Raw genomic sequence first — 576,716 nt, 5'->3', positions numbered from 1 at the left:
ATAGAACATGGCTACAGACTCCATCTCCGTTTGCTGAGCTTGGCGCAGTTTAAACCGTTCGTAATCGGGTTTAAATTGAGGGTCAAAATGTTTATTCAGTGCCGCCACTGCAGCATCAAAATCTGCTGCGTCCCCTGTGTCATGTAGTGAGTCAAACAACTCGTGAAGCTCATCGCCTCCCATGTGCAGCATCAGCAATCTACGCCATCCTTCTCCCTTGTTGCACAGAAATAGTTCTCTAGGCGGCCCAGCCAAGGGTGCCACCTTGGCGCTGCTGTGGTGGGGTCTGCCAGCTGGCTGAAAGGGGGCAGTGCAGCTACTGACGAGTGGGCTCCTGCAGGAGCAGGTGCGGGCTGTGCTCTGCATTTGTTTTTTTTCCCTTTGTTGTATTATGGTGGTGCATCCCCTTTTGTGCCATCCTTCCCCTGGAATGTGTGCCTTTTGTGCTGCACCAGCTGCACACTCAGCAGGGTCATACCTCTCTCTCACCCCTTGAGGTTTATTAGATTTCTCTTTGATTATTTATAGTCTTAAGCCCTCATTACAACCCTGGCGGTCAAAGACTGTTCTGACGATTGCACCGCCAACAGGCTGGCGGTGCAATCCTGCTAATTACAAACGCAACGGAAGCGCAGCGGTCGCACCGGCGGTTTACCGCCACGTTGGTCCTGGCTGTTGTAATCCCCCCAGGCAGCCCCCTGCCACAGCCCCATGGAGCTTTTCACTGTCTGCATTGCAGACAGTGCAAAGCGCGACAGGTGCAACTGCACCCGTCGCACCGCCGGCTCCATTTGGAGCTGGCTCCCGTGTTGCGGCCGACATCCCCACAGGGCCGGCGGGGATCTCGTAATGGCCACCGCAGGAGTGCGGCCGCACAGCGGTTACAACTTGGCGGGCGGCGGTTGCCACCTGCCAATGTTGTAATGAGGGCCTTAGTCTCTAATCAGCCCAGTATAGGAAATGCAGCCCACGTGGAGATGCTCCCACTTACGTGTGAGGTGAGCATCTGTTATGTCTTTGGGAGTGAAAAAGGCCTCTCACCTGGTGCACACACAGAGAGGTGTGTGTTGCCACATTGTTTTATTAATGCATCATTTGTTTCTGGCACTGCTGTGGCCGCCTTTCCGGGTCCTCGCAGTCGGGGCCTATGAACAGCACGGCTGTGTCGCTTGCCGCTTCAACCGCGGCCTCCTGCATGTGACCGGCGTCCACTGTGCGCTTCATCTGCCTTGGCTAGCGCGGCTCCTTCGGAGCGAATGTAGAGCCGACGATGGGCCCAGACAGCCACCGTCTTCCTGCGTCACCATGTGCACCTTGCACGCACTCCCCAGATAGCAGGTGAGCGACGCGGTGCACGCGCTGTTCGCTACCTCCGCACGGTGTTCAGTGTGGCTTTCAAAAGTTGTGTGGTTTTTTGTTTGTTTGTTTTGTACCGCTCCCTCCTCATCACCACTGTAATGTCGAGTCCGGTCGTATACAATGACTCAACACTGTGCTGATCACCACAGGACTACCAGGTCAGCAGCCCTGATCTTTATTTAATAACTTGGGTGAAAGGCCGCCCTCGCGACCTCGCAGGGCAACAAAGTATACTAGAGCCCGCATGGCTCTCTACACCCTGGAAGGAACGAGAGCAGAGTGGACCATTGCAAACGCTGGAGCTGGCGTTAAAACAGGCCCTGAGGGAAATTTATTGGTTTGCGTTCAGAGAAAGGGATCAAGATATACATCTTTTCCACCAAAAATAATATTGTTTAGAATTAACTGACATTCATCTTTGGCACCCTTTAATCTGCCCCATGCTATTGAGCGAAAAGTTGCCTGATCTCTCTCTGTAGTAAGTACTAGACCATTTGACCTGCAGTACCTTGCTGCCTTCAATTTGAGAAAACCTCCTTTGAAGTAATATTACATCTATAAGTCTCTTTCAGGGTCAGAAGTGAGTGCTCAAGATGTGCTTAGCCAGGTTAGCAAGCTTTTTGACAGCAGTTCCTTGCCTTCTGGGATTTGGAGTTTAAGCTTGGTAAAGGATACATAATTTGGGTTTAGAGTGAATAGAACTATATAGTTTTGATATTAGTCTTGCCTACCAGACAGCCCAAGCTGTCCATTGGCAAAAAGACCTAATGTCAGCTTAAAGTTCGGTCGTTGCTTACTATTGGCTAGCTCTACTATCACTCATTTGCTTGATTTTTATTTGTTAGCTTGTGTGGGATTTACGTCTTCTTCTTGTGATTGTCTATCCACCTGGAGCATAGACTGAAGGATCAACTCATCTACTTTTCTACATGTACTTCTCCCTACCCACCCCACTCCATGTAGCTCACTTTCGCCTGTTGCTTCTCTCCTCCCACCCCGCCCTATGGGTTGCTTCTTGCCCACCACCTACATCCTCTGTGTTGTTTTCCCTGCCCACAACCACTGTAATGCTTCCTCCAACCCGTGCCCTTTGTGGTGATCTCTTCCGTGTTGCGAAAAGAAAAGAAAAGAAAAGTGCCTGCACTACTTGTTTTTTTTGTATTTACTGGTCCACCTCTGTAAATTAAAAAAAAAAATTTGGTGTCAATTTGTCAAAACATGCGTGTATGATGGGCACACCTACAAAATAACATGACTGCTACACCATAGTGCCTTTTTTGCTGCTTGTTTTGATTAGTCATGCTGAATAACACTGTCAGGCCTTGAAACATCCTAAAAATGTTGCGAGACGTGGTGGTCTAGTAACTCAAATTATCTACTCAACCTAACCGTAATGCTCTTGACCCATAAACTGGTCTCACTGAATTGCCTTTTTCTTTATTATGACATGTGAGACAAACAACTCTTTCATTTGATTCAGTGGACTAAACTTTTGTTCCATGTTTAATAAAAAAAACTAGCCCACATATATGATACAGATGTCTCCTGACTTGCTTTTAGTTCACTAATAGTATTGTCATTAGGGAGTGGCAGGAAAGTTTCTCAGTTCATGTTTAAAAATTCTGAATATTATTAAATAGATTATTAAAGCCTACAGTGGTAGCAAACTTTCATTTATGGACAGTATATTTTCTATTTAAACTGCCACAGACTTTCGCACTGACATATAGTTTTACTGATAAAACGATATAGTGATCATGTGTGGAATTGAAATTTCAGCAAATATTTATCTGATGCACATCACCAAGTAAAGTGTTCTGATTTGTTTTGGTCCATTTACAATTTCTGTTTCCATCAAAATGACAAAGAAGTGCCTTTCTAACTGCTGATATATTTGAAATATTTGCACATTTAATTTACAAGCTGCTTAAATGTTATGTGTTAGGAAAAAAACCTCAGAGTATTTCATTTCACCCTTCCTGCCCCTCCATGATTGTCAGACAGATCACTTTATAAAATCCTCTAACTTTGCATAAAGAGAAAGAACAGTAAGTGGCAGTCTCCAGGATAAAATAAGCAGCAATCTGGAAGAGGACATAGGCTGACATTTGACCTCTGTCTGTGAGGACCCAGCAAATGCCACAAGATAAAAACATGATTTAAATGCATCTTATTGTTCATTCACTTTCTGAATTAACCGCTGTTCCTTGCCAGCTCCTGCCCTCTCTCTCCAGAACAAACCCAGTAGGTCTTAAAAATAGCTCATCCTGAAAAATCTGACTCACCATAGCAAGTGGGAGAGAAGATTTGTCAAGGCCTGCTCGGAGATGCTGTACAGCATTGCTAAAAGAAAACATTAGCAAAGCCAGTAGGCCTCATAGGTGTGACTGACTGGCTTTTCCAGTACTTGTTAATTTAGTGATTGCTGGCTGAATTGTGAGGTTCTGTAAAATACAAAGCTTAATATGTTTCCTACTTTACTATTAGAGGTGGGAGAGCCACTGAAGGCCTGAGCTAGGTTCGAGCCAAATGCATGGCTCTTGCTCAGCGTGATGTCCTCTTGGATCTTGAGCACAAAACAAGCCGAGCCTTCATATGACTTCTGCCTGCCACCCACGCTCTAACCTCAAGCGCCAAGAATTAAAGACAAAGCATTGATTTTTGATGTAAAACGAAAGAGATATTCATCTAGCTCCCATCTCTATACCGCTTTCACAGTTGAACTATGTGTTTTCCATGTGTGCTCTACGGAACAGTTGGGTCGGATCCCCTTTCATGTGTACTGGTTAAGCCATTTTCCAGACCTGGCCTTTATCTGCAAGGATGCTCTTCTCAGCTCAGATATGCTCCACGTGGCATGCCTACCACAGAAGTACAAAGAGTTGAGAGCTATTTACAAACTGTCCTCACCAAGATTAGGGAGAGAGACAAGAATTTGTTCCTTCAAAGGATTTCTTTCCCTAACAGCAGATACTGCAGGCCTCACCTTGTATCCCCTGCCATCTGCCTAATGACAGCTGCAGTCATTTACAGCCCCATGTATCACAAAGGTCCTTGGTACTTCTAAAGAAAACCGGTCTACTCTTTCATCTCCATAGCTTCTGGTGTTCCCCCTTCCTTCTAAAAAAAGCCAGTAAAGCGCATTTGCTGTCTTGAGAAAGCAACTTCTCCTCCATCTTGTTTTCTGGTCTAGGATGTGGACTTCCAAAATCGAACCCCTAGGCCTGTATCGCTCATGCACATCTTACTATTAACTCCAACACACACAGACCACACACAGGATGTCACATTCAGGATTTAGTGTTCATTGTGAGCAGCAGACCATTTAACTGAATGGGCCAATAGGTGCATACTCATGTCTCACAGGTAAAAAGGCCTGTTACTATAATTCACTTACATGGTAGACTGCCACCACCACCATGTTCCACGTCATTATGAGGTTGCCCCTGGTGTGCCCCTCCCTGTTGAGGATTAGGTGCAGAGCCTCTTGTTATCAAAGATTAGGCCTAGGTCAGTGAGAGCACACAGGATTACTATGTGGCATGACCCAAAATGAAAAAAAAACAGGATCAGCAGTATGCAGTTTGGGCACAAAGGGCATGGGCCATGACTGCACATCACGCAGGGGACATTCCCAGCCCAACAATGATTAATTTGTATCTTTGTTTTTAACCTTGTCGCAAACACTCACAATCCCTCAGTAACATTAATAGTAACTTGTTTTATACAGCACTTCATATTGCATTTCTTTTGTTGCTATGAGCAATCGGTATTACTCTTCTCCAATTTAATTGTACTCAATTTACTGACCTTGGAAGGATGAAAAGATGGCTCTGCCTTAGTGGCATTTGAAGTTGTGGCTGGTACTCCTTTTGTTGAGCTTGGTTGGTAGAGGATGGAATATAGTGCTGCATGTGTGGGATGAGATGTGGTGTCATGCAGGAGCGAAGGTCAGTGGGAGATACAGTCAGATAAGCTGATAATTATACTTGTTATCCTTGGTTGGAAGTGTGGGTTTATAGTATGGCTTGGTTGGAAGACATTTGGGGCCACCTGTACAAAGCATATTTGTAGTCGCAAACAGGCTGATTGGCAGAATCGGCCCGTTTGCAACTAGAAAAATGCTTTTTGGGATGTACAAGGCCCAAACTGCGATTCGGTAACTTATTACCGAATCGCAATTTGGGTTTTGCGATTCGGTATTAGGAAGGGGCGTGTCCAGGGCATCCCTTCCTAACACCGAATCTAAATGGTATGTATGATTGTTTAGTGACAGTGAATGCGGTCGCAATAAAATCGCAGTTAGCACCAATTTCAATTTGGTGCTAACCCATTCGCAAAGGGGACCCCTGCCTACTCTTCAAAAATGAAACTGAAATGTTTCATTTTCTTTCTTTTAAACGCAGCCTGTTTTCCTTTAAGAAAAACGGGCTACATTAAAAAAAATTAAAAAAAGATTGCTTTATTTAAAATCAATCATAGGCATGATGGTCTGCTGACACCAGCAGGCCACCATCCCTGTGATTTTTGCGATTCCCGGTGGGTCGCAAATTGCGACCCACCTCATTAATTTAATGAGGCAGGTCTATTTGCGACCCACCAGGAATCACAAAAGAAACTCAACGGAGTTTCTTACATTTGGATTTGCTATTCCCTAATTGCGATTTGCATGGAATCGCAATTAGGAAATCGCAAATCCAGATATTTGTACATGTGGCCCCTGGTGTCATATTCCAGATTCACAGCAGAGCTCCTATCGTAAGTTGAGAACATAGTGTCTATGTGCAATTGTGGAGGGAAACACTGGGAGGATGAGCAAAAGTTGCATATCTTGATATTTACCTCCTTTGTGTGGTTGATGATTCTTTCACCGGGCATTGGTTTTGGAGTGCTTATTGTAAGGTGTCATTTGTGTGGGACCAACCAGGTCTGCATCGCCTATCATAATACCAGATGTTTGAGATTGTTTCTTATCTTTGTCATTCATAAGTTTTAGAGACCGATGGTATCAATAAACAAAGATGTACTATCCATGCACGTATTGTTGAACAGTGGTAACAGCCTTGAGTGCAGGCTCCTAATTTCCATATATCACTAATGTTTCACTTGGGTGAAGCATGTTCATGTGCTCTCCATGGCCCTGTGAGCAAAGCTGAGTGTCATGAAGAAAAAGGTTCTCATCAGGAGTACCCATTAGAACACTTCCTATGCTAGTGAGTGAAGTGGTTGCATAGGTAGAGTAGTATTTGGCTGCTGCATGTTGAATTCTGTACTTTAGTGGTGAAACCTAGAAGAGGGAAAATGAAGAACATGTTTCACATAGCAAGGAAGACACTGCTGGTTACATGATTCATTTGCAGAATTAGGTATAGGACTGCTGCCAGATGGCTCTCGTATAGGAATTCTCCCAGTTACCACTGGTGAGGATCACGATTTTAAAAGAATTAAGTTTGAGGCGCTTGAATAGCATCCATTGGTCTGACTCTGAAGCAGTGGTCCCAGACAGAACAATCTATAGCGCTAGTTTTTCAAGCTTGTGTCATCTGCATAATTCTTATATGCAGAAATTCAATTGGAAGTGGAGCCACTGTAAACCTCTCCAAATCAGGGAATCCTTTGAGATTTTTAAAAGGACCACGACTCCCTACTAACAGACCTACTACGATGTCCCAATTGTGGGGGTTCTCACCTGTCACAGGTATATTTATCATGCAGCGTGTATCATCTGACAACCCCAACAAGCACAAAGATCTGGGCCTGGAAAAACCTTGGGTGTTGAGAAAACACACCAATTGCAACACATCACATGCAGTATATATGATTACCTGCCCATGCAACATGAAGTACATCTGAATGACCTGCAGGAAGAACTGGATTTGAAGAGGGTGGGGGGGGGGGGTTTAGAAGCAACATACGATGCAAAAATATCACGACCAAAATGAGTAACCATTACACCTCATAGAACCGAACTGTAAATTGCCTTATCTGGGTCATTAGAGAGACTTTGGAAAATCGAAACAAGAAAGCAGAAAGCATTCTTTTTTTAAAGGAGCAGCTCTTGATTTGTTGCCTACAGACCCACAAGACAGAATTAAATGAAGAGATTCTTTATAAAGGGAATGACAGATGAATTCAACAGATGTGTCAAGGCCTGGGGTGCTAATGCTGTGAAATGCAAAGTTCTCAACAGTTATCTCCTCCTAATAATCTCACCCTCTGACAATCTAGTACATCGGCACTTGCGACCGGCTCATTATTCTAATTGCAGAGAGTACATGAAAACCTTTGACAGGTCCCCATGTCTGAGACTCTGCGAGTTATTCCTCTGTTACTTTCATCAGGGGGATGTGACACTCATTAGTTTTTTTGAGCCCTTTCGTCTGGTTTCAATGCGCATATCATCTAATTTCAGGGAACTAAAAATGAACTTCGTTTCACTAAATGACTCAGCTCAGTGGACGTGTTTTTTATGCCACTTAGGCCCGTATTTATTCTTTTTTGGCGCCACATTTGCGTAATTTTTTGACGCAAAAGTGGCGCAAATGCGGCGCTAAAAAAGTATAAATACGACCTTATGTTTTTCACATGCTTGGCATACAATTGTATGGTCCGTTTAGAATAAGGAGGGAGTCACTTAAAAAATGCTAATAAATATTACGGAGGCCGACATTCAGCCCCTTTCCTATACAAACAAGCGTTTGCAATGCAACGGGTCTCGCATTACGTCGAGTTGGAGCTATTAGCGTTGTAAACTCCTAACCGGACTTTTCTTGCCACATTAAGTGGGAAAAAAAACAAGCGCAAAATAAAGAGAAAAAGTAATCCAGAAACCTTATGGAAAACAAGGAGCCTCGCATGTTTCCAGTAGTTTACCGGTGCTCTCGAGGAGGGCTAAACACCAGAAAAGGCATGAACGTATGCATGCCTTTCACGAATAAAAACAAGCGGAATTTAAAAGTCAAGCCCACGAACCAATGAAAGTGACTGACGTAACACAGGCGTGGTTAAAATCCCCCTGAAGAGAGAATAGAAGAGGGACAGAAGCTTTGCGCTCACCCCTAAAAAGGCTGATTGGGCAGAGATTTGGCTAGTTTTTTACACATAACAAGGCTAATGGTGGCATAACACTTGAGGCCCACCCACACGATGACGGCACGGCAGCACATATGGGGGCAGAGTGACAATGCACCGCACTGGTTCAGAGGTTTAAGCCCCGATGGGGCTCGGCTTTTACACGATGCAAGGGTCTAGAGGTCCGAACACTTACAACAGCTGAGCTGGTGCCCTTGACAAAAGTGTGACTACAGTGTCTGCCTGCCTCTAATAAACCCTTATGGGGTCTCAGAATGCCCTTTACTGAGGTATTTCTTCTGCTCCTTGCAACAGTATTTTATCTTAAGTGAGTGCAACATATCCAAATATCACACTAGATGTGGTGGATAGCATAGTTACCAGGGCTTACAACATGACATTTTGTTATTGTGCATGTTGTCTTTATATCTGCCACTTTGTCAGGAGTGTGTAACTTTGTGACATGAATGAGTGAATGTATTCACCTCACACTCCATGACACATTTGTACATCGCAAATAGTGGGTGTAGAAACTGCCCCAACACTTAGGACAATAGGGATTTGCTACATAGAGGTCCTGAGGAAATTAACTAGACCCAATCTGGGATTAGGTGGCTAAAACATGTCGACCATCCTTGCAGGGGACCATTAATCTATCCTCACTGAAATCCTTTGTGTACCTATAAATAAACCATACCAGGATACTTGAGGTAATTTTACTCGTATAAAACCGATTCCATTGGCAATTCTATTTTGAAGCATTCCCTACCTCGGTAGGTTGAGCCCAACCCGACACATTAGGTGTTCTGGATGAGGACTTGATGATGAAGCATGCCTCCAGTGAATTTTAGTGTGTGAGAGTCCGTTTGGAAACTTTAAAGGATTCCCTGGTTAGGAAAGGTGTTATTGTGGCTCCACTTCCCCTTGATTTTCTGTTTACATTTGGAAGTTGAATGGATTCATTCTCAATACTTCTATGCCCCCCTTTGATTCTTAATAATTTGTATACGCTATATTGAAGGACTTCAGTGCCATTAGTACACTCAGGACTAAGTACTAAAGATGAGTTGAGAGATGATGGAATCTTGAAACATACCAGAGTCCATGCTGAACAGAACTGAAGAGTATGATAGACGCTCATTGATATTGATCTATTGGATCAAGAGGTACAAAGGTCTTCTAGTTCACCGCTTCTTCTGGACTGAGGTTTTGTTTCTTTATATTCAGTTTGATGTAGGAGGTCGTGAGCACGTCTGGAAGGATGTCTTGATGTTCCTGTTAGTATTAGAATGGAGCAGTTTTCTGCAGTTCTAACAGCAGCAGTTTAATAAGTAAATCTACAAAATAAGAAATAAGCAAATTCTTAAGCCTAGTGCATTGTATTTTTTTCCAATATGCCTATCAGTACAACGTTTTCCTTTTTTATAGCAAAGAATCAGTTTTCATTACTTCTAAAATGTAATAACAGTGGGATGTGTGTATGCAATGTGCATACGTCACAGGTCAGATATATGCAGAGTATGCAGGCCTCCAGCATATGCACAATTTCTATGCCTGCAATGAATGCCCTGTGTGAATGCCTTAGATACATTCACTGTACAGAAGCCTCAGATATATGCATAGTATTGCAGCCAGTGATCTATGTGCAGTTTGTAGGCATCAAATATATTCATATTATGAAAGTCTCTGATACATGCACTGTATAGAGGCCGCCGATGTGTGGCTCGTGCTTATATAGTCTTTCTTACGACATTTCTGAAGTTTCTAACAGTTGTAAACAACAGGGATTGATATTATTACATTCTTTATTAAAGGTACTCAATTTGGCAACTTCAGAAGGAACCAAACAAAAAGATGGACATCTGTGTCGGCCTTAGTGGGACTCGAACTTGTGATTTGCAGATCACAACAGTTGTCAGCAGCAAACACCACCTCAAGGAGTCAGGAGTGGCATTACATTCATATTTGACCAATGTGCTTTAAAAAACAGCCCACTTTCCAAGAATTCACCAAGTTAGAATAATACCATAATAAAATAAATGAATAGAAGAGGCTTTAATGGTGCATTAAACATAACCACGCATAGCAGATTTTTTCCAAAAATATTCTTTGAGGTAGAAAACCCAGACCCATGACCACAATTAGCATTGCCCATGATCCCTTTAATTTATGTTGTTATTTCCAGGTCCATACTCCCCAAAACCTATGTTTCTGGATACAGCCCTGAAAGAACCATTTAGGTATGACCACAGTCCACTGAACACCTGTAGGAAATGGCCCTTTCTGCAGGGTTATCGCCAAACTTTTTTGGCTTTCTCCTCCTATTTTTCTGACTCTCTTTTTCGTGGCTTTAGGACTCTCAGCACTTTAGCACTGCTAATCAGTGCTAAGGTGCATGTGCTATCTCCTATACATCCTGGTGTAATTGGCTTACACCTGTTTGGCATATTTAATGTATGTGAAAGTCCCTTGTAAAGTGGTATAACATATACCCAGGGCCTGTAAATTAAATACTGCTAGTGGGCCTGCAGCGCAAACTGTGCCGCCCGCAGAGGTAGCCTTTCAAACCTGTCTCAGGCCTGCCACTGCAGGGCCTGCGTGCGCAGTTTACTGCCACGCTGACTTGACAAGTCAAACTACTTGCTAAGGCCTAAACTCCCTCTTTGCTACACCTAAATCACCCCTAAGGTAGGCCGTACATAGCCCTATGGGCAGGGTGCTGTGTATTTTGAAGGTAGGACATAGGTCTTTATGTCCTAGTAGTGTCAAATAGCCTAATTAGTTTCTCAATACTGTGAGTGCTGCTCCTCTCAAAGGATTGCATTGGAAATGTCCTAACATATGTCTAAGTGGTATCTTCTGATCTATGAGGAACAGTGTGGGCATGGTTAGTATGTTTGGAATGGTAGTGAGAAATCCTGCTTACAGGTGTAGGTGAATTTTACATTACTATTTTAGAAATGCCACTTCTAGAAAGTGGGTATTTCTCTGTGCTTATAACTCTAGTGATTTTGCAGCCTGACTGTAATCCACGTCTGGGGCAGAGAGACAGCACCACTTGGTGCATACTTTCCAGACAGCCATCACAGAGGTGGGGCTGGGTGTGACAGAAGAGGCATCTGCATACTGATAGTCTTCCTAGGCTGGGGAAGGGGAGGGTCAATCACACCTTACATGTGAATACGCTGTGCCCTGCCTTCATCAATGGACTGATTACCTCCTACTGATGTATGGAGACAGATCTGGTTCGAAAGGTTGTTGTGCTTGACTTATAAGGACTCCTTTGGAGTTACCCCCCTGAACAAAGGCATTTTTTAGTACAAGAAGGGGCTTCTCCCCTGATATTAGAGCATTTTTGGAGCTGGGACTGAACCTCTGCCAAAGGAACTGCTGGACTGCATAAAAGGACTCATCTGGACTTCTCACCTTTTGTTGCCCAAGGGACTCATCTGGATTGCTTTTCTGTATGTTGCCCTGCGGCCAGCTGAGATACTGACCGTAAGGGCCCCTAGATCATGTGGGGCTGTCAGGAGGAACAACCGTAGTAACCTATATGTGCTGGCTGACTGAACTCTTCACCCTTCCTTTTCCCCCAGTACTCTCCCGGGGCTTGTGGACTGCCCCGCCCCTTTTTCTGTCTGTGGTGAAACAGTGCTTGCCTTCCGGCAACCGGAATGAAAGTTGCCTTGCCTGGGGAGATTGGGGCATGAGTGTTTCATCCTGCTCAGGAAGCCTACGACTGGATCGTCCCGAGATGGAGTGGGGCTGGGGCTGAGTAAGCCCCTTTGGCTCGGGGGATTCCCTGGAAAAACCCCAGAAAGAGCACTGTCCTCTTGCACACCTAAGAGTGGTGTGAGCGCTTTGTGTCTGGTTTTCACCTGTAAATGAGTTGGGCCCCCCAGCCGAGGAAGGACCGTGACGGGCAACACCTTAGGGGCGAGGAGCACCTGCCCAGGGATGCTGGTGGCCGGAACCAGGATGGCGGTTGCCCCTTGAGAACCACTTTAGTGGGGTCCCATGAGGATGATGGCCCAGCAACAGGAGACATGTAGTCTCTTTTGACACCCTCTTCCTCGGCCTGCTTTCCTGTGGTAGAGGGTTGGGATACAACAACTGTATCCCAGAGCACCCAGGCTGATGCCAGCAATCTCTCTGGTCTATTCAGGGGCATACCTTGTTTTCCTCTTTCTTCCCAGCCATTAGCGGAAGAGAACGGAACCTTGACGGAGGCCCCGTTCCCGCAAGGAGAGAAATACTGTATTCCCTCTAGTGGGGGAGCCTGCAGTGGCCCCAACAGGCTTTTTACAGTTTTCCATGCAGGGAGATCAGGAGAGATCTCCCCGCAGGTGTGGGAGGTGTGAACGCCCCTCCCCAGGTTGGTGCAGACTGCACTAAGGGGCAGTTGTATGGTACACAGCAAGATGGGACGGCAGCCCCGACAGAGACTCCGGTCTCGCTAAGGGAAATTACCACCTACCATTTAATAGAGGTGGTGGTGCACCTGATCTACATGTTTGGGCTGGTAATCTATAAACGAGTATCCCGGATGGTGTGGGATGACCATAGCAATGACGTGTATGCAACAGAGATGTCCTGATAACCCAGGTGTGTTCATGTTGCATTTCATGCCCTCATGACTTATGTTGGGACTGTGCCCTGTTTCAGAATGTCATTGTTTTTGGTGATAGCGACAGCTGTATTTTCAGGATCTGCATTGCAGGCATAAGGGGGGGTCATGACATCTGAAACAAAGTAATACTTCTATGTGTTTGCTCTCAGGATGATAATGGCTTGACATATGTCTGGGTGGCACAATATTACTGATTCATGTCGTTTTGGTCTATGATGTCTATGCAATACAGTTTATTTTTATATAACCTGTTGTAGAGTCTCTTTTGTGATGTATTTATTGTGTCACTGGCGTGTGTGTGTGTTGCGCAAACACTTTACACTTGATCTCTGGGGATAAGCCTGACTGCTCTGTCCCAGCTACCGGGGGTGAGCACAGCTTATCTGTGGTGTGTAACTTACTCGCCCTAACTAGAGTGGTGGGTTTTGCCTGGCTGAGGTGCATACCCTAGCCACCCAGAAACCACATTTCTAACAACACCTGTCGTAAACATAGGAAATAACTAGACCCAGTAAAGCCCAAACTAATGCACACACGCCAAGACTTTGAAACTAGAAAGAGGGAGATTTGAAGAAACTGAGGGGGTTTTACTTTCCTCATAAACAGACATGGAAACAGGCAAGTTTAAGCAGCAGACAGCTCAAATAAAGCCATTTTTTGCTTTAACAATCGAGAGTCTCCCGCCTGAATTGAGTCTGTTGGTGTATGTGCTAATGGCATGAAGCAAGATGAGTAGGGGTCTTCTTGAACTGGTGATGGTCATGTGTTCCTTGTGCATTTTGTTAACTTAACACGAAGGTTTAAATTGACACTTCAGAATGTTTACCCAACATTAAGCAGTAAGTGTCATACATGCTTTCAACAGTTGTGACACAGATCACAGCATGTGAGCTTCTGATTTTCCAACAATCACGCTAACACATAACGCTAAAATCAATTTCTTGACAAGCAAGGCGCATGAGAGAGGCTTAAGGTGCAGTGGAAAATGGAGAGGAATACTGATTAGTAGGGGTACTACAGAAAATACATTATTTTGTGAAATAACCAACATTTTTGAAGTCTTTCCAAACATAGAGAAAGAGTGTGTGCGTTCCTTTTTGTCTGTGTGTTAAAATTCCCAGTGAAATCCGACAAGCCCCTCACATACCATACTTGAAAGCACTTGTACCCAACTATTTATCAGGAAATACATTTATTAGCGGGGGTGTAACACCCCAAACACCCCCCCCCCAAAGCTACGCCCCTGACAGTGAGGTAGATACTGTGTCATAGCCCTTCTGCAAGGAAGAAACTGTACCCAACCCCCTCACCTCCAACTGTTTAAAATGTGAAATACAGCAATAATCAGGGTTCTGTGGGTCTCACAGGCCTCTGGGCCCCGGCACCGCTGCACCAATGGAAGCTACTTCCCTGATTGCACAATCTCCATCCTTCAGCCCTCTCCCTTGATAAGCTGCATATACATCAATACGGGGTGCTCGACTGCTTTGTGCATGACGACTGAGCACCGGCCTACCGAGGCAACCTGGAAAGTCTCCATAGCTTTCCAGCACACACCAGCGTCCTAAAAGGAAGAATTAGCAAAGCCAATATGTATTTATTTGCTTTGCCAATAATATTTAACCATGCTGTGCAGCATGGCTAAATTAAGAAGAAAAACTTCACTACCAAAAACGCTATGATGTGACCACTGCGTCTTTTTGTAGGCGCACTCAAACCCAACTACAAAATGAGGTAGGCATTTTGTTCCTCATATTTTCAAATCTTAGATGGATTGATAAATAAAAACTGGCATCAAAGGACGGTTTTCTTTTTTGATTTTCAGTAAAAGTGTTAAAAAAACGGGGAGAGGAGGGGAATGAAACAAAATGGAGGTCAGGCGGGGAGAAGGGCGCAGGTAAGAGAGGACAAGGTGGAGCGCTGGGTGGGGGAGAGCAGGACAAGGGCAAGAGGACAAGGTGAAGTGCTTGATGGGGGTAGCGAGGTACCAATATGGGGCCCTGGGTGGGGGCAGCAAAGGGCACGAGAAAAATCAGTGTAAAACACTGGGTGAGAAAAGAGGACACAGCCAGAGAGGACAACGTAGAGTGCTGGATGGGGTTGGGGAAGCACATGGGCCATAAAACAGGGTGGGAAGCTGTGTGTGGTCATTGAAGCACACAGGGGAGACAGCTGGAAAGCACATGCACTCTCATGGAATGCTTTACAAAAAAGAACAAAATAGCTCCTGAGAAGCACAGAACGCAGCCATCGGAGAGGTGGTAAACAAGCTGAGCTTTGTGGGAGAGACAAAGAAAAGGTGGACAGGCTAAAACAAATAAAGCCACTGAATGAAATGCACACAAATAAGAGTCACAACACAAAAAGCAAATGGAAAGCAATGTGCGGAGTTGCTTCCAGGTTAGCTGAAACGTGTACCCAAGAAGTCTTTCACAACCAGACAACTGCACTGTCTGGCGGGCTTCGACCTAATGATCAAGAGTACACATGCACTGATAAAGGTCCCCTCACTTAGAGCCACATGGCGACACTTAGCAGTGTGATGCTTTACAGCTCCCACATGCTATTATTACAGTGTGAGACGATTCTTGGTAAAACAGCTGTGTGCTTGTCAGGTTTGTTGCAGCTGTTTAGTCTCAGACAGGTTTGCCAAGGTTTTGTTTTGCTGGCAGCGGGGCTACAATTAGTGACAACTTGTAAGCTCTGGACTTGGCTTCTCTGTAACATATCTGTGAGAAACCCACAAATCCACTAGTACAGCGTGCATTTGTACTTTTTGTCTCACCCTCTATAGGAAGGTTTGAGAGGGCGTGATCTGCCCTTCTAAGAACATTTTAAAATAGGGCTAATCTGCATTTTACAGTACTTTTCTAATAAACTGGCTGAAACGTCATAAATGTACAGGCAGGTCAGAGGGGAGTTCTTCACTCATGGACTAGTTCAGTAATTCACTCTGCCAAGTGGGCCCACACACTCTCTGGGAATGCTTGTGATGGTTCTTGTACCTCACTCCCCCACAACAGTTATTAAAAAGAGTAACATTGGTCGTTTGTAGCCTAAATTCCCTGGAAATTTGGTTACTATGCCAAATGTTTTACGAACTATTTTTCTGGGTATATCATTTGATGTGGACCACTCAGTATAAACTGGAGACAGGCTGGTGTCTCTTGCAATAATTATTTCCAGTTACTAACAGCATCGGCATGTAAACATGTAACATCTCCCTAGGAGCAAAGGAATCTCCCTGTTCAGTCCTTTGTACTAACCTGCCATTTAACTGACACTTACAGGACACTTCCATGCACAGCAATAAACTGTGAATCAGGCCCCTTGGCATTTTCTTTTTGAGATGCGGAGATCTCCGTGCGGGACACACCTGAAATTCAGTCTGATGCTATGGAACACAAAAATCCAGTTGAAGCAAACCCTGTATCCAAAACAAACAAGGAGACAGTGGTCTGGTAAAACAAAAGCTAGGTCCCTCAGCATTAGACTGGAGATACGTAAGAATGTTCCTGGCATCCTGTTTGCTTTCTTTTAAGTATGCCAAAGTGTTATATGTAGCTCAAACAGACCTATTAGGCATGATTTGATATTGTAGTGCCAAACATGATAGCAGGCCCTCGCCTGTCTGCTGAACTCAAAGGAGTCATCCCTGCCCATTCAGTTTGATCACAATGACCCATTGCGTAACGCCTAGGGGAAATTTCACACCTCATTCAGGTCATAAACAGGCTGGGAGTTGCTGGAGCAATAATGCAAATTAGCCTGTAGGAGCTTTAGGCAGGGAGAATTGTAATTTTTACTTCACCATTGAATTGGATTTTTAATAGCTATTAAAAAAAGTTTAATTATTTGTCTAGCTTGTCCCATTCCTGAGGTACTGTATTAGGAATTTAATCTGTACACTGATTTTCTACATAGGACAGCTTGGTTTGCTACAGTGAAAAATATCCTATCGGAAGTTGTCACTTTCTACATGTCCTACTTTTAAATACCATGAATCCTACCTTGTGGGCCACAAGACCTAAATGAGGTGGCTTACTAATGTTTAAAAGGGAGATTTTTACCTGTCACAGTGGTTATTTTAACATGTCACACTGCAGGTTTAAATCATAGGAGTCATGCTATAATGGTAGGCCTGAAACTATCCACAAGTGACATTTAACTTTCTGCACCATGAGTGTAGTTTCTAAACCATATACTGTGCCCTATAGGAGAGGTAAATACAGCAATCAGGGATTAGCCAATTTCTACATGTTTAGGGATTAGGGAACATACACTGGGTACTGGACAGTAGTACCCCACAGTGTGCAGATACTAAATACCGGCAATAAAATATAAAACAAGCAATTGCAATGCAATAGGCCTTGAATTTTCTTGACTTAGAGCTATTGGCATTGTAAATTCAGAACTGGACTTTTCATGCCACATAAATTGGTCAACCCCGTCTCATAATTTCGTCTTTTCCTGCCATGTGTTGGTGGTCACTGGCAGCTACTGACATCATCAAAAATCACAAACCCTAGAGGAGAGACGAGAAGATGACTGCACTACCTCGTGTTGTAAAAACGTCTGAAAAGAAATTGGAAAATAAGGCAGGAAAAGTATTTTCTTTTTATTTTAACAGAATGAAAAGTCTTGCAAGCATTCTTGCCTCACATTTTAACGATCAGAGTAGCCTGAGAAGATTAATGGCCCCACTAAAGGAGGTAAGCAATGCCCTGTGTGCAATGTTGTGAGTGCTGACAGGGAGGGGCCTTGAGAGAGAGACTCGAGATGCGAAGCTAAGCAAGTTTCACATCATTGCTTCTAGGTTAACTACATTCTACGAGAAAGGGCATATTGTGGTTTTCATGAGCAGTGAGCTAAATAACTCAGTGGTTTTTTTGTAAAATAAGTTTATTTTAGGAGCCAGAGGTAAACGAGGACAAGCCAAAACAAATGTCAGCTACATGGTAGGAGGTGGGAGGAACAGAATGCTACAATAGAACGCAGGCTACCAGCCTAAAACACTCACAGTGAAAGGGGAGCACCAAAGAAATTACAAAAATAGTCAGTCACAGCAACAGATAAAGAAACCAAAGTGGAAAAATACAGTAGTTGGTCACTGCTCTGAAACAGAAAAAGGAGGGAGAAAAAGGCACAACTGACCACTAGTGGGCAAGGAATTTTAAAGGACACTGCAAAAAACAAATTAAATCATTCTAAGCCATAAGAAGTATACTAAAAATATACAAGAGGTCAAACGCTTACGCTCAATTTAATAAAATGGGGGTGACTACACAAAAGGGGTATTTTCTCACAAGAAAAGAATGTAAATATTTATTCAAGGAGTGATGGGAGATGTTGCAGGTTTCTGGGAGCAGAGTTCTACTGTTACTTCACTGTGATGCAGTGTTTTTTAAAGAGGTGCATCTTCAGTTCAGATACAGCAGATGGTACTAGTGCTGCAGTGCCCCCTCTTGCTCAAAAGCTCTTGCTACAGTGTACAGTATTGGCAAAGTTCTATTTCCCAGTCTTTCTACTGTTATTTCACCTCATCGCCATGGCTACATTGAAGCTAGCATGTTCATGGGAAGACTGGAGACATGATTGAAGTCTCATGATGTAATTTATTTCAGTAACTCTTTGCCTACAAGGAGGTTCATGTGAAGACCCACTGGGAGCAAAGCTAGCTTCCCTGATCAGCTTTCTGGTTGGACCACTCCATTTTACAGATAAAACTCAGAACACTGTGTGCATCACAGGTTACAGGAACAGGGAAACCCATTGTCAATGACGAAGGTAACTGAACAGGGAGATACAGACCTGGCAACTGGACATAACGCTTACAAAGCACCTTCCTTAACATCTAAATTCCACTTCGTTATCCACCCATTTCCTGAATATGATAAGTCATATAATAAATCGAAGCCTGAAATTTTTTAATAAAAGTATAGCTCTAGCTTTCTTATTACAGTTAAGTTGTAATAATGAAAAGATGCAGCTGCTCAACTGTAATAACTTATTATAGTTGAGCCATAATACTGCCTACTACCAGAACGAGTTACTGGGCTGAAGGTAGGTCTCGGAATCACAACTGCATTTTAAACAACGAAGAAAGAAACAGGTTTTTTTCCTCCCAATGATCTGTTTCTCAAAAATAAACGTTGATTGCAAAATCGAGATATTTAGAGCACTGTATTTATTTTAAAGGTCATTACAGAGACGGTAGACTCCCTCTACATCAGTGGTTCCCACCCTGTGGTCCGGGACCTCTGGGGGTCCACGAAGCCACCTTAGGGGATCCACAACTGCTTAGAAAATTAAACAATATTAACATATATAGTCCCCAGCTTTCAGTAATGATTCAGTGGTGGGTCCCCAGATTCCAGTAATGATTCAGTGGGGGTCCCCGGGTTCCAGTAATGAAAAAGTGGGGGTCCACAGAAGTCAAAAGGTTGGGAACCACAGCTCTACATGTTTCTATGCACTCTGAGCTACAGCATTTTTTAAATCTGACACAAACGTAGTTCCCAAACAGGAATTTAATCACAAAGTGTTTTTTATAAAGTCCATGTAAATGCACCAGTCCTCATAATCTGATGACGATTAAAAAAGTTATTTTTCTTTACAAAATCCAAGAGTACTCATATTTTTCAAAATAATTCATCAATAGAGAGATTCTAAATATTACTCGCTTCAATATTGAGCAGAATTTTACATAAGAAAATGTAGACTTGCAGAGCATGTTTTGCGCACTAACCACTCCATCAGGGCCTAAATCTTATATAATTAACATAATCTTTTTCAATCCATATTGATATCAGGAGAGTGTTATTTTCAAATCTAGTAAATGTTCACTACAGAGTTTCTAAAAAGTTAGAGTTTGCACTGGTTCGAAATTATAAGTTAAATTATCATCAACTGATTCGGTGTCCACTAACAGCAGCACTCGCATAATGGGATTTAGCAACCAGTTGAAGAGCATCTAAAATTAGACAGATCTGGCAAGGTTCAGAAACCAGACTCAGAATACTGAGATTTGTAAGGTCTAGAAAACATATACATGCTGTAGGTTACACAAATCCTTAAACCTCAGGCCTCAGACTGCAGTTATAGCAAGTGACGATAACATCACAAAAATATTCAATATAGATTATAAAATGCCTCCAGGAGTCATGAAATAACTCCCGGATATGCTAAGTCCCTGAATTTGCATGAATTCTTACCAGCAATATCAGTATTAAAAACATTTTTCAGTTTACACAATTTGCCCGCAAACAACATCATGTAACTTACCGAAAATGTTCTCATCGTATCATTGTCATTTTTAGTAAATGAACTCATTTTTAGCAAGCTTCTCCTGATGATTTATTTAAAAATATTTCTTTACCTACAAAAACCAACTTTTCTTTTATTCACCCCCCCCCCCAAAAGTTAACTTGACATTTTCTTAGAGTGCACCAATTTTCCCTCAAAAAACAGCTTTTCATTTTTACCAAATGTACTAATCTTTCCGGTGGTGACAAACGTTTTCACGCAGTGTGGTTGACCCAGTACGTTTTTTACTTCAGTGGACTCAACAACTCCACTACAATGAATGCGCTTTATTTGTTTTAGGGCACTTCCAAAGTGTAACCCACCCTGGTGCATGCGAGCTGTCTGTCTAGAAGGCGTTTTATTAGAGTTCTAAGAACAGAACAAAAGAGGAATGTGACGGTTTGTTGATTGACGTTGACAGAGGCCTATATTGGATGAAGACACCAACAGGCGAGTGACTCAGAAAAAAAAGTGGGGAAGTGAAAAATTAATTTGCATGGCAGGCTCTGTAACTGATCCTACCTCACTCCCACTGGCCCTCATAGGCTTTGAACTGCAGGGAAACCTCCCATTTCATGCTTTCCTAATGTATTTGACTCTGCCCATCCAATCACATTCAGAGAGTCCTCAGCCCTCTTTTTACGTCACTTCAGATAAGAGCACCCCAGCACTATCATGGGCGTGGCTTGACCAGCCAAGATGGCGGTCGCATCCAGATAAGGCTCCGGAGTGAAGCCCCATTAATCCGCCAATAATACAATGCAAGGCGGGGACCTGGGTGTTGTGTGAGTGCCAAGGGCCGTGGCAGACCCCTGGTGACACCGTTGAGCCACCGGGTGCGACCGGGGTGACCTGTGGCCTCTAAGAGGGAAGATGGTGGAGGAGTGACGGCTGCTGGGCCCACAAGGTGGCTAGTGGTGGTGGCGGGCCGTGAAGGCCGACCCGCATGGTGCCGTCGGCATTTGGAGGGCTGACGGCCCTGGGCTGCAGCACAGCGGAGCCAGTGGGACAAGCAGCCACAGCCGGAGGAGGCCGGAGACAGTGAATAGTACAGAGGGGGGAGTGGTGCGGGGGAGCTTTGGATGCTGAGGCCCGTCGGTGACTGGTGAGCCTCAGGCCTGCACGTGCAAGGTGCGGGGGTGATGCACCGTATCCCCACCCCCTTTTCTTGGCCCTCAACTGACACAGCGTGCAGCCGGACTGCATAGGGCCTGGAGGTGCAGGTGGTGTTGGGCCCTCTGGGGGGCCCTGGATTGGTCCTGCAGGGCGTAGCATGCGGCGGAGGTGACTGGAGGAGACTCGCTGGTCTCACTTATGCACCCCTGCTCCGCAAAGAAAACTGTGGGTATGGAGCCCAAGATGCAGAATCACTGGGGACTGGAGATGGGTCATTGTTGGTTCTTCCTGTTGTGCCACCCCGAACGAGAGTAGATGACTGTTGGGCCTCCTTTCTCAAACAAGCACTCCTATGAGAGTAAGTTGGAAATGGCAGACACAGCAAATGTGATTGGAGAGATGCTTGCGTGCCTGGCATCATTGCAGGAGACCTCCGCATTTTCACTGCTGCTGCCATGGATTACCTTCGATCCGGGGTGGGAAATGCCTCACAGGTTTCCAGGCAAGAAGCCTCAGCCTCCAATGGCCACAAGCTAGATGCAGTCCTGTCAGCAGTGGAGCGCATCGGCACAACGCTTGACCAAACACATGCCTCCCTGGAGAGTAAAATTGACAAAGTGACCAGTGACCTAACTACTGCACGCAGACCATCGTAAACTGGTCGACAAAACGCGCCTACTGGAGGATACTTTGAATGACCTCACCCCTAAAGCCAGCCAGATGGACGCCTCATTAAGGGATTTGAAATCCAGAGTAGACGTATTGGAACATAGGGTAGAAGATGCAGAAGGACATGCTAGGAGGAATAACATTCGTGTGGTTGGCCTGCCAGAGGGGACGGAAAGGGATGACGCTGTTTCCTATGTGGAGAAGTGGGTTCACGAGCTGGCCCCGGCAGAGGTGCTCACACAGTACTTCTCAATTGAACGTGGACACTGCTTCCTGACGAAACCCAGGCCGCCAGGCACAGACCGCCGCCATTCTTATTCCGAGTCCTGCACTTTAATGACAGAGACACTATCCTGCAAATTGTGCGGTAGCTTCCAGCTCTTCAAGTCGCTAACGCCAATGTGATGATGTTCCCAGACTACACCATTGATGTACAAAAGCAGAGAGGCTCCTTCTTGGCTGTGAAACATAAACTGTGAGCACTTGGGGGGTTATTCTAACTTTGGAGGAGGTGTTAATCTGTCCCAAAAGTGACGGAAAAGTGACGGATTTACCACCAGCCGTATTACGAGTCCATTATATCCTATGGAACTCGTAATACGGCTGGTGGTATATCCGTCACATTACCGTCACTTTTGGGACGGATTAACACTCCTCCAAAGTTAGAATAACCCCCTTGGTCTGGTTCTTCCCTGTGAGGCTGCATGTTGTGGCCCAGGGGAAGACACACTTTTTTGACATCCAGAAGCCACGTGGGAATGGCTGGAATCCTCTGGCCTGGTTAACCAACAGTATTCACCAAAGAAAGCAGAACGATGGAACTCGGGGTCCTGCAAATGCCGAAACAGACAACGTTGTGACAACTCCCCTGTGAGACCGGGTCTTGTCCCGGTCTTGGACTAGATCCTCCAGGAACAGCTACAAACTGCTGCAGCTATCAGGGAACCAACGATATCTTCTGACACAGACAAAGAACTTAACGACTCTGACGCTGAAGATCTTTCTCTTGGTGGACATTGCTCAGACAGCGGCTCCATATCTCTACCAAGTGTGACACCGCAAACGTTATGTTTATGAACCTGCCCTGTTGTACTGCACCGGTTGTTCTGGTATACGCCGTTGGCATGGCTGGTTGCGGTTTGGCTGGGCAGAATGGAATGACAGATGGGGTCTGCGGTCTGCGTGGCACTGCGTGTCTGGTCTCCGTCCATAGAAAAGGCACAACAGGGGCATTGCTGAGGATTACTGTGGTTAGGATCAACCCCCCCCACTTACCCACTAGCTAATGGGTATTTTCCTCTCTTGCGTTAATTGCGCAGCTAGGCGAGTTGAATGGCTTGGGCAGACACCTGTTGTCCCTCTGCTCGGATTATAATATTCTGTTCTGTTTTAGTGGCTGTAGTGTGTTGGATGCCATTCTTGTTAGTACATGCCTAGGATCTGGGCCCCTGCTGCACTCCCTCCCCTGATGTCCTGCCGCCCTACTCCAAACAAATAGCCTCCTTCATGGGAGGCGACATTGCAACTATCCTCATAGTCATCCATCTATGGATCCAACGAATATCCTCACTTGGACTGTGAGGGGTATACACCCACCGGCACGCAGGTACTCCATATACTCATACATTAGGAGACACAAGGTGCACATTGCATTTCTGCAGGAGACACATATTACCCAGACTGAGTGTTCGAAACTGCAGCGGTGCTGGCGTGGACAATTGCTTGCGACTAAACACTCTGCATATGCAGGAGGGACCCTGATTTAGATTAGACCTGGTGTTCCCTTTGTGGTGGAGGAGCTGTAAGTGGATGCAGGAGGGCGATACGTGTTTGTGCGAGGGCGTTTAGATGGTTGCACAATACTGCTGGGTTCAGTATGCACGCCAGTCATGGAGCAGGCCCCCTTCTTCCATGATCTGACTGGAGTTCTCTCCCGCTGGAGTGACCTTCCGTGGTTGGTGGGGGGCAATTTTAACAGCGTGCTAGACCCAGACCTTGACTGCTCCTACCCGCCACTCTCCACTGCGACTGCGATAGTGACAGCGCACGCATTGCGAAACTGGGCCTTGCGGCGGCAGCTCGTAAACTGGGTCTACTCATTTTATTCGCAACCACACCAGCTATACGTGCTGCTGGACAGAATCTTTTGTTCGAACACTCTTTGCCCAACAGTACTGCAGACAGATTACCTGGGGCAGACTCATTCTGATCATAACCCCCAATTCCTGCAGTTGAGATGGGACATGTCAGTGCCTGCAGTTCCCACCTGGTGATTGCGCCCGGAGTTGCTAGATGATACACCTCTCAGGTCCTCCCTTAGTGCAGCCATCACAGGATACTTTGATCGCAATGCGGGCACTGCTTCCTGCGGGCTTATTGAATGAGATGCATTCAAAGTCTGCATACGTGGACACTGTCTGAGCACGCAAGGAAATATGCATAAGTCCATCACGCGTGATTTAACCTGAGTAGAGAAGGAGTTGTTACAGCAGGAACATGAAGCGATTCGTAACCCACAGGAGGTGAGTGTTTTGGCTACCAAAAGGGCTGAGCAATTGTCCTTGGTAAAGAGACTGTGTTGTCTGAACTGCGCAGCTCATTTGGCACGCACAAACGCAAAAGCTGACAAGTCAGGCAGATTGTTGGCCTGGCTGATTCGTCAGGATCAGGAGCACACTCCTATCGTGGAGTTGCTGTCAGAGACTGGTACCACGCTTTGCACTCAGGTGGAAATACATGATGAGTTGACACATTATTATGCAACTTTATACCGCTCAAGGACACAGGCGGGCCTTGAGATGGTTGAAGAGTTTCTGTCCTTGCTCCCACTGCCCCACTTCATGGAGGAGCAGCGTGAGGAACTGGACGAAGCATTGACCTTAGTAGAAATACAAGACAGTGTACGTGTGCTGGCAACTGGCAAAACCCCGGGACCCAATGGCCTCCCATCAGAGTTTTACAAATCGTACTCTGCCACCCTTGCACCCGTCCTGTTATGGTTATATGAAGAGGTATTATCGGTGGCAACGCTGACTGCATCCCATGGAAAGCACTGTTGATATCCCTTCCTAAGCCCGGCATAAACCCAACAGAAAGAGGATCGTATAGGCCCTGGCGATGCTCAACACAGACTACAAAATCCTGGCAAAGGTGTTGGCAATGAGACTGTCGCCCCTGGTGCCTCATCTGATTCACCCTGACCAGAATGGTTTTGTACCGGCGAGTTGCACCTCAATGAACATTGGGCGTCTTTTCCGGGTTATGATGTACTCTGTGCAGACGTCGCCCGGAGCAGGGTGCCTGCTGTTAGAACTACAGAAAGCCTTTGACTCCTTGGAGTGGACCTTTTTATTTATGGTAGTGTGCCGGCTAGGTTTTGGCCCAGGATTCCCAAGGCTTGTGAAACTGTTATACACGAACCCGCAGTTCAGGGTTAAGACAGGAGCAGTTATCTCAGAACCGATAGCAGTGGGTCGGGGAACTGCGCCGCTTGGGGGGAGACCTGGGGTGTTCCGCTGGGAGATGGTAGGCATGTTGTGTCCCTTTATGCGGATGATCTCCTTCTGTATTTTAAGGATTTCTCACATATCCCTGTGGAGGTTGCAGACACTTTGCAGCGCTTTGCCACTTTGTCAGGGCTACGAGTCACCTGGGACAAGTCTTTCCTGTTCCCTTTCAACTCAGACTGGCCAGACCCTGGCCTCGTTTTATCAGAGGTGCAAATTCCCTGGCAATCCAGGACAGTCCGCTACCTGGGAGTTAATACCTACCACACAACAGAAGACATACATGACGGTAACCTTTAAAAGGCGATGACGTCTATCCGTGCCCAAATGACTTTGTGGCAGACACTACCACTGCCTGTGATGGGACGTGTCACACTTCTAAAGATGGTTGTCTTACCCAGACTGCTTTATTACTTCTCTAATTTGCCTAAATGGATTCCGACTGTTTTTTAGAGTGCTGGAGTCTAGGATCAGAGAGTTAATCTGGAATAAAAGCCTGTGTAGGGTAGCACTGAGCAAAATATATTTGTTGCGGGAAAAGGGTGGCCTGGCGGTACCTAACATGGAACAATACTACTTGGCCTCCAAGTTACAATGGGCGGCCATGTGGCTTTCTGGCCTCCAGCTGTCAGACACAGCAACGCTGGCTCCGTCCTGGACTTTGGTAGTGGTGTCGCACCTGTTCCACCCCAACACATGTCCTAAGACACCGGACTCGGTTTTGGTCACGGTGGCACATTGTTGTTACCGCAGGAGCTAACGCATCACAAAGACAGTTACTCCATATGCACCAGCCCTGGCTCTCCTGGGCATGCCACGCGGCATGCAATACACAACTCTGCTGGAGCTGGCACCTTGGCATGCCACAGGGCTATGCACAGTGAAAGATTTATACATGGGGGGGTGGGTTAACCCCATTAGCTACACTGGCAGAGGAAACTGGACTACTGTTGGGGCAGTTCTTGCTGTAAAATTCATTGGTGGTGTTGCTGTCCCGGTGCTGGGGAGACATTTCCGTTGAACCACCAACACGCCTCTTTGTACAATACATGAACGTTCTGGGTCAGGGTAAACATCTGATACGCTGGCTTTTGGAAGCGCTGAGAACCCACACAACACACGCTTGTCCTCCTTGCAAACTGCTTGGGAAGGAGACATGGCCAGACCCTGCATGGACAGAGAATGGGAAGGAGCCCTGAGCAGCCACATTAATGTCCCGCGCAATGCACGGTTTCAATTGATTCAATTTTACATACTTCACAGGGCATACCTCACACCGGCAAAAGTCAACTGGTACTTTCACTGGGTAGATGTGGCGTGTCCCCTCTGCGCCTTGGAGGCAGAAGATTTGTTACATATGTTATGGTCTTGCCCCTCATTGGGCCCTTACTGGGAAGGGGTGTTGGTGTAGCTCTCGAGCTATACAGTGCACCTGGGGCTAACCACATGGGAAGCATGTATACAGGGCCTTTTCCCCAGAGCCATGAAACACAGGGCTTCCACAAGATTCTTAGACTTAGGACTCCTAACGGCTAAACGCTTTATCACCAAAAGGTGGAAATCTGCAGAAACTCCCCCGTTAGTTGCATGGCGATGATCGCTCATGGTGTTGACAGAGACAGAAGGGGTAGCATTGTGCAGGGAGGATAGCTTGGGACTATGTAAGATTCCCCTAGCCTCCAGTTGGGACGCCATGCTGCTGGAGTTGAGAGCTCAGGATAGAGGGCCTGTAGCGGACGAGCTGCAAGCGGTTACAGCTCTGATGCAAGAGACACAGGTCCGCTGACTGTGGTAATCTAGTGTAGTCCTCATTGGGGGACAAAGCTATATTTTGATTGCCCTATTAGGTGGGGAAGAAAGCCTTGAGATTACAAAAAGGTGGAGGCCTGGAGAACGTGTTGCAGCAATGTAACCGGATGGATAAAAGCTGACACAAAGAAGGGAGGACGGCGGCGGGGGGAGGGGGATCAGATTCCAGACTAGGTTCATGTTAAATAGATGGATATATGAAACGCATTGAATCATACTTAACTATATATATGACGCACAGCATCCACTTGTGTAAAGTTGTAAGATGAGATATGCCTCCTGAGCCGCACAAGCTCCGTGAGATGGTATTGGAGATTACTATGCAGCCCTAATAGATTTTCACTATGATGTCATTAATGCATAATTACTGTGCAACGCCTCAACTTCATGATCATCTAATATGCAGATGTGTATACCACACTGAAGATTTTGTATTAATATGTCCTTGCATCTTGCTAGATCAATACACTCTGTAGTTATATACAGCTGTATTGGGAAAAAAAGAAAGAAAAAAGATTCATGCAAAAAAAGAGCACCCCAGCACTGTATCACAGTATGTATTGAAAAAAATGCAGATTAATATATTGGCGCTGCTACGGCCTAACGGCCAGAGCTGCCCATTTTGGAGTGCGAGAACCACGCTGGAGTTTTGGCGTCGCCTAAATATTTGTTATTCAAACTAGATAAAGCACCCAGTCACTGTGAAGCCGACTGCAGCGTGCAGCACTTTTGTGCCTATTTGGGGAGGGTCTTTGACTGGAAATCTATATTTAGTCAATAATGTGCGGCCTGTCTTGCTTCTGGAGTCTTGTGTTAGAGCAACCACTGCATGGTTAAAACAAGTCCACAGCACCTTGTTTTACTTCTGTCCAGATAAGAGCAACCAAGCGCTACATTAAAATATACATTCAAAAAGTGCAGGTAAATGCATGACTGTTAGAACTGACAGCCTTAGGGTGGTCACCCCTAACTTTTTGCCTGCCTCCCTCCACTTTGGAGATACTGTTTTTGCTGGTTTTTAGACTCTGTGCACTTTACCACTGCTAACCAGTGCTAAAGTGCATATGCTCTCTCCCTTTAAACATGGTAACCTTGGATCATACCCAATTGGGCTATTTAATTTACTTATAAGTCCCTAGTAGAGTGCACTATATGTGCCCAGGGCCTGTAGATTAAAAACTACTAGTGGGCCTGCAGCACTGATTGTGCCACTCACTTAAGAAGCCCCTTAACCTTGTCTCAGGCCTGCCATTGCAAGGCCTGTGTGTGCAGTTTCACTGCCAATTCGACTTGGCATTTAAAAGTACTTGCCATGCCTAAAATGCCCTTTTCCTACACATAAGTCACCCCTAAGGTGTGCCCTAAGTAACCTATAGAGCAGGGTGATGTGTAGGTAAAAGGCAGGACATGTACCTGTGTAGTTTACATGTCCTGGTAGTGTAAAACTCCTAAATTCGTTTTACACTGCTGTGAGGCCTGCTCCCTTCATAGGCTAACATTGGGGCTGTCCTCATATATTGTTTGAGTGGTAGCTGCTAATCTGAAAGGAGTAGGAAGGTCATATTTAGTATGGCCAGAATAGTGATACAAAATCCTGCTGACTGGTGAAGTTGGATCTAATATTACTATTTTAGAAATGCCACTTTTAGAAAGTGAGCATTTCTCTGCACTTAAATCTTTCTGTGCCTTACAATCCACATCTGGCTGGGTTTAGTTGACAGCTCCTTGTGTATTCACTCAGACACACCCCAAACAGAGGATACTCAGCCTCACTTGCATACATCTGCATTTTGAATGGGTCTTCCGGGGCTGGGAGGGTGGAGGGCCTGCTCTCACACAAAGGACTACCACACCCCCTACTGGGACCCTGGCAGACAGGATTGAACTGAAAGGGGATCTGGTGCACTTCTAAGCCACTCTTTGAAGTCTCCCCCACTTCAAAGGCACATTTGGGTATAAAAACAGGGCCTCTGCCCTACCAACTCAGACACTTCCTGGAGAAGAAACCTGAACCAGAACCTGCACCGTGACAAGAAGAACTGCCTGGCTGCCCAAAGGACTTACCTGACTGCTTTCTGAGAAGGACTGCTGCCTTGCTGTTGCCCTGCTGTCTTGCTGCGCTGCAGAAGTGCTCTCTAAGGGCTTGGATAGAGATTGCCTCCTGTTCCCTGAAGTCTGAGGACCAAAAAGACTTCTCTCCTGCAACTGGAATCCCCGTGCAGTGAAAATTCGATGCACCGGCTGCCAAGAACGACGCACAGCCTGCTCACGGTGAAAAATTCACCGCACGCCGAGTCCAGAACGACGCAGCCCGACTTCGCGACAGAAGATCGACGCAGTGCCAGCGATGCGACCGGAACTTCAACGCAGGGCCCTAGTGGATTGACACAAGCTGACTCAGAATGACGCAGCCCGACTTCCTGAGAGGAATCGACACAGCCCCTGCCGTGCGGTAGAAAATTCTGCGCTTCGCCCACCGGAATCGATACAGAACCTGTGACTTCTCTCCGCAATCCCAGGATTCCACGCATCGTCCCCGGGGCATCCGAAAACCCCGCAACCCGAAGAGGATCCAAGCCTGTGCGGCCAGAAATCAATGCAACATCTTCCCCACATGGAAAATAACGATGCAAGTTTGTGTGCGAAGGGGCGAAACCGACGCACACCTACCGTTTTCCACATATCTCCTCCTCTGCAGTCCTTTGCGAGGATTTTTCAACTCAAACCAGGTACTTTGCCCTGCATGAGACACTTGTTGTTTCTAGGAGAACATAAGACACTTTTTATTGCTTTTACAGTAATATTTCAATTCTAAGACACTTTATACCACTTTTCAGTGATATCCCTACATTTGCTTATTTAATCTTTAATCGTTTTGACCTGCATTTATCCAGATAAATATTATATATTTTTCTAAAACACTGTGTGGTGTATTTTTGTGGTGCTATATTATGTTATTGTATGATTTATTGCTCAAATACTTTACACATTGCCTTCTAAGTTAAGCCTGACTGCTCAGTGCCAAGCTACCAGAGGGTGGGCACAGGATAATTTGGATTGTGTGTGACTTACCCTGACTAGAGTGAGGGTCCTCGCTTGGACAGGGGGTAACCTGACTGCCAACCAAAGGCTCCATTTCTAACAATGACCATGGCTGTGACATAACTGCCAGAGCTGCCCACTTTGGAGCTAGGGAATCGGATTCGAGTCTCAGCCTTGTCCCAACATCTGTGATTCTGGGCAAATCAGTTAATCTCCCCGAGCCTTAAAAAAAACAACAAAGGGGTGCTCATGTAAAGCACTCTCGGTCAAGTACAGAGAGACATGTACAGCGCTCCTGTACCTTTAGTCAAGTACAGGGGAGAGGGGATATGGGTGAAACTCCAGGAGGAGCAGGTGAGTGTGATGGAGAGGGTCTGCGGACGGACGCATGCACTTTGTAAGAGTGCATGTGGAAAATTTTAAAAATAAATAAAAGTAGATCCAGCCAGTTGAGGGACACTGGCCACAAGAAGCAGTACTTGGTCCAAGCTCCACAGCCTGGATAAAGACTGGAAGCCCGGTAGGAAATTGGAGGCCATTAAGGCCCACTGACCAATAGGAAGATATGAAATGAGAGTGGTGTGGGAGCCAAGCAATGGTAGGTAATGGTTGGGCTCTGAGCCCCTTTTAAGATTTTTATTTTTCATTACAATTGATTTTGCTAGCACTGTGCAGCTGAAACCTAAAAAGGTGGAACTGGCTCCGCAGCTTCATACAGAATGAGCCTGTTGTACATTGGCCAGTAGGCAAACTATCAGCAGATGGCCGCTGCCCTACGAACGGACATGGTAAATGTAGGAAAGTACCCTCTTTTTGGCATGGTTCCCCCACTTTACGTCTGTTGTCAGTATGCTTTGACTGTGTGCACTGGGATCCTGCTCACCAGGACCCCAGTGACTGTGCTCTCTCCCTTTAAATGTGTTTGCTTGGACCACACACACCCCACATTTGGCATACCGCTGCCCCCTTATAAGTCCCTAGTATATGGTACCCAGGGCATTGGGGCACCAGGGGTTCTCCACGGGCTGCAGCATGTATTATGCCACTCATGGGAGCCCATGTGAAACACGTCTACAGACCTGCCATTGCAGCCTGTGAGAAAAGGTGCATGCACCCTTTCACTTCAGGTCACTGCACCAGGTCACTGTAAGTCACCTCTATGGGAGGCCCGCCTAACCCAGAGAGCAGGGTGCAGGTACCTGTGTGTGAGGGTACCCCTGCATGAGCAGAGGTGCCCCCACAAACTCCAGCTCCATTTTCCTGGACTTTGTGAGTGCGGAGATGCCATTTTACGTGTGTACTGGACATAGGTTACTACCGAGGTCCAGCTACATAATGGTAACTCTAAACCTGGGCATGTTTGGTATCAAACAAGTCAGAATCATACCCCAATACTGTTTTGGTTGTATGATTCCATACACTCTGAGGGCTCCTTAAGAACCCCCAGCATTGCTCCTACCAGTCTGCAGGGTTTTTTCAGGCAGCCCATGCTGCTGCCATCCTACAAACAGGTTTCTGCCCTCTTGCTGCTTGACCAGCTCAAGCCCAGGAACGCAGAACAAAGGATTTCCTTTGGGAGAGGGAGGCAACATCCTCTCTCTTTGGAAATAGGTGTTACATGGCTTGGGAGGGGTAGCCTCCTCAAGCCACTGTTACGCTTTGAAGGGCACATTTGGTGCCCTCCTTGCATAAACCAGTCTGCACCAGTTCAGGGGCCTCCAGTCCCTGCTCTGGCACGAAACTGGACAATGGAAAAGGGAGCAACCACTCCCCTGTCCATTACCACCCCAGGGGTGGTGCCCAGAGCTCCTCCTGGTGGCCACTTGATTATGTCATCTTGAATCCAAGGTGGGCAGAGGCCACTGGGAGTATCTGAGTGGCCAGGTCAGGCAGCTGATGTCACAGCCCCCTCCTAATAGGTAGTCACCGCTCTAAGTGACCAATCCTCCTTCCAGGGCTCCCTCTTGGGTGGGTCCTCAGATTCGACGTGCAACACTCCAGCAGGACTCCTCTGCAACTTGTACTTTGACTTCAGACCACTGGAACTGCAACTGAACTTCACAGGAATCTACAATCTGCAGCTACAGCGAGGACTCTGCTCTGCAACATTGTTTCTCCAGCTCCTGCCAGCAACTGCAACATTTCTGTGGCTGTGCATCCTCTGAGGGTGATGAGTCTCCAGCCTGCACAAGAAGGAATCTCCCTTGGAGTGACGGAGTCACTCCCCTGCATCCACAGGCACCAACTGCAACAACAATCGGCTGCATGGATCACCTCCCCTCCAGAGCTTCATGGATCCTGCATCACGGGTGGTGGCCTGGAGTGGTCCCCTTGGTCCTCTCTGCCAGCTGTCCAACTTTGGAGTAGGTAAGTCCTTGCTTCCCCACGCAGGACAGTGCACCTCTTCTCTTGTAGCTACCAAGGCTTGTTGGCATCTCCTTTTAAGGGATCGTCAGGCTCCATTTAGCCTCAGCCCCCAAACCTGTTCCCTGTGATGCTCAGCCCTCTGAGTGCTTCTCCAGCAACGTGGGACTCCTTTCTAGGTGTGCTGCATGGGCCTCACCTCAACTCCTGTGCTTGCTGCCTTTGGAGGTTGCCTCCTCTTCCTGTGACTCTCCTAACTGCTGAGGGTCACCCGGGACTCACTCCATGGATTGAGTACCCCTGGACCTTGCTGGTCCCCGGCAGCTCCTCATTTCTTCCTCCGCGACACTTGTCTATGCCAAGGCTTGTTGGTGGTTTTTCCACACCACTGACTGACTGCAATCCTTCTTCCGGAGTGGGACATCACCGCATCACTTCAGGAACTCTTCAACTGCTCCAGTGCTGCACCACTGACAGTCTTCGTCAACCTGGTCCTGCATCCACAGACGGGTTGGCAGTGGTTCCTCCCTCTACACAGACACCCTAACGTGAACTGGTCTTGGTCCCCTCCTTTCCAGGTCTTCCTCTTCCAGGGTCCACCTTCGGTTTCTTGCAGTCTTGTCTGGGTCTTGCAATATCCTTCTCTGAAGTCCTTTTGCTTTTGGCGGGTTTGGAGAGAACCAGTTACTTACCTTTTTGGTACCTACATTGTGGGTTTCCTAGTTCTTCCAGCTCCCCTCTACCGATTCCACCTTCTTGGGTGGGGGCCCAACTTTGACATTCCACTTTCTTAGTATATGGTTGGGGGCCCCCCAGGCCTTCACCATTGCCTATTGCTTTCACTGTTATCTATTGCCTTTTTATGCTAATTCCTGACTTCTAATATACATATAGTGTGTTTACTTACCTCCAGTTGGGGTATTGCCTATATAGTATTTTGGTATTTGTGTTACCATAGTAAAGTATTTTTATTTTTGTAACTCTGTGTGGTTTATTCATGTGCTGTGCGACTACAGTGGTATTGAATAAGCTTTGCACGTTTACTAGATAAGTCTTGGCTGCTCATCCACAGCTACCTCTAGAGAGCCTGGCATCCTAGACACTGACTACACCTCACTAATAAGGGGATACCTGGACCTGGTATACGGTGATAACACCATAGGTGCTCACCACAGACCAGGCCAGCTCCCAATAGTAAGCCTTTCCAATCTGTTTTGGTAGAAATATTCTGCCTTTATCTGAGAAAAATGAAGTTTAAATCAAATCAGTTGTATATGCTTAGTTTTCTGAGGCACCAATCCGGAAGAACATCTAGCACTAAGGGCCTGATTACAACTTTGGCGGAGGGGGTTAATCCGTCCCAAATGTGACGGATATCCCACCCACCGTATTACGAGTTCCATAGGATATAATGGACTCGTAATGCGGCGGGCTGGATATCCGTCACATTTGGGACGGATTAACCCCCTCCGCCAAAGTCGTAATCAGGCCTCAAATCTCTTAGGTTCCACATAGGTCACTCCGCAGACAGAGATTCTGGCAACGTAGAGTAATATCTTTTAAAGACTTCTCAGAAAGAATAAGGACAGTGGGCATGTGCCATTGGCATTAGTTATGAGTGGCCTGTGAAATTCTAAGTTTTGTGGCTAACACTGCACCCCTGCAATTTGCTCAGGTAAATTTTGGCAGATCAATCCTGAAGAAATTTACTGATAGAAAAATGCCTGAAACAGGGTCATAAGAATTTTGATGAAGCAAGCACCAGAATACGCATGTAATGCCCCCATTTTGCAGGGGTGAACTTGGCATATGTGTTGCTTATTGCAGCGATTAAATTCCAGTCTCTGGATTATTTTAGCTTAATAGCTGCAATAATTAGTAGATCAGGGGCCACGCCACACGTACTAAGGACCATAATGGGTAGATATCAATATCCTAAGGTCCCACACCCTGCCAAAATATGCAGAACTTTGATCTGAAACTGCTTCCAAAATAGAGTGCAAGTTCAGTGCATATCCAGGCAATCAAGAACTCGTTTACTGATCTTTGAGAAGAAATAAGACTTTGTATTGGTTCTTCGGGCAGTGCTGAAACAAAGCTTCTTAATTCAGTTATCTAGTAGAAAAAAAACACAACTTCCGAAACAGCTGTGAATAAGGGACAATGAGCAGGAATTTCCTGTTTATATTATCTGCAGGAGACTGGCTTGTCAAGAACCGGATGTTGTTTCACAGAAATAGTAACGTTTTAAAAGAAATACAGCTTGTTTTACGTTTATGCCAAAATATTTTTCCATCACTATCTGAAGTAGCTCCGGTTCAGACAAAGACTATATGGACATTTGAGATTGAAGAATACAGAGGTACTGGCGTTATGTACAGGGAAGGTGGGTCTCTCTGAAATCCAGGGCAACTGGAATTGTGCAGCAGTGGTGAAATAAATCGAACAATAGAATTGACAAAATTCTACAGTCGGAAAAAATAAATTCTGTGCCATTATCTGTATGTAGTATAAGTATATTATTTTGTCATTCCAATATCTGTTAATTCTATTCAGGTAATTTTCCACCTCCTTAGTACTGGTTTGACACCTGAATACAGAAATCAGCCGCTGAAAAGTGATCCATTAACTTTTCCAATGGATCTGTCACTGTGCAGAACTATGTGGTACTTTTTGTGCAGTAGCGTTTGAGCTGCAGACGTTTCTTTGGCAAATTCTGCAACTCTGAAGCATATGCTGGATTATAGGGCAAATGCAGCAAATCAAAGATTATACGGAAAACACTGCAGTAATAAATTCGCATAATTTCAGTGGCCATTCCTATATCCTGAGAAATGAAGCTGGGCCAGATACCAGTGGTATCTAAAAGCCTTACAAGAAGATAATTTTAGAAATTACGCTATAGATCAGTAACAACTAAGAAATGTGACCTATATGTTTACCACTGGAGTTCCAAGGCACAATGCAGCGGTCTGAGAAGGGCTCCGTTAGCCCAGGTATAACTGCACAACGTATCTCCCCAGACAAGGATACCCACAGCCACTGCTATAGACTGCAAAAATACAGTTTATTACGACTGGCTTCTCCAGACGCATTTCGGCCGAGCCAGGCCTTTCTCACGGGAGATACATACATACATATATATAGATATATACACACATATTTACACATATATACATATATATCCACATATATACATACATATATACACATACACATATATATCCACACATATATACATACACATACATATATATATATATACACATTTATATATACAAATACATACATATATATACACATATATATATATATAGACACATTTATATATACATATACATACATACATATACATACACATATATACATATATATACACACATATATACACACACACACATATATATATACACATATATATGTAAACACATATATATACATACACACATATATATACATATATACACACATATATATATACACACCCATATATATACATGTATACATACACCCATATATATACACAAACACACACACATATATATATTCACATATATATATATATATATATATATATATATATATATATATATATATATATATTTATTGGGGGATAATCTGGCCCCACAATCTATGGACGAGGCGACAAACAGATTTTCAGCTGCTTTTAGGAAGGTTATCATAGTTAGAAGGCCCATGCTAGATTATCCCAGAAAGAATGGTCCCAGCTAGGTTTTTTAGGTTTATGAGTGTTAGAAATTACGCTATAAGAAACGTGACATATATGTTGTGACATATATGTTTACCACTGGCCTGTTTGCAGGAAAGCACTGAAAGATTTATATATATATATATCTATATCTATATATATATATATATATAGATATAGATATATATATATATACACATATATTATATATATATATATATATATATATATATATATATATATATATATATATATATATATATAAACAACTGCATCACCCTATCCTTCGCCGGCAGCACGGAGGCCGTGGCTCGAGAGTCAGAGGAAGAGGAACCGCGCAACGAAAACACGAAGAAGAAAAAGAAGGTCCATGCCAGGAAGAATGACTACAAAGGCACGAACAGTCACTTAAGAACTGTAGTCAATTTGTCTAAGAGACACCTGACGGCCGAGGAAAATAGCCTATTGGCTTTGGGCTTATCTTTTTGTCCAACCAGATGTTTAGATTATGTACAGACCAGAATTGATCTTTTTCAGTTTGTGAGAAAGCTGAAACTGAAAAAAATGGTTTCAAACCAAGGTGACAACACATCTAGCGACAGTGAAGAGGGCCCAAACAAGTAGACTACTGATTTCTGATACTGACATGTTACATACATTATCCATCTTGGATGGGAACACACAGGCACATGATGACCCCATTATGAATTTGGGGGTCTTAGGCTTAGATGTAGATGTTACATGCCCTAGTCCTTTTAAACCTAAATCTACTTTCTTACTAGCAATACAAAATGATGCCATTGATGTGTTTGAGAGGGATGTGATTAGTCAGTTGAAGAAAATCAGGTTTGGCTCATCAGGTCAAAAATATGATAATCTGTCTCCCAGCCAACGTACAGCATTGGATACATTAGCTAAGGACTCTAATATTGTGATACGTGAATCAGATAAGGGTGGTAATGTAGTAGTCTTGGATAAGACTCACTACCTGAAGGAGGGAGTTAGACAATTGAGTATAGCTGAATATTATGTCAAAGCTGAACAATCTGATTTAAAGAGGTCCACTGTGAGATATCATGACATGCTGACAGAATGGAGGGAGACTAGTCTGCTTGAATGGGAGGAATATTATTTCCTTAAATGTGATCATCCCAAGACACCAGTCCTGCATTTATTACCTAAGCTTTATAAGGATAATCTCAATCCCCCTGGTAGACCCATTGTGTCTGCGATGTCCTCATTACTGGAAAATACATCCAGATATATCGATTATTTCTTGCGACCATTTGTTGAGTGTTTGCCCTCGTATGTTAAGGATCCTACACATTTCTTGAAATTGATAGATGGTCTACATTGGGAAAAGGATTTCTATTGTTAACTATGGATGTTACTAGTTTGTATACCTGTATCCAACATGACTTGGGTCTTAAGGCTGTGAGGCATTACATAAGGGCTCGGTCCATTTCATATTTGGGGCACACAGAGATGATTTGTGATATGGTCTGGTATTGTCTCTCAAACAACTTCTTTCTGTTTGACAATATAATATACAAACAACTACAAGGGACAGCAATGGGTACTTGCTTCGCTCCCAGCTACGCAAATTTATTTATGGGCTGGTGGGAGGAGCAAGTATCCCAAGATTTAAAAGGTTTTGAGGACAACGTGGTATTATGGTGTCGTTATATTGATGATATCTTTGTAATGTGGAGGGGAGATGAGAAGTCAGCTAGTGAATTTGTAACGTTATTGAATACGAATGAGTTTAACATACAGTTAAGTGCACAGTACAGTAAGACTGCAATTCAATTCCTGGATGTTGAAGTGAGTAATGATAATGACCGGGTGGCAACTAAATTGAATAGAAAAGCAACAGCTGGGAACAGCTTGCTAAATGCAAGTAGCGCTCACCCTTTAAATCTTATCAGAAGTATTCCATATGGTGAGTTGCTACGTGCCAAAAGAATTTGCAGCACCAATGAAAGTTATCAACAGGAATGTAGTGTAATGTGTCAAAGACTTTCAGAAAGAAGTTACAGTGACAGGATGATCAGAACAGCAGTTGTTAAGGTGGATATCTAAACCAGATCAGATCTCTTATACTCCTCTAATACAATGAAGGATGATGAGCAGAAAATAAGATTTATTACTACTTATTCAAATAAAGCCTTTCAGTTAAGACAAATTTTGAGAAAAAGTTGGCACATCCTGCAAACGGACTCCCATTTGAGGAGCGTTGTGCAGGATCTGCCTTCTATTACATTCCGTAAAGGGAGATCTGTACGTGATGATTTGAGCCACAATATGGTAATGAGTTCCGGCAGCATGATACAGACTGGGGTTCCTATTAAGGGATTCTATTGCTGCCAGCGCTGCAAAGCCTGTCGATACAATGTTAACTGCAGGGATGTTATTTGGAGTGATGGGCAAAACAAACATCGGATTACAGGACACCACAATTGTAATACTGAATTTTATGTGTACTGTTTGAGATGCCCATGTGATAGGCTGTATGTGGGCAGTACAATTCACAAGGCTAAAAAGAGAATCCTTGAACACATGAGAGCTATTCAGAATAATGATTGTAGCAAGACATTTTCAAGAGGTACATCAAGGAAATGAGAAATTACTTAGGTACTTGGTATGTGATCATGTTAAGAGTAATATGCAGTGTGGTGACAGACAAAAAGCCTTGCGCATTCTGGAGTCCAAATATATCATTAGGTTTATGACACTCTCACCTGGAGGGTTAAACTCCAGCGAGGAGATGAGCAGTCATCTTGGATAGTTATTTCTGGGTAAAAGCTGGGTGAGAAATGGGGAGTATTCAATTTGAATTATTTTTAGGTATATAATAATGTATATTTATTGACATTATTAGTAAAGGTTTTTATGCCCAGGGTTTTTTTGACTTTCAAGTATGGGGTTATGAGCACATGTATATATTTCATGTATTATAGTGGATATGATTTGAGCACTAATATGGTACATATCAAGGATAATAGGACATAAGAATACTATGAAATACAATCGTAATAATTTAGGATAACAACAAATATGAATTTAGCTAATATGTTTTGTTATATAGGCAGAGTAATATTAAGATAAAGAGCAATGTCAATTTGTGAAAGGTATCCTATGTATCAGTGACTAGCTTAATATGGCCACTTCGTTTCTAAAGCAAAGTGTTGTATGTGTTGTATTTGTCTGTCTTTAGTTTTGTTGATTTGGGGTATTTGTATGCTAATATGCTAGGTTCCCCCATCTGTGAACAAGGCTACGGCTGAAACGCGTTGGGAGGAAGAATCTGTATGATAGTAAAAGTTTCAATCTCACTGGAAGTGTCCTGACCTTTCTTGTTGTTACACGAATCTGTTTGATATATATATATATATATATATATATATATATATATATATATATATACATATATATCCTCCCCCTGAATACCGGAGTTCCAAGGTACCATGCAGCGTTTTGAGCAGGGCTCCAGTACCCCATGTATAACTGCACAACGTATTTCCCCAGAGAAGGATACGCTCAGACACTGCTATAGACTGCAAAAATACAGTTTATTACGACTGGCTTCTCCAGACGCATTTCGGCCGAGCCAGGCCTTTCTCTCACAGGAGATACATATATATATAAATATATATATATATATATATATATACATATATATACACATATATATATATATATATATGTATATATATATATTTATACACACACATATATATATATATATACACACACACACATATACATACATATATACCATATATACATATATATACACACACATATATATATATATATACACACATATATACATACACATTCATACATATATACATTTATATATACAAATACACATATACATACATATACATACATATATATTTACATACACATATATATACACATACACATATACATGAATATACATATATACACATATGTACACCTATATATAGACATATGCACATATATACACCTATATATAGACATATACACATATATATACATATACTTATGTAATTCGTAACCAAGTCCCGGAATGCAGGTGCTCCACACAGAGGTCCTGGATGGGTTCCGAGAGACCCTAATATAACCTTAAACACTCCTTAAAATATCAGGAGAACCAGGACACCTCCAATATGAAAATTCAATTTATTTCAGCACAAAATCCAACGCGTTTCGGCAACAGCCTTACTCATGGATACCACATAACTAAAGTGCTCCACATATATAACCCAAGTTGGTCGTAAAAATAAAAAACAGACAAATCCTAATACACCCACTAGAGAACACGTATTTGTGGTGGCCATCTTTAAAGTGCACATTCAATCTTAATACACTGTAATTAATATTGAATAATTTTTAGAATCACATCAATATCCCCCATAAGATTTTCAATATCAAAAGACTTATTCTGAATTATTTCTCATGATGTTACTCTCCAAACAATTAATAAAAATAATAAATAAATATTTGATACAAAATTACAAATTTGTAAAATGATTCAATTGTTAAATAATTCATTTCCTGACGTTTGAGTAAAATATCTATATATGTTATCAGATTAAAATCCAATGTGTTTCATATAAATATTTCATATAAATATTTATTGCTCAAACCCACGTCTAAATTGCTACCATTGCATCTTGTACTGCCCAAGTGGGCATATATATTTGCAAGTAACTGCCCTGGAGGATATCATATAATTTCCGATGTTATGCACAAATAACCTCGTTCTGCTAGTGCATCATGGCTTCTTAACCCAAGTGAGTGGACACACAAACTCCATTCATGATAAAGACTTAATAAAAACCCAGCACCTAATTCCTTAACTTAATTGACATTAAAATATCACCAACACTCCAAAGTGCTATCGTAATAAAAATCACCACATTCCCCCACCATGCTTAAAAATATATCAGTTACTCTAGATGGATACTCAGCTCTTCACTCGAATTCAGCCCTACAGGTTCCAATGTCTCAAACTCAATTATATATTTAGACTCCAAAATAGGTAGCGACCTTACTCTGTTGCCGCCCCTTTTGTTAATCTTCACTTGATCAATGACCACAAATTTCAACAAATTCTCATTGCCAAAATGTTGGTTAAAGAAATGCCTCGCTACCGGGTAGTTTTTGTCATAGTTCTTGATAGCTCGTCTATGTTCCAGAACTCTTTTCTTTGCACTGTGTATCGTACTCCCCACGTACAATTTGTCACATGGACATATCAGACAATAAACACAATAAGTTGTGTTACAATTAAAGTTACCTCTAATTGTAAAACTGTCTGTCATCCCTGGAACATTTAATGTTCTACAGTTATTGCTGGTTCTGCACGCTTTGCATTTCATACAACAAGCAAAACCTGCCACTCTAGTATTTTCCATGTATCCCTTCAATGTTACATCATTGCGACATAGATTGTCCTTCAAAGATCTATTCCTCCTGAAGGTTATTTGAGGATTATCACCAATCCAGTTGTTTATAATGGAGTCAGTCTGTAAAATATGCCAGCTTTTGCTGAGAATGGAACGTATTCTGTAAGACTGATTGCTATATGTCGTAATGAATCTGATTAGGTCATTGTCCTTTACCCGACTCTCATTCGTCCTATACAAAACATCATCTCTATTCAAAGACTCTACTTTCCGTCTAGCTTGGTTAATAACTTTAACCCCATAACCTCAACTCCTAAATCTTTCACACATTACTTCACATTCCTGTTGAAAATCTGCTATCTCACTACAATTCCTCCGGGCTCTCAGCAATTCCCCATATGGAATGCTGCGTATCAAGGTCCCCGGGTGTGCGCTATGGGCACAGAGCAAGCTGTTACCAGCTGTCGCTTTCCTAAACAATTTGGTCACCAATCTGTTGTCCCTTACACAGACTTCTACATCAAGGAACTCAATGCAATTTGAATCCAAATGTTCAGTAAATCTCAAATTGCAATCATTATTGTTCAGATCTCGCACAAATTGCCTAGCTCCTTTCTCATCACCCCTCCAGATTACAAAAATGTCGTCAATAAAACGGCACCATAGGACCACATTAGCATCGAATTGAGTGATCCCTTCAGACACCTGTTCCTCCCACCAGCCCATAAACAGATTCCCATAGCTGGGGGCAAAACAGGTGCCCATAGCTGTCCCTTGCAACTGTTTGTACAGATGATCATCAAAGATAAATAAATTATTCTTGAGACAGAACTCAATCATAGTGCATAACATTTCTGAGTGAAAAAAGAAAGACAAAGACCTCGCTCTAAGGAAGTGTCTAATAGCTTTTACCCCTAAATCATGATCTATACTTGTATACAAGCTGGTCACATCTAGGGTCAATAGTAAAAAATCATCTTCCCATTGGATGTCCTCGATGATTTTTAGAAAGTGTGTAGTATCTCTCACATATACACATATACATACATATATATACACATATATACATATATACACATATATACATACACATATACCTACACATATATATATACATACACACATATATATACACATATATACATACACACATATATATGTATACACACATATATACATACACATATATACATATATATATATATATATATACAGACATATATACTTACACATATATATACACATATATATACATATATACACATATATATATAATAATACATATATAAACACATATATATATACATACATACACATATATATACAGATATACACACATATATATACATATATACACACACACACAAACACACACATATATATATATATACATGAATACACACACACATACATATAAATTGGGGGATAATCTGGCCCCACAATCTATGGACAAGGCTACAGACAGATTTTCAGCTGCTTTTAGGAAGGTTATCATAGTTTGAAGGGCTATTGCTAGATTATCCCAGAAAGAATGGTCCCAGCTAGTATTTTAGGTTTATGAGTGTTAGAAATTACGCTATAAAAAATGTTACATATATGTTTACCACTGGCCTGGTTGCAGGAAAGCACTGAAAGCAATATATATATATATATATATATATATATATATAACCATACTGAGATCCAACACGTCCATTATCATGAAGCCCTCGGATAAGGGCGGTAATATCGTTTTCATGGACACATGTGATCACACCAAAGAAGCTTACCGACAACTGATGAATACAGAACATTATGACAAGTTGCGGATTAACCCAATAACTCAATATCAAGTGACATATCATGGGATGCTTAAAGAGTGGTACACTAAACAATTTGTGGATTATGATGAGTTTATGTATTTAAAGATTGACCAGCCTAAAATTCCATGCATTTACTTTCTGCCAAAAATCCACAAGAACAAATCACATCCTCCAGGCAGACCTATAGTCAGCATGAATCAGTCTCTGCTTGAAAATACCTTGCGATATTTAGACCTGTTTTTGTGCACCTTTGTTACTGAACTACCATCATATCTAGGTGACACTAATGACTTTCTTGCTAAGATACACAACATTCCATGGCACAAAGATTATCTAATGGTTACCATGGATGTGGCCTCCTTGTATACCTCAATATGGGTTACAAGTATGTAGATATTTTTTACAAACACGACTGATTGAATTTCTCAAGCACACTAATATGCTTTTATCCATGCTACAATTCTGTTTAACCCATAACCTGTTTCTGTTTGACAATGACTGTTTTTTACAAAAACAAGAGACGGCTATGGGGGCTTCTTTTGCTCCCACGTACGCCAACCTATATATGGGCTGGTGGGAGAAGGAGGTGGCATGGTCTGAAAATAACAACATCTATATAGATAGAGTTGTATTGTGGGTGCGTTATATTGATGATCTGTTTATCATTTGGGATGGCACTGATCAATTATTGTTGGAATATATAAACATACTAAACAATAACCAATTTAACATTCATTTGGAAGCCACTTCTAGCAAAGAGACTATCGAATTCCTAGATGTCTTATTAGAAGTGAGAAATGATCATCTAGAGACCACCATATATCGCAAACCCACAGCATGTAACTCTATACTACATGCTAATAGTGGGCATCCCACAGCATTGAAATGGAGCATACCATACAGCCAGTTTCTGTGGGCTCGCAGAATATGTTCAGATGAGAGTAGATATGATTTGGAAATCAGGACTATGATGGAAAGATTTTTAAATAGAGGTTATCCTCTTAAAATTTTGGTGGATGCACAGAATAGAGTCAAAAACAAAAGTAGAGATGAGTTACTTTTTAATAATACATCAACTAACAGTGATCTGAAGCAATCATCTCCTAAAATATTTTTGCAATATAATCAACAACATGATTCATTGAAAACCATACTGCAGAAAAACTGGCACATTCTACAGAATGATCCCATTATCAGGGACAGCATTGGTCCACATCCGTCCATAACTTTTCGTAAGGCTCGTTCATTAGGGGATCATTTAACTAGAAGTTTTTTCTCTACGAAAGCTAGTACATCTTGGTTGAGCCAAAAAAGTTTAGGATTTTGGAAATGTGGCCATTGCAAGGCTTGCAAATATGCAAAACACATGCAAAAATATCAAACATTTGATGGTCGCTATTGTGATATCAAAGATCGCATTACGTGCGACACGGAATTTGTCATTTATGTTGTCGAATGTGGTTGTCACAAAAAATACATTGGCAGTACTATCCACAAGTTAAAAGTCAGATTTTTACAACACTTCAGAGCCATTAAAAATCAAGATAGAACATATCCCCTGGCCAAACATTTTTGGGATATACACAAAGGGGATTCCAGCATATTGTCATTTTATGGCATCAAATCCATTAAAACTAATCCCAGAGCCGGCGATCGAACATTGGAGCTTAGACAAATGGAATCGAAGATGATTCTACTATTAGGTTCTGAATCTCCTTGGGGACATAATCTTGATGCTGAACTACATGTCCATCTTAGATGAAACAATGATTGTTTACTGTATTTATTCCATATTTATAGAGAGATCTTGAGTGTTGTGAAATTTTGCTTATATATAACTGTGGATATAATATTATTCTCACTACTGCCAAAAAGTGATTTTGCAGACACTTAGGAAAACATATTTGTCTCTAACTGATGTTTAATGAATTTTTTAGAAATAACTATTTATCTTTATATCTTTTTATAACTTTTCTTTTTTTAGAATTTAATATTTGCAGAAGAGTGAAAATAAATAGATATGTGAATCTTTTATCCCAAAAAATTATTTTAGCACTGTTTTGCACTAGTTATAGACACTTCATTCAATATAGAAATATTTTGGTCTTATTAGCACTATGCACTTTAGTCTGTGGCCTTTTCTCAACTCTAATTTTGAATACATGCACAAATCAGGAAACCTACAATATAGATCAGAATAGATAAGACTTAATCCATAAATAATATGTATTTACTTCTGGATATGTATTCAATATATCATGATAGAATAAGACATAATTTTGGTCCAATGAACTTCCTGATCACATATAGAGGACAAAGCGTAGGTTAATAGTGAAGTAGTAAATTATACAAAAGATCAAATTCCACTGGGGTTTAGCTTGATATTGCAGTTAGCTATGTATATATGATTGATTTGATATTATATAACTTGTTTCAAATTTTGAATTCAATAATGAATAAGATTTTAGATATTGTAAATTATAATTATATTCGATATTATTCTGTATTGAACCATAGGATAATAATTATTTTGCTGATTGGTTTATATGTACTGATTAACTTCTTATAACAAACTAATTATAACATTTTTTAGCATTTTGCAATATTTACAATATTTACGATAATTTTATTTGAAACATTTATAGGTATCCATATATAAAAACCCATATTGAAAAATATGTCCTACAGATATTTGATTAAATTAGATGGATGGAGGTTGATCAGAAAGATTGATAATACTAGTTCAAACCATGTATAAACATTTAATTTTATACTTATAACATTTAATCAATGATTTTTATTAGATTCAATTAATGATATGTATCATGTATTTATCATATTTATGTGGTATTGGATTGATGTCCAAACTATCGAAAGCAATTCATGTAAAGATTGTAGAGTTTAAACTTCAGGTTCTTGCATGTGTTAAGATGGTCGCTGTAGTAGATCACACTAGTATTTCATGAAAATAAATGATGGAGTTTAACTTGTATATATATGGTGCCGGCTTGTGGGCCGGATTTGTCCAGTAGAAGGCGTTGTGCCGAAACGCGTTGACATTTCTCTTCAGGACTCTGTGAAACCTTTACAAGTAATAAATTCGATGAATTGAACATGGCTTTGTTGAATACGACTCTGTTTCAACTGTCGGGATCCAATTAACGGGATTGGTGCAGCCGTCAGATGGTTATCGCTCCATGTGTTGAAGATCATATATATATATATATATATATATATATATATATATATTTAAACAACTGCATCACCCTATCCTACGCCGGCAGCACGGCAGACAGAGACGGGTCGCGACCCCCACAATATCAATCCAAAACCATTAATCCAGTGTCACACGCCACAGACGTAAATAATGAGTCTCTGTCACAAAGAAATAATTGAAGTGATGATTTAATGGGCAAAGCAACCCAACGCGTTTCGGAAACAAAGTTTCCTTGTTCACGGGTAATTGGCCATTTGACTATTTCATTTTTAAATACTCAGTGCACAAAAAAACCAAATTACATTAAAGACGGACTATAAGTCAAAGAACATAAAGTTTAGCAAAACCATGTAAGCCATTTTTGAATGGCTAATTTCTCATTTCTCCAGATCACTATACGAGATACAATCTTACAATTACATGATGGAATGAAGCATGAAAACCAAAATACAGATGTAATTTATCATTATTATAGATTAAACTTTCAAGCCCAAAAACGGGCTGTTTTACATTATTTAATTTAACCATCTAATCGTAATAATCATGTTTACCATAAACTGTGTTGGCCATCATTAAACAATTCTTACGGATAATTCAAATTTATGTCAATATTTTTATCATAACACAGCCCAAGTGGGCAAAAAATGAAATTCAAATTTCAAACTATGCCTACTATCATAGATTTTATGGTCATTACACATCTAACCATCAAGACTCAATAGGCCATTTAAAAGGATACAATAGCTCTTTTTGCTTTCAATTTTAGAAATTCTGATACTTCTTCTAAGTCCATCTATGTCTACACCCAAAATGTAACCACCTGTCAAAATAAAATATAACATGTACATAACAAAAAAAAACATTCTTGAAAAACTGCAGTTTAAAAATTAATATATAGACAGATCACTATTATATTGGAAATGGCAAAAGCCGACACTCAAAGTAACTCAAGGTTCCTAATCACCTATATGAATCGCTAATTCCTCATCCATATTCAGACCAATAGGCTGTATTGTGTTAGGGCTGATTATCAGTCTTGATTCCAGTCTTCTCAACTCTAATACTCTATTTCCTCCTCTTTCTCTAACTGGGATCCTATCCAGAACCACAAATTTTACCAAATCGATCTTTTGATTATGAAATTCCTTAAAATGTCTAGCAACTGGATAAGTTTTATCATTATGACTAATCACCCTCATATGCTCCAATACTCTTTTTTTGGCTGTATGAATGGTATTACCAATGTAGTATTTCTTACAAGGGCAGATTAGCATGTAAACACAATAATCTGAAGTGCATGATAAATGTTTTCTAATAACAAAAGATTTTGAACATGTAGGAAAGTCTACTATTTTGATATTTTCATTGTGTTTACAGACTTTACATTTACCACAAATGTAAAACCCTTGAACTGGGTTACTAACCTGCCCTTGTGGTATGAGACACCTACTCAAAGAATCTTTCAAAGAAATACTTCTCCTGAACGTAAAGTGTGGATAATCATCAAGATTTTTAGCAAATGTCACATCAGTTTTTAAAACTGGCCAGAATTTTTCAAAAATATTTCTGAGCTCATAAGCACAACTATTATACGTTGTAATAAACCTAGTAGGTTGCTTCTCCTGCTGAATTTCATTCTTTTTAATCAATAAGTCTTGTCTATTGACTTGAGATGCCTTAAATACAGCTTTATCGATCACTCATTGACTATATCCTCTTAGGAGAAATATTTTGGTCATTATCTCGACTTCTGTTGAAAAAGCTGCATTTGAACTGCAATTACGTTGAGCATGTAATAGTTCACCATATGGAATACTTTGTATCAAATTGATAGGGTGACTGCTACTAGCATGTAGCAAACTGTTACCAGCTGTTTCTTTTCTGTGTAAAGTACTAGTCAACCTACCATTATCTGTACTAATTTGTACTTCCAGAAATTCAATAGATGTAGCCTCAATGCGGCTCAAAAACTTTAGATTGAGAGAATTCATGTTTAGAATATCAACAAAATTGCAGGCCAAATCTGCTTCACCACGCCAGATACAAAAGATGTTGTCAATGTATCTGACCCAGAGGACTACATGTGTCTCAAAGAGATCGATGTTCCCGACCACCTGTTCCTCCCACCAGCCCAGGTACAAACCTGCATAGCTGGGGGCGAAACAAGTGCCCACAGCAGTCCCCTGTAGCTTACCAGTCCAAAGCTGTAAAACTGTGCCTGGAGTGGTAAATGGCTTTTGTCATTTTACAGCTCGGCAAGGTCGACACTGTGTCAAACCTATGCTTAAAGACTTTGCTGTACAAATGACAAAAGACTTTGGGGGTCATTCTGACTCCCGCCGGCGGCGGTAACCGCACGTCTGGCGGGAGCCGCCGAATGACCGCACCGCGGTCAAATGACCGCGGCGATCATTCTGAGTTTCCCGCTGGGCTGGCGGGCGACCGCCAGAAGGCCGCCCGCCCGCCCAGCGGGAAACCCCCTTCCACGAGGATGCCGGCTCCGAATGGAGCCGGCGGAGTGGAAAGGGTGCGACGGGTGCAGTTGCACCCGTCGCGATTTTCAGTGTCTGCTATGCAGACACTGAAAATCTTTGTGGGGCCCTGTTAGGGGGCCTCCTGTAGTGCCCATGCCATTGGCATGGGCACTGCAGGGGCCCCCAGGGGCCCCACGACACCCGTTCCCACCAGCAAGGTTCTGGCGGTCAAAACCGCCAGAACCAGGCTGGCGGGAAGGGGGTCGGAATCCCCATGGCGGCGCTGCCTGCAGCGCCGCCATGGAGGATTCTTCAGGCCAGGGGAAAACCGGCGCGGTCAGAATTGGCCTGGATGCACCGCCAGCCTGTTGGCGGTGCATCCGCGGTCCCCGGCCCTGGCGGTCTATGACCGCCAGGGTCGGAATGACCCCCTTTGTCATTATCTAGCTTGGCGTGGATAGCACTGTGATGATCCAATGCTTAAAAACTTTGGTAGATAAACAGACATTTGAGGTGAGCAAATCTAGAGTGTTGCTGGTGTTGCAGTGTGGTCCTTACTAGAGCTGCTCTCCACCTAAACTTGACGAGGCTACAGACAGATTTTCAGCTGCTTTTAGGAAGTTTATCATAGTTTGAAGGGCTATTGCTAGATTATCTCAGAAATAATGGTCCCAGCTAGTTATTTAGGTTTATGAGTGTTGGGATGGAAATGTCCCCTACATGGTAAATGGTTGTGTACTCCTGGACTGAGTGTCTGCTTGATTGTGAAACTGGTATTCTGATTTTTATCTTTGCCCTGATGTTATGCTAGTTTAGTGTTTGCACGTATGCCTGTCCCTGGTAGTGCCAGGTGGACCACAAGTGTGCTCTCAGTACAGGTGTAGGACTACTGTCTATATCCTGGATGAATCACTGAAAGCAGGAGTGGCAGTGGACTGAGTTTTTGTGGCTCACTAGTGTGAGCTGACATTTTTCTCTGCGCCAGGGAGAGGTTGATCTACTACCGCACTCATGTAAAATGTCGCTGTTATGTGAACCTGAGATACTTGCACTGATATATTCTGTGTGCATGTCAAGTGCATATATTTCTGGTAAGTGAGTATCAGATGAATGGCAGGAGGACTCTGTGTGTGATGATAGTGCGAGTACTGGGACCAGTGGGATTAATTTTCAGTGCCACCTGGTTTAGCCTGGCACAAGATAGAGGGCATTTACAGCTTCCCCAGACAGTGACGGTGTAATGACCTCCATTTCTGCAGCTGGAGGATAGAAAAGCCAGACACTGAAGTGAAGGAGGATGGAGACAGGGTTCCCTTTAGAAATTCAGTAAGGACTTTGTTAGAAAAGGGCTGCCAATTAGTTCTTTCTGCAAAAAGAACAGATGATGGACGGAATGCTGAACAATGTCAAAAATTCAAGCCAAATCACAGATCTATGCCTAAATCTATTGGATTTTTTTTTCGCACCACGGCATTCTAGTTTGGACCCAGCCATATGCAAATCAGTCTTGACCCTGCTCCCCATGGGAACAGTCCAGCCGAACTGCCAAGCCTGGTCCTACCTGGACCATAACCTAGCATCCTGGGGCTGGTTTCTGGGTATCACCATTCATCAGCCAGGCTAGCTTCAATCAGGTGGCATAGCGAGCGAGCATAGGACATATGTCTGGGCATACCCTACCCACTTAGGGCAAGAAATGCAAAAAGAACAGATGATGGATGGAATGCTGAACAATGTCAGGCATTCACTCACAGTCACAGATTGGGCCTAAATCCATGTATTTTTTGCTCACCTAAATCCAGTGGGTTCTTTTCCAGTTTGGACCCAGCCATATGCAAATCAGTCTTGACCCTGCAGCCCGAACTGCCTAGCCAGGTCCTCCCTGGACCAGAAACAAGCATCCTGGGATCTGTTTAGGAGTATCCCCCCTCATCAGCCAGGATAGCTTAAAACTGGTGGCATAGCGAGCACGGGAACCACACCTGGGCACACCCTTTCTACTCTGTTCTTTTTACAATTATCTCTTTATGAGCACTGCCATTTGGTATGTGGTAGGGGTCATGGCGAAAGGAATGCAGCTTCAGTTCAACGTGAAGAAGCTTCTAGGCATGGTTTGTCCTTTTGTCTGCCTCAGGTTACTGGTCAGGAAGGCTGATGACAGCCAAGTACTGAGATTCCACACTTCACTGTGCCCTTGTTTTTGCATACTTTTGCAAGGACTAATGGCTACCAGTTGTGAGAGCCATAACCTTGCACAAAGGCAGTCCCTGAGGAACAGCTAGAATATGACATTTGAAAGAGAACCAAGCAAAAACAGTTCTGAAACCAGACAGTGGATCCACATCCTTGTTTGGTAAATGAGTATACAAGTGGGATCCAAACCACCCCACCTTGTTCCAGTTCCACGTTCCTAATAACCTAAGAGGGTAATGCGCCACAGAGTACTTGGACAGCTGTGCACGCAGGACTAGTGTCTGCATGACTGACATTCTCTGAGAGGTGAAGGAACATCACCTGAACTTTGCCTACACGCTTCCCTTCCTGTTGAGAGAGGGCCTGCCTCTGAAGGAAGACAAAGTGACAGTCAAGGAAGACAATCCAAGAGTGTTGAAGTGAGGAGAATAACCAGCGTGAGCAAAAGAATGCAAGAGCACAAAGCCAGGTGCAACTTATATGTGGAAGAGATTCTCGAGGTCTCCCTGCACAGTTATAGTTGTGAACCACATCAAGACTATTGCAAATATCAAGCATAGTCGGTGATATGCAGTCTGCTGTGAATGAGACTGATGCTGCCAATGAAGACGTCAGTGTTGTAAATCTCCGTCAATGCAGAGGTGGGTACCCTTATCTGCCTGTAGACCACAAATGCTGAGGATCGCCACAAGATCCAAATTGGCAGAGAGGCTGCACCTGCCATACCACTGCTCTGTCTGGGCTCAGCCTAAGGAGGCAGAAACTGCCAAAGACGCGAGGAGCTGCTGTGCTGAAAATTGCAAGTTGCCAAGTTCTAAGAGAGGCCACAGCCCATCCGCTCAAGAGCATTGCTGCAGGCGCAGGACAGCTCCATGCACCCATCTTTCACTGCCCAAAACTGTGACAACAGCATGCAGATAACTGTGAGGCTTGAAAACTATAAGAGAACAAGAGGCTGAGCCACAGACTGAGGTCTTTAAAATGAACATAAAACTCTGGGAGAGTAACTACCAAAAGGTGAATGCAAACTGAACTGTTGTGTGCATCACTGACGTGTGGTTATTTGGAGAAAACAGCACCTTATGCTGTGTAATTAAAATTATTTCTTTTAACTCAGAACATAGGCACTTGCTTGACAGTACGTCCCTGTGACTGCTGAGTTCTGAGCTCTTGTCCCCCTTCCTGCTCCCTGAGAAGCCTGTTACTGCTCGTCCTTGCCCGACCTTGGCAGTCAAGTGCAAGAGATGCACGCAAAACCACCAGAAACACACAGTGACATTGTGAATCCTGTTTGTTCAGTAACAGAGATAATGGAAGCCTACAAAAACACAAGAATACATCATCATGACAAGACTGGGGCATGAGACATCACCTTCAGCAATGCGCCATCACACAAGTATCTGGAAAAAAATAAAACACCTTATTGGATCAACAGTTAATAAACAATAACATGTCCCACTTTCAAAATTTCCAGATGTTCACTGGACGATTACAAGAGATGTCATAGGCTGGTGGACAAAGTGTCTCTGAAGGCATAAGGTCCGAATCAGCGTGAGATGACCCACCTGCCTGTCCTCGATCGTCGAGAACTAGCAGATCCCCCCAGCAGACACCTGAAAAGATGTGACTGTTTCTTGTCACAAACGGGGAAGTGCAGCTTCCCAGAGTGAGTGATGGAGGACCGTGTAATGTAAGGAGAAACAGAAGGCGCAAGAATAACAGGACTCAGGCAGGTGAGGTAAGAGAAGGAAGACAACATAAGAAACAAGATGTGGTCAGCAGTGGGCTTGATGTAAGAGACAGCAACATAAAAAATACCTACAAACCCATGACATGCCCTGAGGTGTACTGGAAGGATCTCATATGATTTAACCGAGCCACGTAATCACTGCAGCAACAGCTGTCTTTCAGTGCTTAATTTGAGCTGGTGGTTTCCGGTGCTCGGCACGGGCACTTAATTATCAGCACCATCAGTTATGACAGTCTGCCACTTGATGGGGCTGGGTATGTAATTCAGTCAGATTTGTCACACATGTAGGAGTTTTATGAGTTGTTGTCTTGGTAGTGCCATTGGCAGGGTTGGAAAAAAGGGGCCAGGGCACACCCGTATCGTACATCCAGATGAAGTTCAGGAATTAAGTAGATGTCCGATTAGGAAATTTAGTGCAGAGGAATTTATTATAGATGCAAATGGGTAATCAAAGTCACGATCACAGAGAGAAAGTTGTTCAGTAAGTCCATGTATCCAAAAGCAGACAGATGTTAATGAATGGTCAAGGTTACAATCAGATTTTTTAGGCAACCACCCACTCCTCAGTGTGTGGCCCTCCGACACCTGTTGGTGGCAGGTGTTTGGCCAGCCTGGCACCCACCATTGTTTCATCTTCAACTTTGTTCTGAACAATTATTGGAAATACTTGCTGCTGATGTGCGAGCACCTGTTGCCATTCTCCACCTCCTGCTTTTGAATCATTCCATTGGCAGGGTTGACAGGGGCAATGGGTGGTGTAAACTGCAGTGTCAGTGTGACAACAGCGCTTCGATGGGGAGATAAAGGGATGCACATAGGATGGTAGCGGTGGGTGGCAGGAGGCCAGGTTTATATGTATGTATGTGTGTGTGTGTAGATGTATGGGCATGGTTTACTAGAGGATGAAATAGGTGGGTGGCTGGAAGCAAGGTATTGCTGTAGTATGTTTTGGAGGAGAGGGCAGTGGCGTAACATAAGACCCTGCAGTCCCCCGGTGCAGAGAGGCTCCAAAGCTCCAGTCAGCACAGTACCATGGCCTAACCGCTCCTGACGGAGTCCATGGGGGGAGCCTCTCCTTGTACCTGGCGGGGGCCCTCAAGTTTCGTTATGGCACTGGAGGAGGGTTATGCTGAGTCGTCGCTGGAGTAATGAGGCCACTGTGGGACCCTGTGCACCAGCCCAGGACAAAGGATTCACACAGGATCTTTGTACCACCACTAACCCCATCTTGGGAGGAACTAGAGACTTACCCTGCAAGGAGGAGCGCCGGAGAACCTCTGGTCACTGCAGAGGTGCGACCGTGTGTGAAGATTCTAGGACTACAGAGTGCAATGCGCGTGTGCCACCTCCAGCGAATTTGCCTGAATCAGCACCTGCCACTCCGCAGAAGAGGGCGTGCTTAGGAACTCCTGTCCATCTGAGCCTGAGACATGTGGGTAAGATTCATTTTGGCCCAGTTGGCCCCGGGGAATTTGCTGCTAGTTAGCACTGCAGTGCAGTAACACTGTTGACTTTAAAATAGAGTCATAGTGGACTCTTGAGACTCAGACTACTAGTGAGCTTACCCTGGATTTTGTCTACGGTGAACGAGGTATAACCACTATAAGCAAGGAGGGAGTGGGACCTGAGAAACTGCTAAATGAAACACTAGAGCCCTGACCTCAGGGACTATGTAGTTGTTTGTGCATGTTATATTTTCCCTTTGTGTTGGTAGCAGAAGAAAAAGAATACTTCTGTTTTTTCATGAAAGTGAATATTTGTATGGACAATAATTTATTGCTGTTGTGCGCATTTTGAGCTGTGAGCCTGTGTTTACCCCCTGTACCACACATTCTCCCTGAAGGAGCCTTGGACTGCTTGACCATGTTACTGAGAGTCAAGTGCTAAAAGAGTACTTCGCCCAGTTGCTCAAAATTCATAGAAGGTTGGACCCTGGGAACTCAGGAGTAAAAGGCCTCAACCCCTGTGGTTGGGCCCAGTAACCCCTGCTTACCAATTGTCTCTTTGAAATGGGTTCTTACACATGCAGACATCAAAGAGCTGTTCGTGTGTGTACTTATGCAGGGTTACATGCACAAACTTACCTATAGAGCAGGAGAGGCTTTGTATGGTGCACTTTCAAATCTGCTTACTTGCTGTTCTTGCAATTCAAAGGCATAGGATTGTTTGAGGCAATACACTACTGTATTAAAGTATAATACAGGGGCCTATAAACATTTAATTACATAATATGATGAACAGGTATAGAGCCACCATGAAAAATAAATTAAAGAGTGAAGCAATTGCTTTAAGGTACTATGGGCCGCATGTATGATGCAGTTTTGCTGGTCGCAAACGGCCCATCAACCGGTAAAAGGCTTCTGGCCATATACCATCCCTATTTTGCGAGTTGGTAACTTGTTACCGACTTGCAAAATAGGGATCGTGAGTCGCTATTAGGAAGGGGCGTGCCGAGGGCAGGCCACAATCCCTTTGAGTGCGGACATTCCCAATGGGGTCTCAAATTGCGACCTACCATATGAATATTAATGAGGTAGGTCATTTGCGATCCCATTGGGAATTGCAAACAGTGTGGTTTACACAGTTGTAAATTTTGTTTTGCAACTCGCAATTTGCAATTCCCAGAAGGATAGCAAATTGCAAGTTGAAAAACAAAATGTCATACATCTGGTCCCATCCACAGTTATGTTACATCAGGGATACTTTTAAAAAACATGAGATTCATGTTCTTGTTTTTCATTTGTGCCCTAAACTTTCCTCCTGATTGCTTGAGCGCTATGTAAAAGCAACAAATAGAATTAGCTTTGTACCATATACGTATGTGGAAAGAACATTTGCAAGCCATTTTTACTACTCTGGATCACATGTATGTCTTTAGTATGTATTTATACCTGTGGTAATTGTGTAGCCTGAACCACGCCGAATATCAGGATCGTAGCAGCCATGAAGGATATGGGGATGTCGTTCCAGATCCTAAGTGCTTAGAAGCAGAAGACCCTGTGCCTTGTTTATTGCACTTCTTTGCCTTCAGTCTGATGGTGTCCTCCCCGCAGGTGGGCCAAGAGCCAGCGGAGGTGGTGAGCCTGTCATGGGGATGGGACAGGGGGTTGGCCAGGATGACTAGGTAGCTGATGCAGCTGGCTTCACATTGTGTGGGCCAGCAAGGGGAGCCTGTGCACTTCCATCGGGCGGAGCAGGATGAGATGTGTGGAACAGGACACGAGTACGAGGGCTTGAACAACAGTTCTAAAGTCGTTTTCTCGAATGAATACACAGCTGAGTTAATCTGTCATCATTTATACACATTTTTAATTCGTGAGAGACTCTAAGGCAGAGGTCTTCAAACTGGGGGGGGCGGCCATAGGGGGGCCTCAAGTGATCCCATGGGGGGGCGCCATAATCCGGCCAAAAGAAGCATTATACAGATAACAGGCCTTTGTTTTAAGCAAAAGCATGTTAATGCATTTTTAAAAAGGTAACAGTATTTAACCTCAATGTTTAAATAGGTCTGGACATATTTAAACATTGCCATCTTTATTAAACAATTGTGAAAAATTCTGCAGGGGTCCAGTGATTTTTATTTTTCCACTTGGGGGGGGGGCTTTCGGGGCGCAGCATTAAAATGTTTGGAGACCACTGCTCTAAGGGAAGATTGCCCAGCTATCAGCTCACACAACTCAGTAGAAATTGTCCTCACGTAAGAGGCCTGTATAACTCTAAAATCTATTCTAGAATCTAAACTCCAGTACTCGAATATTGCCTGATGGTCAGACGTTTGTAATGGGACTGTGTGTAAAACAAAGTGGGTAGTACCCACTGCAAGGTGTAATATGAACGAGGCAATCAACCAAAAGACGCTATAGTACAAAAAACATTTACAATCCTCAGCAGTCGTACGTTCTAAGCAAATTTCGCAGCATGCAGCGTGGCTGCCATCTAGCGGCCACATTTCAGATAATAAGTAAATCACTTTCAATTGGTTGCTTTCCTTAGCAACTCATAACAAAGGTATTGTTTGACATCACATTGGGCAATTTACTGCTAGAGCAAAATGTCCCAATTAAGAAAGATAGTCATCACCAAGAAGAATTAACAAAAACGGAAAATTACACTGTTTCCCCCCTCTGAGTAGCAAATCGATGTACAAATTAAAACATAACTGATGCGAACCAGAATGTTAAATTATGGACGTGAGACAGGGAACTTTGCAAGAAAGAAACCCACGTGGAGAGGAAGAGATACAAGGAAAGTTCAAGGGATAGAGTCCATGCCAGTACTTGTTCAGAAGTGGTTTGGGATTACCTGAGGAAATGCATGCAATTTAATTTAATTAATGTTACTTAAGTGAGTGTTAAATGTACACCTTTTTACATCATACATCATTTTCCTTTTTTATGATTGCAATTACACTATATATATATATATATTTCTCTGGGTCGTTCCCAAGTTCTTTATATGGCGTACATCATTACAACCCCACTGATAACTTCGAATCTGCTCACCTCAGATGTTTTTTCTAGCAAAATTTGTAAGCATAGGATTAGCACAGTGCCAATCACACTGAGCTAGGAGATGAAAACAACTTTTGCCATTTTTAAATTTTTGCAGCAAAGTTTTTAATCAAAGAATTAGCAAATGCCATACACACAACTGAAAAAAGAGAAAAGCCTTAACCACTCCAGGCACAGCATTACAGCTTCTGATTGGTAAAATACTATCTACGCCAACCTGGAATGAATAAAAACAACCCCTGACGCATGCTTCCTATGCTTAAAACCTCTGCTAGAAAAACAGACCAATCAACCCTTTTAAGTGTTTTTAGTAGTAAACATATATATATATAATGATTGATGTCATCAATTATATCACTTAACATGTCATAAGTGATATAATATGTGAGGTCATAAGCAAGTGCATGATGGTGGTGTTAGCTATAGTTAGTTGACTTAACTATAACTGGTATATTTCAGTGATAAGTTGGGTTTTTAACTTTACTTATTGTCTCATTTCAACACCTAACTACAATGTCACTTTAACCTTTTTTTCAGTGAAATTCTGTTTTTTTTAAAATTACATTCTAAACATACCCTTTCCACATCAGCGTAACACAATGTTTGTCTAACAAAATTTTGCCATTTTAAAATTATGGAGCTGTTAAGCCCTTAAGAAGAAGGGTATGGTGAGTAAACAGATGTGAAAAGGGGACGCTGTATTTATGCACACGTATCTTTGTCTGGTTGGTTACCCCGACAGTGCATTTTTAGTCCAGTCTTCTCAGTTCCTGACTACTAGAGGTAATAAAACTGACTCCTTCCAGCAGCCATGTAGGATAAGCCTAGCAACAATTGCCTTAAAAAATGAGCCCCAAGGGAGGAAAAAGCTACACAGACAGCCAAAAAAAACATAAAATAGCCAGGAGCCATGACCTCCTGGTTTGTGCACCGCTCCCTGCTGCCTAGTGCAAGAGTCTGTTGCCTCGCTTCCTACCACAAGATCTTCTACGTTTGGTCCTACTGTCAGTGACCTCTTGGTAGTTTATTTCTTTCTTGGCAATCTTATTGGTATTGTGGAAACACTGGTTACATTGTTTGGTGCTTATTTCTACTTAGTTGCCTATTTTTAGCTTTTGGTTTGACTCAGTCTTGTTTTGTTAGTTGCACTCCTCACCCGCCAGTTGTTCCCGCCTGACTGATTTCCCACTCCCAGCCCTCCCGCCTCCTTGACAGCCCCTCCCAGGACTACTTATGGAGGTCGCTGCGCAGTCCCCGTGAGTAGCCCTGTCCTCCTGGTCTGTGCGCCGCTCCCTGCTGCCTCTGCATAGTGTAAGAGTCTATTGCCTCACTTCCTGCCACAAGACCTTCTCGGTTCGGTCCCACTGTCAGGGACCACTTGGTAGTTTATTTATTTCTTGGTAATTGTATTGCTACTTATTTTTATTTAGTTGGTTATTTTTGGCTTTTGGTTTGACTCAGTTTTGTTTTGTTAGTTGCGCTCCCCGCCCTCTTCTGCCATTTTTGTCCCACCCCACTGGTTTCCCGCTCCCAGCCCTCCCACCTTACTCACAGCCCCTCCCATCTCCCAGGACTACTTATGGAGGCCGCTGCAGGTCCATGCGCAGCAGGTGCACCACTAGCACACCAAAGGCAAGCCCATCTGCTCTTGTCCATGCCTGGACTGCGCCAGCTACAGACCCCCAAGGCAGCAACCCAGCTTTTACAAAGCCTCCCCCTCCAAGTCGATACCGAACACTACACCTTCCTCAGAGACCTCAATTTCCAGTTAGACAACCCAACAATGCTAACACCACCAACCTCCTACACAGCATGAACATCATCGGCCTCAATCAAATAGTCACTGACCCCACACACATCGCAGGTTCACACTAGACCCCATCTTCACTTCCAGCCATAGAGTGAAATACAGCCACAGCACTGAATTCACCTGGACGGACCACTCCATCGTACATTTTACCTTCACCTCAACTCCCAACCGCACCGCCAGACCATCCCGCACCGCCCATCAGGAGTCTGAGCAAGGTATCTGAGAGCCAATGGATCAACGCCCTGAACTCTTACCAACCAGAATTTAAAGCAGACATTGAAAAAGCTTTAAAAAACGTCACCAGCTGATTATTAAACAGTGCAGACATGATTGCCCCCAACGAACCAGCCAAACCAAACAATACCGCCAAACAAGGCAGCTGGGAGACACCAGAACTCAGAACCACAAAACGCAAGTGTAAGCCCTAGGGTAACTACGTGCTTTATAAATCCTTTAAACTAAACCAAACTAAGGAACTTGAAAGAAGATGGCGCACCACCAAGCACCCCATCGACCAAATCACCTTCATGAACTCACTCAGCCAATGCCACAAACACGTCAAAGATGCCAGAAAACACACCATACCCACCCGCATACAAGCCAGGACCAACTGCAGCAAAGAACTCTTCAACATCTTTAAAGAGTTCTCCACCCTGCCAGCAATGGAAAACAGCACCACCCTATCCCAAGACCTATGTTACTCTCTTGCCAACTACTTTCATGACAAAATATCCACCATTTACAAAAACTTCGCACCTCAACCTTCCATCTCCAACACCATGAGGCTACTGGACTCCACCTATCCCCCCACCAATAGCAGAATCACCAACTGGAGCCAACTCACCATGCAAAACACACCTGATCACATGAGCACCATCTGCTCAGGATCCCCCTACAGATCCATGCCTTCACCATGTGTTCAGTGTCGGCATCAGCACCATCGGCAGCTAACTCATGGACATCCTCAACACAGCCACATACCTAAAAGTATGGAAACACGCAAGAGTCAAACGCCTCCTCAAAAAAACCTCTGCTGACCCTCAACAAACTTAAAAACTACTGTCCTATCTCCCCTCTCTTCCCAGCAAAAATGATTGAAAAAGCCTCCAACCAACAGCTCACACCATACTTGGAGGACAACAATCTGGACACTTCCCAATCCAGCTTCCGCTCCAGTCACAACACTGAATCTGCCCTGATTGCCTCTAGGAACAATATTAGAACACTCCTCCACCAAGGAAACTCAGCCACCCTCTTCTTCCTCAACTTCTCAGTAGCCTTCGACACAGTCTCCTATCACATGCTGCTCAAAAGGCTCCACCAGATCGGCATCAGAGTAAATGCCCTGAAATGGATCACCTCTTTTCTATCAGGCAGAACACAAAGAGGCCTTCTTCCTCCCTTCACCACAAAGCCCAAGAACATCATCTGCTGCGTTCCCTAGGGATCATCACTCAGCCCCACCCTCTTCAACACCTACATGACCCAGCGGGTCTACATCGCCAGAAACCATGGACTAAACATTATCTCATACGCAGACTACAAGCAGCTCATCCTCTCGCTTCCCAAAGACCCCCTCCACCTTGAAAACCAACTTCCACAGCTGCATGAACAGCATCGCCAACTGGATGAAGGACAGCTGCCTCAAACGCAACGCCAACAAAATGGAAGTCCTACTGTTCCAAAACACCACCTCACTTTGGGACAACTCCTGGTGGTCCGCTGACCTAGGACCCACCTCCAACCCTATGAACCTTGTCAGAAACTTATGAAACATCATTGGCAATAAACTTAACATGAAGAACCAGATCAACGTAGTCTCCGCCGCCTGCTTTCTGACCCCCCGCATGTTCTCCAAGATCTTCAAATGGCTCCCAGTCACGTCCAGATGTACCGTCACACAAGCCCTCATCACCATCCACCTAGACTATGGCAACGCGCTATACGCTGGACTCACTACACTCCTCACAAAAAGACTTCAAATCATCCAAAACTCAGCTGCCAGACTCATTTGGGACCTCCCAAGATGAACCCACACTGCCCCCCCCACCTAAGGAACCTCCACTTTTCCTCGTACACAAACAATGCCAATTCAAGCTTCTGATGTAAGCATATAAATCCCTGCACAACCAAGGACCAGCATGTCTAAACCACCTCCTGAAGGTCCACTGCCCCTTCAGACACCTTTGCTCTGCCTCCCTCTTGCACACCCCATATGAGTCCACCACAATGCTAATGGCATCCGCTCCTTCTCCTACCTCGCAGTGAAGTCCTGAAACAGCCTCCCTGTCCACCTAAGAACCGCTCCCTCCATCCAGGAATTCAGCATCCCCTGCACCTGGATACCCTCACGGGTGATAAGTGCCCTCTACAAATCCTTTTGATTAGTTGATTGAGGAGCTGGAGCTCGATGGAGGTGGTAGAAGTTAGGTGAAGCAGGGCTGGATGAGTTAACACAGAAAGGGGGCGATGAAGACAAAAAAGAAAAACTTCCTGAATGCACTGCAGCTCACAGAATTGCTGAAAGACTCCTGCTTATACAGGGAGTCATTGAGAAGCTATTCCACAATTCTAAGGTTTTAATGGGAAGAATGGATAGCTTAATGTTCCACACCTGCCATCTAGAATTAGAAACTGCCCTTTCTACTCCCACTGCTATCTGAGATTAACAGTCACTTCTATTACAACTTAGTGTGGTCACATTGCACGCAAAAAAAAGTGTGACTAGAAGGAAGCCCTGATCAGCACGCTAGGAGCATCTTTGCAGGTAAGCCCCTGCCTCCATTGCTGCATCACCAAGCCCTGCCTGGACCCACCCTACTCTGGATGGCGCAGGAGAGATTGCAGTATAGCGGGCAAGTCAGTCAGGCCAGGCAAGGTGGGCACAACAGAATTACAGTACGCACAACTTCATGGCTCTGGGTTTGTGTGGTAATTGGTTGAAGAATTGGCAAACCAGTGCTGGGCATGGACTGACTAAGAATCTTCCCAAGATTGTTCACTGAGAGAGTACCCCTTCCAACTGATAAGAAATTACAGCTTCCCTCTAAAAAGACAAGAGTCACAAATTTCCTGTACTTCAAATTCCGGAACAGTATTAATGGGAAGGCATAATGACACAGTGAGTTGAAATGGGTCAGAATAAAATGATTTCAGTTTGGATGAATGAAAAACAGGATAAATGTTCCAAGTCAGAGCTAGTTGAAGTTTGAAGGCCACTATACTTATACACTGTATAACCTTAAATTGTCCATAATATTGTGGCTTAAATTTGTTTTCAGTAAGGTAGGAAGGTAGAGACTCTTCCTCTGATCTTGTACTGGGGAGCACGGCTACGACAGAAGTCAACATTGTGTTTCATTCAATTCTTTGAATCTTGAAGCCTCTTTAGGACAATACTCCTTACTGTCTATGTTTGGTGAATTCCACTGCAGCTGGAACTAGTTGATGGCTCATGGTCTTTGACAACCATTTCTAAACCTGTGGGCATAGAAGAATGGAGAAACTCACATTGCACTATGGACTGTATTATTCAGCTAAAGCCAGATATGAGGAATGTGATTTAGAGTAGAATTGCAGAAACAACATAAATATGGTTCCAAATGAATGACCCACTTTGTCTGACCATTATTTTGTGGGTAACAACTGGAGGACATAGCAACGTCAATCTGGAGAATTGTGCAAAATGTATTTCACAAGTGTGATAGTGTAATCCTCAATCAGAAATAGAGGGAAACTATGTAATCCAAAGATTTTTTTGTTAAAGACTTGCTCCATGGTCTTGGTGTGGGAGGTTTTTTAAGACAGTTAAATGGGCCATCTTTCAAAAGGAGTCCACTGTGAAAATTGTTACTTGGCAGCCTTCAGATGGAGGCAAAGCTACAATGAAGCTAGGGGAAATTGTGGTCCAAGGGTTTAAAGGAATTGGAAGAGGTTGAAGCAGTTAAGATGGTTTAACATGAGAAGACTTTCCTTGGGCACCAATCGGAAATTAATTCACATACAGTTTGGTGTATTTTCAAATGCACAGCCACCAGAAGGCCCAAAGGATTAGATTCAACATTGCCTTGACTCCACTATGACCAACAATTGGTGAATCCTGACACTTTTGTACAGCTTTCTGCCTCAGCTCTTAGAAAGAGATCAATAGCCAGTATAAATTGCCTTTTCCTTGAAGCAACAAACCTCTTATAGGACCAATGTCTCCTTAATGGTTTTCTAATCTTTACTAGAAATAATCTCCATTTGCTGGACTGCAACACTCAAATTATTGTCCAGCCAGTGGAAAAGTACATCTATTTCACATATTACTAAATACTAAGCATTAAATTACAAATATGTACATCAGATGCATGGACATATCTTTGATGGCACTCTTATATCCCATTGCACCCCTTTTGGGGGACATGAACCCCATAATCACAATGCCCAACACCTACACTAAATGCATCACAATATAAAGGGGTATCATTTTAATTTTGTCAAGCCTACTGGCTTTTTCAAGGGATCATCACATTAATAAAAACAATACTCACACATTAGCAGTCAGCATGAAAACAAATAAAAAACCATAATCATACACCTATGTAACCATTATAAATCTGAGCATTGCATTGTTCATCACCAATATTGCCAGGAGAGCATTTATATTCCAAATAACCCCCAACAAAGTATCACAGTCTTTCTTTTACACTTTTCAGGCTACCTAATGCAGCCATGGGACCACGCATGAGGGCTCCCTGCACTCCAGAGCACAGAACAAAAGTTAAGCTCTGAAAAAGTTTAAAATGAATGGGAGTTTGAATAAGGGTCATGAATTCTGCCTAGTGTGAAACATATGGTAAATTTCTGTAATATGTCCGGGGGATGCTACATTCCCAGCAGCCCCCACACCACTAGAATTAACCATTGGTGATGCCCTTACCTATCTGTGGGACACAACAAGAAGTAAAATGCATAAAACAAAGCCGTGGCAGGGCCTTATGGGGCACTTGTCTCAGGAGCAGTGAATAATGTGTTTTTAGGTCGACCAGCTTGGTTTTTGCTGCCGTGGTTTGACTTTGCAACTTCACGGCACACCACCACCTTTGTTTCTGAGTGCCCCAGTCCAACCTTGGACACCCACACAGCTGGTAAAGTAGTTGGCAGTGCAGGGAGCCCAATTCTGTGCTGCCCTACTGGCTCCCTGCACCGCTGCACCATTCTTTGGTGATGCACAGAAGCCGTCTCCTTCAATGTACCCATCCACGCTTCCAACAGCAGGTGGGAGCAGGATCTTGTGTGGCACAGCAGCGAGGGGCGGGGAGTGGGATGTGTCAGTCTTCTTCTGTATTCTAGGTCCATGGGATGGGCTCGCAGGACCCTGCTCTGTACCTATTAACATCTACCTGGGCTTCTACTTTGTTGCACCCACCCCTAGGGAGATGGCAACCCCTGGGAGCACAAAGTCAGTAGGAGGACAGGAACTCCATGCACGCCCCGTCCCTCATAAATAATCAAAAACACAATTCATCAAACACAGCGCCCTGGCCCAACCTGGGGGTTTTCACAGAAATAGTGGTGGAGGCCTATGGGCTCCATTTCCCGTTTCCTGGTCAATGGTCAAGTCTTCCAAAAGGAACATCTCGGGCCTCCTTAAGCAGATTTTCTCCATCATGAGCTCATTGTGGTCCAGACCTGTTTCCAACAGGCATCCAGGCCTCTGAAGGTGTACACTTTGCAGGGAGCTGGATCTTCTGGTGCACTGTGCCAGCTTTCTTCTCTGCCTGGCTGCTGGTGCTCCCCTCCTGCTGGTGGAGCAGCCATGAGCAGTCTTTTCATCACCCAGCCAACAGTACACCCTCATTCCTATACTCCCAGGCCCCATAGCCTCATGGCTGTCTTGCAGAGCTCCCTCCAACTAGGGCGTAAGGGATCCAATGCCACTGGTCCTGGGGAGACCAATCATAGTCCTGGGGGTCAGCGGATGGCAGAGTCGTTATTCCATCTTTTCAGAGTATCATGTGGCTCCTCTTTCCAACTGGCCATTTCTTCAGCTGTCGTTACCTCCCAGGTCCACGATCACTTTTCCTCTCTCTCCTTTGGGCAGGGATTTATGAGTGGGATGGAACGTTCTAGATGCCAGGCACACCTGACCTATAATAGGAAGGCACATCATCTCTCTACCCTGTCCAAACCCTGCTGCACAGCATTTTGGGACAATCCACTATGGCACAGAAAGGTTTTCTATGTCGAGTTCCTTTGAAAACCTCAGCTCCACTCTTAGTTGACATCACTGCCAGATCCCTTCCCATGAAAACTTCAAAGAGAAGCCCCCTCTTGTGTTGGCTCCTAATCTTTGTCTTTGCAAAGTAATTAACTTCACCCAGCAGGTGGGACAAAGGCCTGGAATCTGATTATGAACTGAGCCAGAGAAATATGATAATTATTGACATCCCATAAAATATACATATCATATTTTTCTTGGAACCTACAGAATCAAACTCAGCATACATGTTTTAGCCCAGCTTGAAACATTGCTGGACTGTGTAGACTCACACGAAGCAGAACTGCACTTCAAGGTAAATTTCATTTATATTTATAAATACAGTGAAAGTACTATAGATTTTCCAGTAAATCCCAAACCTTAGTATAGATCTCACAGTAAGTGTAGATTTGCAAGTAAATCCCAAACCTATCTATGAATGCCCAATAATAATATAGGGACTATCTCAGGACAGCACCTAGCCTTGCAAAAATCCTTCTGCCCCAGGCTAGCTTTACCCAATAATCAGGATGCACAGAATGGCAGTCTCAAATGTGCAGCACACACATTTGAGACTGCACATTTGGGATTCCAGCCAAGTGCCCCTTGCGCTGGCTGCACCACTGCAGCCTTATCTTAAAAGGTAGACACTGGCAGTAAACACGCTCAAATCAATTACTGTCAAATTACCTTGAGTGAGGCTTGGGTAGTGATATCCACCCACAGTAAATGTCCAAAAACATAGCTATAAAATGTGAAAGATCAAGGTGAACTAAATGAATGTAACCCATGTGCAACATAAGGCCTCTGTCTTGGAAATAAATTTCTTTGCCAAGTCAAGATGATATAAAACTGGGGCCTGTGACGGGCTGAGAGTGACCCGCCCGCACAGGAACCGGACTTGTGCTGTCTCTGCCCCATCTGACTCCAGACTTCCTGACTTCTTACCCCGCGATTGGCTGGTTCCACTCCAGTCGCGGGAAGATGGGAGGTCAAAAGTGGCAGCGCCAGCACCTGAGTTGTTGGTAGTAGAAGGTGGAGAAGGAGACCTGAAGGACGCCGACAACACACGAGGACGAGAAGAAGACGACCAGAAGGAAACCGAAAGCACTCGAGGAAGAGAAGACGACGATCAGGCTGACCTGGAGGGCGAGGGAAACCGGTGGCTTGACGCGAGGAATCGTATATCATGATGGGTATCCAACAACAACACCGGAAGCCTCAGCATCGAGAGACCCCGGGGAAGCGAAGCGCTATTTCCAGCCACGCTTCAGGAGAAGCGTGGCTCTACCAGGTGCGTGGGACCTGTAGAGTAGAGGAAGCGGGAGGGCGACTAAGGGGAAGAAAGGGGGGGTTGGACTGGGCACTAATGCACAAACCACTCTAAAGCACATAGACAAGGGGTAGCGCACAAAACCAGAGCACAGGGAAATTTAAACTACATAGTACAAAACAGAAGGATTGTGGGTTAATGCAGAAAAGAGACAAGAGAAATAAAACAGGAAGAAGAGACGCCCTAGAAAGAAAGAAACAAGAAGAGCTGGAAACAGAGACAGATAGAGCCGAGCAAACCGAATACAACAGGCAAAGAAAAGGGAGAAGAGGAGACAGTTGAGGAGAATAGAAGGAGAGAAAACAGAGGTCTGAAAAGGAAAGGAAAGAAAGACAAGAAAGGCAGGGAAAGAGGTAAACGAAAGGAACTGAACCCAAAGTACTTACCGTTGTATCTTTCTGTCTCTCTGCATGTGTTTTCCCGGGGAACCTGTGAGACGAAGGAAGCCAAAGAGAAGACTGTGAAGAGCAGTCCAAAGACTAACTCCGTAAAGACTAGAGAAAAGGAAACAGGAAGAGAACCAGAGCTCAGTAGAAGAGAACAGAGGGAGACTGTACCCTAAAAAAATATCTGAAAATAAAACTACATAACTCACCGACAACCGACTCCCGAGTATTCACTATCCGCCGAATACGTCACAAGTGGTGTCAGAAGTGGGATTTGAAGGACCAACATGGAAGAAAAGACAACCTTGGGCGATGTGATAGCCCAGCTGGCCGAAGGGCAGCGGCATCTCCAACTGATATGGGAGCAGCAGATGAAAGAAGCAAAAGAAGAACGTGAGGCATTACAGACAGCCCTGAAGAGCCAGGCGACAATTATGGCCAACAACCAGTTAGTACATGAGACGGCCCTTGGCAAACTTAGCGATACAAACGCACATACGAAAGTCCACCCCAATGTGCCAAGTAGTGTACTACAGCGCTACCAAGAACCAGAGGACCCCGACGCTTTCTTCACAAACCTTGAGAGGGTTGCTAGTACGGCCAATTGGCCCGAGGAGAAGTGGGGACAATACATTGCCCCCCTTCTCACAGGCCAGCTGCAGACTACATACCAGGCTATCAATCCCGGCGGCACCTTGCCCTATAAAGAACTCAAAAAGACCATCCTGGAAAGGGTTGGATTGGATGTCGAAAACTACCGCACACAGTTCCGCCAAGTAAAGTGGCAGCATCAGGAAACCCCCCGAACCTTGTATTACTGAGTCCAGCATGCTGCAGGGCGATGGTTACTTCCCACAGAAAAAACCCGGAAGGAAATGTTTGATACCATAGTCCTGGAACAGTCCCTAGAGGGCCTTGCCCTCCACAACACGCAACTGGGTCCGGCAACATCCAGGGCTAACTAACGAAACAGCTGTGGATCTTGCTTGCGCATATCATAGAGGCCCGGACTTCTGGGCTACAACCAGCAGACCACCACCTCTTCCTCCGGTACGACCCCCCTCCACAAAGAATATCACCCATAGACCAACCCCAATACATGGCCCAGAACGGTCCCCGTCGGCCGCTGTAGCAACGCCCAGCTATCCAAATATAGGTCCCCAGTGTTATCACTGTTCAGAATGGGGCCACATTGCCAGAAATTGCCCACACAGGAAGGAGACCGAGGAGCCCATGGAAATTGGTTTGTTGAGAGGGAGAGTTTTTTGGTCTGGAGGGGAGAAACCCAAGTACACCCTCTCTGTAGTTGTTAATGGGGTGGAAAGAACTGCGCTAATAGACTCAGGATGCAGCCAGAGTGTAATACGGCAACCTCTAGTATTACCCGGGCAGGAAGATCCACACACCCAGGTCTTAATCGCCTGTGTACATGGTGACCAGAGGTTTTATCCAGTGGCCGACATACAGTTGAACTGGAGAAATAAAACTGAGACACTAAGAGTGGGGGTACTATCCCAACTAGCCGAAGACATAATCCTTGGAACTGATTATGGAGACTTTCCCGCTCTCCTAGAGAAAGCAGGACGTGAACAAGCCTTGAGGTCCTGGTGGGAGGAGGTACCTATAGGGTCGGATACGGATGATCAAAAACCCACTCGAGCTAACCTAAGTAAAAAGCAGAAACGGGAACAGCGACAGTGGTATGCCCAGAAAACATTACAGGAGAACAGATCAGGAAAAGACAGTAGAGTGTACACTATGACCGTCGAGTTTCAGCAGAAGCAACACGAGGATCCCTCCTTGAAACACGCATGGGAAAAGGCACTATCTCCCGAACAACAGGGGGTAGGTCCTACGTTTCTAATCCGTAATAACTTATTATATAGAAAACCCTCAACAACGGGAGGGAAACCAGAACAATTGGCTGTCCCTAAGAGTCACAGACAACAAGTGTTGCACCTAGCCCACGGAGACAATGGAGAAGGGCACCTTGGTAGAGAAAAGACAGAGGAAGCGGTGCTCAGACGTTTCTATTAGCCTGGGGTGTTTGGGGAGATCCGTAAGCACTGTGCGGAATGTCCCAAATGTCAACTGTATAATCCCTCTCCGCATAAACCCGTTCCCCTCCAACCACTTCCGATAATTGATACCCCATTTTCCAGGGTTGGAATGGATATCATAGGGCCTCTCACTCCCTCAGTAAGGGGTCGGCAATACGTGTTAGTATTGGTGGATTACGCTACCCGGTACCCGAAAGCAATACCCATACCTAGCATGCACACCAAAGCCATTGCCCAGGCAATGATCGAGTTTTTTTCCAAGGTAGGATTCCCGAACGAAATCCTCACAGACCAGGGGACCCCTTTTATGTCAAGACTCATGTCCGAGGTGAGTCGCTTACTCGGGGTGAAACAAATCAGAACCTCTGTTTATCACCCCCAAACGGACGGCCTAGTAGCACGGTACAATAGGACCATTAAGTCTCTCCTTAGAAAAAGCATTTTGGATGCTGGCAGGGATTGGGAAAAGAAATTACCACTTGTATTATACGCAATTCGTACCCACGTCCAATACTCCCTGGGAAATACTCCTTTCGAAATGCTATTCGGGAGACAACCCCCAACCCTGCTAGACATGTTGGCCAAACAATGGGAAACCACAGAGGAAGAAATAAAAGATCTCTTATCCTATACTTGCGTGACAATCTGCATACAGTATGGGAGGAAGCCCATACAGCATTACGAGAAGCGCAGGCGAAACAGAAGCAGGTATACGACACTAGAAGCGTGGTTCGCAACCTGACTGTAGGTAACAAAGCCCTGGTTCTCCTTCCCAGTAGTGACTATAAATTGTTAGCTCGTTGGCAGGGACCATATGACGTAATTGCACAACTTAACCCCACCACTTATAAGTTAGCCATTCCCCAAGGAAGTGGACGAGAGCAGGTTTACCATATTAATCACTTAAAAAAATGGCAAGAACCCTCTGACGAACATCCTGTCCGGTACATTACACACGATCCTGTAGAAGAAATCCCATATCCCTCTCTCTCTACTCCCACCCGTCAGGATATGCCCCAACCATGGTTAAATCCCACATTACCCAAGACCTGTCGTCTTCAACTTACCCGACTAATAACTAGTCACCAAGCTGTTTTTTCTAAGGTCCCTGGTAGAACCAATTTGGTGCAACATCCCATCCGGCTCAAGGTGGACAAGGTATCCAGACAAAGACCCTATTGTATTCCGGAAGCAAAAAAATCTATTTTAGAACAAGAGGTCCAATCCATGCTGGCGGCTGGTATCATTGAGCCATCCACCAGTCCCTGGAGCTCACCGGTGGTTTTAGTTCCCAAGCCGGATGGGAGTACCCGATTTTGGGGGTTATTCCAACTTTAGAGGAAGTGGTAATCCGTCCCAAAAGTGACGGTAAAGTGACGGATATACCACCAGCCGTATTACGAGTCCATTATATCCTATGGAACTCGTAATACGGCTGGTGGTAAATCCGTCACATTTGGGACGGATTACCACCTCCTCCAAAGTTGGAATAACCCCCTTTGTGTGGACTATAGACAGGTTAACAAACTCTCTCATTTTGACGCCTACCCCATGCCTCGTATTGACATGCTTATTGAACGGTTGGGCTGGGCCAGATATCTATCCACTCTGGACCTCATAAAGGGGTACTGGCAGATACCCAGAAGACCAGAGGACAAAGAGAAAACAGCTTTTTCTACCCCTTCGGGCCTTTACCAATTTACGGTGCTACCCTTTGGCCTTCATGGGGCACCGGCCACTTTCCAGAGACTCATGGACTCAATACTACGACCTCATCATCAATATGCCGCAGCATATCTTGATGATATTGTCATATATAGCGGAACATGGAGTGACCACATGACACATTTAGACAACATTCTGCAGGCCTTACGAGCAGCTCAGTTGACAGCAAATCCGGAGAAATGTCACTTAGGACAAACTAGTATCAAATACTTGGGTTATGTAGTGGGGGGAGGTCAAGTTAGCCCACAAATGGAGAAAATAGAAGCCATACAAAACATACCCTTCCCTAAAAACAAGAAAGACGTTAGAGCCTTCTTAGGATTAATAGGCTATTATCGCCGATTTATTCCACAATTCTCTACTGTAGCCGAGCCTCTTACTTACCTGTTACAGAAGACCAGTCCCAATTCTCTATCCAAACCCACTGCTTTTGAACTTCAAAGCTTTGACAATCTGAAAGCCATACTCACCTCAGGTCCGGTATTATGCTGTCCGAACTTCCTTAAACCTTTTGTCCTACAGACCGACACCTCCGACGTGGGTCTGGGGGCAGTTCTTTCCCAGGAGCAGGACGACGGGACTCAACACCCCATACTATACATCAGTAGAAAACTGCTTCCAAGAGAACGGCACTACCCCACCATTGAGAAAGAGTGCCTAGCGATAAAATGGGCTATTGAATCACTTAGGTACTACCTGTCTGGCAGGTCCTTTACCTTGGTTACCGACCATGCTCCGCTCACCTGGCTTGCACGGCACAAGGACACGAATTCCCGTATTTTGCGATGGTTCCTTTCCTTACAGCCTTTTTCCTTTCCGGTGCTGCATCTTCCCGGTAGCAAGATGACCAATGCGGACTTCCTGTCTCGTTACCCATCATCGGAGCGTCCCGACCGGCCGCTCCCTAGGGGGAGTGTATGTGACGGGCTGAGAGTGACCCGCCCGCACTGGAACCGGACTTGTGCTGTCTCTGCCCCATCTGACTCCAGCCTTCCTGACTTCCTTCCCCGCGATTGGCTGGTTCCACTCCAGTCGCGGGAAGACAGGAGGTCAAAAGTGGTAGTGCCAGCACCTGAGTTGTTGGTAGTACGAGGTGGAGAAGGAGACCTGAAGGACGCCGACAACACACGAGGACGAGAAGAAGACGACCAGAAGGAAACAGAAAGCACGCGAGGAAGAGAAGAAGACGATCAGGCTGACCTGGAGGGCGAGGGAAACTGGTGGCTTGACGCGAGGAATCGTACATCACGACGGGTATCCAACAACAACCCAGAAGCCTCAGCATCGAGAGACCCCGGGGAAGCAAAACTCTATTTCCAGCCACCCTTCAGGAGAAGCGTGGCTCTACCAGGTGCGAGGGACCTGTAGAGTAGAGGAAGTGGGAGGGCGACTAAGGGGAAGAAAGGGGGGGGTTGGACTGGGCACTAATGCACAAACCACTCTATAGCACATAGACACGGGGTAGCACACAAAACCAGAGCACGGAGAAATTTAAACTACATAATACAAAACAGAAGGATTGTGGGTTAATGCAGAAAAGAGACAAGAGAAAAAGACAGGAAGAAGAGACGCCCTATAAAGAAAGAATAAAGAAGAGCTGGAAACAGAGACAGATAGAGCAGAGCAAACTGAATACAACAGGCAAAGAAAAGGGAGAAGAGGAGACAGTTCAGGAGAAATGAAGGAGAGAAAACAGAGGTCTGAAAACGAAAGGAAAGAAAGACAAGAAAGGCAGGGAAAGAGGTAAACGAAATGAACTTAACCCAAAGTACTTACCGGTGTATCTTCCTGTCTCTCCACATGCGTTTTCCCGGGGAACCTGTGAGACGAAGGAAGCCAAAGAGAAGACTGTGAAGAGCAGTCCAAAGACTAACTCCGTAAAGACTAGAGAAAAGGAAACAGGAAGAGAACCAGAGCTCAGGAGAAGAGAACAGAGGGCGACTGTACCCTAAAAAAAATCTGAAAATAAAACTACATAACTCACCGACAACCGACTCCCGAGTATTCACTATAATGCCGAAATATGTCACAGGGCCATGGTAAAAACCTGCTTCAGCGAATTAAAGGAGTTTTCAGCTCTGGTGCCCCAGTAAAAACCTTGTGGAAAACTTTCCTTCTTCAAGACTCAAGTGATTTTACTGGTTATCTGTGCAAAGTCTCTGATAAATTGCAAGTGAAAGATTGCAAAGCCTAAGATACATTGTGCTTCCTGCATGTTAGTAGGGGCTTGCTAGTCCAGTATTGCAGCTACCCCTTGACCATTCACTGATACCCCCGGTGCATTTAGAGGAAAACGTATACATTTAAACTCAGCCTGGTCAAATTCACACTTCTTAGGGTTACATGAGATGGTTTTGTCATGCTGACTCAGAACTTGCTTGTTTCCTTTAAAATACATCACAACGTCGTCCAAGTAGATGACCAAAAATTGGTTGAGCACATCTGGAAAGATATGGTCCATCAGTCTTTGAAATGTGGCAATGGCATTACACAATCTGAAGGACAGGACCCCGTACTTAGTCAAAATTGCCTAGGGGTGTATGAAATGCTGTCTTCCATTCATTCCCAGCCTTGATTTGTAGGAGATGATAGGCACCTGCAGGTCCAGCTTAGTGAACACCTGAGCTCCCTTGACTAATTCCAAAATATCCTTATTGAGGGTGAGAGGATGGTTCTGACTATCTGGTCTGCCCTGATTTTTCACTTTTTGATCACCTGGTTTTTTACCTTTTACTGTCAGGGAGCCTCATAGTTGGGGACTCACCCACATTAAACTCATGGTAAAATGGACTGCGGGTGTTTACCACCGGTGGCACCTTGCTAAGGCAAGGCTGCCACAGAGCTGCAAGAGTAAGAGGCCCTGGCTGGTTATATGTGATCACGTGTGCACACGTGTGAGGGCTGCGCAGGGAGATTCCTGGGGTGCCAGCCCAAGAACTGCGCTTAGGTAGCCTGGCACAGAAGGAACTATGCAGAGTGGGTGGTGACCTAGAGCAGGCCCTCATGAGATGGGTGTATACATGTGAGGGATAGTCAGTGTGCTTACTGTCTTTTTACTGTAGGGACACTCCATTAAATGTCCATGGAAAAGGATGGCCTAGGCCGGAACTTAGGCCCCTATGGTCCACAGAGACCAGAGTCACACCAATGTACACTAACCTGTATGGAAAGAATAATGCAGTAAGTTACAAAGGCATAGTGGCACAACTTATGGGTCATCCAGGAATATCATCTTTTTCTGACTCAGCTCAGGATTAGGGCCAATTACTGCCCTGTCCAGCTGCCTAAGCAGGGTCATGCATCAATCAGCCAGCTGTCATCCCATGCCAGGAAATGGGCAGAGAGGCCCTGGAAGGAATGTCAGGGAGAAGGGGCTGAGAGTATTAGAGCACATGTGGCACTAGCTCCTGGACTGCACCATTTTGAGCTATCCCAGAAGTCTGTGCAGGAAGGAGGGACAGGGACAAGGAAGTGATGTGGCACCTCTGGATTGGCCAGAGGTGCAGGTCTATTGGACACTTCTGCCCCCCACTCAAAAGGTCTTGCACAGGGGAACTCGCTCTCTTGGCTGTGCTTCACTGCTGGACACTGGGTCTGAAGACGGGCGTCATGGACAACTGGAAGAAAACCCCCCTGACTGGCCACTGGGGCAGGGACTCTCCCCTGAAGGACTTCAAATCCAGTGAGGCACATGCCAGGGCCAGGTAAGCTGGCTGCCTTACCCCCCACAACCCGAGGACTAGTTGGGGGAAAGACTGGGCTGGTGCAAGGAGAGCCCTCTGCCTTAAAGAACAGGAAGGCACCCAGAGGAAAGGTGGGCGCAGGGAGTCAGTGAGACTGGCTACCTACAATCTGGGAACCTTCTAGGCCAGAAGGCCTAATGAAAGTGCTCCTGGTGGCAAGGGCTTACCACCAGGAGCAAAACAACACCGAGATAATCATGAGCAGCCCACTGGGGCCCGTGCTATAACTAGGAGAATGTCTGTGACCTTTGACCTTTTTAGAGCAAGCGGCGAAGTGCGTGGGGCTCTGCTACTGCTACTCCAGACTGCGCCCCAGGGGTAGGCCAGGGGCTGCTCCCAAAAGAAGTAAAGCCGTGGTACACCATTGCGCCCCGTGAAGCCTAACAAAGGAGCCTCAGACACCTTCCTGGGGCCCCCAAAGAGAAGCAAACTCAGGGAGTGCCGTTGCACTCCCTGCGAATATTTGGGGGGCCACGGGCCCTAAATAAAGCCAGGGGGCACCATCGCATCTTACTGTGAAGGTGCTGGAAGGTGCCCTGGAGCCCTTCACAGGGCCCATAGAGAAGGCTAAGTTGGGGAGCGCCATCGCGCTCCCCATGAAAATGTAAAAGGTGCCCCCGACCCAACTTGGGGCCTGCCAAGAAGAAAATCAAGGGAACGCCAATACACTGCCAGCTGTGGGAGGATCCGGCAGCCAAAGACATAGCCAAAAATGCCCATCAGGGCCCCGGACCCCATCCCGGGACCTCACACGGAAGATGAAGTCAGAGAGGCTGTCATGCCCCCAATGAAGCTGCCCAGAGGGGCCCTGGACCCCCATCCTGGGGCCCCATGAAGAGAAGGGGAGCATAGAGGGCCGTCAGGCTCACCAGGAAGGTGAGGAGGGGCCCCAGACCCCATAACGGGGCCCGATGTTGCAGGCGGCTGCTTGGCCGTAGCAGCAGCATGCGTCTGCCCGCAGGAGTGGGCAAGACACCAAATGAAGGGCCAGCTCCTCCCGGAACCTGGAGGTTCTGGCCATGCAGGGAGCCGGTGGGAGCGGCTCCCTGCACCACTCCCCAACAAGCGAAATCCATACCTGGTGTAGGGATATCCAGGTGGTACTGGGCACCCCCAGTGCAGCGCTTCAACTCTGGCGACATTGTAGCTCTCCCCGGCACAGCGGGAGAGCCACTCATTTCATATGCATATTGCCCACAATGCCTTGCGAGGCACAACGTCTTCTTGAGCTTCGTTCTCAGCTTGTGGTTGCCCCAGGAAGATGGGACCACCACCAACAAAGTGCTCATGGACCAAGTGAGTTGCAGGAGTAGCACAGCTTCCCCCCCAATACAAAGTTTGTGCCCCCACCCTAGGTTGGGTGGGACAAGAGAAGTATAATCCCCCCCCTCCCTAACGGTTACAAAGCACTGTGAAGCACAAACTGGATAGAACTGTCATTTTTTGCTTGTGGAACTATGACCTGAATCTGGGAATGGGTGACACCAGTAAGGAGACCCCTAGTATGGCCTGAGAAGGTTCAGACGACAAAGCACGCACTAGGGGTGCAGGAAGCATTACAGAATGTAATCAAAAGTAATCAGAGTAATCTGGGAGTAATCCTAACAGTGTAAAGTATTTCCACATGCACGTACAGGTTACTGTTTATACTTATTTGAGTAGTGAGACTGACAGCCACCTCTTATCAAAGCAGATGTATTTTATTGTAAGATTTAGGTGCTCTCACTCCAATTTACACTCAAATGTTGCATTGGTATACAAGTAAATGTTTTGCCATGGGGGTTGTTGGGTTAGTTTTCCCCTTGGGGGTGGGGTCGGACAGGAATGATTATACAATGTCCTCCAAAAGTAATTCCATCAATTTGTGTATATTTGTAAATTGTTGCATAGTATTGAGTAGTGTGTGTGTAATAAATGTATTTTTACTTTTAAAAAGGAAAAGCACAGACTGGAAATCATTTATTGAGTGTCATGCTTGTGTGCTCGTGAATAGGGATTACTAGCCCACATCACCTCCCTTGAGTAAGCCTTGGACTGCTCTACAACACTACCCTGTTGTTTGGTTCCCAGTGGTGGTTGCGTGCTGAACCATTACTTGTGCAGGTCATACAACTAATGACCCACCTTCAAACAGAGGGGAAGTGGATAGTGGTCCTTGATTATAATCCTGTTTAATCCCCTATAGTCTATACATGGTCGTATTTCATTGAACTCCCTGAAAACAAAAAACAGAGATGCCCCTGCAAGCGAAGAACATTGTGCTATCAAACCATGCTGTAGGTTTTCATGTAAGTACTGTCTCAGGACCTCCTTTTTGGCTTCAGACAGAGAACCTGCCAAAGCATACCACTGCTCCAGGTTCCAAAGATATAGGGCAACCAAAATCATTGTGAGGTGATAAGGACATCTCTTGAGGTTTACTGAAAATGTTAGAGTATTGTAGGTTTTGAGGTGGTGAAGACTGTAAAATGGTGATCATGCTTGGATCCTAAGGCTTTCGGACATTAATAGTCCTCTAAAGAAATATTCAGAACACAAAAAAATGTAACCGTGCTAATAGCCTTGCACATGCAACAGTATTCCTTCAATTGTGGGTGCTCTGTCCTGGTTATCAATTTGAAATCTTGCAAGAAGGATTGCATAGCTGTGAAGAATGTTGTTGAATAAGGCCAAAAAGACAACAATAGAAACACGCATAATGTGCTTCCTCCACACATTTGGTGAATCCTCTAAAGAACAGTAGTTCTCATAGCAGAATTGGAAAGAGAGGGAAATTGTCATGGTTACCCAATTCACATACAGGTTGTGACGTACTAAGCATAGTACCTTCAATATTAAGGCATAGCGCCCAATTTAGATCTTTGCGCTGTTACCACCAACTGCATCGACGGTGGACCCAAAAAGACCGTCAAGTCAACGATGTTCCGCCCGCCGTATTTAGATGCTACAGCTCTTAAAGCAGATTGACTGGAGACGGATTGCTGACAGAGGGAGACGGAAGAAGTACAATGGCAGTGGCTATGGAATAGGGGTAAGTGACACACACACACACTGGCCCTTTGCCATATGTGTCCCCCTGCACTACACAACACACCACATTCACACAATAACCCATTGCCCAATAACCCATTGCCATTCCAACATAACCCGTAAACACACGTTGACATACATCCATGCCACAACATACACACACTATTGACACTGCACCCACATATGACACAACCACAACTACACACTCAGCTACACAAACGCACACACATCACGACAATATCCGCAATACAACAACACACACCTGAATGTTTAACACGGCAACACAACATAAGTGACACACATACAGACACAACCGCACCACCCACTCCAGCTCCCTCAAACAGCCAAGACACACACACATACACGTAGACTCACATACACAACAGATAGCACAAACCTACCCGTACATGTTCCCTTGAAATGTGCACACATGGACACCGTTGTCCAGTGTGAGTGTACCGTCATTGTGGTGCCAGCATTCATTTTGCAATGAATGACAGTTGTATATGTGTGTGATATGTGTGTTGTGCTTGTGTGTCCCCAGCCATGTGTGACAACATTGTGAGTCTTACATATGCATGTCAAAGTAATTTAATAAAAAATACTGTGACGTATATGCCTGCAGTGGTCCCGACCTCCCATGCAGTGCCCAACGAACGTCCCCTGGCAATGCGGTGTCTCTACCTTCGAGTCCGGCGACTGGGGCGGGTCATGTTTACTCCATGGGTCGGTGGCAGCAGTGATGGCAGGTGTTTTCCTTTTTTTTTTTTTTTTTTTTTTATTCAGTACCCAAGAAAATACAAGTATAATTCATCAAAATGGACAATCATAATATATCACAATGCGCATAAGAAATAAAAAAGCATTTACCCAACTATACAATACCACTATACAGTCATTTCCTGTTAGCTAACCATTCACCCAATACCCCCCAGTATGTCTTGCCCTTTACATCTCCCTCTCTTCCCTTTTCGATCATACAGGGCTTGTTCCAACTGGCATATTGCCAGGAGGAGATTTAGCCAACTTTGATATGTGGGAGGTTGTTGATCCAACCATGCGGAGGAAATACACAATCGATACATTGACATAGCTACGAAGATAAACTTAGAAACAGATGTCTCACTTAACTCCGAAACCCCGAGTATGACAACCCCGGGTGTTAATTCAATTTCTAATTTGGCCACCTCTTCAATAAACTGTCCAACTTTATCACACAAATTCACCAGCTATGTACAGGTGGCAAACATATGAATTACATCCATGCCATATAGCTGACATCTTGGGCAGTGCACCCCCTCTACCCGGCCCCATTGCACTAATTTCCCAGGCTTAATATACAGATCGAAAATTGTTTTATAGTGTTGTGCCTGAAGGGATGCTGAAATCAGGGAGGTCCGCCCTAACTCAAGGGACTCATAAAAATCTTCCTCTTCCACATTCAACTTATCACGCCACTTTTTATTATGCTTAGCCAAATCCTCAGGTAAATCATCAATCAATCTAGCATATATTGACCGTATCGTAATCTTATCAGAGGAGATCATCATCTCTAGTAAAGGGTTCTTTACAAACCCTGCTCAATAAAGTCACCTAATCTTTGTATCCTCTGTTGATTCCACCTTTCCATGATATTATCTCAAAAAATCTTGGGGAGAAAAGTATTATTCTGAATCAAAGTATAGTAATTATATCTACCGAGATCAAATTTCTTCCGCCAAGGACCCCAGTCTTTGAAAGCGGCATTTAGAACTTTAAACCGAACCTTCTTAAAGTAGCTGGGCTCCAAGAATGTGAGCAATGCTCCATTTGCAGCAGGGCCGATTAATACCTCATAAATACTCGGGACGTACTCCCCATTGTTTACCAAGCATCCGTTTTTAAACAGAGGTTGCATATACTGCATTGCAGCTGCCGTCTGGTACAATTTAAAATTGGGTAGAGACCATCAGCCCTTTTCCCTTGGTAATGTCATACAAACCGCATTATGAGTTGATCCAGTTTCCTAAACCAAGATTTCTCAAATTCTAATGTGATAGCCCGAAATGAATATAGCACTTTGGGGAGGAACATCATTTTTATCATATTGAACCACCCCATAATTGTCAAATGTAAGTTGTTCCATCTACTAAAATTATACCTAGCATTATCTATAATATTAGGCTGAAGGTTGATCCGGACAATCTCCTCTACCTGGGGTCGGATATCAATCCCTAGATAGACTGCGTGTTCTACTTTGCGTGCATCTGACAAACTGCAGTGTTCATTCAAAACTATCTGAGTCTTATCTTTATTAAGAAGATAGCCAGAGACTGGCAGGTGTTTTCCAGTCGTGTCCAGTCAAAGACAGAGGTGGAATGGGGGAAAAAGCTGAGTTTGCACCTTTTGTCCCCCAAATCTGCAAACTCAAATTTGGGGGTCAGACTGCTACTTTTTTCTTCGCTGTAAACCTCATCCAAATAAACACGGTGGAAAGGGTGGCTGGGGACCCGCCGGCATCCATTTTTCTTTCTCATGCATCAACGACGAAGGAAGTGTTTCTTGGTAGAGACAGCAGTTTGAATGCAGGCTTTCGTCAATGGCAGTGGTTCCCAACCTCTGATCAGGGTCCCCTGGGGGCTGCAAAGTCTACTCAAGGGGTCCTCGACTGCTTAGAAAATTAGGCAATATTAACAGATTAGGCCCCCAGCTTTCAGTAATGACTCAGTGTGGGGATCTCCGGAATGCGATAATGATTCTGTGGGGGTCCTTGGGTTTCAGTAATGATAAAGTAGAGGTCCACAGAAGTCAAAAAGTTGGGAACCACTGGTCTATGGGACTGCCAACATCCAAATATGGCAGACGGACTGTTGTGGCAGCGGATGGGTTTTCAGTCGAAAGGTCGAAGGACTGTTACAGCCAACATCTAATCCAGGCCCATCATCTGGAGATGTTATCATGTCAAGAGATAACATGTCTCCTTATGGTTCTCAAAGTTCAACATCAAAAGGTTTGTTATTTCTTTTACAGGGTCTGAAATCAATGGTGTTCCATCCACTGTCTGCATCTGTTCAGGAGACACTTTCCCAGGTCGAAAAACCTTCCTCTCAGAGGACCACTTGTCATCCATGTAAAGTCTGATAGCCCAAGAGTCCAGAAGAGCTAAAGATTCAAACGATCTGCTGTCAAAGCGTTTTGTCAATACTGGAAAAAAAACAATGCTAAATGAGAATCTCTGGAAATTAATACAAAGGGGATTTGATGTGTTTCTGTACTTCTACTTTTTACATAGCTCTGACAGACCTTGGTATTTCCACAGGGTTTCTGAGAACGAAAGGAGCAAGATTGAAATAAAAGCACAGGAGAACAACTTTTAATACAGAGCCCATTCCTTCGGCAATGTCCCTTTCTGCCCCGAATAATACTCCCTAGGCTGTTCTAATTTGTTTGGGTTTTTCACTTGAGTTTCCTGTATGTTGGAAAAGATTCCCCTCAAGGTTCCAAAAAAAAAAAAAAAAAAGTCTGTGAACTTCCTGTTGCAGGCATGCCCCATGACCTCCGCTTCTCAAACCTTTGTTCACAAAAGTGGTGTTCTATAAGTAGCAAACAATCCATGAACTCAGGAAATGTTGAGGGCCAAACAGAATGAACATGTTCATCCTTAGTTTCTGCCTTCAAACTCTTGTGAAACAAAGAGATCAGGGTTGTCTCAACTGACCTAGTTTCAGCAGTGAGCTGATACACCCTAGTAATATAGGTCAAAACACATTAACTTCCTTGCTGTATGTGACAAATGGCTTCCTTAGCAGGTAATTCTAAATCAGGTCTCTGGAACAGGTTTTAGAATGTCACCAAAACGTTCTGGTAATTTGTAAGGATGGCTTGCTAGATGTGGCAAAAGGCGTAGCCCAAGCCGAGGCTGGTCTGAACAAAGCGCTGAATAAATACCCCACTTTGGAGTGGTCTAGGGCAAACTCAGCTGGTCAAAAAATGAAGTAGACCATCAGTGACCCTAAAAAGTCCTTTAATTTGTTAACAGAAAGATCAGGACTGCTACAAATCCTTGAAGAGACAATACCAGGAAATGATGCATGTGACAAAGAAAAACTTCTCAAATGCATTGCAGCACAGGGAAGTGTTGAAAGACTCCACCTTATACAGTGAGTCGACAGGAAGCTATCCCACAATACTAAGGTTTCATTCTTGGTTTAGGAAGAATGAGTAGATTAATGTGGCTCATCCACCATCTTGGATTGTGAAATGCCCTCTCTGTTCCCGGTAGTTTCTGGGAGGAAGCCACCTTTCGTGCAGCTAAACAAGGTAGTATCTAACAGGACCATGTTGCCCATAGAAAGGGAGCTTTTGCATTGCTGCCTCATCCAACACGCCTGACACCTCTTTTTAAGCCAATGCCTCCACTGATGCAGCACCATGTCCCACCATGACCAGGCCCGTTCATGATTGTGCAGAAAAGACTTCCACACAGCAGGTGAGGTAGCTGCGATGCTGCATTACACATCCTCTTTAACTATTTTAACCACTTTAGCATGCATTAGTATGCCTTCAATTATTAAAAACTCCATACCTCCCCTCATGTTTTTAATCTGCTGGCTTCATACTTGCATTATCATCTCAAAGCTAATTTACTTCAGCCTGCTTCTCATGAAAGCCTGTAAGTTGAGCACCTCCTATTCCAATAAAATGGTACTCAGGAGTGCCTCATTTTTGACTTGAATACAAAATGTTAGCATTCTAGTTCATCATTAGAACTCTGTAGGGAAGCTACAGTTGATCACTATACTAGACAGCTGCTAGTGTTGGAATTATGTTTCACTTTGCATGTCAGAATGTTTTAATTACATGGTTGAGGATGATAGTTTAGAACCCTTAGAAAATGTGTCTTGAATTTAGCTTTCTAAAGCACTAACCATAATCCCTGTGATGAAAAAACTCGTCATTTTGTTAATTTACCTACGTACTCCCTTTAGGAAATGCTTTAAGCTTCACAGCTTTGATTCCATCAAGATGGCATTCAGTGTGCCACAGTCATTATAAATACAGTATTGATGCACACTAGCTGTTCCTTATAACACTCTGGAGTTGCAGCAGTAGAACACTGGGGAGTCAAATGACAAGCTGCTGCTGGAAGTACATGTTTCACTCAGCACATCAGACTTTTTCTGACATTGATGAGGAAGATTCTTGAGAAATGTATAGAAAATATTTCATCATTTTATCTTTCTAGAGCACTTACCATACTCTGTCGGACAAAATTAGCTCCCTCATTTTGTTCATTTTTAAAGGAAATGCTTTTTGCTTTACAGCTCTGATTCCATAAAGATGGCGTTCAGGAGCACCACACTTTCATTATAAATACAGAATGTTAGCACACTACTGTCGTGTTGCTCCCTCCTTCAACACGAAATACAGCGGGACGCAGACTGTGGATTCAATCTTTTTATTAACATGCCGCTTATACAGGAAACAGGTATTCACCCAGCCATCTCTAGCAAACGTCCACCCTCGAATCCCTGAACATAGAGCCCTTACACAACACAATTCCAATGACACAGCATAAGCCAACACAACACATCCCCAACTCTTAATAATTAAAACACAAATTAAAACAACAATAAAACATAACTAGAAATAAAGATGACCATAATACAGAAGAATTAAAAAAAATACTAAACAATCAATCTAATACACAATCTTTTAACCAGCCCGGTAATTCTCTTTTTCTCTTATTTGCATCCAAATGCTGTTTCTGTTTCAACTTTTGTAACCCTTGTTCTCCCTGAACCTGTTCACCTAATTCTTCTGCTTCTTTGCCATCCAGTTCTTCTACCTCACTACCCCTTTCCACATCTTCACCCTCCTTATTATAGGATCCACACGACGTGCTACAAGTACCGTTCTCAGCACCTACAGTTGGAATGATCGGCTTATCCACATTATCCACTGTGTTATCCATCCATATGGAACCACTCGCACCAGACCCCGCATTTCTATAACTCTGTTCTTCCTCGTCATCTTCCTTTGGACACAAAGCAATACGTTTCAAATTCCATATTTTCCCACTTTGCAACCTTACCACATTTTGTAACAAACCCTTTACTTGCTCCGGTTAAAAGTATTGACTGTCCCCCTTCAACACCTTGAAAGGCTTTTTTAACTCTCACCCAGTCTCCCAATTTAATCTGAATAGGTTTCACACTATGTAGCTTATAATATGATGTCCTTCTATCTTGTGTTCTTCCCAATCTTCTTTGTACACTATTCAAAGACCAAAAATGCATTTCACCTTTACATAACCATGCAGGATTAAACTTACATCTTGGTTTCCTACCTCACATTGATACAAATGGGCTGATACCAGTGGCCTCATTCTCTGTCACCCTATATGCCCAAACCCCTTTCCAAACCATAGTGTGCCAACCATACTGTTTCCTCATTGCTGCTTGGATAACTCCCTTTAACACCCTTTTATATCTCTTAACATTACCATTCCTGCTGGGATTATACAGTGAGGTAGTTTTATGTGATAAACCAATTCTTTCAAAATATACCTTAGCACAATTTGAGACAAATTGCACCCTGTTGTTACTTAAAAGTAAGGCCGGAATACCTTCAGAACAAAAAGCTTGGTCCAGTCATTCTAACACAGATGCTGTATTAGCTCTTTTAACTACCTTTACCACCTGCCATTTTCCAAAAATGCCTACACCCCTCTGATAACACGTCCTTCTTAGGCCACCCTTCCAACATGTATTTCAGTACATTCTGCAATTCAGCATCTCCTTTCAGTTCATTTTCCCAGACATTCTTTCCTAAAGCCGGTTTGCCTGAATCAAAAACAAATGCAACCTTAAATTCATCCCAGCGATCTTCATTACACTCTTCTAATGGGCATGGCATTCTGGAAAAAAAATCAGCCATTACATTCTTCTTACCAGGCACATACAACGCCCTGTAAATGTATTCTTTTATTCTAATAGAAATCCTCGCTATTCTAGCAGATGCCACAACACTTCCTTCAGGAGATAATAGTTTAATCAACAGTTTATGATCACACTGAATGGTAACCATTCTTCCCCACACAAAAGAACGAAAATATTCTAAACCCCATGCACACGCAAGTGCCTCCCTTTCTATAATAGGATATTTCTCCTCTGCAGGTGTTAAAGACCTAGATGCAAATAGAATTATATTCTCTTTGCCTCTATCGTCCCTTTGTGATAGTACAGCTCCTAGTCCTTTATTACTTGCATCTGTAGTTAAGTAACACTAAAGTTGAGGATTAAAACTGCTCAAATTAGAGACCTTATACAAACTTTCTTTGATGTTCTTAAATTTCATATCACACCTTGAGTTCCAGTCAAACTTTACATTTTTTAAGGAGTTGCCTTATGTTATACTCATTTTCTTCAAAATAAATTTTGCGCAAAACTCTGCCATGCCCAAAAACGATCTCACACCATCCTTGTTAGATGGTGGTGAAGCCTCAGTGATTGATTTCACTCATGACAGTTTAGGTTTTACTCCCTCACCACTGATAATGTGTCCCAAATATGTTACACTTCTATCCGCAAACTTACATTTGCTAATTTCAACAGTCAACCCTTTGTTTTCCAAAACACTCAATACACGCTGCACCCTCTCATCATGACACTCTCTATTGTTCCCAAATACTAGAATATCATCCTGAAAAAAACATTACACCCCTTTCCTTCCCAAATAGCTTATGCATCAAACGTTGAAAAACAGCTGCGGCAGATGCTAAACCAAAAGACACTGTTTTAAACTGAAAACAACCCACATGGGTAATAAATGCTGTTAGTTTCCTTGATTGTGGTGAGAGGACAATCTGGTGATACGCTGCAGATAAGTCAATGCTAGAAAACCAGGTGGCACCTTTTAAACATGACACAATTTCTGTAATTTTAGGTAAAGGACATTGGTCTATGACAATGTTATCATTAAGATGTCCCAAATCCACACAAAGACGTATCTTTCCGTTACTAGGTCGTGCTGTGACCACTGGTGAGATCCACTCTGAATACTCAATGGACTCAATAACATCCATTTGCACCAATTTCTCCAATTCATCTGACACTTCATCTCTCACCATTATAGGTACTGGTCTTAACTTATGTATCTTAGGCTATGCATGTTCTTTTATTACAATTTCATGCTCAAACCTCTTTAGTTTCCCAAGCTGTTTTCAAAAGACTTTCCGAAATTTATTTTCCAATTCAATTCCCATAAACATCCGACATCCTCTAGGAGTACTTTTTCCTTGCTATTCAGGTCCAATACCATACGTAATTTCCCTTGATCTTGCTAGCCCAAAATTGAAGGTCCTCTTTCTGCCACATACAGTTTGCTTATTTGCCAATCTTCCCAACAAATTTACTCTTCCATGTATTTTCATTAATTATGGTAAACGGTGACCCTGAATCTGCATGAATTTTGATTTGCACGCCACCAATCCTCATATCACATTCAGGTTTTTTTCTGGATGTTATACTTTTCAATATTCAACACAAATTTATCTTGTAAATTTTTAACGATATTAGCACTTCAACTATCTTCCTCTGAATCTCTATTCCTGCAGTCAATGTCTTAATACACGCATTTAACACTATTTTCTTTCATTTGATCTTTTGATATACTTTTCCAAAATGGCCCATCATGCCACATTTATTAAATTTTTATTTCACAGCCGGACAAGACTTTGAAAATGCCAAGTGCTCTTTACTGCCACAACGATAACATCTCTTTTCTTTATTTCCTACTTTCTCTCTATAGTTTGTTACAGAAGCTTTATCTAGCTTTCGGTTGTTTACTTTGTAAATACCACTCTCTTCTTTATCTGGTTGCTTCAATTTTGTTGCGCCTCTTCCCAAAATTTCTGCTTTACGTATTATAACCACAACATACTCCAACGGAGCATCGCCATTTATCCATAATCATTCTCGTATAGACTGGTTGTTGGCATGCATGACTAATTGATTTCTAATGAGGTCATCATGCATCACACCAAATTTACAGTCGATGGCTAACCTTTTCAAGTCCGCTACATAATCATCAACATTTTCCCCTTTATTCTGTTTACGTTGGAAAAAAATGAATCTTGCCAAAACACACTTTTGGCACAAAATATTTTTCTAGATCATGTAAATCCGCTGAAAAAACCTTCCCATCCCCACCTGGTACATTTTTTGCTTTCTACTATGTGTTTTTAAACTCACAGGTCCTAGGGAATGCAGGAGGATTATTTTTTCTGTTCCGCTGACATTTTTCCTTCTTCATCAATAACCTCAATATAATTGGTAAAATAATCCTGCCACTCCATCCATTTCAGAGAAGGTTCTGTTCCAGAGGAGGAATTATGCTAAAATTCTGTTGTGCCATAATGACAATTTAAAAAACACTAAAGCACTTTTGTAAGTAGATCAATTCAAAATATGCATATATTATTGTTAATCCTAACCTGTTTTCTGTAAATAAAACGTAGGACTAACATAAACAAGTTTTCTATGTTGCTTTCTGTGTCAATACTTACTTGTAAAACCTTGACATTTGTATAAGCTTTAATTACATCCACTCAGCTCCATTCCCGAATGCCTGTTGCCTTGACAACCATTCCAAGCAATTCAGCTTTGTAATTCCACAGGAAGTTTGATGAAGGCGTTCGGTTGAACGTCACACACTGACACAGAGCGCACATCGGTACAGGGTCGCACGCACTACTACACGTTTCTGTCAGCGTGCGGAGTACTCAATACATGGAACGTCGAATACAGCTCGCCGGACCGCGTGCTGCCTCTGGCACCTTCAAACTGTAAGTTAACATATATAATATATAGTTTTACTTGCTGCGCCACAGCTTACTTCACTTACTGTGGCAAAAGCACTCAGACATGAGTGATTTGTCCTTGGTATCAAACTTCTTTGCGTGACTTGTCGTTGGTAAATTCCTTTTTCCTTGTCTGTGAATACTTTAAACGAATTCTGTGGATCCGACACGTCCAAAAAACATCACTCATCACTAAATTTGTCGTGTTGCACCCTCCTTTAACACAAAATACAGCAGGAGGCAGACTGTGGAATCAATCCTTTCATTAACATGCCGCTTAAACAGGAAACAGGTTTTCACCCAACCATCTCCAGCAACCGTCCACCCTTGAATCCCGAACATAGAACCCTTACACAACACAATTCCAATGACGCAGCATATGCCACCACAACAAGTACATTTTCATTAGATAAATGTGAAATTGCAGTAGAACACTGTGGAAAAAACTGACAGACTTTGGCTACTGTTGGAAGTACATGTAGTACACAGAAAATCAGAATTTCTCGCATGGCTGAGCATGATAGTGTAAACTTATGAAAATGTCTTCTCATTTCAGCTCCTTCCATAACCTCTATGAGGAAACCAGGAGAGAAATCAGTTTTCTCTCAGAAATTGTTCATCAAATCCCAGCATTTTTCACATGGTAAAATCAAAGTAAAATACACCACAGCTCCTACAATCTGTATGGACTCCTCTCTAAATGCAGATTTTTTTTAAACTAAAGAACAGATTTACATTTAATAATGAGTAATGTATTATGTGATGACATAAGCAGTGTATGGTGGGGCGGTTAACTATAACTGTTGAATTTCAGTGGTTTTATTAACGGTATTTTAACTAACATTTTCAGTGAATTTTTGATTTTTTTATTGTAAATTAAGACATTATTACACCATACATAAATATAAAGTCACTTCAACCTTTGGTTTTTTTTCTGTGGATTTAGAGTTTTTTATGTAAAGCAATATTTTACTACCCTACCTAACTTTAAGCCATAATCATTTAAAATAATAACATGATAAAAATCACCATTAATTCCAATGCATCCCATAATCGCATTTAAACGCAATCATTAAAAATATATGCATTGCACCATTATTCAACAAAGTTTCAAATTAAAACAACAGTAAACGTATGTGTCAATTTTTCTTTTATGCAACTAAGGCCATATAATGCAGCCATCAGACCAACCACAATTGGTCCTCACACTCCTTTAAAACAATAAACACATGTTAAAAATCACCATTAATTCCAGTGGATCCCATAGTTACATTTAAAAGTTCTCATTAAAAATACACGGAATGCATTATTAATCAGCAAAGCTGTCAATGAAGCTTTTCAGATTAAAACCATAATAAACATATGTGCCAGAGTTTTTCTTTTATACACCTTAGGACACATAATGCAGTAATAGGACCAACCACAAGAGACCCCAGAGCTATAGAGCTAAAGCTCTAGTTCTGTAGTGATTTGAATATTAAACAAACTTCTATGGGGTCATGTAATAAATACCCTAAGAGATTTATGGGTGGTATTTGAAAATATCCTTGGGGGGACTGCTGCAACTCAACACTCCTTTACTTCATTGGTGGTACCCCAACCCCGCCTTGGGGCATCACGGAGACCACTGTCTTCCTTCAGGCCCCAGGCACTAATGTCCCCAGGGCAATTGTGTGGCTCAGGAATGGGGGGTAGCATAACCCCCTCCCCAAATTAAAAATGCTTTGGCCCTGGGCGTTGAGGTCTCAGAGACCCTTACATGGCTCATGAGGGGGGCAAAAACCCCTTTCACCAAATATAAAATGCTTCACCTTCCTCCCATCCCCAAGGACAGGGTGCCTGGGGTCCTTAGGTGGCACGTGGAGAGGGTCCCGCACCCCCCCCAAAAAAAGTCATGTCACTGTCCCACCTTATTTCTTTTAATTCTGTTTTGTTATACCATGCATAAATTAAAAATGCATTATGGGCCCAAGAAAGCCCGCTCAACCAAGGCCTAGGTTTTAGGGTATACCTACCTGCCCCTCTTTATGTGTTTTTTTATTATTTTATCAGGACAGAGGACTGAGACCCCAAGTCCTAAAATAGCCACCTCAACATCTTTGTTGATTTTGACAGTAACCAATCAGTTCTTATCATTAGATCTACCGGTCCCCGCTGTTCTACTGCGTCACTAGATATACATACATTTTTAACCCTAATTTCTCGGAAACTACTGAAAGATTTACACCAAATCAAAAAAGTGTGCTTTCTAGTTAAAGATCTAGCTTTTGCCCACGTTGGTGTAATTCCGTTAATCTATTTTTTCTGCTTCGCTGTGCAAATTTCCTATGGTAACTGTATGGGGAAAATGTATTTTGGGTCCACCCCTTTTTTCATCTCCCGCTTGACAGATCACTCAAACTGATCCAGTAAAGGGCTGAGTTGGATGAACTTTTTTCAGAAACTTTTGTGAAGATTTGTTAAAAAGTGCCAAAGTTATTAGCAAACCAAACACTCAATTTCCTACGGAAACCCATTCCTAATTTTTACTACACAGTGGCCATTGCCACTGCATGTTTTATATTCTATATATATATCACTAACTATAAACATTTTGTTATAAATGAAATTTTAAAAACAAACGGAATTTGAAATTGAGGATACGAAGTTATGTAGGTACACCCAAAAACATTACAAGCACATTCCCTGCTGGGTGACTATCTTCTAATGCTTCCTGCTATACTCTAGTAACAAATAGACAAAGATGTCTGTCTGTGTGTGTGCATGCATGCACTCACATGGTTGACCATCACCGCCAACCTTCCTGGTGTCGGGTAAACCTTGAGAGCCTCTTTGTTGTGGGCCAGTTGGTGCTTCCTTGCTGCCAACTTCTTCAGTCATAGCAGAAGTGGATTTGTTTCAGAAAACAGGTACTTAAGCTCTGTGACACTATTGCTGATATCCAGAAAATCTGTATACCAGGTCTCTGTGACTAGTGTTGGGTTTCAAGAACATATATTTATATAAATCAAACAAGCATTTGCAATGCAATGGGTCTCGCATTTGGGAGAGTTAGAGCTATTTGCTTTGTAAATCACAAAGTTTTTTACCTACGTGTTTTGGTTTGGAGTATAGTGGATGTGTGCCAGGTGCCACAGCAACCCTCCCAGGCCTGTCACTGCAGGAAAGAGGATACAACAAGGCTGCCATCTTGGGAATGTTTTGCCTCATTCCTACAGACTGGCTGTGATACCCTAGAGATGTAACTCTTTCTTCTAATGTATTTACACAAACTATTATAGCACCAAACAAGCCACAATGAGGCACCTTTGTGGCATTTGACCTCGAAAATGAGGGGGTTTAAAGAGTTAGGAGCACAGAAAAGGGGCAGACATATATTTCTGTGTGTTAAACTTTTGAAGGAATTATTCCACAACATTGGCAATACCAGCCTAACTTTTAAAACCATTGGCTGTATACAAAGAGAATAATAGAAGAGGCAGCTTAACTGCAAATGAATTATAGTGATTTTGTTAAGAATGGCAGCTGCTCTGCAGCACTATGTAATGGGAGAAACATTATTACCAAGCGCTATATAAGAAAAACTAGTTATTCCCAGACTGCCCCCAACACGCACCAGACAAAGAACCCTAGGGAAGAGGATGTGGCGTAAGGGCCAGAGCTGCCAACTTTGGAGATGGGGAACACGGTTCGAGTCTCGGGGTCAGCCCAACATCCTGTGATTCTGGGCAAATCACTTAATGTCCCCTTGCTACCAAAAATGAATGTGTTCTTGTGTAACATAACAGGTGGTCATGCAAAACCCTGCAATACCTTTGTATCAAGTTCACTGTAACTAAACTCTATTTGAAGAGACCCAATTTACATCTAAAGGCTAGATGTTTTTTGCTATCAAGCTTGAGGCCCCGAAGTGCTTGGGTCTGGAGTCACAGCTCCTTTTCCACCATTTGAGACAACACCTTTCGTCATCTTCTTGCCTAGAACTAACCTGTGTGCTTGGTTGGTGACCCTCTGGAGGTTATCAAGAGCACGAGCTATCGCACAGTGTTAAGCTCTACTCAAGTCAGATGGTTAACACACCCACTGCAGAGGTCTTGACAGAATGAGAATGTCAAAGATTACAATTCTGACATAGCTTTTTCACCTATTTTTCTCTGCAAGGTCGATGTAAATGAATTAAAGCGCTATATGAACTAAAGCGATTTTGTTAGGAATAGTACCTGCTTTGCAGCGCTATGAAATGACAAAACCTGTATTACCAAGTGCGATATAAAAAAATAAAAGAGTTATTGCCAGACTGCCCCAACAAGCACCAGACAAAGAACCCTAGGGGAGAGGATGTGGCGCAGGGGTCAGAGCTACTGACTTTGGAGCTGGGCAACATGGTTAAAGTCTCAGCGCCAGCTCAACATCCTATGATTCTGGGCAAACCACTTATTCTCCCCTTGCTACCAAAAATGAATGTATTCTGGTGTAATGTAACCGATGTTCATGTAAAGCGCTGTAATACCTTTATATTGAGTTTGTGCTATATAAAACTGCAAAACAAAATTACGGTTTTTAATACCTTTGTTTCATATTTGCGCTACATAAAACTGCAAAAAATATATAAATAATCCTGACAGTTTTTTCACCTCTTCATCTTTGCAAGGTCGATTTAAATTAATTATAGTGATTTTGTTAAGAATGGCATATGCTTTGCAGCACTATCAAATGGTAGAATCCGTATTACCAAGCGCTACATAAAAAAAGAGTTATTCACAGACTGCCCCAACACACACCAGACAAAGAACCCTAGGGGAGAGGATGTGGCGTAAGAGCCAGTGCTGCTGACTTTTGAGCTGGGGAACACGGTTCGAATATCGGCACCGGCTCAACATCCTGCGATTCTGGGCAGATCACTTAGGCCACAATCACGAGTCTGGCGGTCACTAGACCGCCAGACTCACGGGGACAGTCCGACCTCAGCCAATGTGGCGGTCCGAGTGACATATCAAGACCACGGCGGTCATGCCGCCGCCGCCGCAGTGAGATCCCGGCGGTCTGGAAGTTGCAGCAGTTCTTATCCGCCAGGGCAGCGCTGCCCTGGAGATGACGACCTTGCTCTCCCTCCAGCGATTTCATGGCGGTAGCACCGCCATGAAAAGGCTGGCGGAGAACGGGTGCAGGAACCCCAAAGGGGAGTCGCTGCACTGCTCATTAACTTGGCATGGGCAGTGCAGGGGTCCCCATCACATTGCAATGGTGCAGGTGCATCCTGCATCCTACAGCATTGCTGCCGGCTCGATTATAAGCCGGAGACAATGTTGTAGGGTGTTTCCTGCTAGACCAGTGGGCGGAACTCTGGTTTCAGCCCACTGGCCTAGCGGGAAACTCTTAATGTGCCCGGTGGGAAGGTAGCCACCATGGCAGCAACCTCCACATCTGAAGTTCGGCGGACGGGCCAAACCATCCACCGAATGCATAATGAGGCCCTTAATCTCCCCTTGCAGCCAAAGATGAAGGTGTTCTTTTGTAATGTAACCAGTGCTCATGTAAAGCACTATAATACTTTCGTATCGAGTTTGCACCTTATAAAACTGCAAAAAAACATAAAATTATCCAATACCTTTGTGTCGGGTTTGTGCTACATAAAACTGAAAAAAAAAAAAAAAATCCCCAGACACCACAACGAAACAGTAAGATGCCTAAAACCAAGGAAGACGAAGAAACAACATACCATCATGAGTGAAGTGGTGAGGCAAAAAAAATAAAAACTTGTGCGCCACACTAAGGTATCTCGCTGATCGTGCAATAATCCATGTAACAGGGTCAGTCTCCAAGGCGGTAACTAAACAGCCTCAAGACAGGACAAACAAAAGCATTTACCAACAACATCAAGGGGTTTTGAGAGGCAGGCCCGGGAGCCAATGAAAGTGATGGGCATGGTTAGAGCCCACAGAATAGATTACATGTCGAGAAGAGCAGCGCGACCTAAAAAGAGAGGGAGAAAGAAGCTTTATGAAAGTCCACTTAGCTTCCTGTTCATAGACACCAAAAATGAAAAGAAGTGAGCCCTTAAATTGTCATAATCCAGGCCCTTGGAGATATTACTCAAAAGACCCTCAGCAGTGTATGTGATCATCGTGGGGTGATTTCAAGGGTAGCATCATCACAGGGTTTTTCATTCACTTGAGTGTCCCATTATTCAAGTGAATGTTTACCTCCCAACCGGAGGGCGGTTGTCTCAATGAGAAGAGTTGAAAAGATGCATATAAAATTACCTTCTATCCTCCATATATATTTATTATAACCAATAAAAAGGGGGGGGGGAGAGATTAAAACTATGGGGTATGTTGTGAGGACAAGTGATGAACCCTACACATCCGAATATCTGGTCAACATGTTTCAGCCTATAATGGCCACCTAGGGTCCAGGGCTTTCATCAGGACCTACTCACAAACAGATTACCTGCACCTTTCAAGTAATCACCATGAGAATTGTAGCACAAAGTTCATGTGGTGCAACAACACTGGAAAAGCTGGAGTTAAGCATTCACTTGAATAATGGTGTTGGTGGGTTTCAAGAACAGCCACATTTTCCACAGCCAGTATAGGAATAAAAATCCAAGTTTTCCTCAAAGAGGCACCAACGCGTGGCAGAGACAGCTTGTCTGGGGTGGTGAACGTCTCAATGAATTGCAGGTAAGGGGACAGCAATGAGGAGGATTTGGTGAAATGTAGTGGCAATTACAGAGGATGTGGCAAGTTACCAGGGCATGACACCTACTTACAGGGGGCCTATTCATAAACTAAACTTTGTAGTGTATAAATTAGTACTACAGTACTACTACTCATACTACAAAATGCTATTCAAAAGCCTATGGGCAGAGAACTCCACCTCTGTTATCTTTTTTGTGTGGAGATCCCTGCCATGACGCTAAAGTTTTCCACACATGTAGATATATGTTTTAGTAGTAAATATGGCTGGACAATAGGGAATAGTTACTTCTAAAAGGGAGGAGGTTAGGGAAATTTAAGGAGGAGTTTAGGGCAAGTCCTTGCTAATATGTACCCAAAAAAAGTACTACTACTGCTATTCACAAACTACACTTCTAAAGGTACTGCAGCACTAGAGGTGTCACAAAAGGTGTAAATGCACTGCAGCTAAGTCTAGGAATAAGTCAATCACCACACATGTCCATGCACAGATACTGCAACACACTCTTATAGAAAATAATGGGGACAGGGAGATCAACGAATTACTTAATTAAATTATTTGGTCAAATGTACATAAAGTTAATATAAAATAAATAATCTTAAAAGGTATTTCTAAATTTTTAAAAAAACAATTTTTTTAAATACAATTCTCAACATAATTTACTAGATATTAAGATACAATAAAATGTTAGCGAGGGTGAGATTGTTTTTAATTATTTAACACATTAATAAATTAAATTATTTAATACACATTTGAGGAAATATGTTGCAACATTTTTAGGTTAAAAATAAACATTTAGATGTAATTTACATTCATATTTTACATTATACTATGTGTAATACTTTTAAAACAAAAATACAATTTCATGAAAGCCCCTATACCCTCCCATACATTGATATTGCCACGGTGGTGGCGATCTCCACCTACATGGACTGTTACTTGTACTATGAGGCTGCGTCTCCTGATTTGAGGCTGTGGAAACATGTAATTCTACACCTATGGGAAAAGCTATACTTCGAAAGGATGAATAGCAAAGTTCTAAGTTATATCTAGATGTAGTAGTAAATATACACATGAATACATAGAAATGTGCATATTTACCTTTGTGAATAGCCCCCTTGGAGTGGATTTAACAAAGAGAGGAAGGGCAGTGGACTGAAACAGCTCCCCTGCCACCACAAATCAAAGCTATTTGGTATGGCCCCTGCAACAGGGCTGTGGAAATAGGGGTCCATAAAATCAAAGGAAAGAATCCACTCTTTCTTTTTGTAAGGTTTTCAGGATCATGCTTTTTAGTTTTCAAGAACTTGTTGAGAAAACACATATCCACCACCTTCCTTGGGCACCAGGAAATGCTGAAGATACAAACCGTCCTGCATGGCCTGTAAACTCAGTGACTACATCACTGAGTGTTGAATTATAATCAGAGTCAATTTCATTAGAAAACCTGAACAATGTGATCCCAATCATTGCACTCTGTTGAATAATGCACTCCCTGTATGAACCAATATATTTCAGGGTTACCACCGTAGTGAGTATTACACTTACTTGTTTTAAACTACATGTATGCCACATACGTAAGACAATGAATCAGGTGCTTAAAAGATGATACCCTGTTCCTCAATTGGCTGTGCTTTTCCTCAATTGGCTGTGCTTTTAAAGGAAACCTATTCTTAAGTGTTTAATCCTGTTTTAGGCATCACAGTCCCAAACATGGCATATATGATAGCAAAAAACTATTAAAAAATATGGAGAAAACTCAGTGCTGCATTTGATCAGAGGCAGGAAGAAACGAACATTGGCAAAGCCAATAGGTCTCGCCTATACAAGAGCTATTCACTTTGGCAATGTCTTTTTGCCATATTTTACACCAGTGTGCATGCCGTTCGGTAAGGCTAAAAGTTAGTGACATGGAGTGTTGTAGAGTGGATTTGTTGAAGTAGAGTGTGAGAGTGCAGATTGTGGCATATAGTGTCACAGAGGGGAGTAGAGCAGCACCACTGCTTGCTACAGGGCAACTGCCACCCCTCCAAAAAAAGAAAAAACAGGTCTTGGAGCTCCATAAGTTTGTTCCTTATGCCACAACTCTTCGAGGGGACAATTGTGAAGTGTAACATTATTTCAGACTGGCATGTTCTGTCACTGTGCTTGATCTTTATTGTCCGTGGAATTTTGCAAACAAAAAAAAACATACCTTTACATCTTATGACTACACACACATATATGTGTATGTGTATGGTGTCAGGGTGGTTTAAGGTGTGATAAACCTCCCATGGTATTCCTCATTTTATAGCTGAACACAAAACAGTGACTGTTGATATTAAATAGAAGAGCGATGAATGTACCTTTAGAGTTTCTGATCTGCACAATAAGCTGTCCTGGTAGAACATCCTGGCTACCCACGTGACCAAACTGTGCGAGGCACGGCCAGTCACTTTACATCACTATCATTTTGGTTAAGCATACAGTTTGAGAGCACAATGAAGTAATTCAAATCCTCACTTCCCTGGCTACAAGAAACAACCTTGCGTAGCATGTAATAGCAACACACGCTATAGAAATAAATAACATAACAAACTGAAATTTAGGATAAGTCATGTCAATGGCATCAGGTCATGGGGATTTTTGTCAATGTTTCATGTTTAAAAAATATTACTTTCAATAAAGGTCAATAAATTAAATTATATAAACGTATGTATTTGTTCGAGACGCTGAGAAATACTTTATTTCATTTTAAAGACAATATTTTTTTTAATAACATTTGTTTCCTCATGTACATCTTTTGATGGCTTGTGCTTTGGCTCTTAAAGCCAGCCATACCCCTGCTTTTTCTCTCTCCACGCTATCATCTGTGTCTCCCACGGATATTTTGTGTCTCCTACACCCTTGTTCAATGTCACATTCCACCCTCATCTGAGTATTGGCACTATAGCAATAACCGAAAATGTGCATGCAGAACAGGTCATCTGTGAACACGCCACCTGTGAATGCACTACTCATTTATTTTTTAAATGTTTTTACAGTTATTAGGAAGTATGTCATTTACGGAAGTGGTAAAACGGCCCTAAGCTTGATTAATAAAGTTATCGCTATAATTCTACTACATATAACGGGCCCAGTTACACAGCCAGAACTCACTGTGATACTAATTATCTTGGTAGTGGTCGCAGCACTCCTGGAGTCAAGAATGGACACTTCATAAATCTTACAGAAACTCAAAACTAATACAAAAATAAAAAATAAAATAAAAAGGGCACCATGACGTCATACAGTTATTTGTCCAGCTTTAGACTTTGCTGTGATCCCTAGTACAAACCAAATTAGTTCCAGATCTAAAGCTAATGAGCCTAGCTTCGTAAACCAAACTCTGCTTAATATCTATTTAAATATTCGGCCATTTATTGTTTGATTCTACATAAATATTAAAATATTGTCAAATATGTAGTATTCTCTTGTACAAATACACACCAAGGGTTTAATTTGTATTTTCTACACATGCACGTTACACACTTGTAGTGAAAACTGTACCCAGACTTTGGCTGCAAAATAGAGGATTTTCATTTATGTGATACGTATTATTTCACGTCCGGACACATTGCTTTCTGTGACAATATTCTGCTTTGTTTATACTTTACAGTTCAGCTAGTATGTCTAAATGCTTCACTCACACAGCCCTAGAACCCACCACATCCTTCCTAAAGTCTGTAGTAAGATGATGACGCAGGGTGGCCGGGAAGGTCAAGTAACAACAAAGCTGAGGGAGAAATTTGCGTTAGTTACAGCTCTTCAAAATGCAGACATGAGGAAAAAATGTACTGGAGAAAAGACAAGTTATTACTGTCTCTCTCGCTCGTGCCGTTTAACAGCCGGGCTGACAAGAAACCAACCTACACTAAATGACACGTTACCCACTGTCTCCATACATACAGACAAGCAGAGACCAGCAAACTCCTGAAATAGCTGCAGAGACCAGCAAACTCCTGAAATAGCTTCCCAGTGATGTAGCAACAGAGCTTCAACCGAGAGGGTGCCTGAAAGCCCAGAGGCAGGTTTCAAGGAGCACATAGGTAGTTAATGGATGGAAAGAACATCCTGGCAGTGACAAGAACAAAACAAGACAAAAGTCACTTCTACAAACACAGTTAACTCAAAACGTGCAAAGGAATAGCTCATACAGGTTCGACATCAATTAAAGGTTAAAAGCGCGAATGAGGGCGTGGCCAAGATGGCGGCATAGGAGGATGCGCTTTTTCGGAGCTCCGTCGCCCATGCCTGTAATGGCGGCACGGCGGTCCAGGCCCCCTTCCATTGAGGGGCCCCCGGGGATTCTGGATCTGGGGGGCTCTGTGGCCGGGCGGGGTGCTCTGGGGCCAGGCATAGAGAGCTCTGTGGCCGGGACGCGGCTGCGCTGGGGCCGCGTATGGCTGGTGTTGCGGGCCAGCCCGGCCTGAGCCTGCCAGAGGAGGTGGCGGATGCGCTCAGTGGCAGACCGGGCGGGAGGACAGAGCCGCGCAGGTAACGGGTCAGGGGGCGGTGGGGTGAGCGCGTGGCATCGGTGAGCGCTCTGAGCCCCCTGGCCCAAAGAGAGAGCCTGGAGGTTGCTGACGGCGGCCCTGCGAGACCTGGGGAGGCCATTTCGGAGTGTCGGGCCTCCCTGGGGCCTACTGGAGTGGTGGGAGTGGTGGGTCTGAGAGCCCTGGAGCTCCTCCAGAACAGGGGCAAGGAGGAACTCGGCGGGACTGATCGGCCCGCGGTGGTACTGGTGCTGGCGGGAGGCGGCGCAGTGTGGCTGGGGCCCACCAAATCTGGGGACCTACGAGTCCGGACTTGGCGGATGGGTCCCAGGGAACTGGGACGTGGTGGTTGGTCTCCCTGGTTCTGTCTGCGGCGGTGAGAGGCGGCCCCGGGGCGAGAAGCGTGGTGACGAGCTGGAGTGTGGGGCTCGGCGGGACTAGTCGGCCCGCGGCGGGGGTCAGGAGGACTCCTGGACTGTGGACACCTGTGGTGGACGGAGCGGAGTCCGTAAGGGAGATGCTGACTAGATCGCACCCGTCGCAAAGCAAGCAAGCTGAGGCCGCGGCCCCCGCCCGTGGGGCTGAGGCCCAGGGAGAGGCAGGGGCCGATGGAGAGTCTCCGGTGACGAAAGGCTTTCTTACCTCCTTTGTCTATTCGCTGAGGGTGGATCTGCAGGAACTTCGTAGAGATATCTCCCAGGAGATGCGGGAGTTGCGGACTGATTACCTCCCTGGGGGAACGGCTGTCCAGCATGGAGGACAATGAGATCGCCAGAGGTGAGGAGGTCAAGCAGTTTCAACAGGAACTTCTCCGATTGCGTGAACAGCAGGAGCAACTGCAGATTGCGACCGAGGACTTGGAGAACCGGTCTCGAGCCATGATATACGCATTAGAGGGGTGCCACATGGGGCCGAGGGAGAGGATATTAGAGAGTTTGTCACTGCCTTGTTTCGCTCCCTCTTAGACTCTGAGGACACGCACAAGATTACGTTAGATCAGGTCCACAGGGTGGGCCCGGCGGGGGTGCGGGAGGACGCCCTCCGGATATTTTAGCATGCGTACACAACTTCCTGGCTAAAGAAGCTATTCTCCAGGGTGCCTGGAATTTACCTCGGATCCAGTTCCGTGGGCACAGTCTGCAGCTCTATCAGGACCTCTCCGTGCGGACGCTGCAGAGGCGCAGGGAGCTCAAACCCATCACGGATCCCCTTTGTGCCAACTCCATGCCCTACACATGGGGCCATCCTTTTAGACTTGTCTTCCGATGGGGAGATCAGATGAGACAGGTGAAGTCTCTGCAAGAGGCCCGCCGGGTTCTGGGTCTGGAGGAGTCGGAACAGCGGGCGGGGTCCCCTGGAGGGGGCCCTGTTGTGCGCCAGTCGGGTTGGCGGAGGAAAGAAAGGAAGCGGAGGCCGTTCCGCTGCTCGTCGAAGGAGCGGGCCCGGGAGAGACAAGCCGTCCTGACTAGTGTCACTGCCGGCACCTGCCCATAGATACTGCTTCTGGCTGCTAGTCAACGGGTGAGCCCGTGGACCGTCCTGCAGAACTGATGTGCACAGGACTTATACTGGGCCTGGGGGGCGGTGCTTCTGGATACTAGGAGTGGGCAACATGAACATTTCGGACCTTAGTCTGGAGCTATACCTCGCAATGGACCTTCTGTAAAGGACATGAACGTTTATTAATATGCACCTTTTGTGCTTTTTTGTCTAGTTCTACTTTACTTCCCCTGCTAGAATCTCAATCTCCCCTGAAACTCGCAATGGTACCCTGTGGTTGCCCTACCCGGGATGGTTCCCAAACCCGGCCCCACCGAGGAGGTCAGCTGTCATGACTGTTAGCTGTTTTCTCCGCGCCTGAATTTTAAGTGTATAAGCCTCAATGTCAGGGGTCTGAATAATCCTTCGAAGAGGCTAGCAGTCCTGTCCTTCTTAGAACGCTCGGGGTGCCATGTTTGTCTGTTACAAGAAACACATTTGATGGCTACTGATGTGTATCACATGCTCTCTAGATGGTTCCCCCTGCAGTACTGGTCTTCTGCTCTCACTAAGCATGGTGGGGTGGCGATTTTGTTTTCAAGGTCCTTCCCTGGGGAAGTCATTGCTAAGATTCATGAGGTTAAGGGCAGGTTCCTGGCTCTATGAGTCCATATGGACTCTTTTCATTTCACAACTGCAACCATATACGCGCCAAACACTCAACAAGAAAGTTTTATGAAACAGGCCTTGTCCCCGACACTCACGACCCCGGACGGGGCGCTGCTTGTGGGAGGGGATTTTAATATTGTCATGGACAATGATTTGGACAGATCAGGGCAGCGATATGGGCAGTCTGGGGCCCTGACATCGGCTGGGTTGCAGTGGCTGGCAGACTGTGATCTGGAGGATATTTGGCAGATAGCTCATCTGGGCCTTTTATTCAGCAGCCACGAAAACCTATGCACGCATAGATTATTTTCTAGCCTCCTCAGAGTTTCGCTCTAGGGTGCGGGAGACTTCAATAGGGCCAAGGGCTCTGGCGGATCACGCTCCTGTTTCTGTGATGGTTCACCTGGGTCTTGACCGTGCACAGGACCGAGTTGGCGCTTCCAAGACTCGATTTTGCAATCCCCTGATATGGTAGATGATGTGAGACAAGCGATTAGAGACTATCTTTCCCAGAATGATAATGGACTAACGAGCCTAGAGACCCTCTGGGAGGCGCTTAAAGTGGTCATACGGGGGGAGGTGACATATCCCTTTCGGCTAAAGAAAATAAGGCTCGCAGGGACCCGAGGGAGGTTCTGGAGAAGCGAGTGGCCGCCCTGGAGCGCTCTCATAAGCACACAGGAGCTCCCAGAGTCTGGAGAGAGTTAGAGAAGGTGCGCATGCAGTTGAAGAGGTTGGATTGGGACACAGCGGAATATGCGCTAGCGCGCCTGAAACACAAATACTACACAGGGGGCGATAAATGTGGGAAACTCCTGGCTCAGAAGCTAAGGGCTCAGAGGCATGCCTCTGCCATAAAGATGGTGCATTCCCCCACTCAGGGGGAGGCGCACACTGACACACAGATTGCAGAGGCCTTCTCTGAGTTTTACAGGGTGTTGCATGTGGAGGACACGACCATTGCTCTCGACCCCTCCTCCTATCTGTCTGACTGCGAAGTTACGCCACTCAGGGAGCAGGACACAGATTTCCTTGACCAGCCTATTCGGCTGGAGGAGGTAATTTCGGCCATCTTGCGTTTAAAGGTGGGGAGATTGCCTGGCCCGGATGGCTTCACTCCGCTTTTCTATAAAACCTTTTGTCCGGAGCTGGCCCCTGTGCTCGTCTGACTATTTAACTCTTTTACAGAAACCAAGTCCCTTGCCCCCAGTATGCTTGAAGCCCTTATTACAGTTATTCATAAACCCGGGAAGGCCCCGGAGGAGTGTGGATCATATCGCCCTATTTCGCTCCTAAACATAGATGCCAAGCTGTTCACAGGCATATTAGCGCAGCGCCTCAACCCTTATATGCCTGGGCTAATTGACCCAGACCAGGTGGGTTTTATACACCAGCGGCAATGCAGGGATAATACGAAACGGATTCTACACCTGATAGATAAAACGCATAGGTCCCATAGGGAAGCTCTCCTTCTCACTATTGACACGGAGAAAGCGTTTGATAGGGTGCACTGGCCCTATCTTTTCCGGGTGCTGGAGCGCTTTGGGGTTGGGCCGACACTCCTGACTTGGATCAAATGTGTCTATCATGCACCTAGTGCGTCAGTCCGCGTTAATGGAACGGTTTCTCTGCCGTTTCCGATAAGAAGAGGGACGAGGCAGGGGTGCCCGCTCTTCCCACTTCTGTTTGCTCTCTATATGGAGCCTCTGGCTCAAAGGCTTCGAGCTGACCCGCAAGTTACAGGCATCAAATTTGGGGGGGACTATCACCTGATCAGTCTCTACGCTGACGACGTGATCCTTGCGTTGGCAAAGCCTGTGACCTCACTTCCAGTGCTTGCAGATGCTTTACATGCATTTGGTACTTTCCCTTCTCCCATGATGCCGATATGTGCAAACCCAGAGTTTGCCCCTGGCCTACACTCGGAGGGTTTTTTAGCGCTTGCAGGCGAAAGGGTGTAAAAGAGTAGGGTGTCTATTCGACGTTGATGGTTTTGTCCCCTTTGACCAGCTGAGGGAGACCTATGACCTAACGGAAGCAGATAGAATGCCGTATTACCAGGTTCGTCACTGGGTACTGCAGCCAACAGTTAAACCCCTAGTGGCTAGAACACTTACATCATTTGAGAAATGGTTGGTAGGGAAGAAGGATGATAAGAGATTGATATCTGAAATCTTCATGCACCTCCTTAGGTCCATTCCACTCTCCAAGACGAAGGGGCAGAAACAATGGGAGAGGGAGATTGGGAGAGAGTTGACGGAGGAGTGGGAGGACATATATTTTAGGGTGCACCACACAGCTCACAACACACCGGGGCTGAAACGGCCTACAAGATAGCCACTTCCTGGTACTACACCCCGGTGAGGGTGCAGGGGTGGGACTATGCCAAATCTGAGCTCTGCTGGAGAGGGTGTGGTAATACGGGCACCCTCATTCATTTATTGTGGCACTGCCCGAAACTGCAAAGATATTGGAACAGCATTTTGGACGACATAGACAGGGTATTCTGCACAGAGATTCCGAGGCTCCGGACATATACTATATTGGGGTTGCCCAATCCTCTCACCTTTCCTCTCCGGTCTTTGAGAAGTCGACAGATCACTCTTGCCCTCAATGCGGCACATCAGGTGCTTCTTGGTCTCTGGGGCACGGATACGGTTCCGAGCTATACCTCGTGGCTTCATAAGCTCTGGTATATCTTAGCTATGGAGAAATTAACCTTGTCAGCCAATCAGAGAGCAGATGAAACTGCTGTCCTGTGGAGGCCGTATATTCAGATTCTATCAGCGGAATTCAACAAACTTATGTGTCCAGCATACTTACGAGTGCTGCGGTTGCTTAGAGATACCTGATTGGGGTGGAGGTAGTCAAGGAATGGGGTGGGCGATGAGATACAGCCCTGGCGGATGGTGGGGCGGGAACCCGGGGGGGCGAAGGGGAGGAATCTGGCTGGGTGTTGATGGGAGGAGTGGGGTTGCTCTATTTTGTTTTTCTCTGTTTTATATTCTCTTTTCTTTTCCGCTGGTTTCCTATTATATGATACCTGTTCTTGTTACTACTGTTTGAAGTAAGAGAGAGGCAAAGTTGCACTGAGTTCATGATATATCAATTCTCTTGCCTGGCACCCGTTTTTGGGGCCACAAATAGATGATGTTATTTGCTGCCGGCCGTGAAGGTTGTAGGCATAGAGCTGTGTAATGTGTTCTTACCTCTTAAATCAATAAACAGAGTTGATCTATAAAAGCGCGAATGAAACTGGGTCTGCAACAAAGTACATGAACCTTCACGCAGCTGGCATGAGGTCTCGGTGGGTGGACACTAACAGGGCTCCACACTGTGTTAGTGGCTAGGGGCAGTGTAGTGTTTAAGGAAGCACTGCAACTAGAGGCGGATCCTGACAGCAGTAGCTGGGAGCCTCCATGAGGGTGTGTAGGGTTGCTCTGCACGATACTAGCTTCTTCCACTTTTGAGGGTGGTGGGGGAGGAGAGAGCCCACCACATGATTAAGTTGAAGAAGTGAAGCAGCAGACGTTACAATAACAACTTGTTTCATTAATCCACTGTGGTACCGGAGATGCGCAGACCGCCGGGTTATATACACAAATTACCGTCTCAAGGTCCGAGTTGGAACCATTGGGTTAGTTAGAGCCATTATTTTGAGTTAGTGAAAAGGTTTGGGGAATGGCACGAATAGCAATAGTCTTGATTGAGTTGGAGCAAATGTGCTGATTTTGAGTGTTTTTATGGAGGTTGGAGAAACTCTCCTCATGCCACTGCCCTCAATCGTCCGGGTGCACTCACAACTGCTGTAGCTTCTGTTCCTGTGTATCCTCCAGGCGGAGACAGGCAGCCCCTGATCCCACCAGGGTCATGTTCGGTTGAGGCTTTCCTGGAGACTCCGGATCAGCCCACATGGGAGAAAGAGCTGTGGTCCACTCCACTTCCTTTCTGCCCGGTATCCCTCCGATGTACTCTACGGAGGGAGGAAAGCTGCCTTTTCCCACCTTCCCGCTGCCCAACTCCTACCAGAATTAGAGCAGTCCCCTGCCTCCTTGAGTCCAGCCAACCCCTATCCACTGTAGACCACGACAACTAGCTCCCACCCACCGCTAGGCTTGGTCCCCTACTGCCAGCTGGTCACTCATTCTCTTGAACTCCTTCCAGAGTCTGGTGCAGCCAACTAAGAAACAGCGCATTTCCCATTTATTGTTTTTTGTTCACTCTCTGCATCAAACATCATATATTAAATAAAAAGCATGCAGCCTCCAAAATAAAATAGTTAAACAAAATAAACAGTAATCTGAAACATGAAGGAAACAACTACATGTAGCAGGACCAAAATACTAGTTGGAGGGACAAATATAACCAATGCACCACAAAAAAGCAAGCATTTTCAAAAGGCACACAATAGAATGAATGAAAATTGATGGGCGTGCTCGAAGTCAACAGAGTAAATACAGCCTGTCTCGAAAGAGACTGAGCATGCACTGCCTAGGTGGGACCTAAAAAGGACAACCATCACTGTTGCCGCCTATTTGGGTCTTCTTCGTCATACCCCTTTTTATCATGCTTGGGATTCTGCTCCTGGTGTTGCTCTGATGACACTTGGCAATCTGATGCCTTGGGACATAAGAGGAAGCGCTATTCTTTATAGTTTGGGCCACTTGATATTCGTGTTTGCACGGCTGTGCCATTTTCCGTACTTGCCACATAAATCCATCAGTTTGATACAAATATCCATTGGACATTACAGGGTGCCCACATCTTCAAGGATACCAATTGACTGAGCACCGTTTAGGACCGGATATCAATGGAGCTTACCAAACACTACAAAAAGATTCATCTAGTTAGTATTTGTTCCTTTCAAATGTTTGTGCCCAGCTTTGATTTTTGCAGCCACAAAGGTTAGGCCCCCAGCCACTCTTTCTAAATGCAAGTTGATCCTTTTGGGCCGGGTATTGAAGTTCAAATTTCTATTGCAGAGAGATTTTTGCATCACTACAGAGGAAGAAATGGGAACAGAAGCAGAAAGCCTGCCAGTCTCCTCCCTAAAAGGAGGCATCTGGGACTAGTCTGTGCCCACAGATAGCCTTTCACATCAAACTAAATTTGTGTCAGGAGGATGAAATGAGCTACTTACCTGCAACATCACCTGCTCAGCATTAGTGTCTTCCATAGATTCCCAGGATTGAATCATTCCCTCTTGTCAGGCTGGGAATTCCAGGTGGTTTTAAAGTAGCAATAAACAGTATTAAAATGGCCATGTGCACAACAACAGTATTTGTTTATAAACACAACCGCCTCATTTAACCCTTGCGCTGCACAGTCGGCCTCTCCTCCTCCCATCCCCCCCCAAACAGTGCTAAGCCATTTTTTGGGGTAGTTCACACGTAGGCCCCCATAACTTTTTATCACATAAGATATCCTCACCAAATTTGCATCCTTTTTTTGTAACATCCTGGGGATTCTAGTGCTACCCAGGGTTTGTGGATTACCCTGGAGGGGACCAAGAAATTAGCCTAAATACAGCTAAATTGTTTTCTTTGGGAAAAAGGTACTGTTTTTTTCCCCCTGCAAATGGCACCAATGAAGGGTTTGCTGTGCTCAAATCAACATCTTCACAGCTTTCAGGAACAGGCAGGCTTGAATCAAAAAATCTAAATTTTCAACACAGTTTTGGCATTTTACTGGGACACTGGCCATTTTCCTATTTGTTGTAGTTTCAACCTTCTTCCAGTTAGTGGTAGAAATGGGTGTGAAACCAATGGAGAATCCTTGAAAGCTATAATTTCCGAAAAGTAGCCAAACTTTCAAATTCAGCAAGGGGTCATTTGCATAGATTCTTCAAGGTTTTCCTATAAAAAGTAACAGTTGAAAAAATATGGAAATTGAGTTGAAAAAAAAACAGCAATTTGTGTCTATGTTTTCATCTGTAACTTCTTCTAACTATGGCAGATTTTTGAAAGCAATATACTGTCACATCCACTGGACCCTTCTGGTTGCATAGAGCATGTAGGTTCAAGAACATTTTGTACCCAAAGCCAATAATCAAGCTGCACCTTACAATGGTTTTTCATTGTGTACCGGGTATACAGTAATTCATTTGGTAACATATAAAGAGTGAAAAATATACATATTTCCGAAATGGGCACAAGAAATGGAGTTTAGAAGCAGTGGTTATTTGCACATTTCTGTATTGGGGGTACCCGTACTAGCATGAGAATTAAAGGGCATGTATATAAACAACTTCTTTCTTACACACTGTCTTACATTTCGAAGGCACAAATGCAAAGAAACACAATTAGTAATAACACTTGTTCTACCTCACTTTACTGGGTAGCCCTAGTGCCCACAACAGGAAACAGCCAAAAACGCAACGTGGACACAGCACATTCTTCCACTAAAAATTGACCCTTTTTTGCAATGTGCCTAGCTGATGATTTGGGGCTCTAGCTCAGCCATCACTGTAGGACAACCTAGCATACCTGTACATTTTTGAACATTAGACACCCAGGGGAATCCAGGATGGGGAGACGTGTGTGGCTCTGACCAGGTTCAGTTACCTAGACTCCCTTGCAAACCTCAAAATGTGTCTAAAAAAACACATTTACCTCACATTTCTGTGAAGGAAAGTTCTAGAGTCTGAGGGGAGCCACAAACTTCCTTCCGCCCAGCATTTCCTCAATTCTCCTGATAAAAATGGTGCCTCACTTGTGTGGGTAGGCCTAATGTCTACAAAACATCCCAAAACGCAATGTGGACACATCACATTTTTCCACCCAAAACTGACCCTTATTTTACAATGTGCCTAGCTGTGGATTTTGGGTCCTAGCTCAGCTGGCACCTGGGGAAATCCAGCAGGCCTGTACATTTTTAAAAACTAGACAGCCAGGGGAATCCAGGATGGGGTGACTTGTGTGGCTATCACTGGGTTCTAGTACCGAGAATCCCTTGCAAACCTCAAGATTTGTCTAATAAAAAACACATTTTTCTCAAATGTCTGTAATGAAAAGTTCTGGAATCTGAGGAGAGCCACAAATTTCCTACCACCCAGCTTTTTCCTCGGTCTCCTGATGAAAATGATACCTCAGCTTGTGTAGCTGGGCCAAGTGCCTGCGACTGGGAAGGGCCAAAAACGTGTAAAAATTGAGGGGGAACCAAAGCAGGTCCAAAAGGGCAGGCTTTGTTTTCCATACGTTTTTAGGTTGACTCTGTGTTGGGCAGAGTTTCTATCAGTACAGAAGGATCAATGCTGGGTAGTAGGATATTTGTGGATTCCTGTGGATTACGTAAGTTAAATGGAAACAGAAAAAAATAAGTAATCCCTGGTGCCTAGTAAGTCCTCCCCTCCTCCCCCAGTAAGCAGACTGGGGGTAATAACCCCCATCTGCCCCCCAGAGGAGGGGGATTAAAGTCTGTGCCTACTTTTGGGGGTAGGGTGGGGGCATTGTCTTGCTCTTTCTGGGCAGCCCCCACCCCTGTTGTATAAAAAAACAAAACATCCTGGTGTCTAGTGGGCTTTCTGCTCCTCCCCTGGGGGGCAGATTGGTGGTAGTAACCTCTGTCTGCCCCCCATGGGAGGCAGAAAGACTATACCTGTTTTGGCGGATGGGAGAGGGCACTATCCTTGCCCATTTTGGGCACCCCCACCCTTTCCTAAATATAAAAAAAATGTCCCTGGTGGCTAGTGGACTTTCTGCCTCCCTCCTGCCCCCGGGAGGGTACAGATTAAAGGTTATTGGCCCCATCTGCCTAACGAGGGCAGAAAGACTGTATTATTAACAAAAATTAAGGGGGAGCAGGGCCCTTGCCCAAGAGGCTGCTCCCCCTCCCTGGTGGCCTAGTGGAGTGGATCCCTGCTTGGGGGATCGCCCTCTTGAGGCAATCCCCAAGCACGGATCCACTAGGGGAAGGTACTTTTGGAATGGGGAGATTCTCTATTTTCCAACAGTACTTCTCCATTTGAAATCTGTGCTCAGGGGGCTGAATTATGCCCCTGAGCACTAAAGAAAATGAAAGCAAATGAGCCAATCGGCTCATTTTACTTTCATTTCCCCTGTAGTGATGACAGAGCGCATGGCGCATCAATCATCATTTTAGGGTGGGTATATTTTTAGCCTTGGTTGCTGGGAAGCTCTTCCCCAGCAACCAAGGCTAAAAATATCCAAAGTAAATCACACTGGTTCCCACACCCAAGGAATTTCAAGTGGCATGTGCGTGGATGGCCTGGAGCCGTCCAACGCACATGAGCACTGCAGCGTCGGATAGCTCCCGGCCGTCCGACACACAGAGCGGGCTCAACAACCCAATCTTCAGTCCACGAGGTTTGAAGTTTTGCACTCTCTAACCTACCACCCCACCTCAGAGGCCACCATAGTTCAGATTATATAGTGCAAATGAGAAGCACAGTGATCCTCTGATCAGGAAGTTGGGTGTGCCACATGTGAATCTATGATAGGTAGGTAGGCTGAAGAACTGAAACTACACATTAGTAACTAATTTCTTCTCCAGCACTGGATCTTTAAAGGGTAGAAAATAGGCTGACCTTTAATGAAACAGTTTGAAGCTAGTTATGGTTGCAGCAGCTGAAACGTTAGCTGCTGCAACCAAAACTAGCTGTTAGTACTTGGTGAAAGTGTGCCTGTTTTTCTACTTAGCTGAGTGGCAGATGCCTGGGGCTCCCTTATAGAACACAGCTGCCACTGATATGTTTCTCGTGGAATTCGAATGTGTTAGAAGGTTATGCAGGCTGACAGCCAGCCACTTGGATGACCAAAAGATACAAATACCTAGTCAGGACTATGCATGTTCTTTATTGTATCCATGTAAAACTTGATGAACCTGCGAGCATCAATTGAATATAAGGTTCTTTACACTAATGTAGGTGCATCTGGAGAAAGGATGACAGGTTTATTCAATGAAAATCTAAAGACACCCTTAGCATGAATGTTAGGTTGGTGCAGAAGGTGGCCGTCTCTCGTTGAATGCAAGAGCGGCTCAATAGTGAAAGCTTGAAGCTCCCCATGTTTCCAGAAGTCAATGAAAGTGTAAGCGTGGTTTTCGGATGGGTTTGAAGGGTGAGAGCATCAGATGAATAAGTATTGTTTAGCTCCAATGATGCCAGCGGCAGCTGGAATGGGGAAAAAGGTCTGAATAATCCTTTTTTATAAAGCGTTCAATGATCCTTTGAAAGAAAATGGAAGGGGTGTCATTCAACTGTGTGAATCTAAATATAATTTCTAACTGGACTCTAACCAATGTGTATTTAATACTGTTACTGACTAGTTGAAGCACATACAGCAAGATCTGGCATGGTTGAATAGGGATGTGATTCACACCTGTAGACTTGCCCCGTGTGCAAAACCATTTCTGCTTACTGTTTTAGGTCTTAGTGGCAGCCGTGTCACATGCCTGTGCCAGTATCATCTTGCAGGCTCCAGAAACGCCAAAATGCCCAAACTGTAGGTGATCAGAAGCCAAGCTGTCAGACTCAGCAACTTCAGACTGTGGTTCAGGTCCTGACCATCACATCTGTTGAGAAGCTTGAGGTATTCAGCTGAAACGATGGGTATCAGGACATATGTATCCGGTCAGGGTAGCACAACTGAGACAGCCATGCCGAGGCAATCATTACTAGCAAACATGACTCCGTCTCGGTCTTTCTAAGCGCTCTGGCAACAAGGGGAAACAGCAGAGACGAGCGGGTGAAGACATTCAATCACATCATCCCGAACACATTGTTCCTGAAACATACTAACAACTCTAGGTTGGGATGGTCCCTTTTACTAAAGTTGTGATACAGCTGATCTTGATGGTGTTTCCTCTATTCTCAGTATGGCAGAAAGTGGCCAAGTGCATCCACATGCTCGTTCTGGACCCCTGGCCTGTGCTCTATTTAGTTTGAGATGACCCAGTCCCATAGCAACAGAGATTTCTCTGAAGGACTGAATACCGGTTATAATATATTTTCAAATTATGGCCCGCAATCTGCAATTGAAAGCACCGAAGGCCCAATCTGATGATCAGCAGCTCTAAAATGTTTATGTAAAGTAATTTCTCCTGTTTCAAACAGAGACCTCTTATAGATTGCACCTGCATGAGAACTCCCAATCTACTACAGAAGTGTCTGCTATGATGATTTTGTCCATTGTAGGTTGGAGGTGGAGCCAGGTGTTGAGGTTTACTGGAATCTCCATCATAGCAGAGCTTGCTTGAGGTGTTCAGATACTGTGGGTGTGTTGGCACCTTTCAGCAGCAACTGTGTGTAGAGCTTGGTATTTTAGCTAGTAATGGGTACAGTGGTGGCATTGTTGATATGGTCACTGTTTATGGTGTCCTCAGCATCAGTGCTCTGTGCAGTCAACAAAGTCCTTGTCTATGAGGGTCTGGCTGTCAGTGGTGCAGTTACTGACAAAAAGGTCAGAGCCTTTGCCAGCTATTAAGTCCTCAATGATGATGTCTTTGGACCATTGCCTGTGGGATTTCTTCGTAGACCACAGAAGACTTCCCGGTGATGACTGTTTTTGGCTGGAAACCGATAAGGTACTCATCCTAACTGGGTTTTTGCACCATCTCATATGTAAGTGCTTTGGGGGTCTTCTGTGATACCTTTTCTGAGGAAAACTTTTGATTTTCCAATCGGTGAAGGCTGGAAAGGGTGCTCCTTTTGAGAACTCCTCCTGCATACTTTTGTGCATCGCCTTCGTAGAAGAGCTCAGCTGGACACTGCATGGAATAATTCCCTGACAAGAGGGCATTCCATTTCATTGTGGAACCTCCTCTTCTCCAGAAGATATAAGGTCAGCCTCCTTTCTCTGTCCTTTAAGATTTTGGAAGGACATGTCTTACAAATGTTGCAGCATGAGGCCTACTGGTTTGGATAAAGGTATTAAGTGCATTGTAAGTGTTGAACACTTTCAATGAACTTAATAAACCTGAATAGACATTTCTTTGGTTACAGGCTGAACAGCCTTTGAATAGAAATCCCTTCTACTTGTGTGCCATGGAGCTAGTCGAAAGTGTCCCCCCTGAAGAGATAATGTCCCCCAGAAACAACTCACTGTTTAGTTAGCCTTAAGCTATGGCTGGCTGTAGACAAGGAAAGGTGAAGAGGGTGAGCATCTAGTGAAATTGTTTTTTAGAAGGTGCAGAGCTATTTCCAAAGGTTTGTGTGGTAGACGTCTGAGCTACGGTGACCCCCCTGGGGAATAGAGAGCTCAGCACTTGCATCTCATTGGCTGAACTGAGTTGTTTCAACTGAGCTGTTGATCCACTAAAACACTGTTTTGGGCCTGCAACACTGTTAACTGCTATTTCAAAAGTACAGTAGACTTTCAGTCTTGGGAGACAGTGAAGGGTTCAAGCATGTGAATCTATACAAGATCCTATGCTGGAGAAAACGACACTGGCGTAATGCCGCAGTTCTAATAACCTGGCAACCCAATCCAACAGAAACGATGTTGGAATACGCACTTCCCTGAATGCACTAACCATACAAATAATGTCTATGCCAGTCAGCAGAAGGTCAAGGGAAATGGGACAAGAGAGAGGGAAACAGACACAATGATTATCTTCAACGAACCTGTTCTTACCTGTTTTGTGGAGATATCTACAACGAACAATAATTATGTTAGTATTTGGTCAATGATATTATAGTTCACCGCTTGATCTGATAATGTATCTGTTATACTTTCTGGCAATCTCAGTATAACCCACTGTGTTTGCTGGTGACTATAACTTAAAGATAAATACAAATAACCTTTGTAACTACAGTATGAACTAAACTGAACTGCAAAGCACATTTTTACAACTTTCTTCAGAAAGTTAGAAATCATGTATGTGAGCAAGTGATTTTTAGTACACATAGTTTATCATCTGTAGCATAATTCTCACTAGAATTTAGCTTTAACTTCTGTCAATGTACATTCACTTCCTCACCACTGGCAATATCTTAATAACATAGCTGACTCAAGTGAAATATACAAAGACTGTACACTGTAGGGATTTTACTCGTTCCTCCCATGAGTATGTGAAATAAAGTCCATAATCCTACAAAGGATAACTGGTGTATAGAGTCTGTAACCCTTAAAAAAATGACTCCGATTCTAAAGTGCAAATCAAAGTCTAAATCATTGTCTAATGTTTATCAATACTGCTTCTCAGGATACAAGGTACATGACAACTCTCAATGAAAGTGCAGTGAAATCCAATCTTCAGGCACCAAGATTACGGCTGCACAAGAAACTTCTACTTGGTGGATCTAAAATGGTCACCATCATTTCAAGTCTTGATAGAGTCATTTGGAGCACAAAATAATTTGTATTGATTCTAGGTGCATGTTGTGTGGTGCAAGCATCACAGCTGCAAAGCCTCGCTAAACCACTGCCAACTCTACAGCGGAAGAGACTGGAGCAACACTGAAACTTGGAGGACAGTGGCTCTGAGCCTATCCAGCATAATCGGGTAGGGGTGGGCCACAGAGCGAGACACATGACCTATATATGCTTTTTCTGTAAAAGAAAAAAAAAAAGGGGGGGGGGGAAAGAATGTGATCGCTTTTCAGGAATCTTTTAGGTAACCTTTCTCCAACTCCTGTTACTTTTGGGTCTACCTGACAACAGGTACCGGTACATGCATTGGTGTCACGGTACCACATACAGTGGCAAAGGAGGTCCAGCACTGTTATCTGATGGTTAAAATGGTGACAGATCTTAAGTTAAAGTTTTTTGGGGTCGAATCTTTAAAAAAAAAAAAAAAAAAAAAAAGCAACAAATCTCAAAAGGCGTCGTACTGCAGTCAGCGTGCTGTCAATGTAATCATGAGTCGTATGGGATCTCCCTATGGTCAACCCACAAAAATAAAAAATAAATAAAAATGTTATTTACCCTGTAACAACTGTTTGTAGGTTGTAGTGCTCATGATTTGCACACTCCTGCCATCTAGTGATGGGTGCGGATGACTGCAAGTTGTGTTTCTTCAACGTTTTGAACCACAAGAAACCTAGTGGTTCCTCAGTTAGCACACAATGCACCAAGGAAAAGACTCCGCCTCAGATTGTTTTTCCCCCAGGCAAGACAGTAAAGTTAATGGAGTGCAGTATAGTAAGAGGAAAAAAAATATTTGCTGAGTTTTGGGAAGGTACTATAAATGAAATAATATTGGATTTTCGCTCACTCCTGGGTACTACAAGCTATGAATAGCTAGTTACATGGTAAGTTACGTTTCTATTCGTAGCATGCGTTGCTGTAAATATACATGTTTTCCATAGATTGTAAAGCAGTACCTCCTTTAAGTGGTGGTTAGAGACGTGAACATGCAGATGTCTGGAACCGAGTTACTAAAAATGGTCAAGTAAAGTCTCTTGACAGGCTTGTATGTCCACACAGTAGTTTAATCAATGTATGTGGTGACCATGTAACACCTTTACAGATGTCTGCCACTGGAATATTTCCTAAGAAGGCCATGGAAAGAAAGTGGAATGTGCTCTAGGCACTACATGTAATGTATGCTTAGATTTAGCTTAACAAGTTTGAATACTCCTATCAATCTAGCAATATCACTTTTTTCATAGAATTATCTTTGTGAGGTTTTGAGTACTGTTAGAGTTGTTTTGTCGTGTTTATAGATTTCGTCCTATTACTATAATACATTAGTGCTCTCTTGACAAAGTTTGTACAAAGCCGTTTTAGAGACAGTCTCTTGGTGTAGGAAGAAAATGGGCAACTCGATGTTCTTGTTCACCTAAAAAGGAGACATGACTTTTGGGGGAAAAAAAACAGTTTTGTTTGTGAACCCACTCAATCCTTGAATGAAAGTTTCCTCCACAAATCTTGCAACTCACTGACTCTTCCGATAGAGGTGATAGCAACAAAGAAGGCCTCCTTCCAGGATAGGAATTGCATTTCATAAGATTGTAGCAGTCAAGTCGCTGAAATGTGCGCCCTATCCCATGAGCGAGACATCCTTGGTAAAGGTCACCTGAAGTATAGAGTTAATAAAAGCTCTGCCCAGCAACAAGTTCTTATTCTTCCACCACTGGAGAGTGAGCTAGGTCTTGGGCTGAACCAACACTAGATATTCCCACTGATCCTCCCATTTGTTCCTATTGTCACGGTAAGCATTCTTACATTGGGCCCAAGTGCAGCACTATTGCAAGACATGAAGCCATCAACCTCAACATTTTTATTACCATCTTTATTGTAATCGTATGTGATGTCTGAAAAAGGGACAGCAGCCATTGAAATACCATCACCTTCTCTTGGTTTGGGTAGGGTACGATTTCCCCATGACATTCATGACAGGACTCCCCGACGATGCTCAAGATGCACCCCTACTTGCACGTTATAGTAAGGATATGAAAGTATGAGTCTTGGAGATCGAGCGTCACCACCTGATCCTGTGTGCACAGCAGTGGAATGCCATCCTTCAGGGTGGTCACTAGAAGTGCTCTAGCAGGATGGACTGGTTCAGAAGCAAGAGGTCGAAGATATGCTGCACATCTCCATTCTTTTTGGGTATCAAGAACTATAGAGTACACTCCGTAGCACTACTGGTGAGGAGGCACCAGCTCACTCAATGGCGAGGAGTGCTTGTACTTCTTCCTGTAACCGTTGGAAATGGTCATGACTAATTACATGGCCACAAGGTGGTCTATTTGGTGGTGTGGAACTCATGGCAGTACCCCTGCAGTAGGGTCATATCCTCCAGGAGTGGAAGAAGGAACCTCAACCTTCTCCCAGCGGGTGAAGAGTGTGATGAGGAGGAATAGAGGGTTTGTCCCTGTTTGGAAGTTAAAGTGCCCCTGCTGGAGCCACCTCTACCCATGCCTCCAGCGTTGCCACTTCAGCCAGGTCTCTCAGAAAATGTTGGCACCGGTGTGTCCTGAAAGGACTGCTGGCGCTCTTAGCCCTACCTGTGGGTAAGAGCTGATGACTTGGGTCCCTCTCGTCTGCGGAAAATGGACCTGAGTGTTTGGGTCGTTAGCACGTAAATACCCTTGGTGGTATCAGTGTTCTTGAATTTCTCGAGCATCGATCTGGGGGCCAAACAGATGCTCCCCGTTAAATGGACAGGGATGAGATGCAATTGTACACCAAGCCTAAAGCCAAAGACTCAGTTTCAGCAAGACTGGCCTCCCAAAAGGCAGTGCCACCGAGTCTAGGGTACTCCTTATGTGTGTTGGAAAGGACCATCCATCCCCTCTTGTGATAGGCTTCAGGAAAATGCCAACTCCTCCATTTCCTCTCAGTGATGGCAATGAGACATGGAGAGCTGTCCAATCAAACAGACAATCCTTCACTGGGTGGCTGCCCCAGAGCCACCTCTTTACCAGCCCCATCAATCATCTAGCTCTCCGTGTATAGAGGAGGAACATCTGATGGCTGCGCTGAGGCACTTTTCCAGGCCTAATGTACCACTAAAGAGTCTGGTGCAAGATGCCCTCTTAATGTAGACAGTCATCTGGATCCATCTTCTCTTTGGCCTGTGATATGACCACTCAACCCTTAACTAGGTCTTTAGCTTTCTGTGGAACACATTACCATGCCTCTCAGTATCGGTACGTGCTGAACAGATCTCGCGATTCTAGAGAGGTTTTACTCCAACAAATTGTTCTCCTCTATGATGTGCAATTTTACGCTGTGATTCTGTTCTAGCTACTGTACAATTGCTGGAAGGCAGTGATGTGATCTGGGGTGAGTTTTAATAGGGTAAGGATCAAGGTTTGGACCACCACGAACATCTGTGGGATCATCCCCGGTTTAACAAAGGCATGGTAGGTTATCATGGGGGTTTAAGGGCTCCCTTGGTCTGAGTCAGAGTGGTATGATTTGGATGAGAACTGTGGTGGCAGTATGAGAAGCTGAGGCATAACTAGTGGTGTATGAGGTAGAGGAGGTGGTGTTGATGAGCAAGGCCTAGGTGTAAGAGTCTGCAGTGGTTGGATGGTGTCCCCAACGTACTTAGTGGGATCAGTAAGGGCGGTAGCTCCTTTGCTATTTGTTCTACAGAGGTGAGCCTTGTCTCCTTGGGAACCTGAGGAGTGTGGAGTTAGTTATGTTGTTCCTGTGGGGAGGGGGTGGGGGTAGAAAATCTCCTGCTACCTGACACCGGGTACTCCAGAGAGCTATCAAGCAAGTGGGACCTCTGCTCAGATCTCAGTGTTGAGGTCTGTTTTTAGGCAGAATGTGGTCTAAGTGACTAAGGCGACTTCAAAGCCGATTGACACTGAAGCGGATTTCAACTCCGAACTGGCTCTTTCGAAAGCTAGGGGTCAAACTGGTGTTGGGTTTGGTGTTCTTCCCTGGAGGCTTTCCTAGAGCCGAGGGTCTCTCAAGGTCAAGAGAGCTCGGAGCCCGTAGCAGGGGGTTAGTATCTCTTCTAACTCACCTCAGGGCTCGATACTCGCTTCCTTCAGGGCAGTGCTTGTGCTCGCTTAGGAGGGCATTTCTAGAGGTGTGGGAAAATAAACTTGGAGTGATTTTTGTCCTGGTGCCTTTGCTAGGTCACAATGGGAGCTTATTTCTGCTCCTTAACCTTCAAAATGTCAGAGGACACAAACCTCTGGGCTTTGTTCTCCCCCAAGCCGGCTGGATTTCTAAAGACCCTGACTCCTCTCTTTCAGTGCCAATGATGTTCTCTGAATGAAAAATGTCTGGTGGTTTGAGTGTCCCCTTATGCTACATCTTATGATGTGCCCAGTGTCTTTCGACAGTTTTGCATGCTGGACAAGGACTCGGGATACAATAAGAGACTGCACCCAAGATGTTGGTCAGACTAGGGGAATATAGAGCTACATTTGGGGCAGAATTAGATGGATGTTTCTCCATAGCACACTTCTCCAACAGTCATTCTTAGTATGATCTAGTGAAGCTTTGACACTGCCTGAAGTCAAGTCCAAAACGTGGTCAGTGCACGGACACTACATTCTTACGTCGCTGGAACCGAACCCTTGACAACTGGCACACCAAAGTGTTAAGCGCAGATGTTGCAATTTGTTATCTTCTTTCCAACAAGTCTTTGGTCTCCAGATAACTAAGGACTCCTTCCTGAAATCCATAATGCACCAGGACAGACTCCACCATAGACTGTGTTGCACCTCCTCCCAAAAGAAACCATCTGAATCGTGCTCATACCAGTGGAAGCAGGAGGGAGGTTTTGAATCTACAGCGCTACAAGGTAAAAACTGGTACCTCCACTAAGTATTTTGCTGTAAGCTGCTGTATATCACGTGTCTGCATAGACTGTAAAACTTTGTACTCCACATTAAAGCAATGGCATTTTTGAAATATAGTTTTAAGTACCAGACTTGAGATTGTGGAAGGGCATGAAGGTCCACACAATAACGTCTTGTGAACATGTGTGGTGTTGACCACGTTGCAGCCTTACATACGTTTGCTACAGGTAGGTCACCTTGGAATTTCATGGTAGCTTCCTTTTTTTCTAGTAAATGTGCACTAGACACGGAATGCAATTTGTTTTGCCTCAGCAGAACATAGTTGGATGCATTTAACTGGTCATCTCCCAATGCCGCACATAGGAACTGGACTTCCACAATAGGGTATTAGTGAACGCAATAAAGAGCGGCTTCATCTTGCAGATGATTTTTTGTCCTATCAAAGTAATACAGTAAAGGTCTCAACATCTATTGTGTGAAATCCTCTTTCTGCCACAGTCTCATAAAGTTGAGCAAAGTACAATAATGCTCTGACTAACATGGAATGGGGAAATATCTTTTGCCTGATACGAAAGGGAGCCATAACCCTAGGCAATAAGGTAATCCGAGTCCTCAGCATCAATTTTCCTGGAAAAAAAGGTGGTGTTGCACAGGTAAATTGAAACTGCCTGCAGTTCACTCATGCGGCGAACTATCATAATGGGGAAGACAGTTTTCAAAATCAGGAGATGTATAGACTCAAATGGTGTACACATGAGGAACGCCAAGATCAATATATAGTCCCACGGGGGCATTACAAATGGTTTGCAAGGGAGTATGTGTGTCAAACATTTAATAAACCTCATCGTAGAAGGTGCTTTCAGTAAGGATGGATGGGCTAGCAAACAGTACCCACTGTAAGCCCTCACTGAGGTAAAGACAAAACAAAACGACGTCTGACAGGTGTGTGTGTGTGTGTGTGTGTGTGAGAGAGAGAGAGAGAGAGAGAGAGAGAGAGAGAGAGAGAGAGAGAGAGAGAGAGCGAGAGAGAGAGAGAGAGAGAGAGAGAGAGAGAGAGAGAGAGAGAGAGAGCGAGAGAGAGAGAGAGAGAGAGAGAGAGAGAGAGAGAGAGACCCGGGCCAGACCAGGCTATGAACTTGTCCCAGTGTTCAGCCTTGATCTTGTTAAGAACTCTGGGTAGGAGAGGTAGAGGTAGGAAGGCATACAGGAGTCCCTTACTCCAGAGCAGCTGGAATGCAGCTCGTAATTAGCACTGTGCAAAATATCCACAATGCAAAACTGTCGCCACTGTGCAAAGATCTAGGCGCCACTTGTGATCTGCCAGACATCACCTCAGTTTGTCTGTCCTAGCATTCAGGAACTCTGCCAGGTGATTTTCAACTACTCAGATGTTCCATTATTCCAACCATATCCAGTGGCACAGAGCCTCTTGGCACAGAGCCCCATTCCACCCTCTATGCTGCTGTTCCACATGGCAGTAGTATTGTCTGTGAGAACCGGCACCTGTCTTCTCTCGATTAAGTGCTGGAAGGTTTGGGACAAATGATGGCCCGTAGCTCCTGTAGGCTAATGTGGAGCTGGTCCTCTGCTGAAGACCAGAAACCTCTGATCCTCATTTGGGCTGAACCCCATTGATGTTAGGAGTATCAACATCGTTTGGATGTGGTCCACAGCTCGCCTTCAGCTGTCAGTAATCGAGGTATGGGAATAGAGAAACTCCAGTCTTCCAAAAATGGGCAGCGACCACCATCATCACTTTCATGAACACCAAAGATCTCTCATTAAAATACTCTGTTGTGCATCTGGGCATGCTTACCAGTGTTAGAAAAAATTGTACAGACCTTTCCATCTTCGACAACGTCTCAACCAAAATGTCCTCCTCAACAAGAAGCCTGACTGTACGATGATCAGCCGTTCTATGTATAAACATTAACAGGCTGTTGTGTAGCCTGGTAGGGAAGACTTAACTGGATAGGGCTCTAGGATTGTGTCACTCTGAGGGTTGACATCGCAGTCCTGCGAGAGATACTCCACATCATCTGGAGGAAATGTGTCGAAGTAGGAGTGCTCGAGTATATACGACACTTGTGATCTGAGTCATTTTGTCTGTGAACTGAATCTTATGGTGAGGGTGACCTATGTGGTGTTGAAGGAGTAGAGTTTGACAGAGATGGAAGATCTGAGCTACATGTTGCCACCTCTGCTTTCTAGGGATAGGGTAAGTGTAGCGTTCCTCAAACTGCCCCATCAAAAGACAGTCTAATCTTTTTGAGGGGTGTAGGGTCTGCCACTGGTTATACAGCTCTAGCCAGCATATTCCCTGTGGTTAGGTGGATGTAGTGTGTGCATTTCCAGGCATCTCTGGAAGCTCAAAAGCTGAGGTTGTGTCACTCAGAGACTGGAGTTGAGGGGAGTCTCACAGCCAGTTTCGAAGCTAGCCAGCACAAACGGCATCAGCTCAGTGGCTCGGGGTCAAGATGGCATGGCTTGGGCTCGATGCTCAGAACTCTTGGCTTGAGGCTTCTTTGGAGCCAGCGTAGGTTCTTGTTGCTGAGGGGGCTCAGGCAGTTGCTAAAGCTGACGGTTGATCTCACAGTCTTGAAGTGCAATGCTAGACTCCCTTGAGAGCAGTGCTCAGCTTCCATGTGAAAACCTTTGTGAGGATTAACCACAGAGGGTTAAGCCTCGGTGGTAGTCAAGTAATCAGTCCTTGGCGTAGCCTTTGGCCTGGGTGCATGCTTTTGTGGGGCCCCAGATGCACTCTTCAACTTGATCTGCCAGTAATGCCATCCGACCTACCCCTTTATTATAAGCAACCTTGAGGTCTTCGGGTCTGAAGACCAGCGTCTGCTCTGATGATTCTTGGTGTTGCATTTTCTAATGCTTCTATCTGTAGCAGACTGACTTCTTGCTTCTGGCAGGTTGAACTGTTTGACATCCTTATGGGCCAAGGATAAGCAAGTATTGCAAACTCAGTGATGGTCCACCTACAGTAAGTCTGAATATCACTAAGGGCAAACCTGGGACTGTTCTCCATAACCAACCCACCCATGAGTCATTCTGATACAACCTGGTCTAGGAAACCACTCCAGTCTGGACTGAACTCAAAGAGTCAAATGTTGAAGATGAATCTTTTGATGCTGTAGCTTTTGGTTAGTGTAGTTGAACGGCTACTGACTGAAGCTCAACGGTCCCAGAGCCTGAGAAGCATGTCTCAATCCACTGGAGGAAAAAAACAAAGTAAGGTGAGGTCTTTATCCTGGTGCATTGTAGGTTTGGGAGGAGTGACGAGTTATTTCAAGACCAAAGACTTCTTCGAAGAAAAATTTGAAATGTCCGCACCCAACACTAGACGGCAGGAGTATGCAGAGCAACAATACATATAGTTATTAAAACAACATGTTTTTTCCAGGTGGTGATCTTGAGACATTGTCCAGTTCTCACCAAGCCAATCCGATTGTCTCCAGAAATGAACCACCAGAAACCAAAGTTCTAGAATAAATATAACTTTATTCTTTAGCCAATAGATTTCATGAAAAGTCAAACAGTAACTTTTGCACATACAAAGCCTCACTGAATGCTTGGAAACAGTTTCATAGTATAATTTTGAGTGGATGCTTTGAACACAACACTTCGAAAGGGACGAAGAGAGAGATACAGAGGGGAGGATTGGAGGGCACATAGAGCAGGGGTGTGCCCTAGGGGAGAGGACTCAATCGTTTATTCTGAAACAAGCTGGCATTCTTTGAAAGCTCTCTCGGTGAACAAGAAGAGGGCTATTTGTTAAGATAGATGAAAATGGCGAAAGAACAGCTGTCAGGGACAGCAAAGGGTGGCAAAATGTTCAAACAGAAAAACAAACTTGGGACACAAGTTAGGCTTGAGCTAGGTCTTGTTGGTATCCCGAACACTGTAGCTTACAGGGCACTCGGCAGGAGATGAGGTGTTTATGTGTACTGATATGGCTTTCTCAGGTGGAGGACATGAAGGCACTCTCAATATGTGGCTGCCCTTACCAGACCTACTGGCCTTCTATATCTACTCAACAACGAACTGCACAGTCTACCTCTTATACCAGGCGGATTAATGTACAGACTGGACAAAGCTTTCTACACAAATGGCAATGAAGAAATTGAACATACAGCAAGTAAGGACTAATGTAACTTTTAATGTATCATCTCCTCCGCACTGTGATGTGCTGTCGCCTGGCATTCACATTCAGACACTGCCCCTCTTTCCCAATTACTCACTTTTCCACAAAGGACAGACGCTGCTCTAACACTGATGGGAAGTGCCTAGCGAGACTTAGCTGCAGGTCTTCCACATAATCCCCAAACTTTTCTTCTAATATGACAGCAGAGTCAAAATATTATGATCCAGGAACCAAATCCAACAGAATTGCATAGGATGTGGAATATCGAAAGTAAAGCTAAAATGTCCCCGAGTGCCAGAAGTGACAAAACAACTCTTGCTTAATTTTCAACATTGTATTGTTCACCAAGGAGAAAAAGTATGCCAGTTGGAATTCTTGTTGCAGGATTTTGATTTTAGGTGCACTAATGTCCGCTTCCATTTTGCCAACGCATGTGCCCCACGATTCCTCTCCACCCTAACCTCACCCCCCTCAGCTCATGAACGTGCATCCGAGCGGCCATCGTGGTGTGCAGCACAAATCCTTCAGTAATCGCTGAGAGCAGAACAAAAAAATAACATCTTATGAAAAGAAAAGGCATATAACAAGTGGAGCCTTAAACTCTCCAAACTTTATAGGAAACAATACATTGTTATATACATCAGTGACATCACACTGTCACTCCGTTACTGTTCGTGGGGTCCGGGCATTAAAGTCTTCCAGAAAGAGAGAATTTTCTAAAATTCAGTGAAACCCAGACTCCAGAAGAGATTCTAACCCCAACAAGCTTTGTAAAAACCTTTCGAACATTTTCTGAAAAAAGTACATTTTCTTTTATTTCATGTAACTTGAAAAACACAAGAAACGAACGTGAAGTGGTTTTGCTGGTGATTGTGTCTATGTGTGGTTCTTCTCACTGTTCGGTTTTCAAAGATTCTGGCTGCCCTCAGGGCTGCAAACAGTACAATTTCTTTCCTCGTGACAACTTTTAAAAAAATAAAAAAAGCATACTGAAATGTAAAGTCGACAGAAACTGTTCATATTAAGTTCATTCACAGGTTTTTGAGCTAGAAACTTCTGGGAAGGGAGATTTTGATACGTTGTATAGGGAGAGTGGAGGTGGGAGAACCCAGCTCCTTTACCTCAAATATCCTTTTTCCAATGTTTGCAGGAGAGCCCATTTTATCGTCCCTTTTTTTTAATAATATCTTTCCTGATGTCACTCAATTTCTCTTAGCTTCTGTTTTAGTCCTTAATGTAAATTTCCTCGAAGCGGTACGAATAAAATCACATTTGATAGCATTTGTTTTTTACCAGGTATAACATAAATCTTTAAAACTGTTTCTAATTCAGTTGAAAGCAGTCCCTGCCCCTATAGGAAACCAAAAATCTATTTATATTTTTGCCCAAATAAATACTCGCATGCGACCAAGAATTTATTTGGTCAGCCAAACAGAAAAGAGATAGAACAGTTGCTCCAAATAACGCGATGACATTTTTTTCTTTTCTATTGTCACAGTTCAACAATTTTAAAGTATAATGTACTTTGGACTTTTAAGGTTGGTGTGCAGTTTACAGAGTCACACGAGTCCCCAGACCCACTGTAAAAAATCCCAGAAGCATACTGAGAGGTTTCCCAGAAATATTTACTGCCCATAACGCGCAGTTACTTTTTTTTTTTAACCACTGCTTTGCTTATTTGGCGCACTGCACATAAACATCAAGTTTTCGACATTAAACCGTTTTTTTTTTTAACAGGGTGTTAAAGAGACTGAGCATACCCACCAAAACAGCAAGGATTCCCTGAAAACTCTGCCCCAACTTGGACTATCTTCAGACAAAGGACAAGACAGCTACCGATATTTCAGTTTAGCAGAGTTTAGTTGTGAATGCTCTCTCATTGGGAGGCAAGAGTGAAATACCTGCGTTGAGAACAATGTGGCGAAATGCCAAGTGTCACATTAATCAGGAACTCTCACTGACAAAAAGGGTTTCGAGGGAGGAAGAACTGGTAAATGCAGGCTTCTCTGATCTCAGATTGAAATTAGCTCTATAGAAACCCGGGGGGGGGGGGGGGGGGAACAGGGGGGTGAGGGGGGAGGAGTTGTTACAACTAAAAAGGAAAGTGCATTAGAGGACATCAAAGCGGTATTTCCCATCCAGGAACATCCATTCCTTTATATTAAAAAAATATATAGTTTAAGAGTGCATGTGAGGTGAATGCTGGGTGTGGTGCGTGACTGAGGGGTGTGTGCGAAACCCAACTGGTTTTGCGTACATTTAGAGCACCAGGACCCCTCTGTCACGCTCCTCCCTCCAGAAGGGAAGGGGGGGGGGGGGGGGGGGGGGGGGCAGTACAAACCTGAAGATTCTTGTGCATATGTGTTAAGCTTCATTACTAATATTGACTTGTGTTAGTCAATGAGAGCTCAATTGAAGACCAGTGCAGGCAAAACATTAAATTCTTCTGAAAATGGGTTCAAAGTAGGGTTGGTGCCACATTTTGAACAGCGTTCCTTACATTTCATGTAAACCAGAGAAATCTAAGTTTTTGTTTACACAATATGGGTGTGAAAATATTAAGTATTTATCTGCGCGGTCCCTGGAATGCAGAATGTCTTCACATTAACTGACTACCAACCGGTAGGTACTCTAGGCTAATGCAGAAGCCGGAGACAGATGGTGACCAGGAAAGTTTGTTCTAATTTTAGAAGTGTATACATAAGTGGTTATTACAACACAAAGAAAACTATTTTTTTTTTGGGGGGGGGGATTGGCAAGGTGTCGTTCTGAACGATTCCCTCAATACTTTGCTGCTCTCTATCCCTACTGCAAATACTAGAAAGAGGATACGCAGCACAGTCCACAGATAAATCGGAGACAAGCTGCCTTCCCATCTCAGCCCGCCACAGCACCAGATCCAATTAGGAAATCAGAAATTGACGGGGCAGTCTGTTACTGTCCGGTAATGACCTGCTTGGGGACGTGGAGGGTCCCAGTGCCATTAACAAACAGGAAGACACTGTCCTGTCGGTTATTACTGTTATTCTATGCGGCCAATTTATTGAAGGGAAAACTGATATTAGGGAAAAAAAATGCAATTTGTCTCCAATGGAGCACAGTGCATTGTCCCGGCTACTCAGGCTGCAGCAGTCTGGTTTTCTTTCTTTCCTCCATATGTGGCCGAGTGGGGGCGCTCTACTGCCAGGCATGCCTCGGTAGGACCAGCGAAAGATTCCCTCTCCTCAGAAAACGAGGAGAGGAACATTCTGGATTATGCCAGCGTCCATTCCAAGCCACCAATTGCATGTCGCAAGTCCAAAGCATCACCCTGTAGCCAAGTTTCTAGGTCAAGAGTTTGAAATGCCGGATGTTGTGCATTGAAAATGTAGGAGCTCCACTTCCTCATTTACAGCCCCCTACGGGCTGCCCAATTTCTATTTGACACCAGCTCCAGTTTCTATCGCGTGCTCGGGCCGTCACTTCGCGGCACCCCCAACACCATGTCCCGGCCTGTCCTGCGGGAGAGACTGAGATCCCAAAAAAATGCAGTCTGACCCGTTGTGCCGGGCCCTGTTGTCCTTCGGCGGGAACCACACCGCGGGCGTCAGGGGGAATGGCTCGCGGGGCTGCTTCTGTTGGAGCTGGGGGACAGACTGGGGCTGCAACTGCCTGGAGGGGGCGCCAGGCTACTGGCACGGGACGGCTGCCCCGTCAAACTGTCCAGACCCTCAGAGTTCTCCAGCATTTCCTGGATGAGCGGAGGCATGGAACCTGGGATCTCCATCTTCAGCGTGATAACCCGTTCGGCACCTGCAGCGGAAGAAAGGACATGAAAGACAGACTCAGTATGGGGCAAATAATTGTGCATGCGCTTCAGTCCGGAGGCTGCCTGACAAACCCACACTAAAAGAGTTTGTAGCCGGGGGGGAGGGGGGCTGCAATCCACAGCTGCCAAGTTTCCCAGGTGCATGCGTAGTGTGCTGCTCAGGGACAGTTTTTTTGTTTCAATTCCAGGACTAGTAGTCCTCCTTTATAATTTAATAAGAAGATTAAAATTCACAGATTTATATATTTTAAAAAACTTGGACTGGGGAGCAACACGTCACGCAAGGACCTGGGAAATTTGGCAGGGCTGGCTGAATGAACTTTGTTGACGATGAAACACTTTTCTAGGACTCTCATTCCGGAAACAACCCCCGTACTTCATTTATGCTGCTTCTGATTCCTCGTGTACCAGGATGTTTTGTAACACCGGCCTAGAGAGAGCTCAGCTGAAGACAACCGAGTAACAGAGGGCCAACACACTAGGCCTTTATGCCCAACAAGCCAAAGTTTATCTTTCACTATCACCAACAAGCCAGTTTCTCTTTCAGTTTATCCCTGTTGAGAACATTGCTTGCTCAACAAAATTTGCAAATAAATTGCTAAATTCTTAACAAAGCCCGCCCCATCTTTAAGAAATATTACCACAGAAGAGCAGAAAGGACTGATGAAAAAGAATAGCTGTGCGACTCGAGATATCTTTTTATTTTCACAAAAAAGGGACACACCCTTGGCGCTGATGCTGCGGAGGTCTGTGATCTTCATAAGCATCTTGGGGAACATGTGAGGCTTGTTCGGTCTTCTTTTCCGGACGTATATCTTTAGCGCCTCTAGGAGCGGCTCTTGCAGTTTGTCCACCTTGTCAGGCTGCTCCAGGTCCTGGCGGTCTTTAGGGAGAGGAACGAAAAACAAGAGTGGGTTAAAACATCAATGCCCCACTCGCTGCGGAGGTGTCAGAAAGGAAGACCAATAACTTACATAAGGAGAAAAACATGCATGGGCCTTGGACAGCGGGTGAAAATCATGAGGTGCACAGGGAGAGTAACACACTAGACATGGATGACATTCCATTAAGTGTAAGAGGTCGGCTACTTGGGGCTCGTAGTCACTTGCCACACGCTTCTATGAACATAACATACTGCAAGGTTTTTCAGCAAGAAAGAACAAATTTTACTTTCACATTGGTCAACAAGAACCACTAATACCCTAAACTGCAAACCTTGCAGCAAGGCAGAGAGGGAATATTCCTCGTCTGCCCGCGGAGGGTCGCCCTAGCCTCATACACACGCTCCTCTCTCGCTCTCTGGGCCTCCATCCCACTGGCCTTGTGCATTGTTTTGTAACTCAGTAGAAAAGCCGGGGATCAGTTTCCTTTCATCCTCAGACAATCCTCCCTCTTGTTCCAGGCCCTTTCATCTCCGAGCACAGAAACGAGGTGTACCTTTCCCAAGCCAGTTTTTCTGAGACCAGGGGATGGGGAGGCTTTCTCGAGGAAGGCAGGAGGGGGAAGGGGTGGAGGAGCGCAATACTGGGTCACACGTGAACACAGGCCCAATAACCATTTGCAAAGCCAATAGGTCTTGCACTGGCTGCCACTGTTCTGGTTTTGTCAAAAATTATTTTCTTTTGATATGGTATTCAGGTAGATATACTTGGCCCTTACTAATATCACAAAAAAATAAATACCTAAATAATAAAAATAAAAGAATCACTGGCTAAAAGCAAAACCTTTTCGGTCTTAAAAAGCACATGTTGCTGTAGTCGATACTGGCATTAAAATGAAATAAGCAGGTTATTAAGTCATGCTTTTCTCAAGTTTTGTCTTCCACTTTCTGGTGGATGTTCTAACTGTAGATTCTTCACCTTGCAAATATCCCTAGGCACCAAACTGCACACCAGTAGATGTCTGGCATGCAACTCTATGCTGACTATGTTCCACACTAGAAGTGACAGAGCAGCATAAAAGTGCATTCATATGCATAGACGTCCTTTTCTTTTGGAAGCTTTTAAATACCCTCCGATGCCGAGCCCAACAGAAAACTCAAAGCTCCAAAACTGGGACCCTTTTACATGGGTAAAGAAGACCATTCCACAGAACAGGGAGTTCTGAGGGCAGTGAGGAATCTATTACAGATAGAGTGAGTACCCACCAGAAAGAGCGCTACAGAAGTTAAGTAATTAGTCTTTCTGTTTCACCTTGTGAAGCGACACTAGGCATTATCTCCCAAAGTGATTGGTTTGTGGGATGGCTCAGATCAAAAAGTTCAGCAGGACTGACTGGGCAAAATGCCCATCTCAACTGATCTGGGTGTCAGGGTTATGGTGTTTCATGAATGTGTGTACTGATACTCACATAGCATCCTGGCATATATCCAGTACAGCCACTATCTGTACCAAAGCAGTGGGAACAACCTTGACTGTATGGAATCAGTCATCAAGACATTTTGGAGGTTCCTCCTTAGTCCTCTGTATTAAGATCTGCTGTGCATTGGCTATCAATCTAGTAAATGGTCCACTCTTGCACCGCCTTGCCTTTCTTTGCTCCTGGGAATAACAAAAGAGCTGATCGTCCGCCCGATGGTCTCTGGTACGATTAACATAGAAACAGAGAGCTCTTTCAGGATCCAATCAATTAAGTCTCTACGCCTCTTTGGAGGGGATCAGGCGGAGCAAATAATGTCAGAAGGGTGGTAGCTTGGCTGACACGAAAACAGCAGCTCACGCCCTTAACATCAGTTTGTGTGGAAAAAAAGGTGTTATAAGGCGCCAGGACCGAGAGGGACTGGAGCTTACCTATGCGACAAGTTAACATTATCGTGACCAGAAAGACCGTATTTAAATTCAACAGGCCTAAAAACTCAACTGTGCATTGGGTCAAATGGGGTACACATTAGGGAAGTGAGAACTACATTTGTCTTAAAGTTGCATGACAAAGGATTTTGGCTAAAACATATGTTTCAAACCTTTAAGAAATCTCATCACACCAGGTGATCTGAACATGGACGGCTGGCATGAAAAGGCTGAAAGGGTCAACATGTAACTAATAACCAGGTCCACTGCAAGACCTTGCTGGACCAAATATAAAACAAATAACACATCTGACAGTTTGGTCTGAAACAAGTCAGTCTGGTGAGGCCTGAACCAAGCCACAAACATATTACAATACCTGGCATTCACCAATTTTGTGTAAAGACACCTGGCTGCCAAAAATCATATCAACATTTTGAGGAGGAAGCTAACAAGAACTAAACTGCTACTTCTCAATCTCCTTGCATGGAGGAGCAGATTGTGCAGATCCAGGTGGCAAGACCCTGACCTGCTGCTGCAACACAAGATACTTTCAAAGCAGCAGCCTGACCAGAGAACAGATGCTCAAGCAGAACTTCCAGGTACCACACTTTCCTGGCCCAGTCCGGAGCCACTAAGACAACCGGGGCCTGGCTGCTCCTCATCTTCTTCAAAACTCTGGAAGGGAGAGGAGGGGGAAGGCATACATTAATACTGTGCGCCACTCCCAGCAGAATGCACCTCCAAGTGCTGTGTCTCGGCTCTTCATAAAAAGCCTCTAGGGCCAAATCCACCTTCTCGCTGAACAGGGTGAATCTGTCAAAAGGCATGTTCATTAATAATACCTGGCTATTCCGGAGAAGCCTGTGGACCTCATTCACATGTGGCATCGAAGCATTACGCCAACTGCTCATCCTAAAGAATCAGTGGTGTCTAACCCTGATTGCATGAACTACTTGGTTGCAGCCTGGCAATCTTGAATGGTCTGGACCAATGAAGCACGTAAGTCTCGAGTGACTGCTGATGAGATCCCACCAATAATGTCTAAAAGTGCATTGGTGTACCGTCCCAAGCAGTAGTTGGTGTGGACTGACTTCAAGGCAAGGCTGCCCAACAGAAACATTTTCCCAAATATCTTAATTTGTTTGGAATCTCTGTCTGGAGGAGTAGTCAGAAAGGTGTTCGGATTCATTCTGCTTGCGGATGCCTGCACAACCAAACTCTCAGAGGGGTTAAACAAAACCGGAATCAGAGAGAGGCCTGGAGCTGGTCTGTGGCGATGTGCGACTAGCGAGCCAGAACATGGTGAAGGTTTTTTGTCATATTGTGGAGCAAACTGCCCCTATCACCCAATTATTATCTCCATATGACTGACTCTGGTCAGAGTCTGAGCCAAAAAGTTGGTGCAGTGGCTGTGCACAACCAAGAGGTAATGGTATTTTGTCTGAGTTCGAGTACAGCTGCTGTCTTGAAAGTTTCAGGGTGATCCGTCAAGTAGGGGCCGAGAAAAAGGGGGGTCCGAAAACACATTTCCCCATTCATTTTTCCATAGGACCTTTAGACATGCCTACAACCCAAACAGCTGAACGGAATTACACCAGACTTGGCAGGAAGCAAGAACCTGTTGCGCAGATCACACTTTTTGTGGTTTGGTGCAAATCAGTTTAGTGCTTTTTGAGATATTATAGTTTAAAAAATATAGATATATAGGGACGCAGATCCTCCGCAGATCTGGATTCGCTAATACAAGGGAAAAGCAAGGCCCTGTTTGGCTCATGCAGCTTGGGTTTAGGTGCATGCAGGAGCGTTGGCCAATGGGCCTGGCTATGGGCAGGGCCCTGCGGCTAACCCCTGCAGCGCACTTATATTTACGTCTGTGTGTGCTAAAAACCATAGGAATTAACAGAAGAAAAAAAAAGGTTACGGGATGTTATAGTTAGGTTCTGAGTTTCCTTGCACAAAACAAGAGAAATTCAGCACTCAAGTAACTATAACTTGCGCCCTAAGGTAACTTATAACTTGCACCTGCGTCCTGCACAGCTAATTACTCCACATATTACATCATTAATGACATCTATGGCATCACTGATATTACTGCAACATTTGCAATAAAATTATTGATGAGAAAACTGGGTATGGCGGGCGCAAGTTATAGTTACTTGAGTTAACAATAACTATAATTGCTGAATTTCTTTTTTTTGTGCGAGGAAATTCATAACCTAACTAGAACGTCTCTGTAACCTTTGTTTTTTCAGTGAATATATACATTCATTCATTTTAGTAACATCAAAAGGTCTTGGCTAACGTCAGCCCTAAAAAAATTCACTCAATGCACAAAGCCTGCCAGAAAAGGGGGGTTAGGTGAAGGGCCTTGGACAGATACTGAGGAAAATTGTGCTGGGAAAGCAGAGTAAAGCTGGTGTAAAGGTGCAACTGTCTGGGGCGCAATGAAATTACACATTTTTAAGTGGAGAATCACATGGTTGTACACAGACCTACAAACATCCAACAGTTATACCAAACTACCAAAAAAAAAAAAAAAAAAAAAATGCAGTTATAGATCAGTGGAACTCTCACTTCACCAGTTACAAATGGTTTCCGTTGAAACCAGTTCCACCTATTGAGTTTTTCAACTCTAAAGGATTCAAGTAGCATCAAAACACTGCAGTGGTCCAATGAATTTAGCCAGTATTTGTTGTTAATCAGTGAAATGTCATAGTTTGTCCAGTGCCAAAAAATCTGTTGGCTACCACTAGTTCTAGAAGAAACCATTCAGGAGTGTTAACTGAGATTTTCACCACCTCTGTCCCTTCGAGGAACCTGTGCCCCCATCTACTCCAAAGAAAGGAGGACGAGGGTAGTCAGGATGGAATGGGAGCAAGTGTAGACGTCACGATGATAATTAGCACAATATGGACGACAAGATGGTAAGGAAATATGGAGTGAAATGGCAGGAGATGAACAGTGGCAAAAAAATGGGCAGGATTTGGGGTTGTGAAGGGATAGGCCACATGGGTTTATAAAGGTTGGGTAACAGAGCGAAAGATGCCGGCCAAGGGGGCGGTTGACCAGATGCCTCTAGGTTATCATTTTAGTTTACACCCCAACGCATCCTGGTAGCTCCAGTCTCGACTCCCAACAACGTGCCTGCAAAAATCACACTGTGTTGCGTATGATGCAGAGTTTCATGCCTCATGACACAGCCACACCATGAGGGTAGGATTGCTTATAGATAAATAAAAGCAATCATGTTGGAGTGGAATCTATTATTCACGCTTTTTGCACCAGTTGCTACCGCCATATTGTTTGTCTTCATTGTGGTTACAATTAATACCATGCTCACTTGACTAGGATTTGAATTAGAAAATAAACACTTTAAACATACACTTTGCGTTCTAGTGTTCTTGAGAGTATTCTACCTTGATGAGAGGGTTTGGGGTTCCTCTGATTGTCCCTGTAACATCTCATGTGATTGCTTGTTACCTGCAACACATCTCACTTAAATATCGCTCAGTGGCTTGTGGGATGGATGCAGTACAACTGGTTTTCTGATTCGGATTGGAAGAGACTACGGGCCATATGTACAAACACTTTTTCCCATAGACACAGAATGGGGAAAAACCTTTGCTACATCTGGCCCTACGTCCTTAGCGTCAGGGCGTCTAGATAACTGGCCGTGTGACTAGAAAAATCTAGAGAACGCATCACTGATTTTTTTTATAGCTGGCTTTCAGGAGGTTGCACAGAGGGAGTTCAACTCCTTTCACATTTCTGAATCGGGACTGAAAATTTGGATATCGAACTAATCTTATAAAGACAGACCAGACCCAGAAATTACGGTACGGCCTAAGAAAACATTCATCATTTTACCACCCATACCTTGCACAACAAATGGCAAAATGAGAACTTTGTACCCAAATACCGATTTAAATGTGTCTCTAACACATGATTGATTCTGCACCTGATCTATTGTATTTCTGAGGCGATTACCTGCTGGGTTCAAATTCCGCAAACACCATTTTGTCTTTAAATAATTAAAGCTACCTACAGGAGCTAACCTCCCCCAATAAGCAGCGCAGCGTCTTTCCAGCCTTTGTTCAATTGATCATGCAACATATCACCACATCACACATATATGCCTCTATACGCACCTCCACAAATCAAGCAGATGGCGCTGAGGAGACCCGTCTCCGCGTCATCCATTTCTAGTGGTAGCAGCTGATTGGCGAAGGCGAAGACCAGGTCCGTCAGGGGCCCAAAGCCTGCATTGTGCATCTGCGTGCGATTCAGCGTGAGCCCGTCCGAGAAGGTCATGGTGTCCTGGTCAGGCGTATACCGTGTGCAGATCCGCAGAATCTAGAGGGGGCACGGAGAGCATCACTGCAGTTATAGGCTGAAGCATAACCGGGGCTGCTGTGACTACAAGTTAAATCGGTCAACCATGGCGTAGCATGAGTCTGAGAAGTCAAGACTCCGATGAAGACATGGAAACCACAACCAAGCACGCCTCTGAAGAACCTTGATCGCACAGCACACCCTGCACCTCAGAGGAGAGGAGCCGCAACCCACATGCCTCTCAGAGCCAGGAACCAGCCCAACATAGCGAAGCCACAGCTCGGTACAACTCTGGGGGGCTTCTACTTGGCCCAGTGGAGCTAGACCTCAAATAAATACAAAATATGCTAGCAAAAAAGAAATAAAAATGATGGAATATAAGAGTCAATGGCTCGCTGAAGGCCTGTCTCTTGGGACAATGACCACAGGGTGATTATTCTGTGACAGGTGCTGTCAGGTGAAACTTTGGGCAGTCCAGGAATTCCAGGTGAGGTCCAGCTATGGGCAGCATACAGGACAAGACAGGACGAGAGGACCAGGGTCTTATGTCCCCAGAGTCAAAGGCTCACTGGACACTTTCTGGCCCGATTAAGCATAGACTAAGAACCAATGAGAAAAACTTTTGAAATCCAAGGAGGGCCAAGCTCCAGTAGCAGATTGTGTGTTATTGCAGAGTCTGACTTCCTCACAGAGCTCAAGATACAAGGCTGCGAGTCTTGCTCGAGCCCCTTTCCTGCACAGGTTTTCTGTGTAAAGGTTCCCTTTGGTGACATTTTTGGAAAAATGAAAAGCACCAGCGTTAGCAACAGCTGTCCGATGCACCGCACCTCTCACATCTTAAACAAGCAGTATTTTAGGCACAAGTGAAATACGAAATGCAGGCTGAAACATACCAGGATGTCGAGGCAGGCGGCTTTGAGGAGGGTGATTTGGTCGGCGATGGTGAGTGTGGTGAAGCCCGGTAACTGTTTTGCAAACTCCACCGTCTTGATGATGCACTTGGTTGAAAGCTCACTGAACTTGTCCCAGAGGTCGATGTCCAGAGACACCCGCTCTTCCGAACTGTTATTCTGGAAGGAAATCAAGCACAGATAGACAGACGGTCAGGCAGGCATCAGAGTCTAATTATGCATGTCCAAGGATTACAGGAAAAGAGGGCAAAGGATGCGGAGCACAAAATCTGTCAAACTTTCTAGAAAACGGCCCATGCCTGGTAAATGTGGCTGTCCCCGTTTAATACTAGGTATTCGAATTCTGAAGGACTGTACTGAGCATGCGCATGGGGTGACAGGCAACATATTGCACACACCATGCTCTGTCAAAGACCCATCATTAAAACTGTGGAACATTCTTAGTAACTTTAGAAAGGTAAAGCCAACCGTTTATTGAGCCAGTGCAACATTAAGCTAGCTTTAAAGGCTTTTTTTGTAAACACACTTAGCAAAACACAACAAAATGGAGTAGTTATAAACTTTGACATTAAGGTAAATGTTTACATGCTTTTTAAGGCACGCACTGAAGTTTAGTAGCTGTTACACTTGTTTGATAAAATCGAAAACATTCTTAGTGATCGACAATAACATTTTTGTTTTATTGAGGAGCTTCTATTAAAGTAGAGGAGAAAACGTTACGTTTCAAGATGGCCGCCACCTTTGCAACAATCAGGGAGGCTTTACTAGCCTATGAATGGAAGGGAGAAGGGGGTATGCCGAGTATTCAGGCCGACTCAGAGAGAATGGACGGTACAAATGGTAGAAGGGAAGATACAAAGAGGAGCTTATGAGTGAGGAAATAAGCTGTACAGCACAAAGTGTCCTGAATGAGACAGTGTGGAAGGGAAATGTGAGAACAAAGTTAAGAAAGCAAGATAAGTGCTACACCCAACTCACTGTAGTGTATTTCCCGAGCTGGCAGAGGGCTGGGAAGGTTTCCTGATGAGCCTTGCGCACTTTCTCCACAAGATCCTCCACCTCAGGGGTGATGATGTAGCTCTCGGTGCACTCTTGCTTTGGGGCCTCCTGCTTCTTCTTCTTATTCCTGTCATTCCTAACGGCTGGAAAAAGCAAAAGAATTACGCAAGCTTCACTCAGTGCCTTACTGGTAGAGGACAGTGACGAGCAGCCCTCCCTCCCGCCCTTTCCAAGCCTCCTATGGCCTGATTAACTATACGACGATATGATGGAAGGCAAAAAGAACAGATCTGAAACTGCAGGATGAATCTTGGTCCGGAAAAGGATACGAGCTTTAACAGACCAACTCCTGGTTCTACTGTGAGCACAGAATCTCAGTTGCATTCAGTTCAACTGTAGTGTTCATTTTAAACCAAATTAAGGACAGAGGATTTTTTTTTTTTATACATAGGCAAATGCACATTTTGTTTTTGAAATAAAGCTTTTTCAATTAAGCCAGGCCTTGAAATAAAACAAACTTTAAGTTGAACATTAAAGTATTATGTCATGCACAAGAGTCAGGCATCTCATTACCTCAGACTAAAAGCCTTATTAGGAGTTTGGTGGTCCAACCGCCAAACTCGCGAGGGTGAGGCTGTCATACCGGCGGCCTCACCCTCAGTCGTATTACAATGTTTTCACCGATCTGCCCGTCATCTTATTATGACGTTTCTGCCGGAAACAGTGCCACAGCATTGGCTTCAGCAGAGCAGATAGTGCTCATTCAGAGGGTGCTGACATGGGGGCCCGCTGGACTGACCATGCAATGGGCACGGCAGTGCAGAGGCCCCCTTGTGGCCCCAACCACTGGCTTTCAGCCAGCCTTTGCATGGTAAAACCACCATGGAAAGGCTGGCGGAAAGTGGACTCATGATCAGCACGGTGGTGCTGCCATCAGCACCGATGTGGCTGACCACAACTCCGACCGCCGCCACCTCGTTGGGATCCATGATCCCAGCGATCCCCTGGCCGCCTGACCGCCAGGGTTGTAATCTGGCAGTCAGACTGTCAGAAGTGCGGAGGTCCGACCGCCAAACTCGCAATGAGACTTTAAGTGCCTGTTGCTAGCAGTGAATTCCTTGATAGTATGGACACCCACAAATCTGCACACGTGCAGACACATGCACAAGTTGTGCCAGCTTTTTTTTTCTTCTTAATACACCACCTCCCCACAAAAGGTCACTTATTCTCAGTTGTGGTCTCAGCAGCCCTTACAGCCGTAGGTGGCCAAGTCTATCCACTAAGGGTGCTACTCACAAGGAGGACACCTGTAGTGCCTCTCCTTACTGAGCAAGATAGTAACTGTTCACTTGGTTAATCTGAGACTGATCAGTAGATGTCTGAATAAAGATGGCACTGTGTTGTAACGCGCAAGAGCTACCCAATAAGTGTGCTGAGATACACAAGTCTTCATGCCACCCACACTTTTTTGACCTCCACTGGGCAACTCTGAGGACCAGAAATTTGTCACTGTTTATCAGATTTAGTACTTGCTAACAGTAGGTGTCCTGATTTGTCAATATCTAAGTCACTCGCAGTCCCCTTACACCCTGTAACATGCAAGGTCCCATAGGCAGGAGAAGTACTTTGAGAAGAAACCTACCAACTACCAAAACCTTCTTCCCTAAGAAGCCCCTGATTCTTACTGCAAAAAGTGCATGCTCACTCCAGCACACAAAATTTGGAAAACTTAAACTACAAATGGTAATTGTAATTGCTTTTACATTGTGCTTGCTACTCCTGAGGTTTTGAGGTGCTTTACGGCAAGTAGCATGCTACTCTGGAACCCACTGCTGGTGGTTAATATAGTGGTTACTGTTGGTTGTGATTAGTCATGTGCTCTTAAGAAAAAAATGCAGGCAGTTACTTTGTGATATATTACACTAATACCAGTTAGGTGTGAATATTAGTGGTGGCCATGTGGTTTCTGGTGAATGGTGAGATATAGGCTGGTAGAGATAAGGCAATGCAAGTTTACAATAGGGTTTCAAAGAGAGGTTGTGATCTATGAAATGAGATATCAACCAATTTCAGAATTAAAATAAGGATTAAGGCAGCCTTGAGACTGGGAAGTGGCAATAAAATAAATAAATATATAAATAATAAAAAGACGGCATGCAGAGGATGGACAGTAAGAAGACGGTCACTGGAGTCAGAAAGGAGAGGAGTCGAGAGGAACTACAATATAGGTCAATTTTCCAGATCGGGTTTTAGAAATATAGCTGGAGGATGGGGAGGGGGTCTTTCTAACAGTAAGCAGCCGGAGTATGTAAGCTGCATAAAGCAACATCATACGCAGTGTTCCATACCCGGAGATGCAGCTTAAACATGTGATTCCGAGTATAGACATCATTTAAACATTAAGAGCCCTAGCCTGTTTTGTGCCAAGCCTAGGGCAGCCTTTTTAAACATAGTCTGGAGTATCCCACCCTTGGTATAGGGTCTGGACGCTGCACAAGGGGATTTGGCGCAGAAAAAGAAAAGGTCTCATTTAAAGGTTGCTCCTCACTATTCTGTAATCAGAGGTCTTTCCTTCACTCATTAGTAGTTATTTGGCACTGGCTGAGTGTCTCGCAAATTCACAGTCAGATTTATACTGTGTTTTGTCACTCAATCCAATGCAAGTGAATGCTGTGCGTGTTAGTATATGTGGCTATTGTAGTATATGTATTGTACTTATAAATGTTCTGTCGTATAGACTTCTAAATCTCCATATGCGTTATGAAAGGTCGAGAACATACACAGCACAAGAAAAGCATTTTTGCAACCAGCTAGAAAGGGGATCCAGAAAAGCTTTAGTTGTCTAACATTACCTTCTGGAGCAGCACAAAACCACAATCACTTCATCGTAAACAAACCTTCATAGAAACGGATTCCCCAACTGCTACTTCTTCAAAAGACGGTTGTGCAAGCAGCGCAACATTTCACAATAACTTTGTTTCATCTCTTGCTACAAGTGCTGGCATCAGAACATAGGAAGTGGCCCGGTTTTCTGTGGAGCTATGTGCTATGCAGAGTGATTCATCAGCAGAGGAAAGACCTGCGCAACAACAAAGCCTGTCACTAAGTAAACATTGCCCCTTTCATTGATGGTGGCAGACATCTTTGCTGTATCACACTAAGTTATGATGAAATAGTTTGGGGTCGTATGGTGTGAACTCTAAAGGCTACAGATCTCTAGTTTTCACTGACATGAAGAATGAACAACAAATCCTGAAGCAGAAAATTAGGACGACGGTCAAATCAGCTAATGTTATCAGCATGCTGATCGATACCCAACCACTAGATGATGCAATAAGGCATATCATGCTAATCCCAAGAAGACGCAAATCGCAAAACTGTGCACTGTATTGTATCTGGCACCAATATTTGCACCGCCGAGGAGGCCTTGACTGCTCGTCTGCAGCAGACAATGGGTTCCTGGCTAACTTTGGGATGGCGCAATAGCCAGACATGTACAGCACCAGATGGAACAGCATGAGGCACCACCTTGGCAATGTGTGGGATTTTTTTCTAGATCCATAGGATGGAAGGAGCATACCACATCCTGATCTCTAGGGCAAGCTGTCCACAGTAAACTGGAAGCTGTACTGGCAGGTTCCCATCAGGGCAGCAGCAAATCACCTAAGCCTCCCTACACCTTACAGCGAGCCCATCTCATCTACAGAAACAGAACCGTGCCTGAGCGGCCTACGGTAAATCAATCTCCTCCCTTATCCACTTTCCCTTCCCCCTTCTACTAGATTCCCAAAGACAGATGCTAATGTCTAAGGGCAGAGATGCCGAAATTAAGGTGGTAAATGAAATACTCCAGCCGGCTGTGCAGAGCTCGCTGCAGTGGCTGTTAATAACCCTGACAAGCTGGAGCCAAACAGCAGTATTAACAAGGCAAGTGAAGGGTGGGTAGAAAAGATATATATACACACATATACATATACACACACACTTCCAGGGGGCTGCTGGGCACAAGTCAGTCTGACCCTCTCAAATCCAGGCACCCTTCCTAGGCATGGAAAAGAGATCCCACTTCGGACACCAATGTGCGAGAATAGAAGCGAGCTGGCGTATCTGAGAGGCCATTTCCTATAAACGTAACCCTCAACTGATGCCATCTTTGAGATCAGCGAAGGACTGGACACAGGTAACTCAAGAGCTTTGCTACACACCAGTTGATCTTTGACAAAGTGAGCTAGACTCATATGTAACTTTACTGCTCACATGCTAGCCCGAATTTACGAAGCCTGTGTGTTGCACAATGCAAAGGCTTAAGTAACCCTAACAAAGCCACGCAAGGGGCGATGTGCGCCGTCCTGTGTGACTTTGTAAAGAAATGTAATGCTACTCAGCAGCTTGCGCTGCATCGCATTTTGTTGTAGTAGATGTTCCATGGGTGGAGCATGGAGTATTCTTAGGCATCCACCCACCCATGGATCAGTAAACCTGAGATTGCACCAAAATGGTATGCTACCCAGAAAATGGCATAATGAGGAGAATTATTTATATTTCTCCTTGTTACTTCCTCTTTCTATGACCAATGCATTGGAAATTGCCAATTAGAATTGTGTTTGTGTAGGCAGGCCGCCCTTTCTGCACAAAAGCAATTTTGCCTGCAACGCAGAAATCCTTGCACCCTGGTGCAGGTAGGGAGCGGAAGTGCATCATAGGTTATGGCACTCATCGGCTCTCACCCATTCATGAAACACAGCGCAGCACCTTTGATTGCTGCTGTGTTGCGTGAAGTTTTAGTTAGCATGCCCCTCTGTTTCTCTACGGAACAGTGAAACACCTGCCACATCCTTTATACTGAGAATAAATAAGGGCACTCTGCGATCTGTGATATAGGATGCCTCCTCGGGGCACTACCCTCACCCTAGAAGCTGTTCCAACACAGTTCGCCAAGCAGCTAGTCCCATCCAAAGCAGAAACTTACCATTAGTTCACTGTGGATCTGATGAACTGAGGTGTGGGGCACAGGAGAGGTTTTTTGGGCCACACCGATGGCAGGGGTATGTGTGTGTTGGGGGGGAGAGGGCTTCACCCCCAGGCCCTCTGAGGGGACGAGATTACCCGAGCTGGAGCCGCGCAGTGCTCTCCGTTAAAGAAGGGATGAAGCTATTACTAAACCATTACTCCAGACGCGTAATCAGTCACTCGCGGCCCGGAAAATTTAATAACAGAGAAAAGAAAGAGATCGAGGAAGAGGGGGGAGAGGGTAGGAGAGGCAGGCAGGCTGGAATAATTCAGAAATCACTCATGTCCCCTCTGCAAATTCAATAAAGGGGAGAAGAAAAAAAATGGAATGATAATTCGGGAATGGAAAATTGCAGCCGTGACAAGACATCCGTCAATCGGGGAGAAGGCGGGGGAGGAGGGAGCTTTAATTCTATTGAAACCAAGAAAAATGAAGCGGGAAACAAGGGGGGGTGGGGGTAATGGCGTCCACACAAGAAAAATGGCAGATGCTGAAAGCCGCCAGGCCAAGGATAAAGAAAGGAGTGATCCAGGAACGCAGGCCTAAGAAGGAGGCGGAAGGGTGGCAGCAGCGCCACCCAGCGACCTTCCTAGGTGCCATGATTGTCTGGAGGTAAAGGAGGGCTATACTATTGCAACCGAGGCGGGGTCCGGGTTACTGCAAGTACAAGCATTCACACAGTACAGCATCGAAGCAGGGTGCCCTGATCTGGCACCAAAGAGCGCTGGGCACAGAGCCGGGTCTTATTCTGATAGGATAAGGGCACATGCTTCTGCCCAGGCCCACATACTCGGAGTCCTGGCCTCATGCCAGGTGCGGAGAGGAGCAGAGGAAACTAGGTAGGGGCTTATACAAGACAGGGAGGCCCGGGCGGCAGTTTACTAACGGGTCAAAGGGGGCGGAGACACCCAGGTGTGGGAGTGAGAGGTCCAAGGGATTTTATCTGAGGGCGTAGAAAGCTGGCCTCCGCAGTACGTAACGTTAACAGCGCAGTTTTTACCACATTGGACGTCACGAAACCAGTCTTTACAACGAAGGGGCCTTCTTCGGTGTTTTAAAATGAAGGTAAGTCAGTGCTTAATTTGAGCAGGTGGCTGCCGGTTCTAGGCACTTCATTGTCAACACCTACAGTTATAGCAGTCTGCCACATGGTGGCGCTGTTTGCATAATTCAGAGACAAGCACAATAACAGTTGTTTATGAATTCAATATACGTTAAAATTGGCTAATTCTTGCTACCAAAACCATTCTTCCAACTCTGAGGGCCTGGAATAGTAGGAATTGTCACACTTGTAAAAGTTTGATGGTAGTAGTTGTGTAGTTACAGTAATAGGCAGCACTGATAGTGGCAATGGGCAGTGTAAGCAGAAGTGGCCTTCTAGCGGGACCGTGGCACTGTTTTTTGAAATACAAATTAAGCACTGGGGTAAGTGGTTTATGTTATTATTTATGAAAATAAATGGGGAGTGTATGTGATTTTAAGGGTTCAGTGATAGGTTAAAAGTACACAGCATTAAGGTTTTAAGGGTGTTTTAGGGTTAGAAGAGGGACTAAGGACTGGGTAACAAGGCACATTTAGTGGTTCGGGTTCATGAATGGGTAAGGGTACAGAGTAGTACAGGGATTAGGAATGGGTAAGGCTAGTAAGGGTTTTTAAAGTAAAGAGCAGGGAAGTTACCAAAGCAGGACGTGATTAAGGTAGGTTTGGGGGATGGGTAAGGGCGTGCTGCAGTAGGGTGTGTGTGTGTGTGTGTATATATATATATATATATATATATATATATATATATATATATATATATATATATTAAAATGGGGGGTTGTTCTGCGCCCCCCCCCCCCAATAAAAAAACACAATATCAGCTTTTACAACAAGAAATGCGTAGTAATGGTACAAGGATGTAAAACAACTGGTAGTAAAGGAAAGTGCGCTGTAAGGTCTGACATGTGACCTCAGCAGTACGCCTTTTATGGCAGCACAGAAGGAAGTTTTCACGAGTGCACCCTACCTGCGGGGGTGGCCTTCGGCCAGCAGAAAGGTGCCAACATCGGAACACGGGTGCATTCATGCAGAAACGCGCTCTCTTTCAGTACTAGGGGATACCTTGCCCGGCTGTACTCTTCCACTACAGACCGGAGAGACCACAGTGCAACAGGAAAGACCTCATTTAAACACCATCGCCCAGAAGAGAGGGGGGGGGGGGGGGGGGGGGTGGGGGGGGGGTGGGGGGAAAATCACCCAAGCGCAATTTTCTTGCCCACAGATGGGTGCGCTAGTTTCAGTGCACTTCGCCTGTAGGAGTGAGAAAGCACACGAGTGTTCTTTTACACCAGAGTCCCACAAACAAGCGAGCGAGTGCTCACTTGACAGCACTCTACCCAGGATCAAGGAGAGCTTTCTAGAGCGCACTATTTAGCACAAAGGTGGGAGTGCTCGCTCACGTATGTCAACCTTGCACTATTCTAGCTCGTTCGCTTGGGTGCATTCTTTTAGCAGAGAGATTGGAGGGCCCGCTCTTGCAACACAGAAATGGAAGACCAAATGATGCGCACTCTTGTACGCCCAGACACGCGAGTGAGCACTCAATGGTGCTCTCTCATAGGCGCGGAAAACAGAGGGCTCCCTCAAATTCACTTTAGCACGCACGGATATGGAGAGCTTGATCAGGTGCACTCTCTGTATGCGCATGTCCGCAGAGACAACAGGGGCACGCTCACTTGCAATTTTCCAGCACAGAGATGAAAGCTCGTTCATGTTCACTATTACAGTCTAGGTAAACGACCTTTGGTCAAGCTCTCCTGCATGCGCATGGATAGTAGGCTTCTCTTGCGTGCACACAGAAGGGACGGTCCCGCCTGTGCACCCTTGAATGCACCGGGCTGGAAGAACCTCCTGAGTACATGCTTGCATTCACTTAGATGGGATGACTCATTCGTGTGCGCTCGCATACAATGAGATGGTAGGGCTCATCGCGAGCACTAAAGCAACAAAGCTGTAGGTGTCACTGACCCCCCCCCCCCCCCCACACACACACATATTGGAGTGGGAGGTTCCTCAGGTGCAATCTTGCAGAAGAGATGGTAGGGCTCCCCTTATGCACAGACAGTAGGGATTCCCAGGTGTAGTGAGATGATATGATTAGCAACAAGCACTAAAACATCACAGTTGTAGGTCTCACTACCCCTAGAAATGGAGACAATGCGGGTGTACTTTTGAGGCAAACATGGTAGAGCTCCAAGCATGCAATCTTGCATGCAGAGACAGAAGGGCTCCCTGCGTGCACTGTTGCATGTACAAAGGTAGGTAGTGCTCTCCGCGTGCCCTTTCTTATACACAGAATTGGCAGGGCTCTGCGAGTGCACTTCTGCATGCACAGAGATGTAAAGATCCTGCGCGCACTCTTGCACGCTGAGAGGTGGCAGGGGCCACGCGCGCACAGATGTGGAAGGGGCCACGCGCGCACAGATGTGGAAGGAGCCCCGCGCGCACTACTGCTCGCACAGAGGTGGCAGGGACTCCGCGCGCACCACTGCTCGCACAGGAAGGTGGCAGGGACCCTGCACGCACAGAGATGGAAAGGCCCCGCGCGCACAGAGAGGTGGCAGGGACCCCGCGCGCACTCCGAGCACAAGGAGGCGCGGCGGAAGGTAATCGCCTTGGCAGACTGCCGGGCTCGGTGCGGAAACATTCAGTCACAGGGCTTTATTCCTTCACATATCGCTCCAGGCCCCGCGGGAGCTGAAATCCAATCTCCTCGCCCAGTCACGGGGGGAAGTGGGTCGGGGAGGGCTCCTAATGAGACCGTATTAATATAACGCACGCAGTGTGAGGTGCCACCGGGCCCGTCTCAGCTAATGAGCGCGGAGCCCGCAGTCTGCGCTGCCCGACAAGGCACCAGCTGCCGCCCGCCGGGCGCACGAGCGCTGTGGAGGGGGCTAACGGGCAGAAAGCACCGGGGGTGTGAGGAATGCAAGGAGGTGGCAGCAGAATGTACGAGGGTAGGGCGGAGGAATGGGGGCAGAATGTGCTGGGAGGAAAGGGTGGCAGACTATGAGGCGCGACGTATAAAGGGGGCAGACTATCAGGAGGGGGCTGCATGTGAAGGGGAGGACCATCCGATAAGGATGGCAGACTGTACCCTGGGTGGAGGAGTCGGGGAGGCAGAATGTGTGCGAAAACGGAGCAGAGTGTTAAAAATAGCTTTGGACAGAACATTTGGAAAAATAATAGCAAACTGTAGGAGAAGGATGGCAGAATGCATGAGTAAGGAGGGTGACAGACTGGATGAGGGGCAGAATTAAGGGGAAGGAGACAACCTAGGAAAGGATCAGAGGTCCGAGTCCATAAAAAAAAGTCTGGGACCTATGTTCCTGAGCACAATGGGGGTGTGGTAAGAGAGTATGGAAACCGGGTCACAGACATGGATAAAAAGAACTAAATATTCTGTAAAGATTTGGGTGGCCTTTCACCTACAGTTAAATGCACATGATAAACAACACCTTAACCGAAAAACAAACGCAACAAATTTATCTCTGAGAAATGCATTTTCCTGGTAAGACAGCTCGGTTGGTTAATGCCATCACTTCAGATGGCTGTAACCGGAGAGTCACTGATTTCAATCCCAGTGAATGCACTGGGGTATATATATATATATCTAAGAGGTCCAAAACCTTTGCCAGATAGCACTGAATATATTAGTTTTAAAAATGTATTACATATAGTAAAATGACACATTCCTGATTCTATCTATTAAAGCCTATACTAGCTCCCAAGCAGCCTGGAGATTTGGTGTATAACCAACTACACAGACCCACATTTCTTTCAGGTAGCAGGCACCTTGGAGAGAAGGTTTACTTCTTATTGGTCTCTCCTTTCATGTCATGCTGGAGGAGTCCCATGTTCTACCCTTTCAGACTTCGGCAACTCAACCGTGCAGGAAAGTTTTTTTATTTTTTTATTTTCTTTATATTTAATTTAAAGGGTGGGGACTGTTTTGTTCAAACTAAAGCTTGGGAATGTCATTTCCCGGTACCTTGCCCACTAAAAACTCTGGATAGGATAGTAAAATATGTCGGTGGCAGAATAATGGCACAATGCATGATAGTGCAAGCTATTAGATTGTATGAGAAGGTGGTACAGCATATGCGGTGATGAGGCACTGTATGGGAACAAGCTGGCAAAACGTGGCAGTGAACAGGTGGCTGAACCTAAGAGACCTGAATCTAGGGGGGTGGGTAGAAAAGGCCGATGCAGGCACCTACTGACGTGATCGACCAAACCTACCCTGGTAAGTATACATGTTTACAACTATGTACACGTGTAAAGTAACTTGTTTGAGTGGCTGTCTGTGTGTTTTGTTCTTCCTACTATGGGTGTTTATCTGCAAGTTTGTGTCTTTATAAAAGTATGTACTTGTATGTCTCTGTGCCTACCGATTTCTGTCTGCCTGTGTTTACGTTTAGGAGTCTCTGTATCCTTGAATCCATGTTAACAATGACTCCATGTCTTTGTACAAGTCTACATCTATACATATGTTTATTTTATGAGGTAGTGAGAGAAAATTCCTGCATCAGTTGCTTGCTCCGACCTTCTTCTTCTTAACGTTATTTGCCTGCAAGAGCTTACAATTGAAGTTATTTGCGATACATACTTCACCTATGCCGATGCTCCCCCCCACCCCTTTCACCCCTTCCCAAAAAAAATGTTTTACAAGGCTCCTAGACTCATTCACTTGATGGTGGAATAACGTACAGCATGTGCATCTAGAACATAATCATGCTGCAAAGTGCAGAAAAGACAATATAAGCAGAATGTTTCCATGTTCCGCTGTTCTATAGGATCAGCAGGTCTCTCTACCCCAAGGCCCTAATGAGGTTGATCATGTGACATTTACAGAGGGCACCAGGATCACGCAAGTGGTGGCAAGGAGCGCCAATTAACAAACAGATTCCCCCTTCAAAATGAATAGTTAGCATTCTTTAGAGAAAGATGCAGGAAGACGGACAGGAATAATTTACTGCACTTGTAAAACAGATTTATTCCGCAATTTATCAAATACAACCGGTTATGTAATTGGATACACAACAAAACACGGCTGCCTATAATTGCACTAAAAAGGCATTTCCATTAGTGGGCACTGTGTAGGTACTCTTCGCTTTTGAGGGGGAAGTCCAGTGTGGGCTGGGATATTCCTCCTCCCCGCTTCTATGAACGCCACAGACCAACGCTGGATGCAAAATCACTCTGGGTGTATAGAATCGGCTCTTGTAGTGGGAGGAGGTATTTTACACCTCTTATTGCGGGGCTGGCATCAGCCACAGCCATGCTTGTGATGAGCAGAAAGAGCTGTAATGTGAAATCAGGTCTGCCAACGAGTCTGCGATCCAGCCACAGGGCCAAATGGGACACTCTGCCGGTTCTCTAGGCGATCGATATGAGGTTGGCTGTGCTTGGTTCGGTCTGCTATCAGTGCTAGCAAAAATCGATTTAACCACCGCCCTTTTTATAACTACGTCTCACGGTTATTAATATAACCCCCGGCGATTTGGTCATTAGCGCCAAGACTTCTCATGCTCACTCCGCGACACCCAAGCGCCGGGGACTTGTCAGCGTCATTTATCTCTGACATCATCCATCAACAGTTGCCATGGCAACGCTTGCAATTCAATGCCCGAGGATCCCGCCTTCCGCCATCTATCCATCAGCGGTTCTGCAAAGTTATCATGACGAGAGAACATGTATTCTGTTGGAGAGGGTTTGTTGGGTGATGAGAGAATAATCGTTGCCTTCCATAACAGCAAGACAGCTCTGCAGTGCAACGAGTGCACCGATTCACACTCACCCACGCCCTCTTACACTGATCCAAGAGCCCCCCTGCGTCCATGCACCCTGATCCAAGGGAACCTCGCAAGTGCTCTTATGCAACGATCCAACAGGTTGCGTCACCTACTGATCCATGGGCCCCTGGTATCTTCTCATCCCCCAAGGACCCTCACATACAGAACCAAGGAACCATGTCCGTGCACTCACACAGGATTCTCTGGTCACTCACACCCCATTTGTTGATCCCCAGGTCTGCGGCACACGTGCACCTGGTAGCCCAGGACTGACAGCAAGCTAGAGTCTTTTGTGCACACCGAGTCTTCACTTACACTCTTTGGACATGCCCACTTCGAAGCACTTCTGCAGCCGGCAGTACTGGCAGCGGTTCCGCGTCACCTTGTTGATGATACACGTCTTGTCCCGGTGGCAGGTGTACACCATGTTCTTCTGGATGCTTCTCCGGAAGAAACCCTAAAAAGTGGACACAGGAGTGTTTACTCAGACGGCACAGCGAGGGAAACCCTAGTGCACATAAAACACTTCTCTTCATGTCGAGGTTTTCAGACACCAGGATTCCAGAACTAACCCAATGTGTGAAAATCATCATACTTAATCTACGGTTCCTGCGGCCATGGCCATGCAGTACTGCGGTATTATAAGTAGAAAAGTTACATGGACAAGCTTACAAACCTGATGGTAGAAAACCAAAACTTGAAGAAAGTGGTCACAGTAGTGCGGCGTTGTGGGCTCACAGTCAACTCATGAGTCGGACAGACTTCATCTTATTATATCTGCCCAACATTTTTAAGGAATTTGCATTTTATATTGTTTTTCAAGATTCCAGCCACTAGATGGCGAAATCGTGTCCACTATGTACGTCCAGAATAGTCTCAATATGCAAAAAATGTATTATGCGGACTAGACTGGGAGTTTGTTAATGGTTAAACAACTAAGCCAGACTCTAGGGAATTGCCATGTATCCCCACACTTGGAAGGACAATGGGAAGCACAAAGCAAGCTCTTCTGGTTAATTAGCACAGGACTGCAAACAGTTTCCCGACTACGGAATTGATTACTCTATGTATAATTGCCCCAATAAGGCGATCAATAAAATGATTGGAGATGTGAGATAATGACTCGGACATTTTTAACACCATAGCTTGATGGAATGATGCACTTACTGCAGGTGGTAGGTGAGTAGCGGGTTGAAGGCCAAATGTTTGAATCTCACTGGGGTAGATACTCAACCTTTCATTTCTTCCGAGTTAGCTAGAATAAGTACCGAAGGGATGTTCACTGGTAACGGCCATTACTAAAGCAGCAGGACCACATTTAGGCTGCGGTGTGCCCTATGTGAATGGGCGTACACATCGCACGATACTATTTGTTATGGGCGGCTCACAAGCTTGCCCCCGCCCTTCAATGTTCCTCTCTTCCCAAAGTACTGAACTCTTGGTGAGAGGGCGTAATCAGCAACAGCGCCGTGGGAAGAGATGGAGAGCAAAAGGACGGACATACAAGGAAGGAAATAAGAGCATGGTTGAGAAAAGGTTAAAGAAAAAGAGTAACAGGAAGAAAAGGACTGGGGAGATAAAATAACAAGCAAAGAAAGAAAATCAGTACGAAAAAGAGCAAAAGAAAACACGCAGGTTGACAAAAGGGGAAAAACGAGAAACGAAGACTTTGGAGACGAATTAAAAGAAAACATAGAAAGTGGATACAACAGGACAGCAACAGTAACACAACGAGGGAGTATGCCACACTATACACGTGTGCATTTGTAAATCGACTGGATGAGTTTAATTAAACAAGCATGAAAAGTCAGAGTGACGCCGAAGGGGCAGAGTTCGTATAAAAACACCCAGCATGACTAGTGCTGATTTATAAATACAGGAAGCGTCATGCGGAGGGCGCAGGAGTCACAGTACACTAATGCTGACATCAGCCTGGGTGGCCAATATACAGCGCGCTGCAGCTTTTCCACTGCAGATTCAGCTGAGCACAACATCCTCTGTTAGGAAACAGAGCGGCATTCCCCACTTGTCGCCCCCTACACATGCATTCTGCTCGTATTCTTCGCTGGTGATGAGGGCAAACAACTAGAAAAAGGCAACTAGCACAACAGAAACAGAGGCTCGCAGGGAACGGACACTGGCAATTGACAAGCTCGCCCGGGACATCTAGGTCAAGGCCTGGGACATATTTCAAATTCTCACAGGGCCTAACTCCAGTTTAGGATGAGCCAGGCCCAATCACTGGCCAGCCAGTCCACCCCCCAAAGGCTGATTTGCACAATCAGAAGTGGGGGGGGGGGGGGGGGGGGGGGGGGGGTTGGGGGGAGGGGTGGGGTTATTAAAAAGGAACGGCGGGGCTATGTCTGCTACAAATGCCGTTTTTTATATGAGTTGCTTTAAAGTGGGCGTTGGCCACACCCAATGACTATTTCTCTCTCACCTCGTGCGGTTATATATTTGGTTTATTCCGCCTCCTATGTACTGATTGCACCCAAACTCAAAAGCACACATTATCCCATTTTAAAATCTTTAGGTCATCCATGCAATGTACACAGAACATATTCAGTTTTTTTGTTTTCTTTGGTTCACTGAAGCAGGCTTTTTTCAAATGTTTTAGTTGGCAGTCACATTCTGCCTGCCAGAACGCTTGAAACAGGCCGATAAACAATAGCAACACCAACAGGCGTGGCTTCAATGTGTCAACACATACACGCACTGATACTATTAGCATACGTTCACACAACAAAGCCAGACCTATTGGTTTTGTCTTATTTTTTATCAATTCTTTATTAAACTTTATAAGCAAATACAAATCAAATTATTCAATGGTTATATAAAATATACATCAAATATAAAAAAAAAAGTGCACTAATTAAGGAATTCACTTAATCATTCTATATTAAATAATAAAAAGAAAAAGGAAAAGAAAATACATGACAAATTATTAAGAAACATTTAGATAATTTTCCAATTCAAGTAAACTTTAACAAAATGTATATAAAAAAAGGGAAAAAAACAGAATATCAATATTTTGTAAAGGAAAATATCGATTAAATTACAAGAAACTTATCAGTTTGATGAACAGAATCTAAGAGAAAATGAAAAACAAAAAATGAGAGTTTCCTCAAAGAATCATCATAACAAGATAAAAGAGAACACACCTATTCTAGAGAAGAGCTCCAGATATTGTCAAATTGTTTTAAGTTGTCATTTAATTTGTATATAATTCTTTCAAACTGCGCAATGTCAAACATACCTTTTAACCAGGATTGGATTGTTGGTAAAATATTAGATTTCCAGAAACGTTATATATTAACTTTTGCCAGGGTAATTGCCGTAGATAACCATCTGAACATTTGTGGCATAACCCCACCCATTCCGGAAGTATCATGTAATAAACAACAATCAGGGTGATTAAGAACATTTTTACCTAATATTTTGTCTCAAATACTTTATTTGTGTCCAAAATTGTTTAATTTCGGAACATTCCCATAGAACATGTACAATATCACAATTAGATTGATGACATCTCCAGCAATCAGAAATTGGACTAAGTTTAGCTGAATAGAGTTTAGAAGGTGATCAATGCAATCGATGAAGTATTTTAAAGTAATTACATTTTAATCTTGCATCACGGAGTCCCTGATTATAATTTTACAAAACTTTAGCCTGACACGAACCTTTGAGATTCCTCAATACACATATATAATGAGCAATAGATTATTGCATTATAGGATCTATAGGCAAGTCTATTTCGGAATTTAAAATAGATGAGATCAGAATAAAATTATTAAATTGTGATTTTGGAAGTTTATACGTCTCTTGCAAACGTGAGAAGGATCTCAGAGAATTATTTTGTGTATGTAAGTCCAATAGGGTATTCATTTTATGATTTCTCCAGACGAACCAATTAAGCTCTTTACCTTTATAGAGAATTGCAGAGTTATTCCAAATTGGGGCATTTAAGTGAACATAGGCGTTACATTTTATGATTTTATGAGCCTTCTGCCATGCTAGTTGGGAGGAGTAGATAATTGGATTTGAGGATTGTGAATATTTTGGACACTTGGTATAATAAATAGCCACAGGAGTAGTAGTTTTCAATAGGGACGGTTCCATTTTCACCCATAGGGGAATGTAACAGATTATGGATATCATATATGTTGAGTGTGATAATTGTTGGGCTATCCAATAATTTTCCAAATGTGGAAGTCTTAAGCCTGCTTTTAAAGAGGAGGGATGTAGTTTTGAACTACTTATACGAGGATTTTGTCCTCCCCAAATAAAACTGGTTATTAGAGATGAAGTACTTTTGAAGAAATTAGAAGTAATTGGGAGTAATAACATACTGAACACATAATTGAATTTTGGGATTGTATTCATTTTTATAATCTGTACTCTACCCCATAAAGAGATCCATTTGAGACCATCTTATGAAATCTAATCTATAATAGGATTCAAATTGTCCATCACAACATTCTTCAGTCCAGTATTAAGTAGGACCCCAAGATATTTAAGATGTGAAGATTTCCAATTAAATGGGAAATTACCTAGTGAGATTGGTGTAGTATTATTGTTCATTGGTAAAGCTTCACATTTGGACCAATTGATCTTGTAACCGGAGAATGTTGAAAATCGATTTAATAGAGTGATCAAGGTTGTAACCAAAGAATCCTGGTTAGATATTGTTAGTAATATATCATCTGCATAATAAAAAGCTTTTACCTCTCCCGCTGGGGTAACAATACATTGTATATTAACGTTCTGTCTAATCGCAATAGCTAAAGGTTCTAAAGCAATGAGAAACAACAGAGGAAGTGGGCATCCATATCTGGTACCAAGAAGAATTTTAAAGTAGGATGATGTGAAACCATTAAAAGTAATCGCAGCAGTTGGGGATTGATACATTCCTTCAGTTAAAATAATAAAATCTGTACCAATACCCATTCTATTCATGGTTCGAAACAAATATCCCCATTCCACTCTATCAAAAGCTTTTTCTGCATCTAGGGACAATATAAAATTTTCTTCTATTTTTGTTGCCATAATAGGTGTAGAATTGTTCGAAGATGGTTTGAAGAGGAACGAGACGGAACAAAACCGACTTGAGATGGATGGATTAGTGATGTCATGACTGAATTTAAGTGAGTCGCAAGTATTGTAGCCAGAATTTTAATATCAGAGTATTAATGAGATAGGTCTGCAACTAGCGCATTCTAGTGGGTCTTTACTAGGTTTAAGAATTACAGTAACGTGCTCGTAAAAATTCTGGAGAAAATTGTCCTTTTTTTAAGGGCTTCATTAAAGAAGTTTTGCAGGAGTGGGATTATGTGAGCTTTTGCAATTTTATAAAATTCGATAGGAAAGCCATCCTCCCCGGATGCTTTTTTGTAGCTAAACAATCAATAGCTTTTGTAATTTCTTCTGTAATGTGCCCTTCCAGACTAATTCTTTGTTCTTGGGTTAATTTTGGGATTTTTAAGTTAGTAAAAAAGTCATCTTCCTCTTTAGTATTATCACAATTCAATGATGTATAAAGTGTTTCATAATAGTTCTGGAATTGTGCCAGTATATCTGTTGGTTGTGTAAGTACATAATTAGAAGAGTTTTTAATAGCAGATATCGTTCTAGAGGATTCCTGTTGCCGTAATTGGTATGCTAGAAGTCTTCCAGCTTTCTCCCCCCTTTCATAATTACATTGGCAAATTAAAAATAGACATTTTTCTGTGTGAGAAATATACAAATTATTGCATTTGACTGAAAGTAATTTTTTTTAAATCTCTGGCGATTCGTTTTTACTATACTTATTTGAGAGTAACATTACCTCTTTTTCCAATAATACCCTTTTACTATTCAGTTGTTTTTTAAGAATATGAGTCTCTCATAATCATTTCTCTAATGACTGCTTTACCAGCACCCCAAAGTATACCAGCATCTGTAACTGAGTCCCTATTTTCATCAAGAAATTGTTCAACGTGTTGACATAAGTTTAATTTGACTTGAGGTGTTTTATATGAAGAAGTATTGAATCTCCTATTAGGTTTAGGAGCCTGTGTTAATCCAATATTAACATGTAAATCTACTAAATCATGGTCTGAAAGGCTGCATGGAGTAATTCCTGTATGTGATACAGATTGCAACATTGTAGACGAAGGTAAAAAAGAATCTATTCTAGAACAAATTAAATGTGGACAAGATGTAAATGTGTGTTCTTTGTCATTTGGGTGTAATAAACACCATTGTTCCTGCAATGCAAAATCCTCTATAAGATCCTTTAAGATAGGTCTGTCACTTGTATGGTAAATGTCTGGTTTGCCAAATCTATTAATGAATGGATCTATAGTAACATTCCAACCTCTCCCAATTATTACTCGAGTAGGTCCAAAAGAAGATAGTAATCTACTAATCTTAGAAATAAAGATCGTTTTGGAATCATTGGGTGCGTATATCATGCCTATAATCATGAATTAATTCCCAATACGAACTTTAACAAATGCATATCTGCCATCATCTTCTAATCATGTTTGAATAATCTTATATGGTAAGTTTTTGTGAAAAAGAACAGCTACCCCACATTTGCGGATAGGTGTATCAACATTATTAGAATTATTCTGGGTTATACTCGCACGTATAACTTGACCAATCCAATCTCTCTTAAATTTATCACTTTCAGATTCATTAAGATGAGTTTCCTGCAATAAAGCAATATCTGGTTTATGTTGTCTGAGAAAGTTAATTATCTTCTTTCTCTTAATAAAATGTGTCAAACCATTAACATTCAGAGAAATAACATTCAAGGGTTTCAGCCTATTGATTGACATATGTAGGCTAAAAGAATTATATAAATCCAAATTACAGTGGAATGAGAGGAGATAAAAGGAAGATAGGAGATAAGGTTAAGACTGTATGTTTCCAAGTATGTCAGTGTATATGAATGACGTGAATAGAATATAAAATGTTTAAATTTTTGTAATATATTAAAATAAGGAATGATTATTTATAAATATGGTCAATTTAAAATAATTGTCCAACACTAGAGATAAGACAATTCGTACACTTAAACCACTAAAACTTTAAAATGGAAAGAAAAAAACAATAAGTGTCTCGGAGACATGAGCAAAGAAGAGGGTATTAGTACTATTTCGAGTATAAACAATAAAATATCGGATAGCTTATATAAACATAATTATAAATGAAAAATATGGAGAGTAGAGAGACGATATAAGTTAAGGAGGATAGAGAGAGTATCATCATACGTAATTGATACTTCAATCTTGATCAAGGTTTCAAAGGTGATCTAGATTTGTCCCTTGGGTGATATTTTTTTTAGGTTTCAAAGGTGATCTAGATTTGTCCCTTGGGTGATATTTTTTTTCCTGTAAGTTTTCCACCATGTGACAAGTGATGTTGAATAGACTCCCATTCTCCCTGATCCGCATCATCCAGCGTGTTAGATGGAGGAGATTCTTTTGTTGGTGAAGGAGAAGAAGTCTTATGTTCCATCTCAGAGTCCCTGTCATCTAAATCATTAAAAAAAGATTCCAAGTCATGAGGATCTAAGTATTCCCTTGGTTTTCCCTTGAAAAGTTATAATCACAGTAGCCGGTTCCAGAAGGCCATACTTTAGGTCATTCTTCTTCAATCTAGCGCATAGATTAAAAAATTGTTTTCTTTTGAGGTTAGTGGGTGCTGAGAAGTCTGCTGTGAGGATTACTTGCGATTTTGCATCCTCGTATGGACCATGTTTTTTTGCTGCCATGATAATTTGACGAGTTTGTTGGGGTCGTAAACAACAGGCAAGAATATGTTGAGGTCTGGTAGAGTGGCCCATTCCACGTGTTCTGACACGATGAGCTCTCTGAGATTCCAAAGGCGCTGTGAAGGTGATGTTAGTCAGAGCTGGGATTAAAGTGGTCAGAAAATGTAATATATTATATTTCTCTGCTTGTTCTGGAAGACCTATAATTCTAAGGTTGTTCCTTCTACTTCGATCCTCTAAATCAATCATCTTTTGTTGTAAAAACCAAATATCCTGACCTGTATCAGGTGTCTCGTCTAGACGAGATTCAGTATTTGTAATCCGACTGTCCATTGACTGTATGCGGGACTGAAATTTGGTAACATCATTCCTCAGCCCCTGATCTTCCATAGTGTTAGTAGAAACTTTGGTGTCCAAAGTCGCAATAGAAGATTTTATGTCTAACAATTCTTTCAAAATTGTATCCATAGCTGCTGAGGGTAGCTCAGTAGGATCTGCCATATTCCCTATAGAATCAGTGGCGTCAGGATGTGATAATAAAGCTGCACTGTATGACAATTGCCTTACTACTTTGGGATCGAACATATGGATTAGATCAGTTATGTTCCAAAGTTCCATTTATAATGGGTGTCTAGTCACTTGATAATTAAATTCTAACAACAAAAACCTTGATTACAAGCACTGGTATACCTTCATTACAGCGTATATTCCATTAATAAAAAATAAGATCCAGCTCAATGACTTGTTATATTTAAGCATAAAGACTTTAAAAGAAGGAATGAACAATAAGGTATTTTGATTTCCATCTTCTTATGCAAGTATAATAACCACCATGTAGATTGCAATCAGCTCTTGCTAGAGTTATGTGAATTTTAGGAAACCATGCATTTGCTATTTTTGCATTTTCTAGATAAAGTTGGTACTGTTCAATATAATGAGGTAGAAAACGGTTGCTTTTTCCTGATTTTGCGAGGCCTAGCATGTGCTACCTCGTCGTCTTCCGTGATGTGTTACAGTGCAATGTAATCTGTCTAATAGTGAAAAAGGAGAAAGAGAAAAAAAGGCGTACAAAGTTATTGAAAGTGAATTCAATGCGTAGTACCGCAATGTACAACGTGTACGCGTTTGTAATGTACCACTAGGTTGTGCGCATGATTTCTTGCCGTATTCCACTTCGCGTTACATATTAATGTAATCAGGGACGTCGGAGGTTGTCAAAAAGCATTTTGTGGCATTTCCGAAGTTAAGCGGTGTTGCAAAGTTAGTACCGCTCACATTTTAATGTTCTGAAAAAAGCATTCCGTACCAGTCAGGGTTTTAGATAAAGTTCACGCTGGTCGATATGTCTTTCATCAATTGATTCAATTCTAGATTGTGTTGATCATTCACCTTGAATCCTGCTCCATCCTGTTGATTTCCGACGTGTATTCCTCCACCTTCCAAGTAAGTAAAGGTCGGAGAAGTGTCATTCGGCCTGTCTCCTCGTCTCTGCTCATTTATGCTCTAAGAAAGAGCAGCCATCTTCCACGGCACCTGGCTCTGTCCCTTCCTCCCCCCCCTTATTGGCTTTGTCAATGCTTCTTAAGATGGTGTAAAAAAAAAAATACAGAAATGGGTTCTACACAGTAACTCAAAGTTGCAGCTCATCCAAATGACGGCAACTAACACAGGCTAATCTAAAGCTGTCAACTACAATAGACAGGGCCAGAGACTGTCAGGAACAAAACAGACCTGTCCAGCAAGGACACCAGCCACAGCACTGCCAGGTTCAAGATGACCAGTAACCAAAGGATTAACTCACAAGAGGCTAAAGAACTGCAGGTAGCTGGCAATATAAAAGCAAGACTGGCACAACATGTTCAACAATAGGGCCCGACGTAAACAGTTAAAGCACAGACTAGTTTATTTTTAGACTCCGTACGTATGATCTCCAACATTACCAAGCATTCATTTTACCAGTACAAAAACGGACTACACCTTAAATGATTTAATTTCACAAGTGTGGTTGGCACACTGAACATGCCATTCCGATCCTCCCGAAGCATTTCAGTGGATGAATTTTAATCTGTTGATCTTACTTACATTTCAATAGTTTTAGCAGCCACCTTCTGAGCCAGTATTGGAGATCTGGCAAGTACCTGGAGGCTCACTCAGAGAAGAGTATATTTGGGGGTGCCCACATGCTTTATATCGCAGTGGTGAAAAATCAAGCAAGGTGTAGAAACATACCAAATGTATTTGAATGTTAAAACCTTCCAAATGAGAGTAAAATTACTTATGGTACTGTATAACCCAGAATGCAGTGGGAGCAACTATGTCCAGTGTGTGAATCATAAATTGTGAAAAAACACATCTAAAATGATGCTGCTACAGCAATTATGAGTCATATTTTAAGTCCGCTAAAAAACAAAACAGCAACTAAAATAAAACCCTCAACCTAAGATTCTTTGCAGTAACAACTTTTAAAAGTGATGTAATACGAATGATAGCACAGCTTGATTTAAGAGAAACTGAAATGAAAACGAATGACTTATAAAGTGGATTACAGAGTAATTTACGAAGGTGTTTAAGCAATATGATTGGGTTGTCCATCTTCCCATAAGAACATTCACGTACAACTCACAAAAACTGATACAATTCACCTGGCATAGGAACATACCTTCACAAGCCAAATCACACGCAGTCTGTGATGTGATGGACACTTCGGTGCCACTTGTGGCGTGTGCCATGAACTACCAAAGGAGATGCCATGTCAATGGGCTATCACTGGGTTACACAAAGAGCAATAACTCAACGTTATGACTTCCAGCTGAACTCCACTTTAATCCATCCAATGAACTTCACTCATTCAAACCTAATACGTCTGCAATAATTTCCCTTTTATCCATTCCCAATCCTGGAAAAATCAGACTTTACACACTATCCAGAAGGACACCTGCTATTTTCACTTGAGAAACCATCATTGCGGGGCTATGTTCCAAACTGAATCCTTTACACACTTTCAAGACTCTGCTTGCTGTGGAGTACTTTTGTTCTACCCGAGTGTGCCATTTTCTTTTATGGTTTATTCTTACTTCTAGACAGACATACTCCTTTAATACATCCAGCTTTCCCATTTGAGAACGTATTGCGTGCTAACACTTTATGCTGATATTGAATTATTTAGAGAATTATTTCAAGGCATGCAATTGGGAGTGCTCCAAGACGCCCACCACCCACAGAATATGTCGCAGTGAACATACCGTGAAAAAAGGAGCAGGAGGTTTGTGTGGTGTTTCTTGGATGGCTCCGAACTGGCCTACTTTCTGTTTCTGTATGTCAAATCCTGTCCTGTTAAGACTGCCTGGTAGAGATTGGGTAAGGCCTAAAATTGTCAACAAAGTTTCTTTTGTTGCAGACTGTCCTGGGTCTAACAGAGCGGTCAGCAGGTAAAGTGTATTGGATCGAGATAACTTTATTTCCAGCTAAAAAGACCCTTAAGGTCAACAATGAAGGCACACAACAAAATGCGGCAAAGTCCCCAGGCGGAGTCTTTAATAACTAAAGCAGAGATTAGCATAAAATGGCGAGAGCAACAAAAACCGAGACAAATACAAATTGTCAACAAACAAGGTAGCACAAGTTGGTACCAAAAAATACAACCATTTGTAATGCAATGGGTCTCACGTTTGCTATAGTAAGAGCTACTAGCTTTGTCAATTCCTAACTGGACTTTTCTTGCCACAAATTTAAAATGAAAAGTGAAAGAGTTGACATAAGCAGGTTGATTCAAAGTGTCTCGGCCGCCATCAGTGCAAAGGAGATACAAAAGGAAAAAAAAAGTTCGCTCGCAGTCAAATGTGTCGGCAAACTTTCTATTTTCCATGTAATAGGGTCGGTGTCCAAGGAGGTAACAAAACCGCTCCAAGGAGGGACAAACGTAAAGCCAATGATAAGATGATTTTTGAAAGGCAAGTCCATAAACAAGTGATAGTGATAGGCGTGCAGTGGGTGTGGTTAAAAGCCCACAGATAGATTACAACACGTCAGATCACTTGCACGCTCGACCTAAAAAGGATAAAAAAAGGAAGACTGGCTAAAGAATGCAAACAACCAACACATGCAGTGATCTCAGACAGACTACATGAAAACTACTAAATATTAATGGGTGATTTCAGTTTATGCTTCAACAGAGTTCACCTCTGAGGATATTACTTTCCACTCTGAAGGACAACTGCAGAGCAAGGCAACACTTTCAGTCTCTACAGTGTAGAACCAAGACCAGGCAGCAACTGAAAGACCTGTCCGTTTCAATGAAGGGAGGGGAGACGAATCAATACAAAGTTAAGGAGTGTTGCGGAGAAAGATTTTCGGGCTGAAGGCTTCCTCTGAAGAGCATGTTAAGAATGAGGCAGATCTGGACTCATCTTGGGTAGTGTGGCATGGCATGGACGGTACCCAGACTTTTCTGAGTAGAAGACATGGCACTAACTACTTAATATTTCTTTAAGGCAAGTTATCCATTTCTGCAAAGACATGCCGACACCTCTATGCCATCTCTTACACCCTCCTGGTCCTGATGCTTAAGATGGGCCCAAGGGATACAGAAGAACGCCAGCATGCTGTCCCCCTGGCATAATCTGCAGGTCGCAAATACAGCACCAGGTTTATGCATGTACATAATCTGCAGGTCGCAAATACAGCACCAGGCTTGCGCCTGCTTGTGGGCGGCTTCCATTTCAAGCCATCCCCGGGGGCAGTCTGTGTGCACTAAAGCAGAAGTGAACAGATGAGAGGGGTGGGAAGCAGCCACCGTAAAGAGCTGTTCACTTCAGCAGCAGCCTACAGCACTGGACACCACTGCTCCGAGTGAGGAGCCCACCTTCACCTGAACACTGCATCACTACACCAGCTTTTCACATGTGCAGTGCCTCTCACTTGTTCAAGCGTCTTCAGCCGCAAATAGCACGCAGCTGTCTAGAGCTCTGGCCTTCTGCCTATGCAGAGATCTGCCAGTGTGATTTTCCTTTGTGTACAGATATCTTGTACCAGTTATGCCGCCTGTGCAACAATCTTCAGATCTGAGCCTTTCACCAATGCACTTGTATTTATCCATGGCTTCCCGCCTGTACAGGGATCTACAGGTTTGATCTTGTCACGTGATCAGATCTCGCCAATCTACAGCACTATCACTTGTGCCGCTGTCTCCAAATGTTACCATTTAATTGTACAGATACCCAGCGGCAGCCATGTCACCAGTGCAGCATCTACATCAGTGACCATGTCAACAGTGCAGCATCTAAAGATCACCTATGCAGCATCTGCAGATCACCTATCCAGCATCTAAAGCTGTGGCCAGATCACCTGTGCATTATCTACAGCTGGGACCTGATCACCTGTGCAGGTATCAGCTTTGAGACTCACAGCTAGGTATCACCAGCTACCACCTCACCCACGCAGGTGTCTTTAACTGCACATTCACCAGTGCATGGATCTCTTCCTCTCACCTAAGCTGTGCAGACGTGGCTTGCTGCTCCAAACCGGTGCCTAAATCTCTTTCCGACACCTCACCTGCCTCTTGCTGCAAATCCACCAGTGCAGACATCCGTCACCTCACCTGCACAGATGTCAGAAGCTGTGGATAAACCCGTCAGCATCTCATTCTGGTAACTCACCTGCTCAGGTGTCTTTAGCTGCGACCTCACCTGCACAGACATCTCTGCCTGCCACCTCTGTGTCGCAGGCTGACACCATACCTGTGTAAGCACACCTGCTTGCCATCTCACTGAAGCAGGCACCTCGGACTACTACCTCCCCTGACAGGTACCTCGCTGCCAGACTCCCATCCGAGCCATGACATCAACTGCTCTGTACAACAACCATGGTCTGCATCCGGTCCTGCTCTGTAGCAGACCCTGGTCAGGCATAGGAGCCCTCATCTCTAGCTGGGAGAGTGTACTCGAATTTCTCCTAAAGGCTCCCACAAGACAAGAGGGTTGCACTAACAGGGGCTTTGGAAAGTGCAAGGTATCACACTCCGGAGTACTTAAAACAGACTACGAAACAGGTTCCCACCAGGCACTATATTTAGATTCTTAACTTTTCAGGAAACACTGATCGATTCCTCAAGGATGACCATAAAAACCTATAGAGCAATTCATGTCATGAACTAGTTCTAGTGTATATGTCACTTGTTTTACTTCATCTTGCATTCCCAAAGAGCATTTGCTTTTTTCCCCCCTGATAATGCATTTATACAGCTTTATTTCACACAAAATAGGACTCCTGAACAGTGCATTCAGTGACCAGAGTCCACTCTTTGTGTCTGGGTGAATTCAGGCTGTGGGTGGGTGCCCATGCCAGGGCAAAGTGAGAGCTCCGAGCTGTGGCTGAAAGTTCACTGTGCCTGCCAGTCTCTCATGAAGGCATTCAACCTACCTGCACATCCAACTTGGCCACATTTGTTGAAATAGAAACAAAAATGCTGTTTACAGGTGAGGAAAGTGAGCAACTGTGTGTTTGTGTGAGAGAGGGGCATGGAGATGGGGAGGTGACGCAGGGAATTACACGCAGAAGGGCAGAGTGATGACGGCGGAGATGATGTGTGAGATATGCCAATGATGGATTTCAGAAAAATGTTTACAGAAGGAGGCCTTACAAAAGTATGTGACCGGCCGTGATAAGACACTCTGAAGACCACTTTTCTATACACAAACCATTGTAATGTATAATTTAAAATGTCAGAATTGAAACATTTTCAGTTATAATTATTCACACTAAAATCAGTGGTATTCCATATTTAGCTGATACCCCTAACAAGCATTGGCAAAGTCCATGTGTAGGCCTTGTTTAATGAGCATGTTTGTTGTTGTTGTGCGGCATGTCTGGATCCAATAACAGGAAACTCCGAGTGAGACCCCTCAATACTGCTCAGGTAGCATGCGCGCCGTGTGAAGCACAGTTTTAGTTTATATGTTTGAAGCTGTGCCCCCTGTGCTAGGATATCCAGTTACACGTCTTTGCCCGAGCCTTTTCAGAGGCCCTCCAACCCCACCCCACATACACTTTTTTCATCCCACTTAAGCACTGGCCAGTGACATCACCTACCTTGCACCCTTCGCAGGCACTGACTCCATAATGGTACCCGGATGACTTGTCCTGGCACACGAAGCAGGGCTTGTAGATGCGGGGTAGCGGTGGAGGCGAGGGCGGGCTGGGCACAATCTCTTCTGAGCTGGTACTCTGAGTCTCTATTGCTGAGGAGACAAAAGGCCAAAAGGTTACTTATACAAGGGCATATATTATCTACAGTAACACACGGCAAAAGTTGTGATTTATTATTACCACATTCAGTGTAAGATAGCAGCCAGGCCTGCTAGGTCTAGGAAGTTACTAGGTACATTCCGAGTTACTGGGAAACATTCATGAATTATGCCTCCTTCAAGCAGCAATCTGCTGTAATGACAGGATGGATGGAATGGAGTGTTCGGGAGTGGAGTTTCCCTAACTGCATGACAGAATGTCTTCAATTGGAGGAAGGGCTTCAGCCTTGCATTATGAAGAGGGAAGACAAATACTCAAGCCGAATCATGAGGAAAATGGACGAACTATAAATAACCCCGGCCTCTTTTGACCTTTCTGCCAGCGCCCACCAACGTCTCCCCCCCCCCACCCCCCCCCCCCCCCCCCGGCGAATACAGCTGCTGCAGGTCATTCCCTGATGCACGCCAATGACACGACTAAAAATAACACACCTACGCCATATCACTGAGGAGACAACCACCAAAGCTCAAGTTCAAAGCAACGAACAGAGGATGCAATTTCTGCGGCCCAGTCCACAAGACAACTCGCTGGGACAACCAGTGGAGCCAAGTCCCACAGGACACCACATGAATGAAGAGACAACCACTGAAGGCAGGGCCCAACGCACACTTCACTACTGCAGGTCAGTGTCCGCGACAACTACCCTACCTAAACTCCATCAGCTCCATAACTCTACCCCACTGGGTGTTAGACACGATCTACAGAGGTCAAAATAGGGTCTGCCCTACAGGTCATACTATTAACAGAATAGACAGGAGCATATGGGGTGTGAGAAAAGGCAACCCATCAGAAAAAAACGAAACGCAGCGTCTGCAGTGGTGAGGCATTCAGGCCTAAATAAGCCGACTCTTCCACACAAAAATAAAAATAAAAAAAAATTAAAAAAGCCTCTTCCGCCAGTGGGAGTTCCTAAAGAGAGACCAGGGCCTTAAATTCCCCGATAGAGCTGTGTTAATGTCAACTAAGGTGACCAACTCTCATGGGGTCATTGTGGACAATTTTTCAAGTTCTGGACTCTTGTGAGCTACACTAATGCACTCTGGGTCTTGTGGAACTGTTTTTATTCCACCGAATTAGACTAACTTGCATGAAATCGATAATTTGTATGTGGAAATTCAGGACCGGAGGCAGCGTTCTTATTGACCTGGAGGGACGTGGTGGGCTGCACCTCTAAAGATGACAACTACATAAAGAGGCCAAGCAGTGAATGGTCATGAACCATTATCTCTCTCCAACAATAAGTGGGGGGAGAACTGGGCAGGAGTCTTCTCCCGATTCCCAAATGCTTCAGCTATGGTGCCAGACGTTCCAGAAAATTCATTCCAGGGACTTGTCCTGGGCTAAACCCAGAGCCTAGAAGAAGCCGTACCTATCCCTAAAACACAAACCCTGCTGATCATAATGAGGGGGAAATTATATCAGAGGCAAGAAGGCTGCATAATGCTCTTTGTAGAGGCTGCCTGGGAGCCGCAGCTGTGCCAGCACTATCAGCTTTCAGCCTGACCCAGTTCTGCTTCTTCCCGGCTCCGGGCCTCTCTCGGAGCCTCGGCTCAGGAGGCGGGCTGCAAGGAAATGGAGGAATGTAGTTACTTTCAAGCCCAATATGTATATAAGTAGCTCTGCACGGCAGTGCATCGAGGCAGGCCGGGAAGGTAAGATATCCACGTGGATGTAGTAAAAGAGCATCTCGTACATGTCTTAATTGTAGATCCTTGGAGAGACGGCAGACAGCGGGAAACATTTTACTGTGAGAGAGTGGCTGAATATATATATATATTTTTTTTACAAATACCACACAGTAACCTTCACAAGCTATAATGAAATGCTTAGTGTACAAACAAAACCGAATTGTGGTAGGTGTAGGTACGAAACATTGGTAGGGAGCGTGGATTTCTATAATAACGTAAATAAAAAGAAATGCCATGTGAACTCATTGTGGTATCAGGGAAGATCGTACACGGGTCCTCGTTTACAATACAATGGTAATGAAAAAATAGCAGAAAAGACTGAATTACTGCAGGAAAGGACTATTGCACAAACATGTTTTATGTTTTAGGGGTAGTCCCTAGGCCTGAGCGTAGCGAAATTTACACAAAACTACTGAGGTTACGCCATTATGCAACATCATGCAATTTTGGGAAGAAATGTTAACAACAGATGTAGCCTTCAGTTAATTTTTGAATGAGGGCCACGCCTCAAGTAGATTTTTGTATCCATTTGGTTAATTTTTTAGTGTGAAACTATAAATCCAAACGCAAGCAGCAGTGTTCTCAAAGTGAGTAGCAGTTCCTTTAACATGCATGTTCAATGAACATTATATATATTTTTTTTTTTCGCTGAAAGAAGTGACACTATTCCACACAACACACAGTGCAGGTAAGTTCATGTGCACGGTCATGATTGGAATGATGTCCTGCAGTAGTACTTAGTGTGAATCAGTACAGACTAGAGATCAGGTTGTGTTAAAATACATGCTTAATATGTGGTAAAGGAGGTACAGCATTTACATGCGTTGTGGCACATCATCAGGCAAGGCCAAACTATGAAAACAGCAAAGTGTCTAACTACTAGCCAGAGGGCTTACATAAATGAAAGTGCTATGCCTCATTAGCAGGCACATTTTAAGAAGAAGGGACAGGTGAATAATGAAAGGAAAGAGTGGACCAACGTAAATCTAAAATTACTTCTTGAAAGCTTCCTTCACAGGTTAAGCGGTTTTCATTTAACAGATAGAACAGGTAGAAGACACTCGAATCTCATGAAAACACAAGCAAACAACTCGCATTAAACTTTTAATACTTTCCCGTTCAAAAAGCCTCAAAACCACTTATTACTATATAATATAATTGACGGCAGCTGAAAACTGCACTTCTCATATACTCCGTAACTTGCCTGATGAGACTGTTTTCTAAAACTATATCTATAATAAAACAGAACTATTTCATTGACATCATCTATTTCCACCCTTTCCAGCACTATTTGCTTCAAGTGCATTGATCTTGTCATTGCTTCCACCTCACCAAAACTATTATTTATGTTATGCTCACTGTAATACAATTTATTTTCTAATTAAAGATTGATTTCTATTATGCATACATTTGCTGATAGTATAATAGCGGTCAGTCTTTACACTGTAATACACAGCAGCACCCTGTTCTCTATGTCTGGTTTGGGCTCTACAAAAGCTTGATAAATACAAATAAAAGAAACAAGCATTTGCAATGCAATAGGTCTTGCATTTACTTGAGTTGGAGCTATTGCCGTTGCAAATGCATAACTGGACTTGTTTTATCTCATTAATTGGTCAACCCTGCTGCATATTTTGGTCCTTTCTGCCGCATAATTCCAGTGGCCCTGCATGTACCTAAACTAGTAGGCCTACGGGAATACTTATTCAAACAAGGTCCTTAAAACACAAACTACTCCCAGGTGCAAAGCAAAAGTTCCAGCCATAAGAGCTTAAAAATACACTGAATGGTGGGATGGGGTGTTAGATTGGGGTCCCCACTAACCTAGTGTTGGGGCCCAGAGATGACCTAGATAGAAAAAGCACACTGTGGTGAACGTTTTGAAGGTGGTCCTTTTGTTCTAGGACCACCGCAGACTGAGTTATGAGCAAAAATGTTTGTAAAAGGAATGCCCTGCAAAGCATTATGGGTCGAGTTTCCCCACAGATATTGTAGTTTGTTGACTGTAAAGCTCAGAACAGCCCCTAGAGGACACCACAATAAAAGTAGCATTTCTAAGAAACATGGTTATGTATCCTTAGGTAGCCTCTAGATGGCATAACCACATAAAAACAAAATGGCAGAAAGCAATGCAGTGCCAACCATAAATGTAGCCCCTGGAGGACGTAGTGCAATACTTGTTTTCAGGGCTAGCAAGCCTACTGCAATGATATTGCAAACAAGGCCCTTAAAACAAAAACTACTCAGCTGTGAAACAAAAGTTCCAGCCATGAGATAGCTTAAAAAGACACTGAATGGTAGAAGGGGTTATCATTGTGGGTTCCCCGTTAACCTAGTGTGGAGACCCATGGATAATCTACACAGAATGAGAATGTTCTGGTGAACGTTTTGAAGATGGTCCCATTGTCCTGGGACTACCACAGGCAGAGTTATGAGCAAAAATGTTTTGTAAAAAGAATTCCCTGCACAGAATTAACAAGCAACTTTCTAAGATTCTCCAATATTGTAGTATGTTGACTGTAAAGCTAAGAACAGCCCCTAGAGGACACCACAATAACAATGTAACCATATAGTTAGACCCTACAGGGCATAACCACCTAAAAACAGAATGGCAGAAAATAATGCAGTGCAACCATACATTTAGCCCGTAGAGGGTGCAGTGCATTACTCATTTTCAGGGCTAGCAGGCCTACTGCAACGATATTACAAACAAGATCCTTAATCAGAAGCTATTTTCAGCTGTAAAGCACATAAGTTCCAGCCATGGCAGTGCTTAAAAAGACACGGAATGGTGGGAGGGGTTATTTTGGGGCCCCCGTTAACCTAGTGTGAGGACCTAGAGATGACATAGACAGTAAGTGTGTGGTGCTGAATGTTTTGATGGTGGTACCATTGTCGTAGGACCACCACAAGCTGAGTTAAAGGGCAAAAATGCTTTGAAAAAGAATGCTTGGAAAGCATTATGGGGCGAGTTTACAGGAACTAATGAAAGTGATGGCTGTGATATAGGAGTGTTTAAGGCCCACAGAATATATTACAACAGATCAAAAAGCAGGGCGTGCATGCTGCTATGCTCTACCTAAAAACACAGAAAAGCTTAACTCGCCCCATGGCAGTGCAAACCTCCTATGAAAACACTGTTTAAGATCAACTAAATCAGTAGGATTGAGTCGGGGCAATATTTAACGCTTGACATTACAGCGGTACGACTACACAGGTGACTGTCACAAAGTGCTAATTAAAAAATAAAACAAGTTACTATTATCTAAAAACTGAGAAAGAGTACGCGTTACCTGCGTCTCCAGCTATGTGGCGCTGCATGCAAACTCTAGCACTCCGAGTTAGTTAGTCCCGACTTCTGTGCGACACCAGAAGCAGAATATTACACGGGTTGAGGTAGGACATCCCTGTAGTAAGAAGGCTACATGGTCAGCCACCTGACTACACGGCAGGGTCCATGTACCCGGTTAATAGAGGGCGTAGCGCCACAAACAATACACAGGAGCTAGCTGAAGGTGTTCCACCAAAAAATCGGGATAATTCTATAAACCAAACCTCCCTGTGTAGAAAAAACTACCCTATTAACGGGATTACACAATGCTTAACACGAGCGTCATCAACGAAGTGCCAAGAGATCCCGCCAGTGCCAAAGTGACCGCTTCACAGGAAATACTGAATACGTTCACAAGTTCATCGGTAAATAAAAAGTATATAAACTACCTAATAATATAACGAAATTTAAGATTAGTCTTGCTGGGTTAAGACAGTGACACGGGGAAAGCCAGTGTGTTTAGTGCCCAAAAAACAAGTAAATCACGTGTAGTGGCAATGTAACATTCAGGCGATCGCTACGCTACTGAATAGCTGACAAATTACAGGTAAAGACCCTCAAAGGTTGGTTCAGGCCACCCCCTCACAGGGCAGACTGCGCTGTCGAATCCAGCTGGGAAACTATGGACACAGATGACGGACAAGGGGGCATGGAAAAGGCTCGTGCCACTACGGTGGCCCATCCCGCACAAATGCCGTAGCGCAAAAATGGCGCAGGGGAATACATAATACCCTCACGTGACTCTTCATTTACTGCTGGATGGGCGCGCATAAATCGCAAAAGGCCTTTCGCCCACGCCACCTACCGGGGCTCATTACTTTCTCTTTGCTTGTTAAACAAACCCCCCACCGGCAATAATGCACTATGGCTGCCGCTGCAAGACTGCAGCACATTCAAGGCGTGCTGTATCCCCCACAATAAGATCTTCAACGGTCACTGCCGATCACCTTCTGGCATAACAAATAATCTCAAGAGCCCCCCAAAAACCACCAAAATACCAACAGATATGTTTAAAAATTGTGGATAAGACAGAAGCAAGGCTTTCTCATACTAAGCATCAAGAATGAAAAACAGGATTATACAATGTACCAAGCGCGCCCTCTAGGTTACTCCACCCCTCCACATATTAAAGAAAAGAAACAACGTTTTTATCAAAGAAAACTTTAAAGTATTCGTCTTCGAGCAAAGGAGATTTAACTTCTCCCAAAACAACACGTACTTATGAAATGGATCAACATTGATAGTCAGTCTGAAATGTTGGCATTCGGTCTGACCTGAAGGTCCAGGCCTGTGATGACAGCAAGCGCGAAACTGAATTGTTCCCATTTCAGATCTATAGCCTATTCCCACATTTGTTTCAAGCAGTGATCTCGTACAGGAGGACAACTGGGAAGTAGTAAATAGCACGATAGGCCGATGTGTAAATTGAACAAGGAGAGGGGTTTAGTATTGCACAAAAATGCAGTTTTCTGATGAGCGTACAGACAGAACAAAGATGAGTGACTGGAAACTGAACGCCAAACCAGCAAATTCTGGGTGGGAGGACCGCTAATTCATGGTGGGAGTTACAAAGTCAAGACAGGCAAGGGAGCCCACGTTATGCACCACTTTGAGCACTAAGTCAAAAACTGCTAGACGCTATGTTTTTAAGCAGCGAGGCACACAGTTTTGTGACGAAAGGGTGTGGTTGGTCTGCAAGTAGAGTAACGTTTTGCTAGCAAACTTCCGCATATAGTTAAGAAGGGAATGGCAAGAGAGGCCCTCAGGCAGGCTGTTGCAGTAGCCCAATGTACTAATAACTACAAATGTGTGCCCTAGTGGTTTGGGGATTTGTATATGGTTTTACTTTTCTTATGTTCATTGGTACCGAACTGTAGAGGCAGTGGTAATAAAACAATTCCACCCTCATGGAATTGTTTAAGAACATACATAGATTCATAGCTAAAAGTATCAAGATCTCAGTGGGAATGTAAGAGAAGTAGATGAGGCAATGGGCGCAGATGTGGAGGGAAAGTACAATATTTTTCATTGGAGGAATTCAAAAGTTCGAGAGCAATCCAATGTCGACATCCGATGAGAGTGCCAGAAATGCTCGAGAGAAGATAAAAAGGGAGAAATGTTGTGTTGTTAATAAAGACAGGATAGTCCCCCTACACTGAGAAAGATTGACCAGGTGGATAAGAGATGAACAACGTTTAATTCGGTATGATATAGAGGGAGGCAGTAATGCGATAGTCTTGGCATCAAACAAGAATAAGGCTAAACGCTGAGGTATTTTGGTGAACAGATTAAAAAAAACATTATTATGTTATCTCAAATCAATCCTTATGTATGTTTAGGCATCCACTGCTTCACAGAAAGCTTTGCTCTTCATTAATACCTATACATACAGATAGACTTTCTCTGCTTTGCTTATGCAACGCACTACTAAACTCAGTGTTTTGGTTTCACTGGTACAGTGTGTGACTTGATGATGTCCGGTCTATAGTCCTCTGGTGAGCACTAATGTGAGCAAAACATGCCAGGAATCACTTCAGCTTAGTTCATGTTAGCCCCTGGACTGTTGAATGTGCATGTTATGTTCCTGCTAAGCGTGGATGGGGCTACACTAATCGTTATGCTTAAAAAATGTATATAGACAGACACATAAGTGTCAGCGGGTGAATGGATTCACTTGGAATTATGTGCCTAAAAACGGGGGTCTCCCGTAAAATCACCGAGTGCCTCAAACCTTTTTTCACCTTTTCAGACCCATCATGCTGCTTTTTCAATCCGAGTCCAGCAAGCCAACATTCTCTTAAAGTACGGTGGCTGTCCCTTGTAACACGATGAGACAATCATGTCATTTGGACACAGAATCCGGCTTGTGCCACATTTGGCTGCACCTTGAGGCTTACTGTCTTCCGCACCCAAGCATTGTAAGCCAAAGCTTCTCATATCAGTACCACAACCACGCAGGAAGTAACTAGATCACTATGTGAAAACACTGTGTGCATCTAGATAAAAATCACTTAATTGTCCTCAGACGACCCAAGGCGCCGAGAACATTACAGGACTCATCACATCAAAAAGAGTAATCCACATGGTCCTATGTAATCCCCCACAGATCCCTGGCGGCTCTGCTCTGAGGTCTTCGGAAATGACACAATCATATTATGTCTAAAAATAGCCCAAATAAAATAAAAAAGGAGAGTGGAAGTATAAGCTAAGCAACGTCAATTTATTAAGCTGCAGAGAAGCAGGTTTCAGTCCACAGCAATCGGCAGAAAAACAGTAAACTGGCGAGGGTATGTATATCCTAATCCGGGAAAGGGAAATGGCCATATACCTTGTGATACCACATTGCACTGGTTGCTGGTGAAAGGCAGAGTCAAACTAAATTGATTTTGTTTGATTCACACTAGACTTTATTCAAGCCAACCAAAAAAATAAAAAATCCGGATCCATTTCCGTCAACACTCAAAGGTGGTCCAGTAACAACGGATTGGTCAGGTTGGAAACTCTCACCATGGGTGAGGCCCTACGCCATGCAGTGTCTCACCAGCCACCGTAAAACGAATTTTTACAGTTCAGATTTCAAGAACGCCTATTTTTATTTTTATTTTTTTATTACAGGTTTAGCCCAAATCTCATTTCAATTGAAGCTAGCAGTTGCAAGTTAAGTGCCTTAATTCCATAAAGCCCCCGGCTGCTAACGGTGGTCGGGGTTAATAGGTGCGACTAGACAGCCCCAGCTATAAGTCCGACCAAAAGAGGGCTGACATGGAGTCAGATGTTCTGGAGAGGTCGTTCAATGAGCTATGGCAAGAGGTAAACAGAAGGTGGTGAGGGAGGCAACAGACGCCAGTCAAACCCCTGTGCTAGGGGTGTCAGGGGATGAGTATTTAGGCCAGAGCTAGCACTCACCGGCCCCTGTACTCGGCAGACCAGGTGTAAATAAGGAGGCTGGAAAGGGCCTTTGATGAACTTTTTTTAATCTGGCCAGGGTTAACTGGAAGCAAATGGATGGAGTGGGGGCCTTGTAAGCTCTTCCTACCAGAGGTGCCCGCTTTAGACCAGGTAGTCCCAGAAGCGATGTGATTCGACTGCCCCTGTCAGAGGTGTCCGGAAGTGACGACACTGAACGAGTCCTGCCAGAGGCGGCCTGCACTGGGGAGGCGAGCCCTGCAAGAGTCGCCTGGAATAGAGGGCACTCAATGTACCATGCTAGAGGGTCACAGAATAGCAAGAGCAGAGAGGGCCTTCGATGAGCACTGCCCGGGGAGCATACATTAGTGGGGCCAGAGGGGACACCCGAAGAACTTGGGCCTGCGCAGGGTTGAGCGGGAAGCCCGCTCGGAGCACTCCCGTGATTAGCTCTGTGACTCCTGCCAGAAGGGTCCGAAGCCCCAGGTGGCTGTGACTGTGTCCACCGAGGCGGGCTCAGGTGGTGCGGAGTGGGGTCAGTGTGCACTTGCTGCACAAGCGGACCCCGGGGAAGCAGCTCCTATGCAAACCTTCCCGTTTCCAACAGCTGTGAGGCACTGGAAGAGATCACCGCATGCACAAACAGAGGGGTTATTCCAATTTCAAAATGCGTTTTATGTGTCGGCGCCAACATTTTGTTTCCACAGAGAGACGCTCTGGACCCTCCTAACACCCCTTCCCTTTAGCTTTACGTTTCTCCTGTCTCTCGCTCCTTTTTAATGTAACTTTTCACTTCGCTTTTTACTTTCCTTTCATTGTGTGTTCTTGTTGTCTTTATTCTTTTTCGCTTTTCCTCTCTCAGTAGCCCAGAAAACCTGTTTAAATTTGTTTTTCAAGGTAACTTTCTCTATTCCCCTTTATTTTTATCTGGTTTCTAAAGCATTTCATCTTATTAACACATTGATTACTTCACCTGGTCTCTCTCGTTTAACATTGCTCGACTCCAACTTTATCTGTCTCTCTATTACCGTTTTCATCTTTCGACTTCGTGTTCATCTTTTCATCTCCCGATGATTCTTTAACTTTTCTCAGTATTCCACCCTCTTCAGTTTGTGGCTTACATTCCTCAATGAAAACAAGACTTTCAATTAACAATTTAATGACGTGCTCCGAAACTGTGATTGAAGCTGATAACATATTCCTAGTTGATTTCAACCTGTATTGGTGTAGTCACAACGATCCAGCTGTGTCTCTCCCGACCTCATACTTCGATAATATCACCCTCACTCAAACCTGCCCGAGTCCTGTGCACACTGCAAAAGAGATTGAGCCATACTTCCAGGAGACTGGTCGGACAACTCCATCCTCCCCTTCTTGCTACTCTCCATGAAAATGGCAACCCGTGGTGAACCACAAAGGCCAACAGATTGGGTCAGAGAGTTCGGAAACCTAGACATAAATCAATCCATCCACCTTGGTGTGGCACATGGGTTATAGAACCCCTACCCCACAACACTCAAATCATTACGTAGAGACCCTGTCAGAGACTATGGACAAGACTGCCCAAAAATCCTAGAGAGACAGAAAGTAAGAACAACAAATCTTACCAAACGTTTTTGAAGGAACTCAACTAGGAAAGGAAAACCCTTTGACCCACAGAAGGGATCTAGTGCCAGAGCGCTGCACCTCAAACCCCATCACTACTCAGCATATCAGGATAAATAGAAAAGTACAAGAAACACGTGTTAAGTCAATGAAGTTATGTAACAGATGAAAAAACGTTTTTAACAGTTGAACAATCCACAACACCAGCTCCAAAAGCTACAGCACACTCATACAAAATAGCAATAATTTCAATTTCTTCAGTAACAGTCAAGAACAGAGTTATGCCTAGCTCCACTTCCAAAGGACCTGAAGCACCGAACCGCAATATTTAAATCGAAAACCGCTGTGGCCCACATTTAGAGCCATTAGAGAAGATGACTTAATTAAAGTCATCACCAACAGGAGGCCTTCCTCTCCCTGCTTAACAACCCATAGCATCTTCTCTATACAAGAAATCTATACAAGAAGATGCTAAGTCATTCAATGGCGCTCTACTGGTTGAACCTCAAACACCTCGATGGTGACTGGACCAGTCCCGGGCTGCCTAAAAAAATAAAATAAAATAAAATGACAGCAGGGGATGGTTCATGAGGACTAGCCAAGCTCTAATTTACTCTTTCTTGCCCCAAAGAAAGAAAATGGTCTACTAGTTACCTTTCATCTAGTTTTAGAGCAGGTCACCACACTGAAACCACAACCCTGAAAATAAATGATGATGCCCTAAAAATCCTGGATCACAGAGAAATGTATGTCCTCATCCGCCTGAACTTATGAGCAGCCTATGACAAGGTGAATCACTCCTCTTTCCTGAAAACACTTAAGGTATGAATGGGCCTAAGTGGCATAAACCTTCGAAGTTTTGCCTCCCATCCTGTCTTCAAAACGTGGTCAAAGATTCAAAGTAGGCAACTCCAGATCCATACAACAAAACTACACCAAGGAGTCCCACAAGGCACAAAACTCTTGCCCACTTTTATTTATTCAATATAAACGTTAAAACACTTGCTTCCGTTCTTAACAAGTCGAGTACTGTCTATCACTCCTATGCTGATGACAATCAGCTCTATCTTAAAACATCATCTCTAAACATAACATTATGTACTGGTTAATGAAATTTAATCCTGGATGACTCTTCACCATCTCAAACTAAATCCACCAATTGTCACCCACCTCAACTGCCACATATCTGCTAAAAGAAAGAACAGTACACCACAACAACCCGAACATAGTAAACTGTGCAAAAAAAAAAAAAAAAAAAGAAAAACCTACAAAACATTATTACCCGTCTAAAGGAGCCACTCAGTACCAGCCCAAACTCTGAGGGGTTCAGCAATACAGCCTAGAACCGTCTTGAAACAAGTTGCCCACATCTCGCACATTTTTATCTCCAGGAAATGGCTTCACACTGAAACAAGAACATATCCAAACTTGCCTGCAACACTCTGAAGGCAATACATAGAAATTCCCCAAACACTGGAAATGCTCTCTGGAGGGCAGTGCCAACTGAGAACTACAGGCACCCTCTACCTCAAATTCTCAAACCTGAAGGAATCTAGAACACTGAAACAATATTTTTAAGGAAGCGCACTACCTTCAGACATCACAAATGTTACCTTCCAACGATTTAGTCAGAAACGAGCTGAAAAGCCTACAACTCGAAGATCACTTTCAACTATATTCACCGAAGATATAGTTCTGAAGCCATCCTTGCATTCACTCCTAAATCCTTCAGTGCGAACTGTCCCATGCTCTGATTATGTTTAGATCCGTGCTTAATGTATTTGCTTTTGGTACATATACAGTCGATCTCCTCCCCTCTCCCTCTTCCCAGGGGGTCCGATTGTAACCTATCCTACCCATGCCTTTGTTAGTCCCCTTTTCCAACAGAGAAGGAAGGTTCTGGTGCAGCAACTATCATTGTATAAACAGTTTTTCTTCTGTTCTCGGTGCTGTTGCAAATAAACTCGCTAAACAAAACTGCATGATGGGAATCTAGAAATAAGTGGGGTCCTGGGGCAGGAATGGGTTAAGGTGCCCGAGGAAGGGACGAGTCTCCCGGCTGGAGCCGGCCTCTCCTGCAGGATGCACAACTTCTGGTTTGCTTTAAGAGCTCAAAGGGATGGGGGGCGAAGGGTGGCTGGAGCTAACCGTTCCAGAAGGATATTAAATCTATTAAACTATGCGAGGTCAGGCACCACCCAGAGCCTCGGGATATGCCAATTTCAAGACATACTCTTCTAGATAAATAAAATAAAGGCGTCTGCAGTGCAACAGCTACCGTCCATTCGTGGGGTGGCACAATGGGCATGACGTTGTGTTGCCTCGTGGCTATGGCATGGTGTGATCCTCTGGGCACAAAGCATAGAATAAGTATCTGGCCAGGGCATGGCATGTCCCACTGGTCACAGCACATCGCACTGGGCATGGTGTGCCCGTCGAGCAGGGCGCATGGCGATCTGGAATAAGTGTCATTCAATTGGGCTCAGCACATCTCATGGGTACCTGAGAAATGCTTTCCTTGTGCATGGCTCCATCGGCTATGGCGTTGCACACAACCTTAAGCATGGTGTATACCTTTCATCTAGAAGTGTCAAAGTAATTCTATTGTCCATTAGCCATAATATTGCACATACGCCAAGGTATGGTGGCATTATTTCACCCATCAGTTTTTTTTTTTTTTTTATTATTTTTTCTCAATGCAACTCCGTAAGTGCAATGGGCATTTCCACACAAGGATCTCCTGTCCACTGTCCCAGAGGACTCCAGCTGTACCTTCCTAGCGAGGCCTATCTAGGCTGAAACCAGTCTGGGTGCATTGTTTAGAGATGACCGGCCCTGGCAATTTGTGCTGGTCTATTCATACTGCTCCAACTTAAAGGCTAGTCTACTGGTTCCTGTCTGAAGTGACATGGTCGGCAAAAAAAAAGATGGCCTGGGATGCAGCTCTGAGCAGTTATCACTCGCTGAGATTAATGCAAGCATTCCACCCATCATTTTTTGTTTTTTTTGTTTTCCTCATCTCATTGGATAGCGAATGTTCAATAGGCCAGGGTCTGGAGCAACATATTGGTCATAGCAGACCTCACTGGACATAATACATTTTGTTTCCATGGGGTGATGTATGACATGGCTCGAAGCTATGCAGTTAGCTAGCGTACAACCATCTCAACCATACTTCATTCTGTAACACTGGCATATCTACAGCCTCGTTATTATAATTATTATAGATACACGCGCACAGTGACCATCCTGAAAACACACCAGAGACACACATGCACAGAATGAATTAGGGCAACGTAATTGGTACAAGTACCTTAAAAGATAACCTCTTCCCCTGCCCCCAACCTCTCCCTTGATGTCGAGCATTGGTCAACCACACGCCCCTGCAGAATGAAACCAATACTAATATCCTTCAGCACACACATCTACCTACATAACACTCCACACAGATCCAGAACCATATCTTGCAATCCACTCACTAGCCAACATATTCCAGAACCACACAATCCACTCATCTACCCCAACCGTGCGGACCACAATCCGATATGATTCACTTGTAAACAGCACGAAATAAACCCAAAATATACCAACAGTTCACTTTAGCTCAGGTCAACGAGAATCCCAGAACCTTAAGGCCATCCAAATTCAGTAAGTACTTTGGTACTACCCAGATTTGTGAAATCATTTTATAGCTACTAAAATGAGCAGGATGTGTCAGAAATCAACATGCCCAGCATCGACCACATCATTTGACTTTGATGATGACCATGCTATCTTTTTAAGCGCTACAGCCAAATGTTCAAAATTACAAAGATGGGCAACAAGAAGCATAAGCCATACCAGAAAACTCTCTGTTTTAAAGAACAATTTATCTTACTAAGTCCTGAAGCCCTTGCATTGTCATACAACCCCGCTTGATGCCCCCCGCTCATCAAGCGAGGGCATCTACTGTATGTGGAGCAAATCCAAATAGCGGTAAGACCAGCTGGCGCGTAATCACTTGGCTCTACCCTCATCACAGCACTACAGCTTCAAGTGTCCTTCGATGACCACTTCTGTCTGTAGTGCTGGGAGGAGGGGTACTGCAGAAGGGGAGCTAAGTGATGCCGTGCCCTCTGTGGCCCAACCTCCACCCAAGAGACAAATGCCAGTCATGCTTAGCTACAATGGACCCACTGTTCAAACCTCAATGGGCTAACTGTACATACAGCCCATGCTGAGCAGCCTCCGTTAATTCCGGAAGGATGAATGACTGGCTGTATGGACAATCTGGGTGACCCGATGCCACTGCCGACAGGGAAAGGATTCTTCCCAGCATCCTTGGATTGCCCGGAAGAGGGTCCAGTGCCAAATGTCCACCAGAGGATGCCGCAGGGTTGACTTTCAGCCAAGTAGGATGTGGGGCTTCATTACAAAGCTCTGTCGTCTACAAAGGAACCAAATACAATTATAAAACATGGCGGGCGATCTGACAGTGCCATACGAGTATGCAGCCTTGGTTGGAGTTACATGGAGTGCAGACCAGACAGGTGGCAAGGTAGGGAGGGGGTGGTAGCAGGGTCAGTATTTGGGGGTGGGAGGGGGCCGGTCAGGAGCTCTATCAGTGGGAGGAGAACAGCACCGCTGAGCAGCGTGAAAGTCCGTGAAGCAGGCACTGGTGGGCAGGAAGAAGCAGGCACTGGTGGGCAGGAAGAAGCAGGCACTGGCTGCCGGTGCGAGGAGCCAACGCTGGTGAACAGTTTGAGGCATTCCCACCGCTACGATGGCCTTCGGTCAAACTGGCGCTTTTCACGGGCACCAAATTCACACTCTAATTTTTTGTAAGTGTCCGGCGGCAACTCGGTTCGCAGCGAGCACAAAACACGGAGAATCATGGAGCCAAAGGGCGATGCTGTCACTGAGGTCAAAGGTTGGCCGTTGCCGACCAGCAAAAAAAAAAACAGGGAGTGAAAGGGTTTGGAATCATTCAAAGTTCATGCATTTTGTCTGGGGTGACCCCGAGTTGTAGGTCAGAGGGCGGTCACATGATTAGGATGCCCTTCAGGAAAGTGCTGGTTTTGGCGCGATATTACCACTGGTCCGCAATGTGCCTCCTACAGGACACAAACAAAGTCGAACAAAGGTTCAAATCACGGTGAGGGTCCTCTGCCTTTTACTCAACAGATTCAATGCACCATGTAACGCTGGTTAGAATATTGGGTTTGAACCTGAATAAAGTGCCTTCGGCCCATAATAAAAAACACAGCTGCCTTTCTTTCACATATACCATTAAAACTGACTATAAAAGAGTTTAAAAAGAAAGCTAAAATAGCGTATACTCTAAAACAGAACCAAATACGTCAGGCAAAGAAGTCAGGGAACACAAAACAATAGCTCTGGGTTGACAGCCGAGGCCACTGTTAGTGATAAAAAAAAAAAGGGGCGGGGGGGGGGGGGGGGGGGGGGGAGTGCAGGGGCAAGCATGGACACAAAGTGTCTTGTGTGGCTTTCTGGGGTTTTGCGCGTATGTCCCAGCTGAGTCTCAGGTACAGGCCTGTGGCCCTAGTCGCATGTCCCACAAGGTCAGAGAAGGGCTTCCCTACGATTGACCAGATCTTAACTTTCCTACACTCAGAACAGAGGAGAGGTTCTGTTTAAAACAGAAATCGGGCTGGGCACATAGGCATCAAACCAATTTTTTTGTTTTGGGGGGGGGGTCCCCTCAGGCAGCCCTACGAACCAAACTTATGCCAGTACCTTATTATTCGCAAACTGCAGACTAGGGGGAACATGTAGGGGCCAATCGTGGGTAGCCTCATCACTTCAAGACAACAGGTCAAACGGCCATGATCCACAGAATCCACAGTATGGACGGCAACTGCAAAAAGGGAAACATTCACTCGCTTTGTGTTTGGGCTTTTTCTATTAGCAGGCGACGGCTGCTTCAGGATGGCACAGGGACTCTGTCCAAAAACATTACAATTCTCATCAAGGTCTAGGCCAGATTTGATGTTGCATTTTAGGCCTACTCTGCAAAGCCCTTCACCACAAGCCCTAGGAAAAACAATAATTTATGACAACAGCATACAGCCTAGACAGACAGGAGAGAGCTTTAGATTTCGCTATAAAAAAGAAACTTTTACACCACTAACACAGGCTAAAAAGAGAACTCTTGAAGAGTACATTTTATTACACTATAACACATGCATCCGAGCAAACAGCACAATATGACATAAAATAGAAACAGTCCCTAAAACTTTGGCACCTCCAGGGAAGTGGGTCTTGCCCAGCTAACATTAGCTGAATACATAATATAGCATTGGAGTACATTTGCCCTAAATTCCTTCAAGGCCCAAGCCTGCAGCTCCTTAGTTAACTGGCTTAGGTTTTGAATGGTGTATAATGTAACATTATGAATAGAATATGAGTCTGGAAAGAAGTTTGCCTAACACAAGACACTATAGGAATTTGGCCATTCCTTCACTACACTAGAGTGTCTTGCAGTGGTATTCAGACGTATTAAAGTACGCCTCGCCCCTGCCCCTTCAGGCAGATCTATAATACTCTTTCCAGGAGCTGGGCATAGTAGCAAACGTCTTAAAAATAAATTCTTTTTTCAGCTATACGGAGGAAGTGGGAAGACAATCATGTTAAGAGGATAATAGTAAATTTCCTGGCATGACACAGTGGAAACCAGTGCCCCATTTAAATGGTGCGATGGAGCCGCTAGGTTCCAAGGACCTGATCTCAGAAGGGAGCAAATTGGCAAATTGATATTCTAATAGACACCTCACAAACTTTATCCCCACCCCATCCCACCACCCCCAGCGCAAGTGAGACTTTCCAAGTCCAAGGCAGAAGGGCCAAGGGAGGGCGGTGCACCAGCTGTCACAGGGGAGTGGAGGGGGCGCGGCGTGGGGGCACAAGGCATTAAAGAACGGCGCACAAAGGGAGCCGGCTGCATAAAGGGTCTTTGTCATGTTAACGTTTCCAGGAGGCTGGAGAGGAGCAATGGAAGGGGGCTTGGCCCCCACCTCTCCTGTCCTCCCCATTATGAAAAATTAAGTGGGCTGAAGGAACAAATGGCGCGATCTGGCCGTTGTAACTTCATCGGTTAACCTCGCCTTTGAGGAAGGGCCTGACTCGGGGAAAGTTAACATTCCTAGACAGCCTGACTCGAAGACTAAAACATTCCAGCTGTGGCTGACCCGGAAGCAGAAACATTCCAGTTAGACTTGGGCGTCTTACGTTCCACGGGAGCAATGCCATCTCGATAGGCCTGGGCATGTTGTGAATGTTGTTGCCCTCAAGGTAGGCTTTGCCGAGATATTACAGCCCACAAATCGTGATTTACGTTAATATTTCCTCTGAGGCAAAAGCTATGCTCTTTGCTCCTCTCTTAGGGCCTGCCCCTGAAGCACGGCTTAGAAGGAGGGAAAGGTCAGGGCGAGGAGTATTTGAATGTTTTTGTCCCACCAGATGACCTTTTTTTATTTGAACGGTTTTGCTCCAGCAGATGACCTTTCCTATTTGAATGTTTTCTCCCCACCAGATGACCTTTCCAAGTGTCCCTCTAACCCTGCATCTCTTCCCCCATCTTCGCAGTCTGTGACCTCAACCTTCACATCTAGGAGGAAGGCTGATCTCGAGACAAGAATTTAAAAGAGGAACACGAGCTTAGACCGAGGTATAACAGACCGGCCAACCCGAAGAGGGCACTGGGGAGGGAAGCAGATGAGACAACAGCGGGCAACGATCTGCGGACCCCTTAGCCTCATCCAAGTGGTCGAAGTGCATTAAAAAATACAGTATGGGAACTGTGATGCTGTGTGTGTAATGGATGGGGCAACGTGAGTGAATGTGGGGCGGCGTAAAAGGCGCAGCAGAAAAACAACGTTCTGTGACTTTTTTCGGTCTTTCACCTTCAGGTAACTACATATAAAATAAGGCACAGCTTCAATGAAAAATAAACGCACGTTAAGTTAACCAGTGGGGAATGCACTATTCCACAATATGAAATCTCCATTACTTAATGCACTGCAGAGCTCTGTATCTGTGAACAGGGAGCTGCAGAATTAAATCCTAGTTGGTGCAGTGGAGAATGATGACTTCTGTATGTTTACTGCTATGAGGTACGAGTCTGCGACAGAAAGCACTGTAAATATGAAGAAGGTTTAAGATAAAGAAGGGATCACAAAATATACACTTTAGTAACAACCTAGTACATAGTGCATTTTTTTTTTTTTTTTTTAATAACTGTCCTTAAAAGGCACATACTTCACAATTCACCTGGTAACTCCCTTGCAATACCACTCGAAGATTATAGCTGTGTCATCAGGAAGCTCCAAGTGGTTCCATTAATTAAAACCAATATCAGCTGCCACACACCATTTATATCTGCGGATTCACCAGTTGTGCACATTTACATTTCTTTCAGGCAAGCAGGCACCCTGTCAAGAAGGCTTATTTAGCAGTCTGGGTCTGTCCTTCCATTGGTTTCACAGCTGAAGCAGTTTAACTTTCTAAATGAACCTTCCTGGGACTGTTGTCTTTTCACAAACAATAGGGGAACTGTTTTTCTTAAATGAAAAAAGTATAGGCACGCCCTGCCCCTTAGACACTATCCACTTCGACCACTGTCCTCAGCTGGCACGGTAACTCATGAGAGACGTAGAGGGATGGAAAATTTGAAGGTACGGTGGCTATAAAGGGTCAGGCACTTTGAATATGAGAGGTTTGGAGACAGGAAGCCAACGGAGATAGGGACTGTGAGTGAGTATGACGGGGAAGATTAAAGAAGAGCTAACGAGCAGTACCCTAATTTCTCTCCATAAGTGAGGTGGTGGGGGAGATGTCATTATAGAGGAAATGACAGTAACCCAGACAGTAAATAATAGCTGCAGTGAACAAGAGTGTAACCTACTGCAAAACAAATGATCCCCACTGACAGGGTGGCACAGTGCCAGTCAACAGAAACCACCACCACTAACCATGAAGTCCATCTTCTAAGGATCCATGTGTGCTTAACACTTCAAAAGGGGGAGGTGGGGGGGGGGGGGGAATTGTGTAGTAACCCTGCCAATGCCTCTAAAACTAACCATCACTGACGTGAGTGATTTAACACCTCCCTCAGTTCTCTCCAGTCTGAAACCGAACAACCACAACTGACCGGGTGGGAGTGCCTCTCAACAGAAATAAACCATCAACAAGACGCCGGCTTTCTCAAAAGGATTAAGGATCAACAAAGGGTGCTCAAAACTTTCCACAAGAAAAGCCACCAACAGGTTGTCAATATTGCTAAAATCAACCATTGTCTTAATCGGCAGGAATGCTACTACCTGCCCCCTCTTTCCCATCACCTTCAAAACAACCATGTACATGTCTCCAATATCTCTAAACCTAAACCTATTGGCTTTGCCAATGTTTTTTTTTTATTTCTAAAGTACAAACGTATTAAACAATTTTGCACTAGAGCAAGACAGAAGGGATTTGAGTCAGCAGGAGCACAGTGGACAATAATTGTGAAGCAGGCCCTCATGCAATGAAAGCAGTCAAACTGAGGTGGAAGGACACACCCTAATAGCTAATAACATCAGGTGGGAGATGGTTACTCCACAGTGCTGGGCCAAGACAGGACGGAAAGTTCCAAGCTAATGCCTGAAAGATGCTGGTCAAAGAGGGCTAATGGTTGAAAGAGGGGGTACTCACTGCCCCTTTATGAATAGTGTAAGAAATAGGTCTGTAACGGTGACACTACCAATAGTCCCCATCCCACTGTCAACAAAGACTATGCAAATACAAGGAGACAGAGAGCCCTTCGTCACTTTCTTTGACTGTATGTCACTGGGCATACCTGACAAGTTTTCCAGGCCCATGTGTGATGGATGTGCTATTCCAGTAACGGCTTCTTCATTTGAATTTTGGGACGAGGAGTCCTATTTTATAGCTGACAATATAGGTCCCAGAAGTCAAAGAAAAACCCTGGACTGGTGCAGTACATCACGCACGGACCTGGGAAACTTGGCAGCGATGGGCACAGGGGTGGTAAGCGTCTTCGTGGGCCTGCGGGGTCTGGAAAGGCGTCTATCGGCCCAAAAGGGCTGGGAGTGCCTGTGGAGGGTCTGGTAAGGAAGAGAAGGTCCATGGGCCACCCACCTGGGAGTCATCTGTGCGTTGAACTGAAAAGGCAGGCTGCTTGCTCGGGACGCTGCACTGCGCACAGCACAGGGGGGGAGAGGGATCACAGATTCGGACATCTTTCTTCCAGACGACGGGAGGCGGGATCTACCGCCACACACCATTTCCTGGCCTGCTCCCGGATCTGACGACTCTGTTTAATTGAGGGAAAATAACTGCCCGCTAGCCACAGCTTCTCCACACACCGCCTCCCGACTGCCTCTTTACCGTGGGCTCAGCTTACCGGGTCCACTTCATAATTCAAGGGACCGAAGGCGGGCCCAGGAAAATCCGGCCCATGCCTGGTTTTCAGGACAACTCCTGCTTACGTTAATGCTTTCCTTTTCTATTCATTATATGAAAATCCAACATGGATGCAGCGCTTTGGGTAACCTGGGGGAATGACGGCCCAATATTAAGTCACTGACCCCCTAAGAAAGATAAATGCTCCAAAACGTGGCTTTTGTAGATACACTTTTGTAAACGGATTACTTCCTCTTAATTACAATTCGGCAAGAATGCACATCTGCTTTTCAAAAAACATAACCCCGGGGCAAAATTTGAACTCTCGCCAAAGATAAAACTTCCAAATTGTTGTAGCAGCGAGTACAAAACTTTAGAAGAGGACTTTAGGTGCAATCTTTTAACCACATTTTCATGGAAGAGCTGCCCATTTCTCTGAAGGAATTTTACTAAGAAAGCTCCGCTGCCTGTCTCCCCTTCATGAATATGGTGTAGACAATCTGGAGTCCGGATGACCTGGCCCTATCACCTTTTCTGCGCCTCCTAGTCCTTTTTCCAAAAAGATGCTCGTGGCCTGTATACAAGGAGAGCTGCAGATAGGACAAAGTCTCCAAAAGGCCAGCAGAACCGGGGCAGCGTAGTCACGCCAGACAACAGTTCAAGGGTTATCCTAATGTGAATTGTCCCAATAAACGAACAAAGAAATTCAGCCTCGGACCTCCACACTGACCCTGCAACCACACTTTACAGCATACTCAGTTATCTCGCGCATTGTTTTGTCTCATTCATTAAAAGGCACACAAATGAACTCTTTCTTTGTCTCTGAACAAGTGCCCAGGGGCTGATGACAAACACTTCTGACTTCTTGGCACCTTTCCCCTGGGCCTGACTAGCAAGAGGTAACTAGGGGACAGGCACATATTGCGACGCTGCGTCCACAGCAAGCGGCTAACAGGCAGCCAGCATCAATATTCCGGAATGTAGTGCAGCTCTGAGCACCACAAGAGGAATGTGATATTATCAAGAAACTATAGAAAGACTTCTCTAAACGTTGCTCATCCAACTCGAAAAGAAAACAGTGGCAGGCGCACAGGATGTGTCTGAAGCAAGAGACCTCCATTTTTTGTTTGGCCTCAGCCAAGAGCTTTTTTAAAAAAAAAATTTAAGAACATAGATTACAAACCTACAGAGGCTTTCATTCGGCCACTTCCTCTTTTTCTGTAGTGTCATTCACGTTTGCTGCTACCCACAGCAGCGTACACCATGAGGCACAGGGTCAGCCCACTTCCGCCCCTGGCTCGTCTGACTGCGAGCGACTGCATTCTACTCTAGAGTAATCCGCAAATACGGAGAATTTCACACCACACTTCTGCTGTTTTCAAGTATTGTAAGTAACAGATGTTAATGTTTCCCAATATAATGGCAATTCAATTTGCTGGAAGTATGAGTATGCCATAGTGAAATTCGAACCTGTGACTTTCAAAGTAAGGAATGTTTACTCATTCAGCCATAGCCCCTATATAAACTACTCCCATGTAAACTGAATGTACACATACACATTTTACATAGATATATATATATATAAATTTCAAAAAGTATTCACTGCACTCCACGAGGTATCAATAGTGCAAATTTAATCCAAATAACCACCAACGCGTTTCAACTCCCTCAGGAGACTGTGAACAAGACTCCTGAGGGAGTTGAAACGCGTTGGTGGTTGTTATTTGGATTAAATTTGCACTATTGATACCTCGTGGAGTGCAGTGAATACTTTTTGAAATGTATATTTTTACGAGACTGGTCCTCTCCGTCACTGGCACCGACAGTGGAGTGTGCCGCCCAACAACTTTTAGACCATATTTGCTTGAGGATATATATATATATATAAATATATGTGAATATCTGGCTTGGGTCCGGGCCGCCTGGACCCAAGTCAAACAACCAGCGGGTGCAACAACTTCCGGTCATCAGATAGAGGCTCTTAAACGCAATTCCTGAAACACTATTGTTCCAATAACTAAGGAACCATTCTGTTCTATGAGGATTTCACAATTGTTTATCCTGAAAGTTTCTGGAACTCCTATTAAAGGACAATGACTTCCAGAAAAAGTAGTCTCATATTAGAGTTCATAAAATGGACCCTGACACCCTGTATGATTCTTCAGAACACCGATCTTAAAAGTTTAGTTAGAATTCTTACTGTGGAAATACACAAGTTTGTGTTTTACCATTCTTGCATCTAGCAAAAGGAAAATTCTGGAAAAACGCTATGTGATGAACCTTGAAGTAAACCTTTCTGCTATTTTGTACATTTTTTTCCTGCTACATACCTAGACGTTTCTCTTATTTATGTAAGCTACATTCTAAATTTCATTTCAATATTTTGAGACAATTTGACACCCCATGAGACCTAGAATATATGAGAACTCTTGCAATACATTATTAGGATATTTCAAATCAATGAGGAGTTCGTTGATCATACACAGTACCGAGGACAAATGCAGAATTCCTTTATAAGATCACAAAAAACTTAAAGGTTATTTGCAATTTTACATAAAGCCAAGCATAGTGTATTTTATTGCCTATAGCATATGGGAATACCCATCACTCTTTCCACAAACCTCTCAAATCATTGGGTCTTGCTCTTTCATATGAAAGAAACAGTGTGGTCCTAGTCGTTAAGAATAAAAGAAGACTAGTGCAAAATTAAAGACACCGAAAAGCAGTATTTTGTTGCTAAAATATTTAAATCGTTTTAATGTGAATCTGATTTTAACAAGACTTTAGCTCAAAGCAAGTAGTCATATGCAGAGATTCTTTTCCTACCCATGTGCAAAAAATAAACACGTCGGCCTAGTCTTTCTGCTGATCACTGCTCATTTCAGAAAACATATCATAAAAATGAAAGGGAGATCTTGTTTTCTTCGTTTTACCTGCAGTCGCAACAACGTTCCACAGCCTGATTCAACTTGGCTGCTTGCATCATGACGTCACAACTCAACTGTAATACGTCATTACAGCTGAGCAATTATGTAATTTTCTTATTACGGGTGACAAGAGACATCACAATTCACCTGTACTAAGAAAGTTGGAGGCTTTTACACTGTGATTACAGGCCCCCGTGTATTATAAATAGGCTCGATTGGCACAGATGGAATACTCCGGAGAGTGCCATAGGAGGGTGCAAACAGTCCAAGCAGCTGCCTATCTGGAGCTGGCAGGATGGAAGGCTGCACGGGCAGGTATGGGCACCTAGTGCCAGCAGGCAAGATTAAGCCGGGACTAGTGCCGTCTTGAGCTGGCAAGTCACGGAATGGGCTGCAAGAACCAGGTTACCGCCCGGTGCTAGTACATAGGAGCAGAGCGGGGGCAGTGCCCATCTGAGCTGGTAGTAAAGAAAGGGGCAGGCATGGGCACTCAGTGCCCGAAGGCCGTAGGCTGGTGCAGGTTTGGAGCTCCCTGAGGGGTGCAAGGAGCAGGTATAACGAGCCCCAACCTGTCTCCAATGACAGTTGGCACAGTCTCCTCTGGAGTTGGCAGGGCAGAGGGGAATGTAACGAAGGAAGCAAGCTGGCGAAAAGGGCTGTCGGAGCCGGCCTGGGCTCCCAATATGCCAGAAAGTACCAGGAGGAAGGGTCGGTGCCCGTCCGCTACCAGGAGCGCACTGGGAGACACCCAGCGCCGATGACAGAACGCTGGCATTTTTAACAAGTGACAGGCATGAAGCAGGAAGAACGCCTTAATATCCCCCTGGGCGGCCATACTGAATAAATTAGAGGCTGCACTTGTGGTAAAGGAGCCATTAAAGTGACGGAGCGGACGCCTTCTGTAATTTACCGCCTTTCTTCTATATAATTTAAGAACTTCCTTGGTGCTGGTGAGGAAAGGCGAGAGAGCCAGCCGCGGGTTTTTCCAAGGATGTTCACGCCATTGTCTTGCTGTCTAGACTCTCCTTCCTAGCTCCCCGTTTTTCGACCCCCCCTTACTTTCTGTTTCTTCCCACGTCACCGAAAACCCACCATCACAGACGGCTCTATCCGGCACCTAAATCGATGGGTATAGCCTATATCAAACAGAGGCCTACGCCGATCTCAGACTGAAGCGTATGCAAAACCCAGAGTGCGACGGATGTAAAACACAGTTCGAGGCCTGTTGAAGGCAGACAACGGTCTACTTTCAACACACTTGGAGGGCTACCCAAAATACAGGCTGTCGCACACTTAAATCAAGTATTGAGGGGAGGGCTACTGAGGCCAAGACAAACTGAGGCCTTCCCAAAATGCAGACTAAGGCCTACTCAAAACATGCACTGAGGACTACCCAAAACGAAGACTGAGATCTTCCTCAAATGCAGACTCAAGCCTACCCTAAATGAAGTCTGAGGCATGAGCGAAAGGCAGGCGGAGGCCCAACCTAAACAGATTGATGGCTTCCGTAAACACGGAACACAGACGGAGCCTACCAAAAACCGCAGACTGATACTACCCTAACTGGTGGATCAGACCTCTGCAAACCGTCGAGTGAGGTCTCCCAGTAGAGTAGTTTGAGATCGATCTGCACATCCCGGACCTACCCACACCGCGACTTACCTGCACGGCAGACTGAGGCGTACCCTCACATAGGCCTTTTGACCTACATGGACCACAGACCCAGACCTGCCTAAATTGCAGTCTGGTGAATACCAGATTTATGCATTTCAAGGTTTACCCGTACCACACTGTGCCCTGAACTATCAAATCACTGAGACCAATTAAATAAGATTTTGAGGCATCCTCAAATAACGTTTAATGGATTCCGCCAGTGCACCAATAATTCAATGTCCGAATTCCCTGTCTTTATTCTACTAAGGGCAACACGATGGAAATCTTCATACCAAAAAAACAAAAAAACACCTAGTCGCACAAGGCTGCAGCAGCACCCAGTTTCAAGGAGGCCCAGATAGATATTCATGGCTTGGTCCATGCAGCTTTGTTCGTGTCCCTAGTTTGGTTTCCTCCATTGTAGATGAAGCCAACTTATGGTGCCCCACCTTGTGTCAGCGGGTCTCGGTGTTAGCTCTAAGATGCGATTTCAGAGCAGCTTGTGTGGCCCGGGACAAGGGAACAATTGTACATCTATCAGTATCAGGTGAGTGAGTTGGGGGAGGGAGAGAACAGAATGCGGAAGGGTCCGAGGGATCATTTCTCCGGAAACAGCAGCCTTAGTGTCTGAAGCTCAACCACCAAGATGCACTGGGGGCCAGTGAGTGCAACAAATAGGAAGGGTACGTTGGCAAAGTGAAGGGGACTTGTGTTCCTTGTTTGTCTCAGATATTTGGCTGTGTAAAAGCTCGTATTTCCTGGCAGGCAAAAAAATAGATTAAATATAGTTGTGTACTAAACTTGGTGGTGCAGGGGTCCTAAAACTAATCTAGGGAAGCAGGACAAAAAATCATCACTTAAAGTTAAACCAACACTAACTGCCCATAAGTATAAAGAAACGTGACGTGCAGCAGCTAAGACACCATCTTTAGGTCCGCTTCTTGCCTCACTATGCTGTGCCCACTCCGGCTTTCAGCCTTCGGAGGTGGATGTTGTGAGTGCTAATGTGACGGACTGACAAGAACACCTATAAGAACAGTGCATCAAAGCTGGAGACACGAAGCAAGCAGAGGTACTTATTAAACTATAGCGAAGTAGCTGGGTACCTGGGCCAGTGTACAAGCCATGGCCACGTGCTGTGCTTGCAGTGTGTACCTGGCCACAGGCAGTACTAGCTGTGTACAGGGACCAGTACACAGTACCCGGCCACAGGCAGCACTAGCGGTGTACATGGAACAGCGCATAGTCCATTGCCATGTGCTCTGCTTGCAGTATACCTGGTCCAGTGCACGGTCAATGCCCATATGCCGCGCTTGCAGTGTACAATCCATGGCTATGCGCTGTGCTTGCAGTGTACCTGGCCAGGCAGTACTAGCAGTGTACACGGACCGGTGCATAGTCCATTGTCACATGCTCTGCTTGCAGTGTACGTGGTCCAGTGCATGGTCCATAGCCATATTCCATGCTTGCAGTGTACCTGGGCTAGTGCATAATCTATGGTCACATGCTGTGCTTGCAGTAAACCTGGACCAGTGTACAGTCCATGGCCACAAGCTGTGCTTGCAGTGTACCTGACCATATACAGTACTAGCGATGTACATCGACCAGTGCATAGTCCATGGCCACATGCTCTGCTTGCAGTGCAACGGGGTCAGTGTATAAGCCATGCCCACACGCAGTGATAGCGGTGTACCTGGCCACAGGCAGTACTAATAGTGTACCTGGACCGGTGCATAGTCCATGGCCACATTGAGTTATATACAAGAGGAGTTTTAATCTTGATATAGGTTCCTATCAATACAGTGATTAAAGGCTTTATTTGTAGGTACCTATGGGTCATTTTTAATCTCAGACCATCCATTCCTTTTTTTAACCCCCATCCCTTCTCACAACAACGATCAATAGATCGCCGGGACAGACTCCTGGCGGGGCCCGCCAGGCACTGCAGTGCCGGCCTGACTAGGAGCAATGCCCAATGATAAAGCATGTGTGAGTGTGGGCAGTTGTTCTAAACAAACAGATATGTGTTGACCTGGTGACTCTGTACCTAATTGGTTGAGTGGAGTCAACATTATTGGAACAGTGTACTTTATTTTGTAGTCACATACAGTACTAGTCATGTACCTGGATCAGTGTACAGTCCACGGCCACATGCTGTGTTTGCAGTGTACCTGGGCCAGTGGACAGTCTATGGCCACATGTAGTCCTAACCGAGTACCCAGACCAGTGCATAGTCCATGGCCACACGCTGAGCTTGCTGTGTACCTGCATAGTCCATGCCTACATGCTGTGCTTCCAGTGCACCTGCATCAGTGCACAGACCTCGGCCACTTGTGTGCTTGCAGTGTACCTAGACCATTGCATAGTCCATGGCCACATGCTTTGCTTGCAGTGTACCTGACTTAGTGTACAGTCCATGGCCACATGCTGTACCTACAGTGTACATGGGCCAGGGGCCTGAGGACACATGTAGTATTGGCGGAGTAACCTGGGCTAATCTACAGTTTGTGACCACAGGAAGTGTTTGCAGCGTACCTAGGCAAATGTAATGTTTGTGGCCACATTCAAAACTTGCAACTTACCTGGACTCGTATACAGTCTGTGCCCACATGCAGTACTAGCCTTGTGCCTGGACCAGTGCACAGTCCATGGCCACATTCTGTGCTTGCATTGTACCTGGGTCAGTGTATAGTCCATGGATATATGCTGTATTTTCAATGTACTTGGGCCAGTGGCTTGTGGACACATGTAATAGCGGCGTACCTGAGCTGATCTACAGTTTGTGGCTAAAGGCAGTGTTTGAAGCATACCTAGGCAAATGTAGTTCATGACCACATTCAATACTTACAGCATACCTGGACCTATATACAGTCTGTGGCTTCATGCAGTACTTGCAGCGTTGCTAGGCGAATGTACAATCTGTGGCCGTATGCCAAGCCTTCTGTGTACCCGGGCAATTGTTACTGAAAATATGGAAAAAGGAGAAGGCCCACTTTTGCTAATGCATGAATTAGGAGGAAAATTTGCAGAATCGTACATGGTTAGAGGAGAGTACAGGCCTTAAGTGCTCTTGATGTCCAAATAGAGAGCCAAGGATAGAGAGGATGCTGGGGGTGCAAGGACAGGGGCAAGCAGAAACATTTGTTCATAATGCGGCTGAAAGTAGAAGGCCACAACACGAAAGCTTGAGCCATAAACTGATAACACGCTCACAGGGAGGGTGTACATTCTGACCCACGTTTACAATGGAAAGTGTACATCATAGTGATTTTGGAAAGCTTCGATGCTTGAAGGCCAGCAGCTGTGCAAGGAAGGATAGACAGAAGTGTTTCCAAGCATGGAGCTAGCTGAGGAAGGACATACTGAGAAGGCTTCAGAACGTGAGATCAGAAGCACCATGATTATTAGCAAATGTATCCATTACAGATGTGTGACCTTTGCTTTCCTGTAAACGCGTAAATTAGATGCTTTCCCAAAGATACATTACACTGTGCTAAAATAAGTAGAGATAACAATGTACCAAGTAAGCGCTTAAATTAATATGCATGACAAGTGATAAAATGCAAACAAGGTATTCTGAGACTATAAAAGATGTTGTTTGTGATGACAAAGTTGAGTGCGGTTTCAGTCACCGAGCTGAGCTGCTCTCCCGGCTGTAATTCATAAAAGCCCATATTAGAGTGCAGTTTCTTCATTTCTTAACTCTCCAACATCAGGCGTATCCAGCCAGGAGCCGTTATCTCTTTCCCGGACTGCGGCTGAAGGAGGCACCGCCTGCACTGCTTGAATAGAATACTGCGCGCAAATCAGGTGAGCATACACCTGCCTATTCAAACAGGCAGTCTGGGCTCCAGATGTTGCTGTCCTAAAGGGTGAGGAAAGGTTGGGCTTCATACCTTACTATTTTCAATTGCATGATTCTTTTTGGAATTTATAATATGAGGGAATGCATGCATAATTTATGTGGGGTTTAAATGCAATGGTATGTTATGTTATGTTATGCTACAAATGAACTGTGATTTCCCGGTCAGAATGGACGACTAGCTAGGACAAATCCCTTTGTGCTATAAGAGGGAGGGATGACAGGTAGCAGTGTAGTACCCGGGGGGAGGGGGGGCAGCTCCTAGAAGGGACATTTATTTGGGAAAGCCCAGCAGGTATCCCAGTTAGATCCGGAGGGTCAGAGTAGAAGTAGTGAGGTGGACTGGGTAACAAGTGTGAAGTATGACGTGGTAAGACACAGTCACTTTACCAGCACCGGCAGGCCTTGCTCTGAATGGGTCAGATGCCCGGCTCGCCAAATTCCCAGATTTAACACATCTGGAAGGCGTCTTTGAGGGAGAGCGACCGAGGCTGAGGCATCAGTGGGGAGTCTGATGTTTAGGTAAGGGGACAACCAAATGGTCGGTTGTCAGTTGACTTTGCCCTGAGCACGGTCAGACCCTTGGTTGCAAACCTGAAAAAGGGCAACAATAAGTGGACGCATTCAATGAGTAATGAGTGAGAAGGAGGACAAAAAGAGTACAGTGTTTTATAATCATACGGGTCAAGTTATAGAGCGATGGCAGGAGTCCCCACCAGTTGTCACACAGTCAGATATAAGTGGGGAGGAAAGGGTGCAAGATCTCTGCCATATTTTTGACATCCCAATAGACACCCCTCAAGTGTCCTGTAAGTGGGGAATAATCATTGTAGATAAAAAACACGGGGACCAGAATAAAACATCCCACAGTAAGTGAAGATTGATAATAAATCCCTATGAGCGAGACTGATGATTCTCTGTGGCAGGAAAAAGATACCACTGAGTTAATAGTGGTATTTAAATGGGCTCACAGGCAACCCCTATGCCCATGCAACACCTGCAGTTTGAAATAATAACAGTCACCCATCATATTAAAGGCTCTTCTTCATGCATTTCTCACAGATATTCGTAATTTCACAACCTTAAACAATGAACGGCTCAGCACATCCCCGGGCGCCACAAGCAGTTATCTACATACATGACAACGTTATAACACATAGTGCTTCCAGCACCAATCCACTCAGAACCCCCCATAAACTCACCCGGCCCAGATATCACCATAGAAGAGGTGTTGCATAGATTAGCGATAAGTATGGCTGACGTTCACCAATTCAGCCTCACAACAATATATGTAAAGTCAGGTAATACTAAAACTACCCCTGCATATCACTGCTATAGGTCAGCAACAGTGGTAAAGGAAAATACACATTAAGAAGGGAGATGAGGGCCGAAAAGGGGCACAGTGCAGTGGTCAGACTGCAAGAGGTACGCATAGGAAACACGTCCTGTGGGTACCATGGACACCCCTCTGGACCATATGATTAAAACATTCCTTTCAGATAAAAAGAATACTAAAATATTGTAGGCAGTGGCATAAAGGCACTGAGGATCACCATGGCCAAAGGAAGTGACATTTGACAAGGACATAGCTCAACACACATTGACTTACATTCGCTCAACGTATAAGAAAAATAAGAGACAGAAAAGGGAAGCTGTTCTGTCACTATGGCGGGTATTCTGTCATGAGAAGACAAATGTGAAGTCAACTGCGCCCAAAGAGGTAGTGGTGCAAACACAACCCCCACCTTATGGTCCCTACCTTATCCTGCCAGCTGCAGGGTACCAGGATCCAGTTCGGGTTGAGCCTAAAGGAGGAGAGGTTAGATGCGCAGGGAGCTAAGGCGACCCCTGCTCGCGTCCCATCAGCTCCTCGAGCTGACCCAGAACAGAGTGGGAGAGACAGGCTAATAAGTGAGTTGCAGCATGCAGTGAGGCAGACAGAGCAGTCTAGGAGCCATGCCACCCTCCGGGGGCGATGGACTACAGGGCATGTCATTCTTAGGCTTGCAGACACATCTGCAGACACTCAGAGGCAACAGAGGAATAGATAGAAGAGGAAGAGGAATGGGAGAGAGAAGTAGAGACACCACAATATGAGGAGCCCCCGGATGACTTACAGGATGCAACAGGGGCAGAAGATGAGGACTGGGACGCTGGGTTTAAAAGAAGTGCGCACGAACAAGGGGTTAACAGAAGGCTATATCATTTTCGCCCGCACACTACACGAGAGCTATTAACAGTAAGAGGTACCGCTGATACAAAAAGGAGGTAAATCCTAAAAACAAGTAGGCCAGATTTGACACCCATAAAGACAATAGAGCAAACGGTGGGTAGCTATTTTTGTCAACCCTTCTCAGATGAATTGGCGAGGTGGACCAAAAAGGAAGGAAAAAAGCCAAGGCCCTGACAAGGGTCTTTTCAACCCTTTGACTTAGCAACTGCAGAAGATTGCATACGGCAGGAACGGGGTGACCCAGGTTGGAACTACCCCTACATGCAAGAATGCCTTGCCGTCTGGAAGCACTATGCTATAGACAAACCAGCTACAGTGACACACGGTACTAGACCAGATCCAAGGTTAAGCCTCGGGTCAGTAAGCCCTCGACCACTAACTCAGTTACTCCTTATTTTTAAGGGAGGGCAGGTACCTACATATGTACCATGGCCTCAGATGGACAAAGAGAATTTGAAAAGAGCACTGCCCCCGCTGTCTTAAGAAGCGGGAAAATGGATAGGATGCTTTTCAAAACACACTGCCGGGGCCAACCTCGCATTAGGCGATGTTAAAAACTTGCTCAGTTCATTAGTGGGAGACGAAGAAAACACTATTTTTGTTAGAGCGAGGTTCCCTCAAGTGACATTGATAAATACACAGCTTTATGGATCATCTTTTAAATATGTCCGCCAACATGTTTGGGATACACTTCGGTAGACGTATCCAGATAAACCAGACATTGGAGCCCTTATGCAGAAATTATAAAGCCGACTGAGGATGTTACAGAATTTATTACCAGAATGAAAGAACGATGGGTGCAGGAAGTAAGATGTAACTGGGAAAACACGGGAGGGAATGCAATTTTGTTTTATCATGTATTAAAGCGAGGCCTTCCCACCGATATACAAGCAAGCTTAGATGGAGTAGTGGTAATAGAGGCTAGACCATGGCCCGAAATACAGCCCATTTAATACATTATTTTAAGTGAAAACGAGAAAAGGATAAGGAAAGAACAGAACAGGCAGAAAGGGCCACAGCTAAGTTGATGCAACAAAAGCTTAAGAAACCGAGTACAGAAGGGGCACTTGTGACTGTGCCACCAAGAACTGTCGCAACGCCAGTGCAGGTACAGGCACCAGGAGGATAGCCAGTAAGCGATACGAGGAAGGTGCAGGGAAGACACAAGGGAGAAGACAAGGAGGCTATAGGGCAGGACAACAATGTTATTATTGTGGTAAGATGGGCCATTTTGCAAGGGAATGCAGGGCCAGAAAAACGATGAGAGCACAAGGTTGGACTACCCCGCAGGGGGAGGTAAGGCCACAACAGGTGCAATGGGCGCCCCAGCAGCAAGAAATACAGGGGCCCCCCCAAGTCTAGTGGGTTACACCACAAGGGCCAATGTCATAGGGCAGGCCCCAAGGTGTCAGCAACACTACGAGAGGACAAGCATAGGTTCAGGTGGAAAGGATAACAGTGAAAGGAGTCAACAACCTATGTACCACCCCAAATATCTGGGGGAACATCAACACACAACTATATCCAATGACAGAGCCCGCAGACGGCCACTATGTGTCTAATACTATCGGTAACCCACAGGTCAGACGAGGAACCCACTGTGACGATAGCCATAGATGGTCGCCCCTACAGGTTTTTAATCAACACTGTGGCCACCAAATTGTGTATGAAGGAAGGAACACTACTTGTAACTCAATGGACACACAGGGGTTTTCTGGGGCTGCAAGGAGGGTTCCATTCACCAAATCAGTGAGTATGATTGTGGGAGATAAACAAATTGAAGGGCCACTATTATATTCCTCAGAGCCACCAGTCAATCTTCTTGGGAGAGACCTGCTCAGCAAATTGAACATGACTATCTCCATCCTGGAGGATGGATCAATGGTATGTTACACACCAGGTGTCACACCGAGCAGAATACTGTCACTCATAGCTCACGAGGTGCTAGGACAGCAGGCAAGAGCAGTTCCAGTTGACACAGAGTTTTTTTTTTTTTTGCACAACATATATGCCTTGATAGCGCACACACCAGCGCTTCGAGGGAAAAACAGTGCAATTACCAAAGGAACTGCTGTTTGGACCTTACGAGCCTGTGGATCCTATAGTAGAACCTGAAATGATATTGGAAATATCTGCCCTTGAAATAAGATCAACATATGGGATGCTAATAGCAGTTGACATGAGACAGGAAATGTGGGCATCAATAGTGCTCACAGGGTTAACTTAAGAGATATATCAGACAAAGAAGTGTTTGATGATTGCCCACAAATTGAGACAAGTGTATTTCAGATAGACATTGCCATTAGAGTGCAGCTGCAATAGAGGACAGTGTCTTGTATTGCACACGCAAGACAGCACAATAATAGAAAAGGGTTTGGCAAAGGTACCAGAAGTGTTGTGGGGAAAGGAGCCACATGATGTGGGACTGATCAAAGGGGCGGAGCCTCTGAAAATTACATTGAAACCTGGAGCAATACCTCCCAGGATACGTCAGTACCCCTTGTCTTAAGAGGCAAAAGAAGGCATCCTACCTATAATCCAAGCATTACTTGAGCAGGGAGTAATATATTAGAGGTCGACACTGTGTAATACGCAGATTTTTCCAATACGCAAGGCCAAGGGGGGGAACTTGGAGGGTGAGCCAGGATTTGCGCTCCCACGATGTAGTAATACCAGAATTTCCAGTGGTACCCAACCCATCAGTCATACTGATAAACATTCCCAAAGATGCCACTTATTTCTGTAAGGTCGATTTGAAAAATGCGTTTTTAAGCATTCCATTGCATTCTGACAGTCAATATTTGACAGGATTTACATTTAAAGACATGCAATATTGCTACAGAAGGCTCCCAAAAGGCTTCTGTGAGTCCCCGAGCATTTTTAACTGGACAGTGAAAAAGGATTTAGCAAACATAAAATGCAAGAGTACTCTTTTACAATACGTGGATATCATCATGGTTTGTAGCGCTACTGAAGACATATGTAGAGACGACAGCATCGGTTTCCTCTGCATGCTTGCAGAAAAAGGTTACAAAGTGGACAAAAATAAATTGCAATACGTGCAGACAGAGGTCCATTATTTGGGACAGATAATATCCAACGATGGGAAGAGTGTGACACCGGACAGAGTAGACAGGATCAGGAACATGCCTAAGCCCACAACAACAAAGCAAATGCAGCAGTTATTGGGACTCTGCAATGATGTGAGGCAGTGGGTATTTAATTATGCCACTCTGACTGCACCACTTCTAACTGCTTTAAAGGAGTCCCACACAAATGCAAACAAAAATCGACTGAACTGATGAAAGGGAGACAGCCTTCCTGGAGCTTAAGAGAGCAATCACAAATCCTCAAGTGCTTGGTACAACCGATTATAATAAAACACTCTACCTCTTCTGTCATTGTAACGGAATGACGATGACAGCATTACTAACTCAAAAGACATCTATGGGACACAAACCAATTGCCTACTACAGTGGGCTGCTAGATCCCGTCACGAAAGGGCATTATCCACGTGAGCAAGCACTAGCTACAGCAGCTTTTGCAGTCCAGAAAAGCACCACCGTAGTGATGGGCTCACCTTTAACAATGTATGTAGAGCATAGAAGCAAAAAAAGCAAGAGCACCTTTACAACTCAAAGGGTATCTGGATATGAAGTAATACCTTAAATACCATCATTGCAAGTGGTTCAAGGTCACACAGTTAATCCAGCAACGTTCTTTGCACACCCAGTTTCTGACGATGAACAAGTACATGACTGTGCCAAGTACACACCAGAAGAAGGAAGCAAGGTGAGAGAAGACCCCATCCCTGGGAGCATATTGATCTTTGTTGATGGGTCCTCTTTCATAGACCAGGAAACTGGGATTAGGCACCCGGGAGCAGCCGTTGTAAGAGCCGAACAGCAGGGATCATCTGACACCCCCCCCCCCGATTATTAGTCAATGTTTGTTACACCTGTATCTTTGTAGAATACAAGCATGGATGCAACACCTACAGATAAAGCAGGGAGCCTTCTTAGTAAACACCACACATTATGAGGAGTTAGCCAACATAATGAATGTCCTCACAGACCGCCAAGAATTAATAGTGAAGTTAGAAACAATGTCCGAGACCGGGGTCATGAGGTATAAGAGTAAGAAATGGAAGACTAGAATATTAGAGCAGGAATTCCTGGGAATATCACGACCTACACTTTTCTGTAAGAGCTACTCAGCCACGCCTATGCCCCATGATTGTCAAGAGACCACAGTTCTTGGTGACAATCAGAATGATAACAGCACACAACAATAATGTCAGGCTATATGGATCTAAATATTTCTAGATTAACATGGGTAGAAACACCATCCACTCTTCGAGCAGGTAGAACACCAATTGTTTTTTCTTTATGTTTCAGGGGGAACGGAATGGTCCCAGTTTTGGGGGAGGGGGAGTGGGGGGGGGAAGACATAAATTGCATAACCACAAGGTATAGTGCTAACATGCAATGGGGCACCACCAGTCTGATGGACTACTATTGGCAGTTCGGAGAATGGATGTATACGCAACTTCCTCCCGGATCGAAAGGTCCCTGTTCTTTGGTTACTGTGCACACCCCCTCCTTGGCGATTCCAAGGGTGGACATTTCAAAGTTACATGACCACTGATGAAGACCATCAATGCAACAGAAGATGGTTTCAATGCAGGGTGTGAAGGTGATGCTTATGCAGCATAGGTATGTGCTAGACTTGATGACGGCCATGCAGTGTGGGGTTTGTCCCAAAATTGGAACTGCCTGCTGTATATATGTGCCAGCTAACGATGTGGAAAACAGAACACTAACGGAGGCCATACAGACTCTACATAACCTGCGGAAAAGATGGCAGACTAGGGGGGTGCCCCCGACAAATGGTTTTCAGGGTGGTTTGTATGGATGCCATCCTGGTTGTCAGGACTGTTTAACGGGTTATTCCCAATCCTTGTGGTGATACTCTTGATGTACTGTATCTTCCAGGTAGTGGTAGGATTCTGTAAGAGGGTTAGCCAGAAATTGGGTGGGATGTTCACTATTAGAGTGGTCAGAAAAGTGCAGGAGGGTGGGGACAACATAAGCACACTAAGGAATGTATGTACCAGGGAAGGTGAGGAAGTAGTTGAAAGTTCAACTAAAGGAGGGGAATGTTTCTGAAAATATGGAAAAAAGGAGAAGGCCCACTTTTGCTAATGCATGAATTAGGAGGAAAATGTGCAGAATCGTACATGGTTAGAGAAGAGTACAGGCCTAAAGCGCTCATGATGTCCAAATAGAGAGCCAAAGATAGAGAGGATGCTGGGAGTGCAAGGACAGGGGCGAGCAGAAACATTTATTCATAATGCGGCTGGAAGTAGAAGGCCACAACATGAAAGCTTGAGCCATAAACTGATAACACGCTCACAGGGAGGGCGTACATTCGGATCCACGTTCACAAGGGAAAGTGTACATCCTGGTGATTTTGGAACACGATAAGCTTTGATGCTTGAAGGCCAGGAGCTGTGCAAGGAAGGATTGACAGAAATGTTTCCAAGCGTGGAGCTTGCAGAGGAAGGACAGACCGATAGGCTTCAGAACGTGAGATCAAAAGTACTGTGATTAATAGCAAATGTATCCATGACAGATGTGTAACCTTTGCTTTCCTGTAAACGCGTAATTAGACGCTTTCCCAAGGAGAAATATTACTTTGTGCTAAAATAAGAAGAAGTAACAATGTACCAAGCAAGCTCTTAAATTAATATGCATGACAAGTGTTAAGACGCATACAAGGTATTCTGAGACTATAAAAGATGTTTGTGATGACGAAGTTGGGTGTGGTATCAGTCACCGAGCTGAGCTGCCCTCCCGGCCGTAATTTATAAAAGCCCAAATTATATTGCCAAACAGAGTTGCGTTGTTTCTTCACTCTCCAACACAATGTACACAACTTGGCCAAATGCAGTGCTTACAAAACGCCTGTACTTTTTTTTTTTTTTTTTTAAATGGTAAACATTTGTAGCGTAATAGCCTCCAATTTAAATACTTGCAAATTATTTCCCCAGTATCTGCATACATACCCCACACTTTCAAAGTGTATTTAAAAAAAATGTGCTAAAAATGAAATAGGGTGATAGAATTAGGGTCCACCCACTTTACGCAGAACTATTAAATAGGCCCAAAGTAAACCAATCATTTTTTTTTTTTTTAACTCCACCTTTGTAAAATGGCAGTGCTATAAATGGGTGTGTTCTAAATTCAGCAGTTTTTGCACATTCCATACACCGGGTACTGCATCTAATACACTGGGTAGGGCATATCAGGGCAAATACGTAACCATGACCACAAATGTTCTCTCAAAGGAGAAAGTCCTAGAAGCCACAACTCTGACAAAGAGTGTAACAAACATGACCTTCTTGAATGCTCCTTGGAGCATGGACCACATGGCAATATATGGCAGCACCAAGGAACTGCCTACATCAGGCTGTCCTTGCAAACTGGATGTCTTAGCAAAGAGGAGCCTGAGGTCTGAGAGCTTCCAGGAGCCAGCTGAAACTTCTGAAGGAGTTGCAGACTCAGACTTGTCAGTGTGCCTTAGACACCAGAATGATAGGATGACAAGTAGTAAGCCTACCTTTTCCACATGTACGCAGAAACCCTCAAGATTCTGGGGAGCATTGCAAAATGTCTTGTGGCCTGACAAAACTAATATGGACCTTTCTGGACTAAATGCAAAGTGTGACATTTGGCACAAAATCAACATTGTGCATCAAATAAACAGCACCATCTCTACTGGGAATCATGTGCAGCATCCTACTATGGAAGTGTTTCTCAACAGCAGGGACGGAGGACCTCATGCTGACAAAGGGATATACGAAAAATCCAATTTGAGAAACGTATCTGCCACGCCTTCAATGACCTACTTACTGGTTTCCAGAAGATCCACTTTCAAGCAGTTTTGTATTGCTTGAAAAGGCATTAAACAGTACTGTCACAGCCTTCATCCAGAAGAAAATCATCCAATACATCTAACTTAGGAACTTACACTCTCGACTGGCATCTAATACCACTGTACAAGAAAATAATATATTAGTGACACGTCTTTCTCTGAACATGCAGTCAAATGGTGGAACTAGTTACTAGCAAAGATAAAAGGTTACAGAGAACCCTATGACCCTCAGAAGGCTGGTTAAGAGCCGTTTCTCTCTTACATGATCATAAGGCCTACCAAAAACAACTTACTGTAGTAGCAAGAACAAGTTGCAAAAAAACAAACCTGCAGCTTAAGTTCCAGGCCACTAGCAGGCGGTATCCTAGAAGAGGGAACTACGGTTGTAGATGGTCCAGTCAATTTCAGATGTACGCCACAACCCTAACCCCCTAAGACGTGGACAGGGTTTCATGGAAAGAACACACACAGCTCCAGCTATATATATATCTGTGTTTGTGTACATAAACATGGCATGTAGCAACACATGCCATGTATGCATGTTTATGCACGAAGGATAGAAATGTGTGTTTTCGCATATGTAAATACTGATATGTAAATACATTTGTGTATGTCTGTATCATCACACTAGAACTACCTTCTGGCGACCACCAATAGTTAATGTAATGTAATGTAATATATATATATACACACACACACACACACACACACACACACACACACTCTCTCTCTCTCTCTCTCTCCAACACTCATCCGGTTTGCGGCCTCCGTTTTGCTTGCACTCCCATTCTTATTCTTCTAGCCCTAATCTCACTTTATCAGCGCGCTGGCTCCACCTAAGCCTATCAGACTCTCATTCCTAGTTTCTAACCTACCTCAGGCCATCTACTCATGACACAAAGCGCTATATTGCCTCGGCAAGAGTAGTGAGCACTGTGTGTGTAGTTACAATGGCCTGGAGCAAAATATTGTGCCTTCTGAAAAAGGCGGAAAATGGAACACAATGTCATCTTTCATCATGAACACAACCAAGGAAAAAACAAGTAAGAAACAAAACAGTAAATGTCCTTCGGTAATCCATTCAGAGACTGGCTCCAAATCTATTGGAAAATGTGTAGCCCAACTTGAAGAGATCTCCCAGAGAACTTAGTATAACTTGGAGTGTGTTTAAGGTGAGTGGCCAAATATCACCAACTCAAAGTTGGAGATGTCACCCTCCTAAAAGAAACACCCAGTATTAATTCAGAGTTTGAGGACTTATCCAGTAAAGATAATTCAGATTTGCATTTCTCATACCCAATATTTCCACAATAAAATAAAAAATGTATAGTATGGTGTGAAGATAACGGTATAAATCCTCATCTAATTGCATGAAACTTTAAGTAACTAGCAGCAATATGTGGAAAAAAAATCTCAAAGGGGAGTGAGTAGACTTTACGTACAAACTTTTTCTCAGAAGCATCTGGCTTACCTTCTGACTAAAGGCTCCTCTTTATCATTCATCTTACTTATTTTGTACAAAACATGTGGCCACATGTGACTGCTTTGTTAAACAAATATGCATGAATACATAAATCTGGAAAAAGGGTTTGCAGAGTGGTGGAGAATTACAGGAGTATGTAGGTGTGATCGGTAACATAAGCAAGTAATAAAATCTATTATAAAGTTTACATCTGCTGCTAAGAAAGCTCAGTGACTTACACTTGTTGTTCTGCACATTGAGGGGTTTGAATACTCGCTGAGGTTACTCAACCTTTAACCCGCCTAAATTCAATAAAACATGGCGGAACACCTACTACGAACACTGTGATATAAAGAATTCAGTTAGTAGTATGTACTAAGTTCCCTGAATGTTTAATGTAGACAGTCGATCAGAATGCTGTTCAATCTGTTGTAAGGAGAATATAAAAATGTTGGTGGTAAAAAGAAGGCAATTCATATTCTGCTCTTAAAATGATATAATGGTGCTGACATCTGCTGGACAAAAGCGAGATCAGAATCCACTGAGTAACTGGTCAGCCGCAATAACCCAGGTTACCACAAGAGGCCGCTGTTGTGACAAAACCGGAAAGCACACAGTCTCTATCAAAGAAGCCCATCCATTTGCCTTATCGCCTCTTGCTGTCCTCTTAACGCCACACTTTTTCGCGATGTCTCCTTGTCATTACAGTTAACAGGAACAACCTTTCCCCAAGATCACCATTCAACAAACTCCTTTGTTAATGCAACTCCATTTCGGACTGCTATGCCCCCCACCGAAGTAAAAATATACATATATTTTTCTGTCTATCAAGGTCTATCAACAACGTGCCTTGGTCCGGGGGCCCCTGCCCGATAGTACTTTCCGGGATCCCCGGGGCACCACCAAGATAGAGAAGGAGACACAAACAAGAAAGGGGGAGATTAGGGAGGTGGGGGCGCGGGGAGGTAGATATTTCGAGACAGTGATGGAGCGAGGGCGAAAAAAAAACAAGACTAAAGATGGATGGAGGCCCGGCTGGGGCCGTGGGAGGGGTAGGGAGATCGGAAGATCTCCAAATGTTTTGGGTCAGATAAGGATCTTTTTCTCTTAGTGGCCTCACATGTTTCACATTCCACGCTGAGCTGGAAGCAGATAACCTCCATTTGGCGAACAGCAGCTTCAAGTAAGTCTCAGGGGCCGAGACTCGGCAAAAAAACATGCTAAAAGCCTCCAGCAACTCCCCGCGGACTCACGAAAGTAAACATTTCCACTGGGAGCGATTTGAAGGGATGCAGACAGAGCCTATTTTGGGTCATCGTGCAGCCAAATGCACGGCTTTGGGAGAGAACTATTTCTTCCCGCTCCTCTAACAAGAAGATGTTGCAATTTGTTTCAAAATGCCTTCTAGCTTTACTTTCAAAACCCATCATGAGACTGAAACACGCTTCACGTGCACAGGATTTTTCTATGGTAGGTTCTACTGTAATGCATGGCGCTGCTGACCTATTCATCACTGGAACGCAGGCCACAAATAAACTACTGACGCCCGTGCAAGGCTACAAAGCCACCACAACGATCTTATGATACTGCGATGCTACTAGTCATTAGGCTCGCCTATGTGTAGATAAATCAGAAATCTAAGTGGCGTGTTCACCAGAAAAGCTTTACAGAGATAAATCAGGATGCTGCTGTTCTATTCATCATCAGAATTTGAAACAGTACCATAAGAATACTGTTAGTATGCTAAAAACAAGAACATGCTGCGGTTTAAATCAGACGGCTGCCTTTCATAAAGGTGGCGAATTATATAGGAAGAATGGCATCCAGCTAAATCAGATAGCAACTATGACACACACTTACTAAACAAGTCATTATATAGCCGCTGATGTAATCGCGCGCAAATAAATTAGGGCGAGTGGAATTCACGGTCAGAATTTCATTCAGATTTATTTGGCAATCTGCTGTGCAACTCATCACAACATCTCCATTGAGACAAACTTACATACCAATGCATCTTCGCCATAAGCTCTCTATACACATGAATGTGAATCTCCATGTACAGATGTACTCACCCCTAGACCCGACACACCTACACGATTTTGCTGCCGTATTTCAAACCGTTCAGGAGACGCAGACAATGCTAAGAAGTACAGTGTGTGAAAAGCCGAGCCTTTCAAATTCCGACACAATTCTCTGTCTAGTGCAGAGGAGCGGCCTCGGCCAAAAAGCTGACATTGTGTCTATTATAAAAAGCAACATAGTGGCTGGACTATCAAGCCCAAACAAACGTTTCAGAAAGGAGTGTGAATGGGAGTATTTTTGTTCATAGACGGAGACCGGTCTTTTGCACCCGGCACGGGTCTCCTATGCAAGGCATTAAAGCAAGGAGTGGGGGAATACGTAGTCACTTTCTAGCACTCAAAGCAAGACTATCCTCGTAGTGTGTGAACCCCCTACAACATAATACAAACCAGGAAGCTGCTGTGCTGTTCATCATTACCAAACACCTCTACAAGGTTGCTGATGAACTCACCGTGACACCCAACTGCGAAAAGATAGATGTTCAGGGGCGCTATATAAATGCAGGCGCTGAATACATGCAATTACAATCCTGCAGACGGATGCGTCGCATACCTTTCATTAGGGACCCAAAGTCATGTTTGTTGCACAACTTGTCACCAGAAACTAACGCCCAACTATTTCAGAATCTCTGTGCATAATACACTTAAAAACCTATCTGGAGGCAAAACGGATTTTAAAGCTAACCAAATATCCGTGGACTGTATGATGCAACTACATTTTCACCGAAAGCCATTTGCACATTCCTTTGGAACACACAAATATGTACTTGGAGTCCGAGGATTCAACTTTACAAAGTTCAGGCCCTCAAAATTCCATGTCAATGTGACACACACCAACTGCTGCTCACGAAGCAAGAAGAACAAACAAGGAAATGCTAGTGTGGGTATGACGTTTACCCACATACTGAGCCATCCGTTTAAAAGGAGTCGCAACCTGGCGCTCAGTCATTAGGCCCCTATTGGACATCCATACATCTGTCCCTCCGTCCGAATGGGTGTACTGCACGACTGACCATCGCCAAATGCTCTTTACAGCGCGTGCCTCCCGTGAATACGGACAGAGAGGAATTCCAAGGGTACCCGAATGACACCCCCAGCCGAGCACAACGGAAACCCCCTTCCGTTCTTTCTACAGGAGAAAGGGCACATTTCCTGTACCATCCAGGAATGGACTGCATGCAGGCAAGAACCCCCACTGTACTCCCTAGCACGGGCCCCTGCACTGAGTACTAGCAGCAACAGACCTGCAACCATCTAGAGTGAAGAAAACTAACAGACCCAGGGTGTACTGGGTGCCTTGAAAACTGTGTGTGTGGGTGGAGGACAAAGCTGAATTTTATTTAGGCAAGATAAGCACTGAAGTAATTGTCTGCGAAGATTACTGTTAATGTAAAGTAAAACTACGATAATCAGGTGAACCGGTCAGTGCTTGTGGCCTACAACATGGGCAGTGGATTTACTGCTATGAGACGCAATGAAATGTGGGGAGCGGCACCATGAGAGACCACCCTAACATCATCTTGAATCATGTAGAGAGAGCTGCGATAGAAATCCATCCATCTGTGCCTAATCTTTTTGCTTGTTCGTCATGTGTAGGCGACGCACACGGACATCACAGCAAGAACTGCATGTAGGAGATTTGAGGTCTTCTTTGACGGCCATCTTGATATCAGGCCGAAATTAATACAAAAGGAGCTTGCATCACAAAGTACCTATCTCCACAATGAGTTTGAGGTCATACAAGGTTGACAGAAAGTGTGCCACGAAACACGAGTAAACATTAACAAGGCCCTTCCAAGCTATCACTAAGTCTACCAGATTCCACCTTCATAACTCGATAAAACATCCTCCCATTCTGGGATCTGAAACGAGATTGAAGCCAAGGTAGCTTCTCCCTGAGACAACGGCTCAGCCCTCCTCAGGATCCTCCCAAAAACCGAATATCAATCAACAGGTGTTCTTCATGCTGCTTCTCTTTCAATGTATGAACAGAGGTGCACACTTCATTACTGCTACAAAAAGGATTAGCAGAAAAAACACAACTTATTTTCTGTTTTCAAGGGTAATAAGTAACACATTTTACCATTCTCTTTGACTACTAATCCTCCATATATTTTAAACCTTCCCAGCTGTATGTACTTCATCTTTTAGTGTGATCGGCCCTGTGTAGTAGCGCACACTGACCTCACACACTGGCTAAAGCAAGAACAGCATGTACGAGATTTGAGGCATTCTTTGGCGGCCATCTTGAGATCAGGCCAAGATTAATAGAAAAGGGGATTGCCTCACAAAGCACAAGGTCGAAAGAAAAAGTGTGCCACTAAAAACGCCTAAACATTACCAAGCCCCTTCCAAGCTATCACCGTCATAAGCGCAAGATAAAACATAAGACCGTTCTGTGATTTGAAACTAGCTACTCAAGCCTTGGTAACCTCTCGATGCAACCATGGCTCAGCCTTCCTTAGTGACCTTCCAAAAAACACATCCCTGTTAAAAAGTGTTCTCCATGCAGCTTCTCTTTACAATGTACTGAACAGAGGTGCACACTACATCCAACCTGTAAACGTCCTTACTGCTACAAAAAGGGTTATCAGAAAGAACACAACTTATTTTCTGTCCTAAGGAGTGTAACAGCAACTTTACACACAATATTTGAGTGATCATCTGGGGAATGGAGAAAAAAAATGTATATTCTTTCTTAGTATGAGAAAAACCACGAAGTCGCTTTGGCTGCACCCACAAATGTTCTTATAGGGCAAGTGTCTTATACATACCAAAAAACTTTATGTTGTAAAAATGTAGTTTATCTAAGTTGGTGACATATCAGCTAGACAGATGCTGTTGAACCATGCTAAGGACTTGTGGATCTCCCATCTTAGAGGGATCCATCAACAGGTTAACAAATATATTTCTAAAACGTATCAATTATATTTGAGGTCTGTGTCCATTTAAAAGTTGATATTCATTCCAGAACACAGGGAAGGAGAATAGTTGCCACATTCACTCCCTACTTTTCCAATTACCTCAGCTTCAAAACACTTTGTCAGGAGTAGGGGGAGATACAAATTGTGGCTTCCACTAGACCACTCTATCCCCGTTCCCCCCAGAATTAACAGGTGTAGGCCTGTATCTGCCAACATCACTCGAAGGGGCAAACTGTGCCCCGACAATTACAGGAGTGGTTATCTCTAGGACATTTTCTGTAACCTCATGTGATACCCCCCCATTTCGGTCAATTTCTAAATTTCTAATCCTCTTCTTGGGTGAAACCTGTATCCCTTGAGATAAAGAGCCTTAACCATCGAGTGAAGCATAAGCAAATTATGCACTACTGTTCCTGCCTGAAAGGGAGTGAAATGAAAGAAGATAGGGCCTATTCGACTGGAGGAGGAAAACGGATCAATTTTTAATATCTACAGAAGTGTCTGATTCTTCCATTTTTTGGAATGAGAGTGAAAAAGTATTGCGCAAGATTTCAGGAAACTTCAGCCCGGCCATCTAGACTTACAAGCCAATCAAGTCACCAAACCCAACTGGCCCAAAAAGTATATCTGATCTTTCCTGCATCAAAATTATCCTCATCCATCACCAAAAACCACATTGAGCCAAAACGTCTGAGTTTCACGGAAAATGAATGCAATGAATTATCATCAAGATTACTTTGAAACGCCATGATGCCATTTACAAATAACAGATCAACCAGTAACAGCAGACACTAAACGTATCTATGAAAAAATATACTTACATTTCAGAAACAAATGAGAAAGTCTGAGGCTAATCACTTCCCTTCAAATTATAACTTGATGTTTCTAAATCTTGAAAACTCCGATAGAATGGACCTGGTGAAATCTGGTACCAGAGGACCCCGCTAATAAGTTCTACAAAAAGAGACCCCCAACCAATAGACCAGGAATTGCAACCATGTCATCAATTTATATGAAAAATGTAATTTATATAACTACTGCCAAAAAGTAAGTATCGTCATTGCTAAATACAACTGAAACATTTAACCAAAATATTTGCAGTCTTGCGACATCCAGATTGGCCTTTCCGAGACCAGATATCAAGAGGTCCCAGGGCACTTCTTCCTCCGTGTATTAAGCAATGCTGCGCCTCAATCCCTTGTGATTGTTTAGCCACCGAGAAAGGTGTTTGACAATGTGTCAAAGCCTTTCTTTAAATCCAGGATAGAGAACTCCTAATTAGCTCTACATTTGTGAACGGCGCGAGACGATTCCCTGAAGGCGCTCATTAAAGTAAACTGTTGTTCCTCTGCCCACTGAGCTTCACAAGGTATTGGTGCCTTCCGTCTTCTCTTTTTACTATCTCCAGGACCCCTGCCACGCTTACTTAGTGTAAGCAGAAGGTGGCCGTGACTTTCCGTGTCTAGCGGATGAGAAGGGCACATTTTGGGCCCTCTTATTCACAATGAGTTCTCCACACCCGTAAACCCCACTGAAGGGCGTTTAAAGGCATTCCAAAATGTTGCTGTAAATCCATGAACAAGTAAATTTGAGGGCATAGACAAACTCCTCCCATTCCTCTTTCCACCAGGGAAAGGGTCAGATTTTTACCTCAGCCAAGGGCGAGCGTAAATCCCTTTTCAAGGTGGGAGTGGGAATACTCCCCCCCCACTAAATCTGGTGGGGGCACATAGGAAGGGCGTTTCTTGACAGGAAATAATATATTCCCTATGGAGGAAAAAAAATAATAGTGTGTGTACTTCACAGGGGAATCACATTCAGATTCCACATAGTGGAGGACTCTGCACTAGGATAAAGCTCCTGATGGGAATATCACGACCATCCCAGGAATATGCATGGAATACAGAGACCATTGGTGGACAAAAACCCAGCGGTAAACAGACTGCTTACAATTCTTATAAAATTGCAATGTTGCCTGTTATTCTACTGCCTCTCTTTTGTATTTCTTTATTGATCCTTCTTTCTTCTTGGGGTTGCACCCAAAATTAAGGTTACTGTTGGATAGGGAGGTCTCTGTATACTTTCCACCACAGGGTTACAGACTATAGACACATTTTATCTTGGTTGCACTTGCTGAACAAATGAAGGAAAATTCTAAATTAACAAATGAATCTGCTGTAAACTCAATCAATGTAATCTCCTCCTTCTGGTCTAAAACTTGAAGAGTTAATTTTACAGTCCAACTTCACTGCTACCACCCACAACTACTATTACTGAAGCCCACAACTCGTTTCAACTAGTAAGAGTAAAGTACTACCACTCCTGCCTCTAGTACTAGCATTGAACTACTGCTTCGTGTAGCTTTGTCATCATCACTGCTAGTGGTGCTACTACTTCCTTAAGTAGTGCTCAAGATACTACCTTTAGCACTGCATGTATGTTCTTCAACCAGACTCTTTCATGCACCTTGGGCTATCACACCCAACTTGTTGCCAAGAGACTGGGATCCAATGTTTGACCTCAGCTTTATAGCCTGGAAACTCTAGTTCTAAACTCTCCAACTAATGATCGATTAAAGTAACTAGGTCCATGAGACCTGGGGCTTGATTACAACTTTGGCGGATGGGATAATGCGTCACAACATGACGGATATCCCCCGCCCGCTGTTTTACAAGTTCCATAGGATATAATGAAACTCGTAATATGGCGAACGGGATATCCGTCACATTTGTGACAGAGCATCCCATCCGCCAAGGTCATAATCAGGCCCTTGGGTCTGAGAACGTTGACACTGGAAATGTAACTCAATGCAGTCAAGAGGGGCAGGGTTAAGCTGTCATACTTTTAAAACAGAAATTAATTATTATCGAAGTATGGATTTCAGTTTCCACCCAAGAAAACATTTTTCACTCAATATGCAGCGAAACACACGGTGGCAGATTTCACTGTGTTATGGTGAGGCCAACAAAATACTATGTACAAAACTAATATCACTTTCACTGCTGCCAATACTACTTAGCACTGCTCTTAGTATCGCTACAATAGACCAATACTTTCAACAGGGGAGGGGCAGTCTTGTTAACCGTTTCATAACGAATCTCGTTTTATTTTTCCTTTTTTGCCCCCACATAGCCAATGAAAACGTAACTTTGAAAAAGCAACCTGGTGAATGGATTACTCAATTAAACGGACAAAGTAAGATATACTTAGTGGGTCTTCATCTGCTGCTAATAAAGATTTTGTTCATATTTATCCAACATGAACCCTACCAAGATGGACAGCAAGATACCGGGATTCAATTGAGTACATTAGGCACGAGTTCTGCAATAGCTGAATCAAAGTTTCTATTATTTTTTTTACATTGTACAAATACATAGAACACTTTTTGCAATTCCAGCGATTTTTTTTTGTGTGCAAAATTACACTCCGTTTAGGGGTTGCCGTGCAAGCGCTCTAGCCTGCTGTAACCTCTCTGTGGGCTTTTAACCAAGCTCACTGCACGCCTATCAGTTTCGTTGGCTCATGAACTTGCCTTTTAAAATTCACTTGGTTTCATTAGTGAAAGGCATGCATAGGTCATGCCTTTTCTGGTGTTTAGCCCTCCTCGAGCGCACCGACCAACTACTGAAAACATACGAGGCTCCATGTTTTCTGGACTCATTTTTTCTTTTTATTTCCTATGCAGCGCGATCTCTTTGCATGACATCGACCCTATTACATGGAAAATTGCATAACTGCTGATAGGTTTGACTACAAGAGAACTTGTGTTTTCCTTTCTGTCTCTCCTTCAGGCTCATGCCGTGGGCTTTAAATCGGCTCCCTTATGTGAAACTGTTTTACTTTTCATTTTCAATTTATGTGGCAATAAAACCGCTTGCTGTTTAGTAGGTGGAGGTCTCTAGGTGGAAGGTCAGCAATTCAGTTAAACAGAGCAATACTGTCAACTATAGTTGCTAAAATATTTCACAGAGAAATGATGTAGAAGGCAGCTGGGCTCGACGTGCTCTTGTGCGTTATGTTAACACAACGCATTTAATAAAAACATGTTTTTGCAACCATACCCAAAATAATCTAAAGTCAAATTCTATTAAAAGAGGCGAACTTGTGAAATAACCCTCCTGTTCTCAAGTGTTGATTTGACGGCCCTCTTTATCTAGCAAAACAAATATAGTAGACGAAAGTTGTGAAACGGACGCAGACACGCTACTTCTAAAGACGGTCTGCAGGCGCAGGTCCTCACTTTTAGCGCTCTGAAGCGGCCTTATGAAGTAACAGATACTACAACGCCCCCCCCCCTCACCACACTCTAATACTTTTCACTGTTGCTGGGGGGGTGGCACAGCTGAAACTACCCGCCCCGCATGGGGGACATCCAATATAAGGATGCATGAGTTTAAAAGCGTCCCGAGTTAAATGTCACTGTAAGTCCCAGGCAGGATTAGAAACACCTACTGCAAACAGGCCACGCTAACAAACCCAGCAGGCCCAAGCACAGTACCTGCTGCAAACCCGACCAGGAGACCCCAGTTAATGCTGCTAGCCCGAGTAATATATACACTGTTAACTCTGCCTGTACTGAAAAGATAGACTACCGCTAAGCACAATGTAAGCATACTGCTAGCACCTAGCAATAAACCCACTGCTAATACTGCTGGCCTTCGGCAGTAAACACTAATAATGCTGCTGCACTGAGCAGTAAATAAATACTGTGATACTGCAGGGGATGAGCAGTTAGCCTGCTAGAATGGCCACCACTGAACACTAATGACAATGCTAATACTGCTAGCATCAAATAATAAACAAACTACTCATTCTTAGTCCTGAGTAGTAGGCATGCTACTATTCAGGGCTAGCAGTATCAGGAAACACGCTACTAAAAAAAGACTGCACTGAGAAGTAAAAACAATTCTAACACTTCTCGCCCTGAGCAGTAAATACACTGGTAACAGTGTGAGCGGGGGGGGGGGGCTGCTAATGAAGTACCGTGCAAAGCAATAAGCACACTACTATTACTACTAGCTTTAAGCAGTAAACTTGCTAATACTGGCAGGACTGAGCAGTAAAGAGACTCCTAATACTATCAACGCCAACCATTAGGCATAATACTTTTACTGCTAGGTCTGTTCAGTAAACACGCTGCTAGTACTGCCCACACCGAGCAGCAAGCACACTGCCTGCACGGACAGTAAACACGATGCTACTACTTACAGCACCAAGCAGTATACACACTGCTAGTACTGTCTGCACCGAGCAGCATACACACTGCTTGCACAGGCAGTAAACACGCTGTTAATAAGGCCAGCCGTGTGCAGTAAATGTTTTACGAATCCTGATGGTACTGAGCAATAAACATGCTGTTGATACTGTCACCAACAAGCAGTAAACACACACTGAACATACTGTCAGCACTGAGCTGTAAACATACTGCTGATAACAACAGTATAAGTAACCACACTGCTAATACTGCCTGCACCAAGCAGTAACTACACAGCTAAAACGACTGCAAGGTCCCAGCAGTAAAAACACTGCTCATATTGCATGCACCGAGCAGTAACCATATTGTTAATGCTGCCCCCATGCGCAGTATCACTGCTAACACCAAAAGACACACACAATGATAAACGTTCAGCAATGAGCCGTAAACATAATACTGATGAACTGTGCAGAGAACACACAAACTTTCAGCAATGAGCCGCAAGCATACTGAGATAGAGCACCAAGCAGTAGACACTGCTAATACCGGCTGCACCGAGCAGCAAGAACCCGTCTGCACTGACAATAGACATGCTCTTAATACTGTCACCAACGAGCAGTAAACACACACACTGAAACTGTCAGCACCGAGCAGTAAACATTCTGCTGATACAGCACAAAGCAGCAAAGACTGCGAATACTCGCTGCACCGAGCAGTAAGAACCTTGCCTGCGATGGCAGTAAACATACTGCAAATGCAGACGGAACCGAGCAGTAAACATACTGCTAATACTGTCACCAAGGAGCAGGAAACACACACTGATCATACTGCTAGCCCTGAGCAGTAAACATACTACTGATACTGCCAGCACTGAGCAGTACATACTGCTGACACTACCAGCACCAAGCAGCAAACACTCCGCTAATACTGCCTGCACTGACAGCAGGCACATGGGCAGCATGACTGAAGCCCGCTTCCCGAGCTCCTCTACGAGTCGACTAGGGCCCTCTCGTCTCGGAGATGGCCCTGGGTCCTCTCGCCACCGCCCCCACACAAAGACCCTGGGATCTCCGTGACCAGACACAAACAAAACAAAAAAACACACAACACACACACACAGACGAGGAAAGCAAGGCGGGAATGTGTTTACAAAGCGAGCAATGTACATGCAAAAACATAATCTGGCGCGTCACAGTTCATTCCAGTACTCCTTCCTTGATGGGGTGTAAAACCTACTCCACCGTCCCGCGCTGTGCCAAAGCACGGCCTCCGCTCGGGGCCAAGGCAGCACATTCTGAGACGCTAAATGCACCCCCCGCCAAAAAACAAGATGCATTCTGGCACAAGGGCATTATACACCAGCGGGGTCTACCACTGAGTGGCCCTTTCCGAGCGGGCGCATTGGATCCCCCCCTCCACCCACTTTCCTCCGCAAGGCCCATGTCCACCTCCCTCGGACGGTGCTAGTCCGCGCCCTGCCTCTTATCTTGAGCCACCTTCGAGATCTGGCGGGGCGGGGCGGGGGGGGGGGGCGGGAGGGAGGTGACACCCTCAGGGCCTCACCCTAGATCTGAGGGAAACAGGAGGGGAGGGTTGCCTCACACGAGCACAAAACATCCAAACATCTTACCTAACTTAAATGGCTTTACTGTAACTGTTGATGGCAAACTCAGCAGAGGGGCCTGTCAGTGAATGTGTGCGCGGGTGAAGTCGGGCGGCCTCCAGTTCCGCCTCGCACTTCTGTTTCTAACGCTTTACGGTGCTGTGAACTCACCTCGCACATTCACACATAAGGCCCTTGGGTTAATTAATTCTGTTGTACTGTCCACAAAGGGATCCTGATGTTTATGTGCAATGCAAGAACGCACACATCTTTGCTCGCTCTCTGAAAGCCTGCAAGGACAGGGTACACACCGCCAGCACCCCCACGTGACAAGAGCTATCCGCAACTAACGCGGAGTCTAAGCTCTGCCAGAATCCCTGCAGGTCCGAAGCACACTTCTGGGCAGAGTGGAAAATGGCACTTGTGGGCAAGATGAGAGGCACTGAGAGGATAAAGCGAGGGCGGCGAACTTAAAAAAAGCAGGCACCGCGGACAGTGTAAGAAACGGACTTTCGGGCAGTGGTGTGTGTGAGAGGTGTAAACAAATGGGCAGTGAGAGCTTGGCAGCCGTGAACAGTGAGAAGACACAGGTGGGCAGTTGTAGTGGCCAGCGGAGAAAAGCAGCGTGGCGCGCGAGGAGACAGTGGTGGGCGGTGTGAGAACAGACACTGGTGCACAATGGTATGAGCAGATGTTGGGGCGAGGACCAGGCACTGGTGGGCAGTAGATGGCGAAGGCGGCTGTTAAATGTGAGAGACGGTCTGAGGTGAGCCGTGTGAGAAGACATAGGTAGTCAAAGTGAGAGGCACACCTTGGTCGGTAGAATATGGTGACGAGGTACTGTGGGCAGTCTGAGAAGCAGACTGAGGTGAGCAGTTCGAGGAGGCACTATGCAAGGGGGAGTTTCTGTGGGGAGTGCGAAACGCACTTCATAGACTCCTTCTCTCCTGGCTCACCGCAAACCTCAGTTTCAGACTATGAACTCCCAAACAACCCTACTAAATATCCCTTTTTTATCTCTCCTTGGACTCATCCCAAATCCTATTTAACTACTATGATCTCCCAATACTTTTTTACAGACTCACACCCCCCACCTCTCCTTTACTCACCCTAAACCATATCTTACTAGTATGATCTCACAATTAACACTTCTGCATGTTTCCCTCCTCTATCCCGCCATTATTCTATTCAAATCAACTTAAGAATAAACATGTCGGCTCAAATTAACGCATCCCTCCCTATAACAAAAGACCATAGTCATATCTCCCTATACTAATCAACCACAGATCCTTTACGGTTCCGGAGTAGCGTGCTACTCGTCAAAAAGCGCTCAGACGCCTTTCTAGGGTAGTAAGCGCTATATAAATACAATTGCAATGCAAGGAGACGCCGAGTAGGGCAAAGGGACACTTTGGGCTGCGTGAGAAGCAGTCTGAGGTGACTATTTCTTACAAGACAGGGCCAAATCAGGCAGTGTCAGAAGGGTTGGTCGTACACACGAGAGTGAAGACAGTTTATGGCTATTTTGGCCCTGTTTCTTAGTCCAGTACGCACTTTCCACTGCCGATTTCGCTAATATGAAACATTACCTGCAGCCACCATCAATGCATTCAGTCTACCAAAGTTTGCAGGACACCTATATATCAAGCCTTCATAATTTCAAATTGCAACTGTGCTCGAGGAGACGCTGGACAAGAGGTACTAACACTGTGGGCACAGCCAGGAGCAGCCGAGGAGCGGCATAGACAGTGGTTAACAGTGCGAGAAGCAGGCACTGGCGAAAAACGTGAACAGCTGTCAGAGAGGAACAGTGGTGAGAGGTACCGATGGGTAGTAGTTTGAGCACCACTGCTGGGCAGAGTGAGAAGCAGGCATCTGTATGAAGTAACCCAAACCCCAGGTCCTTCTGAGCACCACTCCTGGGCAGAGTGAGAAGCAGGCATCTGTATGAAGGACTGCAAACCCCAGGCCCTTCTGTCTTCAGTCTCACCAAGTCTACACTTAAATATCATTTCAAGGGCTTGTACAGCGCAAAGTGCGCATTCTACCAAAAAGTCTGGAGGAGCGCGCGGTGCGCTGTTGAAGGCATATGGGCACTCACGCATCACCCTGGGACCTACACTGACGGGACCAGTCGGCCCTCGATGGGGAGGTACTGACAAACGGGACAAAGAGGTACTCATCGAGTATTCAGTAGTCTGCCAGTTGAGAGGTACTCACACGGTCATCAGGACACCCAACGACAGATGTGGCCACGGGTACTCACAATAAGAGTCCTTAGTCCTTTCAGTGCAAGGCAGTGGTGACACGGAGAGCGAGATACTCACATCAGCATCATTACTCAAAAGAAGGGGTATTCACTTACCAGTACTCACAATAATAGGTATGTATGGTCACAGTGTGCGGTACTGGAAGTAAGAGGCACTCACAATAACACATATACTTAAAAGATATTGCGGTACTTCGAGTAAGAGGTACTCACAAGACACCCGCACTTACAACCAGAGATGCGCCCAGCGGTACTCACAGTGGCTGGAGCTGCTCCAGTGCGGGTTCCGGATGGGGGACCCGAAGGGCACGGGGTGCCCCATCCCCTTGTCGGCCATCAGGCAGGCCCGGTTCTGGCTGTAGAAGTCGATCATGATGTACGGGCTGGGGCTCGACACTTCCACACTGTCGTACATCCTCGGAGCCCCCCGAGACAAGGGGGGGTGCAGGTGCTGCCGTCCGGGCCCTCAAAGGAAGGACCTTTCAGGGCGAGGGGAGCCCAAAAGACAGAAGGCAGGACCTCCCACAGCGGCCAAAACACAGAAACCGAAGGCAGCTCTGGGGACTCCGCTCGGCTTGCGTTTTCTCTTTCAAATCCGGCGTTGCATCCATTCAGATTATTGTGGATTTCCAGCCCCGGATATCCGGGCAATCCAAGCTAATTTCCTCACTTTCAAGGAGCAGGGCCTTCCATTCCCTGCCGAGTGGGGCCGACCCGCCTCCGCGCCCCGCCACATCTTTCCGAAAATTGGGGAAATTTAAAGAACTCTGGTTTTCAGTTTCTTTGGGTGTGCAAACCCGGGGATCTGGTTTGCGTTGAGAAGAGGGGGGCACTCTGGTTCACTGAGGGCTGGGGCTCCCTGGGGCGGTCACCTATGGGGCACTGGGGTGGCCTTTCACCCTAGGGACGGGGTGCACTCTCGCACGCACCCCAGCACTGAGTCTTCTTGCACAGGCTGCGTGACAGCAGTCAGGGGCCGCCCTCCCGCACTGAGGGACGGGGAGCGCTCAGGGACGGGCTCCTCAGACACCAGGATCCTCCGCTGACAGGCGGCGGCAGCTGCCGGCTCCGTGCACCCGCCGTCGCCCCCGCGTCCCACCGCGACTGCAGAACGGGAGCAGGAAAGAAAGCAAAACACGGGCAGCGGCGGCAGCTCAGTCGGTCAGGAGCTCAGTCAGGCGGTGGAGTCAGCCAGCGCAGTTTCTCCTTGCCTGAGCCGGGATCAAGTGTTTAACTGTTGGTATCTGAGCCTCCTCTCCGATCTCCCCCTCTCTCTAGGAGGTGGGGATCTCCTCCCCTCCCCCCCCCATTTTCTTTCAAAACCCCCACCCCCCCATTGTGGGATTTTTCTTCTGCTCCGGCCTCATTTGCCTAATGAGATGCGGGTGAACTCCCGCTGAACCCTCCCCGCGCACGCCCCTTTCACCTTCCAATGACCCACACGCGGCTGCTGGTTGGCGACTGTGACGTCACAAGGCACAGCCACGCCCCCGGTGGGCTGCCACTCACCCGCACTTAGCAGGGGCAGGGCACTGCCTGGCCGAGATATACCAAGTGTCCCTGCTGTGAGGGGGTGTCCCCATTCAACACCTACTCCCCCTCAAGCTGAGCGGACCTGGGTGATCCTCTAAGCCTATTAGGATCAGCATCCAGGAGGAGCAAAGGGCAGGGGAATCCCTGCCCCCACCCCGGGAAGGTGAATCCTCTGCTCCGCTTTCCTATAAATAACCGGTGTAAGCCTCTACGTATACTTCGAGTGCTTAAATTCGTGGGAGAATTAGAAGCGGCGTGTGTGTGTGTGTGTGTATTTATATTATATATATATATATATATATATATACATATATACACACACAGCGCTATCTATAAAGTTATTCCCCACTAAAGTGTGTAAATGTACTATACTACTCATAAAGCCTGTAGTGATATATTAATGTTTCTCCTCGCTCTACACTTCCTCTGTAAAGGGCTTCGATATTCGATAGTATTAGGGTCGTAAAAAACCTGAAATATATATATATATATATAAAATCTGAAATTCACCGAGTAGGTTAGTGGCACGTGCAATATTAGCCCTTATTATAGTACTGAAACTGATATTTTGTGTACACGTATAGTGCTATATGTTGCTGGGTATGGGTTCATGGACTGTCACAGGATATTAGGTTTCAATATTACTGTACAGGTTACAAGGTGGGATAAATGCACTTGTAATATTTTTTGCATATTATTTCAGTGCTAAAGGTAATATCATTAGTTGTTAATATATGGTCACATGCTTCTCTTAAGTAAAATAACACTACATATTACTGGATAATAATAGACTGCCCTGCACTTCATGGCTGAGCAACCACCTCTTGACACTGCATCCTACAACGCTCATCGACACTGCATCCTACACTCCTCATCTTTACAAAGACCTCACCAACATCCGCCATTGCCTCAAAGCCACCTATGAACATGATATTTTACCATTACACTTCCTTAAAGCTTTTTCTGGAAAAGTTCTATCACCCCCATTCACCATCAACGGACCCACCTTCCCTCAAGACAGCTCCCATAAAGCTCTCATAACAGGTCAGATACTCCCATTCCCAAAAAAACCCACACCAAGACTTGAGGACATTGGCAACTACTAAAAAAAAAATCGCGCATCTACCCTTCAGCAGCAGAATGATAAAAAAATCTGTCTATGCAGCCCTTGAAGAATCATCTAGATTAATGCTGCCTTTCTACTAAAGAAAGTGAATCCATTCCTCCCAGGAAGTGACTTTAGAGTTGCTGTTGAGGCCCTCGTACTTTCACATCTGGATGATGGCAATGCCCAGCTTCACAGACTCAGTCTCCAAACTAAATGTCTATTTACTTATCTCTTATGTCTGGGTCATAGAAAGACTAAGCAGGACTGCTGTACGTAGGTGGGCAAAATTAAAAAAGTATATTGTAAATCTGTGATATCGGCCTTGTAGAGCAGTGAACTCGTCATAAATACTTGCCTATATGTATTTAACTTCACAATATTGTGAAAGCTGATATTCTGGATGGCACATTTTGGCAGGACAATATTTAAAACTCAATATTGTGGAACAACTGTAAATCTTAAGATCCATCCACCAGAGATAAAGCCTAGATCGTGAAAGGCAAATTGCAAAGCCATGTAAAAGGAACCCAAACCAGTTAAAAAAAAAAACTTTTTAACCAGATGTCTTCCTGGTTAGCTAAGCCCTTGGGTAGATCTTTATAGTAAAATCCCGTCTATGCTGTCAAGTGTAGAATCCTGAAAGCCTGCCACTCAGAAAGACCCAGAAGCAGAGAGGAGGCGATCTGCGGCGCATCCATAATGGTGCAATGGCCATTGTTCTCAGATGGGGAAAGCAGAGCCTGCGTGGTCTAGTCAGGACCATCACATTTACCTCTGAATTCTCTGACCTGTGTCTGGAGCATCAGAATCTAAGGCTATGACAGACCAGCAAGACTGGCCGTTCAAAGCATGATCAGATCATCCAAATCCCCATGCCTTTGGATACAGAAAATGGGAATTGAATTTCGGCAGCTTTGTATTTAGTGGGGTGGTATACATCCAAGGCGAGCAAACTCAAACGTTTGGCACAATTGCTATCATGTTATGAGTTACTTCTAAATCACTTGTTCACCCACTGGGGGCAGAAAGCGCTTCACCATAGCCTGTATACCTACATTATTTGCCAAAAAATGTTTTTAAAAAAAACCCATAAGGTTTGAGTATTCTTCTCAAAGATAAAGACAATGAACTCTAAAGAGGTGGAATGCGCACTGAGACAGAAACCCCTAATCTTTGGCAGCAGAAGTGCATTGAAATTTAAAACGTCAAAACAACAATGGAGAGTAGGTATGTGCTTCCAAATGGGCTTCCCCAGAAAAGGAGGCAGCCCACTTACACATGTATACACTAGGCATGTAGTTTAACCTGACTCTACAGGAAGCTAATAAGGAAGGAACGTGGCAAAAGTGTGGCATAGCAAGACTTGGGGCCAATCAAGTGTTATTCTGGCTGCCATACTTAGATAGCCTAGAGTTGATTAATCAGAACTCTGCATAAACCCAGTTAAAATGAGCTCCTGTTATCCAGTTGAGAGCTTAAAATAGAAAAGACATTCCGTGTCAGAAAAAGTGGTAGGTCTTAGTTATTCCATATGGAAGAAGCATGCAGAACTACCTACATCGAGCTGTGTCATCATGGTTAAGTCTATGTTTAATGTAACGGTTAGGTTATCAGAAACCACTGCTGGTGAGGCTCAAATCCAAGGTCCACAGGTTGTTACGGCCATCGAAGGTCCAAACGTCGTTATGGTCATCCATCAGCGTGACCTCTGTTTTCTCCAACTGAACTGCAACCAAGCGGATCTATCCTTTCCCACACCTTTCACATGCACTGGTGCAGATGAAAGCATTGTACCTATCCCAATGAAAGCAGATCTGGATATTGTCAAGGTTCATAAAAAGCAAAAGGTTGCCAAAGTGGTTTCCTGGACACACGTAGAACCACTTTGCAATAGGTGCTTACGGTTCACAGGGAAGAACCTGCTGTTTCTTTGAAAACAGAGGAAGCATAGTTCTCTTTCACAAGGTGCAAGCTATTTATGGTTTACCCTGACTACAGGGAATTTGTTCCTCGCTGCTTCTGTAAGTCCAACCTCAACTCAGGTGGGACATATGCTGCTGCGCAGCACGTGTGCACTTCAGTTGTGCACATCCATGACCCTATATAACATTTGCTGATACCATAGTATAGATATTGAACACACATGGAGTCAGTGATAAATCATGAGGTACACCCATAACAATAGCTTGGTGTGCGTAAAGGAGTAAAAAAAAATTAAAAATAAAAAAACACACACTTAAGAGCTACCAAGGTAAAAGGAGCTCAATCAGTTTGCCATTTTTCTTACATCTGCTTGTTGACACCCGCCTTGATGGATGACATTGTGGACTATATAAAATGCTGCTCAGCGATTGAATAAAGTAACAGTGCTAACACCACTGCCAACTTCCATTAGGCAAAGATCATCCAGAGCTGTCATTAGGTTTCACTCAGTAACACGATGGGGACAAACATTTTCCTCCCTCTACATCTTCTAAGATCCTCCCAGAGTCCAGACAAATTCTAGAATAACAAGCCACTTGTGACTACAGACTCTTAGCGGCAATCAGCAAAAGCAATGCTGGTCTAAAACTGTCTGGCAGAGGCGGGCTAGGTGGAATTACCAGTCGTTCTTCAAAAGCTATTGCGACACAGCAACATCGATCAGAAGATGGATAATGGAGAACACTATAAACGAACCCTTCCACCAGTGCAAAAATGGTCAATTTCTCTTCATTTAAGTTCTTGATGCCTTGCAGTACAGTGAATCCCTCGGACTCTGTGGCACCTGGTTTCGATCAGTCTGGACTCAAGTAGGGTGAAGAGATCCCCATGCCTATGGATCCAGGAAACCGGAACAAAGTCTAAGCCATTGATTATGAACGGGTAGGTATGTAATCCCAAGGGCGGCAATGTGAACCAAGGGCACATCTGCTATCAAGTTATCAGTTACTTCCAAAGAGCTCAGCCCAATTGTTTTTTTTTTTGGTGATAATTATGCAGAAATGACATCCTTCAACACTAGATACTTTGCAAAGATCCAGCATGTGTCCCGCAAAATTACGTAGGCACGGACTAAATCACCACGGGTGTCAAGGCAGTGGCCTAATGACGTCATTTGTATGGCACCAAGAACAGTAACTGGGAAATACTTGTTTTGCTGTGTTTATAGGAAATGATTTCACGGTGGCTCACTCGAGCTACGCAATAGTGTGGTACTTCCCTGGTTACAGTGTTTCTTCAGAGGTAGGGTGTTTCTGCTTTTTCCCATCACTTCCAGTTTACAGGGGACATGCAACGGTTTCTCTGATACAGAGAAGGCACACTTCCGATTTAAAAATGATACATACTATGTATGTATGGTCTGTCCTGTGGGGTTGTAGTGAATCGGGGCCTTGTAGCTTCTGGGAGCACCAACTCCAGGAGTTAGAACATATGTTGTGGAATAGCAGAACACATCCGCCCTCCAGGTGTACGTATCCATAATCCGATTATAATGCTAGGTCTGAGCGGAGGGTAAGTACCTACAGGACCAGCGACATGCTTTTTTTCCCAGAATGCCGTGCTGTAAGAGGCAGACCAGCACTGGACGCTGTGGCTTGCTGCTCGAGCCTGTATAAGGCTCTGAAGAGACCACATGAACACACTTTCTGTCCACATCGGAAAATTACAGAAGCGGAAGGAATACGGAAGGAAGTAAATATGCGAGAAATGACAGAAGAAATGTGGCAGGTCAGAGAAACCTTGCTTCATGATAGAAGGAATGTGCCAGACCCGTGGGCTTTATGTAGTGTTAGAGTCTAGAAGAAGCTTTTACTACCAGAATGAAAGCACAACACAGTCTTTCTTCATGTTAAAAGGAATGTCGAAGGTTCCACTGACTCTTGTGTTCATCTTAGGTTTGAATAACTTTTTACTGTTAAATCTAATCTTCTAGGCGACAAAAGCATGCCCTGTTGTTGGAGAAAGATTTCACCAATTCAAAATGAATATTCCAGACCAAACTGACTCATAACACAACTCATGTATGTTTGTAAAAATCACTTTACAAACATGTAAAGTTTTGTAAAGACCTTGTTTATGGTCATTCAACCCAACAGTACTCACTGAATTAACCTAAAAAAGATAGAAGTCTAAGTGAACCCACCAGAATTCAAACCTGTGATCATGAGGTCATGTTATGCAGATTTGTAGAGCGCACTATCACCCAGACGGGTATACTACTGAGCAGGTGTGAGTCTAGCCACACTTATGGCCCAGTGCAACTACTCAAAAAGCCAGGTTTTCAACTTCTTGAGGAATTCAAGAAGTGAAAAGGAGGCGCTTATGTGTCATGGCAGTTCATTCTACACTTCAGGAACAATGGATGAGAAGGCTCAGTCACCGGGATCTGGTTTTCTCGTGTGTGGTATTTGTGCAAGTAGAGCCGGACGAGTGAAGGTGCCTGGAATGTTTGTGATAGCAGATGCGACTGTGGAGGTAGTAGGCTGAGCCAGTGTTATGTAGTGCCTTGAAAGTGTGCGTGAGGAGTTTGAATTGTGCTCATTTGTGAATGGGGAGCCAGTGGAACTCCTTCAGTTGTGGTGTGAATGCCGCATGGGAGGCGGAGAGTGATTCTGTTCGCTCTATTCTGAATAGTCTGCAGCCTTCTGGTAAGTTTTTTTTTTTGTTGATCCCAGTATAGATGGTGCTCCCATAGTCCAGCTTGCTTGTGACAAGGGCATGCTTGACAGTTTTCCAGATGCCGATTGGGAGTAATTTGAATATCTTCCTCAGCATCGTCAGGATATGGAAACATGAGGCTGTGGCGGCATGAATTTGGGCGGTCACGTCGAGTTTACAGTCAATGACGATCTCGATATTCTTGGCATGAGTGGTGGGCGTAGGTGTCAGTCGTAAGTCTTTTGGCTACCAGGTGGAGTGCCACATTGATGTGCTCTTAAAAAATACCATGATCTCTGCCTTGTCGGTGTTTAGCTTCAGATAGTTGGTCTTGATCCGGTGAACGATTTCAGTTATGCAGGAATGGAACTTGATCAGGGTACTGGGCGTCTTGTCTGTGAGGAACATAATCAGTTGTATGTTGTCAGCGTAGGACAGGATGTTGATGCTGTGAGAGCCGATGATGCTGGCTAGAGGGATCATATATGCATTGAAGAAGGTCGGGCTCAAGAAGGATCCTTACAGAACACCACAGATGAGGTCACAGGTGTCAAGAGGTGTGCAATAAGCCAGGCTGACTGACTGACTGGGTCCTTCCAGTCAGGAAGGAGCGATCCATTGGATTGGGGGTCCTTGGATTCCAAGGCGTGTAGGCACTGGATGAGGATGGGGTGGGAGACTGTGTCAAATACAGCAGAGAGGTCCAGGAGGATGAAGGCTGTTATGTCTCCTCTGTTCAGAATCATGCTGATGTCATCCGTGACGGCGATGAGGGCAGTTTCCGTGCTGTGGGTGGGTCTGAAACCAGAGTTAGCAATGTCAAGAGTTGGTGGTCATAGAAGTTTATGGTGAGGTGACTGTTAACGACTGGGAATGGTAACAGGGAAATTGGTCTGAAGGCAAGCAGTGAAGGGTCTGCAGAGGGTTTTTTCAGCAGTGAGAGGACAGTTGCATACTTCCAAGCATCAGGGAAGTCACAGAAATAGTGGAGGCATTCAAAATGTGTGTCAGTCAGTCAATCAATCAATGTGAGCAAGGCACTGATCGGTTGCAGTCCTCTGGAGCAGGCGTGGTGGGGGCAGAGGTTCGATGGGGCCGGTGAGTGCATGGACCTCATGGTGGCTGTGGTTTCTTCTGGGGTAATGGGCCATGTGGTTAGCCGAGGTAAACACAGATTCAGCTGAACAACCAGAAGCAACTCCTTGTGCTCTGATGATCCGAGAGAAAGCCTGCTTCACATCTCAAGAGGTATTTCCCAGACCCCTAATTTTTGTGTTCTGAGGCTATTGCATTACTGGATCTTGCACAAAACGTTTGGTATAATAGCACTGACTAGCAAAATGGTTTGAAAATTTCCATGCCATGACCAAAAACAGATCTGGCTTGTGAAGCTATGCTATTATTAGTGGTGTGAAAAGGGATGGTTCAATGACATGTGATTGTGGGTGGACTTTCAAGGAGGTTGATAGGTGAGACAGGAGGGCTGCACTGAATCATGTATATAACAAACTATATATATAGATATTTATACACACTTTTGTATACACACACACACACATTATATTTTGAACAGAATTTCAAAAATATTAGAATTTCACACAAAAAACAAAGGTTACAGCAACATTATAATTAGGTTCAGAATTTTATACACAGAACCATAGAAATTATGCAGTTATACTTAGAGTTATGTCAAGTAACTAGAACTCGTGCCTTAAGGTAACTATAACTTGTGCCCCCACCATGCACTGTTTTCTCATCAATAATTTTACTGCAAATGTTGCAGTTATATTATCAAAGATGTCATAGGAGATGTCATGACTGATGTAGTATTGGGGTAATTAGCAGTTCATGGCCAAGGTGCGAGTTTATAATTACCTTATATGTCATGAGGTATAGAGTTATAGTTACTTTAGATAACTAACTAAAACTGATGAATTTCTATGGTTTTGTGTGTGTAAACTCTGAACCTAACTATGTGGTCTCTGTAAACTTTGTTTTGTAGTGAATTTCTAAGGTTTTTAAAATTCTGTTTCCTAACTATGCCATCCCTGTAACCTTTGTTTTTTTCAGTAAATTTCTAGGCTTCTTTTTTTGTAACGCAGCCGGGGGTTGGCCCCTGCGGCCAATTCCCTGCATCCAGACAACCCCCTGTATGCAGCTAACCCCACATATATGCCCAGGCCCAGTGTCCAATCCTCCAAAGGCAGCCAGCCTGGGAGTGGTCCACGCAGCCCCTGTCTCTGAGCCTATTTTGTCCCCGGGGAGCCTGCCACATTTTTTTTAGGGGAGGTGGCAGACGTGTCACCCGCCCCTCCCCAGGATGTATTTCCATCTCCTGCGGCTCAGCCTTTTTGTAAATGGGGAAGGAACACACAGCCCCCCTCCCCGGGCTGCTTTCTGGCCCCTGAGACCACATCTCCTGGGGCCCAGCCATATTTTATAGGTGGAGGGAGGAACATGGCCCCTTCCCCAAGCCAGATTTCTGTCCCGGGAACCAATCTCCCATGGTACGGCCTTATTGTAAATAGGGAGGGGGGGCACATGCCTCCCCCATCCCCGGGCTGATTTCTAGCCCCGGGGACCACATCTCATGCAGCCTGACTATACTTAGGAGGAGGAGGGAGCACGCAGCCCAACTCCATCCTCCAGGTCCCAGGCAGTGAATGGTGTGTGCCTTGGAGCCCACCCAGGGCACCCCACTGCTTCTTTGTTGAGGGCTTTGGGGGGGGCACCTCAATGACCCTGCTGCTCCAGCCGGCTCCCCTCCTTTAGCCGGAGCCAGCATTGCTCCCGCACACAAGGAGCAGCTAAAAATGCTGCTCCCCTGCCTGATTCAGTGCAGGCAGGGAAACAGATGAAAAGTCTGCTCCCTGGGATAGCCAGACTTGCGATGAAGGTCAGGCAGCAGCCAAAGCAGTGGTCTGGCCTCCACATTACGACCCTGGCAGAGCTGCCACGGTCCAACCGCTGGCACCGCCAGGTTGCTGCCAGTTGACAGCTTGGAGGTGCCGGCAGTTTTAATCAGAGCTGTTCTGGGGATTACGAGTACCCTCTCCACCGGCGTTTACATGACGGTCCCACCAGCATGCAAAGTCTGGCGAAGACGGAATGCCGGGGGCCCCCCTTGAGCTTTTCAGTGCCCGATGACAAGCCAGCATCATTGTTGTGGTGACCTTTCCGCCAGGCCAGCAGAAACCTCATAGCAGGACCGGCGTGGCGGTTTTCCGACATAAAGTGTTTGGCAGGCCTTAGTGTTTGCTCTTGCTTGGCAGTAGCTTTGAAATTGTTCCCGCCTAGTGAGAGCAAACACAGGTTTCCCTGCACGCACCACCATGTCCCGGGGTGTGAAGGACAAAGGTGGAGCCAGCCCTAGTGGATGGGGTCCCCAGGGACATTAAGGTATCCCTGGGATGGACTCCCTGGGGCTGAAAAATGACCTAGGGAGGGGGGCTGCGCCCATTTTTTTTTGTGACAAAGCTGGGCCCCATGGAGTGGCGGTCCCCAGGGCCAAAATTGTCCAGAGAGGTGGGGGGGCTACCCTTTCTCCATGTTAAAGAAAAGAAATGCATTAAAAAAATAATGTAGGGTCCTTCTTGGTAGGTGATATGTCTGAGTTTAGAGAAAATGTTTTAGTTTCAGAAGTAGAGGCTTCCTTTTCTGTGAGGAGCTGCTCTGCACACAATGGAGAAGTGAGTGATATGGGTGGGAGACACAAATTAAGGAACTAGATTAAACCCTCAAAACTATATAACAAACACAGTTTATAAAAGCAGCACATATGAAGCCGTCCCTGAACGGAGGGTGTCAAAAATAGCCTATTATGTAAGTGCTCAGTGCAGGGTTGCTGGTTGGTGATAGGCACTTCACCCACAGCAAGGGCAGCCTTGGGTTTAAAAAACAAAACCTTATCAGAGCATAGTGTGTCAAGGATAAAGAAGTGAGTTTGCAGAACAGCCTCCCCACAGCTGCAGTACAGGAGGCATAAAGTGAATTAATTCAATACCGCCTCTCAGCAGACAGAGCGGGCAAACCTGGAGAGGAGACAGTGTACACCAAGGGGGACCATGTACCCCAAGGGAGTTTATGTATGCCAAGTGCACAGACTGCCATCTTGTCACCGGGTTCTGCTGAAGTCAATGAGTGTTAGGCAGTATCAATGGGAAGCAGGCAATATTGCAGTCAAGCCATAATCTCATGGTGCAGTCAGAGTCACAGCTTTAATAGCAATAAGATCATCCATACATCTAGGGCAGGTAGGGCAGGTAAGGCAGTTGGAATAGTCAAAAGCAAAACATCAGAAAGGATGGTATTAGTGGGCCGAGATACTGCCCCACACGCTTTAAGAACGCGTACACAATAAGGCAGTGGTTCTTAACTTTTTGACTTCTGTGACCCCCACTTTACCATTACTGGAACCCGGGGACCCCCAATTAATCATTGTAGGAATCTGTGCACATTGCCCCCTCACTAAGTCATTACTAGAAGCCGGGGACCGCTGCCTAAACGTTGATGATTTGAACAACAATACATACAAATGCAGAAATAAGCATTCATTAAGCGCATAAACAAATGATAAGACATTTTATTTAATTGAAAACAAATATAAATCAATGAAAAATGTAATTTTAATAGGAAGGTTGGAGCTTTTCTAAATTCAATTAAAGCCACATACCGTCAATACTATATTCTACCTGATGCATCTGCACTGCTCCCACGAATCAATCTGAGGATACCAATTTTTAGCTTCCAATTTCAAATCCGTGGGCAAGATCAGCAACACGCTTCAACAGGTTTGCAAAGTCAATGGTTCAACAAGGGGGCCACAGGCGCTTAGAAGGGGCTGGCACCCAGGGAAGGTGCCATGGACATACCAAACTCTAAGAGCCCGTATCTCTTTAACTACTAGTCAAGGTCAATATTGCTTCCTTTAAGACCAAGGTCACACAGTGGACCCACTAGTTCCCACTAGGTGCTCGGGTTTACAGTAGGACCCAGTCAGGCCTTTAAATTGAAATGTTTTATTGAAACACTACCCAAAAGCTAAAGGAGAAAATGGAACCCTTTTCACCGCTACTTTCATGCTTGACAGTCAGGGGTGGTACGAGCTGAGTCTTGGAGATGCATATTCACCTATTGGAATATTTTAAGCATATACTTAACCCTCTTGCAATGGAGGTATCTTCACTTCTGTTTCACCTCGCTGAGATGGGTAAAGCGCTTTGCTGCCAGTAGCACGCTACTTGGGGAGCCAAATTAGTGGTCAGTCAAACGGTTATTGAGGTTAGGGTTAGTTTTGCATGCTCATTCCATGCATTCAGTGGTAACTGTCAACATAGATATGTGATCGGTAGAGGGGGGCTAGGTGAGACAATTTTTAGCTGGAATTGGTAGATATTGTTTTGGCTTCCAAAGAACTTTAAGGCAGTTAGGCATGAGATTTTTACAGTGATTTGTACACAGAAGAGGGAGACAGAAGGTAGAAAAAAGCAGAGGGCGATTTTAAAAACATAAGAGATGGAAGACCAATTTTTCATGCAGGATTTTAAGGGTCATAACGTGGCTTCTGAACAACTCATGTGCTAACCCACAAAAGCTTCAGTCTGCTGAACCTGGCTTGGTCGAGAACAACTCCCCTCCACAATGAGCAGAGCAGGACTGCAAGATCAGATCACAACCACAGTGCAAACCCTAGGGTGCTAGGTCTGTTTTCAGTTTGTGGGTTAAAGGGTCCAACAGAACCCTATTTCAGGTACGCCAACCCTCTGTGCTTGTACAGTAGGACTTATCCTAATGTTCAGATGAATACAAGGAAGAAGTCCTCAAGGGCTAGTTCTTTTCTATTTCGGGGCACTGGACGAGGCCAGGGCTAATAAAATAACGTGTCATGTTCAAATAACAAGCACTGAAAGCCAAGAGGTCTCAGCAATCCAAGAGCTATTGGCATTGTCAATATCTTTCAGTCATGTGTTATGGAGTGGAGTGGATATCTACATGTGGTGTGGAGCTGAAATATGTCTGGGGTAAATATGAGGCATGGTGCAGAGTGGAAATATGTGGAATGTAATTATGTTGCATGGTGTTTATTTATGTGGGGTGGCACTGTTTGACGTGGAGTAGCACATAGTGGAGCTGAAATATGTAGAATGATGCTGATTATACTGTGTGAACTGCAATTATGTGGTGTGAAATTATGTGGGTTGGAGTGGAACTGTTTGTTGAATTGTGTGGTGTTGAGTGGAATTATGTGTAGTAGAATTATGTGGCATGTTTGCAGTGGAATTATATGGATAGTAATTATGTGGAATTATGTGTTTGTGCACTCTGTTAGAGTAGCACGTGTTGAGTGGAATTATGTGGCGTGGTGTTGAATTATGTGGCATAATGCGGAATTCTGTTTTGTGGTTTGGACGTAAGTGGTGTGTAGTGCAATTATGTGTTTTGGAGAGGAATTATGTGGTGTAGGATGGAATTGTGTGGAGTTGAATTCTGTTGCGTGGAATTCTGTGGCACTGAATGAAATTATATTGAGTGAATTTATGTGGTGTGGTGTGGATTTATTTGGAGTGTACTTATGTGGTATTGAGTGTAATTGTGTTGTGTGGTGTGGAATTGTGTGGCATTGAATTGTGTGGTTTGCACTGTGTTGCAGGGTGTGGAACTATATGGAGTGTAAATATGTGGCAAGGTGTGGAGTTGAACTTTGTGTAGTGTAATTATGTGTTTTGGAGCTCAGGGGATAGATGTGGAGTGTAATTATGTGGCATGAAGTGTAATTATGTAGGTTTAAGTGGAATTATGTGTAGTGGAACTATCTGGAGTAGAACTGTCCCGCGTGGAGTGTAATTGAATTATGTGGTATCGAGTGGTATTATGTGAAGTTAAATTATTGGCATGGAGTGGAGTGTATTTATGTGGAGTGTAATTATGTGGTATGGAGTAGAGTGCAATTATGTTGCGTGGTGTGGAATTGTGTGGCACTGAATTATGTGGTGTTGCATTGTGTGGCAAGGTGTGGAACTATATGGAGTGTAAATATGTGCCACAGTGTGGAGTTGAACTTTGTGTAGTGTAATTATGTGTTTTGGAGCTGAGGGGATAGATGTGGAGTGTAATTATATGGCATGAAGTGTAATTATGTAGGTTGGAGTGGAATTATGTGTAGTGGAAGTATCTGGAGTAGAATTGTGCCACGTGGAGTGTAACTGAATTATGTTGTATGGAGTGGTATTATGTGAAGTTAAATTATTGGCATGGAGTGGAGTAGAAATTTGTGGAGTTGAATTTGTTGGATTGTCATTATGTGGCACGGAGTGGAATGATGTGGAGTTGAAATGTGTGGTGTGGAATTATATATATAATAAATTGTATTTGTATAGCGCTTACTACCCCTGATGAGGTATTGAAGCGCTTTGCTGCAAGTAGCACGCTACTTGAGGAGCCAAATTAGTTATCATTTAACTGGTTATTGGAGTTAGGGTTAGTTTTGCATGCTCATTCTATGCATTCGGTGGTAACTGTCAACATAGATATATGATTGTTAGAGGGGGGCTAGGAAGAGACACAATTTGTAGCTGGAATTAACAGATATTGTTATGGTTTCCAAAGAGCTTTAAGGCAGTTAAGCATGAGATTTGTAGACTGACTCGTACACAGAATGGGGAGACAGAAGGTAGAAAGAAGCAGAGGGCGATTTTTAAAACATAAGTGATGGAAGGACCAATTTTTCATGCAGGATTTTAAGGGTCATAACGGGTTGAGAATTTCTGCAGGCAAATTGTGGATGTAAACCTGTTGAAAGAAACCGTTTCAAAGTTACTTCTCAAAAGGAAACACAAGAGACTATATTTATACTATTCTATATAAAGTATTGTCAGTTTATGCTAATTATATGCACTATATATATTATTTAAAAAAAGTTATGTGAACACCCCACTAACTTAAAAATATAACAAGGCAATTAATATAGACACACTGTAGTAACCATTAGCATAATCGGTGCCATGTTCGTCACCCATGTAATGTCTGGTTTGGAAGGTGCTGTCCCCTTCATCTGCCCCAAGAGCACCCCTATCCTGGGGTCACTTCATGTTTCCAGCACCCACCTTGACTTGTAGTGGAATTATGAGATGTTGAAATGTGTTGTGTGCAGTGGAATTATGTAGTGTTGATTTGTGTGTTGTGGAATTGTGGTGGCACTTAATTGTAGGGCATTGTGTTGAATTATGTGGAGTTGAATTCTTGTTGTCTTCATAGACCAGCTGAATGCAGGGCACAGGCTGCATCAGTTGGTTATATTTTCCAGTGATCTCTACGGGCCTTAGATTGCCATTGACTTGAATGCGTGAGGGCCAGGGCTACCAGCTTTGGAACTGAGGAACCGGGTTCAAGTCTCAACGTCAGCCCAACAACCTATGTATGATCTTGCGCAGCTCACTGTCTAAATGAAATTACTATGACCTGGCAGTGAGGGCTGATTGGTCCTGTGGACTACATGTAAAACTGGTATAATCTTGGTTGGCGAGAGGTAACAATTAGATTATATAGGGAAGGCTATTCCAGTTTTGGGCTTACTTTTTTGGTTTGAAGAATTGTTTTGCTTTAAATGATTAATCAGGGAGTAATGTGCATTTGGTGTTTTGGGGGTGACCAGCTGGCAAAGACTGCTTGGGTTCCTGAAAATACATTGTTGGCATTTTTTGAAGCAGGACTTTGACAAGACCTGTACTTTGTGGAGAAACGAAGGTGGTTTGTGGAGAGAGATAAAAGTACTGCCTGTGGAAATTTGCAGCAGCACCTTAGAACAGATTGTTTAGGTTGAAGGGCTGGGCTGTGCATTGTTTACATTAGGAAGGGGGGCGCTATGTCATGCGCTTTTGCTGGCTCACGGCACAGGGGTTGGATATAGGCTAAATGAGGTGTTGACAGTTTGGGAAACATTTGTGATTAACCATGCATATGTTGAATTGGTAAAGTACACTTTTGGTAAATGCCCAAACAATGATGCACAAAACCTTACAAAGAGTTACGTTTTGCGACACTCTTTTAAAAGCATTTCAAGTCACCACTTTTTTGCAGTTGGAAGGAGCCAATGGAGGACCAGATGAAAGGCAATTATGCAGCTGTGGAAAACCTCACCAAAGATCCCTGACAAAAAGGTCAATTAAGCTGAGCAAGTAAAAACGTTTTAAAGGAGAATAGAAATGTACTCAAGTAGCTAGTTGCAGGTAAATTAAATACCTTATTTTTTTCCCTGTGAAAATATGGTTGATAGAAAACCTTTCAATTAATGCAGTATTGTGATGTTGTATTATCCAAATTACAGCGCAGTTCTCCGGGCTGTCGAATGGCCTACAGAAGATTCTGTCTGCAGTGGTACCCGTGGGGGCTGTGGGCACAGATCATACTCCCTGAGTGGCAGCAAGGCAGACTGTCACTGCCAGAGATCTAGAGCAGTGGGGGTCATGGGGAGGCAGGGGCACTATCACAGGGCCAAATAACAAGCTGCTGGGAGCGAAAAGGCGAAGGGTAGGAGGACGGACAGGGAAGGCGCAACAGGCAGAGTGTCTGAAAGCTGCAGGGAGAGAGCTCGGCACATAAATCAAGCTTGTGAAGCACAATGTCAGTACCTTTTAAAAAAAATTTTTTTAAGTATGACACATTATAAGCAAGTTACAGAACGAACAGAAACGGCATGATGAGGTGAATAATAAAACCAGTCTGTGACGGAAAAGGAGCAACAGGGGTGGGAGGGAGGTTGTGAAAACAGGAGCACTTGTGTTGAGTGCCTAAACACAAAGAAAAAAGTAGCTCCTAAGATGGGAGGGGTGGAACAACACAAGTACTTGCGGCAAATCCAAGGGGTGGGCTAAACACAAGAAGAGGGATGACCACGCATGCCATGGGCAAATGGGCACTAAGGATACAAAAGTGACAGCGAAGTGAGGAAATGGTAAATCTATGGGCGGGCTGAAGCCCACAGCTTGAAAACTACATCTCTTCGAGACAGCGCATGCCCCGTCTAGCTGAGACCTAAAAAAGAAATATATATTCCAAGGGAGACAGAGTAGAAGTCCTGACTGAGGTTCTGTAATTTCCAGATAACTGCTGAAGAAGGACAAAAGCTAAGACCAAAGGAAGTAGATTTGTAGTAGTACTGCCCTGGCACTGCAAGAACTAGAAGATGTTGTTCAGGAGGTCTTAGGGCAGAGTCGCCAAATGCAGAAACAACAGGTGTAGTCTGTCCATAGCTCTGTAATGAAATACTATCCTTGCTGGCACTGAATGTGAACCTGCTAGATCCTCAGGGAAGAACTGCACGGCACTGCAAGGTAACTGCATGGGTATGTCACATCCACAAGGCAAAATAGACAGAAACCTCCCTACTGTGTCACATGTGTGCAAGGATACTATCACCACCACACACACGTTCAAAATGCACTTAACAGCACACCAACACATGCATACAGGGAGAAATGAATGACTCTGGGTTTGAAGAACCAACAGCAGAGTTTACAAGAGGGTCAGCAGACCCCTTTTGAGGCATAAAGACGTAGCTGCTCCTCTTGGTGATTCCAGCTGCAACCGCTCATAAGTCTCCCAGTTACCCGGTGATGGGACAGTAGATAAAGTACCATGGTTACGACTGCACCCTCTAGACAGCAGACCTGTGCCCTGCCGACGAGACGTCCGATAAAGATGTGGTGTCTCCAGTGGACTTCTGGTCTGCCAAGAATATTGATGGAGAAACTCGGGACACCACAGCAAAAGCCTAGTAGTGCTGCGACGGTCCAAATCTATGACACACATGAGTTTCTCAGTTCTTATGCAGAGTAAAAAAGAATTGTGTTGAACATGAAGGCTGGTTCTGTTTGTCACAAAGCAGTCAGAGGCTCTTAAGGTTTTACTCTTGTGGCAAAAGGTTCTCTGAGCTTGTGCCCTTTAGGCCGAAGTCTGAGGGCCAGGCTACTGCTGCTTACGCCCATGTGAAGTATTACATGATCTGTTTTTGGAATGCATACCCCAATGGCTCCTCATGATCTTTACACAACTGGGTAACTCTCCTTTCATCAAGGCCTTAAAGATACCCTCATTTATACTGGTAGGGATTTAAAAAGTTCTCATATGACCAATGTCTCATGGGTTGGAGACACAGAGAAACAGGGCTGTGGGAGGATGTTATTAGTAGGTGTGTAGGACCTTCGCTGGAGGACCATAATAACAATGGAGAAAGTGCTGAAGCCACTTTCAAAATATGCTCTCCTCCAATGCATTTCCAGTGGGAGCATGGACCGGATCCTCCTTCTGACCCCACAGTTCCTTCCAATTAACTCTTAATGCTGGCTGATGATGTCTCACATTTGGCCGCTATTTCCTGGTCTTACAGGCAACTGTAGCATTTACAATTCATTATAAAAAAATCATTGCTTCTAGGATTTAGTCATACGGTAGCTGAATTTGAAGAATTAAGTGCAACTGCAGGTCCATCACTCTAGCCAACAGGAGGTTTTTAAAGCACATGCTTTTTGTGAACATGCAGTGCACCTTTTTAATTCTCTTCCAGTTTCAACATTAAATCCATTATCAAGGAATGCTTTTTTAATATAAACTTAAAAGTAACTGCTCATCTAATAATGGTAAATTACAATTACGCATGCAGGAGGCGAATCCCTACTTTCAGAAAAACTCACTCTCAACCGGCTCAAGAAAGACTCAATAAAGAACAGGGCCAAGCGGCTCTATGGTTAGCAACTAGAGGTACTCCATCCATCAAGCTGAATTTCCCACCTCTTGTAGCAGTAACACTGGAAACAAGAAGCTATACTCTGTGCTCGAAGAGCATTGATCAGGTCCAACATGAGCAGGTACCAATGAGCCATGAAAAACCAAAGCTTTTCCAAAAGAGCTGATGGGCTCTGATGAGCCAACAGTCCAGGACAAACTGCTGACATCATTGCTACAGTACAAAAATACAAGGTACCCTTTGCAGAAGAGTCAATCTACTGAGCACCAGCCATCTTCTAACCATTTAGACTGTACTCTTTTTTTTTCTATGAAGCTTACAGCCATTCCTCTTACAAATTCAAAGGAAAATATGGACATTTTATGTTATGTACACAGTTTCAGATTTCTGATTTGTAAAACAAATACAACATGTCCACAAATGAACATTCAACATTTCACATAAGTATACTTTAAAACGTAACATTTGTGGAACTTTAAAACAATTCAATTTGATTTCCCACCAGACAATTTCCTATATATTAAAGTGCAGCAAAAATGTATTACACACATCAATGAAATGCATTGTGAGAGAAATACCAAATTCATTCTATTTTTGTACCTTTTAAATTATTAGTCAGCACCACATCTATCCGTGGTTTAAAACAGGCAGCTCTGTGGACTTATGAGACAAGTCAATCGGGTATCAATAACGATCTTGACAAACTTCCATTGAGAAGTAATTGCACAGATATCAATAGGATAATGAGTGGATTAACAACAAATAATCCACATTTTGGATGAAAAAACACTCATCAGTCTCTTGAACAATCAGCATATACAGGAAAACATCAGATTTTGGCTTACTCATGTTTTCCTAGGTTACCGTCTACTCATGTTTTAATCATACAGTAGTCGAGTCACAAAGCTAAATTTGCAAGTTCGGCAACTTCTCTTTTCCTCTTATGATATGAGTAGATGTCCAACATTTCCAGGGAGTACTTATGAGAATCTGACTAATTTGTAGAGTAACGAGTTCAAGGAGTAACTCCTGATGTCATACTCTTAGTGCTCAGAATTATTGTCATAATGAACAATTCTCAGAAGTATGTGTATTGCTATTTTCTTTCACCTGCTTAATAGTTATCCTAGTTCCTTGCATCATCCCCTTGAAATGCGAGAGTGCTTTGGACTTAATTGTACACGATTTTAACACATTCCTTGATATTTTTGGCATAAAACAATTTGAAGGTGGATTAATTCACAGACGTTTACAACTTTTCACCACTGCCTTCTCATTGGTCCCCCCCCTCCTCCTCGCCTTGGAACATCAACCTTTCCGCCCCTACTTCTACACTTAACACTGTCGAAAATCTGTCATGTAATGTGTTTTTTTCATGGTAGCATATTATGATTTTAGGAGCACTGAATTTAGATACTTTGGCAAGTCTTTCATAAACGTGTTAACAAACCAGGAAGCCAGCGCACACCCATATCAGAACCCACTCTTAAGCTGAAAAAAATGAGTGCCAACTACAGATCGCCATCCCATATCTAACGCTTGGATTGGTTTCAATATGCTGGATGGGATCTTTAAATACTATCAAAGAGACCATTGTAAGGCTCGGTGCAATTTACTAAAAGTATATAGCAAGCTGATACGTGGACTAATAAAGCGATGCCTTACATTCATTCCTTCAGTTAAGTTCTTTCTGGACGTTCACAAGTCCAAGAAAAGGCAAGAAACTTACAGAGATATGAGATGACTGTCATTGACTTCTATATATACTGCCCTGTGTTAGACTTACAACTTCCAGAACATTAGCTCATGAAATATTCTTAACATTCACCCACTGTCACTCACAAGATTGAAACAACTACAACTGCAAATATCATTGGCTTCACTGCCTTTTGTTTCTCTCTCTGGATTAAAAACGTAAATCCAATCGACTGCACCAGGTACTTCAAACTGTAGGCTTGTATTTTTCTTTAACTGGATATCATTTGCACCCAAAATCACAAGCATGGACATACCTAGACCTCCGAAAATGTTGAATGGCTGCCAAAAAAGAATTGGATTTTTAAAACTTCTAAAACAATTCACTGCAGTTCCGCTTTTACCACAGTACCTATTATATGAACACTTGCAATAGATGTCACAAACGTCTGCTGTCAGTGGACAACATTTCCACAGCCATGTCATTTGAACCTCGATGAATCTGGTCACTGAAAAACATTTGTACGACCGAAGAACCCAAATAGAAGAGAAAATTTCCAAAATCAAACTACAAGATGAAAACATTTGTCAAGAACAAAGCATTCTAGGTCACACCTGCATTTACTATAATTAGGGCTCCTGCTGTTATGGTATTCCATTTTTTTACATTTCCACCAGTATTTATTTACTATTTTTTGTTAACTGTATCTGTCTACCCATATTTATTAAAAGAAATGGGATAAAGAAGTCGAAACTTGTGTTCTTCAATAAATTTTGAACCGATACGATATGACTACCCAGAGATGATAAATCAATACATTGGTATGAAAACAAGCACCCTTTCATACAGCATCAGTCTTGAGCACACCCATAGGTATTTAACCCTCATTAAAATACTTTACCTCTTTGCTTAACTCCCTTACCTGTTAACCTGCACACCTAGCGGCCTACTGACAGCTTTTAGAACTGCTCCCATACAGATGGGAAAATAAATAACGACAAGGACTCCTAGACACTGGGCAAGAGCCTCTCAGACAGTTAGAGAGACACTCAGATAAGGACTCAGAATTTGGGATAGAGACTTGAGATAGATGCTCACAGGCACTGGGAGAGAGACTCGGATATTGAGGAAGACTTGCAGACAGTGGTACACGGGGGTTTCAAATACTGAGACAGGGCATACAGTGGGACACTGTCACAGACATAGGGCAGAGACTAAAAAAAAATGGAGATAGACTCTAGGACAAGGACTCACAAACATTGGGACAAGGACCCACAAACACTGGGGCAAAGACTCACAGGCACTGGGACAAGGGATCGCAGACAGTGGGACAAGGGATCGCAGACAGTGGGACAAGGGATCGCAGACAGTGGGACAAGGTCTCAGGCACTGGGACAAGGGATCGCAGACAGTGGGACAAGGTCTCAGGCACTGGGACAAGTATTTACAGAGACTTTATCAGAAGAACACAAAACACTGTGACAAAGACTCACAGACACTGGGACAATGACTCACAGACCGTGGGGTAAGTGTTCACAGGCAATGACACAGTGTCACAGATATGGGACCTAAACTCACAAACGTTGAGACAGACTCTAGGACAAGGACTCACTAACACTGGGGCAAGGACCCACAAACACTGGGGCAAGGACCCACACGCACTGGGGCAAGGACCCACACGCACTGGGGCAAGGACCCACAAACACTGGGGCAAGGACCCACACGCACTGGGACAAGGGATCACAGACCGTGGGACAAGGGATAACAGACAGTGGGACAAGGGATAACAGACAGTGGGACAAGGGATAACAGACAGTGGGACAAGGTCTCAGAGACTGGACAAGAACTCAAACACAGTGGGACAAGGACTTACAGAGACTGGGACAGAAGAACACAAAAGACTGTGACAAGGACTCACAGACACTGGGACAATGACTCACAGACCGTGGGGTAAGGGTTCACAGACAATGACACAGTGCCACAGGTATGTGACCTAAACTCACAAACGCTGAGACAGACTCTAGGACAAGGACTCACAAACACTGGTGCAAGGACTCGCGAACATCGTTGCAAAGACTCACAGAGACGCATGGACAGACACTCACAGACATTCAGATAGACACTCTTAGACACTGGGACAGAGGCACAGGCAAACACAGACCTTGGGGCACAAACGTACAGTGACTTAGTCCCTGGTACCAGGTGACTTGGAGTCAAGCACTGGGACAGGGAGGCAGCCTATGAAACCAAAGAAATGAAAACAAGCATTTACAATGCAATGGGTCACGCATTTGTTTGAGTTCGAGCTATTAGCGTTGTGAACTCCAAACCGGACTTTTCTTGCCACATAAATTGAAAATTAAAAGTAAAACAATTTCACATGAGTAAGCCGATTCACAGCGCCACGGCCGCCATGAGCATCAGCGTGAAGAGACACACAAAAGGAAAAATAAGTTTGTTCGCAGTCAAACTTATTGGCAAAGTTGCCATGTTAAAAGATACATACCAACACTTTGTAAAAGCAGCACTTGCGCGCTGCTATGCTCAACCTAAAAAGACAGACTCTGGAATAGGGAAACACAAACACGCCGATAGGTATAGACGGGCACTGAGACAGGGGTACACCAACACTGAGAGATGGAGAAATGAACATCTTAATGCACACTGGGCCAGACCGGTGCTAAAGTACACGTTGGAATGGTGAAATATCGATATGCACACTGGGACTCCATGACAGAAGAAAAGAGACCAATATGCACAACCAAGATATCAGTTAGTACACACAAAGCAATTAATATTTGTGGGATAAAGGCAAAGTGATAACAAGACTTCCAGACAACGAGCCAGTAGTCTCCCTCCCAGACCTAACACAAGCAGTCAGTTCTACCTCTAATCACCTCCGTATCCCAACCAACTATACTTTACAGCAGATGCTCATGTCACCCCGACACTTGCTACTTCCAGCCAGGCGAGGATGCAAAAAAGAAGCAACACAGGATGTGGCGTTGTGGCCAGGGCTGCAGACTTGGATCTGGGGAACCAGTTTCGAGTCTCCTACATTTTAAAACGTGGTACAGCGATGTGTGCACTGTGGTGTCAACCTCACTTGTCTCTTTGTACTGTGGCACAGCAGTGCTGCACATACCAGCGATGGAGTACGTTGGGGGAATGAGGGTTAATCAGTTCATTAGAAAGCTGCCCACCACTTAAGTATGTATTGTGCTATCATAAACACAGCACTTGCCTTTTATGAAATGTGAGGTCACCGCATCTTGCAAAATCTGCATTCTTATTGGCCCTTGCACTGTATGAGCTCGTAAAGGCTGCTGAAACTGACTGCTACATTTTTGTGTTGTGATATCATTGTGCCAAGCATTGGTTTGTGTACTGTGATGTCAGAAATGTCACCCAAACTATAGTTTTACGTCATGAAGGACCCTGTTAAATGGGAGACCTAGTCAATAATGTCACAATAGGTATCCTCATTGATGGTCAGGAAGTACTATAGGAGGGTAGTGGATTTTTATATTGACTGTAGGGGCTTTTTAAATCTGTGTGAAATGCGTAGGCCTGGTGCAGATCAGCAGGCAGTAGCTAAAATTAAGATGTCACACTAGCCTGAGAATCTGTAGAGGTATTTGGTGCAGGTACGAATAACTGTTTACGGAATCAATGGTGACACCCAAATCAGTATGCTTCTAAGGCAATGTAAATATTTCCGAAGAATTGATTTTGTTAAATGCACAGGGTGTCTGTTTGCAGTGCTTTATAATACAGATACTTTCCGCCTAGGCTCTCTCTGCTTTAGGGCAGGTAAGTGGATAATGGACGCGTGAGATTATAAAAAAATAAAAATACTACATAATTTTTGTCATCAATTGGGGAAGGCAGGGTTCGAACTCGTGTGGCTTCACAGCTGAGGGTGTAGTGTGCTGACCCCCCGCACCTGAGCCCTGTCCAATTTCACAACTGTCGGCAATAAGCTGTAGTGGTGGGCTGCAGAGGTCAGTCCGGGGGTTTGGGCGTCGCGCTTTACGTTACAGGTCATGACGCACGGTTAATTGGCATACACGCTCTCAAATTGAATTACGTAAGACTTGTAAGTGGTATAAATCACGCCATATTGGATTGGGTGGCTAGGCCGCTGCTCGGTGAATCCTGATTAAAAGTATTAGGGCGCGACTTGAACACTAACCCAGTTAGGGCTGCTGCACTAATGAAATCAAAGGTCTTGGCTGAAGCTGGAAGGCAGGCCGCAGTGAATTGGTAATGAGTAGCTGGGCGGAATCCATTGTCTCGTGAGGCAATCAGGCATGCTGGTGCCAATGGCTTGCCCTTTGGTACACATGGCACTGTCTTTCCCACCGGCGGTCTTATTCTATATTCTGTAGATCCCAAGCCTTACCCGGTCAGCTAGTCCCTAAGCAACACCTAGGGGGATATTGAGGGGAGTGTGTGTCAGTCAAGAGGTGAATAATGTGATGTGGGTCAAAAGGGGAGCGATGCAAAGTTAGTCAATCGTACTATTAGGAGCCTACGAACCTTCAGAAATAAGTACAAACTCCACTTCTCTTGACAAGCCACAGTATCTGGTCAAGAAAGCACACTTGAGGAATGTGGCACAGTTGGCTCCAGAGAAAACAATTAATTCCAATGCTGTGCATTTATACTGCACATAACACTTTATTTTGCCCAATTACCTTAATTTTAGATCTCATCTACAAAAAGCTTTTAGTTATCAGCTTTCAAAAGATCTACTGTGTACAACAGTTAGAGAGGGCTCTGGGTCAGTCCGTTAGTCAGGACTAATTGGCAAGCTTGTCTATCTCATCTGCTTGCTTCTTATTTGATGTCTTTCTTACCTCTTTTTTTGTTTCTCCCTCCCCTGGAGCATAGCTTATCATCTTTCTGATTAGATGACTTGTAGCCTTCTACTACTTACATTCAACAAAGTACTTTCTATGCCTGCCCTACAGACCGCTTTAGCTGTCTGTTGCAGAAAACCTATTGTGCCAATGAACAAGTTACTTACCTTCGGTAAAGCCTTATCTGTTAGTGGCTCTAACTAGCTGTAGATTCCTTACCTTAACTTATTCCCCAGGCGTCAGACTGGATATGGAAAGTTTTGTCGAGCAGTACTCCTGTGTGCCGCAAGGTGGTGTCATTTGGCTCTGTGTGGCCTCCTCATCGTCGTCGGTGCCGGAAATGACATGCGCAGTCCCTATACAGGCACCACCCCAGTGTGCTGTCAGTTTCTTTTCGCAACTTTCCACGATAGAAACGCAGAGTCATGAGGAACACAGGCATGCTAAGATCCTTAAAAGGGTTAACCCTTAACATAATCCGTTCCCAAAGCCGAGAGAATGGGAGGGTCGGTAAGGAATCTGCTTATAGACATTCTCTATCAGATAAGGTGTTACCAAAGGTAATTAACTTGTTCATCTGATGGAGACTTCTAGCCGAAAGTTCCTTACATTAGAACAGACATCCAAGCAATACCGTTCTGGAGGTGAGGTTGTTATACGGATTAGACTAAAAAGTCCTGTAGGACCAAACAGGCAAAGTGACTGTTTTTTGTAAACATGTACAAGGAAGCCAATTCTACTGCCTGATAGGTATATAGGACAGAAACTCAGCGAGCTAATGCAGTGGTCACAGCCTTGGCTGTGTACAGTAAGCATGCAAACCCTCAGGGGGTTGCTGTCTTCCCAGTGTGAAGCAGATTTTGATGCAGAGCACTATCCATCACAAGATGGTCCATTTCTGCACCGCCTTCTTTTTCTTTGCCCCAACATACCCCACGAAGCGTTGATCATCCACCCGAACACAAAAATACAACCTAAGCAAAACAACACTCTTTTTGTGTCCAGCCAGTGGAGTCTCTCCTCTTCTTTAGAGGGGTGAGGAGGAACTTAAAAGACCGGCAGAGTGATGGACTGACCTACATGGAAAGGAGTTACCACCTTCGGTAAAAAGGATGCCTGAGTACGGAGGACCAGCTTGTCTGGATAGCAGGTAAGGTATGGAGAATTTGCTGACAGCGTCTGTTCTGATAACTCACTGACCCACCTGGTAGATGTTATTGCCACTGTGAAGGCAGTTTCGATGGTGAGAAGTCTGAGTGGGCAGTTGCGGAGTGACTCAAACGAAGAGCAGATCAGGATCATAAGAACTAGATTTAGGTACCACTGAGGCATAACAAAAGGTGCTGGTAGGAGCATATGCTGGAGACCTTTCAGGAACTTATGTACAATTGGGGATTTGAAAAGGGATGACTGGTCTAGCAACCACAGAAATGTCGAAATGGCGGAAAGATAACCTTTTAATGTGCCCAAAGCAGAGCCCTGCTGGGCCAAGGAAGGAATAAACAGAGGACCCTGGTAAAGGGGTGCAGACAAAAAAATCAACATGCTTATCTGTACACCACATCACAAACTTGCTTCAACAGGAGGCGTATACAGTCTTGGTGAAGGGATGCTTGGCTGCCAAAACAACATTGCAGGCTTCAGGCAGAAGGTTGAAACCTGTCGCCACTCTATTTTCACCCATAAAAGCAAAAGGTTTTCAGGTTTGGGTGCAGAACCCTGCCCTGTTGCTGAGACAGAAGATCCTCCCAAAGAGGCAGCCTAGTAGGACAAGTGATTCTCATGTTCAACAGCTCTGGATACCAGACTCTCCGTGCCTAATCCAGAGCCACAAGAATGGCTTGGCCCCAGTCGTTCCTGATCTTCTTTAGAACCCCGGGCAGGAGTGATACTGGCAGAAAGGTGTACTGGAAGCCGGTGCTCCACTCAACAAAAAAAAGTGTCTCCAAGTGAGAGCTGCCTTGGAAACTCCAGTGTGCAAAACTGCTGACACTGCATGTTCTCAGCAGTTGCAAACAGATCTAACCAAGGATTGCCCCATTCATGAAAAAGGCTGTTCGTGATCCGCTAAGCATCAATGGCTGAGCTAATCTGCTCTGGCACTCAGAGAGTCTGCTAGGTATTGAACCACTAGCAATATCTCCTGGCATTCCAGCCATGTCCACAGGCATACCGCCTCTTGACAAGGGGTCCATGACCCCACCCGCTCTGTTTGTTGCAGTACCACAAAGCATTGGTGTCAGTGAACACCTGTACCAGCCTTCCCCTGACTGAAGGATGAAAGGCGTTCAATGCCAAACGAATCGCACAAAGCTCTAGCTGGTTGATGTGGAGCCTGGATTCTGCCACAAACCAGAGTCCTCTGATCTCTACCTCTCCCCCCGATGGCCACGGCATCCCATGAGAGAAGCATTGACTACTACAGTCAGCTCTGGTTGGGGAGGTCAGAAGGATCTGCCACTGCTCCAATCGTGGTCCATTGCCATCACTGTAGGTCTTTTGCAGTTCCCTCCCAGATCTGGACAATGCAGGAGAGACAGCCCTGATGCTGCGGCCAATGAAACTTTAGGTCCCATTGCAGAGCCCGAAAATGACAACGGGCATGCATCACAAGCAGGATGCAGAAGGCCATGAAAGTGAGTAGCCTCAGAGTCAGTCTCACCAAAATCCATGATAGAGACTGAAACATCAGTATCATAGGCTGAATATCCTGGGCTCACCACACGGGAGGATAACCTAAAACTGCATTGTGTCCAGAACAGCTCCGCTGAAGGGTAGCGCCTGAGAGGGAGTCAGGTGTGACTTCGGCATGTTAATAGTGAACCCAGTAAATGCAAGAGGCTTGCCAATCATCAAGGTAGGGGAAGACTGGAACCCCTGACCTCCGTAGACTGGCTGCAACCACTCCCATCACCATGGTGGCATCCGAGGGGCGCTGGTAAGGCCAAAGGGGAGCATGGCAAACTAAAGGTGCTTTTGGTCCACCGTGAACCGCAGGTAACAATTTTGGGCAGGCAGGACAGGAATGTGAAAATATGCGTCCAGCAGGTCAAAAAGCTACCATCCAGTCTCTTGGGTCCAGGGCAGAATGAGCTTGAGTGAGTATGAGCCTTTTGTATTTCTACTTCTTGAGGAAGAGATTGAGAAGGCGCAGATCAAGTATAGGACAGAGGGTTTTCCTCTTCTTTGGCACCTGGAAGTGGCAGAAATATCAACAACAACCTAATTCTGATGTAGGCACCCTTTCTATGGCACCCTTGGCCAAGAGAGCTGACACTTCCCAACAGAATAAGAATAAGTGGTCCCCAGTCTGCCTGTTGTAAGTAGGTGGTATGGTGGTCACAAAGGGGAGGGAATAACCCCTTTGGACTATCTGTAAAACCCAGCATTTGGATGTTAGTGACCTCCAGTGGTGCAGGTGATGGCGGATACTGCACCCCACTGGATGCTCATGATGGCTGTAGGGCAAACTAAAGGGGCTTGGAGGCTGCAGCTGCCGGGAGGTGGTGGACTCATCCGACGTCTGGCTACCTGTCTCACTTTGTCTGTGGGAACCACGTCCTCTGCCACAAAAAGGTGGGGCAACCTGTTGGCCTGTGGTGGCTGTGAGGGTAGAGTTGTGATTGAAAACTCCGTCTGTGGTCATGTCCGGGGCGGAAGAGTGACTAGGATTGGCATGGGGCCATTGAAAGGCCCATGAACCTGCGTGTAGCACTGTTGTCCTTAAAGCACTCCAGCGCTGGGTATTCCTCTCCAAACAAATGGAAGTCATCAAAGGACGTTTCCATGAGCGACGCCTGGACATCCCCCGAAAGCCATTGGTTCTCAACAAGGCGATGAAATTGCTCTCCCGAGTGAGTCTGCTGCATCTAGCCCACATCGTATGGCAAACCTGGATGCATCTCTCCTGTCAGCAATTGCTTGAGAGAGTATGGCTCAAGCCTCCTCCAAGACCATAGGCAGCACCTGCCCAGCTGAGTCCCAGATCATATGGGAGTATCGGCCCAAGAGGCGCACAGTGTTCACCGACCGCAGTACTAGGCTGGCAGAAGAGAGCATCCTCTTCCTGAAGGTATCCAGCCTCTTGGATTTCCTCTCTGATGGAGTAGAGGGAGCACACTGGGGTTAACTTTGGAGGTGGAAACTCGGATCACCAACCTCTCTGTGGTGCAGTGCTGGGTAAGAAACTGGGGTACCCTGTGGTAGAGCAATAGCAACAGGCAGTTGTACTGTGCAGGGCTTGGACCAGGCCCCAAGTAGGACATTGGTGAAGGCTTCACTAAAAAGAAGTAGTAGTTTGGATGGGGTGCCTCCCGGGTGAATTGAAGGTCCAGGACTTCAGCTGCCATCCTCAGCACAAAAGCAAATGAAGCACTTTCCTCTGAAGCCAAGTTAAAGGGAGAGACCAAGCCAGTGTCTGGTGAGGTGGCCAGTAAACTAGCGTCCACCAGATCCCCGTAACAGGCGTCCTCAGGGTCTTCTAAAGGCTGGTAACTATAAGGATCCTCATACCCCCTCCAATTCACCACCCAATCCAGGCCTGCCATATCAATAAGGCATTGGTTCTGACATGGGCGGTCCGCCTTAAGTTGGCACCAGAAAAGGCATCAGACGACACCTGCCTGGCTCTGTATTGGATTCGTAACTGATGGTGGGGCGACACCATCGATGGGCGTCAGTGGCAATGGAGGTGTGCTGAGGAAGGTCACAGTGACTTTAACAGCACTGCTGCGGATCAGTCTCTGGATTCTGGCCCGCCCGTGGTAAACCAGTAGGCGTCCCTCTTGAGCCTGTGGGGTCCAAGGGCGCTCCAGAGGGGTCAGGCTGCCCAAAGATGAGGTGAATAGCCTCATAAAATTCCTTTAGCTGGACGAGGGTTGCTCCGGCTCCCAGAAACTTAAGGAAGGGGGGAGACGGCCCAGGCACAGGATCCACCACAGAGCTGGGTCCCAAGTGCCGACGGCTCTGCCTCTTGTCCAAAAACTTGAACAGCAAAGTCAATGACCTCTTTGACTTAATTCTGTGGGAGTTACCCGATTTTCCTGATTACTTTGAATGGGATGACGATCGCCAGGAATAGCTCTGCAGACAATCTCGCGATCTTCCTTATGTCCGAGATATGGAACTTCGCAGGGTCGATTGGTGTCAAGGGATGAGGAGCTTGAAGGAGCTCTCCCTCCCTTGGTGTCTTCCGATGCATGGAGCGGCAATCTTCGTATGCCTTGCCATCATGCTCCCGCTTCAGACACCATAAGCAAACCAAGTGTGGGTCCGTTACCAACATCTGGTAGTGACAGGCGACACATGGTTTGAAACCTGCCTTTTGGGGACATCCTCACACCAAAAGACAGTCCTGAAAAATATTCAATAAAGGGCAGACAAAGGTCACTCAAAATTGACTGGGAGTAGCTCTCTCTGGATATGTGCTGGCTGGCATGGAAAGAAAAGAACTGATGTGAGCGCGCTGGAGTAGCACCTATGTAAGCACCGCACACATTACCGCCGTGGACAATGCTGCCACACAGAACTGAATGACGTCACCTACCAGCGCATAGGGGTACTGCTCATCAAAAGTATTCAGATCCAGTCTGACACCTGGGAAATATTCCAAGGTATTGAATCTGTGGCTAGAAGTCTCTATCAGGTACATAATATGCTGTCTCAATACACCATATAGTGGGCTTTGGGTCAGTCCCTGGCTCTTGATAGGGTGCCTTTCTCATCTCTCACAGTTCCCTGCTTCCTATTTGGTAGCCTAGCACCATCCTAATGTTTGTACTGCCTCTGGGCATTTTCTTCTTTACCATGTTCTATTTGGATGACTTCAGCCCTTACATTGCTGACGTCAAGGAACTCTTTTCCTTAATTTTAAACACACCATGGGAGTGCAGGCCTTTTCCCCTCCATCTTCCATACCCCTCTCTCTACGCTTATTTTTTTTATTTTTATTTTACATAAATATGCCTTTAACACGCCAGACTGAGACTTTTCCTGTAGATTTAATTTTTTGAAGACCGACTAGAGGATCAAAGTGGCCTGGTAACAAAGCAGCACTATACAGAATTCCATAAACAAGTGCAATGTCCCCGGTTTATGGATCTTCGTGCTGGAACAGCGAATCTGCTTTCACCCGCCTATTATGTTATCTATCTGTAAGAAGAGGTAAAAAAAAAGAAAAAACATGTTTGTATTGGCTGGCTACAGCAATCTGTTTTTTCTGTCTTTAGGATCAGAGTCCTGCAGTGGTTCATAACTGTCACGTTTCTGGCTTAGGATAAGCCACTGCAAGGAGTAAAGTCTAGAGCTGTTTTTATCAGATGCCCTACCATGCGCTTTTCCACCCATTTTTTAAAAGTTAATCTGCTGGATATTTTTTCTGTGTGGTCCTGACTGATCCAAAGGCACCCAAAGGGCAGACCAACCGAGGGGTGAGATCATTGCTCAATTGTGTAGCACCAGTGCCTATTTTGAGCAGGGGGTTGAGGGCATCAGACTCATTTGTAGGCCTTGCTTGCAGACAGATTCAGCTGTCTGTTCTCCTAAAACAAATACCAGTACATACAGTAAATGGGCTGAGGATCAATCAACTCATTGGCTGGCTTCTTATTATTCATTCTCATTTATTATGTTTACATCACCCCTGAAAGATAGTTTTTGTTAACCATCCTTCTCACTGGATGAAGGAAGTTACTTTTTTCTCTGAGCTTTCCATTACACTGAATATTCTTCCTTGGTCTCACTCTCCTGCCCAATTGCTGCTTGCCACTTCATAGCCCTCCGCGCTCTATCCCTCAGCTCATTTTTTACTTCGCCATCTGCTGGGTCCAGATTTTAGCTTTTTTTATTTTGCTGATGCTGTTCAGCAGCAGCAACAAACATTTTTATTATCTTTTTGCTGATGCTGTTTAACATCAGCAACTGGCACTGGGAAAGCTAAAAGATCTATCATCTTTCAAGGGTGAGACCTACTGTTTGGGAGCTGGGGTTTATTTTGACCCAGAGCTTGACAGTGAAAGGCTGAAAGGGAGGAGGGAGGAGGAAGAGAACAACAGGAAACCCTGAACACGGGAGAAAACAGGGATGAATAAAGAACCTGCAAGAGTAAGGAAGTGTAGAATGATGCATCCCTCTGTGGCTGCAACCCCCAATGTTTTGCAGCAAAGATGGTAAACACCTGAGAAAACATTTGTGCTCCCAAGCTTATGTTTTATATTTGTTTTTTTATTTTACAAATTAAGCAATGGCTCATCAAACTTCCTTCATGAATACTGCAAAAAATAAATTCCACTAAAATTCTGAAAGAATGTTTTTTTAGGTCGAGCGCAAGCTCTTTTCAACCTTTTGTAATTATTCTGTGGGCTTTTAACCACAACCATCACTTTCACTCGTTCACGGGCTTGTGTTTAAAAAAATCTCTTGATGTCATTGGTAAATGTTTTACATTTGCCCCGCCTTGGGACAGTTTTGTTACCGCCTTGCAGACTGACCCTGTTTCATGGATTATTGCACGATTGCCGATATACTTCAGCATGAACAAACTATTTTTTTCTTTTGTCTCTCTCTTTCATGCTCATGGCAGCCACGGCGCTTTAAAATTTCATACAGCGTGAACTCAATCAGCGGTATTGGAGAGCTTTGATGACTACCAGTTAACACATTGTTACTTTTGTCTCTCGTTTGTGCTCTGTGGGGGCCACGCCGCTTTGAAGTTTCATAGAGCGCGAACTTGCTTTGTTTGTAGACTGTTTGTCTCAGTGTTTAAAACAGAAACCCTTGTGTTTTTTTAATGACGTATCTCTCACATTCATATGTTAGAAAGTCGAACTCCTGTGCATTTTTTGAGACTGACAAAATACATCTTAAACAAAACTGGGTACTGTTATTAAGTGTGGCTTTTTATTTACATGGGCAGTGTAAAAGTAGTGTCTGAAGTCTCTGCCACTTTAGCACAACAATGAGTGGAACTGTCACTCTTGCGCATTCCGCCACTGGCCCTTAAGTGCTGGAGCTGTTGAGGGTCAAGAGGTTTGACGCAGCGCATCCCTCACGCCTGCTGTTGCTGTGATTCCAAAGCAGCACAGATGCGTGTCTCTGTCAGGATTTGTGCTAACACCTACCAGAGGGAAAGTCCATTAATACTTTGAGCACCGGCATCATACTGGTATCCAGGCACAACACAAATCTGAAAAGTTGCTGGAGTAATGATGACGTTCTTCCATTGACGTTCTTCGTATTTGCTGCCTAACTGATGTTACGTGCACATGAACGGTACAAGAAGGGTCCGTGGCAAGCAATTTTTGTTTGTTCTTCATGTTGGAAGAGACTATGAGATTTTGCAGCATTGATGCGGACTAATTGTTAGACTCAAGAAAAGAAATGCAGCATTTTGCATTTCTTGGGCTTAGAAAGGCATTCATGATATTTTCAAACATTTACCAGTTCAGTAGCAAATCCAATGCAAAGTGATCTAGGGGAGTTAAACGAGGCCAAGATATGCTTATAAATGCTTTTTAAAGCCCAAAATAGTGCCAATTTTCAGCAATTTAATTTACATTTAATTAAACCAGGGAAACAGGGCCGTTTGGAGGTATTCGAGTGTGCCGTTGTGTACTCTACAGTTACGGGTTTGATCTGGTGCAGCTCGCCCATCTTCATTTCACTCAACTCTACGCCTGTTTCAGGAGCACCGCACTTTTTTATGGTTTCATTACAGCTGGTTTTCCTGCAAAATGGCGGCTCCTATCTCCGAGGCTCTTGCGGCGCCCACTTCACGCTGTTCATGTTTGTTGCTAGTAGGAGTTTCCCGTTGTTTGCTACTCTATAACTTGTTTCATAGATTTCACTTCTTTTTGGGTTAATTACAGCTGGTTTTCCTGCAAAATGGCTGCTGCTACCTCTGAGGCTCTTTTGGCGCTCGCTTCCAAGGTAAATGGAGGTGTTTTAGTTATATGCAGGGCCACTGGAATTATGTGGCAGGAATAAAACAAATTATAAGGCAGGGTTAGCCAATTTATGTGGCAAGAAAAGTCCAGTTATCAATTTACAACACCAATGGCTCTAAGTCAGATGCTTGTTTTTTTTAATATTTATTTTAAACTAATGAGAAGTGCTGGTAGACTCCCATTAAAAGTATTGCGCCCCTGCTGAGAGACTGTACTTCCTGCTGTAAAAGGATAAAAGCTGATTTGCATGTTACTGGTTCCTGACTGGAGGAGCAGGATGTACAATAAAAGGTTTCACTGAAATGCAGGTCCAAGTAATTACCTTTGGAAGAGACTTCCACCCATCACTTTTTTAGGGTAGTGCGTGCAAAGCGCTCTGTCCCGTGTGTAATCTCTCTGTGGGCTTTTAACCACGCCTATCAGTTTGGTTGGTTCGTGGGCTTGCCTTTTAAAATTTGCTTGATTTAATTAGTGAAAGGCATGCATACGTCATGCCTTTTCCGGTGTTTAGCCCGCCTCGAGAGCACCAGCCAACTACTGAAAACATACGAGGCTCCATTTTCTTGGTATGGTTTCTGGACTACTTTTTCCTCTTTATTTCATAAGCAGTGCGATCTCGCTGGGCAGTAGTCGAGCACTTTGCATGACATCAACCCTGTTACATCGATAGTTGCACTTGGCGGATACGTTTCACTGCGAGCAAACATCTGTTTCCTTTTGTGTGTCTGCTTTGCGCTCATGGAGTCCGTCGGCTCGCTTATGTGAAACTGTTTTACTTTTCATTTTCAGTTTATGTGGCAAGAAAAGTCCGGTTAGGAGTTTACAACGCTAATAGCTTTAACTAGAGCAAACGCAAATGCTCTGCAAATGCTCGTTTCCTCTCAGTGTCAGGGATATGCCAATGAAAGTGACTGACATGCCATGGGAGTGGTTGGAAGCCCAAAGAGATTACTACAGGGGACGGAGGGCTTTGCGCTCGCCCCTAAAAAAACACACAAGGAAGGCCAATAAAGGGCTTGGGTAAGGAAGCACTGTCTGGGAAGGGGAGTAAAATAATGAAACTGGAGTGCCCTGATAAGGAGCAAGAAAGGCAGGCGGACCTAACTAGAGGTCAGATCAGTTATTGTAAATATTCAACACACCAAATATGCAGACGCAATTCGTTAAGGTTAACATCTCGAGGTTAGGCCAGCTGACAGGCTTGTGAACGCACCAAGAAACCTCATAGGAAAAGTGACGCGGTAACACCAACAGGAGAGCAATAATAACATGTAAACAGTGCGGGTAAAGCTGGAGACCACGGCAGGTTCAGTGGACCTCCCCACCTTCTCCCGGAGCATCCAAACACCGCTTCCACTGCAGACCCCACTGTTGCCTGGCCCTTTAAACCGAATGACACTTATGCGGTCTCACACTTTAACCCTTCGCTCCCCGCCCAGCAGTCTTTAAAGCGCGCCGGATTCTACGTTCCTCGGTGTCTGGAGTGGGGGGCAGACTTGTGGCCTTCACTGCGTGCACTTCGGGTGCAGTAATGGCGCGTTCTGTAACTCCCCGCCTCCAGCCTTCAGATCTTCCACACGGTCCTTCATCCGGTAATCAGGTGAGGCCTCCTCTCCTCCAGCAGCTAATAAGGAAGGGGCCGGCCCGGGCTGCCTTTGAAGGCCCCAGTGGGTCTTGTTTGGTGCATCTCGGTGGGAGGGAGGCAGTGGGAGCCCTTCACATAGGAGCTGTGGGAAGGCATTTTTATAACCCTTACCCCACACCCTGGGAGCCCCGGAACCCCCGCAGCATCACAAAGCGGAGCAGGGAGGCCATGAGGACCATAAAACCAAACTGCCTGTCCTCTCTTTTTGAAACCAGGGACAGGGCAGGCTGTTTCAACACAGCTGAGATATACGGCCTCCCAAAGCACACAAGCGCTTTATGGCTAGGCGATTGTGTGCAAAAAAGCATTCCTGTATGTTTGGGGGGAGGGGGTCGTCGCAGCATCATTCTTCAACCAGGTTTGGGCCCAGGGACAATGCCGCTCGGCACTAAAAACGAGAGAGGAAGACGTCTAAACGCCAGGAAGGGTTGTAAAATGAAATCCAGATACAGAAGAGAGATAAGGGTCAGGGGGCGCCACGCCCCCGGCTCTTTGCCTTTTAACGGGGGCTCACATGATACGTGTTTGATATTAACTCTCCCCTTTCTGCTGATAACGCTTTTTTCTTGAAGGGAATCAAACAGCAGGCCGTAAAGTGTTTTTTTTCTCTGTTTGTGACCCTCTGATGTTTTAAATGGGGGGGTGAAGTGTTGACAGATCTTATTCAATACTTGAGTAGCTGTGTGTGAGAAAGAAGCCAGGTTTGTCTCCGGCCTGGGTTTTATCTGCCCCTTCCCTCCCTCGGGGGCCTCTGTTTTCCTTCCTGCGCACCTCTCATCTGACACTCCGCCCTTCCCCCCTCACCACCAACTCTCACGCAAGCCTCTTCAATGTGAAGATTTATTGAGCATTTAATAGAAATAGTATCCGGTGGGGCGGGTGCGTCCAGGGCCCCGGCTTCCTAAAGTACTTTAGCTGTTGATACATTTTCTCCATCTCTGTTTTGTGAACTGCCGCGGGTCTGTCTCTAGATCGGGTGCGTTTTCCAGCGCCTGGTGTCACTCTAGAATCCCTACCCGCCTCGGTCTCATTCTCGGAGTCACTCTAGGCGTGTCTCTTAGCAATGTGGGGGTCTCGTATCCCCACAAACTTGACCGCGCTCCGACACGCCTCCCTCAAACACACTTGGTCTCAATCTAGAACTCCTGAACTTAACAGCCGAACTCTAGAACAGGTTTCCACCTCGGACCCGAGAACCGCCTAATGAAGATGAGCAGTCAGTCGTGTGAATTGGTATTTTCCAGTGTTCAAGAATGTATCAACCTCAGTGACTTGTGCGTGAACGTTCTTGGTGTTTGAGGGGTGCATCAGAAGATTGTATCTAATGACTTGCCGCATCATCAAGTGATGGTTGGCATGGCCTCTGTCTGGCAGAAATGTATGTACGTGTACTGGATGCAAGGTTGTCATGTGTTAAATGTGTCTTAATCTGTTCTGTTGTAAAGTAGTGCATTGTGTGTGCTGGTGCAAAGTACTGTGCGCCTGGTGACACCTAGCTACATGATATAGCTTGGTTGTGCTGGTTTTGTGTGTGCGTCTGTGTGTGCATAACATTCTGTCTAAAGTGTTCTCTTGTATGCTGAGGGGTCTCTTATTGTATTCCCTTTTTTAACTACATTTTTCAAAAGCAAGAAAATAACAGGGAGATATAGTACAACAGTACATATGTAATATAAAATCGAAAGTGTACAAATTATATGTGGCTATAATCATACTTGGAAGTATGAATAAAAAAAATGATAAACAGTGAATAAATTCTACATACATTTAGTACATAACCAGTGTAAACCTATGAGTTATGTAAAGTCTCAGAATTAATGCAAGCAAGTAACCTTCAAAGAAAACATTGTAATTATACTGTAGTTTTTGAGACAAGTAACTAAAATGGTTCACATTTTTCCACAAGCATTTGCAATGTAATGGGTCTCGCATTTGGGTAAGTTAGAGCTATCAGCGTTGTAAACACCTAACCGGACTTTTCTTGACACATAAATTGAAAATGGAAAGTAACAGAGTTTCACATAAGCAAGCCAATTCAAAGCGTCACGGCTTCAGCGTGAAGGAGCACACAAAAAGAAAATGAAGTTTGCTTGCAGTCAAATGTATCAGCAAAAGTGCAATTAGCCACGTAACAGGGGCGATGTCCAAGGCAGTAACTAAACAACCCCAAAGGGGGACAAACGTAAAGACTTACCAACAGAAATAAAGGATTTTTGAAGGGCAAGCCCACAAACAAGTGATAATGATAGGCATGCGGTGTGCATGGTTAAAAGCCCAGATACATACCAACTGTGCTCAACCTAAAAAGGACCCCAAATAGAATTAAAATGAGGTAGATTATCATTTAGTTTTTAGATCATTTTCTCAAAATGTGCGACTTCAAACATATCTTTCAACCAGGAGTTAAATGTCGGTATAACATTTGATTTCCAATAACGTAAAATGTTAATTTTTTCAAAACTTATATCTGTGGATAGCCATCTAAAGGTATGCACAGAGATAGTTTTCAAGCTTGATATATCATATAATAAAGATAAATGAGGAGTAAGAGAAAAGTGGGCAGGTAAGGATTGCTTTAGATTCAATTTGTGAACAAATTTTGGGACATTCCCATAATATATGAACAATATCAAATTCTTGTTCTTGACTTCTCTAACAGTTACAATTAGAACTAAGTTTGGCAGCATGAAGTTTAGCAGGAGACCAATGGCAGCAATATGGTATTTTAAAGTAATTAAATTTCAAACGAGAATCACAAAGACCTTTATAATAGTTTTCTAATAATATGGTCCAATCCTTGTCTGAAAAGGTAAGTCGGGGAGTCTACCAGGATCTCAATGTATTAGATGTATCAATAGAAAATGAATATTCAATTAGTATGGAATATATACCGGAAACTGTGCCTTAAAACATTTTCCAGGTTTGACTATATTTTGCGATTGGTGAGTGGGAAAAGTATTCTAGAAATATGTCAAATATAGGTTTAAGAATGGACAGTAATTCAGTAAAAGTGGTGATCTGAGATTCTGGGAGGTCATATTCCGCTTGTAACTGTGTAAAAGATTTTAAAGAATTTTGATGTATCATCAAATCTGATAATGTATTTATTTTATGTTTACTCCAAATATGTCACTTCTTTCCCCATATACTTAATTTCGGCATTATTCCATAATGGAGCTACATAATGTAATCATTCATGAGATTTTGTAATTTTATGAGCTTGTGAAGAGTGTATAATAAAATTAGAAACGTTTGAAAAGCTTGGGTTTTTAGTATAGTCGATAGCAAGAGCAGTGGTAATTTTAAGTAAAGACTGTTCAAATTTGACAGATAGTGGAATATTTCAATGTGTAAGGAGCATACAAATGGAATGTGACAGTTGTTGAGCTATCCAATAATTTTCTAGAAGGGGAAGGCATAAACGTTTTTTAATGAAGATGAATGCAACTTAAACAAGGTTTATTATCGCCCTGTATAAAATGAGATATCATAGAGGACACATTCTTGAAAAAATTAGTCATTGTAGTTAGTGATATCATGCCAAATATATAATCGAATTAAGGAATTGTATTTATTTTAATAATTGTACCCTACCCCACAATGATAAATTTAAATGAGACCAACATTGAAAATCTCCCTTAAATTGTTAGGTTATAGGATTTAAATTATCCAACATCATATTCTTTAATCCAGGATTAGGAATGATCCCAAGATATTAAGTTGAGAAGTTGTCCATTTAAATGGGAGAGTACCTAAAGAAATGATAGTGGTGGTACTATTTATTGGTAATGCTTCACATTTAGACCAAATAATGTTATATCCTGAAAAGGTTGAGAAATTATTTAGAAGAGAAAGTATATAGCTAGCTGAAGATTCTGGATGTGAAAGGGTCAATAAAATATCATCAGCATAATAAAAAGCCTCAATTTCCCCAGCAGGGCACAACATATCCTTTATATTAGTATTTGTCTTACAGCAATTGCTAATGGTTCTAAAGCAAGGATAAATAATAAGGGAGATAGGGGACATCCCTGTCGTGTATCACAGTGAATATTGAATACATTCCTTAAGTTAAAGTAATAAATTATTTTCCGAAACCCATCCTTTCCATTAGTTCAGAACAGATATACTGATTCTACTATATAAAAGGCCTTTTCTGCATTTAAGGATAACAACACTTTCTCTTCTTCTTTAATATGTGAATGTCATAATAAATGTAAAATTGAAAGAAGATCAGAAGAGCGGCCTGGGACAAAGCCAACTTGAGAAGGATGGATGAGTGATGTAATAACACAACTGAGTCCAGTAGCTAAGATTTTTGGCAGTATGTTATAATCAGTATTTCTGAATGAAATGGGTCTTTAACTAGAACATTCAAGTTGGTCTTTACCAGGTTTAGGAATTACAGTGATACGGGCACACAGAGAGTCAAAAGGTAGGTGTCCTAAAATTAGTACTTTGTTAAAGTCAGATCTTAAGATTGGTACTGTATGTGTTTTAGTCATTTTATAAAATTTAATAGGGAAGCCATCTTCTCCTGGTGCTTTATCAGTAGCAAAATATTCAATAGCCTTCAATATTTCTTCCTTTCCAATCTGCCCCTCTAAGGTATATCTTTGTTCTTGAGATGATTTTGGAATATTAATATTTGTAAAGAAAGCATCTTCTTTAGAATCTAAAAAAAATCAAAGAAGAATAGAGTGATTCATAATCATTTTGAAATTGTGACATTATGTCAGAAGAATAGGTAAGTAACTCTCAATTAGAATAGAATTTTTAATTTTCTAGGCTCTCGCGGACCCCCTGAGAAAGCTTTGCGGACCCCCAGGGCTCCCCGGACCACAGGTTGGGAACCACTGGCCTAGCTGATTATGTCATGGCTCCTACTAAAGTAGTGCCTGCATATTAGCAAATCCCTTATTTTGCTGCCTTTTCACAGATGTACATACTGGGGCTGTAGGTAGCAGTAAGCAATAGTTTCATGTTTGGAATGTCCTTCTGAGTCTGTGCAAACTTACAAACTTGCATGTTTTGTGGGGTTTTATCAGCTCTTCTCTAATCTTTTCCTATACTGAGAAAGTTTGGAAATGTATCCCTAACAGTTGGGAAAAATGTAACTGGAGGGATGGTGAACTTGTACATGTTAAACACGTTTTTGCATGAGAAAATCTACACATACGTATCTGCTTGAGCTAAAATGTAGTTCAAATATTTTTTAGAAATTTCTGTTTCATGGCCTACTTCGTAAATCTGCACTAATGCAATAATACATACCATAGATGCACTTTTGTGACTGCCTCTAAGAATTGGGCCCCTAATTAGGCCTCGCATTAACCAAGAAATGTTGTTTTTATTAAACTTTCGGTCTCTTTGTCTATTAATTGGCTTCACTATGAGTGACAGCATTGTGCTGTTTCACAAGGAGCATATTGGCATACAAAGTAGTTTTGATCAATGCAAGGAACTACTCTGGCAATGTGTGCTTTTTGAGACCATAATAATTTTTGCTTTTTACTAATATTTGTTATAATAGTGATGGCCCAGCAGCGCCCACAGCAATAAAGTTTTACAAAAACCTAGTCAAAATAAGACATGCATTGACAAAACCAAAAGGCTGACAACTAAGGTTGAACCTACTGGATTTGCCAATGCTTGTTTGTTTTGATCTTTCCCATAGTATTGTTGAAACTGGTTACACTGATTTTTCCATTATGGATATATCTTTTGGAGATACTAGCATGCATCAACATGTATTACTAAAAGATACTTCAAAGAAATGGTACCTAAAATCTCACAGTAGTTTTAACTTTTCTTTCCTAGTTGCATTTATTTAAAGGACATTTTGAAAGCAAAGAATCCTCAATATTGCTTTCAAGGTTCTGCAAATATTTACATCTAATTAAATAGCATTAGGGGAGCATTATATGTAGCCTCATATTGTTAAACTTTGCAAATTTTTGTACACATTTTTATACTGGAACTACTATCAGTAGTGCAGTCCGAGCTTAAAACATTGCCCACTCACCCTATTAATAAAGGCTTTGCATTAATGAAACAAATACAAGATCAAACAGCCTTAACATACAGATACAAATGTTACCTTTACTGTAAGCAATGCCTTTACTGTTCTATAAAGTGGTACTCTAAACTGGCAGAAAAAGGGTTTGAGCAGTAGGGTGTTGGGCCTTCTTGCCCCAAGGACGAAATAAATATGAGAACTTGTTGCCCTTGACCCCAAACAATATGTGTCACAGATTTAGGAGGAAGCACGCTTAGCACTGCCAACAGAAGAAATGGATTATTAATGTAAAAATCCCAAATCTCACCTTTAGGCGTAATTAATATGAAGAAAGAAACACTTGGAAATATGTATAGCAATCAATTTCCATTCCACTAAAGGAAAAAGAGAAATAAAAGGAAAAAGGGAAACTGGACAATGAGATTGCATTCAAGATATCGCAATGAGCCAAATGAACAAGTTACTTACCTTCGGTAACGCCTTTTATGGTGGATACAATAGCTACCTGTGGATTCCTCACATAATGAATTTTCCCCATGCGCCAGCATCCGACGGAAATTTTCTTCTAGCTCTGCACGTCGACGAGGACGTCACAATTGCCCGACTACCACGCAACGCCGTCTGACGTCATCCAGGCAATAAGAGGTCCTCACCAGCGTGCGGACGTCAGTTTTCACCATTTTTTACGTGCCTTTGAGGCAAACAGGTGACTACCATAGCGAAAAGGAACACGTCCGAACCCGATGGCGGAAAGAAAACAATCTAAGATGGAGTCGACGCCCATGCGCAATGGAGCCGAAAGGGGAGGAGTCCCTCGATCTCGTGACTCGAAAAGACTTCTTCGAAGAAAAACAACTTGTAACACTCCGAGCCCAACACTAGATGGCGGGATGTGCAAAGCATGTGTATCTGCAGATACACATGCCATTGAACACATACATATATCACATATATAAACAATGGCAACAGTATATACATATCAATAATAATATACAGATACACACCCAAGGAAATCTTGATAAGACCATCCAGTCAACAGGGAGGCAGGTGGGACCGTGAGGAATCCAGAGGTAGCTAGTGTATCCACCAGAAAAGGCGTTATCGAAGGTAAGTAACTTGTTCTTCTGATGGATACAACCACCTGTGGATTCCTCACATAATGAATAGAGTCCCAAAGCAGTACCGCACTCGGAGGTGGGTGCCTGAATGGTCAAACCAAGAAATCCTGCAGCACAGACCGTGCAAAATGGCCATCCCTCTGGACTTCAGAATCCAAACAATAATGTTTAGCAAACATGTGGAGGGATGCCCAAGTTGCGGCCTTGCAGATAACAACCACAGGAACACCTATAGCTAAGGCCGAAGAGGCCGCCTTAGCCCTGGTGGAATGGGCTCTTATCCCAACAGGAGGTTCCTTCTTTGCGAAAGAATAATACAATTTGATGCAAAGAATGACCCACCTGGAAAGCGTTCTCTTGTGGACAGCCTTGCCTTTCCTCTTCCCCAGGTAACCGACGAAGAGCTGACCCTCCTGTCTGAACTCTCTCGTCCTGTCGACAAAGAAGCTCAATGCTCTTCTTGGATCTAGTCGGTGTAGCCTCTCTTCCTCCTTTGATGGGTGAGGTGGAGGATAGAAGGACGAAAGTGTGATGGACTGTCCTACATGAAATGGTGTAACAACCTTCAGTAAGAAAGCCGCCTTGGTCCTTAATACCACCTTGTCCCTATAAAAGGAAGTCTATGGGGGTTCCACACTAAGAGTCTGGAGTTCACTCACCCTCCTAGCTGACGTAATGGCAACCAGGAAAACAGTTTTTAAAACTAAAAAACTTAAGGAACATGAATGCATTGGTTCAAACGGTGAACCCATCAGAAATGCTAACACTAAGTTCAAATCCCACTGCGGCATAATGAATGGAGTGGGCGGAAACTTGTTAGTGAGACCCTTAATGAACCTTAAAACTATTTGGGACTTAAACAAGAAGGGTTTGTCTGGTAGATACAGAAAGGCTGACAGTACGGACAAGTAACCCTTAACAGTCGCAACTGCACAACCCCTCTGCGCTAAGGATAGCGCAAATGACAAAATGTCCGATAAGCGGGCACGCAAGGGGTCAATTTGATTCTCTCCACACCAAGTCACAAATTTAGCCCACCTGCTTGCATAAATAGATTTGGTGGAGTGTCGCCTGGCCGATAATATAACGTCCACCACCTCCGGCGGGAGAGAAAAAGTACTCAGATTGCCCCATCAATCTCCAGGCATGAAGGTGCAGGCTCTGGAGGTGGGGGGGTAGAACCTGCCCCTCCGATTGCAAGAGGAGGTCTACCCTGTGAGGGAGACCGAGCGGGGGGCACAGTGAGAGTTGGAGAAGGTCTGAATACCACACCCTTCTTGGCCAATCCGGAGCTATTAAAATGACTTGGGCCCGGTCTTGGCGAATCTTCCTCAGAACCCGAGGAACCAAAGGTATGGGGGGGAAACGCGTAAAGCAGCTGGCCGTACCAGGACATCTGAAACGCGTCCCCCAGCGCTCCTTGCACCGGGTACTGGAGGCTACAGAACGACAGGCAGTGTGCATTCTCCTGAGTGGCAAACAGGTCTATCTGAGGAAACCTCCACATCTGGAAGATGTAAAGGACCAGGTCTGGATGAAGACGCCACTCGTGATCAGTCGAGATGTGCCGACTGAGACTGTCCGCACGTACATTCAAAACTCTGGCCAGATGGTTTGCTACCAAGCAAATCCGATTGTCCTGTGCCCAGGACCAGAGTCGCAGAGCTTCTCTGCAGAGAGGGTACGACCCCACCCCTCCCTGCTTCTTTATATACCACATCGCGGTAGTGTTGTCCGTCAGGACCTGGACCAACTGACCGCGAAGGGAAGGGAGGAAGTCCTTGAGAGCCAGACTTCTCGCCCGCAAATCAAACAGATTAATATAAAACATCTGTTCCACTGGAGACCAATGACCTTTGACCTCCAGGGCCCCCAGATTAGCTCCCCACCCTAGAGTGGAAGCATCCGTTATCACTGTGGCCACTGGAGGTGGCAGTGAGAACGGCCTTCCTTGAGAAAGGTTGCCATCGAAGTTCTGCTGCAGTGTCTCTGGAGATCCTTATCGATTCCTCGAGATCCTCTTTGTGTTGAAACCACTGCCTGTGGAGGCACCACTGAAGAGCCCTCATGTGCCAGCGTGCATGAGTGACCAACAGAATGCAAGAAGCGAACAGACCGAGCAGACGAAGGACCTTGGGGACTGGAACAACCGCTCCATTCTGGAACATTGGAATCAATGCCTGAATGTCCTGAATCCGCTGCGGCGGAGGAAAGGCCCAAATCAATGTTGTTTCCAGTACTGCCCCTATGAACAGGAGGCGTTGAGGGCTCCATGTGAGATTTGGGCACGTTCACCGAAAAGCCCAGATCAAACAACAACTGGGTTGTCAACTGCAGGTGACGCAGCAGGAGCTTCGGAGACTTGGCTTTGATCAACCAATCGTCCAGGTAAGGGAATATTGCTATCCCCCTCCTCCTGAGCACTTCTGCAACAACCGCCAACATCTTTGTGAAGACTCGAGGTGCTGAAGTAAGACCAAACGGAAGGACCACAAACTGATAGTGTTGCGATCCCACCACAAACCGGAGATACTTCCTGTGCGACTTGAGAATCGGGATATGAAAGTAAGCATCCTGCAAGTCGACAGACACCATCCAATCCCCTTCGTTCAACGCCAAAAGCACCTGTGCTAGGGTCAGCATTTTGAACTTTTCCTGCTTGAGGAACCAATTCAAAATCCTCAGGTCCAGGATTGGCCTCAACTGACCATCCTTTTTGGGGATCAGGAAATATCTTGAATAACAGCCCTGACCCCTCTCCTGCTCTGGAACCAACTCTACTGCACCTTTCTACAAAAGGACTAGAACCTCCTGTTGTAATAAAAGGAGATGGTCTTCCGAACAGAAGGATGGGTGGGGAGGGATGGTGGGGGAAACTCCCGAAAGGGAAGAGTATAGCCTTTCCCCACAATATTGGTGACCCAGGAGTCCGATGTTATTGACTCCCACATGTGGAGAAACTGAGATAATCTCCCGCCTACAGGAGATGCATGCAAAGGGATTGATGGAGGACTAAGGCTGCTTTCCCTGCTGCACCCCTCCGGAGAAAGAGGAGGAGGTAGAGTGCTGCTGGGTGGCCCCTCTGGGACGAACCCCACCCCTTTCCCTATATGATCTATAGGGGTGAGTAGAGGCAGCCTGCTGGCCTGTCTGCTGAAATCTCCCTCAAAAGAAGAGCCACGCCCAAACCCCCTGAATGCTCGTGAAGGAGTGGAGACGGAGGCCTGCAAGCCTAATGACTTTGTAGTGGCCCTATTCTCCTTGAACCGCTCCAAGGCAGAGTTAGCCTTTGTCCCGAAGACTTTATCCCCATCAAAGGGTAAGTCAAGTAGGGTTGACTGCACATCGGGAGAGAATCCTGACAATCGTAGCCAGGCATGCCTTGTTGCTATGGACGTGCCCATTGCTCTGGCCACGGAATCAGACGTGTCAAGTCCAGACTGGATGACCTGAGTTGCCGCCGCCTGAGCGTCCGTCAAAAGGTTCAGAACCTCCTGAGACAATCCAGTATGTGTCGTCTTGGCCTCGTCCATCAGGGCATAGATGTACCTGCCCAAGATACAGATTGCATTCGTTGATTTCACGGCCATGCTGCATGAAGAGAATGCCTCTTTTGCAGATTGGTCCATTCCCTTGGATTCCCTGTCCGAAGTGACCCCTGGAAAAGATCCTGGAGCTGTGCGGTAGGAACATGAGGCCTGCACCACCAAGCTCTCTGGAGTTGGGTGTTTTGACAAGAAACCTGGATCCCCAGGAGCCACTCGATCCCTCCTTGCCACAGACCTGTTTACTGCTGTCGAAGTCACAGGCTTCTTCCACACCTCCATTATCAGGTCTATGAGTGCCTCATTAAATGGAAGAAGTGGCTCAGCCACAGCTGAGGAAGGGTGCAACATTTCAGTGAGAATGTTAGTTTTTATTTCAGCAGCTGGAAGAGGAAGGTCAAGAAAATCCGCCGCCTGCCTCACCACCGAATGGAAAGAAGCAGCCTCTTCGGTGTACTCCCCAGGAGATGCTAAGTCCCACTCCGGGGAAGTGTCCAACCCACTGGCAGTGTCCAAGCCCTGTAGATCTCCCAGGGGCTCTGCAATCTCACCCTCTTCCAAGAACTGTCTCTTGTATTCCCGCTCCTCAAGCAGCCTCAGAGCCAATCTCCTGGAGCGCAACCTGGCCTCAATTCTCAGCGTCGATAAGGCGTTTGCTGACGCCGAAGACCTTGATCGGCGTCGATCCTCGTATTCATCTGACGCCGGATCCATCGGCGCTGTAGGCTTCAGCGTTAATTGAGGTTGTCGCAAACTCATTGGCGCCAGGGCAGCAGACGTCGCCATCACAGGCCTTCTAGGTGACGCCATCGGTATCAGCGACGAGCCAGCACTTCCCGTGGTAAGGAAAGGCATGAAAGGTGTCGGTCTGTATGGAGCCGAAACACGCATGTCATATGCCAAAGGACCTGAAGGTCCAGACAGGCCACCTCCCAGAGCCATGTTGTCAAAAAATGCTAAACATCACATTTAGAAATGCAGAAGGGTCTGTACCTGGCACCAGGAATGCCAGATATCCCTGTGGAGTCGGCGCCTGAGGTGACACCGGCGTCGGTTCGGGCATCTCCAACCGCGCCGGTGAAACTCCAGATCCTGATGAGGATCGACCTCATAGATAGAGGAGATGCAGGAGAAATAGGAGTTGGCGGAGGTGTTGCCGTCGGACTAACCTCCCATGTCTTACGGTGTTGAGCTGATGGCGACCTCGAGCGGGATCGGTCCTTACTCGACTGACGTCGTGATCCATGCCGGCGCCGGGAGTCTTGATGTCTGTGCAACTTTGAAGATTTAGAGGAAGACGTACGGTGGTGATGTCTCTCCTTCTTCTTTGATTTCGCCAAGAATAACTTGGCCTCCAGCTCCTTGAGTGCTTTTGGATTCATACGCTGGCATGAACCATACTCCTCGACTTCATGGTCAGAACTCAAACACCACAAGCAATTTTCATGTGGGTCTGTCACCGACATTCGGCCACCACATGCCTGAGACATAGTAACACTCGGAGTGAAACAACAGCTCCCTGGAGCCTCGAAGAAATAACTGTTACTCGAAGGCACGGAAAAAAGGGAACTGACGTCAGCACGCCGGCGAGGACATCTTATTGCCTGGATGACGTCAAACGGCGTCGCGTGGGAGTCAGGCAATTGTGACGTCCTCGTCGAGGTGCAGAGCTAGAAGAAAATTTCCGTTGGACGCTGGCGCATGGGGAAAATTCATTATGTGAGGAATCCACAGGTAGTTGTATCCATCAGAACAAACCATAATATCTATACATAAAAGAGAATTAAAAAGATTTTTTTTTAAAAGAAGAAGAAAAAAAATCACAATCCAGTATTATCAGGATTTCAAAGGTGATCTAGATTTAACTCTAGTTTGGGAATTCTTCCAGGCTTCTAATTTACCACCATGAGACCAAGGATGTTGACCAGTTTCCCATCTTCCTCGGTCATCTGAGTCTAAGGTAGAAGCAGTTGAGGGGTCCCTGTCTAGGTGGAGAAGAGGATTTGTGTTCCATTTCTGATTCTGTCTCATCTAAGTCATTCAAAAATGATTCTAAGTCACGAGGGTCAGAGTATTCTCTGATTTTCCCTTGATAAGTCACAATCATGATTGCTGGCTCCTCAAGACCAAACTTAATGTCTCTTTTTTTCAATCTGGGACGTACTGCAAAAAAAATTGGCCTTTTGATATTGGTGGGTACCAAGAAATCTGTGGTGATAATAATTTGCGATTTGACATATACATAAGGACCATCTTACCTGGCTTCAATAATAATTTGGCATCAATAACAATTTGGCGAGCATGTTGGTGCCGTAACCAACAGTCTAAGATATTGAGGGATGTGTCGAATGGTTAGAGGTTCTTCAGCAAACACGATGAGCATGTTGGAACTCAAGTTGTGGTGTGAAGGTAACGTTCATTAAAGTGGAGATTTAGTTAGTGAAAAATGATAACAAATCTTTTTAGTTCTTCAGAAAGACCTATAATTCTAATGTAATCCCTTCTGTTACGGTCTTCTAAATCAACCATTGTTTGTTGAACATACCAAATATCTTGACCTGTGTCAGGAATTTTTTCAAGACAGGTTTTAACTTCTGTGAGGCGGTCATCTGATGTTTGCATACAAGATTGAAATTAGTTTAATTATCCTCTTAAACCTTGTACTTCCAGAGTATTTGCAGAAACTGCATTATTTACAGAAGAAATTTAGTTTTTAATGTCAAATAGTTTTTTGCGTAATGTATCAATTGCTGAAGTAGTGATGTCTGGGGAAGTTGCCATCGTACTCAATGAACTATTAACAGCAGGATTAGACATTAAAGCCTCACTGTATGATAAGTGTCTGGTGTGTTTACATTTTGACATGAGATGCTAGCAGTAAAAAAAAAAAGAGGTAGGCAGTTCTTATATTGATGGATCAGCCTATATTTGAGACAACATAAATGAGTGACCCAGAATATGCAAATCAACAGAACTATACTTTGTTACATTATTAATAAAATTCAATTTAGGTAGGATATTAAACAAAACCAGTATAAAACAAAGTATAGTGTCTCCCAAATAAAATGATCTAAGTGATATAACAACAATGGGTCGTCAGATGATATGACCACATATGTTAACCTTACTCTACATTATTCTCTGTCTTGACTTTCTTAGTATATCCAATATCTAAGTAGAATTTATTTTATTTATGGAACTATAAGGAGATCGCGATTACAACTGATTTCAGGTGGAAAATGTGTTTATAGATATGTCTTTTTCTATGTTTATAGTTACTAATCCATAATTTCTGTGGCTTATCAGTTATTGCAGGCCAGGCATGGGTGGGAATGATTAATTAGAAAAAGATTCTTTCTATATTTATTTTCCTTATATTCTTCTTCTCTTAAAAAAAAAAAGTGCAATTGATTTGATCACATTTCTTTTTCTTTTTTCCGTCTTCCTCTCTATCCCTCTGGGCTGTATGACTTAGAACTGAACAAGTTGAAAGTGAGCAATCTGCGATCTCGTCCGCTGACAGAGTTTCACTCATGAATCTCCGTCTTCCATAATGTAGAGCACCGTTTCCAGCAAGTGAGCAAAGATGCCGGTGCAGACATGCACTAGAAGTAAAGATAAAGCATTGCAGGATTACTGCTGTCAGATCTGATGGGAAAGAGGTAAACGCGGACAGGGCAGTTGAAATATGGCTCAATTTCCATCCTTGGATCCTCAGTGCGAATCCACCATTTCCCCAGCGTTATCCAATCTTGATCTTCTATCGCATCCTGAAGCCTTTTGTTTTCCGATGTGTACCAGGTGATCTATGAGTTTGAGTGATCAGATGTGAGTAGAATGATGCAGTAGTAATGTTAGTATGCTGAGAGGGGCTTACGTTTACATTGTTTAAAGTCTAGCGGTTAGATAAAAGGAAGTTCATGGTCTCGTTCTCTGTTACGGAGATCTCAGCTGTAAGCTACCATCTTCCATTCACCACCTAAATCAAGGGAACAGGAATCGTGGCAAACAGAAATAGCCTTGAAGTTGAAGTAGCAAAAGTTGCCACAAAGAATCCGATATTCAAGTCCAGCATTAAAGTTAGGCGAGATAAGCGGGACGCAGCAAACGGCCCACAACTTTGCCTCCGTCCTTGGGGCTCTAACAAAGAGCCGCCATTTTCCGCGGCACCAAGCTCCACCCCCAAGCTGAGGGGTCTCAATCTAGAACTGTTATTTAAATTATATTGTTTCACTTTAAAACGTGTTAGAGATTGGTGTCTCACTCTATAACTCTACAAATTAACCCTTGAGGGATAAATTCACGCCTGCCATTCAGTCTACCCACAAGATAAACTGATCCACAGTGAATCCAGCTAGCAGTGATTTACAAATCGGTGGTAAACCTGGAGATTGCGTACCACAGCCATGGATGCTTCGAAAACCTAAAGTTATATGGCCTGGGGCCACAATTATGGAGATAAGATGACAAGTCACTGAGACATCAGAATTGCAGGCCTGAAATCCCCTTCTAGAAATGAATGTTATCTAATGAGTTAGTCTAACTGGTTAAACGGAAGAGAACAGAGACTACACATCCCAGAACTGTCTGCTTTCCTATTTGAAAGCACAGCACTGGAAACGTGGTGCCCAAGTCTCATGGAGGCGCCTGGCCACTCCCTTTACCAATACACACATTAAGTTAGTGCATCATTGAGATCATAGGCTCAACTCTTAAGGCTTCTAAGTCCTGAATATCATGTTTATGGCTACCCCAGTGGTAGCCATCTCTGATGCAATACAGTCTGTGCTCTTGCTCTGCTCCACAGTATATGGTCCATGATGTAGAATACTGCACAGCCCGGGGTATCTTCAATGATGTACACAGTCAGGGCCTCGCATCTACATGCTGTAGCGTACACAGCCAACTCTAGGGCCACTGGAATTATGCGATTCTGCAGCTTTTTTTGCATAACTATGGATGTGACTCAGTAGAGGTCCTTGCAAAGGTTAACCAGTCATCTTTTAGGTGCTTATTTCTGTATTTTGTTGTTAAACTGGTACTAATGAAGTGACATATTTGCCTAGACAGTACTACCATGTTTAAAAATTACAAAATAATGAAGTAATACTATCAAACATATGCCACTTCATACCACATAATTTGCATTTTCTTGCCGCATTATTTAGTCAATGCTGCCGCATAATTTGGTGCTCCCTTTCTGCATAATTCCAGTGGCCCTGGTTAACTCTACATTGTAACACTCTATGCCCTCTGTGAACTACAGTAAACGACTGACAGGTTGTGATCAGGGACTTCCAGTTCAAGTGGGAACTAGTCAGACAATGACAAACTAAATTCTCAATATAACAGACTGCACATTGTTCCAATTAGATTAAATGTACGTAAATGTATTACATTAATATTGTGCAAACTGGCCTAGTTCTTCGTAGCCACTTTAGATGGCCCAGCAGACAGACTCCTCGGTCGTCTAAGACCAGTTTGTAGAAACCTCTAGAAAGAGAGATTCTAAGGAAGGACTGCTTTAGACTCAATCGTTTTTCCTCCTGGATTATCGACAGCTAATTGAAAAAAAGAATATTATAAGAACGACTGCCACCAGGGGAACAAGAACGAGCTCACGCTTTGAATAGCCAATGTAATTACAATTGATTAAATGTCTATGACATGAGATTGATACATGACACTGTTTCCAAAATGTGTTGGGTCCTTGTGAGAGATGGAGTCTCGTTGTCAACCATCGACCCCTATCAATAAAGAGCCTCATAGCAAGTCGGTTTTGATTTGCTGGACAGCGTAGGCGAAAAACCTAGCAAATACATTCAATAACTGGGATGCATAATTATGGTTCCAGCCAGGACTGAGAATCTGAATACAATTTGTTAAATCTGCATGTTGTGTCGTGCTCCAAAATCCTTGCCCCAGCTACCGAGCCAACACTTATAAACAGCATTTTTTTTTAATGTTTTTGACACCTGCTGTGCAGTTCTAGCACAGAGTGTGTGATGCCGCCAAAAACTGGCACCTGTCAGAAAAAAATTAAATCCCCAAACTTGTATCAATGTATAAATTTGCGGTGGAGAGGGCGCTGCCCTGTGCCGAAGGTGAATGCTTGGCCCTGTGGGGAGATGCTCTTCTTATAAGAAACCGTTCTTATATGAGGGCTAATCTTTATAAAGAGTAACACACAGGATGCGTGGCGAGAGGTTGCTCTACACAGGCTGGCCCTGCTGAGAGATATTCTTTTAATAAGGAGGTGTTCCTATAAAATGGTTTACTTCTATAAAGAGAGAGACTGAGTCCGTGGAGGGATGGTGCTCTATGCAGGCTAGCCCTGTGGCGAGATGGTCTTGGGTGTTTTCAGAACGGGACTTATTTATATTGACTGAAACAAGGAGGGTCGCAATGGACTATTAAGGGGAACTTGGACAGGTCCCGAAGCACAGATTGCCACCCTTGTCTGACTCGGGATTCATGCTGAAGTTGTCCAATGTTGGTCCACGAGAGCTCTTGGTACTGTGCATTGTGATCACGCCAAACTAGGCTTGAAAATGCTCTGCTTACTTCTGGTAGGTACAATAATTAAACTGGCCATGCAGCATTATAGGCAAGGCCTATTGCGGAAAGGGCCCATCGTATTTACAAAGGTCTGCACCATGACAAACTTCCCACTAGAAACCTTCATTCAGCATCATCACAGCTGATCTCACCTTGTAGCTGTCTACGGTCTGAAAATTGGTGGGCACCCCCAGTAGTAAACGGCCCTAACTGCGGAATGTGCTGGACCCCATCTCAGACCACCTCCACTCAGAAAACGGAAGAAAAAAATATACTTAAAAAAACAAAAAAACATTGTCCTCGTATGAAGCTGATACCGCTGTACCTACCAGACTGGACTCAAATGTCTGATTTGAAAGCGTTTGCCTTCGCATGTCTGTACAAAGCAGTGCCCGGCAAATAAATCAGAAGAGAACCTGCTTTCTGGCTAGCCACATGGAATAGATTTACATTTAATGAATGTAAATAACAATCAATTACAGATTCACTGGTTACTGTGAAAATCTGGCATGACTCCAGCCTTCAAGGAGAAACAATGCTGAAACGCTCAGCCCCAGTAGAATGTGTGGAGAAATAATAATGTGAAAAACGTGTCTCGTAATATTTAGTAAACCGTTCTCTGATAACTTTAAGATTGAAGGCCTCAGTCAGTTTGGCTGGTATTCCAACATCTGCCGCACGAGCCCAGCTAACGAACTCACTGGGTACCACAGAGTCATTCCACTGAGGTCCGCAAACAAGAGACTCGGGAAGGGAGCTGCGCATGCGCGGACAGAGACAATAACGCGCACTGACCCTTGCTGCGCCAGCATAACTTTTCTTCCATTTTGAAACAGAAGCGACTGGCATTCCTGCCACCTCGTACATGACAAATGCCCACCAGGCCTCACCAACCAATAGCCAGGCTTGTGGTGGGGACGCAGGGCGCTCCCGCCGATAAGAGTGCTTACCGCCAGCAAAACATTCAAAAGGGAGCTAACAAAGGCTGGCGCGGCCCAGTGCTGCTGGGGCATCTGCCCTCATCTGTCACCCGCTTACGGGCGCCGACAGGGAACAATACCCATGTCTAGCTGAGTAATTGTCAATCGTCGGCCTCAAAGAGGGGGGGCTCGAAGTTCCTTCCAAAAAGACCAGTGCCTGTGAGCCAGGCCAAAAGTTCACCTAGGACAAAATTTGACCATCACTGAGAAAATGTATTTATATACAATTTCCCCTATAAGATATTCAAAAATGATTTAAAACTATTAAGCACTAGACTGCAATTCGGCTACATGGAAGTTGTCAGTATGGAGGAATATGCTGGTGCAGCCTTCGGGAGTATGCATGTATATGCTATTTGCCGAAATACATTGCCTTACCAGTCACACAATTTCTTCCTTATCACCATGAAGCTTCAAAATACTCATCAATTAAATCCCCAATACTGACTTCCAAGCAGCCCTTTGCCTAGCTGGTAACATATTATGTTACGAGCCTTTAGTAAAACTCTTTCCGGTGGATATAACTTCAGATTCCTCATCTTCTGAATTTCTCAGGCGTTAGAGCGGATGATGAAACTTCTTCAAGCAAATACTCCCACATATTAAGAGTGGGCGCCATCGGAAGCCATGGTGCTCTTCTCGTGTTCTGGATATTACAGCGCAGAGATATATACAGGCACCACCCCTGCATGCTGTTGTCAAGCATTCTGGGTGAACGCAGAGCCAATGACACGTTGAAGATAAAAAAATTACACAGAATCCAACATGGAACTTTATTAGCATTAAAACGCCCATTCCACTGAAAGAAAGTAAGAGCAGTGAGGGATTTGCATTAGTTATCCACCAGAAAGAGCACTGCTGATGATGAGTAAGATGTACTGCGTATGGATACTTCAAAGTGCAGATTCTTCATTTTTGAATCATGAATATCTAAGTAGTACCCTCCAAACCTTGGTGGTCGTGAGGAGTGGACTCTAGACCAAGAAGCCTTGTAGGACCAAGTGAGCAAAATGGAACTCCCTGCAGATTTCAAAGTTGATGTAGCAGTGCTTGGTAAAGGTGTGGACCGATGCCAACATTGCAGCCTGCCTGACGGATGTCCAGCACAGGAGGGGGTATCTGCATGGCACTACACGGATACAAGGTCTGTATTCAGGGGAAAGTTGACTCTAAACCATACAGGGGATAAGTATAAAGAACTCCAGGGCCTCGGGAACTCTTCCTTCCCAAGGTCCCCCGTCCCACAGCCACCCCAGTCTGGCCAGGGACTGAATTTCCTCCTTAGTTTTATTTAATGTCTTGAAGTTATTTATTCTGGACACCATCCATGGGGATGCGAGGACCCAAGAGCAGTTAGAAACAGACACAAAGCGAAAAACAGGAAATTGCCAAGCCAAGCTGACTGAAAAAAAGCTGTTCCACTCAAAACAACCACGCAAATTCCCAGAAAGGCTAGGAAAACAGTTATCAAATATTTACAGTGTGATGCCTTTCCATTGGGTTAAAGGCTTGGGAAAAATCTGAAATATCAGCGCACAACCATTCCCCACGCCACCAGATTCACTCACTTTATTGGGGGGTTGGAAACTCCGCATAACACCGGCCTCAAAGACTTCAACAGAAAGGGAAGGCTTGTGCCCCGCCACCCCCTTCGAGTCTGAAACTAAACACTGGACGGGAGCTGTTGCTTATTTCCCCAAAACCTCTTCCACACACACTTCAAGACACCGGCACCGCACACCTCACGGGGGTGGGTTCAGCTTGCTTACTCCTCCACACTGGCCCAATACATTTTATTGGTTGGCTTGCTGATTCTCCGCAACATACCATACACTTCAGTGGCAGGGTAGCTTATTCCCCCAAACACAGTCCCATCCACTTAATGGGGATTCCGATTCCCCACTATACTGGCCCCATACGGTCCAGCAGGGAATATAGGAGCCCACTCATCCCCCAAGCAGTGGCCGCACGCACTTTAATGGGAACAGGCGGTCGCTGATCCCCAATAACGCTGGCCCCATACAGTTCAACCGGGGGCTTGCTGACCCCCCAAATACCGGCTTCCCTGCATTTTTCTGCTAATGTTTTATCAGCGATCAAGGCTGGTCTCGGATTAAAGCTAAATCTCATTGGCGATACTTAGACGAAAACCACAGAGAATCAAAGACAGATGGACTGTCTCACAGAACCCTGAACTCTGCACCACTCCAAATCCATCCTCTTTTGAAAGCTGCTCCTCAGAGGGCTCAGCAGTATTCTTTGGCTCTGTGGTGATTAAGATGGCGCCCAAAAATGAGCAAAAAGATTTCGGTTAAAGATAAAAAAGTGATTCACAAATATAGATTTTATTAATACACACACTGTACACCTTCGGCAAACACTTTTGGCAACTGTCCCTTGAAAGGACGCATTCCATAGCTCAGGTGAAAACACCCTTACAAAACCTCTGGAAACTAATTAATTGCCACCACAAAGCATCAAGCGGCTACATCAATGAAAGTTAACAGCGGCTTCGAAGCAGCCTTTACATTTACAGATTAACCAACTGCACGCATTTACAGTTACTTACACTTTTGAAGGAAAGTTAGGGATTGGTTTCCTCTTCAACATTCTTCAGTTGGGTCAAAATGGTGATGAATAAGCCTTGTGGGGATAGACCGGTCTGTTTTACGGCTCATTTATTCCTTGGGTGCAACAATGAGGCCAGTGTTTTTAGGGGTGGCCAGAAAGCGCTCTGTCCCCTGTTGTAATCTCTCTTTGGGATTCTAACCACGCCCATGTCATGTCAGTCACTTTCATTGGTTCGTGGGCTTGCCTTTTAATATCAGTTTAATTTCATTAGTGAAAGGTATGCATATGTCATGCCTTTTACGGTGTTTAGCCTTCCTCGAGTGCACCAGCTACTGAAAACATACGGGACTCGATGTTTTCCGTCTGGTTTCTGGACTACTTTTTCTCTTTATTTCGCAGCCCTATCTCGCTGGGCAGTAGTCGAGCGATTTGCATGACATCGATCCTGTTACATAGGTAATTGCACTTTTACCCGTTACAAAGATAATTGCACTTTTGCCCGTTACATAGATAATTGCACTTTTGCCAATAGGTTTCACTGCCAGCAAACTTTTATTTCCCTTTGTGTGTCTGCTTTGCGCTGATGGCGGCTGTTGGCTCGCTTATGTGAACTTTTACTTTTCAGTTTATGGGGCAAGAAAAGTCCAGTTAGTTATGTGAAAACGTTTTACATTAAATTTTCGATTTATGTATCAAGAAAAGTCTGGTTAGGAGTTTACAAGGCTAATAGCTCTAACTCGATCAAACACGAGACCCATTGTATTGCAAATGCTTGTTATCCTTAGGGGCACTGAAGGCCAGTATAAATGTAGAAGACTGGTCAAACACTTTAATTTATTATTCTACCAGATAAACAACTAGCTGCCGCAGCCTCCAGGTGCTTCAAACATGCATAATGCTACCGTCCAGCACATGCATAAAACAATGATTCTTCACTCAAGTGTCCGGAAACTCCAGGTATTAGTAAAAACAAATAGACCATAGTTATCTTTACCTAGCCACCTTCAACAGTCATGTTGGTGTTAAACTGTATTTAAAAAGTGAAATTTGGATATTATGCAACTTTACTGTTTGATATAGTGAGGCTTTCTAGCGTGGCTTCTATGTTTATAACATGTAAAGCACATTTGTGGAGCATGTTGGTGGTGTGTTTTTGTAGTGACTGCTATGGGTATTTTAACAGAGAGACAATTTTCTGATGAGCTGTCAGGAAGATGCGGAAAGGTCGGATAAATTAAGTTCAGAGTTAATGCGCGAGGAGGCTGGACCTGAAGCAGCTTATCTCTGTTTAGATCACTGACGAGGAAGGATTTGGAATGATGGAGAATGATAAACGGGTGCTGGACACTGGCCAAAGAGTGGCATGCTTAGAGAGCAATTGATACCAATGTACTTGTAATACTGCGGATGGGAACTGAATAAGGCCCATAATGTTGGACACTATCTCCATTTATTACTCTACATTTCTTTTCTGTGTGTTACTGTTGTTGCTTAGCATTAAAGAGATGGCTGCACATTGCTCACCTCCACATCCTAAATAAAATCAAGATTCTCCTGGCAACAGTTAGAGAATCGTTTTCTCCACAAAACTGGCCCTACAAGCATAAAATAACTCTTGCTCACACCCCACTGCTCTGTCTTCATCCTTGAATTAAGAGTCTCACTTATTCCAAAAGACAGCCCCTATCGACTTCAATGGACTCGTGTGTGCTTACATCACTGTCCCCAGACACTTCCTAGACTCGCGTGTGCCCCTGCATCATTGGCTTTAGACACTTCAATGGAATCTTGTGCGTTCCTACATCACTTACCTTTATACACTTCAATAGGGTCTTGTGTGTTCCCGCATCAGTGTCCCCAGAGCCTTCAATGGAGTCTTGTGTGCTCCTACCTCATTGGCCCATACAACTCAATGAAGGTTTGTGCAGTCCTATATCACTGGCTTCCTCCATACACTTAAGTGGAGGTTTGAGCGTTCCTACATGACTTACCCCATACATGTCAATAGTCTTGGACATTGCTACATTACTGACCCCTATACACTTCCGTGGAGGTTCATATTTCTACATTATGGGCCCCTTAAACATCAATGGCGTGTAATAGGTTCTTAAATCACTGACCCCTGTACACTTCAATAGTCTTGTGCATTCCTGCATAATTTGCACCCATCACCCCATTCAAACAAAACATGTATGGAGTCTTCCACTAAAATAACACATAATAGGCATTGTACATTTACTAATTCATAAAACTACCCAATAACTCAGTCTAAATACATAGATCACGTGGTCCCTAACAAAACACCATACTCCCAATTACCACTGACACAGATTTAAACTGGGAAATGCAGATATGACCATTCTTAAATGGCATGCCACCAATTTATTACAGACCTGCAGCTATGAACATTAAAACACTACTAACCACCATAATACACAACACCACAGCAGCATATTGTAGACCACTCCACACTACTGACTACCCAACTTAAACCAGACATCAGACTGGATTCCTCGTGACCAAGATGTGAAGTTATACAAAGTCCGACAACACTCCTAGGTCACAGTAATGCCCGAAGACGTGCTACACACCTCGCTATAAAAAAATGGTACACAAGGCACAACACATGGCTAAAAATGGAAAAGATCCAAACTAAAAATCTGAATTAAATTATGAATTTAAGGATTTAGGAAATGTAACAGAAAATTCTGCATTTGATCAAGATTGTAATTATATTCATTCTGAACAAAAAATGCCTCAATTAAACTACTGTCTGGTTTGAAAAACTACTATGAGGTTCAAAATAAGCTTTTTTTGTTTTTAATCAGAAAGATATGCTCTAGGTGTGGATAGTCACACATATCAATCTGCAGCACATTACTTCCTGCGATTTAAGACATTTTGCAAATTTCCCACTGAATATAAAGAAGCTAGTCTATGATCACTGGCAGACGGAGAATTTCCTAGGTTTCGGCTCTAGTTTTGCTTATTGGGGCTGGATGAGTAGAACTGTGGCCATTATCTTAGGAAAGGAACCTACAAACATTTGTAGTCTTTAGTGAGTAGGCAGATTGTCATCAGAAACTGGGCTAGAGGTAAATCTCAGAAACTAGAAGTAGTGATGGACCTTGGAGACAGAGTACTAGGAGATTTTGTCGCCTAGGACTAGTGTGGGGCTTGAAGATTAGGAAGTAGGGAATGGCGAGGAGAGTAATTTCTCAGATACTGAGGTACAGAGTTAGAGGTCGGCAAATGGTTGTGGTACACCTTGGATATCAGGGGACAGGGAAGACCTAAAGGTTTAGTGGCTAGAGATAAATCTGTGAGACTGGTAGCCTGCGGCAGACCTCGGACATTAAGGTACACACTTGTACCTCGAAGTCTGAAAGCTAGAGGCAGACCTCAGATTGAGGGGCAAAGATAGACCTTGAAGATCAGGAGTAAAAACAGACCTTGGATATTGGGCAACAGAGGCCGATTCCGAAGGATGGGGCCCGAGGTAGACCTGGGAGATTTGGGATGACGTTCGGCCTCACAGACTAGGGAATAGAGATTCGACTTTAGAGATTTGAAGTAAAGACAGACCTTGAGTATTCGAGAGTAGAGCTCAAAGATTGGGGACCTGCAGACCAAGGTCAGCGCCGAAGGAGGCAGTCTTTAGTTCTTGGGGTCATGTGGGGATAAAGAAGATGAACCAGCGGATTGAGGTGTCAGAGTCCTCCTCCCTGAGAGACAACATAGCAGAACCTCCAGGGTGTTTTCTCTTCCTTTGTGGAACTTTTAAGGAGAAACATTTCCAAGACAATCCCTGGCACTAAACCGAACTCAAGTAGATTTCAAAGCACTCTGACAAATGCCCCTACATCACTTGATCCAAATACATTTCAAATGAGTTTCATTAATTTCATAAACAGACACATGCATGCACAAAACACACACACCACACACTTTTTTTTGAACACACACTGATGAATCTTGCTCAGTCCCTAAACACTGCCTCGTAGTTCATCCTACCTTTAGTCTTGCCTCACTTCCTTCAACCCACCAATTCCTTTACACCTATCCCTTCCTTATATCGCAGCCACCTCTTCAGTCTTTTACAACCATATCTTCTGTCCTTCAAACCTTCCCTTTTTGCCTTCAGAAGCATCCTTTATGTCCTTCACACCTATTCTCTCTGGCCTTCCCACCTATCTCTTATATCCGTCTTTAGTACCCTTCTCTTCAATCCATCTTTGACACCATGGGTGTAGATTTATTCACCAGAGTGCCAGGGGTAGAGGAAGTGACATCACATACACTTTGACAGTAATGACATTACAGAAAGTGACATCATATGACCCTTTACCCAGATTTGTTCTAAGAAAGTATGTAACATGACCCCCAACATCACCCTCTTACCCTCATTCTTATTCAATCTCACTCACTTACATTTGCTCTTAATCTCACTCACACTTTTTGACATTGGGGCCCAGATTTACTAATGCTTTGCTATGAATTTGCATTACTTTTGTGATGTAAACCAGGGGCAGAGTGTTAGGGTGTGACTTACAATTCAATACATATCCTGATTTGCATTGGATAATATCCAAAAGTAACACAAAATTGTGCTATGCACTCCTTTGCTTCATTTCGCATCAAGTGAGTGTTCCATGGATGGTGCATGGGCATTCCTTTGCAACCACTCATGAGTTTTGAAGCAAATCCCTATCTACAAACATTGGTAGAGAGGACTCTGCTGCACAATCTTATGACTGATCAAGGCAGGAATAAAAGGCAGAAATGTTTTCGCTTCTCTTCATTTTTCCAATTTTCCATATGTGCTGCACTGTACAGCACACATATAAAGTGGGAAAAGCCTTAAAGCATACTTTTTGTACTAGACTGTAACCCTTCCAGTACAAAACCTATGCTTCAGTGAACGCATAAACCCTTGCACTATGGCGTAAGGGTGTGTGCATTGTTGCATGGCTGCCAAAAATGCACCAGCGCACAGAGAGAGAAAAAAGGGCACCATATCTTAGTAGATATGGCACATTTCTTTTAATCTCCCTGTGACGCAAAACAGCATAGCATCTTTGGTGCAGCCTTACCTTGGGTGAAAGAATAGAAAATGTGGGCCTCAATGTCACACAATCTCACTTAAAACTGAAAGCTGAAGACCTTGCGGGACACACACCTGCCCAAGCGCCTGGATACCCTCTCAGTTGATTAGTGAGCTATACAAGTCAACATAACACACACATGCTTACACATACAGAGACATGCTCTCACATATACACACACTCTTATCTTGCATAAACACACTCATACCCTCAAGCACACAGACAACACATATTTAAAAGTATTTGTACCTACTTCGGTGCCATCAAAGGATCTGTGCCAGATTAGTGTGCTCAATGTTTTATTACATCAATAGTGAACAATATAATAATATTCTCGATTAATATAAAGTAAAAACGTGCTGAAATTGTGAAAAATTGAGCTGACCCTGTATTCTTGGCAATGATTGTGTCACCTCTGAGGCCAGGGGTCAAAAAGCCAGTGCAGGGTCGCTAAATGACATTCGTGCTTGATATACAATTGTTCCATACTTTTCACATATCATTTCCTTCCTCACAATCATTGCTTTCTTCTTTCAATCCACATCTTCCATATCTAACCGTCCCTTCTGTCCTGCACACCAGATCTTCCTTCCTTGACACACGCCTCTTCCTGCCTGCACACCGATCTTCCTTCTTTCACAACCACCTCTTCCTTTCTGCATCCCATCACTTTCTAAGTTCACACCCATCTCTTCGTCGACAGAGATTTATCCATTCACACCCGTCACATCCTTCCTTCACACCTGTCACATCCTTCCTTCACACCTGTCACTTCCTTCATTCACACCTGAAAGCTTCCTTCCTTCACACCCATCTCTTCCTTCACACCTGTCACTTCCTTCCTTCACACCCGTCACTTCCTTCCGTCACACATATATCTTCCTTCACATTCGACTCTTCCTTCACACCTGCCACTTCCTTCACACCCATCTCTTCCTTCCTGTATCCCATCACTTTCTTAGTTAACTGCCATCTCTTCGTTAACACCGTCCTCTCCCTTCACACCGGTCACGTACTTCCCTCAAGCTCTCTCAGGCCCAGAATGGGTCAGTGGGGATGGCCCGGACCCCGAGGGACCAAGCCCCGCGGGGGCACGCTCGAGCTTCCTCGATCCCCTCTCGCGCTATCTCCACTCCAGCACCTCAGCCCACTGAGTAATATTTAACCCTTCAGGCTACTGAGGGGGCATCTGTTGTTCTCCCCACTGGAGTCAGGGGCTATTGTCATGTGTAATTCTGCACCCCTCAGGACTTTATTTATAAAGCGCTTTCTGATCAGATATTTGGGCCTTTGTTCTCTCTCCTTTCAGCCCGCAGCGCCCCCCTGGTCCCCAATCGACTTCAAAAGAGGTCCATTTATTCCGGTTTAAAGGGGTAGGAGGGGGGGTAGTGCAGCCCCTGAGATGCCCCTCGGCCCTGCATCCTGGCCCACTGACAGCATGACTGAGGAGCCCTAATGGGTTTTCCTCATCCCTTCTGCCAGGGCAAGCAAAACAGCTCATAATGAATCTCTCTCTCTCTCTGCAAAGGGGAAACACTACAGGCATGGGGTAAAATAGGAGTGAAGGTGAATGAAGCGGATGGGGGGCGGACCCAAGGCTGCGGGGTGAAGGAGTAGATGTTTACTTTCGGGAGGCTTGGCTGTAGGGTTAAAGGCGTAATCTGTCCTGCGCAGGTTGCCCCGTGGCGCCCCGCGTGGCCTGGACAACGGAGCAGCGAGAGGGGGGCGGTGTGTGGTTAAGAAACCTGGTAGGTGTGATGCACAGACCTCGATTTCTTAACACTACCGACACTCCGCCTCTCATCCCTTCCAAGGTCAATGACGCGAGATTGCGTAGCCATTAAGACCCATTAGAGACAATTCAGGTGTGGTTTGGAAACGTGGTCGGGGTAGTATTAGTCCTGCGAACCGCAAAGCCTCGTCTTTTCCGTGGGTGTTTCCAAATGGGGGTAAAATGCATTTAAACTAAAGAGTTACAATGGTCAGGGCCGGACTGGGAACCCAAAGCAGCCCTGGTAATTTTGTTGGCCAAGCCCTCCAGTGGGGGGAGGGGGCGGGGTGCCAGGTGCCAACTGAGAAACAATGCTGCTTTTTGTTAGTGGGGGGCGATATTGCAGCACCTCTGCAAAAGCGGCTCCCAGTCACAAAACCGTCCCTCACTGCTGCAAAAAAACAGGCTCCACCCTTCCAGCTTCCGGGGAACCCGCCCGATGCCCGCTACGGCCAGTCCGGCCCTGACTAGAGTGTGAGGTAGTCCAGGGTGTAAACAGGGTCTTGGAAGTAGTATGTAAATAGTGCATGAAGCCAAGCTCTACATTAAGTGTACAAAAGGACAGTGCGTATTAAAGCAGTAACGCACATAAATATTGCCAGTGCACTAACTAAGACATTCTGTCCCCACTGTGACGAACAGTTTCAATGCTTCCGGGTCGGACGTGTACCTAAAACTCAGTCTAATGCTCGATCGAGCATAACGGCCAGAGCTGCCCACTTTGGATCTGGGGGATCAGGTTCAAGTCTCTGCGTCAGCTCAACATCCTGTGATTCTAGGCAAAATACTTAATCTCCCTGCCTAAAAAAAAAATAAGAGTGCATAAAGTGGTGGTCATTTCCTGGGTTACTTCCAGTACTTTTCAGTATTGCTGTAGGACTTTAAATTTGCAAGTTTGTCGCAGGCTCCAAAGGAGGAAGGTCAGTTGAGATACCATGGAAGAGGCCCCCATTCAGTCTAAGATCAGTTAATATCTGTGAGCTACGGGACATATGGGAGACTCCGGGTGTGTCTTCACATTGTGAAGGGGCTCCATCATTTTCTCTAACTATTCTCTATCTATCTATTCTCTATCAGATGTGGCGTACCACAAAGCTCTCCCATAAGCCCCACACTGTTTAATGTATATTTGCTTCCCCTGGCAGAGAGAGTACAGGCATTTGGCCTTGCATTCCCGTCATATGCGGAGAACAAGCAGCTTATCATAGCTCCCACTCCAGAAATAAGGCAGGCATCCTTAAAATTAAACTCATGCCTAAGGCAGGTCAACAGAGGTGCTGGTGGTTGGTAACAACCTCGCAAGGTGGAAGAACCTAGAGTGGCCAGAATTCCTTGGAGAGCGTCTACAGACCTCCTAGGCAGTATAAAGTCTAGGTTTCTGGCTGGACAACAAATTGTCAATGGAAACATGAGACAAGAAATTGTCACCAACATGCTTCGGACTGTTGAACTTTAAGGCAAGTCATTCAATGACTCCCACCAACACCGAGGAGAGTGGTCATACAGGGATTGGTCAACTCTTACCTGCACTATGGAAACTCCCTCTTTTTGGAAAGTCCCAAATATAAGACAACTGCAGGTCGTCCAGAATGCTGCTGCTCGAACTCTTTATGGACTTCTGAAAGACCATTCAGCTGCCCAAGCCCTACACCGGCTTCCGGTGCAAAAAAGGATCCATTTCAAAACTCTATGCATGGCCCATCGGGCAATTCATGGAAGAGGTCCCTGCCTTCCTCAGCAGCTTCCTATCCCCACATTCCTAGGAGGCCCTTACGATCTGGAAATTTTAATTTGCTGACAGTATCCAAGTACCCAAGATCAGAAAGGAGAGATGTGGGGGACGATTCTTTGCATATCTGGTCCCCAAGTTAAGGAATAATCTCCCTACAAATCTTAGATTCAATCAACCAGAAACCACCTTCAGGAAACTCAGACAGACACATCTCTTCTAATTTCAGCCCTGTTACATCTTATAAATAATTTGAGGAAGCAGCAGGTGTGTCTGTCTGGGCGCTGGGAGTCCCGAGCGGATAACTGTGCACTATACAAAAACATCTGAACTGCATTTTGCTTTACGCCCGAGCACAGGGGGTATTACCACATGGGTTAATAGGACTGTTAAAATACACAGAAGTGCTCAATCTTACAGCAGGTTTCTGTTTTGGAGTCTCCGCCATACTCCACTTCTGTATCTCCACATTAGGTAGACTTTGCACAGGATCTATCTAGCAACTATCCAATATAATCCATCACTAAACAGGCTGGTCTTTCCTACCCTCAGAGTCTGCTATAAAGCATTATGTAGCACAACCTTCCACTAGATCATATGGTCTATACCCACTGGCTACCTGGCTCAAGTCCACAACCACCCCAAAACGACAAAGGATGCCTAAATTCCGAAAGAGCTACAAGACTACATAAATAGACATATACACCACACAATGAAAGTAAAATACAATGATCTTCAAATCCATGGAGCTTTTCACCTATCACAACCTGCTCTCTGCTTTCCAGACAGCCTCTCTCCACCTGGACTACAGGCTTCCAGGGTCAACTTGGATGTCATTCAATAACTAACACAAATACTAAAACAACCCATTAGAAATCAGCCATCAGGGGAGCATACAACTAAAGCAAAACCCTCTTGAATGCCACCATACCCTGACTCACACTTATTTGTCACTGGACCAAACTCCACAGGCACATGCAATGCAATGAACCAGTTCTCCAAACAGAAGATAAACAAGGTAAGAGGTCACATTTACAGCATTAAAAGAAAATCATCAACCTGACTCATATCACACCAAGCAGCACCACAAAGTGGACTCCCTTCAAACCACTCAAGTATGGACATCATTAACATGCTCAAAGCTTCTCAGAACCACCACCTATGAGGACTGGTTCTAAAGCCATGCACTCCCCAGCATTGTCAGTGTCTTCCTCCCTCAATGGCATCTTCAATGCTAAGCTCCAAGCTGATCAGTTCATAAAACTCCTAACAATATCAATCCTGTACACCAACACTAATCAGACTTAACACACATGCATAGGAAAGATAACAAGGAAAGCATCCTTCCACCAGCTGTGTGATCTAGTTATCTAGCATGGCACCATACATAACAAGCAGTCTTCCTTTGTGTCCCATTTCAGCACAGAAAACGCTACCATCAAAGCTCGTGCATGATTCCTATGGGCATCACTGACAAAGGCGAAACCTGGCAGTTGACTCCACTGAACCTCTCTGGTGCCATCAACCATTAAAGGCTGACACACACACCCTGGAAACTCGTGTAGGTTTTTCATGAAGAGTACTTAGGTGAGTCACCTTTTATCCAGCAATTGGTCATCCATCCATCCTGACGGACACGGCAAGACCCCAGGTTTTACCAGTCACTTGCAGAGCAGACTACCCCACCTCCAAAGGCTGAATTCGCCCTTCAGTCTGTTTCACCTCTGTCATTTTGAGCTGAATAGGATACTGTTAGCAAAAACAACCAAACTGTTCATTTACCTAAAAGTCAGAATCAGGAATGGGTTACCCAGTTTAGAACTTGATGAGAAGTGGCTGCCTAAAACCAAATCCAACCAAAACCAAAGGTCTTTGCTTCACTCACAACAGACAAGCAAGGCTGCAGAACTGGCTGCAGAACATGAAGAACACAGTTTCACTCCCTCAGCTCCCCATTAACAACAAATCGCTTGGATTCACACTTGACACCACCTCTCCTTCAAGGCAGGTATGGTCAAGACAGCCAATAAAGCATTACACCAGCTCACACTGCAGAGGAAACGGAAGCCCCTGCCCCTCAACCGCACCAAAGCTAATTTTAGGGTGACAGTTCAATACCTGGTTCTCTCTTACCCTAATGGGGTGACATCATTGTTACTGGTGCCACTAGTTCCATACTGACTGACCCCTCTACACACCACTACTTGTCGGCAGAAATGCAACCCATTCCCTTCTACCTTGAAGGACTTGCACTGTCTTTTCTGCCTGTTGCGTCACCTAAAACAGAAGTCAGGAAGTGAAAAAATGGGGAAAACCACAAGTCAAGATTTCACAAGTTACAACCCTGGTGTGTAAAACAGCACTGAGCCTACGCCCCCACTGTAAGCTTGCACCATCATTCCTGTAATTCAGAAAGGGAGGTGCAACCCATCTCTTCAAGAAGAACTTTACTGAAACTTGCCAATCCGGACTGAACCCCGGGTCCCCATCACCTTCACTCGGTATAGGACTTTAAATCTCAACTCATCCCAAACGGGTTTATCATCACCCTGGTTGCCATTATCAGTGCATCATCGTTGCCTATGTTTTTAGAAATGTAACAAAAATTGCATAAGAAAAGTACTGTACCAGACCCAGAACTGCTGTGGCACTCCGGGTGACTAATGGTCACCTTACAAGGAGCAGCGATGGGCATGGGACAGGTTATCTTAACCATTCTTAACCATTCTGTTGCTGCAATAGCACCCCTCCAGTGAGGGGCTGAAGCACGTGATGTTAGAACACTGACAGAGCTACGCAGTTCACCCTATCAGGGGCGGGGCCCCATGTAAGGGCAATTCAAAGCCACCACTATTTCCACAATCTCCGGAAACGACCACCACCAGACCCTCCTGTCCTCTGCGTGGAGCCTGTCCTAGGGGGTGATTACAATTGGTCGTGGGGTAGAGGTTGACAGGCCAGGCCTCACTGGGGTTCTCTCTTCTCTAGTGGTGACAGGGGTGTGAGGGTGGATCGGGGTGTTAGAGAACCTACCCCTCGCAGTCCACAGGGGTCAAGTCCGGGGTAGTGAGAGTCAAAACAAGGCCTCATTTTTAAACCGGATCCGATGCTCCCACACAGGCCTCCCAGTGCCTTCCTGTACAGGTTCCTCTGCTCCAAAACAAGCTGCTCTGCTCTCAAACAAAACCAGAACTCTCAGAGTCAATCTTAAGAACTTAGCTAACACCAGACCCAAACAAGCACTGGCAAAGTTGATAGGTATAGCCTTGGCAAGCATGCCGTTTTTTAAATATATTTATTTTTTTACAGGAGGCACCTTGCCAAAAAATGTGCAAATATGCAAACATAAAGGACTAAAGGACTCAAGCTACTTTAGCGCGCTCTTTTTCAGGGGCAGTCCACGTGCTCAAACAAAATGCTGACATTCGCAGTCCAAGACAACATTAATGGATGAAAGGGGTGAATCCACTACCCCCACGCTGTATTCTGTGATAGGGGAGGCAAGACGTAAATGACAACAGGGCAGACCAAGGGATGGACGTGGCTGGACAAACACTTCTATGTATTTTTATGATTATTTCTTTAGACAACACAGGCTAGCCATACAACTAAAGCTGTCTCTAGGCCAGACCTAAATATGTCTCCAAGCCAGACCTACAAACGATACGTGAGGACGTGTTCTAATATGGTGGCTGTGGCCACAACCTTTTATCAGCGACGTCCAAGGCAGCTGTTACACTTAAAAAATAATGTTATCGACTTTAGAAGATGAAAAAGTGAGTAGGTTTTTGTTGGAATCTGGAACTGGAACCTGCAGGTTATAAACCGACTTCTGCAGATGGCAAAAAAAAAAAAAAAAAAAAAAAAAGACCTCAACGAACTAGTTTACCACAACTTAAAAAAAAAGCATGGATTCAACCCGACTACACCAGGTCTCATCCATCATGGATATGTGGTGAGGATGTGGAGGGGGATATGTGAAATGAGGCTTTTAGGGCCCCCACAGAGATGGAGGAGGAGAGTTCCCTCTCACAAGGTTGTGCCATGAGCTGTGGGACAATAAGCCTGCTTCTGGGGGGCACCACGTGCTACAGAGCACAGCAGTCCCGAGGGGCACTGGCACCGGGTTAAGACTACTGCTGCATGTGAAAGGCTGGAAAAGAGACCCCTTGAGCCAGTGCTTGGTGTCTTTCTCATGGAAAGAACCATCTTAGGTGCACAATTGTTATGCATTAGCCCTGAATCACAGCCGAGGGCAGAGCGATGCACCACTTCTGTTGGGGGAGGGCTCAACCAGGAGGCAATGGACGCGTTTCAGAAAAGAGGGTTCAGGGCACCAGGGGATGGTATGAAGTCTGGCATCCTCGCCTTATGTATGGTCGCACAGCCCGTTCTACCCTGCACTGTCCTGTGTCACATCAGTACCGCATGCACATGCATACATTCCCACTCTTCAAGTGTAGTGGTTTCTCCCGCCCCGAAAGGGTGAAAGACACTCCAACACGTAGCATTTAGCAACCAACCCACTGAACTAGCTCACTGGCCGCGCTTCAGCGCTGAGAGAGTGCCGCAGGGCAGGGTGGGAGGCTGCAGGTCAGGCGTGAGGTACACCACCAGTGTGCGACATCAGCTTCACTGGGCAGTGCCGCCGGAGGGCTGCTGCCAGTACTGGAATAGCTGCAGGGCCCCAGGGAGGTCTTCTGATGGAGCCGGCTGGGGGGGGGGGGGGCTAGAGGTTCATCAACAGAGCGGTGTGTGGGGTGCGGTACTGGAATAGCCGCGCCGGTACTAGAGTAGCTGCAGGCCGCTCAATGAGGACCAGCGGCAGAGCAGTACTGAAATTACTGCAGGCCCCTTAATGGGTCCACAGTAGAGTAGTACTGAAATTACTACAGGCCGCTTCATAGGTCCACCAGTGGAGCAGTACTGAAGTTACTGCAGACGGCTTAATGAAGTCCATCGGCATAATACTGAAATTACTACAGGCCGGTTAATGGGCCCACCAGCGGATAGTACCGAAATACTACAGGTCTCTTTGGGCTGCAGTACTAGAATAGCTGCGTGTTAGGAGCGAGGGCGCTGCTGGAGCTGGGTGGTAGAGGGTGTCGTACACCAATCCGAGGTGTCCGCACTCTGCCTTTATCCCTCCTTGAAGATGAGAGATAGAGAGTGAGATTGGGGTTGGGAGATAGATTCTTGCTGCGTTAACCGAGCAATACGTAAATATAAAAACAGCACCTTCGTTCTGAGGTTTGCTGAACAGCACTCCCGTGAATTAAGCCCACAGCACCGAGGCACTGCAACTTCCATCTGTTATCCCAGTTCAGCCGGTGGCTCAGCACAGCCCCCTCCCAGGGCCACCTAATGGTATGCCCCACCTGATAAACGATGGTGTCAGGAATAATGTAATCAGAGGAGCGGTGATGACATTCATCACTTTAGCTGATGGGACTGGAGGTGCGGGGGGGAAGGGAAGGTGTGTAACAAAGAACTCCAGTGAGAGACCGGGGGTGCCGGGTGTGGGGTGGGTGTTTGGGGGGGATGGGGGGTTATCTATTTTATAAGTCCCTGCCCTCCTGCGAATTAATGCATTGGGTACTCCTTCATATTTCAAGGAGATATCATTATGTAGGCCTATTAATGGACATCAGCCATGAGGAGCGCCTCCCTATGTAGTCCTCCTAATGGTCCAGCACTCAGCATTACTGCATTACGCAGTCCTATTACCAACCGTGCACGAATGAGAATTACTTCATTAAGTTGTCGTATTGATGGCCATGCACACAGCAGATTGCCTCATTATGTAGGCCCATTAAGAGCCCAACACCCAGAGGAGTACCTCATTATGTAGTCCTATTAATAGACATGAACCAAGACCTAACTTGAACAAATCTGTAGTCCTGTTACCCGGTAGTCACTCACAGCATTATTGCATTGTGTAATCCTATTACTGGTCTAAGACCCACTGCAATACAGCATTGTGTATTTCTATATTACCAAAGCCACTGGAATTATGCGACTGTGCGAAGGCAGCGATTTTCGCATAATTATAGATTTCCCGCATTTGCCACATAATCCATCATGTGCTGCATAATCTGCCGATTTTACCAAAAAACATGTTTCTAGCTCAAATGGCTCAAAAGTTACTAAAAATGCATCAACGCGTGTTGCCACGCAGTGGAAGACCCTTTGTAAAGCTGGAATGGTGACCTTTCTGTTGCTTATTGCAAAATTTTGGTGTTAAACTGATATTAATTAATAAGGAGCAGCCAATGCCCATACAGTATTACCAAGTTTAAAAACGACGAAATATTATTGCAAAATGTGCCACATTATGCCGCATAACTAGGCTTTTCTTGTTGCATAATTTACTCAAACCTGCCACATAAATTGCCTCTCTTCTGTCACTTAATTCCAAGTGCCTTGCCTATTGCTATCCCAGAACCAAGAGCATTACAAAAGTATGTAGTCCTAATAACAGCCAAGCGACTACAGGATTCTTGTGTGGTACGTTCTATTAATATCTCTGTATTATTATCTAGCCTATTACACAGTCTGTATTATATACTGCTATCCAATCACCATTTTAGACACCAAATGCTAGAAAAGCATCGGCTCACACTGGGCACTATATGAAAAGAAAATTCTGTTGTTTGATCATCTTGCCCCTGTCACATTGTGTAGTCTGGCGTCACTACTAAGGCCCTCAAGTGCAAGTTACTCATACAAGTTTTCTGGTTTCTCTGGGCCCGGAATTATCAGATCCGCAAACTCTGGACTCTATAGTTCTTGGCGTGTAGCCCCTCCCTACCCCTGGAATACCGAAGTCTATCCAGACACCCCTTCTCTCCATCAGTACCCTCCCGCTGACACTTTCCATCTGCTCTATGCAGGCGGGGAAAAAAATCAGAGGTTTTTTTCTCAGGATTGGGGTAAAACTGCCCCGTAAAGCACCCGGCACCTCCATGTCCGAGCAGATATTCCCCTTTCTGGAGCAGAATAGCTGGGATATGGTGCAGGGATGTCGGCCTCAATCGGATATTCCAGGCCCCAATATCTCGCACTAAGTTTTGGCCCACTGGTAATGTAGGCCCAAATAGTAAAAGTGTTATATAAATCTATATTTTTTCTTAAAGCTATAAATTAAGAATGACACTTTAAATTTACATTAGACTCAATAAGGCCCGCCTTTAACTGGTGAGTGCTCAATTTTGTGTCCATCTCTGCCTCTCTCCCTGTATCCTCTCCACATATACATCTCCCCTGCTATATCTTGCCATACTTCCTCCCCATCTGTGTCTCTCTGCATCCTCTCCCTGTTACCTCTTCCCAACCACTGTCCCCCCCACCTCTCCCACTCTCCGTGCATCCTCTCCACCTCCGCCCCCTCCCTGCTACCTCTCCACATCTACCTCCCCCCACAGCATCCCTCATCCTGGACTCTCACCCCTCTGCATCTTATCCACTGCTGCATCACTCTTACATCCTCTCCACTCTCCCATGTACCCTCTCCACCTACATCCTTTCCCCTGCTGCCTCTTCCCCTTCATCCTACACTGCCTCGCCCCCTGCACTCTCCATCTATTCCTCGCCACTCTGGGCAGAGGTGGGGAGGATGCAGGGGGAGAGGACACACTCTCCCCTGCATCCCTTCCCTTGCTGCTTCTCTCCTTTCACATCCTCTGCACCGCTGCCTCACCCCCTGCATCCTATCTCCTCTCTCCCTCCAAAAGCCGGCAGAAGATGAAGCTTGCTTTATAAGTGGATACTTCAAAGGAATAAAAAGCAGAACAGTGGATAGTACATAGGTTTGACGAAGGGGTGGTATTTTTCTTACAACTTTAAGAGCACTTGTATGAATGGACATCTTTAATTTGTGAAAAAAAATAGCAAATCCATCATGGGATAGCGACTACAAAGTGGAACAAATGAACAACCAAGGGTGTTTAGTAAAAAGCACTGTGCACTCCTTAAAAAAGGTCTTAAATCAGCAATTAAATGTTGTCAGCAATGTAAATATATCAAAGAATAAGCACAGGGTCTTAAGTTACACGTTGCATCTGCAGTCTAACAAAAGGACTACCTGATGGCCCCATCACCAGAACCTAAAAAACATAAATGGGACAATGTAACCAAGGACAGTATGCCGGGATCTCGATGGACAACTCATCCAACTAATGGCAAACCATGAGAACACATGAAAGCCAATGACGTAAAGGGAGCTGGTTCAAAGCCCACCCTCCAAGCACTACTTATTAGTGCACTTTTCTTAAGAACTGAAAACATGAGCAATTTCTAAATGAAAGGCTGCCTGTAGCCAGACCTAGAAATGAGAGGATTCCACAACTACCTGTCTTAGGTTTGCAGGAGGGAGGGGGGCTGGGTCCTTTGTTCACCCAAATAATAACAATAATAATGATAATGTGTCGATATACATGAGTAGATTAAGGGAGAGAAATACGAGTCGGAAAGGAAGTTCGTTCTACAACCTAGCATCATACAAAATGCACCTCTTTCCTCTAGCAGCATTCTCCTCTGTAGCCCACACACTTTGTCAATTCAAGCATGTTCGCTACCTAGACACAGCGTGGTCGAAAACGTATCCATTAATCATTAACCTCAGTATTCACAATCTTTTAATGATAATTGCATTTGGAAATAAGTAATTAAACAGAGACATACACGAATTGCGCCTAAACTGTCTGGTTTTGCCTCATTAAAAGCAATATAAAGACCTCTTACTATACAGCTGGGGTTAATTGAATGGAACAAATGCACAAAAAATAACAGAAAAGGAAAAAGCACAAAACGAAAACAGAAATGATTCAGCACATAAATCTCTCCTCCTGTCAAAAGACCATGAACACCATTTTGATTTACCCACAACAATTAGATTGTCCCGATGTATGTAACGCTGTAGGCTCCTTTTTAAAATGTGCATCAAATTTGAGCAATTTAACGAGGTTTTAATTCTTGTTTTTTAAAGATCCCAATGTCTTATAACGGATTATCATGTTTATAGCTTTGACTGCTTTTCAGTTTTTTTAAAATCTTTATGGTAATTATTTATGAATCCATGTTTATATTGCATCTTTTATGATCTGCTTTTATGTGATCGAATAAAGATTATATTGATTGAACAACATTACTTATGAAAGAAAGGGCCACGAAAAGCAAAGCAGCATCAAACTGCACAAATCTACTGACCGGGAAGCACCAAATACAGGAAAATCACGACGACATACAAGGTCAGTGACGATGGATTAAAGGAAAACATAGAAGATTGACTAAACTGGACAACCCTTAGGCGATTAAATGACCACCGTGACCATAAGCAAGCAGAGACTGGAGCCAGGCGCAGGCTGAAGACACCACAGAAACCAAACACAGGAAAATAGTGTCCAAATATTAAGTGATGGACGAGGGATCTTTGGATACTATATACAGGTGCATAATGATTGGGGCAAATAAGGAGAATTAGGGCTAAAACACAACTACATAAATATTACAAACGGGTTGGTGGACTAGTGGCCAAAGATAAAAACTTGCAGACATAGGCGGACCTACAGGTACATGAAGAATAAATACAGGGTGAAGGGTTACAGGACAGAGACAGAAACATCTTAAGTCCAATACAAAGCTACATAATGATTAAATATAGGGTGAAGTGCTAGGGGCGGAGATAGAGACAAGCAGACAGACCTGATCCTATATACAGATATATAATGAATACATATAGGGTGGTGGGTCAGAAGGAGGAGATACATATACAGACAGGTGGGGACCCAACGCTAAGAACATAATGAATAAATTTAGAATGATGGACCAGCAAACAGACAGGCACACATCTCACACTTCTTGGGAAACAATATACATGAACTATGTTATGAGCAATTAATGAATATCTGATCAAATGTAGAGCGATTGACAGGAAGATGGAGCTAGAGACAGGCACACCCAGAAATCCAACACAGAGGTGCAAAACAATTCAATGAAGGATGGCAGCGTTATAGACGGCGCTAAACACAGACAGATTATGGGATCCTATAAACAGAAACATAATGGATACATATAGTGTAGTTGGCCAGGAGACCTCGATATAGGCAGACACACAGACCTTGGGATCCAATACCCAGGGACAAAATGATCAAATATAGGGCAGCCAGAATAACGAAGGGTAATATTGTCAATGTTAAAACAAAGAATTGAAAAAGCTGTAATGCTCCCAAGATTTCGAGGCGTAATGTCATTTAATCAGTTTTGGATACAACAGCTCACTCTGGTATTCATTCAGCTAATAAAACAAAACTCTACATGCAGTAAAGATCTGCACAAAGAAGTGTGCCATGAGAAAACGTAAACCATGGAAAGGGAAATCGACCATGGCTAATTCTATCTAAAAACCAGCAGGGATCTGATCTTGCGCACATGTTGGCTATGCGAGTCAATTTGAAATGTAAATATTAGCTGCTTGGCTTAAGAAGACCTAATCTTGACAGGATGATAATTCAACTCATCTTAGTAAAAGAAGTTCGAAATCTTTGCCAGAAAACCCTCCCAGGTGAGTTGTGCGCTATAGAAAATATACATAACACAGGTCAGGTACTGCCAAGATAAATCCAGCCTATTTAGCATAAAAAAAGCAGCCCTCAAACATCCCAAAAACAAACTCTTCCAAAGTGGAGATACAAAATGAACTATTTTCACGTTATCTATCGCTGTCATTAAGAACAGAAAATTACAAATTCATCTCCGATTTATTTGTTTATTCGTTTTGTATACAGTTTTGGATCTTCTTTCAGTTACTTCAAAGTGCTACTAGAAATAACGGGCTTAGGGTGGCGAGCGGGAGCCGAATCAGTATGCGGGCCAGGGAAAGAGAGAGACAGTCAAATATTCTTAGTTGCAGTTCATTTGAAAGCAAGCCGGAACAGTTCACTTATCAGGATCTTCCAGAAATGCATGTAGGTAGGCTCTGCCCTCAGACCTGGGCTCAATCTGGGTCCTGTCTCCATGTTTGATCCAAGAGAATGCTTTTTGAGTTACATGATGTGTGGATCTGGAGTGCAGGATCATTTGGCATGTAGGGGTGTTAGTTCATGTACATATCTTGTTTCACTGGCTCGGTAGGCCTTATGGATGCTGAAGAATTGCTTAAACTTGATCTTGGCTTTGACTAGGAAATAGTGTAAGGCTTATATGGCTGCCTTTATGCGGTCACACCACTTGAGGTTCAGGCACAGTCTGGCTGACTGGTTGTGGAGTCTTTGCATCCTGGCAAACTCTGTTGGAAGTAGGGTGTACACTGTTTTACACTGAAATGGTCTCACCACGAACTGGAATCTTGTTGGCTCCATACGATGGTCTGGTCGGCGCTAGGAAGGACCTGTTGAAGGAGGAGGAGTTTCTGGTTAAACTCTATTCCCCTTGACCACAGCATTAACTTGGTGGATGAAGCAAAGTAATGCATCAGAGATGTCTCCCAGGTTCTGCACTTTAAGTGCAGTGAAACTGGCGTATATAGCCTGGCAGGCCAATTGAAGACCTGGGGCCTTGATTTCTGTTTAGCCCAACACTAAGATCTTATTTTTGCTTCCATTCAGACAGAGGAACCTTTCCTTCATCCACTGAAGTACATGATCCAGACACAACGAAGTGATGGCCTAACATGGGAACCTGTTTTCCAACTGGAAATGGGTATGAGTATCTTGGGCGCATATCTGCAGGCTCACCTCATACTGTTTTAGGAGATAGACCTTGGGATGCGTGAAAGTGATGAACAGCAGGCAGGATAATGACAATTCGACGATTCAGTTAATCCTGTTCAGTCTTGTTGACTGCAGCTGGAGGGGACGGATCTAATTTAGAGTGAGGGTTCAGGGATTCCGGTCCATCGCTCTATCCTATCAAGCAACATGTTGCAGTCTATGGTATCTTAGGATGCAAGGAGGTGAACAAGTATGAGGGCCGGCTCCATGCTTTCACCTCGGAAGGAAAGAAAGGAGTTCTTCACAGATGCAAAGCTAGAACGAGTGTGTGCCCTTTTTGAGCCTAAATCACAACTGGTGGTCGCGCAATATGTGGTTGTGCTCAGTGTATTCCTGATTTGCTTTATTTTCCACAATCTTGCTGTGAAAGGTAGGCTGGTGATTGGTAGGTCGTTTGCAAGGACCTTTGAATCATCTGTGAGTTTCATAAGGAGTGTGATTATTGCACGTTTCGAGGGTGGGTCTGGAACCACTCCAAGATGAAAGGACTACTGATCAGAGTAGTAAGGGGCTAACACAGAAATTTAAGAAAAAAATGTATGCATGCAGAAAAGAATAGCTCTACCAGTAGAGTTGATGCTTTGGTTTCTATGAAAGCCTAGACATATTCTTCTTGGTCAGTTGCAAAGAAGGTGGTGAGGGAGGACTGAACTGGAGGAGGAGGAGAGATGTGATGGAAAGCTGACTGTACTGCACTACAAGGGTGGAATTTCAAATTTTGGATTCGAAGTACATGATGCTGACTGGTCATGTCTGGTGTATTTTTTGGCACTATGGCTTGGTCAGCTCACAGCGGTTGTTAAAAGCCTCCCTTGGGAGGCCTCTTGATGTGCTTTGCAAAATATTCCTTCTCTTTCTAGTCAGCTTTGCAGTAACTTCGCCTACGTATCTTACATCGCACCTTTGGCATTCAGGGTATTGCCGATTCTTCTGAACTATGCTAGCTTTCTATTGAACCATTTCCTTAATATTTGGATTCCAGTTGTAGGTTTTCTTGTTCTCGGAGGGAAAAACTTGTCCAGTGTAGATGAAACATTGTTGTAGAGGTTTTACAGTAGGTTTCAAGCTTGGAACTGTCCAGGCAGGTTCTTCCTTGAGGGTGATTTTGTGTCAAACTAACCAACACTTACAACTGTATAGGCTCTGTCACAACGAGACATGTGACAGTCATTACACGAGGAAGCCATACTGCAAGCTGAAGAGATGAAGGAAATATGAGAATGGTTTGACCAGGACTCCACTGCACATCTACGTCAATGGTTTCTAAACTGTGAGTCCCACATGTGACCCTCTAGTCATTTCAGGCCATGCACTGCCTGGGCGGTACCCAGTGTCTGAAGATTGTAGGATGAAATGCTCAATTAGACTCTGGTATTCAACCTACGAATAGAAGTTGCTCACAATTAGGATTTCGGGGAAAATGATTTGCAGATGTAACTAATTCTAGTAATTCCTAAACGTTGTTACTAACAAATGCGATAGCGATAGCCAGGCCAGGAGCAATTACATAAATACATGACAGGAATACAAGCACTGTAAAGGGTAAAGGCTCACAACATGGCATTCAAGAATGTTACCTACCTTCAGGAAGAGAACATCAAAATATCAAGAGAAGGAGAATGTAAACAAGATGGATACTTCACATGACGAAGGCAGACAGATCAACCAGCGCTTTAAATGGGGAGGTACTGTCTGGTACTGAGTACCTGCACTTCTTTAATTTTAAAGGGAGAGTGCCTGTACCGTGCATCTAATGGGAGAGGACCCACACTCTTCAGGAGCAAACAGGTGAGTACCTGCACTTCTATAATTCAATTTAAAGCACTGGATTCAACAGCTTCAGCTAGACTATCAGGGTCCATACTACATAGAGTGCCCCAGGGCGCAATGGGCGTGTGCAATTGTATATATATATATATCGCAATACGCCCAAGATAGTAAAGTTCAGCTTGTCCCAGTAGAAAGGTTGATGGAGTAAAATGAATCTATGTATTCAGAGGTACAAGAAATTTTTGTTCATAGCAAGATCTCCGCCAAAAGTCATTCCTCTGGATTCAAGAAGCAGAGTGACATATAACGTGATGCTTAATCAATTATTCAAATAATTATCCGAATTAGTTAATAAACGTGCTTTGTAGTACGGAAAACAAAAACAGATGCTCTGAACTAACTGTACAGCACAGCAGTAAACGGATGATCAACTCCACCGCAGCTCTGCACTTCTGTTTTAGGTACTGAAGGAGTAATTATGTATCTATTGATCAGATTCGTGCTCTGTTCCAAGCCCTTTCTACTTCTAGCACGTTTAAAATGATTGATGCTTTCACCAGAAATGGTGGCAGGTTTATATTTATTAAAGTACATTTGGAAGTCAAAGCAAATGAAGCCTATTGATTGCTGGGAGTCAAACTAATGAAACGTAATTAAAAGAGATAGTGAATTATGTATGTTCGGTATTACTAAAACCAGCTACTGTCTGCTGTTTTTTTCCTGGTGAGAATTGTTTCTATTTTGTTAGGAGTATGCAACAGCTCATTTTACACGACTGGGTTCAGGAAGACTAAAACGTATGCTTTATTACTATAGAACCATATAGGTGAAGTGTCTCTGTCGCGTCCCTAGGGGGCATCTGCAAGGAAGGCAAACAACCAGTTCTGGGGAACCCAACAAGAGTCAATGGTGACCATACATGCAGGTAAGTGACCAGGGGCTGGTGACAGAGGGAGGCACAGAAATACTTGAAAGGGCTATGACGGCCATGTAAGGAGTGGGCAGCATGGGCTGGTGATAGAGACCGACAGACCTGGGAATCTCAGACACAGCCAAATGATGAGCAAAGGGAGGGTCAGACACAGAAAGACAGAATGTGCAATCAATGCAACATGGACCTTAAAATTCACTTTAATATTAACTGGACCAAGCGTGGAAAAACAATATAAAACTACAGACTTTTGAAAAGTACGTGAGGGAAGGTGAAAATACCACTAAGTGCAAAGAATAAATCAAGCTGCAGAAGGCACAAGAAGAATAGGAAATGAGAGTCAACTGTATAGAACAGGCATCACTGTTACCCAGTTTACCAACCTCAGAATGATATGGTTAACTCGGCGATACCTCCTTGTGAATTCAGTAAAATTGGTGACAGCAACACCTATTATTTACAGTGCCTAGCAGAGTAGAAGTGCAGAATGAAACGCTATATGTGACAAGTTAGTACTATACGTGCCAGTATAATGTACCCTACGTGCAGCGCAGCAGAATACTTGGCATCTTGTGATGTTTTAAGACACTGCACCTATAGGTAGGGCAGAAGAATGTACATCACGTGACAGTGTATAGCGCCCGAAATGCAAGATGAAGCTGCTGGGGACTGGGCTGTGTATGGCAGTATAGAGCATCCTATGCCGACAGACAAACTTCAGAATACCTAGCACTCTGGGACAGAACAGATCAAGCTAAACCCATAGACAGAGAGGCAGAACCCCATGCACTCTGGGGCACTATACGCACCCTATACCCATAGATAAGCTGCAGTACACCTCACAGCTGAGACAGCATAGACCATCTCATGCAAATAGATAAGTTGAAGAACATCTGGCACTCTGAGATAGTATAATGCACATTATACTTGAAGAGAAAGTCGCAGAACACCTCGCTGCCTGGGACAGTATAATTCACCACATACCCATACGTAGGCTTCTGGAAGCCTGGGACAGAATAAGACACGTAACACCCATAGACAAAGCTGAGTGACATATGTTCTTCAACTTATCTATCTGCTGAGATAGTACAGAGCACCTTATGAAACAATATAATGCACATTATACCCACAGGCAAAGCTGCAGAATACCTAGCAGCTTTGGAAAGTACAGAGAGCCTTATTCACAGCCACAGATAAGCTGTAGAGCACCTGGCAACTTGGGTCAGAATACGACACCCACAGATAAGCAGCCTGTGCCTTACACCGAGAGTCTAGCTGTAGAACACATGGCAGCCTGGGACAATAAACAGCACCTTATGCCCACAGTGTAGAGCGTCTTACGCCCACAGATAAGCTGCAGATCACCGTGCAGCCCAGGACAGTATTGAGTGCCTTACACCCACAGGTATCCTGCAGAACACCTGGGATGCCCGGGACAGTGTAGAGCGCCTTACACCCACAGATTAGCTGTAGAGCACCTGGCAGTCTGACACAGCGTAGAAAGCCTTACACCTACAGATAAGCTGCAGAGCGCCTGGCAGCCTGGGGCAGTGTAGAATGCCTTACACCCACAGATAAGCTGCAGAACACCAGGCATCCTGGGAAAGCATAAAATGCTTTACACCCATAGATAACCTGCAGAACACCTGGCAGCCCGGAACAGAGCAGAATGCCTTCGACCCAGAGACAAGCTGCAGAACACACCTGGCCTCCCGGGAAATCATAGAACTCCTTAGACCGTGTAATGATATTTGTGTTTTGACCACTAACTATGTTGCACTTAGCCTGGCAGCAGACCGTCACATCAGTGACCACCAACTTCATTTTTCCTATTGACTTTATTTTAGCATTGCCACCGCCAAGTTAAAAGCTGCAACTATTTTCCATGACAATGTGCTTCTTGCTCATGTTTTTTTTTCTGCATGTTTGTGTGCTCTTTCTCACCAAGGGCTTAGGCTGATAAGAATGTACTGCAACTGCAGGGAACGGTTTTGTTTGATAGAGGGCACCTTGGGATTTTGGGCAATTCCCGACATGTTCTTTTCAAAGCTGACCTAAAGTCACCAGCAATTTTTTAATAATAAACGTATGCAGTGGGAGGGAGTTTCTAGAATTCTCCTCTCTTGTTTATTCAAAATATATAAGAGGCTGTGACCAGACGAACCGGGAGTGACTCAGATCTAGGACATGCTCTGTACGCTGAGGTGTGTCATCCTTCCCGTGAGGATAATTGATCTCTCTTTCTCTCCACAATCGAGTCTGGGATCTGGCAGTCTGATGCTGATTAGGTGGGAGATGAAGCAGATTTGCCCTTGGCTCATGGTGATGCATTTTTTAATTTATTTGCTTTGCATTGTAATATATACTCATATATTTGCTGAGTATATTGCACTGGAGAATCATTTGAACATGTTTTAATTTCATTGCTGTGACCATTTTTAAACGTGTGCTTTCAGCATGTTAATCTCCTCTACGAACCTTGCAGAGTGAATTACTGTCTCCTTTAGACTAAGCAGCACATTCCAGAGATTTTTGTCAGTGCATGAGTGTTTCAGCTCAGTCATTAGTGAAGCAAAAACAGACCGGCAGACAAGCTGCAAAACACCTGGCAGCCTGGGACAGTGTGGAAAGCCTTAGGCCTACAGATAAGCTGCGGAACACTGTGCAGCAGGGGACCTGTGTAGAGCGCCTTACACCCACAGAGACGTTGCAGAACACCTGGCATCCCAGGACAGCACAGAGCGCTTTACACTCATGGATAAGCAGCAGAACACTGTGTAGCCTGGGACAGCCTGGAGTGACTTACACCCATAGATAAGCTGCAAAACACCTGAAAGCCTGGGACAGTGTACTATGCCTTACACACACAGATAAGCTGCAGAACACCTGGACGCCTGGGACAGTGTAGAATGCCTTGCACCCACAGATAAGCTGCAGAACACCTGGAAGCCTGGGACAGTATAAAGCACCAAGAGATAAAGATGCAGGAGCTGCCTTAAAGCAAAAGAAGACACAATGACCAAACTGCAGTAGAACATGAGAAATATAGCTCCCTACTGAAACCTACCATCATGATGCAACAACTTAACTGTGAATTATACAAACCAGAAGAAGAGAATTAAACGCATGGCGATGCTGGGCTGTTGCAGGGTGGCCATAACAGTGCTTTTATGTCTGGCATCACGGTGCAGCTGACTGCTAAGCACTATTATCAGCTCTTTGGAATTTACACCGAGTGGGCTTTGGCTCCACACAGATGAGAATAACTGTCTCGCCCACCACATGCTACTTACTGTTTAGTGTCAAAGGGAAGCAGTCCCTCTTCTATACAATGCAATGCATGAGGCACTGTTTTGCATTTTTAAAGTATGCTAAGTTGTCATACATTAAACTCTTTATGGCACACATGCAATGTACACACAAAACCAACTTTGTATATATATTTAGGATCCGGAGGCCTCCAGGTAGCCCACAATCCCCCCACCAGCCATACACAGACCGACAAGCTTCATTTGTTGGAAGTGGTTTTTATTTAAAACACCAAATATTTTCTTTAATGTAAACATATTCATAAATCAAGCATAAAGATCATTGCACAAATATTTACATTATCTACACATCCTGTTATTTAGTGAACATAAATCATTTCATCTGACAGGATCCCTTCCTGTCCTGAAACACCATTGGACCACACAGGTGACCCATATCTCACCTGTATCCCTAGGAAGGGCGGTTACCCTAACTACACTGTTCCTTGTCCTCATCTCATGCCAAGGGTTCCGCCCCCCCTCCAAACACCAATCATACTCGGGGTATACCGGGGCGGCCAAGAGCTGGGCGCCCCATGCTATCCCCCCCCCCCCAAGTGATCTGAACTCCCTTACCCCATGATCTGGTGTGTACGTCCGCAGGTTGGCTCAGAACTTCAGGATCCCATCCCTGGTGTCCTCCCGGGGCCCCAACCATGGGACCCCCCTGTTATTTCTGTACTGACCCGACTGCCGCAAACCAGAAAGAAGGACGAGCCTTCTTGGGGGGGCCCTTGAATAGCCCCCCCACCAGTTTGCGGCAGCCGGATCCGGCCGGCAGCCCACGTTGCCACGACATCTGCCCCCCCCCCCAGTACTTCCGCCCCCACACCTCACGAGGTGCGGGAGCGGAAGTCCCCGGCCAGCCCAGCGCACCTCTGGTGACAAGGAGAGTGTTGGGCCTCGGAGGCCCCGCCCCCTAACGGGCCACGCCCCCCACAAAGCTTTACCCTTTTCACTGTAGCAGGCCTATCAAAAATGTTTAGTGAGGACTCGCTTTTTCGGAGCATTCCAAATATACCGATAAACAAGCAATGATAAAACCAACAGGTATGACTTTAATATGCCAACACGGACATCCGCGAACGCAGTTTGTATACTTTCACAAAGTAAAGCCTTAGTTGTTGGTTTTGCCGATTCTTGATGCGTAACGTTGCAGAATACCTGGCAGCACATGCCCATGTACTTAAATCCAGCAAATGAAGCATAACTGGACACTGTTCAGACCTTTAACCCTGCTGTTGTATCTGCATAAATATATACGATATAAGAATATATACATATACGATAAAATCAGGTGTGTATATATGATGAAATCCACCAATGCACAAAGAACAGATGTGTGACTCAGTGCTAGCAGCGCTTGAGCTTACAGCCATGCTTATCAAGCTTCATTTATTTAAGACGGTATTAAATATACGTATATAAAAATAAACGACGGGGGAGGAAGGGGTTCCCCTGGCCGAATCCACTCTTGGGCATGTCTGCCCCTGGTTTACCAGGGTGCGGTGCTTTCATTCGTTTACGTATTCAGAGTGCATTTACCAGTGTGATGTGTTATCTTCATCAACATCTGATTCGGGTCTGTGCTTTGGCGCCCCCTTGTGGACTCTAGCGTATCTGCAAGCGGTTGGCTTCAGTATAAGAGTTCTGTGGCAGTCTCGCTTAATGAATGCCTCTTACGGAATGTAACCGTACACGTGCTGCCCTACGTTATGTTATGGATGCTAGTAAATAAAATAGCCACAATGATGAAATTACCCATCTTGTTCGCCGCAAACGAGAATGAATGAACCATCTTTAACACGAGTTGTCCACGTTACTGGATCCAAGAGGCAATGTATTTGTGCTACCTTTTATTTGGAGAGCGCAACGTTCAGGGGAGCTTCCCGGCGATATTTGCAAACAGAAAGCCTCGAGCTGCTCTCAGGGGTTGGTGGGGTTGTTCGGTGTTGGTGTCGGGTGCTCAGCTGGGGAGTCCTGCTCACGCCTTCTGCCCGTAGGGCGGGAGACGCACAGCGGAGAGGCAGGTCGGGGCATTTACGCACTGGTGTTACACTTCAGGTATGAGCAACCCCTAAAGCAGAGACATCAAGCACAGTGCCAACTCTGACAACATTCTGAATCTTCAACAGTGTGACAAAAACAAGGCTGTCACTTCATCGCCATTCTGTAATCTTCCGGTAGTTGGCCCCCATGGCTCCACTAACTGATTTTACCCTGAGGTATTCCAACCTTAACCCGGGCGTACTACAATACTGAGAACAGTACCAGCTCAGATAATCATAGAACACTGAGATATTCTAGTACTGAGGCCAATACATTCAGCTCCGTCAGTGTACATCAGTCATGCGTTGCAGCGCTGCCTCGCTTTGCACCGATGTCGAATAAAAAAGAGAAAGCATGTGCAATAAGAGCCATGAGATAAGGCGTGCGTGCTTATACAATGACGCGGGAACTATTTTAAGTATTTGCCAAATGGTAAATTAAAAAAAAAAAGTAAAACTAAAAACAATTATTGAACGGACAGTCAGGGTTGGTTTGAAGAGGAGGATGGGGAGGAAGGAGTGAGGAGGATGGGGAGGAAGGAGTGTGAAGGGGTGAGGGGCGGGTGTGGGCTGTTGGGAAGCACCGATTGGTGAACATGGATGAAGGGAGCATCGGATGTACATGGAAGATCTTTTGAAATGCAGAGTGGCGTGGCGCAAATACCAGTTGCCAGACCATCAAAGACACATATATTAAATAAAGAGTAGTCGTTTATAGGCCGCAAGGAGTACAGGAGGAACGGAAGGCGAAGGAGAAACAATTGGAGGCAAGTACTGGGAGACAGCAGCACAAGGGAGAGCAGGAAGATACACGCACTCTCATAGAGTGCTAATGAACAAGGCAGAAAGCAGTTCCCTGATTGCAGGCAGCGGAAGGCTGCCTCTGCACTGCAGCTACCATCACAAGCACTGTACAGAGGATACAGTCTGGGGCGGGGGCGGGATAAACGCAAGCAGAGGAAGAAAAACAATCGACTAAGAAGCAGACGAGAGTGACAATAATGCCAAGTATTGCAAAGCAGATTAACAACCTTTAACCAGTGCACACTTTTTTTTTTTGGGGGGGGAGGAAGAGCATCTGCTCTTCTCAGGAAAAACGTAATACTTTTAATTAGAGAGTACCGGCACTTCTCAAAAACAAGCAGGTAATCTGGTACAGAGTAACTGCACTTCTGTTTTTCCATTTCAAGCACTGGCCTTAAACCAATTGTGCGTCTTTGGTTCTGTTAACAAGAGGTCTGTCGCAAAAATAAAGGCAAACGGCCTATAAGCGACTCCTAAAAACCCGAGGACCGAGCAGATCTACAAATGCACAAGGTCACTATCCTGCGATCCCGGCATCGCACCTCCGGCTCCATCAATGCAATCCAACGCTGCCCTGAAGCCCACCGCCACGAACCCGACTGTACTATTCCAGTATTTAACCTGCCATGCCGCACCCTCCTCCCTCCAGGCCGCCGTCAATCGGCTTCGGACAGACACCGTTCGCCCGCCCGAGAGCCAGGTCCCGTGCGTCCTGGCGCCGCGCCCGAGCGGGCACCAATTACTGCCCAGCCCTGTCCCCACACTTCCGCAAACACCTATTGAGCCGGGTCCCAGGGGCGGCTGCTAATTAAAGCAATATCCCCTCTTTTAAACTGGAAACAGCTGCTCTGGTAATGTTCGCGGGGCATAAACACAGCAATTATCAAATCAACTTGGCCAATTTTATGGCGCGAACAGGGACCCAGGGAAGTGCTTAGCAGACAGCTTTTATTAACTGGCACCTCCCTCCCCGCTCACCAGCCGGCCGGGGCACGGTGTGGGACGGGAAATAACCCAGCCTGGGGCGCACTCGTGGGGTTACCCGAGGACCTCGCTGACGCTGACCTGGGCGATCTCCTACAGCTGCCCCGGGCGCCAAGTCTGCACCCGCAACCATGGGAAACTGTACTCGGTCACCTTCAAACTCATACCTGTACACTATCACCATGGCAACCAAGCGAGACAACCTGGCCAGTCACGACTTCTCAGCCACTAGTCACATAGCACGCTAGAATCATCCAGCCTCTACCCCTGAGAAACGAAAGTAAAATTTAAATAAGGCAAAGTGGTGATGATAATTTAAAAAACAGCAGTGAATGAAGGTGCACGAGTCCTCTTGGTAGTCCACACATCATCCTCTGCCCTCGGCCGATCTGCACAAACCATGGTCATTACGCAGCATGATGTGGCCCAATCTCTCGCAGTATTATTTCACTATTGTGACATTTTAACAAACATTAATACTACCTAGGTAATAATCTCATTTTATTAGTACCGATTCATCTGGCTACAGCCATAAGGGAGTAATAAAAAGTGACCAGTTTACCTTTCCAAGCGAGCCTGACCCTTAACAGCGAAATGTGATGCTCTTTTTTGTAACTTTTAATCAATTTAAGATAAAACACATTTTTTTCTGGAAATCTGCAAATTATGAAACAGATGCGTATGCAGAAAACCCTGCATAACTGAAATCTTCCTGTGGCCCTGGTCACATTAGAGTTGCAAAGGGTTTCGTCTTCGTAGGAACCGCATACAAAGCATCTGATCCATATGCAAGACTGGGATTTCCATGTACCCAGCAGCCTCATATTGGAACTGCGGCGGGCCCAGTGTCTAAGGGAATGCAAACACAGAGCTTTCTCTGCTGCTTCCGGAAGAGCAACAACATATTACATATAGACTCGGGTATATATTGGGTATCCGTGCTGTCTGAGGCCGTTTTTCTCGAAATCCACAAAAATAGACCGAAGCTGTTTGCGCAGGCCCTTTCCTCCGAATACCAGGCACACGGGCCTATGCGGGCCAAAGGAGCCCCTACTGGCTTTCTATTCTACATACTATACATACACACTTGCCTATACCGCACATTAAGGCTGCTGCCAGCTGTGTGTTGTCAACATAAGTACACACTCAGCCTATGTAGCATGTACGAGCAGCAGAGAGCTCTGTGTATCTATCTGCTGATGCAGGATGTAAGTGCTGCCACGTGTTCTGTACATAGCAGCCTATGTAACACGTGCAAGCCACTGTGAGCTCTGTCATCAACACTGTGTTATCAATACTGTGTGTATACCATCTTATGCAGCATCCAAGAGGCGCTGTGAGCTCTGTCAATACTGTGCACATACCAGCCTATGCAGCATGTAAGAGGCGCTGTGAGCTCCGTCAATACTGTGCACATACCAGCCTATGCAGCATGTAAGAGGCGCTGTGAGCTCCGTCAATACTGTGCACATACCAGCCTGTGCAGCATGTAAGAGGCACTGTAAGCTGTTATCAATACTGTGTGTATACCATCTTATGCAGCATGTAAGAGGAGCTGTAAGCTCGGTTATCAATACTGTGCGCATACCATCTTATGCAGCAGGTATGAGGCGCTGTGATATCTATCAATATTGTGCACATGCCAGCCTATGCAGCATGTAAGACTCACTGGGAGTTCTGCTATCAATATTGTGCACACACCAGCCCATGTAACATGTAAGAGGCGCTGTGAGCTCTATCACTACTGTGCACACACCAGCCTATGCAGCATGTAAGAGGCGCTGTAAGCTCTGCTATCAATACTGTGCACATACTAGTCTATGTAACATGTAAGAGGCACTGTGAACTCTGCTATCAATACTGTGCACACACCAACAAATGTAGCATATAAGAGGTGCTGAGGTACAGTGAGCTCTGCTATCAACACTGTGCACATACCCGCCTATGCAGCATGTAAGACTCACTGGCAGTTCTGCTGTCAATACTGTGCACATACCAGACTATGCAGCATGTAAGACTCACTGGCAGTTCTGCTGTCAATACTGTGCACATACCAGCCTATGCAGCATGTAAGACTCACTGGCAGTTCTGCTGTCAATACTGTGCACATACCAGCCTATGCAGCATGTAAGACTCACTGGGAGTTCTGCTGTCAATACTGTGCACATACCAGCCTATGCAGCATGTAAGAGGCACTGTAAGCTGTTATCAATACTGTGTGTATACCATCCTATGCAACAGGTATGAGGCGCTGTGAGCTCTGTCAATACTGTGCACATACCAGCCTATGCAGCAAGTAAGAGGCGCTGTGAGCTCTATCAATACTATGCACCCACCAGCCTATGCAGCATGCAAGACTCGCTGTGAGCTGTGTTATCAATACTCTGTATATACACCAGCCTACGCAGCTTGCAAGACTCGCTGTGAGCTCTGTCATCAATACTCTGTATATACCAGCCTATGCAGCAAGTAAGAGGCGCTGTGAGCTCTATCAATACTATGCACCCACCAGCCTATGCAGCATGCAAGACTCGCTGTGAGCTGTGTTATCAATACTCTGTATATACACCAGCCTATGCAGCTTGCAAGACTCGCTGTGAGCTCTGTCATCAATACTCTGTATATACCAGCCTATGCAGCTTGCAAGACTTGCTGTGAGCTCTGTCATCAATACTCTGTATATACCAGCCTATGCAGCTTGCAAGACTCGCTGTGAGCTCTGTCATCAATACTGTGTACATACCATCACAAGGAATGCACCAGAGGAGCTGCACAGAATAGTAGCGCCGCTGTGAGCTCCATGTCCCCAGGTGAACCTAACATGCCTCATCGCGGCCTGCCGTGCCTTCCCATCTGCTATAATTCCTCTTTCTTTGGCACGGTTCCTGTTCTCTATTAGTCTTTATTCACAATTTGCTTCCTGTTTCCTGGCTTTCTTCCTCCCTTGGTTGCTCTTTTTCAAGTTCTATTTGCGTTCTCTTCCTCCCACTGTCTCTCCTATTCCGGGTCTCCCTCTCCACTTTTCTGGCTTTCGTTTTCCTAAATGTTGTTTTATTTCGAGTTCTCATCTTCTTTGGTTCCTCCTCGCCCTCTGCCTCCCGTTGATTTTTGTTGAAGTTCCATATAGTTCCCAGTTTTTTGCCTCCAGTGGCTCATATTCCCTGTTCTCCCAGTGTTTCAGGCTCTCATCCTTCTTCGACCAGTCTTTTTTTACAGTTGTCATACAGTTTTTTCTCTATTCTCCCATTGGTTGCTCCTTTTCCTTGTTTCTCCCCATGCTCCTCTTCCTGTGTGGTGGCCCTTTTCGCTTGGCCTTCCTGTGTTTATCTTATCTACTCTGCTCTGCTCTCATTTGCTCCTCTGATTCTCAGTTTAAGTGCGGGATATCCTTTGTTATGCAACATTTGAAATTCCTGAAGAGAGCATCACACAGAGCTCAAGCTGCACTTTAGAGTCTACTAGAAAAATGCTTCTAAGACACAAATAACTAAACGCATGCCATGCTGCATTCACAATACATGTAGCAGCTCAGGGACACTGTTCACAAGTCCAGGGTTCTACTGCCTTTTGATTTGACTATTTTGAGTAGAAACACAACACACGCGTGCCAGTGGTTCCAATACAAAAATGCCAGCACGTTTGCAAGGTCTGCTTCTGGCAACTTAGTATGCACATTGATTATATGGAAATACATGCTTAAGAATGGAAGCAAGACTGTGCGCTTTCTGCACAAAATATTTGCAACTTGAAGAAAATAGCTGAAAGCTGCAGTTTTGTTAAGCTATTGTGCAATTTTCACAGACGACATTGAATACAATTTCTCTAATGCATAATTTATTAAAATGTTTCGTGCATGCAAGTATTTACAAAAAACAATAATAATAGATACTGCGTGAAAAAATAAGAAAAAGCACACACCAGGACCCCTTCAAAGTCACAAAAGTACACCTGCATATATAAACCTTGCATTGCTGCAGAGGCACGATTTTTAGGAATTAAAGGAAGTTTACAGAAAGAGGCCTGGAAAGGTGGAATAGTTGCAGGTTTCCAGATGTACTTCTAGGAAACATTTATGAATTCCCCTTGCTGCGTGCTTCAGCCCTTGTAGGTAGATCAGCTCACACCAAAATCTTCAACCAAGTAAAATCCTTGTATAAGCGCAGAACCAACTTTTCTGTGTGTAATCAAACTCACACTTATAAAAAGCCTTGAGAATCAGACCCATAACGATTTCTAGGACAAGACGTTGAAGTGCTCATCTAATTGAACCATTTAATTCAGTCATTGATTCGGCACTTGGCTTATGCTCACACACATGGCAATGGAGGAACCGAAGCTAGTGAGATGAAGTGATTAGCCCAATAATTACGCAATCTGTTTATGTGGATACGGCAAGACTGTAAACAATCTAGCTAATCCTCAGTTGGTAACCTAGGCATTGGGCCACAAATACAATGTGGGTTTATTTACAGTAACATTTTGTGAAAACGAGTTAATGCTAAATAGTAAATCTGCAGGAGGATTTCTCAGAACTCTTCCTTTGAAACTAAAGCAACAAAGAGAGCAATGGTACCATTAAATCAAAGGTATATCCTGAAACCTACTATAATCTGAACTCTGGCACAATTAAAGTACGGCATAGTCATTAGACTAACATGATCAGAAAGGTGGCCTAAGCAGTGCCCATAGGCAGAGCCTCTATTTGCACAACCTGTGAATATCCAAGGATTTGATACAAACAGAGCTCTCATCTGAATCTGTTCTAGCCAAAAAGGTGGCATAATCACCCCTGGTTATAATCTAAGCCACAAATAATGTGAGCCTTGACAAAGTCAGATAGGCTATAATCAGATCTCTAATACAATAAGAATGGTACTAACTAGTCATCTCACTGCATGGCACCACCACATGGAACAAGTGAAATAATCTGTACCGGACAAGTACTTTTCTAAAGCACTGGTTCCCAACCTGTGGTCCGGGGACACCTGGGGTCGGTCCGCAAAGCCTCCTCAAGGGGTCCGTGACTTGTTAGAAAATTAAAGAATATTAACAGATTAGGTCCCCAGCTTTCACTGGGGGTCCCCCAGATTCCAATAATGATGTAGTGGGAGTCCCTGGATTCCAGTAATGATAAAGTGGGGGTACACAGAAGTCAAAAGACTGGGAACCATTGTTCTAAAGCAGTGGTTCCCAACCTGTGGTCCGGGGACCACTAGGGGTCCGCAAAGCCTTCTCAGGGGGTCCGCGAGAGCCTAGAAAATTAAAAAATATTAATTAATATTGACAAATTAGGTCCCCAGCTTCCAGTAATGACTCAGGCGGGGGTCCCCGAATTCTAATGATGATTGAGTGGGTGTCCCTGGGTTCCATTAATGTTAAAGTGGGGGTCCACAGAAATCAAAAGGTTGGGAACCACTGTTCTAAAGCATCACGTCCCTGGGACAAGTAAAGATGTTGCTCACACTGCAAAGTGCCTATCTCTACAACCAAGGCAGGCAGTATGTTGTTTTTACCGATGTAGATTTGAAAGTACAAAATAATCATCAATTTAGTGACACTTTAACTGCAAGAGCAAGTAAATATATGCTTTGAAAATAGTTAGGATTGTTTTAAACGTCTTATTTTAACCATCAAGATAACACAATAATTTTGAGAATAAGGGGATACTTGTGCCAATCACTGCAATTACATGGGCATTAATTAGGCCCTCCAGAGCAGAGGCTGCTCCTAGTTACGAAATCAGATGTTATGTTGTCTTGTCCTACAAATGTAACTCTCCTCTCTGAACTATAGTATATCAAAATATCACCTAAACCTGGAATCACTTGCTGCTTTTAGACTGGGACTTAGTCCAAGCAGCAATCTATGGACCTGTAATAAATGATTTCAAATAAGTTGGCCGATGTTTGGAAAAACAGCTTGGTCACCAATAGATATCAAAACCCGGAGACCTGTGACACTACACGACAAAATGTAGCTGTACATTTGACTTGTACAATCTCCAGAAATGTAACATATTCAAATTTCTGTAAGTAACGTTTTTTTAATAATTTACTTTTTGCTACTATTTTTAAGAATGTATCAAGAATCCATGGGGTACCTTGTCACTAAATTCTGGCTTCATTCTTTTACAATCCTCCTCAAACCATTGGTGTGCAAGCAGGGATGTGGAATTCCTATCGCCCGACGCCCGGGACATCTTGTTTGGGGTCAAGGACAACAAGTTTTTATGTTTACTTTGTCCTTGGGACAAGTAGGCCCAACCCTCTGCAGCACAAACCCTCTGCAGTTGAGGTAATGTGTTTCCATTAAGATAATGCTGTTCGAACTTGTATTTATGGTTCATTATTTGAAAATCTTCATTATTAGGGTGAGTGCTGTAAATAAATGTTTTAAGGTCACACTTCACGACTGACGTTGGTTCCAGTACAAAAAAAACAAAACGTGTATACACATGTTTGAAAAGTTTAGGCTATGAGGCTAAGTATAATGCTCCCAGAATGCTCTCTGATTAGATGCAAATGAAGTGTCATTTAGTAAAATTTTTGATGCATGCTAGTATTTCCCAAAAATATTTCTAATGGAAAATCAGTGTAACCATTTTCAACACGATTATGGGAAGCATGAAAATAAACAAACACTGACAAAGCCAACTCATCTGACAAATTTTTATAAGTCTTTTAGTTTCATCAATGCGTGTCTTGTTTTGACATGGCTTTTGTAACACTTTATTGTTGTGGGAGCTACCAGGCCCTCAACATTGTAACAAACACTGGCAAAAAACCCCCAAAACTTTTTTGAACTCTAAAAGCACACGTTGCCACCAGTGGCATAACAAAGGCCCCGCAGCCGCCCTCCAGGGGGCCCCTTCAGCACAGCACCTGCCCTGAGTGAGTCTGGAGAGGGGGCTCCTCCATGTTCTTTGCAAAGGGGCACCCTCCAGTTTCGTTACGTCACTGATTGCCACTGTAGTTCCTGACACTGAACAAAACTTTGTGTGCCAATATGCTCCTTGTGGAAGAGAAGAATGCGATCACTCACAGTAAAGCCAGCCGAAAGAGAGAGAAATAGAAGCTTAATAAAAACAAAATGTCTTTGTTAACACCAGACCTAATTAGGGACCAAGACCCACATGTAGGTAGCTTGTTGCATGTCGCAAACAGCGACTTTCGCTGTTTGCGACGTGCAAAAAGCACATTGCGATGCACAAACCCAGTTTTGCGATTCGGTAACCTGGTTACCGAATCGCAAAACGGGTTTGCGACTCGCAATTAGGAAGGGGTGTTCCCTTCCTAATTGCGACTCGCAGTGCAATGTAGGATTGTTTTGCGAACGCGGGCGCAAACAAATCGCAGTTTGCACCCATTTCAAATGGGTGCTAACACTTTCACAAAAGGGAAGGGGTCCCCCTGGGACCCCTTCCCCATTGTGAATGTCACTGTAAACATTTTTTCAGAGCAGGCAGTGGTCCTGCGGACTACTGCCTGCTCTGAAAAAATGAAACAAAAACGTTTCATTTTTTGTTTTTGTAATGCATCTCGTTTTCCTTTAAGGAAAACGGGCTGCATTACAAAAAAAAAAAAAAACTGCTTTATTGAAAAGCAGTCACAGACATGGTGGTCTGCTGTCTCCAGCAGGCCACCATCCCTGTGAGGCCGCCATTCGCAAGGGGGTCGCAAATTGCGACCCACCTCATGATTATTCATGAGGTGTGCATTTGCGAAGCCCTTGCGAATCACAGATGGTGTCAGGGACACCATCCTACATTCGGATTTGCGACTCGCAATTTGCGGGTCGCAAATCTGAACCTACCTACATGTGGCCCCAAATTCTTAAAGAAAGTCACAAAAGTGCACCCATGGTATGTCGTACCCCTATAAAATATTTGTGAACTGTATTTTAGCATGGGTAAATACGCATGTGTAGATTTGCTCATGTGAAAATCTATTGAGCATTTGCAAGTTCATTTTCCCTCCAGCCACTTTCTTCCCAACCCTGGAAGAAGTTCTAATTCTGACATTGTCAGGAGTAAATGTCCAACCTTTCTTATTATGGGAAAATATTAGAGAGAAGCTGGTGAAAATCTTTAAAACATGCAGGTTAGTAGGTTTGCAGACTCAAAGGCATTCCAGCCCTGGAACTATTGCTTACTGCTTCCTCCAGCCCCAGTATGCAGATCTGCAGAAAGGTGGAAAAATAAGGAAATTGCTACAATAGGGATTGAAACTGCAAGTATTCAAGCCCTACTATGGTAGTAGCACTGGCATAATCAGAGAGGCTATTATCAGAGCTCTTACATAATGAGATTGCTGCCATAATTTGGCGCCACACTACATGGCACCAAAGGGACAAGTAGATCTTTTTACAGGACAAGTAGATTTGAGAAGCAACCTGTCCCGTGGACAAGTAGATATTTTAATAAATTCCACACCCCTGGCAAGTTCTCAGGATCAGCTGATTTTTTTTGGGATGTAAGACAAAGGCAGCTTAGAAGACCTCACCCTTGAGTTCACACAACAAGGTGGTACATGTTCTATGGTAATGTTTCTAAGCAAGACCATTGATGGCGATAAGCAGGATGAATACTGCTTCCCTTGGTGTAATAGTCTCTGGTGATTAACCCCTCCCTACTAGTGACAGTTTCTTCAATATGAACTGTCTGGATCCTTTTTCACTAATCAGAGATACCTTCCAATATCCAGACAAGAAGATCACAACCACTTTTATCCTTCATCCCAGGGACAAGTAGACATTAGGTTCAACTCTTTTAGAGATCACAGCTTAGGAGGATGTAGTTAATCATTCATGATCGTTCACCTGGAGAGTATCTCTAGCTTAATCATCTTCACAGCCATTGGCAATTTAAATTCAGCAAACATAATGTGCCTCATGACAACCTACACACTCAATTCACAGGTATGCAGTAATTCCAAAACACAGTCCAAAAATCATCCATCATCATCGGAGAGGAGGCGCTTCGAAAATCCGACATCAAAGTCTCCCTTGACCCAAACTACCTTGCGGGTCCTATTCAGAAGATGCTCAACAGGTCCAGAGGAATCAACATAACCTAGTTTCATTTCTATGGTCTGGGGGTTTGCATAGTGATTATCTCCACTGTCTTGGTAATCAAAGTATTTTATTCGACAGTTGAAGTATTATAATCGTTCAGTAATTCACTTCAGTTTTAGGAAGACTACACATTCATTATTTTAAGGTAATCATAGTTCACTTCAGTTTTAGCAAGACCTATACACTTTAACTTCTTAGCACAAAAGATCCAACCACTTTTCAGTGGCCGCATTTTCGAGGGGCTAAGTTTAAGTGAAAATTCTTCATAGCCAGGGAGATAAATGGTAACCATGAACCAAGTTTTCTGTATGATAGTAACATCAATATCGGAGTAAAATATACACGAAATATGTGTAGCCCACCCGACCCGACCTAAGTCTGTACATGTATACAACTGGACACAGGCAGGGCAGGGCCCATGCACCACCTATGCAAGCAGGGATCCTTCTCTGTCCGGCCTCACGCGTTAAAGCAGAATTATCTACACGTGGGTCGCGTCTTAATGTCGAGTTCTCGACACTACTTAATTATGTGCTTTAAAGCAGAGTTCTCTGCTGTTGCTGTGTGTTACAGCAGAGTTGCTACTTTTGTCAACAGTGTGCATTAAAGAAGAGTTATCGATATTTGTCGATGGTATGTTTTAAAGTGGCGTTGTTCTTGTCAGAACCTCGTGCTATGTGGTATGTGCTACCGTTTTACAGAGCGGACACACGCTGCAAGGCCGTGGCATGTGCACGCGCCCCTCCTGATGGCGGTCCCATCTTTTTACCTGCTTAACACATGTATGCTGCGCGTGCGTTCCCCCTCTCAAAGATGCTCAGATCATAACTCTTAAAAACATCATTTCGCAGCAGCGAGAGCCACTGCGGAAACTCTGGTTTGCTGTCTGCTGTTCCTGTTATTTTCCTATATTTTGCACAAAGAGCAACGTCTGTTTTGTCCTGTGTACGGTGTGTGCCAGAAGCACTGCTGTTAATGTATTATTATTATAAAAATAGATAGAATGGCAGGAAGCTCAGACTGAGACAAACAAACCTCTTCAGGCTGGATGAGGAGAACTCGGTGACCTGAGAGGAGAAGCCTGCCTGTGCGCAGGACGCAGTAGGAGCTCTACCTGTGCGCCAGAGAAGGAAGGGCCCTGTCTGTACGCTAGTTGCAAGAGGGGCCCTACCTGAGCACTGGATGCAGGAGGGGTTCATGCCTGTCTGTGCGTCTGACGAAGGGGCCCAGTCTGGTCTGTGCGCCTTATGCGGGAGAGGCCCCTTCAGTGTGCTAGAGGCTTTACCACAAACCGACAACACGTACAGATAACTGACACACCATTAACAAAGGAACTCTGCTTCAAGGCACACCATCCGCAAACGCAGAGAACGCCGCTTCAAGGCACAAAGTCAACATAAGAGCTGTGTTTTCACGAACACTATCAACAAGATGACTGTACTTTAACACTCCATGAACAGTTTTACAGAACTCAGCTAATGGACATTAAGTACAGACAACTCTGCTTTAACGCAGACATCGATAAGTGTGGAGGACTCTAACGCACACCATCAACAGTTTTACAAAACTTGGTTTTAATGCATTTCATCGCTAAGTGCAGAGAACTCTGCTTTAATGCACACCATTGACAAGGGCAGAGAACTCTGCTTTGAGGCACATTGTCAACAACTGTAGAGGTCTGCTTTAAGGCACACCATCAATAAGGGAACTCTGCCTTAAGGCACATTGTCAAGAAGTGTAGAGAACTCTGCTTTTTAAGGCACATCGTCAACAAGCTTAGCAAACTCTGCTTTAATGCACACCAGCAATAAGAGAATTCTACTCTAAGGCAAATTTGTCAACAAGTGTAGAGAACTCTGCTTTGCAGTAAACCATCCGCAGGCCTAGAGAACCCTGTTTTCGCACACATCACAAGTGTAGTGAGCTATGCTTTAAGGCACATCGTCAACAAGTGTAGAGCACTCTGCTTTATGGACCATCATCAACAAGTGTAGAGAACTCGGCTTTAATGCACACCAACAATAAGAGAATTCTACTCTAAGGCACATTTGTCAAACAAGTGTAGAGAACACTGATTTGCGCAGGCCTAGAGAACTCCGCTTTAACACAAACCATCAACAAAAGAACTCTGCTTTAAAACACATTGTCAACAATTGTAGCGAACTCTGCTTTAATGCACACCATCAACAAGAGAACTCTCCTTTAGGGCACATCATCAACAAGTGTGGAGAACTCTGCTTTAAAGCCATCGTCAACAAGAGAATTCTGCCTTAAGGCACATCGGCAACAAGCCTAGAGAACTCTGCTTTCACACACATCACAAGGGTTGGGAGCTCAGCATTATGCACACCATTCGTACCACTCAGATGTGTATTATATATCACCCAGATATGAATGAAGCTGTGCTCTCCCAGAGACCATTAACTGTTTTATATTATGTCTCCATATACACCATCAACGCTTGCATTAAACTCTGCTTTAACCCACATCAAGAATTGCAGTACATGATGCCATCAACATATCTATTTACTCCGCTTTAACCCACACCACCAGGACGAGCATTAAAGTTGGCTTTGGCATTCAGCGAATGTGCATTAAACTGAGCTTTACCGAACAGTGCCAAGAAGCACATTAAACAGTCTTAACAGACATAATCAAATTGTGCTATCCTGGTTTGGTGGCAGGTTGGGAGTTTTTGCCAGCTAGAACGTTCCACAACTAATATTCAGGGGTAATAATTGTTTTATATAAAATAGTTGCATGTTAGGGGGAAATACTGGAATTTAAAAGACCAGGGACTTCAAACAAAGACAGACAGGCTCCTCGTGGTTCCACAGATCCCCTGACTGAGACTGGGTGAGAGGCCAGAGCCCTAGGCAGGCTAGGAAGGGTGTGGATGACAGTCACATTCTGGGCTTCCGACCTTCAATTCTACGTATGTCGTGGGCATCTGACACCTCACTGCCTAAGGAGTCAATGGATTCATGCAATGCGCTGGTGCATAGATGGCCAGACCTGCCAGCAAGTGTAGGGTATTAGTCTGCCAATGACTTGTACACTACAGTCGTGTAACTCACAATAGCAGCTTCTGTGGGACTTACAAAGCAACGCATGCGCCGTGCTACTTACTGGCTGGCGAGGGGGTGCTGTACCCGCTGACCGGCAGTGGGTGTGGAATCCCCGCCAGTGATCCGGGTGGGGACAAGCCCCCCAGCATGTGCGGAAAGAAGAAGGCATAATGGGGCACTGGGTAGCCGTTCATGTGCCCTCCTGATGAAGGGCAAGAGCTCCCGTTACTCGCCATCTACAGATGCCCTTGCCAAACCCCTTGTTTAGTTCCTGTTGTGCGATCCAGGTGAGGTTCAGGTTTGTAAATATGGGGTGTGGAGGGGGGGAGAAATCACCAGTTAGTCGTGCCCCCCTCCATTCCCGAAAATCCAACTCCACAAGGGCCAAACAAATGGTGCAAGCAGAAATATGTATAATCACATTCCTCGATTTAAGACCTTCTTCTGCTCATCCAATCAGGTGCCACCATCCCTCACGGTGCATGGAAAAAAAGACCATCCAAAGAACGAAGGCTATTAATCCAGAGTAAACCACAGGGCTCCCAGATCCACGGACATGTGCTTCAAAACTAAGGGATCCCACCAGGGCCACGGTCCAGGGCCGAGACTCTAGGCCACAGTTGAAGGCTACGCTCCTAGGTCCTGGGCCACCATTACAGATAGCGACTGTGATCCACAATCCTAGCCCACGCCACTCGTGTGTTGAGTATGCCCCCCCCTTTCTCCACTGAATCAATCCGTTCAATATGGATGGTGACACTTTACTGATGGGGCGCTGGCAAAAGTGCTATCCCTCCAATTCAGATATGTGAGCTCGTCTTTGCGACCTGTAAGACAGAAAAAAAAATTCAAACACGAGAATAGAGAATCAAATTCATTTGAGTTATACAGCAATTCAGATTTTGCAGGGCACTTTCATAAAAAAAACTTAATTATAAAGATTTAGTCAGTAGTTAAGGCAGCAGGCCCCTAAGGAATCTTCTTAAATCCAGCACAGTGCTCTGTCTCTCAAAAGATATATATATATATATATATATATATATATATATATATATATATATATATATAGAGAGAGAGAGAAAGAAAGAAAGAAAGAAAGAAAGAAAGAAAGAAAGAAAGAAAGAAAGAAAGAGAAAGAAAGAAAGAAAGAAAGAAAGAGATAGATAGCAGAGGGAGACAGACTTGTCATATCATCTTGAAAACTTCATCAAAGTCTGGCAGACCTATTGTACAGTCAGATAGGAATGAAAGGCAAGCTGGGTTGGTGTGTACGAAAGGGATATTGGTAGAAGACAGAGTCCACAAGTAACTTAAGTGACCAGTTTGTATTAAAGATTGTATTCATAAACACACATTCAGATTCAGTAAAAATAGAAAGGACGGGAAATAGTGCCCAGAGCAGATAGTGAACACAGTGAAGAAACAAGAAAGGAAAAGTATTACATATGTTTAATTATGTGCCCAGCAAGAACATGGCACCCATTATGACAATCACTGCAGGTTCGCATGGAATGAGTTCTTAAATCAACTTTGTGCCAAGGCAAAAAAAATCTCAGGTCACCGGAGTAGTCCATGGTGTTTCGACTTCTATGGGAATGCTGGGTCATCATCAGGGCAAGGAAACGAGCCCTAATCTGGCCAAAGGTAATCAGCACAAGCACTTGTGTTTTCACAAGTACACTTACCTTTCCAGTGCTAGCCATCCGGTCAGCATCTCCTGCAACACAGATGGTTGCCGACCATGCCTCGACTACCCACGGTCAATTTTCGAAACACAGTTGCTAGACACGCATTCATTTCTGTATTGTTCATTGCGACTTTCGCACTTCCTGCTTTTGGCCACACTACATCATTCCAAATCCGTGATCTTGGAGCTCTTTTCCTTGTCCGGATGATGACCTTGAAGTCATACAGGGGTCATAATAGGTTGATTCACATAATTAGGCCTTATGATCTGCAACAACTGTTAGCATAAGTGTAAAGTTCTTGATCCACGTGTAATTACACCTAAGGGATGCTCCTACTGGCCTGTGAAATCAGTGTGTACACTGAACACTAATTTCTCTATTTCATTATTACTGAAGATCAATGCTTGTTTATGAATCAGAGCATGTGTACGATCTCATATATGTATAAAGGAGACTTGCAACTTCTGTACAGCATTGCATGTCTATTTTACCGTATTTATGTGTTTATTGGACCGATATTAAATGTAGTGTAACTCTATTTTAGCAACTTTAAAGTAATACCTCGATGCAGCATCGTCCTTACTAATATCCGCTGCCCCAGTTTCAAGTACTTTAACGGAGCTGCTTGTGTCGTACGTTAACGTTACGCATTTGGCGACCACTCACTATCCGGACGTGGCCCCCACAACAGGGAAGAATCCTATATACATAGCTGTAAATAAAGAGATGAGGCGAGGCACCGATCAACATTGTGGTTGTTTATAGCTCACTCCATGCAACATATACTCCTTCCTAAGAGTCACAATATTTTGAAAAATGAGGGCTGTTGCGTGTCACACCAAAACCCCTGTACTTCTTTAAAACTGACCACGTAGGAGAAACACGCGAAACGTCATCGTAAGGTGCACTGAGGGATATTTGACCAATGTGCCAAATGAAAGGCATCGCCGCCCAGCAGATAATGACGTCAGACAAGGACCACAGGTTTAGTCCGTGCACGTGCCAGCTTTAACAGCCCAGACTTTCATCCATCTCTCACACAACTACTGCCAGGAGCCTGTCACTTTCATCCCACGATAATTTATGCCGCCGCCATGTATAGGGGAAGGCAGATCTGTGTGTTCACCTTTATTTCTGTGAAATAATGAAGACCAACTGCTAAAACTGCAACTCCGAGCGGACAGAGGCGGCACTCTTTGGAAAAGATGACTCTCTGGTTCTCGGACTGGTGGCCCTCACGACCTAAAATCATTCTGTCAAACAAAGCCATAAGCCTATGAATCATGAGCAATAGTCATATCTCGACGAGCAGCTTGGTTAACAAGGCCACTTTCTCCTGCTTCCGCAACTTTAAGTTCCTCGTGAAAATCTTCAGATGGCTTCCGCAACGGCCACCCCCCAGTCCCGGATCACCAGCAAGCTGGACTACCGAAACGCGCTGAATGTCAGGAGACTTCAGGTTTTCCAGAAGGCATCGGCCAGACTCACTCCCACACGCACTCCCATATCCACATACCTCAAAGACCTCCACTGGCTTCCCACTGACAGACGCACCCTTCCAAACCCTCACACCCAGCACTGCTCAGCCAATGTCCTGCAACCTGAGCAGCCCCAGGAGCTTGCAAACCCCCATCAGACGCCTCCACTCTGTCAGCCTCAAGCTCGGCCTTATCCCCACGTCCGAACAGCAGAAGCGGGGGCTGCACCTCTTTGTACCTGGCTGCTAACCACCTCACCCTGCACATCAGAGCCGCCAGCTCGGTCCAAGAATTATGCCAAAAAAAACAACTGAAAACCTCGATATTCCACTAGGCCCAAGCGCGGCAGCACCCCCTTCTCAACGCTCCAGGATACTACTCCAGGTGCAACGCACGCATTACAAATACACAAAACGTGCCAGAGATTACTGGGCCACTTTAGACCGTCGAAGGACTAGTTTTTTTCTCATCAACAGTTCTTCTGGAACTCCAGGGGCACTGGAATGTGCTCGTCTCCTGTACTTTCTATATACACAGTGAAGTATCTGTTTCTGTCGTAAACTCCCTTCCCTTCCAGTGCTAGGTTTAATCTCCCCCTTCCCCTCCCTTCTGAATTTATAATCCTGAGATATTTCAATGTTTGTGAACTCCCCCTCCACTACAGTATTTATATCCATGAAGCATTTAAATGCCCCCCATATCTCTCCTCTCCCTCCACTGCCTTATTTAAACATCTAGTCTCTCTTTCCATCCGCCCTCCTCTAGGCTATTGATACCCATGACGTATTCACATGTCTAGCATACCGCCTGCACCTTCCTTCAGTCAGGCATTTGAACGTTATCTCGTGCCTCCCTCCGAAGTATTTTCTTGTATTTATACTCTACAAAAGGTCTATTTCATATCTCCCATTTTCATCCTGTTCTCCAAACTCTGCAGTGTGAACTAAGACCATCTCCTCTAACACACGGTCCTATGCTGGCCGTGTACCATCATGGCCCCCTCTGCCCGTCCTCGGCCTATGCATAATCTTCCACCTGTAGGCTAGACGCGGATACTCCAGATGTGGGCTACTAGCTTCCATACAAATACTCCAGAAGTGACCAATTAACCTAGACACAAGTAGTCCAGATGGTGCTACTAATCTCGATACAAACATTCCAGATGGGGGCTACCAACCTGGACACAAATACACCAGCTGTGCCCTACTAGTATAGACACACATTTTTTCAGCTGTTTGTTACTACCCTGGACTCGTAAATTTCAGATGTGAGCTACTAACCTGGAATAAATACTCCAGAAGTGAGCTACGAACAGACACATATTCTTCAGATAAATGCAAACAATCTGGACAAAAATGATCTAGATTTGGGCTACCAACTCTACCATATGAAGTAAAACCGTGACACAAAATACCTCGGATGTGGCCAACCAAGCCGGACAGCAGATATGGCATGTCAAAAAGGAACTATAGATGTAGCTTTCGAACCTGACCACAGGTACCCCAGATATGACCTGTCAACCTGGAAACAAATTAGGCCGAAGGTGGTCTACCATTCTGGATGAGGCCAGCCAATCTAAACACAAATGCTGCCGATGTGGTCTCCTAACCTAAGCTCACCTGTTCCAGCTGCGTGTATATAACAGCTATGTAAAAACATAAATTATTAAATGTGGCTTCCCGAACTAGAAACAGTACTCTCGACCTAGGCTAGCAACCTGCATACACTATACCACATGCGCCTATCAGAACTGGAAACGATGGTCCAGAACTAGCCTCAAAACTGAGCACAATACTGCTGAAGTGACCTTTAACCCCGGACAGTGTATCAGGGGCGGGGCTCAAGCACCAAATACAGTATTGGAACGAGGTCGGTGACGAAAATTGACTATTTTACGACAACCCTGCAGGACCAGTGCCCAGTGAGGTCACGAGACCCCCAGGGGCACCAACTGTCACCCACCCACGATTTAACCAATTAGTGGCCACTTGGTCCCAGGAGCGCACCAACACGCCCGAGGGGGTAACTAAGGGTCTCTGTCCCAAATCTCATGAGGGCACGTCGCTTTTCCCACTCCCTGGCTAGAGTCTCTTGAAGGTCAGGGTTGCAGAAAGGTGGGGACCCTTCTGCTGTGTGCTGCGCCCCAGAATGAATCCAGAGGGGGTCCACATGGAGAACTCCAGTTTTCCAGAGGCCAGCCTCAGTACTTCCAGTGTTTTCGGAAAAGTTTGCAGTGAGCCTTAAGAGGTCGGGTTTCTTGGCAAGGTCCGCCCTCCTCTCCAGACCAAGATCTGATGAAGCGGAATGCAGATAAGGCACATCTGTTTTCACTTAAACAAAATATTAATAACAATGCGAAAACCCCTTGAAAAGCCACCGCTCTGCGCCGCTTCTCCTCCAGTCTAAGCCCGCCTCAGGCTAGCGTGGCGTGCACAATCCCTGGACCCCAAAACAAATCCAGATGTGGGAGGCAACTCTATAGCGAGCCACTGATCTAGGGGCACGGAGACAGATGTGCAAGAGCATGGCAACAGAGGCGCAAGCGTGTGAGGACAGTGAAACAAGCTTGCAGGGACAGATGCGCAAGCGTGCAGGAACAGTGAAGCAAGCGTAAAAGGATAGAGGGGCAAGCACGGGGCGATAAGAGGGGCAAGCACGGGGCGATAAGAGGGGCAAGCACGGGGCGATAAGAGGGGCAAGCACGGGGCGATAAGAGGGGCAAGCACGGGGCGATAAGAGGGGCAAGCACGGGGCGATAAGAGGGGCAAGCACGGGGCGATAAGAGGGGCAAGCACGGGGCGATAAGAGGGGCAAGCATGCAGCGACAAGAGGTTCAAACATGCAGCGACAAGAGGTTCAAGCATGCAGCTACAAGAGGTTCAAGCATGCAGCTACAAGAGGTTCAAGCATGCAGCTACAAGAGGTTCAAGCATGCCATAATGGTGGTGCAAGCACAATAGGGCAGAGGCAAAAGTGCACTGGGATAAAGGAGGAACCACAAAATTTTGGGGGTAGTAGTACAATGATAGATGCAGAAATGCACAAGGAGCGGCAAAAAGACAGTCAGGCATAGGCACGGACTGAGATTAAAGTGCACCGTGTCAAGGGGCAAGTGCACAGTGACACGTGGGCAAGCGCACTGCGTTAGAGGGGCAGATACACAGGGACAGAGAGGCAAGAAAAGAGTGGCAAGCATACAGAGAGAGCGCGGCAACCACACAGATATAGAGAATTAAGGGCACAGAGATGAAGGCACATATGGAGGGATAAAGTTGAAGGAGCAAGCACACACAGACCGGTGCAAATGTAGAGAAATTAAAAGGAACAAAAACAGCAAAACTGTAAAACTGTAAAAACAGCAAGGATTGATGGGCAAGTGCTCAAGGATAGAGCATCAAGTGCACAAACACATGCATAAGCAATGTAAGATCAATGAAATCAAGGCATAATACCACAATTAAAGAAGCAAAAGAACACAAACACTGGGTCACAGGAGTGCAGGAATAGCGGTGCAAGAACACAGTGAGAGTCACAAGTGCACAGGAAAAGAGGTACAAACATGGAAAAATACACACTGAAGAGACAGAGCACATAAAACAAATTGCCTGTAGCCTGAAAACATGCTGCGTGGTAATGCATGTGGTTTGCCTGGAAATGCTTGTTATAAACCAGGAGTGTTTCTAGAAGAATCAGTGAGTAACATTAAGGTGATTGATGCATTTATAAAAATAAGGTTTAAAAAGTGGTAACTGTACTTTAACAATGTCATTTAGCTGATGATTGTTTCACACTTAAATTTTGACATGTTTTTGCATTGAAGTGGTCTTCTTCAGGGTAACTGGATAGTCACAAACTGATGGAAAAACCAGAGAAACCCACACACGTTCACATTCAAATGTGTGCAAACAAGTGTAAATAGAGACAGCCCTACACACACACAGTATTACATGTGAGCATACAAAGCTGTACGTAACATGGGTAGATACAAAAAATACATAAACATATACTGAGATGGAATTAGAACAGGCCAATTGCCAGCTTCTGCCTGTATGCTTTAAGAACATCCTCTAGTCACACTATGCCCTCCCCCTCCAACCTGTAGGTTCTGTGGAAGTACAGCTGGGACCACCTGTGCGCCCAAACCCAGAGCTTGTTGATGAGGCTGCAAGGTTTGCTGGCAGTTCTTTGGCTCATTTGTTCATGGTTAACTAATATCCTGTTTAAAAGTTCAATTTCCGGATCCCTGCGACACCTGAGAGCGACAAATTTGGGGCACTGCACCAGTTTCCCCTATAGCCTCCAGTACCAAACACAGCAGTCCTTCGCTTTAGAGAACCCCCAACCATGACAAGACGAGTCAAGCCTCCCTGTGTTCAGACCCAGGACACAAACAGTAAATACGTTGGTCAACGAACAATCTAATCAGCCACAACTAGAGACGTGAGACCACTCTTCCTTATAGCAAGTGCCACAATGACCATGATGTCTTGGCCTTCACTAACCCTCCCATGAGCTAGCTCTTTCGTGCTGAATCAGGCTACCCAAGAGAGACTAGCAGACTTTGAGGCCCAACTTTACGTCTCAGTTCCCATGCCCAATATCCTGGAAGTAGGGAGCAAGTGCAGTTTCACCCTTGATGGGTGGAGGAGCTCTCTACAATTTTAGGATCTGGGGAAAAAGATCGGCCATTCTATTTCTTGAAAAAGAGCTTTAAAAATAAGTAATTTTACACAAGTCCATTAGCACGCCCATCAGGGGTCATTTCAGAACATCAAACTAGTGACTTGTACCCAATGTCCCCCTTAACAACCACCGCAGTCTTTGGAGTTAACGATTTTCAGTATGCAGCAACACCTACCACTTGCAGCAGAGAATGTTCCAGTTCTCCAGCCGTGCTCATTACACTTCACAAACACAACATCCAAATTCTACTGTTATCTTCATTGAATGTCATTTTTACAGTACATACAAAATACAACAGTTTTTAATTTTTGACCAATACAAAACTTTCCTACCAACATTCTCACATTTTATACTGGGCAGTGCACGTCTGCGGTCCTCAGGGCAGAGAACAAGGTGTCTAATAGGATAAGTTTTCCCCTTTTCAACCTATTCTGCCACCCAACTGACTGCCCCTGTTGACCCCCGGGCCAACCAACTTTTGCCGTCCAGGGAAAACCCGCGAACATTCAAATGATGTGCTGACCTTGACCAGTTCAATATGGCCCACACCTGTCTTCGAGGTCCTTTGATGGTGCAATGAGGCCCCTTGTTAAGAAACTCTGAAATGATGTGACGTCTCTATTTAGATCCGAGTTAAGGTACCACCTCCACCTACACCTCAATACTACTATTGATGGCTACAGCACAAGACCTCAATTATCGGCGAGGACAGGCTGTGGCAGGACACATCAGCATGGAGATGCAAGCACAGTTATCATAAGGTCATAGTTCTGTCTAGGAGCCCAGGAGGTCCAGACCTGGTGATCACCTTCCCAACCCCAATGAATGCTAGTAACACCACTGAATCCTGTGCTGCCTTTCATGCATCCAGAATTCATCAGTACCCGGCTTACCTTCCTGAATCGACCCTGGAAGTTGATTTTTCAACAGATTTTACAACACGAAACAGTCCTTCCAGTAAGAGGAGCAGCTTATGAAAGTAGGTGAATTCCCCCCTCACATTATGAAACCATTCCATAATCGGGGCCACTGGAATTATATTATGTGGCAAGGTTGACTAAATTATGCAGCAAGAAAACGCAAATTATGTGGCATAATGCTGCATATTTGGTATTAGTATTACTTCATAAAGGTGTAGTATAATTTTTTACACTTGTTAACACTGTTTGGGCATAGGTTGCACCTCCTTCCTACCCGTTTGGTCACCTTTTTATTGCTTATTGCTATGGTGCGGTGTTGGTCAACCTTTGCAGTGTCTTACACAGTGCATCGAAACATGTTGCTGCGTTTTGAGTAACTTCAACCGTCTAAGCTAGAAACACATTTTTTTTGTTAAAATCTACAGACTATGCAGCAGAAGATGGATTGTGCGGCAAATGCAGCAAATTCATGATTATGTGAAAGACTCCACATCCGCAGAATTGAGTAATTCCAGTGGCCCTGTCTATAATGTTAACAGTGGACACCTAACCTCTTCTGCAAGGTGGCATACAATGCTACACCTCCCTGGGGTGCTTCAGAAACACTCCCTCCAGCAAAAGGAGAATTCTAGCACTCCCTTGCCAACAATAACACACATGTGCAGTACTGGCAAGAGAATCCCCTTTAGTGCACGAGATAACACTAGTCCCACAGGGAAGGGTGATAGCAGCTGCCTCCCCTAGACCTCAGGCTCGGGGAATCAATGGAGACTCTACCCATCACAAACTCACAGTGATAAGGAAAATATGACTAAAATATCGGTTTGCACCTTGCAGTACTGTAGATTCACATGCTTTGCACCCTTATGCCACCTCACCTTCCACTCCTTCAACCCATGTTAAAATAGAGCACCAGAATCTAATGTGGAGGCTGGTGTGAGGGCTCTCGGTGGGATCCACCATCTGAATAGCCATCTCTCCCTCTGGGCACTTTGCAAGTGTCAACAGTGTTAAATAGGGGTTCGACAGACATACAAACGCACATAGCAGAGCACAGACAAATTTAACAGAAAGAATGATAACGACCCAGGGAAAGAACTAGACAAACATTCATGGGCTCAGCCAGTGATTTCTCTTTACAAAAGTAAGAACTAAGGTTTCCTAGTAGAGATGGAGAGAGACAGGTAACAGACGGAGATACAGTCCAGGGCGGCCACATGTATGTACACAAGTGCACGCAGACATTCATACCACCAATACTTTTGTTCTTACTGAATAAACAAAATGGGAGTTTCTTGTTTGCACAGCTGCCATAACGAACACAAAATGTTGACTAAAGAAAAAATGTCAATAAAACAAAATATAACTCAATTGTAGCGAGCTGAGCTGCTGCAAGCCCCTGTTTGAGAAGGTGGGGGTTGGAAAAGAAGAACAAACGTAAGAAGGAAAAGGCATGGGGTCCTGCGGGGAGAGGAGAAAGAAATGAAGAATAAGGAATTAAACGAAAAAGGAAGAACTGACAAAGAAAAGAGAGGAAGATCTGAAGAATTATGTGAAGGTGAGACATCTGAAAAAGGCACAAAGCAAAAGACAATTCGCCAGTGGGAACAGAAGAAAGAAAAAGAATAAAGGAGGGAAACTGGTAAGCAAGACAAGCTGAAAGAAGGCAGAATGGAGATATGTGAAAAGAGCAAAGGTGAAGAGTGGGGAAAAATACATAAAAAGGAGTCCAGGTGTCAGTCTAGTGATACGCTCACCTGCACACCCGTGCACAGTCATCTTTACCCTAGATCCTTTTGTGGCAGTGGACATAATGAGTAATAATCTGGGGAGGTGTAGTGGTACCAGTGACCGGAGTCAGTGGTAACAAGCCAAGGGGGGCTTTACTATGACAGGAAGTGACAGAGGGGTTCAACAGGAGGCCAGTGAGTAGGACCTTTGAAGGCAGGGCGGCAGTACCAGAAAATGTGGGTAAATATTACCCAAATGGACACCCGAGGAGTACTTGGGGAGGTGGGTGAACAATATCTGGGAAAGCAGACAAATGATACCTGCAAAGAGAGGCAAGTAGTACCCATAAATGTGAGGAAGCAGATAATATCCAAGGATGCAGTCAAGCAGTACGCGAATGATGCGTGGTGAGTAGGATGAGCAGAATCCGAAGAAGCAGATGAGTGGTAACCAGCTTAGACAAGGCGCAGTGGCTGAGGAAGTGCCAAGAAGTATCTAAGGAGGTGGAGTGAGGTATCTAATGAAGCAGGCAAATAGTACAGAAGGAGGGAGCTTAGATAAAGTGGATGAACAGTACTGAGGAGGTGGACAAGAAGTACCTGAAGAGGCAAGTAGAAGAGAAGTAGAGTAGTGCATGGATAGGTGGACAAGCCGTATCCACGGAGGACATCAAAGAGTTAGTAGGAACGCTAACTGCCAGACAAGATGGCCGCTAGTTAGAGTGGCTCCGGCCCAAAGCCAAATTAATTCCCTCACCATCCGGATAAATATCCATTCTCCCTAGCACCTAACCTTAGACCAGTGTTCTGCATTCTGGAGAATTCCAACTGCCCTAAATATCTAGGCCAAGAACCACCTGAGGCGAGCTGCACATACCTGGGCCAGCCGAAGCCGCAGGCTTGACTGCAGCAGAGGGTGGGGTGATCGGCCCTGGTGAAGACGGCCAGCATGGCTGTGCACCTCTCGTATCCTGCCGATCACTCCCCGGACGACCCGGCATCCTGCCGAGAGGGTGTCTGCCTGAAAGGCGAGAGGGACCCACTCCACATAAGGCCAGCACGCCAGTAGCGAAGGATCGCTCCTTTCTAGCCCCTCCCAGTCGCGTTGGAGAGGCGACCATGGTCACCCAGAAGATGAAGACAGGGGCTGGAGTGACAAGAAAGTCAGAGTCGATGAGCAGGTTTCTCCCCTCCCCTCATGAGCGCTTGGGGGGGAGCAAAGGGCTTGCTCGGTCTCTCTCCGGGTTTATCAGGCGATAGTGGGAGTCCACAGCAGGCATCGGGATTGGTCGAGTTCCCAGATAGGGCGGGTGTTTAAGGGTGGGGTATATAAAGTAGGGGCAGGGTGTGGGCGGCCTCTTTGGCAGTTTGTCACACCCAGGAGGTGGTACTGTTTTTTGTGGGGCAGTTTCTATTAGCGAAGTTTGGTTTTGAACTTGTTTTGCGTAGCTTTCATAGGCAGGTTATGGAGCCTAACAAAGTTGTGCAGGCGTTGAAGGTTTTGCAAGAAGAAGGAAGGGAGGATTTACTGAAAGAGGGCGTGTTGGAACAGGCATGGGTGGGGCTTCGTAGGCCTAAGAGATTATCCTCGGAGGGCGTGACAGCAGCAATTTTGGCATGTACGTCACCCGAGCAGGCACCTAAGAAATTTTAATCTAAAAGCGTTTCTGGTCGGAAGGTTGCGCTTTCGCCAGAACGCGTGTATGAGGGCACAGTGGAGGAGGTGGCTCACTTACCAATGTTGAGTAAGGTGCAGTGGGGCGATGTTAGGTTTGCGAGGCGTTCCGGCACCTCTTTTCATCAGCGTGTCGTTTGTGGAGGCAGGGGGGTTGGCCATCAGGGTGCAGTGACGAGTGTGGGCCAGGTGGGGGCACGGCCAGTGGGGCGCATGCGCTGACGTTTAAGCGTGCTTCAAAAAAGAGGCAAGCGGCAAGCTCCATCCGCTTTAGAAAGTAATGCAGAGCGGTCAGAGCCTGCATTTGAGGAAAGACTGTTAGGTGGGGCGCGCAACATGGCGGCACCCTCCGATGTTTGTCGCTTTGGAGGAAAGGTCATTAGGAGGAGCGCGTAAGATGGCGGCGTCCTCCGATTTTCATAAGGATACAGTGATAATTGATTCGGAGGGTGTGGGGGAGGAACAGGCTGCCCGCGTGAGTGAGGTTTGTGGGGGGGGGGGCTTCCAGCTAGTTTCTTTATTTCTAGAGATGACAGGATGATTTCTTGGGTGCCAAGAGCTGTTAGTCCCATGCTTCATAAAGTGCAGGAATGGGAGGTTGATAATCAGTCAGTCTTTAAAGCTGGGGAACAGGTAGAATTTGTTGATAGTAATGGTGTAGTGCTCAGGGGCACTATTTGTGGGGAAGCTAGTGGTGATGGTAGGGAAGGTATGGCGCAAGTTAGGCTTGATTTCTGGCAGCCAGGTCATGGTGCGTACCAGTCTGGGTGCGACAGTCCTCATGTTTTGGGCGGGCATGCGGATTATAAGGCGAATCAGCGGCTTGGGCGGCCGACTGGTGTTATGTGCCTGCCGGTGAGGGTTGGTGCACCCTTAGAACACTGGGTTGAAGGGAGGGTGAAACCCGGAGCGGGTCGCCCGACATCAAGGGACGCAGCTGTTCATGGAGTTGGAGGCAAGGCTACTTGTCCTGGGACTGCTGTGCGGCCATCTACTAGCCATGGCGCTGGTTTGAATTTGGAGCATGTCGAGGAGGAGCTCTTGGATTATGAGGAGGAAGAGGAAGTGCATGAAGTGGCGGTACAGACGGGTGGTCCAGTGGAGAGGCCTAAAGTGAACAAGAGGGCGGTCCAGGGCGATCGTATGGTGGGTCATCATCAGGATTTGGTGGCTGGAAACTTGATTTGAGGTGAGGATTAAGGGCAGGAACCAATTAGGGTTGGGGGCTATAACGTGGGGCTGCGTGATGCAGGACAGAGTTCGGGTAAGGTGATGGGAAATCAGGCGGTAGTGGGTCATGGGAAGGGAAATGTTGATGTTGCCATTCAGGTGGGTATTGGGACGGAGTTTGTTGCAGGTAAGTCAGAGGTGACTCAGGGTAGTGTTTCAGACGTGGTGGCAGGTAAGTCAGAGGTGGCTCAGGTAAGTAATCGGCAGGTTGCTACTGGTGTTGCGACCGGTGATGGATCCGGGGGTGGGATTAAGTCTAAGAAGTTGCCTTACATGGCAGTCTCGATGCCTTTGGGGGCGCATCTCACTCAGAGTTTAAAGGAGAAGATATGGAGAGGTGAATTTATCGATGTTTTTAAGTTGTTGCACAGGGAGGTGCAGGCAAAGGATGGTTCAAAGGAAGAGGAATGGGAACTAGCTCGTAGACCTAGAGTTCCTACGACGATTGAGAATTTGACTTCGGCTTTTTTGATTTACGCCAGTGTGTACTGTGAACGTTATCCGGATAGTTGTGTGGCTTTATTTAAGTATATGGATATTGTGCGGTGTGCTCAGATGGATTATGGTGGCTTTTGCTGGTTTAGATATGATGAGGAGTGGAAGGCCATTTATTCAGACAAAGTGTGGGTGAAATCGATAATGAGCTTTGGATGCAATGGTTGAGAACGGCAAGGAATGCGCCTACGACGCATACGGCGAGCGGATTACCTGTGCAGTACAAGACCTTTCAGGGGCATCCCACCCAATTTGGGGTGGGTTTTGCACAACAAGGGCAGTTCCCGCACAACGGGGCATGTTGGTCGCTCAATAGTGGAGTGTGCGCCAGACTACAGTGTAAGTTTCGTCTTGACTGCTCCAACTGTGGAGGCAGGCACCCTACATATCAATGCTTTGGAGGGCTCCATTGGGGTTGGCAAGGGGCGCAGGGCAGAGGAGTCGAGAGGGGACATATACAACAGTTGGCAGGTAGAGGGCCTTACGCCTATTAAGTTGGATGTTGTGGGTTATTGGTTACAGTTTTACCCCCGTTTGGATGAAGCTAAGATATTGTTGAGGGGTTTTATGGAAGGTTTTAAATTGTGTTACCAAGGTCCGAGGTTGCGAAGATGGGCTAATAATCTGAGGTCAGCAACGGAGTATCCAGAGGTTGTGAGGTCTAAACTGCAGAAAGAATTGGATTTAGGCAGAATTGTGGGTCCTTTCTATTGTTGACCTTTGCCTAATTTGACTATTTCCCCTTTGGGGGTGGTGCCCAAGAAGCAACAAGGAGAGTTCCGCCTCATTCATCACCTGTCGTGGCCAGCTGGAGCTTCCGTAAATGATTTCATTGCTCCTGAGGATTCGGTAGTGCATTATGCTTCGGTGGATCAAGGTATATCATGAGTGCGAAGGTGTGGTCATGGTGCTGAAATGGCAAAATCTGACATTCAGTCAGCTTTTAGACTTCTGCCGGTACACCCAGAGGATTTTTCCTTGCAGGGCATGCAGTTTGATGATGCCATTTATGTCAATAGGATGTTTCCAATGGGTTGTTCTGTGTCTTGTTCTTTGTTCAAGATGTTTAGCACATTTTTGCAGTGTTTTATTCAGTTTCAGTGAGGGTTAAAGTTTGTCACGCACTATTTTTGATGATTTTTTACTGGTTAGAAGACCTCATTTGGGAGAGTGCGGTAGGGCCTCGTCAGATTTTGAGCAAATGATGGCCCAATTTGGGGTCCTGTTGGCCCGTGAGAAGACTGAAGGGCCTTCAACATGTTTAAATTTTCTGGGTATTGAGTTGGATTCTGTAAAAATGGAGGTGCGGTTACCGCAAGAAAAGGTGCTGCAGTTGGTATCCATGTTAGAGGAGGCAATGCAAAAAACAAAATTGGAGTTACGACGGGCTCAAAGTTTACTGGGTCATTTGAATTTTACATGCAAGGTGGTGAGAGTTGGCAGAGCTTTTTGCAGAAGACTGGGTTTTGCGATGCGAGGAGCCGTGTTGCCACATCATGATGTTCGGCTTCAGGCAAGCGTCAAAGAGGATTTGAGGATGTGGATTGGTTTTCTTCAGGAGTTTAATGGTGTTACCATGTTGGTCAAGAAGTCTGATTGGGTTTGGCAAATTCAAATTTTTTTCAGATGCATCTGGAGCTCATGGGTTTGGTCTTTTTTCGGACGGACACTGGGCGGCAGAGAGTTGGACACGGAGTTGGAAAAAAGCCAAGCACAGTATTGCTTTTTTGGATTTTTTTTCTGCTATTTGTTGCATTGTCTATTTGGGGACCTACGTTTGCTAATAGGAATGTTGTTTTCAATGTGGACAACCAGTCTGTGGTTAATCTAGTGAAGTCGCAGAGAGCAAAGGACGAGAAAGTGTTGAGGCTTTTGAGAGTGTTTGTTGAAATGTTTGAAACTTCATATAATGTTCAACGCTAAATATGTTCTGGGAATTAATAATGACATTGCTGATGCTCTCTCATTTCCAGTGGCAGAGATTCCGTGGGCTGGCACCGGGAGCGGATGCTCATAAGACAGCAGTTCCCGGGGAGTTGTGGGAGATAGGAGAGTGAGGATGTTGGAGCTGGTTCAGCAGTCCATAGCTCCGTCTATGAGGAGGAGTTATGTTCAGGCCTGGTTGGAGTCTCTGAATTCAGGTGCTGTTAAAAGGGAGAGTGGGGTGGAAGGTTGTGGAAGAAGGCGAGAGGATGCGGTTCATTTTATCATGCAGCAGATTGAGATGTGTCGATCTGCTGTTACGATATCAGGTAAGTTGTCGGGTTTTTCATTCTATGGTAAGTACTTTTGGGGATATGATACGGTAGGGGAAAATTGTAGGAGGATCCATTCAGGGTGGGCAGGGTTGGAGGGGGGGTGCTAGAGTTGACCGCCGGCGCCCTATAACATCACAGCTTTTGCAGGCATTGCTGGTGGTTTTGGAAGAGGTTTGTTTTTCAATTTGGGAGGTGAGATTGATGTCACTTTGCATGTCTTGGCTTGGCTTTTTCATGGAGCCTTCAGGGTTTCTGAGCTGCTGGGAGTTCAGGGAAAGGATGGTATATCACGCTCGGATGTACAGGTAAGAAATGGTGATATTTTTATATGGCTGCGGTCATCTAATATGGATCAGTTGGGAAGGGGTCAAGAGGTGCTAGGTAATCGGAATTGTCCATTTGGGCTTTGGGTTTCTTTTTCGAGATGTTTGCCGGAAACGTTCAGGTTGGTATTTGTTCGCCAAGACTGTTCTGTTTTAAGAGCTCAACAATTGCTAGCAGTTTTAAAGATGGCAATTGGACGATTAGGGTTGAATCCACAATGTTATGGGACTCATTCTTTTAGGGTTGGTGCGGCTACAGAGGTGAAACGGATGGAGAAAATCAGACAGAGCGATTATGAGTAAGGGGAGGTGGAGGTCGCAATGTTTTCAGCATTATGTCAGATTGTATAAATAATTATATGGTCGCCTTGTTTGTTTGGCTTCTTGAGGTTGTTGGTTAATGAGTGTTTTTTTATACATTCCTTTCTCTCTTCCATGGTTCTTCCGCCCCACCACCCCGCCCACCTCCTTTCCATCACTGTTTCCCTCCATTTTCTAATGTTCCTTTGTAGGTTGTGTTGGGGGCCCGGACAGAGCCTGTTCAGTGTGGATAGTGGGGCATTCGTTTGTTCGTTGGGCAGAGAAGCAAGCTTCGTCAGGGCATTATGGAAGGCAACTGGGTTTGGATGGGGCCAGAATTAAGATTAGTGGGGTGGGTAAGAGCGGCATGCGGTGGGGGGAGTTGCTGTATGTTCTCTCCAGAAGGCTTGAGCAGGGAGTTTGTCCAGATTTATTAGTCATTCATCTAGGTGAGAATGATTTGGTGCCATTTTCTGGTATTGGTCTCTTGAAAGTTATGAAGATGGATTTGGTGAGCAGCGCTGGGCGGGGAAGCATTTTGTGTGGACTGGTTTGGTGCCAAGGAGGGTCTGGAGAGGAGCACATTCTTTTACAGGGATTGAGAAGCAGCATAAGGTTAACAGGGGCTGTCAGGCGCAAGGTTTTTCTGTTTTGCAGCATGAAAATATAGTTTGTTCGGATGTTGAGTTGTTTAGGCAGGATGGGGTCCATCTATCTTTAATGGGTAATGAACATTACTTGTTGTATCCTAGGATTCTAATAGCTGATTTGCTGGGTGAGAAACTTTGGGATCGTTAGCTACAGATCTATTGGGTGGGGCAGGAAAATGCCTGGCGGGTTTTCCTGTGTGGCGGGGGATTTTCACACAAAGGCTTTTGGGGGGGGGAGGGGATGGATGCAAAAAGATGAGAGGGCAGGGAGTTTTCACAAGGAACACAAGGGAGGAAAGGCAAGGGTAACTAGAGAAGGTGGACAGCAGGACAGATGGGTAATGGATTGGTTGGGTCAAGGGGTATTGGTGAGGGATAAGCTTAGAGGGTGGGGGAGGGGTTAGGAGGACATATTGTATTAGTGAGGATTTTGTAGTTTTGTGAGGTTTAATGCCAAGGTTAATAATGTGTTATGCCAGACCTGTACTATTAAAGCGGCCTTTTACCCCTTAACATGAGAGTTGTGGTTTTGTACACTGTTTCGCCTGATTCGTGAAGTAAGATCGTGCCAAGCCCCAAGGCGGACAATGTGCGGCGGAGCTACAGAGATGGTGCTCGACTGAATTGGAACCACAGGCCCATGGAGGAGAGGTGAGGAGGCGGGGACACTGGTTTGAGAGCAGCAACGGTGTGGTCTCACAGTCGTGAGGCCTGGGAATATCAAAGAACCCCTGAGGCAGCAACACACCTCCTGACTGTTGCTACTGACAGAGAAAGTCAGGAACCGGACCAGACCACTGTTCAGCCTGGTGGATGGCCTTAATTACACTAAATGGACTCCAGCCCACTTTCTGGCAGACATAACAGGGGCTGCATCATTTTGTTTGCACAGAACACTTGACCGGGGAACATTTTCAACAATACCATATAGTGACTAGAGTCATTCAGGGGCAACACTCCATAACTAGGACAGGAAGAGGGGGGGGGGGGGGGACACTGCCCAGAAATACAGCATGTTATTGCGCCTGGTTTCCCTTTCAACCTATATAGTGGCTATCTATATAATAGGGTCACAAAGCATGCACAACGGCGGCAACGCACCTGAAACAAAAGACACTAGGCAGGTCTTTCTGTCAATTCAGTGAGATAACGGAAACACCTTAAACCACTGCCGAGTGGAGCTGATGGACCCCCTAGGTGGCAATAAAGCAACGCGATCTGAAGACCCATTTAAAGGGGCAAACGCGGTTGGGGGGACTCCCAACGTGAAACCATACAGGTCACAGGAGTGTACATAAGGCTCTAGGCAGGCAGCGTTGAGTACCACGGCATCCCTTGCTCCACCCTCTCACTTGGACCCAGACCTGCAACGTGGTGAAAACAGAGCATCTACACCAGCAAAATGACTGTCAGCAAGGATGCAAAAAACGCACAGCAAACCAAACTCAAAAAATATGTGCTACCCAAAACCACAGCCCCTTGCAGAGATCCACTGACCTCGCAGACAGGGCCTGAGACTATACCGACAGAAGACTCGCCACTCACGCTCCATGACATAACGGCATCCATTCAAGGATGCGGACCTTGCTAGAATGCAAGATAGATTCGGTCACAACTGAAGTGACGCTGTTACAAGCAGACTTGCTAAACATGGGGACGTGCATGAAAGAAGTGGAAGAATCCAAGAAGTGGAAGAATCCACGTTCACCCTTACTGCAGAAACATAAAGGCACTGACAGCCCAATTCCACAAACTGCAAACCTCCACCAAAGCTATGGAGGCACGACTGGAAGACTACAAAGGCCACTCACCACGCAATAAGTTGCGAATAATAGGAGTGCCCGAGCGATCCGGAGGGCCCACAGTACATCTCTTCGTAGAGGCCCTGATCATAGACAAACTACAACCACGAGGTCTATCCAATTTCTTTGCAGAGGAACGTGCCCACCGGATTCCCTGGCACTCCACCAAAAGCAGGAGGGCCACCGCAGGCAATAATTGCAAACATCTTCAATTACAGGGACCGCAGTCAGGGATGTGGAATTTAATAAAATATCCACTTCTTAATGGGACAGATTGCTTCTTAAATCTGCTTGCCTCTTTGGTGCCATGTAGCGCAGTGACAAATTATGGCAGTAATCTCATTATATAAGGGCTCCGATAATAGCCTCTCGGATGCCTTTGAGTCTGTGCAAACCTACCCTTGCATGTTTTAAGGATTTTCACCAGCTCTTCTCATCTTTTTCCAGACTGAAAAAGGTTGAAAGTCTCTTCCTGACACAGGCAGAGGTAGAAGTTCTTCCAGTGTCAGGAACAAAGTGGTTGGAGGGAAAGTGAACTAGTAAAACGCTCAATAAATTTCCACATAAGCAAATCTACACATGCATATTTACTCGCTCTAAACTACAGTTTACAAATATTTTCTAGGAGTACAATTTCTTGGTCTACTTCTGTAAATTCTTGTGAATTCACGAAAGCCACTTATGCAAGGACATATACCATACATGCACTTTTCTGACTTTCTATGAGAAGTGGGCCCTCATTTAGGTCCGGAGTTAACCAAGACAATTTGTTTTTAATAAAATTCTATTTCTCTCTCTAGCCATGTATCGGCTGGCTTTATTGTGAGTGAGAACATTCTGCTGTTTCACAGGGAGAATATTGGCACAGAAAGTAGTTTTGTCAGGAACTACTGTGGCAATGTGTAGTTTTTGAAACCAAAACCTTTTTCTTTGCTTTTTGCCAATGTTTGTTACAATGGTGAGGGCCTGGCACCTCCCACAACAATAAAGTGTTACAAAAGCTATGTCAAAAGAAGACACACATTGACAAAACCAGAAGACTGACAACCAATGTCAGATCGGTTGGCTTTGACAGTACTATTTATTTTCATATTTCCCATAATCTTGTTGAAAATGGTTACACTGATTCTCCATTATCAATATTTTTTGGAAACACTAGCACGCATCAGCACATTTTAGTAAATGATGCTTTAATGAAATAGTACCTAAAATTTCACAGTATTTTAGCAAAACGTGTTTTTTCCTACCAACATTTTTTTTGAACGTTTTATTTTGAAAGCAAAGAATCATCAATCTTGCTTACACGTTTCTCCAGACATTTGCATCTAGTCAGAGTATTCTGGGAGCATTATACATAGCCTCATATTGTTAAACATTTCAAATATGTATATACCCTTTTTTTAGTACTGGAACCACTGTCGGAAGTGTAGTGTGGCCATGCAACGGTTATTCGGAGTGCTCGCCCTAATAACAAAGGCTTTGCATTAATGAACCATAAGAATAAGTTACTTACCTTCGGTAACGCTTTTTCTGGTGGATACATTAACTACCTGTGGATAGGCGCTGAGCTGATGGAGATGCAGATCTGGATCTGGACCGACCTCTATTCGATCGGCGCCGGGAGTCGTGAAGGCGCCGAGAGTCTCCATGACGACGATGAGTCCTCGAAGAGGACTCTCTCCGATGCCGCCTTTCCTTCCTCTTCTTGGAACGGGCCAAGAACAATTTAGCCTCGCTTTCCTTAAGCGCCCTAGGGTTCATGCGCTGGCAGGAACCGCATGACTTGACCTCATGGTCGGAACTAAGGCACCAGATACAATTTTCATGGGGGTCAGTGACCGACATCCGACCCCCACACTGGTTACAAGGCTTAAAGCCAGATTTTCTTGGCTGCGACATTGTAACTACAGATGCGCAACTGTAGCTCCCTGTTAGCCTCGAAGAAAAACAGTTATTCGAAGGCACGGAAAAAAGGGAACTGACGTCTGAACGTCAACAAGGGCTTCTTATTACCTAGATGACGTCATACGGCATCACGTGGAGTCGGGCTATTGTGACGTCATCGTCGACGTGCAGAGCTAGAAGAAATTTCCGAAGCTGGCGCAAGGGGAGAATTCTTTAGGTGAGGAATCCACAAGTAGGTGTATCCATCAGAATTACAAGTTTGAACAGTATTGACATATGGACACAAATATTACCTCAACTGCAGACAGTTTCTTTCCCTGTAAACTGGTAGTCAAAGGTTTGTGCTGCAGGGGGGTAGGGCCTACTTGTCCCACGGACAAGGTAAACATGAAAACTTGTTGTCCATGACCCCAAACAATATGTCCTGAGCATCAGGCGCAATGTCATCTTGCAGACAGTGCAATGTCATCTTGCAGACGGCACAAAGTGACCTGCCACTTTCCTGTGAAAATATCCCCATCACATTTTTCGTAGACTTTACGCTAAAGGTCCAAAGGATGTGCCGGAGCTTCATCGAAGTTAAGAAAGCCTTGCGGGACCATGAGATTAAATCTTCTATGATCTTCCTCACAAAAGTGGTGACCGGGGATAAAACGTTATACTTTGAAACTCATGAAGAAACATGGGACTGGCTTGAAGGATGGACAAAGGTGGCGGGCCCCAAGACCAAGATACGTATGGAAAGACAGACAATCCACTAATTCAGCAGAGTGGAGAAACACCCACAAGGGTCCATAATCATACTGTGTTTCACAATACTAAAGACACCCCTACGCACTGCCACAAATGGCAGCCCTTGTGGCACTTAAAAGATGGCAATCATGAGATTGGGTGAGATTGCCCAAATTAGCCTCAACCACCTTGATCAAGTGAAGGATTAAATGTTCAGGTTGAAATATTAGCAAATGGTGTTCTTAGTCCAAGGTCATGTATCTATCTGCAGCAGTGGCAGCATTATTTTCTGATTTAGAGGGGACAGGTGGTGGGTCATAGGCTGAAGCCCCACTTACTGCTGGTTTTGTAATGTTTTCTTGTGGCAACAGGTGCTCTGCTGTGGTGGGGAAGCGGATATGTTTTAGTTCGCCAGAGAGGCAGGAAGGGGGGGAAGACAGTTGAGGTTCTTAGTAATTAGAGTACTGCTGTTTCTGTAGAGGTATTCCCGGTGTAGCACTATGCCATTTGCACCTACCTCCTCCCAGCACCTCACCACGGTACTCGGTATGATTCTCTACTTACATCGGGCCCATAAGGGGCCCTACTACCCAATGATCATATGGATCCCACATTAATTACAGTTGTATTTAAGATGCTCTCCTGGAATGTGAATGGGCTTTGGGACAAGATTAAGAGCGGAACAGTCTTACAGCTCCTCAAGAGGCTCTCCCCAGATGTGGTACTGCTCCAAGAAACACACCAGGCTATACTATGGGCTCCAGAGGGGTAGGAATCCTTGCGTGAGATACTGCCACTCACCCTACATCACATCTGACACGACCTACATGAGTGGTATGCAGCAATCTCCGGGACCTGGGAGGGCATAGCGATTAACATTGTTTCAGTATACACCTCCCTCCCCAAAAACTACATGATGCAATTTTTTCAGACTTGAGCAATTTGCTTCTTAAGCTCCCAGAGGGCCGACTGGTGCTGGGAAGGGACTTCAATGCCACTCACTGTGAGGGTCAGGATAGATGACCACACAGACAAACTGGAACTGCTTGCAGTCTCCTTAACAACTTCATGGCACCCTTGGGGCTAATCGATACTTGGCGGACTCTGAATCCCACGACATTTCAGTCCACATTCCACTCAGGGGTCCATGGCAGCCTCTCACGCATTGACTATATTCTCACCTTACATCAGCATCTCCCACACTTCATGGCGGTCCGACATCTGAGAAGAGGAATCTCCGACCACTCCCCAGTCTGGGCAATATAGAATATACCTGAGAACCAAACCCAAAGACGTATAGTATTGATCCCTTGGTACCTAAAAATACCTCACATCTGTATATAATCTATACGAGACGACAAAGAGATACTTTGAAGAAAATGAAGGGTCTGTAGACTCAGCACAAACCTTGTGGGAGGCAAGACGGTCATAAAGGGTGGGACAAACAGGCTCACCATAGAACGTTCGAAAAAGAGATTCTTGAACCGGAATCAAACTTTAAAAATTCGGACCATGAAACTCTGAAACATGACTTAACCCTCAAACAAAAAGAGTAGAGGGATATCGCAGAAGAAGCAGCTAAGGCTCACCATCTAGCCTCCCAACGCGACCTCAACGAGGTGGGAGATAGGGCAGGGAAATTCTTGGCCTAGTTAGACAAAAGGGAGATGGCTTATCGTTGGGTTTCAGAAATACTGACTGAAACCAGGGAGGAGGTGAGGGGGCGATAGAAGTGGCCAAAGCAATTACAACATACTTCATGCACATTTATTCACCGACATGCTCGATCACAATAGATGAGGCACAAGACTTTGTAAAGGAGATTCACCTCCCCGGCCTCTCTCAAGGCAACGTGACCTTGTTAGAGCAGGATCTCACAGAGGCTGAAATAATCCAAGCCATCCAGAACTGAAAATCAGGAAAATCAGTTGGCCTGAACAGCATACTGATTGCCGATTGCCAAAGCCACTGAGAAAGTACCACACCTACTACGTCTGTTTATAGAAAGCAGTAAGGCAGGATATCTGCCAGTCGGTCAAAGACTGGCTAGCATTGTAATGCTTCATAAAGAGAGTAAACCTCCTACTGACTGTTCCTCATGCAAGCCTATCTCTCTGCTAAATGCACAGTGCAAAATATTAGCCAAACTACTGGCCTCACGACTACTCCAAGTCATTACAACTCTAATCCACCCGGACTGATCTGGATTTATGCCCGGCCAGAGCACAGCTCTCAACCTGTGACACCTTCATGGCGTTCTGTGATGGCCCTGAAATTCGCAGGATGCACAGGTCCTTTCCTTGGAGGCAAGGATGGCCTTTGATACGACTGAGTGGCTGTTCCTGTTTGTGGTACTCGATTGTTTAGGATTCGGCCCGACTTCCTGAAATGAATACGACCACTATACGCAGAACCATTGGCAATGGTAGTGTTAGATGATGGCACATCCTCAAACATTCCGTCTCCAATGTTGAACAAGGAAGGGATTCCCCCTGCTCCTAATTTTCGCATTGGTGGTATGGATTAGAAGGGGCCCAATAATTAAAGGGTTGAAGTGGACTGAAGGCTGGGAAGGCAGGATCTCCCTATATGCATAGGATATTCTGTTGTATGTCAGTGACCCAGTAAACACTCTAGCAAAGATAATGCATATTTACATGCTCAACTGTAAACATTCCGGATATACAATTAACTAGAATAAGTCCCAGTTCTACCTACTGAGTGGCCATATGTTGACGCTTCCCCGGGACTGTAAAGCCAGTGTCGTAACGGGTGGCTTCCGCTATTTAGGCATCTAGGTAACCAGAGACCCTAGCACCTTTCTGACATGAAATTTAGAACCCCCACTTACACATTTGCAACATGATGTCCAACTTTGACACTCCTATGGAAAGTTGCACTCTTTAAAATGATGGCACTGCCCCGTTTTTTTTTTTTTATATATACTACAAAGCACGTCCTACCAAATTCAAACCTCTTGCTTTCACAAGATAGACAGAGAAATGTGCACATTGCTCTCGGATGGAGAAATGCCTCGGGTTGCTCTTAAGAAACTGGCACGACACTGGTATGCTGGTGGGATTGCTCTGCCCCATGTACAGAAATGTTACTGGGCAGCGCTGCTTGCGGTAATCAAACAATGGTACACACTCCTAAAGAGAATCCGGCATACCGCATGGACCCACAAGTCATGCAACAAAGGGGAGCTATCTCTGAGCTATTTACCAAGGGAGACTCGCCCCACCCCTTCCAACCCTTCTAGTGGCCACCATATCTATTTGGTACAAAGCAACAACGGCCTTGGGTTGAAGAGATAAAATTACTCCGGCTACTCCCCTATCAGATTCAGCCCAACTGGAGCTGCTGGGGAGCCAGGGAGGTTTTGATGAGTGGGACCTCATTGGTCTCTCCAGGGTTGGGGACCTCCTGAGGAAGGGAGGGGGGATGGGTAGAAGGGGGATTCCATTTGTCGAACTTCATGCAGAATACCTGGTGGCCTCTTCCAAAACGTACTGTTATATGCAAATACAACATGCCTTGTTGAGGATGTTGTCGAGGGAGAAAGCCTTCCCTGCCCCCCAACCCCCCGGAGGATAGCTTATTGGAGGACCCTATGCCCCCAAAAGCCAACTCACTTACCTATTATAAACTAGTGAACAATTCCCGACATTCTGCCTATACTTCGAATGCATTTGAAACATGATTTAGGGAATCTTGAAGACAAGGAATGGCAGTCGACTCTGCCATTACCGCAAGAGGTAGTAATTTGATATAGATTCCGACTGGTTCAGTTAAAAATCCTACCTAGGTGTTACTATGCATGCTCCACTCCAGCAGAAAATGGGGAGGGTCCCAGCTGAAATGTGCCAAAGAAGCTGCAGTCAGGTGGGAAAAAAAATTCATATGATCTGGGATTGTCCTGCTATCCAGCAGCATTGGAAGTCAGTGGTAACCTGTTTAAACACAAAAGGTGGGTGCGACTTAGCAGTCTCAGCCAAATGGAAGGAAAGTAGTTTATCCCGATCAACATAGACTTACTTACACTGGGACTGACAGTGGCCAAACGCAACATAGCTAAGTGCTGGAGGGCAGAGGTAATACCGTGGCTGAGTGAATAGAAGCAGGACATGGATTGGTGCATGGTTGCAGAGAGATCGGTCTATGAAGGTAGAGGTTGCCCCAAAAAATGGACAAAAATATGGAATGGCTGTAATAACTACTGGGGAGGACTATGTATCCCACTCGTGAACACTAATCAGAATGCTGGTCACTTTGTAACTATCACAACTAATGTGAGTCCTTGATCTCTATGCTGGGGATTTTGGTTGGTGGAGGATTTGCAAAACGAGAAATCACTGAAGTCTATAAGGCAGAATTTGGGAGCTACTTAGGACTATTTTGTTGTTGGCATGTTTTTTTGTATTTGTATATATCTAATAAGTATAAAAAATCATAAAAAATAAATAAAGTGTTAGTAGGAAGGCGAGTAAAATAGTAACTGGCAAGGAAGGCAAGTACTATCTGGCAAGCTCTACCCAACTAAGTGGTGTTGAGTACCCACGAAGGCCGGGGTTTAGTACTTCTGCATGCAATCAAGAAGTACCTGCCGATGCAGGTGAAATCTACCAAAGAATGTGCTTGAATATTACCTTTCCCAGAGAGGTGGAAAAATAGTACCTGGCAGGTTGGGGCGCAACACTGGAGGAAACGAAGCAGATGAAGAATACTGGGGGAGACAGAGAAACCATTTCTAAGGAGACAGGAAAATACCCTAGGAGACAGGGACGCTACTGAAGCACTGCATCAACTCTGGGCACACATGTGAAGCACCACATATGTTAAGTACTTGCCCACACTTACTCCTTCTGGATGTATCTGCACATCTCACAACCCAAAGCCTGATCCGAGCACGTCTTCAGGCAAGAACTTTCCTCCACATGTCCAACTACAGCTAGATCACCTGGACAGGGCTAACCTCCCATCTTACCTCCCATCACACTATGCAGAACACAGCAGACCCAACTGGCAACCATAGCAGAAACGAGCATAGCCCACAAGGAACCTGAGACTGCGAATGACTAACAAGATGACGTGGGCTAGAGCTGTCTGCCCGCACAGCTTGTCTCACTGAAGCAAAGGACTCCAAAAAGTATTATTACATTGCAAATCAACTGTAGCTAATGCACATATGATCTCACAATTCGATATTGAAATCCTCTTCATAACTAAAACTTGCTCTCTCAATTGGGACACCACTGAAACTGATGGCTCCCCAGGATTATAAAACTGTTGTCAGAGCCACAGAATCCTGGGTTATAAAACTGTGGTTATAAACACAGAACTCAGGATTATAACCGTGTGGTTATAAACACATAACCCAGGAATTTAAAACTGTGGTTTAAGACAGGAATTTAAAACTGTGGTTCAAGACACAGAATCTAGGAGTATAAAACTGAGGTTAAAAACACAAAACCCAAGATTATAAAACTGTGCATATAAACACATAACCTAGGAACATGAAACTGTGGTTTTATACACATAACATAGGAATATAAATCTGTGGTTATAAACATATAATCCAGTAATATAAAACTGTGGTTACAGAAACAGAATCCAGGAGTATGAAACTGGTTATAAACACAGAACCCAGGATTATAAAACTGTTGTTAGAAACAAAGAACCAATGGTTATAAAACCGTGCTTATAAACCCATAACCTAGGAATAAAAATGTTGTTGCAGACACAGAATCCAGGATTATGAAACTGTGGGTATAGACACAAACTTAAGGGTTATAAAACTGTGGTCACAGACAAAAAACAAGGGTTATCAAATTGTGGTCACAGAAACAGAAGAACAAGAACTTACCATTGGTAATGCCTTATCTGGTAGAGGATATCTAGCTGCAGATTCCTTACCTTAGAATATTCCCCAGGTGTCAGAATGGATCTGTAAAAGCTTGAGCAGTATGTCGGTGGAAGGTGGCACCAACTGGCTTTGAGTAAGCATCATCATCGGCACTGAAAGTGATGTGTGCAGTGCCTCACTCTAGAATGCTAATATCAGTTTCCTTATGTGACTATTTCCACATCAGAAGCACAGAGCCACGTCAGAAGGCTGATTGGCCAGTGTGCAGATACTAAGGTTCTACAGGGATCTTTGTTAGAGGGATCTGGAAGGCATCTGCAGTTACACAGGAACTATACCAGATAAGGCGTTACCGAAGGTAAGTAACTTGTCCATCTGAGAAAGATTTTTAGCTGCAGATTCTTTACCTTAGAAACATATCCAAGCAATACCAAACCGTCTCAGGCCAAAAACTCCAACAGGAGTGAAAGGGCAAATCATAACAGACCCGACTGTCAAGACAGTAGTGTTTGGTAAACGTGTGCCCATGTAGCAGTCCGACAGATGCCCAGGACAGAGACTCCGTGAGCTAACGCAGTGGTTGCAGCTTTTGCTCTGGTTGAGCCCTGAGGAGGTTGCTTCTTGGCCAGCATCAGAATACAATAAATTTCGAGATTGTCCACTTCTGCACTGCTTTCCTTTTCTTCACATCAGTGAACCCCGCAAAGAGTTGATCGTATAACCAATATTCTTTGGTACAATCAATATGGAAGAACAATGCACCATTCGGGTTCAGATGTTGGAGTCTCTCTTCCTCCTTAGAGAGGCGTGGTGGAGCAAAAAAGGTCAGCAGTGTGATACTTTGGCCGACAGGGAAAGGAGTCCCTACTTTCAGTAAGAAAGCGGCACAGCTGGAAAGAACCAGTTTATCTGGAAAGAAGGTGGTATATGGAGGTTAGTCAGACAGAGCCTGTAACTCGGTTACCCTCCTGGGCAACGTGATGGCCATCAAGAAAATAGTCTTGAGGGTCAGGAGTTGGATAGGACAATTATGCATGTGTTTGAAAGGGAAACACATCAGGTAAGTCAGGACCAAATTAAGGTCCCACTGGTATAAAACAAAAGGCTGCAGAGGAAACGTGCTGAAAAGCTTTCAGAAAGCATGTCACAGCAGGTGATTTTAACAGGGAGGGTTGAAACGACAGCCAAAAGAAACACCTTAACAATGCGATTCCCTTGTTAGGCTAAGGATAAAACAAACAGCAACACTTTGTTCGAGGGAGCAAATAGCATATCAATGTTTCACAGAACAACAAGCCACCTACTTGTCCCAATGGCAGGCATACACGGTCTTTGCCGACTAGCGCCTGGCTGCCAAGGTGACCTCACATACTTTGGGAGGGAGATTGAAGACTCTCAGCTGCCGCCGGTCAATCTTCACAAATGAAGGCGGAGCATGCGCAGGTTCAGGAGCAGGACCCCCCACTGTTGCTGCAACAGGAGGTTGTCCCGAAGGAGCAGCCTGAATGGAGGACCGATTGTCTTGCTCACAAGTTTGGAATAACATACTCTTTGTGCTCAATCTGGAGTCACTAGGATGTCTTGTGCCCGGTCTGTCCTGATCTTCTGCAGAACTCAGGGCAGATGTCGTATAGTCTGAAAGAGGTACGGGAGTCAGAGTCCCACTTGTGTCAAAATGTATCTCAGAGTGTCACTTTAGAAACTCCAACACAGAGAAGAGCTGACATTGTGCGTTAATGGTGGTGATGAATAGAAGTAGCAAAGGTTCTCTGCAGTCACTGAAGAGACCTTGTACCACCTCCGGATAGAGACACCATTTGTGATACACAAGGCTTCAACAGCTGAGATCATCCACCTTGACCTTCAGAGAGCCCGCCAGATGTTGTACTATCAGGAAAATGTCTTGACGGGGGGTCCAGCCATGTCCAAAGGCACAAGGTCTCCTGGCACAGGGTCCACAACCCCACTCTGCGCTGTTTGTTGCAGTATCGCGTTGGTAGTGTTGTCCATGAACACCTGAACCAGGCTCATCTTGATGGATGAGAGGAAGGCTGTCAATACCGAGCGAATCACTCTCAACTAACATGCTGATCTGGAGCCGAGACTCCGCTGGGGACCAGAGTCCTCTGATCACCACCTCTTCCAAATGGACGTCCAAACAAGGAGTGACATCTCTCACCACTGTGAAATCTGGGTGGGGAAGGGAAAGGGGTTTGCCACTGACCCAATTGCGGCCCTTCAGCCACCACTACAGATCTTTTGCAGTGCTTCCAATATCAGGACCAGATGGGAGAGATTCCACTGATGATGTGTCCGCTGGGACTTCAGGTCCCACTGTAGAGCCTTTATTTGCCAACGGCCTTGTGTTACTAGTAGGAGGCAGGAGGCCAGCAAACCCAGCAGCCTCAGAGTTAGTCTCAGCAAAATCAAGAATAGTGTGAAACATCGGAATCATAGCCAGAATATCCATGACTCGCTGTTCTGAAGGATAGGCACGCAATTGAACTGTGTCCAGAATGGCTCAGATGAAAGGGAGTCTGTGAGGGAAACAGGTGTGACTCTGGTATAGGTATAATGAACACCAGTGAATGCAAAAGCTTCGCCGTAGTCGGGAGGTGAGCAACGACTCCCTGGGATGAGCCGGCCTTCAACAGCCAGCAGTGAAGGTAGGAACCCCTGACCTCCGCAGATGGGCTGCAACCACCGCCATCACTTTTGTAAATACCCCAGGAGCACCGGTAAGGCCAAGGGGAGCATAGAAAGTGAAAGTGCTAGTGGCCTAAAGTGAACCACATGTAACGTCAATGGACCAGCAGGGCAGGTATATGGAAATGTGTCCTGCAAGTCCAGCACTACCATCAAGTCTCTAGGGCAGAGAGGACCTGAACCAACATGAGATTCTGAATTTCTCCTTTTTCAGGAAGTAGTTAAGAGAATGTAGACATACTATGGAGTGGAGGCCTCCATCCTTCCTCTGCACCAGAAAGCAGCGGGAATAGCAACCACAACCTACTTCTGATGTTGGCACCCTGTCAATGGCCTCATTGGCCGAAATAACCTGCACTTTCTGACACAGCACAAAGAGATAATCCTCCATCAACTGATCTGAGGAGGGTGGCATGGGCAGTGGGGTTTCCATGAATGGAAGAGTATAACCCTCGCTGATCAATTTGGAGCTAAGTTATGGCTTGTCAGAGGGGAAGGTGGTGGATTGTGGGAGCACAATCCTCTGCCACAATAGGACTAGAGAATTTGTTGGACAATGTTGCTGGGTGGAAATGGACACAGCGGGTAGGCCCTACCGTAGCCACACAAGGAGTGAAAGGCAGTCTTTGCCAGGCATGGGGGCATTGAGAGTCCCAACGACTGGATGGTGGCCCTACTATTTTTGAAGTGCTTGAGCACTGAATCAGCCTTGTCACCAAACAGACAAGTGCCATTACGGGCATGATGACAAATGACCACTGACAAATCAATTGCTCTACCTAGCGAGTCTGTTGTATTGAGTCCAGTGTATCAAGAATTTGGCTGTACCTTGCCTGTGGCAATTACCTATGTCAATGTGGCTCAGGTCTCCTCCAAGACCAGGAGGAGCACTTGCACAATCTTGTTCCATGTTGTGTGGGTATACCGGCCCAAGAGGCACCTGGTGTTCACCGACTGCATTGCAAGGCTGGGGGAAGAGAAAATACTCTTACCAAAGGAATCCAGTCTTCTTGGATTCTCTATCTGGTTGAATGGTAGGGCACACGCAAGGGCTGACCTTGAGGCCTGCACCACCAGGCTCTCAGGGTACAGTGTTGGGTGAGGAAAGCTGGATCCCAAAGAGTGGTGTTGGTGGGCGATCGTCCTGTGCACAGGAGTGTCTGTGCAGGGCTTGCCCCAGGCCCGAGCAGGACATCAGTGAAGGGTTCATTGACGAGTGGTGTGGTTCTGTGTGAGATACCCAAGGTTGAAGCCCCCCAGTCAAGACATTGGTTTTGACCTCCACTAAGGGCAGGATCAAGGACCTCAGCCCACCTCTGCACAGCCATGCCAAAGGAAGCCCCTTCTTCCTTAGCCACACTAGGTGGAGAAACCAGGCCGGAGACTGGCGAGGTGTCCTGACCAATGGCATCAGCCAGTTCCTCATATCAGTTATCCTCTGCCAAGGATTCCTCAAGGGGGGTCAGGCTAACCATAAGGATCCTCAGATTCACTCCAAGCTATTCCTCACAGGGCCTGTCAGAAAAAGGATGAACTGTGTCTAACCCAATAGGCCTTGGTCTGGTCATACTGGAGTTGGCAATAACTATGGGGCCGGCACTGCCAAAGAGCTTCACGGGTGCCTGGAACCACGCCACTGGCCCAAACTCCAGTGAAAGTTGTGGATTTGCGACTGGAATCAGTATGGATTCAGGAATGTATCCAAATGGCCCGACTGGTGCAGAGGGCAAATACACCCAAGGAAACCCAGTTAGGGAACCTTCCGAACCTGTGAGGCTTGAGGACACTCTAGAAGGGTCGGCCAACCCGACGATCAGGTGCATAGCCTCTTAAAATTCCTAAAATTGGTCAGCGGTTGCACCGGCTCCGGAAATTCAGGGAGGTACGGAGCGGACTCAGGCTTAGGCTCAGCAAGGAAAGTGTGGGGGCAGGGCTTAGACTTGTGGCTTTGTTCCACGCCAAGTCTTATGCTCTGGACCGGTACACTGAAGTTGAATAACACTTCCACTTATCCTTGTTCTTTATCTTGTGTGATTTACCCAACAGTTTGGATGTCGACGATGATCAGCGAGAATGACTCCAGGAGCGGGTCTGTGACCTTCCACACAACCGGGAACTGGAGTGGTACGGTTTCATCTGGCGTCAAGCGACCAGGAGCTTTGACACTCACCCCAGACGGCTTTGGGATTCATTACATGGCAGTCAGGGCAGGCTCAGTCGTGGTTCAGCTTCATGTACCATAAGCAAATCAAGTGAGGGTCTATCACAGACATCTGCCTCTGGCAGGCTCCACTGGGCTTTAAACCCACAGCTTTCTTAAAAGACATACAAGGAGCAAAAGCTTTTTTTTTTTTTTTTTTAAAAAGGTCGACAAAAAAGCAGTCAAAAAGTGACTGCAGTAGCTCTTCGGGATCTGCACTGATAGCGAATAAAGTAAGGAACTGATGTTACTGGGTTAGGGTGGCGCCTATTCGACTTCTGGCACGGACAACATGGAGCTGATCGGTGGCACCTTCTGGCACACAGAGGTATTGCTCAAGATTTTCTGGATCCAGTGTGACACCTGGGAAATATTCTAAGGTAAGGACTCTGTGTCTAGAAGTCTCTATCGAATCCTAAGATTATAAAACTTTGGTCACAGACACAGTATCCAGGAAAATATTGGTCTTAAACACTGGCTACTAAATCCATATTGTGTTTGGAGATAGGATGTTTGAGGAAAAGTTACCAGATGACTCTTGTGACGAGGGAATCAAATCTGCACCCCCTGGCTTTTATTTTAAAATCATTGTCCGGTGTCTCCAACGGAAGCAAATTAAAGGAACCAAGACTTCAACTCCCACAATGCATTAATACCACACGTGTGGAGTACTGGGCCTTTGATATCAGGGAGTCTTCGGGACAACTATGTTTGGGCCTGAGAAAGTACACAAACATTCAGACATATCAACATTACAGCCTGAATAAGAGACAGCCTCCTCTCAGGCAAGGGAAGGAAGATGGCAAGATGGGTCGACCCGCAAACAGCCAGTGGTTGAAAAACGAACGCCAGAGGCGCGTCACTCGAGTTTAAAGGGGAAAGTCGGAAAGATCGTTTGCTGGGTTTGGGGACCCACGCGTCAGAGCATTGTGAATGTGCATTGCATGCAAGTGGCTGGCTCGGTGCCGTGTGTTTCCAAGATTCGGAGGCTTTCCTGGTGCTAGCGCACTTGAGCAATGCCACCCTACACGGAAAATGTGCATGCTGTGCCGGTGGGTGTGGCATGCTCTTGGAAACAAGCCCTTGTTCTGTGCGCAGTAGGCATGCAGTCCTGCATCCATGCAATTGACAAGCTTCCAAACTGCCCACAAACCACTGCACGCATTCGATGTACATTCTATGCATGCAAGAACGAATGCATGCAAAACGGCATGCACGTATGTCAGCAGAGATAGCTAACTTCGAGCATTTATGTGGTAAGCAAAGGCAGGGTGCACTCGTTATGTACGGACACATTTGCAGAAGCACCTTCTGTACACCGCGTGGCCAATTAGCACGAATGTACTCTGCTCGGATGGCATGAGGTCTACATAGGGCCGGTGACAAAAATAGAGACATTCCCACCCCCTTCTCACAGCGAATTGTATTGGCGTCTGGCACCTGTTGGTTGATGGGGTAGATGTTGCAAGTCTGTTCTATGCACCACATAAGCGACATGCACACCTTCCGTGCAAGTAAAACGGCGAATATTACCAATCGGTGCAAAGGTAAATTATCGTAAATGTGTAAAGTTACAGCAGAGAGACCGATCGTGCACGGAGAGCTGGTCAACAGAACGGCCACTGATGCTTTCCAAACGAAAAACGCCACAATGCTTGTGTTTTGCAAGTTACATCTCAACCAGACCTCACACACGATGCACATGTGCCGTGCACAGATGATGCAATACATGCATGACCTATCCGCAGGCGTTAACAGTGTGCATGCAGCATGCACATGTTCTGTGCGCAAACTCTGCAACACTTCGTGATCACAGCCGCGCAGCACATAAGAACATGCACAACCCAAGGCAAACTGCACAGGCCAACGTCCTGTGCGCAACCGAGTCCTGCACGCGCACTCACCGGCAACGCTTGGAGCCAGGGGTCCTTTTGCCACCCGGTTGCTAGGTCCACGAGTCTGTCCGTCGTCGCCCCGAACAGCACAGTGCCGGGGTAGCCAGCTCCCTCCTCCTCCCGGGATCAAATGTTTCCTCGAACCCGTCCCCTCCCCCCTTCGGAGCAGCACATCTACCAGGAACACTGTCAGGTCGGCCTGTAGAGCCACGTGAGCAGAGCTAAGGACGTCTTGTCAATCAGGGACGCAAAGGACGTCTGTCAATCAGACACGTGAGCAGTGCAAAAGACTTCTGTCAATCATGCCGTTACAATAGTGAATCAAAGTGTGCAAGATGGGTGCGCTGACACGGTGGATGAATGCATGAATGCAGACACCGAACATTCACGCAAGCTGGCAGGAGGAGAGACTGCACTCGACGAACGAGGTAATGCAGATGTAGGGTGAGTGAATGTATGGTTAGGCAAATCCTGAAATAGGCCTGGATGAGGAGCCACCACGCCCCTTCCCCCAACACTCAAACTAAAGCCATACTTTATCTCCATCGCCTTGGTGTCTTAGGATAAGGACGGAGTCTCTTCCTGAAACCGAGAAATACCGGTGACCCGGGGGCATTCCCTGCACACACCTGAGATGCAACAGGACAGCCGCAGACTGGTTCAGCCTTCCCCCGCCGAAGCCCGGTGCCCCTCCACCCACTGGCCGAGTGCCAACATGTGGCGAGAAACCCAGACCCGAGGGGCCCGGGGAGAAGCGAGGGTGGAGGCGTTGACAGATTAAGAGGCCCCGGCAGCCAGACCATAAAACTGAAACAGTTTCCCAAGTACTGTACCTGGTCTGCACGCCCCTCCAACGGCCCACTGACTGGAGCATCCATTATCCTCAGGACCGTTCAGGAGCTCTCACCTGCTACTCAAGGCCTCACCTGCAGACAGCACGAGCCTCCGTGTATGCAGCCCTCCCCCACAACAGAGACATCATGCACACACGCCCACCCGAGGGTTAATTATGTCTCCGCAGACACTTCTGCCCTCCCAGGGACTGCCGCACACCCAGAGCTTGAAATGGAAAAAATAAAGTGCAGGTACTCTCCCGCTCAGAATAGAAAAGTGCCGGTACTCAGCACCGGCCCATTTAAAGCACTACGCACACCTCGGTCACTTCACCCAAGAAATCTGACAGGCAAAGTCGCGAATTTTCACAAGAAATCACTGGAAGCCACGATTGTGACTTGAGAGGCCTAATGTCGACTTTACACAAGAAGTCACTGCAGGACACTACCGGGGCCTTTACCTAAGGAATCACTGCTGGTCACAACGGTGAGTTACATAAGGAATTGTGCCAGGCACAATGACGAGTTAACACATGGGATGAGAATCACTCACAGTGGTGACTTCACACGAGTAGACAATGCCAGGCACAAAGGCGACTAGAGACGGAAATAGTGTATTTATTGGCATAACGTGAAGCACTACTACAAGAAATTCTGTACCTTCCACGAGTGGCAGCTATAAAGTAAACCAAAGTTGTGAGCTACTTCTAAATACTACTAGAAGGATGTTGCTCAACCACAATACTACAATATATATCAATACAACTGATTATGTATGTCTTCAACAGTATATGTACATTAAAACATAAAGATTGAGGGCCATATTTATACTCCGTTTGCGCCGAAATTGCGTCGTTTTTTTTTACGCAATTTCGACGCAAAACTAACGCCAACTAACGCCATATTTATACTATGGCGTTAGAGGCGAATAGCGCCAAAGTTCCCGGAATGTGCGTCATTTTTTAGCGTGAACCCCTTCCTTGCGTTAATGATATGCAAGGGAGGCGTTCCCGTCTAAAAAATGACTCCCAGGCCTTTACGTGGTATTTATACTCCCGGGCAAAAGAGACGCCCGGGAGTTGGCGTGGCTAAAAACGGCGCATTTGCGCCACTTTTTAACGCCTGCTCAGGGCAGGCGTTAAGGGGCCTGTGGGCTCAAAATGAGCCCACAGGTGCCCTCCCATGCCCCCAGGGACCCCCCCTGCCACCCTTGCCCACCCCAGGAGGACCCCCAAGGATGGAGGGACCCACCCCAGGGACATTCAGGTAAGTTCAGGTAAGTATAATTTATTTTGTATATTTTTTTTTGGTGGCATAGGGGGGCCTTATTTGTGCCCCCCTACATGCCACTATGCCCAATGACCATGCCCAGGGGACAGAAGTCCCCTGGGCATGGCCATTGGGCAAGGGGGCATGACTCCTGATAGGAGTCATGTTGATGGGGGATGGGCGTCGTTAAAAAATGGCGCAAGTCGGGTTAAGACGATTTTTTCGACGTAACCTGACTTGCCCCATTTTAAGACGCCCATGCGCCATTTTCCCCCTACGCCGGCGCTGTCTGGTCTACGTGGTTTTTTCCCACGCAAACCAGGCAGCGCCGGTCTGATTGCGCCGTCTAACGCCATTCCATAAATACGGCGCCCGCTTGGCGCTTCAGAATGGCGTTAGACGGCGCAAAACTTTTTGACGCTAAACTGCGTTAGCGCAGTTTAGCGTCAAAAAGTATAAATATGGGCCTGAATACCTAAATGTTCGGTCTTAGGCTACATCAATATCTTAATTTAGATCTCTAAAAATATATAACATCTCTGAATCTTAGAACTATGTCAACAATATATGATTTTATTTGATTAATATGCAAATTACAGAAAAACCTAATATGATACAAAAAAACCTACAAAACTAGCTCAATCACCCCACATTCATACTTTAATAAGACATCCATAGAGATCAATACAAAAAAAACCTAATAATCCTAATAACAAAACAGTTTTTAAAAGATAAAAATACAAAATTATTACATATCCTAATACATACTTTTTTTTTTTTTAAATCCAGTATTAATATTACAACAATCTCGGACAAAGGTACAGTAGGAACCTATAGCCTACGCGCGTTTCAGTAATCCTCCACGAGTGGGCATACTGGAGCAGTAGGATGCTAAGTAACCTTTTCCAGGAAGGGTTATCATTTAAACAAGAATTTCACGTGCCTGTAAAACTCTCCTCCAGTATTTCCAACCCAGACACTGGGCACTACACCCACTGAATATATGAGCTGCCATTAGAAACTTCTTCCACTTGAAAAGCTGACCCTGCTTATGGGGCACGCGAGGCTTAACCTTTGAAAAGGTTCAATGTCGTCTATCCTTTGCCTGCTTTTTTCACTCCTATCTGGGAGTAGGGAACAGCACTGCTAGTCCATAGTTGCCTACTACAAGTTCGAGTTGTAAAAATCAACCAATTACCCACCTACGATTTATGCAGACTTCTACATACTTGTGAATTTACTACAGGTTTTTTTTGCCACTTGGTGTAGGTGCACAAATGGGTATGAAGTGCCTGCTGATGTTTTGCAAAAGCACACTAATTTAAACATGTGTGGGTGTAAACCGCCTTCCCAAAAGTCACTGCGCATGTCGCCTCTGGCAGCCCCACATGTATGAGTGGAATCTCGGCTCTAAGAAATTGCCGGGACTGCTTATGTTAGGTCAGCAGATCAACCATGTGTGCAGGGGACACTATATCCCAATCCAGTTTTTCCTTTTAAAAACACAATTGACTAGGACTTTACAGCAGAACAATCAGTTCATCTACTACTCAACTACAACTCCTAATACATAGTTTTTATGTTTTTATTTTTTTAATGAAAGCCAAGGATGTGTACATGGTGTTCCTGGTGACAATTAAGGCATTAGCTGATGGCCTTAGCGGAATCCAGGGTCACATAATTTTCACCATGCTATATTAGGATGGAGAACCCTTAGTATGACCACTAATTTAGTCCCTCGACTCACAGTATAGACAATTTTTCTAGCACAAGTATTGTTATGAAGTATTTTCACACCATGGGTACGCACCGACTAGTGTATTTTACATGGTGCAGTTGTTGATGATCTCTGTAGGTGTTTTTCCATGTTTTTACGGAAAAGCGCTCTGAGGCGGCCTAGGTGGCATGTGCCATTACATAAGAGCGATATACTATAAACTGAAAATAATTACAGATATTATTATTAGACATCTCATGCACCACCCATCTTGATGCCTCTCTCCGATACAAAGCCCCACGAGGCGCCCTCCGCAAGCTTCCATCACTCAGTGCCAAATCCTGGCACGGAGCGAGCACGAGTGGAGGGGAATAATTTCATTTACCAGGCAGCACAAGGGCATTCATCACCCTCATTACTCCATGGTTTGGCGGGGGGATTACGTCTGCCTTCTCACATCTTACACTACGCTTGGAGGCCTCTAAATCTTCCTCAGGGCATTAGAAAGGAATAATTTTTTGCAGTTCCCATTACACGCCACTAATGACCCTTCCAAGATGTATTTCAGGCTCGAAAATCAATATGAGTTTCATAAAGATAAGGTGGTGGAGCCTGGGAAGCGTAGGGAGTAGGGAGTTGGGGGGCTGTCTCTAAGGGGTAGATAGCACAGTTTGTAATAAAAGCAGCGCAGGGTGATCATGCATCAAATCTGGGGGCAAGATATGGGGGCTTGCAAGGAACGAGCTCATTCATTGCTCTCTTTTCACTCCATTTTTCTTCTAGAAGAAATGTTTGCACCTGAATTCTGTCCTGGCAAAAAGGCATACTGGAAGAGGCTGGTTAGTTGAGCTCTTCCGGTATGCAAGGACATTGTGCCAAATAAATGTGTTCATTGCACAGGGCAGTGCAAGCATCTTCATGAATTAATCAAACCAGAATTTAGCAAAGAAAGGGTGTAACTCAACTTTACCTCTTTTACCTGTCAACGATGTTCAAGAGAATCATCTTCCCCCATGCAAAAAGCTATTTAAGCAAGGGTGCTCCACTCACTGAGCTATCTCATTGTCACCTAGGGAGGAGGCGTCAGGGCTTTGGGGCACCAGCTGTCATGGCAGGCAGTTTTGTAGGTGGTGCTTGGTGACAAAGGACTTCAGTGGAGCTCCATAAGGGTGGTAGTGAAGTGGTCATATTCCTTCAGACCGTTGTTGAGGCATGCTATGGAGTGAAAATAGCCCTTAAAGGCTAGGCGGCAAGGGGCATGGATGTGAAGTCAGGGTGACCATAGAGTACAGCACTGTCTGCATCCCTTTGTGTGAACACAAGAGCTTATACACAGTTCTGAGGTCACTTTCTGGGAGGAATGGTTTCACTCTCTTCCACAGAAAGAAGTGGTATCAGGCTGTCTTGGTGTTGTGAGCCTTGAGGGTGAGGTTGGTGTCCAAGGTGAATCCGAGTGACTTGGAACTGGGTGAAAGTTGGGTACAATTTAGCAAGGTTCATGTCATTGAGGAACAACAGTTCCTTGTGGATAGAAGGGATAGTAAGTAGTAGAAACCTGTTGCTTACTACTCGTAGGGACTTAGTAAGTGCAAGATGGAGCACAATAGAAAAAATATTCATATCATCTTGGTAACATTTAGTGCTCGTCTTATCTAGTATGGTGTTTACAATGAAGCTTGCAAAATGGGAAGAAGAGGAAGGCAGGGATACCCATCAGGTGACTGGTGCAGACTCAACACTGCTTTGCAGAGTAACCCTTAAAGCAACCCCCTAAAGTGAACTGTAGTTCAGCTGTACTCATGCTTCCTGCCAACACTGTGAAATTAAAAATGGAGGCATCCAAAAAAATCCTATTTTACTACAAGCACTCTCCCACAGGAATCAGAGAACGATATTTTAGGGATTTGTTGCATTTCCCTTAACATCTAGTGGAGTAACAGCTCTTTGGGAAAATCTATTAGTAGAAAAATAAGGGATTAAAAAAATGTTGGTGGAAAACACTTTGTACACGAGAACCATCAAAGTGTATAGCTGAATGTCGTTTTATTCCACTTTACAGTACAATGAAGATGACGAGAATCTAGAATCTGTGGCAAGCACTTCTATGACTGGAGTTAGAAAAGTGACAACGTTTCCCAGATTTTTGTTTGGAAAACTGATGCATTTAAAACTATTTGCAGACAAAAACTTTCAGCCTAAAGTACTAAGTAACAGGACGGGCTCATTTTTATCAAAATATTGGTCTCAAACATTTTCCTCCAAATGTTTGCTCACGTCCTGTCATTAAAGTGACATAGGCTTGGTGACGTCACTTCCGGCTACTGGCTTGGCCAGGACAGCCAATATTCAGGCTTAATTCCTGCCTGCGGAATCAGAGTACCTATTGTGTTATCTCCCTCCACATTTACTGAATGAATATGTGTTCATGTCAGCATTCCATACATTCGGTGCGAGTACTGCGTCACTTAAAACCATACATTCATTCTCAGGTATATCAGGTGCCTTTCACTGGTCTGGGAAGGCTTTTCACCAGGGAGAAAGAAACTGGCAAAAGTTCAGCATCCAGGGAAGCTTCAAAGAACGCAAACTTTTTACACGGGCAGGAAAGTCTACCGCATAATTAACTGTCTATGAAAGTAGTAAGTGCTGTGGCGAGAACCACCGGACTCCCAAAAAAATAATGAATACAGGTGCACCATGTGCGGCAGCTGCAGTGCAAGCTTCCCGCGTATTAAGGAGGCACAGCACAAAGACCGTTTATCAGTCAAAAGAAGACTCAAGTTCTACAGCAGGAGGGCAACTTCTTCACACACAAAACAGGCACAGCCTAAGCACCTCAAAGAAGTAAAGTGTATGCAGCGGTAGGGCAACTTCTCTTACACACACACAGGAGGCACAGTACAAGCACCACAAAAAAGTAGTGCATGCAGCAGTAGGGCAACTTCTTTTGTGCTGCTTGTACTGTGTTGCCTGCTGTGTGTGTAAAAGAGAAGTACAGCGTATACAGCGGTAGTGCAACTTCTCTTCACACACAGAGCGGGCACAGTACAAGCAGCACAAAAGTAGTAAAGTGTATTTAGCAGTTGCAACTTCTCGTTCACACACACACACACACACACACACCGGGCACAGAACAAGCAGCACAAAAGAAGTAAACTGTACGCAGCAATAGGGCAACTTCTCTTTCTTACACAAAGCAAAGACGTGCATGCTGCACTACTGCAGCTTCTTTCACAAACAAATCAGGTACAGCACAAGCACTAGAAAAGTAAAGTGCATGCATTAGTAGTGTAACTTCTCTTTCACACACAAAACAGGCACAGCCTAAGCACCACAAAGAAGTAAAGTCTATGCAGCAGTAGAGTAACTTCTCTTCCAAACACAAATCAGGTACAGTACAAGCAGCACAAAGAAGAGTTACAAATCACGTACAGTAGAGGGATCACGAAAGAAGTAAAGTATATGCAGCAGTAGTGCAACTTCTTTCACACACAAAGCAGGTGCGTTGTAGGGACGACAAAATAAATAAAAGTGTACGCAGTAGTAGTGCAACTTCCCTTTCACACACAAAGCAGGTACATTGTAGGCAGCACAAAAGAAGTAAAGTGCATGGTCAGTAATGCAACGTCTCTTTCACATCCACAATAGGTACAGTGAATGCACCACAAAAGAAGTAACGTGTATGCAGCAGTAGGGCCAATTCTTTCACACACAAATCATGTACAGTGTAGGCACCACAAAAGAAGTAAAGTGCATGTAACAGTAGTGCAACTTCCCTTTCGCACACACACAGCAGGCAGCAGAAAATAAGTAAAGTGTATGCAGCAGTAGTGCAACTTCTCTTTCACACTCAAAGCAGGTACGGTATAGCATTGGGGGGGGGGGTCTCGTTCCTTACAAGGGGTCCTAGAAGGAGATGCGATTGTGCTAGAACCCCTTACATGAACAGCACATCCAAAGAAGTGCAAGCGTCCCCATCACACAGGTACCGCTTAAAGTGAATCAGTGCACTCTTCCATCACACACGCATCAGCAGTGCAATCTTCCCTCCTGTAGAAGAGGCACAGCACGTGCAGCATAAGCACACACTTCCCCTGCTAGCTTCCACCACATAACATGTGAAGCACATGTATCAGCATTGTGAGCTTTCCTTTCACACACAGAACAGGTACCGCAAGCAGCAGTGAAACTCACCCCTCTTGCCCCGTTGCACACAGTAATGGCAACAGCAGAGGACCCTCATGCATTAGTACTGCACAGGCATAAGCAGTGCAAGCATCCAACGTACATAGGTACAAACTTTCTTCTTTGAGATGCATCAAAGGTACCAGCAGTGCAAGCATCATCCATGAATAGGTACCAGCAGTGCAAGCACCAACCATGAAAAGCTGCCAGCAGTGCAAGCATCAACCATGGATAGGTACCAGCAGTGCAAGCATCCACCATGGATAGGTACCAGCAGTGCAAGCATCAACCATGGATAGGTACCAGCAGTGCAAGCATCCACCATGGACAGGTACCAGCAGTGGAAGCATCCACCATGGATAGGTACCAGCAGTGCAAGCATCAACTATGAACAGGTACCAGCAGTGCAAGCATCCACCATGGATAGGTACCAGCAGTGCAGGCATTCACCATGGATATGTATCAGCAGTGCAGGCATCATCCATGAATAGGTACCAGCAGTGCAAGCATCATCCATGAATAGGTAACAGCAGTGCAAGCACCAACCATGAATAGGTAACAGCAGTGCAAGCATCAACCATGGATAGGTACAAGCAATGCAAGCATCCAACATGAACAGGTACACCTCCTGCAGCAGCTGGGCAAGCATCCACCACGAACAGGTACCAGCATAGGTACCAGCAGTTCAACCATCAACTGTGAAAAGGTACCAGTGGTGCAAGCATCCACCATGAATATGCATCAGCAATGCAAACATCAACTATGAACAGGTACCAGCAGTGCAAGCATCCACCATGAATATGTATCAGCAGTGCAGGCATCAACCATGAATAGGTACCAGCAGTGCAAGCATCCACCACGAAAAGGTACCAGCAGTGCAAGCATCCACCATAAAGAGGTACCAGCAGTGCAAGCATTCACCACGAATATGTATCAGCAGTGCAGGCATCAACCATGGATACGTACCAGCATTAACTATGAAAGGGTACCAGCAGTGCAAGCATAAACTATGAATAGGTACCAGCAGTACAAGCATCAACTATGAATAGGTAGCACTGCAAGCATCAACTATGAATAGGTACCAGCAGTGCAAGCATCAACCATGGCATAGGTACAAGCAATGCAAACATCCAACATGAACAGGTACACCTCCTGCAGCAGCAGTACAAGCATCCACCATGAATATGTATCAGCAGAGCAAGCATCAACCATGGATAGGTACAAGCAATGCAAGCATCCACCACGAACAGGTACCAGCAGTGCAAGCATCCACTATGACTAGGTACCAGCAGCGCAAGCATCCACTATGATTAGGTACCAGCAGCGCAAGCATCCACCATGAACAGGTACCAGCAGTGCAAGCATCCACTATGAAAAGGTACAGCTCCTGCAGCAGGTGTGCAAGCACCCGCCATGAACAGGTACCAGCAGTGCAAGCAGCCACCATAAACAGGTACCAGCAGCGCAAGCATCAACCATGAATAGGTATCAGCAGTGAAACCATCCACCACGTACAGGTACAGCTCCTGCAGCAACTGTGCAAGTATCAAACATAAACAGGTACCAGCAGCACAAGCATCCACCATGAACAGGTACAGCTCCTGCAGCAACTGTGCAAGTATCCAACAAACAGGTACCAGCAGTGCAAGCACCCACCATTAACAGGTATCAGCAGTGCAAGCATTCACTATGACTAGGTACCAGCAGCGCAAGCATCCACCATGAATAGGTACCAGCTGTGCAAGCATCCAATATGAAAAGGTACAGCTCCTGCAGCAGGTGCGCAAGCTCCCGCCATGATCAGGTACAGCTCGTGAAACAGCAGTTCAAGCTTCCCTCACTCACCGGTACAGCACTGCCTGGAGCCCTCCACCCAGACCTGTCCGCTGGGGCCTGGGACCGCCAGACACGCCAATCCCCGACACCCTCAGCGGTACTTTGAACTCCACACACCTGCCCACGGGAATTTTAACTCCGACCTCAAGTTTATTTCGCGCTCCCAAGAAAACTTCCGGCCAGAAGGTCTTGATTTCCAATTAACGTGGGACTAAGATCGGATTTGAACCCGCGACCTTGGAGGTGAAAGGCTCCCCGGTCCGTGTGATGCTTCCCTTTAATTCATTACTGCGGCGGAAACAGAGAGGCTGCAGTCTAGACTGGCTGAGTGCGGTAACCCGCATCAGATGTCCAAGCAGTCAAGTGCACCGGCGGGCACGTGGGGGGCGGGAAGGGCGTGGCTCACGTGCTTGTGACCCTAGACCAGCTCCCTGCACATGGCGCTGTCGGTGAAGCATGCTATCAGCTCATCTGCAAACTCTACACAAAGGCCGATGTAGAACTGTAGACTGCAGACCAGAAACGGAGGTTCCCAGAGGAGTTAATGCTGCCAGGTAGACCTTCTACTACCTTCTAGCCTCGGGGGTTCCCTTCAACGACATGGTGCATTCTGGGAGTTGTAGTCTTGGCTCATTGGCAAGTGAACTGATTGACTCATCTGAAAACAATAATTTGAAAACGGTGAGTCCACGTCTGGAACCTGGTGTGGCTTGCGACAACGAATCATCTGGTAACCTTAAAATTGGTGCCCCAAATAATACTGCACCACAGGCGAGCGCCTATATTGATCGGCAGCCTTTGTGCACAATGATACAGTTTGCTTTTTATCTTTATCTTACTTTGTTGGCTTCCACTTTTAGCAGGGTCAAAAACCACTGGGCTGGTTTCATTACAAGCACCCAACTCTAGAACAAGTGTCTGGGGGGCACATATATCTATAGCATGTGAACTTATACACTGGTGGTGGGCTTTGAAGTGAGCGCAAGCCAGCCATTTGTCTTCAGGCAACACAAAAGTTTTAGTCTTCTGAGAAAAGTGACTTGTCATGTGGACACTTTTCCGACCAGTGCTTTCTGCAGGATGGAGTCCTAGTTGACTTCGATAGGCGCACCCTTCATCAAAGCAACAGGACTTACACACCTGAAAACAATGGTTTCTTTAACCAAAGGTCCAGGCCTTGAAACATGGGCTGAGGCACAAAAGCATTTATGAGTACAGGAAGTAGTACCACAGGAGCACATTACATTTACAAATCATTGTGAATCAGCCAAAAATGTGAATTCTCAATAAAGAGAAGTTCAAAGAGGGCCTGCTCTGTGCGGCTGGCTGTGATGGGGTAAGTGACAGAGTGCGGAGCTATGGACCCATGGGCATACAGTATGGGGACCTGGCCATATGTACAGAAGTGGAAGGAACTTGCAGCATGTGTGTCAACAGCGTGGGCAACGTGGAGACATGGTTAGAAAGTGTGAGCAGCACAGGGCCGACGGACAGACAGTGTGATATGCCTGAGCATAACCACTAAGTATGACAAGTGTGAGCAGCCTAGGCTCCAGTGAAGCCGGGGGCTACCATGGAAAGAGCGTGGTTGAACACATGCCCAGAGAGCATGTGGGTCCCTGGACAGGGGGCCAGGAAGTGTGAGTGGTTTGGGTACATGAACAGTGTGTTGAGACGTGTGCAGAGGGTCAGACAGTGAGAGAGCTCTAGGGCACATGGATAGCGCAGGTGGCTTTGAGGGGACAGCGTGCGTGGTGTGGGGTTCCTGGGTAAGAGTGTGGAGAGCCTGGGGCACCCTGTAGAGCTGTGACTGTTTCTGGTCCTGCCTTAAAGGACATTACCCTTCTTTGTCTTTATATCTTAGCTGAACGTGTGTTCTATACCTAAGAATGTTCTCTATACAGACCTCATTGTGTGCTCTATACATGAACCTGCGCTCTGTGCCTAGAGGTGGGTAAGCTACTTAAAGCGCAAGCCAGACTTGAGCACCAAGCCTGGCTCAGCTCAAGGTCCTGCTGAAACCTCGAGCCGAGCTTTCATGTGGCTTCTGCCTGCCTCCCTGTACCCAGGAGGTACCTCTATCTATCAATTTGTACTCTATACATTCCTCGTGTGCTCTATACCTCAACACATGCTCTATACGTATCTTATTGTGTGCTCTATAATTTACTTGTGCTCTATACCTAAACGAGTATTCTATATATACCTCAGCGTGTTCTCTATGCATTAACTTGTGCTCTATACATCAATGTGTACTCTAAACATACCCTAATGTGTGCTCTATGTTAACATGTGCTCTATACCTCAATGTGTATTCTATACATACCTCAACCTGCGTTCTATACCTCAATGTGTACCTTATATATACCCCAGTGTGTGCTTTATGTTAACCTTTGCTTTGTACTTCAATGTGTACTCTGTATATACCACAATGTGTGCTCTATGTAAACCTTTGCTTTGTACTACAATGTGTATTCCATACGTATCTCAGCGTGTGCTCCATACACCTTAAAGTGTATTCCATACATACCTCAACGTGTACTCTTAAGGCAACGTATGCTCTATAGCTGAACGTGTGCTCACTACTAACAGCACATTCTGACTTGCGCACTGTCCACTACGGCGACGCAACACACAAATACAAGAAATAAATGTGGTATTTGCAGCCTGAACAAAAATCGCCGGTCGGGGTGAGTACGTCTGAGCCCTAAGCCGGCGCCCCGTGGCACCCGCGGGTCCTGGCGATTCCATTCCCGTGATGAATGCTCCGGCCTCGGGCTGGTGTTCTCAGACAGTCGGAGCATCCATCAAGGCCGCCATTGCTCTCAGTGTAGCGCCGCCCGAGGCCTAAAACAGCAGCAAGACAGAGAGGCGCTCAACACGCACCCTCGTGTGCCCTCCGCAACCCCCATCTACACCTTCAGGCACTCCACCCTGACATCCCTCCATACGTCAGCAGGAAATATGAGGCTCATAAAAGGTGTAAACACACCTTCTACAGTGGAGTCCCCGGGTAAGAGGGGAGGGCTGTGAACATAGGAACCAAGCGCTACGTACGGATAGGATCACAGCGCTGTGAACATAGGAACCAAGCGCTACGTACGGATAGGATCACAGCGCGGTGAACATAGGGTCAAGAGGTCTTAAGATGGGATCAGAGAGCTGTGGAGATAGGGTTAAATAGATGTGAAAGCAGGTTCACCAAATTATTGTCCGGGGCCAGTTCATATCAGCAGTTCCATTGGGATGCGAGATGACGAACAATATGGGCACAGACGCACAACGTGATTTCACTGTCGCAAACTCAGAATTGCAGGGTTTGCGACTGCCAAATCCCTTTTCCCGATGGAATAACCCTATTTCGCGATTCGAAAAACGTTTTCAGAATCACAAAATTGGTTTAGAAACCCATAGCGAGTCGCAGTTTGGAAATGGCATATTATGGACACTCCTGCCAAGTTTCAAGTTGGTAAGGTATGTATCAAAGGTATGCCACTGTAATTTCGGTGGCAAACAATCTGTTACTGGCTCCCAAGTTGGGGTGATAACTGAATTGCATAGGGATTCCCATTTGAGACACTTCCCTTCTAGGAATCAGCGTGGCAGCTTCAGTGCCTGCTCTCACTGAAGTTTTCCAAATTTTTATTTTAAAGTAGCCCTGCTTCCTCTATGAACCATGTGTGCTAAAAATGGAAATCTATTTTGGAAAGCAATCACAGGGGTGGTGGTCTACCATTCCTCAGTCACAGTGGATCCAAAATTATGACATATGGCATGCCCAATTCGTTTTAAATAGGCAGGTCTTCTGTGATCCCCCCTCCCCTCGGTGATTCGGTATTTTGCAGCCCAAGGTCGGTGTGCAATATCAGACTGCAATTACAAAAAAGTAGGCGCGCTATATGGGACTACTTTTTGGAAGTATACTCTTTGTGTATCATGCCCTTTATAGCACTAACCAACCAGTGTCTAGATGTCCAAGTCCTGGATGCAGAGATGTACAGACAATGTCCATAATACAGGTATATTCACAAAGTTTATTCGCCCTTATAAATAAGTACATTATATAACATTTTAGTAAAATCGAAAGGTCTTGGCTAATTCCAGACATACAAATATTGGCTAAAAGCAAAATAAAGAGCAGAAAGCTGACACTCACAGTTAGCCAATGGCTGAAGTGGGCTGACCCATATTGTACTTGCTTAGAAGGGCTTTTAGCCAGCCCTCTTTATCCATTGGTCTGTTGTAACATTGACATTTTTCTTCCACCGACTGCAACTCTCAGAATGGTGAAATGTGTTAGCCTGCTCATGACACTGGGCAACTTCACTGTGAGTGAGAGCATTTTGCGCTTTCACAAAAAGCACATCCTCGCATAGTAGTTCCCTTCACTACCAGGGATTGTTGTGGCAAAATGTGCCTTTTTTTAGCTAATGTTTATGTTTTTTTATGTGTGAGGACCTAGCAGCACCTCAACGTTTTACAGAGACCATGACAAAGCCAAAAGGCTCCCAGCTAACACCTGCCTTATTGGGTTTGTAAATGCTTGTTTTTATGTTGGTGAAGGCCTGACAACTGTCCGAACAATAACCTTTTTACATGTCCACCAAAAAACACATAAGGCGCAACAACAAAGCCAAAACTCAACGCCAGTTCTAATAGTTTAGCCAATGCTTTTTTTTTATCATTTCTCCTTTTATTCGCGTAATTCCAGAGTTTTCAGTCATTTTTTCCCCACTTCCTGTTAAGTTCACCAGAGGAATACAGCATGGTGTATGTTGGTCAGGTTGAATGCATCCTTATAAATGCCTCGTTTCAGAGCACCCTAGCAAGACAGCACCTCTGGGGCAGACCACTTTGCCTCTGATGCCTACCTGGTATCCTTTTGAGAACACTTTCAGAACTGCACTCTAAAAACAAGCATTAGTAAAGCCAATAGGTCTCACCTATGCAAGAGCTATTGGCTTTGCCAATGTGTTTTAGTCATGTTGTTCACTAACATGGCTGCTGTTCGGCATGACTTAAAGTTAGCGGCACAGAGGAGAGTTAACATGGAGTGTCACGAGTGGAATGGCGAAGAATGGAGTAGAGTGGAGTGGCAGAAAGTGTTGTATATTCAAGTGGCATAGTGTGAAGTTGCATAAAGTACTACACACTGGAGTAACAGAGTAGAGTGGACTGGTGTAGAGTGCATTGGCATAGAGTGTTGTAGAGTATAATGGTGTAGAGTGCACTGGCATTGAACTCATTGTCGTAGAATGCAGTGGAGCAGATTAGAGTGGTGCATAGCAGAGTGCAATGATGCAGAGGAGTGGCCAGCGTAGAGTAGCGCAGAGGAGAGTGGTGCAGAGTACAGCGGCACTGAGGGCGCAGAAAGGAATGGCGTTGAGTTATGCAGAGGGCAGTGATGCAGTGTGGAGTGGAGTGGCATAGAATGCAGTAACAGAATGGTGCAGAGTATAGTAGCATAGAGTGGTACAGAGTAGCATTTAGTGCCGTGCAGTGGCATGGAGGTGAGTAGTGCAGAAGAGAGTGGCGTTGAGTTCAGTGGCGGATAGTGCAGTGTTGCAGAGTAGAATGTTACAGTGAAATGATGTAGAATAGAGTGGCGTAGAGAGCAGTGGGTAGACTACAGTGATGCAGAATAGAGTGCAGTGGCATAGAGTGCAGTGACTAACAGTAGAGTGCATTGGCATAGAGTGAAATAACGCAGAGTGGAGTTAGATGCATAGAGTGCACTGGCATAGAGTAGATTGTTTCAGAATAGAGTGAAGTGGCATAGAGTGGAGGGGTGCAGGGTAGAGTGCAGTTGCGTAGAGTGGCACAGACTGTGATGGCATAAAGTGGTGTAGAGTGCAATGCTGCAGAGTAGATTAGAGTTGCGTACAGTGGACTGGCGTAGAGTGCAGCAGCACACAGTTGAATGTTACAGAGTAAACTGCATTGCTGTAGAGTGTACTGCCATAGAGTGTACTGCCATAGAGTGCACTGACGTAGACCGTGTGTAGAGTGGCATAGAGTACAGTGGCGTAGAGTGAAGTTGTGCAGAGTAGATTGGGGTGGCCTAGACTGGAGTGTGTACAGTGCAGTGGCAAAGAGTGCAGTGGTGCAGAGTAGATTGGTGTGGCCTAGACTAAAGTAGAGTGGAGTATTGGCACAGAGTAGCGTGGTACAGGGTAGTGTAGAGCAGTGTTGCGTGAAGTGGTATAGACTAGAGTGGTGCAGAATGCAGTGGCGTGGAGTAAACTGGAGTGGTGCAGAGTAGAATGCAGTGGTGTGGAGAGTAGAATGGAGTGATGTAGAGTGGAGTTTTCATGGTGTGGTAGCACACTGCCATTACAGACAACACATGTTCAATTGAAATGATCATTACATTTGCACAGACATACAGTTTTACTAATAAATCTATACAGTGCACAGATGAAAATTTGTGGAAATTGTATCTGTCTCAAACACTAAAGAAATAACAAAAAACGTGCTTCATTATGTGCCTAATTCTGATTTACTCTGAAATACTTACACAGTTCATTTAATATTTGTCATGTGCTAGATAAAAACTTTCCTACCCCAGGTATCCAGCAAATGTTAATGATTTGATAAAGCCTCTCATTTTGAACTCAAAGAGAGAAGCAGGCAAACTCCCTCAAAAGACATGGCCTGACATTTGACCTTGGTCTTTGAATGCACAGCAAATGTGACAAGATAAGAACAAGATTTACAGGCCTGTTTACAGAAAGGGAACAATCAGAGCAGTGAGGTTTATTTATACTGTAAATAAGGTTTTGGCAAGGGATGTATGCAACACAAGCTGTGCACCCTAAAACAAATAAAGCCAGCAAATGGAAAGCAAGAAAATGTACGTTACAAACCACAAAGCCAATGGCAAGCAATGGGCAGAATGCCTTCCTAGGTCAACTTTGTGTGTCCTCAAGATGTGTTTAGCAAACCAGACTGTCTGGTAAGCTGCAATCTAAAAAGGTCAATGAACAGGTGCACCAAAGGAAGCAGCAGCACAAGTTTCATTCATATGCAAAGTAAGCCTGACCGGAATTTTTAATTCTGACAGTGGAATCAGAGGAATTTTGGTAATTCCATGTTACTCTTGTGACGTGGAATTATTGATAAGTCAAAATTCCAATGTTATGTCGGCAGAATTAGAATTTATGTATCAGTTTCTAAAGTTAGAAACCCTTGCATGCCAATCACACCCTTGCATATTCTGCAATAATTAAACTTTCAATCACTGCAGCGTATGTAAGGGTGCTGAGTGGTATTTGGCTGCGCTGTTAACTTAGCGCAAAATGTATACTCGCCTTCATTTTTTGGAACCTAGCAAAATTTTAATGTAATTCTGAGTCATTCCGCGGTATCAGACTCTGCAAATTCCACCCACCCCTAATACAAAGGAAACTACCTCGGTGTATGAAGTAAGGTTATTCTCCACTTCCACCAAATGAAGTGTTTATTGGGCAGCACAAGCTTCATTGGTATACTCTATCAGACGCGTCAAGGTCAGCTGCAGCACAAGCTTCCTTCATACACCAAGGAAGGTGCTCAGTGGAAGTGCAGAATAAACTTCCTTCATAAACAAAGTGCTTCTTGGGCAGGACAAGTTTCTTTCACATACAACGGAACCGTCTCAGAGGCATCGCAGCACAAGCTTCCATCGAACCAGTAAACTGCCTTTTCAACAGGGGCAGCGCAAGCTTCAATCACGCGCACATGGCGATGCTTTCTGGGCAGCACAAGCTTCATTCACACTCACGGGTCAGTACTGCACGGGCACAAATGCAGAATAGGGTAGATCAGTGAAAGCGGCCTAACCTCAACCCACCTGAGGACGGCCACTTTGTGGTATCTGTATCACTGTATGTGCAACAACCATTCATTCATTGACCCCTCTGCTCGGATTACCGACCACTGGTGTAATAGGAGCAGGATCTGCTAGTGAGTACGCCTCCTAAATCCCACGCGTTTAAAGAATAGCTGGCAAACTATACAGTGGGAAAATCTGCGAATCCAAGGCTCAAAATGAGCAGAGAGTGGCCAGGGGCAGACATGCGGTGTCTTGGCACGACAAAGCGGGCACTGTGTAGCTACTGGCTACATGTGTCACTGTCCGCCCTGAAAAGCTCTCCGACGCACCTTGGCATCTCCTTGGCGCCTGGCACTGAGGAGGACCGCCTGCCCCTTTAAATCAGGGCCTGCCTCGTGAAGGCCTTCAGTGGGAACTGCCACATTAATAATTTCACGCCTAAAAGCCCAACTTCAAAGGGGGAGGCCGAGGAATCCCTCCAAGGAACAGAGAGACGGGGGAACCACTGGTTCGGCTTAATCTCGGCTCTGATAGTAATTAGGTCACCAGGCGGAGGCGGTGTCGTTTCAGACTCCTCTTCTGCTGGGAAGCAGGGGACCAGCCATTCAAGGCAGAGGCAGCAAGGCGCCTTGAAAACGCCCCGTGGCAACTGATGTACAAGCGCTAAGAAATAAGAACTCAAATCGTGAAGGTAGACGGCACTTCATTTACAGCCTTGCTCGGCAGTCTGGCATTTCAGGGTGCCCTTGATGAACAGAGGCGTCAGCCACATCCTGTACGTCTAGCTGTGTGCCCACACACCTGCCCAGACACTATTCTGTATGTCTCGATTTGTTTCTAGACATCTATCTGTTATGAGCTCAGACACCATTCTGTGTTTAGATTTGTGTCCACACACCTGTGTCGCTGCGAGTTCAGACGCATCGTGTATGTGTTCCCAGACACCTGTGTCGGCGCGAGTACAAACACCATTATGTATATCTGTTTTCAGACACACATTAGACACTGCTCCACATTTGTACCAAGACACTGATTTGCAAGACTAGATTTGTGGCAGGCGCTCATCTTTACTTGTATACAGACATTACTTTACCATTCTAGTTTCATGTCCTGACATTGCTGTATCTTCTTTGTGTCTAGATACAGGACCGTGGGTCTAGAACACTGGTCTCTAGGGCCCGATTTACATACAGACATCTGTATGGGAGTCTAGATTCATATTCAGGCTTCATTCAGCCTTTAGGTCCAAATTGTGTCCATTCGAGTCTAGACACTCTTCTAGATGTCTAGATTTATTCCCAGAGCCTCAGTATTCCCTGCTATAGCTTCGTACCCATACACTAGTTCGCAATATTACATTTGTGGTCTGACACTGATCTGGATTTGTAGCCAAACATCGAGGTACCTGTCTACCTCCATTTCTAGACAGTGGAGTAAATGTGCGTTTAGATGTTGGCCTGCAGGTCTAGACACTAGTTTCTAGGTCTAAATCCATACAACGGTATCTGAGAGCAACTTTATATCCAGACTTCAATCTGTAGGTCTTCACTTATGGTATTTTTGTTTGGGTTTGGGTCCTCATCGGTCCGTAGGTCTGGACTGGTGTGCTCATAAATACCAGCCTGTAAAATCTTGTTTACAAAAAAAACAGTTTGTGCCAGGCGAGCAAGGCTGAAATTCCTAACTATGGGCTAGGCCAGATCATACTCTGCATATTGTTTGATTAAACGACATTCTACCACATAACACTTTACAAAGAAGGGAATGCACTGATTTTTTCAATAATGAAGGGATTTGCCTGGACTCCTACTGATGAGTTCAGTAAATTAGCATTTGGGACACATAATCTTTCCTCCCAAATCCTGGATGAGTCACCCACACTGGCTCCTCGTTATAGGCCCCCCTTTGTCAGCCCTCAGTCCTTTGCCCCCTCCCAACCACTTCTCCTAAATGCAGGAGTGTGGTCCCTCTAACGACGCGGGGACGAGGGGCCACTCGTCATCACATGGCCTGTGAGTGAGGGCATCCCACAGCTTTAGATAGGGCCCTCAGTCCCTGATCCTTCACCCAACTATACGGGGATCGCAATCCCTGGACTCTCTCACAGCCATAGGTTTTGAGCGCCTTGTAGGGTTTCCATGGGCGCTCCCTCTGCCCCGGCCCTTTACTCGCAGTAACTGCAGGCCCTGCTGCCTGGCATGGTTTCGGTTAAGCGGGCCCCAGCCGCTGTCCTCTCCTGCACAAGGCCCCACTCACTCAGCCTCCTGCCTCCCTCGGCTCCGAAGCGCTGACCTGCGCTTTTGGAGGTAATTACCAAGAGGCGCTTTATCATGTCTCTCAGACAGGAGGTGACAGTCTCTGCTCCCAGCGCCCCCGCCATGCTAAACAAATGATGCGGGGGTCGAGCGGGTCAGCTACCTGCGGGCCCAACACTCTGTCACAGGTTAGCCCTCACTAATGGGGACTCCAGCAGCAGCCCCCGGGAGGGGCTTCCGTGATCATTAATCAGAGCGGGCCGGGCTGCAGGGGGCGCGGGCTGGAGGCAGAAGGAAACAAAAGGAGGGGGCGCTGAACGGGGAAGCAGGGGGAGACGGTGCAGGACAGGAAGGAAGGGACGAAGAGAGCGGAAAGTGGGGACGGGGAGACAGGGGCATAGAGAAGGAATGATGGGGGCAGGCAAACAGTGGGTGCTCAAAGGTAAGGGAGAAGGGGGGGCAGGTCAGGTGAAAAACCTGGGGAGGAAAAGAGGACATAAGAATAGTTTAAGGAATGGTGAAGAAATGAGAAACGGGGGAACTTAAGAATGAAGGACAAAAAAGTAGGGAACGAAGTGGAGACGAAGTAAGTGGGGGACAAACGGAGGACAGGCAGGGACGGAGCGAAAGCATCGCCAGTTAGGCTGACCAGGCGTCCCGGATTTTCACCAGCTGTCCCGGCAGATTTCGGGAAATTTAGCTCATGTCCCGTTTTTTTTTTTAGGGGATCCATTGAAAACGGTGGAAGTTGCCTTTTTTGTTTTCTAAAGCAGGCGTAGTTAGCATCTGTTATAACAGGCATTATACCGGCATTAAGAATTGGACCTTATTTATGTTCTTAGTGCCTTTTCTGGAATTCTACGCCGATGAGCGCTCGACTGAAGTCAAATTGTAGTCCTCCTGTTCTTGGCTTTAAAATTCCGGTCACCCTAACCAGAGTGTGAAAGGGGGGACGGGGAGCCAAAGGATGGAGTAGGGAGGACACGGATCATCACGGGGAGAGAGCTAAGAAAATTAGTTACTCCTTGAGAGAAAAGAGGGATCTAGGAGAATGGGCGGGAGAAGGGGTGAAGTAAGAATCGGCGGGAAGGCTGCACACATGCTTTTGTTTACACGGAAGGGCGCAGACGGAAGGGGCGGGGCCTGTCACGGCAGCTGATTCTGTTCAAGACAAATGACATTAGCAGACCGGTCCGTGCCCAGAGGAAGCGCGGCCCACAAGCAGGGGTCACCAGGGGTCACCAGGGGTCACCCAGAGAAGTCCACGGAGGGGCGGGGTCTGGATGCCTGAGGGGAACCTGAGACAAAGTAAACAAGTGCTGGGAGGTCCCCCTCCACACACACATTTACAGAAATTAAGCATGGAACAAACAGAATGGGGCCAAACGCCGACAGGGGCACGCACTACATATGATATTTTACGTGCAAAACGTTTTACTCCCATTTGTAAGATCCCCTTGGCCACTGGTTGAAGTGCCTTAACAACGGTATAGGCACTGTGATTTTCCGTGTAATGAGGCCGAGACAGGGAGTCTGCAGGAGAGGCCAAAAAGAACACACTATTCTACAACTATGTAGTTGGCCTTTAACCTTCAGGCAAATACATGTAAAATACACCGCACTCCTTAAATGAAACATAAAGGGAAATTAAACTAACAAGCGGGGAATGCACTCTGTTACCTTATAAAAACCTTGACTGGTTAATGTGATAAATCCATATCTGCTTGTGTGTGACCAGACAATAACAGAACAGAATCCTGGTGGGCCCAGTGGTGAATAGTGACATTTACATTTATAGTGCTATGAGCCCCCCCCCCCCAGCCTGCGACTGAAAGCACTGTGAATTTGCAAATCATTATTTTATAAATGTATTATACACAATATAAGGTAAGTTTACGCAAACGTGCAAATTGAACGTTTTAGGTAAAATAAGTGCATCTCTCTCTTTATATATATAGTAATAAACAATCAGAGTGTACCTAATGCAAACCTTTTTGTACGTTTCCTTTAGAAGGACACACTCTATAACTCAGCAGGTAAAATTAGTACATAACCTCTAAGAAAATAATACTTATTTATAATCAGGAAGCCTTAAACAACATCAATTGAAGATTACACTGGCTCCTAGGCCGCCTTTAGATTTGCTGATTAACCAGTTGCACATATTTACATGTCTTTTAGAGAACCTACCTGGTTAGAAGACTTGTTTCTTCTTCACTTACTTGCCTCTCCTTTGGCTTTACAGTACAAGACCACCACCCCGCTTCCATTTCGGTCAGCGACAATTTTTTTTTTTTTTAACAAAAAGGAGGAGGATTTATAAAATTAAAGATGTTGTTTCCAATAGATCCTGCCCACTTCAACCCCTGCCCCTAGAGCTTTCAAAGTCTGGGCACTCTTTACTGCTCTGCAGTACTTGTAGAGGGAATCAGAGTGTCCTGTTCAGGCTGTCTCAGGTTGTCTAGTTATGGTGGCCACAAAGGTCAGAATAGATGTACTGTTTAGTGATGGCTCGTTTAATGCCTGTTCATGTGTGGCTCTCTGTGGAGCATCATGTATGCATTAATGTTTTTGCTGAAGGACACGGTTTGTCTGCTGGACTGCACAGGTGTACACCGTGCAGGTTCAGGCAGCACAAATGCAACAAACTAGAATGTTCCGAAAAAAATTGCAGGAGGCTTCTACCTTACAAAATATCAACCCAAGGGTTGAAACAGAAATCACAAATGCTGACCGAAAACAGACCGAGTGAGCACGAACTGGACATAGAGAGCAGCCAGCACATTTCAAAACAGAAACCAGAGAACAAATTGAGTGACCTGGATGGAAGACAAAAAGGCTGGGAAGCAGTATCCTATTTACCAACAGATAGCTCCACACCCTATCAGGAAAAGGACGTTTCACTGATTAAAACACAAGAAGAAAAAGTCGGTGGTAAGATAAGAAGACTCCAAAAACAGCTGAGGACAGCAAACGTTATCTAAGATTGCCACCAAGATACACAAACAAGAACTTCGATGGATCTTGCAAATGTCAATGTTCTATAGCAGAACGACGGTACACTTTTATGCCCTAACCCTGCTGCAAGTGATGAGAGTTCACTCTCACTCTCACAACCCAGCTATCTCTCCAACAGTGCTTAATTTGTGCCGGTGGTTTCCGGTGCTCAGCACGGGTACTTGATTGATAGCACCAGCCCTACTGGCAGTCCACGACATGGGGGCAGTGTCTGCCTAAATTTGAGATGAGCACAAGTATGTTTAATATATCAAGTATGTGTAAAAAAAGAATACTACCTGCACTCACAGCCTGAATTACAACACTTGGAGGGGTGCGACGGTTAGTAGTTGTGTTGGCACTGCCATGGGAGTGCTGGGGCAAAGGGCTTTGCAAGCTACGGTGGCCTCCTGACGACGCCCCTGGCACTTTTTTTTTTTAACACAAATTAAGCACTGCTCTCCAATGACTCTTTGGCACTTCCTTCACCTTTGACCAGGACCACCTCTGCGTACCCTGGGCTAGGTTCACACTATACAAACACCACAAACATACATGTTCATCTGTTATATCATTGCTAGGCCAATGACGTCACTGGTAGTGCACTGTACACGGACACATACCGACATCGTAACCTGGTTTATAACCCACTCCTCTCTTCTCACACCCTACCAGGGCCCAGCTCAAGTCGTATTTTCTGAAATTGCAGAAGCCCTTTCGACAGGAGTGGTCGGCGGGGCAAGGGAACACTGATAAGTGAAGGCTCAAAGAGGCTTGTGAAGTGGTGGATGCTGTTGAACCAGGTGTAGATGTGTAACCCATATATAGTGCTAGTGCGTAGGTCATGTGCACTTGCACATCAGTTCCTTCCATTATTATGGCATCCCGAGCATTTCCTCCACCTGACTGCACTTTCATGCTGATCTAGGGGTTTTATTTTAGAATTGTTGAGGGGGCGAACCTTCGGGTTCTGTGGGAAACTTGGGGCCTTGACTGGTGCGGATAAAGAATCCAGCTTCCTTAGTCTCAGACATCCCAGTGTCTTCTAGAACCGAGGGGACTCTGCCGGTGGGGAGGATCCAGGGCAAGGCGCACAAAGATGGGGAAAAATATCTGAGGGACAGGACAAGAACCATTCCAGAATCGTTCCTATAATGGTAAGAGAGGCATAGGTGTTAACAGAACAGAACATGTCCGGACGGCCCCGTATGTGGATGCCCTAGACAGGAAGGTTGTCGAGAGGCTGAGGTGATGACAGTACAGCTACAGAAAACACGTTTGAGGAGGGTCCTAGGTGATTAATTTGCTGCTGCAGAGAGGAAGGATGTGAGGTCCTAAGTGATGACGTTACTGATGTGAAGTGGAAGGATGTGAGGTCCTAGGTGATGAAGTTAATGCTGCAGAGGGAAATATTGGATGAGGGTCCTAGGCATGAGTGGCTTGCAGGGCTTTGTCGGGCACGGGAGAAAATACATTTTAAACTCCCCAAAACAATCACTTACCTGCTTCGCTCCGCGCCGTTTCTCTCCCGTTACTGCTGCAGGTACAGGCTCCCAGCCTGTGGCCAAACATCAGGATTGGCTGGGAGCGCCGAGCCAGGGCGCTCCCAGGCAGACTGGGAGCCTGGAGAGGGCCATGTGCGCATGTGTATTTGGCTGGCCCGAGACGGCCGGCCAAACACATATGCACTCTGAGGGGAGTGCACAGTGCACTCCCCTCTGCTTGTCACCCCCAATGCCCCGCCCCTTTCACAAGGAAAGGATAATAAACAGAGTTTATTTCCTTGTGAAAGGATTTGTAGCGTTTGCTGCTGGCGGGGGTGACGCTCCTCCACCCAAACAGAGGAGCCGCACCTGGACTGATGGGTGATGAAGTTAATGCTGCAGTGGAAGTATGTGAGGGTCCTGGGTGATTACGTTATTGCTGCAGAGGGGAAGACTAGCGAGGGTCCCAAGAGATGAAGTTACTGCAGAGAAGAAGAATGTGGGTGAGGGGCCTAGGTCATGAGGTTATTGCTGCACACAGGGAAGGTTGTGAGAGTCCTAGGTCATGAAGTTACTACTGCAGAGTGGAAGAATGTTAGGGTCCTAGGTCACGAAGCTAATGCTGCAGAAGGGAAGACTGGTGAAGGTCATAGATGATGAAGTTAATGCTGCAGCAGAAGGATATGAGGGTCCTAGGTGATGACGTTACTGCTGCAGACTGGAAGTATGTGAGGGTCCTAGGTGGTGACTTTACTACTGCAGAGTGGAAGGATGTGAGGGTCCTAGGTCATGAAGGTCTTGCTGCAGAAGGGAAGATTGGTGACGGTTCCTAGCTGAGGACGTTACTGCAGATAAGACGAATGTGGGAACCTAGGTCATGAGGTTATTGCTGTACAGGTGGAAGGTTGGTCGTGATGGGCTGAGGTGATGCAGTTATACAGACCTGAGTGCTTTCTCTGAGGAGTGGAGGAGGTGAGTGCCAAATAGCAGCAGTTTGAGGAGGACGCTTTGGCCAAGAGCAGAACAGTGCATTGTGAGATGCAAGAAGAGCTATCGAAAATCAACGATCTCTTTACATCCCACGACGAAACCCCAGCGAATCTCGTGCATTAAAAATGCCCTTCTATAAGTTCACTGCATTCTTTCTGAAAACCCCTTTTCCAAAAGACAAATGGAGAAGCTGCTCCTCTATTTTCTTCCTTCGATAACGTTTCGAACTGTTTGTTCAGTATACAGATGGAAAGGTGTTATGTTATTTGTCACTTGTTTAGCACCCAATCATCAATACACAGAAACTGACGGAGGACAATGAGTACCAGGAAATGCCTTTCTCGCTTCATGCCACAACCACATGGGATTCTTTTTTTTTAGATGCTGTGAAGAGCACACACAAGTTTCTGGAACCTCCTTGGTTCAGCACAGCCTGCCAAAAACTATGAATGTATTAAGGTTGGGCAGAATCTAAAACTACCACATAATACTATGAATGGCTACACATCTGTTGATTTTCCTCAACACAAGAAGAGATGGTAACTTAATACCCGTGCATTGCAGATATATGCATGTCCGTGTCGTCACAATCAGGGGGTCCGGGAGTAAGACATGCCTCCTCCAATCACCACACTGCCATGTTCATATGTGACTGGTAACTTGTGAAGCCCAAGTACAAAAAACACCTGCTACCGCACCAACTCTCCAGACCCTAATCAACTTTATGTTGCTATTATCCATCTATACAGCTAATCTCAGCAATCTCTCAAAAGCACCCTAATGGACACCATCAAACCCTGCTCTCCTTGATTCTGAAAAGGAATCACCTTGCTGCTATCCTTGTTTCTCGCCTTCCATCCTAACCCTTTTGCAGGGGTACTGGAATTATGTGATTCTGTGATTAGAGAGTCTTCCACATTATTAGTTACTAGATGCATTTATTAGGTAATCCATCATCTGTTGCACAATTTATAGATTTTTTCATCAAAAAAGTGTTTCTATCTCAAACTGATCAAGTGATACTGAGCAAAAACCATCACACGTGGTTCCAGGCTTGGCAGCCCATCTGCAAAGGATAACTGGTCACCTGAGTTGCCGATTGATGTATCCAGGTGTTAAACTGGTACTAATGAGGTGCATCCTTCCCCAGGCAGCATTATTAGTTTTTAGAATGACAAAATAACAACACAATACTGTTATACAGTGTGCCACATAATTTGCCACATATCCGGGGTGTTTCACTGATGTACAATTACAGAGGCTCAGCTTTTTCGTAAGCTTCTTTATTGACAATTGACAACAGCCAATTTTTGGAGGATTCAGATTTTATAAAATTTCAGATAGGGTAGGTGTGTTTTTTGGGGGAGGACGGTTGTGAGGGTTGCCAGGGTGCGAAAGGACAATACGTACATAAAAGACAGAAATACAACTATTAGGAACCTGACAGTATCTGCTTCTTCAGTATACTTGTCATCAATGAGGCTATCTTTGCTATGTCCTCGCACATCACATGCATCCAAGGCGCAATCAATAACAGCTCCACCCACTGTGTTCTGTGTAGCTAAAATTTCACCCCGTAAAACACTTTTTCAGCACTCTTAAATACACGTGTTATTACACAAAGATTGCACCCATAAATAGCATTGGCAAAGCCAACAGGTGTGACATCCTTTCGTATTTGTCAATGGTTATTTTGTCTTGTGATGGTTTCTACAAAATTTTATTGATGGGGAAGCTGCCGGCCCTCACCAATATCGAAAGAACCGGCTAAAAGCAAAAATCTGTTTGAGGGCTTGAAAAGCTTGCATAGCCATAACAGTCCCTGACACTAAAAGAACTACTTGGTATGAAGACATGCTCCTTGTAAAGGGGAAGAAGGTCATCACCCCCACTGAAGTAAGCCTATGACTGAAGTGAAATGAACCATTACCTTATGCTATTTTGGGGGCGAAGAAAAATGTGACTGACACACCTTGCAGACTAATGAATGACGATGTACATATAAGCAAAAAGTCTTCAGCAACGCTAGACCTAAAAATGACACGCAATAGTAACACCTGGAAACCACTGACCAACAAAAACACTTACGTCTTAATTGTCCAGTGTGATTTCCGTTATTTGTTACTTTCAAAATTATTTAAGGTCTACAGTCATTGTGTGCGTGCACTGTAAGTGAAACATGAGGAAGGGTAAACAAGCCACCCTTTACCTTCTCTCCAATCGCCTGCCTCTGCCAGCAGCTGTGTGCTTAACGCACAATATAATTCTGTCCAATTCCTCAGCCTGCACTTTTACTTACTTCCCACCACTTTCGCACTCGAAGTTCAACATGAAAACACAACCATCTGTTTCTATGCAGAACCACACTACAGTGTTCTGTTACAGGTGTTTTTGTGTTTTTCAGCAGCAGAGCCCATGACAAATTAATCATGAGACGTCCGCTGACCAGTGCAGATCATTTAAGTCCGAGAGGACAGTACAGAACATAAATTTGTTGCTAAAGCAAAAGCAAGCAACGGCAATGCCTATAGATCTGGAAATGGCCCTTCCTGCAGAGTTATCCTCAAACATTTTGCCTTCCTCCTCCTAGTTGTCCACACAAAGGGGCTGATTACCTCCCACTGATAGTCTGGAACCAAGGTTGACCTAAAAAGGGGGCCCCGTGCACTTCACAAAAACTCTTTGTAGTCACCCCCCAATATTAAAGACACTTTCTAGTATAAGTATTGGGTCTCTGACCCCCTTAAATCAGCACACTTCTGGACTCACAAAAACTCTGCTGGAGTAAAGACTGCTGCGTGCCAGGATTGCCACTCTTCCAGGATTGACTGTTCTCCGGAACTGCTGCCCTGCTTTGCTGTGCCACCCTGCTGCCTGCTGATCTCTGCCCGGTAGCCCAAGACTTGTCCTCCAAACCCAGAGTGAGTCCGAGCAGCTTCTTCTTTCCTTTGCTGCTCGCTACTTTCAAACTCAACCCAATCGGCTTTGTCGACCTTTGCCACTCGCTACTTTCAAACTCAACCCGAGCGGCTTTTGCCAAACCTCACTGCTCGCATCTGTGAACTGCCTGGAGTGGCCCTGCTTTCATTTGCCACTTGCTACTTTCAAACTCAACCCGAGCAGCTTTATCAACCTTTGCTGATTGCTACTTTCAATTTCAACCCAAGCGGCTTTTACCAAACTTCGCCGGTAAAATCTGAACTGTCTGGAGTGGCCCTGCTTTCCTTTGCGACTCACTACTTTCAAACCCAACCAGAGCGGCCTTTGCCAAACTTTGACGCTCGCATCTGTGAACTGCCCGTAGCAGTCCTGCTTTCCTTTGCCATTCGCTACTTTTAAACTCAGCCTGAGGGGCTTCGTCAAGATTTGCCACTTGCACCTGTGAACCGTCCGGAGAGGCCCTGCTTTCTTTTGCTGCTTACTGCTTGCAGTCAACCCCAGTGGCTTTGTCAAACCTTTGCCGCTTGCACCTGTGAACCATCCAGAGCAGACCTGATTTCCTTTGCTGCTCGTTATTCTTAGTCAATCCAGGTGGCTCTGCTCAGCTTAGCCACACACCACTACCCGAGAGGAGAGCAACCAGAGTGCATCAGGACATTGCACACATGTGCTGAGGAGTCCAACCCTTTGGTTACTATATTTGCTCATCAACCTTGCTTTATTGTCGAGTCTGCAAAGCCAATAATTCGCTATTTGTGAATTGGATCTGTATCATTATGAACTTAAAATTAACCATATAAATCAGCTTTATTTTTCGACATCAATTTGAAGTCTTTTTTTCTGTGGTGTATCTCCTAAGGTTATTGTGTGTGTGTGGCACAAGTACTTTACACATTGCCTTCTAAGTTAATCCTGCCTGCTCTTCGCCAAGCTACCAGAGGGTGTGCATAGGCTAATTTATGTTGTGCTATTGACTTGCCCGACTAGGATTGTGGTCCCTTCTTGGACAGGGTGCATACCTCTGCCATTTAGAGACCCAATTTTTAACAATTGGATGTATGAATGGAAGTGCATTTTGTGTCACTGATGGGTGGAGATGCTCAATAAGTCATTATACATGCACTTTGTCACTCATCTTTACACTCATGCATCCATTCATCCATCCATCCACTGACTCATGTTTGCATTCCCCTCTGATACAACCACAATAAAACAGACACAAACTCAACACCATATGCAAGATACATTAAAAGAATAGAAGTAGGAAAAAAGAAAACAGGTTCCAGTCTAAACACAGCGGGCATACGCTTTCAATAACAAAACTAAACATAGCAACGGGAATCAGTCTTGCAGTGGTATTATAAATAGTCTATCGTTTTTAAGTTCCAGCATGGTCGATACATTTAGAAAGAATGTGTTGGGCATCTCGGAACTGTGAAATAATGACACATTATGGACAAAGATATTCCATAACAGTAGCTTGGTTTAAAGGAAATGGAAGCTTGGATTTGGCGCAGGGCAAATGAAATTAGCAACAAGCAAGCGGCCCGTCAGAACTGCCTGGGGAGCTGTAGTATCCTCTTAAGAAAAATTAAAATTAAAAGATGTGAAACAAAGAACTATAAGAGGAGAAAATTGAAAATGAAAGGACTAGCCAATCAGTTCCGACACAAACACATTTATACTCAGGTGGGCGTGAACATGTGATCACAAAATGCTGCTATTCACAGGGCAAGTGAGCCAGTGACTGATGTGGACTGAACCACCGCCACCATGTAGTATGCTATGATGGATGGAAGCAGAATATAAATGGCACTTGGACAGACCAATGGCAGAGAGGGCTGACCCAAAGGTCATCTATGTATCTATATAGATATGTATTCATATGTAAAGATATATTATTTAATGTTCTAAATTCATGATCCTGGCAGACATCTAAACCTCTCAGGCCTTCTGAAGTGATTCTAGCAATAATTACAATGTAAATCTTCTAGCATTAGGGTTTATAGGATTTATCAAAGGGGGGTAACCAATGCCAGCATTTGTCCCTACATAAGTAATCTGTAAGATATCATGTAATGAAATACTGGACTACAGGCGTTTATGTGGTGGGAAACAAAAATCATTCTTAAAGTAATATTTAATAAATCTGCCCTACTGCCTTTGTCGTAACCTTCTATAATGAACAGATCAGACTGTACTGCATCTGAAGTACATTTTGCTAGTGAAACAATAAGACCTATAGCTGTTATCATTGGCTTCTCGTCACAAACAATTCAGGCCTACTGTATTGGGCTTAAGCTTTCTCGCAAGGCAACCATAAGGCATACAGTTATAAAATTGCAGAAGTATGCACAATTACAGTGGACAAAGCAAAATACTATCTCTTAAGAGAGTCTTGTAATGATTATTCTTTATCCATAGTTTTTCAGAGGGGCGGCCAGCACCAAACCCCTTGCCTACTACTGTAATTTTTCAGATTTCATGTAGCAAAATACCAATCTGTAGGTTTTAATTCACAGTGATAAGAATCCAAACGTAAATCTCATTGGCTTTATCATGTGCTTTTCACAATCAATCTGACAGGTCGACTGCCAATTTTCATAACTTTTCATTAAAAAAGACCTATAACTTATCACTGGCTTGTCAGCCATATGCTGTAATAAATTTTACAAATATGTACAAAATTATCAAAACAATACAAAATCCCTCCTAACAGAGCTAAGGAGTACTTAAATTAAAAAATCCTTTATCCCCATGTTATGTTCAGGTGGGTTACCAACACCAAATCGCTTGGCTTTTACAGTAAAATGCAAGATTCTGTGCAACAGAAAACCTGCCTACAGGCTTTAACACAGTTTAATAACAATCCGGCCTTAAATGTCTACTGCTTTTAACATGTTTTTTTCTCACAAAAGTGCAAAAGGCCAACTTGCTTTGCTATAACCTTTCATCATGAACAGACCACACCTAAGGAACGACGTCTTTTCCCAGTGAAAAAATAAGGACTACATGGCTGAAGTGTGCATAAACTGGCAACCATTGGGCACCTCACTAACCCTGTAATTTCCTTTTTTGCGCGGAGATGCCCGGCATCACGTGTAAGGTGACACACCAAGGCGGAAGTGCTTCGGGTGGGCGTGACAGGAAAATAAAAACGGATAAATCACAGCCGCGCCCTCCAGAACTCCAATCCCAACCGCAGTGACGTGGTAACCCTCGCCCCTTGTAGAGAGCGCCTACCTGCACCCAGGCACCCTCGTATACTGTTCAATGCGCGGCACAGAAAACCCTGCTCACCCCCCACCTACCCCCACCAGCAATCCTACAGTTGATGCCAACTATTTGCTAGCACGTGCACAGTGACTCATACAGATAATGGTGTGAAGACGTAGCTGTGGGTGGGCACCCTGCCACGTTCCTGCTGGTGGCACCTGTCTATAACTAGAAAGTCGTAAAACGCTGCATGACGCCTTTTGGCAGTTTCGGGTGCTTTATAGGGCGCCGGAGTGAAGCTCTGAAAACCCTAACATATTATAGTGAACAAGATAAAACAATGCGCCTGAAGCCCTGAATCCACGTACTAGAGAAAATTAACAAAAATAAAAAAAATGATGTCCTATTTCGGCTTTCTGCAGTCACTAGGCGGCCTTTCGGCTGCGAGTGAACGTCAAAAAGATACAGAGCTCTTTGGATGAGGACTGCAAATTGCTGCACAATTTTGAAGTGGTTTTCTGCTGCCCAGTGTCAGAGGGCAGCCGGTAGGGACGAGGCGCTGTTTTTGCTGCAGAGCATAATTCTGCACATAGGTTTGTCCAGGCGCACCAAGAGACTCGAACTCAAGTCTGCTTTTGCTTGGTAAAGCACAGGAGTTCGGCCTCCCACCGATGGTTTTAAGCCGCGCTCTCATAGTTCACTTCACTGCCCCCAGCTCTTTTGTTGGACTTCTCCCCCCCCCCCCCCCCCCCCCCCCAAAGCACCACCCCAGTCCCCCACCTCCTTTGTTTGGCTCCCACTGACTCCTTTCTTGGACACCAAGTCAGTGGTTAAGCTCCCAGTCTCATTTGTTAAGCGCCGCTGTTTTCTGAGTTGAGCGGACTCGCTTCCTTTCTTAAACACCACTGTCTCTTTTGTATAGCACTACAGTCACCTTCGTTAAGCGCCACAGTCTCCTTTGTTAAGCAAGCTTTGTTAAGCACTTCAGTCTCCTCCGTTAAGCGCCACAGTCTCGTTAAACACTACAGTTTCCTTCATTAAGCACCAGTTTCTCTCATTAAGCACCAGTCTCCTACGTTAGGTGCCACGGTCTCCTTTGTTAAGCACAACAGTCTTGTTACACACCACAGTCTCCTTCGTTAAGCACCACAGTCTCTACAGTCTTCTTTGTTAAGTATCAGTCTCCTTCGTTGAGCATCAGTCTCCTTTGTTAAGCACCACAGTCTCCTTCATGGGCACCACTGTCTCCTTTGCTAAGTAAGCTTTGTTAGTGCCACAGTGTCCGTTATAAAGCACCCTAACTTCCTTCCTAAGTGCCCTAGCTTTCTTGGCTAGGCACTACATTCTCCTTTGTTAAGCACCCTAGCTTCCTTTGTTAAGCACACTAGCAGATACCTTTGTTAAATCTCTGTTAAGCACAGTCAGGTGTCCGATGGGGTTGATAAATCTCATTAAAATGCTGTCCATAGATTATTTGGCAGCGATGATCATTACCTGCGATCATCTGAGCAAGGCAGACCAGATATCCTTGGGAGGGTGGTCCAGGCTCTGTGGGGCACAGCATCCGAGTTCTGTCCTCTTAGGAGAAAATACACACAAGCACATCTATTACCCACTTCTCTCCAGGAAGGCCCAAGTCAAGGGCCTTCCTATTACTTCTATTTCAGTCTAACACTCGGATCCTCCTACTGGACTGATGGACTTCCAGGCGCAGAATGATAAGCGCTGCTGCATAAAAAGCAAGACCTAGCTGAGGGCATCACACATGTCCTGCGGCTACTAGGAAGTTGGGACCACTGACCGGGTACACGTTTCCAGCCTTGTTAGAGTCAGAAGAACCTAGAAAACATTAACACAGTGGACCAATCATAACCCAGCAGAGATAAACTTATGCAGAAAGGCGAGGTTGGTCATTTTTATTTGCAAAGCCCATTTTAACATGCCTAAAGGCTCAGTTATGACAGAGCACGCTGTGAGAATATTCTCTGGTCAAGTACTTTCTTTACACTTTTCCAAAGCACTGCACAATAATAATTTTGAAAAAATAACACTCAATTCAAGACATGATTCTATACACCAATGAGGGCGATGTGAACGGAGTGTGGGTTTAAGAGGAGCTTTCAAATAATTTACTCAGAAAATGCCACAGCCACAGCCAATCCTCCCCACCGGCAGAGTCCCCTCGGTTCTAGAAGACACTGGGATGTCTGAGACTAAGGAAGCTGGATTCTTTATCCGCACCAGTCAAGGTTCAGACTTCACCACTGCAGGACTGCAATATCGGCACTCAATAACACCAACAGAGTGCTAGCACAACTCAAAACAAGCATTTGCAATGCAACGGGTCTTGCGTTTGCCCATGTTAGAGCGGATAGCGTTGTAAACTCCTAACCCGATTTTTCACCTATCGGCAAAAGGGCATTTATGTACGTAAGCCGAAAAAGTGCATTTAACTATGTAAAGCGCTTGACTTCTGCCAAGCGAAATCGCGCTAGTAAATTAGAGAAAAAGTAGTCCACGAGCCGGACAGAAAACAGAGAGCCTCGCATGTTTTCTGTACTTGGTCAATGCGCTCGAGGAGGGATAGCCACCGGAAAAGGCATGACTTATGCATGCCTTTGACTAATGAAAGCAAGCAGATTTTAATAGGCAAGCCCACTAATCAATGAAAAACACTGACATGACGTCGACAGGGCTCTGAGCCCTTTTCTAAACCCTAAAGCGTCTCACTGCGATACGCAAGCGCGAGCAACTCAGGCTCGACCCTAAAAACTGCTATTGCTCTGCTCAAAACCATTTTACAAGCAGCAGGAAAATGTGCCACTGGCACAGAGAAGCCAGACATCTCAGCGCCATCCTAAGTCACCTTCAGTGGCTCCCCCTGGAGGCTAGAATTAATTTGACCGGGCCCTCCCTATTGGGAGGGCCCCATTTATGGCGCCTCCAATGGTCCGGGAGCGTCTTGTTGGAGGGGTGGGGGCACAACCCACCCCGCCACCTCGGCAGGGGCCTCAGTTATTGGTTGAGGCTGTGCAGCGCAGCTCCAGCCACACACGGCGATGATGTGTGCTGACCCCACCCTCAAAAAGGGTTCGGTGTCAGCGAGCGGGCCTTTCCCACCGCTCACTGGCCACGATTAGAAGAACGCACCTCCACTGTACCAAGGAAGGACGGGAACTGATAAAAAAAAGATTTCTCCCGTGTTCCATGTATTTTGTTCTCTCTCTCCCGCTTTGTTATTTTTTCTTCCAGGCTCACAGGGGGTGCCTGCAGCTGGTGGCAGACAAGATCTTAAGACACAACAGCAGCTCAGCGTGCCTGACTGGGAGCGGTAGGGGTTTGAGCTTTGCTCACCTGACCAGAGTTTTTACTCGGTGGAAGCTCTGGTGCAGCCCCTGGTGCTGTAGGTGAGGGGCCTGTTTGAAGGCCAGACAGCAAGGGGCTTTTGGCTGGTTGTTTGAAGTAGTGGTGGCAATTAATGGTAGGCTGGTTGGTGAGCAGTGGGGGCAACTTAAGGGTGGTCTGGTTGCTCGGCAGTGAAGAGCGGTTACCTTAGCTGCTGGTCTGTGGAGGCCCAGCGATTGGACTACATACCTGGTGTCAAGCCTGTTTTCACGGCAAGTTGATTTTTAGCGCCTATTGATTATTCCTACAGAGGTAATTTGGAAATACAATTTTTTGTAAGGTTTTCTGGCTAGCTAAGGGCTTTCACAGAACGTTTTTGGCAGTTATTGTTCCTTTTTTAAGAAGGGGATGCTTTTTCTCCTTTCTTCATGGCAGCAAGTGGGCATAGAGGTGCTACGCACTCTCGTACAGAGGAGCTGCTGCAAGCACTGATGCTTAGGATGGATGCTATGGTTCAGGCCACAGCATCATTGAGGCCCCAGCCTCCTGCCACAAATGTGCTCCCCAGTGAGCAGGGGAATAGGCCAAGGCGGGCGGGAGTGCCTCCCAGGGAGGCGTTCCCCCTTGGTTCCCAAAAGGGTGCCAGGGCAGAAGAAAGGTACAGGGATGCAATGGGACGGTCAGAATGTGGTCAGACCATTCAGGCTTAGGTCGCTAGTGGTGGGGGGGTGCCACTAGAGGGTCTGACTCCATCCTAGGGCCCTCCTTCACAGACTGCAGTCCAATTAGTACCCTTGGCACTGGCTCCACCCCATGAAGTGGCACTAGTGCCAGATGGTAGTGGCTAGGTGGTCTCTCAGGTCACTGCAGTGGGTGTATTGGGAGCGGCGGAGGCCGACAGTGGTTACGGCATGGCTGCAGGGGCTACCTCCGCTGTGAGTTTAGTGCACCAAGACTTGGTGGGTTGCTTGGCATCCATATTACCATGGTCGTCTGAGGTGGGTACGCTGTCTGCTCCCTTAGTTGGGGGCCCCCTAGCAAGTACAGGTGAGGAGGATGTTATCGAGAGAGCTTGGCATCTGATTTTGTATTTAGGTGCTGAGAATAGTGTTCAGGGACCGCAAGAGAGCGCAGTAGGGCCCGGGCTTAGCAGGGGGCGAAGAAGACTGATTCCCCATCCCACATCGTCTGGCCCAACTGAAAGTCAGGCCGCCCTCGTGCCAGTGGTGATTGCCCAGCCAGCAGTCCAGGAGCCAGTGGTGACGTGCACTATTGGGAGCGTGGCCACCCTATGTGGAAAGGCGGCTAAGCTAACATCTCCTACTGCCCAGGAAACAGCAAATTCAGGTACTGGACACTCTTTGCCCCCTGTGGGCCAGGGAGATACTTGCTCTGAGCATGAGGGCTTATGGCTGCATGTGCCAATTAAAGTGAAAGAGAAGATTTGGAAGGGGGCTTACATTGATATTTTTGATCTACTGGTTGACAAATCAGACAAAGCGGAGGTCAAGTGTTGTAAGGAGCACACAGTCTAGGGAATGTTGCCATGGGCCTCAGAGGAAGAAGGTTGAGGAGTCAATGGTGAACTGGGTGATGGCTTTCTTGCCTTATCAAGCCTTTCTAGCAGAGCGTTTCAATGATATGGGGGCTCAGCTGCCTTAATATCAAAATAGAATTATGGCCGCACATGATGAGTATGGTGGCACAGCATGGAAGGTTTACGATAAGGAATTTAGAAGGATCAAGGCCAGTAGGCACACTCTAGGGTGGGACCAGATTGATGTAATCACATGGCTGCGATACATGAACCAACCACAGGGGGTTAAAAGTCAGCCCTTTAGGGTGGCGACAGGAGCTACCTCAGGGGCAACTGGGGGGAGTGCAGGGAAAAAAAGAGGCCCACTAGGATTTTAAACTGATGTTCTTTCTGCTGTCAAGCCTCCCATTCAAAATTTCAGTGCTTCAAAAAAAATCACAAGATAAAGGTAGCAAGAAACAGGATTGAAGGTTTGTTTCTCTGCAAGGCTTCCTCCCTCGTTAACCTGTTGGCTATGGATCCTTGGCTCAATATCTACACCAACCATGCTGTGGCACAGATATTGTATGAGGGCTTTAAGGACAGTTTTAGGATCCCAGCTCAAGGCTATGTAGGCTCACCCCATTGTAGGAACCAGCTGTCTTTGAGATGCAACCCCGAGGTGGCTAAGGGTAAGATCCTCAAGGAGCTGAATTTGGGTCGTGTAGCGAGCCCCTTTGACATAGTCCCCATGCAAGGTTTTGTCTGTTCTCCTCTATGGGTAGTGCCTAAGAAAGATCCAGGGGAGTTCAGATTAATCCATAACCTGTCGGCACCAAAAGGTCAATCTATGAATTAAGCTATTGATGGGGCACTGTGCTCAGTTAGGGGTGCGTCCCTGGATCAGACAATTCATATGCTGCTGGAGATAGGGCCTGTGGCTCTGATGGCAAAATCAGATACTGAATCTGCCTTTAGGCTGTTTCCTGTCCACCCAGACGATTTCCATCTCTTGGGTTTTCAGTTTGAAGGGGCTTACTACTTTGATAAGCGTATGCCAATGGCCTGCCCAGCGTCTTACTGCTGTTTTGAGAAATTCAGCACATTTCTGGAGTGGGTCTTTAGACATGAATCTCAACATCAAAGGGTACTTGACTACTTGGATGATTTCCTATTTCTTGGTCCCACTGGCTGAGAGCCGTGAGCATAAGCTTTGGGAGTCTTTCAAAAGCTGATGAGCAAGTTTGGGGTTCAACTAGCGCAGGGCAAAACTGTAGGTCCTTCCACCACCGACTGAGTTCCTATGTATCAAATTAGATTCTGTGGTTGGGGTGTTGAGGCTTCCGATGAATAAGATAATCGCTTTCTCGAAGGCCTTACCGGCATGCATGAGGGCGAGGAAAGCTCCATCAGTTGCAACGCCTGGTTGGATAACTCACTTTTGCTCTGTGTATCATCCCCATGGGGCACCCTTTCTCTCGGTCCATTGCTAGCCACATCAGGGTGGAAGGTGAAATATCACTACACCAGGCTCTCCAGCGAGGTCAAGCAGGATATGAGGACTTGGGAGTCATTCCAGCGTGACTTTAATGGGACGGTAGTGAGGCTGAGTTCGCCCAGGTCCAATGAAGAGCCAGGTGTCTTTACAGATGCAGCAGGCAATGAAGGCTTTGGTACCATATTTGGCACAGCTTGGTGTGCTCAGCGATGGCCCATGGAATGGGGTCAGTCTGGTCTAGTAGCTAATATTGTTTTTCTGAAACTGTTCCTGATTCTTGTAGCCTTGACAGTCTGGCCTGAGCGATTCCGCAACCAGTCTGTGATTTTCTGTTCAGACAATATGGCACTAGTGGAGTCCATAAATAAACAAGGTGCAAAATAATCCTGAGACTGTTAAAAGAAATAAACGCATTGCAGTGTTTGCATTTGAATGTACTGTTTAGAGTGAAGCATGTGCCTGGTGTCTTGAGTAATGCCGTTGATGCCCTGTCTCGTCTTAAGGGACAGGATTTCAGGTTTCACCACCCAAAAGAATTCCCAACACCCTTCCCGGAACATTTGTGCCGGATTGGTGCCCCAGGTTACCAGGACCTCGTGGCAGCCACTCTTGCCCCCAAAACCAGGAGGGCTTATGAGTGGGCTTTCACGGCCTACTCTGAATTCCTTGTGCATGCAGGGCTGTCTAGTTGGTCTGGTGCATCATCAGTTAGGGCATTTTCGGAGGAGAGGGGGTCAGTTGCATGCGGTAGACGTCACATCACTGCCATTTATTTTTTTGCACAACTGCAGGGCACCTGATGGGACGAAATCCTTTTTAGTAAGTCTCAAGGGTTGGCAACAGCTCCAGGGGACCAGACCGGATCCTAGACCCCCCCATTGATGCTGTAATGCTGGGGTCTATCAAGGGGACTCTTGGTGTTATATGTAGCTCTCCTGGGGAGACCGTTTTATTTTGGGCGGCTTTTACCTTCGCTTGGTACGGAGGCCTCTGACTTAGCAAGTTGGTGGCCAAAAACAAGAGAGATGTTGCAGAAGGATTATAGTTTGCGGACATTCTTTGGCTGTAAGGGGCGAGGGCCTTGGTTATTAATATTCCTTGTTCTAAGATTAATCAAGAGGGGAACGATGACTATATACTGTTGCGAAGAGGTCCGGGTAACATGTACTGTCCTGCTCATAATTTGGAAGTTGTTTACGGGGCCTGGTGTTGGTACATGCATGATTGGGGTGACAATTATGTTTTTTTTTCTTAACTAGGCAAGACAGCAAGGTAATGGGACCCTTCAAGGGGTTCTGGCTAGGAATCAAAGATGATATCCAAGGGTGCGGGGATTGCAAGCAGTCCCTGGCATCTGGCCCCTAGGGCCAACCAACCACACATGCACAAAGGTCTTGAAGCTAGCATGGGCCCTTGGGGGTGGTGGAGTCTGAGGGTGGAGGGGGAGCCTGAGGTAGGTATCCTTGTGGGCAGTTTGGCCCCCTGCACAATATAGTACACCCAGGAGGATTTGGGGAGGGGGTAGGATTCTCCCCTCAGGAGGGCCTACCCCAGAGCCTTTTATCCATGGGAAGGAAGAAAGACCAGGGTGTCAATTTAGGAACCAGTCATGATCTCATCTGCAGTTACTGATTTTGGATACGCAGGAACAGGTTTTAAGTTAATGGTAGGAAATCGGATGTTTTAGAATACTCTGTTAAGCCTAGGCATCAGACAATTGTAAAGTATCCAGTAAATATGATGGAGGTTACTGCGTAAATTCTTATTAATTGATGGCTGAATTTTATGATATAAATAAAATAATTTTTTTAATTTTATTGACTAAAGGTGATGTGGTGTCATGCAGAAGGGCGGATCTGGCAGGAGGCTTCCGCTGTACCAGGCCATATGTATGGTGCCCTCCCCATCGGGAGGGCCCAGGTAAATTCTTGGTGATTGATGGTTGAATTTTATGATGTTATAAATGAAACACGGCCAGGGATTATGAATTCTAATCCAGAAAATGGTAACTTTATTGACTAATGGTGATGTGGTGTCATGCGGGAGCGAAGTTTTATTGGGGATTTGGAGGGAGGCCTCGGCAGTACCTGGGTATATTACAGTGACGAGTATCATTCACACACTTGAGCTCTGCTAATGCAACTCTGTCCTGACCTGCAATTCCTCCCTTTACACTAACTCTGGGCCCACACACTACTCTGCTGATGCACCCATCTCCTGACCTGAGGCCCACCCATGCTTACTCCAGTTCTGAGGGACACAGACACACCTTCCAATGCACTTCATTAGTGACCGCCAGCAGCCTCTACTACGCGACCTATACCCTCAAAACAGTGCATACCTATAGAGCTTCATAATGCGTTGCAGGGCTCCGAAGCACATCATGGATGAGTGCACGCTACACTGTCGGGAAGCGCGTGGTTGGCAAAGTGCTGTATGTGCTGTGGTCCACTGGGAAAATTATTTTGATGTTGTGCATGACCTGGGAGGTGCTTTTATCTTGGGATGCGGCTCCTAGCAGAGTACAGAGGAGGTATGAGAGACCAACACGCGCATTACCAATGTAATGAGCTGCTGGTTATAAATAATTCACTCTGCATGTCCTGTATTGGGTTTCATGGTTTCTACTATGCCTTCAGTTCACATCCCATGCTGACTGCAGCAGCTGAGACAAAGTTTCATTGAGTCTGGGACTAGGACAGGTTGAGGAAGGAGGAAGAAAGGATTAAGAGTGCAAAGCCCACATGGGTGGTCTGTTTATTAAAAGTAGTTAAATTAATTGGGAAGGGTGGCAAGGGGGCTAAAACATACGAACAGTTACATAGTGCCAGTAGAGCCAAAGGAGCAGCAGAGTGCTGTGAGCCCCCGCGCCAAAGGAGAGGACAGGGCTTTAACTTGGATGAAAAAAACAGGGGGCACAGCCTGTATAATTAAGGGTGTGACTTAAAAACATGTAAGCTAAACATCAGTACTTACCATACTGTGGGGTCCAACTGGTATTTTGCTGCTTCTTTCTGTCATTGCACCCTGATATATGATACAACAACTGACATTACACATAAAACAAGCCAAGACTATTGACTTTGTCAATGGTTGTTAGCTGCATAAGATAAACAAGTACAGCTATGGCTTTGTTGCCTATAATATTAAAAATGCTTCAGTTCTGAAATGAGAATATGAAATAACTATAACAAGTCTCTGAAGTTACATCAATGGCAGTAAAGTATAGCACTGCTGCAGACTTTAGTTTTTTAGGGTCGAGCCTGCGTTGCATGCGCTCACGCATGCGTATCGCAGCGAGACGCTTTAGTATTTAGAAAAGGGCTCGGAGCCCTGTCAACTTCACGTCAGTGTTTTTTATTGGTTCATGGGCTTGCCTAATAAAATCTGCTTGCTTTCATTAGTCGAAGGCACGCATACGTCATGCCTTTTCCGGTAGCTAGCCCTCCTCGAGCTCAGCGACCAAGTACAGAAAACATGCGAGGCTCGCTGTTTTCCATCGGGCTCGTGGACTTCTTTTTTTCTAATTTACCTGCGATCTCGCTTGGCAGAAATTGAGCGCTTTACATAGTTAATTTAACTTTTTCGGGTTATGTACATAAATGCACTTTTGCCCGATAGGTGAAAAGTCGGGTTAGGAGTTTACAACGCGATCAGCTTTAACATGAGCAAACGCGAGACCCGTTGCATTGTAAATGCTTGTTTTCCATCTTGAGGGTGGGGCAATAACGGAGAGCCCGATAGGGACCCGTCTCAGCACCTGCTATTTAGAACTGCCACTGAGCACCGGCGGGACCCGGCTCGTTTAAAGCCCTGGGAGAGGGGGCTCATTAGAGAACGACAGTTCTGATTTGCAGCACCCCCATTCCAGAACTGAGACCCCAAAACAGTCCGCATAATACACCTTACTGCTGACCAATAGAGCCTGTGTGTGCGGCTGAATACAGCTCAGTGCAACTCACTACTGTAGCCACAGCACTGAACCACGTGACCCACACGTTTTTTCTGTACCCAGACCCACAAACAATTATGGCTGCGCTCCTCAATCCTGGACTGCAGCATCCCACAGTAGTGCATGCCAGAGGCCCTCACATTCCTCCTCCAGGGCCCATCTGATGCCAGGCAGGTCGAAAAGCACTCTGCCCCACGCCCACTTTCCCCGCGCTGGACGTGGCCGCCGTGGCCCACGGCTGAGCAGATCCAAACATTGGTACAAAGAAAAAAATAAAATAAACCCACGCAGCATATGGGGAAAGAAAACCTGGAATCTTAAAGAGAAGGAAAATGTGACTTCTGGACGGGGTCGAAATCTGCCGCCTGCGCCGAGACAGAAAGGAACGCACGCGTGATTCACCACGGGAAAGGCCTGCGCGGCCGACCAGGAAACCCGCCTGAGCGCAGGGCTCGTCTGCCGGGTGACACCGCGGGGCCCGTGCTCTGGCCTCCGGGGCTTCCGGAACTCCGCGCACACCTCTCACGGACCCCACCTAGCCCCCTGGGCCACCCAGCATCAGACAGTGCAGGCAAGAGCTTCCTTCCCTCCCGACTGCGGGTCTCCGGGCCAGACCGGTGTCTCCGCGCCGCCTTCCGCTTCCTCAGGCGGCTGGTGCCTCGGGGTGGTCTCCAAGCGCGGGGAGGAAAGTTACTTACCTGCAGCACCCCAGAGCGCCTCGGCGGTATTCCAGCACAGGCTGCATGCACATGTACTGGGCCCCATTCTGCCGCGACGGGGAAAGTAATCTGTAACACGCAGGACATCGTTAAGACACACTTCGCAGCGCTTGATGTGCACAGACAGGCTCAATAACCGTTTACAACAACACGTCTAGCTGGTGAAATAAAAACAGACATTCAAATACCACAAGAAAATCGAGAGCAGGTGGTAAACAACAGGAAGTGACTAGTGACTAGTGGCTGGAGAGGTCCCGTACCCTTGAGAGGTGTATGAGTGCACCCATCAGTGCCTGATCATGAAGCAAAAGTCTTTTGAAAGTCGAGACCTACTGTCTTTACCAGTGCTTGTTTACATGACGGTAACAGGGTAGTGAGTGGTTTAAGCGGATCTAAAGAGTCTCAAATGCGAGCACCCCGGACTTTGCTGTTTTTTCCCACCATATTTCCTTCTTTTGTATGTGGGGTCTGAGAAAACTTGCGTTTCTGGATCTGAGCCACAGGCTGCGGGAAGGTGATGGGGCCTATCTGAAGGGACCTAAACTATCTCCAAAAACCGACTTCAAAACCGGAAACGAATATTCTCGTCTTTAATATGAAGCACTCTAATTCTGCGCCCCAGCGCCGGATGCTCCAAGGGGTGATCATGCACTTATAACATAACGTGGGACCACTCTACGACGCACTATTTACATGTACCGTCGACACCGAAGTATTCTTCTATCTGTCACACCATATGTACATGTACTATAAGCGGAAGCACGTGCTCAGTCTTTAACAACGGAGAATCACCGTTCCTTTCGACTCTAACATGCAGTGTACAATCATATTGCCCCAGCGCCAAGAAGCCCTTTGTAGTAAGCATCTCGCATAACAAAGTATAACCTGTGTACACCGGAGCACTATTCTAGAACACAAGACGAGCACCTCTGAAAGTGCACAACGGACAGCAGATATTTAATGGGGGAACAATGATATAACTATGTGATGATATATTTTATCCATACGCAGTCGTACGTAAAGCGTTCATGGAACCTTTCAAGCAGCATCCTATATGCCATATCCACGGCCATAGAGGACGTCTCCACCCAGTACTTACCACGTAGGTCGTAGTATTAGCATTCACTCGCCCAACCATGCACTTTACCCAGGTTTACTGCAAACCTGGCAAGCACTGCTAAGCGATCGGAAGTTATGCTAAGGCTGCAATGAGCTATACATGATCTAATTGATAAAGCAGCTGCCCCATGCTGTATTTAGTATAAATTTCATATCGGATGATTCACAATACTTTTGAGACAAGGCACTACTCCACGGGAGGCGGAATTATACCCCAGCCAATAGCACACGATGAGAGAGTCATGCTACTCTGGGTGAAGGCAAATCCCACAAGGTGTGTATCTGAAAGAATTGGAAACAATAGATAACAACGGCTGAGCACTCAAGCTAGACCTTAAAACCCTCAAAGACCTAAGTGAGGTGTGACTCGTCTACACAAACTTACCATCTAACTGGAGGTGTTGGAGGAAATAATGATACTTAAAAACATCCCTTGATAGCACCTCTTGCCGTCAGACAGAAGCAAGTTGGCCAGTGACCTAATAAGGAGAATGGACTGGGGGCCACCGCATCAGAGCCGCCAGCACTGGGCTGATTCAGGACTGCATGCGATCTCCACTTCTAGCCTAGTGTGGTAATTAGAGAGTATTGTTATTTCTTTAATTACATTCGACAATGCTTGTATGTTTATATGCTGGTTGAATGGTAGCTTTAAGAGGTCACTGCAACAGTGTTTCAGTTGCTGATTGAGCCTGGGAGTTGCCACATTTCCAGTCGTGGGCGTTTTAGGGTACCAAATAAACTTTGTTTCTGAAAGACATGTTGTGCAACCTGTGCTACTCCTAGTTAAGGACACTGTCAGCAGAGACCCTACAGGTGGTGATTAAATACCAACACAAAGGGTAAAAGCATTGCTAGGGCCAAGCTGGGTCTGAGCCTACTGCGCTGCTGTACATCCCTCCCACAGATACATAAATAAATGACTGCCACAAAAGTGCTCGTGAAAAGGTGGATGTGGTTTAAGTTTCGAAACTAGACTGTGGCCGCATACAACCGGGGCTGTCGATGGCTTCTCAGTCCAGCCCCGTCTGATGTACCTCTCTGTCTTCTGTGGTGCCAGTGACAGGCATCTCTGGTTGTGAGTGCGGTGTCCATAAGATGCACCTGGTGATCTCTGAGCCATGTCTATAAGTAGCGCCTCTTCTTTCTATGCTCTCGGACAGGCACCTCCCATTCGCTGGGGCTTGGAGCCACTGTCCTAGCTTGCTGCACCACTGGTCAAACACGAAGCACGGGGCAGGATATGGATCTTTCGTCAACCAATGGGGATGGCAACTGGAACAATGGCATGATGACATCAGAATGTGTGCCCCTATGACAACTGTCCTTGGCTCAAATTGTTTGGGGTATATTGGTCAGAAGGGAAGGACTTATATATATATATATATATATATATATGTGATTCAAGGAACTTGCTAATGAGCAGATAAGAGACTCAATATATTAAGATAAGAAGCCTTGAACCCCAAAATTATTGAACCTTCTAATACCTTAGACACCCACATTACAAGTTAAGGTTGCCAAGAATGACACCATCCTCCAAGCTTGGCCCTTTCTGGAATCTGAAGTCCTGAATGGCCTCACTTGAAACATTTGGACTACAGTTCTGGATCCTAATAGACTGCAGAAGGAAAAACTGGACTGTAATATAAAGAATCACCTGGTAATCTCATTTTAACGTGATCCCTCCCTACCCCAATCACACACTCTCCATAGTAAATCGAATTAAATGACCCTGCGAGCGTGACTTCTAAACAATTGCATAAAGTGGATAGCAAACAACAGTCTAACAGCCCACAGGCACTGTGTAGCCTTAAAGTTTTCATCAGGCTGGTGCCATGACCCCAACACAAATAATATCCGTCATAAAGGCAAACAATATCGAGGGACAGTGGCTTAGAATAAACTGGAAAACTCACCTCACCCTTTAGAACACATGCGATTTAGGCAACTCAACATGGCTGCTGAATAGTGCTCCCTGCCAGCCCACTCAAGCACACAAACAGCCATAATCACCTTCATATTGTTATTATCTGCTGCCAGCACTGATAAACAAGTTTTTGCACTTTGTACTCTGAGATCTCACTAGCTTTCTAACTTGTACTGCACAATCTAGTCTACGCAACTCGCTGCGATCAATAACAGACTGAAATAGTTTGATATCAAGAACTATCTTTTAGACTTTTGACAGCTTTCCTCACTGTTTTAGGAGTGTGAAAAATGCTGTTTTCTTTTTATATGCATTTTTTTAAACTCTGCAACATGAAAGACTAAGCTTGAAAGTGTCCAATGTAGAATTTAACTGTATTGTGAAATGTATTTACTTCCACTTAATGAAAAAAATATATATATTTTTTTACATTTTTATCAAGCAAAACCCTTCTTTTTATACCTTAAGACATCTTACATGTTACGCAGTAAATAGGCTTTAAGGCTCACTCATTGAGAGTGAGAATCACACATTTGGATGTCACGTTCCACTCTCCTCACTCACAGAAAGCTAAATATCAACATAGTGGGAAAGACTAGAATTTGAACTCTAGATGTTGTATTCAGAGCAGCTTGTTGGGCTTCAGCGAGCAACCCCTTTCTCCAGGGAGCCCTCCTACAGATGCCTGAATGTTAGAGGAGCCACTGTGGGAATATCGGAGTAGTGTCCCGCTACTTTTCAAAGCTACCAACCTACTTCAGTCTATTACTGTTATTGACAAGTTTATTTGATTTAATACTTTTGCTTATGTGTCTTCTTGTAGTTTTTGATGTCAAAGGTGGTCAGACATCACTTCCTATGCTATTAAACGTGCTAATAAGCTCTCACTCCCAAGAAATGTTAATACTTAAAAGATCTTAGAACTCATTACACAGCTCTCCATAGGATCAGAGTACGAAAATGTGTACAGGCAGAAACATTATAGACTAAAAATATGAAAACACTGACGAGGAAGGGCCCAGGAAAAATTAAAGACGAAAAAGCAAGGCTGTGTCTGGAGCCTAGAGAAAGAAAAACAGCCCCCAAAATGAGCAATGCCGCTCCTCGCTCCAAGAAGACGCTTTGCATGTAAAATAATAATATTTTTTTATATAGCACTGTTTACATTGGCCAGTGCCAGAATCCTGCTGGGCAGCAGTTCAGCGTCCTGTCAGAGGATACTGGGACGGTACAGCCAGGATAACGCCCCTAAAAAGCACAGACAGGCCGAGGAAAAAAAGAAAACATCACGAAAACAGCAGCATTCGTCCCTGACAAAATAGCAAAGAGCTCACATCAGCAAATCAGCAATTTGCTCTCTGTATATATCGCTTTGCAAATTTGTGGAACCCCCAATTAATAAAAGCACCCTCCCAGGTTTGACCTCTGGCACAAGCATGAATCAATGTACTGCCGAGGCGTGGCAGGGGGGTGACTTAACCCTGCCCGTCGGTCTCAGCAGGCGCCTAGCAGAGGGGTGGGGTTCTTAACCCTGCCCTCCCCTCTCTGCTGAGGGGTGCCTTAACTCTGCCCCCGGTCTCTGCTGAGGCCTGGAAGAGGGGTGCCTTAACTCGGTCCACGGTCTCTGCTGAGGCCTGGAAACGGGGTGCCTTAACTCTGCGCCCGGTCTCTGCTGAGGCCTGGAAGAGGGGTGCCTTAACTCTGCCCTCGGTCTCTGTTGAGGCCTGGCAGAGGGGGGTCTTAACTCTGCCCATTGGTCTCTGCAGAGACCTGGCAGAGGGGTGGTGTTCTTAACCTTCTCCCACGGCCTCTGCTGAGGCCTGGCAGAGGGGTGCCTTAAACTCTGCCCCGGTCTCTGTTGAGGCCTGGCAGAGCGGGGTCTTAACTCTGCCCTTTAGCCTGTGCAGCGGCCTGGCAGAGCAGAGGCCTGGCAGAATGGTGTTTTAACTCAGATGTCTGGCAGGGGGGGAGGGAGGGCCTTAACTCTGCCCACCGCTCTCTGCTGAGGCCTGGCAGAAGGGTGTCTTAATTCTGCCTGCTGGCCTCTCCAGGCCTGGCAGAGGGGTACCTTAACTCTGCCCGCCGTTCTCTGCTGATGCCTGGCACAGGGGTAGGGGTCATAATTCTGCCCCCAGTCTCTGTTGAGGCCTGACAGAGGGCGCCTTAACTCTTCTTATTAGTCTCTGCTGAAGCCAGGCAGAGGGGTGTTGTAACTCTGCCTGCTGGTCTCTACAGAGGCCTGGCGAGGGGGGGGTCCCCTTAACTCTGCCCGCCGGTCTCTGCAGAGGCCTGTCAAAGGGATGTCTTAAATCTTCCGATTGGTCTCTGTTGAGGCCTGGCAGAGGAGTGTCTTTACTCTGCCAGCTGGTCTCTGCTGAGGCCTCACAGAGATGTTATCAATGGTCAATTTGAGTCGATAGGGGTACCAGCACTTATTTTTCTGCATCAGATAGTTATCGAGAGCAAGGAAGGGTAAAACGCACAGATCTGAGAGACAGAGGAGGAAGAAAAGGACGGCAAAATCGTCACAAAGGAAGAAAGCAGGAACCTACAAGAGTGAGATAAAGGGGCACAGAGAGTCCAGCAGTGAATGAAAGGGGCACAAGATAGATTTAAGACTAACATGCTCTACATTCATGGTACTAAGATAAAACAGTACCAAATTACAAAAGTCTGAAAATTGCAAAGCCAATACCCAACTTTTTTTTTTTTTTACCAATGCCTAATTTCAAAAGAGGTTAGCCACGAAGGCTAAGAAGAGGGTGTTACGGAGCCTGGGAGCTGCAGCAGAGAACCCTTGGTCACCCACATTTTTTGAAGTATGAGGCACCACCAGAAGAGCCAAACTGACCCCAGGCCCAGTTCTACATGCATGGTCTGTCCAGAACTGGATCACAATCGCACAAGGAAAAGCCTCAAAACAAGAAAAAATGCGGCAGAGTTTTTTTTAAAAAGCAAGAACATTTGACGGATCCCTACCTTGGGGCTGCGAGAATGTTGATAGCCTAGGGGATGCCCAGATTCTGTGGGTTTAGTAGTCACAGGACGAGATCTTCATAGGAAAGGAACAGCCAATGAACGACCAAACAGGGTGACAGGATCGGTCGACAAAACCTTGGTTTAAGAGAAATTCAACTTGAGAACATTGACTAACATCCATCCTGCCACTTGCCAGGCAGATTAGAAATTGAATTTGTGGGCAAAATGGCCACCACCTAGAAAGGCAGAACATCAGCGTGCGTTAAGGAAGCACATATACAATCCCACTCCAGAGTGTGTAGAAGACATGGAAGGGACTTGTAAAAGAATGTTGAATGTTAGGGGTAAGCATAAAGACACCCATCAGGACCCTCAATTTCCTCTCATGTAGGGAGGAGACAAATGGGAATGATGCAATCGCTTGAAGACTGCCGTAGAAAAAACAAAAACATCTAGTGCAAGGCCATGAGGGAGAGTGGTGTGAAGTATTTTCGATAGCCATGAGACATCAATAAATCAGGGCTCTGACACGCCTCCAATCACCTCCTATGTAAAGTTATTCTAGGTTGAGAGGACCACTGGCAAGGATGCTTCCTCCAGGTTTGAAGTTAGCCTGCAAGGGTCCAAATGGAAATTACCTTCAACAAAACCCCGAAGCCTAACCTACTCTTAACAAAACTCAGGAAACGAACCTACAACATTGGAAGGGCAGACAGTAAGGAGATCGACTGGAAGCTAATACGGTCCCTTGGAAATGAGCTCTCCAAGAGTGGGTGGCACTTTCTGCTTACTATGAATGATTCTGGAAGCCGTAGGGACAGCTTAATGTCTCTCTCAAGTCCGCCCACTAGACCCTGGCAAATCCTGTCAGAAGGCGTATCTTTAACTAGGTGTACTAGGCCTCAATGATGCTCAGACTGAGAGGCGATGCATCTTCAACTCTGCCGCCTAGGGGAGCCTCACTAGTCGCGGCACCAGTCGCGCACTCGGCGCGTAAAGCTGGAATCGTTCCTAATCCTAACAGTTTCCTGCAGTGGGTCGGGACTGGGTGGGGTCCCAATCACGGGGAGAACCGTCAAAATGTCGGCCTTCTGCTCTCGTTAGTCGGTCTCGCCTCGGAACATGGCTTACGTAATGCCCCCACCAGCGAGCCTCCAGCAAGAGCCCCGGGCCTAGCGCGGGTGTCTGCTTCCAAGCTCCCTGGTGCGCGAGGGCCGGCCGCCAGCACGTGCCAAAACAACAAGCAGCGAAGGCCGTTTCTGCTCACAGCCCCCGACCGCCTGGGGCGTGTCGTGAGGCATCAGAGGGCAATCAAGGCCTGGCATGCTGGCACCTGTCCAACACAGTACTGGCGACCCTGATCCGTAAGTTTTCATACACCAATCCCATCCGGGCAACACAAAATCAAGCGATCAACGAATGTAGCAAAAACAAGTAATTCACCTCCTGCGGGGAAACCCAATACTAAGAGAAGTATTGGGACGGGATCAATAGGGCAAGCAATCACCTGGCAACTGGACTTAACAAATCCAGTACATCTAAAATGCTAAACGGAACTACTGAAGTAACACAGCCAATTCACCTCAGCCACACAATTCCTGGCACCAGTGACCTTAATCAAAACAACAGCCCAGTGGCTAAATACAGCTAAAATAATCAATACACGCCCATCACTATACAAGGCTGGCACCGTGGCAGAGAAAAAGCACAATACAGGAGTAAATTATTAAATGACAGTGCTTTAAATGGGCTGGTGCTGAGTACCGGCACCTTTTTATTTTGAGGGGGAGAGTACCCGCACTTCTCAAAAACAAGCAGGCACTCTGGTACAGAGTACCTGCACTTCTATTTTTCAATTTCAAGCACTGACTAAAACCTCATCAATAAGACACTCAACCAAAACAGCCAAAGAATACAATACAAGAACAGGATCAACGCCCCGCATCCACCAGTACAGCTAAATACTATACCCTGTAAATAGAGGCTCTGCTCCTCCACTTTCTTCTATTCTTTATCGCTGGATGGCCCCTTTCTCTTCCATTTCTCAGTGGGCCCTCCTGTTCCATCATGGCGTCTTCCTGCGCAGTCCTCGTGTGCTGTTTTCCCCGCTATTGCAATCAACTGTAAGTCACTACAGGCTTTGAATCAAAACAGGGCCCGCCGTGGCACACCTCCTCGGCGCTCGAGCCCTCTGCCCCCATCCCAGCACAAACAGGCCGAGGGGCTTTCACAGATAGAAGCTCAGCGTGCGCCCAGGAGCACCAGGCAAGCTCGCGCGTGCGCGCTGCAGTCAGCAACAGTTAGTTCAACGTGAAAGTGTTACCTTTTTGAGCTGACAACCTGAATCACTCTGACGAATTTGCATGACATTTTTCATAAAACTTATTGGGTCACCTGAGAAGCATTTTGACAGGTGTCTTATAGATTTATCGTGGGATGAGTATAATCATTAAAGAGGTCCTAAAACTACTGTTTCCCGTTACACATCCCACAGGACTCCTTACTGAAGTATACATATACATGACCAGGGTTAATAAACACTGTTTGGGGTAGTTGGCTAAAAAGATCACAAATGGAAAAAGCATTGGCAAAGCCAATAGATAATGCCTACACGATTTCTATTTTTGTTTGTCAAATAATTTTTAGCCACGCAATGTTTTTAGCCATGCTGCACAGCAGCGCAGCAACTGTGCAGCATGGCTAAAAGTAAAGAAAATAAAAGAGCTGCAACACAGTCCGCGCTGGTTGCGTCATAGCATTTTTGTTCAAAATTTCAGCCATGCAGTACAGCAGCTACTGTACAACATAGCTGAACGTTGAAAGAACGAAAAAAACTTTTTTGTAGACACAATAGGTCAACCGACAGCGCATGCGTCCTGCATACAGACGCAACCTTAAAAAATGTATGCCTAGAACTCAAGTTAAATAGCTCAAGCATACACATAAGATGTGTCATATTTATTCATTTATTTACTTACCTCTGAAGTGTCTTTTAATGCACACAGGTAGGGGGTGGGGGGTGCACACTTCCCAGCACAGTTCACCCAATTGCATTCTGGTAAATGCAGTATGGTTACTTCAACATTGCTGTAATTTTTCACCAACGTTGGTGCAGGTAGTTCTGTTATCTCCAGACACGTGTTTCTGGGTTTAGCCCTTCATCAGTAGAGAGCAGAAGTACTAGAGAGCAGGGAAAAGTCATCTGGGGTTGCTGAAATGCTGCCCAAGTCTTCACAGGTCACAGTACCACTCCACGGCACAAAGGTGCGTCAGGACACAATAACAGAAGATTGGATTAGGAGGATTACTTTATAGATCTCTAGCTATCACAAGGTCAACTAATGGATGACCAAAGCAATAAGATTGGCTAAACTAATAAATAACAAAAAACATTGTTTTAGATGAATTCAACGTGAACACGTTGGCAGGCAAACATCTCACCACTGCCCTGCAATTGTTGGCATGGGTCTGTGTATTAGTGCTCCTGCTACCTGCTGAGAGTCTGTGTACTGTACTTGTGTCCTGGTAATGCCCTGTTTATCTATAGTCTATGATGACATCCTCTGTATGAATGGTCGTGTTGGTTGGTGAGAGTTTGTGCATGGCTGCTGGTGCCAGATATAAGCCTGTATATTAGTGGTCCTGTTGGCCGGTGATAGTCTGTGTAAGGCTGCTGGTGCTGAGTGGTATAAACCTGTACATTAGTGATCCTGATGGCTGGTGACAGTCTGTGTATGGCTGCTAGTGCCAAGTGGTATAAACCTGTACATTAGTGATCCTGCTGGCTGGTGACAGTCTGTTTATGGCTGCTGGTGCTGAGTGGTATGAGCATGTGCATTAGTGGCCTGGTGACTTGGGTGATATCCTCTGTAGTAAACTCGTTTCCTGGGTTACATTCTGTGTATTAGTGCTTGTGTCCTGTGTTAAATCCTGTGCATTAGTGCTGCTGTCCTGGATTATATATTGTGTATTAGTGCTGGTGCCCTGGGTTACATCCTGTGCATTAGTGCTGGTGTCCTGGATTATATCCTGTGTATTGGTACTGGTGTTCTGGGTCATATTCTGTGTATTAGTGCTGCGGTCCTGGGTTACATCCTGTGTATTAGAGCTGGTCTCCTAGGCCTGCATATTACAGCTGGCGTCCTAGGTTATATCATGCGTAATAGTACTGGTGTCCTGGGTTGTATCCTGTGTATTCCTGTTGGTGTCCTGGGGTACATCCTATGCATTAGTGCTGGTGTCCTGGATTATATCCCGTGTATTGGTGCTTGTGTCCTGGGTTACATGTTGTGCATTAGTGCTCGTGTCCTGGATTATATCCTGTGTATTGGTGCTGGTGTCCTGGGTTACATCCTGCGTATTAAAGCTGGTGTCCTGGATCATATCCTGTGTATTACTGCTGGTGTCCTGGATTATATCCTGTGTATTAGTGCTGGTGTCCTGGATTATATAATGTGTATTGGTGCTGGTGTTATGGATCATATTCTGTGTATTAGAGCTGGTGTACTGGGTTATATCCTGTATATTGGAGCTGGTCTCCAGGGTTACATCCTGTGCATTAGTATGTAGGAGGCTGGCCTAGTTTGTAGTGGTGCCGAGGGGTACTTACCTTCTGCACCAGGTCCAGTTATCCCTTATTAGTGTAGAAGAGGTGTCTAGCAGCTTAGGCTGATAGAAAAGGTAGCTTAGCAGAGCAGCTTATGCTGAACTAGGAGACGTGTGAAGCTCCTACTATACCACTGGTGTCATATGCACAATATCATAAGAAAACACAATACACAGATATACTAAAAATAAAGGTACTTTATTTTTATGACAATATGCCAAAAGTATCTCAGTGAGTACCCTCAGTATGAGGATAGCAAATATACAAAAGATATATGTACACAATACCAAAAATATGCAGTAATAGCAATAGAAAGCAATGCAAGCAATGTACAGTCACAATAGATTGCAATGAGAGCACATAGGTATAGGGGCAACACAAACCATATACTCCAAAAGTGGAATGCGAATCACGAATGGACCCCAAATCTATGTGACCTTGTAGAGGGTCGCTGGGACTGTAAGAAAACAGTGAGGGTTAGAAAAATAGCCCACCCCAAGACCCTGAAAAGTGGGTGCAAAGTGCACCTAAATTCCCCAGAGAGCACAGAAGTCGTGATAGGGGAATTCTGCAAGGAAGACCAACACCAGCAATGCAACAACGATGGATTTCCAGACGAGAGAACCTGTGGAACAAGGAGACCAAGTCCAAGAGTCACACTCAAGTCGTGAGAGGGCAGATGCCCAAGAAATGCCAGCTGAGGGTGCAAAGAAGCTGCCACCGGATGGTAGAAGCTGTGGATTCTGCAAGAAGGAAGAGGACTAGGAACTTCCCCTTTGGAGGATGGATGTCCCACGTCGTGAAGAAGCTTGCAGAGGTGTTTCCGTGCAGAAAGACCGCCAACAAGCCTTGCTAGCTGCAAGGGTCGCGGTTAGGGCTTTTGGATGCTGCTGTGGCCCAGGAGGGACCAGGATGTCGCCAATTGCGTGAGGAGACAGAGGGGGCGCCCAGCAAGACAAGGAGCCCACTCAGAAGCAAGCAGCACCAGCAGACGTACCGGAACAGGCACTACGAAGAAGAGTGAACCGGAGCTCACCCGAAGTCACAAAGAAAGGTCCGACGACACCGGAGGACAACTCAGTAGATCGTGCACTGCAGGTTAGAGTGTCGGGGACCCAGGCTTGGCTGTGCACAAAGGAAATCCTGGAAGAGTGCACAGGAGCCGGAGCAGCTGCAAATCACGCGGTACCCAGCAATGCAGTCTAGCGTGGTGAGGCAAGGACTTACCTCCACCAAACTTGGACTGAAGAGTCACTGGACTGTGGGAGTCACTTGGACAGAGTTGCCGAGTTCCAGGGACCATGCTCGTCGTGCTGAGAGGGGACCCAGAGGACCGGTGATGCAGTCTTTTGGTGCCTGCGGTTGCAGGGGGAAGATTCCGTCGACCCACGGGAGATTTCTTAGGAGCTTCTACTGCAGAGAGGAGGCAGACTACCCCCACAGCATGCACCACCAGGAAAGCAGTCGAGAAGGCAGCAGGATCAGCGATACAAGGTTGCAGTAGTCGTCTTTGCTACTTTGTTGCGGTTTTGCAGGCTTCCAGCGCGGTCAACAGTCGATTCCTTGGCAGAAGGTGAAGAGAGAGATGCAGAGGAACTGATGAGCTCTTGCATTCGTTATCTAAAGAATTCCCCAAGGCAGAGACCCTAAATAGCCAGAAAAGGAGGTTTGGCTACTTAGGAAGGAGGATAGGCTAGCAACACAGGTAAGAGCCTATCAGAAGGAGTCTCTGACGTCACCTGCTGGCACTGGCCACTCCGAGCAGTCCAGTGTGCCAGCAGCACCTCTGTTTCCAAGATGGCAGAGGTCTGGAGCACACTGGAGGAGCTCTGGGCACCTCCCAGGGGAGGTGCAGGTCAGGGGAGTGGTCACTCCCCTTTCCTTTGTCCAGTTTCGCGCCGGAGCAGGGCTGGGGGATCCCTGAACCGGTGTAGACTGGCTTATGCAGAGATGGGCACCATCTGTGCCCATCAAAGCATTTCCAGAGGCTGGGGGAGGCTACTCCTCCCCAGCCCTGACACCTTTTTCCAAAGGGAGAGGGTGTAACACCCTCTCTCTGAGGAAGTCCTTTGTTCTGCCTTCCTGGGCCAAGCCTGGCTGGACCCCAGGAGGCCAGAAACCTGTCTGAGGGGTTGGCAGCAGCAGCAGCTGCAGTGAAACCCCGGGAAAGGTAGTTTGGCAGTACCCGGGTCTGTGCTAGAATGCCAGAATGGCATTGGGGTGACAATTCCATGATCTTAGACATGTTACATGGCCATGTTCGGAGTTACCATTGTGACGCTATACATATGTGGTGACATATGTATAGTGCACGCGTGTAATGGTGTCCCCACACTCACAAAGTCTGGGGAATTTGCCCTGAACAATGTGGGGGTACCTTGGCTAGTGCCAGGGTGCCCACACACTAAGTAACTTAGCACCCAACCTTTACTAGGTAAAGGTTAGACATATGGGTGACTTATAAGTTACTTAAGTGCAGTGGTAAATGGCTGTGAAATAACGTGGACGTTATTTCACTCAGGCTGCAGTGGCTGGCCTGTGTAAGAATTGTCAGAGCTCCCCATGTGTGGCACAAGAAATGCTGCAGCCCATAAGGATCTCCTGGAACCCCAATACCCTGGGTACCTAGGTACCATATACTAGGGAATCATAAGGGTGTTCCAGTGTGGCAATCAGAATTGGTGAAAATGGTCACTAGCCTGCAGTGACAATTTTAAAAGCAGAGAGAGCATAACCACTGAGGTTCTGGTTAGCAGAGCCTCAGTGAGACAGTTAGTCATCACACAGGGAACACATACAGGGCACACTTATGAGCACTGGGGCCCTGGCTGGCAGGGTCCCAGTGACACATACAACTAAAACAACATATATACAGTGAAATATGGGGGTAACATGCCAGGCAAGATGGTACTTTCCTACACGGGTGTCCTGGATTATATCCTGTGTATTGGTGCTGGTGTTCTGGATCATCAAATTCTGTGCATTAGTGCTGCGGTCCTGGGTTACATCCTGTGTATTAGAGCTGGTCTCTTGGGTTATAGCCTGCATATTAGAGCTGGCTTCCGGAGTTATATCCTGCTTAATAGTACTAGTGTCCTGGGTTATATCCTGTGTATTCCTGCTGGTGCCCTGGGTTATATCCTGTGTATTCCTGCTGGTGCCCTGGGTTATATCCTGTATATCAATGCTGGTTTACTGGGTAGTGCTGGTGCCGTGGGTTATATTCTGTGTATTCCTGCTGGTGTCCTGGATTATATCCTGTGTATTCCTGCTGGTGCCCTGGGTTATATCCTGTACATCACTGCTAGTTTCCTGGGTAGGTGCCCTGGGTTATATACTGTGTATTATTTCTGGTGTCATGGTTAATGCCTGTGTGACAGAGCTGCTGTCCTGGGTAACATCTAATCGGTCCGTGCTGACATCCTCTATGACACCCTGGGAACTGGAAAGTGTTGGTATCCTGTGGCCATTCCAGCGTCCTGCCGGGCACACTGCTGTGACAGCTCCTGCTGTGGGTGATTTCCAGCTGAGCTCAGTTCTTGTGAACGCTTTATCTGGTCCCTGTAGGTTTTCGGGTGCGCTTGATGTTTATATGCTCTGACAGTGAACGGTCTATTTCCGAGTACCCCCTCCCTTGTGGTTCCCCCCACATCACGTCCGTATACTTCTCAGCCTACCTCCTGAATATTGCATTAGCCTAGCTTCTTGTGGGCTGAGGTGAAGTGAGGCAGTGAACGGCCCGCAGCCACGCAGTATTTCCCACACTTTCATGCTGAAAAAGAATAACACAGTAGTATGACGTAGATGCTTTTTGTGCGAGGGGGTGGTCCCAAGTGGGTTGGTGCAAGATTTTTGCGTGGGTGTTTGCCGTATGTCTTTGGCCCACGTGTTTGTTGTGCGTCTCTTAACATGACTTCATATGGAGGGGGTCTAAAAAGCCAGCATGGTCAGGATCCGGAGGCCTCCAGGTAGCCCACGCTCCCCCCACCAGCAATACACAGACCGACAAACTTAAGATATCGTTAGTTTGTTAGCTAGGTAGCCCGAGGTATTGATGAAGCGGGCCTTGTCAGTGATGCATCTAAAATCGAGCCTTGCACGGGGAGCCAGTGTAGATCCTTTAGCCTGGAAGTATGTGGTCAGATTTCTTCAGCTTTTGCATGGAGGATGCCATTCAGGAAAGCAAGGATGGTCTCTGGTACATAGTTGGGCAGTCATCGTGTAAGTGAAAGAGGACGAGGCCTTCGACTGTCATTCTGAATTCTTCTCCTGGGACAGAGAGAGAGACTGAACAAGGCTGTTTTGAGCTTCTCGACAATTTGTCCTTTAAGTGAGAGATCGGAATTGAAGGCGAGTCTGAGGAAGTTTGTATGTTGTGTCAGTTGGGGTGTGCACCCCGTTTTAAGTTGGAGAGCCAAGATCAGTGACACTGGCATTATGCGGCAAGACAGCAACAAATTATGTTGCAGGGCTGGCTAAATTATGCGGAAAGAAAACGCAAGTTATGCAGCATAAAGCAACACATTTTTTGATAGATTTACTTCATTATTTTGTCATTTTTATTCATTGTAATACCGTCTGGGCAAATATTTCACCTCATTAGTACCAGTTTAATGACCAAATGCCTAAATATGCAACAAAGATTACCAACTAACCTTTGTGAATTGTCTTCCAAAACAAAAACACATATTGCCACGTTTTTATTAGCTTTTGATCCGTTTGAATTTGAACATTTTTTTGTTAAAAACTGCAGCTTGTACAGCAGATGATGGATTATTTGGCAATCACTGCAAGTTTTTAATTGTGCGAAAAAAGCCACAGCTGCTGAATCACATAATTCTAGTGCCCCCGACGATGACTAAATCAGGAACTGCACGGCTTTACCATCAGGTGGCATATTGAAATTCAGTTACTACTCTGTCATGCCGCTGGACAATAAAACTAGGCACTACAGCTCCTCCAGCCAACAAGGCTCCAACATGCTATCCACAAAGACTTTGATGAAAACCACACCATAGCAGAACGAAGACAACGAAATCACAACACAGGTTCAAGACCATTAGTAAGTCTTCCCACACATCCTTGTCCGAGACCAAACGAAACCTTCTATGAACATTCATCAAACGTCCTCTAAATGTTTGTAACTCACTTTGTTGATTATGGGTATTTTTACACTTGAAACTGCAGCATACACAATTACGTAAAGTACAGACCGAAGAGAACGCTGAAGGTGCCACCATGACCGTCTTCTAGGAGCCAACAGTTGATGACGTAATCAAGTCCAAGTCGAGCCGTCGAATGCAGAAGGTCATTTCAGTGCTTGAAGGCCTAGGTTTCAATACCCTCAAATCCTCCGGATTGCCCGGGGATCTGTTTCACTTCCTCTCTAGAGAAAATACATCATCTGTAAAAGGGCAAGAAGCTTCCAATCAGAAACGCTTTACGAAAGGCACGTGTGCATCGACCTCTTCCAATTCACAAAGTAACTCACAAACAGGTCATTCCAAACACTCATCCCACTGCGAAGCATAGCACCTAGAGGCAATGGAAGGCACTCACAAAAACTAAATTATGGGAAATAGATAAACACAAACGACATGGCTGGACCCGTGCCTCCTGTCACCAATGCAGAGAGCCTGCGGTTGCCCCAGCCCTGCCATCTCCTGCAGACAGTAGTGACCTACTCTTCACTATAAATGGTCACCGCGTATCACTGCTGGACTAGTGTTTGCTTCTCTCCATCCCAGAGCCCTCAGCAAGTGGCCGCCCCAGCCCCGCTAACAAAATAACCAGTCACTTGTCTGCAGCTCCCTTGCCACAGATCGAGGGCGGTGGCTGCCCCAGCCCCACTGTGTCCTGCAGTCAGCGGACCCTAGTTGGCCAGGCTTCACGCTAGTTCACAGCTCTTACCGTCCAACCACAGGCGTCGCCCTGGGGACACCCCCGTCTCCTCAACTGAATGCGCACGTCAAAGAGCCTGAGTTATTATCCGGAAATATGGATTGCGGGGCCGTCCACATGCCCACGACACACCGATCTATATTTCATTTTCCAGGAACCCAGGGGAAGCGGCCTTCTACCTAACGGAGTCAAGCATGATGCCCGAACCGAGGGCGGCGAGGAGAGGGCTGGCACCGAACCAGAGAGGCTTAGGGGCAGCAGTAGCGGCTGGCAAGAACCAGCTGTGCCCCAGGTAATTCCATAATCCCGGTTATCAATACTCTTGAAAAAAGAAGCTATGAGAATTAGCGCCATGAGGGCAACAATGTTGGTCTCAATATATTATTAATACTCACCTGACAAGGACTGTCAACCTTTGATCAGGGTTTTTGCTTACTAGCTGATCGAATATACTGATACAAGAGGATCACAGTTATCGATATCCCTCTGGTCAGGGCTGACACTCTGTGTTCTTGGTTATCAATAGTGGCCTGACATAATCTGTCCAGACCAGAGAGAGCAGTGTCATCAGCTTGAATGGAGGTCCTAAAACCACCCTGATCAGGATTATCGATAACCAGTGCCGTCATGAATATCAATACTAGCCATATCAGGTTATCAATACCAGCCTCAAAGTTCTCGAAAAACAACTTTATCAGAATTATATACAAAATGCCTGATCGGTATCACTATCAGCCCAATCAGTGATCTGTACCAGACCCATCAATTATCACTGCCAGACCCCTGAGTTATCAATGTCAGCCCGATCAGAGTTGTCAATACCATCCTGATCAGAGGTATCAATATCAGCCTGATAAGTTATCAATACCAGTCTAATCAGCGTTATCAATACCTGCCTGATCAGTTATCAATACCAGCTCAATTAGAGGTACCAGTCTGATAGTAATACCAGCCCGATCATAGTTAAGAATACCAGCCGGATCAGAGTTATCAGGATAATCGATATCAGCTTGATCAGGATTATATATCCTAGCCTGATCAGAGTTCTCAATACCTTGGCGCCCTGGGTAATCAATAGCAGGGAGAGCTGTGCAATCAACACTGGCACCATAATCATTTTAATTTTAATAATAGTCTGCTATCAGTGATGAACACAGGCCAGGAGTGGATCATCGACAGCTGCATCATTGAGTTACCAGATCAAGTGTCTGGTGATGCAGAAAGCCTGGTGACCCTACAGTACGAGGGACCACTACACGTAGGAACTGTCACTGCACTGAAGTAGAGCCGCTGGGCCTGTCCTGCAAGGCAGCATTTCTGCTACTCAAGCGCCTACGCAAACAACCTTTATATATAGTTACATGTCACATAATGTCATCAATCCACAGGGCATACTGTACGATCGCACGCGTAATGTATGCATCACTATAGAACAAAGCGATAGCTGTATTAAAGCCTGCACAAAACATCAGCAGCAACATGCGTCTGCTACAACACTGCTGCAGATGCACAAGTGTGACAGCAGCAAGACTGCTGCACCAGGCATGAACAAACACCGTTCCAGAAACCATAGTGTCTAGTGTAGGGACCTGGTGCGCGCTGACAAGAAAAAGACAGTGCATTATGAGCAAAAAGACAAAGTAGTATATTCAAGTCTAGCCCAGTGCATTCTCGTCAAGAAATAAAACTACATTTTGAAATGCTTCAACTATCCCATTAAAATCTCAGGTTTAGGGTTTTTTTTGTCTGTAAATTCAATAAAATATTTCATAGTGTCATTACCGTTTCCGTTTGATGCATACTTACTAATGCTTGTTGGTATAGTTTTAAGGGGTTTTTAAATTCCGAATGATGCTCTCCTGTCCGACAGACATTACAGCACATCTGACACCTTCCACAGGCCGGAGGCAGCAGGATTTGGGGGCAGGAGGAGTGGCGCTGTGATGAAGTTCATCAACGGAGAATGTGACGGAAATGAAGGGGCTACGGTCCACCCCTTTCATTAAACCACTCGGATCTCTGCGCAGTGGCAGGGGTGCTTACGTGAGCTGCTGTTTCAGCAAGGTGGCTCAGTGAGCTGAACTCTTGCTGTTATGCGTTGCGGGTCAGAAGATCAAATCGCTGCAAGATAAGATTAGCTTTTCCTTCTCCAAGGTGAGAGAGCGGGCAAACTGAGCCCCACTGTATTTGCATATAGTGTCATAGTTCTTTAAAGTTGTTAGAAAGTGAATAACTGAGGCATGACGCACTATAAAAAGTTTTAGTATACACAATTCATGAATAAATTAACAATCTGCAGAGCTGCAACAAAAGCCTTGTGTCAGTGATAAGCTCAGTCTCAAAGGAGAAGAGTCCTGCCAGTGCTATGCATCAATTCATATAGAAAAAGTGTGGTGTGTGTCTCAAAGCCTAAGAGATGAAACAAAAACCCTCACGAAGCCTTCTGGAGCGACTGGCGAAATAAAACCAGCTGCCGCTGACGAATCAAACCGTGAGACGTAACAGTGACGAGGATACCAGCCCGATCAGCCCAATGGTGAATAATGGGTGGGCTCTAATTCATTTTTAGATTTACAATAGACAAGCAGCGACAGCGCATACGCTCTCAGGCAAGATTTAAAAATGACTGACATTTCCAAGACGGTTTGAATAGAAGAAGAGTGCAGAATAGGCCTGGGTGAAAATGAAGCAAACTACAGGAGGGTGTTCAGAAATGTATGTCAAGAAAGAAACTGATGCTACAAGGAAAACACATGATGTCACTCTAGCAGTGGTAGAGATTGTGAAGACGAAGAGGTCCAGATTCTGTAATGAAAATAAACCATAGCAGAGGATGGACAAAGGCGCAGGGAAAGAAGTCAGGAGAGCATAGCCACAAAGAGAAGAAGACTGCCAACCACAAAAAAAGAAAGAAACCATTTCCCAAGGCGTTGTTATTAAAAAGAGGAAGTGCAGGTGCAGGACTGTAAGACTGGGCTACAAGTGAGCGGTGTGAGCAATGTTGCTAACTTTTTCTCATGCACACTTCCCATTATTTTTGCAAATAGTATCACCACCACCGAGAGAAAAAAGGCCAATCATCTACATTCATCTTCAACTAGCACTCACTGCAACTATTCACCATAGACACAGGAAAAGTGGGCAACTGTGAAAAAAATACTATAAGTGCAAAATAAAACCCTGACACAGCCTTAAAAAATGGGTGGCAAAAGGATAGTGGCAAATTAAAACAAGCACTTGCAATGAAATGGGTCTCACTTTTGCTCGAGTTAGAGCTATTAACGTAAATTCCTAACTGGACTTGTCTTGCCACTTAAATTGAAAGTCTCTCTTGTTACCTCCAGTCTCGGTTCATCTTCTGGAATCGTTGGGTTTCGTTATCAACGAGCCCAAGTCAGTCCTGTTCCGAACCCAATCTCTCCAATTCCTGGGTTTTGTGGTGGATTCGGTCAAGGCCACACTCAGCTTTCCAACCCGCAAATTGGCCAAAATTCGGCTCCAATACCGGGCCCTCCAACGGCAAAGATCTCTCATTTGCGAAAGGGCCTCACTTAATCTCAAGTGGTTCTTTTGTCGGACGAGGCCAGGGAGGAGCTTCAATGGTGGGTTTCCCACATGGAGGCGTGGAATGGTCGCGCCATCTTCAGTTCTCAGCCTGACATGATTATCGAGTCTGACACCAGCTCCTCCGGTTGGGGGAGCACGTAATGGCGAGTTTGCCACAGGCGGAGTATGGTCTTCAGAACAACTCTCCCATCACATCAATTGCCTGGAACTCCTGGTGGGTTCTTTTGCGGTTCAGTGCTGAACGAAAGACAGGCCGAAATGTTGTGTCCTTTTGAAAATGGACAATGTGGCGGCTGTACGCTATATCAACCATCTAGGGGGTACTCGTTCGAAGGCTCTGTCTGATCTAGTGAGGTACGTTTGGGAATACTGTCTCTCACACCAAGTTTCGGTGGTGGCAGAACACCTTCCGGGAGCCTTTAATCAGGTTGCAGATTGCCACTCCCAGCACTGGCACGACGCAAGTCTATGGAAGTTGGACGTTTGCGTATTCCACGCGATCCAGGCCAGATGGGGTCCCTTCTCAGTGGTTTTTCAACTCAAGAGATATTACAGTTGGAGACCGGATCCGGGAGCAGTAGCCATGGATGCATTCCTCCAGGAATGGTCTCAGGCGAGACGATATGCCTCTCCCCCCATTCGCCATGATAATGAGAGTGTTATCCCACCTTTAGCGACAATGGGCAGACCTGACAATAGTCACGCCGATATGGAGGTCTCAAGCCTGGTTTCCAGTTCTGATGGAACTTTCTTGGGATTCTCCAATCCCTCATCCCCTACTCCCGGATCTCCTTTTCAATCCAGCAGGTCTTCCACATCCTCTTATCGAGAAAGGCGCCCTCAACTTGATGTCTTGGAGGGTTACCGGAGACGCTGGAAAATCCTAGGGATTTCCCCAGCGGCTGAGCTCTCCTCGCAAAAGCCTGGTCAGACAGTACTGACAAGAGGTACAACTCTGCATGGAAACGCTGGTTGGGTTGGTGTCTTCAACTACGCTTGGATCCTATGGGGGTGGGCGTTGTCCCTATAGTCAGTTTCCTAACGGATCTCCCTTTGGAAGGGATGGCCGATAAATAACGTTCGTTCCACTATTTCGGCAATTCATTGTCCAATTGAGGGCTCCCCTGTCGGACAGCATCCCTTGGTATGCAAACTCTTGAGGGGCATCAGGTTTTCCTTACCTCCTCAACCTCAAGATTCTTCCCTTTGGGATGTCAATAGGATTTTGAATCTCTTTTAGGAGTGGCCGTTGAATAAATATCTTTCCAGGAAACAACTCTCGGCCAAATTAGCAACCCGGCTGTGCCTTTTGTCATGTCGTAGAGTCTCCAATGTCAGGGCACTGGAATTGTCTGGAAGAGTGTTCACTCCACAAGGGGTCCCCTTTCATATTCTGAGACATACCAAGTCTGACTCTAAGGTGATTTCATATCCGAGTTTTCCCCAAGTCCCTCAATTGTGTGGGTTCAAAGCGATTAAGGCTTATGAGTCTATGACCAGTGAAATTAGACCGCACGGGGAGAATCAACTTCTCATTGTTTTGATGAAACCCCATAGGGCGGGGATGTCTCATAGATGGGTTAGATGGGCGATGAGTGAAGCTAGTATAGATAGATCTGTTTTCGGGGCCCACTCTGCACGAGGGGCGATGGTGTCTAAGGCGTGGACTTTGGGGGCACGTTTGGAGGATATCCTGAAGGCAGCTGACTGGTCTTCAGACTCCACCTTCAAGACTGTCTATTTTAGACCAATCCAAACAGTGGCCTCGCTAATGGTCGCGAGATAGGGATGGGGATGGGCGTGCGGTGGCCATGGTTATAAGCCCACAGGTAGATTACAACAGGTCACAGCGCTTGCAAGCTCAACCTAAACAGTCAAAATGGTGCCCTGTTTTAAATCATGGTAAGAATTTATAAATGAAGTGAATTGTATAGCTGAAGTGTATGTATGCGTTCTGTTAGAATATACGAGTGGGAGCCTGCAAGCTGTATAGGAGCATGTCTCTAATTTCCTTATTACAGGTGACTTTCGATGTCCCTTGTCACCTGTAATAAAGAAATAAGGTAGCCACTTAACTAACATAGCTTATTACAGGTGAGTATTGGAGTCACAGTACCTTCTTGCCCAGCAAGAGGCACCTTTAAAAAACAAAAGCTGTTTTTTCCTGCTCTGTTTTTTTAGGTGAAAAGTCCTAAACAGAAAGGCAGTATTTAGGGCAACATGTTTATTTTTTCCACGTCTTCGGTAAATATGGGTACAAAAGAATCACTCTGCATGATTCTATACATTGAGCTGTAGCATTTTTGTTTTACGTTTGACATTTATTAAGCTGGTTTTAATATCCTTTTGCAACAAACACATAACTGATTTTGGTGTGTTTAATTTTGCACTAGAGATTTTAATTATATTCTTCATGTTTACAAACATCCTATCTCTTTCAAGTGCACCACACCAAGCCTGTAAGTTGTACGTAGAAAGGACGATGGTGTGACTGTGTTACAAGGAATGTTATACTCCCTGTCGTACATCATAAGGATACTGGATATCACCTCAGAGTTCCATGGCCATATAAAATAATTTGTCTTTCAACCAAGCTCCTTTGTATGGTCGTTGAACCCCTCTGTGACTTGTAATATCCTTATAATGCACAGCTGAGGATACTTAATCTTGTATATAATTTGTAAAATAGCTCAAGAATGTGAAGATATGTTAATTATAGTGAAGGGGGACATTACAGGCACAGTAACACTCCGAAAGGAAACAAACCATATTTAACATTAAACAATACAACGACGGCAGTCACAATATAAAGAAGGCTCTCGGAACCCAGTCTCCCCCTGCAATCACTTTTCATCTACAATGCTTCGGTTTTTTTTTCAGCCTGGTGGGTGCTATAAAGATTGAGCACAAATTCTTTCAACAGCGGCATTAGAAAACAAGCATTTGCAATGCAACAGGTCTTGCATTTGCTAGAGTTAGAGCTATTAGCATTGTAAATTCCTAACTAGACTTTTCTTGCCACTTAAATTGAAAATGAAAAGTAAAACAGTTGACATAAGCGAGCCTATTCAAAGCACTACGGCCGCCATGAGTGCGAAGGAGAGACACAAAAGGGAAAAAGTTTGCAAGCTGACAAAGTATCAGCAAATGTAAATTACCCATGTAATAGGGTCTCTGTCCAAGGTGGTAACAAAACCGCACCAAGGAGGGACAAACGTAAAGCCAGTGGCGGTTTCTGTACATGGGCGTCAGGGCTCCGCCCCCTTTAAAAACAAAGCAATCATTTTTTTTTTTATTAAAAAATAATACCTCTATAAAACTTTATAAAACAGGGGGCACTATCTCCCCCACTCACCCAACACCAGCATTATTGTTGCTGGACAAGTGAAGTGACGTGACGTCACGTACTCACTTCAACTGCTCCCATGTATGTGTAGGCAAGCCCAAAGTGAGTCTATTGCCGGGCTGATAATCTCACAGCCCTGAGGCCCGTGAGGTCATCAGCTCAGCAAAGACCCAGTATTATGGCCTAGTCTCCACCCCCTGATGACGCAGAGGCCAAGTTAGCCCCGGGCGTTTTTATTCAAGCCCTGAAGCGCTTAGCCTCCACATCAATCAGGGAGTGGAGAGCATTTGTCACCCCACCCTTTCCCAACTTGCCAGAGGCAGAGGGCGTGGTGGGACCTCTCACCCCGTGATGAGCTGGGAAAGGGTGTGGCAGGCGAGAAGACTTGCATCGCATCAATCTTTCACGAGAAAAACAGTGCATCGATGGATTTGACTGAATCACTGAATGGAGGTATATGAATATCATCAATATTAGCCATAAATGTCACTGTGAATGCGCTTTTGCAGGTTGTCTCGCCTTTTTCTCCCTTTCTTTTCTGCTCACAGTTTCCTCTATGATGAGTCATTATGAAACTTTGCATTAACGTTCTTCAGCAAAAAGCCTGGTTATTAGTCAATAGATATATGTATAGTCACGAAGAGAGATTGCCACAGAGTCATCGAGGGTTCCCCCAGGGTCTCCTGATTTCTCCTCGTCTCCTGATTTCATCATGGTTACTCGTCTAGAGCTTCCCTGGCTGCATCTTTACAGTCTCCTGATTTCACCCTCATGCGTCTCGCTCATTTGACAACCTCTCCCTCCCCCCGAGTTGCACCATTGCCGTCTCCTGATTTCAACCGAGGCTATACCCCCTTCTTCTCCTGCCTCGTCGTCTGTTGGTGGTGTTGCACCTGAGACCCCAAGGTAAGTTCACTCCCAGTCTCAGGGCTGGTGATCCAGGGGGTGCATGGATAGTAGTTACCAGGTGACTCCCAGTTTGGAGGGGTCACCATCTTCCAACAAAGCCGACCAAGACACCTCCCTAGTCCCAGAATGTATTTGTTAAAAGTAAATACGAGTTTTTTTTTTTTTCCCGTTGCAGTTTCATATAGCGCTAACTCTACCCGCAGGTATTGGAGCGATTTATACGAGCACCAGTTATATTAAACAAGGGCGCATTCAGGCACGGGGAAATTACGTGATTTGCCCAGAATCACCGGCTGCTGAGCCGACGCCGAGACTCAAAACTGGTTCCCCAGCTCCAGGGTGGGCAGATCTGGCCGTGGGGTTATCTAGTGATGCTCAGTGCACATGGCTTCTTGTTGCTTGTGGTAGCCAAGAGTTGTTTGTCCAGGACTTATGTGTCCGATACGTCCCGCATCCAGTAGATTACTGCCACAGTTTGCAGGGTTAAGTTGCTGAAAAGGCCAAAAGGCCTGTTTTATTTGAAGATTTTTCAGGGGCTGGGCAGCTGGTGGAGTTACACGCTCGCCGCTGACACATGCCATGATGTGCAGACTGTGGTTTCAGTGTTCGCCTCGGACTCAGGGCTTTTGAAGACCTAAATCATGCGCCGGTGAAACAAGAGGGGAGATCAGTGAAGATATATAAAAATATATATATTTATGATATAGCGGTGCCGTGCAAGGAGCCCTTTGAGGCGGGTTTAGACATGCCAGCGAGTTCTGCCGTTGTAGTGTTTTTATAAAATGTCGCAGTCACAAGTACTACGTGTTGTGTTACACACTTGTACATACCTTGGGAGTTTGGGCGCCAATGTCTCCCCCCTCATGCGCACCACAGAGTTTCAGAGGAGGGCAGCTGCAGGCTCTCCTAGAGGAAGTAAAGCACTGAAAGGGTGGGTGGATAGATTGATGACCACTGGATGGATTGATGAGTGAATGAAAGGACGAATGCATGGATAAGTGAAAAGATGAATGGTTTATTGAAAGCGTAAATGTATGGGTGGAAGATTGGGTCTATGAGCGAAAGGGAGGATGGATGGGTGTATGTCTGACTGTCTGAAAGGGTGGGTGGATGAATAGTTGGAGGATGAGTGAAAAGATGGATGAGTGAGTAAAAAGATGGGTGAGTGAAAGGGTAAATGGAATGATGGATGAATGAAAGGATGGATAGCTGACTAAAAGTTTGGATGGATGAGTGGAAGGTAGGATGGATAAATGAAAGGATGATGTAAAAATGGATGAGTGAAAAAATGGACGAATGTGTGAAAGGGAAGATGGGTGAGAGAAAAGTTAGATGGATGGATGATGAGTGAAAGGCTGAATAGATGGACGAGTGAAAGGCTGAATAGATGGACTAGGGAAAGGCTGAATGGATGCCTGAAAGGATGGATGGCTGAATAAAAGGATGGGTGGATCGAGGGATGGATAGGTGAAAGAGTGGATTGATAGGTTTGGAGATGAGCGAGATATCAACCCAAAAACGTCTTGATGTTGTACACATTGCTAAAGAAGGAAGTCAGGCTTGCCTACCAAGCCAGGCCAATGAAAGCTATTTTGGTTCTTTTTATTTTAAAAAATGTATCTCAATTTTGTTAAATAGGATTTGCAGAAGAAAGGGAAATTGCTACTAACCTCCCAAAAACATGCGCACACCCATCCCCCTCGACGCCAAGCCCAGCTCCACCACTCACAAACCTCACCAGCCACCACTGCGTAAAGCATTTACCAATGATAGCAAAAGGCTTTTGAAAGGCAAGCCCAGGAACGAGTGAAAGCGATGGGCGTGGTTAAAAGCCCACAAGACTTACAACAGGTCAAAGCGCTTGCGCCCTCGGCCTAAACAGTTACACAAAAACACAAAAAGCAGCAAAATAAAAAAGATACATATACACCTCTAGATTGGCCATGGAGACAGAAGCAGTTAAATTTAAGAGAGTCAGGAAAACAAACAGAGACGAAGTAACATTATTTTAACTGGTGGATAAAGCTAAAGACCATGCGCGGCTCGTGCGCATGCGGCAGTTGGGCGCAGGCCCCGCGTGAGCTCATCCCGCGGCTCGCGCCTCGAGGCAGTCCTGGCGTGACCTTTCCTCAGAGAGCCGCGGCTCCGGGGCCCGCGCGCCAGCACCGACAGCCGCGGGCGCGGCTCCCGCCCAGTTATTTACAGTTGGGAGGATTCGAACCCGGGTGGGTCACATGTCTGCGGTCGTCCTGAGGAGACGAGCCACGGCCCATGGGGCCTCCCTAGGTACTGACTCAGAGACCCGTGCTGCCCCCCGGGGCCCCCACCCCTCATGTGACGGCGATAGGAAGGGAGTTTAAAAATAACACGGGCGGCCGGGCAAGATAACGAAAGCGCTGGGCCAAGAGCAACCTCTCAGGCGCTTCGCATTTCTCCTCACACACACACACTTGTATTTTTAGCTCGGCAGTCCGGCGTCTCTAACCCTCCCCGGATACAGCGAACCGAGGCCCGTGCGCAAGTGCCCCGAACACCTGTCTAGGCGCATCCGCTAATCCTGCCCGGGGCTGGCTCCACCGGGCCTCTCCGCTTCCTACACCCGTGGCACTTAGCCTGCGGTAATCGGATCACCACAATTTCATAAGAGGTAATGCAGATAATACCCCTCGACCCTGACTGACCCCCCGGAGATGTCCACTCGTGCGCTGTTTCAAGGCAAAGGCATCCCGGGGGCTGACCTCAGGCCACCGGGGGAACAGGGGTAGATAGGGAGCACCGCGCGGGGTCATCTAGCCGGAGACCACTTTTAACCCCCACTTTTGTGGAGCGCTCTTCAAATAAGTATCATATTCTGAGGGTACAAGCTGCACCGTGCCACGAACGTGCCTCTGTCCCAAGTGCCAGATATTCAGGGCACTGCCAGTTTAGACTCTACGTTTTCATTCTGGATGCGATTCCACGTTTTGGCGAAAGGTTAATGAGTTTAGCAACCGTTCTGAATTGGCCTAAGATTTAATAGTTTGGGGGTAAAGGGATGACAATTTGGTGTTCGAGATGGTTTAGTTCAGCTCAGCTCCGAGTTGGGAATTAGGAGTTCTCCGTTGTTTACAGCCCAGTGCTTTGGCAAAAAGCTACCATGCATCAGTTGACTGCAGGAGAGTCTTACAATCGGATGCAGCGATGCTGGACGGAGGTTCCAGTGAGGATGTTGCCTGGATCCACTGAGATGGGTTACAGATCGGGACATTACGCCCTAGTTAACTAATCTGAGAGATCCTTTGCGGACTCGCACTTGAATGATGTATTGCTGGGTTCTGGACTAGACTGTTTGGCATCAGGTTAAGGAGTTGATGACTTGGGACAAAGTTGGGCATTTGTTTATCAATGGTTCAGGGCTTTCAAGAAGTAAAGTTGGGTTAGGGAACCAGTACTTTCCCTTTCCTGGATTCAGGATGGGAAGCCCATGAACTAGGTTGATAAATTAACGGTTTGGTGCAGGATTACAGACGGAGAATAGGTTAATATGCTATATTTTGAAATTGTATTGGGGATTCAATAGTATTGGAGTTGGTTAGAGATGTTGGTTCACTGTTTGCAGATGGAGTAAGCGTTTGACCGACCAGGAATGTATAAAGGACTTTCCGGTTTGCATAGGTCTTTGGAAATCCCAGTTTGGAGTCAGGTTAGTGTTGCAACAGTTCTGGGTTAGTTTAAGATGTGATGGTGTGTGGTTTGGGAAGCAACAACAGTTTGAGTTAGAAATTCTGTTTGCTTTCGTATTTACGGTTTTGGTGTTTTAACATGGGGTAAGGAGTCTGCCAGTTTAGCTTTAGGGCAGGGATTCGATGGTTGTGGTTGGAGTAGGGATCTGGGGGTTCCACACTGAGAATAGATTCAGTGGTTTGCTGCACGATTATGGATCCAACAGTTGGGTCATAGATTAGAGATTCAACAATAGGGCATTGTATTTTGAAATTCTGGATTGGAAGGTCAGGAGCCGGATTACAGATTCAACAGCTGGGTTAGAGTTTGACAAGGGTTTAGGGATTCATGAGTTTGTGTAGGGCTAGATATTGAATTATTTGGGCTAGGAATTAAATGGCTCTCCCACTGGGCTAAGAACTGGATTGACTGTCACTGGGTTACTAATGTAACTGTTCACGTTTGGGTTAGGGAACTTTCTGTGGCATCAGGTTAGAGATTTATGATGGTTCTCATATTTGAAGATTTCGTACCAGATTACAGATTCACTGTTCCCGCAGCATGTTATACTCACATATTCACTGGTTTGGCACTGGGTTACAGAATGATGATGCAGCTCCATATTAATGATTGTGTGGTGCAAAAAGACATGATTTAATAGATTTAGCACTCATTTAGAACACCTCACCTCCAGGATACCCAGCTGTCAGACTGTAATTATGATATATGAATTCAGATAGTGATCACAGGATGAATCTTGCAGTCTGTAGTCAAATTCACCATATATCAGCACCGGAACCAGCACAACCTAGCACAGGTGGTGGCAGCTTCAGTGGAGATGTTAATGTCTCAGTGAGCACAGACTGTGACTAACCTCGCTCAAACCAAACAGAAGGAGCGATTCAAGCTGATAATGAATGGACGAAGAAATCATGTGGACTCCCCCAGCTGCTGATCTGTTTGATGACAAAAAAGAAACAGATTCCTGGACTCTGCTTAATCCACGTGAAGCATGTTGGCCACAGGGCTACTAGAATAAACTCATGCACCAAAGTGCCACCTTCTTGGTTGCATATATTCTAGGCAATTAGAAAGTCTGAGACCCTTTAAAGTGGCAACAACGTGTCAACACGTCTGCTTATGACAACGATAAAGAGGACAGAGAGACACAGAATAATGTAAGAATCCAAGGAGCACCTGAACGCATAACAAAGTGTATTCCCTCTAGTTTAAGGACACTCTCACCACCTACACCCTCCCTTTCAACCCTCTTAAAACAGTACGCCATCGGACTTCCTGGCGTGCATGAAATCAGAGAACTCCTAGCCGCAGGTTCCTTATTTCAATTCCTGATTTGTGGCTCACCCTGTTGTCACTTCAGCTAAAATGCACAAACATATGCAAGGAGGTAGGCAAGCGAAACGGTGGGAAATTATGAGATAGCCTTGACTTTACAATACTCATTCTAGGTTGAATTGCTGATGACATGGGCAGTAGTCTGCAATCCGGTTGGGGGTGTCGGCAAGAGATGTGTTAAGTGGTAGGGAAAAGGCAGTGAAGCAAGGGGCGCATCCAGGATACATGCAGTAAGGCTATGAGGTAAAGGGGTTGCAGTCGCCATGACAGTGCACAAGACATGACATAAATTCTATAACAAGCGAAACCACATACGTGAAGCTCTTTTGTGTTTTTAAGAGTAGTTCGATAATAAGTAAGAGATTTCAAGGTAGTGCTGAGAAATTATTGTGCACAGTGTAAGCAATACTTCATGCAGCATGCAAGTATAGTGACCTAATGCTAGATTCCAGAACACTCCATGAGGACATAGACTTTAAGAGAAGAAGTGAGAAATCATCTGCTCATGAACAATATCCTGTATATATGTATTACTTATGGTGTTTTATTTGACCTTTGTGGCGCAGTTCTCCCTACCACAAAGACGAGACACTGTGATTCCGTGCTATAATGCAGTGCTTCTCCTGGTTGAAGACTCTACAAAGTTGTTCCATGTGACTAACAAGGCCAGACCGAGCCAGAGAAATGAGTGGTTCACTGCTTTACTTTTGTCCCATTGCACACGTTTGTGTTGCCACAAGAGCTTGTGACTGGCTGAATTTCACCTTCTACACCTGAAATGTTGACCCCTGCAAGGCTGTGAAAGATGGTGAGCAAAAGGACGGTGTGGTTTGTGAGTGCCTTGTTCCTAGAAGATGGCTTCTCCTTCACCCCCTTTGAAGCCTCCCACCTAAGCATGTCTTCCTTTGACCTCTCCTCTAGCTTTCCATGTGGAGGTTGGGGCAGAACATCTTTTACTGCTTTATTTGCAGGCTTCCAAGGAATGAATCCTGTAAAATTGTAAAGCTTCTGTCAAAGGAGATGTGGCACTCATCTGACTTCCAAGAGCTTCCAAGTTTTGTCTTCAACAAGATTAGGGCAGACTTCATATAGAAAATGTCCCTACAGAGAGCTTATTCTGGACCTGCGCACGGTACATCTGGAGCCACTGCAGCAGTAGTTTTCTTAATACTGGAAAGCAAGAGTAAGCCAGGATGCTGCAAAAATAACCCCCACTTATCTTATACACAGCACAATCTTTGATAATTTAACTATCTATTCAGTAGTAATTCGGAGGAGTACAGCAATTGTAAAATATTCAGACAATTCTATATTGCTTTCAAACCCTATTAATATAGCAATACTTTCTGGCCTGCTTGCAACTGCTATGGCCTTGGAAGCAGAAAAGTCATTTAATTGAACTAAGTATTTTTAAAAGAGCCCTTTATGTGGTATGGCTTTAAATCATTTTTTTTGTTATGGGTAAGCTTCTATATAATAACTCTTATTCTTAAACTAATTATTTCTTAAAACTTTATTGAAGTAATAGTGAATGTTGTTTTCTATCCACTTTACGTGTCTCTTTAACACGTCCTAGAACATACAAACATGGGATAATTAACTGGATGCTTAAAAATAAATTAATGAAATACAAATATCCTCATATGTGTCTGACATCTTAATTAATAAGGAAGGGACCCTGTGATTGGTGCAACTGCCAGAGGAACCAACAGAATGAATTTGAGCTGCAAATTCTTTTTTTGGTTAGAGGAAAAAAACACCTCAGGCCATATTATGTATGACCAAACAATGTCATAACATTCAGTAAAGTTCAATCAGACAATGTAAATCTCAACATTATTTGAGGTCCAATAAAGAATACACTAGATAGCGCATTCCCCCCACCGCCTGGCTGCACTTGCAAGAATTCTTTATCTGAAGGGACCCATGCCACTGCCCTGCTCCTAACTTCAACTGGAGGGACACGTGATGCATATGTCTAATTCAAACAAGTCAAATGAACCACTGATGAAGTTATTATAATATTTATAGCATCAGGTGATAAATTAAACACCAAAAGCAGAAGCTCTGCCGGCTTTTGGTCACACTGGAATGGAACTACTTGAGTCTTTGAATTTTATGATATTATGAATAATGGCATAATTAAAACAAACATACCTGATATTAAAAACAAATAACTCTTTGGTTGATAAGTGTGTACCATCATATTTATCTTGAAAGAACAGACTAGATTCTATGAAAAATTACACTATATCCCGATTGTTCTATACGTGTTTCTTTTCCAACTACTTTTTAAAATTAATTGACCCAAGTATTTCAAAAATCCTAAGGAAAAAAACAGCCAGGATTTATCTTTCGACCTTCGTGGAGCTCATTTCATCGCGCCTGAGAGAAAAGGCAAAACTTGAAGCAGTGAATTGTAAGTCGCACACAGATCTCTTCAAGAGGTGCATCAACCAACTGAACATTTTACCAGGTCCTTAGATGCTGAACAAAGCAGCTTCCATAAGTACACAAAGTACACTCTCAAGGTATTTAGGAGAGCTTCAAGGCGCAGACTGCGTGATCCTGCCTTAATGTGCATTACTTTGTCTTTCGCTCTATGCTTGCCTTGTGCAGATGGTTTTAGGACTTCCAACAGCACATAGAAAGGGACGCTGCTGTCAACACATGCTTGAAATCTCGGCTACAATCTGAAATAGCATTCAGCTTAGATTCCAACACACCGCAGGCAAATAAACCCAGTGTGCAAATCCACCTTGTAGTTTAATTTTGATGGCTGCAATTTGAAAGCAGACAGGCCCATCCAAAGGGACACATGCAATGGAGTATACACACCCCTTAGACTGGATTTAGTCCCACGTCTGCTGGTCCCACTGCTTCTATGCACCAATACAGTACCACTAGAAATACATTTCCCGCTCCGCCGGGTCCTTTGGAGGCAGAGCTATCAAGCATTCTTGAGCCAGCCACAGTCCTGGTTGCATACGCACCTACAAGGTAAAGTCCTTAAATACAGTCCATAAAGGCAAATCCTATGTACACTACAAATTGTGCCAATGCCTACATTGAGCCTGCCAAATCTCAGGCCTTATTCATAATTCAACCTATAACAGATAGTCCTTACATACACAGTACTCACACAAACAAGTTCTAAAGGCACTACCAGCATGCCAGTGCCTACATGCATGCTCGAGCCTGCATGCACTTCCAAACATGTCAGCGCAAACATGCAATCTCAAGCTTCACTAGTCTTGTATGCACTCATTCGCCTGTCAGAGTATAAACACACTCCGTAGACGGCAAGGGCTCAGGGCATCCATGCACCCGAATCTCCTAGTGCCAAAGAATACAACCGTTCTAGGGCCTGCTATGTCATCAAGGGTATGGAATTCCACACCAAGGAAATATTGTTTGGGGTGAAGGACGGCATGTTTTCATGTTTGTTTTGTCCACTGGAGAAGCAGGTCCCAACACACTGCAGCACAAACTTTTAACTTTACATTTGACTGCCTGTAACTAAGGCAAGATATGTATCCAGGTGTATAAACTGTTCAATCTTGTATATATGATTAATTACTACAAAAGTCCTTCCTGTTAAAGTGAGTGTTGTAGGGAAAAGCAATGAACTGTAAGCTCAGCTTGCTTCACTGAGGTATAAAAAACGTGCACACGTTCACAAAGTGTAAAAATTTGAAGCTACTTCTCATGCTCCCAGATCCCTCCCTCAATATATGCAAAATGCATGCAGGAACAGGAAAGCCGTTAAAATAATAAGTATATGAACATTTCACCTTGAAATAACGTTTTGCAACACTGTTGTACAACTTAAATACTATTTCTCGGAGGCACCATTTAATTAAACTGTTTGATGCTTGTAAACAGAAAAAAATCCACCTGAGCGCACCAGCAGGTATCCGTCTTTGCATTAGTTCAGACTTACGACTGTGAGGAATTCACGCACATTTTTACACATAGGCCTGGAAACCGTACTCCTAGCGAACGTTTGTAATATCCACTTTCACATAAGCAAATATGCAGACGTACAGTTTCACATGCTAAAATCTGCTGAGCAATTGACAAGTCACCCGCCATACACCCCTTTTTCCAATGCAGAACAATTTGCTCCTGCATTAGGAATACATTTCCAACTTTTCCCTATGTGGGAAGAGATTAGAGAGGAGTAGATGAATAACTTTAAGTAAGTTTGTGGGTGTGCAGCAACTCATAGGGTATTCCAACCCTGCAACTACCACTTCCCGCCTACTTCCAACTTCTGTATATCCCTGATCAGAAGCTGCACAGCACCGGCAAGGTCGAAAATCCATACCCGTAGAAATTGGTATAGTGCATTTACACCCCACCAGTACTATGCCTTTACTGGTTTATCCCACTGCAATGGGGAATAAACCTCAGACCTGGTTTTATCGGGCAAAATTACGCAAATGTTCCCTTTTTTGTGAGTATCCGTGCTCACATCTACCCCCTGTTCAAACGTGAGCAAGGAGGCTGCTACAAGGGGGAGGTGGAGGATGATGGGGATGGGGATGGTGAAGAGGGCCAAGAGACTGTAGTCTGGTAGGGGAATCATTACAAACTCAGGGTGGCATGGCTGATGGTTCGCCGGGATCGAGAATATGGGTCCAGGCTGCAAGTTAGCCGATCCCCATAGCCATTTTACCGGCTGGATTTTCCTGCTGCAAAAAAACAGGCCTTTGTTCTCGCACCCAATAAATCCAGGACTGGGAACAGCAGCCAACTCATGATTGATCAGAGAGGTATTCTATACGGGTGCGCTCGGCTCTTAATCAGGGTTTATGGAGATTTACAGAAAGGTGGCAAAATCACAACCGTGCTGGATTCCACACCCAGATATTAAATGGGCCCTGACAAACAGAGAAGCGATTGTCAGAGCTTTTAATATACTGGCAATACTGCCATCATTTGTCACCTCTCTGCATGGCAACAGATTTAAGTATATTTCAGAAGCTGAATTGCACCAATCTTTTTATGAAGGTGCAACTTTATTAAGAATACATGCTTCTTTGTTAGTCCATTCTGTGGTATCTCAGCGTTCCCTTCATTTTAAGGGCAAGGCGGATGTGTTAGGGAGGGCAACAGGGAAATAAGACAATTCCCAGAAGACAGTAGTCAGAAGATTCTTAGAATTTCGAGGCAGAACCACACCTGCCAACTTTTACAAATTATTTACCATGTGAGTCCCTGGGGCCTTGTGCAGAGCGCTGCCTAATTATCAGTTCTATCCTCCCTCCCCACCAAAAAATAAAAACAAAAAACAAAGCTTTGGAGGCTGCACCAATGTCTTCTGCAGATTTCAACACTCATAATGAACATTGGTTGCGCAGAGGCTCCAAACACGAGTTCGGGTACTTCCAGGTCTGCGAAGAAGCTCCAAACAACATCCAGGTCACCTTTAGTTGACCGTGTGATATTGGCTCTTCACTAGGTGACCATACGAAAGCAGCAGATATCCTTTGACACACTTCACTGTGTCTGTTAGCAGGTCGGCATAGACCAAACACGTAGTGTAATGCACATGGGGAAACCGAGTTTATAAGACAGACACACACTCTCTCTCTCTCACGTAATTTTAGTGGTGTGTATGGGTAATGGGAGGTAAGGGTAACTTTAGGGTTCATTGGTGGTTAGTGGTAAAGGAAGATAGGGTAATTTTAGGGTTGAGTAGTGGTAAAGGGAGGTAAGGGTAACTTTAGAGTTTGGGTGGGCAGTAGTAAAGGAGTTAAAGTTACTCTTAGGATTTATTTGTGGATAGTGGTAAAAGGAGGTTAGGAGTAAATTAAAACCAATGGGGGTATGAGAGGGATATATATATATATATATATATATATATATATATATATATATATATATATATTATGTGTACATAAGTTTACTTACCACATACATACATACATATATATATACTTACTGTGCATAGTAAATACATTTGCGTCATTAAAGAATGCATTGTAATGTCATACATTCTGCACATGTCAACTGCCATGTACATTGGGCTTTGAGGGGAGGGGGACTGGGCCAACAGCGAGGCTAGTGTCCTTACAGATATATACAGAATAAAGGTTCCTCAGTTAGTAAACAGATCTGCAAAAATGCAATCATTTGCGGCTTCTGTGATGTCATAGATTACTGTACTTTTGAAATACTATGAAGTCACCAACAATGTAATTGATTATTTGTGATGATAGTTTGGTCAGTGGCCATACTCCTTGCTCAGCATCACCATTCTGGTGCCTTACGTGCTGACTAGTGTGTGCATATGGCCTTTGGCCACACTGTGTCCATTATTCCTCACCTCCATTACTGGAATCTACACTGCTCGCTCTGGACAAAGGGCTTTGCCGACTAGCCCAGGGTCTAGCTCAGGAGCTAAGTCACACCTTGAGCACAACATACTGGCGTTGGACCCTAGGGGGTACGCCTATCTGTGCTGTGACCACAGGGTGTGGCCTTTGACCTCACTGTGCACCCAATACTCACTGTCCTCTCTGGATGTTCCTTGTGCCCCGTCCACTGCACTCACTGCCCAACAGGCATGTTCCACTGCTGTGCTCTGTGGGTATAGGGCACAGGATGTACCCTGCCATGCAGTGCTTATTGGGTATTAAGTTTAGATATCAATGTTTACGATTTAGGTTTCTGGGCGTTCTCTATATGAATTACAATTTGACATGCAACGATGGTCCCTATGACTAAATGCCTCTTCTGAACCAATCTACACCTACGTTGCAACGTAAAACCTAGGTTGAAATATATTGTTTCTTAAAATGTAAGCAGATTTGGTACGCAGGGAACAAAGTTAAAAACAATTTCTAGAACTACATGCAGTACCAGTATGTATTACAAGAACTGGCACTGGGCACAGAGCATGGCACTTAACCCAGACTGATGCAGGGTAAGGCTTTATCTGTGCAAAGAAAGGGCCATTAGACACACGATTTGTGAACATAAAGATGAACTTCAAAAATATATTACCCAATGAGGCCACTTTGTTTTTCAAAAGGGGCGTGTTCTTCCCATCTTCTACTTGCCACTGCTTCTCTATCTGGGTACAGCCCACACAGAAATATCTTACACACACAACTTTGCAAAATAAAGCCTGGCTCAGAAACCAAAAAAAATTTACTCCCATGGGTAAAATATTCAGTTTATCACAGCCACTCTGATTCACATTTCAGCTTCATGAACCAGGTAATTACCACAAATGCAGAAATGTATCTTCAAAATTTCGTTTTTTAAGTAAGTTTCTCAAAAATCTCATGCCAGGAAGACAACCTACAAAGTCGCTACCGCCAGCTAAATGTGTAGAGGTGGAGTTGTGGCACAGACTCACAAGCAGTGGGAAAAGAAACAAACCAACTACACCGCTGTGGGTAGGAACCAGACGGCCAGGACTCAAGTAACTTGGTGGAGGGGCCTTCCTCCAGGTCGCTGCGATACCATAGGTATTTCAGTACTAAGTCAGACTTGACACCCACAACAACACTGTAAACAGACTGTGCATCAAGCAACAACAGGATATGCAGATACGTGATAGCTAAATGTGATAGTGGAAGAATCTAGAGTGGAAGCCGGTCACATGAATATACAAAGGCAGTGTCTTGCACATACATGACCATAACGTTCAATACGCAGAAGACACCTAGAAGAACTAAAAGCACACTGGGAAAACATGGGTGTACTTGAGGAGGGAGACTTGGAAGAAACTGGTTCAAAATTTAGATTAATTATGTATAACATTCTGCTCAGGACCTACAACAAGAGGGCCCAGATTGTAAAGATCGGGAGCGCATGTAACAATTTGTTGCTAAGGGGCTGTGGGATGCAGGCACCTTTATCCACACTGTATGAATGAACCTTCAACATTATGATTAAACTCTGGATAAATATTTTGAGGGACATTGAAGAGGTGTTGGGAATGCAAGTAAGCCTGAAAGATTCCACAATACTACATGGACTATGGGAAGCGCATAACCTCACCAGCTATCGAAAGCAGTTTGTTAGCCAGATCCTTGTGGTACTGAAGAGCTATGCTGCAGAAATAGACTAGCTCAGAGTGACCAATAATCAAAAAATTAAGGCCAATTATGCACTGGTGCTTGGCAGAAGAAAAGGAAATGTAGAGTCTGTCCCCAAAAAAACTTTAAAACGTTTGGAAGGGCTTGGTTAGAACACTATGGGCTCACCTAGAAAGGCTATAAGACAAACAACAAATGTCAAAAGACAGAATCCAACAACAACATAGAGTCAAACATGTTATGATGGATCCTATATACCATTTGAGCACCCAACTGCTTGGGAGCTCTGGACTCAATGACAGAATGTACCTTTTAGGACTGATTACTAAAACAAGCACTGGCATAGCCAATAGGTCTTACCTTTGGGACCTTCTAAGTATTTAGCCATGCAGCACATTAAACCTTTATCAGAAATAAACTCTGTTTGTGCATTCCTTTATACACTTGGAATTTGACTGCAATGGTCAGACCATCCCCTAGAGGGCACCACTATAAAAATAGCTTTTGGACGAAGCATGGTCATGTAACTATAAAGTCGGCCCCTAGAGGGTATAACCACATGAACAGAGGAGGACAGAGAGTGTTGTAGTGTAACTATATATTCAGCCCGTAGAGGGCATAGTGCATTACACATCTTCAGGCCTAGCAGGCTTGCTGGAAAATTATTACAAACAAGGCCCTTAGAACACAAACTGCTCCGAGCTGTACAGCAAGAACTCCCGTCATGAGAGAGCTCAAAAAGACATTGAGTGGTGAGAGAGGTTATGATTTTGGCGTCCTCCCCAATCTAGGGTTGGGACCCAGAAGATTAGTTAGACAGAAAGAGCATGTCACGCTGAACATTTTGGTGATGGTCCCATTGTCCTGGGACCACCACAGGCTGAGTTATAGGCAAAAATTGGTTGTAAAAGGAATGCCCCTCAAAGCATTATGGGGCGAGTTTCCCAAATGCAGTGAATATTGAAGTGTCGGCTCTCTCACTGCACCGGGAAAGAGCTGCGTGTGTTTTTTCTATTTAAGACGCCAGTTTGTTTATTTTCCAACTGCTAAACTTGGGAAGAATTTAGGAATGGGGCTGTAAATTCAACCAGTGCTCATGAAAAGCGATCCAATCATCTGGTCGAGTTTGCCCTATATAAATAAATGAAAAAGAATCCCCCTATGAGGTGCAGACTTCGCAAAGAAACAGTGAGATGCCAGAGGAAGAAACAACATACCATGAGCAGAAAGCAGAGAGGCAAAAGAGAAAAGTAGTGCACCGACACTAAGGTATATGGCCGATTGTGTCACGCCGCAGCGGGCCGCAGGGTGAGCTGAGCGTTCGGCTCGGGCGTGGACGCGGTTCATGTTTCTGGAGGCTGGGCGTGCCATGCCCCTTCTGTTCTGTATTTCCTTGCACTAGGCACCAAAATGGGCACAGGGCCTCAGTGAGTTCTGGGCACGGTGCGCTCTCGATATTAGGCATGGGCACCCCTGACCCCTCACTTACCTGGTGCAGCCTGTTCCTTTCTTTTTTTTCTCTTCTTTCTCCTTTTCTTCTTTCCTTATGTTTACACTTAGCAGCCATGTTCTTCCTTATCCTAGCATGCCTTTCATTTTCCCTGCATGCCTTAGTGCCCTTTTCCAAAATGGCGCCTTTCTCTATATTCTCCTAGGATTCTTTCCCAATCCAATATGATGTCTTTCTTCTTCCTGTTGGTCATTTCCTGTTTTAGAGTATATAAGGAGTGTGATTCTCGTTCTCCTTGCGCTGCAACACTTCCTTTGCTGGTGATCTTCTCTCCTGTTGTTTTTGCTCCAGTTTTTTCCCCTCGCTTGTTCCGGTTTCTTCCAGTGTCGTTTTCTTGTTTGAAGACTCACCTTTTTGCTTATTTTTGTTCCAGGGAGTCCCTGCTATAGAGGTTTTTCCCTTTGGGTTTTTTTCCTCTGGGACTCCTTCTGGAGGGCACAGACTGGCGTTCCATGGTCAGCAGCACCGTGGCTACCAGAAAGGGCAGCACTTACCTTGGTCAAGGCAGAACCTGCAAGGATCAAGCCCACTCTGCAGTTCTAGTTGGCCAGAGACATAAACAACAAGTAGCCCGTGACAGCTTGTGCAATAATCCATGTAACACAGTCAGTCTCCACGGCGGTAACAAAATAGCCTCAACGTGGGACAAACCTAAAGCATTTACCTAACAAACCAAAGTAATTTTTGAAAGGCAGGCCAAGGAACGAATAAAAGTGGTGTGGTGAAAGCCCAAAGAAGTAGATTACAGCACGTCAAGAGACAGCGCATGTGCGTTGCCTAGGCTCAACCTAAAAACACTATTTACATTGTCTATGTTTACATAATGTTGTATAGATGAGAAACAATAATGTTTTAAAAAAAAAAAAAATCATGCATATTTTACTGCAATTCTGTCTAGCAATTTTGTTTCGGTTAAAAAAAAAAAAAAATCCCTATGAAAAAATAATGGGAAATGCAATTCTTATAGACTCTCCTATTAACTTTTCCCATTGACCAATGCATAATTTTGCAAACTCAATCTTGGCTGCATGCATAATTTTAAAAAAGATGAAAGGACAAAAAAGTCTTGTGCAGGTTCGTCAAACAGGACCAACCAAATATCATAAATGGACTAATGCATTGTTTCAACCCTAAATCAAGAGGGCTCATTGCAGCCTCTGTAATGTGTAGTAGCATGCCCCTGCTAAAAGCATTCTGTCACAGGCTCAGCTTGACCCCATAGAAGCAATCCTCGATGTGAACCGATTTCACCTGACATCAATGCGAAAACTGCTTTCAGAATACATGAACAATGCTCAAATTCCAGCAATAAAGATGGGAGGGCAGATAGAACCACACTTTGGCTATTAATTCTTATCCAAAGAACACATCAAGTTAACATTTTCTAAAAGGGCCCATGCTGCTGCACGTCAATGACCAGGGCCTCCGCCTCGCAAGGAGGCCATGAGCGCAGGCTGGGCCTGACATCTCTCCCATCAGCTGCTGCCCTTTGCTCCTGGGCTCAAAGGCCTTTATTTTAAACTAAGGCAAATGCTCATAAACTCAGTCAGGTGGATACCGGCCATGCACACTGTCAATGGCACTCCTTCCTGGACATCCCCTTTTAAAAACCAATAAACAGTAAGCCTAGGGCAAGACTGGATTGGGTGACATCCAGCGACAGCTTCCGCAAATCTCAAGGGGAGGGGTTTGGGAGGAAGTGAATAAAAATAATAATAATAAAAGTATATAAAACAAAAAAAGCACACTTCACGGATGCCACTGGCCGCTTTGCGATCCTCTTCTCTTCTATTGTCCCAGCATTCACTGGGACACTAGCACAGGATCCCCAACAATCCTGGTGCTGCTCTCATGCTAAACCTAGCATGAGAGCAGCACCAGGATTGGTCTGAGCAGCTTGGCCTGACACTCAGACAGTGCATGGGAGTCTGTGCAGTTTATCCAACCCGGCTAGGAGAAACCTAAGTGTGCATGTATGTTTGGCTGGCCTGAGAAGGCCCGCCAAATGCACATGTGCACTAAAGGTGCACAGACTCCACTCCCCCTCCCTGCACTTGCAATTAAATATAGTTTTATTTTACAGCTCCTATTTCTTAGCGGGGGGCTCCTTCGCCATTGCGAAATCTCTTTAGGAGAGTCGTGTCCGAGCAGCCATAATGTGCGTGCTATTTGAAAAGATGTGTCTTCAGCTGCTTCCAGAATGGAGAAAGGGAGAAGGCCTGCCACATCTGGACGGCCGTCTGGGACTTCCAGAGCCTTGGTGTAGAGCAGGAGAAAGCCTGTCTCTATATTTTTTTATAAACTTTGTAGTCTCAAGCCTAGAGGTGTTGCAGTTGTTGAGGGATCCACCAGAGATTTACGCAGGTAAAATAGGGTACCTGGGCTGACTGCCTTGTAGACGACACTGCACAGACCTGACTGTAATGCAGGGGTTCAAAGGGAGCCAGCGGTAATGTATATCAGGATAGGTGTGTGTCTATCACTCAGCGGTTTAAGTGGGATGGAAAAGTTGGGGGTCTGTAAAAGGGACATGGCCAAAGAAGCATACCTAAGAATCTTTTCAGAGAGGTGTAGCTAATTTAATTAAGGGCCTGAGTTAAATCATGTAAGCTAAAACTTGCATTGTATGAAGCATGTGCTTCATACAGCAAGCCCCTGACCAATATTTGGGTATCCAAGAGTTTTCTGTTATGGTATTCAGACGTATCACACAACAACAGACAAGTCTGAAACAAGCCAGACCCATTGAATTTGCCAATTCTTGTTAGCAGTATCAATGACATGAGGAATAAACTCACTTTGTGAATAATTAGAATTTAAAATGCTTCAATGGTGCAACTAGGAGACTGTTTATAAAACATTACTCACGCCTGCGGAAGGTTTAGTGCCCTTCACGGTGTCGCAATCACAACTGTTATACCCTTCACACCATTTTCTTCTGCAGTCTCTCATTCTGTTAAACACTTACGCCCTTTTTAACCCCCACGTCATCTTGAAATCTTCTGTCTGCATATCACGTCATCTGTGCTCTTCAATGCTGTCTTTTCACTCACTCCTTCTGTGCATACATTCTTTCATCTCTTCCACCACACCACCCTCTCATGCAGCCCACCGACCTACTCGCCTTTAAGCATTGCATTTTCTTTGGCGCCGTCCATATTTTGACAGCTGTGTACCTCCTTCACACATTTTCCACAATTACAACTGGCACATACATGACCATCACTGTGTGCAATGAAAAAGGGGCCACCGATTATATGTGCATGTGCTGAACACCTTTATGACCCACTGACAGCAAGGGAAGCTCGCCCAGCCTTAGTCTCAGCTCCCGGGCTCCCAATCATGCTCTGTCATCATCACCCACAACCTGAACTCACCCAGACACCTGGATGCGACTCAGTTCACAGTGTGCATGCCACAAGAGTCAAATGTTGCATGAACATGCTCTTAAGGAATGCAAGATGAAGCAAAACATGAAATGTAAACAGGGACTGCCTTGCTGACAACGATATTAATGGTTTTTACAGTCTTAGTTGTAAAATTGATTCGTATTTTTGCCTGTAGAGTTAAAGACATGAATATAGGGTCCGACCGGGACCGTTTTACAATCAGTTTTTAATTATTAATTACGGCCAGGTCTGAGACCCAGAGGGACCAGCCCTACTTAAAGCCTCAATGATACTTCTGCCCATCTCTGATCGGGTTGACCGCAAGATGTAAGACATTCATCAGGGTCAGGTATGCTGCAGAGATGCCAGGTAGAACAGTTAGGACAGCACTGCCTCTGTCGAGGTGGCCAGAACCAGTCGGAAATCCAGTTCCGGTACAAAGGACTTTGTAGCAGTGGCATTTGATGTCTGGTGGCTTTGGTCGAGCCTGTGCATCCCGAGGCTGGGATTGCTGCCAGTGTCATTATACATCACTCATTACTCGTCATGGGCAGGGTAACTCCCCATTAATGAGTATAGTGAAGATTTCAAGTAACTTGTAATGAGGGCCTTAGTCCCCAGCAAAAAGAATCTATTGCGAAGCGCTTTGCAATTGTCCGTAACCTAACATTTTATACAGCACAAAACAAACATCAGTTGCCATTTAAGGCTTAGATAATATCTTTAATTTAAACTGAATGATACTCCTTTCTCAGGGGTCGCAGAAATAAATAAGGCTGACTCCCCATTACCTAACCTGGGGACTACGAACCAGACGGTATACACTCTGCAACAGGCGTTCAACCCTCTCAGCTAACCTGAAACAGACGCCCGGTACTGATTTGAACTTTACTATTCCTGGGAGTACTATCCATGAAGCTTGGGCTCATGTTTTGAAGCCTCTTTCTGTAGCGATGACCACAGCATCACGCCCGGTCGGGAAGCATTGCTGTATCATGGTGGTCACTTTCAGCCAGTCTTTGCTTTTCAGCCAACACAAATTTGCTTTCAGTGATTCTGGTTTTGTTTTCCCCCATAATAGAATAGGGGCCTAAAGTCCCAGCATGGATAACGGTGTCAGCTAAAAAGCCACCCTCCTGCCACGAGTCCAGATGACATCTAAACTAGGCACTACATATTCATATTGCTCAAACCTTTTCACAATAAGGACAGTCACTCACTGACAGCTTTTGCAGGATTGCCAGAGTGAATGGACATGTATGCACAAACCAATATACTGAGGGTCTTCTCAGTTCTGCAAAGGAGTGCTACGAGGTGACAGATGGGGCTCTTAATGCTATAGAAAAGGAAGCAACACAACGTAGCATGAGGATTCAAGAGCCTTTCTCATACTACAATGCTAGGATTGCCAAATGTCTCCATGAAATCAGGGATCTCATGTTCAGCCCTTGCATTTCCTCCATATTTCACCACATAATGCCACCTGGAAGATGCAGACCTGGTTCACTTTAACTGAACTGAAGTTCCAGAATGCATTAGTGTGTCAAAGGAAAAACTAGTTCTGCAAAAGGTGACCCTTGTGTAATGGAACCCAACACAACCTGCATTGGGAACGTGCATCTTCACCCCTCGGGGTGTCTTGTGCTAAATTACAGATGTTTGTTGTTACCTAACTCAATGGTACGCATTTCATTAACCTCGGGAGAATGAAAGGCTAAGTGGATCCGAGCCCGTGACGATGAAGTCACGCATAGATTTTCTGTGGTGGCGGCTGCATGAGTCCACGGAGCACCCCCTTATTTAAGGTGCAATAAACCGCCGCGCGAGAAACATTCCCTAGTGCATCGATCTCCAGGCACAAGTGCTCTCAATTACATTTTTTTTTTTAACCTGTGCTTAATCCATGCACAGATGTTTCCAAGCGCTTCAAGGCGGGAGTTAATTTGTAGCTTCAGAACAATATTTACTTGGTCTCCCACTGCACAGGCCTTCAGCATGGAAAGGTGGTTGGCGGTCGTCTTTTTGTTTGTGCCCCTCCCCAAAATATTGTCTCTAACATATTGTTAACCCCCTTGTCAAAATGCCCCTTTAGGGCTCCTGCAGATGTGCATGCGCGCGCAGCCATCGATGACGGCGGATAAATATAGCTGCCTGCATGGGATGACTTCCAATCGCCTTTCCCACTGCTCGCCAGCTGAGCTCGCCAATTAAAACACGAAACCAGAGGCCCGCCAAAGACCCCCTACGCCCACATTAACGGCGGCAACGAAGGCGCGAGGCACAGCGTAATGCCAAAGAGCAGTTAACGAGCATTCAAAAAGAGAGTAGTTAAAGTGAAAGAATCAGTTTGCCTTTAGTGCTTGGATACGGCTAACCATTAGCCTTAAGCACTAAGTCATAAAAAGAACTCATGCACTGATTCCTTCGTCATGCTTACGCTTTAGATGCCAACCCGCCTAAGGCACTTACTCTGGGTGTACCTTCTAACTCATCTGCAAAGCCTTTGCACCATGACCTCATTTTAAGGACGAGGGGGCAGGCAGGGCTAGATCAAACAACCAGTAAGGTTGGGGAGGATAAATTGAATTTATTTATTTAGGGGAGTTTGTTTGCAGTACACTTGGGGCCAGATGTAGCAAGCAGTTTTGCCCATTCTGTGTCTATGGGAAAACGTGTTCATGCATATGGCCCTAACTCTCCAAATGAGTGCACTAGCACTGGAGGCAACTTGGAAGATGACAGCACTGAGGCAGTTAGTCACAAAGAGCCAGATTTTTGTTGCTTTCCGAAATTTTCTGATCTGGCAATCTTATTTGAAAGGACCATACCCTTGTCCCCGAAGGTTCTCACATCATCTAGTACATTTGGGACACAAAATTAGTTTTGCAGCAGGAGCTAAACATTCTTTAGACTTCTGTTGACCCCCGCTCCACTTAATCATTACAGGGATCCAGGGACCCCAGGACCCCAAATCATTATTGGAACTGGGGGCCCCCCCACACTGAGTCATTACTAAAAGTCTCCGGCTGCAACCTTAGCAATTTGGATTATTTGAACCACAAAACAGTGCACAAAAACAAGCATTCATCCAACAAATACACATGATAAAAATGTTATTTAATTCACAAATATAAAATAATCAAGATTTTAATGGAAGGTTGGGGCTTTTCTAAATTTGATTGAGGCCACCGGTCACCCAAACTATATTTGGTTTGGTGCACTTTCACTGCTCCCATAAGTCAATCTGAGGGTAACAACTTAATTGTTAACCTCCAATTTCATTTCTTCACATTTACAAGACGTTTCAAAATAATAATTTTTCATTAATTTGTTAATATTATTCTATTTTCTAAGCTGTTGAGGACCCCCAGTAAGCACTACAGACCCTCAGGGGTCCCTGTACTACATATTTCTTGGAAGTTTTTAGCCACACAGGACCTAGGCCGTAGTAGGTTTTATACATTATGCAACAGATTTAATCATAATTAATTTCTGCCCGAAGAACCAACGGAATTGCTGGTGATGACTGGTGACCATTTTTTTTTAGACTGAACAATGTTCTGACTAGGATGTTTTGGATCTTTTGCAGATGCCAAATGGCCTTAATAGAAAGACCCACATACATATAATTGCCATAACCCAGCTTAGAGTGTACAAAAGCATTGGCACCCATAATTTAATGTGAAAAGGATAAACAAAGGCATTATGTGTCTGAGCATCCTGAACTGAAGAGAGCAATTCTTTGTCACAACTCTATCACATTGGTCATCTGAATGTCGTGGTTGAGGACAGTGTCTAATATCACTCCAAGCTCATGCATGGACTGACATGACTGGCTGAGAGTTGTCACCAAGACTGGTGGGCTATAATCAGTTCTCCCAAAGATTTAGGGCCCGATTACCAGTCTGGCTGTCCGAAGACTTCCAGACTCACGCTCACCGCTGTATCTGTGGCGGTCCGACCGCCACATTACAAAAGACTGCAGTCACCGCCTGGATCTCTGATCCTGACAGGATGACGGCGGTCGTGTTTGTAATCAACCACGGCGGCTATGAAGTCAGCGCCGCCTGGCTGATTACAACCATGTTCTCCACCAGTCCTTTCATGCAGTTCACACGCCATGAAAAGTCTGGCAGAGAACAAATGCAGGGTGCTCCTGCACTGCCCACAACATTGACGTGATCAGTGCAGGGGACCCCCTCTCCAGCACCTTTAAGAATGCGCACTGTCTGCTGTGCACACAGTCCGCATTCCAGGGGTGCTGTGGGGGCCCCTGTGTGACTGCATTGGTCACGCCTCCATGTGGAGCAGAGTCCAATGCCGCCGCACGTTTTCCACTGGGTTGACCGGTGGAAAACAAGCAGCCCAGTGGAAAACTCGTAATGGGGCCGGTGGAGAGACCGCCGGCTCCGCAGCGGTCTCTTTACCATTGGTCTGGCGGTCAGGTTTTCCGACCGCCAATCTCATAATCAGGCCCTAAGACTGTTAAAGACTGTGACGATGTAAGATTTAATGGGACGGAATTTGAAGTAATCATATTCCATCCAGCTTGCAACAGTACTCATGACAGCCAGTAGGCCGTTCCGAAGTTATAAGGGTCATCCTGCAAGTTAATGATCAACTAAGTATCATCTGCATAGAGATAGGTGGTTACCCTCAGGTTGATCAATAACTTGGAACGGGGTTTACCACCTGCTGATGGGCTTAAAGTGCAACAAGAATTTAAGTGTGATCTTTTAAAACTGGCGACATAGCTCATTGTAGGGTGGCATGTCCATATAGGAGAACTAGACAGCCTCCTAAGGATGCCAAGGTTGGGAGCCAGATAAAAAAAAATAAAGAAATTAAAATAAATAAATAATAAAAAAAATAATGGGAAAAAGGTTAAAATGAAAACCAAAATGCTGTGGATGCCAACTGCATGGTTTATCTTGACACTAGTTGATGGCAGCTATTTTAAAGCAGTCCCTGGCTCAGTGGGCCAACGTGCCACAGAAGTGAGATATGAACCCTACTGGTTCGTAGGCAAGCAGGGCTCACTCAAGCCTTCACGTTTCCAAGTGTGATAAAATAGGCATTACTGAGCTGAGTATTTTTAATATTGCCATTATCAGTCTTTAAATGGACTCTACCTCATAAAATGCACTGGTGGTGGTACTCATGTGATTTAACCTTTTACATTTCTGTTGCTTAAATAAAGTGACACTCGTATCATACGTTTTCAGGCTGAAGAAAATGTTGAAACAGCACCAAGGAAACCACACCCCAACAAAAGGGAACAGGCCAGCCGCAGTGGTGACATCAATACATACGATTCCAAAATGGTTTAGTGCATGTGCAAGAAGTGATGCCATCACTTCCTGCAAGACACTGTCCTGATTTTTTAATGTGGTGAAGAGGTTGCCACCATTTGAAAGCAGTGGTTTTGAGAAACTTTGTAAAAAAAAAGGCTTTCACAGGTATGCTAAACAGCCTGACACCACAAAAACACAAGCAAGTAGCTGTGATCAAGTAACAGAAGAACCATGATCATGAAAAACATATTTAGGAGAAGGAGATGCAGTGTAGCGTAAAAGTGGTCCTTTGTAGAGTCTGAAGAGCTGGGTTCAAATCCTGACTTCTCAACTTGGAAAAAATTGTATAACCTGGACCAAAATAAATTATATCACTGTGCCTGAGTGCCAGATGCGGAAACAATCAAAGCCCTATAATAAAGGCTGAAAGCTGATTTGAAGTACTATAAAAAAAATAACTAGAACGATACCTAAAGGTAGTTACAAAGGACAAATTAAATGATTAAGGAATAAAAGTCGATTTAAGGCATAATATTATTTATTGTTTTTAAAGTAATATAATATTTGAATTAGCAACCAGGGGTGTGGAATTTAATAAAATATCTACTTTTCCATTAGACTTGTTGCTTCTTAAATCTACTTGTCCCATAAAAAAAAATGTACTTGTCCCTTTGGTGCCATGTAGTGTTGCGACAAATTATAGCAGCAATCTCATTATGTAAGAGCTCTGATATTAGCCTATCTGTATATGCCAGGGCTAATACCATAGTAGAGCTGAATACTAGCAATTTCAAGCCCTACTACAGCAGTATCCTCATTTTTCCACCTTTACAAGGATCTCCATACTGGGGCTGGAGGAAACAGGAAGTAATAGTTCCAGAGCTGGAATGCCTTTTCAGTCGGTGCAAACGTTCTAACCTGCATGTTTTAAGGATTTTAACCAGCTCTTCTTTAGTCTTTTCCCATACTAAGAAAGGCTGGACATTTATTCCTGACAAGGGTAGAAATGGAATCTCTTCCAGGATTGGGGGAAAAAAGCGGCTGGAGGTAAAGTGAACTTGTAAACACTCAATAGATTTTTGCATGAGCAAATCTACTAATGCATATTTGCTTGTGCTAAAATACAGTTCACAAATATTTTTTAGGAGTACGATTTTCTGGTCTGATAATGTAAATTAATGTGAATTTATGAAAGCCATTAATGGAAAGACATACCATGGGTGCACTTTTGTGACCTCCCTCCGCCCCCGCCCCGCCCCTAGAGTTGGGCCCCTAATTGATCTGGGGTTAACCAAGACATTTTGTTTTTATTAAAATTCTGCTTCTCTCTCTATCTCTCAATTGTCTGGCTTTACTGTGAGTGGTAGCATTCTACTTTTCCACAAGGAGCATATTGGCACACAAAGTAGTTTTGTTCTGTGCCAGGAACTACTGTGGCAATGTGTGCTTTTTGAGACTCAAAAACAGTTTTTTGTTGATTTTTGGCAATGTTTGTTACGACTGCAAGAGCCTGGACACTTCCACAACAATAAAGTGCTACAAAAGACATGTCAAAACAAGACACACGTTGACAAAACCAAAAAACTAGCAACCAATGTTGGATTGGTTGGCTTTGCCAGTGCTGGTTTATTTTCATGCTTCCCATAATCTTGTTGAAAATGGTTACATCATTGCAGTGGTACTTACCAGGGGGGGCTTTCAGTTGCCCATGCCAAGTGCATGGGCAGGAGCCCCCTTGGGGCCCTTTGCACCTGTTCTCTGCCATCATTTTCATGGCGGTGTTACCACCATGAAACCACTGGCGGAGAAAGGGGTCGTAATCCCCACGCTGCCCAGATGGATTAGGACCGCAACGACCTCCAGACCCCTGGGATCTCAGATCCTGGCAGAGCTGGCGGTCCCCTGGTGGCCCGACCACCAGGGTTGAAATATGGTGCTCAGACCGCCGCATTGTCGACGGTCCAACCCCATCCGTGAAACTGGCAGTCTTGTGACCGCCAGATACGTAATGAGGCCCAAAATGTTGGTATAGCCCGTGTGCAGTGGCCTCCCACAAAAGTCTAAGTATATTCATGCAAGTCCTGCAGACTATGCATTCATGCTTTTTATGGCCTAACCCCTTGTATGCATTATAGGATGACAGTTTTTTTAAGCCAAAAACCGAGACATTTTGCGAAACAAATAGAAGAAAGGCTAATTCAACATGATCCTAGGGCCACAGAATGACAGTCCTTAGCAATACAGAAACACTGACGCGGCACGAGGGGAATAAAGAAAAAGCCTGTTTTATCATACTTTATTTAAATTCATTTGTAATAACAGCTGCTAGCTAGTACTGGTTTGTAACGTTTAAAAAAAAAAACTTGCCTTCATTGTTTGCAGTCGACCTTCGCCAAAAAAAAAAAACGGGTCCAGACCCAAAAATGCAGAAATCTGCAGGGTCATCTGGTGAAAAACCTGCACTGTCCCAGCAAATCCAGGGCACCTGGTCACCCTAAGGTAGGGGTTTTCAAATTTGTTAATGCTGCGCTCCCCCAGTACCAAAAAAGAAATAATCGGGCTTCCCCTCACAATTTTTCATAACTAGTCTATTAAGTTGCCAATGTTTAAATAAGTCTGGACTTATTTAAACATTGCAGTTAAGTTCTGTTACCTTTTTACAAATGCAATAAACATTTTTCTGCTTAAAACAAAGCGCTATTATCTGCATAATGTTTCTTTTGGCCAAAGCCTGGAGTCCCCCCGCCCCCAAATCACTTGAGGCCCCCCCAATTTGAAGACCCCTGCCCTAAGGCATTAGGCACAGAGCATATCCAAGGGCCAGGCTTGCGCGCGCGCAGTCTCGCGTGCAGTGAACAAACACAGAAAACAGGCGCTGCCGTTGGGCTTTGGAAAGATGCGCTCCGGAAAACATAAACACACAAGGTTCTCAGACATGCGGAAGCGAGGGGAAGTGAGGGCAAGTGCAGGGGATGGGCGGCAAGGGGGACATTATCAGCAACACAGAACATCCTGTGCTTAATCTGGCATGAAATCTCTCCCTGCCCCTAAACTGAAAGCACGAGGGGCGGTGTCGAGCAGCTCTCCGGGGAGGGGAACTGGTTTGACGTGGGTGGGGCAGTGTCCTGACACAAGGGGCAGCGACGTATGGCAGTGGCGAGGGGCCTCGAACTACCTGGCATGAGCGGGTGGAGTTCCGCTTTGCGGCGACCAGGGTGTTCAGTGATGAATTGTACAAAGGGGCTTATTGGCTCCAGGATGGGAAGGAGCAGGGGGCGCACGATGACCGAGACCCCTAAGTCAGCAGTTGAAGACATGTCTGGCTGGCACTTGGGATGCTGGTACCAGTGATGGTCATGTGGGGTCGACGAGAAGCAGTGCTGCCTAGTACATATGTAAGGGGGTCGGTTTCACTCTCAGTGATGGGCCTCAAGGAGGCTTCTAGACACCCTCGATACCCACTCAGTGGCGCAACCGGGGACGGGGGCTTCAGATTTTCCAACAACCACACTGGCATATAATGTAAAAATACATTATATGGGAACAGGGCGCAGGAGAGGGGCTTAAATGGGACAGTGGAAAGGGAGATGAATTCAGATTGGCAAGGGTACTAAGTGAGGAAAAACATTATTTTGTAAGCTTACCAACATTTGCGAAGATCTTCATACTAAAGAAAGGAGGAGAGCGTATGTGCATATTTCTATGTGTGTATGTAACATTTCTGGCGAAATCAGCCACCGCACCATATCCGATTGTAAGCACCGGAACCCAACTATTTTCAAAAAAATACATTTATTAGAGGGTGTGTGTAATACCCATACACCCCTCCAGAAGCTACGCCCCTGGGCCCTAAGTTCCCATGGGCTTCCGTGCTCTGCATGCCGCATATGGGGTTCCCAGACAGAAGAGCCCCCGCCAAGCCCCGCTTCCGGGGTAGGTGACACCGAGTTTGAGAACCTACCCGGACTTATAAATAACTCATTGCCTTTTTTTTTGTCTGTGCCAAGTTCAAAGCCGCGGCCCATGCGAGTGGGAGGTCCCCACATTCCTGGAACTGTTGTCAGTGGCTCCCAGAGGGGGAAGGGGAGCACATACATGGCTGTAACTCAATTAGGAGACAAGTCAGCGAAACAGCTGCTGGAGCAGATATTACCAGAGCAGGGAGGGCTGAGCAGGCCCAGCTGGAAGGGAAAGCACCGAAAGGGGCCAGAAACGTGCACTTCATGGCGGGGATAGGAGGTGCACAGGCCGCAAGCAAAAGCAACAAGTCCAAAACCATGGGAGGGGCTGACAAAATTGGGAGGGGAGACGGGTGAATGTTTAGGGTATGGGGTGCAAAAAAAGGGTTAATGCCGATGCAGATGGGAGGAAAACTGGGAAGGGCCGCAAACGAGGGAAATTATGATTACCGGGAGCAGATTAAAAACTCAAAAACGAAAAGGGCCAAAATGGAGACGGGGGCAGAGGAGAGATGATGAAAACGGAGGAATGGGACAAAAACTGAGCGACGGTTGACAAAATAGGGAATTTTCTCAGCATAAAATCCAAACGAAGGATACACAGAGGGAAAACAGTTTCTGGTAACTCAAAGAGAAAAAGTGAAAATCCAAAGAGAGACTGAAAACCGATGGGAACGTTTGAAACCCTGGAAAGTGACTGAAAAGACAGCAGCCGCCAACCCAAAAACAAATCTCAATTTCTTTGCCCTAGCTCTCATCCTCTCGTAGTCCTCGGGATCCAGCCTTTACCTCTTCTGGCACCTTTTAGCTCTTCTAGTCATCTAGGACAACATAAACGCCATTCAAGAGCATTCCTCACATAATATATTCTCTAATTTCCTGTCCTCTAAAACCGCCACCTCTACTTGTGCCCTTGTTCCTCTCTATCCACTGGTACCCTCAAGTAGTTTTAGGATGGCATTAGGGTGATACCTGCTCCAGCATAACATTAGGACTTTCTTCTTCTCCCCTAAATCTTCCTTTCAGATTTTTTGTAATATTACTTTGAAATAATGTACAAGCGGCATAAAGAATTTACAAACAACCAGCATGTTCTACACCCTAATCTGACAATGTTATTTCATTTTCTGAGCACTCGCAGACCCCCTTGGGAGCCTTTGTGGACTCCCAGGTGTCCCCGGGCCACAGGCTGGGAACCACTGTTATACACAAAGAGGAGGGGGTCAGAAACAAAAGGAAACAACCCCAAAATGGAACGGACGGCCCCCATACAAAGCCTACCAGTGGCATAAGGAAACCATCGCCCCCTGCAAGGGATGGCGAGGGAGGCCTTAACAACACCATACAGTGGAGCTGAGAAGATGAAACCCACCCTCCCCCCTTTATGTACAGAAGACTGGGGGCGCGCACTGCGAGGGCTGCAGGTGTCCCTTACGCCCTTGAAGCCAAGCCGAAATAAATGGCACAGGATAAAAAACAGGGGCCGACTCGACTGAAGGAAGCTGCTGTTTAGGCCTAAACTGGGCAAACAACTTAGTTCAGGCCCAGGGTCTATGTATTATATATACTAGGGGGTCTGTCTGTCGGACAACGAATATATGCAGTCACTGTTTCACGGGACCCCTACATGTTTAGAGCCCTCCTGCCAATCGCGCAGGTCCCTGCAGACTCATGAGTGACTTCAGTCATCACAAGGCCCAGGCTGGACCCCATGTGTCCCTCAGCCCCGGTCTGGGCCAAGACGTGGCTAGGCTACTTCCAATCGTGGTTAGGGTACGTTGGTCTCGAACCACAATAGTCCAGTTTTTACGTGACACTGCGCGCCCAGACGCTAAAGCCTGCAGCTTCGGCCTGCTCCTGCAGTCGGAGGCCCCTCTCTCTCGGGACGAGAGGGTTAATGCTGTGAAGACGGTCACACCGCCTGCGCACATGCGCCGAGCAGCCCGGCCCTCATTCCGCAGCAGGGGCATGTCAGGATAAGGCTGCGTTGGAAGCGGCTGAACACCAGCTCCTTTCAACGTGACATTGTTCGGGTTTCTGCCCCGTGGGCGTCTAGTTGTTGTGACTGGTGTCTTTCTGCTCTTGCTGCTGAAGTGGGACCAACAAAGGGGCGCCGGCGAAAAGTGTCACAAACACCCGTTCAGGCCCTCAAGTTCACAGCCTGTGCCCTCGGGCTGGCCGCGGAGACAAGTGGGTCACTGCGCTGGCGGCAAGTGACCGGGTTCGACCCCGCCGGGGCCCGGTCCGCCCGCCTTTTGTCCTACCGTAGGCTTTACAATCTAATACGATTTAGGTGGGCGATTACATTTCTTATTTAATCATCATGTGCTAGTATGATGTGGATGGCCTGGAATATAAAACACATTTGCTTATTTCAACGTCTTTGTCTCTCTAGTTGGAATGATAAAAACTACCACAATTGCGCGCCAATCCCACACTTTCAGCACAATGCAGACAAAGATAGCTCAGTGTGTTAAAAGCTCGCCATCGGTGGTAGGTAAAGGCGGACCAGGTGCTGTAGCACGGGGGACCAAAGAGCTGCAAGGGCCCATTGGTCCCAGAGTATTGCTGTATTTCGCTGCTCAAACAGCAGCTAGGAGGGTCATTTGCATTTCTTGCACTAGGGCTCATAACACACTTTCTACGTCACTGGCAATTAGACGGACTTTAAATCCTGGCAAAACCAAGTGACCCTTCCATATTTTCCAGGGACGTTCGGGTGCTTAATTGTAACACCTCTAATAAAAAAGCTACTAGAAACAACAGGAGGGCCATATGAAGTGCTTTACAGAAACATTAGGGTCCGGAGGCCCCCAAAACGGCCCCCGCTACCCCCGCCAGGAATACACAGAGCGACAAAGTTCTTATCGTTGGAAGAGGTTATCTTTATTTTTAAAGACATATATTAAAAACATCGCATAACTCAACACTTACAACTGTTCGCAGCAAGTGTAGCAAAATTAATCATTTCAGCAAACATTTTATTTATATGCTAACGAGAATTTATTGTGACCGTAAATCAACCTGACAGGATCCCTTCCTGTCCTGAACCACCATTGGACCACACAGGTGACCTGTGCCTCACCTGTATCCGTAGGAGGGGCGCTTACCCTGACTACACTGTATCTTGTCCTCCTGCTTAGGGTTCCGCCCCCCCCCCCTCCAACCACCAATCAGCCCTGGGGTGTAATGGGAGGAGCTAAGAGCTGAAGCCCTAGGTTCCCCCCAGCGATCTGAGGTCTCTTACCCCCTGATCTGGTGTATCCATCCGCTGGTTGGCTCAGAACTTCAGGATCCCTTCCCAGATGTCCTCCCGGGGGCCCCACCTTGGGGACCCCCTCCTATTATTTCTAGTCACATTTTTTATCTCAATTTCCAAACCTTACTTCCAAAAATGCTAATATAAAGGAGAGGGTGGGTGGGACAATCGCGGGTCGCCGCGCAGGTCCCGGCCGTCGCACGCAGGTAAAGAAGGACTAGCCTTCTTTGGGGGGCTCTTAAATAGCCCCCCCACCGGTATGCGGCGGCCAGAAATGGCCCCAGCAACCGTCGGCCCCACGACATGCCCCCTGCCTACTTCCGCCCGAACACCTTGTGAGGGCGGAAACGTGGCCGATTCCGCGTACCCCTGGCGAGAGGGCTGACCAGACACAAAGGGGGGTGGGGGTGCCCCGGGGCCTTGGAGGCCCCGACCCCTAACGGGCCACGCCCCCCCACTTCGGGGAGGGCGCTTTACCTGTAGTCAGGGCCACTGGAAGTATGCGATTCTGTGGCTGTAGTTTTCGCATAATTATCAATTTGTCACACAATTCATTATCTTCTACATAATCTCCAGATTAAAATAAAAATGTTTCTAGCCCACACGATTTAAGCGTGCAGTGGTAGACCCCATCGCAAAGGTTACCAGGTAATTTTTCAATTGCTTATTTCTGTATTTGGTCGTTAAACTGGTACTACTGAGGTAAAATCTTTGCCCAGACAGTTTTACCATATCTAAAAATTACAAAATAATGAAGTAACATTATCAAAAAGTGTGCCACATTATGCAGCACAATTTGCCTTTTCTTGTCACTGAATCTGGTGCTCTCATGCCCCACAATTCCAGTGAACTCGCAAGACCTGCATCAGTTACTCAAGAGACAGCTCTTTCCAGCACGCATTTACTTGCTTTAAGGTAAATGCCCTGTGCCATTTTTTAATGTCACCTGATGCAAAATGCATTTTTTTTAAATTAAATACATAAACAAATAATCTACTAGCACTATATTCATATAACATTTCTCAATTTTAATCGAGACAGTCACCAATTCTTCTACATTGATACAAATGACAACCCTAAAAATGCTCACACATTATGTACTGTAATTCACTTTCTTGACATTTAAAAACAATCCTAAATGTTTATATATACTTTCAAGTACAGTTCATTAGGTACTGTTGGAGGAACTCTGGAGGCTCTTTTAGATACAGCTTCCGTCCTATAAGGAAGATATACGTTCTCTCTAGGAATAGAGATTGGGGAGTATTTCAGTTTATCAGACTGATTTGGTAAAATTCATTTGATCTAATTCTTAGGGGTCACATTTTTATGTGCCTCTTTTCGTCTTCTGTTACACAACATTAGCAGCACTCTTCAGGGCCTACTTACCCAGACCACGTCACACTTCTGTTTTTATTTTATCGGACAGAATGCTATCCTTTTGTGGTTAACGAACTAGTTTCTAACCACTACTTTGACTGCGAAGTTGGAGAGAGTTTATTAGGTGCAAAAAGTAAATGTCTATATTTAGTGGTTACTTTGTCACCCCGGAATGTAAGTCAACTTTGGACAGCCCTTCAGATCATTGTACTTTTCCAGAGTTATTATGAAGTTGTCTTGAAACGATCTGTTCGCTCAGGTACACTTTCAATTAACTAAGCTTCAGTAAAGTTCCCTTACCCAACAGGGACGAATAATAGCCTGCTTTCAGAGAGACCCCAAGGTTTGTGTTGAAAAGAGTTGGGTGCCAGTGCGACCTCGAGAACCTGGGAAGCCCAGAAAGCAAACATGAAACTAATGCATTGAATATGCCAGCAAACTCTCATGGTTTCTTTGAAGACGCAGCTGTGCAAGGCCCTTGTGCCACACAAAAAGTGTGCAGGTCATTTGTGCTGCACAAGGGTTGTTCATGCCCTCCTTACAGCACACACTGAATATGCAGACTCCATCAGTCATATGCCCAGAACTCTTCCATTGGATATAGCATCTTGTCCATCCAAGCACAGAGCACAACTTTTTAAGCACAATTTTAGAAAAGTAGTCTGCTTAACATAAAAACGTATGTCCTTGCCCACCAACAGCAACCTGGGAAAGAAACTTTACATCTTCAAAGCACTAAAAACACCTGGAAACACATGAGTGTAACAGGACCTCTACATTATCCAACAGCTATTTTCAGGGTTTGTTCTAAAACTTTTGAACATTATAACCATAAACGTAAGGCAGTGTTCTTCAGTCACAATCTCATCTATTCCCGAATCAGTTAACACATCATGAAACTCACTCACAATACACAGATCCTTGGGTTTTCATATCATAAAGGAAGTAGATTATTCATAGGGCCCTAGTGATTACCCTGTATTCAGAAATTTGCTAACCACCCCCCACTAACTCTCCATCTCCTCTACTCAACTGCACGTTTTTCATGATGACTAACGTCAAATCCCTTTCCTTTGCTGATATTCCTTCGGCTTTTTTAGTACGATATCTACTTACATATGGACCATGATACTCATTCTTTTTTTGCTTGGCCTTATGCTGTACTGGTATCCCACTAACGTCAGCATATGTGAAAAAGAAAGCAAGCTGTTTTGCGATTTTATGGATTGTTCTTATAAAGACATAGCTGGCCTTCAGCTACATCTCTCCAAGTGACAAATAAGAAATACAAATTTCAACTTGTTATTATTTATTAAATAACAAAATCTGCCAACCTTGAGTAGCTTTTTTGTGAAGAAGTGTCCCACTGCATTCATTAACACGTGGAACCCCATTTATCAGTAATAACCTATAGCAGACACTTCCTGCAGGAGTTTATCAGTCCATCACATTATCTATGACAAAAGGTGTGTGCACTATCACACAAGGCCAGGACTTGGCTTCAACAGACTCAACCACCCAGCTCTTATCCACAGCCTGGAGTCTTGAAAGGATTCACTGCCAATGTTCTTCCCTGAGCCTCCTTGCAAAAGATCCCTATGACTTGCAGAGTTGACCAGGTTTCCATACGGTCTCCTGACCCCTTCAGCCTCTAAAGGGAGCCCTCTGAGGCTCCACTCATAGACAACAGCATCAAGTTTCACCAATATGCCAATGATGCAAAGCTCTACCTGAATGCCTCCTGTGCGCCAGACAGGCACTGCTAAACACTGTATGCATCTCACCCAGACCTGGATGTCCAGTATAAACCCAACCATGACAGAATTCCTGTCATCTGCCAAGAACAACAAGCAAGAAACAGTACAAACAGGGCTCAATGACATAATCTGTGACTTCAACCCTTAACTTTCACTGAATGCAAGTTACTTGGATTCACCTTGGACACCAACCTCACCCTCAGGAACAGACTGCCAAAATAGAGAGACAGCCTGGAATAAGCTCTATTTTCTAAAGAAAGTGAAACTGTTTCTTCCAGAAAGTAACTTGTGTTGAAAGCCATACTCTTGCATCTGGATGGTGGTAATGCCCGACTCCTCAGCCTCCCAGTTTCCACACTGGCAACTATTAAGGGTATCCTGCACGCAGCAGCACTTCTTATCCAGGGCAGGAAGACGTATGATCACATCAACCCCCTCCTGATGGAACTCCACCACTTCCCTTTTGTTGGTCTGCTCCATCTTCAAAACCAGCTGTATTATTTCCAAAAGCCATCATGACCAGCTTCCCTGCTTTTCTTGCCGATAAGGTCACTATTGTCTGGTGGTTCTCGGCACACCTGCAGCCAGGCCACCATCAAGCTGGAGACTACAAAAGTGTGAAAAAGAAAAAATGAGACAGCAGGCCTTCTCAGCATATGCACCCAGGATCCGGAACAATATCACAGTATCCACAAGGACCCAGAGTTGCTCCAGTTTAGGTAAGAGTTAAAGTTATAATTCTTTAAAGGACACTACATCACAATGCAGTAACATCCATTAAATAACTACCTCTCCTATCACTCACTGAATGAATGCTTGCATTTGCCCCTGTACAGGACTCGACTGCCTTTTGAGTAGTTTTCCATTCTACAGGTACCGCAGGCACACTTACATATATATACACACACACACCAGCAGTAAACTGATAGTGTGCATTTTCTTTTTCAAAACTGTACAGATTTTACATTTTATTTGCATAACACATATGGTGTAATTTTACCTACGTGTATGCTGCATTGGGAATGCCTAGTTAGAATATGTTCACATGAAACTTCAAAATGTTCTTTAAAACTATGAACACTTTGATAGATTTTCACACATTCAAGGACATGTGATGTTCAGGAGGTCATTTCATATCTGTTTGATTTTTATCAGCAAATGCCAAAATTAGAAGAAAAAACATGTTATTGTATTCAGTGTGGACATCTAGCCTTAACTGAACTGCTGCTAGTCGGACACGCTCTTACGCAGAGGCATTAAACAGTGTCTCTCTTTCAAAGACCGCTATCTACATATCTGCAGACACATTAATTTAATTTGAGAGGCATCTACAAAGATCAGACTACGTGCACACCCTGACTCTTTAGCACAATCGTCTTCACAAATGTATCTGTGCACACACAAACAATTATATGGGCCATAAGGCTCTGCAGATGAGTTTATGCATAACCAATGTATAGTTTTGTGGACAGGTGTGTATACATACCTATCAATGCACGTGCACACACATATCTTTTTGTGAGTGTGGGGTACCCACTCAAATAAACCAATTAGAAGTAAAGCACTTGGTTTCCTTCCTGTCTGAGACAACAATGTTACAAAACAGCTCCATCCATGGTAACGGGCATTCAACATGGCTATCCCTCTCAAAACAACACGGCTACAACCTCACAGAAAGAAGAGTGAATGGTTCAGCTCGGATTTAAGACAATGAGTATCAATCACCACCTTCCCTGCCAAAACAGACAACCGCGAAAAAAGCAACCTAAACTACGCTCTTTCAACCCAGTTGACTGAAGAGGAACCCAGTGATCTAATTAAAGGAGTAAACGCAGCAGGCTCCCAAGAAGATCCCCGTCCTCCAAATATCTTCAAAGCCATGGCCCCAGAGTCATCTGCAGCCATTTCAGTGTTCAAAATCATTGACTCTTTACATCAGCTGGTGAAGTCTGATGCAGCTTTAAAACATCTTTAAAGTAGTGTTGGGACCAGGTTGACTGAGCATAATACACGCACCAATATTAAACTGACCCTTTTTAGGTAAACATATTCAAAGGACAGCATTTTACTGGACCCCGCCCTTCATCTAACAACACGTTCTGGACTCAGCGACAGGCTAATAGCTGTCGAAGAACGAACTCCTCAAAAACGGAAATACTCACCTGTGCACCTTGGTAAAACCTCATCCTTTTATCCTCCTGGCCTTTCAAAATGTGTGAGTAATCAATGGTGGGACGATTACCTGATGGTAATTTCACCAACAACAGAGAACAGTCAACACATTGATGGAGCTGAAGAGAGAGAGACATGTAAATGCATAAAATAGCATCAGTGAGGTCGAAGTAGCATATTAAAAATGTCACTGATGCAGAGTCAGGGTTAAAATAGTATAGGAATGTGGTGATGCTGAAGACCATGTAGGGCCCTTGGGTTAAGTGTATTCATGGGATTGGATATGTGGGGTAAATTGCACTAAAAAGCCAGAGGCACTGTAGAATGATGCTCAAAAGTAACTGTTTAAAGGGAGCATCGGGGAGATAAAAAAAATACAAGACTTAACTCCAATGACGCTCCTAACCCCTATGAATTTGTCCTAGCTGTGAACATGTGTTTGACTAACTGCTACATATCCATCCAAAAGGTGTCTGCACTTACACCCTTATGTTCACCATACTTTGGATTACAATGACGAGCTCCAACAACCAACACTCACTCTTGAAGTTCTAACAAAGTCAATGTCATATGGACCAATTTACTCGCGCCTGTGGCCATGCGGCCTGCTTGCATCTCGATTTTCTGAGGCCTATGAAGAGCTCTCTTTGGAAATCTGATGCACAACAAATGAGAACAGCTTAGCCTCGAGCCTATATTAGCAGTAGTCAAGGTTTCTACAGTAATGTCAGGTGGGAATAGGGAATGGAGAGTATTTGACATCTCATATTCAAGTGAGCCTTTAGGCAGAAACTCAGTGTTTTTACAAAGGTGCCACTGGAATTTGGTCTAGACTCAGTGACCCTTCGATTTTACAGCACAATGGGTCAGCGAATGGCTTAGTGACTCAGTACTCGCTTCTGACATCACATTGATTTACAGTCACATGGTTGAATTTCACCAAGGACAGTCCCTCTAATATCAGTAAATTGGGTACAATTAAACTGCATGATGGTAACACCTGTCATTTAGAGCCAAACGTTTGGTGTCCAGGCGACACATATTAAAACCAATTTAATATTACCAGAATACTCATAATGAATATGTATGAAACATATTTACATGTAGTGCGTTTACGTGAAGAATATTTGCATGTCTATTGGTCACTGAGTAGGAGTGGTACTTGTGGATTGCTATGTAGGCACTGGCTCATCCTGTTGCTAGTAAGGACATAATGTACCTGTAGTAACTCAGCATGGGGCTAGGCAGAGGAGAACACCTCAAAAGACTATCCCTTTGGGTGCTGAATGGGGGTACAGTCTGAGGAGACCTTCAGACACACTGTCAGTTACACTATTCTATGCTCTTCTTTGCCCTTTGGTTACACTAGAAGCAACTCCAAGTACAGATGTTAGCGTCTGATTCTTGACAGAATACTTGCTGACACAAATTAAGTTTGTAGATGCTGTGGAATGAAAGGGCATCTTTTTTAAAAGGACTCTCTTCTGGTAGACAGGGGCGAGAACACAAGGTCAGGCTGTTCAACAAAGGACAGTTCCTTACCGAATGGAAAGCAACAGTTTTTAACTTTAGCAATAGAGGTGGGCAGAGACCCATCTTTAGCTACAAGCAACAGGCTTATAGGCTATCAGTCAACGATCAACAATCTTCTTATATGGCTGTTTTTCAGAAGTGCAGGATCCTACCGGAGCGCCAGGCTTCAACAAGTTGGACATGAAATTGAAACAAGGGTTGGTTACATCCTCAACAAGAAGTAGGTAATAGACCACATTACGTTTTAGCTGTGTGCTTTTTGGAGCTTCAAGCTGAACTTTGCACAACTGCCTTTTATCCACCGTGGCCAATGACTGAAAAGATGCTGGACAACGGTGTGAGAGCAAGTCTTCGCAAGAGAGGAAGAATGTATTAATCATGCAAGAACCTCCAAGCTACCTTGTGGTATGAAGCAGGACAAGATACAATAATGCAATGAGAAAGCATGCATGTTTTGTTTTTTAATCAGTGTGTGCAAGGGAGTATGTCACATATGGTAGAGCGCCCTCCCAAAACGGGAGGAGCGCGGCCCCCTTAGGACTTGGGGCCGCCGTGGCCCGAAACCTTGCGCACTAGTCGTGCGTCGGGCTGGCCGTAAGCACTTCCGCCCTTACACCTCGCGAGGTGTGAGGTCGGAAGTGATCCCTGGTGGCACGCAGGGGCCGCGTCATTTCCGGGCCCGGCCCCCACGCATTGGAGGGGGGGGCTATTTAAGTACCCCCCCAGAAAGGCTCAGCCTTTGTTGTTGCGGCAGCGGGAGCACCCTGGAGACTTAACACGGAGATATCAAGACTGTGTCCTGGCCGCTTATGAAACATCCCACACAAACTACTTAATGGACCAGATATTTTCCACAGAGATATGGTGCATTTATCTGACGCAGGAACGGATCAATTTATTGCGGTCATTTGGTCCTTCTCTTGCAGCTTGTTTGGGGGCGGGGAGCGCAAAGGAGCTTTGGGCCCCGGTCGCCTTCGTGGCGGGAGAGGAAATACTAAAGTCACCATAACCAACAGAGGGGTTCCCAAGGCTGGGGCCCCTGGGTAACACCAGAAGTAGGATCCTGAAGTCCTGAACCAACCTGCGGATGTACACACCAGGCTGGGGGGGGAAGGGAGCCCAGATCGCTGGGGTGGCCATGGGGCTCCCACTCCTGACCGCCCAGTTACACCCCCCTTTGCAGATTGGTGTTTGGGGAGGGGGTGCAACCCAGAGCATTAGGACAAGGGACGTGAAGTCAGGGGAGCCGCCTCCCCCTGTGATACAGGTGAGGTACGGTTCACCTGTGTGGTACAAAGGAGGTTCAGGACAGGAAGGGATACTGTCACATTGATTTATGGTTTGATGAATAATTCTTATTGTAAATTAGCAAATGTAAATTAGCACTTGTATAGCGCACTACTCACCCGTTAGGGTCTCAAGGCGCTGTACTCATACCGCTATGGAACCCCTCCTGGCTTTTCCATGTGAGGCACCCACTCCTGAGCACCCCCAGGGTGAAGCCAGGCATCCAAGCGCTGTTGGGGCCGTTGTGGAGATTAAGCAAGCTATTGCCCAGAGTTGCAGAGTGGGACCCATGAATTAGATTAGGCACCGAGGCGAGGATTATCTGGTCAAGGGGAATTGAGCCCAAGACCTGCCGAAGCGGGACTTGAACCCTGGTCTTGAGCCAGATCTCTGCTTCAGGGTCTGCCGCTCTAACCATTGAGCCACACTTATTGAAATGGTTTAAAGATATTTTGATATATTGTATCATTTTTCAGGTGAAATATTACTGTGTGTTTACTAAATAGTGGTCAAATATAGAAATAAGTTCCTTCCAACAAATAAATCTTGACGGTCGGAGTGTGGTAGGTGTTGGGGTGAGGGCCCTCTGGTGGCCTCCGGGTTCTAATGGCGAGTAAACCGAAGTGCTGTACAAGACTGTATCACATGTATCCTACATACAAATACGGCGAAATTCTTTACTCAAGGTAACCCAACACATTCTGCATTCATCATTAGATTATTCTGAGCTGAAGTTGGGAGTCACTTCGAGGGTAGGTTCATCCTAGTCCCTCTATTTCTTCGCTGATTTTTAGGCGCAGCTCTACAATAAAACCTCCAACAGTAGAGGGGGATGCAGGCAGCGTGGTGGATATAAAAACACTGCATAATGTTCCTTCTCTCTACCCAACATCAAAATATTAAGCATGGAGCAAAAATGACAAATATGCTCTTCCTGTACCTTATGTGTAGCATTCCGACCAGTACAAAGGGCACACACGCCATCACCTGGTCCACTGAAATACATCACTATGTTACTGAATCAGCTACTGGCACCTGTGTGTCACCTGCAACTCCCAGCTGGGCCATTTTAGCCTTTTATCCCACCGAGGTCAATAAAAGAGTGCCCGTGGAATGTATAGTGCCCTTTATTTACAGCTACCTCAGCCCACAAGACCCATGCTATGTGAAAGCACCCTGCTATTAGGGCTACGCGGGCTCTTACCACACTCTTGAAACCACCACAACTAAGATCACTGCCAGCACATTCCAAGCACAATTTGATTTTAGAATTTACGAACTGGCATTGCTGGAATCTTTGGCCTCCCTACTTCAACACAGCACCTTTTTTAAAAGCTTCCCAACTAATAATTAGTAGGAAAAGAACCTGAAAACTCGTTAGGCATACTTTGGCAGAAAATATTCAAGAATTTCAAAACAGTATTCGAGAGTGAAAGCACAGCTGTAAGAAAGTACATTTATTAATATTTCTCCATACGGTTTTGATAGGATACATAACGCACAGTCCTACAAATCCCCAAAACTGCAGCAGTACATTAATAATGAAGATGTCACTGTGCAATCAAAGACCTCGCGCAAAGTTCACAACAAATATATATGATTTCAAATTTTTTTGAAGTGACACGACATAAAGGCTGCCGTAAACACTACAGTGAAAAGATGAATGTTAAAGTTTTTTGTGTAAATAAAACTTACTGCAAAAAGTCTAGGGTACAAGCAAAATTCTACTTCCCTTCATCCCTAATAGAAATCTCTGATGGACTGCTTTGCTGATATTTCTCAAAAGGCCTTCAAGCCACAAAGCAGTTGAAGCAAATCTCAGTTCAAAGCTCAGAGTTTCCAAAACCTTGAAACAGACAAAACGTACAAAACTCGACTGCATGTGCTTCAAGTCACTAGTGAAAACTGAGCTAGACTGGCCTTTCACTAAGGTAAAGGCCTTTGCATAGTTAAGCCAGGGATAGGTATACTGTGCTACACTCAGTTGGACACCTACATATTCAAAGTCTTTCACGTACAGCACCATGAAGCACTACATATAGTTGTTGAAATAGTATTCCGAGTCACCCGTGCCAGTGTGATCAGGTGTAGAAAACCGCAGGAGGTTCCATGTACAAGTTTTGCGATGGGCAGACGTGTTACATCACGTATTAAATACCAATATCAAAGGCATGCAGGGTGGAACATATATTAAGGCAGACAATTATTCACAGGGATTGCATAGTGTGTAAAATAGATACAAATTTCAGGAATAATCGCCTCTGTAAACCAACAGAACAGGACATCCAGTTTCTATTGGGACGTAGCGCGCGCCTGCATGCCATGAGACAGCCGGGTCAGTTTAGGCCAGCACCCATTTCCCAAGTCCCTCCCCTTTGGCAATAACACCGCTTCCTCTTGTTAGCCCTGTGAGCCAACTCTCGTTTTTAATGCGAAAAGCAGAATCCTGAAAGAATGGCCTAAGCCGGAAGCGGAGCAGCAGCCTGACCCAATCCCAGACGTAGGCGCCGACCAAGTTAGTCAGCAGTTAATGGTGGTATCAAAACACCGTCCAGATTTTGCTTACACCAAGGGGCCAGATGCACTAAGCATTTTTGGGGTGGCCAATGCACAGATTCAGAGTTTGCTAACGCATAAACACTTTCTCTTACGTACAAATCCCATTTTAGGAGTTGGTAAATGTAGAGTTTGGTCGCAAATACTGATACATCTCATACTGATTGGGTGTTTGGAACGAGTGCCTACAACATGTTCTTTCCAAATACCAATTCGGTATGCAGTACATTTTTTACCTACTCTTAAAATGAATTGTGACTCCATACCGGATTGGTCTTTTAAAGGGTCGTGTTGTAGACACCCCTTCAAAATATCATACCACTATGAGATGTATAAATGCTTTGCAACCGAAATCCGGATTGGAGTGCTAATCCTACAGATTTCAGGCACAAAACATTGACAAATTACTGGCTCCCAAATTAAGGGGGGTGATGGGCACTAAAGCCTTCGCAAAACAGAAGAAGTCTCCTTGAAACCTCTTCCCATTTCTGAATTAATAAAAAAAATTGTTGGGGAGTAGGCACTAGTCCAGGTGAATAATACCACCTCTCAAACTTTTGAAAAATATTAAACTTCTCTTTTTTTTGTTTTTTTACATGCAGCTCCGTTACTTTTAAGGAAAACCGGCTGCAACCAAAACGTAATCTTTCTTAAAAATGACCACATACACAGTGGTCTGCTGTCCCTAGAACGCTACCATCCCTATGATGACCTTCAACTAATCTATAGTTCAGTTTGTAAAATTCTGTACTGATTGAAGGTCGCAATTTGCAACCAGTTTCTTGGTAAATCTGGGTCAAGGAGGACTAAGCAATCGGGGTGACACAGCCTCCCACCAACCTGCAGCCTTCAAACAAATTTAACAATTATGGACACTCACTGCAAAGCCCAAGGGCATCTACCACAGTTATGTTGTTATGTGTTGTTTTTATATAGCACACATCTGCCAATTACTTGGCCTCTTAGCGCTTTTCCATGCAAATGTTCATGTCTGCAGTTGTGGGTTTGCTCACGTAGGGTGGCTGATGAGCTGTTCAAAGACTGCTCATGGCCAGTGTAATAAGACTGGAGTTTTTCTGCATGTTGTGTTTTTGCTCTGGATATATTCCAAAGAACAGATGGTTCACTAGGATCATCCAGCCAAACCCATCCTACGCTACTTATTCAAAAGCAGACAATCTGAGGATGACAGAGAAGTGGTCTGTGATGCAAGAGCCATCACAGACACTGTCAGTCACCACACGTTTTCTGGGTTGGCTGTGCAGGGTCTATCACAGTGGAGGTGATGGTTATGTGACCCTCCACATAACCTGTACCCAGTGTTAGGTGGGCCATTTCACAAGACTTTGCATGCTTCCACATTTAGTTTAGGTGCATAAAGGCTACACCTTGAGCCTTAGATGCAGGCTATGTGGACGCTCATGTCTGGAGGTGGAATTTACAACTATTTAAAATTTGCAATTATTGTTGATTTTCAACAATCTTAAATTCGAGGATGGTGTAAGGTGCTTGAATTTTTCCCCAAGAGCATCATGGGAAGTTACAGGGAGGACAGTGAACATCTACGAAGTCCTAATTTAGACATTCCCAATGGTGTTTCACATCAATCTTACACTTAGTGCCATGAGTGCAAATTGGATGTGGAAATGCCAACCCTTTCCCTATTTTAAGGGCGTAGGCATTGATTTGTCTACCTGAAAAACTGTTTTCAATGTGGAAAAAGGTGAGGTTGACTTGCATTTGCACCTTACCCACAAATGTAAGGCAACACATTTTCTGACAGCAGAAAACCCAGGAACTTAGGCTTCGGTGTAGGCACACAGACATAAGGACTTTTGTGAATCTCAAAAAGAAAAGCGATTTTATGAAAATCAAAAAACATGGAACTAGGGGCCATATGTACGAACACATTTTCCCATTGACACAGAATGGGAAAAAACACTTTGATACATCTGGCCCTAGATCTCATACGATTAGAATTCCACTATCAATTTGGCCATACAGTATAACATTCGTTTGGTCTAGATCGACCTGTGAAAATAATTCCCACATACAAACTATCAAATCAATAAATTCTCCTTTCACCCCTTTCTAGATGTGAATTATTTTGTTAAATCCACCACTGATCGACTTCCAATAGTCAAAATTCAATAACGGATTACAATCTCAACCCTGCAAATTGTAACTGACCCATCAATTAAAAAAAAGATTATATGGAACAGTGTGACCTAGAGAAACAATTACTTTCGTGATACAGTATTTTGGCACAGGTTACTAATCACTTGATTACTTGGAAATGATAAAGCAGTCAGCTGCGACACACACATGTGTTTTTGTATCAAAAAAAGAGTGAGAGGTGACTTCTTAGACCGGGTTACCTGGAGGATGCAGTAATCGGTGACAGGTCATACTGTACACTCGGTAATCAGTTCCTTAGGGATTCAGTGGCATTGCATCCTAAAACTAGTGTTCCAGGTGACGTATTAGTCAGTTACTTTACTGAGGCAACTTTAAGAGACAGACTACACAGTACAATAAGAACTAGCAGTGATCATGCCATTAACTGATTGCTTTCGGTCTAACAAAAGAAGGCCCATTCCTTTGTTTATCCCTTCACAGGAATCTGCCCCATGGGCTCACTAGAATTTGAGATTTGGAAACTTGACCTGGGTCAACTGATTGGCGGGCCAGGCAGCGTTTCTGGCAACAGACAGCATGTCATGAGGACTACAGTCAGCTGGTCTTAAAAAAAAAAAAAAAAAAAAAACACAGGCACTTCAGGCCGATGCATAATACTGGGGTACTCGAAACTACAAGTCCCAGGATCCAAAAATGCGAAAACGGAAAGTGTGTGTGTACAGGTGTCACACACGACAATGACATGGGACCCGATAACAGCTATTTGAGATGAACCGCAAAAAAATACATTCTGTACTGGAAGGTGAGGTAGAACCTCAGTTGGGCAATATTTGTGAAGAAAATGTTGCCAACGAATTCATACCCAACATTGGCAAAAGCACACAAGAAACACGAGTTTCAGCGTTGACGGAACATTGACAACCTTCTACTATCCTAAGTGAGGGGTGGGGGTGATTGCCAATTTGATCACCTTGTTCCAAAGTTGTAACAAAAACAAACAGCGCAGAAGAAACTGGGGTCACAAGTGACATCTGCACGAAGCCTGTTCCACAGCACGGCACTTGGCGCTGTACAACCAACCGCTTTCTGTTGGCGGGTGCACCTCTCGCCCCACACGGGGGTCCGTCCTTAACGCCCCGAAGCGAGCAGGCTCTTCACGGAAGCATGCGCGATTACTGGGATCCCTCCGAAGTGATCTCACGACCAGAGCAGTGAGGAAAAGAGACCAAGCCAAGAGCCGGCGGCGGCCCTGGGGAGAGCCCGGCCTAGCCTGTGAATCAGTCCTAGACACACGGCCAAGTCTAGAGTCGTGAGGTTGTGAGAAGCAGGCGGGCGGCTATGCAGAGGCATCCCAGGGAACACCGAGCAGGCAGGGAGGAAAGAAGAGAAACTAAAGCATGACAAGGAAGAGGGGCGAGGGGGAACTGTGTGACGGAAGCAAGGGGCAGAGGGTGCACTCTTAAGCCGGGGGGGTGGGGGCAGAGGGTGCACTCTAAACCAAAAAGGGGGGGCGGGGGCAGAAGGTGCACTCTAAACCAGTGGGGCACCCAAGCCAGTGGGGGAGAGAGGGTGCACTCTAATGCAGGGGGGCAGAGGGGGCACTCTAAACCGGGGGGTGCGGCAGAGGGGGCACTCTAAGCCAGGGGTGCAGGGGGTGCAGAGGGTAGACTCAAAGGCACTTGCGGGGGAGGGGGGTGCACTCAGTCAGTGGGGCACTCGAAGCCAGTGGGGGCAGAGGGTGCACTCTAAAGCAGTGGGGGTAGTGGGTGTATTCTAAGGCGGGGGCGAAGGGTGCACTCTAAGCCACTGGGGGCAGAGGATGTGAGGGTACTCTAAGACGTGGATACTCATTACACGAGGGGTGCGTGCACCTTTAATCTGTTGGATACGAGGGCCGCCACTCTGATGTGTCGAGAGGTGCACTATCTGTCAGAAGGAGGGCGGCACTCACTGCAGGGCAGGGACAGCCAAATGAGGACATCGTTGGGAGGGGAGGAGGGCACATGGTGCACTCAACGACCTCTTTTCATACAGACACACAGATTCGTACCTACAGACAGACAGTGACTGTCAATAATAAAAAAAAATACTAATGCAAAGTTCACTCAGTTACACACCGGTTCTTCACACCGACAGACGGGTCCCACTCTGCAAAACACAAGTACGTCTCACAGACGGGTAAGTTCATCTCTGTGGACAAGTAAACTCATCCTTACAGACGCAGCATAGATGCTTTAGATTATTCAGATTATTCATCACAGGTTCACGAGTTCACCAGCAGAGAGACAGACAGTGTGCAGTCATCACAGGCACATTCATCATCACAGGCCAATCAGTTCATCCTCACAGGCACATGTTCATCCCTACGACACACTGGTGCATCCTCAGGGGGCGCATATTCATCCTCAAAAGCACGCATAATCATGCTCACAGATACATAAGTACATCCTCACAGACATACACCTTCGTCACAGACACACGTTCATCCTCACAGGCACGCAAGTTCACCCTCACAGACACATAAGTGCATCATCACAGACATACACCTTCGTCACAGGCACGCAAGTTCACCCTCACAGACACGCAAGTTCATCCTTACAGACACATAAGTGCATCTTCAGACACACGTGTTCATACTCAGACATATAAAAGTGCACCTGAGGCACACGTGTATCTATCCTCACAAACACACACTGGCATCAAGACACACACATTCGTCACAGACTCACAAGATCATACGCGCAGACACAAAAATGCATCGTCGCAGACACACAAGTTCCTTCCAGCAGACACAGTACCTAGCCCATACAAGTGCACACATTCATCCGTGTTGTCACGGCAGATAATCACCACATACACACCCGTTCGCCATCACAAACATACATTTGTGCCCTCGTATATTCATCCTCAGAGATCCATAAAGTTCGGTCCAACGTAGTCATGATCGTCCTTGCAGACGTCCACCGTCACAGAGGAGCACACACGCAAGAAGAGTTCACGCTGTTGGGCCATCCGGCTGAGCTGGAGACAGGCGCTCGTCCTCAACGGTAATCCTCGCAAGCAGGAGTTCGCCCTCACCCGGGCTCCTCTTCACAGATGCTCACAGAAACCCGGCAGAAGTGGCCAAGCACAGCGCCTGCCTATCTCAAATGTGAAAAGACTGCACTGTAACACTACACAACCTGGGCGCTGCTGTACACTGCGTACTAGCGTCTCTAGAGGGGGGCGCCAGATGGGGGCCCTATCCCAACTCTGTTTGTCCTGGCCCCGCCACCACAGCTGCTGAATGTGCTAAGAGGCAACACAGAAAAGAAAACACACTGCACCTTGCCACACACATATATGTGCCCAGCTACCTTTCACTGTGAAGCAACGTTGTTTGCAGAAACATGTCTGAATCTGAAGCTGTATGAACGTGTGTACAGATTCACACAAACATACGTACAAAGTCAGATTTAAACATTGTTCGTTGAAACCCGACAAGTGTATACATGCATAAATACACGCAGGAATGTGTGTGTGTGTGTGTGTGTGTATATATATATATATATATACACACACACACATTTTCTCATCTCCTCATCGCTCAATATGTGCGTCGAGTAACATTCTCTTCTAGAGAAGTCGCTGCGCAACCACTGCCATGCTCGAATGCCACAGCACAGCCTGTGCACTACTATGAGAGTGAACACCGTGAGCCCTGTAAAAGTGCATAACCAGTGTACAGATGCCAGATCACACACATGCTCGCTGTGCATACACCATAACCGCGCCGTGCAGTACAACTGCAGTATGCACCCACGGTGACATTGAACAACCTGTGTCCTACTGTAAAACTGCACGTTCTCCGCTCTACTGCACAACACGCGAGCTGCTGCGATCGGCTCTGCAGTAAACTTGGAAACCTGTGCCCTTCCCACAGCCAGCATGAATAATGCCCAGCTGCCATAACACAGTGTCTGGACACCCTCAGCAAAGAAGGCACGAAAACAGTAAAATACGAATGGAAAAAAGAACACTGGGAAGAGAGAGACAGAAAGCAAGGCTGGAAAATAAAGAGAACCTACATTGTGCAGAGGAAGGAAGGCGCAACAGTAAAAGTATTATAAGGAAATACAAAAGGAGGGCAGGGCAAATGAGAAAAAGAAAGTCAACATGAAATAAAGAACATACTAAGGGAGAAGGAAGGAAATGAAAAGAAAGAAACAAGAGATAAAAGAAACATGTAAGGGGAGAAGAATGAAGGAGGAAACAAGGGCAAAAGGCAAGAAAAAGTAAATTAAAACAAAAACAGTAAAAAAAAAAAATTCAAGAGTGCAGAACTCGCACCGCTGACAGCCACATTCTCCCCACCAATGTAAGGCAGCTGTGATCGGGGCCCGAATACAGCCAAAGAGCACACCCGGCCCGTTCCCTTTTCCCCCCTCAAAGTCACGGCGCTCTACCTGCCTCAAGTCCCGCAGCCGCCACCAGGACCGCCTCCTGATCCAAGCTTACGCTCTTCAGCTTAAGCTCCGCCGCAGAGCCCAGCAGCCATCGCCAGCCCCGCGCTGCAACGCTCCCCCTGCCGCAGCCGAGTCAGACAGGCCACGCCCATCGACGACAGGCCGCGCCCACCCCAGGACAAGCAGTGTCCGATCCGCCCTCGCGCTAGAGATGTTTCGCCTGCCTCGCAGTAAGCCACGCCTACCTATATTAGTCTATGCAAGACTGAGCCAACCCCGCCCCTCTCAAGAGGTACGACATGGCACACCCATTGCAGTGAGGCCACGCCCCCAGGAACGTGATTCGTTCTCACTCATCCAAAACACGCCTTTCTCCCCCACCCCTTCAGACTACACGACTCCTCCGCTGCAAGTTTTGGCTGTACAGCCAGTAACAAGAACAGCCTCAGCAAAGGAAGCCACGCCCTTAAAACCGGGTCCCCGTCCACATGGTACGCCCCTCCCAAAAAGGTCTGCCCTTCCCGGCTCAGGCCGCGCCTCTTTATGGTGAGCCATGTTCTGAAGACTATCAGGACGTCCCCACCTTTGCTCCGCGAGACAGGAAATGAGCAGTCTGAGATAAGACACGCCCCTAAAAGGCGAAGTAGGTCTATAGTCTTCTTCCGGGATTCAAGACACGCCTTCTGCTGATACAAGACACCCGTCACTGGCGCGACCAATTGGAAGCCTTGTGAACGAACTCATTTAACCTTTGCAAATCCGTTGCTCCATCTTCCAGTCGTACTTTCTGCTGCAACGCTGCCAAGAGAGTGTTATTCGATCTCAGATTCCCGATTGAGCTAAAAGATATGGAAAGGCGAGTTACCCCATAAGCAAGTGGCGGAAAACAAAAAGCAAGAAAAAACGAAAAAAAAATTATCTTGGTAAAGAAGAAAGTTATGATAGAGATAACAGGCACCAAAAGGAACACGTGATAAGATTTTACAACAACTGAAAGATGGTAAAGAAGGAAAAAAACATTAGAAACAACAATAAGAAGAAGAATTTGCAAAGTCAGTAGGAGTGCATTGTCTGCCAGCCGTTTTTTTTTTTTTTTAGTGTTCGTTTTGTTTTGTCATGGTTTTTGCGAAACTTTATGTTCGGGAAACTGCCAGACTCTCAACACTCAGGACAAGCAGTAAAGAGTCTGACTTCACAGGGCCACTCGGGACACACATACAGTGACACCAGTGCTTGAAATGGAAAAAATAAAGTGCAGGTACTCTGTGCTAGAGTACCTGCTTGTTTCTGAGAAGTGCCGGTACTCTCCAATGAAAAGTATTACGTTTTTCTTGAGATGTGCCGGTACTCTCCCGCTCAAAATATAAAAGTGCCGGTACTCAGTACCGGCCAGTACCGGCCCATTTAAAGCACTGAGTGACACCCATATTTAGTGTAAAAGGTCATTTATTAGGACAGGATTTAAATACCAACATCAATAAACTTCAAACTGTATCCCCCAATTTTAACAAACCCCAATTCTTAACAGTTCCCTTGATCCTCCTTCTTTCTTCCAAAACCTCTCTTCGATTATCCTCCCCTAGACACACCCCTATTCCTTTCATGCCCTCCTTACTTGTAGCATACCCCCTTTTCTCTGATCCTTCCTCTCCTTGTTTTTCCCCTTGGAAGGGTGGACAAGCCTGCATCTCGCTCTCCACCATCCCCCATCTTCTGCCACCCAGCAAAACCTGCTTGGTGTTTTGCTGCCCCACCCAGAAACAAGCAACCTCTTTTTTTTTTTAAATCCCTGAACCATAGCTTCTCGCCCCATAACTCCTCTAAAAGCAACCTTAGTTCAGTCAAATAATATGCATTACCTAACTGTGACAAATGAACCCCATCTGACCTGAACAATGTCTCGTCTTGTTCTTTTAAGTCCTCATGCCTCAGAACCTTAATCCCTTGAGTCCAGCAAAATACCCTCATGGCCCTGTTCAGTTTTTTGCGAGCCCGTTCAATGGCTCCGTGATTAATTGCCCCTCTCCACACCCGTCTGGGCACAAATTCCCTTCCACACCAAGCATGTCCCGCATAACTTCTGTTTCAACAGCTCCAAGTCTCTCTGCATATGATGTATCAAAGTAAGCCCCGACAGCTTCACCAAGTCATTCTCCCCAAGATGTATCAACAATACGTCTGGGCATCCCCACTGTGGCAAATTAGTAGTGATAAATGGAAGCAAACTTCCCCACCTCATGCCACTCTTCCCCTACCAACAAACTTCATGGTGTCTGCTAGGCAGTTCCATTGCTCTGCCGTAAATTTGCTTCTCTGTGAACTTCGCTGCCCAGTGAACGAAGGAATGATCAACCAGCCATGTCACCATCTTGGCCTTCTGTGGCCCGGCCACACATCCTGCAAAGATAAACCACTGTAAAGACTGTCATGAAACTATACTCCCCCCCCCCCCCCCCCAACCCAGCCCGGTTCCACCTTTCTCATCTTTTTCCTTGTCCCTCATTCTACCTCACAGCTTCACGTAACGCTCGCAGCATCTTGATTTCCACCTGCCTATGGCCTTAATTTTAGCCCAGTCCCAACCCAAATGAGCTGCAGCTGTAGCCGCGCCTATCCTAAAAGAATGTGTTCCAAAATCAAAAGCACACCGTCCTGTACGCCCCAGCGGCATCCTCAAAATGTGCAACAGTTGATAGCTAGTGAGTTTCCCCCCTGTCTTACGTATGAACACCCCGTTTCCTCCCGTCATTCATAACTTGTGCCTGAAAGACATCCACTCCCTCACCGGGCACGCTAACTCTTCCCCCCCCCTTTGTCCATCTATACCCATTGTCCCTTCCCTAACTGATCCGTCTTTGATCGCCTGAGCCAAATGCCCAACCTATCCCTATACATGCAAACCTCTTTGACCTTCAAACCAACCTCCTTCCTTACCCCCAACAATTCTGATACTCTAAACGCGCCACAAAACATCCAAACCATACACAAACGAAATAACGCCACTTCATACTCGTCCTTACAACATACCGGCAAAACATGCAGTAACTCCAACAATATCTCAAAGGTTCTCAATGGGTTCTCTAGCTGGTTTAACCACGCTGGCCCTGACTCTGCCCCAACCTTTCAACATTCTTCCCAACAAGTCGTTACGCGCTGGATCCGAACCAATGAAAAGTTTCCCATAAAAAGAAACCCCGGCTAATTTTCCACCGATGGTAGCTGGGGATAAACCCTCTTCAATCAGAAACAACACAAAACGTAATGCCCGTGCCTCGAGAGCCTGTGAACCTTGTGCCCAAAAATCATCCAAAAACTTCTCAAAAGATTGGAACTCCAACCATGCGAGCCTGTAACTCCGCCGTGTGGATACCGCTAAAGACATCTCCACCAGCCCCGTGATCATCGCGCCCCCCACTCCCAAATGTCTGCAGGGACCGCAGTCTTGCTCCATTCTGCTCCAGGCGCCAACTCGTGAAAACGTCGCCACTGTGAACGAGACAGGGAATCCGCAATTTCATTGTGAACCCCAGGTATGTGTGCAGCTCTAAATATAACATTTAAAGATAAACATTTAAGCATAAACTGGCGCAATAAGCGCAATACTCTGAGATCCTTGGCCTACTGTCTGTTGACCAAATCTACCACCGTCATGTTATCCACCTGAAAGACCACTGTCCTGTTGGCCAACTCGTGACCCCAGACTGCCAGTGCCACTAATAGTGGAAAAAACTTGAGGAAAGCAATACTCCTCCCTTGCCGCAACCATTGCGGTGGCCATGTCTCAGCGCACCACCTCCCATCCCAATAAATACCGAAGCCCGAGGCTCCCGCTGCATCAGAAAAAATTAGAACCTGCCACACTGTATCGATGCTACCGAAAGACATGAGTACCCCGTTGAAGTCCCTAAGAAAGGTTTCCCATACCCTAATGTCCTCCCTCAAAGCCACTGACACCCGTATCCTCTGGTGTGGTAGCACTGCGCCTGACATGGATAGTCCAAGGTGCCTGCAAAAAGTCCTTCCTCCCCTCACCAGGCTGCATGCAAAATTGAGGTAACCCAACAATTTTTGGGCCGTGCGTAAATCCATTTTGTGCAAACCCCTCACCTTTGCTAGGCATTCGAGTATTTCCGTCACTTTTGAAGCTGGTAATCTGGCCACTAGTGCGTTAGCATCTAATTCGATGCCCAAGAAGGCCAAAACTGTTAACGTCCCTTCTGTCTTTTCGGGAGCTAACGGCACTCCTGACTGTTGCACAAATCTTTGAAAGCCAGCCAATGCTCGCCCACATTCCCCAGATTTGTCCTTCCCCACAAATAAGAAATCGTCCAAGTAGTGAGTCACCGACCGGTGGCCCGCCATTCTAACAAATACCCACTGCAAGAAAGTGCTGAAGGTCTCAAACAAAGCACACAATATTGCGCAACCCATGGGTAACACCCTGTCTACGTATATTGCCCCGTCCAGCTGCAACCCCAGCAGGTCAAAGTCTGCTGGATGAATAGGTAACAACTTAAAAGCAGATTGTATGACACATTTTGCCATTTCCGCCTTCTTCCCGCACCTCAAAACTAACCTTATGGCATCATCCACTGCGGCGTAGACAACTTTGATGTCTTCTTGTGCTATGAAATCATTGACCGATGCCTCCTCCGGCCAAGACAAGTGGTGAATCAAACAAAACTCACCGGTGCTTTTTTTGGGGACGACTCCCAAAGGGGATATCATCAATTGGTCACTCGGCCAGTCATTGAACGGCCCGCTATACGTCCTAGCGCCACCTCCTTTGTCAGTTTGTCACGCACTATCTGAGGGTGCTCCTTAGCAGACCGCAAATTGTCTGCCCATCTCCTCGTTCGGGGACCTTGATAGCCCACCCGGAAACCTTCACGAAAACCCCACTCCAGCTGGCTAGCCTTAACCGTATCTGGGTAGATGCTCAGCCAAGGTAGCAGCATCTCCAGTCTAACTGGCGTAGGACTCCTTTGGTGCAGCAGCGCCTTGTGCGCCCCGTCCTCTGGCTGCCCTCCATTGCTCCGCTGGGCTTGTGAGGGAAAAACATTGGGTGACTGGATGACGACCTCTGCACTTGGAGCAGTCATGTTTGAACCTACACTGTTGTCTTGAGCAGAAACCCTTGTTGAAATTCCAACAAGCCCCCGAGTTTGGCACTGGGGATTTGTGAACCGTACCCGCCCCTCGGTGAGCAGGACGGGACTGAAAAGGCTTATACACTACTGGAAGACCACTTGCCGTGTGCGTGGATGTCGAGGATTGCGCCGATGCCATCCATTGCATCTATAATTCCGGGTCCAGGGCTTTTCAGGATTTACACTCAACGAGCCCTAAACTCCTCATCATAACTCAGCCAAGCGAAACCCCCGAAATGCATTTGTGCTTTCCGTATGATGTCCATGTATTTAAACAGCGCTATCGCCCTGTCTGGATATTTTTCACAATATATGCTAGCGAATATAAGGAAAGCGGACGTCCAATTGTCCATTGTAATTGGCACCCTGGGCCTGTGCGCTAATTCCCATTCCTCCTCTTTGGACCCTTCCTTGGCCTGTATGTCCCTATGCAAAAGCTTAAAAACGTCTACATACTTGTGTTTCCATATCTTTGCCTTTGTCTTATCAGCCACATGCGACCCCAGGGGCATTGCCAGCCCCAAGTATGGGAGCCGTTTCCTAAGACTTCCCCCTTCCTTTTCCCCCGTGCCTTCGTCCGCACCTGATTTCTGACTACCTGCCGCCGTAACTGTTGTTGAAGAAGCGTCCTTATCTTTGTTGCTGTCACCCTTCTGTCCCGAGCCTACCCCTGTTGTTTCAAAAACGGGCTCGATTTGCTTGTGCATGGAGACCTATTGTCCCCCCCCACGGCCCATACTGTCCACCATCTCCCCTTACCTCCGTCCACTTCCCCCAAGTTACGTGGCGTTCTCCTCATTGTTCTACCTCATGGCGTAGTTTGTCGCAAGCCTGATGTTCCTTCAGCCACGCCGGTGTCCTGTAAAACAAAAGCAGAGGAAGAGGTTGCGCTGCACTTGCACCCTCGCCCCCCTTTTTGACACTGCTCACTTCCTCTTCCCGAATCTCACCATCTTCCCACTCATCCCCGTCTTCCTCATAGTCCAATTCCAACTCCTCTTCGCCTCCCCAATCACACCTGTTATCAACATACACCCGTGTCTTCATTGGCATAGCTGCTGTTGCTCCTTGCCCCACCTGGCGCAAACCATCCTTGTGATACCCACGCTCCTGCGGTGTAGAGAAGGACGCCGCAGACCCCTCTAGTGCTTCGGACCAACGCGCCTGGGCCGTTTTGCGCCCGGTCGTTGTCACCCTTCTTCTGCCAACCTCAACTGTTGGCATTGACTTGGTCCTTCCCAGGTGGCCATGTGCGCCACTGGGGCTTCCAGCGCTGACCCTCCCTTCGGCCGCACCAGCCTCTTGCGCCTTTTCTCCCTTCAACCTGTGGTACCCAAACCCAACTCCCTGGCCCAAAACTGGGTGCCTGTACCCCTCTGGCGTCTGGGGCCACTGTGGTCTGCTTGCCTGAGGCAGCCCTGGTGCCTGCTAGCTCCCTGTTCCTGCACAGTTGAGTCCACCTGGCCTCTGTTTCGGCGACCACCTTGCGTTGTTCCCAGATCCTCTCTTCCAGGTCCCATGCTTCTGCCTGGTCCCAGCCTCCCAGCCCTAGTGGCCCCGCAGACCCAGGGCCCCCTACCCCCCCACCTGTCTTGGGTCTTGTTGTCTTGCCTTGCCTCGTGGTAGCTCTGGGTCTAGCTGGCCCACCCATTGCTCTTCCAGTGATTTTTCCCCTCTTTTTTTGCTGGGGCCCCGTGGCCCTCCGTGCTGCTGGGCCCCCCCTTGGGGTTGGATAAGTCTAAGGTGGCCCACTCACAACTCAGCCCAGGTAAAGGCTGTTCCCCTGCCTGTGTGCCCCCTGCACCACCCATTACCATGTTGCTTGATTCCCCTTGGGGCCCCCCAGTGATGTGCCTGAAGCCCCACCCCCCTGGGCCCCTCCGCTGCCACCTGCTTATCTATGTCTTCCCCACTGAAAAGGGGCTGGGCGTGCTGCGCGCCCCAACCCTTGAGAGAGCCTCTTGTCCCTGGGCCCCCCCCCACCTCCCTTTCAAAATCTGAGTCAACTGACTCACACGCGGCAATAGCGGCCGATACACGGCCTGACGCAGCCCGCGTCGGCCTTGTCATTCCGACCCAGGCCTGGTCCAACACACCAGGCCTGAGGAGGTCGGAACGGCCGGCTTCGCCCAAAAGGCGAAGCGCGGCCTTCACCGCCATGGCGCCGTGCAGTTGTAGCGGCGAAGCCGCGTACAATTCCTAACTGGCGCGGGGCCCGCACTGGCCTCGCCCACAAATAGGCGCCGGTCACGCCTACCTTAACACTTGAAGCGCTGCTGCCGAAGAACCGCGCGCTTCCCGCTACTGAACCCGGAAAAACCCTTTTAACTACTCTAACGCACCCCCGGCCCCCACTCGCCTCAATCTAACGGTCGGCCTCTCCTACGGTCAGCGCGGAAAGAGGCCGACCATCCCTCCACCCCTCTTATAAACCCACCTCCCCAAGGCCACCCCCTCTTACCCTCATCCAATCAGGCGCCCATGCGCCACTTCCTGTCCTCCGGAAAGAGCCCGCGGAGAGACTAGAACAAGTCTGTCTCTCTGCGGGCCCCTCTTATATCTCTAATGACATAACACCAGGCCTTTAACCCCCTTCGCTGCCAGGCCTTTTCCCCCTCCTGTGCCAGGCCTTTTTTTGCCTATTTGGAATAGTTCTCTTTTAGGCCCTCATAACTTTTTGTCCACATAAGCTACCCACGCCAAATTTGCATCCTTTTTTCCAACATCCTAGGAATTCTAGAGGTACCCAGACTTTGTGGGTTCCCCTGAAGGAGACCAAGAAATTAGCCAAAATACAGTGAAAATATAGTTTTTTTTAAAAAAAATTGGAAAAAAGGGCTGCAGAAGAAGGGTTGTGGTTTTTTTTCTCCCTGAAATTGGCATCAACAAAGGGTTTGCAGTGCTAAAATCACCAGCTTCCCAGCTTTCAGGAACGGGCAGACTTGAATCAGAAAACCCAATTTTTCAAGACAATTTTGGCATTTTACTGGGACATACCCCATTTTTACGATTTTTTGTGCTTTCAGCCTCCTTCCAGTTAGTGACAGAAATGGGTGTGAAACCAATGCTGGATCCCAGAAACCTAAACATTTCTGAAAAGTAGGCAAAATTCTGAATTCAGCAATGGGTAATTCGTGTAGATCCTACAAGGGTTTCCCACCGAAAATAACAACTGAAATAAAAAAATATTGAAATTGAGGTGAAAAAAAAACTAAATTTTTCTCTACGTTTTACTCTGTAACTTTTTTCTGCAATGTCAGATGTTTGAAAGCAATATACCGTTACGTCTGCAGGACTCTTCTGGTTTCGGGGATATATAGGGCTTGTAGGTTCATCAAGAATCCTAGGTACCCAGACCCAAAAAATGAGCTGCACCTTGCAGTGGGTTTTCATTCTATACTGGGTATACAGCAATTCATTTGCTGAAATAAAAAGAGTCAAAAATAGGTATCAAGAAAACCTTTGTATTTCCAAAATGGGTACAAGATAAGGTGTTGAGGAGCAGTGGTTATTTGCACATCTCTGAATTTTGGGGTGCCCATACTAGCATGTGAATTACAGGGCATTTCTCAAATATACGTCTTTTTTTACACACTGTCTTATATTTGGAAGGAATAAATGTACAGAAAGACAAGGGGCAACAACACTTGTTTTGCTATTCTATGTTCCCCCAAGTCTCCCGCTAAAAATGGTACCTCACTTGTGTGGGTAGGCCGAGTGCCCGCGACAGGAAATGCCCCAAAACACAAAGTGGACACATCACATTTTCTCAAAGAAAACAGAGGTGTTTTTTGCAAAGTGCCTACCTGTGGATTGTGGCCTCTAGCTCAGCCGCCACCTAGGGAAACCTACCAAACCTGTGCATTTTTGAAAACTAGAGACCTAGGGGAATCCAAGATGGAGTGACTTGTTGGGCTCTCGCCAGGTTCTGTTACCCAGAATCCTTTGCAAACCTCAAAATGTGGCTAAAAAAACACTTTTTCCTCACATTTCGGTGACAGAAAGTTCTGGAATCTGAGAGGAGCCACAAATTTCCTTCCACCCAGCGTTCCCCCAAGTCTTCCGATAAAAATGGTACCTCACTTGTGTGGGTAGGCCTAGTGCCCGCGACAGGAAAGGCCCCAAAACACAAAGTGGACACATCACATTTTCTCAAAGAAAACAGAGGTGTTTTTTGCAAAGTGCCTACCTGTGGATTTTGGCCTCTAGCCCAGCCGGCACCTAGGGAAACCTACCAAACCTGTGCATTTATGAAAACTAGAGACCTAAGGGAATCCAAGATGGGGTGACTTGTCGGGCTCTCACCAGGTTCTGTTACCCAGAATCCTTTGCAAACCTCAAAATGTGGCTAGAAAAACACTTTTTCCTCAAATTTCAGTGACAGAAAGTTCTGGAATCTGAGCAGTGCCACAAATTTCCTTCCACCCAGCATTCCCCCAAGTCTCCCGATAAAAATGGTGCCTCACTTGTGTGGGTAGGCCTTGTGCTCGCAACAGGAAGTGCCCCAAAACACTATCTGGACACATCAAAATCAAATAGAAAACTACCTGTTTTTGGGGGGGGACACCTGCGTTTTTGGTCCAAGGCTCAGCAGCCATCTAGGGAATCCTACCAAACCCAGACATTTTAGAAAACTAGACTCCTGAGGGAGTCAAGGGAGGTGTGACTTGCGTGGATCCCCCAATATTTTCTTACCCAGAATCCTTAGCAAACCACATATTTAGCTACAAAAATCAAATTTTTCCCACATTTCTGTCTGTGTGGGATCACTGCACCGGGACAAATTTCCTACCACCCAACATTCCCCTCAGTCTCCCAGTAAAAATGATACCTCACTTGTGTAGGTGGGCCATGTGTTTGTGACAGGGAAGAGCCAAAAACACGTTGAAATTGAGGGGGAACCAAAGTGGGTCCAAACGGGCAGTTTAAAAAAAAAATGTTTAGGCTGACAAGTGCAGCAGCAATGTTATCGGTATAGATGAGACAATGCTGGGTGGTAGGAATTTTGTGGATTACTGCAGATTCTGGAAGGTTCCATCACAAAAATGTGGGAAAAATGTGTGCTTTCCAGCAAAGTTGAAGGTTTGCAGGGCATTGTGGGTAAGGAAATGGTGCGGGGTGCATGTGAAGCACACAACCCTGGAATCAACTAGATGTTTCGTTTTCAGATGTGTCTAGGTCTTGTGGATTTTACTTTGGGATACTGTCCTCTGGCCCCTGCAGCTCCCCTAAATCCTGGATTTAAGGGCTCCCCTGAACCTAACTCATCAGATTCCTTCCAACCTCAATAAGACAACAAGAAAGAAGAAGGACTGCTAAGCTGACCCCCAGCAGAGAAAACCGAAGACACCAACTGACTTGGCCCCAGCCCTACAGACCTGTCTCCAGCTTCAGAAGCCCTGCTACAAGAAGGCGACGCATCCTGCAGGACCAGCAACCTCCTAAAAGCCTCAAGAGGACTGCCTGCACCCCAGAGGACCAAGATCTCCTGTTGACAGTGGTCCTGTCCAAAAAGAACTCCAACCAAGGACTCCAGAACCGCCCCAGATCTGCGAGTCCTGACCACTCTGCACCCACAGCCCATGGCCTGAGTCCAGGTGGCCCAACTGATGAGGCTTGGCCGCCAGCACCACCACTTTTCACTGGCACGACAGCATGGCGGGCTGACGGTCCTAATTACCCTGGGCAGTGCTGCTGGATTACGACTCCCTTCTCCGCCAGCGGTTTCATGGTGGTAGCACCACCATGAAACCGCTGGCGGAGATGCGGTGCAGGGTGCCCCAGGGGGGGTCTCTGCACTGCCCATGCACTTGGCATGGACAGTACAGGTGCCTCCCTGGCTAGCCCCATCGCAAAGTTCAATGTCTGCTTTGCAGACAGTAAACTTTGCAACAGGTGCTGGTGCACCCTACGCACTACTGCTTTGCCGCCTGCTCCATTCTGAGCCGGAGACAACGCTCTAGGCCATTTCCTGCTGGCCCAGCAGGAAACTCGTAATGGCCCCGGCGGGAGGTAGCCACACTGGCGGCAACCTCCCCGTCGGAACTTCAGCGGACAGGCTTTTCAGTCCACAGGAGTCAAAATGAGGGCTATTGTGTCCAAAGACGACTTTACAAGACAAAATCTTAATATCCATTAAGAGAAAGTCTCAGCTCAGACTGGTGTTTCTCACATCGTCTCCGAGAGAGTTCCAGAGCAGAAATTCTTCAAGACATTTTACCCCTGAAGGAGAGAAGAAGTCATCTTATGGAAGCTTCCTTCAAGATCAAATCAGACCACTGCACTAGACTGACTCACTGCAGTCATGACTCTGAGCGGGTTCAAAACCTTAATTCCAAGAGACCTTCTTTAAGAGTGAGATGTTTCTCATGATGACAGAACTGGGAAGACATCATGGTTTCTTTTACTGCTGTTACCTACCAAGGAAGAGGTTCTTGCTTCAGTCTAAACTTGCTTAGTGTATTGCAATCTTGATGAAGTACCTAACCACCAATCTTTTTTCGTGAGCTCTACTCTATTGGGTCTTTCAGGCATGTGCTTATCAATCCCTCTCTAGTGTGACCTCATATGACACAAGCGGAACAGTGTCAACTGCGAGTGACCAAGCATCACTGCCACTGGGGTATTTTGTGCGGCAGCTTCAAGGTGTTTGGTCGTCTCTTAGAAATTTGTACATGATCTACTCTGCATTGCTTCCTTCCATTCTGGCAATTCAGATCACGCTGTTGAGTTTGCTCATAGACCTTATGGCCTCACATTTGGCATTCATTTACAATGAGTAATAATCCAAGGTCTGAGGTACTCAGCAAATTCTTTTGGACGGTTATTAGTTGTTATCTCCTTTGGGAGTCCATGAGCTTAACATTTTCCCAAGCTTCAGGATTACTTCATCAGTGGAAGTGGATCTCACAACTACCACTTCAGGGTATTTACTGCAATTTTCCAAAGTGACCAGTAAATACCGGACACCCAACAAGCTCACACAATATATAGCAATTCACTGGTATTGTTTTCAGCCTGATTGGAGTGGGAAGCTCCATGCGGCCAGTGGGCTGTAGTGCTAAGCAATGGGATATCATTTGGTCCCCCTGTTTGTCAGTGTTGGAAAGCCACACAATCTGTTGAATATGCATGGATGTTTTTACAAGAGAATGTGAAGCAATTGCAATGCCAAAGGCTTTGGGACAACAATTTGTCTATTTTCTCAGCAGGATTCCTTCATCAGTTACTGACTGATATTCTTGAATGTTGTAGAATGCCCAAAGCTGGCATTTGGCATCCTACATCTGATGCAGTAGGGTGCCCAACAGTGCCTTCCACCCACGCTTGGTACACATTATTTAACCAGCTTGAAGTTCATCAGTCTGAATGTCTAGTACAATTTATTGGATATTTAGTGGGTTGAGACGAGAGGGGCTATTTATCAGTCACAATATGTTGGTTTCAGTCACATGGTCCGCCTCATGGTTGGCACTAGGCAGAAGTGCTACTCTACACGTTTGCCTAGTTTTGGTTTATAGATGAAATTGAAGGAATCCATTTCTCTATCCGTGTGAGCGGTTTGGATGCCATGCCTTTGAAAAGTGGAGTTAGCAGCTTGTGGTCAGTGCACAGGCAGAATTGACTCCAGTAGAGATAAACATAGAGGTGTCTTCACCCCTACAGGATAGCAATTGCTTTCTTCTCTCTATAGGAGTACCACTGTTCAGTTGTGCTAAGAGTTCAAATGGCATAGGCCAATGGGTCCCACAGATCAATGATCTATTATTGAAATAGTACTGCTCCTTAGCCTGGTGGCACTGCCATCAAATCAGATTTTGGTGGGTTTGTTAAAAGCATAATACTTAATGTTCATTTTGCTGGACAAGGCATCCTTGGTTTTCTGGAAGGCAACTTCTTTGTCTTCTGACCATTTCAACTCTGTGTGCTCTGTCAGGAGGTCACTCTGAGGCATAGTGAGGGTTGTTAAGTTCTGAATAAATGCCCTGCAGGTGGTAACCATTCTTGGAAAAATAGGTAACCATTCCTGGAAAACAAAAAACCTCAGTCAAATTCTGGGGGCATGGTAGTCTTGAGGTGTCACACTTTCTTCTGATAAGGGGCCACTCCTGTAGAGAATCGATATCCATAAACTTCTGTCTGAGACCATTCACAGTGACACTGTTCACTTGTTTGCAGTGAAGCTGCTGTCTCTGATTCATTTCACCACGGATCTTAGCCGCCCATGATGGTCTTCCACTGTGGCTATGTACACCAGAATGTCATCTGTGACGTTCAGAACTCCTTCCTGAAAGTACTTCCCAGGTGCATTGCTGAAAAAGCTCTATTGCGCTGAAGATGCTGAAACTGAAGCACTCATTTCTTTTCATCACACAAGAGGAGAAAGAGAGACAAACAAACAAATACATACTCTCCCGACCTACAACACTGTCAGACAAAAAAGGTGGGTGGGTTCTTATATGGAGTATCACTTTTTTAGTCTCCTAATGCTTCAAACATATCCAATGATAATGGGAGAATCCACTTCACCTACTTTTCAGGATTGGATGCATTATTAGTGATATGTACTCATATTGATTGTTGTTTGTCCAGTCGAGCTTTGGTATTCACGTTAAGCAACAATGGGGACAAGGATGATGGATGTTGGGATAATGCTCCGGTACTTATCAGTGATCTTCACCATCCTTCGTCCAAACCATTTTGTCAATGCAATTACAACACACCCACTTTTCCATAGACTTCTGGTCTTGTTTGCGAATACTTGGTAGTTCAGGAAGAATTATAGGAAAGCTATGTATTTATAGCACCCAGGGACTGAGTGGACTTAAAGCCAGTTTACTTCCTACTTCCTGATGTTTGTCCCTGTCATGTCATAGGATCCATCTCATTTCAAGAAATGACTGTGATGAGGATGATTTGAACTAAGGATAATTAAGATTACTGGTAAGTAACCGGGGCATTAGTACTTTTGGCGATCCACATGTACCTATAAAAATAAAGTAAATTGAAACAACTATTAGAATGTTTCATTGGTACAATGATGTGCTAAAAGCAATAACAACAGAAATTAGAAAAGTATGGGTAAAACAGCCACATGGCTGCTTTAATAAGGACTTATTAAATTATTAAATTACAGGTAACAATACCAAGCAATGTGTTTTTTTAACCCCTTCCCCGGCAAGAACGAAGTGGTTACGTCCGGGGTGCGGCACTGAGGCGCCACAGACGTAACTACTACGTCCCGGTATATGCCCTCGGGGAAAACGCTGGCACTCCCCCCAAGGGCTTCCCCTCCACCCCCAGGGCAGGGCTGGAAGGGGAATCGCTTCCCCTTCCACCTGACCCCACCTCCAGTGACATCTGATGACATCAGCACGCAATTGCATGCTGACCTCATCAGAGGTCACCGCCCATCGTGCTGGAAGCATGGAATGGCCCCTAGACAGAAGGGATAATTCTTTTTTGTTTTATATGTGGGGAGCGATCCCTTAGGCAAGGGTCACTCCTCGGGGGGCAAAACTACTTTTGGGCCATTTCTGCCCCCCTTTGGGCATATCGGTCTATTTTTATTTAGGCCAATTTGCCCCTAAGGAGGGCAGAAACCACTAGACACCAGTGTTGTTTTTTTCTGCCCCCCTTGCGCATAAGGGGAGCGGCCCCTTGGGCAAGGGCCGCTTCCCAGGGAGCAAAATATTTTTAGGCCTTTTCTGCCCCCCCCTCCGGCAGATCAGCCTATTATAATTAGGCCGATCTGCCCCCAAGGGGGGGAGGGGGCAGAAACCTCTAGACACCAGGGATATATATATATATTTTTTAATTTACTTTATGTTTTTAGGTATGGGGAGCGACCCCTTAGGCAAGGGCTGCTCCCCTGGGGGGCAAATTATATTTACGCCATTTCAGCCCCCCCTTGGGGGCAGATCTGCCCATTTTTATTAGGCCAATCTGTCCCCAAGGGGGACAGAAACCACTAGACACCAGGGATTTTTTTTTATACTTGCGAATAAGGGGAGTGGCCCCTTGGGCAAGGGCCGTTCCCCGGGGGGGCAAAATATTTGTAGGCCTTTTCTGCCCCCTGGGGGGGCCAGATCGGCCTATTATAATTAGGCCGATCTACCCCTGAGAGGGGGGGGGGGGCAGAAACCCCTAGACACCAGTGATATATATTGTTTTATGTTTACTTTTGTTTTTTATATATGGGAAGAGACCCCTTAGGCAAGGGTCGCTCCCCTGGGGGCAAATTGTATTTAGGCCATTTCTGCCCCTCTTGGGGGCAGATTGGCCTATTTTTGTTAGGCCAATCTGCCCTCAGGGGGGCAGAAACCACTAGACACCAGGGAGTTTTATTTTTTTGCACCAATTTCACGCAAGGGGAGTGACCCCTTAGGCAAGGATCGTTGCCCTGGGGGGCAAATTTATTTAAGGCCATTTCTGCCTCCCTTGGGGACAGGACGGCCTATTTTTATTAGGCCAATCTGCCCACAAGGATGGCAGAAACCACTTAGGCACCAGGGATTGGTGTGTGTGTATGTGTGTGTTTTGTTTGGGGAGGCAGCCCCTTGGGCAAGGGTCACTCCCCATGGGGGCACATTACTGTTGGCCAACTTTGGCCCCATTTATTTGGGGTGGAGGTAAGGCCATACCCCCACCCTCTTATTGTGAAAACAAATCTTCCCAGAGACAAGGGAAGATTTTTTTTCAAAATAAAAGGGTGGGGGTATGGCCACACACACACCCCAAATAAATGGGGCCAAAGTTGTTCTGCCCACCAGTGGGCAGATGGGGCAATTACCCCCGATCCACACCCCGGGTGGGGGGTGGACAGAAAGTCTATCAGATGCCAGGGAATTAAAAAACGACAAAGAATAGTGGGGTGGTGGCTACCAACCAGTATGGGCCTGGTTATGCCCCCACCCCAACTGAAGGGGGTAACAGTTTTACAGCACTCCCCCCGCACACTAAAACATCTTATTCCACAGCAAGCAAGAGGACATTTGATTATTTGGGGTTTTGGTTTTACATTTGGGCCATGAGTGCTTGGCTAACTCTCAAAATCACCCCACTTGGAATGGGGAGGTCTGCACTTTTTGGACTTTGGGACGCTGCCATGTAGAAAATTCCAAAAGACCTAGACACATCTGAAAACTAAACATCTGGGTGATTCCAGGGTGGTGGCCTTCACATGCACCCGCACCATTTTCTTATGCACAATGCCCTGCAAACCTCCAACTTTGCTGGAAATCACACATTTTTCCCATATTTTTGTGATGGGACTTTCCGGAACCTGCAGGAATCCACAACATTCCTACCACCCAGCATTGTCTCATCTATAGCGATAAAAATTCTGATGCACTTGTCAGCCTAAAAATGGTTTTTTTCAAACTGCCCTTTTGGACACGCTTTGGTTCCCCCTCAATTTTTGGCTCTTCCCTGTCACAGGCACTTGGCCCACCAACACAAGTGAGGTATCATTTTTACCGGGAGACTGGGGGAACGTTGGGTGGTAGGATCTTGTCCCAGTGCGGTGATCCCACACAGAAATGTGGGAAAAATTATTTTATTTTTTTAGCTAAATTAGAGGTTTGCTGAGGATTCTAGGTAAGAAAACACTAGGGGATCCACACAAGTCACACCTTCCTGGACTCCCTTGGGTGTCTAGTTTTCAGAAATGTCTGGGTTTGGTAGGTTTCCTTAGATGGCTGCTGAGCCCAGGACCAAAAAACGCGGGGGCCCCCGCAAAAACAGGTAGTTTTGTATTTGATAATTTTGATGTGTCCAAATAGTGTTTTGGGGCATTTCCTTTCACAGGCACTAGGCCTACCCACACAAGTGAATTACCATTTTTATCGGGAGACTTGGGGGAACGCTGGGTGGAAGAAAATGTGTGTCTCCTCTCAGATGCCAGAACTTTCTGTCACCAAAATGTGAGGAAAAAGTGGTTTTTTTGCCAACGTTTGAGGTTTGCAAAGGATTCTGGGTTACAGAACCTGGTGAGAGCCCCATCTTGGAATACCCTAGGTGTCTAGTTTTCACAAATGCGCAGGTATGGTAGGTTTCCCTAGGTGCCGGCTGAGATAGAGGCCAAAATCCACAGCTAGGCACTTTGCAAAAAAACAGCTCTGTTTTCTTTGGGAAAATGTGATATGTGCACGTTGTGTTTTGGAGGCATTTCCTGTCGCGTGCGCTAGGCCTAGCTACACAAGTGAGGTACCATTTTTAGCGAGAGACTTTGGGAAACGCTGTGTAGAAGGAAATTTGTGACTCCTTTCAGATTCCAGAACTTTCTGTCACCGGAATGTGAGGAAAAAGTGTTTTTTGGCCAAATTGTGAGGTTTGCAAGGGATTCTGGGTAACAGAACCTGGTGAGAGCCCCACAAGTCACCCCATATTGGATTCCCCTAGGTGTCTAGTTTAAAAAAATGGGCAGGTATGGTAGGTTTCCTGAGGTGCCAGCTGAGCTAGAAGCCAAAATCTACAGCTAGGCACTTTGCAAAAAACACGTCGGATTTCAATGTAAAAATGTGATGTGTCCATGTTGCTTTTCCTGTCGCGAGCATTAGGCCTACCCATGCAAGTGAGGTACCATTTTTATCGGGAGACATGGGGACCACAGAATAGCAAAACAAGTGTTATTGCCCCTACTCTTTCTCTACATTTTTTCCTTCGAAATGTAAGACAGTGTGTGAAAAAGACGTCTATTTGAGAAATGCCCTGTGTTTCACATGCTAGTATGGGCACCCCGGAATTCAGAGATGTGCAAATAATCACTGCTTCTCAACACCTCCTCTTGTGCCCATTTTGGAAATACAAAGATTTTCTTGATACCTATTTTTCACTCTTTATATTTCAGCAAATGAATTGGTGTATACCCGGTATAGAATGAAAACCCACTGCAAGGTGCAGCTCATTTATTGGCTCTGGGTACCTAGGGTTCTTGATGAACTTACAAACCCTATATATCCCAGCAACCAGAAGTGTCCAGCAGATGTAATGGTATATTGTTTTAAAAAATCTGACATCGCAGGAATAAGTTACAGAGTAAAACGTGGAGAAAAAGTGCTGTTTTTTTCACCTCAAGTTCAATATTTGTTTATTTCATCTGTTATTTTCTGTAGGGAAACCTTGTAGGATCTACACAAATGACCCCTTGCTGAATTCAGAATTGTGTCTACTTTTCGGAAATGATTAGCTTTCTAGAGTCCAGCATTGGTTTCATACCCATTTCTGTCACTAACTGGAAGGAGGCTGAAAGCACAAAAAATAGTAAAAATGGGGTATGTCCCAGTAAAATGCCAAAATTGTGTTGAAAAATTGGGTTTTCTGATTCAAGTCTGCCTGTTCCTGAAAGCTGGGAATCTGGTGATATTAGCACTGGAAACGCTTTGTTCATGCCATTTTTAGGGAAAAAAACACAAGCCTTCTTCTGCAGCCCTTTTTTCCCATTTTATTTTTAAAAAACAAAATTTTTGCTGAATTTTGGCTAATTTCTTGGTCTCCTTCAGAGGAACTCACAAAGTCTGGGTACCTCTAGAATCCCTAGGATGTTGGAAAAAAAGGACGCACATTTGGCGTGGGTAGCTTATGTGGACAAAAAGTTATGAGGGCCTAAGCGCCCCAAACAGCCAAAAAAAGGCTTGGCACCTGAGGGGGGAAAAGGCTTGGCAGCAAAGGGGTTAACTAATTAATACAGAATGCCAGCAACTCCATAATAGACCTTCTTAAAGCCCTGACAATGGCGGCAAATCTAATCCTGATACATGTTTATGAAACACAAGAATGAGTTCAAAAGATAAATTACCACTTTGAGGGTATATTAAAAAAAAACTGAAACAAATAATTATTGTTGTTTTTCCAAACCAGTAATTGCAGTTGTAATGTAGAAACAAAGCATAAAGAAATTAATACTCTGTAGACTTTCAATTTAAAAAATTAAACCGCAAAGAGATGTACGGCATGATTTGAAAGTTAAAACCTGCAACCTATGTGGATGATCAAAGCTGACTATGTTAATAAAATATTATGAGATTGACTCAGTACCTTTTGTTTCCAAAATTATAAATCTGTCCCTTATCTCATGACATAACTGAAGAACTCAAACAAGCAGAAGCAAAATATAAAAAGCCCATTTTAAATACCAAATATTCTGAGTGAAAAGTTATGGTTTTTGCATCACAGCACATTACAGCATTTGTAATCTTGAAAAGTATGTTATGCTCTTATATAAGCTTCAGAGATGTCTGTGGGAGCTCTCTTTCGGAGCCTTGATCCTGTTGGAATCAGAGGGTATTCCTATATCTGAGAATATATGTCTGTAGAATTTGCAATGGTATTTGTGGAATTCACACTTGGCAGCAATGAGGATTGCCTCTATTAGCACCTGGGACACTTGGTTCAGATATGTCAACACTAACTGAGACGTCTCTTCACCACACATTGAGCACTTCCATCTACACTATGAACATGAGGTCAAGCACACCCACTGCTGCCTCTAGTCAGTTCAAATCCAGATGTAATAATGGAAAAGACAGCATGCAAGTGCAATATCACCCTAAAGGTCTCACTGGGTTGAAAACCTTTCAATAGGGCTTTAGGCCTAATTATGGCATTGAAACAGTCTTGTTGGGTATCCACTCTGCAGTTTTTGAAATATTTTATAAATGAGAACCTGCCATACTCATGCTGTTATATTTGTCAGCAGACTCAGATGCTCTTGACCACACCACCATGCTGCATAGACCAAGGGCCTGATCATGACCTTGGCAGATGGGTTACTCCACCACAAACATGACTGATATCCCGCCCGCCCGCCCTTTTACAAGTTCCATAGGATATAATGGAACTTGTAATATGGTGGATGGGATATCCGTCACATCTGCCGTGGTCGTAATCAGGCCCTAAGTTAGGTTGTCAACTACTCTACTAGATGTGCTGAACTCATGGAGGTGGTGGTACATTTAGATTATCGCTTAGCTGAACACCATTCAGAGAAAACTATAGCAAGGACTAAAATATTAGTTACAAGAACAGACTCTCATAAGTTCCAAAACCTATGTGTAATAAATTGGGTTATTAGTTGATTGGGGTAAGTATCCACCTCAAGTAATAATCACAATAATCTTATTAGAATAAATCATTAAAAGTCACTAAATACACACGAGCTTACCCTCTGGTACCTATGCCACAGAGCAGACAGGCTTAACTTGGAGGCAATGTGTAAAGTATTTATGCAGTATTAAAACAATAATTTAGTTGAAGTGCAAAACAATAAAGATCTCAAACTCTAGGCACGCTTTAATGCTGACTGCGATGGAGTGCAGGTCGGATACACCAACCAGGGTCATCCCAGACAAAATATATTACCATCTGACTTGGGGCCTGATTTAGAGTTTGGCAGAGGGGATTACTCTGTCACGAACATGACGGAAATCACATCTTCCGTATTACAATTTCACAATAGCCTATGGGGATCGTAATACGGTGGATGGGATATCTGTCACCTTTGTGAAAGAGTAACCTGACAGAGTAATCAGGCCCTCAGTCCTTTAAGTCCCAATCCACCAGAGGAGTATATTTGTTAAGGCTTCCAGGACCTCGGAAGAGGCACCTGAAGACTCACAGGATGTCAGGCAGAGTCAACTCCAGGTCCAGTTGCCATTGATCAGTTTGGCATAGTACTCAGTTTGGAAGTTGCAGGAAAGGGCTCTAATAGCTTGTTGTATCCCTATAGCTTGAACAGGGAAGTGGCTTTATGACACTTGGAATCCACAACTTTGTTCTGCGATACGAGAGAGAGCAGGTCCAGTCATTTCAGTGCTCATCTCGTGGTTGCAGAGAGCAGGTTCAGTCCTCTTCTGATTGTCCTCAGGTCCAGTAGTCTTCTGAAGTGGGTGCCTGGAGATACCACTTTTATGCCTGGCACAATATAGTGGTGACAGTGATCTCTGGGCATACCCTAACCAATAAGGAGAGGGTGGGAGGGAGAAATAGAGAGAAAGAGACTGTCTGTCTGTCTCTGGTCTTATGGTACTCTTAGTATCTTCCCACATCTATCACTAAAATCCAGTTTGGGGCAATCACTGTATCCAGAACAAACTTAGAGACAGAAGTCTAATAGAACAAAGCTGAGTTTTCTAGCAGCCAGACAGTAGATACAAAATAATTGTTTTGGCATCCTGTCCTCTCCCCTTGAAGTGTGCCCCATGTGTTATGTAAAACCCCAGCAGACCTGTCAAGCAATTGTTGACACTCTAGCAAGAGTTGACACTAATGTCAAAAGGAGGCCCACAGTGATTGGAGCCTGCATTGCTGGGTGGACAACATAAGGGTGCAGTCCTGAGTGCTAGTGACATCTGCTTTTGATGGGGTAGGCCTCTTTGACATTAATAAAGTTCCTGGGCCCAGCCCACTGACCATCCTCTCAAGGGTGCACAACACCTTCCTTTATTCGAGGCCTATTGTCCCTCTCCTGGGTGAAACTTCACACCACATCAAAGGGACTATTCAGCTGCCAGGTGACAGTTGGATCTCATGCAAATGGGCCTCCAGGGCTTTAGGCAGGGATAAGGGAATCTTCTAAAAGTACCCTTTCCTTTATCGTTATACATAATTCGATCTCACTATTACATAGAACTTGGAATAACTATTAAAATGTCTTTGAAATATGTTTCTAGCTGCTTCCAAACCGAATTAGCGTTATTATATTTAATAATGCGACCTACTGTTTTCCTATTGAACAGCCAGCCTTGTTACAGTAAAAATAGACTTTTGGGGCATATTTCACTGTAGGGACAAGTTTAACATTAAACTCCTACAGTCATGTTTGCATTGTCATTGGAGTGGATGGCACAATAGGTGCTGCATTCCACAAGTGACATTTAACTTACAGTCACTGGTTACACTTTGCACCATATATCAGGGACTTGTAGGTAAGTCAAATATGCCAATTAGGGGTATACCAGTTTCATCATGTTAAAAGGGGGGTACAGGCACTTTACCACTGTTTAGCAGGGTTTAAGTGCACAGAGGTCTACAAACTAAAAAATAGGATTCAGCAAAAAAGCAAAAATCTAGGGTGACCAGCATAAAGGGCAAAGTTCGAACACTATGCAATTAGGAAATGTAAAATGTCTCATTTTGATAGAGGAAAGAGAAAGAAGATGTACAAAAATTATGTAAACACCGAGGCAGGTCAGGATATTGTTTTAATGATGGTTTAAGTAAATCTAGGATATCCAAGTATAAATAATACGACATGTACAAAAAACACAGCTGGTGGAAAACAAGATTCCTCAACAATGAAAGGAGCTGTTTTGCTGAGTGATGAAGTTAAGTCAGTTCCAAATTTGTTACTGACTATCATGCAATCACCAATAGGTCATATAATTATGCCAATGAAAATTACCTTGTTGAATGGACAGGAAAAGCTTGTTTCAGGACAAAAGATTGTTTCAAGACCCTTTCAATCCAGAAGCCTTGGGGTTTTTTTTTTTTTTTAGAAATTAAGGGTCTTCAAGCTTCACATACCACTGATTACGAAAAATGTTCTAGAAGAGGCTAAAGCAGCAAACAGTGCTATTTTGTATTCAGGTCCAGCACATTTTATACACACAGGATTCCTCTGTCTGTTTTGGGAACTATCGTGAATAAATGTGTTTTGATTTATTTCATGCTCTTCAGTTTAATGTGATTTTTGGTATGCTGTGGTTGACACTGTATAACATCAGTATTGATCAGGCTCCAAGAACCTTACAACTGAACTCTGATTATTGTATGAACAGTTTTCTGCTAACTTGTGGATCATTTAAAATGCATTATTCCAAAGAATTAGCAGGAATCGTGATGCAGTCTTCCAAAGTACTGGATGGCATTGCGATACCCATGTCATTGGTTGGGTGACTACCTTACCATCTTGTTCTGAAAGTTTCAATTAAGTTTTTGTTATACAAAACAGCTAGTCTGTTATCTCCACATAGGAGATATGCATATAACAATAATTACAACCTGGTACAGTCATAACCTGAAGTTGAATATATTTACTCACAGAATCAGACACTGAACTCCTAACAGATGACAGTTTGGACACTGGGTTTATCAGAACATCACAATCAGCAGCATCCTCTCCATTATTTTAGTTCCATAGAAGGTAGGCTAGTTAGGAAAATGTACAGAATATAGAGCAATAAGCATCGATATGCATACATGTCATGCTAGATCAGATTAAACATACAAAAATCTTCACTAAACTTGACGTCAGTGGAACATATCATTAAGATTGAGCGTGAGAGGTTGATGAGTCGAGACTGCTTTTCAAACACAGTTTGGACTATTTGAATAGTACGTCATATTTTTCAGATGCTGTAACGTTCCAGTTGGTTTTCAGTATTTCATCTATGAGATTTTATGAGGGTGTTTTTGGGTGAGTTCTCAATAACTTACCTAGATGATACTTTGATGTCTTCAGATTCTTTGAGGACTCAAATAAACATGTCAAGCTCAGTACCACTGATGTTTCTCTAGCCACGAAATCATGCTTGAACTCTCTTGAACAAACATATACAGTGGGTACCTTTTTATACTGAATTGCACTATGTCCTTAAAATGTGTTTGGAGTTTGCTCCTAATTCAAACAGAATTACATAGATATTATATAACCATTAATAAATCTTCTGAGGAGAGGTGTAAATTGGAAGTGAAGTGGACCACAAAAGCAAACAGTAATTTCACCTTTAAAAAGCCCTTAGAAGCACAGTGTGTGGCTTATCCAGAAAAGAACCATGTGTGGCTTATCCGCAAAAGAAGAAGGTGTTTGTCCTTGTCACGGGACACTCTGACACTTATATCACAGTGGCTCCATGCTAAAACAAGACAAAACAAATTAAATAATCTCATAAGTGAGTAAAACCTACTTTCCTATTTTTCCATGAAATAATAGTTTTACTATTGTGAACAAAAACTTTACAAGTAACCATGTTCAGCATTTCTGTAGTTCCCATTCAAGGAGAGAAATGCATTGCTCACATAGCCCATCAACCTCGTCAATACCTAGTACAGAATCAGTGTATGAATTGCAATCCCTCAGATTCTCAAACCACTAGTTGGGTTTTGTTCTTACTCATATGTACTACAGGTGTGAGGTTTTGGAACTTTAATAAAGTATCTTAGGGGCTAGGGGTTTGCCCTTCTCTATGATTGTGTACTAGATATAGATTCTGGAAAGGATTTTGGGACTGCTAATGGCTTGCACATATCCCTTAATACCACATAGAAAGCATACAATCAGAAAACAAGTCAGTTGATGCCTTCACAGTTTGATGGATTTTTGTTCACCATCTCTAAAAAACACTTGGGGTCATTTGTGTTCTGTGTTAGAATTGCATTGCTGGATGAATATTCTTTACCACCTTTTGCATTTAAAAATGACTCAAAATGTAGCCAGGCCACAGATTCAATGGCTATCTACAAAACTACTTTTGCAGCTGTAGATAATTGCAAAATATTTCAGGTATGCACACATGGTTTGTTGATGTATTCTCCAACAAGCAATCCTGAGTTTTTTTTGTTTTTTAACTCTGTTGTATTGAGTTTATAACAAACAATTTAACATAAAAACAAAACAAAACAAGCAGTGCATTTTCATACGAGATATCACAATGTCCATTGTTCTCCTGGGTGGAGGCTGATGATAGACAAAAACATGGAACATATCCAATCAAACGAGCAATTGCTTCCCCCCGCCCCCAGGACCTCCAATGTAACCAAATAATTCATACACCATGTTTACCAGCGTTACTCTATTACCAAAGGTGGTTGTCACCTATGTACATAGCATAACATCCTATGGTGAAGGATCCTTATCCGTGCTCCAATCAGAGCTCGAATCCTGGGTCCCCGGGAAGCTTTCTAACAGTGTACTCCAGGCTGTTATGTCTTCCAGTGCCCCCTCTTTCCTGCGTGTCAGTCTCATGTTTGTTCTTCAGCCACACCCCATTCCAAAACATCACAGGACCAGTTAGAAGGGGATGGGTTTCGTGTACCCATCCAGCCCATAGCTACCCTTCGCTTAGCCAACACCAAAGAAAGCTGTGCAGATCTGTATGGAACGCGCCTACCCTGTGGTCTCTGTATTATACCCAGGAGGCAAGTCAATGGCGTCCCCTCGAGTCCCAGACCGGTGACCCCGTCCAACTTCCCAACCACCACCCACCAAAACTGCTGTACCTCCCTAAAGACCCAGGCCAAGTGGATAAAGGAAGCACCTGTCTTCCCACATTGAGGACACCCTGTCTCCCTTGCTGGGTCCATCTTATTAAGGCGAGCAGGCAGGATGTACACATGATGGACAAAATTAAAGTGCAACAACTTAAATTGGTGGTTACAACAGACCGTGCATACCAGAGTCAGTGCCAAATTCCAGTCCACGTCTTCTATGTGGTTCTCCAACTCTCAATCCCAGGCCCTACGGGCCATACACACTACCCCCACACTATCCCTGCACAGCGCTCTATAAATCAGAGTGACCAGGTGGGAATCATCTCCCCAATTTATTAACCCATTCAACATCTTTGATGCCACAGGGGCCACCGGAAACCCAGACCAGACCTCTCGGGCCACACTCTCAATCTTGGCATATTGTAAGAACTGGCCAGCTTCAATCCAAATGTATCTCGCACCTCCCGAAAGGAAATAAACTCACCATTGGGATATAAATCACCTGCCACCAAGCAGCCACCCATTCTCCAAGCCTCCATTGACATGAAAGTATCTATATCTCAGAAGGGGGGCAGGCTCCAGATCTTCAGTTATCCATCAAACGGGGGCACATCGTAGTATTCTCTTAATCGTCTGTTTCCAGATCCCAGCTGTATTCTTAACCAGCTAGGAAACAGGAGTCACCAACCTACCGCCCGACATTAATACGTGCACCAGTGCCTCATCTCCCAACATGCCAGCAAACAACCACTTATCCCAATTATCCGTCTGCGTCATCCACTAGGCAGCATGTTGTAAATGAGCCGAGTCATAATAGAGTCTAATATTAGGGAGTGCCAAGCATCCATCTTCCATTTCCCTTTGTAACGTGGACAACGCCACCCTACTACAACGGCCAGCCCAAACCAAGGAAATCAGCAAGCTATCCAGGGGTGTAAACAGTCGAGCCAACATTGGAAATAAAGAATTCTGAACCAGGTACAGACAATCCGGCAAGAACACTATCTTGGCCACCGCCGTCCTTCCCATTACGCATCGTTTCAAAACGATACAGAACGCTCCAAACCCTTCACCACCCGTTCCACATTGTGGACAGATGTGCTGTCGCTGTATGTGTAACCCTTCTCTAGATCTAATGAAACTAATACCAATTTGTCTACCGCCCCAGCTGTTTCATGTAAAACATGTGCCAAACGGCGTAAGTTCTAAATTTTACTGCGACCGAGAATGAATCCGCATTGATTCTAGTGTACCAGGCCCCGGATCACTCCACGCAGTCGAGTAGCCAAAATTTTACACAGAATCTTGACACCCGTATTGAGCATAGTAAGTGGGTGATATGAGGAAGGGTCATCAGGATCCCCCCCAGGCGTAAGCTTTAGACAGACAACGCCCTGTTGCATGGTCTCAGGAAGAATACCCCAATCTCAAGCAACCTATTCCCCAGAAGGAGAGGAAACGTCTGGTACAATTCGATCGGGAAACCATCCTCACCAGGCGATTTAGACTTTGACAACGCCTCCAGAGCCGCAACCACCTCTTCACCTGTTATCTCAGCCTCTAGGCTCTCCATACAGTCAAGCTCCAGCCGCTGAAGTCTAATCCAGCCCATAAAGTCACCTCATCTAACATCTAAGACAGGAGGACCGGCCCTGGACACAACCTGCAAATGCTCCACTAATACCTGGAAAATATCCCTGCGAGTAGTAACCTGTACCCCCCCTCTGCATTCCTAATACGTAGGATGGGAGGAGCTTGAGGAGCCATGCCAACAATTTACCAGATTTGTCTCCCTCCCTATGAAGGCGCTGTCTATACGATCCAAGGGTAACCTTATCCAACGTGTCCCAGCAGTTACTGACCTTCTTAAACAGCCGGAGCCCGCTCTTGCTCAATCTCTGGAGTTACCGGAGTCAGATGCTGTGCTACCCCTAGTTCACCTTCCCAATCTGCAAGCTCCTTTTCCATTTATTTGCGCACCCCACATGCTGTGCCGATACACACTCCCCTTATGACTGCCTTCATGGCATCCGATTCCGTGCCCCTTGAGTTTGCCATACCCCAATTCAGATCCAAATATTCCTTAAGGGCCGCCGCCATTTTCTCACAACAGCCAGCCTCCGTTTAAAACGAGGGAGGCATATGCCACCCACGAGACACATTAGCATCAGATCCCAATAACACATGCATCAGCACTGGTGCATGACCAGACAAAAACCTCCCCAAATGCTTGACATCCATTACCTGTGAACAAGTCAATCCGCCCAAGAGGAAACGATCCAACCTACTATATGTATTGTGTGTCTTAGAGTGACAGGCGTATTCCCTAACCTACAGATGCAGTTCTCTCCATCCATCCCAGAGTCCTAGGTTACGCATAATCTCTGTGAGGGATCTCATTATCAATGGTTTGGTTCCCCACTTAGGAGGGGAACAATCCACCTCACCATCCAATATGCAATTATAATCTCCAGCCCATATCAGAGGGAAGACTGTACCCTCCCCCAGCATTTCAGGTATGGTGTCATAAAAGGAGGGATCATCTATGTTTGTTACGATCTGAATGCTTCTTACCACGGTTATCTGTCAATCTCGAGGTCACTTGCTGGTTCTGGACTGACCAAGGTAAGGGCGACCCTTTCCAGTAGCCATGGTGCTGCAGATAGAGTAACACCAGGCAGACCGTGACCTCCAGAAGGAGTCCCAGAGGAAAAAAAACAATCCTGGGAAAAACCTCAGAAGCAAGGAACTCCTGAAAAAAGTGGTGAGAAAAAAGAGAAGCGTAATATGAACTGGAAACAGCAAAAACTGCAGACAAGAAAAACAGGAGAAGTCCAAAAAAATCACCGGATACAAGAGCTAGGAACACCACCAGAACGGAAGTGTTTGTAACGCAAGGAACAGAAGACCAACTGAGCTTATATACTGGCAAACAGGAAGTGACACGCAGGAAGTTCTGAAGACACCATCTTGAATTGGGAAAAGCCACATTAGAGTGAATGGCAAAATAGCCATGGTGTAAAAGAGGAAGCACAGCATGCAGGAAAGGAAACACAGACTCCTGGGAAAAAGAAAAGATGGCTATGAGGGAAACCACAAAGAAAGAGAAAACAAGAAAAAATAAAAAAGACAGGAAAAATAGGTAAGAGAGATTATAAGGGCAAAAGGCGGGCGCGGCGCGAAACAGTGACCAAAGAAAGATGTAGAGGTCGAGCTATGGACCAAAAAATAGGCAGCGGCCCGAAACACAGCTCAAAACACAACCCACAGCAGAAACAGCCGTCCAGGACATGGACCGCCGATCTGACTGCGGTCCGCAAGTGGGGCGCTGCAGGTCCTTACGGCGTCACAATGTTAGGTGCGTAAGTATTTAGAATGGTAAGGGGCATTCCATCCAATGTGCTATGTAAATGTATATATCTCCCTTCTACGTCTGCTTCACTGTAGATATGTGTAAACGGGAACCCAGAGGCAATCCAGATCAACACTCCCCTTGCATAAGAGGAAAAAGGTGAAGAGAACACCTGAACCCGCCACTTTCTAGCCAACTTATGTGATTCCTCTACTGTCAAATGAGTTTCTTGCAGACACGCAATATGAACCCTATGCCGTCTCAGGAAGGAGTGCACTCTGTAACGCATAGTGTAGCTCTTCAGACCCCTAACATTCCATGTCAGTATATTAATCTGTCGACTCAGGGTAAAATTGCATATCCACCCCTCCCGCTAGGGCCTCTCCTCCACCACCACGCCCAAAAGAAGAAGGCAAGACAAGACCCAATCACCCAGCTCACACTCAACAATGCACTGCCGTAATAAACATCAAACTGTTGAGAACCTGCGCAAACTTTGCAGGAAAAAAAACTAATGGTAATTCTGTGGGTAGAGGGAGTCTTTAAGGTTGGAAATTACAATGCAGATCAGTAGGCTAATCATAGTGCCTTTTGGGGAAATCCATTGACATACATTATGGCGGTCATTCCTACCCTGGCGGTCCGAGACCGCCAGGGTAGGGTACCGCGGATGTACCGCCAACAGGCTGGCGGTGCATCCAGGGCAATTCTGACCGCGGCGGTACAGCCGCGGTCAGAAACGGAAAACCAGCGGTGTACCGCCGGTTTTCCGCTGCCCAGGGGAATCCTCCATGGCGGCGCAGCTTGCTGCGCCGCCATGGGGATTCCGACCCCCATACCGCCATCCTGTTCCTGGCGGTTTTGGCCGCCAGGAACAGGATGGCGGTATGGGGTGTCGTGGGGCCCCTGGGGGCCCCTGCAGTGCCCATGCCAATGGCATGGGCACTGCAGGGGCCCCCGTAAGAGGGCCCCACCATGATTTTCAGTGTCTGCTATGCAGACACTGAAAATCGCGACGGGTGCTACTGCACCCGTCGCACGCCTTCAACTCCGCCGGCTCCAGTCGGAGCTGGCTTCCTCGTTGAAGGCGCTTTCCCGCTGGGCTGGCGGGCGGCCTTCTGGCAGTCGCCCGCCAGCCCAGCGGGAAAGCCAGAATCACCGCGACGGTCTTCTGACCGCGCAGCGGTGTTCTGGCGGGGGTACTTTGGCGGGCGGCCTCCGCCGCCCGCCAAAGTAGGAATGACCCCCTATGTCTTAAGGGAATATCACACATCTGAGATTAATTGAAGACAAAGAGACACTTAGCAGCGGTGTCATGGAATCTTGGATACTTCATATGATGATATGATCTTTTCAAAGGAAAGTATGCAATTCTGAGGATGTTATATTGGCATATCGAGGATTGAACAACTTCATCTTTGATGTGTGAGGCTGAATAGGTAAAGAAGAACTAAGGGTCCAATTTAAATAACAAAATGCCTTTCACGTCCATAATGAAATGATAGTTCTGCAGGTTCCATGTGGACTGGTTCGATAGAGGTTTTCCAAATTATTCTCAGCTTACCACCAAGAAGCCTAGATGAGCTATAAGATTTTGAGAAACGTTCCAACATTTCATGGATAAAGGTTTATCGGTTGTTTCTGCTTGGATGCACAAGAGACATATTCTAGCACCACATAAGAGTACACATTCAGGGCATATACTGGAGTAAGAAGAGAAAATACTGCTTCTACTTCTAGATCAACGGAGAAGCATGAGGGTGTGCTGTATGTGTTATCTAATAAATTAAGGAAATTACATACTTGCATCATTTGGTGCATTAAACTGGCAAAGCCCTTTTAAGTAGCTCTGTTCGCCAAACCTCATTTATTTCCTTTGGAGAAAGAGGTGAATAATCAACCCGTATACCAGGATAGCTCTGTTTCCACAGCCGGCCACAATTTTGGTTAGGTACTAACATTCCAGATGGCTGTTCTCTCAGGACCCCTGTCAACCCAGGTTTCTCTGCTCTGGCCCTCTTCAGTCTCTGTAACAACTCTACAGATTCTGTAATCACTCTGCAAGCTTGAAAAAGGCTAATGTAATCCCCATCTTTAAAAAAACCAAAGCTGACCCCCCTTGGTCATGAGACATTTCTAATCCAACAAAAAGAATGGGCTTGCTACCATGCCATTCAAATGCCACTAATGTCAGTTAGCTGCCATCTCAGGGAAAACCCACTAGGTTTTCTTTAAAGAGAAACCATTAAAGATTTTTGTTTTGTTTTAAAAGAACCCTCACCCACTAGGTTTGCAAACCTACTGCGGTCCTGCTCGGGGTCAGGTTATCCAGACCCCAAGCAGGACCGCAGTAGGTCTGTAGGCAGGTGGACGACTTTGACAACAGTGTAACTACAGGCTCCTCCCTTCTCCAGGATCCATGTTGCCTTAGTTAGTAGCAATGCAGACTACAACAAGTTGGGTAAAAATCATAAGTTAAGAAATAAAACACCCAATACACACATGCCTAAGTGAGTGTTGAGGGCTCTTTTGGCCCTAACGCTTTGCACCTTGAGACCCTCTGGGTGATTAGCTGCGCTTTACAAACCCATGATTGATTGACTGATTTGACTTTGGTCCTGAAGAAAGTCACTGTGAGTCAACCAGCACCCACCATTGACTGAAACACGTCAACCGTACACCAGGATGTGAAAGATCACTAATTTCTCACTTCACATCCATCACTATTTGTTTTAACCCTACCCCGGGAATCCATCATTACAATTTATCCCTCACGGGTGGATTTCCTGGAGGTAGTTTTAAAATTTCACTCACAAATTCACCACCTCACAAATAAAAGAAACCAGCTCTGCTGTAATCAGGCATTTTAGCACACTTAAGATTCACTCTGCATTTTAGGTGGGAACCCAGTGATGAAGCATGCCACCAACTAGGTTGGTGGATGAGGATTCTTTTAAAAACCCTTTCTCTTATAAAAAACCTAGTGGGTTTTCCCTGAGATGGCTGATAACTGACATAAGTGACATCTGAATGCCAAGGTTGCAAGCCTGTTCTTTTAGTTGGATGTGGGGAGTAAGGGAAGAGGGACGGGCTTTCCTTTCTTTATCTCACTCTCTCTTTTGTTCAGAGCATGAGAAATTTCTGCCATCTTTCTCTCATGTTGTATCCCATTAAGGTTTTGGAGAAAGGTATCAACAGGCAGATCACATACTTCCTTGAGTGCAACAGCTTTTTTTTTAATGAAGTACCCATAGCATGAAAATAGTATTTTTTTCTCTACTGGATAACCTTTGATTGCTAGTGGATCAAGGCAATTTTTCTGCCTTGGTCTTCTTGATCTCTCTGTGACTTTCAATACAATCTCCCATGATTTGCTGCTTTTATGCCTTTCTGAAGTTGGAATCCAAATCCTGGTGTTGGCCTGGGTCAAGTGCTTCCTAACCAATCACCCTCAAGTGTTTTTTTGTTGTGTATCTTCCAGTCTGGATTTATACGTCTGGGGGAAGGGGGTCCTACTGGGTTCAACACTAAGCCCTACTTCAGTTAGTCTCTACGTTCGTCCCCTTGCCCATCTTAATTCACTCACATGGCCTGAAAGCAATGGGTTTTGCAGACAACACCCTACTCCCTTGATGAGCACTCTCATTCTCTTTTCTCCGACTTCCAGGATTGCATGACCTAGGTGGTAGAATGAATGTCTCTGGAGCTCACTTAAACTCACCATGGACAAGACAGAGATGCTGTTCATCCCTTGTTGCAACTCCCCGGGTAGGTTCCCTGGTAGCTTTTCACCTCCTCATTTAGGCCATACCTCCACTCTGATCTCAACAGTATGGAACTTAGGCTTCCGATACCTGAGCGTTCTCTATATTGCCAAGTCAAGGTGTCTCAGCTTCTACACCTTTTACTGAATTGCTCCATCTGCAATGGTCCATGCTGTAACCTTGAGTCTCCTGGGCTACTGCCATACCATCTGCTTAGGGAGCATCAAACTGCACCATCAGATGTCTACAGTGCATACAGAATACAGCTGCCCCAGTAGCACTGAATCTTCAGCCTCTATCATCGGTTTTAGCCCTTGTGACTTCTGTACACCCCCAATAAATCATTACTGGAATCCAGGAACCTCCACTGAGTCATTACTGGATGCTGGGGACCCAAGCCTAACCAATTTCTAGGATTTACATCTCTAAACAATAAAATAAATACAGAAACAGGTACACATCAAGTATGTACACAAGTATTTAAATGTTTTATTTAATTCACAATCAGATAGAAACATCGAAATTTTAGTTTTAACAGAAAGGTTGGAGCTTTTCTAAAAACTTTTTTTAATCTTAAAGACTGGGAGATATGGTAAACTAAAGCAAAGCATTTTCCAAACTGTGGGTCGCGACCCACTGAAGGATTGTGAGACGGTTTTTGGTGGGTCGCAAAGTCTTTAATAAGTGAATGAGCTATAAATGAAGATTTCTTTATGCTTTGCATCTATCTTGTCACATTTGCTGGGCTGTAAAGACAGAGATCCAATGTCAGGCTATGTTTTCTAACAAATTGCTGCTCATGTTTTATAACATGGGACCGTCGTTTACTTTTCTTTTTCTAAGTGCAAAGTAAGATAAGATTGTAAAGTGAAATATGTAACAATCTTACTGATTAAGTGTGAAAGAAAGGGCTGTAGGATGTCACTTTTTCCTAACACACAACAGCATTTAAGCACCTCTAAGTGAACTATGCACATATTTCAGAAAATATCAGCAGCTTCAAAAGCAAAAAAAAGCACTTTTTTGTAATTCTGTAGTGTGATGGAAACAAAAATGTTAATTGGATTAAAACAAATCAAGACACTTCTCTTGATGATGCACAAATGATAAATATTCACTGAAACACAATTTCCACATACTTTCATTTGTGTGCTATATAGTTTTATCAGTAACAATGTATGTCTGTGGAAATTTAGTGGCAGCTTCCATAAGAAATATCACTGTCTTTTTTGCTCCTAATGTTTTTTGCCAGTGTTTCAATTGAGGCCACCCATCTACCATATTATACTGTTTGCTGTACTTGTGCTGCTCCAACGAATCAAGCTAAGGATACCTACTTAATTTTTTGCCTCCAATTTAAGATTCCTCCACATTTACAGAACATTTAAAAAATTTCAATTTTGCTTCTTTTTGGATACTTCATTAATCTTAATATTTCATTTTCTAATCAGCCGTGGACACCCTGAATAAGCTTTGGGAACCCCCATGATTCCTCTGGCCACAGTTAAGAACCACTGACCTAGATCTTCCAATATTAGGACATTAGGACATTGGACGCATTCAACTGGCTTCCCATTCTACCAGCAGCGGTTTCTTCTCGAGTGTGGGGGAGCTTCATCCCCTGCCAGGTGCGAGCCACGCAGCAGTGCGCACTGCACTAACCCTGAGCCCAGAGACATGCTGGGCATGTCCTTTGTTGACGATTGGCAGCAGATAACAAAAGCAGGGCTGACTAGATGCTCCAAAGTGACATGCACACTTTGAAGCTCTCCACTCAGCTGTCTTAAGACAGCTGGGTGGAGACCAAGCACAGGCCTCCAGGACCTGAAGGAGCATCCAGCCAGCCCACTTAATCCAATCCAGGCGCTTCTCTCATGCTGGTTAACAGCAGGTCTATCTGAAAGCATAAGAACACGAGGAGGTCGCGCAGCCTGTGGGTAAGTGTTGTTTTATTTTATTTCAAAAGTGTAATGCATGTAAGTGTGTGATATGTTTAGGTATAGTGGTTGTGTTTATTTAGTAGTTTGTATTATGTCTTTATTTGAGTTTTTGGATGGAGGGAGTAATATATTTTGGGCTTTTTAGGGTGGGGTGGTTTACTTTGGGGTTCTATTTTTTTGGGACGTGGTGGGGCTCTTCACTTGCCCCACCACCTTCAAAGGGTACCAGCCGGTCCTGCATGCTACAAAGAATTGTGTTCAAATCTCTTTGCTTGATTTTTATGGGTCCAGTTACAAAAGAAATTCAGGCTTTATGTTTTGTCTTGAGTTCTCAGGTCCTTTGCCACCATATTGCGGGTTGTCTTCAGATTTCATTTGACTATGACTGGAGATCACAACTTCTCCATTGTATTTACTAAACTATAGAATTCTCTTTTGATACATCTTAGGCTCAAACTCACCTTCACGCATAGAGTTAAAAACCTGGTTATTATTAAAGCTAATTCTCCACATCTAGTTCTGTCTTCCCTTTATTTCTGCAGTTTCCCAGCACCAGTACACCTTTTAGGTAATTGTGCACTTAACAAAACCCTCCATTACATAACATTACATTAAGCTAAATTAAATGGCCAAGATGGGTGGTGATGTTGATTGGCTTGCAGCCCTGCTAACCCCATTACAGATGTCGGGGAGGCTGACTTCTAACCATTTTTCCCCCTATAACCATATCAGCAAGAATGCATACCAGATCTGTAACCTCATTAGGCTGCAACCATTTTCGTTATCTATAAATTTGTCTGATGTTTAGGAATTCTTATTTATGTATGTCTGCGGTGGCTTTTACCTACAACGTAAGGAGAGGCACTAAATACCTGTATGATTTGTATGATTTATATTCTTCCAGTTTAAAGCATCTTGAGACTGTTTTAAGGCGAGATAAAACGTTGTTCCATTTTTGTTTGTCCTTATTAAAGGACTGACTACCCTATATAGTTGCCTGAGACAACTCACATATGTTACTGACGGCACAGTATTTTAGACGGTAAGATTGTACTGAAAGCCACTGAGCTGCTCACCGCCTTTAAAAAATGGATGTGCATCTATTGTACTAACCCCATCTTATTTTAAGGACTTACAAACTCCTCCTGGGAAATGCTTCGCCTTCTAGAGGCAGATTTCAGTTCAAATGGGAGACACAGCGGGCCTACACTTGACGGACAAACAGCGGTTTCTCATATTGAAGACACATACAAAGGAATCACAGACAACCAGGGCTGGAAGGCAGTCAGGAAGAATTTACTGAGGTGGCACTGGACCCAACAGCATCTCCATGCAACTGACAACAGGAAATCTGGCAAGTGCTGGAGGGGGTGTAACAAGCAGGCATTCTTTCCCCATATCTTACAGGGCTGCCCCACATTCAAAACTTTTGGTGAGCAGACTTCAATGCTTTGGGCTCAATAGTAGGTGAGAAGTGGTTGGATGCTGGAGTGAGGGATGAAGATAAGAACTAGACCTACGACAAAAGCGCACTTCCAAGCCACCAACCAAGCATTATTGGCCAAGTGGTGGCTTCCTCATCCTACATTTCAACAGTTTGTCTAGCAGACTGTGGTTCATCCTGCGGATGGAAAAAATTGCCCATATCAAGCAGGGAACTGAAAAAATAGATTTTCTGCAATGTGAAGCCCCCCCCTTGGATATTTCTCAAAAGACTGCAGAGATTTGAGCTGCCTGAGATCACTGAGAGCTTTGCAGACACTTCCACCAACACAAGGTGGGGGGGTGGAGATTGACATACAAGATGATGCAGATGACCCATGTTGACCTCCGGGAACTAGGAACAGAGTCTCTCTGTATTTGATGGCTGCATGAGGGGGAAGGGTGGTTAAGATTAGGTGGGTCGGATCGAGTTGGGATGAAAGGAGAATGAGGGATAGTTTTAGAACCATAAATAAAGGTTTTTACTCCATAAAATGTTTCTTGTGTATGGTGACATGCTATAAGCATGCCCAATCTGGCCACCCTCACTCTTGACAGAAATGTCCCATTGAACATGAGCTGAAAGACATTAGCACGTGTTCCCGGCCATCATAAACGCACTATTGAGCGACACCGCCATGTCGTACTTTGGTCCACAACAAGTGACAGAACAAGTCATGGATCTGGGTCCTAGAGGACTGGGGGCTGGTTTGCTCCAAGAAGTCAGCAGAGGGCATTGTTTCTCAATTGCCTGAGCCAGCAAGTTCTGTACTGCGTAGAAAGGAGGTGCTCGCAAGAAAACCATGGCAATCATGATGTACCACCACCAATTCCATTTCTACGAGTATGGACAGCCATGCTGATTGACCACATGCCTTACTGTTTAATGTATCTCCCGTGCACCTACCAATGGTCAAAGAGTAGGTCCTCAGTTGCAGGAGTACCGGTTTAAGGAAGAAAGTGGCTCGGAGGGGACAACCAAATTGTCTACCGGCTACGACACCTCTGGCCAGGCACTGTGAATGGCCGATAAGAAGAAGTATGATGTGTGGCTGATTATACAAGGGGTGTGTGAGAAGCACTGAAGGATGGGTTCAACCTTTAGTGGCGATGAACTGAAATCTTCCAAGGCCATCATATGCTATTATCCACATAATAGACAGTATATACATAATCTGCCTCTGTTTGCCACACACCTTAGTCAACTCAGCCACATATTTTGGCTTTCCTTTGCCGCATACCTGCAGTAGCCCCCGAATATATTGGTAGCGTGCGGCACATGCTTCCAACTGACCGACAAAACGTGCAGAAATACGGATGTTTTTACCTTGAGTGGCACTTTGAAAGCCACATGAGGTTTCTTCGCGGCAATGACAATAAAAGCCGATGCTCATTTTACAGAGAACAAGACACTAAAACTGTAATTAAATGTCAGGAAAAGTGAGCAATTATAAATACAATTTCCCCGTACACGGGGGAATCGATTAATCAAGACCGTTAATAGTTATCTTATACTAAAATTAAAGAAAACGTTAAGACTTTCTAGGAGGGAATCCGTAACTAGCTCAATGTATTGTCAGAGACCAACCCCTGGGCCTGATCAAACACAGCCAGGGTGAAATAAGGCGCACTTTAATTTCCATCACCGAGTTATCAAAGTATGCAAATAGATGTTTCACAATGGGCAATGTTTTCTGCGATTTGTGTTATGGGAGAGCAATGCTTCCTATTTTGCAAGTTAATATGTAGCACATTAACACAGCAATATCGCAGCAGGTGTGACGCCACACAAATGACCTATTATCACTATGGAGGTTTCAAATAACAAAAACATGGATGAGCACATTAAAATGTTATATGTGAGTAAAATGGTTGCATGCAAAGTAGTAAGCTAGAAAAGCTCGAACATATATGCAGTGGTATAACCCAAGCCTTGCTTGGGAGCAACAGAGCGCTGTACAATAACAGGTGTTGAGGCATGCCACAAGGTCACATCCATTAATTGGGGTTCTGTATGTTACACATTTACATGCAGTATATTTAGGATGGCCTCACATGTGCACATATTTTCACTTCCAGGCACAGGAAGTTTAATGATTTGTCCGGGATCACACAACTATCGGTTATGTGACAGAGTGGGGATTAGAATGGGGAACCCTGGTTCCACAACCGGCAGCCTAGCTGCAGGACCCTGTCTCCTCCTATTGAAAGTTAAAAAGAGAGTACATGAAAGCGAAATCAAATAACAGCCCCTTATGGGAAAAATAGGCAGCACATTTATAGGAAAGTATTCCATATATATGTTCCGGAAGTGTACCACTTATAAACTGAAACGTCTTTGAAAGTTTATTTAATAATGAGTTCATGTCATCTGGGGAAGGTCCCTCCAAATTGCATAATTCATTTATTTCAAGGAATAGAGAACTGTGCATAACGGTTGTTAATCCTCACCAAACAATGTACAGGCTAAAACCAGGTGAAATCTCTGGGTGAAGAAGATCAAAAGGATGGACAAATACTGCAGGAATCAGATGAGATATTTTCATGGCAACTACATTTCTTATCGAATCATCGGGCGCAGCCCCAAAGTGAGGTGACATTACTGCATAGTAAAGCTACTGATAGGGAGGTTATCCCTAATTCCGATGCGGTATTCCTGCCGATATGTAATACGGATTTAAGTGTAGTAATCCTGGACAGGATAAGAAAACGATGGTTTTGAGTTATTTCCTCAATTTCGGTAAGATAGGTTTCCTTAGCAGCTGCAAGGTAAATATTTCCTATATTAAAAATGAGCAACCATCTTTATATGTGGAAACGAGCAGTGGCAAAGCCAATAGTTCTGTCTTTAATGTGCCAACACGTAAATACAGGCATTCATAAATGCTGCTTACAAGCATTGCATGCAACACGCTGCTTATTACAATGGCAGTCAAATTAGCTATCTTTTCCAGTATCTTGGCTAGCTGTTGAAATTTGTATATCTAAGGTCATACTCTATAGCTCGGAAACACGATGGCAAATAAATGGGTAGTGTCAAAGATTTCTCTGGGCAGTTTTTTATTGATGAGATGAAGTTTAACTGGCGTGCATCTTATTAAGGATACAACATAGGCAAGATAACTAGATCTAGGCCAGATAGGTGTAGGCCAGGCAAATGCAAATGAAAAATGTTCCAGGCAAATCATGATTGCGGCTACCGGTATAGAGTACTCAGAGGGGAAGTTAAGAATCAGGCTGGACAGGGTAAGAAAAGTCAAAATCACTACAGCCCACCAACATATTTCTAGTTATGTAGCCCAGTAAGCAATAATTTCAAGGTGAAGAGCAGGGGTGAGATCTGTCGGTCAAGAAAATGAAAGCCACTAGAGGAGGGAATATGAACCGTTTAATTGTCACATTTAGTGGGAAAGTGACAAATCAGGAGTATTTCAACGTATCGTTCATCATTCATCTTCCTCAGAAGGAATAAGAACTGTGGGTATTCCTCATATAAAATCAGTAGGCAGGTTAGCACAAATCCAAAAGGAACAAAGTTTGAGATTCTGCTAGTACTGTTTCAGAAAATGTGGGGAAATATTATCACGACAGAGTGTTTGTTTCCGAAGTGGACAGAAAGCTTAGAGCTGTTGATTTCTTCGTGCATGTCCTAAGTCAATGGTTCCCAACCTTTTCATTTCTATGGACCCCCACTCTAACATTAATGGAACCCAGGGACCCCCACTATATCATCATTGGAATCCGGGGACCCCCGCCTGAGTCATTACTGGAAGCTGGGGACCTAATCTGTCAATATTTGCTAATATTTTTCAATGTTCTAAGCAGTTTCGGACCCCCTGAGAAGGCTTTGCGGACCCCCAGGGGTCCCCGGACACAGGGTGGGAACCACTGTCCTAAGCTACCCCAAACAGAGTCACACGGGGAGACAACCAACAAGGCTCCAAGCATACAGGATGGGCCAGACCCACCTCAGGATCAGGTAGCTGGGAGGTTGGAACTGTGGGCAGCCTGACGGACTACATAACAATGAGGTTTGTAAAGCTGGACAGCAGAACCAGGAGCAGTTTGAAGTAATGATGCAGAGGCACACAGCAAGCTGTGGAAGCAGGAGCAGTCAGACCTTCAGATGAGGCACCTCTTCAGCTCAGAGGAAAAGAGGTGGGGATAGCTTTGCGGACAGGTTTGGAGTCTTTCGGATCAATGGTTAGCTTGCAGTGTGATGGGTGTATCCAGACAGGCAGTTCCTGACACTTTAGAGCAGTGTTTAAGTGAGCAGGACCTGGTAAGGGACTCGCCAAATAGGCTGGAGTGCTGAGCTTTGCTGATGAACCTTCACATGCACCCAGTGCTTAATTTGTGCTTGTTGTTTCCGGTGCTGAACACCAGCACTTATTTTTGAGGGCCGGGGCTTATTCTTATGCCTCAAGCAATTGCTGCGAGCAAAAGACACATATGAGAAAGACGGAAGAAGTATAAAGTTGCAGGATGAGCTGAAGGGGCAGGGGTGGCCGTAAATGGATTGAAGAGGCCCAAGATGGCATCAGGATTACGCTGCCTCGGTATTCAGTGCTGGCAGATTTAATTACAGCAGCCTCGTGTTTAAGAGAAGGGCTTTGAGCACCGGCACCTCTTTATTTACAAATTAAGCACTGCATGCACCCTGGGGCTAGGCTGCAGGTGGTGACAGGCTCCAGTCAGGTAAGTATGCAGGGTGGCCTGTCCCTGAGAAAGGAGGATAAGGCAGCGAATCAGTTAAAATATCGCAGTGTCACATAATTCAGATGCAAATCAAGCAACCGTAGAGGCAGAAGGACGAACCGTCGGTCATCCAGTAAACCTCATAGGGGCTCAGTTTGGTCTTTTTGGTTAGGAATGGCTCACATTAAGCAGTGCACAAGGTAGAGCATCAGTCCATTTTTAACCGTTTATCAGTTTCACTACCAATTGTAGTTATTTTGTTTTTCCAAGTGCCTTTGGACCTGTCTACTTTTCTGGAAGATTTGGTGTGGTAAGCAGAATCAAGGTGCTGTTTGATTCTTAATGCCGTACATAGTTACAGGACTGAAGATTACACAAAGTGGGTACCCCTGTCTGTCAGGAACTCTGGGCAGAACACCCGTCAAGGAATATCTGCCTACAGAAGTGGTGTACCGACGCAGAGAAGCAGGCAAACTATACACCAGGAAAGAACAGACACAAACACGGTAAAACAGAGAACTTGATAGAAAAGGCAAAGCAACCTTAATGCTAACAAACAGGGAACAGAATCAATTATGGACAAACACAGTTGGTCGCCACTAGGTTCTACACAGGTTAGACTCTGAACTTCCCACCACAACAGGGAGTGTCAATGTCTATGTGCAGATTACTTTTACAGATAGTCACCCTGCAATCCCCCATGGAAAGGAAACAGAAGAAGTGATTTCTATCTAGACCCTAGGACACAAACAAGGATTGTACTTACATTACACAAGACATGCCGTTATGGGTACAGCGGGAGACACAGTGTTGATTCTAAAAAGGAATAAGTAAAAGGAAAAATAGCAGGAACAGATGGAACAAACTAGAAACAATGAGAAAGGGAGCAGCACAGGGGCTGCGCCTCAATGCAGAAAAATGACAGACAAGGGAGTAAAGCAAAAGCAATGCAGGGAGGGGTGAGAAAACTCTGCAGCAAACTGCACAGGAACAGGATACAAGCTGTGGCTGAAATAAGGCAGGAACTTGACAGGAAAACAGGCATCAAGAGGTCCAGTACAAAGAGGATCACACTTTAAATGCACAAACAAGGAGCCTCCGCAAAAAGCAGCTTATAAGCACTTCCAGGCAGCAGCAATCCCAGGGCAGAGTCACATGACTGGGCTGCACACGACTGGTGTGATCAATTTCCATTCCTCAAGTCCTGGAGGAAAGAAACCAGTCCTAAGGAACAACAGGACTGCTCCCATAGAAAGCAATGCACAGTGGATGCCTGGTGTTACTGACTACTTGGCAGAGCATTATGGCACCTGGAGTACAACGAGGCAAATGTAGTTTTTTCAATGTGTACAAAATTGAAACAGGAAGCATACAGGAGTCATACAGGGACTTTGGATGAGCTTTAGTGGTGTTTTCCAGGCGGCAGGCGGCCCATGCACGTCATCCCCCAGAGGTGGAACAATGGAATCATAACAATGCCACTCCCTCTCTGAAAGGGAACTGAAAAATCTAGGGGTACAAATGATTAGCTCCTTGGCTTTATTGATTGCATCAGCTCAAGCATATGGGTATGGCTTCAGTCCAGCAAGAAAACATGTCCACCAGGACCAGTGCACAGACAAAAAAGCAATATTAAGGAATTTGCATAAAATTTATGTGAATGGGCTTGGTAAGTGGCACAGTGTTAGAACCTAAGCACAGTTTACATTTTTCTACCTTTCCTTCTTTAAGAATGTTGGCATTCTTACCAGTGACACCCCGTGGAAGGACTCCATGAGAACTGTTTTATACTGGCTGCTGCTGGGTTGGTTGTTGTGTATCTTTCTCTATGGAATAAACCTCCTGTTTTAAACCCACTGTTTGGGACTTCTTTGTAACACAGAGGAGTGACAATGGAAGGGAACAAACCAGTGAGAACCTAAAGCACGGATCCCGCCCTCTCTGCTAATACGGAATACATCATGGTACAGTGGGAGAAGAGTTGGAAGTAACACTTTTGGGGAAACCTTTCTTCCTTGCTTGCCCCTCCACTTTCCATCCCAGTCCCTTATACAGTCTTGCTTTACCCAAACATTCTTTTCAATGTCAGGGGATGTTCTTGTAACTCTACAAGATCCTTTGGAGTGTATGAGGGGCTCAGTAGTTTGCAATACATTCAAAGCAATTTCAGAATTGTGAGACAAAGTGGCCTTTTTAGTAGCTTGATCAGAGAGGCATTGCTTTAGAGATCTCATCTTATGAAGACTGATCAACAGTACAAATGTCAACAGTATTTTTAGATGGCAGTTGAAGACCATTAAGCAAACATTTTACATAAGACCTATTTTAATGAGACTGTAGCAGAAGTAAGAAATCCTTGTTGCATCCAGAACAGATCGAAGTTGTGTTGTACCAAGAGGCATAGTTCCGATCTATGAATTTACTTCCTGTTTTTCCAGCAACTACAATGCATGCACATAGGAGAGCGATGAATTCAATTACTTGAGTAGACTGGACATTAGGCAAACAATGATATCATATGAAGCACAAACAGCACAACCTGTAAGTAAAGTTCCTTTATTGTTTCTGGAAACATGAACCATCAACGTAATATACAGAACCACTGTTTGGTAAAGGTGCATCCTTGAGATCGATATGAGATTTGGTTAGGTGAGCATCACAAGGACACAACCAAGAGGCTTCTCATCAACGCCGTGGGGAAACGAGAAGCAAGGTTAAACACAGGCACCATGCAGGTGTTATACGAGATGCAGACAGTAACAATATTTCATATGTTGGCAATCGTGATGCAGCAACATTCCGAGTCTTAGTGATCACTAATAATTCATCTACAGCATGATGTACCGCAGCAGTGAGAGGGCATACCTGTACACTATTCTCAGATTCTTTAACTAGATGGTGCTGTATGGTACCAGACATTCTGTCCCCCTATATTCTTAAACATACATCTGGAGGACCCACCCGTGGCTTTCGTTCCTCCTTGATAGAGGACCTCAGTGCCTTGAATTGTTATTTAATTAACACTGCCCCTACACACAAGGCCAGACATCTACCTAACCCTCTTTTCTCGAACCTCAAGGGCCTTACTACAGACTGTCCTATCCCATTTCCTTGGTCTGATCATCGTGCAGTTACTTTCTCATACGGACATCCTCTTTGCCCACTGCTGTTGCTTTTGGGCCTTTGAATCTGTTCAGAAAATGGTCTAAGCTTGACTTCTCTATCTTCAGTTCTCGACTTCTAGACACTTTACCCAGTCTAGTGCAGTCTGTTGATCAACCTAAAGTCAGTGCCTGGATTCAGGATTCTCGTGATTTAATTTTGCCAGCTAAATCTACCACTTCAGCCAGACTGCACTCTCCTGCCCCTTGGTTTCATGAGATCCTCCGTGGGGGGAAAAAGCATCTGGAAAGGTGCTGAAGGAAATTATATGATGAGGAAGAGAAATGTAAATATAGAACAGCACTGAAAGAGTACCACACACTACTTAGAGCCACTTGTGCTGTGTTCTACTCAGATAAAATCACTGCTGCTCAAAATTGTTCCAAAACTTTTTTCAGAATAGTTAAAGAGCTATCCAACCCTAGTAACTCATATCCCCCACCATGTCTTTCACAGTTACAATGTGATGAACTGGCACACTTTTTTGTAAAAAAAGGTGACGGACATTCAACATTCACTCTCTAATGCCGTAACTGTTAAATCTCAGTTGGATGGAAGATCACTGATACTGCTTTACTGATTGCATGCACTGAATCTGACACTGCTCATACTGCCTCCTCTTGCTATAAACAATGTATAGATTCATTTGTCCCTTTGGATGTTCCTTTTTTGTGCTCTCTTGCAATCCATAAAGGCAGGCTCTCCTCAAGACCCTCTTCTTCCGGCCAAGGTCAGTAAACTTGGCCCAGACCTTATGCAAATTTTGACCACTCTCCTTAATTCTTCTTTGCAAGAGGGGCACATTCCCCAAGCATGGTATGGTCCTGTCCCTACTGAAAAAACCCAGTCTGGATCCCTCCAACTGGTCTAATTATAGGCAACTCTCGCTGCTCCCCCTGCTCTCTAAAATCTCGAAGAAACATGTCAACCAGCAAATCTCTGCATTTGTGGAATCTCATGATCTTCTCCATCAGTTGCAGTCTGATTTCAGAGCTGGGTATAGCACTGAATCCTACCTGCTGGGAGTTACTGAGCACCTCAGAAAGCTTTCGGACAATGGTGGCATAACGGCACTGATCCTGCTCAACCTGAGCACAGCTTCTGATATGGTGTCTCATAAAACACTTCTAGTGTTTCCATGGGTCTCCAAGCCAGCTCTGTCTTGGATGACCTTGTTCTTGCAGGATCGGACCTTTCAGGCCTTTTCATCTAATTCTGTGTCAACATCTCACTCTCTTTCAGCATGCCTCAGGATTCAGCCCTGAGTCCACTGTTGTTTAACATCTATGTTCAACCCCTTGGTCGTATTGTTGAAGGTTATGGCCTTACCTTGTTTTCCTATGCTGATGACCTTCAGATCTTCTTTTTTTGTCGTCTGCAGAAGGTAACAGTACAGATACCCTGAACTCTTGTCTCCTGAAGGTTTCCACTTGGATGAACAGCAACTCTTTAAAGTTAAATGGCGGTAAAACCAAGGTTATGGTGATGGGTAAGAACCCCCTGCGGGCCCCAGCACTGGCCAGTCACCCTTGGAGTCTTCCCTGTGCCAGTCTCCAAGCTGAAGAACCTGTATTTCCAGCTAGATGATGAACTAGCCATGAAAATCCACATTTCCAGGGTAGCCTCCACTTGTTCCACTTGTTTTGCAATATTAAAATGGCTAAATCATTTGGATGCCCCCTTTTTTTTCGATTATCCAGGCCTTGATTTTATCAATGCTGAACTACAGGAATATTCTCTGTCTGGGGGCTGGCAAGTCCTCTTTCAAACACCTACAGGTGATTCAGAATTCCACAGCCTGGGGCATGGCTTGGCGGCAGCCAAGATGGCTGCACTGCAGGAGAGCTCCTATCACCGCACATAATAAACCCCGAGATCCATTTATTATCCAACAACATCGGCGCTGAAGAACCTTTCCTAAATTAGGAGAAGTGACACCCCAGTAAACTCTGTGGTTGCGGTGTCCCACTGGCCGGCTGGTGGCTGAGGAGTGGGCCACACGGCGGACTAGAGAGAAACAGTCGCTGGCGCATGCAAGAGAGGGGTACTGATGAGCCGCAGGCCCGCCAGAGGAAGACCAGGAAGCGGCAACTGGTGCCCGTGAGAGGGGAGTGCTGACGAGCTGTGGGCCTGCTGGAGGAAGACCGGTAGGCGTCAATTGGCGTCAGCCCTGGGCGCGCCGAAAAGTGAGGAGTGGGGGCCGGGAAGCGAGTGACTGCCCCCGGGCTGCGTCTGCAGCGGCCGGTGAGGGGCAAGGGGCCCTCACAGCCGGACTGGAGCTCGACAGCCGGTCGGAGTGGTGCGGTCTGCCTGGTGTGGGCCGCCGGAAGGAAATTGGGAGGCAGCAGATGGCGCTGGCCCAGAGTGCGCTGCCTGGGTCAGGAGCAGGAGCCTGGGAACGCGTCTCTCAGCTCTAGGGCTGCGGTAGCGGTGGCCGGTGAGGAGCGGGTTGCCCTCGCAGCCTGGAAACAAAAAACAAGGGCCCAACAACTGGTGAAAGAGGTGAGCCCCCCCCCCGTCCTTCTCCTCCCCCCGGTGCGGTGCGTTGAAGGAGGGGGGAGGAGTGCAGGGTGTGTACCATCGTGGCCAGGGGGCACCGCTGGGGCCAAGAAGACAGCACAGAGAGCTAGCTGGCCGTGCCGGCGTACAATAGGAGGCAGGCCCGATTCACCGGGACGGGCGGTGCAGGTCAGACAGCGCGCCTCAGCCGGACTGCAGGCCTGTGAGGTGGAGGTGGAGGCGGCGAATTAGCATGCAACGTGTGGTGGTAGGCCGTGGCGGGGCCTGAAGACTGAGAGAGAGGACCAATAGAGAAACAGAGGGTCCTTGGGCAGAACTGTAAAAGCGACAGGGATCTGTGGGGCCCGATCTGGCAGGTGAGGCCCGGTGAGAGTCTACAGCCTGGCTGGGCCCCCCTCTCTTTTTCCCAGCTCCCTCGGGGGGACCAGTGTGGGGCAGCAGGAGGTGAAAAATGGTGAAACCAAAGTGCCATCCCAATGCACAGTCAAATAAAATGGACAAGTATACAGTGGCGAAGCTACCAGAGACAAGTAAGGGGGATTGGGAGTGGCCCAGAGACGCAGAGCCCTCATTGGGAGTCATAATGGAGACCATTTGAGATCTCAAGAGCTCGCTAGAACTGAAATTGGACGCTGTGATGCTGGATGTAAACCCCACGCGAGCAGACTTTTGCAAGATGTCTGACAAAGTTAACACAGCGGAATAACACATTCACCTATTGCAATCTACAACCAAAAAGCTGGGAGACCAGGTCCAATCCCTAAAGAAACAACAGGCTCAAATGGCAGACTGACTAGAAGATCAGGAAGGCAGGGCGAGGAGAAACAAAATCCGTGTGGTGGGGGCTCCGGACGGGGGGGAGGGGCCTGCTGTGGACCTCTTTCTGGAGGACTTGATAACCAACCACCTCAGTCCGAAAAGACTCTCCAAATTCTTCTCTATTGAGCGGGTGCATAGGGTGCTGATGCCACTACCGAGGCCGGGGGCCCCACAGAGAACTACCATAGTTCGAGTGTTCAACCAAAGAGACAGATTCCATTCTGCAAGCAGCCTGGTCTCAGGGAGATCTCCTGTACGAGGGCACCACTGTGAGGTGTTTCCCAGATTTTACACTGCAAGTTCAACATCAGTGACAGAGTTTTGATGAGGTCAAGAAGGCCCTGAGAGCAAAAGACATCAAATACATAATGCTTTTACCCGGCCAGACTAAGAGTTGTGATGGAGGGCAAATCTTGGTTCTTCGTTACGCAAGGGGGAGAAGCGTACCCCGAGAAGTGTGACATCAGCCAGGACCTCTGATCAACAATCTAGGGTCGCAAGGGTACAATCGGCACCGTCCACATCCGACCTGAACACGGCAGAGGATCGGGAGAATCGTCGAGTTGAACAACAGGAAACAGAGATGGATCCGGCAGAAACTGAGTTACTACAAGTGGGGACCGAAGAGTGACTATACGCTGAAGAAAAGGCAGATGGTTTTGAGACATAATTGGCTCAGGGCGGTGGTATGCAATGAGGGAGGACTGCCAGGGAGCACGTATCCTATTATGAGCAAAACAGTGATTATTTGGTAGTCAGGTGGAGCCGATGTTTGGATACTAGAGAGGACAAGGGGTGTAGGGCTCCTGCATCCACTCTCTAAACGCTGATTGGTGACGCCAGACAGTCCTTTACTAGTTAGATCGTTCTAGTGCGACAGGCGCTCTGCAAGTTGGGGAGGTGGGCAAGTTTGGGTCCACAATGCAGTGTAGCAGGGTTGGGGGGGTGTTGGGGTGGGTTGTCCAGGGACAGTTCCCGTCCCAGTAGAGGCCTATGGTTTTAGCTCAGTAACAAGACAATTACAGGGTAGAGGCAGGGTCAAGGCTCGGGAGGGGGCGATGCACAGGATCACGACATGCAACAACAGACCTAAACAGAGGTCAAGATTATGGCCTGGAATGTCAATTTCCTTGGCAATAAAATTAAGCGCACCGCAGTCCTACAATACATTTGGCGGCATGCACCAGACATTATCCTGATTCAGGAAACACATTTGAAAGAGAACAGATACAAAGCACTAGATCGAACGGGCTACTCCCTGGTTGCACATGCAGGTTATAAAGCTAGTTCGAGGGGCGTTGGAATAATGGCCAGCATAAAGGTGGCATATACTCTGGGAGACACGCGTGCAGACCCCTTAGGTACGTTTGTACTGCAGACAGGTACCTGGGAGGGTCAAATGATAAACATCTGCTCGCTTTATGTGCCTCCCAGGATACAAGGGACACGTTCCAAGAGTTGGGAGGGGAGTTACTGGGCCTGCCCAGGGGCATCCTGATCCTGGGTGGAGATATGAATGATATCATGGATGTGAGAAGGGACAGGCTATCGGGGCCCTGGGGGGGGGGGTCGGAGGAGAGAGTCCCCTTAGGATGTTTGTGGAAGCGTTGGGCCTGGTGGACCTCTGGAGGGAGCATAACCCGGGGGAACCAATATACGTACTTTTCCACAGCACACAACAGTTTTTCATGAATAGACTACATGTTTACGCTCTATTCCCAGGCGGGGCGGTTCTGTGGGGCGCCTCATCTTGCAAGGGAGATCTCGGATTACTCCCCAGTGACGGTGGTACTCGGGGGTCCGAAGAGGGGACAGGGGCTGCCTCCAAGGTTGGACCCTTGGGACTTCCTAGATCCGGAATTCAGGGATAAAGTGAGAGAACAGACCACTCTGTGCTTTCAAGAAAATGATGGGTCGGTGGCATCACCAGGAGGCGTACAAAGCAGTGATCCGGGACCAGGTGCAGGCACTGACAGGCAGAATGAAAAAGGAACAACAGATCAAAGTAGAGGGTCTGGAAGCAGAGATCAGGGCACGCAAGAAGGTAGCCGTGCAGGCCGGTCGACCATGTACTGAACAATGTCACCAACTTAGACTTCGCCAGCAAGAGCTGAGGGACTTGGCGGATGGCAGGGCAAGGGCACATGCACTGGAAGTTCAGCTACAGCTCTACGATGTGGGAGGTAAGGCCAATAAATTAATACTCTGGCTTGAAAGGAGAGACAGGGGAAGGAACTGGTTTGTGACAGTCCGAGATGCGGAGGGGCAGGAGTGCAAGACCAGTGGGGACATCGCTGAGGCCTTTGCGGACTATTACGAGTGGCTGTAGGAGTCCAGGGTCGAGTACTCTGGAGCGGAATGTGCAGAGCTCCTGGAGGATGTGTCCCTGCAGACCCTTACAGCTGAGGACCGCGATGAACTGGAGAAGGAGCTGTCTGAGGAAGAGGTTGGTCAGGCCCTCCGAGACTTACAGTCCGGAAAGGGGGCCGGGCCCAATGATATTCCGGTAGAGCTGTACAAGTGTACAGTTAAAGAGGCGGCAAAGTATATGCTGCAAATTTTCAGCACAGCAACGACAGAAGGGATCCTACCATGGGATCAGAGATTAGCCACTATAGTGGTAATCCCAAAAAAAGGGAAAGACCCCTAGGCCTGCGGCTCGTACAGGCCCATCTCGTTATTAAATGTGGAGGTTAAGGTCTTGGCAAAGATTCTGGCCAAAAGGCTGCAGAAGGTGATTACAAAACTGATTCACCCAGATCAGGCACGGTTTATGCCTCAGCGGGGGACTAGACTCAACCTCCGTTGCCTGTACATGGTTCTGCACATGACCGATCATGAGGACGTGGTAGTGCTGCCGTTGGATGCCAGAATGGCATTTGACAGTATAGAATGGCCATATTTATTCACAGCCCTGGACAGGATGGGATTCGGCCCTGGATTTTGCGAATGGGTGCGGCTCCTATACCGGTCCCCATTGTCACAGGTGAATGGGTCAAAATCTCGCCCGTTTGCGCTCAGCAGGCGGACGAGACAGGGATGTCCCTTGTCCCCTATGAATTTCGCACTGGCGCTAGAGCCGTTAGCGGCGTGAATACAGCAAGATCCTTTAGTATGTGGTATAGTAGGGAAGGGGGGATGGAAGGAGCAAATCTCCTTGGATGCAGACGATATTCTGCTCTATGCTGCGAGACCGAGAGTGACGGTGGACAGGCTGCTCCATATCTTCAAAATATTTGGTAGTTACATGGAATACCAATTTAACTGGGACAAATTGTTGGTCTACCCGCTCACAGGGGCACCCTGGAGCTGCCTGCGTGGTGTGTCGCCCCAGTGGCGATGGAAAGGTTTTGTTACCTAGGTATTTATGTCTCACGCAATGTGCTCAGGTTCCTGGAGGAAAACCTGCTGGTGCAGCTGGGGTGCCTCCAGGTGGATGTCTTGCATTGAAGGGGGCTCCCAGTCTCTCTGATGGGACGTGCTGTGCTCTTCGAGATGATGGCCCTGCAGCGGCTTCTGTGTTGTCTGCAAAATACCACATATGATATGCCACCCAGAGTGTTTCAAAATATTAACAGTGAATTGAGGAAGCTGCTGTGGGACAGGGGTAGCTTGCGCATCTCCCTGACTAAACTCCAGAGGGGAGTGTTCGATGGAGGCCTGGCGGTCCCGGATATACGTACGTATTACTGGGCAGCACTACTGTGTATAGTCAATGACTGGGTGTTCACGGCAGGAGAAGACCCGCCATTTTGGGTGGATATAGAGGCAATGGGACCTCAGGGCTTTCATACACTCCTATATGGGGGCGAATGGTTGGGTCGACTGGCGTTTCACACGCAGTCGGTGGTTAAAGCCTGGAAGGGGGCCAATAGATTTTTAGGATGGGAAGGGAAACTAACAGATAGAGCTCCACTTTGGTCCAGCGTACTGCTGCAGGAGGTGGAGAAACTCCAGGGATTTAAGAGGTGGGAGCTCATCGGGATAGAGTACCTGTGTGACGTGTGGAGAGTAGGAGCGCTATTGACCTTTGAGGACTTGAACAGGAATATGGGATGGCACAGTCGGAATTCTATAGGCTGTTACAACTTGGTCACACACTACAAAGACACATAGTTGAGGGAAAGCAGCTAACAGAGTCATCGCCCCTGGAAGATAGATTACCGACGGAACCATTGACGAGTAGGGCTATCTCCCTGATATACAAGAAAATTATGAACATTTCCCCAGACCCTCTTAAGACTTTGCAGGCCGCCTAGGAAAATGATCTAGGAACGCTTAAGGAGGAGAACTGGGTGGAGGTGATACAGAGCCCCAGGGAGGTGGCCATAAGGGCCCCTTTACGTCTCATACAGCTGAGGGTTCCACACAGAGCATATTACTCTAGAACACTATTGCATAAGATGGGTCGCACCGACTCCGACAGATGTGCCAGGGGATGCAATGCAGCAGGTTCCTTCTTCGACACCCTGTGGGGCTGCCCAATGATTCAGGAGTATTGGAAAAGTGTGGTTTAAATAATGGGTACTGTAACTGGGCTGCACGTAACCCTAAAGGCGAAATGGTTGCTACTGGGCATTACTGGTGATAAGGGGTGGTCCAGATACGTGAAGATTTGGCTACAATTGGCGGCTGGGGTAGCTAAGTGAAATATTGCACGGGGATGGGGGGGCGAGGGACCCTCTACGTATTACAAACTGGTGCCAAAGAGCAGAATAAGTGATTTACAAAAGCAGGGGATGCATGAAGAAATACGAAAAAATATGGTCAAAATGGAAGGCATTGAATAGCTAGGAAGGAGGGATTATCTTCTGGGCTCTCAAGAGGGGAGGGGAGGCAAGAGGGACTGGGCGAGACACAACAGATGATTTACGATCAATGGTCGTGTAATGTTGGTTGATGGCCGGATGCTATTGTGTACCTTGCCTGAGCTACCATGCCTCTGTAATTGATATGGGTTCCAATATATGATGAGCTTTGTTTACAATAAAAAGAGTATAAAAAAAAGAATTCCACAGCCAGGCTTCGATTTCACCTCCACAGGCACTCCTCGGTATCCAGCCTCCTTCGCAACCTCCACTGGCTTCCAATATACAAACGCATACAATTTAAAGGCCTATGTTTTATGCATAAAGCTAGGCCAAATGTTGTTCCACTGTATCTGCAACAGTTAGTGGAACTACACCGACCCAATCTCTTGCTTTGGTCGAGCAATCGCAACTTATGCAAGGTCCCCAGAGTTAAAAAAGCCTGCATGGGTGGCCGTTTGTTTACCTACCTAGGCCCTATGCTCTGGAACACAATGTCTGATCCACTGAGAAGCTGCCAATTTTTCACCATCAAAACCTCTCTGTTTTTACTATTTTCTGTCTTCTCTAGCTAGTCACCTACCTCTGTCTAGCACTGGAAAACCTTTTTGGCTAGCTATGAGCTATACAAGACATTGTTAATAAAAATAATGAGGAGAATAGATGGGCATCTATGGCCACTGCACGAAGGCATGGAGGCCGCACCGAAGCTACACCCTTCAAGAGGAAAGAAATAGTAGGCTATTGGTTTCTTTTTATCGGCATGATCTAAGACCAGAACATGCACAGTGAAAACGTTTCTCCCATGACAATACCATACAAAAGGTTTGGCGAGATCAAGTAGTCCTAATTCAGGTACAGAAGACAATGCTTGTTTCAAAGATAAAAATAAGTTTTCTGCGTCCATGAACCAAAGTAACTGTTCAGGGGTGTCTTTTGCCACAAGATCTTGCAACTGTTTCATAGTGTTAGCATAACCCATTGCCATCCCCAAAGAATGCATATCTAGGAGATTGTACCAGGTCTGGATAGCTTAAGGATGGCTTCAGTGCTGTCTGCACCCCATCGTGATGTCATGACCTACATATCAAACATGGAGGAGGCAGAACTGTAAGTTTTCATTGGGTGCTTTGTGCCCTTTCTTAGATAATTCAATGAGTAAACATAGGGGACCAGCCTTGCATTGCTCCCATGAGCTCGATGCAACTAACTATCACCAACATTTTGAACCAGTATAGATCCTACAGGGAAGTCAAGGGTGCCCAGATCTTTTTTTGCGATTCTGTAAAAAGATGCAGAGGTGTGGAATTCCGACAGCCCGACGCCCAGGACATATTATTTGGGGTCACGGACAGCCAAGTTTTCATATGTATTTTGTCCTTGGGACAAGTAGGCCCAACACCCTGCAGCACAAACCCTTTGCTGACAGTTTACAGTACCACATTATAGATAAGGGAAAGGCAAAGTCTACAGTTAAGATAATATTGGTGTCCCTATGTTAATGCTGTTTGAACTTGTATTTATCGTTCATTATTGAAAATCCTTCATTAATAGGGTGAGCGCTCTAACGACATGTAAGCTTGAACGGCACTTCTGACAGTGGTTCCAGAATACAAACGTGTACACACGTTTGTAAAGTTTAACAATACAAGGCTATGTATAATGCTCCCGGCATGCTCTCTGATTAGATGCCAATAATTGCAGGAGCTTGAAAGCAAGATTGATGATTCTTTGCTTTCAAAATAAATGTTCACAAAAAAAAAAATGCAACTCAGAAAAAAACGTTTTCCTAAACTACTTACCATTTCTTTGAAGCATCATTTAGTAAAATGTGTTGATGCCTGCTAGTATTTCCAAAAATATTCATAATGGGAAATCAGTGTAACCAATTTCTATAAGATTATAGGGAACATGAAAATAAACAAGCATTGGCAAAGCCATAAGTGTGACATTGGTGATCAACCGTTTGGTTTTGTCAATCTGTGTCTTGTTTTGACATGGTTTTTGTAAAACTTCATTGTTGTGGGAGCTACTGGTCGCTCACCACTATAAAAAAAAATGGCAAAAAGCAACTATATTATTTGGTCTCAAAAAGCACACAGTAGTTCTTAGCACTAAACAAAACTTTGTGTGCTCATATGGTCCTTGTGATCGAGCAAAATTGATGTCACTCACAATGAAGCCAGCCAGTAGATAGAAAGAGCTAAAGAAAGAACCTTAATATAACAAAAGACCTTGGTTAACACCAGACCTAATTTTGGCCCAATTGTTAAAAGAAAGTCAAAAAAGTGCCCTCATGTTGAATTTCCTTGCTTTAGTGCAGATTTAAGGCTTTCATTAATGCACAAGAATTTACAGAAGTAGGCTATGAAATCATACTACTAGAAAATATTTGTGAACTGCAAATGCGTAATTACTGAAATTACTCCAATTTCTCCAGCGTAATTAAACTTTCATCCAGGCCTACTTATTTCTCAACCCTGGAAAAAGTTTTTCTTCTGCCCTTGTCAGGGGTAAATTTCCAACCTCTCTAAGTATGGGAAAAGATTAGTGAAGAGCTGGTGAAAACCCCTAAAACATGCAAGTTAGTAGTTTTGCACCAACTCAAAACGACATTCCAACCCCAGAACTAAGGATTACCGTTACCTCCAGCTACCTCCCAGCCCAGTATGTGGATCTTCGGAAAGATTTCGTGCTCCGGGTTGCACCGCGGCCCCTGGCAGCCTCCCTGACTTCCCTTCCCACTTACCTTCCTTGAATCCTTTCTCTTTTTTCTTCTTCTTTTCGTCTGTCTTCATGTCCTCTTTCTTCTTGGTCTTCCATATTGTTTTCTTCTTTGGTTTTTGTCTTCCCAGCATGCCTTGTTCCTTTTCCTTTTATACTTGGTCTTTTTTCTCATTCATTTCTATGTGGCCTTTCCCAATCCAAGATGGTGTCGTTTGTTCTTCCTGTTTGTCACTTCATATTTCATGGTATATAAGAACTGCAGTTCCCTCCACCCTTGTGTTGCAAACACTTCCATCTTGGTGGTGATCCTCTCTCCTGTTTCCAGTTTTCTACTAGCTCCTGCGGGTTTTGACTTCTATTTTTTTTTTCCTTTTGTTTATTGTTTTTTCATCTTTTCCAGGAGTTCCTGTGATAGAGGTTTTTCCTATTCCTTGGGTTTTTCCTCTGGGACTCCTTCTGGAGGGTACAGTCTGCCTTGGCATTTTTCCTAGTCAGCAGCACAGTGGCTACTAGAATGGGTCGTACTTAAATTGGCCAGTCCAAAACCAGTAAGAAACCAGGTGTCCCTCCTAGCACTGCAGCCTGCGGTGGTAAGCGACATGCAGACCGTGACACATTGCAATGCCAAAAGAACCAGCGTTGCGTGAGAACCATGGAGGAACCACATGATGATGCCACAGAGAATGCACAATGCATGCTTCATACTGTGCAACAACAAGCTCAGGAATTACAACTTTGCGGAGAGAATACCGCACTACGACAAGCCTTGACGTCTCAACCTATGGATATACCTCCTGTGTCTACCTCGACACCACAATATTCCAGAGATCCTCATAAAGTAAAGGAATTTCTTGACTCTTTGCCTTTCGACCCTTTCAATTTTCATCTGACAAAGCCAAGGTGGGTTATTTGATCAGTGCCTTGTCTGGCCCTGCACTAGCTTCGGCGACCCCCTTGGTATCTGCTGAGGATCCTGTATTATCCAATTATCCTGCCGTTCTTAAACTCTTTAAACAGATGTTTGAACAACCTGGGCTGAAGGCTGCTGCTGAAGAAGCATTATGGCCCTCATTCCGACTTTGGCCGGCGGCGGTCGCCGCCGGCCTGTCGGGGGCCACCAGAATACCGCTGCGCGGTCAAAAGACCGCTGCGGTAATTCTGACTTTCCCGCTGGGCTGGCGGGCGGCCGCCTTCAGGCCGCCCGCCAGCCCAGCGGGAAAGATGCTTCCACGATGAAGCCGGCTCGGAATCGAGCCGGCGGAGTGTAAGCTGTGCGACGGGTGCAGTTGCACCCGTCGCGTATTTCACTGTCTGCGAAGCAGACAGTGAAATACATGTAGGGGCCCTCTTACGGGGGCCCCTGCAATGCCCATGCCAGTGGCATGGGCACTGCAGGGGCCCCCAGGGACCCCGCGACCCCCCCTACCGCCATCCGATTCCCGGCGGTCGTACCGCCGGGGATTGGATGGCGGTAGGGGGGGTCGGAATCCCCTCGGCGGCGCAGCTAGCTGCGCCGCCTTGGAGGATTCAATGGGGCGGCGGTACACTGGCGGGAGACCGCCAGTGGTGCCGGTCCGACCGCGGCCTTACCGCCGCGGTCGGAATCCCCATTGGAGCACCGCCGGCCTGTCGGCGGTACTCCCGCGGTCCTCCGCCCTGGCAGTCTTTGACCGCCAGGGTCAGAATGACCGCCTATGTGATTTACAGAAAACTAATCAGGATGTACTGCAATACATAACCCGATTTAAACAGCAGCTAAGACCACTTGGGTGGAACACACTTTTGTAACCTTGTTTCGTCGAGGACTTTGAGAAGAGATAAAGGATGAATTGGTGCAGTCTACTCAATCAGAATCCCTGAAAGAACTGATGGATCAAGCATTGAATATAGAGTATTGGTTGCGGGAACGCAAGGTGGAAAGGCGAAAGACTTGATTACAGTATCAGTCCGGACTACCCCGTTCCACAGCCTGTCGTTCTGACGAAGTCCATCCTGAAGCGAATAAGACCACAGACGTAGAACCCATGCAGAAAGTCCTAGTCCGTGATCCTTTATCCGAAACAGAAAGAGAAGATAGGTGACGAAAGGGCCTTTGTTTTTATTGTGGCAAGCTGGTCACTTGATCTGGATGTGTCCTGTCCGTCCTTCCAGACCTACGGGAAACGCCAGCTCCTGCCCCCTGTGAGGAAGAAAAGGGACAGGAGGAGTAGACTTACCTTCAATATGTTCCTCTAAGGAGAATACCACAGCTCTGTTTATACTGTCCGTTACCGTACAGTGTTCCCACAATCAAGAAGAGCGGGTATTTGCATTATTGGATTGTGGAGGAAGTGGTATATATTTGGATGAGACTTGGGCCAAAGAAAGAGGTATACCACGAGTTCCTAAAGAGATGCCAGAACAAGTCCATACTGTTGACGGCTCCCCGCTCACCTCAGAACCAGTGGTGGACACTACACCGACCCTCTGTCTGCGTTTTGGAAAACGCCAGGAACACATTACCTTTGATCTAATATCCTCTCCAAATCATACCATGATATTATGAATTCCCTGGCTGACTCGGCACAACCCATATATTAACTGGGAAACAAGAACCATATCTTTATCATCACAATTTTGCCAACAGAACTGCTACTCCACGAACTCTTATTGGTCCCCTAAAGGTTTGATCCTTTCTTCCAAAGATACGAGCTGCTCTATTAACATGATACAGGGAGTACCAAGTTGTTATGAACAATACTGTGATGTATTTCAGAAGCCTAGCAAACCCGTTTTACCTCCACATGGGGTCTATGACTGAGCCATTCCTTTGATTCCGGGTGAAGTGGTTCCGTTTGGACGGATGTATTTGTTGACTGAACAAGAAAAGACGGTACTTAAAGAAAACCTAGATGATAATCTACAGAATGGTTTAATTGCCCCCTCTTCATCTCCTGCTAGTGCTCTTCTTTTTTTTCATAAAGAAATCAAATGATCTGCGTCCCTGTTTGGACTTTCGTGGATTGAACAAGATAACCAACAAGGATCGATATTCCTTACCATTTATTAGGGATATATATGACGCAGTCCTAGGAGCCAAGAGGTTTACAAAATTGGATCTGAGGGATGCCTATTATCTCTTACGTGTCAAGGAAGGAGATAAATGGAAAACAGCTTTTTTGCACTCCATCTGGTCATTATGAATAGTGAGTCATGCCTTTTGGTTTAACAAACGCACCCTCAATATTCCAACGGTTGATGGACTCCGTTTTTTCTGATTTATTGAATCACAGAGTGGTGATATATCTGGATGACATTCTAGTATATTGTTGCATACCTAAACAACATACTGAGCATGTACTTCAGGTTTTGGAAAGACTCAGACAAAATCAGCTATACTGTAAACCTGAAAAATGTGAATTGTACAAGACAGAAGTAGAGTATCTTGGGTTCTGCATCAATTAGACAGGAATAGCTAAGGATCCAGAAAAAAGTACGAGCTATTTTGGATTGGCCCTCTCCCTCTTCTATTAAGGAAACCCAATGCTTCCTAGGTCTCTCCAACTTCTATTGGCAATTCATACAAGACTTTGCCCATCAACAAAGTTTTATCACTCAGACCATCAAAGGAGAAAATCTGAAGAAGGGATTTGTTTGGACTGAAAGTGCAGAGATGGCCTTACAAAATCTGAAACGGGCCTTTACCCAAGCTCCTATCTGATGGCACCCGGATACTACTAAGAAGTTTATAGTGGTCACTGATGCCTCCGAGAGAGCTACAGGTGCGGTCTTACTTCAGAAACAAGAAGACGATGGCTTGGAACATCCTGCCTTTTACTTATCCCACATACTGACTGAAGCCGAACGCAATTATTCTGTGTTAGAACGGGAACTACTTTCTCTCCAGGCTGCCTGTAAAGAATGGAGACATTTCCTAATGGGGACCACAGAACCATTTGAATCAAGAACTGATCACCCAAATTTACAATGTCTCCGAAATTTCCAGTGTCGAAATAGCCGGCAGGCAAAATGGGCTTTCTTTTTCAGCCAATATGACTTTGTAGTGACCTATATTCCTGGATCCCAGAACCTAGTAGCGGACGCATTATCTCTTCGCTATCCAGAAAGCGCTAACACTTCCTCTCCAAAAATAATAGAACCCAGTCGAATCATCGGAGTTGCCCAGTCCTTTCTTAATTGTGTTAAGACAGAATACCAATATCTCCCACTTGAAAAATGGAATATCTTGAGTCCTCAATTTCACAAAGAATCTGGACCACTTATATCATCAAAACTCTCTATTTTTGTCGACCAAGAAAGTTCAGACTGAGGCTTTACGGATGTGCCATGATTCTCCTGTGGCTGGACATCATGGAATGAAGAAGACACAGGAGTTGCTGCTAGGTTCTTTCTGGTGGCCTACATTTAAGACCGATGCTGAATCCTACGTAACATCGTACCCTATATGTGCTCAAACCAAGACACCTCGGACCAAGCTAGCAGGATTATTGATGCCTTTGCCTGTTCTCTCTGCTCCATGGCACACCCTGTCTACAGATTTCATATGTTCCTCACCGTCTTCTTCAGGGAATCATGTCATTATGGTAACCGTTGATTCATTTAATAAGATGGGGCATTTCACAGCCTTAAAGAAATTGCCTACAGCCAAAGAAATGAGCCATATTTTCATGCAAGATATCTTCCACAAGTAATAATTTCAGATCGAGGACCCCAATATGTGTCACGTTTTTAGAAGGCTTCCTGTACCTCATTACACATTGATGTCTCCCTTTCCTCAGAATTTCATCCACAGACTAATGGTCAAACTGAACACTTGAATCAGGAACTCCAACAGTATTGAAATTGTTTCTCTAATGCCACACAAAGTAACTGGTCTGATTTCCTTTCTTTAGCTGAATTTTCATACAATAATACGGTGCATAGTGCATCAGGATCAACACCTTTTTTGTGCACCTACGGCTTCCATCCCAAGACCTTCCAAAAGATTTCTCGTGTGCCACCTCCTGTTCCTGTGGTTACATCATTTGCTCAGCTGCTCCGCCATATTCAGGACCTGATCCGTACTACTCTTTTGGCCTCTAAACAAGCTATGAAAAGTAAGGCTGATAGCTGACGCCGGTCAGCACCATCTTACCAGCCAGGAGGCAAAGTATGTCTTTCTTCCAAATTTCTGCCATTTCGTTTTTCTCAACAAAAAAAATCAAACCGCGCTTTTATGGTCCTTTTCGAATACTCCAAATATTAAATCCAGTTGCTTTTCGACTACGTTTACCTAAGACTTGGAAGGTTCATCCAGTGTTTCATGTTTCACAACTCAAGCCTTTTGTTCCCGATCCTTAGCATAGGCGTTTTCAATGTCCTCATCCTCTTTCTGTGGATGGCCATCCTAAATATGAGGTAAAGGAGATCTGTGATTCACGCATTTTTCGGAACAAGCTACAATTCCTGATTCACTGGAAAGGTTATTCCCTCAGTGACTGGGACATGGGAAGATGCTTCTTCAGTTCATGCACACCGTCTGATTCGCAGTTTTTTCTCTCTTTTTCCTGACAAACTCAGGGCTCTGGGGAGGGGTCCTACTGTGACGCTACGGACTACCGGAGCATCCCTTTTTGGACAGCGGTCGGGCCGACAGTCTGCATTTTGGGACACCAGTACCACCGCGGCCCGTTTTTGGGGCTCCTTTGGCATTTCTTGCTGTGATGCGGCCCCGGAGGACCATTTCATGCTCTGGGTCGCACCGTGACCCCTGGCAGCCTCCCTGACTTCCCTTCCCACTTCCCTTCCTTGGGTCCTTTCTCTTTTTTCTCCTTTCTTCTTCTTTTTTGTCTGTCTTCATGTCTTCTTTCTTCTTGGTCTTCCATATTGTCTTCTTCTTTGGTGTTTGTCTTCCCAGCATGCCTTGTTCCTTTTCCTTTTATACTTGGTCTTTTTTCTCATTCATTTCTATGTGGCCTTTCCCAATCCAAGATGGTGTCGTTCGTTCTTCCTGTTTGTCACTTCCTGTTTCATGGTATGTAAGCACTGCAGTTCCCTCCATCCTCGCATTGAAAACACTTCCGTCATGGTAATGATCCTCGCTCATGTTTCCAGTTTTCTACTAGCTCCTGCTTTTTTCCTGCGGGTTTTGACTTCTATTTTTTTTTGTGCCTTTTTTCTTATTGTTTTTTCATTTTTTTCCAGGAGTTCCTGTGATAGAGGTTTTTTTCCCATTCCTTGGGTTTTTCCTCTGGGACTCCTTCTGGGCAGGGGGGGGGTGGTACAGTCTGCCTTGGCATTTTTCCTAGTCAGCAGCACCGTGTCTACTGGAAGGGGTTGCCCTTATCTTGGCCAGTCCAGAACCAGTAAGAAACCAGGTGTCCATCCTAGTACTGCAGCCTACGGCGGTAAGAGACGTGCAGACCATGACAGGTTGCGCACAAGAGAAATACATGTTGCTCAGTGACAGAGATGAAGAGCACATGGGTTTGAAATGCCAACTACATCAATAGGTTTGTTCAGGAAAGTTAGTGAGGAGACCTCCGGGAATTTCCAAGCAGTCCTACTAACTCCATTATATGTAATGCATGAAGTGGGCTTTCCATTAATGCCACACTGTATGAATGACTCCTTCTGATTTAAATGGATGAAAGCATTTACCAATCTCCTATTGGTCTAGCCTAAGTGTGGGGAGTTCGTTTTGTGAAATTCAGGTTGTTCTGTCTGATCATGTGAGTTCTAAGGCATGTTAGGGCAAGTGTGAAACCACTAAGTGGAACAGTATTTACTCCTCCCCCACCATTGGTTCAGGCTGGTGCTTCATCCTTCTTGCAGACCACAGTCACTCTGCCTTACGATTCCTCCAAGCCCTCCCTCTGACCATTTGTTGGATTTGTACAGATAGCCTAGATTCAGAAGTTTATTTCTTTTTTTTTCACAGCAACACAATGATTTGCAACACAAACCCTCTCAGATAGGCACTTTGTCATAGTTTGCAATTTTTTCGAATAATCACGTATATTGGGGATTGATGTATGAGATGTAATAGGTCATTTGAGGACCAGGAAACATAGACAGTTACTGAACCTTCTACTCCAGGGCCTGAATAGCCTCATCAGATCTTGTAGCCCTTGAACTCCTGGTCTTGTGCGCCACTACCCCTGCTGCTGCTGCCTCAGCAGCCTAGCCTACTGAGACTGTGCGGCTGTCACAGCCCTCGAGGCCCTCTGTTTGGTCCCGCTATCTGGGACTGCCTGGTACTTTCATACATGGTACATTGTACATTGTTCATAGGTACTGGTCAAATTTACTGCTATTTTTGATCAGATTGTTATTTTTGTTTAATTTGCTTCTTGTTTAATTAACACCGTGCACTGAGGCTGCCCTTATCACCGCAACAGACGACATCAGGTCCCTCCTTGACCACAGAGAGAAAGTGGCCTGGATCCTCCTCGACCCCTCTGCTACGTTCGACACCATCTCCCACTACACCCTCACTGCCAGACTCCACCACATCGGGATCCAAAGCAACACCCTCAAATGGATCCACACCTTTCCCACAGGACGCACCCAGAGAGTCTGCTTCTCACCTTTCACCTCGGAACCAAAGAACACCATATGCGGAGTCCTCCAGGAGTCCGCTCTCAGCTCCTCCCTTTTCAACACATATGTAACGCTGCTGGCCTAGACTGTTCGCTCCCACTGACTCAACATCATCTCATTCGCAGACGACACTCAACTCCTTCTCTCCCTCTCGGAAAACCACGCCACCCCCAGAGATAACTTCTGCAACGCTATTACTCATGTCACTGAATAGTTGAGATCCAACTCCCTGAAACTGAACATGGACAAGACAGAGGTGATCATCTGTGGCAACACCACCTCTCCCTGGTACGACTCCTGGTGACCCTCCACTCTTGGACAACCCCTGACCCACACCGGCAACCTCTGCATCATCATAGATTGCAAACTCGCCTTCAAAAGACAGATAAACACAGTGGCCTCCTCCAGCTTCCACGACCTCCGCCTGCTACATAAGATCTTTAGATGGATTCTCAATGAAAAAAGAAGGACGGTAACCCAAGCCATCATCACCAGCAGACTAGACAACGGAAACACCCTTTACATCACACTCCCTGCCCAGCTCCCCCGCCTCCAGATCATCCAGAACGCAGCAGCGAGACTCATCCTGGACCTCCCCAGGCAGACCTGCATCACCCCCTACCTCAGAGGTCTCTACTGGTTGCCCATGCACAAGAGGTGCAAATTCAAGATTCTCACCCTGCCATACAAAGCCCTTCACAACATCGGACCCAATCTCATCAACCAAAGAGTCCCATTCCACTGGCCTACCAGGGAACTCCATTCCACTACCCTCGCCCAAGTCCCAAGAGTTTGTTGCGGTCACAGCGGTGGGCGCTCTTTCGCCTACCTAGTCGCCAAGATCTGGAACAACCTCCCTTCCTACCTGCATAACACCGACACCCTCCTCGACTTCAGGAGGAAGCTCAAGACATGACTCTTTGACGTGTAGCTACCAGTTCGCAGTGACAACCCACTGCACCTGGATACCCCCCGGGGTGAGAAGTTGCATTTACAAATCTTATGATGGATTGATTGATCGATCTTGTTTTCTTGGCATCTTTGTTTGGTTTTGGTAGTTTGTTTGGATTGTAGCCCTGCCCCCCGCCCATTCCCACCATTTTTGCATTCTCGCAGTCTCTCATTCTGCCCCACCCACATCCCTGCCAGCCCCTCCCACCTCCCAGGACTACTGATGGAGGCCACTGCACGGTCGCACCAAAGACAAGCCCGTCTGCATCCGTCTACACCTGAATCGCACCCAGCACCAGGAACCCTGGTTCTCCTGCCATCTACCACTATTCCAAAACAGAACTCACTGTCCTCAACACCCGACCACCAAACAGGAACTGCTGTCGCACAGCTCCTTGCTCCACAGCAGGTCCCTTCACCTGCCACCACTGCTGGTTCACCTGCAACACCAACCCTCCAGTGCACCCTACCACCGCCACACCTCTGGCAACCACTACCCCCCACCAACTCTACTGAATCCTGTTCAATGTCTACTCCCTCTGCAAACACGCAACGAGATATGGGACACCATCACCACCCTTGCCCTCAACATTGTCTTCATCATAGAGACCTGGCTCAGTGCCGCTTCTGCACCAGACATTTTTGCAGCCATGCCCAATGGATACAAGATTGTTTACCGTGACCGCATCAACAAACTCGGGGTGGAATTGCCCTAATCCACAAGGAATGTATCCACTGCACCACCATGACGGATGATTACACACCGATCATGGAACACCTCAACTTTCAGCTCAGAATAGACAGCAAATCCACCATCAAAGGCACCCTCACCTACAGACCCCCAGGATCCCACCCCAGCTTCTGCAAAACACTATCCCCAAAATAATCAGTTCAACACCGAACACTCCATTTTCCTCGGAGACCTCAATTTTCATCTCGACAACCCCAACAACGCCAACACCACCAACCTTCTGGATAGCATCCTCGGCCTAAAGCAAATAGTCACTGACCCTATGCATATCATAGGATACACGCTAGACCCAATCTTCATGGCCAGCAACCGAGTCAAATTCAACCACACCAACAAGCTCACCTGGTCAGATCATACCATCGTCCACTTCACCTACACAACTACTCCCAGCCTCTCATTGCAGCTGGAGCAACGTATCTGATTGCCAGTGTATTGACGCCCTCAAATCCCACCCCGACACCTCTGTGGACGTCAAACAAGTCATCAAAAACATTACTACCTGGATCTTTGACAGCGCCAACATAGGGCCTGATTCTAACTTTGGAGGACGGTGTTAAACCGTCCCAAAAGTGGCGGATATACCACCTACCGTATTACGAGTTCCATAGGATATAATGGACTCGTAATACGGTAGGTGGTATATCCGCCACTTTTGGGACGGTTTAACACCGTCCTCCAAAGTTAGAATCAGGCCCATAGTCTCCCCCAGCAAACAGTCCAAACCCAACATGCCAGCTGGTACACCACGGAACTCAGAACCATAAAAAACACTGGTGCAAACAGCTAGAAAGGAGATGTCGTACCACCAAGGATCCTACCGACTGAACATCTTTCAAGAACTCACTCAGCCAATACCACAAACTTCACAGCGACACCAGAAGTCACGCCCTAGCCACCTGTATCCAAACTAGCTCCAACCACAGCAAAGAGCTCTTCAGCATTATCAAGGGATTCTCCATGCCCTCAGCAATGGAAAACAACACCCCCCCTCCCACGGTCTGTGAGACTCCTTTGCTGAATACTTCCATGATAAAATATACACCATCTACAGAAACTACGTGAACCAACCTTCCACTGCCGACACCATCGGAGGTCTAGACCCCACAGACGCCCCCAACAACAGCAGAATCTATACTCAAACACCTCCAACCTTATGCACTCCATCCACTCAGGGTCCCCCACAAACCTCTGTTCGCACTAGATGTTCAACCTCAGCAACAGCACCATCAGCAGCAAACTCGCAGACATCCTCCACACACCCATCACCTCAGCCACCTACCCGGATGGCTAGAAACATGCCAGAGTAAAACCTCTCCTCAAGAAACCCCCTGCCCACCCCAACAAATTAAAAAATTAATGCCCAACCTCCTTGCTCCCCTTCCCAGTCAAAGTACTCGAGAAAGCTGTCAACTAACAGCTCATAGAATATCTAGAATACAACAAGTTTCTGGATGCAACCTAATCCAGTCTCGGCTTGAACCACAGCACCACAACCTCTCTGATTGCCACCATGGACGACATCAGATGCCTCCTAGACCAAGAAGACTCAGCTACCCTGAATCTCCTGAACATCTCGGCAGCCTTCAACACCATCTTCACCACACCCTACTCAAGAGGCTCCACCAGATCTGCATTTGTGAAAATGACCTGAAGTGGATCACACCCTTCCTCTCCAGCAGAATCCAGAGAGTCTTCCTCCCTCCCTTCACCTCAAAGCCCAGGGATATCATCTGCGGCGTTCCCCTAGGATCATCTTTCAGTCCCACTCTCTTCAACACCTACATGGCTAACATCATCAGAGACCATGGTCTAAACATCATCTTGTACGCAGATGACACCCAACTCATACTCTCGCTATCAAATGACTCCGCCATTGCGAAAGCCAACTTCCATCTCTGCATGACCAGCATCGCTGACTGGATGAAGGACAACTGCTTCAGACTCAAAATAGACAAAACTGAGGTCTTGATCTTCGGGAACACTGCCATACTGTGGGACGACTCCTGGTGGCCCTCCGACCTCCGAGTCCCTCCCCCACCCCCACAGACCACGCCCAGATCCTCAGCATCATTCTGGACAACAAACTCAACATGAAGAACCAGATCAAATCAGTCTCCTCCACTTGCTTCCTCATCCTCCGCAGGCTCCATAAGAATTTCAAGTGGCTCCCAATCACCACCAGACAAATCGTCATGCAACCCCTCATCACCAGCCACCTGGACTACAGCAATGCAATGAGTCAAACACTGTATACAACTCATCAAGATTAAAATGTTCAACACTTTACTGAAACATCCCCACCAAAACAGATTTCTTGCCATCTATAAAAAAAAAACTAAAAAAAAACAAGTCCAAACCTGCCTCAGATTCAACCCCAACTTTAACCCATTGCCAAGTCACTTGGGTTCACCCTGAACACCGACCTTCCCCTCATGGAACGCACTGCAAGGAAAACCAAGACAGCCAGGTACCAGCTCTCTCTACAAAAGAAAAGGAAAACATTCCTTCCAGAAAACACCTTCAGAACTGCAATTCAATCCCTTGTATTCTTATGTCTGGCAACACCCTGCTCCATGGCATACCACAATTCACACTAGCCCTTCTTAAGAGCATACTACACACTGCTGCATGCAGCATCAACAGCCTGAAGGAATATGACTAGATCACCCTATTGGAACTCCAATGGTTTCTCTTGCCGGCCCCACCATCTTCAAAACCAGATACATTGTCTACAGCCATCACAACCAGCATCCATGCCTATTTGGCTCACCAGCTCACCATCTCCAGTGGCTTGTGGCACAACCACAGCCAGGACACCCTCAGACTTGATAAGAAGTCTACAAAAGGGAAAATAAGGCAACAGGCCTTTTTCATCTATGCATTCAGGTCTTGGAATAACACCCCTATGTCCATCAAGACCACTCCAACACTACCACAATTTAGGAAGTTCCTAAGGACACACCTCTTTAAAAGACATTGTGTCAAAGAGCAGTACCTGCCCGCTTCTGCACTCAGCACCAAGCTTTTCCTCCAAAGACTCGCTGACTGTATCTTTTCCTTGGATTCTGTACAGCACTTTGCTGCCTTTCGGCTGTTTGCACAACACAAATACCACATACATACCTACATGTGTAAAAAAAAGTTAATCTCCTCTGAAAAATAGTAAATCCTGATTAGGGTTTCTATGTGCAGATCCAGTCCGTATAAAGATGTTTATTGTTCTGCTAGAAAGAGTATTAAAAAAGGGGCGAGAAAATGAGTAGAAAGGGCTATTATAGGGTGGGCAATCCTTTGGAACTCTGACAAAGTGTGAATTGGTAAGATTCACAAAACCTTAATCCTGAGGCTGAAAATATTAATAAACGCCCTTTGCCAAAATGTTGTGCAACTGAGCTTACAGGATGAGAAAAGTGAACGTATCCCTTGAGATTTTACGGGGAGTGCAGGAGAAGGAGTTTCAGGTGAATTCCTAAAACGATACAAATCTAAGACGGGGTAAATGTACTGTACTGTTATCAACTTTACGTCTTCCTTTGTGCATCAGCACCAGTGTGACTGGGCAGGGGCTGTAAAAGCTAGGATCCAAAGCAGGTTGACTGAGCATTAGAAATGCTTTTTCTTCTTCCCAGCCATAGTTTCTGGTAGAAGGGGCTCTTCTATATATCCATTACATATATAACAGTGAGCTGGTGAGGGAAAGCCATAAGTGATCTTTAAACGGTGCAGTATGGTGCCTCAACAACAGCTGATAAAAGCGGATTAACAGCACTTCTGAGAGGGTTATTGGCCAACCCAAGGCTAATTTCAACATAATAAACGCAGCGTGTCAAGGAATACTACAAATGGTGATACTGTTGGAGTGCTCCCTTTATAGGACTGGCCACAACTTCAGAGCCCACTTACTGGACTTTCTTGGTAACCTCTGCAACGCTATTGACTGGTAAGAAAGGGAATCAGAATTCAGCATTTCCAAATATGTTTCCTGAAATAAGCATGCATGCACTATTTACAAATCCAGGTAACTAAGCCCCATGTAGCAATACAAGCAGGGGCCAGACTGTTTTCTGCATAGCCTTTAACCCCTGTTTTCTGTTCTTTGAAAGCTCATAATAACCAAATTCTTTGTTTGGAAGCAGAATGACTGTGTCTGACCTCTTAATGGTGTATGCCCCTTACTCTCTTATTTTTATACAGTGGGTCTAAGAATGAAATACATGAAGTCGCGGCCTACCCACTTTCTTCAATAATTCGAGCTTAGAATACTCATAAAAAATCAAAGAGTTGATACTAGTGTCTTCATTTACCATTTGGAGGACACATTCAGAGTTGCGTTGGATTTTTTTCCTTTGGAACCACTACAGGATTCTTAGTAAATCCTGCTCCGTAGAAAAAACCGGCAGCAAATGTGCCACCATGCCATGGAGACATCGTGGAACGCCTGTCACATATGTCTGACCTAGGGAGAGACCCATAAAGCGGAGTTCATCTCCAGGACACATATAGCCAGTGTTCAACACATTCTGGGAGATGTGGTCATCCTGAAATTTATGTTAGTTGGCATCCTTCCTGTTAGCATCATTCCACTTGGGGCCATGACCTCTGAGTGGGTGTCCCTGATGGCTGAGCAGGAGGCCACAACCACCTTAAGAACAATGCTTCTTTCACACTTTAAATAAAAAGGGGGAGTACAGAGGTGGTAGAAAAGGACAACTTGTTGTCTTTTGACAGCTATTATGTTACCACACACCTCTAAATGAGATCTTCTCAAAAGAAGGAAAAGTAATTCCACCTTGTGCTGGGAATAGAAAGGCTCCTTGTGTGAGCAACAAAGACTTCATGTAGTAGTTGGAGCCCTTCGGGAGGGAGATCATTAACAAATGATAGCAACAATCTGTTGGTTTTAGTGATATAATAAGGGCAATTAGAACGGATCAAATGCTTCCCAAAGTGGATCACAACAGAGATCCTGGGATCAGTAAGCTATATTTACGAACGTCTTTCTTGATTACTATAGGCTTCTCAATAAATTACTGGTTAATGTCAGGTGAATGGCACAAATGAGATCCGCATAGTTTTACTTTTTAGCTATAAAATTCCAGACACATTCAATGTACAAGGGGATTGTATAAAATCACATAGTACAGCTCCTATCATACCACATTAGAGACATAGAGCTACATGAATGTTTGATGCAGTACAGTCTAATTTTACATGTCTCCATCAACTCTTGCTTCAATTTAAACGAGGTGTTCATCTAATTCTTTGGAGTAAAAGAATCAAGCATTTGCAATGCAATGGGTCTCGCATTTGCTCGAGTTGGAGCTAGTAACGTTGCAAATTCCTAACTAGACTTTTCTTGCCACATACATTGGAAATGAAAAGTAAAACAATTGACATAAGCAAGCTGATTCAAAATGCCACCGCCGCCAAGAGCATGAGCGCGAAGGAGAGACACAAAAGGAAAAAGAAGTTTACTCACAGTCAAACGTATGGGCAAACATGTAGTTATCCATGTAACAGGGTCGATGGCCAAGGCTGCAACAAAACAGCCCCCAGGAGGGACAAACGTAAAGCATTTACCAATGATAACAAAGGAATTTTGAAAGGCAAGCCCATAAACGAGTGATAGTAATGGGCGTGGTTAAAATCCCACAGAGAGATTACAACAGGCCAGAGCGCTTGGCGCTCGACCTAAAAATCAAGGAAATAAACCATGCTCAACTTCAACTAGGACAAGCATCTCATGCCTACTACAGTGTATGTGCAGACCAGAAGAAATCTGTTTGCCAGGCTTAAAACGTCTTGTGACTTAGCAGATAAAGGAACTACAGCAGTAAGCCTCTGGCATTTCCATAAGATACGCTAGATCCTGTTGCTACACTATGTCGGATAGGGAAGACTAGAGAACGAAGGCTAATGGAACCCTCCTCTTAGTGAGTAAAGGAGAAATACCTGCTAATATTCGATTTGATTTGAGCTACGACTAACATATCCTAGCAATGCTATAAGTGGGTTGCATCTTACCTTTTCATCAGTTGAAATAGTCAACATGGCAAATGTCTTATCCCAGCCATGTTAATTGCATAAAGTCAGCCACTAGTTGACCACAATGCGTGAAAATGTCATCATTGGAGGGGAGGAGTGCCCTCAATCTAACTAGCATCGAATAAATCAGTGAACAGTCTATGGGGGTGATTCCTACCCTGGCGGCCATGGACCGCCAGGGCAGGGGACGGAGGAAGCACCGCCAACAGGCTGGCGGTGCTTCAGGGGCCATTGTGACCGCGGCGGTAAAGCCACGGTCAGAAAAGGGAAACCGACGGTTTCCCGCCGGTTTCCCGCCGGTTTCCCGCCGGTTTCCCGCTGCCCCAGGGAATCCTCCACGGCGGCGCTGCTTGCAGCGCCGCCATGGGGATTCCGACCCCCTTACCGCCATCCTGTTCCTGGCGGTTTTCACCGCCAGGAACAGGATGGCGGTAACGGGTGTCGTGGGGTCCCTGGGGGCCCCATAAAGATTTTCAGTGTCTGCTTTGCACTGCACCCGTCGCACCCCTTCGACTCCGCCGGCTCCATTCGGAGCCGGCATCCTCGTAGAAGGGGGTTTCCCGCTGGGCCAGGGGGCGGCCTTCTGGCGGTCACCCGCCGACCCAGCGGGAAAGCCAGAATGGCGGTGCGGTCATTCGGCAGTTCCCGCTTGGCGGGCGGCGACCGCCGCCCGCCAATGTAGGAATCACCCCCTATATCTCTTACTAAGGGATAATTGTTTGTTTGTTGAAAGACCATTCACTGCACATCTTCCGATGTCACCCTCACATCACTAACCCAGCTGTCATTCTGACTAGATGACGCAAGCTTGTATGTGCTTAAAACCGCAGCAAAAAGAACAAGCACCTTGATTACTGCAAGGCCAAAAGTTCTGTCAGAAGTGGATGAGTTAGGACAGATTTGGCAGAACTCTAGGCCATGATTCAGAGTCCACAGGAAACAAGAGGGCATAGGGATGTACACCCTAAAACTTTTAAAGACTACGTTGATACAGATCATCCTTCAAGGACTAAGTCATCTAATTGCTTTCGATTTTGATAGTAAAATTGCTGATACAAAAGAGTCATCTAACAAAAGGAACAATGAGGAGAAAAGGCCATCCAGATTTGGAAGAGTTGCCAATATGTACCAGACTAAAGATGCACTATTTGTTGAGTAACTGACATACTTGGTTTCTTAGTGGTCACTGTCTGCAACTCACTCACGTGGGGCAAACAGCCAACACATCCTTGTCATGCGTAGGTAATGAATAGGACTGTTAAATCCAAAGGAGTTAAATGATGTGGTAGTGCTACCTGGTAATGGAAGTTACTGAATAAATGTCATGCACCTTCTTGGTAAAATATATTGAAAAAGAGTTGCAATGTAGGAGGAAGCAATATGGGGTTTAACCGATTTCATGAAGAGTAAACTTTGTAAATTGAAGAATGAAAACAGTAATCAATGATAATCACACTTCGAACGTAAGTGAGATGATGTCATGAATTTCTCGTTCTCTTGTGAATTCACCTATCTATTTAGTATATATGTACTTTTTATTAAATACAGTATAGCACATTTCTATGCCTTAAACGGTCAAGCCATCTCTCGTGAAAGGAAGGATTAAAACCTCCCATTTGCTATGTGGGACTTGCTAGCCCAGATTTGTTTGAGCAACACAGACATCAGCTTACCAAAAAAAAGCTTTAGTAATGGGTTTCTCTAGATTGAAGGATAAGTAAAGGAATATGGATAGGACTACAGTTTTAATGAGCAGAATTCTGTCAAGCAGCTGGAGTGGAGGACTGATCCATCTCTCACTTATGCTTTTAGTCACCTAATTGTGGTCCAAAAAAGCCATGTTCATTTCCTCTACGGCCATGCGGTCAGCAACTTGTAGACATACAGACTTATCCTCTTAAAGGACAAAATCCATCCAGTCAAGAAGTATAGCATACTCTCCTTGTGAGACAAAGTAACCAAACAAACTAAAGTGAAATTAGTGCAGTCAATAAAAAGTAATATTTTGTTTAGTATACAGAAGAAACTAGCCCTATTTAGTCATTACAACCCCATTTAAAGAGTATTGAGAGAGATTACTGGATAAATATTCCAGATTGCTCAAGAAAACTGGTGCGTGACAATTGCAGCCCAATAGACTACAGCCTACGAAGCAACATGGATCTCCTGTGAGAAAGGAGAGAGAACCTATCCTGGTTGACACGGATGGCACACTATGTGCTACACTGGTGTCTCTGGAAACACAGAAGCCCTTCTCACAGATGAGTCATATTACAGAGACAAAATGGTGGAACTGAAGTGGGGTGAACAGTAAGAAACTGGCTGAACAATGATGGTGGGAATCGGAGGGAGGATAAAGTTATTTCCTTTGAGCTGAGTCATGTTAGCGATGTAATAAGGGATAGAAATCTTAAAGTTAAACAAATACATAGGCTCTGATATATTCAATTTTACATTATATTAGGCCTGTATTAGCTCTTTGCAGGGTAGTCGGGGAGAGGCAGACATGGTTTGCTGAGATTCAACTGGGGCTCGCGACTCTTGTAGGTCTTGGCTACCTGGATCGAATCTACTCCAAGTTCCACTAGGCACATAAGTTGAAGGTAGGTGTGGGAGGTGGTATGGGAAACTCTGGCCAGCTGTCGAGTCAACAGGGGTCCACAGATATTGCCTATGGGAGGGGTTCAGGTGGGATACATAATGAGACAGTTGGTGCAGTTTGTGTTTTTTAGGGGAGTTACTTCCAACGCGTGCTAATTATTAGATGTGCACCATGGGTTATATGTGATGAGAGATCAATTATATTCCAATATAGTGGAAGATTTAGCGTCCAGGTGGGGACTAAATACAAAATGTTTACCTGGAAAGAAAGGGGTCTTCACAATCCGGTAAAATGAAACAGAGTCTAAGCGTACCTCCAGAGATATGGTATAGCGGTAGCATTCCTAAAGGAGACCCACCTACGGAGAGACTGTATTAAATATTTGAAGAAACGATATAGAGGGTCAGGTATATGTCATGTCGTACTTGAGGTACGACGAGGGGTCCTGATATGGATCGTCCCAGGAATTCCATTCCACCACATATGCACACAGAATGACAGAAATGGAAAATATATTATACTAGAGGGTATATAAGGCGCACATGAACTCTGCCTTATTAATGTATACACACTCAACATTGATGATGGCGCGTTTTTGGGAGAGGTACTGACGGGGGCTCAGGGTTCCTTAGTCGGTGAGGTATTTATGGAGTGGGGCTTTAACTGTGTCTTGGATGGCTCGGTAGACAGAGCCCCCACACCCTAAAAACAGGGCACCAAGCCACAAATGACAGCGGCATTGGAGCAGGCAAGTCTGGGGCTTATAGATATCTGGTGTACATGCCATCCACATGCGCTAGAGGATTCATGTTATACCCCAGCGACAAAGACGTATAGCAGATTGGATTACTTTATTATTCAATCAGAGGCTGCGCGTGGAGTATTGGAGGCACGCTATTTAGCTTGCTATATATCCGATCATTCCCCACTAATGATTATGTATGCATTGGAGCGGCCATTGCCAAGAATACCACTGTGGAGGCTTAATGCGAAGGCCCCGTCAGATCAGGCTTTTCAAGGGACGGTGTCAGAAGCCACAAAACAATATTTTAAGACTAACTGGAATAGTACGGGCCACAGGGCGACTGAATGGGATGCTATGAAAGTGGTACTACAACAGGTATGCATGGCAACCACAGTCTGGATATGCCACACACAAGAAAGGGACATAACACGTCATGAGGCTGAATTGGAAAGGCTGGAGAGGATTCTTTCTGATGACCTGCAAATGCTTGGCGAGTGGGATACACAGCGTCACAAGGAATGTGAATTATTGGATCAGCTAGGGACAAATAACCGCCATACTGGACGCATTCGCTGGTATATGGAGGGGTGATTTATACCACATCATAATACCTTGCAAAACCTTCACCACTTGACACATGTGATGCATGGCCTGATATTAGCAGAGGATCAATATGCTCTGGCCTTTTTGGATACAGAGCAAGGTGAGATGCAACTATGTATGGCAGGTCCTGGAAAGGATGGGGCTGGGGCAGAATTACATCCGCTGGATAAAGCTTTTTTATGGTGGCGCAAAAGCGAGGGTACGAACAGGCAGATATGTTTCTGCAGAAATCCTGTTACAGAGGGGCACCAGGCAGGGATGGCACACCAACAACATGCAATACACTGACTAGCTGGAGAACGTAACTGGGAGAGAGCCTATCTGGAGGGCACTCATGATGGCCACCAGCTTGGGGTGTTGTTGATGTGTGGGGGAGTGATGCCCAACATATTCCTGCATCTGGTCCAGCAGATGGGCCGGTTCTGGGAGAGGGCAGTACAATGGGTTCTGGGTAGGGCACCATATGCTCCAGAACTAGACATGTGGCTAGTGAGCCCTTCTGAACACGTCTCAAAATATGGCAATAGTCCAAGGGCAAAAAAGAAGGTTGTACTATGTTGTTGGATTTATAAGCGGCGGGTCGCTTTGTAACCCTGATTGATGCAATGGAGACATTTGCATTGGGTAGAGGACAATTTGGGCAATACTCTAAAATAGTGGCCACGGCGCAGCAGCTTTTGCCCTCATTCCCTAAGGCGCCTGAGCCTTTGCAAACACTGGTGATGCTCCTCTCCATGGCGGGGGACACAAGTTCATTACACATATCTACAGCGCCCTCCGCACTGATAGAAGACTCGCTCCACTCTGTATAGAGGAAATCTGGAAGCGTGATAGTGGTGAACCATTCGAAACTAAAGAATGGTCAAAAATACACACAGCAGTACTCAAGGTCTCCATTAGCTCACCATTTAAATTGATCCAATATAATATAGTACACATGACATATCTCTCTCCAAAGAGACTACACACAATTTATCCTTCCAGGTCATCGGGCTGTCGTAGATGTAAGGTTAGCGAGGCTGACATTCTGCATATAGTGCGACATTGCCGGTTATCATACTATACTGGACTAGGAAATTGCACTGCCGGGGGGGGGGGGGGGTGACAAGATGAGAAGTGTTGTGTACAATTAATAGTTTCACAATTGCTAGGGTTAATAGTTGCTAAAAGGCACATAGCAATTCGTTGGGCCAGCCGTAGACGTCCTAGACAACAGGACTGGTGTAGAAATTTGCTTGAGTGGGCCGGAGCAGAGGAGGCACATATGCGGAAAATCCACAGAGGCAACAGCATTCGGGATGATTTTCTCTCGGGGGGCAATGATACAAACACTGTTAGACCTCCTGCGGTGCTCCAGAGGAGGTGCTGGAGCTAGATGGTGCCGAGAGATGAATGGCCTGAGAAACAAATGGGGATCATGAAGAAAGCGGACGACCTAGGATGTGGACAGATGATATCTTCTTAACTGTAATTGAGTAAGCGATTGGAAGAAGGGGGTTGGGAATGGGTTGGAGGGAGGACAGTTGGGCATTTTGATGCTTGTTTTGTTCAATTTATTGTTTTATACAGCATTTGGCAAAATGGTACTACATTGTCGTATATTCTTCTGCACCTCTCCCTCTACATACTAGATATTCGAGGTGACACTATTATCTGTATTGAGAATATATATTGTTACAGTGAACTCAATACAGGCTCTCTAATATGAGGGATGGTAGGGATACCGGCATTTTAATAGTAGACGAAGGCACTATTTAAGATGTAAGACGGAATCGATGTGTACCACTCCTTGATGACGATCATGGTTGATTTGTTTGCTTGCACATTGAAATGGCAATGAATAAATATTTTTTTTAAACATAAGAGGAAGGGCACAGATGGATTATTTAAAATTTGAAGCAAATGGGTAAATTGTACACTTAGTTGTCTTTTCCACAAACGTGAACTGAGCAAGGAAGCATGAAAAAATATGTCCGGTGCTGTATGTTGACACCACAATACTTATCTTACATAGTAAGTATGTTATGAGTCCTGATGAAGCTGCACAAAATGTATGAGGCGTGAAACATTTAGCGTGAGGTGGGCACCACTGTATCTCGTTCAAGAAGGTGACAAGAGGCAGACTGAGTGACAGCATATTTACAGACCTCCCACTGATACGTCCCTCATGAGTCTCCCAGCTTAGTGGAATACAATTTTTCTACTTTGTGACAATGTACACCCTTAATGGGAAGGAAAGGGTCCTTGACAAGGAATATACCAGCAGGAGATCAGCCAGCTTCCAAATTGGGATCAAACACATCCTTGAATTCTGACCGTTTCATGTTCAGTTGTTTGTAGAGCCAACTCAAAGTCACCAAAATAATTGTCTTTGAAGGGATCCATAGGAGAAAAACACGGTTCTCCAGTTAAGACCTTCATTGTTTTTCATGCTGGAATTTGCCTGAATGTCTGGTCAAATACCTCGAAAAATTCTTAAAAGCATAAATACCTTTATACACTTGAACTGCCAACTCTGTGAAGCACCATTTTTCACATCTTAATTTCTGAAACCTATCATTATCACTAAGGCAGAGGCCATGTGTGAGACTGAATCGGAATCTATGCTTGGCTACTAGATGGCCCCATTGAATGTCCTCAAATTTCACAGAAGCGACTATATACCTGGCTGTATAGATCACAAACGATGTATGGTCTGTCTGGTTTTTGGATGATTTCATTGATGCCATTCTAGCTATCTGGAGTACAAGTGAATGATTGCCGTAATTATAGCCTTTGTGGTCACCTGATAAATGTTTGCCCTTTAGTTCCTCCTTTCAACTCAGCATCAAAGTAAAAAGGTTTGCAGTTCACGTCACTTTGAAGTGTAATTATCAACCTATTTAGTTGAGCCAGCAGCCTGTCGTAAGCAGCTAGAAACAACCTGATGTCTGCTTCACAGCGATTCTCAGTGTATTCAGTGTTGAGTGACTGGAGGCAGGTTGGTTTGCCTCACTTACGTTATGTTGAGGGACTGGAGAGCTCTGTTAAACTAGAAAGTATGACCTGCAGTGCCCATGAATGTGCCACATCCTTAACGAGGGAGGCCAAAATGACATAGGTCACAGACAGACAGTGGTTGATAGGCTGGACATTCAACCTGCCCCAGTGTATCTAAACTGTTTGCACACCTTGTTAGCCGCCTCTATATACATGAAGTGAACTTCCACTGGCTATACCAGATAGAAAGAACCTGGCTAGACAAACAAACTCTACTTAACTCTAGAACATCCAGTTTATTTGAGCCCAAGCAACAAGGACTAACCTGAGAAGATCTTCTCGGAAGTGAAAACAGAACCAGTATTCTGATAAGTGGTGAAGTGAGCCATAAACCAAAACCTTTCCCTATCCAGCTAACTCTCTGCCACCAATGTGTTCCCTTGCTGAGTCTCCCCCTCCCCCGACCATGCCTGTTGCACCAGATGAATTACGATCATTTGTAGCACTGTCCGCTAGTCTGTCGATGCTTACTATACTTACAATGTACTGTTGTTGGTTAATATGTTATAGTGTACTTTATTGTCTCTGAAAGGGTGGGCTCTGCTTTGTCGGGCCACTGTGGAAGTCATGTTGGTTGGGTTCCCTGAGCAGTTAAGTGGACCTGGATCTGAACTTTTCAAAATGTTATGAACATAAAAGGTGCGATTGGTCTGATCTTCCCCCCTCCTGAAAGCACTATGTAATAATGTAGTACACAGTTGTATGCGTTTATCTTATGCATAAATAAACAAGTAAAAAAAAAAAACTCTCTGCCACCAAACAGAGTATGAGTCCTTGGCCATGTTTGGAGTGTATACTTCGGGCAATGCCTCAACTCCCCTATTTCAGTTTCTCACAAACCTGCTCCATCTGGCTCACAAACTTTATTGTCAGCTCCAGCCCACTGAGCCCCGGGAGAGGACAGGAGACCTTGATCTCTGACTTTGTACAGAATAGGTCCTCAACAACTAGCTCTTTTGTTAGTGTGTACAAATGCCCCAAGGTACGAACTAGGTATAGAATAGGCAGCAACAGTGCAAGCTTCTCCTTCCTGCCACCAACCCAGACACACACAAACATAAACTCACATATCCAGAGATTTACTTACTTCTCTAATTCCAGTTCCCACAATACCTAACAAGCATCTGTTTTTCAGCATTCACAATGATCATCGGTCATTTCTTATTTCCAGTTTGTTCAACATTTTTAGTTCAGTTGGTCCAACATTTTCTTGTGCACGGGAAAACATGGTCACAAATTCCCCGTTAGCTAGTCTCTGTAGAGTCCTTGTAAGCTCCCCATCACCATTTCCTTGTGAACAGATTATTACTAGTTCCAGGGTAATTTATCCGTGCCAGCTTCCCGTTACCTTATATTTGCCATTAGTGTCATCATTAATAGTTCCCTGTATTAATAGTATTCTTCCAAGTGAACTCAACGTCAGCAGTTTCCATTTAGCCGATTATTACTCCTTCCTTCTGATCATATCATCAATAGTTTCCACTTACCTAGTTAATATATGGACCTAGGTAGCTTGTCATTGCCAGCACCAAGTTAGCTCATAACTGCCATTTACATGCAAGAACCGTTTTAATTGTTCCTATAAAGCACATCGTTATCGGTTCTGGTTAGCTCATTATTGTAGGCTCCCAGTTCCCTCTTCGTTGACAATTCCTTGTAATCACATCAGGGCTGATTCACAAGGCATTCTTCTTCATATGTTAAGAAGTACTTAACAGGTACTCTTATATAGTCTTACATGCCTTTGTGAATTGGATCAACAACATCTAAAATGGGAATACGATGGGAATGTCCAGTGAATATTCATATACATTTGATACAAATAGAAAGGACCGAGCTGTTTGTGCACTAATTAGTAATAAGGATTTGGGTGTTTCAGGCTCATTCTCCAAGTTGAGTCAGAGTATGCATTTTAATGATTGTATTGCAGCATTTATACAGCACTTACTATTCCTATGGGGGACACTGAAGCGCTTGCCTACCTGGGTAGTGCACTACACCGTGTAGAACGCGTGGTTGGAAAGATGTCTTTGTTTTGATCATATGTGGGAAGCAATTCCATGTCGCTTAATGACCACTGAGTGCAATTATCGTGTTATGAGACGCAGAGTATAGCTGTGTGGTGGATGATGAAGATTGAGAGACGGACAAGCATTTATGGTTTTCAGTATGTTGGCAGCTTTGAACAGCTCTGCGGGCACCTTTATGATATTTTTTATGATTGCAGTCTGCTTGGCTGGTTACTTCACTGGGTTATCCACTCTGAGAGTTTGTGTATAGTTATAGTCCTGAGCAGGCATGGCTGGAGGGAGAGAATAGTGGAGAGATCAGTTGGGATGAGCATTGTTATTATCATACAACACCAGAGTCTCATGAGAGATTTAAAGAAGCAGTCAGAGTGTAAATATATTTGGGACCTTACACTGGGGGATTATATTAAAGTCCTCCAAATTGTCCAGCAGAGCGTGACAGATCTCTTCAGTTACTCCATGCCTGTTCATTTGATGATGTCATTTTTTTTTGGTTGTACAGTGCTGGTGATAGACAACCAGATATGTCTTATGTGAATGTATACGGTATAGGAAGGGTGCTCCCTTTCTGGTTTTCCTGCTTAAGAAGGCTCACTTGAGCCAACGAGCTGACGAGCTCTGGTGGAGCACCTGCGTGCCAGTAATGGTACATAAACCTGAGCGGACTTTTGGCAGCATTTCCAACAACCCCACAGACAAAGCTGCTCTCTGCTGATGAAGGGCTGAACCCAGAAACACGTGTCCAGAGATTTACAACACTTGCTGCACCTACTAAGGTGAAAAACTACAGTTTACTTTATGGATATAAAACAAACTGACTGCATTTACCATGATGCACTGGGGCTGACTGCATGCTGGAGTAAGAGGCAGGGTGCTCCCTTTCTGGTTTTCCGGTATAGGAAGGGCCACTGGAATTATGCCACAGAGGAGGGCCAAATTAAGGGACAGGGTTGACTAAATAATGAGGTAAGAAAAGGCAAATTGTGCAGCATAATGCAGCACATTTTGTGATAGTATTACTTAATTATTTTATCATGCTTACACTTGTTAACACTGTCTAAACAATGGTTCCACCTCATTAGGACCAGTTTAGCACCCAAATTTAGCAATAGGCAACAGAAAGGTGAACAGTCAACCTTTGCAAAGGGACTTATACTGCTCAGCAATAAATATAGGTATGTTTTTAGTGACTTTTAAAGCGCTTAAAACACTTTTTTTTGTTAAAATCGTCCGATTATGCAGCAGATGGTGGATGATGTGGCAAATCTATAATTAAGTGAAAAACGCTGCGACCCCACATTGTATAATTGCAGTGGCCCAGGGTATAAGTTACAATTTGCTGATGACTGCTGCGTAGTATAATTGAGGGCCATAAATAACTGTTATATATGCAAGTACATGCCTATATAATGCCATGGTGAACTATAGGCCAGTCCTTATTATCTTACCTGCATATCAAAAACAGCATGCTGGTGGGGTTGTTTTTAATCTGTGGGCTGTAAGCGGAGGATTGGATTTGAGGGCTCTGTTGCCAGGATGTGGGTTAGGAAACATCGATGTTTTCAACTGTCTTCGGAGGTGTATATGCTCCTGGGTGTTTCTGATGCTGGCTGGTAGTGACTTCCTGAGGGAGGTATATAAAAGGGTCCCCCTGTAGTTCTGTTTCTCGTACTAGGAAACGACTTTATAAATCAGCCTTGCAACTGTCAGTTGACAATTACATCACTACCGGAGTAAAGGGTCCATGCTTTCTCGGTTTTTAACATAGCAGGCAGCAGCACTGTTAAAATAAGAATCTTTTTGCTAAAAATCAGCCTTTCAACTGGTCTGCTAAGTGCCGATTTTCATATATGTTTACACAGAACTGGAACGTCTATAAGTATAAGCGGTATGACAACAAGTTACAGGCAGTGGCGTGCTATACAAACAGTGCATAAATTAATCACAGCAGCAGACATAAAAAGAGGACTAGAGCATTCACTTGCCTCACAGATACTTGAGCTGTAAAGTCATTCTTACTGCGCCTGTCTCGTCTTCGCCTGTTAGCAGAGATTTATTTCACATAATTATCGCTAAAGCTGCTTGTTCCATTAAGTGTCATCATCTTTTCGTAATTAGAAAAAAAGAAATGTGTTCTCTGCCCACTGAATTCAGGCGTGGGCATAGCACCCAGAACCACAAACGCCCAGAAGAGACAGGGATGCTCCTATTCGGTTTCCAAGTGCGGTAATCAACAGGTTTGAATATTATCCAAGTCGGTGGCAGTTTAGTGACCCCGAAAGAATGGAAGATCACCGCATTTGTCAGCAAGCGCTTTTAAGTCACTGAACCATCTCTCAGGGTGAAAAGTACCAGCATGAAATGGTTTATCATAGTGAAGGCCAGGACATGCAGCCAGCGGGCAGCTGACCAGTTTGTAGAATGCACCACAATTGTACTGTTTAATATCATTACCATGCATCCTCCTCACGAGTAAAGGTTGACTACAGCGAGTAGTCGAGTACACTATTTACAGGCGTATCAGCTCTAGGTGCTGGGCTTAAGCATCCGTGAAAGGCAAAGAGATGGTGGCGCTGGAGATGAAAGTCCTTCATGGCAACACAAGCTCCTCTCACTCTGTTCATGTGCCCCAAGCACCCACACCGCCCAGTCATCTCAAACTTCTCAAGCACTAGTCCTAGGGCCTGAGGTAGTTCATGTAGTCTGACCATGCACCCTGAGGTTGTCTAACGTGCAAAAAAGGTTCACACTGTTCCTCTGGCCTGTGTTTCTGAAGCACCTCGCATTGTTCATATGCCCCAAACACCTCACACAATCTGACCATGTGCACAACGTGTGTTAAATTCTATTTATGCCACAAGCTCCTCACACTTCTGCCCATATGCCCTAAAATCTTCCCCCAGCTTTTCACATTTTGTGCATTTACACAGGATCCTCGCACTATCTGGCCATGTACCCCAAGTGCCTCACACTCTCTACCTGCTTATGTATACCCTTGCCTTCTACCTTAAGCTCCTTACAGGGTTTGAACATGTACACTCACTCTCTGCGGTGTACACCAGGCTCTTCATACTTGCTGTCTGCGCTGTACTCCAGGCGCCTCACACTAGCTTTCTGTGAATTTGCCTCATTGGGGCTTGGAAACATTGGCAGATAGCGAGCGTGAGGAGCCTGGGACAGATTGGCAGACACCAAGGGGCATATTTATAACCCCCCCCCCCTTGCACCACCGTTATGTCAATTTTTTTACGGCAGTGCATTCCTTGCAACCACATCTATGAGGCCATGCACAGCCACTCTGCGTGGCTTTGAATGGCCTCCTAGATATGGAGTAAGGCAGCACAAATCGTTGTGTTGCCTTACTCTGCGCTAGGGAGGCATTCCATGGGCACTGCGGTGGGTGTCCCCACCGAACACCCATGGATTTTAATGCATTCCTAGATTTACCAAGCCTGGTAAACCTGAGGATGCACCAAAACTTTACAAGTCCCCAGGTGAGGCACAACGAGCAAACATATCTTTATTTCTCCTCATTTTTTCCTCTTCTGCAGCACTCATAGAAAGAGGAAAAAGCCTCCCAGGATTGTTTTAGCGCAGTAAGGTGAACCTTTCTGCACAAAAACAATCCTGCATGAAACGCAGACATGCATTGGTGCCTGCATTGGCGCTAGACGGCCCACTATGCAGCAGCGCAGAAGGAAAGGACAGCAATGTGCCGTAAATACGGGGCATTCCTGCCCTTTCTAAGTGGTGCAGCACAGCGCAGCCAAGTGACTTGCTTCGCTGCAGCACTATTTTGTAAACCTGGCCCCAAGTGTGAGGGGCTTGGGGTACATCGGAAAACTTTTGTCTGTAGAAAAGTTGGTTAAGTGCTTTGGCTTGAAGAAGTAGGTCTGTTTAGGAGCTATTTAATTTTTGAGGCTTTCTGGATCTTGAACATGCCTGAGGGTAGCTGTGCTTTTTAGTGGTGCACAGTGGTACAATATGCAGGAGTGGACTTAATACCACTAATCCGCCAGCTGCATACAATCTTCGTGTCCGGCCTAACTGCTTAAGAAGGCTACTTTACTGCAGTTATACACATACCTCCATATTGGCAGCACTAAAGGTGCACTGTGCTGGATATCATGTGCAGCGGGCCGTCCTCCCTCCCAGGCATTGTGTAAATAGATGCTTTCCACTCACAGGCACTTCTCACTTGAGCGGCGTGAGGCATACTGCCCCGGACACACGTGACATTCCAGCTTGCAGCTGATGGGAAGCCATAACTACTGATGACCAGTAATATCTAGAAACCCTAAGGGAGGGCCACTGACATAAACTCTTTTAAAACGGTATGTTTTCAGTGGAAGTGACATCACTCAAATTTTATCCATGGTGAAATTTCATGGAGGGACATCACGCAGTCTTTAACCGTGATTAAATCACGAGGTGTGGATAAAAAAAACCTATAAGTGTAAAATTAAGAAATAGCATGTAAATCTAACAGAAGCAGATACAATGAAGACATAAATACCACATGGGAATTATAAGATTACAGTCAGATCCCGGTGAGATCCTGCAGGTGTGGGTGCACAAAAGACTGTATTTCAGCTCACAAAGAAAACTTGGAAATGGATTGTCGGAAAGGTGACACTCTTGTGATACTAGGGTCACTTAAAAACTGTAGATAAGACCTGGTGACAAATTACGTTCATGCCAATGGCCTGTAAAAGAGGACAATGGTCAGTGTTGAAAGGTCCTTGAGTGTCCCCACCATAGATGCCAGCTTATGAGTTGTCTTAAGCCTGTGCTCCACCAATAGTTCATGAGTGGGACTTGTTAAATCTGGTCTGACTTGCCAAAGGCTGATGGAGAAAGCAATGGTGTCCCTTTGTAACAGGGGTGTAGCTTAGTCATTGAATCTCAACTTTCCCAACTAATAAAGCAGCGTGCCACAGGGTAAATGTGTGGTGTGACCAAGGTTTGGGATGGACTGATTCCCATGAGGAGAAGGGCCAGTACTGATTTGCATTATGGGGGTCTCTGGGGCTGACAGAGTTTGTCCGACATATATTCCGTTCCAAAGGGGAGAGCGTATCCCGTCTGCCAAACTCAAGGTTCACTCGGCAGATTTTGAGTCGGGAAGGTCACAAGTTTTTACACCGACTGAAGAAAATTTAATCTGTCAGTATAAAACTTCCTTTGATGGCATGACACAGTAGGTGCCATCGGTAGTAAACCATCTGACTCTCCTCCTTATTTGGCTTTTTTTGTTCTACGCTGCCAACACCGTCAGGTATACTCTGGCAGTGAGGGATAGCAAACAATACACTCAACCCCACACCATGGGAGAAAACGGGGGAGGGGCTCACTTCTCCCCCCCAAAAAACTGCTGTGTTTTGCGTTGTTTTTGAAAAATAAAGGTGTTGCAAAAGTTTGACAGCCAGTCATCATGTTTGACGGAGTAGTCTGTTACACTTTCCCTACACTGGTAGAGACTGCCACTATGGCAGTTCCTTCCATTGTATAGAGTTGTCGGGCTGGCAAGCATCTCTAAATTTCAAGGGTGAAGTAAAGGCAGTGAAGTGCTCTGTCAACCTGTCTGCCTTTACTCCCTCTGCTAAATCCTCAATCAGTCACTCTGTTTGGAGTGGCAGTGGAAGAAAACCATTGGTTTGAAATGCTAGCCACAAGACTATTAACCTTTTAGCAAGCGTTCGTCCCATCACCGTTTGGGTGTTTAATTGCCAGTTGTATGGCTGTAAACCTAAGAATGGTGTAGATTTCCAAGTCTGCTACTGCCAATGTTTGTGGATTTTAAAAAGTAGTACATTTACATCCATTCAATGTGTACTTCTATGGGTGCAGATTGGCTACTTTTCTGGTAATTATGTCACTAAGTGGCATATTTACAAAAAAGTGGTACACTGCAATGCAGCAGGCAGAGTTGCTACACCAAGGTGCCTGAAGATAGCAGAACTGCTCCATAACTTCAAAGAAATGGCACAGTTCTGCTCTTTCCATGGGCTTACACACTATGGGCTACCTAGTGCCAAGGTAGGCACTCTTGCACCTTGGTGCAAGGGTGTCTGCAATATTGTCAGGATAGATTTAGTGCAGGAAGAGTTATCTTCCTGCGCAAAATCTAACCTTGAAGAATTGTTCCTCTTTGTATGTGTGCTGCAGAATGCAGCTCAAATGCAAAGAGGAAATAACTAGAAGAAATAAAGACATTTCTCTTTGTTGTGCCAGTCTCAGACAGGCACACCATTTTGCCACAAACAGGTGTTTACAACTATTTGTAAGTATTGCTTTGCTTCAGAATCCATGGGTGGATACACGGAAAAGCCCATGCACCACCCATGGAACGCCTATCTGGTGCTAAGTAATGCGAGGCAGCACAGTGTGCTACATTCCGTTACTTTTTCTTACAAAGCCATGCAAATTAATTTAAAATTTGCATGGCTTTGTAAATACCAAAAAGGATTTTGTGTTGTGACTTTGTCAAAAAAGTGACACAACCTGGACGCAAAATCTTTGTGAATGTGGGTCTAAATATATTTAAGTTTCTGATCCAAAAAATGAACAAGTTAAAACCTCATAGTGAAATCAGGATGACTAGAAAAACCGACACAGACATAGCAGACCAAACTCAGGACCCCCTTACCCAACAACCAAGCCAAGGATGGATTTATTTGGAAGGTATAAACCCCAAAGCCCCCCTACCCCATTCCTGAATGTACACCCCTGCTTTGTAAAGTGTGCCACAGAGGTAGAACTCGAAGACAGGACCATTCAGGAAGATAAAATGAAACCATGTCACATCTGTGCTCCACTCACTTTGCCAGTTATTTTCTTCATTGATAAGGGGCCTGAAAAGGTGTCAGGTATATAGGCATGTCAAAGGTTTGCAGGGAAGACACATATATAGCTGCTGTTGAAAGCCAGCGAAACACACGCAAGTGTTAAGCATTACCACTTAAACAAATATGCCAAAAACAGTTTACTCTAAAGCAGCCCTTTTTGATTGTAACAGCCATTTTCGATTGCACCAACACACCGTTTCCCCCCTCTGTTAGATAATCTTGTTGCTCTGTGTATCTCAGAACCTCCTAATTGGAAAGATACAAGCAGCTTTACAATACGTAAATATTCTTTTCACATTTAGATCTGTGATAACATCTCATTTATTTTATGTTTTTTGGAGCTCTTAAATAATCAATGGGGGGGGGCTTCAGAGCACTGATAAAAAAACGAACATGATCATAAACCTGTGAGATTCTGGGATGAAAAGCTGCATTCAGGCCCTGTGCTGCACTCTTTGCCTGTGGCACAATTACACACATTTGGCATGACACCTCAACAATATTTATTTATTTCATGAGCTCCCTACATAATTGTAGTATCCTGCTGAATACAACTGTTTCAGCCCCTCCATGAGGACTGGTCTTACACAATCATCATCAATCATATTTATAGAGCGCAACTACTCACCCATACGGGTCTCAAGGCGCTGAGGGGGTCGGTCTTCTGTGCCTCACGCGAAGAGCCAGGTCTTAAGGTCCTTTCTGAATTGAAACGATGGTGACTGCCTGAGGTGAAGAGGCAAGGTGTCCCAGCTCCTTGCTGCGAGGGAGGCAAAGGATCTTCCTCCGGTCGAGGTCTTCCATATGTGGGGTGCGGTGACTAGTGCCTGTTGAGCAGAGCGGAGAGGTCTGGCGGGGGAGTTGTAGGTGATGCAGTGGTTGAGGCAGGTGGGTCCTAGGTCGTGGAGCTCCTTGCATGCATGGACGAGGAGTTTATATTTGATCCTCTTCTCGACAGGGAGCCAGTGGAGGTCTCTTGGGTGTCTGGTGATGTGTTTGCGGCAGGGGACATCCAGGATGAGTCTGGCGGAGATGTTTTGGATGTGCTGTAGTTTCTTCAGGTTCTTCTGGGTGGTGCTGGCTTAGAGGGCATTGCCATAGCTGGTGACCAAGGCGTGGGTTACGGTTTTGCAGCAGTCGTTTGGGATCCATTTGAAGATCTTTCGGAGAAGTCGGAGTGTGTGAAACAGGAGGATTCGACCGAGTTGACATGATGGCTCATGGTGAGCGATGAATCCAGGATAAATCTGAGGTCGCGTGCGTGGTTTGTTGGGGTGGGGTGCCAAGGGAAGGAGGCCACCGGATCTCGGTCTTGTCAGAGTTGAGCTTGAGGCAGCTGTCCTTCATCCAGGCGGCGACGGCTTCCACCCTGTTGTGGAAATATTTCTTGACTGTTGTGGGGTTTTCAGTCAGTGAGATGATCAGCTGGGTGTCGTCGGCATAGGAGATGATGTTCAGTCCGTGGTTCCTGACGGTGGATGCGAGCGGGCCACCCCACGCCCACCCAATACAGGTGTCACGAATGACGTGACACCGGCTAATAAAAGAGGACAGGCCCACGTGCCCTGGGCCAGTTGTAGTACCCATTTCTACTTTGTCAGTGTCATTCCTACTTTGCTATGTGGGTCTAGGGCCCACGACTTTACATTGGCGACAAGGAGGTTCTGAACAAACCTCCTGTGCTGCCCAGAGAAAACCACTGTGAGGGAGAAGGATGGCTGGATCAGCACAGTGGTTGTATTCCGCCCAGACATGAATCTACCTTGTGCTGTGAAGGAGGAGAAATCTGCCCTGGCCTGGGGGAAGAATCAGGGACCGGTTGCCTCCCACACTCTAGACGTTATCAGCCTACAGAGAGCACGGTGCAGAACTGCCTCACTTTGTATGGCGATAGCATGAGTCACCCGTTAGCACAGCTAGGCGCATCTGGCTGAGGCATCGCTGGGTAAGCCACATGCACAGTGTAGGTGGCCTGCAGCTGAGGTGCCGGAGGGCTGCATAGGGATGCCAAGACAGGTGATGTGAGCACTACGCGTCACTTGATGGCCGCACGCTGCCACTGCAGAAAAGAGAGAGAAGAGATTTTTTGCCTTCCATACCGGTCTGACTGTTGCACTGGCAGTAAGCAAGAGCCTACAAACATTGTATGCGTGGATTTCAAACCAACCGACAGAAGGGTCTGGACTCAATCCACACTCGTGTTCATGCACAGAATTAAGGGTTTGAGCTGTGATGTCCGGATACCACCAGCTGCACCTGCCCACTCGTCCATGGCTGTCCTGCTGATTGCCTCTAGTGACTAAGAAACTTAGGGCCAGATGTAGAAAGATTCCAAATTGCGATTTGCAATTTGCGAGTCCCTGCGACTCGCAAATTGCAAGTCGCAATTTGGAATGCAGAAAGGTGTCTCAGACACCTTCTGCAACTCGCTATGGGGTCGCAAAGACCCACCTCATAAATATTTATGAGGTGGGTCGCAGTTTGCGACCCCATAGCGAGTCTAGGCACTCACGGGGATGGTGGCCTGCTGGAGACAGCAGACCACCATCTCCGTGACTGCTTTTAAATAAAGCAGTTTTTTTTTTTCTCTTTGCAGCCCGTTTTCCTTAAAGGAAAACGAGCTGCAAATAGAAAAAAATACCGAAACCTTTTGTTTCGGTTTTTTTCAGAGTAGGCAGTGGTCCATAGGACCACTGCCTGCTCTGAAAAAATAATTTTGTGAGCATTCACAAAGGGGAAGGGGTCCCGTGGGGACCCCTTCCCCTTTGCGAATGAGTTACCATCCACTTCAAGTGGATGGTAACTGCGAGTTGATTTGCGACCGCTTTCGCAGTCACAAATCAACTTAAATCACGGTGCGAGTCGCAAATAGGAAGGGAACACCCCTTCCTATTTGCGAGTCGGAAACACATTTTGCGAGTCGGTTCCGACTCGCAAAATGTGTTTCTGCATCGCTTGAGGGCTTTTGCACCTCGCAAACGGCGCTTTTCGCCGTTTGCGAGGTGCAAAAGCCTACCTACATCTGGCCCTTAGTGGTGTCTAGTTTGTTTAGTTTATTCGCACAGATTGGACTCGTTGTCCCTTTGTTTGGATTTTGGGAGTGATGTAGTCTTCTGGACACAACTGTTTCAACCCCTCCCGGAGGGCTGGTCTGACAACCACCCCTGACTCGTCCAATACAGGCGTAAAGAGTGACATGATGCCTGCTAACAGAAAGGGGTCTAGCGCACGTGCCCTGGGCCAGCAGTAGTACCCATATCTATTGTGTCATTCCTACTTTGCCATGTAGGCCTAGGGTCCACGACTTTACAATAATGATGGGAGTGTACTGCATGTTAAATGCCGTATTGATATTATTCTGTCTGTATTGCATGCCAGTTTGACCGATTATTTATAATAACATGCATATTTTTGGAGGTTGCTCGTTTATTGCTACTACTGCTCCTTGGCAGACAAGAAAACTTGACAGATGAATGTGGTTTACACATAAGTTGGTATACTTTACCCTACACGTATATTTAAATGCATTTATGAAAAATCAAGTGAAGTTTTTCATCGGCCCATTCAAGCGAATGGTAGATGTGTTTATGCCATTTCTTCCTGTGATGAAATTACATTGCGCATTGTTTAGAAAATGCAGTCCCCTCCACAGGTTCATGGTGAAACAGCTTGGGTGCCAGGTGCTGCTTGGTTGGCGCTACATAAAATTAACAAATCAGTGCTTTAGTTCAAAGAAAGTTACATAAGTATTTGGGCCTTTTTATTTGTAAATGGGCATGCCATCTGGCCTCCGTGTAGCGTACACGATCTGGGATGAACCTCTCCCAATAATTTGGTGAACTTCCCTCCCACTGAATCCTACACAATCGCGCTGGCCTGTCCCACCTTCTGCAGGAATTCTCGTGCACTGGGCAGCTCAGCTATGAAGAAATTACTTCCGGGGTGATTCAGACTTCTTCCCTCACCTGCACTTTCTCTTGGCGAAGACATTCTCATTGTATTATGAGGGCCATGATCAGAAAACCTCCCCCCAACTCTCCCGTCTGTGCAAATATCACATGTATTTACAATTTCACCCTCTCATTGTTTACTCTGGGCGGCCGCCAACAAAAAGCAAACTTTGTTTTAACAGTTGGCTGTCTCTGACAAAGCGCAAAAAAACGAATAAATCCTTGTCCTGTGAGGACCCAGAATGCTCTCTGCTCACTTCATCGTCCCCTGTTTATTTAAAATGAGGTGACGTTGGCGTCGGCCGGAGGCTTGAAGGGCGAGGAATGCTGGCCTCGCGCAGGTGTAAAGGGAAGGTGATATTGCATTCCTAAACATTCTGGTGCGCAAATGTGGCGCGGTTAAAGGCGCAAGACTGAAAGCACCCGCAATTCAAGGGTTCCAAGTGCCCACATCGCAGGTACGTTGTGCGCGCGTACACTTACCTCCTCCTGCTCCCTTGGCAACAGGAGAGCAATCTTTCTCCATATACATAGAGGAAGAGCAGCAGAGAGCGCTTCCAGTCACTCACACACAAAACCACAAATAAGCAGGGTCGTGCTTGGCCAGTAAGATTGTGAAGGGGGTGGGGCATATTTCCCAACCATCACCCTGGTTAAAATACATTATGCGAGAAGCAGGGCAGGAAGGAGGCCTTTAAGTAGTAGGAAGGGAGAACAGTGCAGATTGTGAGGGATACTCAAAACAATATTTTGAAAAATAATCAAAGTTAACACGTTTACAACAGAACGAGTGAGTGTGTGTTTGTCTGCATGTATATGTCAAAATTCCAACTGAAATCCAACCAACAGTTCACCATAGCCCACTTATAGCAACTGTATCCAACCATTTACTAAATAACTCATTCAGTAGGGGAGTGTAACATCTCAAACACCCTTCCTCCATGCTCAGTGATTCATTTTTAAACACATCTGCTCAAAGTGTTTCCATTGAGTCTGTCGTTGGCACTGAGGAATCCCAGGATTGTTGAATACCAAGACAGTGTAGGTTTCTTATTCCAAAGTGCACATGTGCCAGTTTCATCCTTTATGTCAACTTTACAGTTTCTTCTATATCCAGTGCTAGAATAGGGAAAAAATACTCCAGGAACCCATATATTGTGGGTCATGAGGAGGCAGAGAAAAGGAGGTGGAGTCACAAGGGGTGAAGCTTGACAAGAAGAGTCTTACAGTCAACGTATACATTATTGTTAAAACATCTGCTGCAAATAAGTAGGCAACAAGGGCAAATGGTAGCAGAATTGTTGTAGCTTAATTAATTGGTCGCAAAGAGGCTGCATTATACATTTTCTCATATGGCTATGGCACCTGCTACAGAGATCTTTTTGTGCCCAGTAATTTTGAGGGGACTAATATAGCTGTAGGATAACTCTGGTGATTAATACAGTTCTGGGAGAGTTCTATGTTTTGTCCAATCACAGTTTTGACTCATAAAGTAGCACTACACAACTCCGGCCCCACCTACCTGAGCAGTTGTATCCCCTTCCACCAACCTCCCAGACACCACCGCTCCGCAGAGCTCCTTGTCACACACATCTCAGCGATACAGAAAACCAGATCAGGAGGACAGGAGTTCTCTTACACCTCGCTTAAAGCTTGTAAAGACCTCCCACTCCAAACCAGAGCCTCTTCTTCTCTTCTTGAATTTCTGCAAGAAGCTGAAGACCTGGCTTTTCAATTAAACACCCTAACATAGGCAGAGCTAGGGAAACACCTGCTGAGCATGAGGATACCCTTGCAGATGATAGTGCACTTTAAAAATACACATAACATAACATTGACAAGATCTGCAATAATTGTAAGAAAGGCCATTTTGGTCAAGTGTGTAAAACATTAACAAACAGATCAATTGTGTTACTGTAGAAAAGACATGAGTTCAGCGAGGATGGCATGTTATTGTGCTAGTGCTATGGAAGAAGGGACAAGGGTTTACCTAGATGTGAGCTGACAGTTGACAAGTTAGTGAATGTGAATTTGCAGCAAATGCTGGCTTCCATCATTGGGGCAAGTATATTTTCAACCTCGCCAGTGCCTATTACCAGATTGAGTTTGATGTAAACTATGCACACTATACTGCATTTGTGACTCCAGAAGGTACTTTCCAATACAGGAGAATGCCATATGGCTTAGCCAGTGCTTCTGTAGTGTTCATGAAAGTGAAATCCAGTGTTGAAGGGACTGCCAGGGCTGAAAGTCTTTATTTCAGGATGAGGTTCTTATATTTGACATTGATTGCAGAGAGCATAAGAATTTGAAGATGGTTGTAGCAGCACTGTAAAAAGTGGCTTTATCTAGTACGTGGTCTAAATGTAAATTCACTCAGCATGAGGTTGAATATTTGAGTCACACAATTTCAAAGGATGGAATTCAACCAAAGAGGGATCACATGGATGTTAAATCAGAAAGCACCAGAACCAATGTGAAATGAGGAAACTATGTTATACCTCGGACTTACTTGGTTTTACTTGAATTTTAGAGAGACTATTCAAACAAACTGGAATCTCTAGGGAAGGTGTTAAAAATGTGAATTTTGCATGGGCTCAAGAGCAGCAGTGTTTTGAATTGGTGAATTATGAAGTTGTGTGTGCTCCATGTTTAAAACCATGTGTTATGGGGGTCAAGTGTGTGATAGCTGTGGACACTAGTAGTTATGGGGAGCTGGAATCTCTTTTACTAAAGATGCAGGGAGGTAACGAATGGGTGGTGTTATATGCATCACACGTGTGCTGCAGAGAAAGGAACTGCCATGTAATATAATGCAAGTTATTAGTGTGTACGGGGGCTTATGGGCATTTTAGAACCTATGTATGGGAAAGCAAATTCACTTTAAGAACCAATCACAACTCCCTGGTCAATATGTTAGCTCGGAGTAAAGTTAAAATGGCCAAATTGCCTTCAAAATTACAGGTGGACCATTGTGAAGTTCAGTACGTTCCCCTGACCGACTGTTTTGGCCAATGAGTTATCAAGGTTGCCAGAGGGTTAGAGATAAAGATGGTGAGTGTGAGGTTGATTTCACAGATGGAGTTGGGGAGCTGAGAGATTAAGTAATTTCAAAACACAAGTAAAGGATATATTTGTTGAAAGCTTGCCCTAAGGAAAAAATGATGTGAAGGATGACTACTGTGCAATGGAAGGTCAAGGATGAATTAATGATATGGAAGGAGATTTTTAAGCAGAGTGACAAAATCGTTTAGCCATTTGAATTAGATAGGTTGTTAGTTAAATTAAGTGATGAAGGACATGGTGGTACCACCAGCACGAAGATGAAGGTCAGGAATAACTTTTGGTGGTCTGGAATTCATAGTTTGACTGACAGTTGGATACACAAATGTGGTCCGTGTTGCCAGGGAGATAATTCAGCTAAAGCTTGGAATGGGCCTGCTGAGTCTGTGAAGTGGCTAGAATGTCTATAGCAGAAGGTACCTCTTCATGTTCTTCATCAGAGTCATATGCCATTGCTCCTATTGACTATTATTTTAAATGACCAGAGGTCTGGATGGTTGGTAGCATAACAATCAATATTGTGATTGGATTTTTAGAGGATGTTTCTTGAACAGAAGGGTTCCCAGAAAAAAAAAATCATTTTGGATAACAGTGTCCAAAAAGAGGCAGAAGTTCTTGAGCTGTGGCCTGGAAAGTTTGCATGGGCCTTGTATCAACCAGAGGACAAGGACCAGGTGGAGTGTTTCAACAGGGTGGTAAAGAAGTCAGTCCAGTTGGTACTCAAACCTGGGTTACACTGGTGAAAATATTTGCAGGCTACCTTGTTATCATATAGAACAACTCACAACTCTCTGACAGGTAAGACACTTTTTGAATTGCTGAGAAGATGCAAGCCTGCAAAAGAGTTGGTTCTGGGGTTCCTCATTAACAGACAGGAGCAGAAGGGCAGTACACTGTCAGGGAAGTATGATAAGAGAGAGAGTGAAAGAGTACCAGAACAGAATGAGGTCTCATATGGATCGTAGATGTGGAAGTGGCCTAATATTATCGTTGGACAATATGTTAGAGTTAAAACCCCAGGTTTTGTTGAAAAGGTGCTACCATGTTGACCTGCGCCTAAAAAGGTGGTAGGCTGATGTGCTATGCTGTCAGGCTGGAGGATGGCAGTGTGTGGAATTTGTGCAGAGTATCTGTGTGTCGTGATATCTGTGGGAAAAGAGGTATGATGGGTGATGGAGCAGAATCTGAGAATAGTGGGGTTTTCATTGACTTTATTGGAGGATTTGGTGTGAACGATATTTTGGATGCTTTGTCACTGATGGTGAATGGTCAGATGGAGCCACACGGGGAAGAGAAAATGCATAGCTGGGGTGTCTCTGGTTTGTGTGGTGGATTATCAAGAGAATGTTCCATTTCCTTATGCTTGGGAAATGGAATTGTGAGACGGAGTGCACCAGTACGTAAGGTACCTACGATTTTTGATGATTTCATTTTAGTCTAGTTGGGTTTTAATGTTTTTCCATTATCGTTTTTGTCCTTTTTTGTGTGTGTGTTTGGATTGTTGGGGAGGGTGTGTAGTGTTGTGGCAAGTGTGGAGTAGACTGAATGGTGAGATGGCAATTTAGAGTGCATGCATGAATGTAAGTGAGAATTGAGAATAAGATGATGTAGTGTAATAAGTTTAGGAGGTAGACAGTTCATGCTGGTGGGTGAGGGCGAGTTCTTACATTGCTTATTCCAAAGGACTTTGTATACAAATAAAGTATTCGCTGAACTCCACGCTGCTGCCTACATCATTCCTTCTGACTTGGTTTTCACATTTTAGCAGCTGAAGCCGATTAGCACCGTACCGCCATATCTGAATCCAGTTCAGGTTACTGTAATTCTTCATCAGTGTCTTCTTCATTTGCAACTCACCTTAAATGTGGTTGCCTGTCTGGTTCTACGGGCCAGAAGGGTTGACTTCGATTCTCTTGCCTCTGGCTGGTTGCCACTTGTGCATCAACATCAATACTCTTTCTCTTTTACACTGCACTTTCTTTGAATCTGCTCCCCAAATTCCACAGAAGACCTAATGTTAGAGAATGAGCAAATACTCTTACCATGTCTCTGTAATTGTAAGCAGTTGGTAAACCTTGGCCTATAATAAAGGTAGGTGAGGTGTAAATACTTTGCCTGATTCGAAGAGGTAGAGTAGCATGTCCGTGCTCACCTCTATGAAAATTTCCTGCTTCTGGATGTCCTCTGGGTTGGACATTCTAAAGTTGGAAATCTCTCAGGAGCCGCTCTGGCCCTATCACTATCTTTCAAGTTTATTGCTTATGGTGGAAACAGGAAGAGGCTGAGAGTTTACCTGCATGTCATAGCTGATGGTGCGTAAAATATGCAACATGGAGGTATTTCAGCTGAACCCATCTCAGACTTGTTGAAATTGCAATTCCCTGGGAGGGGGCATCCTGGAGCCTCCCCACCTCCCCCCCCCCCCCCTCACCGTCAGCTTTTTCTAGTGGGCCAACCTATACCACCCATTTCTCCTTCAATGTTGCAAATCTGTCTGGGGCACTGACCAGAAAGGAGCAGACCATGGCTATAAGGTTTTGGAATTACTGATTAAGGAGTGAGCTCTGCAGGGCATAGAGAAATCATGGCAGGATCATTATTTTAAAGAAAGACACTCTATCTAAGTTATGGAGTTTAGTCCATTTCTGCATTTCTCACTTTGTTTTTGCAAGTAGAGAGGTGAGATTTAGACTCCATTCCAAGCCAGGTTCTCACCCAATGTGGATACTAAGATATGAAAAGATTAGGCATCTATTTGGATGGAAATTCTGGCGGTTTATGGTTGTCTTATCACTCTTAGGGGAAACTAGAATGGACTTGTTCTAGTTGACTAAGCCCTGGAGCCACTTCATAGAGAGTCAAGGTTTGGATAATGAAGGGTCCCGACAGCTGGGGATTAACTAGGAAGAGCAACATATCATCTGCGTACAGGGTGATCCTATCCTCCGTTCCCACCTCCCACCGGCAGCCCCACACCTGCACATCTCATTGAATCCGGCAGCCAGGGGCTTGTTAGCCAGAGCTAACAAGGAGTAGGAATATTAGGCAGCCCTCTTTGGTCCCTCACAGAATCATGAATGTGACCAAACCTATGCCATTTACCCGCATCTGAGCAGGAGGCTCTGAGTAAAGGACCTTGACGTAGTTCCAGACCTGGTGCCTGAATCGCATTTGTGCCAGGACACCTTCCAGAAAGGACCAGTCAAGAGAATTGAAAGCCTTTTCAAAATCAATAAGTAACAAAGTGCACCGATTTGGTGGCGTCGGAACAATGCTGCCTTCACAAAATGAATACAATGGCGGGTGCTAAGGCTCGGCATAAAGCCACACTAGTCAGAACAGATCAGCGATGGAACGAACTGACAAAGCCTATTTGCCAGGATTTTAGCAAAAATTGTGACCTCTGTAATTATGAGGTGGGATGATATGAAGTGCACTGATCTGGGGATAACCATCCTTATGGATGACTACTATAGTGGTGAGATCCAAATGTGGGCGAAAGGTTCCTTTTTTTCGTGCATCAGTGTATAGATCCAAAAAGCGGGAGGAGATAATCTCACAAAATTTGCGATAATGGTCAAGTGGAAAGATGTCCAGCCCAGGTGTTTTTTCCTCTGAAGTCGTATCACTCAAGGCCTTCTCAAACTCTTTTCGTGTAAGAGCCTGTCCATCTCAACTCTATTGGAGGGTGTAATCAGTAGCAGAGGTATTTCCACCAATAAGAGATTGCTTCTTTCGCAAAGAGAGCTATATTGTTGGTCACAACGGACTTGATAGTATTTATGAAGGTATCCCTAATCCCTACCACTCTATACATTTTTTGAGCAGTCTGGTCCTGAATCTCCAGGACCACTCTGGAAGGCAGCTCCCTCTTGGCCAACCAGCAGAGAGACGTCCTGTTTTTATCTCCCCTCTGGTAGTGGTAGGCCATTCTGGTTGAGGCAATCTAGCACTGATGGGCCTCTTCCAAAAAGGTCTGTTGTATTAAGGCCTTGTGAGGCTCAAGTTGGCACTGGAGGCCACTGGAGACTACACCTAGCACTGGCATTTTAACACAATGACCTGAGCCTCAACATCAAATATGTGCCACTTTTTCTATCTCTCTTTGCACCTTACATAGGATTTTGCTACTCCCCTAATATTAGTCTTTCCTGTTGTCCTTAACAAGCTTGGTGAGTACACCCAGCCTTGGTTTGTCTCAAAGTAGGACTGCAACTCTTCTGAGATGAACTATGAATATTTATTATCTACCAGGCACCATGCATTAAGTCGTCAAATAGAGAATCGACCTGCAAGATCCATTTCCGGGCAGAAGGTTCTTTTTTTCCCTCCTCATTGTATAGATCCAGCAAGTGGGGGTGGAGAGCAGATTTGGAGCGGGGATAGGGGCAATGGAGATAATCTCACAAAATTAGCGATAATTCTCAAGTATAAAGCCTTCAGGCCCCGGTGTTTTTCCTGAGGTCATATCCCTCATGGCCTACGAAAATCTCTTCTATGAAAGGGCCTAACCAGTTCAGCTCTATTGGAAGGAGTAATAAACAGCAGTTGTATTTCTGCCAATAAGGGATTGGTTCTTTCCCAAATAGAGTGATATTGTTGATCATAAAGGCGTGAGAGTATTCTATCAAGCAATCGTTGCTGCTCAATACAATTCTTCACCAGTTCGGTCTTGATTCCCCGGAACTTTTCTGGAAGGCATCTTTCTCCCTTCTGTTTGAGGACATCCAGCACTGGTGGTCCTCTTCCAATGAAGTCTGTCATATTAAGGCTTTCTGAAGCTCAAGTTGGTGATAGAAGGCAGCAGACGATTCTAACACCATGATCTGTGCCATGACATTGACTATGTGCCACTGTTTTTCCCCCCTTTCAATCAATCAATCACAGGTGTTTATAAAGTGCAGCTTATCACTGTGGGGGGTATCCAGGCGCTGGGGGCTGAAACTTTGCGGTGGTGGTTTCTCATGGAAGAGCTATGTCTTGATATTTCTTCTGAAGTTGAGGAGGGTGAGAGCGGTACACAGGTGGGGGGAGGAGGTCATTCTAGAGCTTAGCGGCGATCTAGGAGAAGGATTGTCAACCAATGCAACTCTGGCGCACCCACGGGACTTGAGCAAGGAAGAAGAAGCGTAGTTCTCTGGAGGGTCAATGGAAGGAGAGTGTGTGGTTGGAGGGCTTTGTATGCGAGGGTGAGTGTTGAGGAAAATATATATATTTATGTACCTATAGATATCATACTTTAGTTCCAATTCTCTCTGCCATTATCTGAATCCCACTAAGCAATTTTTTCTTTTCTCTGACCAAGATGCTTGCTAAATTGCTCTCCTCTGATTCACAGAATGGTTTCCCTCGCCCAGAGTACTCTTTTAGCACTGCCCCAAGACTTCCCTGCTGACCTCTAAGACACCTATGCCAGCTGTGCAAACAAACTTCTCCAAGCCACGTTGTTAAGTTTAGCTCGGTCTCTCACTTTAAGTTCAGCCAGTCTCCAACCCAGCCCCCTTTTGCCTACAGTCCACCTGTTGTCTGTTCACTTGTTTCGGCCCACACTGCATTATGTATAATTGTACTCTGTGGTCTTGAAGTTTGTGTATATGCAGCATTTCTATTTTGTATATGCTTGCCCATGTTTGGACCGCGTCCCCTTTTGGGGTTTTGCTGTGACAGCACTTTCAAACACATATGACTTAAATGTCTCAGGGCAGAAGATGCTTACTTGTAAGATGTAACACTGGGATGTGCATCTGCCTTCTGCCTTGGCCTGCCAATAAATCTTGATACCTTAACAAACATTTCATCTGTTCTGTAGCCTTGCCTGGTGTTTGTGTTTTCTTTCTGTCGCTCTGAGGAGGGTTGGAAAAGTAATTTCCCTAACAGTGTGAACCTTGAACTTTCAACTTTTGTGCTCAGTGGAGATCTCTGAGGTGAGAGGAGATTCTGGACCACCTGGGCCGGTCCAAGACGAGTCTAGCTGCTGCGTTCTGGATGGTTTGGAGATGGTGGGGGAGCTGGGCAGGGAGTCTGGCGTAGAAGGCCTTTCCGTAGTCTATTGTGCTGGCGATGAGGGCTTGAGTTACCATTTTTCTGGCTTCGATGAGCCTGGGACGTGTCCAGGAGATTGTGTTTTTCCTGGTGTTCAGAGAGCTGCTGTTTAATGGCCCTATTTGGAATCTGGCTGGGAAAGGGAGAAGTGGTACCTGGCTTTAATTTTTTGAGTTTGTTAGGTTCGGCGGATGGTTTCTTCAGATGCAGTTTGACCTCTGCTTGCTTCCATGCTGCAGGGATGATGGCAGTCCTGATGGAGGTGTTGAGGATGGATGCCAGGACACTGCCAATTTCCCTCCATCCAAGGTTGAAGATTTAGTGGGGACATGGATCGTTAGGAGAGCCAGAGTGGGTCGAAGGCATGAAGGCTGCTGTTTCTTTGATGGATTGTGGCTTCCAGTCTGGGATCAGGTGGCTAGTGGCGTCTTCCTATGGAGTCAGAAGATTGTTGATGCTGGAGGGTGAAAGTTACTGTAGATGCCTGCGATTTTCTCATGTAAGGAGTCGACTAGTGGGTTGCAGAGCTGAAAAGTTCCTTTGGGCAGTTGGAGCTTTCCTCGATGCAGCTGAGAAGGGAGTCCTTTTTTGCTTCTTTCGGGCGGTGGTGGTATTTATTCAGTGCCTCTTTGAAGGTGGTGCAGTCTGCGGTCTCTGCTCATGCTCCATTGTTTTTCTAGCTGTCTGCATTCTCTCTTTAGTGAGCGGAGCTCAGGGGTGAACCAACTGGGGGGCTTGCTGGATCTTCTGGTGGTGGAGTTTCTTGTGGGGGTGGATTTATCAACACTGTTGAGGATCCAATCTGATAAATTGTGGGCATCTTGCTTGAGGTTGCCGATGAGATGGGTCTGCTGGAGTTGAGGGTAGTGGTCCATTGTGTCTCAGTAATTTTGCCCCACCTGCGGTGCTGTGGGGGTGGGAGGCTCCAGTCTGCTTGTTATGGTGAAGTGCCCGATGTGGTGGTTGGACCATGTGGGTTCGGTTGTGTGAGAGAACTTGATTTTGTCGCTGGATGTAAATATGGGGACCAGGGTGTATCCTGCAGTGTGTGGGGCTGGTGACTTACTGTTTGAACCTGATGTTGCTTAGGAGGTTGGTGGAGTTGTGGTCTTTGGGTTCGTCTAGGTGGAAATTTAAATATCCAAAGAGTATCTAGTTTCTTAATTTGATGACCAGGGAGGCAATGAATTTGGCGGTATCCTTGCAGAAGGCTGGGAGGGATCCTGGTAATTGGTACACAAGGGTTTCCCTGATGGTTGTTCTGGCGTCAGATTAGGAAACTGAGATCTTCCATCAGGTGAGATGCTTTTTCCTCGAAGGTGGTACACTGGAGACTCTCCTTATGCAGGATGGCAATGCCTCCTCCATGTTTGATGCGGCAATCTTTGTGAATCAGCTTGTAGCCTTGCAGGACAGCGCAGGTGATGCCAGGGGCCGATGCAGGTGTGAACCAGGTTTTGGTGATGAACATCAGGTCCGGGTTGAGGGTGGTTATAGTATCCCATACTTCCATGGCGTGTTTGCAGAGGGATCTTGCATTGAGCAGTAGGCAGTGGAGTTGTTTATCATGTTTGGAGGGCGGTGGTGCGGGGCCGGTGGAAGTTATGGTGATGCAGGTGAAGTGGCATTGGAGGCAGGCAAAAGGTCTGACTGTGGTCCAGAGGGGAGGTGTGGCAGCAGTTGTCGTGGTTCATGAGGGCCAAGTCGCGGAGCTCAGTGGCTGAGTATCTGCATATGGGGGAGAGCCAGAGTTCCTGGCGCTGTGCCCGGTCTGGGCGCGAACAGCCCAGATGGACTTGCCTTTGGTGCGCCGCTGTGCAGTCGAACTGCGCCTGCCATTAAGTAGGTCATGGAGTGGGAGGGTCACAGTGGGGAGGATGACAGCTGGAAAATAGCGGGGGGAATAAAAACAGCAGGAAAGGCAACAGGGGCCCAACGTGCAAAACACTGAGGGCACAAAAACAGAGAGACCGCCCAAGCAACAGAAAGACAGGCACAGGTAGCATAACGAGGAACAGAAGAAAACAGAGAGACAGGCACAGGGGGCACAATGGGAAATAGCGGAAAACAGAAAGACAGGCAAAGGGGGCACAACGAGCGACGGAGGAAAAAGTGAAGGAGTGCGGACCAACTCCTCCCACCTGCAACCAACACTCAGCAGAGTTGGAAGAGATACCAGGAAGGGGAGGCACCAAACAAGCAAGGGGAGTTGGAACTAGGACCTGCTCCCCTTTGCACCTTACATAAGATTTTGCCACTCCCCTCCTAGGACCCTCTCGCAAAGTAACAGTGCAACTATATCAAGAAAAAGGCTGAGCATTTATTATCTACCAGGCATCACGCTTTAAGATGCCAAATTGAGTGTCAACCTGAAGTGGACACTCGCAATCTAGCTGTGGCTGGGGAGTGGTCTGAAATTCCCCTGGGAAGAATAGCCGAATACATTGTGTGAAGTATACCAGAGACCGAAAGATACAAAAGATATGTGCAGGAAAGTATTTTGTGTGCAGCTGAGGTATGGGTATATTCCTTATCTTGTGGATGCAAAACTCTCCAGGTATCACACAGTCTCAATTAGGTAAGTCCGTTTTCCAGCACCCTGCCTTCCCCATTGTTCTCGATAGTTGCACTAGAAAGATCAGCATGTAGTGTAGATTCATAGCCCGAAGCTTTTGTTTGATAGCATCAAAAGATTCCAGGTGCTTTTGGACAGATCTTGAATAGTCCGGGAAGGTCATAATATAAGCAGACTGAAGTATCAGTTTTTCAGCTGTCTTCGATTCTCACAGAATGTTGTCTGTCCCTAAAATGTAAAGTTTCTGCAATCATGGGTGTGGGGAAGCACACGGTGATTTTTTGAGGTCAGAGATCTATCTATGGGCCTTTCCACTACAAACCACTGGGAAAGCTTCCCTTCCGGGATCCAGGATTTAATCCAGTCTTGCAGTTATTTTTCACAATCTGTCAGTTCTTCCGTCTCAGGGAAGCCTACATATTTAAGCTTATTACATCGAGATCTGTTTTGGCATCTTCTGATCTTTCTGCAAGGATTCTGGATAGATGCAAGGATGCTTCGGTTTTATGATTCACCATTTCATTTTCTAGCGCAGACACAATGTATGCAACATTTCTGAGATTCTAGCGAAAGAGAGTCACGTCCACCTTCACTTCTCCAATCTTGGTTTCCAAGGCAGATCAGGTTGCCTGGATTGCCTTAGATCTGGTGTGCTGCGGGTGCGAAGAGCCTACGGGGTGCAGTTCCGAAAGAGGTGCTGTGAATTTATCAATCTTTGTCTGCGCATGTGTGAACGGGCTCTTGTCATTTCCCATCTTGCAAATATCAGTCCAGGCCAGTTACTGTTGTCTGGATAGAGAAAAAGAGAACAAAAAAGCCTCTGCCCATTGTCGGGTGTCTCCTTCCTGGAACTCATTCTACCATTTACAGGCATTCCAGTTAACAGGCCTCTTCATATACATTCAAGCCAAGCACCCACCACCTTGATCCTAAGGCCACGCAAGGGGACCTGGTCAGTATGTAATTACATAGGGGAGCCTCTCCACCCCAGAAGGGCCTGCCGGATCCCCTCACACTGTATACTCCAATAAGGTTGGACAGCTATCCCAACAATGTAGGCTCTCTCTCTTAAATTAATGTTCTATATTGACCACAGCTGGGCCTGCATACTCCTTTGGAGCGGATGTCCGACGCATGCAGCACGAGCAGCCAGGGTCAGTGTAGAACTCAAACCGCTCACCGTGTTAGGACCTTCAAAGTGCAGGGGGGCTTCTTTAGATTATGTTGTCATTCACAGGTGGCCAGCCCAGAGGTACCCTCTTGCTTCTCCAGGTGGTACATCGCTTCTGTGGCATCAAGGAGTGTTAAAGATGCTTTTCAGCCTCCTCCAAACTCCTGTGATGAGGCATAAAGAGCAGGGTCTGTTAGGGTCAAGATCCAGTTCGTGAGCACCTCAGGATCACCAGTTAACCAAGTCTCAGTCCAGTGTCTACCCACATTTCAAAAAGACCCAAATTGTACATCAAATTCCCCTCGGCTCCCCTTCCCCTGCAGTGAGAAAAAAGAGAGGGGAAGAGGCCTCAGGTTCACTGGCAGGGTCCCCCACATCTCCTTACCCCAAGCAGGCCTCACCTTCCTATATGCATGTCTTCCAGGGAGGCCCTACAACTTCACAAGTGTATATTAGGGCAAGGGCTCCAACCAGGTCTAGGCATTTCTTCCTCCAACGGGTGACCCTCTACTTCATGGCCCACTGCCTTCAGAGCCAGATGGCGCATTGGAAGGCAGGCCCAACCTCTGGTGTATTCACGGCAGAGACTCTAGGCCGCTCTCTCAGCTCAATGACTCCACATCTGGACCACCCTCTTCAGGCCTCTGTGTCACCCCTAGGACCACTGGGCTCCACTCACTGCAACAAGAGCCAAATCTAGTCCCTGGAGGGCGCAGATAGTCCAGCAGACATGGTCTGAGGTTCATTGTGATTCAGGAATTTTCTTCTGCAGGCGAATACCTTGCTGCCATCAGTCTTGTTGTCTCGGGGGTAAGGCAGTAATTCAGGGGGTCATAACAGTTGCCTCTGAACCTGAGTTCACTACAAATCCATGTGACCGGCCGCCATTTTGCCTAGGCTGCATATCTCAGGCCTCATGGCTGCCTTTGGTCTCATATTAGCTTCCACACTGTTAGTAGACATCGCATGTTGACTTTAAAAGGGCATAGGTAGCCTGAAATATCTTACTGAGAGTCCGAAGAGAGCGTCTAGCAACAGGATTGCATAGGATAACGGAGGAGGCCCAGGAACGTTATTAAAATGCGTCTGCCATCTTGGCCCTTCAAGTCATGCCCTCATCCACTAAGGTTTTGAGGGAATTCTTCCTCACACATGCTTGTTCACTTAAAGATCTGCCTCTGAGGAGGGAGACAGAACTTCACTAAGATACCAGGGAGGGAGCATGCCCCAGCCCAGGGCAGACCTTATACTTACAATGCTTGTTGGGTTTTCCGTACTACCTTAAAGTTTATATGATGTTGTCAGGAAAGAAGCAAACTAAGGGGGCAGACAGGGGCTGCTGCTGAACCCTTGCCCCTCATTTATCCTCTATGCCCGGAGCAGATACAAACAGTAGCAGTTTTTAAGGAATTCAGGGAAAAAGAGAAATAAAACAAGGGATGAAGTAGGGTAATCAGTTGCTGGCCACCAGAGGATGAGAGCTATAAAATGTAAAGGTAGTGTATTACAAATGCATCCGTTGGTGACGTAAAATCTTGGGAGTACACAATCGTATTCACAACCATGAAGTGAAGTGTACCCAAATCTCCTGTTTTGTAAAGAGGCAAAGAAGCAGGAAGAGAAATGATCATGCTAAAGATTCACAAAACACAAATGCCCACTATGAAAGAACCTTAGCAGACTCCTCTGTGACACAGAACAGGCTCCCCAGATAGGCCTAGGCGTCTGCTCACTCTAGATTAGCGTGATGCTAGGGCTAAACAAAATGTCAGGATACGAGTTTCACATGTAGTCAGATACTCAGGGCAGGGGTACCCGCCTGCTTACCCTGCGGGGGCATTCCCATCCCAACAATGATGACAAAACATACTATACGTTCAGGCTGAGATGTAAATCTCTACCTGTATTTGTATGTTTTTTTCTGGCATAGGGTCTAGAGCAGTGGCTTTTAACCTTGGGTTTGTGAAGGTTTAAAAAATTAAATAGCAGATTAATAATGTAGATATATAATGCGTTTTTTAATTTTTTTAACGATGTCTGCATGTAAACAAATTCGAAATTGGAGGCTAACAATTAAATTGGTGTCCTTAGCATGATCTGTGGGAGCAGTGCAGATACAGCACACAGAATGTAGTATGGATGATTGGTGGCTTCAACGGAAGCACTGACACAACTAAGAGCATGCATTTGGAGAAAAAAAGACAAAGTAATTTGCAGGACTCTAGCTCATTGCTTATAGTTTATAAATAAAACTAAATTTTGAAAAGCCACAACCTTCCAAGTAAAACTAAATTTTTGATTGTTATATATATATTTTAACTGGGAATTAAATGCATTTCATAATTTGAAAATGTGTCTGATGGATACTGTTCCTGTATTTGTCTGAGCTGTCCCCGGCTTCCAGTACTGACTCAGTGGAAGTTCACATAAGTTGAAAGATTTAAGAACTGCGACCAATGGACCTCAGTCCAGAAGTCCACACGCACAATTTAGCTAATAAAACTCAGTTCAAATTTACCTCAATTGGACCTGCATCGGACCTTGCGTTACCCTGGACCAGGCAGGCCTCTGTCACCACAGCTCATCCCAAACACTGGGAATCCAAGCGGGCAGCTGGCAGTTGTCAAGTGCACAGATCCCGTGCAAGCCGACGAGCCAGGAAACACTCATTACTCTTATTATCACAACACTTCTACCCGTCACTCGTCCCAGACACTCGGGGCAGCGATCACGGAGATCGATAGTCTCTTTCCCGCCCGTTAAGAGCCGCCGCCACCGAGAGGGATGGCGGAGGATGCTTCAGAGTTATTCAGGGTGAAATGTCAGCGGCAGTTTTAGGCTTGCTCGTCAGTGGCGTGCGCTTTGTTTTTAATATCCTAATTGACAGACTCATTATGTGAGAAGTACTTGGCGTTCGTAGCATTAATTCATGCTTTTAAGTTGCATTCCGCAGGTGGGAGAGGCACGCGCTGGCGGCTCGTGAACTCAGATGTCTGAACACAGGGGAAGGCCTCAAACCATTGAGCAGGGACGTTCAACGTCGAAAAGCCAGGAGTAGAGGAAGAACGTCATGCCCCGGTTAGCCCCTCCGTATGACATCACATGATTGACTGCTTGTCCCACCACTAGCCCCTCAACAGCCTTTCATTCGCTGCTGAGGAGACAGGGCAGAGGTAGTCAAACTTTTAATGCTGCGCCCCCTTTGGTGTAAAAAAAACACTGGGGCCCTCCCCAGAATGAAAAAGTATGTTTCAGCAAGGTCTTACCAAAGTGTAAAAGTATCATTTGAAGGCCCTCACTCCTTGAAACCTACTCTCAGCCAGGATATGAGGAACACAGGATGGTAGTAACTACATAAAGCCCACAGAGCTCTCGGAGCTCTTCTTACTTTCTGCCATTGGAGTCACTGAGTCACAAGGCAGTTCCACAGGTCAAACCTGGGGTATCGGCCATTGCCCCTGGAGATCCTTAATTGATGTCCATGCCTTTCATCCAAAGACAGAAGTTGACTTGTGTAAAGAATGTGGGTTGCTGTGTTATCCAGTGTCTCGCTATGGGCGCTAGAACTTGAGTAGCGGGGTCATAAAGAAACGTGGTGGGCATGCAGAAGATTAGGAGCAGACAACAACTGAAGATGGATTTCAAGAGCTCTATCATTTAAAAAGTCACATTCCACTAGTGACGTTGGTTACTAATAGGTCATTGTTTCATTTGCAGGAGTCTCACCTTTAACACTGCCATGTGGCCAGGCTGCCGTTTCTGACCTTTGACTGCTGTCACAGCGCAGTGGAGTAATACTAGGCAAAGTGCATAGTTTGCTGGCTAAGTCTTGTGTTCGGTGGCCAGCTGGTTCTACGAACAGAGATGCCACCCATGCCCGGAACACTCTGGGCATAGCTTCAGTTTATGTCCACCATGTACTGTGAGCAGAGGTCCTGACACATGGCATCGGTACAGGTACAGGCACAGTGATTGCTGGGCACAGCATTGGCAAACTGTTACTACAGGCATTGGTTTTGAGTACAGTGCATGTCTGAAGTGTATCAAATTAGAGAATTTTATGGCCTCTCAGCAAGCCATAACTTGCAAAAATCTTAAGTTATTTTTAGGTTTGGATCTGCACTACACCATTCTGTTACCAGTGATTTCAAGGCACGTATTTCAAGGAAATTGTGTGCACCCATAAATTGTTTTCTATAATTCGCAGAATGTACATTTGCACACGTTCTCCTGGTTGTCTTTTCTCCCAAACCTCTTCATGGTATTGTAGGGACATAATACTTCGTAACCTATTATTTAACTTCTTTATATGCTGATGTATTACAGGCGTGCAATTCCATGGGGAATTAGAATCCATTCATTCTTTATATATATAATTTTACCATGGCCATTCTCATAGAACAACTCAAACGCAGATTTCTCATAACTGTAAAATTCACCAAAACGTGGCACGCACATCTAATCTAGTTGGTGCGCTTGCTCACTAAACACAGTAAAATTTGCTTCCATGATTTCAGAAACAAGACCATTAATGTGTTCAAAGTACATAGCTTGGGTGTGAGCAGACCGAACAAACCGGTCAATGAGTATCCGAAAAATAATGCAGCATTCAACAAAGCCATTACCAGTGTAAGTTCTGCACAGTTCTGCTTGCTATCCGGCCCAAATAAAATGGGCCCTATGCAATGAAGTCGGTATGAACCTCACTTCATCAGGTAATGTATATAGGCTACATGAAACTGAGTCTAATCAAAAGTATATTCACTGTAATTAACGTTCATTTGCATTGAATAGTATTATCATTCTAACTTGTGTACTTAAGAATCAATGATGAACACTTGAACCTATACATTTACAATCACTCAAAATACTATCTGGGCAAAAGTACGTAGATGGGGTTGCAAAATTGCGACCAGTAATTGTAGGAAAGTACTATCTTGCCTGGCATGTTACTCCCATATTTCACTGTATATATGTTGTTTTAGTCTATGTGTCACCGGGACCCTGCCAGGCAGGGCCCCAGTGCTCATAAGTGTGCCCTGTATGTGTTCCCTGTGTGATGACTAACTGTCTCACTGAGGCTCTGCTAACCAGAACCTCAGTGGTTATGCTCTCTCTGCTTTCCAAATTGTCACTAATAGGCTAGTGACCAATTTCACCAATTCACATTGGCATACTGGAACACCCTTATAATTCCCTAGTATATGGTACTGAGGTACCCAGGGTATTGGGGTTCCAGGAGATCCCTATGGGCTGCTGCATTTCTTTTGCCACCCATAGGGAGATGTGACTATTCTTACACAGGCCTGCCAGTGCAGCCTGTGTGCAAGAACGTCCACGTTATTTCACAGCCATTTACCACTGCATTTAAGTAACTTATAAGTCACCTATATGTCTAACCTTCACTTGGTGAAGGTTGGGTGCAAAGTTACTTAGTGTGTGGGCACCCTGGCACTAGTCAAGGTGCCCCCACATTGTTCAGGGCAAATTCCCCGGACTTTGTGAGTGCGGGGACACCATTTCATGCGTGCACTATACATAGGTCACTACCTATGTATAGCGTCACAATGGTAACTCCGAATATGGCCATGTAACATGTCTAAGATCATGGAATTATCACCCCAATGCCATTCTGGGGTTTCCCTTTGGAAATAGGTGTGATGGCTGGGGAGGAGTAGCCTCCCCCAGCCTCTGGAAATGCTTTGATGGGCACAGATGCTGCCCATCTCTGCATAAGCCAGTCTACACCGGTTTAGAGATCCCTCAGCCCTGCTCTGGCATGAAACTGGACAAAGGAAAGGGGAGTGACCACTCCCCTGACCTGCACCTCCCAGGGGAGGTGCCCAGAGCTCCTCCAGTGTGCCCTAGACCTCTGCCATCTTGGAAACAGAGGTGTTGCTGGCACACTGGACTGCTCTGAGTGGCCAGTGCCATCAGGTGACGTCAGAGACTCCTTCTGATAGGCTCTTACCTTTCTTACTAGCCTATCCTCCTTCCTACGTAGCCAAACCTCCTTTTCTGGCTATTTAGGGTCTCTGCTTTGGGGAATTCTTCAGATACCAAATGCAAGAGCTCACCAGAGTTCCTCTGCAGCTCCCTCTTCACCTTCTGCCAAAGGATCGACCGCTGACTGCTCAGGACGCCTGCAAAACCGCAATGAAGTAGCAAAGACGACTACTGTAACCTTGTATCGCTTCATCCTGCCGGCTTTCTCGCCTGTTTCCTGGTGGTGCATGCTCTGGGGGTAGCCTGTCTCCTTCTTGCACCAGGAGCTCTGAAGAAATCTCCCGTGGGTCGACGGAATCTTCCCCCTGCACAGTCCAGTGACTCTTCAGTCCAAGTTTGGTGGAGGCAAGTCCTTGCCTCCCCACGCTAGACTGCATTGCTGGGTACCACGTGATTTGCAGCTGCTCCGGCTCCTGTGCACTCTTCCAGGATTTCCTTTGTGCACAGCCAAGCCAGGGTCCCCGACACTCTAACCTGCAGTGCACAGCCTTCTGAGTTGTCCTCCGGCGTCGTGGGACTCCCTTTTATGACTTCGGTGGACTCCGGTTCACTCCTCTTCTAAGTGCCTGATCCGATACTTCTGTGGGTGCTGCTTGCTTCTTTGAGGGCTCCCTGACTTGCTGGGCGCCCCCTCTGTCTCCTCATCTAAGTGGCGACATCCTGGTCCCTCCTGGGCCACGGCAGCATCCAAAAACCCTAACCGTGACCCTTGGAACTAGCAAGGCTTGTTTGCAGTCTTTCTGCGTAGGAACACCTCTGCAAGCTTCTTCACGACGTGGGAAATCCATCCTCCAAAGGGGAAGTTCCTAGTCCTCTTCGTTCTTGCAGAACACAAAGCTTCTTCCATCCGGTGGCAGCTTCCTTGCACCCTCAGCTGGCATTTCCTGGGCATCTGCCCACTCTCAACACTTTCGCGACTCTTGGACTTGGTCCCCTTGTCTTACAGGTACTCAGGTCCGGAAATCCACTGTTGTTGCATTGCTGGTGTTGGTTTTCCTTGCAGAATCCCCCTATCACGACTTCTGTGCTCTCTGGGGGTTATAGGTGCACTTTACACCTACCTTACAGGGTCCTGGGGTGGGCTATTTTTCTAACCCTCACTATTTTCTTACAGTCCCAGCGACCCTCTACAAGCTCACATAGGTTTGGGGTCCATTCGTGGTTCGCATTCCACTTTTGGAGTACATGGTTTGTGTTGCCCCTATACCTATGTGCTCCTATTGCAATCTATTGTAACTTTACACTGCTTGCATTACTTCCTTTTGCTATTACTGCATATTTTTGGTCTTGTGTATATTTGGCATCCTCATACTGAGGGTACTCACTGAGATACTTTTGGCATATTGTCATAAAAATAAAGTACCTTTATTTTTAGTATATCTGTGTATTGTGTTTTCTTATGATATTGTGCATATGACACCAGTGGTATAGTAGGAGCTTTGCATGTCTCCTAGTTCAGCCTAAGCTGCTCTGCTATAGCTACCTTCTATCAGCCTAAGCTGCTAGAAACACCTCTTCGACACTAATAAGGGATAACTGGACCTGGCACAAGGTGTAAGTACCTCTGGTACCCACTACAAGCCAGGCCAGCCTACTACAGTAATTTTACAAACCACTAAAATATTTTGCAAACCAACCTATGAATTAATAGGTCAGTTTGTGAAATAAGGCTTCGGAGTAGGTTGCATTCTGACCTACCTCATTACTATTCATGAGGTGAGTCACAAATAGCGACATACTCTGATTGCTGGCCATCATAGGGATGGTGGCCTGCTGTGGTCAGCAGATCACCATGCCTGTGACTACTCTTTAATTTTTCTTCTTGTAGTAAATGCAGCCTTTTTACCTTAAAGAAAATGGCACTGTGTTAAAAAAATAAAAAAAAATATTTTTTAAAAAAGCTTTAAGAGTTGACAGTGGAACCCTTCAATAATACCTCCTTCCAAGCAAATGTTTTTTTTCTTTCACAAAGTGAAATGGGTCCTTTCCCTTTAGAGAATGGTTTATTCCCTCCTTAACCTATCAATTATTTGCTTCTGAAATTGCAGTTGCAAACCATTAATGCATATATAGCACTCCAACTTGCAGCTTGAAGACACACCCTAAAACCTCACATTCCAAATTATGATTCTACAAGCATTTCTAACCCCATTTTTTAGTTTGCTAAGTACTTACAAGATCACAAAATGGCTTTGGTAAATCCTAAAAAGCCATTGACCACTTTGGACCGTGGTCAGTTCAGTTGGTAGAACAAGCAGGCCAGACCTGTGTGAAATATTGCAGTGATTATTTTATTGCCATTCATAGTGTAAAAACATCAAAGTGTTTTATTTTCCAATGTTTGTTGTGAACCTGCAGTCACTCTTTATCTAATAATTTCACTTACATGTGAATAAGCAGTCACTTCAAGTGCATGAGGACAGTTGAGAGGTCAGCAGGGAGCAAAGCTGTAGTTACCACACCCCTTCCATGGTCACAAGACAAGAGAGGTGCCCTGCAAAACCCCCTATTTCAGCAAAGGACAGAGAAAGCAAGCTTCTGCCACACTGTAGCTGAGAGATGGTACTGTCATTGCAGAAACCCTCTACAAAGGATTTTTGCCTTCTAAAGTGAATTAAATATAAATGTTCACAAAGTTGGGATACATTTGTATTAGTGTTAGAACAGTCAGAAAGTTCTGCGCATCATGAAAATTAAATTAACATTAACCTAATTAAAGGATGTTCCACTAGTCATTCTGTTCAATGCACATGATATCTATTCATTGTAACTGAGGTGCAAACATTTCAATAAAACAAGTTGTACATAAGAAAACATTTACTTTTACTTATAGCACCTTAGACGGATATGTTGGTTGACATAACCCAAATAAGCGTGTTGGTTTAAAAGTGGTGTGGGACAGCCGCAC

The 576,716-nt window shown here is 45.2% G+C and overlaps 1 protein-coding gene across 4 annotated transcripts; it reads right to left on the bottom strand.

The window, feature by feature from the left end:
* Window positions 1-122,125: 122,125 nt before the first annotated feature.
* On the bottom strand, window positions 122,126-465,333 carry RARA (retinoic acid receptor alpha). 4 transcript variants are annotated; one of them, XM_069237584.1, is made up of 9 exons: window positions 465,181-465,333; window positions 315,985-316,750; window positions 162,317-162,465; window positions 147,787-147,928; window positions 135,604-135,767; window positions 134,608-134,784; window positions 133,531-133,735; window positions 127,321-127,479; window positions 122,126-126,580 (listed from the first exon to the last, which is right to left on the bottom strand). In XM_069237584.1, exons 2-9 carry the CDS (start codon window positions 316,157-316,159, stop codon window positions 126,375-126,377), a joined length of 1,377 nt encoding a protein of 458 aa, XP_069093685.1. In that variant the 5' UTR covers window positions 316,160-316,750; window positions 465,181-465,333; the 3' UTR covers window positions 122,126-126,374. The 4 variants fall into 4 exon arrangements, with proteins under 4 accessions (XP_069093685.1, XP_069093686.1, XP_069093687.1 ...); XM_069237585.1 differs by having other exon boundaries at window positions 465,177-465,316; XM_069237586.1 differs by lacking the exon at window positions 465,181-465,333 and adding an exon at window positions 350,469-350,582.
* Window positions 465,334-576,716: the final 111,383 nt, after the last annotated feature.

Source organism: Pleurodeles waltl, chromosome 6 (assembly GCF_031143425.1).
Source record: "Pleurodeles waltl isolate 20211129_DDA chromosome 6, aPleWal1.hap1.20221129, whole genome shotgun sequence".
Lineage (NCBI taxonomy): Eukaryota > Metazoa > Chordata > Amphibia > Caudata > Salamandridae > Pleurodeles > Pleurodeles waltl.
This window is presented reverse-complemented; position numbering and strand designations above follow the sequence as displayed.

Coding starts and splice junctions, on each gene's coding strand:
- RARA (XM_069237584.1), bottom strand. CDS start 316,159: ATGGCGAGTAACGGGAGCTCTTGCCCTTCATCAGGAGGGCACATGAAC. Junction 134,785..135,603: donor AGCTCGGGAAATACACTACA/GTGAGTTGGGTG, acceptor ATTTCCTTCCAG/AATAACAGTTCGGAAGAGCG. Junction 126,581..127,320: donor CCGCAGCATCAGCGCCAAGG/GTGTGTCCCTTT, acceptor CTTCCGCTGCAG/GTGCCGAACGGGTTATCACG.